Genomic DNA, 576,716 nt, shown 5'->3' with positions numbered 1-576,716 from the left:
GTGTGTCTGTGTGTGTGTCCTGCAGTCTGTCAGGAGAGACGCGTGCATGTGTGTGTGCTGCAGCTGCTAGAGAGATGTCTGTGTCTGTGTGTCCTGCAGTCACACCTATTCGTGCTGCAACTGGTGCACCGCCCCACGGTTCGCTCCGTGCTACAGGGGCTGCTCAAGAAGCGCCTCCTGCCCGCCGAGCACTGCATAACCAAGAGTGAGTCCCACACCCACCCACGCACTGACCCGCCCTCATGTGTACTGCACCACAGAGTGACCCGCTCTGACCTGCACTGCACCACGCCGATCCGCACTGACCCACACTGAGTTCTACTGCACCACGGCATGACCCGCACTGCAGCACACATGCCCACGCCGATTCCTCAGGGTACCACGAAGTTGCAGCAGTAACCCACGCAGGGACCTACGCAGCGACCCGCACTGCACCACACAGTGACCCACACTAACCTGCACGGATTCGTAATGTACCATATGGAGTGACCCACACTGCACTACACTGACCTACACACAGTAAACTGCAAGGTGACCCACTGACCTACACTGCACCATGCAAATGACCCACGCACTGACCTGCACTAATCCATCACTCGCTGAGCTGCATTGCACTGATATGAACTGCATTCTACATCGAGTCACAGTGCACAGCACCATTACCCATTCATGGGACATGCACGGTACTCTTAAGATAGGCCCGAGTGCATTTGTGTGTGTGTGTATGTGGGTGTGCGCACATCAATGTATACGTCTGTGTTTGTGCCCCCATGTGTGTATATCGAAATCTTGGGTGAGCAGTGGCCTAGTGGTTAACACACCCAGTTCGATTCCCAGCCACGGCTGACATCAGTGGTGAGAGCCGGTCCTGAGCCTCTCCCCTGTGTTTGTTTTGACTTTACAAAGAGTACCTGGTGCAGCAATAGAAACAACGGCACTGCACTGGGGAGACAAACGGCAGCCTAGGGATTGTACTGTGGCCACGCTACGTCCTCGTGCGCCGTGCAGGCCTTCGTAGTACGTGCTTGCTAATGGCACTTGCCTCCCCCCGTCCCCCACACAACGGTCTGTTAAAGGCTACAAGGGGCCACCCGTGCGCATCTGTATGTCTACATGTGTGTGTGTGTGCTCGTGTGCGTGCGTGTGCACGGCGTGCAGTAAAACGTAACTTCTCATCAGTGGCCGTGTCGTCGGGGAGCGGCCTCAACGGAGAGGACGGCGTGGAGCAGACGGCCATCAAGGTGTCGCTCAAGTGCCCCATCACCTTCCGCAGGATCACGCTGCCCGCGCGGGGACAGGACTGCAAGCACGTGCAGGTTCGTCGTGCCGGTGCGGTGCGGAGCCGCTCGGTAGCGTGCGCGCGCCGGGCGTACGTGATGGCGCGTGGCGAGCGTCGTGTCAAAAAGTGCGCAGCGGCAAAAGTGTGCGCCGTCGTACGAGAACTAGTTGGCCTGTGGTCGAACCGTTGAGAACCCCCCCGCTGCTGCTGCAATACCTTGGGACAAGCACAAGACGCTGAGGCGGGTGTCCAAGTGGGGCGAAGGACTGCGTAACTGAAAAACGTAGTCTGGAACGTGAATGTGCCTTGGGGTGTATTCGTGCGCAGCGTCATGTACTCAGGTGTGCGTGTGTGTTGGCATGTGCTTGTGCTGGCGTGTGCGTGTGCTGGCGTGTGCGTGTACTCACGTGTGCGCGTGTGTTGGCGTGTGCATTTCCCCCATCAGTGCTTCGACCTCGAGTCGTATCTGCAGCTGAACTGCGAGCGTGGCACTTGGCGCTGCCCCGTGTGCAAGTAAGACTCGTGCACACAAAGACAAGCAATCCCTTCCAAAGATTAACACAATTTGCACAATGTAACGGATACTGGCCGAAACACCCAGTGCTGAATAAGTACCTTCTATGATAATTGTTTTTTTGCCCTTCTATCTGGCAACAAAACTGACGCTTTTTTTACAAGGAGTCATGTTTGCATAGACCACAATATCTGCAGTCATAATGCAAACAAAAAACATAACTCTGATAATATGCACTGTCCTTGAAGTTGATTGGTCCACACCTGAGACAGCTTTCCTTAGAGCCTAGTCTCACATGGGTTGGACCAGATGACACCAAAAGGTGTCAGTTTTGTTGCCAGATAGAAGGGTAAAAAAACAATTATATGTTTTACTGACAAATGAGGTTCCAATGGAAGTACCTTCTAATTACTCAATCGAGATGACACATGGCAACATCGCCATCTCGTGTGAAAACGTGGCACGACCCTCCTGATAAGAGAAACACGAGACTCCGTGTGAGGCTTTCCTGGGTAAAATAACCGTCTTAATAATAATAATACATATAGCAAGCAACATTACCATCTGAGGTTGTCAAGTACATTATCAGAGACTAACCAAGCGTCATTCTATCGCAACCACCGTTCACATTTAACTCTGTGCCGTCGTGATCTGTGCTCACAGTAAAACGGCGCTGCTGGAGGGCCTGGAGGTGGATCAGTACATGTGGGGCATCCTGGACGCCATCCGCAAGTGAGTGCTCATCTCACACACACAGACACACACAAAGATCCCCCGTGTAGCCTTAACAGACTGTTGGGGCAAGTGCTGTTAGCGGGCAGCACCTACGAAGGCCGGCACGGCACACGAAGGGGTTGAGTGGCCAACACCACGCCCGGCCGCCTTTGTCTCCCTAGTGGCGATGCTTACACACCGCACCAGGTACGCATTTGAGGCTGAGTCGACCTAGGGGAAGCCCAGGACGGGTTCATATAATCGTCGTTGATGTTGGCCATGAGTGGGAATCGAGCTTGGGTCGCCGGGTTCGTAGCGCACCGCGCTTATTGCTGCACTACCGTTACACACGCACACACACACACGCACACACACACGCACACACACACGCACACACACGCACACACGCGCACGCACTCCACCACACGCCGAGGTGGCCGGGTGGCTCCGGAGGTCAGAGACGCCGAGATTCACCGCGGCTATCACCGCGATTACCACCGGGTCCTCAAGTGTGGTGAGCTGTTGTGTCACAGCCTGGTCACCAGTGACTCTCAGACAGACCCAAAAAAACCGGGTTGAGTGTAATGAGTTGATGATCTTAGTCGGCTCACAAATTACTTACTTAGACACCTGCAGACTCGCATAGAGACTCACAGACCGGGCGCTCAAGTGCTGTGAGCTGATGGTCTCGCTCTGGTCCCTAATGACTGCACCAAAAAACCCATCGCATTCAATTCGGATCTGCGCTCAATTTGGCTAAATTCTCGCTCCGTGTCCCCGTGCCCCTGCGCTCACGGTCCCCCCGCCCCTCCTCGTGCCCGCACGTCCCCCTGCAGCACGGAGGTCGAGGAGGTGACCATCGACCCGACGTGCAGCTGGCGCGCCGTGCCCATCAAGTCGGACGTGCACGTGAAGGAGGACCCCGACGGGCCGCTCGCCAAGCGCTTCAAGCCGACCAGCCCCAGCCAGACGGCGCTGCCCAACGTCCTGGAGACCATCGCCGCGCTGGGCCCCGCCGGATACCCCTCCGAGTACACTCACCAGGGTGAGTGCGCGCACGAAGCCACTCGCGCTCACGCTCACTCACCCGCCTGTGCATTCACCGTGCCACGCTCCTGCAGACCCCTCTACCTGCCTGCCTGCGAACATGTTTACCAACCTGTCTACCTACCCACGTGACACTCCGACTACCCATACACACGATCTCACTTGTCTACTTGCCCACCAACTCACCACCCAAACCACGTACCAGCCAACTCTCACCCTACCCATCCACTCGCCTAAACACTCACCCACCCATACACCCATCCTCTCAGCAGCCCACCAGTTCACTCATCCACCCATCTATCCGTCCACTCACCTGTTGACCCATCCACTCGCTCACTAACTGTATATCTGCGTGGCACCACCATACAGGCAACAGCTACGCTGGCCAGGGCGGTTTTGGAGAGTTCCCGCAAGGTTCTTCGGCAGCACCAGCCCTCAACGACTTCATGAGCGGCCCCCAGCTCTCGCACCCGCCTGATGGAATTCCTGAGCAGGTGGGCCCCTCCAGCCCCAACAGCACTCACCCCAATACCATCACTGACGCTCGCCCATAACCCTGACCTGAACACTATCTGTTGTACGATCCACAACACTGCCACCAACGCAATCACTAACACTATCCCGAACCCAAAATGTTATCCTAACCCTGCACCCGGATTTCCACCTGCTGCCAAATGTAACTCTTTATCCTGACACACTGAACACGGATTCTTTACCTTAATCTTTGTAGTGTGAAACCAGACCCCCCAAAACTAGCCCGCACACGATCCGATTCACTATCCTTAACTATGCATGTCTGTGCCTTCCCCTGTGTGTCTGTGCGTGTGCGCATTCTCCCCTTCCCAGATGTCTCACTCACATCCACATGGCCCCGAGCAGCCCCACAATGCAATGCAGCCGGGTCAGGGCCCACCAATGGGAGGACAGCACCATCAGCATCACCAGCAACAACAGCAGCAGCAGCACCAGCAACAACAACATCAGCAGCAGCAGCAACAGCAGCAGCAGCAACAACAGCAGCAGCAGCAGCAACAACAGCAGCAGCAGCAACAGCAACAACAGCAGCAGCATGGCATGCAGGGCGGCGGGCAGGGGGGCGGCCTGCACCATGGGGGGCCACAACAGCAACCCCAGTCGGCGCCTCCACCGGAGCTGGGTTTCAACCCAGGTCTGGACGGGCCGGGCGGTGGAGGTGGAACCCCAGAGGTCCCAGAACCATCGTTGGATGTGAGTACCGCTATCTCCATCACCCTCCCCTATCCCCCGACTCTTCCGAAACCAAATGAGAGAGGCTGCCGTAATGGGGCAGTAAGATTCATAACAACCGTGTCGGAGACGACCCGACACCGGGCAGACCTAGGCTAGGTACGGGCTTTGAGGCTGTATCTATTGCTCAGGGTCGTTCATAATAATCTTTGTCGGTGATGCCGAGCCGGAACAGCTGAGCTCCGTTATTTGAGGCCAGCGATTCCAGTGTTCCCAAGCGTAGCCCGGCGGCGGTGGTGCAAGCCTACAGGAGGCAGCGAGGGTTGGTGGATGACACACAAATACCCAAACCCGCTGCGGTGCGAGGTTGCCATCTCCTGACTTCTCGGGGTATGGCAGTAGAGCGAGTGGGGTTATTTCCATCTGCATTACGTCTTCACGGGGATTTCTCTGGACATTTCGGTTTCTTCAACGAGTGAGAATTCATGGAGTTGGCCAAACAACCCAATGTAGGCTGCTTCCCCGCTTGTCTGTGGTTTTCTGCGTCGTCTTCTACAACAAAGCCTGTGCAGCGAGTTACAAATTGCTGTGTTTATTTATTAGTTTATTTGAGCGCGTTTACATGACAGCCTGGTCGCCGCATTTATCACGCGTAAAGCACAAGTGCCCCCCTCCAGTGTGCGGCGAGGAATACATGTTGAAGGAAAATGATCAAGCGTTTGGCATTGTAGTTTGAGATTATTCTTTGACAAGACGTTCCACTGCTCGCTGTTGGAGCTCCTGAAGGACGTTTCGTTTTCTTGATGTCAGCGCCGATATCGGAGGTAGAATATGGTTCGAAGGTCGGAGTGGTTTCTTGCTCAAATGCTGTATCATTTATTTGACCAGGAGATCTATTCAACCCATTGAGAGACCCTCTTCTGCAAGGGCAACTTGGTTTCACGCAAATGCGTGTGCAGGAGTGCCTGTGCCATGTCTATAGTTTTGAGCTGTAGTGTGAATTCCACATTCCATTTGTTTACCTCTTTGGAAGTGGCGCTAACTTTATTGCCTTTGGAGGCAATAGAAACGTAAAATGTTTCAACATTGATCGGAGACTTTGTTAACCTTCTGCTTGCAATATGCTTTGTCTGTGTGTGTGCGCAGCTGTTGCCGGACCTGACCAATCCCGATGAGCTACTGTCATACCTTGACCCCTCGGACCTCCCTAACAACAGCAACGACGACTTGCTGTCTCTCTTCGAGAACAGCTGAGCGAGCCCCCGCCCACTTCTGTCCATCTCCCAACCCCCCAACCCTTAACCATGAGCCCTCAGCCCCCTCCCCTCTCCACCTCCCCGTCACCCGCCCCCCCCCCCGTCATCGGCTCCGTGTCCGACCTCACGAACGATGTGCCGGCCGGCGTCACGTGACTGGCCTAGGAACCGACTGCTGACACGTGGCCCGGGCAGGCGGCACGTGACCGTGTGTCTCTGGCTGGCGGTCACATGACGTAAACGGCCGCCTGCTACCCCTGCTCAAACTACCGCGTCTCTGCAATCTTATTGGACAGCTGGGATTATGTGACCAGGAACAGTGACTCTTCGCTCCGCAGATGGAACTCCTGACCGAGCTGCTCGGGTCGGCCTTCGTGGATCACGTGATAGTACGAGAGGAACACACGGGGTGGGGTCGCGTTCTCACCTTCGCTGCGTCTTCCCGAGCCGAGGCTGCCAGGACCCACGCACCCCGCGATGGGCTGTGCTTCCTGAACCCTCCCTCACTCTCTGTGCCCTGCGAACTTAACCCTACCCGTCGTCACCCCCCCCACCACCACCAATGCTTCACCTCCTCACCCGACGATCGCAGCAGCAGCAGCAGCAGCAGCAGCGTCAGCCCCCAGTGGCCTCGCGATCCTCCCGCACTCCCCCGAGCGGCCGCTGCGCGGATTCTGTAAAGCACAAACGGCCACCGCGTGGACAAGAGAAGGCCGCTCAAGCCTCCTCGCCACCCAAACAACGAGGGCACGAGGCAGAGAACAGGGGGAGCAACGGGAGCGGAAGGGAAACGGAGAAACAGGGAGACGGAGGCAGATGGAGAAATGGCGGGGCTGGACAGGTTGGCAGAGGGAGAGAAACCGGGACGACGCGCGCGCGCCGCGCTTGCTGGCGGCAGACATTTTAGATGTGAAGCGTGGGCGGACGAGGGGGACGGACGGCAGCTGTGCCCCAGCCCCCTCGTGCCCATCGCTCCCTCGCCCTCGTCGCTCGCTCGTCCCGCCGCAAGCCGGCGACGTCGACGCAACAGAAAAAGGGATTCGCTTAAAGCACAAAGCCGAGCCGCGCGGCACCACCCGCAGCCGGCAACCCCTTCCGGCCGACGCTCACTTCCCGTGGCTGCCGGCTGCCGCAGTCTGGTGGTGTTGCCCCCGCTCGCTCCTTTGCTCCGTCGATCCCTCGATCCCCTACGACCCCTGTGAAGGGGGCCGGAGGAGGGGGCACTCCTCCCCCCTCCCCTGTCGGTGAATCCCAGGCCCGCAGCCTCTCGTCTGGGCGACTCTCCCAGCCTCTCCCTGCCGCCCCAAGCCAGGGTCTGCACCCCCCTCGTTCCTCCCAGGACAACCCCCGCCCTCCCCCCTGACCCCCCCGCCAGCAAACACTGCAATAACCACATGAATTGGGTGCATGCGCTGCCACTGAGCGCCCGTTATTTTATGAAACTACGTTTTTATTTGGTATATGTTGTATTTAATTTGAAAACCAAACTCGTGATGCTTCTAAATGAAGGTTTTTAATTTTTTTTGTTATTTTATAGAAACTTTTTAGTAATAAATAATAGAGAGATGGGGGGGGGGGGTTCTTTTTTTTTTCACCAAAGGCAAACTTTGTAATGTCGCTAGCCCTGTTTGTGTCGTCGTTGCTGATGATGATGATGATGATGTCGTTGTTGTTGTTATTGTTGTTGTGGTGTGACCGGGCCGTGGCCTCTCAACCCCCAAATCCCACGACCTCCGACCTCCGACCCGCGGTCCGGCCTCGCCCATCCGATTTAGCTAGCCCGGCTTTTACGTGTAACCCCCAACCCCCCCCACTCCCCGTGTTGTTAGTATGTGCCGTGCGTTACGTGACGACCCCCCCCCCCCCTCCCCGGTTACAAAAAGTAAAAAAAAAACTTTAAAAAAATCCCAACGATAGTCATATGTAAATACATGCAGATGCCTCATATCTCCTCTCTTACCCCCCCTCCCACCCCCCTTGTCCACACCTCCAGACCTCACCTTCCAGAGTCCTGACATGGGATTCGGCTCCCTGGCCCGACCCTCTAAGAACCTCCTCCCTCCCCAGGTCTTCCCTGCATGCGTCGTGTTTGTCCTTTCGTGGTAGCGCCCCCCACCCCTTCACACTAACCACGTAGTGCGTGCGTGGGTGTGCGTGCGCGTGCGTGGGTGTGCGTGCGCGTGCGTGGGTGTGCGTGCGTGTGCGTGCGCGTGCGTGGGTGTGCGTGGGTGTGCGTGCGCGTGCGTGTGCGTGCGCGTGCGTGCGCGTGCGTGCGTGGGTGTGCGCAGAGCCGCCTTTACGTTTTCTTTCGTCCCGCCCGATTGGCACGCACCCCCCCCCCGCCCGTTCGTGTCCGCGTGTTGTGAGCCCGTGTTACTCGTGGTAAGGGCAGCTGTACAGACGTTTTGCTGTTACGAGTGGCTAAGTGCCCCCCGGCCCCCGCTGCCCAATCTGTGCCCACCCCTCCCGGCTCGTGACCCACTGAACCCCTTACCCGACAAACATGTGTGATGACCCTGTAACCAACCCGGCACCCCCCCCCATCTCTCCCTACTCCCATCAGCAACAACACCGCGCGTGTCTGTCCACTTGTTGGACCACCTCCGTGCCCCCCCCCTCCCTCTGGTGTGTAAATCTACCCCCCCCCCACCACCACCACCAAATAACAGTCCCTAGACCCCCCCCCCCCACTTTCTCCTGACCTTGTTGTTGGTTTGTCCACACACACACCAGCACGCCTGGGTTCTCTATGGCGATGGCAGCTTACCCATTTCCCTCCCCCCCGAGTTCCAAAAAGAAGATAAAGTTTAAACAATTTAGGGGGGTGGTGGTGTTGGGGCGGGGGGGTGGTTCGAGGTGGGTGGGGGAGTGGCCTGTCGGACACACGTGCTCTGTAACACACAAAACACACAACACCACACACACTGTAACACACACAACACACACGTTCGGGAGAGCGAGCAGAAGAAACGATGCTGCCCGTGTTTTATGGGTGGAGTATTTGGGAGACACGGCGAGAGAGAAAGAGCGGTGGGTGGGGGGGTGACACGTGGCGCTACAGACAGAGAGGGACGCCATGAGATGGGAATTGCCCCCCCCCCCCCCCCCCTGTACAGTGCTGGACCTGGTTCCCTCTGTTGAACCCAATTTTTAGGCTGAGTTGACCCTAAAGGAGACCCCCTCCCCCCAGGCCAGGTTCAGATCCCAGATGTATGTGTGTACGTGCGCGTGTGTGCGCGTGTGACCCACGCCCTCACCCGGTTAATCGTCTGCCATGGGGTACAAAAATGTCCCCATAGCAGCGAGTGTCGTTTCAGCGACCCACCGATCTTCGTCCCTTCCCCCGACTCGTTCCGAGTGGTGCGGCTCCCTCTGTCCACCGATCGTGGCGCCTCCATCCACACACCTGTGTGTGTGTGTGCCCCCTCCTCTTCCTCTCAGTCGGTGTGTGTGTGTGCGCGCGCTCGAGACGTGCATAGCATTACATAGCGGAGTTGGCAAGTGTGGCATTGTGTGTGTGTGTGCGCGCGTGTGTGTGAGTGTTAAAGGCGTGCGAGCTTACACGAGGACTGTGTATGTGTAATTGTAACCGAGTGCGAGGGAGTATTAGGCGTGTGTATTTTAAATAAACGTGAGTGTAATGAAATGTGTGTGTGACTGAGTGAATGCGTGTGGAGCGTAATGGAGCATTTAAGGATAATTGAACGTGCGCTTGTGCAGCCTACAACGGTGTGTGTGTGTGTGATTGTGTACGTATGACTGTTTTGTGTGTTTGTTGAATGTGGCTGTGTGTGTGTGTGTAGCAAGCAAGTGTGTGGGTGAGGACAGGGGTGAGTGCGCATGACCGTGTACCTGAGTGTAAGGTGTGTGTGTGACTTGCGGAAGTAGCTGGCCCCGTGTGTGCATAACTGCGTTGTGTAAGGAGGCTAAGTCTGTGATTGTGAAGGTGTGTGTGTGTCTGAGCGAGTGTGACTTTGTGTGTCGTGCCCTGCCCTCTAACGTGTGTTTCTCAGTCTCCCACACCCATGTACTGTACTGTACTTGCAACTAGCCCATGTGACCACCTAATATTTATCTAATAAATATCAATCTTAGACAAAGAACCCGTCCTGTTGCCATGTTTGCAAGTGATTTTGATGCCTGTTTATTTAGATACTAGCGGGAAGTACCAAGCGTTGCCCGGGCGAAAACAACAACAACCTCTATTCGCCACTAAGTGGCGGAGACGTCACCACGACGCTCGTGCCAGGCTATGCACCTTGAGGCCACATGAAGTGTCGAACGCCCGCTGGCAGGAGGTCACGGGGCAGACCCAGGTGCCACGGGTCGACTGACTGAGATGACCGAGATGGCTGGCTGATGCACCACCTGTGCCCCCTACTGTGCCAACTTGCTGTGCTTTAGCCACCCGGCGCTCCGCTCGTTGTTGTGAGCGTCGCTCCTCCGCCCTCCGTTGTTGCTGGAGGGCGACTGCCTCCAACTGCCCAGTAGCGTCCTTCACGAGCCTCCTCCACTGAGGCCGATCTTGACACCGCTGGTACCAGTCATCGGCAAGTCCACTCAGCTCCACGTCCTCCTGTACCACATCACTCCATCTCTTCTCTAGCCCGTGCCGCGCCCGTTTAGCCCCCTCGATCCGGCCGAACAAAAGCTGTTTAGGCATGCGGGCTACATGTCCCCCCGGGGCCTGCGGCACAAGCTTATTAATACAAATTTTCATTCGTGGCTTAGTGGTAATTAATTGAAGGTGGATGGGTTACCAGCCCCTCACACCCGTCCAGAGCCCCCATTTGGCGCTGGGATAGTTCAACTTCCAAAAAGGATCATAACCCAGATGTTTGCCTCGTCCGGCCAAAATAAGAAAGACCAGCTTAAACATCGCTCTGCTAACAGAAACTTTCAGGAGCGACTCAGCTGATGGTGCTGTGAACTGCCACCCGATCGCTGATCTACTCGGTGGCAGAGTACAGCACATCTGCCTGGTATGAGAGCTCGTGTACCACAAAACTGCTAGCGATGCACATAAGAACCTGGAACACTGAAACCGACACCAATCCCCTGGCTCCCTGTTATGGTAAACATTCTGCCACCAAATATCCAAAGGGACATGCAAACTGCAAGGGAGTTTACACGTGTTCTTGCCAACGAAAACCCAACGATCACCCAGCACCTCGACATTGTACCTCGCTGGGATCACATGCTGTCGCCATCCGAGAAACTCACCCAGATCCGGAAAAAAAACTCGCGAGCAGAGTTAGGAACAAAGTGGGCATCCAGAATAAACACCTCGTAAGAAACCCAAATATCACAACCTCCTGGCTCTGACATTCATCCTCTAAGCCACTGGTGTACTATTAACCGCACCGGAACATCAACGGACCGATGCAATCATCTCCTTCACGAATAGGAAAAAAAATTAACCCGTAAAAACTAAGTTTTTCACTATAAATCCTTTATATGCGTGGCGGCTAGAGTCCTCTCGTCTTCTGGCTTGAGATGGCTGCCACCTATGGGTCAGATGATTGCCTGCCACCATTAAGCAATTGGTAATTAAATATAAAAAAATTCCTAAAAGTGTAAAGTTATGGAAAACATTTTTCACGAAAATAAATTGTCACGCACGAGTCTGTGTGCAAAATGTCAGCTCGATTGGATCACGGTAAGTGGGTTCAAAAACGACCGAAAGATTTGCACGGTCGTAAGCGCGCAAGCAAGCAAGTGAACTTAATATAAAGGATTTAATAAAAGCCAAGCCACAGTGCACTTGTGACCGTGGAAACCCAACTATGTACCGTATAGTAAAACCACTAGTCTACGCTTCTTCAACAGAGGAATAGCCAAACTATAAACAAACTCGCGCCTCAAGCCAAAGCTGTTAATCCATGATCAATTCCTACCTTATTACAGACCAATTCAGACCTTAATGGTCACCCCGTGCCCTTATAAATCTCAACGTTAATCCTACAAAGTCCCATCACAAGGGAGAAACACAGACAAAAGTTATGTTACTAAACAAAAACTGTTTTATGTATTCATTTTGATCATTGGTGTCGATGCTACTTATCATGCTACCGTCTGTGATCTTGCATGCTGCTGCTGATGCTGATGCTGCTGCTGATGCTGCTGCTGCTGATGCTGCTGCTGCTGATGCTGCTGCTGCTGACGCTGCTGCTGCTGACGCTGCTGCTGCTGATGCTGCTGCTGCTGCTGATGCTGCTGCTGCTGATGCTGCTGCTGCTGATGCTGCTGCTGCTGATGCTGCTGCTTGCTTGATATGTGGATGCACACACTCAGATTGTACATGTACAACAATAAACGCAAAATAGTATGAAGAGTTAAACAATACACTATCATCCATGTACATCCCAATCGTGTTTGTCGGTTGCTACGGGGATAGCTACTTTCCAGAGTAAAGAAAAAAAACGGTCCCACGACTTTTTTTTTGGCCGTATGATTTTTTTGTCGCCCGTATTGAAACGGCTGTACAAGAATGTGGGGTGAACCGTATGGAGTTGACACGGTATGTGAAGCCCTCTCGTGGCGAGCAAATCTCGAAATTTGCACTTAGCTCCTTAGCTCCTGAACATATTGTCACATGCAAAAATATAATTACAGAATTATGATTGTGTACCCAGGAAAGCCTCACTGAGCCTGATTGAAAAGTATAATCCCACTTGAGTAATACGCCGGTACATTTTTCAGAGGTTTGCGGTTCGGGCCTAGCGGCCGCCCTGGTTATTACTGTGGGTGTTGGAACTGTAACAGAACCACACGCTGTCTGCTTCACAGTTAATGGTTTGCAAACTGGACCTTGCAATGAAAATGTCAATGGTTCAATGCCATCTCCCGGAGCGGCAGTTAAAACAATGGGGGCATTTTTGTCAAAAAAACGAAATCCTCTTCACCACCTGTGTGGCGAGGTAAAGCATGGGATGGGTACGCACATCCATTCCCAGACGTCTGGCCAGCGTGGATGATGAGGAGACAAAATGCCCCCTCGAGCCTGCTCCAGTGAAGGGTCTTCCGCCAGCAATGGCGTGAACAAGTCTCAAGTTTCATGTATTAGGTATAGCCCTGTGAGCCATTCGGCTCTTGACTCGGGTGCAACGGCAACAAACAAAAAAACAAAAACATGAACAAGAAAACATCTTAAAGTGACTATGTGCAAACAGAAAATCCAAGAAAAGACAGCAAAATATTGCAGAAAAAGCACCGTACACCAACACTGTGTGCAAACATCCCAGTGGGATGCAAGTCAAACAACAACAACCACAAGACAACTTAGATTAAGACCATCAGTCTAACTCTGTACTACAACAAACACACATGGCCAAACCGAAAAACTTTTAAAAAATCACCAAAATAAAGCCATAAAAGCAATGAAACAGTGATCATAGGAACTGACATCACCCCTTCACCAACTCACCCCTTCACTACCTTACCCCCTCACCACCTAACCCCCTTACCAGCTCACCTACTCACCACCTCACCCCCTTCACCTCTCCACCTTACGCCGCTCTTCACTTCAACAGGCTGGGCCCCCACAGAGGGCCAGAAGTTCCGCGTCTGTCCGTGGCCACGGCTCCTGGACCTCTAACAGGAGGCTGGGGGTAGAAGGACCGCCTCACCTTCACTTAAAACACAACATTTACGATTCGAGTGCGAGGCAAACCTCACCCCGTCTTTTCATTTCATTTACTTGAGCTTCACTGCTGTGTACCGAACATTCTAAGGTTTTTTCACCGCCTCAAAACTGTGAGAGGGCAATTGAACTCGCTGAAGTGGCGATGCTTTTGGTGAATTGTGCCTGGAGCATACACTAACAAATCACACCGTTCCATTGTTGAAGGGTTCGTCTGTTAGTAACTGTACTCATGCCAACTTCTTGGTTCTTTCGGTAAAGTCACGTAGAATGGAAATAATAAAATAATAAAAATAAAACATAATGACGTTTCGGCCACAACGCAAGCAGCCGTCCTCAGGTGAAGAACAGGGCTGTCGGAAATACCTGTCTTTCCGACAGACGCTGTCTTTCCGAAAGACCTTTTCTTCACCTGAGGACGGCTGCTTGCGTTGTGGCCGAAACGTCGTGAGAATTATTTTATAATGTTTTATTTTTATTATTTTATTATTTCCATTCTAGGTGATTTTACCGAAAGAACCAAGAAGATGAATCCCTGCAGTCACGAAAGCTTTAAATCGAAATTGTACTCATGCCAATTTGTTAATTGCTCATCAGAATCGTTTTTTTCATATTTTGTTTTGATTCTCATCATCAGGCCTCGTGGTGTAAACAAGCGCAGTCTCCACAATCTGAATATTTATTTATTCTAGAGAAGAAATCCGATGAGCTATGAAGCTTTTTTTCATAGATGTCCAGTAGGGGCGGGTAAGAAAGTTACAACAGCAAATTCAATACGATAAAGTAGGTAAAAAGCAAGTTTTCCAATGCACGCACTGTTAATTGCACTCATAAGTAGAAATTACATTATCTTGACCCCAGAATTAATCAAATTCGAAGTGCTCAATAAAAGTGGGTGGTTTCCTTTCGATGTGTTTACATTTCTTAATGCAAACCACCAGATTTCGATTTAAAGCTTTCGTGACTGCAGGGATTCATCTTCTTGGTTCTTTCGGTAAAGTCACGTAGAAGGGAAATAATAAAATAATAAAAATAAAACATTATAAAATACAATTCTCACGACGTTTCGGCTACAACGCAAGCAGCCGTCCTCAGGTGAAGAACAGGTCTGTCGGAAAGACAGGTATTTCCGACAGCAGCCGTCCTCAGGTGAAGAACAGGTCTGTCGGAAAGACAGGTATTTCCGACAGCCCTGTTCTTCACCTGAGGACGGCTGCTTGCGTTGTGGCCGAAACGTCGTGAGAATTGTATTGTATTATGTTTTATTTTTATTATTTTATTATTTCCCTTCTACGTGACTTTACCGAAAGAACCAAGAAGAAGGCAAGCCACCAGCTTTTATATTTGTTATTGGCCCAGGATCGGGGGGACGTTGACCGGCTCTTTAAATCTTGAATTTTCACGCGAGACGAGTATGTGTACACAATTTTAGCTCGTTATGGCTTCGTAGATCCGAAGATTTTTAGAAGCGTCAAATATTTGCAAGACTATAAACAGACAACAGGGCAAGTGAAAAAAAGTGTGTTAAAAAAAACCCCCACGATAATCGTGCAAAGTACAAAAATGTAAATACATCGCTCAAACACACACCCACAATGCAAACTAAACCATTCCCCGTCCTACCAGGCAAAGCCCTCTGAGGCATAAACTTATACTGGGAGGAACCACCTGGTTCCACCAGCCCACAGGGGATTATTGTGTCCGTCCGTCCGTCGTGCAGGGAGGGGCTGGGTGGGGAGGGAAGGGGCTGGGTGGGGAGGGGAGGGTGGGTAGGGGCTGGGTGGGGAGGGAGGGGCTGGGTGGGGAGGGGCTGGGTGGGGAGGGGCTGGGTGGGGGGTGGGAGGGGTGGGGCTGGGTGGGGAGGGGCTGGTCACCCCGTGGTGCCCTTATAAAACTCAACGTTTAACCTACTCACGCCGGCTTGTGCCCGCCCTCACAGTCGGCCATATTTGCGGAATACACCACGCCGCCGTTGACCCTGGCCATTGACCGAGCAACCCGACGTTCCTACCAGCTCCCTCCGCAGGAGGAATGTGTTTTTACTGAAGCAACCTGGACATCTGTGAAACAGATCTTCAACGCTCATCTGATTCCTCCGGTATAAATAAACATTCCGATGTATTAACACCACCTCTCTGGCCTCTGCTTATGTGAGATGAAACTTTAATGAAGAAGGGTCTTCACCCGAAACGTCTCTCAAGTTTGAAATCCGCATTGCTACCGATGAACGCGTTGGCCGCCTCTGTCGTTTGCCCCTGTGGAGCCGCCGCCGCCGCCGCCAAATCAAAACAACTTTGTTCAAGCCTCACTCGCCCAACCCTGCATTGGTTGGCCGACGTTTCGGACACCCACCTTAGGGGCCGTCCATAAATGACGTCACGCGATTTTTGACGATTTTTTTTCGCCACAAAAATCAGACCCCCCCCTCTCAAATATGACGTCACAAAGCTCTGTTCCCCCCTCCCCCCCCCCAAATAAAATAAAACATGCTTCAAATCGTTTTAAACTATTGTCATCGTCGTGCATATTTAATGTGGCGCTGCACTCTGATGTTGTAGGAGAAAACATTTATTAAAAAGTGTATTTAATTAAGTAGAAGGTGTATATTTATTTAAAGTTGCGCATTTTGATGTGACGTCACATTTCTCACCCCCCCTCCCCTCGTCACACATCGTCACAAATGTCTGACCCCACCCCCCCCCCTAGGTGCGTGACGTCATTTATGGACGGCCCCTTTACCCCCTGCTTAAGATGGCCCTCCGAAATGCACGCGGGGCGATGACGTCACAGGCGATCAGCTGGAGGCCACGTGACAAGGGCGGGGCTTAACCCGGTTGAGCGGTGGCGCAGCGGTTAGCGTCGCTGCCCGGTCTCAGTTCGATTGCAGGCTGCCGGTTCGTCTCGCGTCCCAAGCGGTGAGTCGTCATCGTTACTCTTTGATTCTCTCGGTAAAGTCACGTAGCTGGACGAACTCAATAGCTGGTAACCGCTCTCATGGGCGAGTTATTAGCCGAGGCTCGTAAACTACCGCCCTCCGCACGCGCGGACAGACCAAAGTGCGCTGTTTGGTTATTTGGGTAGAGTCGCGTTGGTCGAAGAAGTCGTGGATCACGACGTTTCGATCGATACACAAGCCAGACGACTGCATTTCTGGACGTGCATCGGCAAATCGCGCCCCACCCCCCACCCCTCTCTCTCGCATTGAATTGTCCTCCAGTGCTGTTGCTGCTGGCATCAATAGAAGTGGTTTAAAAGTCAAAAGTCTCCCCCTCTCTGCCTCCGTTACGCCGTGCCGAGTTCGATGCCAAACGAGATCGTAACCCCCCCCCCCCCCCGCTTACAAATTGCGCTTCGCTAAGCATCCCGACGCCCGATTACTTCAACCGCGAAATGTAAAAGCTGCGTCCTCGATCTGCCCACGTTGTTGCGAGCTCGTGGTTGGCTTAAAGGGCCCTCCCCGTGTCGTCTGGACGAGTTGCTGAGTTATTATGCGTTTGGTTTTCGCGGTGGCGTCTTTCACAATTTGGTTGCGTCGTTTCGTTAACGCGCCACGAACGGAGCTTTCGACCCCGGTGCCAAGCGCCGTTCTGCCAGTCACCGCCGCCGGCGTGATGTGATAGTGACATTTTAATGAGCTAATGCGGACACCTTCACGAAGTCAAGTTGAATAAAGTCTCCTCCAGCCGTGGGCAGGTGTGGTGAGAGGTGAGGCTGCTGGTGGGTGTTTGCTTGGCTCGTGTGGTTATACGTTCATCGATACTCTGCTGGTATTATAATAGCCCGCTCATGAACATGTTCTACTACCGAAACGTCTTGATTTTATTTGTTTTATTTTCTACCTACGTGACTTTACCGAAAGAACCAAAGAGTGTGGGTCCCTGCAGTCACGAAAACGTCAAATCTGTTGTTGCGTATGGCATTGTGCTCGGGAGCTCAATGCCAATGCCTGCGATCTGCTGGCGACAACGAGAGAGGGGGCTTCAGAGCAGAGTTCGTGTTTGGTTTGCACGACCACAATCGCACTGCAGTTGCGCGCGGTGCCTCGTCTGTAATTGTCCATGTGTGATGGGGATGTACAGGACGGCCTGTTGATGTTGCGATGCGATTGAATATTGTGCACGCCACATGGCTCCACGTCTTATCGTGGAGAGAGTTAAAATACGCAACGTGGACTAAGATTGCTTGTAGACGTGTAGAGGCTTTATAAAATACCATCGTTTTCTCTGCACTCTGGTCATTTTATTTCAGTGGAGTATCCACAAACGAATAGCCTTCTTTGCTTTTTGGTAAAAGGCAGCGATGACACATTGTGGATTTGTATGATTGCTCAGATTGAGATGCTCAGGAGGCTTAACGGCATTTATTGGTGTTTAGAGACCGTCTCATAGAACAAACACGCTGTGTCGATTTGTCTGAAAGCAGCCAGCCATTGCCACCGTAGAGACAATTTTGAAATCAACATGAGCAACCCAAAAGTGTCACAGCAACTCTGAGTCGCGTGCGCGAATGGAATCAATTTCCCTCCAGACTGCGGAATGCGGAGTGGAAATCGTAGAAGATAAATTTTTTTTTGCGTGCAGAAAATGCAGACCTTGCTGTGTTAATATCGCCCGTCGGGGTTTTTGTTGCAGCAGTGTCGGTTGGGTGGGTGCTTCTAATACAGCCAATGGAAAGGGGATATCGCAGATATCGTTAAGTGACCTTGGTTCGATAATCGGGAGAGGCATTCCCCAACTGTTCTGCCCACTAAGAGCTGACATTTAGCCAAATCGAGTGTTTGTGTGCGCGCAGTCATTGTGGGGAGCGTAGCGTACCGATTCGCGTGCTGCGCTACGAACCAGTGGCGATTATCTGAACTGGCCATGGGCCTCCCCTAGGTTGACTCAGTCTCAAATGAGTACCTGGTGCGGTGTGTAAAAATCGCCACTTGGGAGACAAAGGCGGCCGGGCGTGGTGTTGGCCATACACCCCCTCGTGTGCTATGCCGGCCTTGAGAGGTGCTCACTCACAGCACTTGCCCCAACAGTCTGTCCATGCTATACGGGGGATCTTTGTTTTTTGTAGTTATTGGTGTCGAGGCTAAGAACACCAACTCCCTCCACCTAAGAAGTTGTTTTAATCGCTGGCAGTTGTTTGAATTAGAGGCAATGGAAATCAGTGGTGCCAGCTCACTACTCTGACCTCTGAGCCACTTGGCAAATTGACCACCTTTGTGTTTCACTATTATGACACATTGAAAGGGGGAAGCAGCAGTAAGTGTGGTTTGTGATGGTGTCTGGATATCAGAAGTTGAAAAGAAGTGAAACATACACGTTTGGAAATGGGGCAAGGGGTAATAAAAAATATCAGTGGGTGGATTGTCATCGCCAACCGTACGTACACGAGTCATCCTGGAAAGGGAACTTTATTGTTTTGATCAACACCGACACTTGTGGGGCACGAACACACTTGTTGACGATCAGCCTTTCTCTTCAGCACTTTGTCTCGCACCACCTTGTATACCCTCTCCTTCCTCCCCTCTTTCTTGCCAATCTGTATCTTTTTGAGGTTTTCCCCCAATCACCATTTTTCACGCCTTCCTTACCAGCGCCCTTCCTTAATAATCCTCTCTGGTTGTGTGGCCCCCCCTGTCCTTTGCATGACCTCCACACTTCAATCCTCAGAATCTTATTTTTATCGTGGAGAAATCCGATAAGCTATGAAGTTATATATTCTTGGTTCTTTCGATAAAGTCAAGTAGAAGGGAGATACATTTTTTTAAAAATATAAAACAATGTTATTGTTTTATAATTTCCCTTCTACGTGACTTTACCGAAAGCACCAAGAATATGAATCCTTGCAGTCACGAAAGCTTTAAATCAAAGCTATGAAGTTCTTTATCACATGTTCAGTCAGGGCGGGTCAGAAAGTTACAACGACAAACAGCACAAACACACGATAGCAGTGCAGAGAATAGGAAAGGTAAACAGGTCACACAAAAATGAGTTTATAAGTTCAAATTAAGTACACAAATTCCCAAGCTTGGGCAAGGGAGCAAAAGAACAGCAAAACCAGACCAAGAGACAACACGCACAGTCCCTCAATACATTGCACATTAAAATTAAACTATCGATATATGGGTGAGGATGAAAGTTACAAATCACATCCAGCACTAATCTGCTTCAGGATATTTTTTGAAGGTTTACGATGTTAAGCGAGGAAACAGGGTTGTTCCAAAACGCCGGTTCTGCAAATTCGCCAATTCCTTTCTAGTTCTTGGGATAGTTGAAAGTTAAAATCATGACGTGCTCCGGCATGAACTCTACATGAGTGCTGACGCCATAACATCCAACCAGGCCGTACCTCTAACCCTACTTGGACCAAACACCAGCCGTAATTCAAACCAGAACAGACAAACAGGAGCCCGACACGAACCCAAACCACACCATCCAATTAGCCTCCCGCCCTTGTCATTACGAAAACCACCCAAACAGCCTCCCGCCCTTGCCATTACTATAACCACACCATCCAACCAGACACTCATCCTTGCCATTACTATAACCACACCATCCAACCAGACACTCACCCTTGCCATTACTATAACCACACCATCCAACCAGCCTCCAGCCCTTGCCATTACTATAACCACACCATCCAACCAGACACTCGCCCTTGCCATTACTATAACCACACCATCCAACCAGACACTCGCCCTTGCCATTACTATAACCACACCATCCAACCAGACACTCACCCTTGCCATTACTATAACCACACCATCCAACCAGACACTCACCCTTGCCATTACTATAACCACACCATCCAACCAGCCTCCAGCCCTTGCCATTACTATAACCACACCATCCAACCAGACACTCGCCCTTGCCATTACTATAACCACACCATCCAACCAGACACTCGCCCTTGCCATTACTATAACCACACCATCCAACCAGCCTCCAGCCCTTGCCATTACTATAACCACACCATCCAACCAGACACTCGCCCTTGCCATTACTATAACCACACCATCCAACCAGACACTCACCCTTGCCATTACTATAACCACACCATCCAACCAGCCTCCAGCCCTTGCCATTACTATAACAACACCATCCAACCAGACACTCGCCCTTGCCATTACTATAACCACACCATCCAACCAGACACTCGCCCTTGCCATTACTATAACCACACCATCCAACCAGACACTCGCCCTTGCCATTACTATAACCACACCATCCAACCAGACACTCGCCCTTGCCATTACTATAACCACACCATCCAACCAGACACTCACCCTTGCCATTACTATAACCACACCATCCAACCAGACACTCACCCTTGCCATTACTATAACCACACCATCCAACCAGCCTCCAGCCCTTGCCATTACTATAACCACACCATCCAACCAGACACTCGCCCTTGCCATTACTATAACCACACCATCCAACCAGACACTCACCCTTGCCATTACTATAACCACACCATCCAACCAGACACTCACCCTTGCCATTACTATAACCACACCATCCAACCAGACCTCCAGCCCTTGCCATTACTATAACCACACCATCCAACCAGACACTCACCCTTGCCATTACTATAACCACACCATCCAACCAGACCTCCAGCCCTTGCCATTACTATAACCACACCATCCAACCAGACACTCGCCCTTGCCATTACTATAACCACACCATCCAACCAGACACTCACCCTTGCCATTACTATAACCACACCATCCAACCAGCACTCCAGCCCTTGCCATTACTATAACCACACCATCCAACCAGACACTCGCCCTTGCCATTACTATAACCACACCATCCAACCAGACACTCGCCCTTGCCATTACTATAACCACACCATCCAACCAGACACTCACCCTTGCCATTACTATAACCACACCATCCAACCAGACACTCACCCTTGCCATTACTATAACCACACCATCCAACCAGACACTCGCCCTTGCCATTACTATAACCACACCATCCAACCAGCCTACAGCCCTTGCCATTACTATAACCCACCATCCAACCAGACACTCGCCCTTGCCATTACTATAACCACACCATCTAACCAGGCACTAGCTCTTTGCCCTACCCACTTTAAATTTTTCTTGGTTCGCTCTTCACTTTCGCCGTTCACAGCGCCGCCGCAGTGGTCTGATCGTGAGCTCCGCATTTGGAGGGTTTGGCTGCGGCGAAGGGGGCAGTCGCATCAGCCGATGGGTGGGGAGTGACTCTGGGGTAATTGGGGGGGGGACAAAGTCTCGAGAGATGAGTTTGTTGCTGCAGATTCCAGTGAAGGTTACGCAACACACCATTGGAACCTCCTTTGCCAGGAGCAAAATATGATAATTGTTTTTTTTTTACCCTTTTATCTGCCAACAAAACTGACACACGCAACACGCCGTCGGCACAAAGAGGCGTGCGGTTACAGCGCACAGTTTCGTTGGCAGGTGAGTTACACGCGCGCTTCACAGCTGTGTCTGAGTGGCAGGGCTTGCGTTTACATTAATTTAGGATATATGGGCCATTAGAGGGTAGATTTGTGTCTTTAGCAGTACAGCCTAAGCCAGTGCTGCTCTATTTTGTTATAAATGGTGTCTGCGGATTATTATTATTGCCCTGAGCTGTGTAAACTGTATGGACAGAGAGGCATTTTATAGTTACATTTATTTTAATGGTCATTAGACTTACATGTGACTCGATCAGTTAATAACAATGTAGCATTGTAGTAATTGTGTATGTGTGCAATGGTGGAGCCAGGATTTTCAGGTAGGGGGGGGCAACCCCTCCAGCAATGAAAAATAATAGAGGAGTTAGTGAGGACTTGCTTTTTATTCGACGCGTGTGCGGCGATGGCGCAGCCATCGATCGAGGGTCGAATTCGAACCGCGTCGTGTGATCGGCATCGCGCTCGCTGAAGGTGAATGCCTTCAGGGAAGTGGTGTACTGTCTACAACACTGCGCACAATTCTGTAAGTCACTTATAACTGATTTGCCGTTACTTATTTCCAATTATGGACTCGGACTATTGTCCTATCATCTCATAGAGTCCCTGGCACGTAATAATATGCTACACAGCGGCAGTGGGGGTCGCAAAATGCCGATTTATTACTAACAAACTCCAATGATCCGATCGAAATTAGGGTTTTTGATCGGATCATTGGGGGGGGCACGTGCCACCCCCCCCCCCCCCACTGGCTCCGCCAGTGTGTGTGTGTGTCAATGAAATGCCATCTATTTTCGTGAGCTTTTCTTCATTCAGATGTTTGGTCAGTTCCTGAATGATCGGAGCAATTTTCAGAAGATCCATGCGGTTGCTAGGATAACAGTCTGTACAAAGGTCAAACTACGTGCCATGCTGCATTATGCAAACTGCTTCTCTACCCCAGATTACAGGCGTTGTGCCAGCGTGCCAGGAACCACTAACTACTTCAGCCACCAGAAGTGGGTAATCCAAAGAGCCGTCGGGCTTAATCGGCCTGAAATAACCGCTGCCGAGAATTCGGACCCCCAGAGTTGGGTGTTCACCCTAAAAATTTCACGAGCCTCGAAACATTTTTCGGGAGGCTCCTGCATTTGGCATGTTTGGCCGATAATTCCTCGCGAAGTAGCATTTCAAGTGTGGAAGTAAACTAGGGTTGAAGTAGAAAACTAGTGTAAAGGCTATAACAGCTCAAATGGTATGCAGATACAGGTCAGGAACCCACTCGATGTACAGCCGTGTTCTCCGATAACGGTCTGGTAGTTGCGTTCCTGAAGAAACACCGCGTTATGGAAATCTCGCGTCATTATAAGTAATATATAACATAGGGGGGTAAAGCACAGTCCGCGATAGCACGTGAGATGCGTACGTAGGCTGAGCAAAGATTTGAGGCGCAGTGGGTAGCATCCAGAAGCATCCAGCAGCATCCCAACGCCTCGTGGTGTGACGCTGCTGCTGCTGCTGCTAGGCCGAGGCAGCCGCACAACCGCCGCCTATTCCTGCTCGCGCTGCGACGTAGTTCTGTCCACTCCGATCCGCGTTCTATCCAATTCGCATCCGCGTTGTATCCAATTCGCGTTGCGAAAACTCCACGGCGTTCCAGGAGGACGGACTGTATTTCCACCTCCTGGCCACCTCGCAGCCCAGTGGTTGGCGTGGGACCTGCTGCGTGGAATGAAATGGATCCCATCCCCGTCCTGCCTTCCCCCCACCTCCCCCCTTTGGCCTCGGTGCAGTAGCGCTGCCTGCACTCTCGATCGCCATGCCACACCGATCCTCTTCTTCAAAGGGCTGGATTACAGGGCGCTTTAATTCGAGTTACGTCTGAATGAGACGCTGTCTCCCCGACAGACCTGGTCTTCACCTGAGGACGGCTGCTTGCGTTGTGGCCGAAACGTCGTGAGAATTATTTTATTATGTTTTATTTTTATTATTTCCCTTCTACGTGACTTTACCGAAAGAACCAAGAAGATGAATACCTGCTGTCACGAAAGCTTATATCGAGAGCTGAACCGTTCGACTATTTCAACTAATTCATTATTCGACCTATTATCAGTTTGATTACTTGGCTAATCGGATCACACGGACATGGTTCAGAGAGAAAACGTCCTACCTCTGTTCCCACTTGTGTGTGTGCGAGTGGTGGTGCAGCGGTTAGCGTGCAGCACTACGAACCCAGCGACCCGATTTCGATTCCCGCACACGGCCAACACCAGTGACCATTATCTGAACCGGTCCTGGGCTTCCCCTAGGTCGACTCAGCCTCAAATGAGTACCTGATGCAATGTGTAAACATTGAAAAAGAGCGTTATATCTCATCGGATTCCTCCAGTATAAATACATATTCTGATTCCCTCCTATCTCCCAAATTTGTGCGCCTTATCACATTGTCTCCGGGCAGGTATGTTCCCATGTGCCTTTATCATCGTAATGTGTAAAATTTGCCACTGGGGAGACAAATACGATCGGGCGAGGTGCTGGCCACCCACCCCTTCGTGTGCCAGTGGCCGGCCTTCATAGGTGCTCGCTAACAGCACTTGCCCCAACAGTCTGTGACGGCTATACGGGATGGGGGGGGGGGGTCTTTGTCTTTGCTCCCAGGGCAGACGTGATGGGGTGCTCCCTGGTGGTGCTGTCGCTGGGCGGGGTGGGGGCAGCCTTGGCCAGCCTGATCTTCGCCAACACAGACTGGCTGCTTCCGCAGGCCGAGCCGGCAAAACTGTCCTACCTGGCAGAAGCGCCGCTCAGCTCGCTCGATGGAGGTGAGTCAAACCGCTGGCAACAACGAACCAAGCAACAGATACTGACAGTCACGTAGGAGGGAAATAATAAAATAATAAAAATACAACATAATAAAATAATTCTCACGACGTTTCGGCCACAACGCAAGCAGCCGAAACGTCGTGAGAATTATTTTATTATGTTTTATTTTTATTATTTTATTATTTCCCCCCTACGTGACTTTACCGAAAGAACCAAGAAGATGAATCCCTGCAGTCACGAAAGCTTTAAATCGAAAAATAAAAAGATACTGACAGCATTCGGTCCACTCGCTCACTCGCCCACCTATCACTCAATTATCCACTCGCCGTGTCACTCAATCGCCTACTGGGTCACGAACTCCATCATCTACCCACTCTTTCAGTCACCTACTTAATCACTCAGTCACTTACTCGCTCACCCAATCACTTATTTCAGTCACCCGATTCAATCTTTCGCCAAACATTTTCATTCTCTCTCATCTGCTTAATCACCCAGTCACGCATTCACATCCACTCACTCACTGACCAATTCACCCAGTCACGCATTCACATCCACTCACTCACTTACCAATTCACCCAGTCACGCATTCACATCCACTCACTCACCAATTCACCCAGTCACCCATTCACATCCACTCACTCACTCACCAATTCACCCAGTCACCCATTCACATCCACTCACTCACCAATTCACCCAGTCATGCATTCACATACACTCACTCACTGACCAATTCACCCAGTCACGCATTCACATCCACTCACTCACTTACCAATTCACCCAGTCACGCATTCACATCCACTCACTCACCAATTCACCCAGTCACCCATTCACATCCACTCACTCACTGACCAATTCACCCAGTCACGCATTCACATCCACTCACTTACTCACCAATTCACCCAGTCACGCATTCACATACACTCACTCACCAATTCACCCAGTCACCCATTCACATCCACTCACTCACTGACCAATTCACCCAGTCACGCATTCACATCCACTCACTTACTCACCAATTCACCCAGTCACGCATTCACATACACTCACTCACTGACCAATTCACCCAGTCACGCATTCACATCCACTCACTCACTCACCAATTCACCCAGTCACGCATTCACATCCACTCACTCACTCACCAATTCACCCAGTCACGCATTCACATCCACTCACTCACTCACCAATTCACCCAGTCACGCATTCACATCCACTCACTCACTTACCAATTCACCCAGTCACGCATTCACATCCACTCACTCACTGACCAAATAAATGCGCACATATATGGCTTTAAGTACACGCCTGCGTGTGCATTAACCGCTGCCTGTTGCTTGTTTGTGGGTGACTTCATGCCCGTGCGGACCCGCCACGTGCAGAGTCGCGCAAGTTCCGTGCGGGGGAGCTGTGGCGGGATAAAGGTGCCGTGGTGATGGCCGTGCGGCGTCCCGGATGATTTTTGTGCAGAGAGGTACACGCCACAGGTGCACGTCATCTTCACCCCCTCGAGCGTGAGTGCCGGGACGATGTTATTTCACAAGAGACGCGTAACGAACCATTGAGCCCTATGCCTGATGAGAACTTGCATCAAATTGGGGGAGGTGGCATGGCCCAGCGGCTCGCACGTTCACCACTTGTCGCGGACGTTCGTCATTTTTATTTCAGTGGCCGCCCTGATTGTTACTGCGTGTATAATAACCACGTTGATACACTCTCCGCTTCACAGTGTGCGCTAAAGATTCACGCGGGGAAAAACCTACAGCACTTGAGATTTTCCATGCCCTGTCATTGCCTGTGACCCAATCACCCCGAAGTTAAGCAGAGTTAAGGCTGGTAGTAATTGGTTGGAAGACTGCCTGGGAATGCCAACACGAACACTGTTGTTGACACCCCACAGCTTGAGCCGCGAGGCAGCTAGATTACATAGAAACGATGAATTCTTCTATCCATCCGTGTGGAATTTCTCGTGTGCAAAGGATGTTGTCCGTGAGTGCGCGCATTGTTCACGGGCACTCCGGTTTCCTGCCATGTGCCACTCGCAAATTAATTGTCTTAACATCCCAATGTCGGACAGTCCTGAAAAATCCCATTTTTTAAACGCAGTGAAGCTTTACTGGCTGAAATAATTGTGAGTCAAGTTATGACCCCTGAGGTTACCACATTTCATTTCAGCACAGAGGGGTAAACTACTACAAACCCTCAGGCAAGCAAAGGCTCTTAGTCGCAGTCATGCATGGTGAGTGGCCAATAGATTTGGTTCGGCGCCGAATGTTTGTATGAACTTCTTTCGCACCGTACATAGCCAACGGTGCTGATAGGATGAAGGATTGTGAGTGGCACGTGCCAGTGTGCGGCGTCTGTGCTGTGCAGGAGGCGAGCCTCCTCTCTGCACTGGCCCCGTTCCTCTCGGAGCACGACGTGCCACTGGCAGCTGTGGTGCACGAGGACGTGGGAACCGAGATCAAGGACTTCCGGCCATTCTTCCAGGGCCAGGTCTACCTCGACCAAGAGGTTTGGCAGTGATGGGGGCGTGGACAGGGTTTTGAGTCATGCTAGGAAAACACAAAAGAACAGCCTTGCAAATGCTTACCCATGCCACTGCTGGCAGGAGGGCCTCCACTAGGAGGAAGCACTGGAGCCTCTCCACAGGGTATTTTGGCCTACTCTTCCGTGTTGGCCCAACATCATGGAAGTGCTCAGAGCAACCATACTTTTCTCCCTCCACATGCAAACCTGCCCATTGGCCGTGGTGAACCCATTTATACTGCTGGGCGGATAGAGGGTCGAGGGGGTTATTTACTTCTAGATTTGAAGTTTTGGTGACTGCAAGGGTCCATACTCTGTGGTTTTTTCGGTTAAGTCACGTAGGTAAAAAATCAAATAAATCACGTTTCGGAGGCAACACAGGCTTCCGTCTTCAGTTGGCACCGTCACAGCAAAACTACTGTATCACTTGATACAGTTTGTGTTGCCTCCGAAACGTCGTGATTTATTTATTTTTATTTTCTTTTTTACCTACGTGACTTTACCAAAAAAACCAAAGAGTATGGGGTTATTTACCTTTCACCATAGTTTCAACTGCAACGCTGGGAGGATGAATCAAACCATTTACTTCTTTATTGCAAGTGCAGCGTGGTAGCGTCCTGCTATTTAGATACCATCGCAAATGCAATTCGATTAAATCGAATTTAGACAATGCCCATCTGTAATACTTACTCTGTATTATTTCTCGCAGCGGAGGTTCTATGGACCCAAGGAACGCTGGATGTTCTGGCTGGGCTTCGTGCGCCTGAGTGTGTGGCGTAACTTCATGCGCGCGAGGGAGGGCGGCTTCCAGGGGAACATGCTGGGGGAGGGGCGCATCCTGGGTGGAGTCTACGTCATTGGTGCCGGAGACCAGGTGAGCTCAGCCTGTGGAGTTTTGCGAATTATAGCGATGTGATCTATTTATTCAGAAGAGCCTAAATATATAGCCTAAATATATAAGACGCTTTGCTTTCAATAAACTACACTGAAGTTGGGAGTTTAAAAAAAATTCAGCGTCACCTTGAATGTATGTTAACAGCTTCAATAATCCACCAAACCCTTGCCTCTAAAGCGCTGCATTGAAGTCCTGCAGCCACTCCACTCGTGCTCAGGGGGAGTGACCCGAAGCCATGGTGTTTGTCTGTGATTGTCGGCGATGAGCAGCAACGGTCTCCACCTCCGTGTAGTCGGCGAGACTCGGCATTGCCGACATTTCCAAAAAGATTGACAACTCACGTGGTGTTGAGATAAGCCTGCAACAACCAGATTAGAGCGATCAGTATTTGCATTATCAAGCTCGTCTTTTCACGTCTGGATAAAGGCCTTCCCACACTGTCCTCACAACGCCGGGATGCTATAATCCATCTTCTGCACATGAAACTGATGTAATTACTCCACGTCCGCAGTGCTCATCCTATTGGCTAAGTTCTTTTATGTCGATGCCATTCCATCGCTAGTCTTGTCCACGAGGCATTAGAAATGTTTAAATAAAAAAAAGTTATATGTTCCAAGATACAAATGTATTTCAAGATTCTTTCTGCCACTGCATTTTTCCCCCTGCTCCTTCCCTTCCACCATTGCTCCCCCCTAGGGCGTCTTGCTGGATCATAAGGAGCGTCAGTTTGGAGACATCGTCAACCAGACGGCTGTGATGGATGCGGTGCGCAAAATCCAGCCCATCCTCAAAAAACTAAAATAACTACAAATATACGGGCGTTAACAGGCGCATCCTCCAAATGAACAGCTGAACTGATCTAGAACTCCATTTCACACTAATGCAATTTTCATACACTGGCAGCATTTCCGGTATTCAACACGCTATTTCTGGAGGCCATCCACTGGTTCAATAATATCTCAGCATGAATATAGACACGTTGTTGATAAACTGTCCACTACGTAAGGATACTGCAATTATAAATCTGCCAATAATGTAATTTGCACCCCTATACTGGGTCGCTTTGCAATACTGTACTCTCGTGCACCATACATGCTTTTTGTATAAGCAGAGTGGTCTAAAATATTTACCCAGATATTGTAATTAATATTAGTTAATTATCTAATGCCAAGTTAGTATTAACTGAACGTCAGGGATTTTTCCCGTGCAGGCAGAACGTGCACACACACACTCTGCAGACCTGAAATTCGCTATGGTACCAACAGCAGCTCCACAAGACCGTGTGCTCCTGTATCAATGACGCCTAACCGCAAAGGGGTAATTATCGCTGGGGTTTGGACTGACTTCAACAGGGGCCCACCCTTGGGGAGGGCAAGGTGGTATCATTGTGGGTTCTTTAGGTGTCCATGCACACCCAAGCCCAAGCCTGCTTGTGTTCGCTCTGTTCCCTTGTGTCTTGTGTGTTAATGACGAGCTTGTGCCCTAAATTTACAGGACCGGTTCTGAGTATTAGCAGAAGATGGGGGGGGGGGGGGGGAGGCAGAGGAGAGGTGCCTGAAATGTGAATAAATAAGCATTAACACTGCCTAGTGTGGCTGCCTGGTCATTACACGTGCACACATTAAACAATGCTAAACGGACAGTGTAGTTGCCAGAACTTTGAACACTTACTCCATGAGTCCTGTCCATTCTCAATATATAATCTGTTCCATCAGGGACTGACATCTTGGTGTGGACTTGGGCCATTTGCCTCTGCACAGCAGAGGTAATGCTACCTGCAGGTGCAGCCTAATCAGCATATCGGGTTTTTCTTATAGCTAGGGTTGCATACGGTGGTCCAACGAGATAGTGGCGATGGCTTACCACTGTATTGCTCTCGTGACAGTACAGGAGAGACATCACTCGAGCATTCAATTTATATATTTTCTTCTTCATGAAACGTCAGGTGTCAGAGCTCTGGGCATAGCCCATCTAAAACGGCTACTTTGTGTTGCGTTTAACTGGCTTCCAATAGAAGTGACACAGCACATTGCCATACAAGATACTGCACAGTTACAATTTGAGCAGAAATTTCATCCAATAATGGATCGAGCACTCAATACTTTAATTTATCTGAACCATCACAGTAACCTGTACAGACACCGTACCCTCTTGCGACACACTGCCAGACACGCACATGAATACATGTTGCATTGGTCTCCACTCACAATTATACACCAACTTACTCTTTGGTTTTTTCGGTAAAGTCACGTAGGTAAAAAAAGAAAGCAACGTAGCGAAAGCATTTGTGCTTTCCCGACATTGTCTCCACCTAACGAAGGATTGTGTTGCGCCCAAAACGTCGTGATTTAATTGATTAGTTTTTTTACCTACGTGACTTCACCGAAAAAACCAAAGAGTATGGATCCTTGCGGTCATGAAAGCTTCAAATCTAGAAATACACCAACTTGCGTACCAATCCTGCAGTGCTGTTTATTGGCGGTCCCACACGCGTGCATTCAGGACTCGTATAAAAGGCTTTGTGGGGGGTTTTAGGGTGGGTAAAATTTGCAAAAACACATTTCTCCCATGGGGAACGTATTGGGGAAGGGGAGGGTTTTATACAATAGTTAAATAAAAACCTCTTGCTTTTTCCTACCAAAATACTGAACTTTCAATCGAGCGACGGATCGACACGACAAGAGGCACTCACTCGCATGTTGACTACTCATGGCTCTCTCCAGCCTTTCACACGGAGACGTCCAGAAGTGTGCCGTTTGCTGCCAAGATACACCACCTCTCATTCACTCCCCCAGCCGACCAGCGCATGAGCAACAACAACCACTGTTTAGCACTAAGTGATGGTGACATCACTGCAGCGTTTGTGCCATGCTAGGTGCACTGAGGCCACGTGAAGTGCTGAAGGCCTGCTGGCAGGTCACGGAACAGATCCAGGTGCCGTGGGTTGATAGATCACTGGTCGATGCACCAAACGTGTTCCCCACTGTGCGTACTTTCTGCGTTTTCAGCCGCTGGCGCTCTGCTCATTGTGAGCATCACTCCTCTGCCCTACGTTATTGGTGGAGGGCCATTGCCTCAAACTCCCTAGCAGCGTCCTTCATGAACCTCCAGAGGCCCATCTGGACACTGCCGATTCCAGTCATCGGAAAATCCAATCAGCTCCACATCCTGAACCACACCAGTCCATCTCTTTTGTGCCAGGCAGTACATCTTTCGGAAAATGTATAGTACATTAGATACAGCGCCATATAGTATTGGCGTTTACGCGGGTAACCTGTACAGACAAAACGAACCCTCTTCCTCCCACCCCTATATCTACATGTGCATACACACATACGTACACAACCATATCGTCTCTCTCTCTCAAACATGCTCGCCTTTACACGGTGCCGTCTGGTGTTTAAAAACGGGACGTCGGGAACAAAACCCGACAAGAATATTCGATCCATCTACCTGCGGGGGCCCTCCCGGATCAGCGCCTCTCTGCCGCGTGCGTTTAAACAAGGCAAAACCCTGGAGTGGTTTTGACTTCATCTATAGTCTCATCAGCAGGGTGTGGCCTGTTAACAGTTCTCAGTGTGTACAGATGACAGAAAAACGCTCAAAATAATTACACGTTGCTTGCAAAGATTACGGGTAAAAATAACAATACCTACAATCCACCATTTACACGGCACGTCGTGGCAATTGTACAGCGTGGGGAGTGCAGAGCGGACAATCGAGTCGCTGGACTCAAAGCCTCGCCTGCCTTTACAATTAGCGTTCATGCATTACGCGAGTACGGACATATATCATTTACATGATATAGAGTCTCCGTTTAATCTACACTTCAGTTCGTAAAACAATTGTTAAAAATGTTAAAAGCCTTGCAGCGAAGGCCAGCATCTCTCTCCACCCAGCGGTTCAGGCGTAACCCTGGTTACCGCTGCGGCGGAAATCATTTGGTTTCCAAGACAATACAGATGACGCTTTGCGGAGGCTTGAAGTAATTTCATCTGTTGCCTGGTGAGAAAAACGAACATGACGGCGTCAGTAATGACAAATCACCGCGCGTTTCATTTTGTAAAGTTTACTTTTATTCGTCCTTGGTATTCGTGGCGTTATTCAGAATGAGCAACAAAATACCAGTCATTTTAAAATAAAAATTTACAGCATGCCTTCGTTATTTCTCAGTAGTAGCTCCAGTCATCGACATGTGGAATCTCCACAATTGGTTCAGGGGCACTAAAGGAGCCGAGGTACTGCTCTAGAGTTACTGCAGAAGTGCAAAATGATGACCGTTTAATTGTAAACGTACCCTAAAAGCAACACAACTTCATGCAAACATTTAATTGATTTTAGAACATCTTCACCAGACTTACCATGACGCTCCGTTCGGGACAGACAGACGACAGAAGGACAGAGTCAATGTAATAACGCTTTCGATCGAGCTCGGAAGGCGCTAATGAAACAAACGCGCGCGCACATCACACGGCGAACGTACCTCGTACTTTCCCGGCCGAGTTGATGATCTGCTGGAGGCAACGGCCAAACTCCTGCAGAACGCGGCGCTCGGCAACGGCGCGCGTCTCCCCGGCTCCCAGGACCTCGTCCACCACCGTCAGGAGGCAGTCGCACGTCGCCTCGGCCACTTCGCGCGTCACGAAGTTGAAGGGCAGCCTGAGGGGGCAGCGGGCAGAGCGGAGAGGGCACGGGGGCAGTGGAGGGGGTGGGGGTTAGGGAAGCCCCGGGGGAAGCAGGGAAAGTTCCCGCTTTGCCGATCCCACGTGGAGGATGGAACAAGTCGTTGGCAGGAGTTAGGGATGCGAGCCAGGTCTGTCTGGGTTGGCGACTCGGAAAATATGTCCACACCTGGCACACCACATCCGTAATACCTCATGCAATGGCCGCGGCTGCTAAATCACGTACCTCGTTTCTCGGCGAGCAGATAAAACCCTGGTCATAACTCAACACCGACTCTTTAGATGCCAAATTCGTCAAACTTACACTTGGGTCATATTTGATGAAGCAACTGTAAGTAGTGCGGTCCTCTTCTTAAGTGGAAATCCACTTAAATAATGAGTTGTAGGTCCTCTCCGTCGTGGTCGTAGACAGAGCTAAGGCATTAATACTCTCAATCTTGGTTGTAAAAAGCATTAAAACGGCCGCCCTCTTTTTCCCCCTTTCTCCCAAGATCCGTAATGTCACCCCCTTAATTCAACACAATATTACTCATAATTAAGGTTTTCTGGGCTAGATCGCGTAAATATAAATGCGTCCATGTGCTGAAGTAATAGCTAATAGGCACATTTTGCTCACGTGACAAACCTTACTAATCGGCTGTGTCGGGGTGGTTAAACAACACATTTATATTTACGCGATCCCCACCCCACCCCCCCCCCCCCCCCCCTTAGTTTTCCAACGCGTCGTAACGCAGTCGCCCTCGCTGCTCCCTCCTCTCCCGATGCTCCTCACCTCTCCCCGGTGCCATTGGCTGGCGGCCGTGTGGGCAGGTCCGAGATCTGGCTCGACAGCTTGGTCTTGGCGGCCGTCTGCTGCAGCACGCGAACCTCGGCCGCGTCTGCCAGGTGCATGAGCGTCTTGCGCTCCGGGCTCTCCTCAAAGTTCTTGCAGCCGACGCACTTGCACATCGAGGAGCACATGATCTTGGCCTGGTACCCGTTGCACACACGCAGGCAAAGGTCGGGGCGCCGTGGTGGCGAGATGTTAACTACTTCGCCTGGTACGCAGGAGGTCGTGGGTGCCACTAAAGTTGAGCTATCATTTGTGATGGCCAGGTCACTTCTAAAGAGCCATAGAGCTCAGCGGGCTTTACCTGGTAAAATAAATGTCCCTTTTGTAGAGTGCCATTCTATCCCTCTGACTTATGTGCGTTATGAAAGGGCATTGCGCGAAACATTGCTTGTAATAAACTTTTGATAGAATCTTGCAAAATGAAGTCTTAACATCAGCAACCAGCACCCTCGTCGAGATTAGACTTTAAATCCCCTTAAATACAACACAAGCTGGAAAAGGTGCAAAAATGCCTCTCGGTGTTGTGTGGACTTAGCGGAGGATAAGTTGAGGCTCAAGAGGCGTCTCTAGCAGGTGGGTGCAAGTTGCTGGTGGCGGAGGACCCCCCCCCCCCCGTGTTCCCGTCACCTCGTAGCACTCGCAGTAGTTCTTGAGGCAGCCCGAGCGCTTGCAGTGGCAGCCCTTGTTGTGCCGCCGCTCCGCCTCGCCCTCCTTGCCCTTTCCAATTTTGGGGCGGAACGCTTCCGGATTCCGGTCCAAGCACGACTGCAACCGAAACGGCGCATGTGCGTACGAGCACAGACACACGCGCATATACACATGCTCTTCAACACATGCTCACCCCCCCCCCCCCCCCCGAACCTTAGCTCGACAATAGAACAAAATCTGCAACAGCTGTCGCCATTTGACAATTAGTGGCGATGGTGTTACCACTGCGCTTGGACCAGGCTAGGTGCGCTGTGGAGTCATGTGAAGTGGAGAATACTTGCTGGAAGGTTACGGCACAGGCCCTGCTACAACAAGGCCGTAACAGCACATGTCTCCCAAGTACTAATATTTACACACGACAAGAAGAACCCATTTAAGCCGGAGTCGATGGCAGCTTCAGATATTATTTGCCACTGATGTGATCCATGGCCGGGACTCAATTCTAGGTAGGTGGGGATTTTAGCGCAAATTGCTAACCACTGCACAAGTGGGTGGCCAACATCACACCCGGCCAGCTTTGTTTCCCTAATGTCGATGTTTACACACCACACCAGGTACTCATTTAAGCCTGAGACCACCTGGATGAGGCCTAAGAGCGGTTGAGATATTTGCCACTGATGTTGCTCACGAGCGAGAATCAAACTTGGGTCGCAGGATTTCGTAGTTCACTGGTGCTAACCACTGTACCAACGCTCCCCACATATAATAAGACACGCACGCAGAGACGATCTTTAACACCTGGTGATGTGTTGCACTGCCGGAGGCAGGCTCACGATGAATCTAGGAAGCCACGCACACACTTGCAAATGAATGCGCACCAATCGCATGAACCAAGCACGCACCTTGATCGCTCGCTGCCTTTCCGACTCATGCACCAGGTTGTTTGAGCAGTTGCGACAGTTGCAGTTGTAGCAGAATTCGCCATTGGCAAAGCACTCGCAGTACCTGTAAGCAATAAAAACAATCGACTTGGAAATGGCCAATGTCAAGACTCGTGTTCCAACATTGACAGTGTTCAGTAGAACACTCGTACTCGCAGGATAACGTTAAGCTGGGAGAGGTGAAGGAGCAAAAATGTGCTACACATTACATTAAACTCGAGTACGCGCCGAGGTTGTGTGTCTGGGCTCTCCAGCACAAGTTTGAAGTTTCATTATTGACACAGGAAGAAGAAAACAAAGACTGGAGTGACTTTCAAAAGTGCCACGTTAGAGCTTGTCACATTGTAATAACAAAGTACAGGAGTTAAACTACAGTGACGTCATTAAAGCACGATGAAGGTGACCTTGAAAGTAGCTTAAATGTTTTTTTTTCTTTCATAAACAAAGTTTACAACTCATATTGGCCTATCTGCATGAACACAGTCTGGGCATGTATCTACAAAACAATAGGCATTTGTTATATCGGCTGCACTGTGCCTTTAACGAACAAAAATCGTGAGGGTGTTAAAAAAGCCTTCTCCAATTGCGTGTGTAGAGTCTTGTTCTTTCTCAGCTCAATACTCATTAATCGAACAAGAAGCAATGAGCCTCAAGCCAGACTAATTGCTGGAAGTTGATTGGTTGACTGGTACTCACAGCTTGAGGCACTGAGACTTGGTGCAGTTGCATGGTTTCCGGGGCCGGGAAGCCGAGTCCGTCGTCGTGATGCTGCACGCACACCAACACACGGCAACAAATCATGCAGGCAGGCGGGCGGGTGTGGGCAGGCGGTCAGACATTTAGACGGTCAAAGGGCGCTTTTGCTCTGTGAACACTGCTTAATTCACGTGTGGCAACGTGTGGTGGGAACAAGAGCCATCTTTGGTCGTGTGGTGCACCGCCATCAGTTTACAAATGAGCTGTAGAAAAAAATTCTGAATGCTCACATTCATAGCAATGAGCCTTCCACCAGACAACCAGAACTTTCTTGCGCTGCTCTTGTACAGCCAGCTGGCTGGCTGGTGAACTCGATGGCTTTAATAATGCTAGTTAGGCTGGTGAATTTAATGGCTTGTGGGGATGCATGCCCAGTATGTTGGCTCACTCATGGGTTTGCATGGGATTTATGTTTCGTAGGCTGGCGAGTTTGCCTGGTAGGTAGAGCTTAGCTGGATATGTTTCTAGGCTAGCTGGCTAACAGGACACCTGAGAAAGGCTGTGTAAGATTGGATGACCGGATAAGCTGTTTGCGCAGGCTCATGGTTGGAGGCAACGCCTGGGCAGAGTGGCGAGCTGCCCCGCTGGTGCACGTGTGCGAACGTACCCATTGACGGGGATGCGGGTTTGCGTGGAAGGAACGGTGGCAGCAGCCGCGAGGGGCGCCAACTTGCTGATGCTCACGGAGACACATGGCTGTGCCTGCTGCAGCTGGAGAAGCAGAGAGCGACGAAAAACACAATTTACACCACAGGGTCAATTGACCCAATTACACATTTACATCAACTCTAATTGTAGGTATTTTAACTCAGTGGTTCACATGGCAGGGGGGGGGTTAGATAAATAAGGCAGTCATTATTATAACATCAGTACGATATACCGCAGCTTTAATTAGTCATGGTGCGAGTTCATTCGGTGCGTGTACTTGCATAAGAGTGGGAGACGTTGCCTAATCATCGTGTATAACATAATCGACCATTTGACATCAACCCAAGTTGGTTACAATCTCCGAAATGAGCTCTCCTTCCAATCCGATTTCTCAACAACGGTTTTGTCACTCCTACTGCCAAGAGGTCTTGCGGCTGCACAAGTGTCCGAGCAGGAAGAAAACTTGATAGGCGGATTCAATCGAAGAGAGACATGGCAAAATTCCACCAGACACCCTCCTAGCAAGCCAGAACCTCGCAGAGTATCGAGCCAACGATGTGCAACGTCTCAGCAGTTGGCAGGCAGGCGACTTCGCATTGGTGATATATTGGAACTGGGTTACACACAAGATACCACCACGTCAGCCCTGCTAAATGCGGCCGCACGAGCGGCGCGTGCCGCTGGGCCGCCGTGCCCTCACTTGTGTGATGTACTGCGCGGGCATCATGGTGTAGCCAGCGGCGGGCGTGAGCAGCGTGCCGGGGGGCAGGCCGGGCAGGCTCGGCCGCAGCGACGACGCGGGCATGATGAGTCGGTGTGGGGTCTGTCCACGGTTCACCATGGAGCCCACCACGGGGCTCACCACAGACCCCCCGCCGCTCACCAGGTGAGGGCTCGGCGCTCCAAGCCTGGCTACCACCTGCGTGCAAAGTGGCATACGTGCATCGGTAGATGTCGGAGACGAGGCCTGGGGGACTTTGCGGCCCCGTAAGCCACATCTGATCGGTGACTTCATTACTTACAGACCGCGGTTGCACGAGGCCTACTCCGCTACTCTGTAAGGACCCATCAAACGACATTTATCCATTACTGCAAGCATCTTAGCCACACTACATACACAGTACAGTAAACCCTCGGTTTAACGGACCGCCATTTAAGGGATCTCGGATTTAACGGACAAAATTTTCTGATTCAAAGTTTTGTCCGAAGATCAGACAACGGACTTTTCCCCAAACAACGGACCAAGTTCGGTAATGGGAAATCAGTCAGGTCAATATTCGTTTCTGCCTCTTAATGGGTTCAGTATGTATTACACATGTTTTTTTGCCTAAAAATAGATCAAAATAGGAGAAATAAAAGTGGAAAATTTGTTGTACAATACATTTACAGTATTTAGAAATATTTTACAGTACAGTATCGGGTACATAATATCACGACTAAGGTCAACAGTGATTGCTTGACGCTGGGACAGTTTCAACAGTACGGGTTGGTATGGTGTTAAAAAACCTCCCATACTTGGTAAGTGTTGTATGGTACTGAACAATTGTTTATCTCGGTGTGAACTGTATGAATGTTTATCATTTTAGGATGGGTGTGCAGTACTGTACATTCAAGTTTAAATGTCCAATTTAACATGTAGGCTTTCGCAACCAATATTATTCATAATATAGGTTTTTTTGGGTCAGATCGCGTTATTTATAAATGTGTCGTAACCCTCCACCACCCGACACGGCCAAACAGTAAAAATGTGTCACGTTTATCAAAGGACAAAATAATTCACTTCTTTAGCCCACCGGTGTGTTGAAGAGAGAATCAACAGCATATTAAAATTTGATTAGTACGCTGTTTCGCTGATAATTACAATCAGCTTCATTGGGCAAGAATGGTGAAGCTCTCCTGTTGCTCCCGGTCTTAAATAGAGCAGCATCAGGGTGACGTCATCATTTAATTCAATTCAATCTGGTGCAGTGATTCGAGGCAAAGAGGGGGAGGGTATTGTAATTATATAGATTGGTAATCAATCAATTGTTATTCATTGGTATGTTTCCCTTATAAGGAATTGTATTTATTTAATAATACGCTTCCAGGCCGCACTAAGCCTGTAGCTGTCAGAGCGATTGAAGTTATTTCTGTTACTCTCAATTTCAATGGATTCTCTAATTAGTCTTGGCCAGTAATAATTAGTTTTACACAACACTTCAACGTTATCAAAATCAATTGAGTGTCCTTGTTGACAAGCATGCTCTTTCACTGCCGACAGTTGTGTTTGAGATAATTTAATGTTTCTTTGGTGTTCTTTTAATCTATATTGGACAGACGGGACGTAGCACCAGCGTAAGATTAAAAGAACACCAAAGAAACATTAAATTATCTCAAACACAACTGTCGGCAGTGGCAGAGCATGCTTGTCAACAAGGACACTCAATTGATTTTGATAACGTTGAAGTATTGTGTAAAACTAATTATTACTGGCCAAGACTAATTAGAGAATCCATTGAAATTGAGAGAAACAGAAATAACTTCAATCGCTCTGACAGCTACAGGCTTAGTGCGGCCTGGAAGCGTATTATTAAATAAATACAATTACAATTCCTTATAAGGGAAACAAATACCAATGCATAACAATTGAATGATTACCAATCTATATCATTACAATACCCTCCCCCTCTTTGCCTCGAATCACTGCACCAGATTGAATTGAATTAAATGATGACGTCACCCTGATGCTGCTCTATTTAAGACTGGAAGCAACAGGAGAGCTTCACCAATCTTGCCCGATGAAGCTGATTGTAATTATCAGCGAAACGTCGTACTCAGATTTTTAAATGCTGTTGATTCTCTCTTCAGCACACCGGTGGGCTAAAGAAGTGAATTATTTTGTCCTTTGAAAAACGTGACACTGTTTGGCCGTGTCGGGTGGTGGAGGGTTACGACACATTTATAAATAACGCGATCTGACCCAAAAAAAAACCTATATTATGTAAATGTCCAGTACGGTATTACAGTATTAGTACTGTAATGCATTAACTGTATTATTACACTATTATTAATGTATTCATTTATTTTTTATTATGAAGATATTTTATAATTATCATTACCGAACTATCAGTAAGTAGTTTGCGTGTGATTTAGCGCTCAAAATACGTCATGTGGCCTTTAACGGACAATTGGATTCTACGGACACCCCCTTCCCCCCTATTAGTCCGTTAAACCGAGGGTTCACTGCACACATGGGCACTTAAATACTTGCCATGCAGTCTGGATTCATATCATTTAACACAGGATCATGTTAATATGTTTAACCGTAATTACTATAAGGCAATCTTTTTACCACAACACTATGTTTATAATTATATCATACTCAAGTCACATGGCATGGTATGGGACAAGCATTCATTCAGCAGTGAATTCAAAAAGAGCTGTAACTTTTAAAACATAGGCACCTCTAAAGGTGAGCGATAATACATTTTGCATTATTATTATTATTCGATAACATGAAGGTTTTTTTTCTTATGAAGTGTGGCCTGCCAAAGGTATCCGACAATCCTATTTGAACCTCGGAGTAAAGTAAGGAATAGGTTCCCAACTCATAGCGAAGAGTTAGTTATTTATAACTGCTTGTTATGTTTAGTTTGTTGTCCTTCCCCCGCACTTCTTATTAGCACGGTTGGCTACATATGGTGCGAAAGTATTTCAACATACATAGAACAAAGCTTGCCTCAATGGGCTAAATTAAGTCTTTCATTGGTTGATTGACCGAGGGAGGTCATCACCTGTCTCTGAGCCGGAGCAATGGGAATGGGAGGCCGCAACTGAAGTGTGCTGCTTACCGGCTTCGCTGCACACACACACACAAGTAGACATACACACATTTACACACCAAACTTGTACATCCAGTGGCACATTTTTGAATACATAAAACCCACATCTACATACACGGTACACGTGGCCACTTAAAATACTCTGAATATACTTCGCCATGCAGTCTGGCTTTAAAAAAAATGAAAATTTGTTATCTGCATTTACTGTTGCATGGTATATTACCAGCAATAAACAGAGGGCTCGGAGCTACAGGGAGTACTTGTGCTTCATTACTAAGCCTACGATTACAATATCACACGGGGTTTGGCCATTCTTTTCTCTTAATAAACACAAGAGGAGTGCGGGAGAGGGGGGTGGGCGGGGAAGGGGGAAGTGTTTTACTTATGAGAGAGTGAAGAGCTGTGAATGCCGTATGAATTTGAATTAACACTCAATGGTATTCATTTGTTTATCTGTTTTGCGTTCAAACTCAATATTTGTAAAACATGTAAAATCGTATCACCGATTCGTAACTCATACATTCAATGGTAAACGAGTTTTTTTTTGGTGATTGCACTTTGGCACCTGGGTTGTAAATTAATACATTACAAATAAAGATAATTACGAAAATGATGGAAAATAAATCCTAAAAGATCACATTTCCCAACTATTCACCGTCTGCTTTTGCCATTTATATTTTAATGCTGGAAGTCTCCAGTCGCTGCTGCTGACAGTGCAACCTTGGCCGATAACAAATCAAATGGATGACACAAACTGATGACACCGAAATATGACCTTGTAGGATTGATTGCCATCGTGCTCATTATCATCTTTATTTAGTTCAACTCTACTAGTAGTTGCATTACGATTATGTTTTTATGTTATTTACGTTAACATAACAATACAACAAAACAGGTAAGAAACTGCGTGGGACAGATTTTACACTGGAGTCGACCAAATTCCATATCTCATCTCTCTGCTCATTGGAGATATGCTGTGATGAGAGGGAGCACCACAATTTATATAAATGTGGTCCGATTAGGCGGTTCAGCTACGAAAACATTCCTCTGAAAGTCTAAAATGTAAGATGGAACCTCGTATCCAATGGGAAGAAGGACCAACATATTCTCAAAAGTCATTGATAGAGGCATTAAAAGCACTTCTGAATTGCAAGTACTTGTGAAAGCAATGCCACGTGTCGCTTATTAAGACGGTGTGGTGCTGTGAGAGACGACACTGGCGTGCGGTGCTGCAGAGGGTGGTGCAATGTGGGTGGGGTGCCCGCGTGCTGTCACCTGGCAGGCCCTGCGTGGTGTGTGTGCTGACTGGCGTCACGAGACGCACGTAGTGGAATTTGCTGCCTGGCACCGATATGGGCTGCATGGTGGACATGGGCATCGAGAGAGGCTTCACGCCGCCCGGCTGTGTACTTGTCTTCACCTGTAAAACACACACGCACACGATTAACAATAATTACATTTATATCCCGATTTTCATCAAGGACCTCAAAGAGCTGTACAGGACACAGCAGCAACAGACACTCGGCATAAAAATATAAATACATTTTAAGAAACATTTACTAAATGAACTAAAAGTTTAATAAGCGGAAATGTATAAATAGGTTTAATGGCGCATTTTAAAAATGTCCACAGGCTCAGAGATCTTGATATCTTGTGGAAGAGCGTTCCATAGCCTGGGAGCTACATGGGAAAAATCTCGGTCACCCATAGACCGAAACCTCGACTGAAGAATGCAGAGAAGATCTGCGTCCCCAGATCTTAGGGACCTTGAGGGGACATGGGTGCAGCATGTCAATGTTGTAGGCTGGGGCAAGAGGGTTCATAATGAGTACAGGTATCTCTCCCCATTTCCGAACATTCGGTTCAACAAAAATTTGCGCTAACGCGATTGACAAATTATGGACACTTTTCGATGATCGAAATCGAATTCCCACATTAACGAAATTTCACTACGGCACGCGCCGTGAGATCAAACAAGCAGCAGTATGCGGGAGGCTGCGTATCCATCCGCGTCGACGTCACAGTATCCCTGCCGTGCAACAGTAGCGCCTCCACATCAACTTTTGCAAGCATTCCAACATGCAGATCTTTTGGAGAGTTCCCTGAAAACGGTCATTATTTTTCATTCAAATAAATTATTATTCAATCGTTTTACTCTTTGTTCCTTGTTATTATTTTTGCATTTTATGTATGATCAACTTATTTTGCACAAAACGTAGCCAACCGTATATTTTTAGTTTAGAAGTCGGAATTTTTTGTATTAAATTAATGGGAAAAGCCATTCCGGTGGATGAAATGTCGTTCTTTGCGTGTTTTTTTAAAGAATGCATTCCTTTCATAAATCGAGGGATTTAGTCGTCTGTCAATCCACTGCTGATGAAAGCTCCCCCCCCACGCTGTGTTTGCCATGGTGGGTGTTTAACCATAATTCACCAAGCTTGTCAGCAAGGGTTGGTGAAGAGGGTGGGGGGTTGGGAGGTCCAGAACGGATTCAGATACTCACCTATCGTGTTAACCTTGACTGTGGGAATCAAACTCAAATCACTGGGATTCATAGCATAGTTCATGAACCATTGCGTCACCTCACCGCCCCTATATTCATCACTGTATATTAATAACTATAAAAGAAACTCGCATTCAAAAATAACGCTAACTTAAAAGGAATATATATTTGGCAACGTTTTGGGAAATTGCTCTCTTTGATTGCCCAAAAAACACCGCCCGTTTCCCTTTAAGGCAGCGTGACTGACAAATGTATTGAGCGCTTTTGTTAATTGTGCTTGTGCACCACTGCCAATGTGGTAACACCACGTAATTTGTTCAGAAAAATTCAAACCGCGCTGCGCTGCATTGCGAGTTGTCACCAATAGAATACCTGGGTCAACAGCTTGCCGGGGGAGCCGGCCTGCTGCTGCTGCAGGATCTGCTGAGCGACTGCCAGTGGGAGCGGCATGGCGGTGACGACGCGTTTCTGGGGCGAGTTCACCGGCGCTGGCGACATGGGCATCACCGTCATCTGCAAAGACACCATGGTCATGTTTTAAACGAGCACGGAGCGCGCAGAAAAAGTCTGGTATCCACACATGCTCAAGCAATCGGAACAGTATAATATAGAATTCCTGTTCATGTGTGGACAATGTACCTTAGCCCATGAACAAATCACATGGAATGCACCCCATCTCCTCAAGATCTCAGAAGCTAAGCAAGACTGAAGCCTGTTGATGGTTTATAAGCTTCTGCAGAGATAGTATACGAGTAGGGGGCAATGTAGTAACATTAATTGTTGCAGTGTATGACTATGCCCTCTGCCTTCACCAACCTGCACTGACCAATGTGCTTACGGACAAACAACTCCCACGACTCGCATTGTGTCGGGAAGCCCTCATCCAGCAGTATAGATTAGCAATACGAGCTGTGCACGTATAACACACCTTAGAAGGAGACTTCAGTGGGGAGATGGCGATCTTGCCTCCAAGCTGGGGTCTCCCAGGAGAGCCCTCGGTCGTCACGTGGGACAGGGTGAAGGTCTTGGTGGGCGTTCCGGGGGCACTGCCTGAACCTATGCAAACCAGGCATGGGGTTAGAGATGAGCCTAAATTTTATTTTTTATTTTACCAGGTAAGGCCCACTGAGCTATTAACTATTTTTCAGAAGCGACCTGGCCACAAATAATAGTTCAACAAAGTGGCTTATCACGTGGACATTTATAAAAGCCAAATACTCTAAACGCATGTTTCTCAATGTGGAGGGAAAACCTGTTGAAAAATCCATGCGACCATGGGGAGAACATGCAAACTCCAACTATACCGCAGGCGTCAGGGTCAGGATTGAACCCATGACCTCCTGCATACCAAGATCTCGCCACCACGCCACCCCTACATGCACGGGTGTGCTCACCGCATCTGCATTGCAACTTAATATCGTCTTAAATAATCAACCCTCAGCTGTACAGGACTCTCAACTAAATATGTTGAAGATCACATCAGGTAGAAATAATCAGAAATGGGCATTAACCATCAGTTATGAGGATGATGCTGTACAGATATACATTTACAGTAATCCCTCGTTTAACGAGGTAGATGCGTTCCCTATAAGATCAGCGTTAAGCAATGAATTACTGTATATACATTACAGGGCAAAAATAAATATAATGCAAATTTGAACCACATTTGCCATATAAAATCAGCCTGCATTCATCCCATAGCGGGACAAAGAACTGAGTTGAGGGTATGCCGTCACATACTCGATAATTTTGGGCGTATACCCAGAATTCCTACAACGCTCAGCCACGCAGCTCAAGAAAGTAATTCCTCACCGACCGCTCAGAAGTCAGGTCATAATGGGCGTGTTCTGCATTGTGCAATAAGTGTTCCCAAATTCGAGCGAATACGTGTTGTGTGAACACATGTTAAGGGAGGATATACTGTGTATACGCGAGACATACATGTGACATGTGTGAATATATCTCCTCTAGCTGCATGGGCACTTAAGACTCGATATCAGGTTGTGAGTTCAACAGTCGGCCAGAATTCCACTCAGTCCATCATCCCTTCAGGCTTGGTAAATTGTATACCCTTTTCTGCGAAATCGGCTTTGTATAGATTGCCCACGCCGTGGGAATGTGGAATTGACACTACTGGCTTCAGGTCACCAAAAGAGATATGCATTGCTCCATTTCTCATTTAAGTATGGAGAGTAATTTTCCTTGATGACTGCAATTAATCATAATGGTGCACTGCACAACCCTTGTAACACGCACATGCATGCCGCAGATTAGCTAGGGGTGGGAGATTGCTGATGTAGAACGTGCAAAGAGTGCATGTGTGCGTATGTGTGCACATGCGCGTGTGTGGGGAGCGCAGTGGTTAGCGTACTGCGTTACAAACCCAGCAACCCAAATTAAATTCCCACTCATGGCCAACACCCTAACAATTATCTCAACCAGTTATGGGCCTATCCTCGGTCGCCTCAAATGAGCACCTGGTGTGGTGTGTAAACATCGCCACTCAGGAAACTAAGGTGGCTCGGCATGGTGCTTGGGTGCCGTGCCGGCCTTCACAGGTGCTCACTAAACAGCACCTGCCCCAAGAGTCTGTTAAGACTTAGGGGGGGATCTTTGTTTTTGTGTGCACACGCACGCATGTGTGTGTGTGGCTACCGCTGATCAGCGTCCCCCGGCCCGTGCTGGGCATGGGCTTGATGATGAACTTGGTGATGATAGGCCCACTGCCCCCCGAGTGAGACGGCCCAGCCATCTTGGTCACCTGCACGCAGCAAAACCCCAGGCCTCATTTGAACATATGCACACTGCGCCATTTGTAGTCCTTTTTTTACATAAAAAAATACTAGGTTGAATTAGCGCCAAAAAGCACATCTTTTTAGTTTTTTCTATGTCGCAGGTGCTTAGCACGGTTGGATATGTATGGCGCTAAAAAAAAATCAACATACACACAACTAACAATGCTCCTGATAGGTGAGTTACAATTTTTCAATGTGTCATATACACCTGGTTTTACATGAAAAGTTTAAATAAAATGTATTGCTCAAAATCTGTTAGTTTTCCTCGTGTAAAAAAAAGTATTGTGTTCTATATATACTGGTTTGTAAAGGCCAAATTGGTTTTGATGCCAATTCTAACTAATGTAATAGCATTAAATATTACATATTTAATTTGAAGGAGACAGTTCTTATTTATTTTGTTATTTTATAAATCTGCACAACGAAGACAATAACAATTATTTATAATTTCTTACCTGAAATGGTATAACGAGCCAAATAGAAATAAGAACGAAATCAGCATAACATTTTTTACACAATCAACTTAGGAATGCTCCCAGAAGTAACTTTCAACGTCGTCGCAGTTAAAGGAAAGCCAAGAATTTGACGTTTGAATTTACCGCTTTGTGTGCGTGGCAGGTCTGGACATGCTGAGTACCAAGAATGCAACAATGGTTTAAAATTCTTACGCTTACAACACAAGCATGAGAATAATGTATGTATGTATGAATCCATTATTTATAATTCCTTTACGTTCATAACACTATCTTAACACAACTGTAGATTCTATAGATTCACACCACTATAAATCCTACAGGCATCACAAGGCAAAACATATATAATAATTTACGTCAATTAAATCATGCTGGATTAAAGGTCTTTCCACGCCACGTAGGTCAAGGGAGTTGTTGGACCATATTTCACCATGCTGGTCAGTTCAGGTTGGTAAAGGGGAGGGGAGGTGTCAAGACCGGTTCAGATATCACCAAGCTGTGGCCTGGCCAGAAATCAAACTCCATATCCTTGAATTCACAGTGCAGTGCAGTACGCTAACCACTGCACCACTGCTCACATGCGAATCATTATATATCTACTGAACACGTCAGTTATTGTCAATATGCATTTGTCTACGAGCTGGCAGCCAGTACGTCTGTCCACACTATTCCATGCCAACGTATGCCACCCAATCAGCCGCGCACACCTACCTGCATCGAGCCGAGCTGCCCTGGCAGGCTGCTGCTGGAGGCCGGTGTCTGCGTCGTGCCCGTCTTGCCCACAGAATGCACCGCCAGCACCACCGACTGTCCCTCCCCAGCTTTGCCCTGTGCTGAGGTCATGCCGGGGGGCATGGCCAGCAGCATCTGCTGACCTTCTCCACCGCCGCTGCCCTTGCCCTGTGCACCCTGCACCGTGAGGAAGATGGGCTGTTCGGAACCTTTCCCCCCGCCGGTGGTCAAGCCGCGCACCTGTGTCCGACTCTGCACTTGCGCTACCGTGCGCCCGCCTTGCGTGCTGAACAGCACCGCCTGCTCCAGCTTCCCCTGCCCCGGCGAGCTCTGCACTGTCTGGCCATGGCCTTGCTGCAGCGTCAGCATCATGGGCGCTGGCTCTGACTTGGAGGCGGCCGAGCTTGGGGTGGACGTGCCTCCGCCCTGCGGCACCGACGTCTGCTGCACAGCCTCCGACCGCGGCTGCACCGTCAGCAGGATAGGCTGGTCGCTGCCAGGCAGCATCGCCAGCAGCACCTGCTGCCCTCCACCCAGAGCCATCCCACTCACCTGACTGCCTCCTTCTGACATACCCTTGTGATTGGCCGACAGCGCCACCGCCGTGATGGGCTGACCGCTGGGAGTCGTCATGGTGATGACGGGCTCTGTTGTCCTGGTTACGGGTCTCGTGGCAAACGACACCGTCGAGACGGGCCTGGTGGTCACGGCAGCGCTCGTGGTGGCCGTGCTTACAAGAGTGGCAACAGTGCGAGAGATCGCCACTCGTGCGGTCGCTTGTGCAGTGTCCAAGGAACGCGGCTGGCCAAGTGTCTGCGTCGCAACGGTCGGCGTGGGTTCAGCAGCTGCAGCAACAACGGTGGCGAGTGAGGCTCGAGAGGGAGCCTCGACAGTCGCCGGTTTCCCCGACAGCGCCGCGATCTGCCGCGTCATCACCTCGACCGGAGCCGTCGCTGCCTCCTCCGCAGGGCCGGTGAGTTCCACCGAGATGATGGCCACGTGGTCCTCAGGCTCCATCGTTAGCATCATCTCCTCGTGCTGCGGGACAGCCATGGGCTCTTCCTCGTCTTCCTCGTCATCACCCGCCAGTCGTACCTCCATAATCTCATCCGGGAGCAGCCCGTCCACCTCTGTGTCCATGGTGACGGCTGTTGGTCACTCCCTCCGCTTCGGGTCGAGGTCCTGCGTTGGGTGTCGCGATGATTAGAGAGGACGGTGCGGCCTCGGGGCGCTGTGAACGCAACCAACGACAGGCACGCCGGAAAACTGTTAAGGCTGCCTGTACCTTGTAGTGGGAAAGAGGGGCAAGCAGTTTGGAGGTGAGCACGCCAGACATAAAAACCATAGCCCTAATTAACTAGCCAATCAGCCTGCAGTTACCACTCGCTAGCCAACAGCCACTACCTGGCATAGCCATCTAGTCACATGTCAGTGTACTAGCCTATCAGCGACTAGTCACAGCCAACTAGCCAAGGGACCACTAATCATGAACCAAGCGGTTAACCAGCATCTCGAGTCACAGCCATCTAGCCAATAATAGCAACCTACTTATTGGCATTAACCGTAACCTTAAACCGATCTTTCACATTGTTGTCAGAGCTCGTTTTCGCTTTGCAGATTTGGTGTTCGCGGCACAGGTTCTGGCATGATCCCCTGACCTTGCCAAGCAGCTCTCCCCAGCTGAAGGCGCATACGATAGCGCGTAACGTGTATTTCTGGGCGAGTTCGATTAGGTGTACAATATAGGCCTCGTAGTAGGGCCAGGTACATGGGGCAGGGTTCGTGGTGTACAAGACACGTGCGAGTGGTTTTGCTACTTTTCAGATTAATGTGCCGAATTGTCAAATCGGGCCTGGACATTACATTTCTGATGACCCGGGAAAAAAATGTGTTCGTTTCGGATTGAAGAACAAAAAGAGATGTCGCGAAACTTTGGCAAAAATATGTGGGGAGAGGAAAAAATGAAATCTGAAACGCATACCACAACCGGGAAGATAGTTTGGCGTAAACGTATAGATGGGCTAGTTGAAGGGGCTAGGCGGGCAAATGGGGTCACAGCAGACACGAGTCCACGGGCCTTCATCCAGCAGTGGAGAGGCCGTGGTTGACCCTGCCGCTGCTGCCGCTGCTGCCGGTGAGTGTTGGCGGCAGTGGAGGAGCCTACTCGGCCCGACCCCTGCCGTCCTCCATGTTCAGGTAAAGGCGGGGAGAGACTCGCCACTTTCGCTTCTCGCAGTCGCCCCGGGGGCGCCTCCGACACGGACGGTCTCTGAGAGCCAAGCGTCGCGATCCGCCCCCAGGGCGTCTCGCACTTCCAAACAAACCCCCTGCGCCCGCCCGATTTTTTGACTCCGCGTTTTTTTTGGGTTTAACCCTCGCGCTCTGAACAAGAAGTGTAATAAACAAGAAGACGCGAGCTTGCAACACAGCGCGCGGTACCGCGGTTGCCGAGTAACGGCGGAGAGACGACCTCAATAAACTGGGAGCGCGAACGATACCGCGGCGGCCTGGCGCGCCGTCTTTACGAAGCGTCCGCTGCGAACAAGAAACCGAAGGGCGTGCTAGGTTCTAAAGTAGCAACGGGAGGCAGAGGCCGCGGGGACTGAGGGCGGCTTACCCAGCGCTCCGCTTCGCCGCCGCCGTCGCCGCAGCCGCCGCCGCCGCCGACTTCTGTTGAAAAATTCCCGCGCGGGCGGAGCGCCTCGCTCTCCCGCGCGGTGACGTCACGGCGCAGGCACGTGACCGCGCTGCGTGTGACGTCATCCTGCCCGGAGTTGTGTGGGACGGCCGAGCGCGTCTGGGCTCTGGCGCGATGACGTCATGCCATCGGTCTTCCCGCGCGGTGACGTCACGGCTCGTAACGTCATCCTGACGGGAGAGCGGGGCAAAACGCGGATGGGTTCTTGTGGCGCGATGGCGTCACGTCCTCGTTCGATGCGCGCTGTGACGTCACGGCGCGCTACGTCATTCTGCGGGGATGGGAGAGGGGGGGGCAAACCGCGTCTGGACACTTCTGGCACGATGACGTCACGCACCTTCTCTTCCGCGCGGTGAACCGTGACATGACGTCATCACGTCGCCTTATACGCCCTGGGATATAAAACCCGCCGCGCGTATGTGAACTGGGAAATGAGTGGAACATTTTAGGCGCTCTGAATACGGGCGACTCCCCGAAACGTCGCCAATTGTACATAATAAAAAAAAATCAAGCCAGTGTCATTGACAGATGTTTTGACTTTATTTTTGTTAATGGTGCTTGTGCACCGTGGCCAACGCAGATATAAGGTTCAACAAGTTGCTGAATTTTAAAGTAAAATATTAATAATTATTCCGATTAATTGGGGGTGATGATGGTGCAGCAAGGCTGGCGTCATCGGGTTTCTCCCATCGGGTTTTTCATGGTTTTAATTAAAAAAACGATAATCTCAGATGGCCAAAAATCTTGGTTTATTCGGTTTTATTGCCTTTTAATCCCTATAATTATAGCCCCCACCAAAGAGAAGACGTAAAAACACGTTCCGCTACAAGATGATGGTCAAAGGTCACAAGACGCCGATGGAGTCTTGGCTGTCCGATGGCAGTGAGTGGCCCGAGCTGCAAGCTGTCCAGCATTGCCACGTGCAGCGCCACATCCGAGAGGAACTTCCACCACGACCTTCATTCACTCCGAGCTGAGGAAGAGCCCGAGCGTGAAGTCAAGAGCAACATTGAGATGATCGAAGAGGACAGCGAATCCGATGACTCTGGCGCCGATTGACGACAACTTGACTTGGATTAAAACCATGTTTTTTTTCGACAAAATCATTTTTTTTAATAAAACCAATAAGCCAATAAAATGTGGAAAAAAATAGTTTTTTTCCACCCTTGTGGTGCAGTGGCTGCAAAGAGGCCCAGATTGAAATGGTTGAATTTTGACTGACGTGTGGTCAGCATATCGTGATCGGCAGCCACGTTAGAGCCACTGCCAGACGACGACAATAGAGCAATTTGCGGGGGGCAAATTCTTTCAGCTTGGGAACGTTTTGGCCGTCTCCATCCCCACGGTTTTTGGCTGATGCAAACGAATCCAAGGTTGTTGCTAACTCACACGAACTGATGCGATCGCTCCATCCTCCGCGGCTGTCATGTTGGCGGTGACCTGGCCATAGCGCGCAATTCGCCGGTTCAAATCCAGCGGGCGCCCTGGTTATTACCGTGGATGCATTAATAACCACAATGATCCATAATACCGTCGAGGTTTTTGGGTTAGATCGCGCGAATATAAATGTGTCGTTAAACCCGCCGCCACCCGACACAGCCAATCGGTAAGGTTTGTCACGAAAAAAAAAAGAGCCAATTCGCTACGAGTTCAGCGCACCGGTGTGTTGGAGAGTAAACCCACAACATTTAGAATTCGAGTACGACGTTTAGCCGGTAATTAGATGTAGGCGAAAGCCGACGGGTTAAACTAACCACAATGATACTACGTCATTCGCTAGAGGCCATTATGTGCTGGCGTCAGGGTCCAAATTTGACAAAGTTGATCATTACACCTGTCAACTACTTATCAGTGCCTACCTTATTACAGACCAATGCAGACTTCAGGTGTCACCCCTTGCCTCTTATAAATCTCAACGTTCATCCTATACACGACTATACACTACGCTATACACTATTATACACTGTGCTATACACTATACACTACACTATACACGACACTACTACATACTACTACATACCTTTCGATTTAAAGCTTTCGTGACTGCAGGGATTCATCTTCTTGGTTCTTTCGGTAAATATGCTAAATTCCTCTGTTGATATGCAAATTCCTTTGTCAAGGCGCCCTCCTCCTCTAACCCAGCTTAAATATACGCTGCCAAGCTTGGTGGTGTTCATTCAGACGCTGTCTTTCCGACAGCCCTGTTCTTCACCTGAGGACGTCTGCTTGCGTTGTGGCCTGAAACGTCGTCAGAATTGTATTTTATTATGTTTTATTTGTATTCTTTTATTATTTCCCTTCTACTACATAGCTGTCAACCCCTTATCAGTGCCTACCTTATTACAGACCAATTTAGACATTGGTCGCCCCTGCCATTATAAACCTCAACGTCCATTCTACAAAGTCCCATCACAAGGGAGAAAAAAACAAATACAGGCAGTCCTCGACTTACGACGGAGATGCGTTATGACGACCCCATCGTAAGTTGAAAATATCGTAAGTCGAAGATGGCCTCGCCTACCCAGGAGTCTTAAAGAATTGTGATAATTTAGCAAAACAGAGCAATTTACAGTACCGTACTGTATAAACTATATACTGTATGTATTTATTAAATACAATACTGTATTGCACAGTAAAATGTAAAGTAAAAAAACAAGGTAAATCATTAGCCTACCTATATGAATTGCAATTTCATAGCAAGTTTTTTCAGGAAACAATCCTGTCTGCTTAAAACACTTTTAACGTGCATTGAACGTATTGTATCGTGGTAACCTTAAAATGAAATCGCTAAAGCTACGTATCATACAGGGCATTGAACGTATCGTAATGTATCACATTGTACTGTACTCACCAAGATTCTGTCCGTCGTCTACACACTTGAACGATGTTAGGTTGTTGATGGCAATTTTGTCGTATCGCTATAAGCATCGTAAGAGCGAAATATCATAAGTCGGACCATCGTAACTCGGGGACTATCTGTATTTGCCCGTATTGAAACGGCTGTACGCCGTATGGACCTAAAAACTAAATTTCCATGTACAAGAATATGGGGTCAACCGTGTGGGTTGATAGGTATGATAACAATACACCGCAAATTGGACATTTTGGACAACAACATAGTCTTGTTGTTCGGAAAAATGGAAGGAACTGGAAAGAGGAAGACCTAATAGAGAATGGCTTCATGACGACTTAAAGAGATTGGTGCCAGAGAGATGTGGCTACTACTTGAGCATGTTGGCACTCCAAAACAGAGAGGAGAGTGGAAACAACAAATGACGAAATGTGAAGATGATACCACAAATCGGGCTTACAAATAGCAGCAAACATCGCCCCCTATTGGCAGTCCACTGCCCCAGGTAACTTGCACTTTTTAACACTTAAGGCGCGTGCGGCGTGCGCTTCCCACCTTTGGCTGCTGCTCCATCCTTAGTCTCAACCAGTCATCATCCCTTCTAGCCATGGCGTGTACTGCCCAAGCCCACTTCTCTTAAGTCCATTTTGATGTCGAATTATCGCGAATCCGTGTGCTCTTTTCGGTGTAATGCATGAGAATCGATGACAGTAATAATACCCCGATGTACGCCCTCCCGTTTTACGTACTTCTGCTATGACGTACTCAACTTATTGATACCCAATCCCGTTTTACGTACTTCTGCTATGACGTACTCAACTTATTGATACCCAATCCCGTTTTACGTACCGTGGTACCTCGGCTTCACGTACTCGAGACGTACGAGCTTCACCATGAAGACCACAATGTTTACGTTGCACGGCGACATTCAAACGCCAGGTGGCCCCGAAACGTTAGCATTCCTGACTGTACTGTATGTTGCACTTCTTTCGCACCGTACGAAGCCAACCGTGCTAATTGGAGGTGCGGGGGTAGGAGAAATTAAACAAAAGCAGTTCTAAATAAATTAGTTTTCAATCTAGATTTCAAAGTGCATAGCTCCAGTGGATTCCTTATGTCGGAACGAAGAGCGTTCCAGACGGACGCAGAGGCGCATCTGAAAGTGCGTGAAGCAGTGACCGTCTTTGTTCAATGGCCAGCCATGAAAGAGACTACGGTAATCTCATGTGTACACATACTCTATGAATATATTTTTCCCCACATGCCATATTTATGGCAACTATATTTTTTATGCAGGTGTAAACTATTTTTTAAGTAACTAATAATAATACATGTAATATAATAGACAATAAGATACACTTACTTTTCACACTGATGGTTGTACAGTATAGATGCCCAATGGGTTATTGATCAGCTTCTGTTTTGGAAGTGTATCACGTTACGATCCACCCTTCCATCTCTGTGCTTCGATTTTACGTCCTGGTTTTCGAGGAACGCATCCTGGGTGTAAACCGGGGTGTGCCTGCATTTTTGAATAATGCAATGTCTGCAATTGTTTTATTTTGGCGAGTTGTTGGAATAATTTACAGCACTGGAGACACAAATGACTACAAAGGGGAGATATAAAAAAACATTGAATTGCATCATGAATTAAAATGTATAATCCTTGGAATCTGCGGGGGAATAGGTGAATATAATTGCCTAACTAATGTGGTCATCCATATCTTTCTCAGAAAACAAGTACCCCAGTAAACATCAAATGGTGGGTCAATGTTGCACGTTTAATGGAATGTAGCGATCGATAATGCACCCTTTACCTGACACAGCTTTTTATAAAAATCTCCTTTGAGTTCGCTAACATCTGGAAAAATATGGCAACATATGCTTGATTTAGATGATAGTTTATTATGAATTTCCACTTATGAAATAGCTTGACAAAAAAAATCATAAATCCTTTGAGTTCGCTAACATCTGGAAAATATGGCAACATATGCTTGACTTAGATGACATTTTATTATGAATTTCCACGTATGAAATAGCTTGACAAAAAAAATCATAAATACATTCACAGTACAGATGAAACGCGGCGTTTTGTTGACAGTGAAACGATGACAACCCCATAGCGTCTGACGATGGCACAAAGAACGGGAGCTTACACAGCACCGCGCAGTACAGTATATTCTAATTGTAAATCTCATTCTCACCCAGGGGAATGTACAGAGATTATAAAACTTGCACCGCCAGCAGAAACAAAGTATTACATCAAAGAGGACCATACAGCGGACACTACACAGCGACAACATTCCACAAACTGGGACAGCTCGTTACGGAATGTTTTACTGAACAAATGTACGAGATTATACAACGACAAACTGTGCGTTTGTTCGGATGGTGGCGTAACAATCTCAATGGCATAGATGGTATCCAAATGGCATGGTGTTCTTGGCAAGTCCTGGGCAAATGGCAACATTGGCATCGGTCTTCATTGGCAAAGAGAGTATGGATGGCACTTTGACAGAAATGCTCTGTCACGAATTTCCATGGGGGCCATTTCATGTTGTCACATTGGCCTGGGAGACGTGGAACGCGGTGCCGTCTCTGGGGGTGTGCGCGCCCATCGTGTTGAGGGCTGCGAGATATTCGGCGAGTTTGTGACTAATTGGACGTTTACGTAAGCCGTTGTGGAATGTGATTCAGAAAAAAAACCTCTTAAATAATTGTGCTCTTTTGTGAACTCCACTTTAACAAATGGGGCACTTTTGAGTTTAGTTTATTTACATAAAAATATAACTTGGATTTTATAGCATTTAAATGTGACTGCATATGAACCCGCTGTACAAAAACACTGCATATTTATTTTATGGACAATGGCAGTCAGTCATAGGCAGAGTGTTGACAGCATGCATTTCTGGGGGAAGGAAGTTACAGACAATAGAGGCAGGAGGAGGAGAATGAATGACTTCGCACCGAGCAAAGGTTGAAGGTTGGAAAAAAAACCCATCAGACCAGGTCACATTGCCCTCGATCTGATGCTGCGCATGGCGGTAATGCGAGCGTGTGCGCAACGTTTGTGTGAGTTGGACACGATCCTGAGGTCAGAAGTCATGATCCCAGCCCGATGTTTCATCTGGGGGTACGTCCAGATCTTCTGGAAACCAGTCAAAGTTCTTGAAGTCTGTGGGCCCTGACACCTGCATACAGCACCAGGCAGACGACCCCACATTTATGTCTAAATGCGACCGCACCACGAGATGCTGCACAAAAACAGTGGACTTCCTAGCGTGAGCGTCAGCCGAGTTGCCCACATCAACTGACTAAATGCAAGAACCTGCCTCTCTCTTTAGCGGGGAGGCCAGCTGATTAGCTCGGAGGCCTTCCCAGTCAAACCCCTGGAACCACCTGCAGAGAAAGGCACAGCAGCAAACCAGCTCAGAAATTGAATGGTACAGTGTAAATAATTTTTTTACACCACAGGGTTAGGAGTTGTCTCAACATGTGATAATAAAGTAATATATTTGTCCAACAAAGTCTCACATGTCATATATGACGAGCCAACAAATTATGCACATTCTACTCAGAAATCACTGTAAACATGTAGAGAAATGTGACATCTAAGGCGGAGAGAGTATGGATGGCACCTTGACAGAAATACTCCATGAGGGCCATTTCATGTTGCCAGATTGGCGATGGGAGGCCTGGGAGACATAGCACATGATGTTGTCTGGGGGTGTGTGTGTGCCCATCAGGTTGAGGGCTGCGAGATCGTTGGAGGTTGTGACTAATTTATGTCAGCTTCTTGTATATTGAGAGTTCGGAAAACAAACGAGTTTGCGGTCGTCGGATGGACAAAGCGTTGTGGGGAGCATGGCACTGCGATGTGGGGGCGATGGATCACGTTGCAGGGACTCACTTGTGCTTCCTCACGTCCCCTACGCCGTGCTTTTGGTTTCCCAGTCTCTCCGACGGGTTCTGTCTGGGAAGCCAACAGTAAAAGGTACGCAACACAATATAATCGTTAGCATCGTCGTGGAGAATACAAGTAACGAGATAAATTATCAGACACAATAGCTCCTTTATTTATCTGTCCCTCCAAATAAGTTAAATATTTTTTTTACATTTTCCATCCACTACAAGGCCTTCTGGGAGTGCATAATAAAATGTATGTTGAAACCGGTCAAGACTTTTCTTGCATTGAACCAATGCTACTGAAATGATGTACTCCAAAATGGTGGTTGACGGGAGGTGTAAAATATACTTTTATTTTTTATGTGCAGCGATGGATATGTAAAGGAGACAAAGCGTCCGATTATCTTTCTTCTTTTTGCAAAGGTACAGATCAGGGTGTTCAGCACCAATTTCTCTTCTCTTTGCTTCTCTGTCCCCCTTCCCTTCCCCTGTAGTCACTAAACTCTCATATCTTCTGCCTGATTATATCGCATTGTACGTGTTTTTTTTTACATGGAATTTAAATGGCGATAATTGAAATTGAAATAAAAAAAATATTTCACAAATTTCTTTGTACATCACAAGGATGCAGAAATAATAAACGAAGATGATGATGATGACGATGCGTGGCGGTGTTGTTTTGGTGTGTGTTGTTATTATATGTACAAGCCCTTCAATTTTCAAAGCTCTTTAAAAAAACGACCAATATGAAACCGATAACAAACAAGCAGACATACAACGCCGTGTTGGATGGGTGAGCGTGGATGTGTCAACAAGAACGAGTGAGTGTGGACGGGTGAGCATGGATGGGTAGTTACGCATCGGTGAGCGTGGACGGGTGAGAGTGGATGTATGGGTGGGTGCGCATGGCTGAGCGTGGATGGGTGAGCGTGGATGAGTGAGCGTGGACGGGTGAGCGTGGATGAGTGAGCGGAGTGGACGACAGAGCAAAAGAGCCTCCTCCACCTGCACAGCCTGCGGATGATGTCCTCGGCCCTCTTCCCCACCTCATTGGGGAAGTGCACCCTCTCCATGCCCCACAGGATGGCGTTGTACGTCTTCATGGGGTCCGTGCCTGAGAACGGGGGACTGGGCGAGGGCGACGGTGGACGACACGGAGAGGGGGACTCGTGAAGCGAGGGGATCGAGTTTGTGTGCAGGGTGGATGACAGACGGGGGTGGGCGCACGCTTAAGAATCTCCGGGACTGTAACGTGGTGGCCCAGCGGTAGGTCGTTGGCAGCTTGTTGCAGAGGTTCGCTGGTCGAATCCGCAGGCTGCCCTGGTTTTAACCGTATAAAATGTGCTGTCCGTTTCAACAGTGGACATTAAATAAGAAGCGTAGGCCACGCTGTGCCGGCATCATGGTCAGAATTTGCCAAGTTTGGAAAATTCACTCCCAAAGATGGTAAATTCATTGGGAAACACAGCAATCATCGCCCCCTACTGAAAACAAATGAGGACCCTCCTGAAAAAATATTTGAGGCTCAGTGAGACTTGCCTGGGTACACAAGTGTAATGATAATAATATGAGCTGCTAGGTGATTTGTGAGCCAAGTTTTGCAGGTGCCTTTTAGTGGGGGGACGTGAGTGAGCGAGCGTGGGGATAACGCTGATACGTGTAACCCACACAGTGGAATCTAAACTAAACTGTATCAAACTAAACTGTTGTTATTTTACCAGGTAAGGCCCACTGAGCTATTAGCTATTTTCAGAAGCGACCTGACCACAAATGATAGCCCAATGAATGTGCAAATTGATAGCACTCTAAACGGATGTTTCTAAATGTCGGAAAAAACAGAGGACCCGATGAAAAATCCATCAGGGTCAGGATCGAACCCATGACCTCCTGTATACCAGGCGAGGTAGTTAATATCTCGCCACTCCAGCGCCCATCAAAGGTTTAGCGTTCAATGTCAAATCTGAACTAATCGGTGTTCAAACAATTATTGAGTTATGACACTATAAAGGCAGATCGAGCGCATTGAGATCCATGGTGGAACAGCATCAACTGTGAAAGCTTGTAAGGCAAACATTGGAAGGAGGCGTATTGTTTGCCTATTTATTTTTATACTTAAATCCTCCACAAATGACAAGAATGATGATCGTAAGGTACAGTTGTGTTTTTTTAAGAATCACCGCTAGAGCTTTTGGGTAATCGCCCAGTCGACATTGAACTTTGGGCCAACGTTGGTCCAAGATTCCCACAACCTCATGCCAACGTCGGTCAAACGGTGCGTGGGTTTACTGGACGGTGCGTGGCGTTGTGCCGGCGCGTTGGTGGCTGGGCGGGCGAGTGCCCCGTGAGCGAGTGCGATCGAGCGAGCGAGCGATCGAGTGAGCGAGCGAGCGACCACCGTCACGTGTGACCCACACGCCGGCGAGCAGCTCGTAGACGAGTACCCCCAGCGCCCAGCAGTCGGCGCCGCGGTCGTGTCCCCGGTTCACGATCATCTCTGGGCACACGTACTCGGGCGTGCCACAGAACGTCCACGCCTTGCGCCCGCAAGCCAGCTTCTTGGCAAAGCCGAAGTCTGCCTGCAGGGACGCCAAAGCAATCCGAAAGTCACATTCGGCCCAGAGCAAGGAAAAAGGTTACCCACTCCTGGCTCACAGCGGGAAGAAAGGCTCATTTTAAGCGCACATTTGCGCAACCACTTGTAATCAAAGCTGCCCGGGTTGGGCCCGGCGTTCAGCATTTATTCTCTCAAGCTTTTGTCACGCACTACTGCGGGCATCTTTGGGAGTTGATTAAAGAGAAGAAATGTTCGGCGGCATGTGCGTGCCAACGCCGGCGTCAGCTCGGGTGGCCGGCGCGTGGCGGCCGTGTTCACCATCTTGACGTAGCCTCGCGCGTCGAGGAGCAGGTTCTCGGGCTTGAGGTCGCGGTAGAGGATCCCGCGCGCGTGCAGATACGCCAGCGCCTCCACCACACACGCCACGCAGAACCGCGCACTCACCTCCTGGAACCCGCCGCTGCACAACACGCACAGAGACAACGTCCCCCTGCCGTGGAGCCAACACAGGCCGTCGGGAAGCAAGTGCGGTTAGTGGTATGCGGCACGCGAGGGTGGGGTGATGCCAGTGCCACGGCCGACCGCCTTTGTCTTCCCCGGTGCTGATGTTGTCACACTGCACCAGGTACTGATTTAAGGCCGAGTCGATCTAGGGGAGACCCATGACTGGCCATGTCGAATGGTGGAGGGTTATGACACATTTATAAATAACGCGATCTAACCCAAAAACGTTGATTATGAATAATATTGGTCGCGAAAGCCTGCGTGTTAAACTTCGTCGCTGGTGTTGACCGTGAGCGGAAATCGAACGCGGGTCGCCGGGTTCATGGCGCGACGCGCTGACCGCTACACCACGTGTGTGCGTGCTCACCTGTCCCGCAGTACGCTCCACAGCTCACCGCCGAGACACGCCTCCATGAGCAGGAACACGAACTTCTGGTCGCGGAACGTGCGGTAGAACCTGGCGGGGCGCACAGGGATCAGCCGGCCGCACCCCAGGCCGCACGATGCAATGTGACGCTACGCTACGCGACGGTCTCCATCTACGCGGGTGGCCAGGATCGTCGCCTCTGGGCCCTCTCTCGTATTCTTAGGTTTTTTTCGGTAAAGTCACGTAGGTAAAAAATTCATATAAATTAAATAAAAATCACGACGTTTCGGAGGCAACACAAGCTTCCGTCTTCAGGTGGAACTGTCACAACACGAAAGCTTGTGCTGCCTCCGAAACGTCGTGATTTTAATTTTATTTTAATTTTACTTTTATTAATTTAAATGTTTTACCTACGTGACTTTACCGAAAAAACCTAAGAATATGAATGCTTGCAGTCACGAAAGCTTCAAATCTACAATTAATACCCTCTCTCGTACTTAGTCAACGAAGCTAATGATTATTTAATATTATGTTTGCAAGAGTTTTCAGTCGAACTCGGACCCGTATCCAACAAAGGGGTTGCTTGCCTCTCAACATCTGGCAGTTCACCAGCATTGGTCTGAGCGAGCCGGACTTTACCATGCAGAGACCGAATATCGAAACTCGTCCAGAGTTTGCTCGCATTAAATCAAAAGACCCAACGCAGAAGATCCCTGTGTTTAATCTTCCACGAAAGCTCATGGTCCACCCTAAATTGCACCTGCACAAATCATGGCAGATGCAGATACCTGATGCGCAAAGTGAAAATGTAAAACTCTCCACTAGTCTGTGACTGTGGTCATTCCGCACACGACGTACAACGTATAACGACGCAATGCCCGATCCACAAATACGTAGTTGGCATCGCAGCGAAACACCACACTGCTCCTGACGCAGTTATCTGGCTTGACCACCTGAATGTGAAAATGATGTTGTTGCTCTGCATCTACATCAGTCGTACGAAAGAAGAAGAATGATGTTGAAATTATTCACTCAAACAATACCACCGCCCACGCCTCCCCCCGGGCGCTTACCGCACGATGAAGGGGGAGCTGCACTCCTGCAGGATGCGCTTCTCCGAGTACACGTGCTCCTGCTGCTTCGACTCCACCACAAACTTCTTCTTCAGACACTTGAGCGCGAACGTCACGTCGCTCTCCTTCAGCTTCACCTGCGTCACTCGGCAACAACCGCCGACGGTGACAAATTAACAGCGACAGTTACGGAGATGACGGCGCAGCGCAAACCATCTACACGGAGGATTAATTTCAGCCGCGTTTGTCTGGGTCGGCTACCCGGGGCGCACCGCATCCGGCGCACCTCTACGGTGTGACTATCGGCCGCACGCCGCACTACTCTGGTCCACTGGGTGACCCGCGGAAAATATTGAGTGAGATTATTAAGCCCTGGCCGCACGCGCACACACACACGTGCGTGTGTGTATGCGCCGTAAAGCCGGGAGACGATTGGACCGGCCGAACGCGGCGCTCACCAGCTGCACGCGGCCGAACCCGCCGACGCCGAGGGTGGCGATGACGTCCATGTGGGTGCGGGGGTCAGAGGTCGGCAGGGCGGAGAGCAGCTCCATGAGCCGCGTCGTCTCCTCGTCCAGAGTGGCCGGGCTCAGCTGGGACTGGGGTCGCCTAGCAACGACGGCGACGCGCGTCAGGGACAGCGTTAGCATTGAGAGCACGGGTGAGCATTGGGATGAGAGGTCAAGGGGTCAGGGCTATTGTTATTAATAGAGTGAAGGGGAGGATAAAGGTTAGGGCTTCTCGCGGTAAGGGGTTAAGGTTTAGGGACAGAAATAGCGTTTAGGGATAATTGTTCATTTAGATTGGGGAATAGACCCCGAGTTACGGGTTTGGGATAGAGTTAGGGTCAGGTTTCCAGCTACGGTGCCCTTAGATTAGAATGGCTGGCAGCGGAGAGAGAGAGTTAGGGTCAGTGTTAGGGTCAGGGTTAGGATCAAAGCTAGGGCTAGGAATATCATTGGTGTATATTGCTTGGCAGAGAGGATAATGCTCGGGTTAGAGTGAGGGTCAATCTGAGGATCTAACATATGGTCAGGGTTAGTTTTATGGTCAGGAGTGGGCATTTTTATCGGTGTGGAGTGTCTGCTGGACTGGAAAAGGAGAAGTTTTGAGTCAGGGTTAGGGTTAAGATCAGGATTAGGGCCAGGATAAAAATGAGGGTTAGGGTCATAGTGAGGGTTAGGGTTGAGATCAAGGTCAAAGTCAAGGTCACAGTCAAAGTCAGCTTAGGTTCAGAGTACGAGTCAGGGTTAGGATCAGGATTAGGGTAAAGGTCAGGGTTCGGGTAAAGGTTGGAGCGAGGTTAGGTTCAGGGTTCGGGTAAAGGTTGGAGCGAGGTTAGGGTCAGGGTAAAGGTTAGAGCGAGGTTAGGGTCAGGGTTAGGGTAAAGGTTGGAGCGAGGTTAGGGTCAGGGTTAGGGTGAAGGTTGGAGCGAGGTTAGGGTCAGGGTTAGGGTAAAGGTTGGAGCGAGGTTAGGGTCAGGGTTAGGGTAAAGGTTGAAGCGAGGTTAGGGTCAGGGTTAGGGTAAAGGTTGGAGCGAGGTTAGGGTCAGGGTTAGGGTGAAGGTTGGAGCGAGGTTAGGGTCAGGGTCCGGTGGACAGGGGCTCACTGGGCACTCCGCTGCTGGTCTCTCTGCGCCAGCAGGGCCACGTACTCCTGCAGCTCCTCCATCGTCCCCACCGTCTGCACAAACGTCCTGCGGGGGGGGGGGGGGGGACAACACCGCGGGTGGCTGCAGCAGGAATCGAATTCTGGACTTCATGCAAATTGGGGGAGGGGGGGGGGGGCGAGCGCGATTCCCGCTCAGCCACGTGGCCTCCCACGACCGGTGACACGCGAAGGCTTTATTTATTTATTTACAAAATGCATCGTGAGTCGTTACGGTCGGTGCGGGAGTAGGTATGTGGTCCGGGGGGGGGGGGGCTGGAAAGAGTTCCGAGTCGCTGGGGGGGCGGGGGGGCGGGGGGGGTGGGGGAGCACTTACTGGTGGTCGATGACGAGGCATTCGACCGCGTCATCCGCCGCGATGATGTTCGCCGAGCGGACGTCTTCGCTGTTAAACGCAACAGCAGCAGCAGGAGCAGCAGCAGGAGCAGCAGCAGCAGGAGCAGCAGCAGGAGCAGCAGGAGCGACGTTCACGTTCACAACACAAACCAAAAAGAAGACACGTTCGTGTGTGTATTTTTATCATCGCGATGAGCCAATGCTGTACAAGGAAATGATGACGACCAGGGCTTAAGTGAGGAGTAGTCAGCACGCGACCACAGTGGCCACAGCCATAGTGAGAGGGCGACTGGGTAGCCGCAGGCACTGATGTTTGATTTAATCTGGACGGACCCGATGAGCCATGAAGATCTTTGTCCAGCCCCAAGCTGGGGTTGACAATGGCGGAAACATCACAGAGGAAGTTGAATAGGTAGGTTAGATTAAGCAATTTTGCGTAAAGTCGAACAGAACCACAGAAGAAAGCAAGACAAAACAGCAATAATGCAAAATAATCAGACAGGGAAAGGATAAAATGACACTTTCAAATTTACAGGTGTCAACTCACAGTGGCAATGTGGCTGTAGTTATGTTTGTATGTATTATGTGTGTATGTATGTGTATGAATGTTGAACTTGCAATGTACGTAGCCAACCGTGCTAATCGGAGGCGTGGGGGAAGGACAACAAACTAAACACGAAAAGCAGTTCAGTTGACATCAACTACGACATTTCTTGCTCGTCAATGCACCAAATTGAGAGAGCAAGACACAAAGGGGATTATTGAATGTTGTGTGGCCGGGTCTGCGCTCCATCCCAGACAGACCTCGTTGAAATGAATCCTTGATCGTAACAGCGATAGCCACAGTAATTGTAAACATTCTCACCTCCGGTATAATAATGCGCCGTTGTGTAAAACAGTCAGGGCAAAGGAAACCAAGGGAAGCAATGAAACATGGGGGAACAACCCGAGAGGAGACATGCGTGGCGAGACACAGACACACACACGCACGTGGGTCAGCTGGGTTACAGGCACAGGCAGTAAACTGACAATGACGGTAAAAAAAAAACCCCAACAACACCGTGGCGTTAAAAGGAAACATTTTCTAAAAGGTGACATTTCGAGAACAATGGCCGTTCTTCACGCGTCTAGGGACACGGGTTATTGCCCGAAATGTCACCGATAATGACTGGGACTGTGTCACCTGCTCCGACTTACACAAAAGTCAGGGGCTTCATGAATGAGCAACAGAGGACCCTAACATTTATGTTGTGTGCGCATTAAAAAATGTGACGTCGGGAGCGATGCCACTGGGGTGCTCTTACGAGGTGCTTTGCTGTCATTTTAAGGACTTTTAACTCAAATTTCGATTTAAAGCTTTCGTGACTGCAGGGATTCATCTTCTTGGTTCTTTCGGTAAAGTCACGTGACTACACCGAAAGAACCAAGAAGATGGACCTTTAACTCACTTTGTATGTACAGTATGTATGTTGAACTTCTTTTGCACCGTACATAGTCGACCGTGCTAATCGTAGGTGAGCATGGTCGACTACGTACGGTGCTGTGGACAGATGTTGGACAACCAGAGGACACGCAGCCGATGACCGTATCGACAAGATTACATCGGATAGTAACGGCTGATGATGACGATGACAACAACGGTGATTACGAATAAAACAAGAAGCCCAGAGGGCTACGATAGAGCGGCAATCTGAGACTGGGCACTCTGTGACGACAGCGGAGGACTTTCCGCGTGCCGGCGGCAGCGTCTGACCCATCGTCCGTCACCTGATGAGGGCCTTCTCCCCAAAGTACCGTCCCACCCCCAACACCTCAATGTCCCGCGGCTCGTCGCGTCCCTCCTCGGCCTGCGTCACTCGCACCTTGAGGCCGCCAGACGTGAGGGGGAGCGGAGCCGAGGTTTGGCGAGATGGGTGGGTGGGGGGGAGAGGAGAGGAGGTTTGAAAGGAGCAGAGTCGCGAGGAATCACGGGCGTTAGGGTTAGGGCGTTAGTTGTCGGTCACTCGATCGCACAGGCAGCTGCGAGGAGGGGTACAACCAGAGGTGAGGGGCAGAAGAGGCACGAGGGGGAGACGTTGAACACCAGAAGTGACGGGCAAACGGAAAAGTGGAAAGGCCAACCCTGGCAAACGGGCGAGCGGCAAACTGGTGTGGGGCACAGCATGCTGGCCCTACCGATGACCCTAACCTGAACAAATTAGCCAATCAGCTGCTCGCATCTCCATCGTGTTTATCAAGTGTTGAGCCAGATGGGCCAGGATCGGGCCTATCAGGCGAGGTAGTTAACATCACTGCAGTGCCCTTGGAAGCTCAGTAATTGGGGCTCAGGATGGAAGTCAGTGCTGTGTCCGTGGAGGGCGACAGGAGACATTGTCGAGGTGGAGGTGAAAGCAGGAAGGTCAATTAGAGCCAGGCTAGAAGGGGCTTTTGTAGGAGACGGGAAGATCGTGGGACTTGTGAGCCGCATCCAATGCGATGTGGATTCACAGTAACATCAGCAGACAGGAGAGTGTGTCTGTGTGTGGGGGGTGGAAAGGCAGTGGTGAGCACGCTGCGCTACGAACCCAGTCATCCGAGTTCTATTGATTCTCGCTCACGGCCAACACCGTTGACGATTATCTGAACCGCTCCTGGGCCTCCCCTAGGTCGACTCAGCCTCAAATGAGTACCTGGTGCAGTGTGTAAAAACATCGCTACTGGGGGCCGTGGTGTTGGCCACACACGGACACACGCACGCGCGCGTGAAGCATTGGCGCGCGTGCGCACACACTCACCGAGCCACGGGCAATGATGAAGAAAGTGCTTCCCTCCTCGCCCTGTCGGATGATGTACTCGCCCTTGACGTAGCTCTCCTGGCGTTGGGAAGAGTCAGGGCAGAGGGGGACGGGGAGAGAGGACAGTTTTTGGGGGGGTCGGAAGCGAGGCGGAGGGGGGGGGCGAATGTGCGGCAAAAAACAATCGGGGAGCTGCGACGCTCCAGAGACGGGTCCCGCACACCTGAACCATCGGTCGGGCAACTTGAATGCGTTGCGAGTGAATCGGCTGTGTGCAACCCGAGGCTGTAATTATAATATATATTGGAGGGGGACACATCCCCCCCCAATATTAAATTATGCTCAAAATGTCCCCCCCAATATATTGCAATAAAATAGATTTCTGTTTATATGATTGTGGTTATGGTTGTACTTTATTAATCCCGAATCTCTGCCATTACATACAATGAAACAAGAAAAGGTAAAAAAGAAAAAACGGAGCAATGTAATACAATACACTATTAGACATTATTGTAAAACATAAAAAAGTCCATCCTATGTGTTAGTGAATTTTTTAATATTTTAGGCAGGAAATGTCAGGAAATTCGTTTTCAAATTTAGATTTTTTTTCTGGTGGGGGGACCCCCAGACCCCCCGCAAGATTTGCCCCCCCAATGTTGACTCCATGGCTACGGCCTTGGTGCAACCCGAGGCATTCACAGGAGTGTTGAATCTTCTTGGTTCTTTCGGTAAAGTCACGTAGAATGGAAATAATAAAATAATAAAAATAAAACATAATAAAATAATTCTCACGACGATTCGGCCACAACGCAAGCAGCCGTCCTCAGGTGAAGAACAGGTCTGTCGAGTAGACAGTCTGAAGACAGACCTGCTCTCCACCTGAGGACAGCTGCTTGCGTTGTGGCCAAAACTTTGTGAGAATTATTTAATAATGTTTTATTTTTATTATTTTATTATTTCCATTCTACGTGACTTTACCGAAAGAACCAAGAAGATGAATCCCTGCAGTCACGAAAGGAGCGTTGAAGTTGCACGATTTTGAGAGCGATTGGTGGCGCAGAGCGATCGCTCAGGTGTGTGGAGCCGCCTTAGGGTACCCCACCAGCCCAGCCCAGCGGATCGACTCATTCTCGCAGCCTCGGTCAGACACAAAGACTCAGAGAGCCCGAATAGACTGTTGGGGAAAGTGCCTGTTAGCGAGTACCTATAAAGGTCGGCACGGCACACGAGGGGTGGGTAGCCCGCACCAGGCCCGACCGCCTTTGTCTCCCCCACATTGTAAGCCAGGTATGCCGAGTCAACCGAGGGAGGCCCAGGACTGGTTCAGATATTTGTGACTGGTGGTGTTGGCCGTGAGCGGGAATCGAACCCGGGTCGCCGGGTTCGTAGCGCAGCATGCTAACCACTATACTACCGCTCCCCACACACACACGTGTGTGTGTGTGGGGAGCGGTAGTATAGTGGTTAGCACTAGTGGCCACATAGTGAGGAGATGGGCAGACAGCCGCACGTGCACACACCGCGGGTAGGTGACACCGTGCTAAGCAGAGAATAAAAATAGCTCAGAGATAAACCGAGCGGCACTCAAGAACTCGGTGAACCCCGGCTCTCGCGAGGCTCCGGTGGAGAGAGAATGCCGGTGGAAATTGTTCACGCCTCCAGCGGCTGTGACTTAAAAGGATTCAAATTGGCACGTTTTAAAATCCATACCACTTACGGGGGATGTGCGCATTAGTGTTTCTGAGCCACACATGAAGATAAATATTTAGATTCTCAATTTAATGGTTTTGTTAGAGTAAGCAAAATCGCAGTCACAGACTTTACCAATGTGGCTCTGTAATATGGAAGAGTAAAAACAATTAATTGCACTGGAATTATGAAGTCACGAACTTTTTTTGAAAAAAATTGATATATATTTACCAGCATCTTCGTGCGAGGGATAATTGCTGCAACGGTGTCAAGCACGAGATTGTGCAGATGTGTTTCATGAACACCTCTAATTATTTTCCACTTATCGAAATCAGTGGGGGGACTGCCTCCCATGGCTCGTCAGACCAAGGGGCGGTGTCCTCTACCTCCAAGTCGCTGTCAATTCTCGTCAGTGCTTCACGCGATGTGACAATCCCACCACGGAAAGAAATGAACTCCTTCACTAAAATGCGCCAAGCACATCAGATGGCTTCAGTTTGTCGGTTTGGCTGCTGTGGAGGTCACATGGCCTGGCTGAAGGTTAAAGGGTATAGACGCAGCCCGGCTCTTTTTCTTTCGTAATTGCTGACGGAAGGGCCTCCACGAGATCCAGAGCCCCCACGAGACCCAGAGCCCCCGCTAGAGGGTATTTTGGCTCTTCTCTTCCTCACTGGCCAGATGTCTTCGAAGAGGCGGGGGTGGGTGCCCACACCTCCAATTAGCACGGTTGGCTACGTACGATGTGAAAGAAGTTCAACATTTTTACTTACCCCAGCAAACGCAACCTTCACCTTAATTAATTGTGGCATACCCGTTTCTAACAATGGGTAGCGGGGGAGATTCAAGAAACTCACGCCACTTGTTTCAGCTGCCGTGCCGGGAGATGAAACCGAACCATTGTTCTGACCATTCCACCACGGCAGCTTCCCACTGTAAGGGCGGCCGGCTATCAACTCTGCCAGCTCGTGCGTTTGAGGCCCACGAGACCGCCAGTTTGCTCCTTGACTGATGGGCCGGTCGATTGAATCGACTTTGCTGACCCATGGACGGTGGGCAGGGGGCCACGTGATTTACGGGACTTTAGATGAGGGTTTAATCCAGGATGTGGTTGGGGGAGGGGGGGTATTGCCGCTCACCACCTCCATGCAGTCCACGATGCGTGCGAGCTTCTCTTCGGGCAGCTGTCTGAGCAGAGACACGCTGGGGGAACGGTGGGGGGGGGGGGGGGGGGGTGCAGAGAGGAAGGAGGGAGTGATTGATGGGAGAATTAAAGAGTCCGAGCCAATAATCTGTGAACTCCAGGCCTTCCATTGACAGACGCGCGAAAACCTCATCGTTTAGCTGATCGACTGGTGGGGACGGTGGACCATGCCCGGAGTTGTCAAACCACAAATTAAACGAACGAATCGCATCCATTCTAATTGAATTCGAATGTTGACAAGTGAGGGTTGTAGAGGTTTCAAACATTACACGTTTTTTTTTCTTCCGAAAAATATTTTGAATTCTGAAAGAGAAAAAAAACAACCAAACTAACGAACAAACGTCGGCGTTGTGGCGAGGCAGGCAGGTGGTGCGACGGTGCCCTCCGTCAGTGGCAACTAAAAAGAACCTGAACCTGGCCCTGCGTCTCGTTCAATTCGAATCGGAATAAGCAAGTGGCCCATGTTTACACCATTGGAACCTCATTTGTCAGTAAAAATATGATCATTGGTTTGCATTATGATTGCAGGTATTGTGGTCTATGTAAACATGACTCCTTGTAAAAAAAGGTGTCAGTTTTGTTGCCAGATAGAAGGGTAAAAAAACAATTATCAAGTGGCCCATGCGCAATGCGTGCCACCACGCGCATGGGGGCGGGGGGTGGGGGGGGGAGACAAAGGAGGCTGTGGGCATCCCGTGACGCTTGACTGCATCGCTCTCTCTGGTGCGCCGTGCCGGCTTTCAGTAGACGCTCAAGGGCAGCACTTGCCTCCAATGCCCTATCGGGGTAAATGCGGGGGGATCCTTTGTGGCTCGGGCACAGAGGGATGGGTTTGGTGCCTGTGTTGAAAGCGGCACCGTGCGTGCGGTGTCGGTGAAGAGAAACACCCGTGCCACGAGGTAGTGCCATGCGGTGTAACAGGGGTGTTGGGAGCCACGTGGTTTAGCAGCAGTGCCCCACGGTGCAGTACGCTTTTATGCGTCGCTGCGTAGTATGGCGTGATGTGGTAGCGGCGTGCCGGTGGCGGGCTGGTATCCGTGCGGTGTGGTTCATGGTTCCGCGCGGCCACGGTGCGGTGCGTTGCAAAAGCAACACGGAGCGGTTACGAGCGCGGTGCCGTGCGGTACGTCAGAGTGAAGCACGGCGTGGTGGCGCTGTAGCGTGACGTAGCGCGATGGCGGCGCGGTGCCGTGCGGTGCAAGGAGGCTCGGTGCTGGGGCAGCAGCGCGACATTACGCAGTGCGATTACGCGCACGTGGTTCGGTACGAAGAAGTGCGGCGTGGCGGAGGCGGTGTGTGTTACAGCGGCACCGCGGCGCGCGTCACACCTGCGCAGGAAGCACACGTGCTCCTGGTGCCGCGCCTGCTCCTCCCGGATGACGATCGCCTGGAACGTGAGGCGGTCGAGCACCCAGACGCGCACCGCCGTCACCGCTGCAGTTGGCCGCACAATGGGGGGGGGGGGGGGGGGGGCGGAACGGTGGGACGGTGGCGGGGGGTGATGGGGAGGCGGCAGTCACTTCAATTCAAGGGTTTTATTTGTTATTGATTTAAAACCGGGCACTTAAGAGAGCACATGAAGGTGACCTGGGATGCAGGTTTTGAGCCTGGACAGAGCTCCGATGGGCGACCGCCAAGCATCGAGCAGGCTGCTGCGGGAGATGTCACCAGCAGGAGCAAGTGCAGCAGCGCCAAGCGTTGTACGCGACTGCACTACATGCCCCGGTGTCTTACGTGCTGCATCGTGCACCAATGCCGATGTGAAGATGCTCCACGCAAAAACAGACAGCGCTCATCTTGAAGACACACCGTCCGCCAACCCTTGCCTACAAAGCGATGGCTCTCACAGGAGTGCACGGCCGTTGTGCGGCAGCTCGCGAGGAATAAACTAAACTATTAAAAAAACTAAATATATATATTACCAGGTAAGACCCACCGAGCTGTACAGCTCTTTGTCAGAAGCGACCTGGCCACAAACGACAGCTCCACGAAGCGGCTTATCACGTGCAAATTTATAGCAGCCAAATACTCTAAGCGCTTGATGTTCATTCTACTTGTGGAGGTAAAAACTCGTCGCTCTTTTCACGGGGAGAGAGACATGCAAACTCCAAATACACAGCAGGCATCAGGGTCAGGATCGAACCCACGACCTCCTGCACAGCAGGCGAGGTAGTCAACATCTCCACGGGGAGAGAGACGCAATCTCCAAATATACAGCAGCAGGCATCAGGGTTTGGATCGAACCCACGACCTCCTGCACACCAGTCGAGGTAGTCAACATCTCACCACTGGCGAGATAAACAGTAGAACAGTGGAGCAATAGTTAGCGCACTTCATCAACCCGCATTAACCGGTGTGGTGAAGTACGGTCAAACAACCCCCGCCCCCGCCACCACCCCGTGACCAGCTTGGCATGCGGAGGCATTCATCCAGCAGTGGATTGCAAGAGGCCTGCTGAATAGCAGCAAGAGACGAGCACGCGTTGGTGGGGACGGCACCTTTGACAGTGGCGGTGCGCTTGCAGTTGTAGAGGATGGCCAGCTCCCCAAACACGGTGCCGGGGTGCATGTGGCCCAGGCAGGTGCCCCTCTGCTGCATCTCCACCACACCCTCTGGCCATTAGCATCGTCATTAGCATCGTCATCAGCAGCGTCAGCAGCATCATCATTAGCATTATCATTAGCATTATCAGCATCCTCATCAGCATCATCATCATTTGCATCTGCATACTCATTAGCATCGTCATTAGCATCGTCGTTAGCATCATCAGCGTCGTTATTAGCATCATCATTAGCAGCAGCGTCCTTAGCAGGAGGATCATTAGCAGATTCATCATTATCATCATGATTAGCATAATAAGCATCGACATTAGCATCAGCCTCGTCAGCAGCATCAGCATCATCAGCAGCATCGTAATTAGCATCAGCATCAGCGTCGTCAGCAACTGCAGTAGGAGCATCATCATTAGCATCTTCAGGAACTGCAGCATTTAGCATCACCAGTATTTGTATCATCAGTAGCAGCAACGGTATTTATATATTTTATCTCAGGCATCACCACTAAAAGTTGCAGCAGCAGCAGTCACCGAAGCATCCTAATCACTTATCCTCATCATCAACATCATCATCAGAATCATGGTCAGTAAGTTTTGAAATGCCATTAACCAGCATCATCATCATCAGCAGTGTCACCAAAATGTTTCATCAGCATCATTATCAAATATAGTGGTCTAAGTCCCGCTCACAGCCAACACCAGTGACGATTATCGCAACCGGTCCTGGGCCTCCCCTAGGTCGACTCAGCCTCATACGAGTACCTAGTGCGATGTGTAAACATCGCCACAGGGGAGAAAAAGGCGGTCGGGCGTGGTGCTGGCCACCACCCCCTCGTGTGCCATGCCGGCCTTCATAGGTGCTCGCTAACAGCACTTGCCCCTACAGTCTGTTACAGGCTACACGGGGGATCGTTGTCTTTGTGTCTGACCGAGGCTGCTAGAATGAGTAGGATCGCTAGGCTGAGCGATCGGTGGTTGCACCACCAATCGCTCTCCAAATTGTGCAACTCAACTCTCGTTTGTGGAGGAGAGCGTGGCGGCGTGGTATGGTGAGCATGGCGGTGTGTGGTGCGGAGAGTGTGACGGCGTGGTATGGTGAGCATGGCGGTGTGTGTGGTGAGGAGGAGAGTGTGATGGCGTGGTATGGCGAGCATGGCGGTGTGTGTGATGAGGAGAGTGTGACGGCGTGGTATGGCGAGCATGGTGGTGTGTGGTGCGGAGGAGAGTGTGACGGTGTGGTATGGTGAGCATGGCGGTGTTTGTGGTGCAGAGGAGAGTGTGACGGCGTGGTATGGTGAGCATGGTGGTGTGTGGTGCGGAGGAGAGTGTGACGGTGTGGTATGGTGAGCATGGCGGTGTTTGTGGTGCAGAGGAGAGTGTGACGGCGTGGTATGGTGAGCATGGCGGTGTGTGGTGCGGAGGAGAGTGTGACGGCGTGGTATGGTGAGCATGGCGGTGTGTGGTGCGGAGGAGAGTGTGACAGCGTGGTATGGCGAGCATGGCGGTGTGTGGTGCGGAGGAGAGTGTGACGGCGTGGTATGGCGAATGGTGGTGTGTGGTGCGGAGGAGAGCGTGACGGCGTGGTATGGTGAGCATGGTGGTGTGTGGTGTGGAGGAGAGCGTGACGGCGTGGTATGGTGAGCATGGCGGTGTGTGGTGCGGAGGAGAGTGTGACGGCGTGGTATGGCGAGCATGGTGGTGTGTGGTGCGGTGGAGAGCGTGACGGCGTGGTATGGTGAGCATGGTGGTATGTGGTGCGGAGGAGAGTGTGACGGCGTGGTATGGCGAGAATGGTGGTGTGTGTGGTGCGGAGGAGAGTGTGACGGCGTGGTATGGCGAGCATGGTGGTGTGTGTGGTGCGGAGGAGAGTGTGGCAGCGTGGTATGGCGAGCATGGTGGTGTGTGTGGTGCGGAAAAGAGTGTGACGGCGTGGTATGGTGAGCATGGCGGTGTGTGGTGCGGAGGAGAGTGTGACAGCGTGGTATGGTGAGCATGGCGGTGTGTGGTGCGGAGGAGAGTGTGACGGCGTGGTATGGTGAGCATGGTGGTGTGTGGTGCGGAGGAGAGTGTGACGGCGTGGTATGGCGAGCATGGCGGTGTGTGGTGCGGAGAGTGTGACGGCGTGGTATGGCGAGCATGGTGGTGTGTGTGGTGCGGAGGAGAGTGTGACGGCGTGGTATGGCGAGCATGGTGGTGTGTGGTGCGGAGGAGAGCGTGACGGCGTGGTATGGCGAGCATGGCGGTGTGTGGTGCGGAGGAGAGTGTGACGGCGTGGTATGGTGAGCATGGCGGTGTGTGGTGCGGAGGAGAGCGTGACGGCGTGGTATGGCGAGCATGGTGGTGTGTGGTGCGGAGGAGAGTGTGACGGCGTGGTATCGCGAGCATGGCGGTGCGTGGTGCGGAGGAGAGTGTGACGGCGTGGTATGGCGAGCATGGTCGTGTGTGGTGCGGAGGAGAGCGTGACGGCATGGTATGGCGAGCATGGTGGTGTGTGGTGTGGAGGAGAGTGTGACGGCGTGGTATGGCGAGCATGGTGGTGTGTGGTGAGGAGGAGAGTGTGACGGCGTGGTATGGTGTGCATGGTGGTGTGTGGTGCGGAGGAGAGTGTGACGGCGTGGTATGGCGAGGATGGTGGTGTGTGGTGCGGAGGAGAGTGTGACGGCGTGGTATGGCGAGCATGGTGGTGTGTGGTGAGGAGGAGAGTGTGACGGCGTGGTATGGCGAGCATGGTGGTGTGTGTGGTGAGGAGGAGAGTGTGACGGCGTGGTATGGCGAGCATGGTGGTGTGTGTGGTGAGGAGGAGAGTGTGACGGCGTGGTATGGCGAGGATGGTGGTGTGTGGTGAGGAGGAGAGTGTGACGGCATGGTATGGCGAGGATGGTGGTGTGTGGTGCGGAGGAGAGTGTGACGGCGTGGTATGGCGAGCATGGTGGTGTGTGGTGCGGAGGAGAGTGTGACGGCGTGGTATGGCGAGCATGGTGGTGTGTGGTGAGGAGGAGAGTGTGACGGCGTGGTATGGCGAGGATGGTGGTGTGTGGTGAGGAGGAGAGTGTGACGGCGTGGTATGGCGAGCATGGTGGTGTGTGGTGCGGAGGAGAGTGTGACGGCGTGGTATGGCGAGCATGGTGGTGTGTGGTGAGGAGGAGAGTGTGACGGCGTGGTATGGCGAGCATGGTGGTGTGTGGTGAGGAGAGTGTGACGGCGTGGTATGGCGAGCATGGCGGTGTGTGTGGTGCGGAGGAGAGTGTGACAGCGTGGTATGGTGAGCATGGCGGTGTGTGGTGCGGAGGAGAGTGTGACGGCGTGGTATGGTGAGCATGGTGGTGTATGGTGCGGAGGAGAGTGTGACGGCGTGGTATGGCGAGCATGGCGGTGTGTGGTGCGGAGGAGAGCGTGACGGCGTGGTATGGTGAGCATGGCGGTGTGTGGTGCGGAGGAGAGCGTGACGGCGTGGTATGGCGAGCATGGTGGTGTGTGGTGCGGTGGAGAGTGTGACGGCGTGGTATGGTGAGCATGGTGGTGTGTGGTGCGGAGGAGAGTGTGACGGCGTGGTATGGCGAGCATGGTGGTGTGTGGTACGGAGGAGAGTGTGACGGCGTGGTATGGTGAGCATGGCGGTGTGTGGTGCGGAGGAGAGTGTGACAGCGTGGTATGGTGAGCATGGCGGTGTGTGGTGCGGAGGAGAGTGTGACGGCGTGGTATGGTGAGCATGGTGGTGTGTGGTGCGGAGGAGAGTGTGACGGCGTGGTATGGCGAGCATGGAGGTGTGTGGTGCGGAGAGTGTGACGGCGTGGTATGGCGAGCATGGTGGTGTGTGTGGTGCGGAGGAGAGTGTGACGGCGTGGTATGGCGAGCATGGTGGTGTGTGGTGCGGAGGAGAGCGTGACGGCGTGGTATGGCGAGCATGGCGGTGTGTGGTGCGGAGGAGAGTGTGACGGCGTGGTATGGTGAGCATGGCGGTGTGTGGTGCGGAGGAGAGCGTGACGGCGTGGTATGGCGAGCATGGTGGTGTGTGGTGCGGAGGAGAGTGTGACGGCGTGGTATCGCGAGCATGGCGGTGCGTGGTGCGGAGAAGAGTGTGACGGCGTGGTATGGCGAGCATGGTGGTGTGTGGTGCGGAGGAGAGCGTGACGGCGTGGTATGGCGAGCATGGTGGTGTGTGGTGCGGAGGAGAGTGTGACGGCGTGGTATGGCGAGCATGGTGGTGTGTGGTGAGGAGGAGAGTGTGACGGCGTGGTATGGTGTGCATGGTGGTGTGTGGTGCGGAGGAGAGTGTGACGGCGTGGTATGGCGAGGATGGTGGTGTGTGGTGCGGAGGAGAGTGTGACGGCGTGGTATGGCGAGCATGGTGGTGTGTGGTGCGGAGGAGAGCGTGACGGCGTGGTATGGCGAGCATGGTGGTGTGTGGTGCGGAGGAGAGTGTGACGGCGTGGTATGGCGAGCATGGCGGTGTGTGGTGAGGAGGAGAGTGTGACGGCGTGGTATGGTGTGCATGGTGGTGTGTGGTGCGGAGGAGAGTGTGACGGCGTGGTATGGCGAGGATGGTGGTGTGTGGTGCGGAGGAGAGTGTGACGGCGTGGTATGGTGAGCATGGTGGTGTGTGGTGAGGAGGAGAGTGTGACGGCGTGGTATGGCGAGGATGGTGGTGTGTGGTGCGGAGGAGAGTGTGACGGCGTGGTATGGCGTTGATGGTGGTGTGTGGTGCGGAGGAGAGTGTGACGGCGTGGTATGGCGAGGATGGTGGTGTGTGGTGCGGAGGAGAGCGTGACGGCGTGGTATGGCGAGCATGGTGGTGTGTGGTGAGGAGGAGAGTGTGACGGCGTGGTATGGCGAGCATGGTGGTGTGTGTGGTGAGGAGGAGAGTGTGACGGCGTGGTATGGCGAGCATGGTGGTGTGTGTGGTGAGAAGGAGAGTGTGACGGCGTGGTATGGCGAGAATGGTGGTGTGTGGTGCGGAGGAGAGTGTGACAGCGTGGTATGGCAAGCATGGTGGTGTGTGGTGAGGAGGAGAGTGTGACGGCGTGGTATGGCGAGGATGGTGGTGTGTGGTGCGGAGGAGAGTGTGACGGCGTGGTATGGCGAGGATGGTGGTGTGTGGTGCGGAGGAGAGTGTGACGGCGTGGTATGGCGAGCATGGTGGTGTGTGGTGCGGAGGAGAGTGTGACGGCGTGGTATGGCGAGCATGGTGGTGTGTGGTGAGGAGGAGAGTGTGACGGCGTGGTATGGCGAGGATGGTGGTGTGTGGTGAGGAGGAGAGTGTGACGGCGTGGTATGGCGAGGATGGTGGTGTGTGGTGAGGAGGAGAGTGTGACGGCGTGGTATGGCGAGCATGGTGGTGTGTGGTGCGGAGGAGAGTGTGACGGCGTGGTATGGCGAGGATGGTGGTGTGTGGTGAGGAGGAGAGTGTGACGGCGTGGTATGGCGAGGATGGTGGTGTGTGGTGAGGAGGAGAGTGTGACGGCGTGGTATGGCGAGCATGGTGGTGTGTGGTGCGGAGGAGAGTGTGACAGCGTGGTATGGCGAGCATGGTGGTGTGTGGTGAGGAGAGTGTGACGGCGTGGTATGGCGAGCATGACGGTGTGTGTGGTGCGGAGGAGAGTGTGACGGCGTGGTATGGCGAGCATGGTGGTGTGTGGTGAGGAGAGTATGACGGCGTGGTATGGCGAGCATGGTGGTGTGTGGTGAGGAGGAGAGTGTGACGGCGTGGTATGGCGAGCATGGTGGTGTGTGGTGAGGAGAGTGTGACGGTGTGGTATGGCGAGCATGACGGTGTGTGTGGTGCGGAGGAGAGTGTGACGGCGTGGTATGGCGAGCATGGCGGTTTGTGTGGTGAGGAGGAGAGTGTGACGGCGTGGTATGGTGAGCATGGCGGTGTGTGTGGTGCGGAGGAGAATGTGACGGCGTGGTATGGCGAGCATGGCGGTGTGTGGTGCGGAGGAAAGTGTGACGGCGTGGTATGGCGAGCATGGTGGTGTGTGTGGTGAGGAGGAGAGTGTGACGGCGTGGTATGGCGAGCATGGTGGTGTGTGGTGCGGAGGAGAGTGTGACGGCGTGGTATGGCGAGGATGGTGGTGTGTGGTGCGGAGGAGAGCGTGACGGCGTGGTATGGCGAGCATGGTGGTGTGTGGTGAGGAGGAGAGTGTGACGGCGTGGTATGGCGAGCATGGTGGTGTGTGTGGTGAGGAGGAGAGTGTGACGGCGTGGTATGGCGAGCATGGTGGTGTGTGTGGTGAGGAGGAGAGTGTGACGGCGTGGTATGGCGAGCATGGTGGTGTGTGGTGCGGAGGAGAGTGTGACGGCGTGGTATGGCAAGCATGGTGGTGTGTGGTGAGGAGGAGAGTGTGACGGCGTGGTATGGCGAGGATGGTGGTGTGTGGTGCGGAGGAGAGTGTGACGGCGTGGTATGGCGAGGATGGTGGTGTGTGGTGCGGAGGAGAGTGTGACGGCGTGGTATGGCGAGCATGGTGGTGTGTGGTGCGGAGGAGAGTGTGACGGCGTGGTATGGCGAGCATGGTGGTGTGTGGTGAGGAGGAGAGTGTGACGGCGTGGTATGGCGAGGATGGTGGTGTGTGGTGAGGAGGAGAGTGTGACGGCGTGGTATGGCGAGGATGGTGGTGTGTGGTGAGGAGGAGAGTGTGACGGCGTGGTATGGCGAGCATGGTGGTGTGTGGTGCGGAGGAGAGTGTGACGGCATGGTATGGCGAGGATGGTGGTGTGTGGTGAGGAGGAGAGTGTGACGGCGTGGTATGGCGAGGATGGTGGTGTGTGGTGAGGAGGAGAGTGTGACGGCGTGGTATGGCGAGCATGGTGGTGTGTGGTGCGGAGGAGAGTGTGACGGCGTGGTATGGCGAGCATGGTGGTGTGTGGTGAGGAGAGTGTGACGGCGTGGTATGGCGAGCATGACGGTGTGTGTGGTGCGGAGGAGAGTGTGACGGCGTGGTATGGCGAGCATGGTGGTGTGTGGTGAGGAGAGTATGACGGCGTGGTATGGCGAGCATGGTGGTGTGTGGTGAGGAGGAGAGTGTGACGGTGTGGTATGGCGAGCATGGTGGTGTGTGGTGAGGAGAGTGTGACGGTGTGGTATGGCGAGCATGACGGTGTGTGTGGTGCGGAGGAGAGTGTGACGGCGTGGTATGGCGAGCATGGCGGTTTGTGTGGTGAGGAGGAGAGTGTGACGGCGTGGTATGGTGAGCATGGCGGTGTGTGTGGTGCGGAGGAGAGTGTGATGGCGTGGTATGGCGAGCATGGCGGTGTGTGGTGCGGAGGAAAGTGTGACGGCGTGGTATGGCGAGCATGGTGGTGTGTGTGGTGAGGAGGAGAGTGTGACGGCGTGGTATGGCGAGCATGGTGGTGTGTGGTGCGGAGGAGAGTGTGACGGCGTGGTATGGCGAGGATGGTGGTGTGTGGTGCGGAGGAGAGCGTGACGGCGTGGTATGGCGAGCATGGTGGTGTGTGGTGAGGAGGAGAGTGTGACGGCGTGGTATGGCGAGCATGGTGGTGTGTGTGGTGAGGAGGAGAGTGTGACGGCGTGGTATGGCGAGCATGGTGGTGTGTGTGGTGAGGAGGAGAGTGTGACGGCGTGGTATGGCGAGCATGGTGGTGTGTGGTGCGGAGGAGAGTGTGACGGCGTGGTATGGCGAGCATGGTGGTGTGTGGTGAGGAGGAGAGTGTGACGGCGTGGTATGGCGAGGATGGTGGTGTGTGGTGCGGAGGAGAGTGTGACGGCGTGGTATGGCGAGGATGGTGGTGTGTGGTGCGGAGGAGAGTGTGACGGCGTGGTATGGCGAGCATTGTGGTGTGTGGTGCGGAGGAGAGTGTGACGGCGTGGTATGGCGAGCATGGTGGTGTGTGGTGAGGAGGAGAGTGTGACGGCGTGGTATGGCGAGGATGGTGGTGTGTGGTGAGGAGGAGAGTGTGACGGCGTGGTATGGCGAGGATGGTGGTGTGTGGTGAGGAGGAGAGTGTGACGGCGTGGTATGGCGAGCATGGTGGTGTGTGGTGCGGAGGAGAGTGTGACGGCATGGTATGGCGAGGATGGTGGTGTGTGGTGAGGAGGAGAGTGTGACGGCGTGGTATGGCGAGGATGGTGGTGTGTGGTGAGGAGGAGAGTGTGACGGCGTGGTATGGCGAGCATGGTGGTGTGTGGTGCGGAGGAGAGTGTGACGGCGTGGTATGGCGAGCATGGTGGTGTGTGGTGAGGAGAGTGTGACGGCGTGGTATGGCGAGCATGACGGTGTGTGTGGTGCGGAGGAGAGTGTGACGGCGTGGTATGGCGAGCATGGTGGTGTGTGGTGAGGAGAGTATGACGGCGTGGTATGGCGAGCATGGTGGTGTGTGGTGAGGAGGAGAGTGTGACGGTGTGGTATGGCGAGCATGGTGGTGTGTGGTGAGGAGAGTGTGACGGCGTGGTATGGCGAGCATGACGGTGTGTGTGGTGCGGAGGAGAGTGTGACGGCGTGGTATGGCGAGGATGGCGGTGTGTGTGGTGAGGAGGAGAGTGTGACGGCGTGGTATGGTGAGCATGGCGGTGTGTGTGGTGCTGAGGAGAGTGTGACGGCGTGGTATGGCGAGCATGGCGGTGTGTGGTGCGGAGGAAAGTGTGACGGCGTGGTATGGCGAGCATGGTGGTGTGTGTGGTGAGGAGGAGAGTGTGACGGCGTGGTATGGCGAGCATGGTGGTGTGTGGTGCGGAGGAGAGTGTGACGGCGTGGTATGGCGAGCATGGTGGTGTGTGGTGAGGAGAGTGTGACGGCGTGGTATGGCGAGCATGGCGGTGTGTCGTGAGGAGGAGAGCGTGATGGCGTGGTATGGTGAGCATGGCGGTGTGTGGTGAGGAGAGTGTGACGGCGTGGTATGGCGAGCATGGCGGTGTGTCGTGAGGAGGAGAGCGTGATGGCGTGGTATGGTGAGCATGGTGGTGTGTGGTGAGGAGAGTGTGACGGCGTGGTATGGCGAGCATGGTGGTGTGTGGTGCGGAGGAGAGTGTGACGGCGTGGTATGGCGAGCATGGCGGTGTGTGGTGCGGAGGAGAGTGTGACGGCGTGGTATGGCGAGCATGGCGGTGTGTGGTGCGGAGGAGAGTGTGACGGCGTGGTATGGCGAGCATGGTGGTGTGTGGTGCGAAGGAGAGCGTGACGGCGTGGTATGGCGAGCATGGCGGTGTGTGGTGCGGAGGAGAGTGTGACGGCGTGGTATGGCGAGCATGGCGGTGTGTGGTGCGGAGGAGAGTGTGACGGCGTGGTATGGCGAGCATGGTGGTGTGTGTGGTGAGGAGGAGAGCGTGACGGCGTGGTATGGCGAGCATGGCGGTGTGTGGGGTGTGGAGGAGAGCGTGACGGCGTGGTATGGCGAGCATGGCGGTGTGTGGTGAGGAGAGTGTAACGGCGTGGTATGGCGAGCATGGCGATGTGTGTGGTGTGGAGGAGAGTGTGACGGCGTGGTATGGCGAGCATGGCGGTGTGTGTGGTGTGGTGGAGAGCGTGACGGCGTGGTATGGCGAGCATGGCGGTGTGTGGTGAGGAGAGTGTGACGGCGTGGTATGGCGAGCATGGCGATGTGTGTGGTGTGGAGGAGAGTGTAGCGGCGTGGTATGGCGAGCATGGTGGTGTGTGGTGAGGAGAGTATGACGGCGTGGTATGGCGAGCATGGTGGTGTGTGGTGAGGAGGAGAGTGTGACGGTGTGGTATGGCGAGCATGGTGGTGTGTGGTGAGGAGAGTGTGACGGCGTGGTATGGCGAGCATGACGGTGTGTGTGGTGCGGAGGAGAGTGTGACGGCGTGGTATGGCGAGGATGGCGGTGTGTGTGGTGAGGAGGAGAGTGTGACGGCGTGGTATGGTGAGCATGGCGGTGTGTGTGGTGCTGAGGAGAGTGTGACGGCGTGGTATGGCGAGCATGGCGGTGTGTGGTGCGGAGGAAAGTGTGACGGCGTGGTATGGCGAGCATGGTGGTGTGTGTGGTGAGGAGGAGAGTGTGACGGCGTGGTATGGCGAGCATGGTGGTGTGTGGTGCGGAGGAGAGTGTGACGGCGTGGTATGGCGAGCATGGTGGTGTGTGGTGAGGAGAGTGTGACGGCGTGGTATGGCGAGCATGGCGGTGTGTCGTGAGGAGGAGAGCGTGATGGCGTGGTATGGTGAGCATGGCGGTGTGTGGTGAGGAGAGTGTGACGGCGTGGTATGGCGAGCATGGCGGTGTGTCGTGAGGAGGAGAGCGTGATGGCGTGGTATGGTGAGCATGGTGGTGTGTGGTGAGGAGAGTGTGACGGCGTGGTATGGCGAGCATGGTGGTGTGTGGTGCGGAGGAGAGTGTGACGGCGTGGTATGGCGAGCATGGCGGTGTGTGGTGCGGAGGAGAGTGTGACGGCGTGGTATGGCGAGCATGGCGGTGTGTGGTGCGGAGGAGAGTGTGACGGCGTGGTATGGCGAGCATGGTGGTGTGTGGTGCGAAGGAGAGCGTGACGGCGTGGTATGGCGAGCATGGCGGTGTGTGGTGCGGAGGAGAGTGTGACGGCGTGGTATGGCGAGCATGGCGGTGTGTGGTGCGGAGGAGAGTGTGACGGCGTGGTATGGCGAGCATGGTGGTGTGTGTGGTGAGGAGGAGAGCGTGACGGCGTGGTATGGCGAGCATGGCGGTGTGTGTGGTGTGGAGGAGAGCGTGACGGCGTGGTATGGCGAGCATGGCGGTGTGTGGTGAGGAGAGTGTAACGGCGTGGTATGGCGAGCATGGCGATGTGTGTGGTGTGGAGGAGAGTGTGACGGCGTGGTATGGCGAGCATGGCGGTGTGTGTGGTGTGGTGGAGAGCGTGACGGCGTGGTATGGCGAGCATGGCGGTGTGTGGTGAGGAGAGTGTGACGGCGTGGTATGGCGAGCATGGCGATGTGTGTGGTGTGGAGGAGAGTGTAGCGGCGTGGTATGGCGAGCATGGCGGTGTGTGGTGCGGAGGAGAGTGTGACGGCGTGGTATGGCGAGCATGGCGGTGTGTGGTGCGGAGGAAAGTGTGACGGCGTGGTATGGCGAGCATGGTGGTGTGTGTGGTGAGGAGGAGAGTGTGACGGCGTGGTATGGCGAGCATGGTGGTGTGTGGTGCGGAGGAGAGTGTGACGGCGTGGTATGGCGAGCATGGTGGTGTGTGGTGAGGAGAGTGTGACGGCGTGGTATGGCGAGCATGGCGGTGTGTCGTGAGGAGGAGAGCGTGATGGCGTGGTATGGTGAGCATGGCGGTGTGTGGTGAGGAGAGTGTGACGGCGTGGTATGGCGAGCATGGCGGTGTGTCGTGAGGAGGAGAGCGTGATGGCGTGGTATGGTGAGCATGGTGGTGTGTGGTGAGGAGAGTGTGACGGCGTGGTATGGCGAGCATGGCGGTGTGTCGTGAGGAGGAGAGCGTGATGGCGTGGTATGGTGAGCATGGCGGTGTGTGGTGAGGAGAGTGTGACGGCGTGGTATGGCGAGCATGGCGGTGTGTCGTGAGGAGGAGAGCGTGATGGCGTGGTATGGTGAGCATGGTGGTGTGTGGTGAGGAGAGTGTGACGGCGTGGTATGGCGAGCATGGTGGTGTGTGGTGCGGAGGAGAGTGTGACGGCGTGGTATGGCGAGCATGGCGGTGTGTGGTGCGGAGGAGAGTGTGACGGCGTGGTATGGCGAGCATGGCGGTGTGTGGTGCGGAGGAGAGTGTGACGGCGTGGTATGGCGAGCATGGTGGTGTGTGGTGCGGAGGAGAGCGTGACGGCGTGGTATGGCGAGCATGGCGGTGTGTGGTGCGGAGGAGAGTGTGACGGCGTGGTATGGCGAGCATGGCGGTGTGTGGTGCGGAGGAGAGTGTGACGGCGTGGTATGGCGAGCATGGTGGTGTGTGTGGTGAGGAGGAGAGCGTGACGGCGTGGTATGGCGAGCATGGCGGTGTGTGTGGTGTGGAGGAGAGCGTGACGGCGTGGTATGGCGAGCATGGCGGTGTGTGGTGAGGAGAGTGTAACGGCGTGGTATGGCGAGCATGGCGATGTGTGTGGTGTGGAGGAGAGTGTGACGGCGTGGTATGGCGAGCATGGCGGTGTGTGTGGTGTGGTGGAGAGCGTGACGGCGTGGTATGGCGAGCATGGCGGTGTGTGGTGAGGAGAGTGTGACGGCGTGGTATGGCGAGCATGGCGATGTGTGTGGTGTGGAGGAGAGTGTAGCGGCGTGGTATGGCGAGCATGGCGGTGTGTGGTGCGGAGGAGAGTGTGACGGCGTGGTATGGCGAGCATGGCGGTGTGTGGTGCGGAGGAAAGTGTGACGGCGTGGTATGGCGAGCATGGTGGTGTGTGTGGTGAGGAGGAGAGTGTGACGGCGTGGTATGGCGAGCATGGTGGTGTGTGGTGCGGAGGAGAGTGTGACGGCGTGGTATGGCGAGCATGGTGGTGTGTGGTGAGGAGAGTGTGACGGCGTGGTATGGCGAGCATGGCGGTGTGTCGTGAGGAGGAGAGCGTGATGGCGTGGTATGGTGAGCATGGCGGTGTGTGGTGAGGAGAGTGTGACGGCGTGGTATGGCGAGCATGGCGGTGTGTCGTGATGAGGAGAGCGTGATGGCGTGGTATGGTGAGCATGGTGGTGTGTGGTGAGGAGAGTGTGACGGCGTGGTATGGCGAGCATGGTGGTGTGTGGTGCGGAGGAGAGTGTGACGGCGTGGTATGGCGAGCATGGCGGTGTGTGGTGCGGAGGAGAGTGTGACGGCGTGGTATGGCGAGCATGGCGGTGTGTGGTGCGGAGGAGAGTGTGACGGCGTGGTATGGCGAGCATGGCGGTGTGTGGTGCGGAGGAGAGCGTGACGGCGTGGTATGGCGAGCATGGCGGTGTGTGGTGCGGAGGAGAGTGTGACGGCGTGGTATGGCGAGCATGGCGGTGTGTGGTGCGGAGGAGAGCGTGACGGCGTGGTATGGCGAGCATGGCGGTGTGTGGTGCGGAGGAGAGTGTGACGGCGTGGTATGGCGAGCATGGCGGTGTGTGGTGCGGAGGAGAGCGTGACGGCGTGGTATGGCGAGCATGGCGGTGTGTGGTGCGGAGGAGAGTGTGACGGCGTGGTATGGCGAGCATGGCGGTGTGTGGTGCGGAGGAGAGCGTGACGGCGTGGTATGGCGAGCATGGCGGTGTGTGGTGCGGAGGAGAGTGTGACGGCGTGGTATGGCGAGCATGGCGGTGTGTGGTGCGGAGGAGAGTGTGACGGCGTGGTATGGCGAGCATGGTGGTGTGTGTGGTGAGGAGGAGAGCGTGACGGCGTGGTATGGCGAGCATGGCGGTGTGTGTGGTGTGGAGGAGAGCGTGACGGCGTGGTATGGCGAGCATGGCGGTGTGTGGTGAGGAGAGTGTAACGGCGTGGTATGGCGAGCATGGCGATGTGTGTGGTGTGGAGGAGAGTGTGACGGCGTGGTATGGCGAGCATGGCGGTGTGTGTGGTGTGGTGGAGAGCGTGACGGCGTGGTATGGCGAGCATGGCGGTGTGTGGTGAGGAGAGTGTGACGGCGTGGTATGGCGAGCATGGCGATGTGTGTGGTGTGGAGGAGAGTGTAGCGGCGTGGTATGGCGAGCATGGCGGTGTGTGGTGCGGAGAGTGTGACGGCGTGGTATGGCGAGCATGGCGGTGTGTGGAGAGAAGAGTGTGACGGCGTGGTATGGCGAGCATGGCGGTGTGTGGTGCGGAGGAGAGTGTGACGGCGTGGTATGGCGAGCATGGCGGTGTGTGTGGTGCGGAGGAGAGCGTGACGGCTCGGTGGGTGCGGTACCTGCGAGGACGTACAGGTGGTTGCCCGCCTCGCCCTCCCGGACGACGGCCTGCTCGGGCGAGTACGCGCGCTCGTACATGCACTCCACCATGCGGGTCACACGCCCGTCCTCCAGCCGCCGCAGGAACTCGTTCTTGGCCAGAGCGGCTTTGATGAGCCTCTGCGAGCTGCACGAGACAGTAGCGCACGGACGACATCGCAGCGATCGCGACGATCGTGACGATGACGGGAGCTCTCTCCCGTGCGTGTTGCCTACCCGGCCCGGTGCCTTCATCGCGAGAGCGAGCGTCCCGCAATCGGAAGGCCGCGAGTTCAAATCCTGGTTGTGGTGGTTGACTCAGCCCATCGTCCCTCCGGGGTTGAGAAAATATGTACCAACTTGTGGCGAAATCAACGGCTGGTTGGCATATGGGTGGACTTGCCCCTCTGTCTTATGCATGTGGATATGTCCACCGCTGGCTCATGGCTATAAACAGGAGATCTCAGCACCAATGCTGAAATTATCATTTGGGCAGGAAGTCACCTTGACATTAATGTGTGCTTCACTGGATTCATTTCCAGAAGTAGTTCGCAGCACGTGGAGAGAAACGTCCGACATTGTGCTGAACAACACGTGCTACAACCGGGACCCACATCCAAGAGAGGGCTACAGCAACAACCACTACATCCCAAGAACTGTACACGTATGACTGGGTCTAATTAAGCGTGAAGTAGCCGAGTGCTGAGTATGGCTGAACAATTGATCAATTTCCAATCGAAATCGCAATTTGAAACAATGCGATTAGTAAATCGCAAAGGCTGCGATTTTTTGCGATTTGAAAAGGCCTATTACTTGTTTATTGGAATTTTTAATTATTATAACTTTAGTTATTGAACTTAACAATTGTTCTATGTTTGATTGTTCTATTTCAATTCAAACATTTTAATAAATACATGTTGGAAGCAATTCATATCTTTTAAGTTCTCATCATTGCATTAAAATATGTAGAGCAGTTCATATTTTGATGGTATCATGTGGTAATGCTCCATCACATGTTTTAAATCTTATTACACAGTGAATATTGAACTGAAGCTTGACTTAAAAAATATTTAATCGCAAATCCAATCGCAATATCTGTCAGAAAAATTGCAATTCGATATTTTCCCCGAATCGTTCAGCTCGAGTGCTGAGGTTCCATTGGCTGAAGCGGCGACCTCTGCTGGCGAGCCAACATCAAAGCACTGGGCACTGGAAACTCCTGAAGCAACAGAAGTAGCCTGCAGCGAAACGAGGAAAATCTGGTGGCGTTCGGGCGGTAGGCATGGTCACAACTGATGGACGAAGGGATGGGAGAACAGGCAGACAGACAGAGAGAAAGACGGGCGGATAGATTGACGGACAATCGTATGGAATTTAGGACTGATGGCAGGAAGAGGGACTCATGGACGTATGGGGAGATGGACAAATGCACGGAGGGACGGACAAACGGACAAAGAACAGAAAGATGAACGGATAAAGAGACGAGGGACGGATGGAGGGCCAGGAAAATTGATGGGACGAACAGACAACCATTGGACAAGGCGATGAAGCGACAGTTGGAGTGATTGACAGAGGGACGAACGGATGAGAGCCCGACCCAGAGGCTCGCGTGGGGCCTCACCAGGGGTTCTTGTGGACGCGGGCCCAGCAAGCGGCGCCCCCCAGCTGCTGCCGCGGGAGGCTGGAACTGGACGCCGGCTCCGCCGAGACTCCGGCTTTGGCCAGCGGCCGGGGGCCCGGCTCCCTCTGTACCGCGTGCAGGAGGCTGGGGAGGCAACCCGACCCCGGGAGCAATGACGGGGGTCCGAGGGGACCTGTCGGGGCCCCGGACGCGTGGCCGATCGCCTCCTGCAACTTGCGCACCTGTGGAAGGGTCAAGGGTCACGGTTACGTTCGTAGGCGTAGGTCAGGAACCTTGGTGCCGTACTGCTTTCTGGAGACGCCGTCTCGCTCGGCTCACCTGTACCGTACGGTGTCTGAGCTCGGCCTCCAACCCCAGGACTCGCACCTCTAGGTCCCGCACCTGTAAATATAAAATACAATTCGGTTGTCACCGTACAGCAGAGATCACAGAGGGAGTACATGACGAGCGGGAACAACACAGCCTGGGAATGGGGGAGGGGAGTGCCGTCTAGAGCTACTTGGGCTCACTGCCCCAACGCTGCAGGGGAACGGTCCGATGTGTGGGGTGCAAGCAGATGAGTGACGAAGGGAGAGAGTGGCACGGAGGGCAATAATGTAACCGAAGTGCACAGGGGCGTATAAAGTAACAAAAGCGCGATGCTCGGCTTCGTTGTTTTCTTTACTTTTGAATGAGCGCCCACAAAGGCAGTTGCAGCAGCGGCCCAGCGCAGTGCCGGACTAAGCTAGCGCGGGGCCTGTAGCATGGTGTTATAAAGGGGCCCTAAATAAAAAAAACAAATACATTTTAAAACACCAATGTTTAACTTGCGCAGTAAAGTAGTTGTATTTGTTCATTTGCTATTGAGCCCAGATAATACGACAAATCGTTAACCTTAAACACCCAGTCGTCCATAAAAGTTGAAGGCAGTATAGTACTACAGTAATAGAGCAAGTGCAGAATCACTGAACCGGAATTGAGAGCTTGAAAGCATCTGGCGTGGGGCCCTTGAAAGTGCGGGGCCCGTAGCACATGTAGCTACTTTTGCTACGAGGATAATCCGGCACAGACTCCAGCTAGAGAACAACCTCGGAGTGCCGTGGCGAATGAGGATTCACGCGTGGCAGAAAATAAAAACGAAAATAAAACCCGAAAGTTAGGGGGTGGGGGGGGGGTCACCTGTGCCTCTCTTTGTCGCAGCTCGGCACGCAGCAGCGTCCCCTGTGGGCTCCCGGGCCCCCCCGTGGGGGGCGGCGGCGGGGGGGGTCCAGAGGGGGCCATGGAGGCCGCGTCGGGGTCACGCAGGGGATGCGTCTTCACGCTGCCGTTCCCCATTGGTCCTCTTCCCCTCCACCCCCAACGGGATAAGCCCCCCTCCCAATCCCCCTTCTCGTGGGTTGACGGGGACTCCGATTTGTTCAGCTGCTGTGGGTTGTGGGGGTCCCGGTGAGACACAGCCACACACCTACACACACAGACGTCACCCGAGTGGTCAGGTTGTGAATGTTGTGCCTTGTCTCTCAAACACAACCGCTGTCCTGTACGAGTATGCTACACTATACACTACACTCGTTCCGTTTACGTGTCAAGCCTGACTAATTGGCTGTGTAGGGTGGTGGCGGGCTTAACGACACATTTATCTACTTAGGCGATCTAACCCAAAAAAAAACCTGTATTGTGGGTGACATTGGTCGCGAAAGCCTGCTACGTGTTACACTGTTTAACAGACTGCTGCGGCGAGTGCTGTTATTCATTTGAGGCTGAGGCGACCTAGGGGAGGCCCACAACTGGTTTGGATATCCGCCACCGTTTTCGGTAGTAGGGAAGTGCCAAAGCTAAGACCACGACGCCACCCCCTGGGGGCCGTCCATAAATGACGTCACGCGATTTTGGACGATTTTTGACCCCCCCCCCCTCGTCACACGGCGTCACAAAAAGTCAGACCCCCCCTCAAATATGACGTCACAAAGCTCTGCCCCCACCCCCCGCAAAAAATAAAACATGCTTCAAATCGCTTTAAAGTATTGTCATTGTAGTGCGTATTTAAAGTGGCGCTGCACTCTGATGTTGTAGGAGAAAACATTAAAAGTCTATTTAATGAAGTAGAACGTGTTGTCTATATTTATTTAAAGTTGCGCATTTTGATGTGACGTCAAATTTCTCACCCCCCCCCCTCGTCACACATCGTCACAAATGTCTGACCCCCCCCTCCCCGCCAGGTGCGTGACGTCATTTATGGACTGCCCCCTTGCCCGCACACAATCCGCTGTGAATCGCTCGCCACTCCCGTGGCAATAACAACGAGATGTAAACCTCGATTTTCGAGAGCGAGACGCTGGGCAGAGACGGGGCCCACACACAGCAACTCGAACTCGGGCTCTGTTCCGCTGGCGTTTGTGTCTTGTAAATCGTTTAAGGACCTGATTCGACATCCATCTTTGTTTCAAAGTTGGGTTTGGCTTAAGTTTGTAACGGCGCTATAGAGTCGTTATATATTTTTGTGTGTGTCAATACGGAGCTGCTGAAGCCACCTTCTTAGCAGGGCCGCATCAAGGCACGGGGCGTTAGAGGCTGCAAGCCCAGGGGCCTCCAGTAATGAAGTGAAAAGTTGTTTCACTCGTGAATGCTGAACTTTATTTGTTGTTAGCCTTGTAAAAATAAATTTGAATTTTCGTCAACTTTTTCTTGGTTCTTTCGGTAAAGTCACGTAGAAGGGAAATAATAAAATTATAAAAATAAAACATAATAAAATTATTTTCACGACGTTTCGGCCACAACGCAGAAACGTCGTGAGAATTATTTTATTATGTTTTATTTTTTATTATTTTATTATTTCCCTTCTACATGACTTTACCGAAAGAACCAAGAAGATGAATCCCTGCAGTCACGAAAGCTTTAAATCGAAATTTCGTCAACTTTGTTTTCCTTTTTAAATCCTTTATATTAAGTTCACTTGCTTGCGCGCTTACGACCGTGCAAATCTTTCGGTCGTTTTTTAACCCACTTCCCGTGATCCAATCGAGCTGACATTTTGCACACAGACTCGTTGTGCGTGACAATTTATTTTCGTGAAAAAATGTTTCCAAAATTTTCCACTTTTTAGGAAAAAAATAATTTCATATATTATTTAAAATACCAATGTGATAAAAATGAAACTCTTACTCAAGAAAAACAGAAATGAATAATAAAATAAAACCGATGCCACGCATATAAAGGATTTATAGTGAAAAACTTTGTTTTTACGGGTTAATTTTTTTAAATATTACTGGTGGGGGGGGGGGGCTCACAGTACCTGTAGCCGAGGGGCCTACACAATCTTAACTCGGCCCAGCTTCTCAGCATAAACTTTCGCAACCTACAGCTCGGAGGTACAGTACAGCATACACAGGCACACGCATGCAAAAACTTTAAACCATTTACACTTGCATTTCACATAATAAGTAAGCGCATAAATTACAGTCATGTTAGTGTTTCATTTGTCAGTCTCGTCCGAGTATGTGTTATCGCTAGTCTATGAACTATTTAAAACCAAACAATTTATTTTTATTTTACCAGGTAAGGCCCACTGAGCTATAATATAAAACAAATCCAGAAGCTATCTGGCCACAAACGACAGCTCAAACGAAGTGGCTTATCACGTGGAAATGCATAGCAACCAAACACTCCAAACGCGTGTTGTTGATTTTAAATGAGGGAAAATCCGGAGGACCCGGACAAAAAAAATCCATGTGACCGCCACGGGGAGATGTACAGACTCCAAATATACAGCAGGCGTCAGTGTCGGGATCAAACCCACGACCTCCTCCATACCATTCTAGATTTGAAGCTTTCGTGACTGCAAGGATTCATATGCTTAGGTTTTTTTGGTAAAGTCACGTAGGTAAAAAAATTAAATTAATAAAATTAAAATAAAATAAAAATCACGACGTTTCGGAGGCAACACAAGCTTCCACCTGAAGACGGAAGCTTGTGTTGCCTCCGAAACGTGATTTATTTATTTATTTTTAGTTTACTTTTATTAATTTAAAATTTTTACCTACGTGACTTTACCGAAAAAACCTAAGAATATCCTCCATACCAGGCGAGGTAGTTCACATCTCGCCACTGGGGCACCACGACACGGAGGTGTTGCTTGTGGGGTCCCCGCACTAACTGCCTCAGGCTGGTTGTGTCTGTGTGACAATCGACGACCAACAATATTGGTGCTAATTGGTTTTTTAGCCTTCTATCTGGCAACAAAACTGACACCTTTTTACAAGGAGTCATGTTTGCATAGACCACAATGCCTGCAGTCATAATGCAAACAAAAAACACAACTCTGATAATGTGCACTGTCCTTGAAGTTGATTGGTCCACACCCGAGACAGCTTTCCTTAGAGCCTAGTCTCGCATGGGTTGGACCAGATGACGCCAAAAGGCGCACAACTCAAAGACAATGTACCATCAGAGTATGAGAGCTCGGGGTAAGCACCTACACCATTGGAACCTCATTTGCCTGTAAAAAATATGATAATTGGTTTTTTACCCTTCTATCTGGCAACAAAACTGACACCTTTTTATTGCCAGAGAGAAGGGTAAAAAACCAATTATCATATTTTTACTGGCAAATGAGGTTCCAATGGAATATTGGTGCTGCTGAGGCAGTTGGTAGTCCTGGTGTTGTCCTTGATGCCTCACTAACCTTTGAAGCGCACATTAACAAGGTCACTCAGGCTGCCCATTTTTTCTTCTTAGAAACAAACTAAACTATATATTTTTATTTTACCAGGTAAGGCCCACCGAGCTACAGTATATATAGGTATTTTTCAGAGGCAACTTGGCCACAAATTATAGCTCAACAAAGTGGCTTATCATGTGGAAATGTATAGCAGCCAAATACTCTAAACGCGTGTTTCTAAATGTGGAGGTAAAAACCGGAGGCCCTGGAGAAAAATCCACGCGACAACGGGGAAAACATGCAAACTTCAAATATACAGCAGGCGTTAAGTTCAGGATTGAACGCACGACCTCCTGTATACCAAGCGAGGTAGTTAACATCTCGCCACGGTGGCGCCCATATAGCCAAACTGTGGCCCTATAGTTTTACTATTGGGCATTGAGAAGCTCGCTCATGGCTAAGTTTTCTCTCGTTTTGTTTTCTGTCTAATATACTGCTGGCATCCCCGTGGTCTTTCTCGAGACACCTAGACCAAGTGAGAGACACAGTGAACTCTGGAGACACACAGACCAGGTGAGAGACACAGTGAACTCTGGAGACACACAGACCAGGTGAGAGAGACACAGTGAACACTGGAGACACACAGACCAGGTGAGAGACACAGTGAACTCTGGAGACACACAGACCAGGTGAGAGACTCAGTGAACAATGGAGACACACAGACCAGGTGAGAGACACAGTGAACTCTGGAGACACACAGACCAGGTGAGAGACACAGTGAACTCTGGAGACACACAGACCAGGTGAGAGACACAGTGAACACTGGAGACACACAGACCAGGTGAGAGACACAGTGAGCTCTGGAGACACACAGACCAGGTGAGAGACACAGTGAACACTGGAGACACACAGACCAGGTGAGAGACACAGTGAACTCTGGAGACACACAGACCAGGTGAGAGACACAGTGAACTCTGGAGACACACAGACCAGGTGAGAGACACAGTGAACTCTGGAGACACACAGACCAGGTGAGAGACACAGTGAACTCTGGAGACACACAGACCAGGTGAGAGACACAGTGAACACTGGAGACACACAAACCAGGTGAGAGACACAGTGAACACTGGAGACACACAGACCAGGTGAGAGACACAGTGAACTCTGGAGACACACAAACCAGGTGAGAGACACAGTGAACACTGGAGACACACAAACCAGGTGAGAGACACAGTGAACACTGGAGACACACAGACCAGGTGAGAGACACAGTGAACACTGGAGACACACAAACCAGGTGAGAGACACAGTGAACACTGGAGACACACAGACCAGGTGAGAGACACAGTGAACACTGGAGACACACAGACCAGGTGAGAGACACAGTGAACACTGGAGACACACAGACCAGGTGAGAGAGACAGTGAACCCTGGAGACACACAGACCAGGTGAGAGACACAGTGAACACTGGAGACACACAGACCAGGTGAGAGACACAGTGAACACTGGAGACACACAGACCAGGTGAGAGAGACAGTGAACACTGGAGACACACAGACCAGGTGAGAGACACAGTGAACTCTGGAGACACACAGACCAGGTGAGAGACACAGTGAACACTGGAGACACACAGACCAGGTGAGAGAGACAGTGAACACTGGAGACACACAGACCAGGTGAGAGAGACACAGTGAAGTCTGGAGACACACAGACCAGGTGAGAGACACAGTGAACACTGGAGACACACAGACCAGGTGAGAGAGACACAGTGAAGTCTGGAGACACACAGACCAGGTGAGAGACACAGTGAACTCTGGAGACACACAGACCAGGTGAGAGAGACACAGTGAAGTCTGGAGACACACAGACCAGGTGAGAGACACAGTGACCACTGGAGACACACAGACCAGGTGAGAGAGACAGTGAACACTGGAGACACACAGACCAGGTGAGAGACACAGTGAACACTGGAGACACACAGACCAGGTGAGAGACACAGTGAACTCTGGAGACACACAGACCAGGTGAGAGACTCAGTGAACACTGGAGACACACAGACCAGGTGAGAGACACAGTGAACACTGGAGACACACAGACCAGGTGAGAGAGACAGTGAACACTGGAGACACACAGACCAGGTGAGAGACACAGTGAACACTGGAGACACACAGACCAGGTGAGAGACACAGTGAACACTGGAGACACACAGACCAGGTGAGAGAGACAGTGAACACTGGAGACACACAGACCAGGTGAGAGACACAGTGAACTCTGGAGACACACAGACCAGGTGAGAGACACAGTGAACACTGGAGACACACAGACCAGGTGAGAGAGACAGTGAACACTGGAGACACACAGACCAGGTGAGAGAGACACAGTGAAGTCTGGAGACACACAGACCAGGTGAGAGACACAGTGAACACTGGAGACACACAGACCAGGTGAGAGAGACACAGTGAAGTCTGGAGACACACAGACCAGGTGAGAGACACAGTGAACTCTGGAGACACACAAACCAGGTGAGAGAGACACAGTGAAGTCTGGAGACACACAGACCAGGTGAGAGACACAGTGACCACTGGAGACACACAGACCAGGTGAGAGAGACAGTGAACACTGGAGACACACAGACCAGGTGAGAGACACAGTGAACACTGGAGACACACAGACCAGGTGAGAGACACAGTGAACTCTGGAGACACACAGACCAGGTGAGAGACTCAGTGAACACTGGAGACACACAGACCAGGTGAGAGACACAGTGAACTCTGGAGACACACAGACCAGGTGAGAGACACAGTGAACTCTGGAGACACACAGACCAGGTGAGAGACACAGTGAATACTGGAGACACACAGACCAGGTGAGAGACATAGTGAACACTGGAGACACACAGACCAGGTGAGAGACACAGTGAACACTGGAGACACACAGACCAGGTGAGAGACACAGTGAACTCTGGAGACACACAGACCAGGTGAGAGACACAGTGAATACTGGAGACACACAGACCAGGTGAGAGACATAGTGAACACTGGAGACATACAGACCAGGTGAGAGACACAGTGAACACTGGAGACACACAGACCAGGTGAGAGACACAGTGAACTCTGGAGACACACAGACCAGGTGAGAGAGGCAGTGAACACTGGAGACACACAGACCAGGTGAGAGAGACAGTGAACTCTGGAGACACACAGACCAGGTGAGAGACACAGTGAACACTGGAGACACACAGACCAGGTGAGAGACACAGTGAACTCTGGAGACACACAGACCAGGTGAGAGACTCAGTGAACTCTGGAGACACACAGACCAGGTGAGAGACACAGTGAACACTGGAGACACACAGACCAGGTGAGATAGACAGTGAACACTGGAGACACACAGACCAGGTGAGAGACACAGTGAACACTGGAGACACACAGACCAGGTGAGAGACACAGTGAACTCTGGAGACACACAGACCAGGTGAGAGAGACAGTGAACACTGGAGACACACAGACCAGGTGAGAGACACAGTGAACACTGGAGACACACAGACCAGGTGAGAGAGACAGTGAACACTGGAGACACACAGACCAGGTGAGAGAGACAGTGACCACTGGAGACACACAGACCAGGTGAGAGACACAGTGAACTCTGGAGACACACAGACCAGGTGAGAGAGACAGTGAACACTGGAGACACACAGACCAGGTGAGAGACACAGTGAACACTGGAGACACACAGACCAGGTGAGAGAGACAGTGAACACTGGAGACACACAGACCAGGTGAGAGAGACAGTGAACACTGGAGACACACAGACCAGGTGAGAGACACAGTGAACACTGGAGACACACAGACCAGGTGAAAGACACAGTGAGCTCTGGAGACACACAGACCAGGTGAGAGACACAGTGAACTCTGGAGACACACAGACCAGGTGAGAGAGACAGTGAACACTGGAGACACACAGACCAGGTGAGAGACACAGTGACGTCTGGAGACACACAGACCAGGTGAGAGACACAGTGAAGTCTGGAGACACACAGACCAGGTGAGAGACACAGTGAACACTGGAGACACACAGACCAGGTGAGAGACACAGTGAACACTGGAGACACACAGACCAGGTGAGAGAGACACAGTGAAGTCTGGAGACACACAGACCAGGTGAGAGACACAGTGAACACTGGAGACACACAGACCAGGTGAGAGACTCAGTGAACACTGGAGACACACAGACCAGGTGAGAGAGACACAGTGAAGTCTGGAGACACACAGACCAGGTGAGAGACACAGTGAACTCTGGAGACACACAGACCAGGTGAGAGACACAGTGAACTCTGGAGACACACAGACCAGGTGAGAGACACAGTGAACTCTGGAGACACACAGACCAGGTGAGAGACACAGTGAACTCTGGAGACACACAGACCAGGTGAGAGACACAGTGAACACTGGAGACACACCGACCAGGTGAGAGACACACTGAACACTGGAGACACACAAACCAGGTGAGAGACACAGTGAACACTGGAGACACACAGACCAGGTGAGAGACACAGTGAACACTGGAGACACACAGACCAGGTGAGAGACACAGTGAACACTGGAGACACACAGACCAGGTGAGAGAGACAGTGAACACTGGAGACACACAGACCAGGTGAGAGACACAGTGAACACTGGAGACACACAGACCAGGTGAGAGACACAGTGAACACTGGAGACACACAGACCAGGTGAGAGACACAGTGAACACTGGAGACACACAGACCAGGTGAGAGAGACAGTGAACTCTGGAGACACACAGACCAGGTGAGAGACACAGTGAACACTGGAGACACACAGACCAGGTGAGAGACACAGTGAACACTGGAGACACACAGACCAGGTGAGAGAGACAGTGAACACTGGAGACACACAGACCAGGTGAGAGACACAGTGAACTCTGGAGACACACAGACCAGGTGAGAGACACAGTGAATACTGGAGACACACAGACCAGGTGAGAGACACAGTGAACACTGGAGACACACAGACCAGGTGAGAGACACAGTGAACACTGGAGACACACAGACCAGGTGAGAGACACAGTGAACTCTGGAGACACACAGACCAGGTGAGAGAGACAGTGAACACTGGAGACACACAGACCAGGTGAGAGAGACAGTGAACTCTGGAGACACACAGACCAGGTGAGAGACACAGTGAACACTGGAGACACACAGACCAGGTGAGAGACACAGTGAATACTGGAGACACACAGACCAGGTGAGAGACTCAGTGAATTCTGGAGACACACAGACCAGGTGCGAGACACAGTGAATACTGGAGACACACAGACCAGGTGAGAGACTCAGTGAACACTGCAGACACACAGACCAGGTGACAGACACAGTGAACACTGGAGACACACAGACCAGGTGCGAGACACAGTGAACTCTGGAGACACACAGACCAGGTGAGAGACACAGTGAACACTGGAGACACACAGACCAGGTGAGAGACTCAGTGAACTCTGGAGACACACAGACCAGGTGAGAGACACAGTGAACACTGGAGACACACAGACCAGGTGAGAGACACAGTGAACTCTGGAGACACACAGACCAGGTGAGAGACACAGTGAACACTGGAGACACACAGACCAGGTGAGAGACACAGTGAACACTGGAGACACAGACCAGGTGAGAGAGACACAGTGAAGTCTGGAGACACACAGACCAGGTGAGAGACACAGTGAACTCTGGTGACACACAGACCAGGTTCAGAGACACAGTGACCTCTGGAGACACACAGACCAGGTGAGAGAGACAGTGAACACTGGAGACACACAGACCAGGTGAGAGAGACAGTGAACTCTGGAGACACACAGACCAGGTGAGAGACACAGTGAACACTGGAGACACACAGACCAGGTGAGAGACACAGTGAACTCTGGAGACACACAGACCAGGTGAGAGACTCAGTGAACTCTATAGACACACAGACCAGGTGAGAGACACAGTGAACACTGGAGACACACAGACCAGGTGAGAGAGACAGTGAACACTGGAGACACACAGACCAGGTGAGAGACACAGTGAACACTGGAGACACACAGACCAGGTGAGAGACACAGTGAACACTGGAGACACACAGACCAGGTGAGAGAGACAGTGAACACTGGAGACACACAGATCAGGTGAGAGACACAGTGAACTCTGGAGACACACAGACCAGGTGAGAGACACAGTGAACACTGGAGACACACAGACCAGGTGAGAGAGACAGTGAACACTGGAGACACACAGACCAGGTGAGAGAGACACAGTGAAGTCTGGAGACACACAGACCAGGTGAGAGACACAGTGAACACTGGAGACACACAGACCAGGTGAGAGAGACACAGTGAAGTCTGGAGACACACAGACCAGGTGAGAGACACAGTGAACTCTGGAGACACACAAACCAGGTGAGAGAGACACAGTGAAGTCTGGAGACACACAGACCAGGTGAGAGACACAGTGACCACTGGAGACACACAGACCAGGTGAGAGAGACAGTGAACACTGGAGACACACAGACCAGGTGAGAGACACAGTGAACACTGGAGACACACAGACCAGGTGAGAGACACAGTGAACTCTGGAGACACACAGACCAGGTGAGAGACTCAGTGAACACTGGAGACACACAGACCAGGTGAGAGACACAGTGAACTCTGGAGACACACAGACCAGGTGAGAGACACAGTGAACTCTGGAGACACACAGACCAGGTGAGAGACACAGTGAATACTGGAGACACACAGACCAGGTGAGAGACATAGTGAACACTGGAGACACACAGACCAGGTGAGAGACACAGTGAACACTGGAGACACACAGACCAGGTGAGAGACACAGTGAACTCTGGAGACACACAGACCAGGTGAGAGACACAGTGAATACTGGAGACACACAGACCAGGTGAGAGACATAGTGAACACTGGAGACATACAGACCAGGTGAGAGACACAGTGAACACTGGAGACACACAGACCAGGTGAGAGACACAGTGAACTCTGGAGACACACAGACCAGGTGAGAGAGGCAGTGAACACTGGAGACACACAGACCAGGTGAGAGAGACAGTGAACTCTGGAGACACACAGACCAGGTGAGAGACACAGTGAACACTGGAGACACACAGACCAGGTGAGAGACACAGTGAACTCTGGAGACACACAGACCAGGTGAGAGACTCAGTGAACTCTGGAGACACACAGACCAGGTGAGAGACACAGTGAACACTGGAGACACACAGACCAGGTGAGATAGACAGTGAACACTGGAGACACACAGACCAGGTGAGAGACACAGTGAACACTGGAGACACACAGACCAGGTGAGAGACACAGTGAACTCTGGAGACACACAGACCAGGTGAGAGAGACAGTGAACACTGGAGACACACAGACCAGGTGAGAGACACAGTGAACACTGGAGACACACAGACCAGGTGAGAGAGACAGTGAACACTGGAGACACACAGACCAGGTGAGAGAGACAGTGACCACTGGAGACACACAGACCAGGTGAGAGACACAGTGAACTCTGGAGACACACAGACCAGGTGAGAGAGACAGTGAACACTGGAGACACACAGACCAGGTGAGAGACACAGTGAACACTGGAGACACACAGACCAGGTGAGAGAGACAGTGAACACTGGAGACACACAGACCAGGTGAGAGAGACAGTGAACACTGGAGACACACAGACCAGGTGAGAGACACAGTGAACACTGGAGACACACAGACCAGGTGAAAGACACAGTGAGCTCTGGAGACACACAGACCAGGTGAGAGACACAGTGAACTCTGGAGACACACAGACCAGGTGAGAGAGACAGTGAACACTGGAGACACACAGACCAGGTGAGAGACACAGTGACGTCTGGAGACACACAGACCAGGTGAGAGACACAGTGAAGTCTGGAGACACACAGACCAGGTGAGAGACACAGTGAACACTGGAGACACACAGACCAGGTGAGAGACACAGTGAACACTGGAGACACACAGACCAGGTGAGAGAGACACAGTGAAGTCTGGAGACACACAGACCAGGTGAGAGACACAGTGAACACTGGAGACACACAGACCAGGTGAGAGACTCAGTGAACACTGGAGACACACAGACCAGGTGAGAGAGACACAGTGAAGTCTGGAGACACACAGACCAGGTGAGAGACACAGTGAACTCTGGAGACACACAGACCAGGTGAGAGACACAGTGAACTCTGGAGACACACAGACCAGGTGAGAGACACAGTGAACTCTGGAGACACACAGACCAGGTGAGAGACTCAGTGAACTCTATAGACACACAGACCAGGTGAGAGACACAGTGAACACTGGAGACACACAGACCAGGTGAGAGAGACAGTGAACACTGGAGACACACAGACCAGGTGAGAGACACAGTGAACACTGGAGACACACAGACCAGGTGAGAGACACAGTGAACACTGGAGACACACAGACCAGGTGAGAGAGACAGTGAACACTGGAGACACACAGACCAGGTGAGAGACACAGTGAACTCTGGAGACACACAGACCAGGTGAGAGACACAGTGAACACTGGAGACACACAGACCAGGTGAGAGAGACAGTGAACACTGGAGACACACAGACCAGGTGAGAGAGACACAGTGAAGTCTGGAGACACACAGACCAGGTGAGAGACACAGTGAACACTGGAGACACACAGACCAGGTGAGAGAGACACAGTGAAGTCTGGAGACACACAGACCAGGTGAGAGACACAGTGAACTCTGGAGACACACAAACCAGGTGAGAGAGACACAGTGAAGTCTGGAGACACACAGACCAGGTGAGAGACACAGTGACCACTGGAGACACACAGACCAGGTGAGAGAGACAGTGAACACTGGAGACACACAGACCAGGTGAGAGACACAGTGAACACTGGAGACACACAGACCAGGTGAGAGACACAGTGAACTCTGGAGACACACAGACCAGGTGAGAGACTCAGTGAACACTGGAGACACACAGACCAGGTGAGAGACTCAGTGAACTCTATAGACACACAGACCAGGTGAGAGACACAGTGAACACTGGAGACACACAGACCAGGTGAGAGAGACAGTGAACACTGGAGACACACAGACCAGGTGAGAGACACAGTGAACACTGGAGACACACAGACCAGGTGAGAGACACAGTGAACACTGGAGACACACAGACCAGGTGAGAGAGACAGTGAACACTGGAGACACACAGACCAGGTGAGAGACACAGTGAACTCTGGAGACACACAGACCAGGTGAGAGACACAGTGAACACTGGAGACACACAGACCAGGTGAGAGAGACAGTGAACACTGGAGACACACAGACCAGGTGAGAGAGACACAGTGAAGTCTGGAGACACACAGACCAGGTGAGAGACACAGTGAACACTGGAGACACACAGACCAGGTGAGAGAGACACAGTGAAGTCTGGAGACACACAGACCAGGTGAGAGACACAGTGAACTCTGGAGACACACAAACCAGGTGAGAGAGACACAGTGAAGTCTGGAGACACACAGACCAGGTGAGAGACACAGTGACCACTGGAGACACACAGACCAGGTGAGAGAGACAGTGAACACTGGAGACACACAGACCAGGTGAGAGACACAGTGAACACTGGAGACACACAGACCAGGTGAGAGACACAGTGAACACTGGAGACACACAGACCAGGTGAGAGACACAGTGAACTCTGGAGACACACAGACCAGGTGAGAGACTCAGTGAACACTGGAGACACACAGACCAGGTGAGAGACACAGTGAACTCTGGAGACACACAGACCAGGTGAGAGACACAGTGAACTCTGGAGACACACAGACCAGGTGAGAGACACAGTGAATACTGGAGACACACAGACCAGGTGAGAGACATAGTGAACACTGGAGACACACAGACCAGGTGAGAGACACAGTGAACACTGGAGACACACAGACCAGGTGAGAGACACAGTGAACTCTGGAGACACACAGACCAGGTGAGAGACACAGTGAATACTGGAGACACACAGACCAGGTGAGAGACATAGTGAACACTGGAGACATACAGACCAGGTGAGAGACACAGTGAACACTGGAGACACACAGACCAGGTGAGAGACACAGTGAACTCTGGAGACACACAGACCAGGTGAGAGAGGCAGTGAACACTGGAGACACACAGACCAGGTGAGAGAGACAGTGAACTCTGGAGACACACAGACCAGGTGAGAGACACAGTGAACACTGGAGACACACAGACCAGGTGAGAGACACAGTGAACTCTGGAGACACACAGACCAGGTGAGAGACTCAGTGAACTCTGGAGACACACAGACCAGGTGAGAGACACAGTGAACACTGGAGACACACAGACCAGGTGAGATAGACAGTGAACACTGGAGACACACAGACCAGGTGAGAGACACAGTGAACACTGGAGACACACAGACCAGGTGAGAGACACAGTGAACTCTGGAGACACACAGACCAGGTGAGAGAGACAGTGAACACTGGAGACACACAGACCAGGTGAGAGACACAGTGAACACTGGAGACACACAGACCAGGTGAGAGAGACAGTGAACACTGGAGACACACAGACCAGGTGAGAGAGACAGTGACCACTGGAGACACACAGACCAGGTGAGAGACACAGTGAACTCTGGAGACACACAGACCAGGTGAGAGAGACAGTGAACACTGGAGACACACAGACCAGGTGAGAGACACAGTGAACACTGGAGACACACAGACCAGGTGAGAGAGACAGTGAACACTGGAGACACACAGACCAGGTGAGAGAGACAGTGAACACTGGAGACACACAGACCAGGTGAGAGACACAGTGAACACTGGAGACACACAGACCAGGTGAAAGACACAGTGAGCTCTGGAGACACACAGACCAGGTGAGAGACACAGTGAACTCTGGAGACACACAGACCAGGTGAGAGAGACAGTGAACACTGGAGACACACAGACCAGGTGAGAGACACAGTGACGTCTGGAGACACACAGACCAGGTGAGAGACACAGTGAAGTCTGGAGACACACAGACCAGGTGAGAGACACAGTGAACACTGGAGACACACAGACCAGGTGAGAGACACAGTGAACACTGGAGACACACAGACCAGGTGAGAGAGACACAGTGAAGTCTGGAGACACACAGACCAGGTGAGAGACACAGTGAACACTGGAGACACACAGACCAGGTGAGAGACTCAGTGAACACTGGAGACACACAGACCAGGTGAGAGAGACACAGTGAAGTCTGGAGACACACAGACCAGGTGAGAGACACAGTGAACTCTGGAGACACACAGACCAGGTGAGAGACACAGTGAACTCTGGAGACACACAGACCAGGTGAGAGACACAGTGAACTCTGGAGACACACAGACCAGGTGAGAGACACAGTGAACTCTGGAGACACACAGACCAGGTGAGAGACACAGTGAACACTGGAGACACACCGACCAGGTGAGAGACACACTGAACACTGGAGACACACAAACCAGGTGAGAGACACAGTGAACACTGGAGACACACAGACCAGGTGAGAGACACAGTGAACACTGGAGACACACAGACCAGGTGAGAGACACAGTGAACACTGGAGACACACAGACCAGGTGAGAGAGACAGTGAACACTGGAGACACACAGACCAGGTGAGAGACACAGTGAACACTGGAGACACACAGACCAGGTGAGAGACACAGTGAACACTGGAGACACACAGACCAGGTGAGAGACACAGTGAACACTGGAGACACACAGACCAGGTGAGAGAGACAGTGAACTCTGGAGACACACAGACCAGGTGAGAGACACAGTGAACACTGGAGACACACAGACCAGGTGAGAGACACAGTGAACACTGGAGACACACAGACCAGGTGAGAGAGACAGTGAACACTGGAGACACACAGACCAGGTGAGAGACACAGTGAACTCTGGAGACACACAGACCAGGTGAGAGACACAGTGAATACTGGAGTCACACAGACCAGGTGAGAGACACAGTGAACACTGGAGACACACAGACCAGGTGAGAGACACAGTGAACACTGGAGACACACAGACCAGGTGAGAGACACAGTGAACTCTGGAGACACACAGACCAGGTGAGAGAGACAGTGAACACTGGAGACACACAGACCAGGTGAGAGAGACAGTGAACTCTGGAGACACACAGACCAGGTGAGAGACACAGTGAACACTGGAGACACACAGACCAGGTGAGAGACACAGTGAATACTGGAGACACACAGACCAGGTGAGAGACTCAGTGAATTCTGGAGACACACAGACCAGGTGCGAGACACAGTGAATACTGGAGACACACAGACCAGGTGAGAGACTCAGTGAACACTGCAGACACACAGACCAGGTGACAGACACAGTGAACACTGGAGACACACAGACCAGGTGCGAGACACAGTGAACTCTGGAGACACACAGACCAGGTGAGAGACACAGTGAACACTGGAGACACACAGACCAGGTGAGAGACTCAGTGAACTCTGGAGACACACAGACCAGGTGAGAGACACAGTGAACACTGGAGACACACAGACCAGGTGAGAGACACAGTGAACTCTGGAGACACACAGACCAGGTGAGAGACACAGTGAACACTGGAGACACACAGACCAGGTGAGAGACACAGTGAACACTGGAGACACAGACCAGGTGAGAGAGACACAGTGAAGTCTGGAGACACACAGACCAGGTGAGAGACACAGTGAACTCTGGTGACACACAGACCAGGTTCAGAGACACAGTGACCTCTGGAGACACACAGACCAGGTGAGAGAGACAGTGAACACTGGAGACACACAGACCAGGTGAGAGACACAGTGAACACTGGAGACACACAGACCAGGTGAGAGACACAGTGAACTCTGGAGACACACAGACCAGGTGAGAGACTCAGTGAACTCTATAGACACACAGACCAGGTGAGAGACACAGTGAACACTGGAGACACACAGACCAGGTGAGAGACACAGTGAACACTGGAGACACACAGACCAGGTGAGAGACACAGTGAACACTGGAGACACACAGACCAGGTGAGAGACACAGTGAACACTGGAGACAGACCAGGTGAGAGAGACACAGTGAAGTCTGGAGACACACAGACCAGGTGAGAGACACAGTGAACTCTGGTGACACACAGACCAGGTTCAGAGACACAGTGAACACTGGGGACACACAGACCAGGTGTGCACCTGCGTGGAGACGGGGGCAGACCACGGAGTGTCGCGTCTCCACGCTCCCCGTGTCCTCTGCGTTAATTCTCCAGCACGCGCTCCAGCGCCATTGCCCTCCGCGTCCTCACAACCACGGAGCTTTTCCCGTGCGTCTCGCTCCACGGAGCCGGCCCCTCTCTCCTGCTCTCTCTCTCTCCCAGTCTGTCCTCCTTTGCGGGCCGCCCTGAAGAGGAATTCCCCTGCACAGTCACCTCGGTTACTCCTCCGCCTCCTCGTCGCCGCCGTCGTCCACTCTGCTCCACTCGCCTCTGCGTGAGTCACAGACGGAGATCCATCACCGCCAACGCCGCCGACTCCATCACGGACACTGATCTCAGCGGAAGGCAACCCTCACCCTGAGCTTTGCGTGCTCTCCCTCCATCCACCCCACACTCCCACACCCCCCGCGCTCACGCACGCACACACGCACACGTACCCTCCCTCTCTCTCTCCCTCACTCCATCCCATCATCCAACTCCTTCTGTTCTCTCTCGTTCCCTCCATCTGCCCGTTCGTCCGTCAATCACTGACTCCCTCCCTTCCTCATTCCGCTCTGCCCTCCTATCATCCCACCCCCCTCTCTCTCCGTCCCACCCGACATTCATACCTTCATTCCCTTCTCACGCTCGCATTGCCTCCCTCCATCCCCCTCTGTTTGCTCCCTCCTCCTCCCTCTCTCATCTTTCCCGCCCCATGCACGGATCTCCGCTCTTCCCGGCGATGACGATGGCGTTGTTGATGATTGACATTTTTGACGACGACGCTCTTGCTCGCCACACCGGGCGCACTGATTTGGGCGAAGTTTCATCAGGCGATCTCCATTCACTCTCATAGAGATCCGTTACATAAAGCGAACTCCGTTCACTGCTATGAACATCTATTCATATAATCTCTGCTCAAGTTCAAATATTGTACAGATGATATGTTACCCGTAAAGCCCGACCTCCAGTTTCATAAAAAGAAAAAAAACTCAAAACGTTCGACAATAACAATGCCTTATAAAAAATATATATAATAGGCGACGTTTCGGGCAATGAGCCTTCTTCATAGTACACCAATGAATACGCCACGAAGAAGAGCCATCAGGGGAAACGTCGCCGATTATATATTTCCTTTGAAGGCCACACATAGTGTAATTGGCAAATATTTTGAGCATGTTTTAAATAAAAAAATCTATCAAATAACGCGACTTTCACGCGACTGTCACGCAAATGTCTTCGCACAATATCACGGCTCTAGCCACGTGGTCACACACAGCAATGGGCTCAGGCACAGCAGGCGAACTCATGCGCTCCCGGTATGGGGCTTCAGGTTGTGTAAAGAAGACATTTGTTTTTGATGTGGATGGACATATGTACGTATGAAGGGACCACTGGCTGCTTATCTATTTTGTTAGTTATGTTCTGCGCAACTGCTCTGATGATTACGTTATGTACAGTGCTGTACGTATAAAGAGGTCAACATTCGGAGCCGTTCAATGCGCTTTGATGTCAGGCGAGAGGTGAGTCAGTATGTGTCACTGGGGAGACAAAGGCGGTCGGGCCTGATGCTGGCCACCCACCCCCTCGTGTGCCGTGCCGGCCTTTATAGGTGCTCGCTAACAGCACTTGCCCCAAGTCTGTTCAGGCGACAGGGGGTATCTTTGTCTTTGTGTGTTTATGTGAGTCCATTGTATATTTGTGTCTATCGGTGTGTGGTGAGCGGTGGCGCAGTGGTTAGCGCACCGCGCTTCAAACCCGGCGAGTTCGATTCCCACTCACGGCCAACATCCCTAGGCCGACTCAGCGTCACATGGGGCGCTTGGTGCGATGTGTCAACATCGGCGGCGGGGAGACAAACGAGGCCGGGCGTGGTGCTGACCACGCAGGGCCCACGTGTGCCGTGCGAGCTCGTGCCACTCCGCTTGCTTCGTGCGCCGTACGATTTATCAGTCGCACGCGCCTCGTGTACACTCTTGGATCTAAGGCCAATTGTTGATTTGAGATGTTATCGAAGTGATCCGATTAACGCCTGGCAGCAGTGGGAACGACTGGACCCGGAGTCGCTGCGCGGTCTTGTGATGACTGCAAGGAGCAGGATGCGAGTTTAAAAGCCGCTGTGTCCTTGACAACGCATCACGCATTTACACACAACACGTGCAATGGAGGGTGGTTGTGTGTACTGCAGTATCTTGGCTGAAAGCTTTCGTGACGGCAGGAATTCATATATATATGTGATTTGAACCTATATCTACGTGACTTTACCGAAAGACCTAAATAATATGTACTGCGGTATATATATATTGTAAACGTGATGTCTCGGGAGGAAATGTAATTTCGACTCGCTTGCAACGCGTAATCAAATTTGCCCTTCATTCGGAAACATCCTCGCTGAGTATTGTAACCTCTAAGAGTGTCGGGGACGAGTGGCCTTAGCGCAGCAGCTACTCGCTTGAGACGTTAGTAGACCGAGAGAATGCCCAGAACCGGTTAATATAATGAAATTAAAAAGTAAAACGAAATTATGTTTGTTTGCCACGGGTCGGGATTCGAACTCAGGGGTTCCTGATTTGTAGCGTGCTACGCTACCGCTCTACCCCCCCCCCCGTACACACACAAAACAACAATCAACACCCTATTCAGAGAAGAGCACATTTATTATTCCATTTGCCAACCGCAATACGACTCAGAAAGCTTATAGAGCTTTATATATATAAAACCTTTATTTGCAATGTGCGATGATGGCATGGGGAGCGGAGGGGAAGGGAGAAAATATGCGAGATCGTTCAAGCTGATTGTGTTTAGCTCGGCGAGATTTCACGAGACCAGGATTGCCGTGTGGGGTGTGGAGGCACGGTGGTGCACGATTGCTCCTCGATGCAGGGTCCCAGCCGAAGCTTCTCAGATCTCCGCGGATCCTTTCAGAACTACCCCTGGTGCTCAGCTCCCCGCAGGCCACGGCATCCCCACTCCACGCTTGCGAGCGACAGTAATACTGTGACCACTCACGCATAACGATCCCCTAAAAATGTATTAATTTCAGCCTCGTCGGAGAACAGGCAAATATTGCCACACCCGGCACACCGTACCCAGGATACGTGTCGCTCTCTGTGTGACATGTCCCTTCTCAAAGACGTCAGCGATCATGGACTTCTAATTAGCTCTGCCCGTGGTATTGCTCAAGAACGTTAGATCGGTGTTCTTCAATTTCAAGGCCCGCGGGCTACTGGGGGCCCCTGGTGGCCTTTAGTGCGGGCCCTGACGTGCTGCCCTACACGATACACAAAGAGTGACAACACCTCCCCCATCATCATCATCAGCATCGTGCTGCTGTCAAACCCAACAATGGTTTCGAGCGTGTGGCGGCCCTCACACTGATGTCTTTGCGGCGAAAGTGGCGCCCACTCTGAAAGCCGAGTGACTAACACTGCATTAGATTCTCCCAGTCACGTCTCATTATAATGCAGCAGGTGGTAACTCAGTGCATACAATTCGTGATCTGATCGCAACTGTGAAGGACAAGATTCCTGACGTGCAATATCCCGGCGTCTACAAACTAAGCTGTATCTGCGGCAGCAGATACATTGGGGAAACCAAACGACAAGTCTCGGACCGTGTTCGTGAACATAAGGCAGATCTGAAACACGGCAGGACCAATACCTCAGCCGTGGCTGATCATTGCTTTAATGCGGCTGGCTCACGTGAAATTGATTTCTCTAAGACGAAGGTACTTGGCAAGCCGACTGGCTATCAACAAAGATTCGTTCACGAAGCCATCCATGTATACAGACACAGACACAATTTCAACCGAGACGACGGTTATAAACTCGGCAATCATTGGACAGATGTCATCAACCACTTTGGGTCATGACTTCATTTGTGCTTTCTTGTCAACCTCTACCGTCAGCAGTGTGGATGGGCGTAGTGAGGTGCAATGCCCCCCCCATCTCTACCACCCTCTCTCTCCCCCCCATCTCTACCCTCTTCCTCCCCCCATTGTCTAACACACTTGGACTGCGCCCTCGTCTTCAGTTACCACCTATATATCTACCCCCCTCTCTCTCCTCCTATCTCTACCCCCTATCTCTAACCCCCCCTCTCTCTCTCTCCCCCCATCTCTACCCCCTATCTCTAACCCCCCCTCTCTCTCCTCCTATCTCTACCCCCTATCTCTAACCCCCCCTCTCTCTCTCCCCCCATCTCTACCCCTATCTCTAACCCCCCCTCTCTCTCCTCCTATCTCTACCCCCTATCTCTAACCCCCCCTCTCTCTCTCCCCCTATCTCTACCCCCTCTCTCCCCCTATCTCTAACCCCCCCTCTCTCTCTCTCCCCATCTCTACCCCCCTCTCTGCCCCCATCTCTACCCCCCTCTCTCCCCCTATCTCTAACCCCCCCTCTCTCTCCTCCTATCTCTACCCCCTATCTCTAACCCCCCCTCTCTCTCTCCCCCCATCTCTACTCCCCTCTCTCCCCCTATCTCTAACCCCCCCTTCTCTCTCTCCCCCTATCTCTACCCCCCTCTCCCCCCCCCCATCTCTACCCCCCTCTCTCCCCCCCCATCTCTACCCCCTCTCTCCCCCTATCTCTACCCCCCCTCTCTCCCTATCTCTAACCCCCCCTCTCTCTCTCCTCCTATCTCTCCCCCCCTCTCTCCCCCCATCTCTACCCCCCTCTCTCCCCCCCATCTCTACCCCCCTCTCTCCCCCCCCACCTCTACCCCCTCTCTCCCCCTATCTCTACCCCCCCTCTCTCTTCCCCTATCTCTAACCCCCCTCTCTCTCTCTCTACTCCTATCTCTCCCCCCTCTCTCCCCCCCCTATCTCTACCCCCTCCCTCCCCCATTGGCTGCCCCGCCCATGCTGTTCACGCCGCACAACTTTCCCTGCTGCTGCCTCGTCACTCTCGGTCCTCCGCCCACTCACAACTCTGGAAGCCCTTAGAAGCAGTTGCATTTGGAGACTTGCCCCCTCTTTTCTCTCCGCCTGATGAAGACCGCTTGTGTTGCAATCGAAACGTCGTGGGTTTTTTTGCTTTTATCAATTTATTTATTTTTATTTTCTATCTACGTAACTTTACCGAAAGAACCAAAGAATGCAAAGAATATAGGTGGTAACTCATTTTAATTGTCTTCTCTGACATGATATGTAGTCTCTTGTTATCTCAGTCTCCGTGCCACTGTGGCTGTGGTTACCAGTCACGCCACCAACTCCACTCTACCCAGCGACCCCAGGGATAGATGCAGTGAGAAATTCAGCCCTGATCCTACTCGCTGCCCCAGCTCCTCGCTATGCCCATCGACTAGAGGTCGCAACCGGGTACCCGATACCCGTACCCTACCCGATACCCGGCTACCCGTACCCGGCCGGGTACGGGTACCCGTTTGCGACCCTGGTGCGGCCGGGTACGGGTACGGGTAAGGAATCAAAATCCGTTTGCGACCTCTGACATCGACGCAGCCCGCGTGAATGCGTCACCCGTAACGCATTGCCTCGCAACTCATGGTGACACCACACAGTATATGGTGTTGTATCACACGGGTATAGCAAACGCATGCGTACACGTGTAAGGGCTGTGTAGTATTGGTGGGCTCGTTGGCTCTCGGGGCTAACGACACGTTAGAGACACTGATCCAGGCATCGCAAAGACCTCGAGTTTGAATCTTGGTGTCAGCCAACTGTGATTAAACCCCGAGTTTTCAAGTTCATGGAGTTCATGACCACAGCCAGGACATGCTCCCTGGACAGAATGCTCCCTTCACTCTGCTGTCTGGACATGGAACTTCCTCCCTGATAAAGACATTGTTGGCGAGATCACTGATTCTTGTCTTCAAGCCTTCAAATGCCGAGCACATGGACATCTCCTAACTTCACCACGCACCTTGTAGGAGTGAGTCTTTGAGTTGCAGTGAACCAGTGATTACGTCCATGAGACGTACTAATGTCTAATATGGCTGTTGGACTTCTTTCGCACCGTGCGTAGCCAACCGTGGTAATTGGACAGCGTCAATAAAGGGTATTATGACCAAAGCAGGACCCTGCGACTCGCACGGTCGTGGCCTTTAAAACACTGCCGGAACAGACTCCTAGACTTCATGGTTACGTACTTCGTGTTTTATTTATTTATTCTTAAATATATAAACAATGAAAAGTAACAAGTCTGCGGAACGCGAAACGATGCGCGCACAAGTCGTTGGATTAAAAACAACAACAACAACAACACAAACTTCGACAGCAATGGTAGCAGTGACTTAAAGCCTTGGGGGTAAAAGCCACAACAAAGTAAATTCATTCAAAGAGGCATCTGGGATTGTGAATGTGGGGCGTGGGGAGCGGTGGTGCAGCGGTTAGCGCGCTGCACTAAGAACCTGGCGACCCGGGTTCGATTACCACTCACGGCCAACACCGGTGACGATTATCTGAACCTGTCCCTGGGCCTCTCCTAGGTCGACTCAGCCTCAAATGAGTACCTGGTGCGGTGTGTAAACATCGTCACTAGGGAGACAAAGGCGGTCGGGCGTGGTGTTGACCATCCAAACCCCCGTGCTCGCTAACAGCACTTGCCCCAACAGCCTGTACAGGCTCCACGGGGGATCTTTGTCTTTGTGTGTGCGGTATGTTACTGAAGGCAGTCGGGCCCACAGTGGCAGTGAATGCAGCGAAGGCGACGCGGCCCAGCTGTAGGTAGCGCGGTCTCCCCGCAGTGGACGACGACACATTCCCCCGGCGTGAGTCGTAAGTGTGGGCCACTGTGTGTCCAGGCGTCGAAAATGAGCACTGCAAAACGACTCAATGAACCGCGGGAATCGTCGCCCCCCTCCCCCTAATGGCACACGAACGCCCCAGGTCGCTCCTGCAAAGGAGACTCACCCGGGTCTCGCAGAGCTCTCACCTGGTTACGTACAAAAACACCGCCGCGTGTGGGGGGTGAAATTCAGTTTAAACAACAACAACGACGTGCAAAAAAAATAAAGTTCACAAACCGGCCAAGATCGACTTAGCCACCACCACATCATCATCATCATCATAATTACATCATTATCATCACCATCCCTCCATCGGTCGGTTAAAATGAGTACCACCTGATGAAGATTGGCGCGTGGTGAGTCAACAGCGGCGGTTCTATGGATATACTGCTCCCCGCCATAGGATTGTGGAATTTTCACCTATAGGCCCATGTTTGGTAATAAAATAGCCGCCTTATGGAATGAGGGGGGAGGGCCCTATGTCCAGTGGCAAAGGTCATCGACGAAACACGACCACCATAAAATAATATGCGCAATTTTACAAAACGGAAACAAATATAGGTAGCATTCAATAATCGTATAGACATTCAAATAACACAAAAAAAAGAAAATATAAGAGAGTACATCATTACATCGTCAACGTTGTGTGTGTGTGTGCATAAAGACGCGCCTGCCGATCAATGTGCATTCTTTAAAACCGCCAACGTGTTCGACAGAGACCCATAGCCTTGTATAGATCAGAGTAATTTTTTTTGCTGAAAAACCAAGACAATTTTCCACGTGACAAATTGATCTGATTGGTTGTCGGGTTGTCTGTTGAACTTCTTTTGCACCGTACGTAGCCAACCGTGCTAATCAGAGGTATGGAGGAGGGTTAGAGTGAAAAAGATTACATTATGCCTACACGATTTAACTTAAAATAATTACTTGTGTTTATATTCAATACCATTAATGGTGTTCTTCAACTCAAAAGCTTAAATCTGCAAAACAGTGTCCAATACGTAATACGTAGGATTTTTTCGCAGCCGATATTACGATACACAGATATGGTGATTTGGAGAAATGTATCTAAGACCTTCCAAATGCATTGAGTTATGAGAATTGTTTACCGGTTAATTAATTTCCTTAGAACTCCTTCTTGTTGCCCAACGTACTAAGCACACCTCTGCTTAGTACGTTGGGCAACGTACGGTGCGAAAGAAGTCCAACACACTGCATATAATTTATACAATTGCATAATAATCAGTGCATTGTTATACCGCTTGTGCAGTGCCCGACAATTTGTTTGTCTTTGTCGAGTGGTGGAGGGCTATACGACAACATTTGGTGAGATCCTCATCACCACGTGGCCTATATGCAAAAACCAACTACGAATCAGTATGCCGCACCATCCACCAAACCCCATCCAACACACACAACTCAGCCGCAATAATGTGCGTGTGATGTGCGAAATTAGTGAAACATGTATGTCAGTTTAAGATGAAAATAATGTTGCGAAAATCTCATCGTCCGAGAACCTTTGGAAGTCGCGAAATAACGAGGTGCAGTTTCAAGCGGTTTCGAGCGAGCGAACGCACGCACGGAATACAAAATCACCGCAGGCCAACAGCGATCCGACAACGACCTTATTCCCCGGATAATAAAACGCACTTATTTCCCCTGTATTTTATATGAGTACATTGGGGCTCTGTCTTATAACCCGGCGTGTGTGTGCGTACGTGCGTGACCAGATTTTGCATCACTCTACTTGAAACCACGTGCACGTTTGGGCCGAGTCTTACTTTCCGCGGGGCGTCTTATAATCCAGAAAATAGGCAAATCATTTACTGCAACGGAGCATGCTAGAAAAACTAAAATACAATGGTCGCGTTTTCAGCCCACAGATGGCTTTATAAACTCCACTTACAAATATAAATTGCAGAGGGCAATACATTTAAAGATACCTCATTAAAGTCAGAACTACTGAATATAGGGAAGAAAAACAAATTACTCTACACGTGTCCCAGAAATCTACGCATACTCTCCCGATACACTTTGCCCAACATAATAGGTTCCAAGAAATAAAGAGGAAGATAATCATTCGAAATGAGTGGGGAATCCATACACAGCTCACCCTACGTATACAAACTGCATATCTACACTGTTCATCTGTGGGCGAACAGTGGTGAGCACACTGCACTGCGGACACGGCGACCTGAGTTTGATTCCTGGCCACGGCTAACATCAGTGACGAGTGATATCTGAACAATGTTCCTGTCTTACCCCCTCCGCTCTTCCGCCCCCACTTCACCCCAACCTGCACTGACCAGCGTGGTGAAGTATGGTCAAAAAGCCCTCCTTGACCGACATGGCATGTAATTTCGCAGTGGTATATATATTTTTTTACAACTGAATTGAAACGTTGCGTGAAAGTTATGGCCGTGCTGTCTCGCAATTCTCCCGTTATTAACATCCTCACGCAAACATATCTATGCACACAGGTGAATATCCAGACCATCACCATCTCTGGGGATGTTAAAAGCGACCGCCGCTGGATGTTGTCTCCTGGTGCGAGGGTGAACTACGCGGTGGGATAGTCGACAGCGGTCTTCTTGTACGGAGAAACGTTCTTGGCATGGTAACGGCGAGTTTCCAAAGCTTGGCTCGCGTGACGCACGCCTGGAGCACGTGTGTGTGTGTGTGCGTGTGTGTGCGCGTGTGTGCGTGCGCGTGTGTGTGTGCGTGTGTGTGCGTGTATGTGTGCGTGTGTGCGTGCGTGTGTGTGTGTGCGTGTGTGTGTGTGCGTGCGTGTGTGGTGCGTGTGTGCGTGCGCGTGTGTGCGTGTGTGTGCGCGTGTGTGTGTGTGCGTGTGTGTGTGCGTGTGTGTGTGTGTGTGCGTGTGTGTACGTGCGTGTGTGTGTGTGTGCGTGTGTGTGTGTGCGTGTGTGTGTGTGCGTGTGTGCGTGTGTGCGTGCGTGTGTGCGTGCGTGTGTGCGTGCGTGCGTGTGTTCGTGTGTGTGTGCGTGTGTGCGCGTGTGTGTGTGTGCGTGCGGGTGTGTGCGTGTGTGTGTGCGTGTGTGTGTGTGTGCGTGCGCGCGAAGCAACCTGTGGATCACCAAGCCGAGATTACCCACGCGAATGAGAACTACGCCTACGGACCACAGCACCGATTGTTCCACCCCCTCTACGATCGCCACACGTCAGGGGGGAGGCAGCACAGCGACTGGTCACGACGCCAAAAATGTCAGCGCACCATGCGGGCAGCAAAGACATTTGTCACTGGAACGAAAACACATTGGCACTTTTGGAAATACGTTAAATCTGAGTGCGCAATTGCAATCTTTGCCGCTGTAAATGCCATGTTAAATGCCGTATGCGAGCTCCTCTCGTGTTATGCATGGAATTTTGTATTGTTTACCGGATTTCCATTATACATCATTCCGCTTGTTTATTATTATGAGTCAGTCGTGTTTACAAAATGTAACTGCCTTTTGCTCTATGCAAACGCTATAAACCTTCCCTTCCAATGCAAATGGATTACAGGCTTTGGACAGGTCGCCATTGAAACAGCAGAGGCGTCTTAGCTCAAAATGGGCCTCACTCGAAATAGACCGAGTGACTGACCATTGCACCACTCCTACTGGATCACCACCACCCCCTAGACCTGGGCTATAGAAGACAGCCACACTTACAACCGGCCACTACACCTATATATATTATACACCACCAGCAAGCGCAACAGACTGGGCATTTATTAAACCACGAGGGAGAGAAGACATAGCGTGTGACATCAGGCACGACGGGCACCGAGCTGCCGAAATAAATCCGCGGTGTCAAATAATAACAGGAAAACGACGCCAAATTAGCATACTGGATTCATTAAAATATATACACGCACTCACTCACTACGCGCGGTTAACACAGCGGGTGGCAGAGTGGGGATAGCCAGTCTAAGTAAGAACGAATTGGATCCGGTCAGGGCGTAATTTCTTCACTAAATATGTCGCGGTTCGCGGAGATGAACTGGAGTCAGTGCCGGTTTATCCTCGTAGCAAAAGTAGCTGCATATGTGGTAGCTACATATGTGGTAGCTACGGGCCCCGCACTTTCAAGGGCCCCGCGCTAAATGCTTTCAAGCTGTCAATTCCGGTTCAGTGATTCTGCAATTGCTCTATTACTATAGTACTATACCGCCTTCAACTTTTATGAACGACTGGGTGTTTAAGGTTAGCGATTTGTCATATTAGCTGGCTGTATGGAAAATGAAAAAATACAATTACTTTACTATGCAAGTAAATATTTTTTTTATATGTATGTGTTTTTTTATTTTACGTGTAGGGCCCCTTTTTAACAACATATGCTACTGGCCCCGCACGATCTTAATCCGGCACCGACTGGAGTAGGTAGGCACGTGAGGGGCAGCCGCCAGAGTCATGGCGAGATGCACATGGTGGATGTGGTGCGCCCGGCGAAGACATATATTCTGGGTTCGACTCGAGCTGGTGTATCGTGACGACGAGTCGTCGCCACAGTCCCCAGCGAGAGATATTACTGACTGGGGTTGTGGTGTGCCGAGTGGCGTCAACATTTATCCGGGTCTCCGGATGATTTTCTGCTGGGCATCTGTGAAACTACCGGACATCTGTGAAACTACTGGACATCTGTTGCAAAAAGAGCTTCATAGCTCATCAGATTCCTCCAGTATAAATACGTATTCTGATCGTGTTGATGAAATTAAGCCCTGGATCCAGTTGACATGTGTTGCTACGATAAACAAAGACCTACATGTGAAAGTCGCAAGACGCGTCCGTCAGCCATGTGTTATATGAATGTACAATCGATAAGGTTATATATGTTTGTGTGCTAAGTATCGCGATTGTAAAGTATTACCCTTGTAACAGAGTCGATTACAGAAAAAAAAAATTCGCGACCGCCCAAAATATTTAAATATATACGACACATCATTGTGAGTTTGACTACTACGCTAAAGTAAACAGGAATGATTTAGGTAAAATATATGTGTGAGAAACAATAAACAAAAAATTGCTACCAAGGAATCGAGTTATAACAATTATAATAACCGTAGAGGACAGACCAATTACTGGGAACACGTGAAACAGACCCCCCCCCCCTCCCCACCCACCCACGGACAGAGGGATGCAGTGGCTCGGTCAGAGATTGAACTTTAACCCCGCGGGGCTGAGGTGCCTGTTGAGTGGGAAGCGGACGGCAGAGAGGGCCCCGTTAACGAGGCGAGATGAAGGACTTGCCGCTCTGTGCAGCAAAGCCAAAGTGTCCATTTAGACAATCCTCCCAGGGTAGAGTACGGATTTTAACTCCACGTCAGTCAAACTCTGCTCTGGTTAAGGCCCATTGCCCAAAACGTCAGCCTGTTATATTTGTTTTCCGCTGCAAGGCAGTGTTTCAATGACCGACGTAGCGAGTTTGTGTTGAGTTCGACCTTTGCAGCACCACCACTTTCAATTTCTATTCGCTCAACAAATGCCCCAATTGTTTGAATTGCAGTAACCCAGAGAATCTCCATTAACTTGGTAGTCATTAGACTTTCATCACTACCACCACCAATATGACACAAACCTTCATGCTGGGTCACTGCTATTGTAACATAGCTATTTTCAATTTGCAAAACTTTACTTGTAAAAAAAAATCCCAATTCCACACGGGGCTGCGAGCTGGCCAGCAGATGGCCTGACAGCAAGCGGTTCACAAGCCCCATCTGGACTATCCCCTTGCTTGAATCGGCTTCCTCCGAGTTGCCGTGTTTCCTCCTACACGAAGCCAAACTCTCAACTACACACAAGATTGAGAAAGAGTAATTGGTGAAATATCCCAGTGCAGCAGGTCCCTCCTTGGCACGGAGTGTTGATACTTGGCGGAGCTAATCCCGCGTAAATACACCACATCGGTATCATCATTGAAATACTTTCCTTGGAACGGGGTCCCCATCAGCGAAATCGAATTTCCACCGCTCTAAGGAACTGATTCCAATCAAATGGAATGACAACCGCTTTAGCCGGTCTCGATCAAAGTGAATGGAGATTAATTATATCATGGAAGGGGGGGGGGGGGGAGGCTGAACTGTGATGCAGTTGACGCTGTTGTAATGATTTTAATATATTAAATAAACTAGTGTTCTTCACTGGCGGCCCGTCGTGGCCTATAGTGCGGCCCCTGACAATACACAAAATGTGAAAACAATCCCCATCATCATCATCATCGCCGTGCTGCTGTCAAACACCAAATGGTTTCAAATGTGTGGAGGCCCTCACACTGCTGAAGTCTTATTGGCGAAAGTGCCCCCCCCCCACCCCGCCCTCTGAATATTAGTGAAGAACACTGAAATAAACCTTCGCATCCTCCCTTTGCCTCGTGCCGCACGGGGGAGACACGGGTACGACACGCAAGCGACCCCAGGAAGGGTCAAGACTTTGCGGGGTATTACGGGAGCTCTGCCCGACATTGATAATAATAATACTCCTCTGCGCTACGGTCCCTTTAGCTTTGGCAATAATAAAAATAAAATACAGGCTGGAACCTGACAGACCAGCCGTGTGTAACTTACATTATTTAGTTCAAGCGACACCAACATAAAACACGATTGTTCAAATACCCTATCAAGCGAAAATGAGCTGCACATCGTCATTATAATTACAATAAAATAATACCGAGGGCGATCCACGAATATATTCTCTCCCCCCACTGAAACAAAGGGAGCCATGAATGGAGCAAAACGTCGGGTCACAGCCTCCACGCACCTGCCACCAACCCCAACACAGTACGGCCAGTTGACACCTCACTAACACTCGCTCCTTTCTGAGGACATGGAGCCATCGCTTTACCACGTTTCTGCCTCCTGCTGAGAGATGCTGAGACCCAGTCGAGATCCGTGGAGGGCGTGTCTGCGCGTGGATCACCCTGCGTGTGTATGTATCTGGATGTTTTGTGTTGACATCCCTAAACATCTGCGATAGGGTACGCCTGGCCCCTCACATATTGGTGCGACCTTTGAACTTAGCCCCTCTGCTCAGGCCTCGCATGCTGCCATCGTAGTTTAATTTGGGGACGTGAGAGTCATTGATGGGATCCCCAATAAAACAAAAATCTAAACTGTCCATCCGCCGCGAATGTGGCCAATACTCAATCTGGAGTCCGATCCGCCTTCAGAACTCCACAGAGGCTCCCCCCTCCCCCCCTCCCCCCCTAAATTAGAGTATGTGGTACATACTCAGTTCCTGAAGCAGCTCCTAGGACGCGGAGCAAAACGTCGGACGTCATTCCGAAACAACGCGGCATGACCCCGAACCAACATCAAGCGCGTTCTCCACCCTGCAGAAACAAGACCATCTCCCATCCCATGCGCAGCGCTGATCACCTTCAATGTGGCAATGGCTGTGCGGGTTAATACGTCGCGAACGCACTTGTGGGTTAGTTAATTCAGAGCTGGGTAATAAAGTCCACGGTTTATAGAGAGCAGGCACCGACCCACCCACGTTAAATGGTGTTAAATGTTGCACAACGGGCGCAATGCAATTGGCGATGAAAGATCGAGCGCGTTGTGCACAGAAGCGACGAGCTCTGAACAAACGAATACGACTCGTACAATAATAGGCAAACGGATAAAATATATATATATAAACAAGTAATGCTTTTATATATATACACTTAAAACGTAATGGTAATAAAATGACGCAGCGTGATCGTGTATATTTTTCGGAATAACCGCCCCCCCCCCTCCCACGAAAAAGAAAACATTTATAAAATATATATAAAAAAAGAAAACGTGAAGTAACATCATTACACGTGTTAAAAAGGGCAGCGAAATAAAATCCACTGTCGCCCGTCCCGACTTGTAGTTGTTGCAGTTGTTGTTGTTTGCCACAGACGGTCAGGCATCGTCAGTGCCACGCGGGCCGGCACAGGCTGAGAGATTTAAACAATAGCCGGGTGATGACGTGGGACTGCTGGAAGGGGAGAGAGGTTAGTCGTCCCAGGACGTTCGGGGCGACTGTTTCTTTTGTTGTTGTTGCTGCTGCTGCTGGAAGCCAAATCGTGGCTCCCAGGATATTTCCCCGATCCAGCGACACCGTGGACAGGCGAAACGCACGCGTCGGCTGAGTAGCCGCTGGTCTCGGGGGGGCGGTGAAGGAAATAATAAAGACGGTGCCCTGGCACCATCGGCTCCGTGAACACAGCTCAAGAGCATTCGAGTCTCCCAATAAATTCCAAACCTCGGGGGATGGAGTGGGAAGAGGCAGTGGAGGGTGGTGGTGGAGGGGGGGGGGGAATTGGACTGATCACGACCCCCGACACCTCGACACCGCTCATCGCATCTCCAACGGAAAGTTTAAAGAGTCCCTCCAGGTGGGTTCCAACCACCGGGTTCGCTCCTCCCATCACCTCCATTCCTCTTCCTCCACCCCACTGCCGCCGCCGCCTCCGCCGCTGCTCCTCGACCCCTTGCGGGGGCAGCGTCGAACGCGCCGCTCCACACAGCGCGTCTCCAGCTCAGCCGCAGAATGCGATCAGCAGACGCACGCCTCCTCTACTTGGCTATGAGCCACGGCGTCTCGCCCTTGAAGGAGCGGCAAAACGTCAACGTTCGCTCACGATGCCCCCCACGCACGCACCCCGCCCCCGGCCTTCACCTCCTCCGCAACCTCGAACTCGCACCGTGCACAATCGGGCCACGTGGCAGCTCGTGCCGCCCCCCCCATCGCCCATGTGGGTTCGTGCGATTGTCACGTGGGGCAGTGTCCACGTGGCCCAGGTGTCTCTCCCTCTCGTCACCGTGACTTTGAATGTCGGGGGTGCAGTGCGAGTGGAACGATTAATGACGGGAAATTAGAACGGTGACGGACACAGCACTGCACGCGTTAGGCCATGAGGTTTTCGATAATTCAGTTGTTCCACCACCATGGCCACCACCACCTCGTCCTCCTATATTCACCCCGAGCCATCCAGGATTTTGCTGGTTGCACACTGCGACGGTGCAGTCTCCTCCGTGTTAATTATTTTAGGACACCGCAAGGAATTCGCTGAATCTATATATTTTACAAGAAACGATACATTTACGCGTCATTAAATTCAAACCGAGCAGGTAACTCACAATTTGAAATTACTCCACTTAATAAAATGTCAAATCACTTCTCTCCTCTATTCTGAATGTATTTTATAAATGTGAGTCGGATCTGTATTTTGTTTTAAAGATTGTCACCGTTAAATAATTGTTTTACTCGAACGAATAATTGATTGAGAGAAGCGTAAAAACTGAAAACCCTGTGAATTTTCGTCCAATGTGGAGACTTTTTTCCTTCAGATTTGATCGACTTTACGTTATCAGCACGTTAGTTAATTGGAAGACCATGGCAAGTAAACGAGACATTTGTCTGAGGCCCGGGAGAGGTGGAGAGGAGATGGTGGGGATGGGCGCGGGAACCGAAGATTTGAAAACCACGCCGTGTTACACACACCATCATGCGAACAATAACCACTGTCCCATATCACATGTACAGCCCAGATGTGAAGCAAATGGGCTTTGTACGAATTTACGGGGGAGTGGGTCAAAAATATATTTGTTCTGCAGGTTGGTTTTAGTGGGCTCTTTGGACTATAACATGTTGAAAGGCACCTTTCCCCCCCTCTATCCTGTGTCCGCATGGATTTCTAAAAAATGCAGGCACTTTTCAGGATCAATTTGAGAAGGCCAGTTTCACTGTTGTGGGTTTTAAGTGTTTTCTCTGTTCTCAGAGGAGACATGCTGTGATCTTCACAGGCTGCAGTGGCGCCTGACAACACGCCTCATCTCCAACAATACCGCACGAACAAGCAAAGTACAACCCATGCCACCGAAAACCATCGTATACCATTGAAATTGCTCCCATGTTTAATTCATAATACTGCGCGGATGAAACGCGGTTGTCGTGTGCGGAGTGATCCACGGTTTCAAAATATACGACGGGATAAAAGCCACTTTTCTTTTAAATTGCCGTTCATGCCAGTCTCAAATTTTGTTTTTGTACACAACCGGCGTTAGAGATTCTCGATTGCTGCCAGGGATTATTGAGGGGTTTCAATTTGGAATTACATTGCTTCCAGCCAAGGTGGTTGTGCAAGATATTGTAAATTACGAGTGTAAGACGCATATCTTGAAATGGTTCAAGCAAATATCACGCTTCCTTTCTATCCTGTGTTTGCGGGCATTCGGGCATTTGTGCATGGCTGGGAGAAGGCGATGAGACGTGAGTGGGCTGTGTTTGTCTGTTGTGTTTGTGAGCGTCGCGTGAGCGCGGTGGTGGCCGTGTTTATGGGGAGCTGTGGTGCGACTGGTTAGCGTGCTCTGCTACGGACCCCGGCCACCCGAGTTCGATTCCCACTCACGGTCAACGTCAGTGACGATTATCAAAGTCGACTCGGCATTTAGTGAGTATCTGGTGTGATGTGTAAACATCGCCACTGGGGAGACAAAGGCGGCCGAAGGTGGTTCTGGCCACCCACCCCATCGTGTGCCGTTCTAGCCTTTAGAGGTGCTCGCTAACAGCACTTTCTCCAAAAGTCTGTCAAGGGTACACGGGGGATCTGTCGTTACGAGTGCGGTGGCTGTGTTTGTGAGTAGTTGCTGTTAACAGCTGCCATGCTATGGACGGTGATCATTAATAAAAACATGGAGCTGCCATGATCCTGGAATGTAAAACTCTCTGTTCTACTAGAACAAGGTCTAGGAATTGCTTGAACCACCCTCGCATGTGGCTGATAACATCAGTGAAATATTGAGCTTCTATTCCAAATTAGAGGTGGGCTCCCATCTTGGACTATCTCGGACTGTGCCAGGAGGCTGTTTGGTGCTGTGGAAGCTCGTGTCACGTGATCAGCTTCTGCGTGGGGAGCTTTAATAGGTGCACAGATTACGAAAGGGATGGAACGATTCACCATCTCCTCAACCCCGTGGAGATTCGATTAATTATTGTGATGCGGGGTTCCGAAATGAATGAAAGAATGAATTCATTTTTGTAACATTGTGGCGAATGTCAGCAGCCTTCATGTGGCCGCACGATTTACGTGACCCAATTACATGCGTCATTCTTTATGAAGTAGAGACCTTTGTCAATCCACTGCTGGATGAAGGCCTCCCCACGTCGTGTCGGTCGTAGGAGTTCACCGTGTTGGTCAACGCGCGTTGGTGCAGGAATAGTTCAGATGTGGTCACTTGCCACCCATGTTGGCCGAGCCCAGGAATGGAACTCGGTCGCAGGGTTTAGAGCGCGGTGCCTTAGCCGCTGCGCCATTGCTACCCCCCCCCCCCCCCCAATGACATTTACGAATCTAAAACAACAACAATAGATTCTTACACGTGGCACGAGCTTAAAATCAGTGATTCATCGATGAATGGATGTGTCTCGTTCCACCCTCGGTTAATAAGTTCCATGCAGCGATGATCACAGCTATATTCTTCGAAATCTTTGTTCTTCACTAGGGGGGGGGGTCACTTTCGCCGATATGACATCAGTGTGAGAGCCGCCACGCATTCGAAACCATTGGGGTTTGACAGCAGCACGATGATGATGATGATGGGGGGTGTTGTCAAGTGTCGTGTATTGTCGGGGTCCGCATGCCAGGAGCCGGCACTAAAGGCCACCAGGGGCCGCCCGTGGCCCCCGGGCCTTGCAATGAAGAGCGACGCTCCAAACGAATGTGTTTTTAGATCAATGGGAAGCATAAAACATGGGATCACGGCGGTGTATTATCCACAACAACAAACAATTGCCGGCGCTTATAAAAACCGTCTTAAAAACACAACACAAAGCAGGATGCATTATCTGATAGCTTTTTTTTTGTTTAAAAAATAAAACACGAAAATGTTAAAGACAATTGGCGTGATTTATGACAACCGCCGCACGCGACGTATAAAAAACACACACACACGGGCAATATTAAATCACACACGGCGCAGCAGCAATCTGTTAATATTTGCATATGAACTCACGCAGCAACCACAAACCGAATAACCGCCACGGCGCTCAATGTGAGAGGGCCGCTATATTTGACTGCCATGAAGCCCAGGGGAGAGAGAGAGAGACGGAGGGAAGGAGAGACTGTGTCCGATTTTAAAATTGATCGTAGATTTTCGGCTACCTGCAGTGGCATTTTGAGTGGTCTAGAAGAGGTATTTTCTTGGGTGTCCACTTAAAAAGTAGGTTAACTTAATATCCACTTGAATCATCATTCAATTTTAGGTCGTTGTGAATTCAACGCTGAGTAAGGACCCTCGCCACAAGCCATGTCGGTCATGGGGATTGTTTGCCCATACTTCACCATACTGGACCGCGTGGGTTGGTGAAAGGGGTTGGGGGGCACTCAGGACCGGTTCAGATATCTCACCACTGATGTTAGCCGTGGCCGGAATGAGCAACACGTACAAAGTGTAAAGGTTGATAGGAAACCCAGCGACTGTCACCGTTATCGTTCTAAATTTACCCACTTATGATCCAAATTGGAAACGCGATGCCGTTAAGAAATTGACACTCGTGCCAATCAGTGCAACGCCTGAAGAGGACGTCACAGATCGACTTCTGGAGTCATTTCGAAAGCCGACTTTGTCCACACCCAAGGGGGTGGGGGTGGGGGGGGGGGCGCGTGGAAACCCAACGCTAATTAGTAAAATATCCTGTCCACTGCCACTTCTCCATCACATTCACGTTCCAGTTACTCCCGTTGAATAAATTATTTGCAAGCGACGACCGCGTGGGTGGGTTCATTCTCCTGCCTGGGTCTCATGGCAGCCAAGGTACGCAGCCCCGGATTGTCCCAAAACTCTCTTGACGGCCGCCACTTATCAACACGCAGCGCGGTAAACGTGACACGTGGAGCCGAGGCGCTCCCTCCCTCCCCCGTCGTGTATACGTCAGGAAGCAGAGCTTGCTGAACCCCCGCTCGTGATTACGATCCCCACTGGCTGCAGGTTGCCGCTGCTCGTGGTCAGTGGGTACAGCACTGTTCTTCAAATGGGGGGGGGGGGGGGGGGCACGGGCACTTTCGCCGATAAGAAGACATCGTCAGTGTGAGGGCCGCCACACATTTGAAACCATTGAGGGTTTGACAGCGGCACGATGATGATGGGGTCCGGACGTAAGGGGCCGCACTAAAGCCCACCAGGGGCCCGCCAGTCGCCCGCGGGCCTCGCAATGAAGAACACCGCGGTAGAGGCACGCTGACTGGCTGGCTGGCAGTGCAAGAGAGCCATGCATAGGAGAGCATTGCTTGGAAGAGCGCCTCCAAGACCAGGGCAGCCACGCGCGGTAGCTACGTGCCCGCAGCACTAACACGATTGGACCCACACTAAGATATTCTTTGCGAGCTTAACAACCCATTTTTAAAAAAATCTGCGAATGTAATACCTGTAATTTACGATGAACGTTAATAAATTCATTACAATTATTATTATTATGAGAACACTGACATAACCACACTGCCAAACCCTTTGCGAGCTTAACAACCGATTTTTTTGTGTTAAATCTGCAAATGTAATTTCTGTAATTTACGATGAATATTAAGAAATTCATTACAATTATTATTATGAGAAGACTGACATCTGTAACGCAGCGCTACAGATTTTCACCGCTGTACCCACTGACCGATCACACGCGGCGCGGTGGCCGCTGATACGAGCACATCGTTTTATTTTGGCGCGCTTCGGGGAATGTTCGTAGGTTTCATCGCAGCCTTCCGCTGCTCGGATCGGACAAGCAAACCTCGCAACTTCAACAAGGCAGCTCGGCTCGTGGGATAGAAGGTCGGTTGGTCCACACCACCAGCCGTATTTGGAACGATGTAAAAAAAAAAAATCTAGAAATGCTTAATTATCCACGGAATGTAGCACGGAATGTTCGTGAACGAAGAGAACAATTCGGAAGGCCGGGTACCTTTTAAAATCGAAGCGCGCTTATTCTGTTTTAATTAAGCGAATAGTCACGCCCATCATGAATAAGTTAGCGTGAATGCAGAACGGAGATGTTGAAATTCTCCCCCCCCAAACCCCGCCCCCCATGGCTTTCTTAGAGGCAAGCAATTTGTTACCGTAGCAACGTACATAACACTTGTGTGGTCATAGCCATAAATTATTATGCTCATGCCTTATTACGAACCGTGTATAAACGAAATCAACGTGTAAAAAAAACGGTTTAGTGTAAAAAAAACAAACCCAACAGATCTAAACAACATCATCATCATCATAAAAAAAACAACTTTACAAAAAAGCGACGTTTGATACAAAATATAGTATTTATATCTTATATACAACAGCAGCCCCATGCTGAGGGTTAGGCAGACCATCACTGCAAAAAACACACGAACACACACACGCGGGCAGTTAGTAGTGCGGGAGCCCGGTGGGGAACACGCGGTAACACACACACACACACACGGGCGCAAAGAAGCTCCGTAAATCGCTCGCTGACCCTTATCTCGGACAGGTGAGGAGAGCCGCCCAACGAGGCTACATTTTGAGATTGACAAGGCGAAGTCAAAGTGATCCCCGGCTCAAATGAGCGTCGAGGCAGTGCTCACCTCCCGTTTTCCGGCCCGAGTCGTTGAGAAATGCCCCATTCAAGTGATCGGGGCCGAGTCTAGCCAGTGGACAACCATTGTTGTTGACGAGCTCACAACGCAGTACCTATTTTTATCGACCCCCCCACCCCGAGGTGGGATGATGGGCTGAGCCAACCAGGAATTTCAACTCACAAACTTCCGATTGTGAGCCGATTGTGGATATCCCTGATGATTTAATTATTGGGGAAAGCCTCACCGAGTCTCAAGACACTTTTTTTTAAATCAAGGAGAATCCTGCATTGGGATGTTTGGCTAATTCCACTTATGAGCGCTCTTACGCGCGCGTGTGTGGGAAGACGCCGCAGTACTTTAAGCACCCAGAGAAAACCCAGACACACGACAAAAGTGTTTGAGCGAGGGAGCGGTCATATGTATGGCAAGTGGAAACATCCCACATGAATACAACAGGGGCTGATCAGCCTGCAGTGCGAGCACCGATTAGCGATACCATACCCACATTTATGTAACGTCCCTGCCATTGGAATGTCGAATTTCCACCACTGGCTCAGGTCCATGAATTGCGATGAGCAACACCCAATGCTTATTTGAGAGCAGGGACGCGCACACTTTGACTCGCCTTGATCTTCCGCGTTCAAATACAGCGCTGTGACTTAACGTCTCACCTGGCCTCTGATAAGGCATTCGATTGATCTGTTACTTGCGAGGCAACGTGGGATAACAACAAATAAACATCGTGGTGCCAAGTGCCGCTCATGTTCCGCATAAACGGCGACGATTCACCGCCACGGCGAATCGTTTACGAGTGCAAAATTATACTCTTTGGTTTTTTCGGTAAAGTCACGTAGGTAGAAGAATAATAAAATAAAAAATAATAAATCATGACGTTTCGATCGCAACACAAGCGGTCGTCCTCAGGTGGAAAAAATCATCCAGCAGTGGAACTGCTGAGAACGACCGCTTGTGTTGCGATCGAAACGTCGTGATATATTATTTCATTTTATTATTTTTCTACCTACGTGACTTTACCGAAAGAACCAAAGAGTATGGATTCCTGCAGCCACGAAAGCTTCAAATCAAGATTGAGTGCAAAATTATTTGCAGGGAAAGGCGCAAGCAACGACAAGGGGAGACGAAAGCGTGAACAACCCCGGGGGGTTCGTGACTCATGGACTCCGGCCCCTCGGCACGACGGTTGGGCCCGATCGTCGTGGATGCAAAGTCACGTGCGCGTGGCCGAGAACCCCGATGCGGTGGTGTTTTGCCGATTTCGCGGTGGGGGAGGGGGGGGGAACCACAAAAGGGTGACTTCCCGAGTGGCCAGCCCTCATGGGAGCCCTTGTCGAGTGTTCTCGAGCTGCTAGGAGCAGTGGGGTGCGGATAGGTTAGTCTCCTCCCAGAAACATCGATTTCTTTCCACTAATAATGAGCATGAGCACCCCGAAGCACGCTGAGGTTTCCATGCTGCCTCCACCCTGAAGTGTGGCCAGCCGAGATGGTCTGGTTGTGAGGGCGAGCATGATTTTACTTGGGCACGGGATGAATGATTCCCACACGTGTTGGACAGCGAGTCAAGGCATATCATGTGCACTTTGTGGTCCCTTCCCATAGCTGCTACTACTAAAATTAGTCTCCAAGCCTATTTAAGCGCACAATTTTAAACTCATTCTCACGCACCTGTATGTAAGCTTCCAATCCGCCTCAAGGCTGACGCCTCCGCCCCAGAGCATGGCTTGTGCCCAGCCATTGTACCGCAGTGGTGAGATGTTAACTACTTCGCCTGGTATACAGGAGGTCGTGGGTTCGATCTCGACCTTGACGCCTGCTGCTGTATATTTGGAGTTTGCACGTTTCTCTCCCTACGGTCCGCGTGCATTTTTCTCCGGGTCCTCCGGGTTTTCCCTCCACATTTAGAAATATGCATTCGGGTTTTTTGGCTGCTATAAATTTCCACGTGATCGGCCTACTTCGTTCAGCTATCATTTGTGGCCAGGTCGCTTCTGAAAAACAGCTTTATGGCTCATTGATCCTTACCTGGTAAAATAAAAAGTTTAGTTTTCATCTTAGTTGATTGTGCAATAACTGACCCGCCCACGCAGTACATCTGCGACAAAGAGCTTCATGGCTCATTGGATTCCTCCAGTCTAAACAAAGAATCTGATACTCTGAAATAACTCGCGCGTCTACGTCCACACTTACTTTCTGCCAGCAGCCAGGTAGGGGCAGCCCGTCCGCTCCCTGTAGGGGGGGGGAGGGGGTAATGGCACATCATTGGCGTGAGTCTCGGCCTGCAGCGGCAGACGCACACGGGCAGCAGGGCACGCGGTACGATTCGCAGCAACGGCGTCACCAGCTCGAGTCACTCCACAAAGTGATGTCCGTTTGTGGAGGGAGGACCTCTCCCGCTATGGATTGGGAGCTTGGGCCAAAGAGGCGTTGCTTCATAGTTCTCCGATGTATTTTGGCAAGACTGCCTGACATTTCACCCACAACTGAATCGAATTCTACGGCTCCTTAACGAGCTCCCAGCACGTGGAGGAAAACGCCGGAAAACGCATCGGAGAGCTATACAGCGCAGTCGCGCAAACCATTGGTAGGAGGCGTTGAAAAAATCAGCTTGTGACGCCGCCGATTCAAAGATACGTGCGGAGGCGGCACCATCCTGATCCGACTTTGGATGGATCGCTGCCGATCTAAACCGGGCAGAGAAACAAACCATTCCTCCCCAGTCGTCATCGGCAAAGATGAGAATTTTTCGATTTAAAGCTTCTTTCGTGACTGCAGGGATTCATCTTCTTGGTTCTTTCGGTAAAGTCACGTAGAATGAAAATAATAATAAAATAATAATAAAACATAATAAAATAATTCTCACGACGTTTCGGCCACAACGCAAGCAGCCGTCCTCAGGTGGAGAACAGGTCTGTCGAGAAGACAGAGTCTGAATTATGATTCTCACGTCGTGAGAATGATTTTATAATGTTTTATTTTTATTATTTTATTATTTCCATTCTACGTGACTTTACCGAAAGAACCAAGAAGATGTTAATTTTTTTTTCTATCTCGGTTATTTTTCGCTCGATTAGTTTGTCCTGCCGTGCCGTTAGCCCATTGGGTGCAGTTCTGCGCCTTTGTACATTTGAATAGTTCCACGGGTGACCGTGGCACAGGTGCGATGGCTTTGTCGGTTCCTCGAGCCAGTGGTGGAATCAGTCGGTGCCGCCTTCGTACGGTCGCATTTCACTAACAATTGGCCACGGACGCGAAAGAGCCAAGCTGCAAGGAATCTGAAAATGATGCTGATAAAAAAAACACAGCTTAAAATCCCGAAAAGCAAATTATGAATTTTTTTTAATGTGACGGATGTTGCCGAATATTTTTGATTTAAATAAATACACCATAAAGGGTTTATTGATATGAACGAAGCGTTGCCTACATTTATTTTTCCCTCCGTTTAAATTTAAATTTCGCTCACAATTTTGGTCCTTACTCAGAAAGCACTCTCGCGAAGTAATTCACTGCAAAAAAAAAAAAATACCTGAACAGGATAAAAAACTTAGCACGTGTGAACACTCGATTCGCTTGCTTGATTTACAACGGCAAAGGAAGCTTTTATGGAAATGCACCCGATTTGTTTTTGCAGTCCACGCGTAAAGCCGGCCTTGATTTGATCCAATTCATTTGCTTCTCCGCATTAAATTTGAAGAGTGGCTAAAACCCGATGGGAATATCACGCTTGCAGGCTTGTGTTTTCTCTGACGTTCATTGACGATTAATCATACTGATCAGGGGATGTGTGCAGTCTTACCGAGGGGGGGGGGGGGGTTATTCCCCACGGGATGTTCCATTCTAGTCGCATAAGAGAGGGGGTTGTATGTACAGATGCTGAACTTCTTTCGCACCGCACGGAGCCAACCGTGCAAATCGCAGGTGCGGTGGAAGGACAACAAACTAAAGGTTGGGTGTCCACATTTTTCTCAGCATGCGCATGAGCAGGTAATTCTTTTTTTAGTGATTAATTATTATTCTTGATAAAGCGCCCGTGGGTTAACAGTAACAGGGTTAACGCGACCTAGCTTTGAAGTTCGTGGTGTATTAAAAACAAACGAGAAGATGTATATGTTGACAACCACACGCGATTTGAATTTCATGAAGTGATTCACACTGGACCGATTCTATTCAGGATTTCAATGAATATCTTAACTCTGCATTTCCCCCCCCCACCTCCCGCTTCGTGAAATGTAAATCTCATTTTTACTGCTCGATTCCCCGTGCGGTTGTTTGATCTGCTTATGTGCACAGTGCAAATATATCTGTAGCTGGTAATGGCGAACGGGCAGCCTCGTACAAATTATGGGTTTAGAAGGTTGTTTAAAATTGCTTTAATTGGCCAAGCCACCATTGCAGGTCCAATTATAATAATTATATATATGTGTATAAAAATATGGTTCAGACACTGTATGTATTTGTTTCAATTGGTTTCAGGAAACGAAGGTAATGGTCAAATTGACTTGCATCTCACTTTCAAATTTACCAAAGCAACAGATAACACTTTTAACACTGATGTAAATTAAGCCTGTCGGAATGGTAATTTGATAAGATACCATTTATAAGAAACACACTATCCCGCAGTTGTGTATTTTGTTTATCAGCATCATTTAAATTTACTTGCTGTTTTTTTCAGTTTCCAGCATGCATTTCTCCAAACATCACAGTTCATATCATCAAAACATATAACTTCAGGCAGCAAACAAACCTTCATGCAGCAAACATTCAAACGACACATATAAATATCAACTACATTTGAATAAAAAAAATAACCTGCACCTCTACAAGAGGCTTGACATGTCAGCAAAGCCTGAGCAAGGCCTGCTGGTGTAGGCCACAGATGCTTATCACCATGACAACAATCAATCCCTCCCAACCAGTGTTGTCCCTCCATTAAGATCGACCATAACATTACACTTTATGTAATAAAAAATTGGACATTCCACTCTATTGTGAAAGAAGTGCCAATTATTTTGGAGTTTTTTTTTATGTTTGGTGCTTATTCTTTTCTGTACATAATTTTATCCAGAGGGGTAAACAATGGCCATGAACCTAGAGCAGACTGATGATGTCTACTATTTGGAAATGCTCACAAATGTGTCAATTTGTTCAGAAGGGTCTATAAGGCCATTATTCCCAGGCTGGGCACAAGTGAATACAGATAATGCAATTAAAACTAATTGGATTTTCTTTCAGTGCAGTGTTAATGAATTTAATTCTAAAGATGCTTATATTCAATGCACACGGAATATAGGAATATTTTCACGTGAGATTTTGTAATAAAAAAAAATACTGTCTTGTTTTACATTGTAGCGTGTGATAAATCACATCACAAGAATTGTTTTTCCCTTTGGCTCTGGTGTTCTATCAACATCGCCGCTATTGATCCGCAAACGTGGGTTTATTCTATTAACGTTCTCAACCCCTGCCGCTCACTCCCACCGCTCCCGGGCCGTGCGGCGTGATAAAGAGCGGCCACGCTCGGTGGTGGATTTGTCTGACGTTGAAACGAAATTCACCACAAGCGACAGAGGCCGTGTCACAGCAGGGTCAAACCGCACCACCTCCCCCATTTCGCACTCAAGAACAAGGGCGGCTATCGCCCTGCTCACGGTGCTGGTATTAACAACACCTCTAACTCCACCATCGCCGAGTGCCGGTTTGTTGTTTAATATTCCATTGGAGCGCTGTCTAGAAAATCCGCGGTGCAATTCATTAAGCCCATGGGCCAAGCAGGCGCCCTCGGCAGTCACGGGTGCGCGGCGTGAATGTCGGCATGATGTGGTCCGGGTGTCGACTCAGTTTGCTGTGCGTACGGCCGGGCCTGACCCGGCCCCTCTCTAACGCATCACAGGTGCCGTCACAAATCCTCCCCAGACATGAAATGCGGAGCAAAATGCATCAGGGGAAAATGGTTAACAGGGAACGGTCAAGGACCAGGAAGGGCGTTCAGCTGTGAGGTGAGTCGGACTGGGAAGGAATCAAGGATTGCTTTGGGACTCGAGACGAGAGAAGGATTGGGAATCAGGGAGTGCAAACCAGCGAGGAATCGGGATTTGTGAGGCATTGGGATCAGGAGGTGAGTTGGACTGGGAAGGAATCAGGACTGCTAAGGGTTCGCGTAAATTATTAGGATCAGGAAGGGAGTGCAAAAACAGCGAGGAATCGGTGCCCAGGAGAGGATTGAGGCTGGGAAGGGAGTGAGGGTTGGGATCCGTGCGGCAGATATGTTACAGCACTCGGAGTAAGAGGATAACGCAAGTATGGCATTGCCTTTTAAAGGCACGCAACGCCAGGTAGGAGGCACTCTATTAAGGAGGCAGGAGCAGGGAGTGTCCAGGAGTTGTTTACATTAAAAGTTCACTTTGTGCAGTATTACTGTGCCTTATTATTGCCACGATCAGAATTGTTTAAGGTCTACCGAAAATTACGTGATTTTTTTTGTTAAAGATTGTCTGGGTTTTACCCATAAAGAATAATACTTTACATACCTATGAACACGTGATTAGTAAGAAAACAAAAAGCCACACTGCCCATTACAGACAGGAAAGCGATGTCAATATTCAGGCCAAGCAAGCCGGGGAGGAACAGAACGCGTGAAACAAAAATCTTTTGCTGGCAAAAGATTTGACACATTAGCATGTGGGTAAAAAAAAACCCACCATCGCTGATAGGAGTTATCAGAGCCATGCAGAGGCGGAACATCTCACGTGAAGACATGCGCTCGGCATCGTGATTAACGACGAACCGAGAGGAAGTAGGAAAAGGGTTGCCAAGGAAGGGGAATAAATGAGGAGCAGGGAAGTGGGGACAGGAACGGATCAGCAAGGATGTGGAGCGTGGCACAGGAGAGAAGGTATGGAGGTGAGGAGGAGGTGGTCGGGGTGGACTTCGCGAGGGATGGGGTGGAGGAGGCGAGGGTGGTTTGTTGGTGCCTCCAGTGGAGGTTGTCAGCGTCCCCGCAGTATTGTTTAAATTGTTGCCCATCTTGGATTTTTACGTCCCGAGTTTCATAACATTCGCCATTGGTGGGCTTCGGTGCACATGGCCCTCAAATGTGCCAATTTTGCGAGATAAAATTTCGTGTAAAAAACTCGACGGGTATTTACTTCAACCTGCAGAGATTGGACACATTGTCGGAATTCAGGGTTGCGAATATGTTTTTAAATATATTGTCTCGTCTGTATTCCATAGTTTCATTAGCTTAAATGTAAGATAAGTATATAATTGGCATAGATCGTGCATAATCTATTCTTACACGCACAATCTGTTCAATTTGTGGTGACTGCAAGTATTGTCGTTGTTAAATTAACCTTTGCCAAAACAAACACGTGGCTTCTGATTCGTGTGTTGTGGAATGCAGTTTCATCACAACAATTTTCAACTTGACAAAAATCAGCAGAAAACATTGGCGTTAATTTTTTAAAAATGTTTTGACAATTAATTACCAGTGGAATCTGCTCTTCCACCAACACACGAATTAGAGGAATTAGAGCCACTTGAGCATAGACCAATCGAGCGGGGGGGGGGGGGGGAGACTTTCATCTCCTTCAGTTAAGGCCACGGGGGGATGGATGAGAACAGGAGGGCAGATGCGATAGGGGGTGACAGGTGTGGAGAAGGGATGGACGAATGGAGGTGAGTGGAGAGGAGAGGAAAATAAGAGTGGGACAGGGAATAGGGGAGAGGAAAGGAGAGGAGAGTGAGGGTACTGTACCAACGGGCATGGCGCGTCTAGGCCATCCAGGCCAGGCATGCCTGGCTCCCCCTTCTCCCCCTTGGTACCCCGAAATCCCTGCACGTGAGACCAAGCGACCGCGTCCGTCACAAACACTCTCCCTGCGCGTTAGAAGCCCGCCTCTGATGGAGGAGCGCTAGCGGGCACGGCACGGGGCGCGCGAGCCTGCCAGCAGCTCGCGTCCAAACCCCGGCGTCGTCTGAGAAACGAAAACAATGACGAGCGATAACGGAGAGAGGGGCAGGGCAGGGGGGTACAACGCCGGTGGTCCCGCGGCTCGAGTCTACGCGAGAGACCGCGGCTGCAAAAAAAACATCGACCACGTGGACTCGCGCGCACATTAAACCACGCAGAGGGGGTTCTGTGGGGGGGGGGGGGGGGGCGACCACCACCACTACCACAATAAAGCAGCGCTTCAGGTAATACGTTAATTCGAAAAGCAAACCGGGCTCATGTGCCCTGGGTTTAATATCCAAAATTGAACGAGCTCAGTAATTGGTTAAGTGAAGCTGCGTTTGCTTTGATGAGGGCTTGCGCCACGCTGCTTTCCGTGGCTCGGTGACCCCCCCCCCCGCCCGATGCTCCCCAGCACCTTGGGCAGGTTGTGACGTACCAAAGGACAGGGCGCGTCTAATCCTGGAGCCCCCTGCTCTCCCTTATCGCCCTTCGGGCCCTTTTTACCTCGGACTCCCCTCTCCCCCTGTGGATGCAACGGTTTGGTCAGCCACACACAGAAGGCACACGCACACAATCAGCTCATGGGGGAATAATACAGCTTGGGGAAAGTTAAATACAATTTTCACTTGGTAAATGTTTAGTATTTCTTTGTCGGACGATGTGGCTCACGTAAACACATTTCTGTCACTTTTGAACATGAAAATGATTGCTTGTCCATTAGTTTAGCTTATGCATATAGTTATCTTACATTCTTTAGACAGTACACGAGGCTGCTATGGTAGAGAGGGGGACAAATGTACAAAAGAGTTGAGTAAATGATAGCTTGAGATAGCAGAAGTAAAACTCGTGTAATGGTCTTTTGGGGATTCCATGAAGTTGTTTGGCCACGTTGCTGGGTTCATACTCTTAGGTTTTTTCGGTAAAGTCACGTAGGTAAATTTTTTTAAATAAAAGTAATAATGGAAATAAAATAAAATAATAAATCATGACGTTTCGGAGGCAACACATGTCTCCGTCATCAGGTGGGACCGTCACAGCTAAAATTACTTGCATCAAGTGATTTTAGCTGTGACGGTCCCACCTGATGACGGAGACTTGTGTTGCCTCTGAAACGTCGTGATTTATTATTTTATTTTATTTCCATTATTACTTTGATTAACTTTTAATTTTTTTTTACCTACGTGACTTTATCGGGTAAAACCTAAGAGTATGAATCCTTGCAGTCACGAAAGCTTCAAATGTAGAACGTTGCTGGGTGGTTCATTGCGGCAGCCTTAAACGGGATTTTGTTTTCTTCCAAGGATCTGAGGGTTTTAAGAACGAGAATGTTCTGTATTCAAGTACGCTAAAACACCCTGCAGGAAGACACCACTCGGAAAAAATGAAACAACTCCCGTATTGTAGATGCACACCGAGCCCGTGGGTCCCCCGAATTTCCGATGGAGGAGTTTAAAGGCTCGTTTGATGAGATTGGTTTAGGCGAGCCTGAGCCAAGAGGGGCACACTATGTCGAAACGTGCCCAGAAAGTTCGCTTGTGTTTAATCAATGCTGCTGACATCATTATGCACTCCCCAAATTGTGCACATCGTGGGGCTGGCTAGTTGTGTAAACGATACTCGTGTGCGTTCTACGTGGCGAGACTGGTATACGAAGACGACGTCCTGTGTTCTTATCTATTTCGATCAAAGATGTAACGGTAAGTGTACGAAGTTTTCCAGTGATGTCACTTGCAGGGATTAATTTGTATAAAAAATAACTGCAGGAGTCACGCCACAGTGACGAACATCACGAGAAAACGCCTTGAGGTCGCTTTCAATTGTTTCTGCACATTGACGAAGCTTTTCAGCTTTGTCGGACAGCCTGAAGCACACAGCCCGCGAGTGCAGCTTCAAGGGGTGATCGGAAATTTGGCCTGCGTCTTCTCCTAAGGAATGTCTTTTAATTTTATTTTTTATTTAAAGCAGTGTGTTTTTCAACCGGCTACTGGGGGAGTTCATATTGGAGAGGATAGCAGAGTTGACGAGAGGCCTTAAGGGGGTCCTAAATGTGGATTATGTTTAGGCCTTCGCCGGGTTCTCAAAAGCCCTGACCACTACAAGACAACACCAGCAGTGGCAGGAGGAGCTCAACGCGCTGCTGCTGCTGCTGCTGCAGATGCCGCTGCCCCAACGGCGATGGCCACGTCGGCTTAAGTAGTCGGGCGACGTGAAGCCCCAGCAAAGGTCGACAGTCGATGCTGTTCGCCTGCCGAGATGTAGGCCTGAGGCTGGTCAAGCATTTGAGCTCTTTTTCAGAAGCGACCTGGCCACCAAATGATAGCTCAACGAAGTGGTTTATCACGTGGAAACGCAAAGCAGCCAAATACTCTAAATACACGTTTCTAAATGTGGAGGGAAAAACCGGAGGAACCGGAGAAAAAAATCCACGCGACCACGGAGAGAGACACGCAAACTCCAAATATACAGCAGGCATCAGGTTCGGGATCGAACCCACGACCTCCTGTATACCGGGCGAGGTAGTTAACATCTCACCACCGTGGAGCGACTGTGCTGGGGGGGGGGGGGGGGGCCCACTGGCCGTGAGTGGAGATGGCAGTAGCGCACAGATTGTGCTGAGTAGGCATGTAACCGTTCATATCCCCAGCGGTTTGATGAACTGTCAAAATTTTGGGGTTGCAAATTGATTTTGGCAAATCTGGTGATATATTTCACACGGTTCTTACGAATGTTGTTCACGCCCTGTTTTGTTTCTGGACTGTCTTGTGTTTACAGCTCTGTTCGCTTCATTAGCCAGCGTACAACACGAGAATATGAATTATTCCGAGCGAAGAGATTGATTCGAGACAGGGGACCGTGAAGGACGCTCATTCAGCCTTAATCGCCTCTGTTGAGCGGAATAAATGGAACTGAAGGCAGAACACTAGAATCTTATTTGTATAAGATTTGAATAAATCTATTCCCACGCGTATCATTTTAAGTTGTCTATCAGAAGCAGGAGAACCGATGCATCGTCGCATGCCTGGCGTTGAGAGACGGCGCCTGACAGGGACGTGCCTATTGCTCGTGTGCTCTATCAAATCTGATGAGCGGCGCTTCAATTTTCAAAGAGTAGATAAGCACACGGGACCGATTTGGCAGTGTCCGTCGGGAGCTGCCCATATCGTGGTGAAGATGTAAGGGTTCTAGATTTGAAGCTTTCGTGACTGCAAGGATTCATATTCTTGGTTTTTTTCGGTAAAGTCACGTAGGTAAAAAAAGAAAATTAATAAAAGTAAAATAAAATAAAAAATAAAATTAAAATCACGACGTTTCGGAGGCAACACAAGCTTTACTTGATACAGCAAGCGTGCTGTGACGGTTCCACCTGAAGACGGAAGCTTGTGTTGCCTCCGAAACGTCGTGATTTTTATTTTATTTTACTTTTATTAATTTTAATTTTTACCTACGTGACTTTACCGAAAAAACCCAAAAATAAGATTTAAGGGCTCTGGCAGGGAAGACGAAAAAAAGGGGTTAGGAACGGAAGGAGGCAAAGGCCGGGGACACGGCGAACGTGACAGACAAGGAATGCCAAGTAAACATTCTGCAGCGGGAAACGGAGAGAAGGCACGACGGGAAATGATTCGCACAGGGAGGTGGGCCCGATATGAAGTGGCAGAAAAATTACGATTACATTTACAACTCGGACTTTGCACACTGTGGGGCAGTGGGAGAATGGCGGCCCTGGCCCCATAGACAACGCCATTCAAGGGTTTATCAGGATTTTTAACGAGGTACATCGATGATGGATCGATGCACTGGAAATGGTGAGTCACTTTAAACCGTGATAAAATTAACGATGTCATTAAAAAACAGACGCGTCCTTGAACACAAATTGTGTCCTTTCATCTAAGGCACTCGGAAGTGAGTGGACATGAGGTTGTTTAAGGAAACAGGGCACACTCGAGTATTTGAGCTGCCTCCAGTCTTTGTCGGCGCTCACGTTTCACTCGTGTGTGTGTGTTGGCGTTACGGCAGCGGCTGCACATCGGACGCATTATTTTGCGTCGCGTTCTCTTGTGCCGAGTGACAATTGAGGCTGAACCTCCAGGGAGATATCGGGCCACCTCCCCCCCCCCCCATACCAACGTCTTTACTTGGGGGAGAAAGCAACGTGGTGGGAGAGTCGGGAGGCACGGGAGCGGCACGCGGGAGGTTTCGGCGAAGGGAAAGGGAGAGAAAGCGCACGGGAGGAAATCGACTTCACTCTGAGCAGAACATATCCGTGTGCTGAAAGTTTGGTGAATGTGAATGGCGGACGTTATCTCTTAATAGAACCATTTTCGGGGAAATTTAAAATTTGCACGCGTATGAACGATGGCACATTTTACACGTGACAATATCGTAGTGACACATTCTTTTTCGGCCAGAATTGAAATGATCAAGGAAATGGTAATTTAACAGATGTAAGCACCTCAATCATCTCAATTCAACTGGGAGCTTTGAGATGCTACTTAAATTCAAATTGCTATTCTTATTTGAGGAAAAGACCCCAAAATGGAGACAAGGAGAATAGGCAAGGCCCGAGCTCTCGAGTAACCATGACGACGATGACGACGACGATGATGATGATGAGTTCTGTAAGCAGCGGTTGATGAGTGGAGGTGTGAGGATTGTTCCTACCCGTTCCCCCTTGTCTCCCCTCAGTCCGGACGTGCCCTGGAGAGACACGGAGCAATACCACGGAAATACACAATGAGAAACGCGAACACACACGCATGCAAGAACACGCCAGCCGGACTTATAGTGGTGTCTGATTTACTATCTTCGGTGGTACCTCATAAAAAAAACCCCGCAAACGTTTAATTATTTATTCAGTTGTTGTTTGTGTGCCACAATAGATGGATTGAAAGTGGCGTGCAATCCCCACTCTCATCGTTGCCTTGCCCAAACACACTGTTGTACACTCTCTGGCATTTGCTCAATGTCAGTTGCTCTGCGACTCGCAGATGGCAGTGAGGCGGCGGCTCCCAAGCTGTTAGTTCTCTCCACTAAGTGTTTTTTGCCCGTATGCCAGGTCAGGTTACCCCTTCTCACACCTCGGAAGCTAAGCAGGTGCTTAGCTTGGACAGTGCTTGGATGGGAAACTACCATGCACAACAGATGCATTGGCTGTGGGGGCTAACGTTCCAGTGTGAGCAAAATCCATCGTTGTACTCTACTTCTATGCCCCCGCGTTTATGCGACCCGCCATTAGCAACCCGCGCTGGCCAGCCCGGCAAAGTTTGGTTGAACAACCCGCGTGGCACGGGGAAGGCCACTATCCAGCGGTGGGTTGACAGAAAAGGGGCTCTCCATGGACACGCATTAACGAAGACGAACGTGGGCTCCCATTATCGAGCAGGCGTGCGGCTGGATGTGCCGACAGGTGCGGGTGACCCTCACCTGGAGTCCGGGCATCCCGTTCCGGCCCTAGACAACGAGAAACACCCACGAGACATCGTTATTCGTTGGCAAGCCATTCGAGTCATTTGATCAAACCCCCGGTGGAACCATGACGATGAGGGGCTGGGTCACCCCCCCCCCCCCCCCCCCCACAACCGTCCCCGATGGCCGCTCGTTCCACCGCCGAGTCAACGGGCCCAGAGGCCGCCCGTTTCTCGATTGCGATGTTTGGTCAGTTTATTTATTTAACAAGTGCTTTTTGAATACTGGAGGAAACCGGAGTACCCAGAAGGAGAAAAAAAACCCACGCATACGAGAGGATGACACTTAAAGGGCCACACTGACGGGTTCACGGACCCTCTTGCTGTACTGCAATATTGTGGACACCTTGCGGGCCTAGTGGATTAGGGAGTTTCACAGAGCTCTCGGCGTTTGACCAACTCTTGCCTCCAACTAACGGAACACAGATGTATGTCACCCACGCCCGCTGCGTCACTTCAGGCTGGACTCAAACAAACCGAAGGGATTGCGTCGATTATGGACTCCGTAGCCTAAGGGATGGAGCTGATTGACCTCTTGAGGGTTTCTACTAGACTGCTTGAGGGTTTCTACTAGACTGCTTGAGGGTTTCTACTAGACTGCTTGAGGGTTTCTACTAGACTGCTTGAGGGTTTCTACTAGACTGCTTGAGGGTTTCTACTAGACTGCTTGAGGGTTTCTACTAGACTGCTCGAGGGTTTCTACTAGACTGCTCGAGGGTTTCTACTAGACTGCTTGAGGGTTTCTACTAGACTGCTTGAGGGTTTCTACTAGACTGCTTGAGGGTTTCTACTAGACTGCTTGAGGGTTTCTACTAGACTGCTTGAGGGTTTCTACTAGACTGCTTGAGGGTTTCTACTAGACTGCTCGAGGAATTGTACAACTGCAATGGCCATGCAAGTGCCTCTTGATGCAGCATCATGTAAATTATTTAAATCAAAATCAACTAAGAACTAAATGAAAACTATTTTTTATTTTACAAGTAAGGCCCACTGAGCTATATAGCTCTTTTCAAAAACGACCTGGCCACAAATGATAGCTCAAAGAAGTGGCTTATCATGTAGACATTTATAGCAGCCAAATACTCTAAACGAATGCTTCTAAATGTGGAGGGAAAAACGGAGAAAAATCCACGGGACCACGGAGAGAACGTGCAAAGTCTAAATATACAGCAGCATGCGTCAGTGTCGGGATGGGACCCACGACCTCCTTTATACCAAGCGATGTAGTTAACATCTCGCAACCGTGGTACGATCATTACCTCAACAACAAGTTGACATCATTAACCAAACTGGCTATCTGGGCTTCTACTAGAAATGAGAAAAAACAAAAAACCTCTCACATTTACCAATAACACTGCGGCCTTAAACGTAAAAAATATATAATCATTGACGTTTCGGGAAATGGCCCATCTTCATAGCACACGGCCATGGCCCGAAACGTCGGCCTTTTCTCATATTGTTTTCCCGTTTTAAGACCACAGTGTTATTGACGATCGTGTTGAGTCTTTTGTTATTTGTGCTTGTGCACCGCGGCCGATGCAGCAGCAGCAGCAGCAGCAGCGTCACCACAATAATTTGCCACTCGAAGTGAGCGTCGTTTCCACTGTGACTGCGCAATCACTCCACGCCCGTGCCGGGTGCATTTCAGACTCTAAAACGAAACAGAATTTCCTGGCAAACAGGAGGCATGGTAATTTCTTCTCGGCAATCGTAGAAAAGCCATCTTACTCTCATTTTACCTGAGCTGTTATACTAGCTGGCCATAAATGTCCCTTGGCCATTGTGCATTGTGAACGTGACTTCCTGCTCATATGAGCGTTGTGGCATCCGTTGCTCATCTCCCGTTTACAACCGTGAGCCAGTGGTGGAAATTCCCCATTCCCATGGCAGGGGACGAGTCTTTTCATTGTACAACCGCTGTTGACTTTTCCGCAAAGTGGTATCTATTTTATCTACCCTGGAGAGATGGTGGGCTGAGTAAACCGTCAAAGAAGATTGGAACTCGCAACACTTCGGAATGCGAGCAGTTTTCTCTACCGCTCAGCCATCCGGCTGGATATTGCGCTACCACAGCTGAGAAACGGCACCGCTGTTATGAATACAGGGAGACGTGATTATTGTAAATGTTACCACGTGTTGGGTCAAAGCGTATCGGTGTATCCATTACCGGCGCACGGGGAAAATCACCAAGGCGATGAAATGTGGTCGTTTCATCGTGAAGCGAGAATGGCCCACAGAGGTCGCAGTGACCGCGTCCAACCGACAGGCGCTCAAAGCCCGTGACCAAAACAATCTGAATCAAATCACCGCAATTCTGTCGTCAGACCTGGGAAGCCTGGATTAGTGTCTGGGTGGTTGTTATAGGGCAGCCTTAGGGCTCTGCTACCTTGTGGACAGCAGTGCAGCAAAATCTATTGCTGTACTGCACTTCTATGTTGCCAGGTCTATATGCTCCCTGCCTTCACTCACCCGCACTGAACAGCGCTGTGAAGTTTGATTGAATAGCCTCCACAACCCGCTTTGCATGGCGTGGCCCTCATCCAGCAGTGGACTGACAAAAGGGCTGTGCATCTACTGTTTCACAAGGGAGCGGGGTTGGGAGGTTCCTTGGAGGTGCGTGCACTCACGGGTAGCCCTGGCGGTCCGTGAGGTCCTATGGATCCAAAGTCTCCTTTCTCTCCCTGAGGAGGACGGGGAGGGGTGGTGGGAGGAGGTGGGGTGAGCGATGGAGAGGTACACAAATGGGTAAAGAGTCGAAAAAGGACAAGCGAAGGGTCAACACACTCAAGTGGTTAATGCACCACGTGGTGTTCACGCAGCAGGTCCGCAGTTACAAACTGGGCAGCTGCAGAAACGATGGATGAGAGTCAAACTCAACCAAATCTCACAGGTACAAATATGAATAATATTAATAATGATGACGATGAGTATTATTTATGATATTGAATCGCACTCAAGCCTATGACCAAATATTCTGGCAAACAGTATATCTAATCTTGTCAGATCCCGGAAATTAAGTGCTTGGATGGGTGACCGCAAATATGATAAAAATATATTAATATTTGTACCAATGGATCCTTGCTTGTCGAGTATCTGCCCATTCCTTAAATTCGACCTTGGTCTATGAGTGCCTCTTTCTCTATACAACAGACATTGATTGCCCAATGTTCTGTACGGCATCTGGAGATGGGGGTCACATTTAGAAGCTGTGTGAATCAAAACTGTACACATTCTATTCTAAATAATAATGTAAAAGATGTATCCACGAAAGCGTCACTAAGTCTTTAACGACTTATTTTTCAGGACAGTCTTGCATTTGTTTGTCTATCCAATTCCCTTTCGGTAAGTGTTTCTTCATGCGGGAGGAGCAAAAATATAACATATGAGGAGATAACACTCAAACATGTCTGATGGCTTCGCCAAAAAACAAATTGCTCTCCTGCAATCTGCTCACGTTTGTCACAGTCCAGCTGGTCCGGGAAGCTCACAGTTGCTTGTGTGATCCGTCAACCCTTAGCTTCCAAACCACTGGACAACATGTGGGTCATCGTGCCTGGCTAAGCCTATCAAAGATCATCAACCAGGTAAGGTTTGGTGCAGCATTTCTGTTGTTGTCTGAAAAAATGCAGACAATATTTTTTGTCCACTAATAAATGGGAGCCATTGCACCGGTTTTGTGAAGACGCAAAGGTGTGGGATCTCCTGGCTGATCGTGGCAGATGGTGGAGATTTTTTTAGCGTGTTTTCCTTGCAGGAGAGCACGATTCTCCACCTTCACATAAAATGCACCTTTCACCTGCGTCTTCAGCCACATTCTCAGAAATGTAATTTGATGAGCCAATTAAGGCGACACCCGATTGCCACTTTCATTCCACTCATTTTCATCACTTTAAACGGCGGCCCAATTAAGCACTTTAAAACGCTTCAATTTTGTGATCTTCAAGGCCATCGTTGTAATGAACTCTCTAATTTGTCAGCGCAAAGCCCCGCATAATAAACGTGCCTTTTTGCCATCAGAAAGCGCAAGAGCTTAGGAGCAGCTGGGCTAAATGGTGCCCAAGGTAAAGCATCGGCCCTCACCTTCTCTCCCTTTGGCCCCGCTGGACCGAGCGGCCCCGCTGGCCCGTTCGGCCCCTAAGCGAGATTGAGCAGCAGCAGCAGCAGGCAGAGACGGCAGGAGACAGAGAGAGAGAGACAGAGAAGGACCGAAGCGGGGAGACAAAGTGAAAGTGACTTGACATACCGCTCCGGCAACCGCAATGTCCTTCACCGCGTGACCCCTTACCCCCACCCCGCGGTGGCGCTCTGATTAAAGCCAATGCCGGTGGGGTTCAAACCCCAATTTGGAATGCGGGTGGCCACGGCCTGCAACAACTTCGAGGTCCCAAAACCTCCAGCGCTCAGGGGACCAGAAGGCGTCAACCTCGTTCGCAGGGCGCTGCGGGTCGGCGGCACAAAGCGGGACGCAACGCCGTGCAAACATTAGCGGGCGCTCATTAGGGTGTCGTTTTGGCGAAGGGAAATGTTTTTTTTTTCTCTCTCTCCGGAGCGGCTTTCGGCAAGGCCCGCTGCAGATTCACGTGCAAACGATGCATCGCACAGACCGGTGTGCGACTGCTGAGCCATCGGTCACTTCTACCGTTGTTGCTAAAACGCCGCCCCCTGTTTAAAAAAACTATTTAGACTGCCCTATACAATGCACCGGCCCGGTACACATATTCTGTCGATTATGCGGTGATGCTGCTGCTGTTGCTGCGTTGACAGCGGTGCACAGACACCAATAACAAACAAAAAGCCACACTCGTCAATAATTTAAAAATAAAATATATAATAGTTGACGTTTCGGGCAATGGCCCTCCTCCATTGCCTAACACGTCACCTGTTACACGTTTCCTTTTAGAGCAGCCTTATTGACGAACGCGTTAAGTTGTTGTTGTTACGTGTGCTCGTGCACCACCAGCAACATCACCGAATTATTTATTTTCATATTTAATAAATATTACAACTTGCACACACGAGCCTGACCTTCTCCCATCCAGTAGTGCATCGACACAGATTAATCATCTTTGTCATAATCTTCGTGCATTAACCCGTGACGTCACAAGGCAGTGTCACAGACTTGTTTAGTGAATTAATTAAATCGTTTATTTATTGCACGTGTTTCACTGCAACCGGTGTTAGCGATTGGCGGTTAGGAAGCCAGAAGCCATGACCCCCCCCCCATCTCCACCCCTCTCCCGCCCCCCGTGCTCTCACGACGGCACCGCCTGTAGCCTCTGGTGAGTTATTCGCCTCGCTGATGGACATTAGTGGACAGCCGCCTTATCACGTCCCCCCACCCAACCACCTCCCGAGGAACAGCAACCTTGAGCCAAGCGCCCCCACCCACCCACCCTGCCCCCACCCACCCACCCTGCCCCTCAGCAAATGCGCCTCGAAAGCTTCTGCACGTGGAGGGTTGCCCCCTGGTGGGCCGAGTAGGCGGTCTGCAGGTGGAGAGGGCCGTTCTCTGCACCGGGCCGCATCGATATTTTAGAGATTATATTTGGCTGCTGTGAATTTCCACGTGCGATGAAGCCACTTCGTTCACCTATCATTTGTGGCCATTTGCCGCTTCTCAACGAAAAAACAAGCTAATAGCTTAGTGGGGCTGTACCTGCTAAGATAAAAAATAGTTTAGTTTATTTGTATATATTTTTAAGTTGCTTGTTTACGTTTCCGACCATAGTTTGCACCCCTATTGCATTTTGCTATTGTTTGTTAATGTAACGTTCTGACCTTGCCCAACTGGACTTGTATGATAAAGAGCTTCATAGCTCATCGTATTCCTCCAGTATAAATATTCCGATTCTGACATTGTCACGGGGGCGTGATGTCGTCCGGCCATGGCGGCCGCTGTCCGTTCGTCTGTGCGTTGGTACGCGGCCGAAAAGAGCTCGCTCGTGGGACGAAGCCAAACCTCCATCGGTAGCGAGCGGAACCGGCTGCCGGCACGCACCGCTGACCGCCGAGGGTGGCACTCTCGTCCGCCTTCAACCCTTAAGAGCCACCCGGTGTTCATCAAACGGTGGGTCCGCCGATTTCTCGCCGCCAAAAATTCGGCACTGCTCCTCTGCTTGTGCACGAACGGACGCTGTTGCTCAGCGAAACATGCGCGAGGGGGTTTATTTATGTCCACCCAAGGCAGGCTCGCACGAAAGGGCGGATTGTGTTTTCGTCGAGGTGGCGGCTTGTGGCGGCTTGTGGCGGCTCCAGGTTGAGGCTACAAACTGGGCCCTGGGGCTTTTCAGTCTCGGGCGATAACGCGTGGAGGTTGGTTATTTCGGTAAACTGCGTCCTGAGATGCGGTTGCATCCAACCAGATTGTATCGTATCATTGTGTATCAACTGGATGCGCTGGCGGTGGATTCGTCGTTCGCGCTTTCTCCCGCCAGACGGGCGCTCGCGGCCCGCACAGCTTCCCAGGGTTATGATGTGTCCAGTAAAATAGATTTTTGCAGTCATGATACAAGCATCACATTGTGTGGGTGAGCGTCAACTACAGTTAATGGATTGTGACAATCAAATTGATGTTAGGAGAGGGTAAATCATTACATGCATAGAGTCTATCATGAGCACATCATTAACATCATCATCATCACTATCTTGACTTTACACCAATTCATGAATCCACCGACATGTGTAACCCGAGACTGGAGAAGTCACGGTGGCGTTTTGTAGGCTCCTAAACCGCGAGCTACGAGCCACCGCCGTGGTTTGGCAAGAGGCTCATGCTCACACGGACCCAGACCCCGACTCCCACTGAAGCCTCATCCGTCGGTCACAGAGCCCACCAAGAGTCTTCCCACCTCTCCATCCCTGCTCCTCCATCTCCTCCTCATCTACCATGCACCTCATGCTCACTGTTCCCACCAACCTATGACCCCCCACCCCTCCGACCCCCCCCCCCCCAACAACCAAACCACCTCCCCCCGCCCCCCCCCCGCCCAGCACTGTGCCAGCCCACTCACCGGTGGTCCCGGCAGCCCGTCTAAGCCCGAGGCGCCCTTGGCGGTGGGATGAGGTTAATGAGGGGAGGATGAGGAGAACACACGGAACCATTAGGGGAATGGCACGGCAAAGCAAGGGTTAATCCCACGACCGCGTGGGCTGGGGTGGGGGTGGTGGAATGGGGGAACACAGAGGTGTGCGGCGCGCTCTCACCGAGTATTCACTTAAGCATGGCACGTACGCAGCTCCATGAAATGCATTAATTCCAAAAGGACATAGCAGGTTTGCGCCAATCGGTGCCGATCACTGAGTGGCCGCCCTAAACCGCGGCCTGATTCGTTGTGAATTGGCTCCAGCGGCTGCCCGGAATGCCAGACCAGTCCCCGCGGCCCGCTCCCCTCGTGCCGCTGGAAACACCGCCACCACCGGCACGAGAGAGCGCGGACGGGGGCGGGGGCTAAAGGTTTCTCCTATTTGGATAGAAATCATGCACGGGTAACCGAGCGAGTCTTTCTAACAACTCCAGGTCTCACGGAGATGAATTATGGGTTTTTTTCTCAACTCGCCCGGCAGTCGTCATCGTTTTGATGCGACAAGCAATCCATCCGGCTCGTCATGGCGGCTTTTAGCGAGAGCGCGCTGGTCGGGTATAGCCGGCGCCGTTCCGCTGCGCGCCGGTTTGCTCAGTGTGAACCGTCTACGCTGGTGAAGGAGTGGGGCAATGGTGTGGGGGGTGGGGAGCGGGGATGAGGAGGGAGGTTGAATGAGTTGAATAAGATGAATGAGCACACAAGTAATGAATGAGCACACGACTTCAAAAACACAGCGTGGTGCGCTGGGTTGGGAGGTGAACTGCGACTCCCCCTTGAGGAGGAAGGCTGCCCCCCCCCCCCGCCGCCCCCCACCCATGTGCCGTGGGCCGGTGCCTCGTTAACAACGGGACGGGTCGGTTCGCTCAAGAACATTTACACAGCGCGTTGAGCGCGTCAGCGTTTCGAGGTCCGACTGTTGTCACCGGTGAGGTCGTGGCACGTGCGCGCGCTCTCAGCGCCCCGCCCGTGCGTCAAGAACGGCGTTATGTTAGCTTTTTTTCAAACCAACAATTTTTCAAACAAATTCACGGGTCACAATTATCGCTGCCGAATTCCACGCATGACTTGTTATTTTCAATTAGTTTGCGCGTTTATAATTTTCAGAAAACTTGTAAAGGGGGCGGCAATTGGAGGAGCTCTTGGCGGTTAATGATGCGATTAAGCTCCAACAATCAGTCGGCCGGCACCAACAGTTCAGGAGACAAACTTGAGATTGGGCACAGAGGGCGAGGGCGTGAAGACTTGCCGGGGTTGGGGGGGGGGCATCTGTACCTTCACCACGATCACAAAGACCACGTACCGAGGCCAGCGAGGTTGGGGGGGGGGGGGGGTGCGATGGAGCTGCGCGGGCAGCATGGCCGCCACGGCGCCGTGTAAACGGATCGTGTGATGGAATGGTGGGTGAATGTCACAGCGGTGTTATGATCCACTCATGAACAGGGCAATGTCATGCAATTCGGAAATTCTATAGCCGGCTTCAGGGAAGCCGTGCCCACACCTCCCCCCCCCGCTAACACCGCCACCCATAATGAAAAGCAATGTCCCCCCCCCCCCCGCTTCCCTCCCGACGTTTTCCCCGAATTCAGCGGCAGCTCCTTGGGGTGACCAGGCAGGAACTCGAGTTCCAGCTAATGAAGCCATCCTGGCCAACGCCTCTGACGCCTCCACCCATCGCCATCGCTGCCAAACTCTTCTGCCAGATCCCGCAGCTGTCCCACAATGCACCCCTCCCTGATCTCCAAGCTGTGCTCGTTTACATTCCCACTCGTGGAGTTTTACACTCGGGGCTTTGTTTTATGGGTGGCATTGTCACCCACCCCCCAACAAAACAAGTCCTAGAACCGCCACTGCCCCATGTGTCCTGATCAGTGGTCAGTGCGAGGTCCCCTGGCTCAAGGGTGGAGAATCGGCTGCAGCCACTAGAGGGCGCGCTCCGCCCGGGCAGACCCTCAGCGCCAGAGCCCTTCACGCCGGCCCAGCAGCCCCCACCCCCTCGCCTGTCCCACTCTCGACCGGGCCGCACTGAGTATCTCTGCTTCCCAGGACACCAGAGCAGAAAGACTTCCCCCACCCCACCCCTCTCTCACCCCATCCCCACCCCTCCCTCACCCCCTCCCTCACCCCCTCCTTTTTGATCTTCTTTATACAGACGTACACACACACACGCATGCAATTCCCTACAATATTAATCTCATAAAGGTGTCTCATCTATATTGTTCAGCGTAAAAGCAATCATATCCATGTCCTGTTTCGCCTCGCCCACTAAATCCAGCCCCCTGCCCTTCTGATGCCGGTGGTGAACGATGCAAGAGGTGCGTTGCGGGGGGGAGGGGGCGCAGGGGGGCACGAGGGGGGGGCGTGGTGAGGGGGGTACTGACTGGGAGTCCCATGGGGCCCCGGTCCCCTTTGTCCCCAGTGTCACCCCGTTCCCCCCGCAATCCGTCCATCCCGGCGTCTCCCTGTGGGTGCACACGTTCACGCGTTAGAGAATCGCCTGCCTCGGGGAGCGCCGAGAACGGCTCGGAGGCTGCGGAAGAGGAGGAGGAGGGGAGGGAGGCATTGGGGAGAGTGAACGGCATTGTGACACCACGTTTTCCAGAGGTGGCAGTGGCCAGAGACAGAGATTACATTAGAGAGATTTCGTGAGATTTTTGTGATCGGTTTTGAACGAGCGTTCGAATTTTGGCATGTTCCCCAATTTTTGTGAGAATCTGCCCGACTGCTTCTCTTTCTGGGCCATCGCCATGGCAATCGCTTCATGGGGTGGTTTTCATCGTCCACCCCACGTTCCATGCGGCATCTTCTCAAAAATAACGACAACGAAAAACTCCCATTTCTTGGAACGTCGAAGAGGCTTTCGGGCGAGATAAAAGAAAGATCCTTTAAACAAAAACACCACGTGAAATCCAAGCTGAAGCTTTATCAGCTGGGGCGACTGGAGAAAATAAATAAAAATAAAATAAAAACGAGAACAGTTACAAGCAGCTCCTCTCTTCGGCCTCCCGTCGTGTCAAAACAAGCCCCGGCCGCGGCACACTGAGATTCACTTTGGCCACGAAACGCCGATCCTCAATTTCAACGTACTTTTCCCCCAAACCCCAACCTTTCAAAGCCAAAAAGTTTAATTATCGACGGACGTTCGTGGAGTTTCTGTCGCCGTCGTTATTTGTGCGTGGGCACCACTGCCGTCACGGCGGCGGCAACAACCGCAGCAGTAGCAGCAGCAGCACCACCGCCAAAACGATTTGTTCAACGTTGTTGTCCACGCAGCGCACAGCGCTCGCGTAAATCACCGTCAATTATTATTATTGGTGGTGTTGTTGCTCCCACGCTTGCGCTCGCCAAAAGGGAAAACGGCACAAAGAGCGTTTTCAAAGCGAAACCTGCAGCCGATTACGGAAAGGGGCGTGCGATTATTTAACATTTTGTCTGCCGCTCTGAAATTCGCGTTTTACAATGTCTTAAAGGGTCCACCGGGACTCACCTTGGGTCCTGGAAAACCTTGCAGCCCCTAACAGAAAACAAAGGGAAATTATCATTACGGCGAGAATGGTACCAGAAGTGCGAATTGCATGACAGGAATTGCACGGAATTTTGTGGGCTAATAGCATACTGATCAACCCATTCGGTGTACCCGTATTATCGTACAGGGAAATTTTATTTTCACTTCCATGCGGCGTACAGCCATTTCCATACGGGCAACACATTTTTTTGTCTATTTGTTCGTGTTTCTCCCAATGTGATGGGACTTTGCAGGATGAACGTTGCGATGTATAAGGGCACGGGGTGACCAATACGGTCTGAATTGGTCTGTAATAAGGTGGGCCACTGATAAGGGGTTGACAGGTATGTAGCAGTCCTCGTATGGAGGGCCGACGAAGGGCAGCCGTTTTCCCAGCAAACCACGTAGCGAGTTATTGGAAAGAACGCCGCCTCCGGGAGACATTACGGTTTTAACGCGACTATAATTAATGATTACAACTTCGCCGTTAACTTGCGCACGCAGCAGCGTCACATCCAATCGGGCAGGTACCCTGGGAGATAAGTAACTTTGGCACCGCACACTTCTTCTCCTGCTCTATATAGTTTTTGCAAAACAATGAAGTGTAACAATGATTCTTTCATCATCGCCATCATCATCATCATCACCTATTCACTGCCGGATGAAGGTCTTCCCAAGCTGTCGCAAACTGTTCCTGTTATGAAAGTATTTTGTAATAGCGTGCTGGTATTTCCCATCATCATCAGCATCACGATTGCCGACGGGGTAAACATCGCCAAGGTGATTCATTTCGACGTGGATCCAACCACTTTGCCTGCGTCACTAAGTCTCCCTCCGAGTTGCTGGATTGCAGATATGTGCACTACACTCAGTACAACCTCCGCCCCCCTCCACACTCTGCGCGAAATCCGCACGCTAAAAAAAATACATCCTTTAAAAAAATATATATATATCCTTACGCGGTGTTGTTAAACGTGGAAGTGACACAATCGCTTACCGTAGGCCCGGGAGGACCGCTGGGGCCGGGCAAACCCTGGAGACCAGACATCTATGGGAGTAGCAAGGGGGGCGTAAGCAGGGGACGGGAGAGGTAGAGAGGGGTGGGTGGGATTGGGGGGGGGAGACGAAAGCAAAAAAAAAGAAGATTGTCAGAGTAACTAAACGGGCCAAGCGAACGGTTTGTGACGGGTGTAGCATTGCCGTCACGTGGCCGCGTCTGCAACACTGCAGGTCGAGTTTCACTTTGCTCTGCCAGCCGGGCTAGTCGCTCTTAATTAAAAACGCGGGGAAAATATTACACGGCTGTGTTCTGCTGCCATGGGGGGGGGGGGGGCAGGTGTTCCCACGAACACGACGTTGAACAACGTTTCGTGAACGCGCCTAATTACCGATTACAGGAGCCCCCATATTTACGTGTGTACGTTTAATACGCCACGAATGTTATGTTTTTTCTACATCCAAAAATGCAACCGGCACCGTCGCCACGTCGCGCCATTGCGTAGGACTTTTAATTTTATTTTCTTCTCGTGTTTTTCGAAATCTAAAACCGGACCGCGTCGCGGGTTCGAAACGAGTCACGGTTACGCGAGTTTCTTTGCCAAGGCGAGCGTGGCCCTCCACCGACAAGGCTGTGGCGGCCGAGCGCTGAGTGACAAACGCGACTTGCCGCCTCCAGATTCGAGAAACTTTTCAACTTCTCCCACATCACCGTGGGGCAGATAGCCCCGTAGGTGTCCACTGCACATTTCGTCCTTTGGTTTCACTTTCTTCTCTGTCTTTTAGTGCCAATATGCTCAAGTAGTGGCCACATCTTGCTGGCACCAATCTGTTGATGTCGTCGTCAAGCCACTTTGTCTGCGAGGTCTTCATCTCTTTCTGGTTCCTTCCATTTTTCAGAACAGCATACTTTCAATGTTCCTGTTGTTGTCTATCCTACACGTGTGTCCAGGTAGTGCCAGTTTCCTTCTCATCACTGCCTGCATCATCAGGTTGTCTTCTTCTATGTGCAACATTTTTCTTACTTCTCCGTTGGTCACTGTTTGGGTCCAGCTTAGACGCAGTATGCTGGACCCAAAGAGCGACCAACGCTTCTCCCACAGGGACAGGCAACTACTCTTCATAATCATCATCAGCCACGGTCGATCCACTGCTGGATGAAAGCATCCCAAAAATCCGCCACCATTATCTCGCCATCCCACAACTCCACGCTTAGCATCTGCACACGCGTTTGTTTCGTCGCTCCGTCTCCTCGGTGGGTGCGCTCGGATAATCAACTCCTACCGGTGGTTAAATATTCTCCGTGTCTTGATATATTCCAAGATTCAATGGCCACGGGCAGCAGTGCGAGGCCGCTACCTGCGCACTGGTGGCGTTACGCCGCCACTTGCCCATCAAGGGCGCCACGTGCGACCACCGTCACCGGGACTGCGAGAGCGTCGCGCAGTTCAGGAGATGTTTGTTCAGGCTGCGGGGTCCCCAGCAATCCACTCACTGAACATCCAACAAAGGAACCAACTGGCTTCTTTCTCCTTGAATCAACAGCACTGCGTTGCACTTAGCCGCGTGAGAGATACACGTGGAAGAAGCAGCTGCCTCCATAATGAGTGGGACATTAAGGAGTCTAGGCCCAAATCTGACTGCGGTGAAGTGCAACCCGTCACTCGCATCACATGGGAGTCTATGGGTCTCTATGCGAGTCGATGGGTCTCGATGTGAGTCTAAGGATTTCCATGTCAATAAAATGGAATCGATGCGGCCAGCCTAGATGCCATCAGAAGGCTTCTCCAACCTCAACAGATGACATTCATAGACTTGTCTGTTGCTTTTCAAGTGCCATACTAAAGAAATTAGACACCACAAGGAGTCGGGAAGTACTGGGTGGAGCTGTGAAAATGTGGTTCTGTGATCAAGGGAGGGAGAGAGAGAGAGCGAAATAAACCTCAGAACTGACACTGCTCCAGAATTTTCGCCTCTCTGCCAGGCCACCCGGCGTGGCGATCCTGCCATTATGAAAACGCACAGAAACACTCGCGAAAAGCTGCGGTATTTTTTGCAGATTTTCTTTTTTTACGGAGCATGAGCGGTGGATTCAAGTCATTCTTCTTACTAACATTTATCGTTACCGGAAGGAAAAAAAAACACCCCCACTACGCTCACAAATTTCCACGGGCTGTAATTATTCTGTCCAAAACAAATATTTGCGTTGCTCCACTGTAAGACCCTGAATGCGTGATTGCCCGTTGTAATGTACAACGCACCAACTAATGACTTGTTCAATTGCACAGGGTTCTGCTCTGAAGGCCAAACAGTCCGAAGCATTCCCTTGCTCGTTCCACTGTGAAACCAGGCTTCTGCACCCCCCACTCGCGCCCCCCCCCTCCACTGCCCCCGCTGGGAATCCTCAGACCTACAGGAGCAGGCGACTGACCCGTGGGTCGGGCTCGAGGTTCCACAGCTGCGGCGCCCACCAGCGGCGCTGTACAGGTCGCCACGGTGCCTAGGAGATGTTAACTACCTCGCCTGGTATACAGGAGGTCGTGGGTTCGATGTAGATGCCTGTGTATTTGGAGTTTGAATGTTCTTGCCGTGGCCGTCTCCGGGTTTTCCCTCCACATTTAGGATCAAGTGTTTGGCTGCTACAAATGTCCACGTGATAAGCCACTTCGTTGAGCGGTTATTTGTGGCCAGGTAGCTTATGGAAAAGAGCTACAGAGTTCATTGGGCCTTACCTGGTAAAAATAAAAAATAGTTTCAGCATAGTTTTAGTTTTGTGCGTGGTGGTTTAAGTATTTTGGCATAGGTATTGAAATATTTTTCACGAATCCAAATATACCTCAGTTCCCAGCAAGTCAGATATGTGATGGTGTACTGTGTTGATAAGTGACAAGCATTAGGACGGCACAATTAACATCACGCCTTGAATGCACGCACGTTGAACTTCTTTCGCACCGTACGTAGCCAACCGCGCTAATCGTAGATGCAGACCACCATCTCCATGAGAGCTGGCATCATCATCAACAGCCATTATCTTTCTACTGCTGGATGAAGGGCTCCTCAAGCCATCACCATCCCCCACAGACTTGTGACCGAGATCCACGTAGCCTCCTGCACACGCGCTGATTTCATCGCTCCGTATCTCGGGCGTGTTTCCTCATCTTGGCTGTCACTCCATCGTAAGTCTCGACCACCACCCATCGTACCGTCCAGCGATGTGTCCTGCCCAAGCCCAGATACTTTTCCCGGCTGTCAATATGACAATTCTAACTTGCGTATGTTCTCGACTCTACGTGTTCCTCTTTCTGACCCTCGGTGTGCTCTCGAGCGAGCACCTCTCTCTCTAAGCTACTCTGACCGCACTTTAGCTGTCACTACAAATTCGTTGGCGATGTCCACGTTTCTGGTCCAAATATCAAAGCAGATGACGTGCAGCGATTGAAAACTTTATTCTGTAAGGCGCATTGGTGTTTTTGCTTTTCTGCGTGGCACTGCAGAAGCACCAAAGTCCCTACTCTGCACAAAAACACACACACACACTTTCCATTGCTACCACATTCTAGCTAGATTTTAAGTTTTCGTTACTGCAAGGATTCATACTCTTTGTTATTTTCGGTAAAGTCATGTAGGTAAAAAAATAAAATAAATTCAATCACGACGTTTCGGGCGCAACACAAGCATCCTTCTTCAGGTGGGGACAACTTAGCCCGAAACGTCGTGATTTAATTTATTTAAATTTTTTACCTTTACCAAAAAAACCAAAGAGTACACATTCTAGCTCTGCAGTAACTTACCAAGACCTACCAACTGACGCCTACAAGCCAACACAATTTAAAAACACCCTATATCCAGTCATGACAGCAGCAGGCAGCACACACCACTCCCTACTCGCCACCTCAAACACACACCACCCATTACAACAAACGCATACACACACACACGCTCATTGCTACACACACACACAGAAACAACACTCATCACAACACGCGCTACTTTTCATCGTGAGCACACCACCACTCATCAATACAGACACACACACACATCGGTCATTACTAATCACATACACACAACCACTCATCACCGCACAGACACACCATGACAACACAGGACAGGACAACACGCCCCACGCACCCCCAAGTTATTTGTTTACCGTTTCTCCCATTCTGTTTGCTTGTTTGTTTAATGTGTTTGTTGATTTTGCTCGTCAGCTTGAGGGGCGCTTCAGCCTGGCGCTGTGTGTATGCTTTGGCTGAAGCGTCTGGGATTTTAAAAATCTTTACAAGTCAAAATTCTACGGAACCCATGCCCGACTCCTCCCCCCCCCGACTCAACGCATGACATTTCGTTTGTCATGAAGCAATTATCCCTGCGTCCCTCACGAGGGAACGGGTGGTGTGCTGGATAATTAGGCCCGTGAAACTTACCACGTCGCCCAAGTCTCCCTTCTCCCCTCTATCTCCCTTCTCTCCCTGCAAGGCAGCAGCAGCAGACAACAATCCAATATTATTCATCACACTCGCCGCAAATGCTGCCAATGTGTCTATAACAAAGCTACTGTGTGTATATACATGAATGTGTTTTTTTTAAATAAAAATGAATGAACTATTTAAACAAAAATTATCATTAACAACTCTGTAAAAAAATATATTGCCAACAGGGCCAGAAAAACATAAGGTCAGCCGCAAGCTCACCAAATTGAACTCGGCTTGTAACAGCGGCTAATTGTAGCCACGGTTTTCCACGCTCGAAATAAAACTCACGACTTCAGCCGGTTCCCCTCCTGTGCCGCGTGCGGCGGCCGGGGCCATGTGCGTCTGATTATGCGTTTGGCAGCGTGCGTCGAGCGAGGCTTCCAGCGTGCGTGTGTGCGCGCGCGTGCGCGTGTGTGTTCGCTACTTATCGGTGAGGCACATCGTAATAAAGTGAATAATGAAACTATAAAGGAGCCCTGCCGGTGATTAAAAGACGGGCCCCGCGTGCGGCCATTACTCACGAGGCTGCCCCTCTTGAGCGTGTAATCTGCCGCTCTCTACAGTAAAACGTCTCCAGATGCTCCCTGGCGGTGAACGAATCCCTGATAAGGGCTCTTCAAATCCAGCAATTTGAAGGATAAACATATCGCGGGAACATTTGAGCAAAATAACCATAACGTGATTTACCTGCTTCCTTTATGATTTTCTTTTTTTTTTTAAAGCCCTTCTCCTCTTTCGGGTTTCTTTGTGTGTGTGTGGGGGGGGGGGGGGGGGGGGGGGGGTGTTCAGGACATGGAGGGCCCACCGGCGAAGGTCGGCAGGGTGCCCATGGAGGGGCAGCCCCAATGGGTACTCGTGACCTGGCCCGCCGCCCCCCCCCCTCTCTCGGGAACGCGGGGGGGGGGGGGACCCCATTGTGGGCTCCCAGGCCAGAGGCCATTATTTCTCATCTTCTCAAGCATTCAGCTAATTTTGGCCTTCGTCTGAACTAAAGACGCCTGTGTTCTGGCCAGACATCGGGGTGAATAGACTCGTGTTGCTCTCGAGAGGTGGAGCCATTTAGGCAGCCGAGCGCTGGGCTGCGGCAAGTGTTTGCGTCGCTGTTACGGCAACATACAAATCCGAGTCTTTCTCAGCAAGTCAGTCTTCCTATCCTTTTAATGACTAAGGTGGTGCATTATTTGGTTTTAACATCGGTGTCAGCAGAAATAGTGGCGGTCGGGCTTGTCCGCGTGGTAGGAGTGTTAGGGTGGTGGGTGGCCTGTTCAAGTTGTGAGGCGTTAGAATTGTGGGATGGTGAGGTGGCAGCTTGCTGGGGTCCTGGGGTGTGATGTCTACGAGTTGTTTGGGTGGTGGGTTGTAGGGGAGGTGGGTTGTTCTTCTTGGTTCTTTCGGTAAAGTCACGTAGAAGAGAAATAATAAAATAATAAAAATAAAACATAATAAAATAATTATCACGACATTTCGGCCACAACGCAAGCAGCCGTCCTCAGGTGAAGAACAGGTCTGTCGGAAAGACAGCGTCGTGAGAATTATTTGATGTTTTATTTTTTATTATTTTATTATTTCCCTTCTACGTGACTTTACCGAAAGAACCAAGAAGATGAATCCTTGCAGTCACGAAAGCTTTAAATCGAGGTGGGTTGTGTTATGAGAAGGGGCGTCGGGATGGAAAGTTGTTGAGGTTGTGGGGTTACGTTGTGATGAGTTGTTGGGGTGTTTGAGTGGCGTGGGTTGCTGGGTGACGTCATCGCACACTCACATGGCGCCCAGGTAGGCCCGGAGTGCCTGGCATCCCATCGGCGCCCGTCAGCCCATCCAGCCCCTGCGCACACCGCACGCACGCAGCTCTCGTTACCTCCTCGTACCATTAATAGCCCCGGCAGCCAATTGGAATGTGCAAATTAAAGTCTGCTGCCTTTGAAAGCAACGACGTGATGACAATGAGCTCATGCTAGAGTTGTTCTGTCATCAGGCACCGAGCAGAATAACCATGACAGGTGTTTAAAAAAAGAAACACAAAATTCCAGGATTGAAATTTCACCGCTCATGTTGGCTTTGCACCATTACCAATCAGAAAGACTCACATGGTGCACAGTACTTTCCGATTCATGATTTCATCGGGTGCGATTTCTTTGGGGAAAGCGTTGCCTCCATAACTAATCATAGGGCAAACTGACGAAGCCATATGTTTCCTCCGTTTCACCAGGGATGTGAATTGGACCCCGAGAGTGTGAACCAGGGCTCATGGCCACCTCCGGCTGGTGTCACCAGTCCCAAACCATGGCAGAAGAGCAACTGCCTTGGTCCAAGGCTGTAGCTTAAAAATTGCAAAAGCGATGCCCAAAGGCCATTGACAGAGTGGAAATGCAGTTAGGAGGTGGTGCCCAGGACTGGTTTAGACATTGCTGACCACTGATTTTAGTTGTGGCCAGGTATCAAACTCAGCTGGCTTGGATTCGTAGCTAAGTGTGCTAACCACACGCCAACACTCCCACCCGTAAAAGGCCTCTTGACTGGTTTTAAAAAGAGACAATGCATCTATTTATGTAGCTGAGCATGCGATGCTGGCCGGAGGAGGTCAGCCAAGGAAGGACTTACCGAAGGCCCTGGCAGTCCCAGCTCCCCCTTGTCTCCCCTGGGCCCCGTGTGCCCCGGGAGGCCAGGGGGACCAAAGTCCCCTTTGAGCCCCATGGGCCCTTCCTTGCCGGGAAGCCCCGATTCTCCTGGGTCCCCTGTCTTGCCACGTGGGCCCTGGCAAAGAGAACAGCGTCTCTTTGAGGCCCTTCTCACCTCGAGCAAAATCCATTGACTCAGAGACTCATTTCTCAAAAAAAAATTTGATTTGGGTTACGGACAGACAGGAGTAGGTGGCACGCGACTAGTAGCCTACAGCCATAGTTGAGAGGCACTGTCCAGTGTGTGGTCATCCAGAAGAGACCAATACAACATATAACGACGCATCATCCGATACACAAATACGAAGGAGACATCACAGCCACACACGACGCTGCTCCTAACGCGGTTGTCTGGCTTGACCACCTGAATGTGAAAGTGCGGTCGTTGCTCTGCATGTACATCAGCAGCCGTACGACAGGAAGAAATAATAAAGTGCGAGATATACTGGACAATTGTGGCTGGGTGTGGGAATATTTCCTAGGTCACTGTCCCAGACACACCCAGATGAAATTAAGCCATGTTTATACTGATATCTCTCATATCTCTCGCACGTGCAGCGGATATACGCCTAGTAAACATGCAATGCAGGGCCAACGTTAGAATGTGGTTCGAACCGTTGGACCAACATTGGTTCAACGTTCCATGTTTACTGGGTATTGTCAGATACTGGCTCCCATCCCAACAAGGCAAATCATTGATTAAGACCTCCGAAACATCACCTCACCTTTTCGCCGTCCAATCCAGGAGCGCCAGGAAGTCCCATTTCACCCTGAGCAAGGGAGCACACACGTAACACATGTTATGGACACACCACGCACACATGTCGCACACGCACCACAGAAGCAATGGCCGCATGCCATGCGCACACACACACATTGGTCCATCATACGTATATGTGTATAAACTATTTTAATTTTACCAGGTAAAGCTCACTGAGCTATACGGCTCTTTTTCAGAAGCAACCTGGCCCCAAATGAAAGGTCAACAAAGTGGATAATCGCGTGGAAATTTATAGCAGCCAAATACTCGAAACACATGTTAATTCTAAATGTCGAGAGAAAAACCAGTGTAACCGAGTAAAAATCCACGCAACCATGGGAAGAACATGCAAAACTCCAAATATACAGCAGGCGTCAGCGTCAGGATTGAACCCACGACCTCCTGTACAACAGGCGAGGTAGTTAACACCGCGTCCCATATGCCACAGACACATGCCATTGGCACGCACATACCATGGTGATGTCAACCTCTATCATAGCAACACACAACTTCTGTCCTGCGCATCGCTCCGCACTGTGTGCGTTGCTTGTTTAAGTGTGGCCAGATAATTCTCACGAGAACAGGATGAAAATGCGGACCGGTCTCATTCACACCAAAAGCTCACGAGCTAACCACAGGGCCCAGAGGCTGCAGGACCAGTGAGCTGAAGGAGTCAAACGGTTTTGTCGTCTCACCGGATTGAAGGTGGTGCCAGAACGTGCAGTCGTCACATATCACTCTCTAACATGAACCTACAGGCTACAGCCACCGGTGTAAAGATGCTGATTAACCATCGTCACTGTCATCATCACTGTCATCATCATCATCATCGTGAGACATGGTTTATCCACTGCTGGATGGAGATCTCCATGCACTGTCACCATCTCTCGCTCCTGCCTACATGAGCTGATCCCATCGTGCCACCTGCACGGTGTTCCGTCCTGTTTTTGTTGTTCTCTCTTCCGGCTGCCATTCCATCATCACACGCCTCATGCATTGGCCATCGTCCCTCCTAGAGATATGTTTCGCCCAAGCCAGCCCAATGAACTTATTACTGTTATGTATAGGGGCGCCGCGGTGGCGAGATGTTGACCACCTCGCCTGGTCTGCGGGAGGTCGTGGGTTCGATCCCAACCCCGACGCCTGCTGCTGCTGTATATTTGCAGTTTGCGTGCTCTTTCTCCCTGTGGTCACGTGGATTTTTTTCCAGGTCCTTCCGGTTTTCCCCTCCACGTTTATAAACATATGTTAAAACCATTTGTCTGCTACACATTTCCACATGATAAGCCACTTCGTTGAACTAACATTTGTGGCCGGGTCGCTTCTGAAAAAAAATCTACGTAGCTCAGCGGGCCTTAAATGCAAAAATAATTCTATTGGTTACAAATTTAAGTCTCGTTACCTTCTGCCCAGGTGGGCCGGGTGGGCCCGGAGGTCCCTAAGGGAGAGGAGGAAAAAGAATGACGAGTGTAAAACTGTTCCATTGCGTGATTCTGTACGAGCAACACTTCGCGTCGGGGGAACAGCGATCACGCAAGCGGCGCATGGATGGGAGGCTGCAGGCAAACACGAGCAGCGGAGCGCGGGCACGCAACGCCAGGCAGGCATCCGCACGCAAGCATGGCTCGTAAGGGGGGGGGGGCGGGGCGGGCAGCAGCGGTGGCGGTGGCACGGGCACGTTGCTCGCGGGAGGAGCCCGTGCCACCGCGGCCCGCTCAATGCAATCGTTTTAGTGCGGCGGGCGTTGTCGTGATGCGTTGTTACGCAACATCTCACACGGGGGGGCAGGGGGGCAGGGGGGCTGGGGGACATGACACACGCGGGTACGATGCACGCGCATGCTGTGTTACGGCGCCCGCACGAGGGGTCAGCGTTGATCGGTGGTCGGGAAGCATTTTTAGGGGGCTGGGCGAGTGCTTCGGGTGACCCTCTGCGCTCACGACGGGTCCCAGCTCAACGTAAAAAAACAAAAATGACATTAAGAATCCCACACGGGATTGCTTTGGGTCTCCCCGTCCTGGCACAGGTAGACGGACAAAGTGTACTCCGTGGGAAATATAATCTCAAAGGGAAAACTGGCGCACGTGTGCACGCGCGCGTGTGTGTATATAGAGCATACCATATGCGTCGAGTTACGTACACAGCCTTGTATATACGCATGTATTGGACAAATGGTGACTGCATTTTGAAAGCAATGTTAGTAAATCATTGCCACATGCAGCGCAGCGAGCGCCATCTGCAAGGAGCTGACCTTTTAACAAGATATGTGTATGGATACGTTAAGTAGAGCCAATCTCACTTAACTCCCTGCGCTCGCGTTCCCAGGGACCCTTGAATAAGCATGGTGAGAAGGCGGCGTGGTGTTGCTCAGAACCACTCAGGTTGACCTTTCACCGATGTACATTCTCTTCTCCCCAGAGCGGTTAAACCTCCCCGATATCTGTACCGGCAACGGCAACGATCCTGGTTGTACTTTCCTGGGGCAAGCCAAAGCCTGCTCCGCTGGGACCCAGCGCAGGTTATTAAGGGAGGTGAAAAATGAACATTTTGAGGAAACTCTTCTGGGGGTGGAAGTTTCTCCCAACTCGGTAGGAGAGCTGATGATGCCCCCCCCCACCCGGGTGTGCATGGGACACCCGTCGCGCTAAATGCCAGCATCGTCACAAATCGCCAATTACCATGAAGGCCAGCGTTTTCACTGCCTGCAGAAGAGAGAGTGAGGCGACACGGAAATTACTGCGATGTCTGCTCACGGACGAGGCACACTCACTCACTCAAGAGCGGCGTCACGTGCACGCCGTCACGCACGCACACTCGCCAGCCAGTTCGTTCACGCACTCACGCGCGCACGCGCCGTCACGCTTCTTAGAAATTATCATCATTATCATTATCATCGTTAGCAGGGCCAATACGATAATTCATTACAGGCTGCTGGACATATTTCCTTTTTACAACTCGAACTTGGCCGAGCTGATTTATGACTCGCGGTGCTCAGTCTCTGGTCGGGACACGACGGAGCCTCTGTAAACTGGGGAGCTTCTGCCGCTCGCAGGAAGAAAGACTGCCAGGATATTCAACGACCCAAACACTCGGCAGGAAACGATCAATTCCCCCGGTGATTCGGTGCAGGTACTGGAGGGGCAGTGTCTTGGAAAACGTTGATCATTACCCCTGTATGTATGTATTTTAAAATAACCTTGTATTGAAAAACTCAATACAAGGATATTTGAAAAAAAAAGTGGCCTTACATCTCCATTTTCCTTTTAAGGTCACAGCGTTATTGACGAATGTGATGGCGTTTTAAAATGTAATCGTGCCTGCGCCACTGCCAACACAGCGGCATCATCAAAATAACGTGGTTAGCTTCTTGCGGTATCATCTCCACGAAACAATGCTCCGTCGCCTTCCCAGAAAACACAGCCTCACTGTGCAAACCGGGGAGTTAATTCACCTAAGCGTTTCCATTCGACTCTAATGGAATTAACTGCATGCGGGACAACCTGGGGGCTTTCAAATGGACAAAAGTTCAGGCCCCTGCAAAGACGCCGCCAAAACATGTCAACGTCGCCCGCTGTTTCACGGAAAGGAGGGAACACAGCGACAAAGGGAACCATACCTGACCCTTCCAGTCTGCGTGCATCGATGTAGAAGGAAAAGTGGCGTTAATAATCTCCGACGCGGAACATTAGCAAATCTCTTCATACAAATTAAGTTATCAGCCTGTTTTAAGCTTTGCCGACGCGAGCAAATACTTTTCTCTCTGGCCCTCCTGTCCAATAGGAATTCCCTGGCCCATTTAGAGTTCACCTGCCCGTCTGTGAACCCACCTGATGTCCACCCGTTTGTCCACCTGTATATTTGCCTGTGTCCACCTCTCCTCTAACCCACGGACAGTGTGTCACCCTGGCAAGAGTAGTGGCGCAGTGGTTGGCGTGCTGTGCTATAAACCCAGACACCTGGGCGTTATTCGTGGCTAACATCAGTGGCAGAAATCTGAACTGGTCTTGGATCTCCCCAAGGTACACTCAGGCTTTAATGAGTACTGGTGATGTGTGTGTGCATCAGCAATGGGGAGACAAAGACGGACAGGTGTTCGCTAACGCCACTTGCCCCAACAGCCTGTCGACACACCTGGCCGTGCATCTATTCGTTCATCTGCCTGTACACCTGCCCACGCTGCATCGGGGGAGGTACAGGGGGCTAAGCCCCCCCCCCCCCATTGCTAATGGCTCAGCCCAATTCTACATCCTTGCAGTATAATGAAGCGATGGGCTTCGCAGCCATTGCTCAACTACACAGGGGCTCTGAGCCAGAGCAGAATGCACGAAGCGGAACGTGCCGTGACTCGTTTTGCTGAGGGTTTCATATTTGAAAAGTTAGTTTAACATTGACTGTGCTGTTCCACCTCCCACCCCACCCCCGGCCCACCATGGGTTTCTGTATGCCCCACTTTTAAACAAGGTCACACGAGAGAAGTGCTGTTCCGACCCCCCCACCCCCCGCCCTCCCCTCGCCCTGTACCTGAAGCGCCTCCTGGATGTCACCATTGTAGTCGATGACCTCGGTGGAACCGCGATCGCCCTTGGGCCCCTCCGCGCCCTGACACGGACACGGCGATGTACATACAGAGCCCACAACGACACGTAACGACCCCCCTGCATAGCCTCCACAGGCTCCTCACGCAGAAGCTGATCACGTGACACGAGCTCCCACAGCTCCAAACAGCCTCCTGGCACAGTCCGAGACAGTCCAAGATGGGAGCTCACCTCTAATTTGGAATGGAAGCTCAATCAATATTTCACTGATGTTACCAGCCACATGCGAGGGTGGTTCAAGCCATTCCCAGACCTTGTTCTAGTAGAACAGAGAGTTTTACATTCCAGGATCATGGCAGCTCCATGTTTTTTTTTATTGATAATCACCGTCCATAGCATGGCAGCTGTTACCAGCAACTACTCACAAACACAGCCACCGCACTCGTAACGACAAAGATCCCCCGTGTAGCCTTAACAGACTTTTGGGGAAAGTGCTGTTAGCGAGCACCTATGAAGGCCGGCACAGCACACGAGGGGGCGGGTGACCAATACCAATCCCATCCACATTTGTCTCCCTCGTGCCGATGTTCACACATTTAAGGACGAGTCGACCCACAGGAGGCCCTAGGACCTGTTCAAATATTTGACATTGTTATTGGTCGTGAGTGGGAATCGAACTCGAGCCGCCAGGCTCACAGTGCAGCCCGCTAACCATTGCATCACACTCCCACTGCCCATACATAGTTATGGGTACATACAGTACACATATATGCAGCGAAACATCAACAGTCGCATCACCGATGGCCATAAGACATGCGCGCGTATGTGCGCCAAAACTATAGTTTGAAGTAATCCGTTACATGTGATTGCCAGAGGTAGGAAAACGTATTTCCAATTAGTACTCCTGGTAGGGGGACGCTGCTGCGATGTAACGGTTGGCAGCACAATGGACTTGGAATCTAGAGGTCACCGGGTCAATTTGATCTCCCACCGTGACAGTTGAAACGACGGTGCACGTTTATCAAGTCCCCCCACTTCAGCGGTATACATGATAGATCACAGTTAGTTGATTGGCAAGTCGTGTGTGATGGAAGAGTAGGCCAAATATCTTCCAGAGGGGCTCTCAGAAGTACCCTCTAGTGGAGTCCCTTCCGCCGGCAGCGAAGTGAGCAAGACATTGCAGGGCTGTGCTTCTACGCATGTAAATAGTGTTGAACTTCTTTCGGACCGTACGTAGTCAACCGTGCTACTCAGAGGTGCGGGGGAAGGACAACAAGCTAAACACAAAAATCAGTTGCAAATATAAATTAGTGTTCAATCGAGATTTAAAAGTCCATAGCTCCAGTGGCTTCCTAATATCGGAAGGAAGAGCAATCCAGACGGCCGCAGAAGCGCGTCTGAACACGCGCGATGAAGTGACCGTCTTTGTTCGAGGGCTTGCCAAAAGCCGCTGCGAGGTTGACCGGAGTTCGCGTGACGGTACCGTTTCCTCTTGGTGGAGACAAAAATTAATGTTCCGTTTGGCTGTGCCACTGGCCGGCAGGGCCGAGGGTGCTCGTGCGTACCTTGGGACCCATGGGGCCTATGGGGCCTGGGGATCCAAGTTCTCCCACGTCGCCCTTCAAGCCACGCTCACCCTGCGCACCGCACAGACGGACGGGGCAGGGAGCGTTACGGCACAGCTGAGACAAGCCAGGCTCAATCCAGATTCTATACCGGTCTGTGGGCACAACCGTCATTCATGTGTGTCTCTGTACATACATGTGCAAGGGTATTAGAAACACACGTACGCATTCATATACCATATTGTGTCCTGGAGTGATGGTGCGGTGGAAAGCGCACTGCGCTACAACACCCAGCGAGCCGAGGTAGATTCCTGGCCATGGCTAACAACAATGGGAAGTGAAATCTCAGCCGGTCCGAGACCACCATTCACCAACCCGCACCTGACCAGTGTGGTGAAGTATGGTCAAACAACACCAATCACTAACAAAACATGGGAAGGCCTTCATCTAGCAGTGGATTGACAGTGGCCTGTACATCATTATACAAATGTGCATAGACGAGTAACTCGTAGCAAGCTTTATAACAATAGGTTTTACCCTTTCTGGAAATAAAACAGGTGTTAAGATGTTAAAAACACCAAACTGAATAATGTTTCCGCATTAACCACACGTACTTGTGGTGAACATGCAAACAAAAAGATGCTCTGATAATATAAGATGCATTGTCGTTGAGACTGATTGGTCCACACCCAAGACAGCTTTCTTGTGAGCCCAGAGAACACCAAAAGGCTAAAAGGCGAACAGCGTTTGCCTGATTTGCATTGGCTTAGTATCTCTCAGGTCACTGATGATGGTGAAGGGTATTTGGTGGTGGTGATGGTTGATGTTGAGGAACAAACACCTCTCTCTCTCTGCCACTCACCTTGCTGCCATTGAGGCCAGGTAACCCGGGCAGGCCGTATGCGCCGCTGTCTCCCGCATCCCCCTGGGAAACGGAAGAGTGGTGGAACCACCACGCACCGTGGCGTTGTTATCCGGTTAAATTCACAGCGACATTGCTGCCCGTGTCACTTTGGCTGCAACAGCCCCAATTTCACGTCTCTGGTGTTCCCTGCGACTGTCGATGAACAGAACGGGACGTTTCCTTGCGGGTGCTGCTCCTTGGTGAAGCGAAATCAACTTGGAACTTAAACCGGACAGCAGCACTCTGCCACACTCCCAAATATTTCGATTTAAAGCTTCTTTCGTGACTGCAGGGATTCATCTTCTTGGTTCTTTCGGTAAAGTCGCGTAGAAGGGAAATAATAAAATAATAAAAATAAAACATGATAAAATAATTATCACGACGTTTCGGTCACAACTGAGGACGGCTGCTTGCGTTGTGGCCGAACGTCGCGAGAATTATTTTATTATTATTTTATTATTTTATTATTTCCCTTCTATGTGACTTTACCGAAAGAACCAAGAAGATGACTCCCAAATATCTCCATGAACCTGTACCCCCCCCCTACCCCCACCTGCGGGGCTTCATGCGCAGTGCTCCACAGCCGCCTCGTGAGTCACAGAGCGAGGGGATCGGGGTCTTGTGGGACTGGGGGACCAAGTCCACATGGCTCACCTTCACTCCCGGGAGGCCCTGCAGGCCGGGCATACCCGGCAGTCCGGGCATTCCCGGTTCCCCCTTGACAGCGACGAAAGCCGAGGCGGTGCTCACTTCTCCCTTCTCACCCTTCAAAGGTTTTACGGGAAAGTGGGCAGCCAGGGAGGGTAGGTGGGAGGGGTGGGGGGCGAAAGGGGGTGCGTGCAGGTCGTGAGTTGAGCAGCAACAACCACAAACACAACTCGAGGCGAATGGGCAGTGAAGCGAAAGACGTGGGGCTCTGGACCGGTGACGGAATGGAATGAGATTGACGGATGGGAGCGATGCCAGGAGGCAAAGTCGGAATTCACAGCGCTGCCGACTTGGCTTTCCTTAGACGATGCACACTGCCTGACCCACAGGCCCTGCAGGGCTTTATTTCGACCGGGTCAATCTGGATCCGTGGCCCAGAAAACATTTACACACCCAACGCATCACGTTCAGTATGCCTCTCGCGATGGTTGTGTGGCTACTTCAGCAACCCTGAATATATTCAGTGAGACATTTAATCCTGGGCACAGAGATTGGTGGAAGAATAACTTAGGGACATCTGAATAATCACTGTCCATTTTTCCCCATTCGGGGAGAGTCGGAGGCCTAGGTGAATTACTGTCGTCATTTAGATAAGTCAGATGATCGAGGTCAATAAGTGGAGCTACTTGTGGTGTAAGTGTGTAGCCAGGGCAGACTTTGAAATGAGTAGTGGTCGTGCGGAAGGCACATCAATGGTATCGAAACGTAGACAGTGTTGGGCGTAGACTCAAGTGATTGAAGCATCCGACAAGGGAGGGTTCTAGCGCATTACATTTGCACTCCTCCCCATCAGTCTCCTTGACGCCGCGACCTCGGCAAACTTAAAGTGCTCAAGCAAGGCGACACTCTAGAAGAATTACAATCAAGTGACGCGCTCGCAAACACGGCTTAATGTGGCCAACATCGGCGCTGCTTATACAACCCCAGGGACGTTTCCAAAACAGAGCTTCACTCGTTTGCACTCCATGACTCCGTGTTCCCATGAAAGTGGGGTTTACTGTGTCCAATTAAATGTAACCTTTGCGTGATCCCTCGTCGGAATAATCTACCGCCTGCCCGCGGCCGCCTAATGACATCAATCCTCGTGGAGAAAAATCTGGAGTCCTTTCTATTTCCGTCCCTGTCGGCACAATCGCCCCTTCTCCGTGCCCGTGCCTCGGGGCCAGCCGTGCCGGGCCGACATCGCGTGCGGGGCGTGGCACGGCCACGGCCTGGGGGTGGAGGGGTTGGGGAACGAACGGTCGAGCAGGAGGTGACCAGATGGCTCTCGGCAGCTAGAGACACCGAGACACCTGGTCACCAGCGCCTGCTGAGACGCTGGGTTTTGAATTCGGGGTTTGGCCGCCCGACTGTGATTTGACCGGGTTCTCAAGTGAAGCCGAGTTCATGACGGTCTCAACCTGATCACCAGTGAATCTACCACAAAACGATTATGCTGCGTGTTTTTTTATGTTAATTAGTCGTCATTGATGTTTATGTATTGCTTATGTAGTTTTTGTTATTTATTTGTACATTTTCTCTCCTTTGCACCCCTTTCGTTTTGGCATTGGTTTGTTGTTGTAACTTGCTGACCCGGCCCTACTGGACGTCCGTGAAAAGAAAGCTTCATAAGCTCGTCGGATTCCTCCGGGATAAATCAAAATTCCTAAATTATAATAATGATGAAGATTCTGAAATGCTGAGATTTTAAATAATCGGTGTGACTGCCATCGGCCGGATATTTCTCTGTGACCAAGATGAGCGGGTGGTGCATCGTCCCCGGAATGACTGTCGATAGAAAAAAAAAAAAACAACTTGACGGGATCTCAGAACGCAGTATCTGCCCGATCGCGCCATTCTCGTGACCGGAGACGGATGCGCTGCTCTGTGGATTCGCCTCTCCGTGACACGACGACGCAATTTGGGACCACATTGGGAAGGGGACAAAAAGTATAGGGCACAAGAGGGCGAGCATACTGCACGCACGTGCCACAACACAAGCACGGCATGTGCTCACGCACAGGGCACATGCACATCACTGCAAGACCACTGCCAACTACCCTCATTATATTTACCAGCTAGACACATCCTGCAAACTCTTGGGTGGCTGAGCTGTCAACACCCATTACCGCCTGGCACGTAGTAGAAGATGATGCATCGATGTATGTTGAACTTCTTGCGTAGCCGACCGCGCTAATCGGAGGTGCGAAATTTTTAATTGACTGTTACACTCACCAATCAAGCACCACATCGTACTAATTATTCTGGATTTCTCTGTACTGAAGGTGATTGGTTCACGTGACCACTGCACGCCAATAGAGGTGCTACATTCATTGAAAAATAACGATCAACGAATCAAATTGAGAGGTCAGCGAATCAGTAAATTGATACTCGCCACCAAGCTGGTTTGAATGGATTTGACGGTTAGATTTCTGCTACAGCTCACTGAAGTATTCCATCCACTGAAAAGTGGAGGTTATGTAGAATAATGTGACGTGAGTCATGAGGGTCAGAAATTGCGTGCATGTGTCAGCCTCGTGGCCAAATTTTAAATATACAAAATTACCAGCAAATATAACAAAATATCATCTAAATGTATCAATAAAAAAACTTAAAAAACTGAAACCAGAAATAATTTTACTGTGCAAATATCACTCCGGGCATGCTTTTCCACGACATCATCATTCAGATGCACCGATCAGGCCCATGCTTTACGTCACGACATCACCACTCAAGATGCACCAATCGGGTGCATGCTTTAGCGGCGAGGCACCAAACGGGATGCATGCATTTCAGCGGGATCGTACCGTGGCTCCTTTGCGTCCGGGGATGCCAGGGCGGCCCAGATGGCCTGGGCCACCGGCTTCCCCCTTTGCGGACAAAGTCAGGGGGGCAATTAGCAACACGACTCAAACACGCAACCGCAGGACTTGCCACCTGTCCTGGACTTTCCACCATCGTTCTGTTTTTTTGAGATAGCTGTCCTTGCGAATATACGCAGGTCGTCCCAGGACATTGCAGTCCTGTTTTTATTTTGTCAGTTGTGAAACAATGATAATACTACTACTACGACACGCGGAGTTCTCCGCACTGCCGGTATTGTAAGACTTTCTTCACCTCCCCATCACAGAGGTGGCAACCTGTAACAGCCACTCTGTGGATTAATTAAGTAATACAAAACGACTGTCGAAAAGCTATGCAAGACGTATACATCACATAACGATGGCGATTGTTTTGCCATTTAATATGGTAGATGGGAGAATGCAGAAAAAGATCTGTTTCAATTTGAAACACTTGTCTGAAGGTATTTGGATAAAATGGCCTAAAAACGCTCGACCTCGGTGACTACCCGTGTTGAGACTTACACGTGGGCTTGCAAAAATAATCTAACAAAAAATAATAACCACCAACAACAACACACGTGTTGGGCCTCCGATGTTGTAGTGGAGCTGTAAGCTGGCGTTTGGAGAGATACATCAAATCGTGGTAGCGGTTACAGCAGTATACGTGTCTGTTGCGTTGTTTACCAATATGCCGCCTGCCAGCAAAACAGAAAGATACCGACACTGCCAAGTCAAAGCTAAGACTCTGCAGTTATCTACCAGAATGGTTTTACGCTGGCTGGGAGAACAAGTATGAATGTACTGCACTTGAATTTGCATTCGTCATGTATGTTCAGACCAGACTGGAACATAACAGGATTGATGCCTACGGTGGAGCTGACATTCCTACAGAGTGCGCACCACTCGGGCAAGTATGGGATGGTCAAGATAAGGGCACGGTTTTTGATGGTCACAATTTCTAATGGGACTTCAGGAAAAAAATACATCCACCACACTTGTTAACGCAGGATAAACTCGCCGAGTCTCAAGGCTCTTTCTCAGGAGGGTCCTGCCGAGTGTTTTCTCAGGGGGGATGTTGCAATGTGCATTCTCAAGTGAGTGATTGACAGGTAGCTTTATTTTCTTCTTCAGAATTGGGATGTTTTGGCCAACACCAGTTGATGGTGTATGCTTATCTTTTTGCTATGGGAGGAAACCCATGCAGATCAGGGACAAAAGATTGGAACTCTGCACAGAAAGGCGCTCGACTTGGCAATCGGAACCCAGACGCTTCTTGCTGCGAGGCGCACAAGCATTAGCGACTGCGCCACCCTTGGGCGGAAGTCACAACCGCAGGCCTGCGGAGAGCGATAGTTCTCAAGAGGAGCGCCAAGGCAGCGTCAGGCTGCAGCAGAATGCTGGCAGTACCGGCACGAGTTCAAGCGGCGCACCTTCCCCATACATCACGGCGCCGAGCACTCGCGCACTAAACCACTACCGACAGAACACAACGCAACAACACGAGCCCGCCAGTGACATCACCGCCTGAAATTAATACAGTTTGTAAGCGTTTATAATGGGTGCCGCATTTAAGTTTGCACTGCGCGTCGCACGTGCTGCCCCCCCCCCCCACTGGTCCCGTCTCATCTTGTAAACCCCGGGGTCTGTGGTTTGGAGAACTCTTTACTCGCAAAACACACAACAGATGCTCCCCTTATGTCGACCTGAACTTAAAAAAATAGGCTTGGCTACCGAATCTCAATACCCCCCCCCCTCGGCACCCCTCCCGCCCCACGCCCACGACCATCCCTGCCACGCAGAGGCCCAGGCCAATGTGGCTGCGACAAAAAGCCCTCAACTGGCTCTTCATAATTGTAGGTTTGACAGGTAAATGGGTAGCTCAGGGGTGAGAGCTCGGAGACGGCGGTGATGAGATCGTGGCTTCGCATCCGGATTTCAGCCGCCCGTGATTTAAATGGGTTCTCGAGTGCAGTGAGCCGATGGTTTCAGCCTGGCCGACCACAGTTACACAAAAAAAAACATCGCGAAAATTTGGGATTTTCCACCAAAAAATGTCCGGTACTGAGAATGAAAAATGTGGGTTTCACGGCCATGCGATGAACATTTCTCTGCAGCAGGGCACGTGCAACAGTGCGCCTCCGAATGTGAAGGACTTCCAGAAGCAGCTCTTATGCTATCTGCTGTCACGTGCTGTTCTCTAACACGAGGGGCAGCGCCGGCCTGTTCGCGTTCTGAATGGGTGCTTTGTCTCGTGACAGGATGGCAATGCCACAATTGGAATGAAAAGGAGAAAAGACAAAACACGGGAGAAGAAGTGTGACGTGGCGGAGAGAGAGAGGGCACGGGTGACAGGAGGAGTTGGGCTTCGCGATGCAGAGGCACATTACCTTGAGGCCTGGAAAGCCAGGGGGCCCAAGCAAGCCTGCCTCGCCCTGCCCACGGGAGAGGCACAAGCGGAGGAAGGAGGCAAACAGAGAAAAAATGAGAGATGCGCTTATATCTAGACACACACAGGCCACATGCTGGTGTGTACCGATGGCATTTGACTCACAAGACGGTCAGGCTTAAGTTGCACATTGCGGTAAGTATTGTGCTAACAGCACAATCCTTATAATCAGTGAACCAAGTCATCTGCCTCCCGCGGAGTGTGATATTATAGGATAAATAGCAGCTGCTGGTTACAAGTGGATACATACAAACATGGCAACACACACACACATACAAACACACCGACTTTGACTAACACCTCACACAAAATATATTTATTTTATTTTACTACTTGTTTATGGAACACCGTGAACTGAAAACCCCACTAAATGCGAGTTTAACAGCTCCCCGGAGCCGATAGTAAGTTTTATGATTCCGAGCAGGGCTTGAATTTGAGAGTAGCGTGGGCTTCCCCCATCACCAAACACAACGCTTGTTGTCGTAAAAGTCGTTCGTGAGCCGAGGGGGCAGTCAACAGCTGAGGGAGGGAGAAAAGGCGAGGGGTGCTGAGCATGGGGTTAAAGCCATAAGCCCAGCAACGGAGCACAGGTATGTGACGCGGGGACGTAGCAAAGGGACGCGACACAGAGATGTATATGTGTACGTGTGTTGAACTTCGTACGCACCGTACGTAGCCGACCACGCTATTCGGAGGTGCTCATGAACGTAGCACAGGGGACATAGCACAGAAAAGAAGAGGGGGGGGGGGGAGCATCACCTTCTTTCCCGGGAGCCCAGGGAGACCGGGAAAACCAGGATCCCCCTGCGAGATGGAGAGAGACAGAGGGATAGAGAGCAGCAGTTAGGGGGAGAGGGAGACAGGGAGAGAGGGAGACAGGGAGAGAGGGAGACAGGGAGAGAGGGAGACAGGGAGAGAGGGAGACATGGGTTATAAGAGAAACATGTCGATATGGAGAGTGGGAGACAGGGAGACAGAGAGAGAGAGGGAGGCAGAGCATGACAGAAAAGTTGGTATTAAATTGAGAAAAGAGGCAGCACAGGGGACGGCGGACCGGGTGTAGGGGGGGGGGGGCACCTTGATTCCGGCCGCGGCGGATCCCGCCCCCCCCTGGAGCAGGGACCGGATCGCAGAGTCCGGCACGAGGAGGGGTCGGCACAGAGACGCAGAGACGCACAGCAGCAGGGGTCAGAGGTGACGCTCAAGAGCGGGAGCCGCACGGGGAAGGGAAGGTGAGGCTGAGGCTGCACGCTCGCGACCCTGCGTGAGCAGGCTGGGCTAGAGCTGTGGAGTCCTCATGCTAAGAGGTAAGAGGGTGGTGGGGCCTTGAAGTCAACCAGAGGCGTCACGGCAGCCAGACGTTAACTACCTCGCCTGGTATACAGGAGGGCGTGGGTTCGATCCCGACCCTGATGCCTCGATATATGGGGCTTGCGTGTCTCTCTCCTGGCTTTCCCCTCCACATTTAGAAACATGCGTTTAGAAAATTTGGTTGCTGTACATTGCCACATGATAAGCCACTTCGTTGAGCTATCACGTCTATGCTGCCCACCTTCACCAACCCGCACAGGACCAGCGTGGTGAAGTATGGTCAAACAACCACCATGGCCGACACAGCATTGGAAGGCCATCACCAGCAGTGGATTAACATCAGAGCTACTTTTTTTTATTTTGGAGCCCTTAACCTGTGCATATATACTCGGTCGCTTAGACGGTGGGTGTCCTATTTATATAGCGGTCCTTGGCATAGCAATGTGGATTTTTAAACCGCAGGCTCGGGACCGCCAGTGTTGAAATGGAGATGGGCACTCGTTTGGGTGTGAGGACACACGTTTAGACCATTTTGTTTGGCTGTCAGGCGACTGATCGCTACGGCCCCCCCACCCACCCACCACCTCCCCCACCCCCTCACCTTGGGCCCTGCTGGACCTGTGGGCCCCATGGGCCCTGGGAAACCTTGGGCACCCTGAGTAGGAACGACAGAGATGCAAGGGGGGAGGAAAATGAGGAGAACGTAGATTCAGGTAAAGCGTAAACAAAGGCGTCCCCTGTGCAGTGGCCTCGAGGACGAGAGAACGTAAAGGAGATGCAAGGAGCACTTCCTGTGCGATTATTGTGGGGAGCCCCTCGGAGTGGCGGTTGTCGATAGTGGTTCTCTGGCAGTGTCTGCTGCTCGTCGCTTTCGGGTTGAGGGGGTTTACGAACCCCCCCCCCCACCCCAGCTTTTCCAGTGGCAGGTGATGTGTGCGGGTGAATTCATTGCTGAATGTAACACGAGTGTGTGGTGATGATGATGATGATTTAATGAGACACGTGATATCAGGTTGACGATCGACAGGGAGAGTGGGACGGGCAAATTGTGGAGACCTTCATCCCGCAGCGAATTGACCACAGCTGATGGTGATCTATATTCGAGTGCATGGGTCTCTATGTGAGATGCCGACACCAGCGCATTCTAGTTTCTCAAAGAATCCACCAGCGTGCATTAGCATCACTCGAGAACGGAAAACCCGTGGGTGGAGTTTGTAGCCTCAACCTGTTGCCACGAACCGCTGCAGTTTCCTGCTCACCTTGGGACTTCTTTTATTTGTACAACTGGACAATCACAGGGTTTAATGACTCGCAGCTGGATTAAGGCAAGCAATAATTGAGTTATTTTTGTACTCTCTCTCTTCACACCGACGATCTCTGCTTCTCTTCTTGGCCTGCCTGCGCTGCCAACTTCCCCCCACCCCTCACCCCACCACCGCACCTCGCGAAAGACAAATCTTAGGTTATGGGAAAACCTGGGTTGGCTCGAATGTGCTCACTGCGCAAAGTAGGAAAGCAACCGAGAAGAGCAGTGGTGGTGGGGGGGGGGGGCGAGCGCTGTTTGTGTTGGCGGGGGCCGCCGCACCGCCGTCTGTGGAAACTGGGGGAGAGCTCCACCTGGCTGGATCTCACCGCGCCGCGTCGAGTTTCACAAACACGTGGGGACGCGGGGGGGGGGTAGAGGAGGAGTAGAGGAGGAGGAGGCAGGGCACGAGAAGAGTAACACAGGGACAATGGCCTCGCAAGGGGTAGGCGAGCGTCGAGGAAAGAGCGAAACGTCGTTGAGAAGAGGGGATAGAACGCACGCAGTGGGGAAGGGTTGTTATTGAGTGTGCAGGCGGTGCGACTGCACCGCGGGGCCTTACAGGCCAGAGGGGCCCAGGTGCCAGGGTATTCTGTGGACCAGCGCAGCGTGCCAGCCACGCCACGCCACTGACAGAGAGTGGTTGGGCAAAGAGAGACGGGGAAGGTGGGTGGCCGCAGAGAGGAGAGCGGTGATCGTCGAGAGGGGGAGTGGGGCAATTATGAAGACGAGGAGGCAGGGGGCATGGGGGATGCGGGAGGTGGCAACTGGCAAGGCAGGCACGAGGCGACAGAGGGGGGTGTCGTCTAGATGCAACGGCAGAGGATACCAACGGACGGTCCCGTGAATTAGACAACCAGGCAGTCAGCAATTCTAAATCATCTGAATAATACATATGGGGTGGTGTACTTTTAGTGTTAGTAAACACGGCTTATTTAGAGAAAAAAGTCAATTGCTTGACGAACACACAAAACTGAATGCACAATCACCATCCCCATGTGGATGCCGAAGTCAGTTCGTTTGATCAAGTGACTTCAATCTGAAGATAGCCCTGGACGGTTGACATAATGTCCAAGTAAAGAAAAACAATCGCTAATGATCACCCACATCTTGAGAGTGTCTGAAACGTGTTTTACCAAAATCGCGGACCCTGTACAAATTCAATGGTGAACAATGCAGGCGGGAGACGGAGTCAGGCAACAGACGACGACACTGAGTGCGGATGAGATTAGAAACAAGAGATGGGAAGAGACGGACAGAGAGCAAGCACGGGGTGGGGGGGGGGCTGGGTGTTTAGAAACGTGCGCTGAGAGTATTTGTCCGCTATGAATTTCCACGTGATGATGAACCACTTCGTCGAGCAATCATTTGTGGCCAGATCGCTTCTGAAAAATATCCGTACGTGGGCAATAAACAGAAAGTTTTGTTTAGGGTGGGAAGTGAGCAGTGGGGGTTTGGGGGGGTTGAGGGGGTGGGGAATAAAATCCCGGAGCGCAAAGTGGGCCCTGTGCATGGCGACTGCTCGCGGTCTGGGTCGGAGCGAATCGTCAGCGGAAAGCGGTAGCTCCTGGGCCAAGCACGGGGGGGGGGGGGGGGGGGGGGGGGCTGGCGGGTTCCGCAATCGTCGTGCGAGGAGCGGCGAGAGGAGAAGCGGCAGGCCCACCGGGGCCGCGCGCCGTCTAATCCCGGCGATGTTTTCCAACACGCGACGAGACCCGCTCTCCCAGCTCCAACAAAAACACTTCACTCGGCGGCGCTCCTCCTCCTCCTCCTACGCGCCCCGACGCGGCGGGCTCCGGCTAACCCTGCAATAACAACGTCAAGTGAGCGCCACGCGAGCACTGAGCGCTGCGTTTAAAATCACTTCGTCTTCATTCGTTTATCATTTTCAGCCCGTAAGCTTTCGCGACCACCGATTCTTAATGGATTTTTTTTGGGTTTGGCTCGCGCGGGTCAACCGTGTGTCGTGAACGCTCCGCCACCCGATGCAGCCGATTCATAATCTCACAAACATTCAAATGGTCGTGAGACTGCTCTCCAACACACACACACTGGTGTGCTGCTGAAGCAGGCTTTTATTGGCACGTTTGTTGACGGGACAACTTTCTTAATCGGCTGTGTCGGGTGGAGAAACGTTACACGACACGCATTACACTTAGGCGATGCGACCCCAAAAAAATCCCGTTATGAAGCAATGTTCAGCCCCTTTGTGAATTCAAGGCTGGACGAGGGCTCCTGTACACTGCGCTCGCAGGCCGTCGGGATTGCGTCACCAAACTTTGTCAAGCCGATGACGGCGATGCCTTCGCCACGCTGGTCACAGAGTGGGTTGGTGAAAACCACCAGCAGCAGTGTAGCGGTTAGTACGCCGTGTTACGAACCCCACGACTCGAGTTTGATTCCCAATTACGGCCAACACCAGTGACGATTATCTGAACTGGTCCTAGGCCTCCGCCCCTAGGTCGACTCAGCCTCAAATGACTACCTGGTGTGGCGAGGAGACAAAGGCGGCCGGGCGTGGTGTTGGCCACCCACCCCCTCCTGGGCCGTGCCAGTCTCAGTAGGTGCTCGCTAACAGCACTTGCCCCAACAGTCTGTTCAGGCTATACGGGGGATCTTTGGCTTATTTTTAAATCCTTTATATTAAGTTCACTTGCTTGCTTGCTTGCGCGCTTACGACCGTGCAAATCTTTCGGTCGTTTTTTAACCCACTTCCCGTGAGCCAATCGAGCTGACATTTTGCACACAGACTCGTTGTGCGTGACAATTTATTTTAGTGAATTTTTCCCCCCAAAATTTTACACTTTTTAGGATTTTTTTTTATATTTAATTACCAATTGCTTAATGGTGGCAGGCAATCATCTGACCCATAAGTGGCAGCCATCTCAAGCCAGAGGACGAGAGGACTCTAGCCGCCACGCATATAAAGGATTTATAGTGAAAAACTTTGTTTTTACGGGCTAATTTTTTAAGTCGTCGATTTGAATTCAAGAGACGCGAAAGTTAGAGTGGGTGGAGGGAGGGGGGCATGGGAGGGGCTGCAAAATCGGGTTCACATATCACTCACCACTGATGTCAGCCAAGGTGGCTGGGTTCACAGTGCAATTGCACTAACCGCTGCGTCACAAATCCTCCCACGCATAACTTATCGTGGAACTATATGGAAACCCACCATCGATCACCTTCACTCATTTTCACTCCGCAATAAAAGGCGACCTAATAATTACGTGCTGTGCGCACGCGAGGCCTTTGCGCCCGAGCGTTTCTGAGGATCGTAGAAACAATATATTCGGCGGTACACGTCATCTCGTAAGGCCTGCCACGAGGTAACTATTTAGCTCATTACACCATTTCATGCATTTTTGACGCTTGAGTCCAAACAAACTCGAGGCGAAAAAACAAGCCCACGCCGCCGTCGGTACTCTGCGCTCGCGAACAAGATGTACCGATGGGGTCGGCGAGACGGTCAGTACCAGGAAACCAGGAACGTTACCGTGTGGCTTAAATGAGGCTTCCCAGCAGTCGATCGCACGCACGCATGCACACGCACGCTTCCGATCGCGCGCGTGCACGCACTCGCGCACGCTCACGTAAATCTCTATTTTTTTCCCCTCGTCCTCTTCTGCCGTAATTTTCCCAAGGAAAAAAAAACTTTTCCGCGGAGCTGGTGGTCACCTGGGGGACAACCGGTGTGAAAAGCGAGACTCTGGTAATCGCTGCGTCAACACCGCTGCCGTGTCGCGCACAAAACGGGTTTGCCGCGAGTGCCATGGCCTGGGGTGGGTGAACCACGAGGCCTATCTCCGGCTCGGTTCCCTTCCCAATCCCTGGCACCCCCAGCAACTCTCAACATCGCCACCACGCACCCCACAGCAATGTCTAACCACGGCTGCATGAAGGTCTTCCCCATGCGGTGTCAGCAAATTAGGGTTGTTTGACTATACTACGTCACGCTGGTCATTGCATTTGATGAACCAGTTGAGATATCACTCGGTCACTGATGTTAGCCGCGACAGGGAATCGAACTCGGGTGGTCGGGTTCATAGTGCGGTGCGCGCTAACCACCGGGCTGGGGAATCACGAGACAAATGTGCGCGTATTAGGTCACAATTGTGAAAAGGGCTTTTTTATGCAATGCATTAAACTGCTACGCAGGAACATTCATATAAACTATAGAAGCCCAAACGATCTACGATCTTACACTGTGTGACTGTCGGCTTCTGCGCCACATTGTATCATTCTGTTACCATGGAAATAACGATAATTATGTACGAGCATCATCAGCCGCTGTCTCCATCCCCCGCTCCTTGCGCACGAGGCGACCTCATCGTTCCGTCACCGCTGCCCTCCTCCGGCTGCCACTCCATCACCAGTCTCATCCACTGGCCACTGCCTCCTCCTCCTCGCCACGACGTGCCCTGCCAAAGCCCACCTACTTCACCTTAACAGTCAATAAGGCTTCTCCGATTTGTATAAACCTTCAGGCAGGATGCAAGTTTTACTTTCCTTCCCATTCACCCCGATACAGGACAAGGGAGGCGCATGCCCACGCCACAACACGTGCGCTGCCACGCGGCGACATTTTGACCGAGCCAAACCGCAACCAATTCACCCGGGGGCCACAGGCGCGTCACCCCGTGGGTCTGGTGCATGCCGGGGGGGTGCTGCAGGTCATAGTCCACCATCATCGCCACTATTGCCGCCCACGCCCTCCCACCGCCGGATACCCCACATCAGGTGTCGTTCATTTACCTAACAAGCCGCCTGCGTAAAAGCTACTAGCAAACCAAACCAAACCACCGTGGCAATGGTGCGACGGCGGTGCGATACGATGATGGCATGATGATGGGGGGGGGGGGGGGAGCAGTGCACACCTGCGTGCGGATATTTTTGCGGCCGTCGGTTCAGCCGGGATTGTAAAAAAAAAAAATCTCAAAATGAAGCCACGTCCATCGCGAGGAGCGAACGCGGCGCTGCCCCGCGGGCCACGGTTGCTGCCCAACAGGCGCGTGCGCCGCCGCCGCCGCTGCCGCTCGTGAAACATCTGCCTCTGGTGATTTTCGTTTGTTCTCACGGCTTAATAAAAAACAAATCCCGGTGTCTATTATTACACATCTGTATTTGAGCCGCGATGCCGTGCTCGGCAAAAAAGGAGCGCCTTTTGCCTGAACTTCAAAGGAGGAAATATAAAAATTGTATTCGTGCGTCCGCTGTTCATTGGCAGTCAAGGAAATTAAACTTTTCCACGGCGTTACGGCAGACATTTCCAAATTGGCTGCTACATTTTCCCCCCTGCCCCCCCCCCCCCTTTCTGCAGAGACCACTGACCGCGACGTAATAAATATCGCGATGAAGTTCAGGTCAGCTGTTGCCAATTTAACTCACTCGCGTAATCATTTTACATCAACTTCGAGCTCGTTACGTAACAATGGAGGTCGTTGTTTTGTGCCCTGTGCTGCTAACACTTTTCTCCGGCAATAAATCTCGGCGGCAGGCCCCCGAAAGCGGCATGAGCGGAGATGTTTTGGTGAGAGGTGTTAACGGGGCCCGGGCGAGGTCACCCTGTGTTGTGGATTTCTCCCCTTCCACCCCGAGGCGCCTTCGTGACGTGACCCAACATGTGGCTCCGCGTCACTCCGCTTCACCGCGTCACTCCGCTTCCCCGCGTCACTCCGCTTCCCCGCGTCACTCCGCTTCCCGCGTCACTCCGCTTCCCCGCGTCACTCCGCGTCACTCCGCTTCCCCGCGTCACTCCGCTTCCCCGCGTCACTCCGCTTCCCCGCGTCACTCCGCTTCCCCGCGTCACTCCGCGTCACTTCGCTTCCCCGCGTCACTCCGCTTCCCCGCGTCACTCCGCTTCCCCGCGTCACTCCGCGTCACTCCGCTTCCCCGCGTCACTCCGCTTCCCCGCGTCACTCCGCGTCACTTCGCTTCCCCGCGTCACTCCGCTTCCCCGCGTCACTCCGCTTCCCCGCGTCACTCCGCGTCACTCCGCTTCCCCGCGTCACTCCGCTTCCCCGCGTCACTCCGCGTCACTTCGCTTCCCCGCGTCACTCCGCTTCCCCGCGTCACTCCGCGTCACTCCGCTTCCCCGCGTCACTCCGCTTCCCCGCGTCACTCCGCGTCACTCCGCTTCACTCCGCTTCCCCGCGTCACTCCGCTTCCCCGCGTCACTCCGCTTCACTCCGCTTCCCCGCGTCACTCCGCTTCCCCGCGTCACTCCGCGTCACTTCGCTTCCCCGCGTCACTCCGCTTCCCCGCGTCACTCCGCGTCACTCCGCTTCCCCGCGTCACTCCGCGTCACTCCGCGTCACTCCGCTTCCCCGCGTCACTCCGCTTCCCCGCGTCACTCCGCGTCACTCCGCTTCACTCCGCGTCACTCCGCTTCACTCCGCGTCACTCCGCTTCCCCGCGTCACTCCGCGTCACTCCGCTTCACCGCGTCACTCCGCTTCACCGCGTCACTCCGCTTCCCCGCGTCACTCCGCGTCACCGCGTCACTCCGCGTCACTCCGCTTCACCGCGTCACTCCGCGTCACTCCGCGTCACTTCGCTTCCCCGCGTCACTCCGCGTCACCGCGTCACTCCGCGTCACTCCGCTTCACCGCGTCACTCCGCGTCACTCCGCGTCACTTCGCTTCACTTCGCTTCCCCGCGTCACTCCGCGTCACCCGCGTCACTCCGCTCCACTCCGCTTCACCGCTGCAATAGGGGTGAGACCACTGTCCCCCCACTAGCCGACCACACTGTGAGAAGGGCGACTCAAAGACCCCTCCCTCGACGCCGAAGCGTCGATTGAGTTTAGAACGTTACACGAGAGGGTGATGCGGCCTTTTCCCAGTGATGATGATGATTACATGTGGCACGACAAGCTCCTGTAAGGCTGAGTCGATCTAGGGGAGGGCAGAGACAGAGTCAGATAACCCCTTGCCACTATAAACAAGAATCCTCTCAAATGTGTCACTTATGTTGGGCTAAGGATCTATTAAAATCTCAATCTGCGAACCACAATGGGCACCACTTTTCATTTACATGAATGACTACAAAGACAAAGATCCCTCGTATAGCATTCACATACTGCTGGGGCAAGTGCTGTTCGTGAACACCTATGAAGGCCCGGTCGCCTTTTTCTCCCCAGTGGCGATGTTTACACACCGCACCAGGTACTCATTTGAGGCTGAGTCGACCTAGGGGAGGCCCAAGACCGGTTCAGATAATTGTCACCGGTGTTGGCCATGAGCAGGAATCGAACCCGGGTCTCCAGGTTCGTAGCGCAACGCGCTAACCGCTACACTACCGCTTCCCACATACACACGCGCACACACGTGTGTGTATACATCCCCTTCAGAAAAAAAACAGTGAGCCGAAAAATAATAACTGTAATTTATAAATAGGGAAGCTTAACGTCTGAATTAGTGCCTAACGCCCACACGCACACCGTGGGTGGGATTTAATCGCTCCAGAGTGCACAGCACCCTGTTCAGAACAAGTTTAGGCCATCTCATCAGCTGTCTGCCCAATAGCCACGAGGGTAATCGTCTCATAGGTATGCTACTGCCTGGGGAGGCCTTCATCCAGCAGTGGATGGTCTCTGCTCTCGCTGCTTCACTAATCAGCAACGATCATCATGGAGAAGTCACGGTCGACCGACTCCCACGAGCAACCCGCTATGGTGGAGGGCTCCTCATTCAGCCTCAGATTGTTAAAGGCCTGTACATGAACAGAGTATGTGGACCGATTCTGACTGCAATTCACACGGAAATAATTTGTCCGGATTTCTGGACGAGGGAGAAACGCTCGCAAAGCGCCACGGCGTCGGACGCGCTCAGGTGAAGTGACTTTTTCGTCCACGCTGGCATGGCGGCGGCGGTGGCGACGGTGCATTTTGGTCGATCCTCAACGATTGAGAAAGTCGAAACTGACACGTGACGGTGATAAAAAAAACCCACTAAATCCCGGGGCCTTGTTACGGCATTCGAGCGTTGCCTGTTACTTCAAATTTGACGGAGACCGCGGCGCCGACCGCGACTTGTGCGGAGGAAGCGAACGCTTCCTCCGCGTGTCGCTGACCCGGCACGTGGCTTCCACGTGTTTTCTTGTGTGACCAGGGGATCACAGGAGGCGTGCTCGGTGTGGAAGTTATTATTGTTATTTTTTAAACGGATCGCGCGTGCGAACTTGCTCGCCGGCTCAAAGTGTGCCACAACCTGCGTCGGGGGCAATAAAAATACTCGTCAACTCGTGGGATCAATTACACACACGCACACACAAAAACTCGAATGAAAGTTCGCTTACTAAAAAAACCTAGTAACATTTGGAATGAGTCTAACAGAATTAATTACCCGGATCCGGCTGGTCCGTGCGGTGCGAGCAAAATCGCGGCCGCTCCCAATCGCAATCGGAAGGGTTTTAAAGTTCAAAACCCGGTCAGGGGGTCAAGCTCAGCCTTTCATCCGCCCCCGGTTTCAATCGAACGAGTATCACATTGTGGGAACTTAACCGCAGCCGTCCTCTGCGTAGATTTGCCCCACCATAGGAATGCGGAATTTGCATTCATTGCCCCAGAGTTGTAAAGAGTTGATGAGCGTCGCGTGTGTATCCAGCAGCGGATAGACCCAACACGGCCGATATGATGATGTGGGCGTAGACAAGGTGAACTGAAAAGCCAAGTCGGACTTGGGCGGCCTTTCGACCTCACATGTCCGCTGCTTTACCCCCGCGGAACGATGCGGAAAAAAACATTTTGAGCATAGTGGAGCAAACGCAAGGGCGACGGTACGTCGGTCTGTCTGCTCGGCTCGTCGCCTCCTGCGTCAAGCGCATTCTTGGGCCACGGTGGACCCGCACAGTTCCGGGGTTGGCCACGAAACTGCGTCAGCCGTGGCCTAGAGGGCCCAGATAACGTCCGGCTACGAGTGCTCACCTCCCGCCTAGCGGTCGCGATAAGCCCCCGTGGCTAAACCCAAATGTAATGAAATCCAAGAAATTAATCCACGTACGTATTTGTATGTTGAACTTCTTTCACACCACTCGTAGCCAACCGTGCTAATTGGGGATGCGATGGTGTCAATGGTGCGATGGCGGCATGATGCGATGATGATATGATGATGTGATGATTGTGACGTATGTATCTGAAATGGCTTGTTGTATGTATGTATGTATGCTGAACATCTTTTGCACCGTACGTAACCAACCATGCTAATCCATGTGGCCAACCCATGTCATAATAATAACAATAATCCCACATTCTGAAACTCATCTATTAAAGTCAAGGGGTAGAATGGCGGGGCAGTTGTAAGCACACGGCAACGTTAACCCGAGTGTGAGTCCTGGCCAGGGCGACAACTGAACTGGACCTGGGTACCCACTCCACAAGCCTGCACTGACCAAAGTGGTGAAGTATGGTCAAACAACCATTGCCGATGCAGACTTGGAGTAGCCTTCATTTAGCAGTGGACTGACATAACTCTATGAATAATGTATCATTTTTTTCAATAAAGTGATACAATAAGCTCATGTGATAAACTCAAATGTTCAAACTAAATGTGTAAGCCACATTCCGAAGAATACTTCCGAAAGATCCAGTCATGCATTTATATATGGCATTAAAATATACTCAACGTATTTATTATATCAGCTTGGTGAAGAACATTTTCAATTTCATAGCGTATATTTGTCAAAATGTTTGAAACATATATATTCAAAAAACAATGGCAATTTTGTTTCCTCTCCCGCTATCTGTGTTGCCTTCGCAAGAGCGGCCGGCGTAGGGTACCCACCTTGTCTCCCCGCTTCCCGGGGAAGCCTACATATCCCCTCTCCCCCTGCGAGCAGAGAGGCACAGGTACACACACGAGCACACACGCACACACACACGAGCGCACACACTCACGAGCACGCACACACACACACGAGCGCACGCACACACACACGAGCGCACACACTCACGCGCACACACACACGAGCACACACACACGAGCGCACGCACACAACGGAGCAGGAGACAGAGAGAAAAGGACGGAGCCCGAAAACAAAGATGAAGGGTAGAGAAAAAGAAAAACAGCAACACGAAAAATACATTTAAATAAATTGTTGTTGGTGTTAGTCCAGCCCAGTGGTCGCGACACAAGCCAGTTGGCAGAAACTACAAGTGCCCGGGCCCTCTGAGCTGATAAAGTCACGTGCGCACAGGAAACAGGCCGGGGCTGAGGAGCTCAATCCAAACATTCGGCTCGGCTCTTCTTGGGGACAACACAAAGATGTTGGATGTTGGAGCAATGCACCTCGGCGTGCTCGCAAATAGCTGCAGCGGCGCGGCGACGCGCGGCACCACGTGGCAACACGCGGCACGACGTGGAAACACGCGGCAACACAACACACGGCAAACCGCGGCAACATGCGACAACACACGGCACCACACGGCAACACGCGGCAACACAACACACGGCAACACGCGGCAAAACGAGTGGGGAGGTGGCACGAATGCAATTCGTCTAAGCGGGGCAAGCACGGCGAGTGAGTTAGCAGCAACATTAACTTAGTTTGCTCATTGATAGGAGTAGTAGCTTTGCAGCTATCTTCTTACATTCATTGTTACATTTATTTACCCAGGTTAGCGACACCGAGTCTCAAGACTCTGTTGGCAGTAGGGGGGCGATGTTGCTCTGTGTAATCCTAGTTGAGCAGATTTACAGGTGAATTTTCACACTTTGGGATGTTTGGTCAATACCAGTTACATTTTCTGCGTGTTTTTTAGGATTCACGTGAAGGGTGTATTGGCAGCAGCAGTAAATGCAGCATGCTCGCTAGCAGCAGCAGCAGCTGTAACACAGCAAGTGCTTTCGTGGCGGCAGTAACTATTCACTATTTTACTATTCTATTTACCAGGTAAAGCCCACTGAGCTATCAGCTCTTTCAGAAGCGGCCTGGCAGGAACGGGGAGAGTGAGTTAGTGGTGGCACTAACGGGGAGGGCGAGTTAGAGGCAGCATTAAGCGGGAGAGTGAGTTTGGGGCGGCAGTACCTTTATGCCTAGAGGTCCGGCTGGCCCGGGTGGTCCAACCTCACCCTAGCGCGACACAGACACGGCCAACGATGTCACAGCGTAGCGGCCGACGCGGACGCGACCGTGACGGGGACGTTACGGACTCTTACCCCGTCCCCTCCAGGAGGACTAATATGAGACTGAACGAGCGTGGGAACACGTTTCACGTGTGTTTGGGGGGTGGGAGGGGAGAAAACGTGCACCCGGAGAGGACCCACTCGTATGCGGGGATAACTCTCGATAGAGCTCGGTCATTAACCTCCTCCTGCTGTACTGCATCTCACGGCGCTGTCGATCCCTACCCCCAGAACCGGCCCTAGACCTTTGGGGGCCCTAAGCAAAATTTAGTTGGAGGCCCCTTTGATGTATGATTTTTTTCACCCACTAGTTAGCAGTGACTCTAGGGGGCCCTTTGCTGGCCACGGGGCCCTTTGCAATTGCAAGGGTCGCTTAGTGGCTGGGCCGGCTCTGCCTACCCCCCCCCCCAAGGCAGCGTGGGTGGCAGTGCCACCCTCGGCCCATCGCCACGGCCCCAGATGCGCGGGTCTCGCGCCCTCCCCACGTGGTGAGCGCCCTCAAACAGCGCGGTAACACGCGACCCGCGCCTCTGGCCGCGAGCCGTTGTAACAACACGTGCGTTGATGAGAGCGCTGTTTAGGCAACACACAAGTTCATCACGGATGAAACGCGAGCCGCCGGGCCGCGGTGGTTGCCTTCATCTGCACCCCGCAAGCGTGAGAGAGACATGATTTTTAACAGGCCGTAACCGCACTAACTAAGCATAGTGGGGGGGGGGGGGGGGATCAGACTGCCGTCATTTTCTCCCCAATGCGTGACTGAGTTGAAGGCAATGTTCATTTGATGGAGGTGAAGCCAGCTTCACCAGACACACAAAGTGCTCGTCACAAGCGAACAACGATACCTCGCTGATCTCGTGAAGGAGCATAAATCATCATCACGTGAACTCCGGTCATCCTCGCAGGCAGCGGCGTTTGGATGGCCACCGAACAAACAAAGACGGTCACTGCATCGCGCGCTTTCTGATGCGCTTCTGCGGCCGTCTGGAACGCTCTTCCTTCCGATGTTAGGAAGCCACTGGAGCTATGCACTTTTAAATCTGGATAGATTTTTTAAAACTTATTTTTATATTTAATTTCTCATCCTTTCTTCACACCTCCGAGAAGCTGCGTACGGTGCGAAATAAGTTCAACATACATACATATTTACTCTAAAACCTTTTATCCTGCATCTGTTTAACACCCGCTGCGTTTTTCCTTCTGGCGTGACATCATATACATCGTCTGCAATTTCTACTACTTGTCAGCGGGAAAGCTATGAGATTGTGAGTCGCAAATGTATCAGTTTCAAGTGCCAAACATCCCTCTGGTAAATGTTAAATTAGAACACTTTCTGTAATTATCGACGAGAACCTCAATCAGACTCATGGAGATCCACTGCTACCGCCTTCCCCATGGCACCGTTCAGAAGATTTGCAGGAAACGTTCTGCTCACGGGACTGATTGTCGTTTTTTGTTGTTTCAGAGGTCACATCTTGAGGGAATCCTGCCCACCGGGGTCAGGGTGGTAAGGACACGGGCGCGGGTGAGGTTAAACGTTGAAACCAGCGAATCTGGGGCTTGCGATCCGGCGACTTTCCCGGTGAGTAATAGTAAATAAATCGCGGGTGATGTACTTGATGTCACGCCAATCATACAAACTCGGGTGCGTATAAAGTGTTTCTGTGCAGATGCGACGCTACGTACATCCACATTGTGTTGTATTGGGAAGAATGAGTTCAGGCGAACAGCGCGCGCGACTTCTGGTCGCCGTGCCCCTCCACAGGCCGTCAAATGTGTGCTATGAAGAAGGGCCATCGCCAGAAATATCACCTCGTTTATATTTTCTTTTAAGGCCGCAGTGTTGTTGACGAATGTGTTGAGTTTTTTTCTTGTGCTCATCGTGCTTGTTGCGCTGTCGCGAACGCAGCAGCATCACCAACTAACTTGTTTACTTTTACATTCATAGGCCACGTGCACGGTTGCTCATCACCATCGAATGAGCAATGCCTTCAACTCAATAAAGCGAGCCGTCACCTCGATGATCACCGGTCACGTGCTGGCAAGTCATCATGTTTGCACTGCTCAACGGAACTCCAGTGGTCTCTCGCTGTACTTTACACATCCTGATCAGTGTGGGGGAGTGGGGTGGGGTGGGGGTTTGGGGGGGGGGTAGTGGGGAGGCTCTACCTGCCCATACAGGTACAGCCGTGATTCCTGAAGTGGCGTGTTCATGGTCACGCACGCGGATGGTAGAAACGGCGCCTGAATTGCGAGCCCGTCCCGCATCGCGACGCAACAATTCCGATCGATTTTTCCCCGACACGGTTTTGCGGTGCGAGTGCATGAACATTTTTTTCCCGTTCTGTTTTTTTTCTTCTTTTATTCCCCCAGAGGTCATTTCCCTTAAAAACAGAACCGAGTACCCGGGGACATGCGCGCGTTGCTGCCCGTGGCGCCGAGCAAATAAACAACGGCCTCAAGGCCTCACCTCGATCGCATTCCCCTCCGGCCGCGCCGCCGCCGAAGCCGCGAGCGGCTTGCTCGTCGCGCTGTCAAACGCGCGTCCCCCCCTCCCTCCGACCTCTGAACTTAAGCATCGTATTTCTCGCCAAGATCAACAAGCGTTAAAATTAACGTGCTACCGTTCGCTGCTCGACACGCTGCGTCTCGGCGATCAGGTGCAGGGAACAGTGATCGGCAGCAACGTTACAGCCGGAATTCATGAAGCAGCGGCGACACGCAGCGTGGGCCTACGCACAGGCTCGGCCCACGAACCCCGGGGATAAAAATCCCACACCTGGCACAAAAAACACATCCGGTACACCGCTCGCTACGGCTGTGGCTGCAAGTCACGTGCCTGATCTAGTCTACGAGCGACCTGGAAAACATTGAGTGCGTATGGTCATCGCGGCCAGAAGTTGCACGGAGCATTAAGTCACGCAAGCCGCTGTTTTGATAGCGTGTCCGAAAGGCACCCCCCCCCACGCCCCCCTTCCAGAAAATGTCTCCGTCTTTCGGGCGGTGGAATTTGGTCAAGTGAAGAGCGATACGCGGGACCCCTTGATTTCAAGAGCTCGCGCTAATCGTCCCCCTGGCCAGCGGCCGATAATGACTAGCACCAGGCCGGCGCAGGGCTGCTCCGCGGAGACAGTCGCGCGCGAAACGTGTTTGCCATTACGGGCAGGAGGCCTCCGCCGCAATCATCACGTCAGCGTTCCCCCGCGCGCTCCCAGCTAAGACTAACGAGCTCGGCCGTTTTGCATAGCGCGGTCCGTATGGGCGGGGGGTGCGGGGTTGGGGTGTAAAATCCGCTAGACGGTGGCGGCACAACACGTGCCGACGAAATGTCACGGTCACACATGAGCTCTGTCTGCAATTGAGGTGGGGGGAAGGGAAGTGGAAGTCCTGCAGAAACTTAATAACCCACAGCATCTCATTGTCAACAAAGTGGGCTTTTGCTGAGAGAGTGAATTATGAAAATCGTCATGTGACCACCTGGGTGGATACGATACGATGAAAACCATCGAAAGTGGAAGCTGGCAGCGTGGGTTAGCTTTAAAAAGTGGGGTTATCAAAAATACAACTTGCACTATTTTGGTGTTTTTAAGCAATAATCAACAGTATTCTTGTTTACCGTCACTCCGCTCTGTGCCAATTGGCCCAATGTCAACAGAGTAATTTGTGCTACTACACGAACGCCACGTGGCTCCGGCTCCAGCAGCTCGACAGCCGCCCCCCCCACCGCAACCCCCCCCCCACCTCATCGCATCCCCGTATCCGTGGACGCGTGCAGATGGATTCATCGTGTAACTTTGGGATAGGGCAGGATTTGCATATCTTTCATTACAAACACCATGGCGATGATACAAAACGGTCATTCGTGAAATTGACCAAACATCGCCATGCAGGACCCTCAAGAAGATGAGTCTTGAGACTCAAGTCAGACTTTCCTCGATAAACAAATGGCATTACTGTGCTGGTATCATTATTATAATGGTCCAGTGCCCGGCCCCCACCAGACCAGGTTAGCGTGGCGAGTTGCACGGGCTGCGAGCGTCCCTATGATGACGAAGCCCGCTGCCAGAAGGTTTCAGTTTCTCACTGTGATCTCTGTGGGTCTCTCTCTATGCGAGTCGAATGGTTTCTATGCGAGAAGCCACCGGTTCCTCAGCGATCCACCTGCACGCGTCGCCATCCGAGGCTGGAAAACAACCCTGGAGCGGAATTTAGTCGGCTCCTCAAACCTGGCCGCAAGAACCGCCGCTGCTCACACAGCGGGATAAATATTGCGATTGCTGGCAGGTATTTGTGCGTGTCAATGGTTGCCAACTTGTTTGAGATAACATTCGGCCTCGTGCTGCTGTATAAAAAAGAAGGGTGGCCAGTGAATGGACTCGGATGTCACTTGCATGGCCTGCGTGAGTGCAATCTCCTCCTACCTTCCATCCCATCATGCCTGGCAGGCCGGACTCGCCCTGTGTGCGAGAAGACAACACACCGAGCGTTGCAAAAGCTGAATACGTGCAACATAAACACAGACACACACACACACACAACAACTACGGCCACCAGGAGGGCCTCCCCAGTAAACATGCAACGTTGCTGCATGTTTACCTTTGGACCATCGTTTGCCAACTTTGGTCCCACGTTACACAATTGCTGCGTCCCCACGCAGTGCGAGTCAGGGGGCCTATTTGACCATCCTTCACCTCGCTGGTCAATGCAGGCTGGTGAAGGTGGGGGAGTTGGGGGAGGTGGAGGGGGGGAGCATAGATGTCAGAGCACAGCACAGTACAACACTGCATTCGCTGCTGGGGTACGGGACGCACGTTGTGTCGTGCGGTTGAGCGCAGACACGTTTCCTGTGAAAAGGAGCTAATCCTGAGAGCGATCGGAACCAGATACAATCTTCTGCCCTCGTGCAAAAATGCTTCATAATTCATATAACGGTTCTGCACCATTTGCTATTAAGCATTTTCTGTTTTAGTTTTTTTGCTTTTTGCGGTCGCGGGAATTTCTGCTCCGCGGTAGCGGCCGGGCGCGGGAACCCGCGTCTGCCCGGCGGTGCCGAGCACACAGCGACCGTTTCCCCCCGCCGCTCGTGATTAATGACCGAGCCCGTTCCGTCTCGCGAACGAATGAGAATAAAGCCAGAACTGCGTTTAAGTGTGACCCTCCGAGTGGCGTCTTGGTTACACAGAGCTCGGCGTGGAATCGTGAAATGAATTACAGCCACCCTCAGCCTGTTTGTCGGTGTGCGTGAAAGCCCAATCCGAGATTCGAGGACAGTGACAGAGAGATCCCTGAAGGGGGGATCGGGACATCTGGCCAATCGATCGTTCGAACAATGTCTCCATTTATCTACATCGGCCGTGCATGTGCCTTGTGTCCTTTATTCGTAGGTACGGCATTGTGCAGCAGAGGGCAGTGTAGGAAATCCATTGTTGTACTGTACTGCTATGCTCCCACGTGTACGCTTCCCAACTTCACAACCAACCAGCGCAGGGAAGCATTCGTCAAACATTCTCTACGATGCCCTCAAGTGTATTTTGTTTAACTGGGCGAGAACTCAAGACACCAGTGACGAGTCTCACATGCAAGAGTGAGCCCCGGGTCACGAAAATTACGAAAGCAAAACAAATCAGGATGAAGTACAGCAGGGAAGGAAAATAGAAACGAGCGCAAAAACAACTGTTACGTGAGAAATCGAAAAAATTGCAAGAAACTTAAATCGACGTTCGATAATTAAATTCCCGACAGATCATCCAGAATTTGATCAACAAAAGTGTCTGTCACATGCTCATGAATTAAATTATCAACGAAAGTGTCTGTCACATGCTCATGAATTAAATTATCAACAAAAGTGTCCGTCACGTGCTCATGAATTAAAATTATCAAATGATTTGATGGAGTTTGTGAGAGCACCGACCTTCTCTCCCGTCCTGCCCTGGAGGCCGCCGTCTCCCTTCTCCCCCTGCGGACGATCGCAGATGAGAGGCGAAGCAGATGAGAGGCGAGGCAGATGAGAGGCGAGGCAGATGAGAGGCGAGGCAGATGAGAGGCGTGAGGTCACAAGCACAGCCGTAGCCGCCGCCGCGATCGCAACGAAACCCGTGGAATGTAACGAGTTTGAAAAAAAGTGATGTAGAGAGAAAAGTTGTCGACGCTCACCTGAAGCCCCGGCAGCCCAGGTGAGCCCTGTGGAGTCAATAAAAATTAACCAGCAGCATGAACTCTCCGTGGCAGCCTTGTTTTTTTAGTTATTCCTGGCCTTACGATGCTCGTAACAAATAAGTATGCGCGTTAGCTCTAAGTAGGGATGGAATTCAACGCAGCTCGTGGAAATAGCCTGTTTTGTTCACAGAGCTCTCACTCTCGAACAAGTTACATATGGGCAGGGTATTTTACGCCATTATGGCCAAACAACAGATGGAATCGAAGAAATTAAACTAATACACTGTTATTCTTGGTTCTTTCGAAATAACCAAGAATATGAATCCCTGCAGTCACGAAAGCTTTAAATAAAAATTTAATACACTGTTATGAACTGTCATGCACGAGTCAAAAATGAAACTCAACACATTCGGCAATAACACTGTGGCCTTAAAAGAAAAGCCATATATAATAGGCGACGTATCAGGAAATGTCCCTTATTCACAGCACATGTTTTTTGTTGTTGTTAATTGTGCTTGTGCACGACTACCAACGCAGCAGCATCACCACCAAGTAAACTCTTCTACAAGTTAGAATCGGTACGCAATGATGACTAAACACTTCGTCGTCATTGCAAAGCCCCCTTTTGACATGCTCGTGACATGACCGCTACATCGCTGCCACACGCCTTCATTCGTGATGTCACGTGAGTGCAAATTATGGAGCGCTTAATGACGATGACATTAAAATCGCTTCACTCCCTCCCCCACCCCGTCAACGACGCTTTTTCAAACTTCAAACATGGGACAGCCCGGGTAGAATATAAAATAAAATGCAAGCAAAGATCAGGCACTAAACAGTGTTAAACTTCAAAGTCATATCCTAGGAGAATGAGGTGTTTGGGAAAGCAGCGCCAATGCGGGGCAGGCTATTTAAAGGAGTCGAAATTGTGCTCGGGAGAATCGCGTGACTTATGAAGCGTCAATACTAATTACGAGTGGGGCGGCAACCCGAATCCCAGGGCATGCAGCTCACACATAGCTCACACAGGGTGTGTAATCTATTACTTTACTTTACCCAGGAAAGCCTCACCCGAGTCTCAAGACTCTTGTTAAGGAGGGTCCTGCCAAGTTTTCACAGTGGGGGGGGGGGGGGGGCGATGTTTGCTTTGTGTTGTAATCCCAATTGAGTAGTTTGCCAGCGACATTTTTTTGATGAATAGGGATGTTATTGGCAAATATCGGTGACATTGTATGTTGACTTATTTTTTGAGCTGTGGGGAGGGAACTGGAGAGCCCAGAGAAAACCCCCATGCAGAACAGGGGGGGGGGGGGGGGGCATATACAGAAAGGTGTCCTAGCCGCGAATTTAACCCACCCAGTAAACCTGTCATTTTGGCCCAACGTCTGACCAACGTTGGACCAACGGTTCCAACCACATGCCCAACGTTGGCATGTGCACTGGGCAGGTCCTTCTTGCCACGAGGTGTTTCCACTGCGCCACGCTGCGGTCCCCCCTTAGACAAAAGCCGCTTGACATTTGGGTTACTTGGGTTACGTCTTTAAGCACAGACGAACGCTCGCTCACTCGCTCGCTCACTCACCTTGGAGCCGTCCTTGCCAGATTGACCGGGCTCACCCTGCCGAGGAACAGACACGAGCGACAAACTGCGTGAGCGGCTCAGCTTGGGCTGGACCCGGCTAGCCAGGCCGATCGCACCTGCGATTAGCACGGTTGGCTACGTACGGTGCGTCATAAGTTCAACGTACCCATACGTACGTACGTGCATGTACGTGGGCAGCAGCGCACGGGGCAGCGTGCCTAGGCGCCGCATTCTCACGGCGTGACTCACTCAGGGTGCAACGCAGATCGAGCGAGGCCGAGAACAGCTGATGTTACATAATTGGGCCTCGCCGGACACCGAGGGTGAGGTTTGCTTAGGGGGCCAATTATAAGAGAGGTGGCGGGGACGGTGCTGGTGGTGGTTGTGGCCATTTCGGTGGAGCGTGGCGGGTTACAAGAGAGGAGCGCACAGAGGGCAAGCGCTGTTAGCGAGCGCCTATCGAGGCCAGAATGGCGAACGGGGAGGGGGTGGTGGTGGGTGGCTGGGACAACAAAAATAAAAAAGAGAGCCGTGGAAAAAACCGACGTCCCGCGATTGAAAATCCCGATGAGAAGGTTTTCGCCGGCCAAGCGCGCAAAATTCCCGAGCGAATGTTTAAGATAATTTCCGGATTGATATTGGGGATGAGAGGGCGGGTGTTATTGCAGGGATAAAGGCGCTGGGGCACAGGTGGATAAGTGGGTCACGCACGCACACACGCACACACGCGTGCACTCATGCACTCGCAAAACACGCAGCGCAGATGTGGGGATGTGCTGCGTCCCTTGCACCGCCACACACACCGCACATACTCATGCATGTGCACGCTTTGCAGATGCACACATCAATACATATACATTTATATGCATAGACAAGGAACTCGTGTTTAGCTGGCATGGTCCATCAAGGGGGTAAAGCACCATGGTTGGTGGCCACCTTTATCTCCCGAGTGTACATTTTCCACACTGTACCAGGTCAACCTAAGTTAGGTTGAGGACAGCTTCACATATCACTTGCCACTAACGCTAGCCGTGTTCGGGAATTTAACTGCAACACAACAAAGACCCCCCGTATAGCTTTAACAAACTTTTGGGGCAATTGGTCTTAGCGAGAACCTATGAAGGCCAGCACAGCACATGAGGGGGTGGCTGGCCAGCACCATGCCTGGCTGTCTTTGTCTCCCTCGTGGCGATGTTTTTAAACAACCGCACCAGGTACTCCTTTGAGGTTGAGTCGACCTAGGAGAGCCCTAAGACCAGTTCAGATAATCGCCACTGGTGTTGGCCGTGAGCGGGAATAGAACTCGGGTCACCGGGTTCACAAGCGCAGCGTGCTACCCGCTACACTACAACTCCCCACAACTCCGACACACAGACATGCACTCACCGGTAGCCCCAAGGGGCCACGGGGTCCGTCTTTCCCCATATCGCCCGCCGGCCCTCTGGGTCCTGGCAGGCCGATGGGACCGATGGGGCCTGGCGGGCCGGGTGGTCCGGGCGGTCCCGCCTGGCCCTGGTCTCCCTGGGGACATCAAGCCAAAGACGCACTTGGTTGGCCGCTGCGTTCACGGCACGCGGCTCTCTGCGTCGAGTGGGTCGTGGGCGGAGGCCGCGCACGGTTTTGGCCACCACCCTACACCTCACGCAGGGTGCCACGGCCTAGAGGACCATGTGGGTTCTATTATTTAGAGTATTTGGCTGCTGTAAATTTCCACGTGATAAGCCACTTCGATGAGCTAACATTTGTGGCCAAGTTGCTTCGGAAAAAGAGCTACGTAGCTCAGTGGGCTTTACCTGGTAACATTAAAATCGTTTAGTTTATTATCCTCTCAGATGCGTTTTCAGGTACCGCGTGTTATGTCCGACGGTTAGACCCACGTGCCGGGAGCTTTTTCGGTTCTTCATTTTCTTCAGGTTCCAAATTTACTAACGATGTTGCTAATATTTGACAAGTTCTAAGAAAACAATGAACCCTGCTCATCGTTCTTCACAAAATGACACCATTACCTCTCATACATCACAAATATCGCAAACTTCTTCTTGCGCATGGATTAATAACGGCAGATTAATTATGCAAATTTGCTCTGGCACACACGAGTGACACAGCGACACAACGGCACATCATCATCGTCGTCGTCATCGTCATCATCATCATCGTCATCATGATCATCACCATCGTCATCATCATCATCATCGTCGTCATTGTCATCATCATCATCGTCATCATCATCGTCATCATGATCATCACCATCGTCATCATCATCATCATCGTCGTCATTGTCATCATCATCATCGTCATCATCATCACCATCGTCGAGAACCGAATACGAGCGCAGGTGCACACACCGCAGCCCCGCCCCCCCCACGGGGTACCCTGGAAGCAGACGGGCGCGTTAAAAGCCGCGGCTATCGCTGGAATCTCAGCAGCTACAGCTCGATGCTATCCGACCTTGGTTGTAATTACTCTTGAACCCATTCCTGGGCTGAAGGAGACAGGAGAATGGGTTTGTGATGATCCGTGTTTGGACAACTGGCTCGCGAGTTTAATTTCGCTCCGATCTGAAACGCGCGGTGCGGAGAAGGTCTACGGCTTTGAAGGTCAGATGTAGAACAAAAAGCCACGTGGATAAGGAAGATGGAAGATGGAAAAACAAGAGGCGAGATTCGTGCAGCGCTGGTGCACCTGCAAGCACGCACGTGTCCTTGCGCGCGTACATCTCCCTAAGGAGGTGCACGCGCACATCACATTAGCACACTCCTGCCGCATCGGCTCTCCGTATTATTCATACGGAGACATGAAGAGTTTTGGTCGATGCCAGTAATGTCAATTTCATGACCGGATGGATGCTTCTTCCCAAAAGTGCAGGCCTGAGGCTCCTACCGTAGACATGCCTTTATTTATTTAGTCATAACATCTGCTTAATGTTTCCCAATCCTCGCGATTACAACTGCCATTTTAACTCGCACAAAAAACCGGGGCAGCTCGCACGCTCCCGCCGATAGATTTGCGAGCTTTCAGCAGAACGGGGACCAGCAGGCAACATTACGAGCGGCGCGTCGTCTGCCCGCTCTGCTCACGATCGCAGGACGGCGGACGGAGGCGGGCCGGGTGCGAGGGCCGACCGCGCATTTTGGCACGGGGCATTGGCGGGCGACGGAGCGCCTTCGATCAGACGTCGGTGTGGCGCGGGGTGGGGGCGAGGGGGGGAACGTGACCCCACGCGCAGCCGAGGGTGGGCACGCTGGAGTCTACCTTCATGATCCGTCGCTTAATAATGTGCTGGTCGGCCGCCAGAAAGCTGTAAGCCGTTCGAGGAAACACCAGCTGAGAGGACGGAGGGTCGGTCACGCAGGCGAAAAGGATTGGGGGGCACGGGCAGCAGGAGAGGAGAAAAACGGCAGAGGCAGGAGAGAGTCGGGAGAGGCAGAAGGTAAAAGGGAGGGAAAAAAAAGACAGCCGTAAAGAGAGAGATGAAAAGCCTGTACTTGATAAACGTCACAATCGTCTGGAAATCGGAATCCAGGTGCGAAACAACAAACCCGCCTCTCAGTGCCGGAATTACCGTTACCTGTCCCACATGCAGCGCTACCCTCACAGGTGCGTATGATTACCGTCGGCACCTTAGACAAATCTTCAGGGAACATAAATTAGACGGTAATGTGCCGTGATTGATATCCCCTCAGTGTTGAGAGAGGCAGTGGGGGGTGGGGGGGGGAAAGCAGCTCCCACTTTTACAGAATTATGTTCGTTTCATATTTTCTCACCCCCCCCCCCCTCCTTCGCTGGCACGTGTTTTTGGCAGGCGCGCGCGTTATTCACGCGCCTCCGCCATGGGGAGACGGAGAACGAGACGAAGAAGCGTGAGCAGCAGGAGGAGGAGGAGAAAGCAAAACTTTTCCTACTCCACACATCAATTTGGTCTCCAGCTTCCTCTTTAATTTCCGGGCGCCTGTATTTGTCGGTGTTTTGATTGGCTGCCCAGATTACCTGTGTTTTGATTGGCTGCCCAGATTACCTGTGGATTCCGACTCCCGGGCTGTTTGAGCGCACAATCAGATTTGGCCAAGACGCTGATCACCTCAAGTTTAAAGTAGAGAAGACAAGGAGACTGGATGAACATGAAAAAATAGGCGCAGTTTAGTAACAGCATGTTCAAAGCTCTCATAATTCTTCATGTCCGCGGACAGATTTAAAAATCACGCTCGCCTCCGAGCGAAAGACAAGCGCGGTGATGTATTCCATGTACCCCTGTCCCGCCAATTATTCCTCTAATTAACGCCTCGCTGCTTGCAAAATGCAGCCAGTCAGACGGGCTGTCTGGCAAGACCTCCGTATGTCTGGTGGTGGAACGAGCCGAGATCGCTGAGAATGCAAGGGAGTGGGCAAAAAAAGTTACAATTCCCGAGAATAATAAATGTAAAATTCCAACTGTGGCTTGCGTCGTTGTGATAGGGGACTGCCTCTTTAGTTTTCAAGAAATGTGCTCTATGTTTGCAGCGAGCAAACACGCAGGCCTCATCCTAAGGAGCCAACCTCCTGGTCCGAACGACACGGCCTCTTCGCCAAAATCTTGACCATCGCCCACTTCATTTGGTCTCCTGCCCAACGTCAACGGATCTCCTTATCGTCTGCCGTAGGCTTGGCTGGGGAGTCCAACCTTCGCCCGAGACAAGCTGGGCCAGTGAAACCCCCTGGTTAAAACGAGGCAGAGCTCTGTCCGGGGCAGCCTGGCCGAGGTCATCAGTTTTCTTGGCAAACTCCCATTGTGCGCGTCTCGGATGGAACCCGAGATGGAACGGGGGGGGGGGGGCGAGGGGCCACCGAGGCCGACCCCCTGCGCTGACAGGGTCCAGACAGAAATGGCTGGATTCCAACGACCACTTAAACACAGGTCACTGGGCTTTCGCCAAACGCGCAAATTTTGTCTGCCGCCCGGCCACCGCGATGTGGGTGGGTGGTAAAACGGAGGTGGATTTTGTATTCTTTGATTCGTCAATTTGTTAAAATAAGTAAATGCGTTTTTTTGGGGCCCAACATTTGTTGCATGGGGAAAATAGTTTTTAAATTCTATGGTACAATTTATGATGATCGTTTTGGCTTAGAAAATACATTACCGATGAAAAACTGGGTCATATTTGATTGCCTTACAAATCGAAATTGCATAATTGCATTTTATTAACAGAAGCTATTGCCTCACAGCTACCGCACTAAACGGGCAGACAGAATTATGGCGTAGAAGTGGTGCCACAAGCAGCCCAAAAGAGTCTCAGACGGCTCGATTTGAAAACAATAAATTTTCCCAAGTGGCCAATCGGAGTGATAGAGAGTCCATTCGCAGAAAAGAGAAACAAATAACCCACTGCTCAATCCCGCAAGCAATTTCCCAGTGTTTCTGAACGAACCAAGTAGCCAAATTTTATTGGGGAAAAATATCACTCAAAGGTTCTGCGAGTGGCTCTTGGCCCAGCCGCGGTGCCGTGACCTGTGCTTGCGTGGGGCGGTGGCCCAAGCCAAAGGTGTGCACGCACTTAAACCGTCCCATGACCAAACCCCCCCCCCCCCGGAACACGGACCTTCATGTGGATCTGGTTACTGTGCAGAAGATGGCTGTGTGTGGGCGGTAACCCCGGTAAGCCCTGTCGCGTGACGCGACAAAGCCATGAGCAGGAGAGGGGATTGTGGGGTTGGGGGGGAAAAACACATCACAACGCACAGCAAAACATGGGTGAGGCATGCAAACACACATCATCACACGGGCTTTGGTTATTCATCACTGGGGCCCTCGGATTTTCTGTGATGTTTTCGTTATGCGTTTGCCTTTTTTGTTGTTGCTTACATTGGACATTGATTCATCACTTAAAATCCAGGTCCCTATTTATCACGTTAGAAAAAAAAGCAACTGTTCGTTAATTGTTAAGAAAAAACGAAAGTTATGCAAGCTCAGACACAATTCATCATTACGTAATTCAATCACGAAGCAATATGTTAGGTCTAGGGCAACAAAGTATTTTCTGAGAAAAAAAACTGGTTTCATTTTTAACGCCATGGCTCCATTTACTCCTTTATCAATTGATGGAATGTGGGTTTGGCATTTTTTTTTGTTCGGCCAGAAATTATTCAAGAACATCAAGAGCAGCTGCAGTTTGGGCCGAAGACAGCTTTACACAGGCCTCAAGCGAACAGGATCCCTGTGGCCTTGGCCGTCTGGGCCCTGTACCCTGCGACTGCCTGGGCCCTGTACTATGCATTGCCTCGGCCCCATGCCCTTGCACAGCCTATGTACCGTGCCCACAGATCTCCCCTGGGCGCTAGAGGCAGTGCTATCGTCTGGATCGCTTGTCGTGGGTGGCACGGGCGAGGTTCGCTCAGGAACGATTAAATCCAACACGGCCTACTGCACCGGTCACTCTGATCAAAGCCTCGCTCAAAGTCAAATGCTGCCCCACTAGTCGTAGGTGGCATTGTTTTGCAAAGTCGCTTTGAATTTTATTTTTGCCAAGAAGCTTTTTTTCTTTTTCTCCAAAATAAATGCTAGCAAAGCCTGTCATCAGTGTTCTGGCAGCCGTCAAGATCTGAGGGGCTGAGGCCGAAAGGGGCTTGAGGGTTCTTAAGTTGGGCGAGAGGTGATCGGATTTGAGGAGGGTCGACACACGATCACAATCCCTTCACCTCTGCACTGGCCCAGCCTTCATTTAAAGGGCCGCCCTCATTTAAGCCACGCTCGCGTTACAGATTTTGGGCCGGCAATGGCAGCAAAGGGCAGTTTTCCGATGCTACTTAGAGATTTTAAACAGAAACCTCATCTGTTTGTCTAGCCTAGGCATTTGGCTTAACCCGGGGCCATGAAGCGAACCTATTTGGGACAGCGAGCCAGACGGTTTAACGGTAAATGGATGTCCCTCGCTGTCTGGCCTTCTGGGAAGCTTTAATCTCTAATAAGGCTCCTTTTCATTTAGCATCAACCACCGTGCTGCAAACTATTTAAATTACGGTAACAGCATTTTTTTTTCATAACGAGGCCATTATTGCGCACGTTAAACTTTTGCGTAGCTTCAGGGATGGTAAATAGTGAGACGAATTGTGTAAGCGACAGCGGCATTTCAGCTCGGGTACAATCGCGGTGGAACAGCGCAGATGCTGCTAAACCCAACTCCCCACGACGCCTGTTCGCGTCTGACTCGACCGCAAACAGCCACACGGACGAGTGGTTACCAGGGCCCGGCCACCAGACAAACTGCCACCGACCGGGGGGGGGGGGGGGGGTGGGACTCTCCGGGGCCTCACCACGGCAACCCGCGGGCTGCACCTCTTCTCTCTTTGTTTTGGGGAAATTTGGCAGCAAATTTGGAGAAAAGAAAAATATAAAATCCTCCGCGAGCCGCAGACAAGATCCACATGCGCGCGGCGTAATTGACGCCCGCTTCTGTTTGTTCTGGGCGCTCTGCTGGCTTCTGCCGCATTCCTCTTTTGCAGATTATGTCAGCAGCGAATTAAGTGACGGATCGGAATTCTCGCTGCCACTTCTGGGCTGCACGAAATCAAACAAAATAGCAAGTGCAGTGGAGCCAAGCTCTCCGTTTCCCCCCCCCCCCAACCCTCTCTCTGCTCACCCCACCAGAGCCGAAAGGAGGCAAGTTGAAGTAGAAAAAAAAAACCACACGGCTGTTATTTTAATGTTAGTATCTCGAGGCTCAAAAAGCCGTGCGTAATTAAAACAGCTGCGGGCCGGTGCCTCGATTCCACCTTACCCTCGCGCCCATGTCACCCTGGTCGCCCTGCAAAAGAAGGAGATCATTGTGTGAAGTGGTGGAAAACGACGGGCGGAGAGTTAAAATGGACATCAAAAGGGGGAGAAATATCTCGGTTTATTCCAAATTTTAAATTGCCCCTTTTTTGTTTGAAATTCGATAACTTTCCATCGTAGTAAAAAAAAACCTGATTTGTGTATCTTAATCAAGAGCTGCTCGTGGAGTGTGTTGCGATTCTGGCGTGAAGTTTTTCGCAGTCGCATCATCATGACCGTGACCGTGATTGGATGGAATCTGTCCCATGCCACATAGTTCAACTTAAAAGTGATTCGCTGTGTCCGAAAAGCGATGCACTACCGCAATGATTCATTGTACTGTACATCTGTATTCATGTACAGTGGGGTGTCACGCTATATGCATTTCAGCTTTCTGGGCCCCACACCTTTCAAGTTGTTACTTTTGGTGTTAAAGTCAACAGCTGCATCTGCCAGCCTACTACTCTGTCTCACATTTACAAGTTGCTCAGAACACAATCCCCTTCCTTCTCAGCATATGCGCTTATACCACAGGGTTCGGCAACTTGCGGCTCTTTAAGGCCTCCTTTGTGACCTTTGTGACATTATTCATTAAGGACCGTGTCTCGTATTCACGTGCATTGCGGCTTTTGAAATATAGATTTTCTTTTTACCGACTTGGAAAAAAATTGCTCTTCTTGTCATTTTGGTTGCCGGTAGCCGGCTTATTACCATGCCTATACCTATATACTGCATCGCATTTTTTGACTCCGTTGACCAGTGGTTTCGATTCAACGGCAAACGAATACCACCAGGAGGCCGTGATCTCGAAAATAGCAACTTTGAATTTGAGCGTCACCCCCCTTCGAGTCAGTCCACTGCTGGATGAGAACTCTGCCATGGCATTGTTGGCCGTGGAGGTCATTTGACCAAGCTTCACCACGCTGGTCACGATGCGGGTTGGTGAAGGTGGGGGGAACATGCACGTGGCAGCATACGAGTACAGCAACAAATTTGCAGTTTTCTGCACTGCCTCTCTGCTGCACACAATGTGGCCCTGTAGCCGCCTAAAAACAACGTTTGTCCATGATAGTTACCCATCTAAGCACTATCCAGGCTCAACCATGATTAGCTTCCAAGATTTGACGAGATGGTGCGTCCCTGGTGATTTCGTTATGGGCGATGATTCATGAGGGGTCATTAATCAGCGTGTGCAGGAAAATGCATTTGGATTTATTGGCACGGATACAATCTACGCTGCATGTCTGCATCGGTTGTTTTTTGATCTGAAGGTGCTGATGACACCGGGGTTACGCATCCCTGGATCACTGCCCAACCAATCAAGCGGGCAAGACTATTTTCGGGAGAGATTGTTTTTTTAAAATAGAAATTATGTTGCGTTAGCGTGCACTTGCAGCTCATGGCGGATCGGTATTGTATTACTTTCCTTTGAGGGCACCCGCGAGATCGTATGAATCTGACGTGACGGATGTGCGCCGGCTTAGAGCCTGCCGATGTGGAGTTCACACGTGAATAAATTTGGCGCAGAGCGCCCCCGGTGTCTGGCTTATACGGCGGCAAAGATGAAAACATCAGGCCAGACGGATCAACGGCAAACTTTATACCCCAACAGCTACCCCTTCAGAAAAAGTTTTTAGAAATTAACAGATACATTTGTTTTATTTGATGGAATTAAAATTGTGCCAAGGGTGACCAGAAATGCACGTGTTTCCATGTGCACTCATGCGTGCACGGGGCGGGGGGGGGCTTGGAGGAGCCCCAGAGCAGTTCGTACCTTATCTCCTTTTGGACCAGCAGGCCCCTGAAAAGAAAATTAAAACAAGCGGTCAAGCGAACACTTTGCTTTTCACTTGACCGTAGTTGCACAAACAGACACCCCCAACCTCGCGATCGCAGCCCCCCCGTGTATGCGGCCAGCAGACCCTTTCCTCGACCGCCGAGGGACGAGAAATGCCACCGTTTAGTGTCACAATCGGTGCTAAAACACGAACCTTCACGTCGCCCTTGATTTGCTTTCACCTAGAGGGCTGGCTGCAAAAATCCTGCTTTTCGTTCCGGCAAAATATGGGCCGGCATTTAGAGCCGGTCACCACACGCTCTCCACGCTCAACATCTTCGGACAATTTTAGCCAGTAAGTAAATGCGATCGCATTCAATTTGACAAATTTAAACAAAACCGCACGGCTTCCAGCGCAACATCAAAGCTGCGTGCGTTTTTGCGCACGTATGCGTTAAGTTTTTTTGAGCTCGAATTTCCCGTAAAGATACGAAACAGGCTCGAGGGGGTCGAGCGGGCCCCCAGGCGGCTGGAGTCCCACGGGGGGCCAGCGCTCCGTGCCGGCGAGGGCTGTTGAGCCCCGGGCCAGCGGCCAGACCTCCGACACCGGCGGGCTCCCCCTGCGCCTCCCCCCCCCCCCAGTGGGCCGGTGGGGCCAGACTGACGTCCAGCCAGACGTGGGCTTCATTTTGGCCAGACTCGGCTCCATTCCGGCTTGCAATCGCCCGATAAATATTCCTCGCTAGCGCTGATGGCGCCATCGCGAGAGAGGCCCGGCCATTCCGTGTGCGTTTTGCAAGTGCTGCTGGTTCCACGCGTGCGCTGCATGGAAATGATGACCCGTTTTCCTTAGAATGTTGCATTTTTAAAAATATATTTATTTTCCTTAAATTATATTTTAGCTGGAAAGTTTTTTGCTGAAACGCACAAGTTAGGCGACGATGCTCGGTCTCGTTTGTGTTGGGGGAAGAGGGGATTTCGAGAACTGACGAGCAAGCGGATATTTTGGCCAGAGCAGATTTGATTGACCCGCGGTGGATTTTAGCCAGAACCTCGGGGTTACGCCCCCTGTGGCCGTCTGCTAGGAGATGGAGTGGAATGGCTACGGGCGGGGGGGGGGGGGGGCGGTGATTGCGCTGACACCCATTTGTAAAGAGAAATCTATTCTACGGGCGACAACGTTGAAAATGATGCGATCGCTGGCGTTTCCGAACGCGTTTCCTATGTTGGGTGTTTAACAAACGTGACCGTAAAGGTTTCAAAGTTTTGAGCGGTGTGGTGCAATTAAAGACGACTAGAAGTCAGCTGGACTTCTAGTAGAAGACCAATGCCCTGGGTGTTGTAGAATATAGTTTGGGCTGGAATTCCTTGTTAGAAGACTGAGAAAAAATGCTTGGGTCACGGAGCAAATAATGGTCTACAAAATTGAGGTGATCGAGGGAAGGGAGGGGATGATTTAAAGAAGACGTGGAGAAAAGATGCAGAAGATGTGTTGGGTAGATGGTGCGAGAGCGATGCTTGGAATGACTGCGGTGAATGCGTCAAGGCTGGCACGAGATCATGAGAGATGGAGGCTTATTGTGCAAGATGTCACAAGCACTCAGACCTCCGAGCAATCTGGGCGATGATGACGATGATGATGATTGCAGTCTTTCATTAATGCAACATTGTTTTGGATGCAAGCCGTGTGATGTTCCAACATGTTCCTTAATCCGTGTTGCAGGAATGCAGCAGGCACTTAATTTGCTCTGCAATTCTTTTCATCAAGCTGTTCATCAAGCCCGTATTGTATTTGCTCACTGGACCACTCCGTATATGTTTGCCCTGCCCATTACGACTGTTTACTAGCTGCCTAACGATAACAATACAGTGACACAGAGTTGCGGGAATTTCAACGAATGGCTCTGGCAGAGCTGTGCTGTATAGGGGTCACGAGGTCAACTCTAAAACCAACATTTGATGTGGGTTCTTGTTTTTTTCGAAAAAAAACAACATTAATTGCTTTTCGTCCCCCTTGATAATTCTTTCTTTAACCCCCCCCCCCGCCCAACAATTTCAGCGCCTTTCTTGGGCCAACTTCAAGGGCTGCTGTTCGTGCGGGAGGGCACGAGTCGGGCCCCAAAAGGGCTCCGCTGGTACAGGGGGCATGGCTCGAGCCCGGATCTCGCGTTTTCTTGCAAAACGATAATTGGACGACCCTCCTACTCCCTAACCCTGCCCAACGCTCTGATACTCAGATCTGACATTGCCCAATGGCATTTTGCCCAATGACATTTGAAATGGCTTGCTGTATGTATGTTGAACTTCTTTTGCACCGTACGTAGCCAACCGTGTTATTTGGAGTTGCGATTAGCAGTGTTGTTGACCAACCCGCACTTATCAGTGTGGTGAAGTATGGTCATACAACCCGCCCCCCCCCATTACTGACACAGCTTGGCGAAGACTTCATCCAGCAGCGGGATTTTCTTTAATGCCTGTAAATAATTAATTATTGATTTGAATCGCAATGCTATGAAAATAAATCCAAGAATAAACAACACAGCCACCCAGCTGCATGCAGATATTCAGGGATTTAACAATCCACTGCTGGATGAAGGCCTTCCAACACTCTGTCAGCCATGGGGTACAATAACGGGTTGAATATCACTGGCCACCGTCATTAGCCGTGGCTGGGAGTCGAACTCAGGTGTTCAGGTTTGTAGCCCAATGCGTCAATAAGCACTGCGCCACCGTTTCACCCAATACACGAAGCAGATCATTACTGCAAAATGCCAACGTATACAGTCACCAATTAACATAGACACTCTTCTGTACCACGCAGGGCAAGGCCGCGTGCAGAAGGGCACCTGAAACCGCACAGCGATGGACGCCCCACGACTGAGCCAAGACTGAGCCAGGGATGAGACGACACGGTTGAGCCGCGCGCCCAGATTTGGCTGGCGAATTCTGAGCGTCCATCGTCTCTCTGTGTGCCACCCACGGTGGCCGCTTGCCGAGCATCCGTCACCGGCGCGATCGGAAACCCAAAGCGGCTAAGAGCATCAGCGCCTCTGTCACGGCTCGCGGAACCGAGGAGCGCGGCTCTAATCATCGTCACCGCTCCGACAATCAACGCCGGGGCCGCCACGATTTGTTTTTTACTTGCTTATGTATTGCAGGAAGATGTTGAACTTTTTTGTTGTTGCATACGTCTCTTGGGGAAAAACAGCTATTTGAGACCCGGAGGGATAGCGTGCTGCGTGCGGTGGGGGGTTTGTGATTGACCATCGTTACTATCGTGTTATTGTATACGGCACTGTTATTAGCCTGCCGCAAAGTGGTTACGGCAAAAGGTTGGCTGCGGCGCGTCACTCGGTGTGGCAGCGTTTGAAGTTGGTTTCTATCGAAGTCGTTTCCGCGAGTTTGCCAATTTGAGCTCGATTCGTCACGTGTTCTCCCATTGGCCGCCTCAACACAGCCTCGGGGCTGTCTAATGAGTGCACGGCGAACATGGGTGACATTGGCGCCAAACTGAGAGATGCATGGGCCACATCAAGGTCGAGGTGAAGAGGTCATCACGGCCAACATATGTGTGTATGTTGAACTTCTTTCGCACCCTATGTGGCCATCCATTGCTAATGGATCCCATAACTGTTGTGCAGTAAACATACTTACAGTCTCATCATCATCATCATCAACACTGCCATCTGGCATTAGATTTTTCCCTTGGTCCCCAATCACAGGGTGCCAATCCAATGCTCACATTGGTAACCTGCCCTCCTCTATTCTGCACACGTGTCCCTCCCATCACGACCCCTGCAATGCTTTCCCACCATGTTCTATTCCCAGCCTGCAAGTTGCTTAATCCTATCCTCCTCCGATCCTCACACGTGTCTCTCAGATTGTAACCTCATCTTTCTGACTTCGTCGACGTTTTCCCGCAACGTTCTATTCCAAACTGTCGACTTGCTTTTCCGTGCACGCGCATTCAAAGGCGTCGCTTCTTGTCGCTTTGTTAGAGTCCGACTTCTCTGAGCCATCTGTGCGGTGGACACAGTCACTATTACTCTTGCTTCAAAACAGTGGACCATGTGAGAGTGTGGGGGAAACCGGTGGTGGCGGTGGTGATGGTGACGGTGGCGGTGGTGATGGTGACGGTGGCGGTGGTGGCGGTTGGTGGCGGTTGGTGGCGGTGACGGTGGTGGCGGTGGCAGCGGTGGCGGCGATGGTGGTGGCAGTGGTGGCGGTGGTGGCAGTAGTGGCGGTGGTGGAGGTGACGGTGGTGGTGGCGGTAGTGACCGAGATGACTAAAAGACAACTCACAAGCTCTCCTTTGGTACCCGGCTGACCCTGCGAACATAAACAGCGGGGAAGGGGCTATGAATAATCACTCGAGGCATTGGAATATTTATCACAGAGCTGTAAATGAAACCAGCGAGATGCAGTTGCATGCAATTGCTTAATAAATGTAAATTCCTCTTCTTTGCTTATACGTACTTAAACATTTTTTGTGAATTTAGTTAAAATAAAACAGTTTAAAATAGTCTAAGTACGGCAACATTTGTTTGAGAACGCTGCATATTTTATTAAGTATTCATAGTTTGAATACTTTTCATAATAAATATACAACTGCCCTGCATCAATCCACTGGTGGGTGAATGTCTCCCCCATGTCTTGGCGGTCAGTTTGACCATACTTCACCATGCGGGTCAGTACGGACTGGTGAAGAGGGTGGGAGAGTTGGCAGTTTGGGATTGGGTGGAGGGTTTGGCATCACCAGTTCAAATATCACTCGCCACTGATGTTAGCCGTGGCTGTGAATCGAACTTAAGTCGCCGGGGTTATCCTGGCCGAGTCCACTAAACACACAGCGCCATCACAAACTCTAAAACAATCCTAGTATAAATACCGTGGATTTAATTCTGTTGTACAAAAGCCAGACCTAAACATGCACGCCCATTACATTAACAATCGAAAGTTAAAACAATTATGCTTCTGTGCAGCCGAGATATTTGACGTACGTGCTTTCCATCCAGTCCAATTGGGCCCTAAAACAAACGACAAAGAGAGAGAGAGAGAAAACACAAACACACGCGAGAATTATAACGGGAAACGGGGAACAGCGAAAAACACGACAGACGCTTCAACAGAGCAACTGCAAACAATTACGGGGGGGGGGGGGGCGGGGGGGGGGACATTAGCTTGAGCATAGACAATCGGGCGAAAGTGACAGGTGATCGGAAACGGAAACAAATGAGCGACAGGTAGAGCAGCAAAGCCAGCGGAGGTTAGGAGTGAGGCAGGAGAACCAGGGGAAGAGGAAGGGCCGTCCTCGTCTCTCGCGAAATAATGCATCGGTCGCCGAAAAGCTGCTTCGGTGGTGGCGTGTGCCTGCCACCAGCTCAGGGGGTGGTGGGGGGGGGTGCACGCGGAGCTGCTCGTTACATCCGGCGTTTGGGGGGCAGGCGGGCAGAAAGGGGGGTCTCCCCTCCCAATTTCTCTCCTACACACCCTCCCCCCCGAAACCCCTCCCACCCTTCCAACTCTAAACAACCTCCCCCCTCCCTCCATGCCCATGGCTAAACACGATCGGTTATGCCCTGGCGATGCCGTAAACACTGCGTAGTCGTTGGAATTAAAGCCACGTGAATTATCCTTTCATTCAACAATCCGATGTGCGCAATCATCATACACACACACACACATACTGGCTACGTATGTAAAGTGTGTGTGTGGGTGTATTTATATCGTGCACTTTGGAGTTAGTCACTGCTGATGCCGTGACCGCACGTACAAGTAAAACATAAAACAAATATGAACAGGATTGGTTATTCTGGCAGCGAGAAGTGATTTCTCTCGTAACGGCCTGGTCAGAGAGCCCAGTTGCATTCATAACAGATTACATCATCAATGCACAATTGACTAAAACCTCCGCTTGTGCATAACGCTACATTACACTAAAGGCCCACTGAGCTATAGAGCTCGATTTCAGAAGTGACCTGGCCACAAATGAAGTGGCTTATCATGTAAAAAAGTTTAGTCGCCAAATACTCTAAACGCGTGTTTTTAAATGTGGAGAAAGACCACGGGGAGAGAGACATACAAACTCCAAAACTACAGGCTTCAGGGTTGGTATCAAACCCACGACCTCCTGTATACCAGGTGAGGTAGTTAACATCTCGCCACCACGGCGTTTGTTCAAATGCAGATCCCACGTCGAGTCGTAGATCGTTGGGGGTCAAGTGCCCTTAGCGAGTACCTATTAAGGCTGGCATGGTACGCAGGTCGAAGAGGCACGTGTGGCCAGCACCAAGCCAAGACCATCTTTTGTCTTTCCGCGGTGCTGATGTACACACACCGTAGCAGCTACTCGTTTACGACAAATTTGACTTAGGCGAGGCCTTGACAAAGTTCTCAATCATTCGCCGCTGATGTTGGCCGGAAGCGGGAATACCGTCCACCCTTCGCATCACCGCTCGCCACACTCTTACATTATTTTCAAACACGCACGCACACGTGCGCACACGCAGACTGGTGCCACAAGCCGAGTACGTGCAGGTGGGTGGCACGTGTGCGGGTTCGTGTTTCGTCCCGCGTGCATAAACAGTTTATTATGCGTTTAGTGGCTGCTGTTGCCCGTCTCCTGTTCGCAAGGGGGGTTCCCAGGTTGGGCAAGGCCCTCGCGGGGAGTCCAACCTCAAGCGCCCAGTGGGTATTCATCACAACTTTGGTCGTTTGTTCTCGCGTTCCTTCCCAATTCTGTGGGCGCCCACGTCCAAACTGACCCCGCATTTCCGCCACGCTACCGCGGGAATTCCCAGATGCACGCTGTTCCAGCCGACGCGTTGCTTATTTGCACAGCCAAGTTGCCAACCACCACACAAGCGAGCAAGTCCCGGGGGCACAGGGTTCATTCCATGGGGACGGGTAGGCCTGTGGGTGGGGGGGCGGAGTGGGCATGTTTTCCCATATGCACCCCACATTCAGAGGTGCCTCCCCAGGGTGGCTGTGGTGGCACTCAAGTTCAGGGTAACTGGGTCTGTACGGCCATTACGGGCAAAGCTGTTGACAGCACCACACTCTTCCTCGCCCTGCTGTCAGATCCTGCACATTCTGCTCTCACGGTCTCGTTTAACCCGTGGAGCTTTATGCCGAGGGTGTGGACATGGGTGCCGCTCCATAACATGGATATGGCTGCCCCCACATCCATATTATTATTAGGTGGCACCCCCCCCTTGCTCCCTCCACTGCTCAACTGTGTTCGAGAATCTGACCAGGCAGTTACGCCTTTAGTAAAAACATAAAAAAATGGGAAACCACTGGTATTGTGTGAACTGCTGACGTCAGCAGTTTTCCTGCTGTGTTTGTTTCACACCTGATGACGGTTGCTTGTGTTGCGACCGAAACGTCGTGCCCTATTAATTTTCTATCTACGTGACTTTACCGAAAGAACCACAGAGTATGGATTCCTGCAGTCACGAAAGCTTCAAATCAAGATTGAATAAAATGTGAAGATATCCGTTTCAAGGGTTTCCATTGCCGCTGTAAGCCTACGATGAGACAGACACAGCACATCGTAAGAAGGCTCCAGGAAAAGGATAGAAAGTGCCCAGACGTAATGTCAAACCATTACTTATTCCCACGGGGCTTAAATTAACGAGTTAATGCCCCAAAGCATTAATTATGACAATTTCCCGAGCAATTGTGGCAACGGGCCAAGACCCTCCAAGCAGGCTACATCTTTATGCGAAATGTCTCAAAGCCGTTAAAGAACAACATTCGGCAAAACACAGCTCAAACTAATGTCTCCCAGAGATAATCATATATCATTATAAAGTAATTAAATCCTCTTTTCCACGCCAGATGCCTCGCTCAGCCTTGTATAATACTGTTGGGGCACAATAGCGTTAGTGAGCAGGCTGACATTGGTGCACAATTGGGTGGTACATCCAGTATCACACGTACTTGATAGTTTAAACGTTTTATACACACGTGCATACACACAGAGATGACGATCCCCTGCTTAGAGCTATAGAACAGTGCAACTGTTGGCTGGCATCTGCTAAGACTGATACTGTGCACGGGGAGGTGGTGTGGCTGGCACCACACCAAGCCATCTCGTTTTGGCCCAGTGCTGATGCTTATACACCGCACCAGGTACTAATTTCAGGTTAAGTCGACCTAGGGGAGACCCAGGACCAGTTCAGACATCAATTGCCACTGATATTAGCCATGACTGGGAATAGCATTCGGCCCTCTGGGTTTGTAGCACAGTGCGTTTGACACTCTGATAGCACTCCCCAAAGACAAAGCCCCCCCGTGTAGCCTGTAACAGACTGTTGGGACAAGGGCTGTTAGCGAGCACCTATGAAGGCCGGCACAGCACGGCCGCCTTTGTCTGCCCAGTGCTGAAATTTACACACTCCAGCAGATCAAACATTTGCCACTGTTATTGGTTGTGAGTGGGACTTGAACTTGGGTCGCCGGTTTCGAAGTGTAGCGTGCTAACCACTGCGCTACCGCTCCCCATGAACGCGCACGCACACACTTGCGTACACCGACAGAGCCCTGACACGAACAGCGCTCAGCCAGCATGTCCGGCACTGCAAACTCCTGCCAGCAAAACAACAACACGGATAAACACAGCTCACACGCAATGGTAAACGATTACAGCAGACGCACACGGGCATGCGCGTTGTTGTGCGTGCCATAATTGGCGGCGTTTGACTCCGCTCCGTGCTAAAGCAATACGGGGAGCACTGTCAAGCTTCAAGAGCGTCGCAACGCCATGCCCCCCCCCCCCAACACGCGCCAAGATTTGTAGCAAACAAATACCCGCGCGCGCACACACGCTGATCCCGCAGCCATCCGCGTTGGGACTAACATGGAGAGAAGTACATTTGTATGCGTGTTCAACTACTTTCGCACCGTACATAGCAAACCGCGCTATCGGGAGGTGCGGTGGAAGGACAACAAACTAAACACCAAAAAGCAGTTCTAAAGAAATTAGTTTTCAATCTAGATTTAAAAGTGCATAGCTCCAGTGGCTTCCTAACGTCGGAAGAGAGAGAGCGTTCCAGACGGCCGCAGAAGCACATCTCTGTTCGATGGCCAGCGAAAAGCCGCTGTTGCGAGGATGACCGGTAATGAGATGGAAACGTGAACATGCCCAGCACGTTGGGCAGACAGCTGCTGAACGAGGGCCTCCGTCGTCCAGCAGTGTACTGCCATCAGCTACTCATTTAAGGCTCCAGCCTCAACCTAGTGGAGGGCTCCGTAACATGTTGACATACTGATTGCTGATATTGTTGCACATGGCTAGGAAACGCACTTGGATTAATAATGAACTTGCATTCGTAAATAATAACAGACATATAAACACAAACACACACATTATAAACTAATACACACAAATAGATGTACAAACATAGCAAGCAAAGACCCCCCGTATAGCCTTAACAACAGACGAACACCTATGAAGGCTGGCACCGCACACGAGGGGGTGGGGGGCCAGCACTATGCCCGGATTCCTTTGTCTCCCGAGTGGCAAATATTTACACATCGAACCAGGTACTTATTTGAGGTTGAGTCGACCTAGGGGAGGCAATGGACTGGTTAATTTCGCCATCATTGGTGTTGGCTGCGAGGGGGAATCAAACTCAGGTAACGGGGTTCGTAGCTCAGCAAGCTAACTGCTACACTCCTGCTCCCCACATATACACACACAGATATAAAACAAAGACATACATATATTAAGAGAACACGTGGTACACACTAAGACTGACCACGTTGCAGATGCTTTTCATGAGAGGCTGTGTGAAGTTACTGGCCTAGATGATACTCAAGACATTGTTGAAACTACAGACGGTGAATCTGCATAAACAGGATCCTCTATGCACATGCTTGTCCTGCCACGCGCTGTCCATTCCCCATCTCACACGTGATATCCCGTGACGGATTAAGCTAGTGCGGGGCCTGTAGCATATGTTATAAAGGGGCCCTAAATAAAAAAAACCACGTAAATATTAAAACACCACATTTTTGTACTTGCATAGTAAAGTAATTGTATTTTTTCATTTGCTATACAGCCCAGATAATACGACAAATCGCTAACCTCAAACACTCAGTCGTTCATAAAAGTTGAAGGCGGTTTAGTACTATAGTAATCGAGCAAGTGCAGAATCACTGATCCAAAATTGATAGCTTGAAAGCATTTAGCGCGGGGCCCTTGAAATTGCGGGGCCCGTAGCATATGCTACTTCTGCTACTAGGATAATCCGGCACTGGTAATATCCCGTGACAGCAGCGGACTGCTCATGCTTATTCTAAACTCGCTATTCGCCATATTACACGCGCATCTTGAATTCAAAACGACGACTTAAAAATACGCCAAAAGGTCCCTTGTATAGCTTTCATCAGACTGTTGGGGAAAAGTGCTGCCAGCGGGCACCTATGAAGACCAGCATGGCACACGAGGGGGTGGGTGGCCAACACCACGCCCCAGTGTTGATGCTTACACGTGGACAGAGCCACAACACACAGAAAGACGGATTTCGCGAGGAGGGACATCACACCGTCTGCGCTTCTCCTCAAGCTGTCTCCATCGTCGGGTTATTGTGACAAGTTGTCTGAACATCTGCATTGCACCGCTATGGATGTTTGACATTTCTTCCCTTAAAGCTCTGCGACCATCCACCCGCTTCCCCAATGCCTCACTCCCGGCTTCTTAAAATATGCACAAAAACACACACACACACACATCTCTCAATCGCAGCTGTGAAACGGAGCTTTAATCTTTTTCCGGGCCAAGTGAACTTTTCTCTGAAGTATTAAAAAATGCTCCATGGGTGCCAGTCCCCCCCCACCCCCCCCCATGCTGCACGGATGCCACTTCCCAGCCAGCGGAACAAATGGGGGGGGGGGGGGGCCTTTAGCACATGCTCAGCGCAACTCTGACATGAAGATAACCAACCGGGAAAACATCTCTATTCCTATGCGTGCAATATGTTTGCATATATATGTTCAGTAAAACAACCCCGCCCCCACCACCCATCCGTAACTCCGACAATAAAGGATAGCGAAGGCCGTCACGCTGAACCTATCGCTCGTATTGCCTGCACAGCACCGCGCGTTGTGGTTTACGTCGGCGAAGACGAGGGCTCGTGTCTGATCCTGCTGCCTCTGCCGCTAGAGGGCCCGCCCGGATGTCCACTGAAGCGAATTTTGTCGACAAAACCCCGTGTTTGCGCTAAAAAGGCTAAAGACTACTTTTGGCATTAGCCGGTGGCTGTTAAGGCATTCATATCCGTTTCCCTTAAATGCGTTTAAACATTTCTCGGGTTTTATAACGCAGGCAGAGATTCTCGCATCTGCCGTTGGCTCGGTTCGCTCGGAACGCAGCTCACGCGGCCAAACATTTGGAGAGTCGGGAACCTAACCGGCACCCTGGAAGCGTTTTGGTGTTTTAATGTTATCCTTAATATTTTAAACGTCTGCGGTTATTTTCCCTCATCCATCTCAGATGATCGCTTTCAGGAGATTCTTGCATAATGGGTCAGTAGATATTACAAATAGGTGAAATATTTTTTCTAAAGGACGTGAGTGCCTCTGCGGTAAGCTGTTGGCACTGGCAGTAGGATTATGTCTGGATGGAAGGGGGGTTAAATCGGTGAATTGAGTTGTGGACTTGCGGGGCGGATAAATCGGCAAAAAACGATCGCACCGACCGCAGGAAACGCTCACGAACGGAAATACAATAAAAACAAAAAGAATGATCCGGAGCGCTTTGAAATAATAAAAAAAAAATCCCAAAACCCACAAAGGAAATCTTTTGACAGTGGTGCACAAGCACAGATAACAAAATAAAAATGAAACTCACCATCTTCGTTAATAATACCACGCTATAGCATAACATTGTTTGGCAAACATCTTGGGCTACGATTCTTCGTCACGACAGAGAATAATTGCCATTGCTCTGAAGTTGAAGAACCAATGTTGTTAATGTTAGCTCTGTCAGGGGATCGATTCCTGTCACGAGGCAGTGCCAATGATGAAGGTGGCCGATCTTTCCTTCTGGTCTGCCCCCTAAGCACTTTGCTTTGTTTCCTACAACATGGAAATGTCTGGCTCGGTCAACAGAAAATTAATTAGAACACCTGAGGATCACCAGCGCCAAGAGCTTAAATGTTACAGCCACTCAAAGAGCAATGGGTGGGGTGGTGGGGGTGGGGGGGGGGGTAGTGCCGGGGGGGGGGGGGGGCTAGCGGTGCTCAAACTCAAATTAAAACCGCGGCAACGTTGAAGGATTTCTCAAACAGTGCCCCAGTGCAACCGGCCGGCGAGAGAATCGCGCGGCCGGCGGGGCTGGAGGACAGACATTAGTAGTAGATGCAATGCAACGGAGTCCGTGGGGGGTTTGCCAGGTTCAGGTTTTATTTCCGGACAGGTCAGCAGGGAGGCGGTGGCAAACGCGAGCTGCCGAGGGGCAAAAGCGTCAGTTGGGGTGCCACGGCAAAAAGAACACACAAACCAGGCGGGCGTTAGTCGATGTGAAATCAAAGTAAATGAGGGATTGTTGTTGTTTGCTGATTTTGATTTTATGAGTCGTTTTTTGCTTTCGCTAACGGCATCGTGCCATGGAACGAAGAAATTTCCATTCGGAAACTCTCGCAGACAGCAGTGAAACACCTCGCGTCAGAGCACGGCCCTGGCAGATGCAATGACAGAACACCACTTCTGAAGTCACTTCAATCCGCCTCTTTATCAACGCAAGGGAACAACTTTTAGTTGCCCTGCAAAGGGTGTTCGTCACGTGACAATCATAGCCAAAATATTAAATTCTCCGAGATTGAAAAAAAATAATTTTGAACACGATGTTTTCCCCCTGCAGTCATTGGATGAGATGATCAACTCCGCTACACCTGACAACCCATTTCAATCACGGGAGGCTACCTGGACTCGAATCTAGGATTCACAGCAGTGAGTGCCGGCTCAAGTGCTCTGCCCCAGCGTGAGCCCCGTGAGCCCCATGGCCCGCTTTCATTGCTCTTATGGTTTATTTTGGAACATTATTTGAACGACTTTTAAATCAGGTTGCCGAGTTTTCCACACACCGGAAATCCTGGGAAACCTCGCGAGCCAGGCTGCCCCTGAAAAACAGAACAGAGTAAAAATGTTAGAACAAAATTAATACTTAAAATACACACCCACACACACATGCGCATGACATGCCAATGTACATATGGAGGAAAGCGGCCACTCAGGGGATAACGCGCTGCACTACGAAGTTTGCCATCCGAGTCCAAGTCCTGAGACCTTGTCTGACACCAGCAGCACATGATATGTGAACCAATCCTGGCACCTCCACCCCTCACCAACCCGCAAATAAGGTCAAACATGTTGTAAAACTGACGCGAGGGAAGACTGAATCCAGAAATGCATTGACAAAAGGGCGATAAATTATAATAGTGAATATTAGCATTGTGTACATATGGACAGCTGTGCTATAATGTGTGGCGGAGGCTGGTGGGTGTGGAGTCATGGGGGTGCGTACACAAGATGCTACGATGGAGAGAATGCACGTGGGCAGGAGGAAGGGGTTGTTGGCTCTGTGTGAATCTCAGCACCGGCCACACAGAGTTGAAGGGCTCCCAGAGGCTCCATCGCCCATGGACTTTGGCTCACAATTACCTCGCGTTTTACGTGCGTTTACGTAACGCGATTTTAGCGCGTGAGATTCATTCAGACTTATTTTTGTTATTCGCGCACTATTATTGAATGGACGCACTCCAGTGCATTGGCCATGGTGTATGGAACGTGTTGCGAGCTAATCGTTAGTCGGGCAGCAAAGTTCAGTAGCGATGTTGCCCGAGGTGCAGTACGACAACCAACAGCGCGGGCAGCATCAGCATCTCCTTCTCGCTCGCCATTTTGAAGATCCTGTCCACGTGACCTTTGTCTTGTGCACACATTTGCCTACCAATGTCCGGTAAGCATCTCACTACGTGTTAAAAATATATACGTTTTCATTAATAGGTTGCTACTATATTTAAGACATGAATGGCAGTATTGTAAATATAATATGTACTGTAACCAGTAAAATACGTAAGATTCGATCGTGTGCTCTCCCTAACCCCAACCATTGCCTATATTTCTTATGGGAAAATTATGTTTAATTTACGTGATTTTAATTCACGCGCCATTTTTGAAGAACACAACCCCCGCGTAAAACGAGAGGTAGCTGTAGCCATAAAGGTCAGAGTGGCTGAGTGGCTCAGGGATCACAGCGCTGGGATACCGGGTTCCAATCTGAGGTTTGGTCGCTCGCAACTAAACCGGTTACTCAAATGTAGCGAGTCGGAGTGTGTCTCAGCCTGGTCACCCAATAACTTGCACAAAAAATAATCGCGAATTTTTTTTCACCATTTTCACTTAATCTACAAATATTTATCTGTAGAAGGGGTGCAGCTGGAAAGACCGGTGATATAAAAAAGTCACTTGAAGGAATTTTTAAAGCAGTTCTGTGATGTCTCCTTCCGCGGGCCGTTTTTCTAACGCGCGGGGCGAATCACTGCTCTGCGAGACTTTCTGAATGGACACTTCCAACTCGTGAGCACAACAGGATTAACGTTTAAAAGAAGACGAAAATAAGTAAAAAGTTGAGGTCAAGAGTTAAGTTAAGGTCAGGGTCACGATCATAAAAACAACCCCCCCCCCATCATCATCCCCCACAGCCCGGAGGGGATGCTGGGATGCCAACGCAAGTGACGTGTTTGGCGGTGACACTCGCCCCACCCCACGGCGGCAACAGCACCTCTGGCCCTGAACGCAAACCCCCCCTAAACCACTTTAAAGCCAAGTCCTTTGGCTAACAGATTAATGGCGCTGCCTAAACGCACGGGTATAGATTGAATGATAAGGTTACACAATTAACCCACGCTGCATGTTTCTCTAATATAAATTACCTAAGGAATGGATGGGGGCGGGGAGGGGTGGTGGAGGAGGGAGGGGGGGTGGTGGAAGGAGGTTGACACCACCATCCATTTCCTCCATCTGTCACCGAAAACTGCGCGCACGTCGTTTGAGACGTTGACGAACTCTTGGAGACATTTTGAATAAACAGCGGCAACAGCGGCGGCCAGCAACCAGTAGCCCCACCCCCCACCCCCCCTCCGTACCCCCCACCTCCCCTCCCTCGCAAACTCAAGCCATGCAGACCGACGCTGACAAATCGAGACGGGCGTTACTCAGAGGATTTCTCGACCGGCTGCCATCGTTCAAAAGTTGGCTGAAATCCTTGCTGATCCTTGTTAAGGGATCAGACTGGCCGCTTACTGCTATGCTCTGGAAATATTTCGTCCGTCCAATCCGTCCATCCGTCGGAGGATGCTTCATGTGCTTTCACAAAACACCCCCAAATAATTTGCTAAACACCTTAGCACATTGCTTCCCAATATAAAACTGGGCAAGATTGGTAAAGAAAAAAAAAGAATTTGCACGCATAGGTATAAAAACAAGTTTTCAGATGTATTAATGCGATCAGCGCTTGTGCGTTATAAGGCGTCCGAGTGCCTGGAATGGAGCCTCCATTAATGGACTGGCTTTGCCAGCTTGTTATTTTACTTTGCTCACTTGGGAATTTCGTTATCAAACTGCGATGCCGTAGCTATTGCATGAGATTCTGAGAGGCAATTAACAGCTGCAGAAAGTGTGTCTGCAGAGTTCTCAGAAATCGCGACCACAGCCGCCGCGCGTTGTGAACCCCAGTGGCTACAGACGCCTCCTTGTTAGCGGTCATTTAAACTCGCGCAATCTGGAACGGGTCAGATGACAACTTCGAGAAAAACTTCAAACCCGCTACACGAGTCGTACGGATCGCGACAAATCGCAGCAAAGGGCCGCGTGGCCAAGACCAAAAAAATAAATCTCATTGTAATAATAAATCCCACTGGCCACGGTTGTAACGGTAACAAACAGCCTGGCATAGTGAGCGTGCCTGGGGTGATGTGAAAAAGCCACACATTAAACAGCCACCTCGTCCGAAAATTGAGCGCGCTCTAAGAACAGAATGTGCGTTACACGTGGACGTAATTGCCTTTTAACGCGGTACTTTGTCAGCCGGCTGAGCAGGAATTCAAGCGAGAGCCGTGCGCGCTGGGGTGGTGGTTTTTTCATTTTCGCACCGCACTTTCACTGTTGCCGTATCTCTCCGCCATAAAACGGGAGAGAGGCGAACGTCGGAAAGTGTGCTCCCAACACATTTTTTTCCTGGAGCGACGCTGGCATCGGGCCCGGCACATCCCCCCCCCTCCGTCCCCCCCCCCCCCCTCCGTCCCCAATCACCGTGAGTATCGGCGTCGCCAGGTGTGCCGAACAATCACTGCTGCTACACACGAAATGCAGTTGCCTCCATATCACTCTTCTATCGCTACTACCGTGGTTACTCTTCCCGTGAACTTCACTCGTTGATCCGCTCCAGTCACTCGCTCACCGGTGATTAGTCACCTCCTTAACATGAACATCGCTCATTGATTCCTCCAAACATGTTTAGGACTCAGTCGATGGGACTCACTGTTTCGTCTCGACCGTACCCCGTGTTCGATCACCACACCTCGCACTGCTCCCATCCGTCTCTTTCGCGCGCAAAGTCCTTATAACCACCTCGCACAATTCAAGAAAGCGCATTAACTCATCGATTGCACCTTCCAACTGTGCTCTTCCTGTTGCCGGCCTCTTGGCGTTTCGGTCCTACGGGTCTGTGCCCAGCAACCGCCATGGAAAAGAAATTCCCCATGGCCACGGAGGGCGTTCGCCTCGCGATTCAACATCGCGTCGCGACCAGGACAGCACAGGGCTCAGCCGACCGCCCCGTTAGTCCTCCGATGAGATTAAAAAAAACCCTTTATTAATCTGTTTCTTTATTCGAGATGTCGAGCGTCTATAAATGGGGCACACGCGGGGGGTGCGTGAGGAAACCTTAGAACAAAAAATTACGGCGATTTTAAGAGAGCGTTGTGGTTTTTTGTTTGCCAGTGTGAGGGTCAGGGAGCATCAGTGGAGTAGGCTCATTATATTATCAGCCCATGAATGAGGCCAAGCGGTGTTTATGTTTTACCTGATCGCACTGCTGCTGCGAGCTCGCGGTTAGGCGGGAGGGGGGGGGGGATAAAACACTGCAAGATTTTACCTTCAACGTTCAATGCTCAGCGTTGCGAAAGGGATTCAGGTTTTTTTTTGCCCCAAGTAATTATGTTTGCGCGCAAAATAGGTATGGGACTTTAAGAAAACGCAGCGACTGCACGCAGACTCTGGCCAGAAACTCAAACTTAGAAAAATTAAACAAACAGACGCTTGGAAATCGGATTCTAATTACACTGGATACGCGTTGTTGTGGCCCAGAACCACACGAAGTCACGCAACTGCCCGCTGACAAATGGCTCTACGATCAATTCATCACTTGCTTCTTTAATTCCTTGCAAATAATGGCCGTTCGTTAATCTTTACTGCTGCCCCACGTTACCGCAGTGTGCCGAGGCTGAGCGGACCGCAGGATTAAAGTCTACGCGCGGAGGAGTGTGCGGCTCACAGCTGGAACAAACACCCTCGGAGGTTAAATCCCTAAAGTGGATTGACGAGGCCCATCACCATTCCTCAGGGTGGGTTAAAATTACGACCGCTTTGTGGGGATCTACGATGATATTTGTACGGCTGGAATGGCCACTGCCACGGCAAAGGTAGAATCTTCGCCACTGGCTCATGAACGGAAACGAACATGAGAATGGCCCCATGCTCGCTTGAGTGTGGGGCCGTACACCTTGACCCTTGTGTAACGTTACTTGAAACTTCGTGGAAACTTTCCGTTGTACTCAATGCCTCCTAATATAGACACCGTCCTAAACATTTACACTGCAAACTTAGTAAACCGGAAGCTCTCTTCAACGTATAATAAGTGACGGTTCACTGGCTATCATTCCTCATTTATATATAATTACTTTTAACTGGTAGCAGGTTTTGCCAGCTCTCTATCAACTTTAGACTCGCAATCGATGGAAGCGAATTACTTGGTTCACGAACAATGGGACTGGACTTTAGGCTGAGTTCAGTGAAACCAATCAATCTTTATGCTGTCATTTTTCGGGACCCAAATAAAAAAATGTAGGTTTCAGATGATCTTAATAACCATTCACTTTTAGTTTTTTCACAAATTTTACGCCAATTGTGCTATTGGCATCATGTCAGCAGACAAAAAAACCCCCATGTGGACCTCTCGCTATGTTAAGCGAGCGGCCCACTGAAGCGGACATCACAGAGCGACCCTCTGAGGTCGGTGTAAGTGACCGCGGCTTTACGCAGCAGGGGGGAGTACTTTCCCGAACCCACCTTCCTGCAAAAGTACGGTTTGTCGCATGATGGTCGATCCATTATTTTCAATTTACAAAGGTGGAATTCGACCAAATGAAGTGCAGAGCCACATTTAAGGTGGCGGGTTTGTTTCTGCAGTCACAAGTGTGGTTGAGCGAGCAAGATGCAAACCCACAAGAGTCCAAACTCTGCGCGCTTTTATTTGCTTGTGATCTATTTATTTTGTTTGACTGCAGCCTGACTCGATTAAACTGAAGCTTTGGACTTCTCTTTTTTTAGTTTTGCTTATCAGAGCAACGCATGCAAAACCGATCACGGTACAACAGGGCTCCCCCCCCCCCCCCCCGCAACGGAAAACAAAACAAACGCTGGGTTTAAGTGCGCAGCGAAGACGGCAGGCCGTGAGCGATCCTCGCCTTTCGCCGCTTCGTAAATCTAACGCGTGATTTGGAACACGTGCGTTCGCAAAAGGCCGAAAACAAAAAAACAAGGGTGCGCGGGAGCGAACGAATCGCTGGCGCTCGCTTGTCTTTCTCTGCCGTATGCGTTGCGCGCGGGCACACGAACAGCCCCCGCGGTCGGAAGGAGCCCACGGAGTTTCGGCCATGCAACACCGAGCGGGGGAGTAGTTGACTTGCTCTGCTGCCCGCAGCTGCTGCGCTAGTAATCGTGGCCGAGGCTCCATTCTAACTCGGCTCTTCTTGTCGTTGTCGGCCGACGGTTTCCCACCTGCTGGGCAAAGGCCTCCGTGCCGTTTTCTTTCATTTCTTTTCTAAAGTCGCTGTTGTCCAGCCGTGGCCTCTGAACGCGTTGATTTTTCGTCTCTCTGCTGCTGTCTCGTCCGCGGTCTTCTTTCCTGCTTCTTTCGCATTGGCTCACGATTGAATCCGTTGTTAATGTTGTCCGTCGCCTCTCCCTTCTACCAAACGTTGTGTGTATATATATATACCACATGGAAGAGTCTGCAGTCTATTCCTCCCTCCCTCCTCCTCCTCACCTCGAGCATCTCCGAGTGCAGGGAGAAGCCATCGTTTGGCTCGATTCGTCGCTGCAGCTGGTGACCGAACCCCGGTAAACAATCCCGGACCTTCTGTGCCATCGGAATTGTGATTTGTTTGCTTTGTGCTCTTGTTGGTGGAGTCCAACATGAATAAAACGGAAGATGTTTTCATGTTGTTATGATGAGCGGTATTATCGTTGGCGCCAACGTTCAAATCGTCCAAAAAACGCGATCCGATCTTGTCAGATCCAGGAAAGACAAGCAGCAGCATTGAGGGAGCCGTGGTACAGCGCCCGTACGGCGACCACCATGCGAAACAGGCACGCTATAGGCTGCTGTGGCAGCACATGGTTGTACTGTACTTCTATATTCCCAGGTCTACGCTCCCCACCTCCGGCAACCCGCACTGAGCAGCCGGGTCGAATAACCCCCGCCACCAGCATGGCGTGGAGGAGGCTCTAATCTAGCAGTGGAAAGCGACTGTACACGGGCATTATGGTGATCGGGCGGCTGAGTACAGCAGCTTACTGCTATAAACCCAGGTTAACGCACTCTCATAGCTGCTTGGATCGTTTGTAACGGTAATGACCAAAGTGCACCATCTACTGCAAAGAGGCCTTTAAGGGGACAATTAAAGGCCTCTTTGTCACCCGAGCACGTGACCAGTCATCTGTCTGGGTGCCACCACGCCTGGTAGGATGCCTGACCCAAGTGGAAGGTCACCAGTTAAATTTATTGCCAGAGGTCGCAACTACGAAATGGGTCAACGCTTTGTGGGAAGTCGAGCCGGGCGGAGTTCACCGTGTAGCGAAAGAAACTAGCCCCCTGCCATGGGAATGTGGAATATTCCACCAGCGCCGACGCAAGAGCCGAGACGAAATTCCCGATGCCCGTTCGGCGCAGGGAGACCGCCGCGACTTTGACTCAACCCGAACTGGCGAGCTTTACGTGGAGCCGTTTAAAAAAAAATAAAAGCGCATTGCACCGAGCGGGCGATGTTTACCAAAAGCAATTACACCTCACGATAAGCGCCGCATTAATGATAGCTGCGAGCGGTGGTGGCGTGGGTGAGCAGCGTGGTTGGTTGGGGGGATGCAAACAAACAGGCGATTAAAGCGCTCACGCAAGCAGAATTACAGAACTTCAGAGGGGGCCGCGGGACATGTTTTTTACCCAGCGCCCCCTCGCACACACACGCATAAAAAAACAACATCCATTCCACGTTAACGTATTAGGGCAACGAAAATAATTTAAGGATGCCTCCCTCCTCCACCCCCCTCACAGCCATTAACTCATTAACTACAGAAAGCCATTAGTAACCTAATCCAATTTCCTTCCAAAGCGTTCTTCTCCTCGTACCCCTTTCATTCAAAAGCCACGCACACCAAAGCCCACCACCACCACCACCGCGTACGCGATCGCCGGGGAAAGCTCGCGCAGAGCCGCGCACAAATCCGACGGCCACAGACCGAATGCGGCAATTCCTAAAATAGAGTCGTGGGTTCACGGGCGAGGGGAGTAGGTTTCAAGACAAATTGGGGCTCTTTAATTGCAATTAAATTAATGAGCGACCACCTCACTCCCAACCCAAATTGCAGAAATTCAATTGACTTCTGTACCTTGCTGATTAGAGGGCCCGGCGCTGTGACTGGCCGCCTCGTGAGACCCGTGATTGCTGGTTCTTAAGCGCCGAGTGAGTCTCAGGTGGCAAGTGGCCTGGGTGTGGCTGTCACCGTCTGTGCCAGGACGATTTAGCAGGCCGCCACCGCCGACGATTAGAGCTCATTCAACAACATCAACAACAAGAAAGTGAACTCTACGGAACAACACCTAACTCGGGCAATGAGGAGCAAAACAGCAACCCGGCAGTTTTCTTTCATCCTCTGACTCTTTTGAGTCCACGGATGTCCTCGGATTCCCGCTCGCGTTTGCGGAGACATTTGAAGCAGTGCAGAGACAACTGCCGACCGGGGGCCGCACTTGGAACTAGGCATTTTTCTTCATCGCCATTAGCGGTTGAAACGCTGCACCGTCGAAATTCTCGAGGCAGTTTGACCGCCGCAGGTCCACAACGTGAAATCATTTTGCTGTTGCACGCTACAAAAACAAACTCCCGCAAATATGTGTCAAAGATAATGGCTGACGTTTCGCGAAATGGGAACACTCACGGCCGGGTCCCCACTACGCCGCTGGCGTTTATTTTTAATAATCATGTGGAAACGGGATTGTCTGAGAGTGAAAATAAACGCGCTGCGGCTGCAGGTTCGAGTTTTATTTAGACGTGAGCCCCACACGTGTGTGCACGTTGTGCTCATGCGACCATGCGTGTGTGCACGATGCTGGACGCGTGCGTGCGAGCGAGCAAGCGAGCGGGGCGTGCGTCCACGCGCAGATGTCCGAATGAGCAAAGATGTTGAGCCAGTGTGAGAGGCTCCTCTGCTCCAAAGCAGTCCTTGTCTGGGCCACTGTTACTTCTAGAGCAATCGCAACTCACGAATGATAAACCCTCGTGGACAGGCCACCGTTGGGGAGCTAGATCTAAACAGGACACGCACGTGGAGGAGGTGGAGGAGAGGGCAGGAGGGAGGGCAATTGCAGGAAATTAACGTTCTGAAGCCAATTTAGCAAGAGCTTCACCTGCCCTGCGTCTCCTCTGGCAGCGGCGGCGGGAAATCTCAGACCGAGAGGAATTCCGAGCACTGACAAGTCCCGAGCAGCTTGCGCGATCCTGTCTGCGAGCAACGACTGACGAGATTTTATATTATTATTTTTATGATTTTTAACAAAGTATGAAAGGATCTGAGTGAGTCACTGCAAGTGCTGGGGTTTTGCCTGCACAGGATCAATACGTGGAGGTATGCGAGTTATTCGTGCTCTGCAAGAACTCACGGCGAAGAGACGTCCCCTCTCTCAGCCGAGGTCTGGCAGACGTGAAACATCCTGGGCCGAAGCCCTGCCGAGGCACCGAGTTCACGTGACTTTGTTCGGATCTGTTGTCCACGGCCATTTCCACTGAATCATGGGAGTCCCGAGAATTCTGGGAAACCCTACTCTGTCAGACATCGTCACGCTCGTTTCCGTAAGTGAAAAATCGTTTCGCCGTGACCGTTCGATAGCATCAAACCACGCCGTTGACTAGAGGTGCTCATAAACGCCTCGATGCAGCAGCCTGCAGTAAAATTGTTCAAGTTATTGAAGAAGTAAAATTGTTCAAGTTATTGAAGAATTTTATTTAGATTATTCACAAATTAACACCTTTGGCAGTATTTACGTTGGCAAAAGTCCAGGTCGCTATGCACAACTGTCTACAGATAAAAAAAACAGGACTTTGAAGAGCTGTCGGCTGGAAAAGTTGATTATTCTCAATTTTAAGGGAATAACTCACGCTTTATACTTTTAAAAATACATTCACTCCGCGGCATAATTCCACATGACCACAGAGACCCACAACACTGCCGATCCCCATCTCATAAAGGCAACCGCCAAATGTATATATTGAGCGTGCTTGCACGCAGCAACCGCCAAACAAAGCCCGTTTGTCTGCAGAAGCCTAAAAGGGTAATTTCAAACAAATATTACGCACAGCTATCTTGTGCTGACCATACATTGTTCCCAGACTTGTGGCATGATTCGGTTCGAAAAAAAAACTCCACCGCCACATTGGAGCGAAGATGGCAGCGTGGACGAGCCCGCCGCACACTCGCGAGTGTCGCACAATTCAAGGCAAACATCGGGACCTGAAATTTTCCAATTTAGCTTTTTCCGCAGCGATATACACATTACACTGTATAATGTGGGAGATTACCTTTCATGTTTAAATCTTTGTCTAAACCCCAACATCATTCTCTGATTATGTGCCCTGAGGATTGATTGATCGGTTATCGCGGTCACTGCGGTGATCGCGGTGTCTATGTGCGGTGCGGTGGCGTCGACGGCATTGGTCCAGATGACTTTTTTTCTACACGAGTAGTCTGCTGTGCGTATGGCCTGTTTGATTTTCGGCCAAAGATAAACATCAGCAGCAAAATGATATTTGAACCGCTCCCTGGGTACGCTCATTAATCACCAACACGCATGGACCATCGTTGGTGAAGAATGGTCAACAAGCCCCCACGACCGACATGGATTTTTGTATTTAGTTAGTTGTCCTTCCCCCGCACATCCGATTATCACGGTTGGCTACGTACGGCGCGAAAGAAGTTCAACAACATACATGGGGAGGGCTCTCATCAAGCGGTGGATTGACAAATGGTTGAAAGTTAAGTTATACGCGGGTTCAACTTACATCACAATCCTAAAACAATAAATACGTAAAAAAAATATATATTACTTCCCTACGACAATAATATGTATTCCTGACAATATTTGGACTTTTTCCCAATTTCTTGCATAACGTGTTCCGTATGTTTCTAAAGCCCAAACTGTGCAGTGCTGGTGTCAGCGTTGGATCACAACGCGTTTGAGACAACCGTGACAGCGACTACAAAACAAACGACATAAACGCGAGCACTTGGCTCGGAAAAATAAACCCGAGATCGCTTTGAGCTGCCACAGTAATTGACGAGCTATTTTTGTAATTGAATATACGGAAATTGTTTCTTGTGTAAAGCAAGACGCTCGTGGCACCGCCGTTGAAAGATGCGATGAAAATTCTTTCATCGGCGATCATTTTGGGTTTTCCCAAATTTTCCCGCAAAGTGGATCGGAGCGCCAAATGGACTGCGATAAGTCGGACGCAGACAGAAGGAGGAACCAGTGGGTGAGCCAGCCGCACTTACAGCTGGAAGAGATTTGACAAGGCCTTCCGTTTTATCTTCCCCTTCTGCATCTACCGCCGAGTCACTCGTGCTGCCCCCACTCATCCCACAACGACACTGTCGGTGTTTTTTTTATTTGACGAAAAAATGCCTTCAGCGCGGTGCCAATCTTTGTTGGTCGTTCCCAATCTTTGTCGGTCGTTCCAAGTCACCGGTGGCAACTCCACGTTCGTATGTATGTATGTAGAACTAAGTAGCCAACAATGCTCATCGGAGGTGCGGGGAAGGACAACAAACTAAACACAAAAAATATTGTATGGTCAGAACAAATATCGGACAATTGCTGTTGACTCTCCAACTGTTGGTGTTCTTTTTACCGATTTAAAAATGGTTGATGGCGATGATGATGGCCTTCATTTCAGCTGGGTCTTTCTGCGTTGGTGGCCCCGCTAAATATTACCACACCCAGCACACCACATGCAGTATACTTCTTGGTGAGCGCGTGGCGACTCGCCACGTGCTGCACTACTCAAAGTCTATCAGCAACCTTGAAAATATTAAAAGCGAAATCAGGCCCTTCCTGAGTCAACCGCGGCTGTAAATCAAACGCGTGTGCTCGCAACTGGGAGGGCTACTTTAACAAATGAGCCGCATCAATTGGGTTATTCTTTGATATTTTTAATTCGTCACATATTTAGATGATTTAAACCTCAGCCTTGGTTTGCACTTCGCTGCAACCAATTTAAAGCTCCCGTTAAAACAATCACGAGCTTTAAAATCTTAGTCGAATTAGCATCTGCGGACGACTTCAGTGGATGGTGTGAGGGGGAGTGTGGTGGGAGTGGGTGAAGCTACAAACCCCGCGACCTGAAATTCATTTCCGACCATGGCTCCCGTCAGTGGCGAGTGACATCCGAACCAATGCCTGGGGCTCCCCCATTTCACCAACCCGCACCTGACGACCAGCGTGGTAAAGTACGGTCAAACAACCCCCATGACTAACGCACCATGGGGGGAGGGCCTTAAATCCAGAAAAATATTGTCACATTACGCAAATTTTTATTTATTTAAAGGGGGAAAAAAAATGCAACGCACGAGGTGTTTTCATGCAACCATCCACAGGCCTGTGCCCATCCCTCCTGCTCAGCCCTTCGTGAAATCACCGCCTCACCACAGGCCTGTGCCCATCCCTCCTGCTCAGCCCCTCGTGAAATCACCGCCTCACCACAGGCCGGCCAGCTGGCTGCTCCGGGACGTGCTATTATGCACCCACATCTATGGGACCGCAAGCGCCATTTATCATTTGCCAACTTGGAACATTTATCATTTGCCAACGTGGCTGGCTCTCATCGGCAGGATTCTATTATCCTGGGCTCCTTCCCGCTCCCTTTTCCACTCTCACTCTGCGAGCTCCCAATTGCAGCAGCCCGCCCACATCCCAGCTCCGCCGACCTCCCATCTCTCCCCGCGCGTGCCCAGCCACCGCTGCCACCGCTACCACCCCCCTCTCCCCCTGGCATGCTCCAGACACGACCGCGACCACATAGAGAAGTGCTCATGGCTTGGAAAACAATGCGCGGCCCAATTGCTACAGGTGGCCCTGCAGATTTGACTTGGAAGCACGTGTGTGTGTCAAGAGGCTGTTTTGAGGATAAGTAGTAGGTCATAGAATGGACCATGCTGCTTCCACTTAAAGATTAAGTACTCACGTAGACCTGCCTCACATCTCAAGCAGGATTTGTCCTTGCATAGGCTATTATTCATGACTCCTTGAGGATTTGAAATTATGCAACGAATATCAGGGTTACATCCCGTCAGGTCGTGCTGTTGTCTGAGCGAATGTCTCGCAATCAGAAGGTCGCAAGTTCAAATCCCTCCAATGACGTGTGGGGGGTTGAGTTAGCCCAACGTACTCCATGTGGTCTACAAAACGTGTACCGCCGTTGTAGGCGGTCAACAGCGATCTTTCCTATGGAGTGACTCGTCCCCGTTTGAACAATGTGTCGTTTCCACCAACGATTCGTGTCTGTCAAAAGGAGACGAACACTGCTGTCATGGCCCTGTGAGTTGGACATGAATCAGACTTGGTTTGTATTTCATCATTTTTGTTATTATTCTAAGAGGGGAGTGGGGGGGGGGATATAGAACGGCTGCAGCTTAGGGGGTGGTGGGGGGGGGGGAGGGATGGCGAATGCTCACCGGGGGTCCTCGGGGTCCGATGATGGATAGCCCTGGCTCCCCAGGGGACCCCTGCAAGCAGAGCGACACGGTCAGCGTTTCCACGCTCTGATGGCACCGCTCTCAACAGTCGCGCACGGAGCCCGCGACTTAAAAAAAATTTAAGCAAAAATAAAAAAAAGCGGCAGCTGGATTTAATAAACGGGCGAATAAACCGGCGACGTGAAATAAAATTGCTCTCGTTATTCATGACACGATGGCGAACAGCGGTGGCGTCGAGTCGATCGCGCCGAGGCATCGGACGGGTTGACTTAGCACCAAGCAGGTTTGTCGAGCGGCGTTGGTTTGTTACTCGTCAGCTGGATAACGGGCGGCTTCGGAGGGATTTTTCGTGACGGGGGTATGAGATATATGCCCGACTATGTCAGCTTAACGCTGCCAAGGGAGAAGGGGGAGGGGGGTGGGGGAAACAGCCTCCTCGAAATCACGGGCAATTAGAGAGAATGAATCTGTCACAGGGTTCGCAGGAACTCGAGCCAGAATTAGGGAAATTAAACAAAATCCCTGAGCAGGAAAGACAGGACACACCGCCCAAACAGATTGTGAAAGTTGCGGCCGATTTGGGGCGCAGGTGGGAAGCTTCTCGAGATCGAAAACTCATTTCGTGAGCACTGCTCTTTGTGCTTCGTTTGTTGTCCTTCCCCCCCCTCCACACCTTCGCTTTGCACGGTTGGCCACGTGCGGTTTGATGGAAGCTCAGCATACAGGACATTCGTTCTCGTCCCTGTGGTTCGTGGCGAGCGACTCACCGAGCCAGCCCGCAGGCACAGTGGACGAACTAACGCTGGCTCTAACATCGCATCTTTCAATGACCTGGATGCGCTCGTCTGATCCAGAGCTCACGACGCGACATTAGCCACGTGACCTACAGGCGCCGCTGGGCGGGCACCATGCGAGCGGAGCGACTCCAAGGGTGAGAACCGAATGTCTATCGGACTGGTGCGTCGCAAAAAAAACGCCCGAAACTAAAAATGTATCGCATGTTTTTTTGTTTGTAATGCACGGCTGTTAATAATACTGCTACGTATGTAATACGGTGTATTCTGAGCTATGCATGTAGCTGTAACAAATCACGTTTCCCTTCAAGCAGTAGCTGTAATTAAATATGCGAAAAATGCAACGTTACCGCAAAACTGTATAACGAAGTGAAAACTTGAAGCGGTCCAAATTTAATAAAGGCAACTATTAAACACAACAGAGCGATTAATTTTGACTGCAGTCATCGAGCACATGGTAGCAATAGTGTGCGTTATTGTAATTCCAAAATGTTTGGACATCCGTGTACACAAGCACACACACACACACACACGCAATCACGCGCCCTAGCACGAGCGTACGCGTGCACGCACGTGCTCACAAGCGCACGGTAGCCGTGCGCTGAACAACAACGCTGCTGCACCGGAGCGAAATTGCAGCTGGAGCGCCTGGCTAGCTTCAAGAGCCACTCCACCTAGAGGGCTGCCCCACGGCACAAGCCAAGCCTGCACCTGGGATTAGCGGGGAAGGGGGTGAGGGGGGGGGGGGGCTGAGTGGGGTTGTTGGGGAGGGGGCAGAGGCAAGGGCAGGTTGAGCCGTGAACGAGCTGCCGCCGGTCGGGCAAACCCTAGGGGGGGGAGCTGTGGTCAGGAAGGGGTTTTGTTGAAGCCGCATTTCAGATTTTTCATTTTTTTTTCATTTGCCAATTACATCTGTACAAGTATTGAGCCCCAGGAGTGGGTCGCGCTGGAAGTCGCTCGAGACTCGGCAGTGGCCGTTATTGAGTCATAATTCAGAACATGCCGATGTCGTGCATGAATGATCGACAGTTTTAGAAGAAAAAAAAATGGCATCTTAATGAAGCCTCTCAAAGGACTTGCTCCCTGGCTAACGAGGCCAGGGGTGATGACGAGAGAAAAATACGCGGCGAGGGCTAGCAGCTCATCGATACTCGATGATGCACTTGGTAATTTGCAAGTGTAAATGTACGCACGGAGTGTGTACACCAAACGCTATTGTGTACGCAGAACTATGTATAGGAATACCCATTGCCACTGAGCCTGGTGTAACCGCACAGGTGTTTTGCGTTTCAAATCGAATGCGGCGCGCAGGGACCCCAACAAGAACTTTGGTCACCTGATAATCAAATAACCCTAAAATGTGCCTGTAATTGTGTCAAATCTTGGCAGCGAAGCAGATTTGAGCCTGCTTGGTCCTTGCATTGGTGACTGCCAGGGCTTGCCAGCTGTTCAAGGTGGTAACGCCGAGCGTCACCCCCCCCCTCCCACGCCGAAAACGAAACGTTCGTCCAAGGCGGTGGCCAAACATCGCAGCGAGCCCGGACCCCTCCTGCAAAGGAGACTTGAGACTCGGCGAGGCCATGCCGACCAAGTCATTTCACTTTCACCTCGCGGAGCTGTGATATTCGCGTTCACTCTGGCGGCGGCCGACGCCTCGTTAGCGAATCTCACAAAAGCCGCGTCCCGCGGGGCTACCCCCTCGGCCCTCCCCCCTTGGCCCCTCCCCCCTCGGCCCCAGCCCCCCAGCCCCCCAGCCCCCCAGCCCGGTGCGGCACCTGCGGGTTCACCGTTTCTCAGACCCTCCCCGACCCCCTTATCACCGCCCCTCAACTCCCCTCGCCTAACTCTCCCCCCCACACCCCACCCACCCCGTCCACGGCCCGCAGCCCCGTGTTGATGGTTTATTATGATGAATGCGACTTGACGTGTTAAACGCGCCCGCGTCAGGCCGCATTCATCACGGGAGGGCATCTTCAAAGCGTGGCAGCCAGGCAGGCAGGCGCGCGTGCGCATTTTTTTCAGGGGGGGGGGGGGGGCGGTTGGAGGGTTGGTTAGGTAATTCGTAGCAGAGACGGCTGCGTCTGGGGGAGCCGAGCGGTGCCGCACTCACCTCCAAGAGCCTCGAGTTTCCCCCTCCCACCCCCGCTCGTACACTCGCCTGCCTCGGGTCTGATATTCACACCGCGCCCCGAGCCCCTTGCGGGCCACTCGGAGCTCTCGCCGCTCCCTCGCCCTCTGTCTCCCCAACGTGAGACCAACTTCCATCAAACGCGCAAATTCCTGCACGAGATCTGCGGTGGATTTTGAGCGCGACTGCTGCCCCCGTCGGGACGGGCGCTGGTCTGGGCACGCACCGGGGGCCAGCCCTCCTCGGGGACGAGACGAGCACTGTAACCGTATCGGCCCCGTACCCCGCGCCTCCGCGCTTCCAGCGCCTTCAGATTGACGAGCGCGGCGCGGCGACGTGTAAAGGGGCCGTCCATAAATGACGTTAAGCGATTTTGGACGATTTTTGACCCCCCCCCCTCTCGCCACACGGCGTCACAAAAAGTCAGATCCCCCCTCAAATATGACGTCACAAAGCTCTGCCCCCCCCCCCAAAGCCATATTTCCATTTTGAAAATAAAACATGCTTCAAATCGCTTTAAACTATTTCATTGTAGTGCGTATTTGATTTGGCGCTGCACTCTGCCCCCCCCATAGGTGCGTGACGTCATTTATGGACGGCCCCAAAGATGCCGATGCGCCGCGTGCGGTTGTCGTTAAGAGTTTGGGTGGTGACTTAAAGGAAGAGGGGATGGAGCAAATCAACAGCCCTGATGTTGTGGCCACACGTCGAGGCTGCATGAGAGCTGGGCTGTTGGAAACACGTCTGAAGCTTCGCTCATGAGGAAAACAAATTACTTTCAAGTGACTTTGAGTTACACCACTGCGGTGGCACGGCAAAGGCGTGTTTCAATATCGGAAACGCAACGTTGATGCTGAACGCGTGTCAGGCAACCCAGGTCACGTGGCCTAAGTGTGAATCTGCACAACAATAGGAGCTGTTTGTGTGCCTGGTTTATATCTGCCTCTGACATCACTGCCAACGATGTGACTCTCAACGCAAGCAATTTCTAGAGGAATCAATTCCATCATCGTCATCGTTCGTTTCAATTAATCCGCTCGCAAAATTATTTCGCAAAGCAGGAATTGAGCCAAAATTTCGTGCCAAAACGATTTCGTGGGGAGGCCCTCACTCATCCAATCGTGAATTGACAAAGGAGTTTTTTGTAATTTCTGGCCTCATTCCCGGGATGCCCTTGCGAGTGCTTGGGCGAGGGGGCTGTCTTTGTCGGCCACTGACCAGGAACCCCGGGGAGTGCTCACCTTTTGTCCGACGTGCCCCTGTGCGCGGTGGGAAGGACACAGCCACATGCAAGTCAGGCCAGCAGCGGGGGAAAGGGACACACAAAACACAGCGCGTTAGTGCACGCACGCCAGCCTGCCAGCCTCTCAGCCAATCCACTGTTATCGTGCTCACTCCCCCCTTGCCTCTCACGCTCCCTCTCCTCTCGCACTCTTCCACATGTCACACCCTCGCTGTATCTCACACTCTCTCAGCTACTCATAGACGCGCACACGTATATATTATATGCACTCTTCCAGTTTGCTGTCTTTTCTTGGATTTTATGTTTGCACATATTCACTTTAAGATGTTTTCTTGTTCATGTTTTTGTTTTTTGTTTGTTGCGGTTGCACCCGATTCAAGAGCCGAATGGCTCACAGGGCTATACCTAATAAATGAACTTGAACTTGAGTTACTCGCTGTCACTTGTTTACTCATTCGCTCATTCTGTCAATTGTGCTCATCAATTCGCTCTGCTAAGAATCCGACTATTCCGTCTCTCTGGGAAGTCGGTCACTGGTTTGCCCACAGGTCCAAGGCATTCACCTGTTCACCCACTAATTCGCTCATTCATTCACCCTCTTGCTCAATCACTTCCCCACTCATCTCCATTTAATCACTCGTGCATCTCACCAGCTCACTGCCTGATGCCTCAAATTGGGCACTGCTGCCAATGATTTGCCGACGATGAACATTGTGACGTAAAAAATATATATATCCAAGGAAACTGGGAGTGACGTTGGCATGTGCTCTCACTATAGAACACTATACCACATTCTATGTTCAAATCAAAATCAATTGAGGATTCTCAGGTTAAATTACCATCTGCAGTGCCCAACCACTCAGACATCAGACCGGCCCTTCTCACTCGCGTGCGAGTTGTTGAGGGCAAATGTAAGTTTCCCCTCCCAATAAATACGCCACTAATTCCAGCTTGGTTAATATAAGGAAATCGAATTGCTTTTCGACTGCGTCACACACCGGTGAGGAAGGGCCTCAGTGTCTGATAACGTGGGCCTCCTCTCTCCTGGACTCCACTACGACACTCCCCGGGCCGTGACCTCACACGGCATTGAAAAGCAATAAACGCACAGCAGGTGCGGCAAGTAGAGGCAAGATTAAAATGTAACTCAATTCGCAACGACTCCCACAGGCCACACGTGGTGCAGGGGAATAAATACATTAAAAACACTCGCAGCTAAATTACGCTCATTTAGTTCGTGTGGTTTGCAAGTGGTCCGATGTGGCCCGTAATTGCCAGCAACATTCATTCGCGTTATGCAACCTTGTTTTGTGAAAAAATAAAATATATATGTACATTTAGGACCAGGCCGATTTGTGTTGTGGTTCAGAGCACTCGACTACCGATCAGAAGGTTGCGAGTTGAATTCATGGTCGATGGTCGAATCGCTCCAATATTGCTCAGTGGTTGATAAAACAGGTCTTTGTGGGTCAGTGAACGGTGGTCGTCTCATACAAAGACGCTGCCCCCCCCCCACCCCCCGCAACAAAAAGGTGGAATTTCTACGATTGGCCAATAGAGATGAGCACCAACCAATGGTTGTTCGAGCGGGGGAAGAGACACTCTGGAATTTGGAACAAAATTTACGTCGACGCCTGTAATAGGCCTGATGTTCTACGCTGACCTTTAATGAGAGGTCGGTGTGGGGTCGGCACTGGGGAGAGTGAGGTCACGGCGTGGAGGAGGCGCCCATCAGCGAGTTTTGAGATTTACGTCCATGTTGAAAAAAAGCCAGGGTCGAAAGCTCAGGTGGAGAAATTAATATATACGAAGTCGTAACACAATTACCTTGGGAAATGGTTCAACGGTGTTAGAATTAAGCTCATTTGCCAACCGTTACTCGAACAACATTAATAATGTTAACAAAGCAGAAACAGCGTATGCATGTTCGCGACACGGGTCAATTAGAATGAGCTCATGCTTACGTTAATACAATTTTAAAAAGAGACATTTCAATGCTCGTTTACCACGTAGACCAAAGCAAGTCGCTGCTTGGGGGTGAGAGCGAAAATTAATAACAAACGCAGCCGGCGGGTCGCAAAATTAACTGGTACTGCCACCTGCGAGGCTCATCAGCTCTGCCTGAGTTTAGCGGGGATGGCACATGGGCAGCACAATTAAAGCTGGCAGCATCACGCCCATTACAAGCAGGGATCACTGGAGCCCACAGAAGCACCGATTTCACAACGGTGAAACTCGCTTCACTCCTAGGTCACTTGCCGAAGATGAGGTGCAGAGTGTGAGCTGACCCTTGACCTACCGCCTCAGTTTAAGACAGAGAATTTTCACCACAGGATAAGAGCGTATTTTTTTTAAGGGGAGAAAGAAGCCATTGCCTGTTCACAAGGCCCATGGTTTAAAATTGGCTTTTCTTTACGTTTGATCAATTTCACAATTGTTTGCGGGAACTATGAAACAAATCCTTGCACGCATTAGCGCAAAGAGATGTATCACTAGATATTACACTGGGCAGCGGTATAGAAGCACAGCCGAGAAAAGCTCACCACTGACTTGCAGGGCGAACATTCATAAACGGCTAACGTTCTGTGCACTGCTCCCTAAAAGTGAGGGCCGCAGCCCAAAATATCCGTCCGTTATCTATTTCTCCGTTGCAGGGCAATGTTGCATGCTGGGGTTTCCTGTGCTGTGTGTAAACGAGCATTTTCTAGAGAGAGAGGGAGAGAGACGCGGGTGCTTCTGCGGGGGGGGACGGGGGGTGCGAGGAGGTTTATGTTGGGAAGTTGCGGAAAAGCGGCGCACGTCACCAGGGGCACTCACCGGGGGTCCCGCGAAGCCGGGGCTCCCTTTGCTGCCCTACACAGGGGGGGAGGGAGCGATCCAGCCACCGCGGCCAGCGTCAGCGAACTCTCAACTCACGGGGGGGGGGACGGGGAAGGGGGCCGCGGTGGAGGGGGGGGGGTACCGACACCTCCGCCGGCTCCGTCCACAAAGCTGATGGCTGAAAAACACTTGAACTGTCCGCGGACGGGCGAGGCGGCCGGTGGTGTGAGGTGCTGGTTTTTGTTTGTTTGCCACGGACACCGAAGAACGGCCGACAGGGACGAGCTGGTTGGGTCGGTCCCGCGGGCCTCGGCACCCCTGCGCGACGTCTCGATGGTCATTTGTGAGAATCTTGACCGACAGATGCTTGCACGCGAAAGCTCCCTCCCGAACCGCGGACTCACCGTCACGTGCCGAGGGGCTGACGGAAACCGGCGCTGCGGTGATGATGGCTGAACTCCACGGCGTGCGCATTTACAACTCGGTCGTGAAACCCGTCCGAACACGTCACGCTGCAGCACAATTGTTTTCGCCGATCGCCGCGGTGATTTCTCACCGTCGTCAGAGCTGGAATCCGCTCTGAGCGCGTCGCCTCTCTCAAAAGCAACTGAGCAGCCCCCTCTCACACACACAGCCCCCCCTCCTCCTCTTCCTCAGCATCTTGAGACGTGCCAATATCCCGTCGTTCTTTCTGCCCAGTACAACAACTCACCCCCCCCCCACCCCCCGCTCCTTCGTTAGGGAAACTCGCGACTGAGATGCATTACTTCAGCGTGCAGACGGGAGACGCGGGGAGAGAGCGAAAGGATTCGGCGAGCAACTCGTGGCGTCTCGCAGCGAGCACGCACTGCAGCGGGAAGAAAGCGCTGGAGGATAGGATGGGATGTCATCAGAGAGGAGCGCACAGTCCGTCCGGTCGCCTGGCACGGACGTGCGCGGAGTGGAGAGCGCATGGAGAGGGGGCACGCGCGCGCGTAATTGACGCGAGGGTGCGCTTTGAAGAAGAGAAAGAGGACACAAGGGGAGGAAGGGAGGGAAACGGGAGGTGAAGTGCACGAGGTGCGTAGGGAATGAGGGAGGAAAGGTAGTTGTGCGATTTACCGGAAAACCATCTCTTCCGGGAGAACCCTGCAAAAGGTTGAAAGAAAAAAAAATAAACGTCAAAAGTAAACGAGACATCTTATTAACGTGCTAATGTGTGCAGTTTAATCTTGATTTGAAGCGTTCGTGACTGCAGGAATCCATACTATTTGGTTCTTTCGGTAAAGTCACGTAGGTAGACATATTTATTTTATTTTATTTTTAATTTATTTTATTTCTAACTACGCGACTTTACCGAAAGAAGCAAAGAGTATGTGTAAAGTTTCTTTGTAGATAGGGAACAGGTACGCAAGCGAAGCTCTGTGTGCCTTGCGGGGCAGCATTGGTTCGTGCTGCGACCTCCGTTTGCGGCACACTTCACTGCTGCCCTGCATGCGCTGCGGTCTGCTTTGATGATACTATTACTGGGAGGAACCTCCTGGTTCCACCAGCCCACAGGGGATTATTGTGTCCGTCCGTCCGTCCGTCGTGCTGGGAGCGGCTGGGTGGGGAGGAAGGGGCTGGGTGGGGAGGGGCTGGGTGGGGAGGGGTGGGGAGGGGCTGGGTGGGGCTGGGTGGGGGTGGGAGGGGTGGGGCTGGGTGGGGAGGGAAGGGTGGGGAGGGGCTGGGTGGGGAGGGGAGGGTGGGGAGGGGCTGGGTGGGGGGTGAGAGGGGTGGGGCTGGGTGGGGAGGGACTGGTCACCCCGTGGTGCCCTTATAAAACTCAACGTTTAACCTACTCACGCCGGCTTGCGCCCACCCTCACAGTCGGGCATATTTGCGGAATACACCACGCCGCCGTTGACCCTGGCCATTGACCGAGCAACCCAACGTTCCTACCAGCTCCCTCCGCAGGAATGTTTTTGCTCTGTGCATGCTGTGCGGCCTGCTGTGTTTCGCTATAGTGCCGCTGCACACGCTGCGGTGTGATGCACTTCCATGACGGCGCTCGGGTCTGCTGCTGTGTCTGCTGCACTTCTCTACTCTTCTGCCTGTGTGGCCGTGGTCTGCTTCGCGGTTCTGTGCAGCAGTGAAAGCGATGCATAGGCAGGGGGGATGAGGAGGGGCGGATGTCAGTCGCTCCACTTACCGGCTTCCCTGCAAGACACACGCACACACAGAAGAGCGCACGGTTAGACGCTGCGATATTCATAATGATATTAACCTTTATTTATAATAACACAGAACATTTAAACAATAATAATGATCATTTACAGACATTTATATATCCACTCAGAGACAAATACATCAGTATGCTTTGTCAGTCACGGGGGTTGTTTGACCATACTTCACCACACTGGTCAGTGTGGGATTGGTGGAGGGTGGATTGGGGCAGAGAACGGTTCAGAGATCACTCAGCCCTGATATTATTCGTAGCCACGACTCGCCGGGCTTACAGCTCGTTGTGCCAACCAGCAATGTTGATGACAAACGTGGCGAGTTTGATTTTACAATATTGTGCTTTCTCACACGTGGCTTCGCAGATCAGGGCAAAGAAACATGTTTAGATTCCCCGAGTGGCCGGGGACAGTTCTATGGACGAGAACAGAACGAGTCGTGCCCACTCCGTGCCCAGCGACCCTCGCGGCCCCTCCCCCCTGTCCCCCCACCCCTGCCCGCTGCCCCGCCTGCCCAACTCGGAGCCGTGTGTCCGGCAGGGCTCTCTGGTTTCAGTGACCACTCGCACAACAAAGGAATTCCTCGCCGGCCTTCGACAAACTGCATCAGCGGCAGCAGCAGCAGCACCAGCCGCCGGCCTGCCCCCCCCTCCCAGCCCACGCCCACCCCCCCCTCCCCTCTCCACGGCATCTCGCTAGCGCCGGGCATTAATTGTGCTGACATCAAATCGTGTGCGGCACATGTCGCGGCGGGGCCGGTTGGGAGCGAGCGTTTCCGGTGCGGTGCCGCCCGCACTCTTCGGCTCACGCAGCGAGACGGATCCGACGCCTCGCCGGGTCCCCCCTCTCCCTGCCGGTACTGCGCCCCCCCCCCCCCCCCCCCCCAAAAACACAATACAACCAACACCCCAAGCCAAAACCACCGCGACTAATAATCTGCACGCAAGAGACGACTTAGAGATAACAAGAGGCGCGATTGTGACGGCTCATTGCTGCCATCGCACCCGCATGTCACGTGACGTTGTCCTACTGCGTGTGCAACGGACACGATACTGTGGAGCCAACGCAGCTTGCCGGGGTCGCGTGCCAGTACACCTCACCCCCCCCCCCCCCCCATGACTCCTTCCTGGCAGTTCCTGCCCAAGTTCCCATGAAGAATCGATTTTCTGGGCGAGCATTGTCGCTGGTTCTCAGTTGTGCGTCTCCCTTTTGATTTGTCTTCATTCTATTCTTGGGTCCGTCGGTAAAGCCACGTACCGAAAGACCCAAGAATATGAATTCCTGTGGTCACAAAAGCTTTGAGTCAAGATTTGTCTTCATTAGTTCACCTCTTGGACCCGGTATATTTGGTGGAGTGCTAGGGAGGAGCGATGACTTCAACGCCGCCGTTAGTAAAATGGGACTCGCTTGAAGGGATCAGCACCTCTCCTCTGTCGAACCACTGGTGACATCACTCCCAATGGCCCAAAATTCCCACTCGGTCATTAAATTTACACCCTCGACACAGAAATAAACAAAACTGTACGAGCAGCATAATCTTCGGTTACTTCCGCCGTTCCTTTATTAATATTTTATTTCGCCTCCTTAAAAAAAAACCCATCTAATCCAGCCGCTACTAAACTTGTCCTGAGCAGTCGTGAGGCCCTGGGGCTTCCCCGCCCGCCTCCCTCCCCCGGCCCCGCATCACAGCCGCCCATGCCAGCTTTCCTAATTGGGCGGCAATTAAAGAAAACTTGTGCAGCGAAAGTCCGCGGCTCTCCGCACACACGCTCCTGGATCTCCTCCGGTGGCTATCGCTTTACCGGAAGCCTGCAAAACGCGCTTCTGTGCAGCGCCAAGCGCGAGCCTCGTGTTACCGCTGTCTCCCTTTCTCCGCTGCTATATTTATGCGTGGCACTAGAAGCTGGCGGGCGGCCAAGCGCCTGCGCTCGTCTATTAAGAAGCCAATATTTCAAACAAACTTATCACCTCTGACACAAAGGGGGCTTTGAGAAACGTCTCTATTTTTAAACCACGCCGCCCTGATTATTCGACAGCTAGCGCGGAATGGTGCCGTGACAAACTCGTTAAGGGGTTAATTAAAATGATTAACAAAAACAAACTCGGGCGACCGAGGGAAGGGAATAGCTTGTTATTGATGTCGTTACGCAGTAGGGACGAGCGCCGTTGAACCCAAACCCACGATATTGTCAGGGTTATTGGGACGCGGGGGGGGGGGCAGTGGTAGAGCGGGGTGTGATGAGACTCGACACTCATAACACTTCCCCTGCAAACATTCCTCTCGTGATTGTAATATCACAAAACATCCCTGCGAACCATAACCATAATCGTTTCAAGCTCAAACACCGTGAGGCACGTTCAGACGATTACACCTGACGCGTGGCTGGAAGTGAAAAACAAATAAGCGGGGACACAAGTGAGATTCTCAACTCCCCACCCCCCGCCTGAACTCATCGTGCGGTATCACAGCCTGTGTTGTGGCGACCCCACACGGTACAGCTTCCCTTCATTACCAACCATCAGGTGCGTGGCAGGTGTGTCGTGGCTGCATTTACATATGACAATAAACGACACCACATGTGCAGACTTTGTTTTCAATCCACTGCGGGATGAAGGCCTCCCCATGCCGTGCTGGTCATGGGGGAGTTATTTGACCGTGCAATTCACCCTGTTGGTCAGTGTAAGTTGAAGGTGTGGAAACATAGATATAGGAACATAGAAGCACAGTACAACAAATAATTGTCGCTGTACCGCCCTCTGCAGTCCGCAATGTTATCCCGCAGAAAAGATTGGTAAGAGCAAAAAGGCAGACGGTATGAAAATCGGAATCTTTATTTAGACTGGAGGAAGCTGGTGACCTTCGAAGCTCTTTTTCACGGATGGGTGTCGCGAGGACCGGAGCGGAGAAAACACTGAACGAGAGCGTGCTGCCCAGACTTGATACAGACGCGCGTGGGGATTTTGCACGTTTGGCTCTCGCTTGCTTTGGGACGTCACGCGCTGTTGTTCGTAGATTCATCGCTAAGTTTAGCGCTCGCATGCCAGAGGTACCCCACTTAGAGATAGCCCATTCAGAGGTACCCCACTCAGATGCACCCCACTCAAAAGAAAATTCATCACGTGAACTAGCAGAGGAAAAGAAAATGAAGGGACCGTGAACACAAACGTGAAACAGTGAACGAATGAATGAATCCGCATGCGACGCGAACAAAAGTAGCCCCCCACAAAAAAACCCGTTACAATTATAAGGGAAACGCGCCGTGCCAAGAGTGAAAGGAATTCTCAGGTTACTGGGTGCTGTGATTACAGCTGGCTCCATCAAAGCCGCGCACCTTTCCCAGCACCCCGGGCTCCCGACCGAGCATCGGCGAGCGCTGGGGGGGGGGTCTCGGTTCCCGTGAGCCGGCGACGGCGCCCACCACCATGAGAACAGGTCCACTGGGAGAGATCAACGCCGCGAGCGGTGGGTCCGGCGGCGGTGGACCGCACCCTGCGGCAGGTGCGCACCTGGCTAGGGTTGTCACCTGTCCTGGTTTTGTGTCCCCCCCCCTCCCCTCCCCCCCAGGATTGTCTTGGTTTTGTGATCGGTTTTGAAATCGCTCGCCAACTTACGTTAACCATGGCCCGGAATCAAGCTCAGCTTGGCAGGTTCATTGTGCCTACCCCACCGCTCTCCAAGTACATCAATTAAACAACAACAACAACTGCCATTCGCCACTAAGTAGCGGTGATGTCACCATGGTGCCAGGCTATGTACACTTTAAGGCCATGTGAAGTGTCAGCAAGCTTAGTTCGATATTTTTACACGTGTTTTCGTGGTGATTAAAATCAAGGTGGAGGGGTTACCAGCCCCTTGCACCCGTCCACAGCCCAAGTTGGCCGCTGTGGTGGCTACAAGCGCCCATTCACACACACGCGATTAACATGTGATGGAGTGGCCACGCATCGGCGCTTGTGAAATGTGCACCGCAACATCTGCCCGGCGACTGCCCACGAACACGCGGCCACCGCGTCGTTCGTGCCAAACGACACCCCCGGCCACACCTGGGCTCTTCCCCCCCCCCCTCTCGCCCGGTGCCCCCCATATCCCCAACCTGGTCAGGCCAGGAAACTGGTGCATTAGGGAGGAATGCTCAACTCAAGCCCGGGCAGCAGCAACTGTAGCCTCGACAAATCCGCGCGGCGGCTCCCGGAGGCCACGTGCGGCACCTCGAGCGTCGAGGGCCCCCGGGCCGGTGGCACACACTTTGTTCCGTTCTCACGAAGATCGGGGAAATTGTGTCTCGCAGATTTCCTTTACGTGCGCTCTATTTCCAGGCAGCAGCTGGGTACACAGGGACTGTCATCGGCATTTTCTGACTCCCCCCCCCCTTTATTTATAGCTCTCGTATTAAAAGGCAATTATCGTCAGGTTACAGGCGGGCCCCGCCTCGGCACTCCGCGCCAGGGCCCCAGCTCGACGTCAATCGCCTGACGAAAGACTTCTCAACGCGCTTTAGCAGCAAAATAAACCGCTGCGCCTCCGCCGATGTACGTTGGGCTCCGTGGAGCGAGACACGGACCCTGCGTTCCTCTCCAGCCGAACGAACGAAGGAAGGGACGCATCTGAGAGAAAGCCCACCCATCGCGGGCACAGGTGCTAACTGGGTGGGGGCCTGTTTAACATCGCAGCACCCCGGGGGAGATGGTGGACAACTTTGGGGTAGGCCTTCATCATCCAGCAGTGGAGCGGCCGTGACGACGTCGACTAGCGTCGAGGGAGTTACTCGTGGGCACCTCGCGTGGCGTGGAGAGGTTTTTGGTGGGGGGGCGGCAGGGGCCGCGCGCGGGGAGGTGGGGGCCTCGCCAGAGCGACGTTGCGTGAAATTCGCGCTAGCGGGAGGGGGTGCGGGCTTGCGTGCGTGCGCGCGTTTACGTTGGCCTTTGTGTATCCCGGGTAAAATAAAGGGACAGTTTATTTGACAGTGAAAAAAAACCACGGAGGGGTAAACAGAGAGCGTTTTATAGCGTCAAAAAGGCCACGTGCTGGTATTAGTGTTGGCTTCGTGTGGCAATAAAGAAAACATTTCCATTGGTTCGTGCATTCAAAAAAAGTTAAGCTAAACCTTTCAGGTTTTCCTCAACTACAAATAAGTAAATATTATATTACACACACACAGAGACAAAGATCCACCGTATAGCCTCCAACAGAGTGTTGGCGCAAGTGCAGATAGCGAGCGCCTATGATGGTCGGAAATGGTACACGCGGGGGTAGGTGACCTACACCACACCAGGCACTCATGTAAGGCCGAGTCGTTCAAATATTCGCAACTGGTGATGGCCACGAGCGAGTATTGAACTTGGGTGGCCGGGTTCATAGCAAAGCACGCTAAGCGCTGCACTGCCACTCCCCCCACACACACACAAACACGCCAACATATACAGAAATTACATATGTCTAAATGAATAAGGTAATTTGCTCATTCATTAGTTCCCGTGCCAGGCACCACCCATCACCATAATGCAAACAATTGAATCCTCTAGACCCCCGACCCCATTGCTGAATTCTCTGTTCTGGAATTTCTGGTGAATTTGCCATGCTCCCGGCTTTGCTACCGCAGCCCGTCCGCCCTCCTCGCAAAAGCTGCTGCATGTACAGCGCCCGTTACTCTTGGAATCTCCTGCCGCAACGCTGAAGTTTGGTCAATTAACCCGCATGCCAAACACGGCACGGGAGGTCCTGATCCAGCAGCGGACGAGGACACGCGGTACAGCGGAGCTGCCGTGCAGTGTCTCGCGCACCGCACTGTAAACTCGACCGCCCAGGTTCGATTCCTGGTCACGGCTGACGTCGTCAAGTGGCGACTATTATCTGAACCGGTTCTGGCTGCCCCCCCCCCCTTCTCCAACTCGCACGAACCATGGAGGAGAAGTATGGTCAAACAACGGCCATGACCGACACGGCGCGTGGTGAGGCCTTTATCCAGCAGTAAATTGACAAATAACCGTACACGTAACATTGCATATCGTTGTACGAGAGTACTTCTCTTGAATGCTACTTTAATAGAGAAGTACTCCTGGTAGGTACTTCTGTCTCAGATAACTACGCCTGTCACCCCCCTCCCCAAATCCGCCCCCCCGGCCCCCTCCCCGCGTTATAAACGCCGCTGAACACGTGCGACTGAAGAGAGCGCGAGGAAAGCCCTGGCCACCACGGTAACCCTAGCTCACTTCCTGGCCTCCGGTTTCGCTGGGAAGGCTCTAAACAAGGGCCGTTAGGGGCGCACCGCTGCGCACCGCACCAACGCTACCCAGGGGAGCATGGGAAGGAGAGGAGGGAGGGGGCAAGGGGCGGCAGAGGAGTTTTCTCTCGCTCTGCCAATGCTCACACGCAAGCAACACCCCGGGGCGGGGGAGGAGGTGGTGGCTTAATTTCTCACCGATGATTTTTCCCGGGTGGCTGGTGAACTCGAGTATGTGGAGCGTGTGACGAGTGGTCACGGCGATCGTGACAAGAGTACGACTCGATGTGGTGCGGAAATATTTTTCGGTCGTGAAAATCTTTTCTGAGATGTCAGCCTGGAATCCCCTGGCTCCAGGTTGAGGAGGCGATACAAACTCCACCCGCCCGCCGGGGTTTTCAGACTCAGGGGGTATGATTCGTTGATGATTGGCATATGAAGGTAATATGGCCTCCGATGAATCACTCCCCTCGCAATTCGGTTCACTGTTACAATCGGGAGAAATTGAATATGGAGAATTGCTGCTTTATTTGCCGAGGTGGTAAATACAGAATCTCGAGTGGCTGCAGGGTTTACATGACCAAATTACATACGACGTGTATGAATGAAAAAATAATCGATTCTGACACAATGCACATATCCTTAATGCAAAAACGAATTGTAATAGATCAATATATGCATCAATACTTTGCTAAAAGGCAACGTGTGACGATGATTATAATGATGATGCCTCATCAGTGCTTGGCCCCCATCAGGTCGGGTTCCCCTAGGGATCCGCACGGTCTGCGAGTGCCCGTCAGGCTGGAGAGAGCACTGCTGATGAGGCCGATGCCAGTGCGTTACAGTTTCTCAGTGGGTCTCTGTGTGAGTCCACGGGTCTCTGTGCGAGTCCACGGGTCTCTATGCGAGTCCACGGGTCTCTACGTGGGAAGCTATTGCCAATGACTCCACCCGCACACATTATCACCCGAGACTGGAACACCCCCGGGTAGAATTTGCAGCCTCGTCCACCTAGTGCCTTGCACCACCACCACCACTACCAACCACTAGCACCTCGCGGTTATCGTTCAACTTCGCGCCGCCGGTGTCGAGTTGAATTTCTTTTGTGCAATGCACGACTTTTGCCGCCCGGCAGATTATCGCTGCACTTGCGTATGCAGTGGCGGAGAGTAACATTGCAGAATTGGGGCTTCATGACTCTGGAAATACATGTGAAGGGGGGGGGGGGGGGGTGGTGGGGGGGGTGGGTGGGGGACAGCCTCACCTGGCTCCCCGGTTCGCCCTCGCTTGCCCATCCTGCCGGGAGGTCCTGCAACACAGAGGCAAGAACCGTCAGACCTCGTGGACAGCCAATGGTGTCCTCCTAAATGACCCCAACAATTGGGGTCAATCTTCAACGTAGCGGTCTGACACGTTGAGGCTCTGTCTCGCAAAAGACGAATCAAAGTATTCAGGTTTCACCATCCTTCCCTCTACCCCGCTCCTACATTCCCCTCTTCCCTGGGCCACTATTATTCGGCCTGACCACAACCACCTCCTGAGAAACATTCGCAAGGTTGCAACCATCGACTTCTTCAGAACACATTGAGATTTAAACAAGAATAGTTTATTATTTTATTTTGTTTGAATAATTGCCTCTGGCATCATGTTTTTGTGATCGGGAGCAGCATCGGCGCCATTCCCTCACTGGGTCATGACCTTTGATTGGACTGTTATCTCCGTACCCCAGTGCTAGATTTCTGGGTTGTTATCGATCTCCTCTCACCTCTCATTACCCCACACCGAAAAACAAAGATCTCCCGTGTAGCTTTTACCTAACTCTTTTGGCAAGTGCTGTTAGCGAGCACCTATGAAGATCAGCACAGCACACAATGGGGTGGGTATTCATTTAAAGCTCAGTCGACCTACAGGAGGTCTAAATATATTCCAGCAATGTTAGCCACGGCCAGGGATCAAACTCAGCTATCTGGGTTCACAACACTGTGTGATGAACCATCACGTTATTGCTCCACACACGCATTCACGTCGACAAATGCACTCGCACAGTTGTACAAACACTTAGCCAGACACTCTGAACGAGGCTTTCTCAGAGATTGGTGGCGTTAGAGGGTTCTTCCTGCTGTCGAGTGCTAAATACACCTCCTTGTCAATTTATCTGCAGGACTTAGTGGTGGCACTTGACAAATCGGGACACTCGACAGCTGCACTAGAGCCAGGCCAAATGCTATCGCTAATATGACAGACGTGAGTGGCAGCGCTGTAGTGGGGGAAATAACAGGGCACTCAGCGGCCGCACCGACTCTTCAATCGAGCACTCGACGGCTCAGCGACGGCAGGCTGCGTAGGCGCAGCGGCTCCGCTCGGCGCGCTGCCGATTGATCGTTCACGACGCTCTGCGCGCCGCCGCTGGTCGCGAAAGTGCAGAGGCTTCGTTGGGGCTCAGAGGGCACACGAGGCACTTTTGCTCTCGCGTGGCACAAGCGTCGAACGAGATCGCCCGCGAGATCTCCTGCGAGATCCCCCGGCGCGCCATCGCACCCGCGGGTTGACCGAGCGCTGGGGCTGGAACGCATCGCCTCCGATTTTAAGTGACATTCTTTCCGTTGATCTTTTCTGCCGCTTAATCAAATTATGTAGGGAGGAAGCTCAGCCGAGGGTGCAAAGCCTTAATATTATTATTATTAAAAGCGTGGTTCCAGTTGTGGTTGCGGTGCGGATGCATGGTGGGTGAATCTAGGGCGACAGGCCGGGCTCTCTGCGTGCGGGTGTTAGATTAGCGGACGTCTCCGCTGATGCCACCAGGTGCCCCCCCCCCCATATGCTTTGTTCAATTTGGGTGCACAACTTAAGCAACTTGTGCCTGTTTAAAAATAGAAAAATCACTCGACAAACAGTGAAAGGTTCGAAGGCAACCAATACCTTTTTTTTAAGGAACGATAAAAAAACTGCTCGAAAATAAAACCATCGCCCGCTGTGAGCTCCTCAAAAAGTGTTGCGGGAGAGAGAGAGGGAGAAATCGACAGGGCCACCTGACGCTAACCCTCACGCCGTCTCCTCAAAGTCCTCACGGTAAACGTAGCTGCCCGTGTGAAACAAGCACATTTCCACGGCTGACAGGGTGGGGGGAGGGGTGGGGGCAGGGGGAGGTCAACGCCGATGCTTCTGGGAGTTTGAGAAACTGGACAAAGCAGCAAATAACACGGCGGTCACTCATCCCCTTTGTCTGCCGCTGCGTCTTCACGTCACCACAGTTCAAAAACCCTCGCTCGCGACGCGGTCATCTGTATGTACGTACGTTGAACTTCTTTCGCACCATACGTAGCCATCCGTGATAATCGGAGGTGCGGGGTAAGGACAAAGAACGAAACACAGAAAATCGTTCTAAAGAAATGAGTTTTCAATCTGAATTTTAAAAGTGCACAGCTCCTGTGGCTTCGGAAGGAAGAGCGTCCCGGATGGCCGCAGAAGTGCATCTGAAAGCGCACGATGCGGTGACGACCGACTTTTCGTTCGATGGTTAGCCAAAGGCCGCCACCGCGAGGATGACCGGAGTTTGTGTGATGGTTTACACTCCTCGTCTGTCGAAAGGGCAGACAGCCGGCTGGCTCACGGGGACAATGCAGCTCTAACGTGGCGCGCGCCAACGTTGTCGTCTGGATGCGATCACGATCACGTTCGAAACAAAACGCTTACCAACGAATATAAAAACGGTGAGCGATGTTCACAGATGGTTTGGGTTTGCCTGACAAAACTGGCAGAACCGAGCGACGGGTGTTTATCTTGGACAGGTTCACGGGTGCACGACACTTGCCATGTACACACGCGCTTACACACACATATATGCGTGTGTATGGCCCACAGGGTACACAGAACACGACCGCACCAGACAACAAGACGAGCAACAGACGCATCATCAACGCAAACCGCTACACAACGGCCATTGTGAGCGGCGCCACGAAATCAATGGATACGCACGCTGCAACCCACACGGCACGCGTACGCACGCAGGCAAAGGCACACGCAACCGCCGGAGACTCTTATTAAGCGGCACTTCAAAGTGGCCTTTTCATGCCCGCTAATGTTGATGTGCTGGCACAAACACCGGCGTGCGTGCGCACACGATTTGGCCACTCCGTGCAACAGGGGCGGTAAATGGGATCTCGCCTGAACCTCTCTGAATCCAAGCACAAGCCGATGCTGCCGCTGCTGCTGCTGCTGCTTCTGTCAGGCACGTGGTTTTTGTTTGAACAATCGTACGCAGCATCGCCCAACATGCCACAGACAGGCATCGCTCGCTACAAATTGGCCCCTTGTACGACAACGACAAAAAAACATCGCTGGGCTGTGTCCGACGGTAATCGCAACATGCTACCAGCCGCTGCTGCTGACCGCCAAAAAAATACACCTGCGAATATAGGGCAGTGGAAGACGAACGAAGGAGAGCGTTCGTGTTGTCGTGATTCGCCGGTGACCAAGAGGCTTGAGCAACTGATGCGTGCGGTTTATTCCTGTTCACGTCCTGCCCGTCCTGTGTCCTGTGATGGCAGCGACGCCTCGCGTGGTGTGCATGCGCGCACTTTAATGTTTTGGGTACGACACTAAATGAATGCTTTAAAAAAAAAACATTTAGAGTAGAAACACTCGCGGTTTGGAAATGAAAAATTGAGAATGTGTCAATTTATTCCATGGATGCAGATCAGATATTTTAATTTATGGTACCGCTTAAATAGTTTTTTTTGAAAACGTGAATATGAATTAATTGAAACATTTTCACATTGGCAGTGTCGTATATACATCTCCGCCGTGCTCCATCAGCAGCCGTCAATTTGAGATGGCTCCCACACCCCACCTCGACCCATCCTTGTTTGCCAAAGACGAAAAACAGGCAAGGGTGGAATGAGTAAAAAAAACACACGCGTGTTGAGGGTTCTCTTGTTAATAAATGCCTGGTTGTGGCACGAGCGAGTGGAGAGCTGACAGGAGTGCGCTTACCGCAAGCATGTTGTGCTGGGCGACAACAACATTGCCCTGTTTGGTACGTGTGTGTGTGTACACGCGCACATGTACAGCCGCAACACTCAGCCTCGTGTGTGGGCACTCGTTAAAACAGCTGTGCGCAGATCCAGGGATTGTACAGAGCAAGGACGGCACAAGGAGGGAGGACATTTCCCCATTGTCATGAGGACATCCAGTCATGGGGAGCGCCACAAGGGAGTATTTGGGGGCGAGGAGTGAGGTTTTGTAGCTCTGCTTTGTGTCGTGGGATGTCACTGAGCAATTGCGGGATGGTGACGTATGAAAGGGTGTCGCAGATCATCATGGTCAAATCAAGGGCCCGCATGTACCACTGGATATTGGAATCACTGTGAGGTGGGTAACAAGCATTGTAAATTTACCCGGGAGAGCAGTATAATGGCGTTATTTAAATTCCCAAAATCACGAAGAGTGGAGTTAGCTATGAGTGGAACTACTCATAGGAGAGGTGGGTACTCGGGTGATGCAGCAGTGGAGATGGAAAACATCATTAAGTAGTTTGTCACACAGCTCATGAAGCAAATCTGCTCGTGGTGGGTGACGATTTCACGTGGCCTGGCCCGAAGGAAATGCCCCAGATGACAGCTGCTTCCAATGCCGATTGACGCACGACGAGCGTGCTCTGAAATTTGTACCGTGCTCCGTGCGTGTGAAAAACCCAGCACTTGCACTCAAAGGTCTGCTAAGGCTATACGGGGGAAATGTATCTTTGTAAAAAACACATCTCGCCCGTCCACCACATTACACGCCTGCCACGGGCGTCATTCCGAAAATGCGGTAACGCGATCCCGTCAGCGGGCGTCCCCTTCGCGAAGCGCAGCTTCGGAAACAACGCAAAGCGAACAAATTAGAAGCAACGGTCTCGGCGAGGCGGCTCGCGAGCTGGACAGTCGGCACGCCGTGAGAACGAGAGACGGGGGGTGGGGGTAGAGGGGGGAGGGAGCTGGGGTGGGGGGTTGGGACCTCCAAGTCCCCTTGGGGCCAGAGTCGGTACCCTTTGATCTCAGGCTCCGCTCAAGACTAGCAGCAATGCCTGGTGCTGCATAACGAGCGTTATCAGAGCTGCCTCCTCTGCCCCCCTCTGCCACCACTGCCTCCTCCTGCGGGCTTCGTGGGACTGTGATGGGAAGGGGGAGCAGGTGGGTGAGATTATGGGGGCCTCTTTTAAAATGCTTTTTTTTGTATCAAACTGTCTGGCAGCTCAAAATAAATTCCCTTATGCTGAAACGGCAATGATTATTCGTCAGAATCTTAACTTAATCAAATTGTCAAAAGTCCGGTTAAAAAATAATATCTTGGCATCGTTACAGAGGCACACTTTGATCCTGGGCCCTTTCGAGCAGTAGCACGGTCGCCCTAACATGTGCTGCACACAAACACACACACATACTCGCCTGGGCACGCAAACACACACACTGGTGGACAAAGTGCGTTTGAGGCTAAAATAAATAACCAAATATTCGAAAAAAGCAATATTTGGAAACACATGAAGCGAGGAGAGGAACAAAAATGTATAAAGAAAACATTTAATTAGAGAACACAAGTCACTTATTTGTTGCAGGCGCTGTCAAATAGCAAAGAAGAAGAAGCAATGCACGGAGGCCCAAAATAGCCGTGTGCGGGCTGCTCTGTTTGTAGATCGTCCGCGGCGCACTTGCAGGGAGCAATGACGGAGTTATTTTCTTAATTGGACGGAAACCCGTAGTCCGATTTCGCGCGATGAGTGACCGTCCCCCATACACCCAACGGAGAACGCGCGCCGACACCGCCCGGGTGTGGCGGGCAGCAGTTGGTTACGGCGGAGGCGACATTTCTCTACTTGCCGGGGTTACGGGATCCGTTTGTTTTGCGCAGCGCGCGGCTCGTTCACACCCCGAGAGGAAGCGCGCGCGCACGACGACGCGGAGAAATAGCCACGCGCGGCCCACGAAGCGATTCGCGCACGCCACGCGCGCGAGATGCCACGGCCGGCCCTCCGCGGGGTGGGCGGTGGTGGTGGTGTTATCGTTAATTAAAGCCGGCACGGCTTTTGCGGGATTTACCCGCGACCGTTTTAGCCGCACGGCGAGCGCGCGCGGTTAGAAATGTGGCGGTGCTGGTGGGGTGTGCGGGATGGTCAAGGTCGGTCGGGCAAATGCGGTGACCCTGAGAGAAGAAACATGGAGCAGACGCCTCGTGAACGTGACGTGGCGAGAGTGGCGTTAAAGGCGATTTGGTTGGGGCAGCGAGCACAGAGGTTTGTGGAAATAATACGCAGGCGATGGCAGTTTTGGATTTTTATGCTGGAGCTAATTTCCTGATCGCTCCTCACAGCACGCGATATAATAGCTCGCAGCACCAGAAGTGCCCCTCAACGATTGTTGGCTTATTTTAGGCGCTGCCACCCAACACTGGTTTAAATAACATTGCATACCATTTTGCCAAACATGTGTTTAAATTAAATCCAGGCAATGCTTGCAATGTTCCTGTTGCTATTTTGTTTGCATGCCCGACAGGCAAAGGGACGTAATTAAAACCGGTAATGTCCCTATACGTCAGCCAGGTGTATCTGATAATCATGCCCAATTTCAGTTTATTACAGTGGCCCGGACGACGACCCTCCTGGTTCTCGTGGAATTGAGTTTCAAGCCACCGATCCCTGAAACAGTGGTGGGCACGCGAGTTCGCAGATCACAGTCACGCACGCTCACCGGCGCCAAACACCGAGGCACACGCACGAGGGAGACCGAGCCACGGCATCGGAGCCTGTTTATTGCCACGCGACGGTTAAAAACAAATGATTTATCTGTGTTTGGACGTCGTAATTATTTGGTATCTTTGTTCTGTTTTGCGAAGTTTTTTTCCCCCGTCAGCGTCGACGTTGCGACAGGAAGACTTATGCAATGGGCCACTTAGGAATTGCAATGGAAAAAAAATTATCCTCCAGTTTTTTTTGTACTCCCTCTTAGGACTAAATTGCGGTTACATTTTACAACACTGCTTTTGCTTTTTGAGGAAGCTTGGCTGCGGACCCACATGCGTCCACAATCAGGCCTTCTCAAAGTCGTCCAATTGTGACTGCTGATTGAACCCTGCACGTCAGGGCGGAGACTACACAGCACACCCTGCTCGCTGCCGCTAACAGCCCGCGGGCGGAACACGCGGGTACACGCATGCAAGCATGCGCACAGATACATTCAGACATACAAAGACAAAAATCTCCCGTGTAGCCTTTCACAGGCTGTTGAGGCAAGTGCTGTTAGCGAGTAGCAAGCAACCTATTACGGTCGGGCACGGCGTACGAGGGGATGGTGTGGCCAGCACCACAGGAATACGTGCATGCATAGACACATGTGCACACACGTGTCCACACAGACGCGGAGGCATGCACACATGTGCAATTACACACACACACACAGAGGCACATCATACACGCACGACCGCATGTGCACAATACATGTGCACACGCACGACTACGCACACTTGGACGTATACACACAGAGACACGCATACAAATACACGCATGGGCACATGGACACATGCATATGCACACAGAGACACCCGTGTGCGTGCACACACACACAAATGCACACACGTGTGTGCCCCCTAACACACAATGTTCACACGCAGACACACTAACGCACACCACTGCCATGCACGTGCACATCTATAGAAAGAAACGACAGCCCTGTTCAGATCCAAATTTGTACTCGGACAAGCTGAGCTCAAAATCCAGAATTGTCATCTCTTTTTTTTAGTTTGAGGAACTTGGTCGGAAAGCAGCGCCTTGCGTATTTTTAGGAGGTGGAGGTGGGGGGGGGGGACGCAGGGGGCAAGGCGCACTACTCAAGTGTCCTCCAGGCCACGTCAGAGGGGTAGGGTGGACGAACGCACGCACGCACCCAAGAACGCACCCAAGCACGCACGCACACACGCACGCACGCACGCACCCAAGCACGCACCCAAGCACGCACGGCTAGTGACCAACGAGGGAACAAGCGGAATGCCCGGCCACCGCCACCGCGCCCTTCTCCCCGCGCCCTTCTCCCCGAGCCCTTCTCCCCGAGCCCCCGCTATTTCGAGCGAGGGAGACACGGGCGCATTGTTCATCGCTGGCGGCGGAACAGGCACGGACGTGGTGGTTGGCGCTGGTGGGGACAATGTGTCTTGACGTGCACATAGGCTGGCACAAGCGCCGTGGTGACGTCAGCGCCACTTGGTGGTGGCGAATGGCGCTCGTCGTTGTCGTTGTTGGCGGGGCAAAGGTGCACGCCAAGAGCACTCGCCCCAACAGTCTGTGAAAGGCTACACGGGGGATCTTTGTCTTTGGTGGGGCAAAGCGAGGGGGTGGGGGGGGGTGCTGGGGGTGGCGGAAGCCGAGTCCCGGGGAGCGCGGCAACTGAGGTTGAGATTGATTTTTGTAGGGGGCCACTTGGACATTCGGGGGGGGGCAGAGTTGGCACGAGCTTCCCTCCGGCGCTGACGGGTCGCGGCGAGTCGAGGGGGTCGCATCGTGCGCCCGTGCCAGCCGCGGGCTGCTGGCACGCGCTCAAGGAAATGTGCGATGCCAAGAAGAGAAAAATACAATTTGGAACGTGGGCCTCCTTCGCTGCCCCCCACCGCCCCCCCGCTAGTGCACCTGTTGGCTGCAAGGAGACTTCCCCGTGTCTCCCAGGGTTAACGAATCTGCCTGTCGCTAATTAATGATGCGTGGTGCACTGCGTAATGTTGAATTGACAACATGGTTTTTTTAACACGGTTGCTGAGCACAGGCCCAAATGTCTCAAACAAAAAGCGGTCATCCGGCAAACAGTGCTGTTGAAGGTGTAATAGGTAAGAGTCAGTTCGTTTCTTGATTTGAGCAAGGTTAAAATGTGACTCAGCGCTACGGCATGACCAGTAATAACAAACGACGCAACTCAAGCCTTGCCAAATATCAAACAATAAACAAAGAATTTATATCAACAAATACTATTTTAAATGAAAATTCCATTTTTGTTTTCGTTTAGGGCAGAGGATAAGAGAGGAGGGGTGATGGGGGGAAAGGGGACGGGATGTGCGGTCAGGGCAATGGCTGGGCTGCTGAGCGAAGCAGACCACAGAGTCATGGCATTGATGACGAGGCAAGCGGGTGAGTGAGTGAGCAACCAGGCGAGTGAGTGGGTGAGTGAGTGGGCCGGCGAGCGAGCGAGCGAGTCGGCGGACGACCGGCTGGGTGGGTGAGCGCGGATGAGCAAGCGGGCGGGTGAGTGGGCAGGCGAGTGGTTTGGTTAGTGGGCAAGCGAGAGAGTTGGAAAATGGGTGAGTGAGCGAGTGGGTGAGTGAGTGGGTGGATAAGTGGGTGAGCGAACGGGTGAGTCAGTGGGCGGCCGTGCAATCTGGAGGACATGGGGCCAATCACGGCAGAGTCTTTCGGCTGCGAATCGTCAAAACCCGGGACACACGTGGAAGCCATCAGCCGTGATTATCCTGGATGGGTCAGCTCTGTGTGCAGCGGCAGCTCGGAGCGAAGCTCGCAGCGCGGGGCTGCTCAGTGACAGCTGCGAAACGATCGTCGATGCATTTGTGTTGCTCACGATAGGTGAAAAACAGATGAGCATGCTTCATCAAAGTTATGGCCGTGCCTCTGATTGACTCGGGCAAATACAAGGAATCGCTGGAACATGTTCACGAGAAACGCCCCCCCCCCCCCGCAGCACCCACGCCATCACTTTCACTTGAGTCTTTAACGACTGACGTAGCCGTACGTATGCTGCCGCTTCGAAATGAAGAGAAATTAGGACTCCAGATTGACGGCAGTTATTTTGAATATCTGTAAAATGCAATAATATCTACCCCCCCCCACGCCAGCCATCCATTCGCTGGAGTCAACACTGACCAATGTAATTCATAACAAAGGTTTTTGGGTTAGATCGCGTAAATATAAATGAGTCATTGTGCTATATCTAAGACCGGCAGCAGGAAGACTCCTTCACAATTCTGGCAAGTCGCCTGATGAAGCTGGTTGTAATCACCAGCGAAACGTCGCACTCAATCGCAAATGTTGTGGGGTTACTCGCCATCCCACCGATATGCTGAATTAACAGCTAATTGGCACTTATTGTTCACACGGCAAATCTTACTAATTGGCTGTGTCGGGTGGTGGCGGGTTAACGACACATTTATAATTACGAGATTTAACCCCAAAACCTTGATCATTAAGGGACATTATAAGCAAACCCAACTTACACCATAACTACAAAAAATAAATGATCGATGTTGGGGTGTGGTGGAGAGGAGGAGGAGGGGGGGGTGTCCACTTCTATTGTGCCACACGTTCACGTTTGTAGTCCATCGCCGCACTGTGTGGGACCGTGGGTGGGCGCAAGCAGTGCCAACTTGCATGGCGAGCGGAAAAGCGAGAGCGAGGAGAAGAGACAGGAGTCGGGAAGGTCGTGGGAGACGTCGATGGGGTGAGGAGTAGGGAAGGGGAGTGGGGGGGGGGGGCCGGCAAGTTTAAACAATCAAAGCCGAAGAGTGCGGACAGGCAGCCCCCGCAGGACGGAAGGGGGGGGGGCACTCGGAGGACACGATGGAGGATCGTGGAGATGACACGAATCCCCCGACCGATCGCCCCTTCCTCTCGGCGGGAGGGTCACGGAGCCGTGGGGGACGGCCGTTGTCGGCCGTCCGTGTTCATCATCGTCGGGGAAGAGAAGAGCTGCTAACAGAGCTCTCTCTCTCTACTCTCTCTCCCCGTGCCGGGGGGTGAGAGGCTGCGTGTTGACATCGCGGCGGTGTCGAGTAGTCACGTGCCGTGCCCCCCCCCCTCACCCTGGTGCATGGCTCTTTGCTCTCAAATATTGTACATGGTGCTGCTCTTGGTGATGGGGGCAGTCACGCACACACATAGCCAAGAATGTACGCACATACACACACAAACCCACAGGCTACACGCACACACAGCCACACACGAAAGCAAGGATGCACATGCACACAATGACAAAGATCCCCCGGAACCACGCCCGCCACATGCGCATACACGCATACACGCAGAAACAGTCAGACACACACACGCGCAAGGATACACGCACGCCCACACACATATGTGCACACGAGTGTAAACATACGCATGTTTGCACATGTTCTCACACATGTACATTATGATGATGACCACCATCATCAGGCACAATCTATCGACTGCTGGATGAAGGCCTCTCGAATTCTGCCCATGTACGTGCCATATCTCAACTAAATACGTCAAATAAAAGGCGCTTTCTGCTCTAACAAGCGTCGGACAGTGGTCATTGGAGGCCCTGAGCCAGTGGTACAAATGCCACGTTCTTATGGCAGGGCCCAGTTTATCCTTAGAATGACCACTGCTGACTGTTAAGCGTGCACGCCAGAAAAAATCGAGAAACCCCTATTAATTTTATCATACACGCACACTTGCACAAGCACATGAACGCACTGATTAAAGCATCGTATGTATATACATACATTGGTCGAGTCGTACATTCACATCCAGGTGCGCACACCTAAGACATGTTATACAGCATCAGCACGGTGTCGAAAGGCCCTCAAAGAACCCAATGGGTGCAATAGGCGCTGCGACGTGAACCCAAGCCTGTGCCCCGGAGCACGGAGCCCGCCCTTGCGTGCGCCTGGATCCTGAGTCCTGTCATCGAGTCTGGGTCCTGCGCACAATTACCGCGGAATCTGTCGTCAGCGCCTCCGTATTAAACTGACCCTGGGCTGCTCTCCCCCAGCACGATCGGGGGCCCCGTGTCTCCATCATCGCAAATCACGGTTGCACCCCCACCCCACCCCCCACCCCCCACCCCCCCACCGTATACCACCCTGCAGGGCGATTCATTAACGTCAGCGCTCCACGTGTCTTCATTTCAGCCCCAGCTCTGGTTTGTCTTTGTTGTTGTAACAGACTCCGAGAATCTCCATGCAGAGAGACGTTTTTGTCGATGCGTCGTTGGTCGAGGGCCTCAACCATACCAGCAATGGCGTGACCTTAGAAGTACATTACAACGGCGGATTGTGTTGCACCGCCCTCCTCTGTGCCCACAACGTAGCCCTGTAGCATCTAGCACTGCCTACTCATAAGACAAGAGTTCCACTGACACATACAAACCTCTTTTATCTGCCAACGCTTAAACACAGTTAATAAAAAAAAAGAAGGCCATGTCAATACTTGTCCAGATCGCGAGGAATACCAACTAGTTTTCTGATCGGTGTTGTGTTTCGTCCGTGCTGTTAATTTTCCAAAAAAACCCACTTTACTTAAACGGAGGTAACTTAAAACGAGCGAACAGCAACTCCAGCAGCCCTGTAAGACTCCCCCCGTTAATATTGCGATACGGGCACAACTCTGGCTAAACGGGGGCTGTTATTGTGCCGCCTGTGCGTGCTTCTTTGCCATTTGGCGAGAGAGGGAAGAAGAAGCAGAGCACAAGACGCTGAGGCGCGTTGGCTCCCCCCCCCCACCCCCTTGGCAATCTCACTAATTACACATCCCTGCCGGGAGAGTTCCTTTACCTGGACAGCTGCTCAGATTTATAAACTCCAGCCTACTTATTATTTTGTTCCCTTAAAATGATGCAGATTTTTTTTATTTGTACAAAAAAAATTGTTGTTTACATTGTTAATCTCGCGGGCAAAAGGCTCAAAGCTCTCGCTCGATCTCCCTCGAGGGGACTTGATCTCGTACAGGCGAGGGTTAATTTTGCGTATCATGGCGTTCGCAAAACAGCGGCCCGGTTTCGCGGAGAACCACCACAGGGTCAGACGAGTCGCGAGCGTGCGGGGAGGGCGCACCGGCAGGTGAGGCCAACGAAGAGCGCACTTGGCACAGCAGATTCAACCACGAGACTCCATCATGTGATTGTCGAGGTTCCTGCTGCTGCTGCCACTTGACTTTTGTTATCCATTTGGTAGCTATTGCTCGAGGTATATGGTGTGAACATGGGAGCTAACCGAGAGCATTTAGATTTACAAAAATGTAGTTTTATGTAACTACAGAAATTAACGCATGCAGGTACAAGAGAACACACTTACTTATCACAAAATTTACCATAGCGAAAGAAGGCAATGGTTTCTGATTCAAATGAGCATGGGGCAGTGCTCACGTAATCTTTACAACCCGGAGGCGGGGGTGGAAATTCCACATTCCTATGGAAATCTAAAGTCTAAGGAACATTAATTTTTAAAGAAGTTTAACACTCAATTTGATCGACCCATAGGTCAAGCCAAAGACTTGTGAGGTTCCACAAAGTTGATGCCTGCCACCAACACCGCAAAGCAACGATAGCTATACGCATCGAACGAAGCCGATCAATGAGAGATATCTCTTTGTTGCCTTTAATGGGTTTGGGGAGGGTTGCTTGGCCCAGGGGAGTTTGTTCTGGCGGTTGTTCCCAGGGCGGATCGGCGGAGGGTGGCGGGGGGAGAGGAACGTGGCCCCCCCGCCCCGTGCTCTCGGCACGACCACGCGGGCTCGCGGGCGGCGCGGCCTCGGCTCGACGAACGCTCGGGATTGGAGGAGGGGCGCAGCGACGGGGCTAGGGTCGCGGCGAGAAGCCAAATCAGCGCGCGTGGGGACAGCAACCCGCAGGGATGCGCTCTGCGCGGCGTTGTCGACTCGTCGCTCGCATCGGGCGGATTTGTCGCGGGCTCCGTTTTAACGGTGGCCGGAGCAAATTTGCGTAGATGGGGCAGTGGGTGGGTGGGGGGGCAGGGCCCCGCCTCCCACTCCCCACGCCGATGTGGAGGCGCGAGGTGCCGGGGATAGGTCGAGGCGCAACAGATCAGAGGGCCCAATCAGGCCCGTGCCATCTGGAAACAATGAGCTGTCACTGGCGCATTAGGCTGAGCGGTACAAAAGACCTGAACTCAAAGGGTGCTACACTCCTCGAGGGCTCGACATGTGGAAGTAATTAGGGTGGTTCTCAGACACTGTCAATAGGATCAGCAAACAGACGCGGCACTCCAGATGTGCCAGCTCGCTCTAGGCAGCACTTAAAGGGGCGACCGTTTGAAATGTCCACTGCTCGCGGGTGGCAGATGCCACTGCGCTTGCGAGTGGAGCCGGTGCAGCGGCGATGCAACGCAGAAGTGGGACCCAAAGCAAACGCTTCGGGCCCCATGCAGCTCAAGGGGACCCCAGATGGTAAAAGCATGCAGAGCGCAGAGACTATCGGCTCAAATCCTGATTCACCTGAACGTAACGAGCTAATTAACACGAACATCAGATTCATCTCGCCTGCATCTCAGTTCTCTCGTTTCACCATATCTCTATTTAAGTCTCCCTAAGCCCACTGTGCGTGTGATGTATGCGGAGAGGTGTGTGTCGTTCAAACGCTGGCCTTGCGAGCCACAAGGGAACTCGCAGGAATCAAACACAACAAGCACGTACGCTGGCGAAGGATTACTGACTCTCGAAGCAAGAGAGGTCATCATCCTTGGCTACGGACTGCATAACGGTGATGATCCAAGTCGCCACGGATTTAACCTCAATCCATTGAAGCGAGTCTTGTTTATATCTCTTTTGCTCATCTCGTGTAGATGTTGTACATTGCAAGGCGGGGTCGGGGGGTGGGGCACCAAAACAAATTTCTGCATCGGCCACCCCCACCCCCTCCCATGGGCCAGCATGATGACCACCACGTGACAGCACCCCCACGCCGCCTGGGGGGGGGGGGCACCGGGGTGGGGGGGGGCACTGGGGTAGGGGGGGGGCACTACAACCCAACCCAGGAGCGCGGTGTCCTCACCTGGTGGCACGTGACACGCGCCACGGTGCCAACAAGCCGTGCCAGACCGGGCGACGTTAACGACGTGCAAGCGAGCGTCACCACCATCCCGCCTTAAGCCGCGCGCCACTTAGCATCGCAAATAAACACGACGAGCCTGGCAACCCGGGCAACTCGTCGCCACGATGCTTCTGCGGGGCCCGCGATCTCTTTTGGCCGCGGCTCAGACCGAGCGCCTCTGAGAGCGGTGGTGGCGATGTTAAAATAGAAGTGCGGGAAGCCTGACGATGATTTGAAATCGACGCCTGTTTTGTTTTCGAATGCCTTTTGAGTGCCAAGAGCGATAGAGAGAGCCGGGGTGGGGCAGGGGGGGATCAACTCGGCCCGGCGAGGGGAAGTTATGCGCGCGTGCGTGTGTGCGCGTGCACGTCAAGATCGGGCCTCAGTGGAGGAGGAGGCTCGTGAAGGACGCTGCTACTGGGCAGTTGGAGGCAGTCGCCCTCCAACAACAACGGAGGGCGGAAGAGCGACGCTCACAACAACGAGCGGAGCGCCAGGTGGCTAAAGCGCAGCAAGTTGGCACAGTCGGGGGGCACAGGTGGTGCATTAGCCAGTCATCTCGGTCATTTCAGTCAGTCGACCCGTGGAACCTGCTGGGTCTGCTCCGTGACCTCCTGCCAGCGGGCGTTCGACACTTCACGTGGGCCTCAACGTGCACCTAGCCTGGCACGAGCGCCGTGGTGACGTCACCGCAACTTAGTGGCGAATGGCGGTTGTTGTTGCACGCGTGCGTGTGTGTACCAGTCATCTCAGCCAGCCAACCCCATGGCAACTGCTGAGTCTGTCCCGAGACCTCCTGCCAGCAGCGAGGCCTTCGACACTTCACGTGGTGGCCTCAAAGTGCACCTGGCCTGGTACAGGTCGCCGTGGCGACGTCGCTTAGCTGCGAATGGCAGGGTGTTTGTTCTTGGTAGGTGACGCGTGTATGGGTGCGCGTTGCGCGGCTCCTAGCGAGGCGACTTGTCTCCGGGCGGCGATCGCACCCGGGGTGGGGAGGGGCGAGGGGGAGGGGTGCTCGAAACGTCGGCCTTCGCTTTTAATCACGCGGGGCACCTGTACGGGACTGGCTCCGTACATTCCTGTGGAGGTTTTCACTTGCACGTGTGTGTGTGTGTTTCAGTGTAACGGTTCGCGCTACGCTGCCCTACGAACCCGGCCACCCGAGTTCAATTCCCGCTCACGGCCAACACCCAGTGGGCCTCCCCTAGGTCGACTCAGCCTCAATTGAATACCTGGTGCAACGTGTAAACGTCGCTACTGGGGAGACAAAGGCGGCCGGGCGTGCTGCTGGCCACCCACTCCCTCGTGTGCCGTGCCGGCCTTCATAGGTGCTTGCTGACAGCACTTGCCCCAACAGTCCGTTAAGGCTACACGGGGGATCTTTGTCTTTGTCTCAATAGCTGTCCGAGCACAGGTGCCGGAGTCACGTCACCGCCGGTGAACAAATGGCGGTTGTTGTTTTTTTTTCTGTCTCAATAGCTGTCCGATAAACACACAGGCTCATAACAATGATGGGCGTTAAGCTCGCGATTACTGCGGTGTGTGTTAATCACACAAATAGTACGCACTGTCTGCTTTACAGTGGATGATGACGATCCAGTGACGCACGAATAAACCATGTTGTGATGGCGTTACTACCCAAATTTGATAACATTAAAAAAATTACTCGCAAATCACTCAATTGGAACATAAACCATCACGTAAACTCCGGTCATCCTCGCAGCGGCTTTTGGCTAGCCATCGAGCAAAGACGGTCGCTGCATCGCGCGCTTTCGGATGCGTTTCTGCGGCCGTCTGGAACGCTCTTCCGAAATAAGAAAGTCACTCGAGCTATGCACTTTTAAATCTGGATTGAAAACTCATTTCTTAAAAAAATGTTTGTGTTAAGTTCATTTGTCCTTGCGCTGCACCTCCAATTAGCACGGTTGGATATGTACGGTGCGAAAGAGGTTCAACGTACATACATAGCAAACATCACCCCCAATGGTGAAACATTATTGGGCCCCTCCTGAAAAATTGCGGGAAGACTCAACGAGACTTTCCCGGCTAAATAATAAGCATAGGCACCGTATTATTCCTAAATATAATTGCAACAATTTCATAGTTGGAAATTGCTTCTATATATGCCAGTATAGTTAACTCAATTAAAATGCTCCGCGTTGCACGCGCGCCAGTGGAAAGACAGTACACACAAATAAAGCTCCGCACGTGCATAAATGCATACTCGTGAGGGCATCGTCGGCATTAATTAATCGTTGAGCAATAAATAGCGATGCACGGTGGGGGATCGCTGAATGTTTTTAGCCTGAGTTGAAGCAAGGAGGCCGAGGGCCCTTTCACCGGAGGAGAAGCACATTCCACGGCCGTGCAGCGAAACAGATGTGGACGGTGCCGTCTGGTGACGGCTGTCTGTCCCCGTTTGCTCCTCGCCATCCCTGTCCGTGCTTCTGTCCCTATTTGTCCCGGTTAATCCATTGATCCCCACCCCCACCCCCCCACACACACATAGTTCACCTAAGATAGCAACGCTTTCTTCGTATCAGCTAATGAGAGTGAATTCACTAAGGTCATGCGCCTTAGTGAATTCTCGGTATATCTGGTCCGATATTCCTAGCGCAAATGCTCAAATGCCACGGTGCATAAACAATGAATGCACACCCAACTACGAGTAACAAACACACACACACACTCGCCCACACGGAACACACGCCCTGATGCTCGCCAATTTACACAAACGCACGCATGCACTCGCACTTACTCACTTGTAGCACACACTCACTCCGACAGCGCACACACTCATGCATACCTGTTCACACAAAACACACATGTGCACCAACACACACTCGCAACACACATTCATGCACACACTCGTACGAGAATACACTCACGCACACACTTACCCGTACAAAATAAACACTCCTGTGCATGCACGCTCACGTGGGGTTCAGAGACAATGATACCACTATAGCCTTCAAATACTGTTAAGTGCTGTTCACGAGCCCCTTTGAAGGCCAACACGGCGCACGAGGGGCTGGGTGACCAGCACCATGCCTGGTCACCTTTTATCCCCAATGCTGATGTTTACACACTGCACCAGGAACTCCTTTAAGGCTGAGTCGAGCTAGGGGAGGCCCAGAACTGGTTCAGACATTTCTCACCGACGCTGGTCTTGGGCGGGAATTGAACTCGGGATCGTCAGTTTCGTCGAGCACTACACTATCGCTGCTCCCCTATGGGAACACGTATGTACGTGCACGCACACATGGACACACACGCTCGTACCCGTGCAGACAGAACACACAGTCATTCAGACTGCACTTCCAGTCTGTGCTTGTACAGGGCACTCCTGTGAATGCATTTGCGGGGCTGTCGATTTCATGGTAACAGCGGAAACCCGTGTGAATCCTCATACCCTTCGGCACCACCCCCCCCCCCCAAATGAGGCCGGAATCACCCATATTTAATGCTTCGCACCGTGGCTGTTTTCGTAAAATAAAAACGTCGAGGGGTTTTTGTTTCTGCTCCCACTCAAACAAGTTTGAACCAGCAGTCATTTTCTATTCATCACTCTGCACCGGTGGTGGGAATTCCACATTGCTCTGGCAGCAGCGAGTCGATCCACAGGAATCCCAATGTTTGAATTCCGACGAGTTGGTTAAACAAAATTGATTGAACCGGGCAGACTGGAACGGCCGCGTTGACAACCAACAGGGATTTTGACTCGCCGCCTTCAAATTGCAAGCCATGCACGCAGCATGCATAATGCACAATCATTATGAAGGACTTCCAAGGCAAATCAGGTAACCCATAACAACGACTGTGGCAGGGAGGTTGCCGCTCGTGGCTTCAGACTGCTTACGGGGGCCCCTTAAACAGACATGACATCGCTCAGCATCTCACACATCCGGCCAGCACTACCACCCTTCACTCGAGCCCTAACCCCAGCACTAACGTTAGCCCCATAAACCTCCGTGATGCTGCGAGTGTGTTCGACTCGCCGGGCCCGTGCGCTGGGAATGTCATCACGGCACTCAGGAATGTCAGGGCAGACAGGAGAGGAAGCCGCGCGCTCCTCCGCCAAATCGCTTTTCCACGAGCCACCGTCGGCTTTCAAGTCTCGCAACGCAGGGTGGTGGTGGGTTTTTTTTTGTTTAACCCGCTCGCGCGCGCACGCACACATGCACAAAGGAGGAACTGCTCTTCTGATAAATCGCTGCACGTGATGTCACCCCGCGGACCACACGGCTTCAGCGTAAAAAAAAACCCATAAGGGGGAAAAGGTGAAATTGTATAATGAGGCTATTGTGTTCGGGTAACAGCCCCTTAGACGGCGGAGATGCAGAACCTCTCCGAAGAAGTGTAAACGTTAACGTGCGTTTTATTTTTCTTTCAATTGCAAAGGAGTGGATCAAATTGTAAGAAACAGTTTTCAGGTATTGTATACACCGGGTGCAGAGGTAGCACAGTGGTTAGCAAGCCACGCTCTGAACCTGGTGACCTGAATCCCATTCCTGGCCACTGCCGACATCAGTTGCGAGTGATACCTGAACCCAACATGCCTCCTCCCCACGCCCATCTTTACCAACGGGCATTGAACACCATGGTGGAGTACGGTCAAACAACTCCAATGCCCAACTCAGCATTGGGTGGAACCTTAATCCAGCAGTGGATTTACAAAGGGCTGTAACTGATTATTATACACCACTTTCAACACTGTTCCAAATATTTGCTACGTGTATGTACATAATTCTAGACGTACATGTCTCATTACCTATGGACATACATGTGTGTGTATATGTGGACACACAAACGCGCATGTTTACGTTTTTCCATTCACGTTTTTCATCACCCTTTTCCTTGCTCTTATCCTGGCCCGAGGCTGTGTCCCATGAGGGCCAACAATGACCTACTTTTAGCACACAAAAAACGCCTCTTTACTTTTTAAACCCGCACATTCTTGTTATTATTTTGCTGGACAATGACCCAATTGGGGGGGGGGGGGGGGGGGGGGTAAACACGGGAATTTACTCGGCAGCCTCGGCTGGTGGGATTAGCGATTGCCCAAGCCGGCGCTTTCAACCCCCGCGATGAGCCGAGGCTTGCCACAAGCCACGCCAACCCTAAAGACCCGGCCGCATGTGCCCCATCTCCGGACAATGGACCTGTGTTTGGCAGAGGCTGCGTTCGAGCCAAATGTCCACTCCCCCCCGCCACATTACAGCGACGGGAGGCACCGCAGCAAGTGCTGTGATGCCTCGGATTTTTTACATTTGTCAATAAGGTATCTCTCTCTGATATCAGTGTCTGTGTTCTAGAACACACGGTTCCCGTAACTAGAGCCCTCGGCTAATTTCACACATGAGCCTTCACTTCAGACCCAACCCTGAACATTAACATGATCACAAACACAAGGATTCACTCTAGCCTTAGTCTCACCCAAGCAATGAGTGCTAAGCTCTGCTAAAACTTTACTCAATATACCAGTCCTCACTCTAGCCCGAGTGATAGTCATAACCTTACCCAGACATGAAAATATTTAAATTGCAGTATGATGGACGTTAATGGGTACCTGTCAGGGCAAAATGCATGAAGTAATTTTTGCTCTTTGTGCATTCAAGTTTTGGGAAACGCTTTAAACAATGAGTCCGGTTTTTAATAATCTGTGTGCCTAATATCAACACAACTGTAAACTACAGTTAAATGTATAGTCGTCCCAGCATTAAGGACAGACATACAGACAAATAGACAAAATTACAGTGCTAATGCGTAGACGCTGTCAACCTTAGTTGGAAAACTTAAAGAATCCACTCTTCGCGTTCCCACAGACCAACACCCCCCCGCCCTCCCCCCAAGGGTGCCACTTGCCTCCACCGCCACACAGATGCATTAGCACTCTGCTCACAGGCATTATGCACCGCAGCCTAGACTCCCCGGGCCAGCCAGCTCCTCCCTCGTGGAATCACTGCCGCCTCGTCCAGCGAGAGTGCAGCGTGCCGGGAACGAGCACAGAGTGTGGCATTGTGGAGCAGGACCTCCAAGCGCACCCGGCACATCGGGCGCCGTCTTGGGCACGGCCCGGCGGCTCCTGTCCGTGCGGTAGACACCGGCACATTCCGTCGCTCTAAAATAACCCTCTTCTCTGCACAAGAAACATTTTTTGGGGGGGTTTTTGTTTGTTTACAGTCTGGTTTTCGTCTTCTTATTCATTTAGCGTATTTTATTATTTATTCGAGGGGCGTATTGCACAGAGAGTGTGATCGTGGCGCAGATTTTAATTCATTCGAATTTACGAGACTGCTTTATGGCACGTGGACAAATCGCATTAGCCAAGGGCGGTTGCACACAACTGTAAACCTGTGCCACCGACGATAAATTAAGTGACATCTGTGTTGGTGTGTAACCATTTCAACGCAAAAAAAGACACGGAGGTGTCTTTGAAAAATTGGTTTTATCTAAGAGAATAAAAATTATATGACATACCTGCTGGCTGGAGTGCTTATTTAAGGTTACTGAAGCTCATAATATGCTTCTTCAATATTTTCTGAGCTCGTAATGTCAGCAGCAGCTGTGAACATGATGGGCAGTGGCACTATCAAATCTGGAAAATCGATGATTAACACTCTCAACAGGTGAATGGCTTTAGGACATTAAACATTGTTTTATCACGACTGTAATCTCGCTTTTTTCGCATATAAATCTCACCCATGACTACCGTACGCGAGACTTTTCATGTAAAAAACTCACCGCGGTTTCTCTGCCCGAAAAAACCCCACCACCTCAATCTTATCCCACTTAAACATGTCTAAGCCGTTCGCGAAAGATGTTTGACGGTAAATTTTTATCTGCACAGACGTTCGCTTGTTCACACTCCACGCGAGAGTGTTTTAATGGTTAAACACTACTTGTGCGGGGACTTTTGCTTAAGCCAAAATCCATAACCCCCTGCGACTGTTTTCTTTCCGATCAGGACCATTTTTTCACACGAGCTCTGGTTCCAAGTCTCCCTGAACGCTGTTTCCACCTACCCCCCGCTACTCTCTGTCATCTCCACACCCACCAACTCTTCACCTCGGCTTGATCCAATATCCACCACCACGTCACAGCGAGACGAAATATGTTTTCCAAGACTTCCTGAGTCTTAACATTTCTTCTTATTTATGTACTTTGCTCATCCTGGGAAATAATGATAACCACAGTGGTTGTGTTTGTCCGGTGGCTCCCTCTGGCAATGGCTCTCGTTACAGCTCGATGTGCGCAAGGTATATAAATAATTTTGGAGCGCGGCGCTGTGGGCAGTTTCCTGCCAGTGAAGGCCCCTTCTCCTCCTGCGCCGTTGAGCTGGCCGCCTCTGCCAGCCCTCCCTGGGCTACCGGCGCCGCCAGCCCCCGTCCGGCCTGAGAAATTGGCCGTGGCTCCTCGCGCCCTACTTAGCAAAACAAGACGGCAACAGCCGCCACGGGAAGGGAGAAATTCCCTCTCAGCCCTCCTGATATTGTCCCTCCCTGCCTGATTTGCATGATAATAGGGCTCTCCCGTGTGGGTGTTTGTGACAAGGCATTGTTCCATTACGTGCAGCCAGTACGTGAAACGCTTGTGCCTGGAATACAGACAGGGGGCCCGGTTGATGCTGGGCTGTGTGGCCCAGTCTGCCGGGGGAGGGGGGGGGATATGGACCAACGAGGGCGGCAGTGCGAAAGTCACGGCCAAAATCACCCAAATGTGGTGGTGCATCAGTACCAGTGGCGAAACTCGCTTCTTACATTCACAATGCAAGCATCGTGTTAAGAGTATGTAAGAATCAATTATTTATGATTGACGAAAACGATGTACACCCGAAATGTTAATGTTACATTCAGTCCCATGGAGCAAACGCAACTGGGCAAATGAGACGAAAAAGTAACTGAGATGACTGGACAAAATAAAAAAAGAATGAATTCTTGAAAAATTGTGGCCCTGAATTATGACAATGAATGGAAACGCTGGGCGAGAGGGGGGAGAAGGTGGTGGGGGGGGGGGGCAATGATTAAATGCTTACGAGTGACTTGTCCCGTGCCCCCCCCCCCCTGATTCCTGTCTCCCTGCTCTTCAAAACGAATTACAAGGAACTAAACCATCCAGGAGTTCAGATGGCTGTATAGGCCTCTGGCTGTTTTCCTTTCGAGCCATAATAAGACGAAAATCTTGTACAATTCTAAGAAAGAAAACACTAGAGAACTGGCTCAACCGTTTCAAACCACAGCAAAAACAACAAAGGATCAAGCAGAAGAAACACACAAGCTTTTTGTTGTTGAAATTAACTGTAAAAAGTAGAGGTCATTGCATCATAGTTAATTTGTTTTTTTTCCCTTTCATGCCCTAAGCAGTAAACCCTTTGCCTATGCCTGCGGGAGGCCCGGCTCTCTGCTGGGGGCCTCTGTACGGGCTGGATTAACTAATAGGCCGTTTTTCTACCCGGCATTAACTTCAGCGCCGTTGCTAAATGTGCCAACAAAGGCGATGGTGGGAAGAGTTCAAAGGTGGCTAGGGGTGGGGGGGGGGGCTCCTATTGGTGGCTCCTTTGGGGACCTTTTTCCTCTACGATTTGTAGACGCAGAGCAACAACTACAATGTCACATTCAGGCGGCAAAGCCGGACAACCGCGTCAGGAGCAGCGGTGTATCGCTGCGACGTCTCCTTTGTATTTGTGGATCGGGAAGAACATACCGCCTGCTTTGTGATGCATGGTGGTCACCGACAGAAAGGCCAGATAGGCTCAACGTTGCTATTGCTCCCAAGATCTTCCAAGATCGGACGCACCTTGAGTCAATTGGTCACAGGGCATGCTGAAATAAATGCCGCAAAAGAATTTGTAATTGCAGGAAAAAGGTGTTCTTGCTGTTTCCATGGCAATAGAGGGGCGATTGGGCCTTCAGGTAAGATTTGAAGTCAGGCCTTGTAGCTGGGGGTGAGCAAAGCAGCGGTGATTCCGCACTGGTCTGATGATGCACAACGAGAGTGCACGCTTGCCAGCTGCCAGTTTGCTGGAGAGCACCGGGGTGGCTGGCCGGACACAGGAACCCACCCTGTACGAGCTGTTGCACCACCGGCTGCAAGAGTTCCGAGGGAACAGAATAACACTAAACTCGCATCTCACTGGCTAATTTGCTGTGACACCACGCGGCACCTTCCTTACAATTTCCATTTGAATGGAAAAATTATCTACATTTTGGAGGGGGGCAGAGGATTTGGGGGCGGGGGGGGGGGGGACTCTCGCCACCCACCCCCCTCCCGCACAATTTTATAAAAAAAAAATAGAAAATTGTGCGGACCACTGACGAGGGTACGTGAGAAAAATATCTGGCGACTTTTTTTTCGAGGCTCAATTTCTGTCACTTAAACTCGCGCGGAGCCCAGAAATTAGCTGTGGCGAAACGTCGCGTTCTTCACTCAAATGCGACGCATTGAGAGAATGCACGTCTGCTTATGGAAAAAAACCCAGCGTAAAATGAACTAATTAAACGCACAACAATCGTTTTGTGATATTGAAATAGGCCGTGATCTGCCCCATTGTGTGGAGTCACACGTCTAATGGCTGTGATCAAACGTAACCCATCCCCCACCCCTCAGCATTGCATCGTTACATTGAACATTATAAAACACTCCGGTGCGCGACTGTACTCACCCAGAACAGAATACCATTCATTGTAACAATCATCCACTTGTATTCGTGTTCATTCTGAGTATTTACATCGAGCATTTTATTAAGTGACACATGCGTTTGTCATGCTAGGATGTTGCCAATTTAATTACGTATAGTCCACTGCTGCATGAAGGCCTCCCCATGCCATGGCAATCGTGGGGGTTGTTTGACCATACTTCACCACGCTGTTCAGTGCAGGTTGGCTTGGTGGGTGGCTGAGGACTGGTTCAGATATCACTCATCACTGATGATAACCGCTGTGCACCCCTGTCCTATGCCAGATTTAATTAAAGAGACTTACCTAATGCCAAGGTATTTAAAACCAATCATATTTGTGTCAAATAGGATTTGGTCAAGTTCAATCGGCAATTGAAATGCAGATAGAATAAAAGGATGCATTCCTTCATGTCCCACCGTCAATTTAACCGCGGTTGAAATGTTTCGAGAAATGAATTTCATATCAGTCGCTGATTTGCTACCGTCAATGTATGCGCTGGTGATTGCCAGCTGCTGTCACAGTAAATGACAAATTTCGTTAAATGCAACTACTCTTGCAAATAACTCAGCCAAATCATGTTAATTCACTTTGTTCATTACAAACAGGGGGCTCTCGCGGGCCACTGATGAATCCCTAATGAGGTGTAGGGTCAGGTCTCCCAAACTATCCCAGTAAGAGCCCATTGCTCGTGACTCCGAGATGCACGGAGCACTCCGATGACTCTTCTACCAACCTCACCCAACACACGTGAAACGTGATTTGACGAATTTTCCTGATCCTGAGTGGTGATGTGATTCAAGTATCGATCATGTTTAGTTTTGTTTGTACTGTCTTGTTTGTATTGTTTTCCCAGTCGTGTGTAATATGCATATCCTGCACCTTGCAGAGTGTCTTGAGATGATGCTATAGATTCAGAGGAGAGATAATTCTAAATTTGCACATATCATAAATAATTGGCTCTTACACACACAATTCCATTGTTGCATACTTAGTGAGTGCAATAATTGATATGTAATTGAATGCTTGAGATCAGATGTAAGGTTCTTTGAGTTGACGAGACATTTAAGCAATGCCCTATAAAGACACACATCCACATCTCATTACTATTATTACACTGGGACCCTGGTGAGAAGGATGCAGGTTGCATCCCCGGCCACTTGAGACTATCCGCCGACTGTTGACCGACCCTTACTTTTGCACCGAACTGAGCAAACCGCAGGGCGCCCAATTGGTAAACCAGTCACGGCAGCCGCAGCCGCGGTTGTCCTGGCCTCCGCCTGCCCGCGTAACCGGGCCACACCGCGCAAAGGAATGTGTCCGCGGTGGATCTCATTAGCGCAGCACGAGCGAAACCCACCACCCCCCCCCCCCCAGCAGGGAGCACTCACGTCGTCCCAAAAACAAATTTCATCAATCCTTTTTTTTGGTGATGTTGTTCAAACACGCCACTAGTCCTCGATTTGTTTTCACATTTTATTGCTGTACTACGCAAGGCAGAATCCCCCCCACCCACCACCCTCTCCACTGCGTAAATAAACATTGTTGTTATTATTATAGACCCACGGAGCTCGGTGCCAATTTTTTTTGCAACTTACAAAAACTGCCCATTTCTGTTTTACCGTTTATTCAACTGTTGGATAACCGCCTAGTTATAAGCAATAGACAAATAACTGCGTTATTTTTTTAAATTAACTTTGCTTGTCAAGAGAACTCCGCATCGGCTGGGGAGGCGCCCTGGGGGTTCTGCCAGCAGCCGACACTCGGCACGAGAAATATCGCTCCTTCGCCGAGTCATTTCCTCCACCGCCCCTGACGTTGGAAAACTTTCTGACAGTCATTACAGTGAATACCTTGTGCCGAACAAATTACGTCTTTCCCTGAAAGCAAACCATCAAAAGAAAACCACGCCTCTAAATGTTTTCTTCTTTCAAAGCCTTTCGCTCGCGCCACTTATTTTGTCGTGGAAATAAAAAAAAAACCGGACAGAGCTGCGTGGTCCAAGTTTGGAATAAAAATAAACACGTTCATTTGTAATGTTGGATATGATTGCATAGTACATATTTACAGGAAGTATTTTTTTTTTATTTAGAGGTATGCACACGTGATTGACAAAGTGACAGCTTTTATAGTAGAAGTAAACACGACGTGATGAATGCAAGCGTATTTGCAGGCCTTTTTAGAAAGGTAAGATTATGCAGGGTGTGGAGTGGTGTTGCTGTGGTCAGCGCAATGCCCTATGAACCCGGAAACCCGATTTTGAGATCGGGCCACAGCGAACTTCAGTGTTGAGTGATATTTAAACTGGACCCGACTTGAACCTTCACTAAACAACGCTGGCCAGCGTGCTGAAATATGGTCAAACAACCCACACAACGTGCACTGTGTAGAGAGGCCTCCATCCAGCATTTGAATTGCAAAAAAGGTAGACTAAATTTAATTGTTTATTTATACATGAGAATATCAAGCTCACGCAAAGCTGTTGGTTCGCAAGAGTTAGGAAAGGACACAGCCGCACCCCACACTTCCGATTAGCAAAGTTGGCTACGTATGGTGCAAAAGAAGTCCAATCTACATACATCGCATACGTACACTATGAATCGCATTTGAAGCTGTATCCCAGCTCTTTCATCACCATCCTCTCACCTCCATCCCTACGCCTGCCTTGCGCCCGCTGATTAAAGGCTCTGTAAATAATTGTTGTCACCATGCCAACATGAGGCAAGATTCCCGAGTAAAATTCAGAGTAAGGCACTGGGGGGGGGGGGGGGGGTCAGTGGGAATGCGCTGCCCGTGCATGACCTTTGGCAGGAATGATGTAACCACGAGACAGCTTGTGCTGGCCACGCACACATGGATCGTAGCGCAGATAGGGAGCTGATGCGTGCATGTGTGTGTGTGTCCGTATAGGACAGACCCATGGCACCTGGTGGGTCTGTTCCGAGACCTCCTCCTGTCAACGATGCTTCGACACTTCACGTGGCCTCAAAGTGGACCTGGCTTGGCAAAGACGCATTGGTAACGTCACCGTCACTTAGTGGCGAATGGCGGGTATTGGTATATTGGTTGTGTGTGTATTTGTATGTCTACATTGTGGGAGGGGGGGGGGGTAGTGTAGCAGTTAGCACGATGCGAACCTGGCGACCCGGGTTCGATTCCCGCTCACGGCCTACAACCAGTGACGATTATCTGAGGAGGTCTTGGGCCTCCCCTAGGTCGACTCAGCCTCAAATGAGTACCTGGTGCGATTTGGAAACATCGCCACTAGGAAGACAAAGGCGGCCGGGTGCGATTCTGGCCATCCATCCCCTCATGTGCCATGCCGGCCTTCATAGGTGCTCGCTAACAGCACTTGCTCCAACAGTCTGTTAAGGGTGGGCCTACCCTAGGTCGACTTGGTCTTAAATTACTATTTGGTGCAGTGCGTAAATGTCAACATTTGGGAGACAAAGGGCATGGTACTGGCCACCCACACCCTTCCCGTGTGCCGAACTTGCCGGCCTCCATAGCTGCTCGCTAACAGCACTTGCCCCGAACAGCCTGTTAAAGGTTATGGTTGGGGGGTGGATCTTTGACTTTGACTTTGTGTGTGCACACGTGTGCATGCATGCAGGGACCCTAGATGGGGCGGCACTGATTGGTTGCACACGAGGGGCATAGTTCTACGATTACACGTGTCACGGTACAACCTCTGCACATCAAGCAGATAAGCCTAAAACAAAAAAAACCGCGCAATAAATTCCACACAAATCCACCTTTATTGTTTTACACGCCCTATAATTTGGCATTAAATTACAATCTGTAATCTTTACTGCCTGTCCATATGTCAGGCTAATGTTGTTTCTGCGATGATCTGTGCTTCAAAGGCTATCAGAGAGGAAATCATAATTGTTTCCCTCCTTCCTCCTTTGGTCTTCGAGCCATTGAGCCCACAAATGCATTTTTGGTACCACCAAAGGTGGCAATTGCTAACAATGATTTTTCCGAAGAGTGTCATGTCTAGATCAGAATCTTGAATGATAGCAATGTTATTAAGGTAGCTTTGCAAAATATGTTCATTGAAGAAGGGTGTTATTGTATGTTTAACAGAGAATATCATTTTGTCCATCTATAGACTATGATAATAAATAAGAAGCGTGCCGAGAAAACAGATCGAATACATGCCACGTGTTCTGCCCTTGGTGGACAATGCACATGATTTTCATTGCCCATGGTGGATTCTGGTAGCATTTTCCAGCCACAGTGATATCAACCAACTCCCTGTGGCTCATGGACGACTTCTCTGCTGCTCATCCTGCTCTGCCCCCTCCCTCACCTCCTTTCTTCTTGCCATTGCCCCCTCGCTACAACACAGGGCAACACAGCTGAGGGCAACACAGCTGAGGGCAACGTGGGCCGCTGCGGGCATGCCTCGTGCCCGCAGCGATGGAGAGCATTGTCCCGCTGCTGTGCGCCCACCCCCGTCACAGCTGTGACAATACCCAGCGACCACATCACAGGCTGACCCGGGGCCTTTCAAGCCCTCTCACAATTCCAAAATTTCCCCCCTAAAATTGTTTGTTTTTCTGCGCTGTTTTCATTACGACGCTTTGATTCTGGCCAAGCGCGCACTTTGCTGTAAGACGCGGCGGCGGCGGTGGCGGTGGCAGCCGCTCGCACGACCCGCGGCACCAGATGGTCCGCGTTTGCGACCGAGAGGGCGCTTGCAAAGTGTCACCCGTGGTTCAGGGGGTGGCTACATTTTTATTCGGTTCTTCGGCGCAGGTAGAAGCCACGTGGCGGCACGCGGCCACAGACGTGACGGCTGTTTAAGCTCAGGCCGCGACCTTTGCTGTGCACTCGGCGCTGCTGGCCACATCAAAAGGGGCGCACTGTCACTGTGGTAATTGCTCTGATCTCCCTCGAGTTAAGTGGGGTTCGGGCGAGCTCTGATGCAGCACAGATTCCCAACAATGCAGCCGTTGCAGTCTCCCCGTGTGCTAAAGTGGGTGTTGCCAACTTCCCTAATGCAGAAAGCCACCCAACAAACCCTGCAAAGTAGCCATGTGTCAAGGGAATAGAGCCTTCTGAAGTCGCCAAAAATGGCAGGCGAACATCTGCCCAAGTATTAAACAAAAGTAGATATAATCAGGATCATTAATAACATGGAGTCATGTCACAAGACAATGTACCAAATATTCACATAGCCAATGGATATAGGATCCTTAATACGTACCTGGAATCGCTCCTAAAACACGATACAATTTCCTCATATCCCAGAAAGTTGCAAGTCACTATGACAACATTTTGTTGGGAGGGAAACCCCCCCCCCCCCAAAAAAAAAAAACAGTCGCAAAAATCTAGCGAGAAAATTGCTACATTGGCCACACTGCTTTTCCTCGTCCGTTCACTCCAAACAAAAAAAACATTCCGCAGGGTCTCGCTGGATTGGCTAAAGTTCGGTCGGCGGAAATTTCTTGGCGTCTCAACGGGGAATTCCTGCAGTTTTGTGAAGGGATTTTGTCGAGGAGGCTGATCAAGTCTGCAAATAAACAGGGAGGCAGAACGGGGCGGCTCTGGAATTTAAAAACACTTCAGCCTAAGTGGCAGAGGTCATGGGCTGAACGTGACCGTTTAGATGCCACAAGGTGCATTTGTTTTATTTATTTATTATCTGGGTGGGGGGGGGGGCGAGATATATTCTTCGTGTTGGCTTTAGGCCCTGCGTCGTTAGCGGAGCCCCTAAGCTGTGCAAACGTTGACACGCGGGGGAGGGCGGGGCACGGTGAGGTGTTTATCCAGACGCTTTGACAAACAGGCTTCTAATTTTTGAAGGGCCGTCCAAAAAAACATACGAAACGAATCGAATCCGTCGTCTTCACGAAAGTCTGATGCGGCGTATTTTTCTGTTTACCTGCCACGTTGGTTTTGCACGGCTCTTGTTCGTCGAGCTGAGTTTCCACAGCACCGTTTGAAATTCGTAAGCCGTGCATCATTTAATTCCGATTCATGAGTTTTTTGGAAAAACGGAGCATTTCAAGACCACTGCTATTCCCTCCTTTTCTACAATGACTTGTTTAGAATAAGAATGACCACAGCCCAAGTGATTAAACTCATCGCTGGTCATAGGAATTTCCCATCAAATACTTTATGGCAAGATGTTTCTGTTAACGTCTGTGTATATGTACTTATAAAAATGTTAATATCCATAATATAGTTATTTGGGGGGGGGGGTTAGATCGTGTAAATATATAAATGTGTCATTAAAAACCACCACCACCCGACACAGCCAACTAGTAAGGGTTGTCACGTAAACAAAACTTGCCAATTCGTCACTAGTACAGCACACCGGTGTGTTGAGAAGCCAAGCAACAACATTTAAAATCTGAGTACGACGTTTCGCCAGTAATTACAACTAGCATCATCAGGCGAAAGCCAGATTTGTGGAGAAGTCAACCTGTTTCGTTCCTGATATAGAGGCGTAGATGTGGTGACCACAATTTTGCGCTCTTGCGCAAAGTGAGGAGGGGGGGGGGTTTAATGAGTCTACGTACATTATGCATCCGCATTATGTGCATGTGGGTTTTACCGACACATTTATATATTTATGCGATCTAACCCAAAAAAACCCACGACATGTCATAAATGAGAATTGTTTGACCATACTTCACCACGCTGGTCAGTGGGGGTTGGTGAAGGTGCTGCTTAGGACTGGTTCAGACGTTACTCATCCTACTGGATGTTAGCCGTGACTGGGACTTGAAATAAAGTCGCCAGGTTCATAGTACAGCGCACTCACCATTGCGCCACCACTCCACATATATTTGCACACGCACACACTGTATGCAATAGCGTGCACTCACGTACACCTGCGCATAAGCCCGTGGTGGCTTCTCTTACTGGTAAACAGCGGCTTCAATGGCAAAAGGTTTTCAGCGAGAAGCTCCTGGACACAGGTATAAGCAGCTTCGATCATCACAGCGGTCGAAATGAAAACGGTCACGCCAGGGCAAGCGCATCTCCAAAGCGTTCTGCTATTCCCCTGGAATTACAATCCTGTCGCATAAACCCCGTAAGTATTGAGCACCGCCACGGACAGCAGGACTTGGTGGGCGGGGGTGCGAAAGAGGAGTCGTTAAAGTTGAATTGCCTGGCACCGCACGTCAGCCACAACTATGCCGCACCGGACTATAAATTTAAACACATTTATTAAAGTTTTAGCCGGTAATGCCCACTGATCTATGTAGCTCTTTTTTTAGAAGCGACCTGCATATCACAAATGATAGCTCAACGAAGTGGCTTATCCTCGTGTGGAAATTTAAAACAGCCAAATACTCTAAATGCGGAGGGGAAAATCGGAGGACCCGGTGAAAAAAATATGCAGCAGGCGTCAAGAGTGGGCATCGAACCCACGACCTCCTGTATACCGGGCGAGGTAGTTAACATCTCGCTACCGTGGCGCTCCTAATATTGAAGTGACACTGCCACGCCGCTTCTCCACGTCAAGTGCTTTAAACTCGGATAAAACCAGGATTTGCCGCGCAAACTGTGAGAAAAGCACCCACAACACCTCAAGTGGAGAGAGGAGAGACATTTTCGACGGCTGGGTTTCTCGTTTGCTCGGCCGCAGCGGAGTCACACGTGTGTTCCGCTATGCCGTAGGTACAGGTATGCGGCGTCCAGAGAACGGCAGTGGATGAATGCAGCTGTATTTACACAGTTCCCGTCGCTAACACGGAGAGAAGCACTTTGCCAAATGTGTAAATATCATCGTCGTATCTAAATAAACACTGACAAAAAAATGAATTGGCTAATGTTTCAGGCAAAAACCATTCCGATGGAACTGCATCTTTGCCTAAACTAGTTACATGTCAGAGCACGTCCACTGCGGAGACGGAGCGATGACACGAGGTCATTCGCGGTTGCTTAGGGGCCATACATTGAGTAAAAACTTGACCCCTTCCGAATCCTATAGAACGGCCGAAATTTTATCCACGCAGAAACGATCAAGGATTAATAATATTAACGTGATTAAGCAAACAGACAGTCCACCGCCGGACTATCTAACTAATTTGAAGGTCAATGTAGACAAATTATTGTCGAGGCTTCACTCACCCCCCCCCCCCCCGTTTCCTATGCGTACGTACATTGCCAGTAGACCCCCCATACGCTAGCGTACGCATTTTGGTTATTCCCCCCTTCCCCCTCCATGCGTATGTACGAAATGGATGGCCCCTTACTTGCACGGCTTGATGGGCGCATCGGTCGGACTGTGGGAGGTGGCGATGGCTCAGATTTACATTTGTCGAGCAAGGGTTTGGTGGAGCATGATCACGATTTTTTTTTCTATTTTATCGGCTAAGGCAAGCTGAGCTACATATCTCTTTTTCAGAAGCGTCCTGGCCAACAAATGTTAGCTCAACGAAGTGGCTTATCGTGTGGAAATATACAGCAGCCAAACGCTCTAAATGCGTATTTCTAAACGTGGAAGGGAAAACCCGGAGGAGCCGGAGAAAAATCCACGCGATCACGGGGAGATAATCTTGCAAACTCCAAATATACAGCAGCATGCGTCGGGGTCGGGATCGAACCCACCGACCTCCTGCATACCAGGCGAGGTAGTTAACATCTCCCAGCCACCGCGAACTTGGAGTGGCAGGGCTGCTCCCGTACTTGCGCCGCCGCAAACGCACGGGCAATAGCGGCGTTCGAGCACGGCGCGACGCGCGGTGTCTTGGGTCTCGCCCCAGGATTAGCGGACTCAGCGGGACTCCAGCTCGCCGGCGACGGCGCCGTGAAAGGCGACGCGACCTCACCGCGAGTGTGCGACAGCAATCCAGGCGATGTGAACATTCCAGCCGCGGTGGCATCACGAGATGGCACGCACGCAACCCACGTAACGCACAGAAGCCGTGCAGAAGCACACAAACAAAGACCAAAGATCCCCCGTATAGCCTTAGCAGACTGTAGGGGCAAGTGCTGGTAGCGAGCACCTATGAAGGCCGGAACGGTACACGAGGGGGTGGGTGGCCAGCACTACGCCCGACCGCCTTTGTCTCCCCAGTGGCGATGTTTACACACCACACCAGGTACTCATTTCAGGCTGAGTCGACCTAGGAGAGTCCCAGGACCGGTTCAGATAATCGTCACTGGTGTTGGCCGTGAGCGGGAATCGAACCCGGGTCGCTAGGTTCATAGCGCGGCGCGCTAACCGCTACACTACCGCAGAAGCACACACACACCCACACACACATACCCACCCACCCACACAAGCACACCCACCCACCCACACACGTACTATCCACGTACGGACACACGGATGGCTGTAGCACTCCTCTGCCTCGTATATGACTGCGCCGTCCCTCCGGAAGGGATCCACTATTATACGATGTTGATTCATATAGCGTCTAAAGACGATCGCGTCAAGCCAAGGCGCTGTACAGAAGCAATGCACGTATTTATTTTATAGATAGAAAGAACAGGGAGTCGACGGGATGGATGGCTGGGGGAAGGGAGTTACAGATCAAAAGGTGAGCAGAGGAGACTGAGTGACCCCCTCCGACTGAGAATGTGTAAGGGGGCTACCCGACTCCTTGCCGATAGCCTTCGCTGCAGGTGACTATGGTCTTGGTTATGCATTCGAGCTCAGACTGACGAGCCGATCATAGAAAGCAGGAGACAGTCATCGCAACGACCGCGTGAGAGCTCGTCGAGACAAAATCCTCTCTTGCAAGGTACACCTCAAGATTGCTGTACTCACCACTGAAAGGCTGGTCCCAATGGCAGTGGATACTTTGCTTCGGATTATTACGGTGATGATGAGTGGATCTCCCCGAGGGGGCGACGATCGGATGTGGGATGGCCCTTCCTCTCCCCGGGGTATTTACAACCCAATGTCATTTAGCCCTGAGACAAGCTCTGACTGCACCGTCAGACAGCGTCGCACCAACACTTTGGGACAGGTGGTTCCCAGCGTCAGCAGCGCCCGCACAAAGCTGCAAAGTCTCTTTCATGAACTCTCTGCAGATAATCAAATTGTACTGCCGTAATAATGCCCTTTTGTGGAAACTGTCTCCGTTGTGTGCTGAAAGGCGGTGAATTATTCGGACGTAAAATCCAGCATCGATTGCCCTACCCCGCCTCGAGCCCTCCCATCCACCCTCCCTGTTGTTTTTACTTAAAGCCGCGAATGAAGGCTTCACTGAAGTTGAAGGGGCCTAACCACACTGCCACACCAACAAACAACGCGGCGCTGTCCCTATGTCGGGTGCGGTCGGATGCAATGAGTGGGACAGAGAGAGGGAGAGAAAGAAGAGGGAGAGAGTAGGAGAGAGAGAGACACACACACACATATACTGGGGCAATTTTCAGTGACTCAAAGACAGAGACCCCCGGGAAGGGAATTTGTCCAATTCCTGGGGGGGGGGAGGGCTGCTGATCCCCAAGGCGGCCGTCGGGGGAGGGCAATGGTGCCCCGTGACACCCGTGCTCGCGTTGCTCTACCGCGTGGCCTGGCGGTGTTACCACCGCTTACCCTCGAGAGGGGCAAGAGAGGCACAAAGGGCGGTGGCCATGAAAATAGCTGCGGACTTTATTCTACGCGCCTTTTCGCTAGAAATGCCATGTGTGGTGGAGCTCGGCTCTCCTTTACAACAACCCCAGAAGAAGGTGACAATTCCACATTGCCATGCCAGGGGCGAGTCCATTCGTAGGGCAGCCACTGTTCACACAAAGTAACTCATTTTATTGACCCTGGAGGAATGAAGGGCTGAGTTGAGCCCCCTACTGGAATTGGAACTCGTGAGCTTCTGATTTTGGGACGTATGCTCCAGCCACCAAGCCAGATATTTGTTCTTGCTTAACGAAATGCTTCGGTTAGATTTTTCTAGCGAAAATGTTATATTGTTGGGCGAATTTACAGATATAGATTTGAATTTATTGGAATAAAGTTTGGAAATGAAACGTGACAATCTACAACAAATCTATCCACACTTTATTTTCCCTTTAGTTACCTCCAAAACATATTCATAGCTGATTTATCGTGAGGAAATATTGAAACTAATAATTTAGACACTACGCAGCAGCAATTTTTTAAAACACTGGCCTGACCCTGATGCCTGTTGTATATTTGGAGTTTGCAGGTTCTCCCCGAATCGTGTGGATTTTTCTCCGGGTCTTCTGGGTTTTCCCTCCACATTTAGAAACACGCGGTTTCGAGTATTGGGGCTTTTATAAATGTCCACATGATAATCAATCTCCATTGAGCTATCATTTGTGATAGCCAGGTTGCTTCTGAAAAAGAGCTACATAGCTCAGTGGACCTTACCTGGGAGAATATTTTTTTATAGTTTAGTTCATTGTTTCACCTCGGCTGCTTGAGCAACCACCCATGTCTCGCGTTCCTCACCAGTTCCTGAACTCCGAGCCTGTCCCAGCTCTCATGTGTGTAGTACACGTCGTCCAGAGCAAGCACGGCGACTTCCTCAAAACAGATTGCTCAGAATTAGCACATCAAACGCTGATCGATGGTCTCGCTTACAAGTTCTTAAGAACACATGCTCGCACGCATTCACGTCCAACGGCATTCGGTGATGTTTTCAGTTTTCAAGTTAAAATCCGCTCAATGCACGGCGGGAGGGTATTCCGTTCCAGTCGAGTGTATGAATGATGCGAGCCCCAACACATCCAATAAATAGCCCTTGGCTTATTTCTTTGAATAAACCGCACATCCCACTTCGCAGCTGCGATCGAGTGAGCGAGCGAGCGAGCGTGGAGCGTGTGGGTGTGACAGGAATTGGCTTGAGCACGCGGGCAGCGGGTAGGGCCAGAGCCCGGGACAGGCCCGCTCACGCTGTACACACACGCGCGCACGCACACGCACGCACGCACGCGCGCACGCACGCGCGCACGCACGCGACTTAGCTGCACATGCAATGCGGTGGGGACAGCGGAGGCGGCCGTGACGGCCGGGGCGGCATTCCCCTCGGAGCCGAACGGTGGCCGCACACGCGTGCCGCCACTCCCGCAAGACGCCCACATACCCGCCCACTACTTGTGATGTGGCACACCCCTGAATGGCAGGCGCTTCGCTGCGAGGCAATGCGCGGGTGGATGCTGGGGCTGTACAGGCGTGGGCCGTGCCATTTGTTCTCTTCCAAGGGTCAGCGCAAGGATAAAGCTAAAGGTGCATTCCTGTGATTTCTTGCCCACAACGCTGCTGGCAAGGGCCTCCTCCACTTGAGGAAGCTCTACAAAGCCCCCCCGAGGTGGTGTTGGTCTACTCTTCCATGGCCGGATGTCTTGGAAGAGATGGAGTTAGCCACACCTGTACCCCAACAGACGTGAGCTCTAGATCAGAATAACTGTGGTGTACACATTGATACTGCTGGTGGACAGAGGTGGGGGAGCGGGGGGGGGGAATCAATTTGTCCCATTGTTTCAACTGCTGTGCCAGGAGGTCAAACCAGCGACCTCTGAATTACAAGACCAGCGTGCAACCATTCATTATACCACGGCAACGTAAACACATTCTACAAAATAAAATCACAGGACTCAGAAACGCAATCGACCACCTTCCAAGGTGGTCACGTGACGGCATTGGTACGAGAATTTGCGAGGACGATGCCACAGGTGGCAGGGATCACCACGTTCACACGCAGCCCCCTGTTTTATTATCATTTCCTCTCGCGTAATCCGGAGCGAGTCACGCACTCGAGAACGCCAGTGCCGCGGACAGACACAAGCCGCTCCGCCCCCCTCCCCCAAAGCACACAGCCCAACCCCCAACAACATTATTCCGCAAATCCAGATCTCACCGCTGCTTGAGATGCGACGAAATGCAAGTGACAGCTGACAAGTGGGGGCACGGTATGTTCCGTGAACTCAAGTGCACCGCTAATCAACACGGCCGAGGTGCGGGAAGCGATTTGGCGAGCGCCGGCACGCGTGTAAACTCGCACCCTGCGAGCGGGCGCCCATCACTACTACCGCCACCGCCGGAGCCTGCCGCCTTGAGCTCGAGCACGGGCTGAGCTGCTCGTGAGTAATCTGAGGTCAGGATGAATCCCTCGCTACCGGCTACCGTGCGGCCAGGCCCTGCGCTTGCCTAACGCGATCCAGATGTGGCCGGTCGTGAATCGACGTGGTATAGAAACGCCGCCACGGCTGCTGCTGCTGCTACTAGGGCGGAGGTGCTCTCGACCGAGACAGCAGGAACAGTCGGAGGTGTCACGATTGTCGCGAGCGGATGCCCTGATGGCAGGGGCTCAGTTTCACCCGGCTGTGTCAAGATCATGGGACATGGAAAATATTTATGTACCCAGCACACCAAATCCAATATACCTTTCACTATGGCAGTGGCTACTGGTCATGCTCCTACTCCAGTCTATCAGCGACCCAGATAGAAATTCAGTGACAAATCAAGCCGTGTCTGGTAGGTTTCCCAACAAGGTGCAGTCATGCGGCTACCATCGGGGGGCATGGTGGTGGGCACTTCATCTGCTGTGCTTTGATAGGCACGGTGTAGTTGTGGCCCCACGGCCGATAAATAGGGGTCACGCATTGCGTTGTTCGGGGGAGACGCATTAACCTCCAAGGTGCGGCGCTGGCCTCGGCATGACCAGGTTGGAAGGTGGAGGAGGGCGACTGTAAACAAGAGCGCTTTCCTGCTCCAGGGGCCAGGGGAGGCCAGTGGCCAGCGCAGCCCACTCAGTCACGGGTCACCGCCACCTCACACTTTGCCTGGCGGGCCCCACAGTGCACCCCCCTGCTTGTTTGCGCCCAATTCATCTCGCTTTCTTCTCCCCGTCATTTATCACCCACGAGCGGCTCTATTTGTCTCCGCGCTCACGTTTCATGCGAGAGAAGAATCGCTCCTTTCTCCATCCTTCGTGTAATTGCTCTTGTCAAGTTGTTTTCATTGTGGCCCCCATTTCTGACCCCACGTCGCTCGCTCTCCTGCCTGGCCGCGCCGGTGGCGGCGGCGTGCGGCTTGCGGCTTGCAGCGGCATCGGCATTGGCGCTGGCTGGGCCCCACAGCTCGCGTGCGTCAGATCCCGCGCGTGCCCTCCGCTCGGCTTCACACAAATAAACAGCCCAGTCCGAGGGCCCTCTGCGTTAGCTCAACTCAGGGCCCATCCACACACGGCACGTTTTTTTTTACTAGCAGCCTCGGTCTCTCCCCTGCCACCCCCAAGAATGTCATCCGCCGCGCGTCACCCACACCGAGAACTCCACGTGAACCTGCCGGGCGGGAAGCTGCCTGCAGGAGGCAGTACAGCAAATAGGTTTGAGTGTTCTTCATTTGGAAGTACAGGTATTTTTTTTAGCCAGGCACTCTGGTTATCTTCACACACATGCATACAAACAATTGTTTAAATAATGAATTTGCCAAAGAACCCAAAAGCAGGTCCTCCCTCCTGAAAAATTTGTCTCCGAAAAGCTTTCCTACGTAAACAAAGGATTATTAACATTACACGTTACCACAGCCTTACGGACATTTGCGGAAACGCACACCGGAGGGGCCAACGAGGCTAAAAGTCACGGCCGATCATTTTTAGCTCAACGCGGCAGATGTAGTGGAGCCCACGCGTGCAGCGGAGCCACAGAACGGCACCCGGCGGCGCTCCGTAAAGACAGCGGGTGCGCACCATCGCTCGAGCGAGGACTCCACAAGCCTTCTTCCAGTGCCGCCCTTCGACCTTCAAATGTCCAACGATGCCAACATTCACCCATGAGCAATGTATTACCTTGGACGCCACCCCCACCCCCTACCGCCGGCCCGAATAAATTGTAGCACGCTGGTTCCAGAACATACATTTAAACGAGTAATGTTTTCAGGAGCGTGGCTCCAGAGGGTATCGATGTTTTCGTTGAACTCGGTGTGTCGGTAAACGTGTTATTACAGGGAACCGCCGTAGCCACATAATTGCCACGGCTTGGCACGCCGAACTTCAGGACGTGCCTGAGCATCCACAGAAGGCTCCCACTCATCTGATAACGAACGCCGAAGACCAAAATGATCCCAGTTTCGGCAATTGTTCAATTACGCCTCCCGCCACCCAGACACATACACCAAAAAAAACTCACCACGCACTTCAATTTAACCCCCAGTGGCTCCCACGTCTCACGTCATGCCCGGGAGTTGATTGAGTGAAAGTCCACGGTGAGGGAGGGGTGCAGAGGGGGGGGGGATGGTGAAAGTGAGGAGCGAACGCTCAGATAGCTGGAGGAGTTTATACCCGAGCTATTTACCGGCCGTCGGTAATGAGGTCTCCTGTTTCTCGCGAGGGTGAGATCTGCATGTGATATCGCAGTGGGCAGAGTGGCGAGGCATGTGGCTTGTATTAAGATAGCTCATAAACACAGGACGGGTCGGGCAAAGCTCTGGTATCAGTTTGATGTAATTGTACATTGAAAATGCAAAGCCCGTGTATAGTACTGTATAAGAAAATACTTATGGATAGTTGAACACGATACTCTGCGAGTGTGAATGTTGGTTTTTAAAGAGCAGCACTAGCCAGCTAAAATACCAAACCTTCATTTCTCCCAAAGTGAAATAATAATTTCCACTTTCATTATTTAAATCAACCTGTGTATGATCTTTGAAGCAGGCCCAACGTCTTTGACTCTATATACACACACACACACAGACACAAAGTCGGCTCTGGTCTAGAATTTGAGGCATTTTCAGCTGGTCCTTTGAAGTCTGCGGCTGGAGAGAGCATGCCACCAGCGTGTGTACAAGGTGATTCGTGCCAGGATTTCTTTAGGGAAAGATAAACTAATCACCGCACAATTGTGAAATTTTCTCACTAAGAAATGTGCTCCGGTGTTTTTTTTTTGTTCCCGGAAAACCTGGTACAGACGCCCGAAAGAACACGCGGTTCTTCAAGCGTGCGGCCGCTCTTCTGAACGGAGAAAGTTGAACGAGCGTCGGAGCGATCGACGGCATGGGGATGCCCGCGACCGGCAGGCAGACACCACTGAAGCGAGCAAGGCCGACGGGCGTCGAGATGGATGAGAATTTGCGTCTAGACTTGCTTAACTACGTTTCGGCCTTTCGTTTCCTCAACTGCTTGTAATTGCCCCTTAAGTTTTTTGCTTTTGTTAACCCAAATTGGAGCAGCCCTTAGAAAAAAAAGATTGGCAGATCCTCTACCGAAAGCGAACGCCGCGAGCAGCCGGTGAGCGTTTATGAGGGTGGCGGTGAAAATGAACACGCCCGACTCCGCGTCGGTCTGTCACTTACATCGCTCTCGAATTAACCGTGATGTACTTGCAACGGCCTTGTTAATTAGCGTCGAGACATTTGGACAACTTTCCGCGTTATGCGCTCAAGACTTGGGTCTGTGGCCCCTCGATGGTGGGTGGGTGGGGGGGGTAGTGGCAGGCACCAGCGACGCTATGATGGAGGGACCAGGGCGAACGCGTGGGGGGAGGAGGAGTGAGCGTTAGCAGGGCGCCCGCCCCAGGGCGGGGGAGACCGCGCGGCCAAAAGGACACCTGTGCCCGCCCGACGCGTGTCCATTACTTACGCCGTGACCCCAAGAACATGAATGCGGTTACTTTAAACATCCACTATATTTTTAAAATATATAAAAACAAACACGTATTCGGTGTCATTGTTTCGGTGATTTGTGTTTATTTAATTAATGAATGGTTTATTTTCTGTGCGGTAGCGAAACAGACCTAATTTGTTTCTACAATGCGTGTAGAGCCAAAATAGGAAAGAAAAACACCGAGCAAATATATTTTTTTCCTAAGATGACGAATTCGGTGCCCTCTGACCTCGAGACCCGAGGTGCTATCCCAGGAGATCCCGCGATGCTGTGCGGCGCACGGGCGAGCGTGTCGGTGGTGGGGTGGGGGGAGCCAATGGACCGGCAGTCAACACCTGAGCCCAGACGACTGTCCATTTGTCTCGTTCACAGTCGACTTAACTGGCGCGCGATTGGCAGGTTTGGCGCTACTGGGGCCACAGAGGTTCCCCCGTCCCGTCTGGTGGCTACAGCCCTCCCCCCCCTCCCTCCCTCCCTCCTGTCGACAGCCGGACGTGCAGAGGAGGTCGCGCGTACGTAACCGCTGCCTCCTGGGCATCCACTTAAAAGTTGCCTCTGAGTGACGGGTTGCACACATCCTCTCCTGGCTGTACAGGGTCACTCGCGCTCCTGTCGGCAGCCGGGCCGAGCGCTGACGTTTCGGAAAGCGTCACCCGTGCGTACGTGTGTGTGTGTGTGCACGGAGGAGTGTGTGTGTGCACACGCACGTGTGTGCGGGGAGCAGTAATGCAGTGGTTAGGGCACTGCACTCTCTGAAACTGGTGACCCGAAATTGATCTCACTCACAACCAATAACAGTGGCGAATATTTGAACCAAACCTGGCCCTGCCATAGATCGACTCAGCCATATACGAGTACCTGCTGTGGTGTGCAAACATCAGCACTGGGGAGAAAAAGGTGACCGGCCGGCTGTGGTATTGGCCACACCACCCTCCTCGTGGACCGTGAACACTTTAATAAGTGCTCACTAACAGCACTCTCCCCAACAGTCTGTTAAGGCTATATGGGGAATCTTTGTCTTTGTGTATATGTGCTGAGGCCATGGAGCTGGCTTCACGCAAAGCAATGCCCCCTTAAAACGAGCCAGGAATTAAGACCGCGATCCAACAAGCTTACATTCGCATTCAGCTCACTCGCAGCGACACACACGCGCATGCACGCGAGCCCCTAATTCAGAGAACACAAAACCAAAAAGCCACTGGCCAAACTTGTTTGTGCGACGGTTTTAGTGTCAACACACAGCTCTTGGGTCTGGCTGGGGAGGTGGCGGCGGGGGGGGCGGGGGGGTTACAGATCAACAGCCACAGCAATGACTCGGCACGCTGGCAGAGGTACACCGTGGGGTTCGGGTCACTTCCTCCGTCATTCCGACACCTTCTCCGAAGAGAGACACCCAGGCGATTGAACAAACTGCACATGCGGCGGGGGTCGCGTTAAGTCCCACTTGCACTCGCAAGGCCAAGCAATCGGACAATGGCTTAGTGAACGTGCTCATGAGCAGCTAGGTACATGGTGACCAATGTCCACATCTGAAGTTTGTTTGGTGGAGGTTAATTAAATTTTGTGGGTAATTCACGTTGTAATTTTCAAACAGGCACATATAAAATACGTACATTTTTTTGATAGATTCTTGGGATCAATGTAAGTGATAAAGGCTTATAAAACTAACTTACCTAGTAACGGAAGGATAACAATTTGGATCTGTACATGTACAGCTCTGGGAATCCACTACTGGATGAGGGCCTCCCCACACCATACCTGTTGTATGTGGTGGGGGGGGGGGGTAGTTATTTTACTTACTTCACCACTCTGGTCAGTGCAGATTAGTGACAATGGGAAGCATAGAGGTGAAAGTACAGTACGACATTGTATTTTGCTGCACCACCCTCTGTCCGCAACGTAAACCAGCAGCCTATAACACCTGCTATGCATGGTGGTTGCCCATACAAACACGATCCATACTCAAACCTGCTAAGCGTCTGAGATTTGTATTCATGAACACATAATAGACTGATCGGCATCCCAAAGTGCTCGAGCGGAATTATCTGATTCTTTCAGATCCAAATGTTTAAACTGAGATGTTGGGCGGACATTCAGAACCCTTCCCCCTTCATGATTCGCTTGTGGGGCCATCGCCAGCAAACATGGGCTGGCACGGGACATGCCACCTTCCCAAAGTCTCTCCATTCAAAAGACTCAAAAGACATTTGCGTTAAGCCAAGCGAATGGGCTCCACGCCAGTGTGGAAGTGGGTACTCCACATACATGGGTTAAAGAGACGGACGTTTCAGCTGTGAGCATTGGTTACTACACCGTGCTGATGAGTCCTAACGAAGATTAAACCGGTCCACACTCGTCTATAATTGCCTCACTACTCCTCGTCCGGTCACTCACATTTGCGCAAATTTATTTTCTGACGACCCAGAACAAGAGGACCACAATGCAACATCTTCAGAAAACGCTGACAGTTTTCACATAATGCACAAAGACTGTGTTCGTTTTACACATTTTTTGCAGCTTCTTTGAAACTTAATGCACCTGCCAAGGTTGCGTGTGCGACACGGTCGGTGCATTCATTGTGCCGACGCTGTCCATTCCAAAATTCAGTTTGGGCCAGTGGCATCTCCGGAAGGTCAGGGCACCTTACGCTCGCCCGCAGCCTTCCCACCCCACTGCCCATCTGGTTCGTGCGAGTCACCGTGTGTGCATGCTACGGATTAAACAACACGTCCCCCCCTCTACCGCGTTTTACACCCGGACGTCCTGTGCTGTAAATCCTACCGCAGCCTTCCCAGTTTGCCCCATCAGGGTGCCCTCTCCAGAGCCCGTGCGTGCAGTTGCGGCGTTGCGTGCGTCTGCTGGGGCCCTCTCCAAAACCACGGGCCACTCCTCTGCGTGTGCCACGGGGTCGCGCACGCCAGGGGTTTTATGAACCGCCCTCGTCTCGCCGTCCGGCAGAGTCGCATGCGCAAGCTTGTAAAAGCGGCACGTTATTATATCCCTTTTTTTTTACAACCGGACCTTCAGAGAGGCGAAACTAAACTTCTTTAAAAGAGCCCCACCTCCCACGACCACTTCCCCCACCACCCGCCTCTACAAACACGGCCACCATTAAGCGCTTGGCAATAACAATCACGACATAAATCAGTGCGGACCGAGCGCACCCGCACACTCCACGTGTCCGTCGCCCCCCCCCCCCCCCCGTCATGTTTTTTATTCCGACGCGCGACCATTGCGGTCCACATTGTAATTGATAGCGACGCTCAAGCCCCCCCCCCCCCCCATCTTAAATTGGCGTGCCAGCGCATTCTGTAAACGTATGGTGTGAAACCCCACGCGGCTGTGTCGGAACGGAAGGGGCTCTGCCCTCATCGCCGACGCTCGCCCGCGAGCGATGGAAATTGTGCAAGGCTGACGATTGACAAGATGTGGTACATTTTTCCTGCGCCGCTTTTTTTTTTAAATGCGCGAGTACTCCAATTTATTTTGGCCCGAGGATGGAGACATAGCAAACATATGCGGAGACACGTGCAACCGGTAAGGGCGCGCCCTGCGTGGAATCGCACCGAAAAATTGGACCGAGAGAGAGGCAACACGTGGATCAGACAGCATACACAAGTTCGAGACATCGTATTGACTGACTAGTAAGAGAAGTAGAGCGGAATTGGGCATGACCCGCCACCAGAAGGGATGAAAAGTCTGGCAGTAAAATCTAACCACAGAGTAGCAGGCAAAGTAGATGGAAGGATCCCGGGAGGATCTCTACCATTGTGACGGAGCGATGAAATTGGCTCTTGTGCAGGAGCTGGATGGATTGTTAGAGCTCGCGCCCGTGTGAGAGATGACGAAGGCTCTGTCCAGCAGTGGATAATTTGTGGCCGATGATGATCGAGTGGAGCATTTATTTTCTAAAATGAAAAAACAAAATTGAAAAAAAAAAACACGAAAATAACATTTCAGGAAGCATGTTATTATGTAAAACACCCATATTTAAATATGTTCACAAATGTTTAAATATGTTCACAAATGTGCACTTCGCTACGGTCTCCGCACACACGGCCACGTGTCCTCACGTCGTAAAGTACACACGCTACTTCCTCTGCCTGCCCGCTAATTTACCACAGCCTGGCCAAACTCCTGCAATTACCCCGCCGCCTTATCAGATCTGGCCGATAGCGCCTGGGCCCCCGCCGTCAGGTTCTTGCGGTCCACTTTGTTGGCCCTCGGGCTCGATTGCAACTGGAAGAGTGGCGATGCCCGACAACGGGCCAATCACACGCGACGCCTCGTGCCACCATCCGGGCACGACGCACTGCAGCACGTACAGACAAGGCCTATTCTAAGAGTAAACTGGTGGTGGGGGGGACCCAAAGGGGGACAGGGTCACCGTCTAATATAGGGGCGTAGTAGGGGAAGGCATCCATGTCCACGCCCTCATTGTAAGACTTCACGAGGGAAGTCCTTGGAGGTCACGTGGTGTCGACTGTGCAAACCGCTGCGGGATCTGGCAGAAGGAAGGAAGCGATTGCGATACGTGGTGGCATCAGTGGATGCTATCTGTGATGGCATCAACAACTTGGGGTGACTGGGGAGGCACTCAAGTTCAAGAGCTTCGACTAAACCAAGGCGGGGGGGGGGGGCACAGAAGGGGCCCTTGCTGTCACTTGCCTCCCCAATGGTACAGCCACTGTGTGTGTATCTTTTCCTCTCCCTCCCTCCCTGTGTTGGTTCAATCCCCCCACGAAGGAAATTCGCGCAAGCTGGGGACCGGGTCTCAGGCGGGAGTTTGAAAGGCGAGCTGCCTGTGGCCCGGTCGGTCTCCGTTGCGGCCAAGGCGCCGTGCGTGCTCCGCTCGTTCCAACCCCGCGCAGGAAACCCCAGAGCATCGAGTCGTAGCCATAATCGTGGAAGCACCGATGCAACCGCCAAGCGATCGGTGCGTTATGCAACACACAGACATCCGAGTCGAGGGGGTAAACGCGGGAGGAACGGTGCCTTTTCCACAACCCCCAATTGCCTTGGAATTACCAAATCTAAATAAAGCTTACGACTGACTTCAGGGGATAGGTGGACCAGGTGCCCCACATTGAGGTTGGGTAAAACCAAAAGGGCCTGGCATGCTGGGGGTGGCGGGGTGGGATGTGAGGTCTAACAATAGTATTGCCCGACAATTTAACCCCTGCCCTGACCTAGCCCTAACCCTCACCCTGCCTTCACATAATTGGCGTTCCACTTACCCACAGCAGTAAAATATAAATACTGCGCTGAACTAAAACATAAATACCGCGCAGTGAACTTATGGCATCCAGTTTTGGCTTCTTAGCTGGTGTCCCCAATAGGGTTTTTGTCAGCACTCTGTATCGCCTTACGCTCGCACACAATTGCGTTATTAGTTTCTGCCAATTAATGTTATTTCGAACAGCAACAATGCCACAATGGCTTAGAAATCAAAAATTACTCCGTACAACATAATCGCTCAGCCCGACGTTTAATTCCACCTTTCAAGGCCGCAGCGCGCGCAGTTTGAGCGCCGTAGATTTTGTTAAGTTCCCTGCGCCCCTGGAGCTATTATTACCGCCCGTCAAACTGAAACAACCGGTACCGGTCCCTCAGCCGCTCGCCCACTACCACCCCCCCCCCGCCCCTCCTCGGCCCCTCCACTTCACCAACCCACACTGACCAGTGGGGTGAAGTATGGTAAAGCAGCCCCCATGAGCAACACGGTTGCGCGGGTACACCTTCGTCTGGAATCGGATTGGCAGACAGCTGTGAAAAATGCAAACAATTGCATTCGTGGGGTAGAGGAGGACAAAGTCCCAGCGAGGCCCCAATGGGCCACGGCGAGTGATCCTCACCGTACCGCACGCCGTGCCAGCCGCGGTGGCCCGCCCTGTGGCCACCGTCACCACTTTCCGGGCCTCGGCTACCGCATCGTCCCGCGCGGCTCCGTCGGCTGGCTTGGGACATCACATTCACGGCCAAGTTATGACGCGTGCAGTAGAAACGAAACGCGCTCATTTGTGAATGTGGATCCGAAGCAGGCTTCTGGCTAAGATAACAAGCCGCTATTTTCCTTTTACATCCTGCTCAGAGCTCCGAAGGTAATGCATTACACATGTCCATTGGGAACACACATACGGACACGTGGACGCACCACGCGCACAGGCAGGCGCACGCAAATAATACATATGCATGTTCGCCGGGATATACGCAATTAACCTCCAGCTGACATTGAGAGGGGGAGAAAAACTACACACTGCTCCAAAAGCTGGCAGGCCAGCAATTTCACTCAAATACTCCGAGAATGCCTCGCGCAGACCCCCCCCCCCCCCCTGGGGGTCGTGGCAGAGAGGGATGGCCACCGGCAAAAAGGCCACACCAGGGCTGCCTGTTAAACCTCCCCGCTACACTTCCACCAGCCCTTCCTGCCCTGTGCTAACCCCCCCACCCCACTCTATCCTCCTGCCCCTCCAGTCTGTGACAGCTCCTGCCCACCGATGGGAGAAGGGATTGTTCGGTGTTTTGTGCAGTGTGCTGCTGCACGTGCTGTACGTGTACGTGCGTACACACTGGGGAGCGGTAGTGTAGTTGGTTCGCGCTACGCTGCGCTACGAACACGGCTACCCGAGTTCGATTCCCGCTCACGGCCAACACCAGTGATGATTATTTGAACCTGTCCTGGGCCTCCCCTAGGTCGACTCGGCCTCAAATGAGTACCTGGTGTGGTGTGTAAACATCGCCACTGGAGAGACAAAGGCGTCCGGGCGTGGTGCTGGCCACCCACCCCCTCGTGTGCCGTGCCGGCCTTCATAGGTGCTCGCTAACAGCACCAACAGCCTGTTCAGGCTATACAGGGGATCTTTGTCTTTGTACGTGTGCACATAGTCAGGAGCGGTGGGGGTTTTAGTTAGTACACTGCGCTATGAACCTACTGACCCGAGTTGGATTTCTGGCTACGACGAACGGCGAGCGAATATCTGAAAGAGTTTATGGGCCTCTGCTCGATCGAATCAGCCTCGAATGGCCAACTGGACCAGTGTGTTAACACTCTGGTTCAGTGTGTTAACACTGACCCAGTGTGTTAACACTGGGGAGACAAAGGTGGCCGGGTATTGTGTTGGCCCCATCACACCCACATGCGCCATGGTAGCATCAATAGATGCTGGCTAGCAGCATTTGCCCCACCAGTCTATGAGCGCTGCACCGGATGTTTCTCGAAGCGTGAATGCGTTTGCCAACAGATCACGGTGCTACGACGCCACTGGCAGGGGGCTTGATTTTCGAACGTGCACACTCTTGGTTATTGATGTCTACAGCAATGTTGCCTCATCCCAAATTGTCCAGGAGGAACGGAGTTCTTTCGGCTCAGTACCTGCTCAGCAATGGCTCAGCTAGCGCAGTACCAGGTCAAGTCAATGTGGGAACATTTGCCGTTCGAACACAAGCCAGCAGTATGGCGTGGTTGGCATGGACCCCTGATGCAAGAAATCAATTGGGCCGCCACCCCAGTCCGATTTTCCTAAGTCTCTTAGGGTGCAGCTGCACCGCCTGCGCCCCCGATAGCGGAGCCGCTGCTTGCTAACCCAATCGGTCGGCATTTGCCACGTTCCGCTGCACGTGAATGTCGGCGCTTGAAATTGCATTGGGCGCGCGTTTGACGAGCGCGGCCGACCGTGGCGCAAGCAGCAAACGCCACTGGCACCGCATTCACGGCGCGCGCGTTTGAAGGATGGGCGCGGTGCTGGAACGCGACGGGGGCGAGCGGTGTGCGCGACCGTGGGCCCCCAACATCTCACGACTCCCACCCTCCTCCTTCAGATTGTGATGCAAAGCGCAACGGCGACGCAGATTCGTCGATAATGATCTGCGACGGCACAGGCAGAAGAAGGTGATGATGACGGCGACGAGGCTATTGGGACCGGAAAAAAATACTTTAGTCTGGAGGGGAGTTTTAGGGGCTCGTAAAGGAGCGCACGTCCGTGTCCGCGTGTCTGTGCCGTGCCCACTGCCCAGACGCTGCCACCCCCAGCAGCAGGGTTCATGCCATTCGAACGAGCCACATCCCCTCCGCCCGCAATTTCCTCAAGACAATGAATGACCCCCTTACGGCCACCTTCACTCCCACACCTCACGGGTCCTGGGAGCGTCGACAAAGAGGACCCTCTCGGTGTGAGTGCCATGATACTCGGCCGCCTTTGTCTCCCCAGTGCTAAGCCCTGTGGAATGTGGAATGTATCTGAAAGTTGCTCCCTGACATTACACAGCGTCTCCTTATTGGCGATCAACTCGTGTTCCTCGTCAAACGGTGTCTATAATTGATTTGATTCGTTGATTTGACAGTATCGGATGTCAATGCTTTTGATCATTGACGTCCATCCCCTCCAGTCCCCCATCTTGTTTATGTTCCCGATTCGTGCAAATATCTTCCACTGCAAAATGTTTACGGGATATCACATCTAACTTAAGGGGGTTTATTTGCAGTGAACGACGTTGAAGTTGTTGCACGGTTTTGCTTGCTTTTGTAACCCAGGTCCCCCTGGGAAATTAAACTTTTAGTCTCAATGCGTTTTCACCTGGACATAAATAAAGATGTCTTGTCTGCCCGTCTCAATCAGGCCATTTATGGTGGAATAAAACATCTCCCCGTTAAACGTTAACAATTTAATTTCACCCTTTGTTGAGCAGCTGCCACCATAGCCACTCTCGCTGTCAAACGGCACAAAGTGCCGACTTTATTAATTGCGTAATTATCCTGGTTTTAGAAACCGGAGGGTCCTGATTGGTGTTGATGATGGTGGTGGCGGCGGCGATGAGGGCGGCGTGAGATGGCTCTTATTATTGAGATGACAAACAGCTGCACGACTGCACCAAACACGAGTAAATCATCCGCTGTGGAGTTGCCTTGCGGCTTTCTACGCTCGGCACTGTTTATATTTGTGCCAATATGCAGTTGGGGAAGAAGAAGGAGGAAAAGAGGCGCTGTAAAGCATTCCCACTTTAAACACGAAGGCACCACGCAATGCCAAGTATGTCGCTTTCAGGGCCTTCTGCACGGCACAAATCTCCGGCTACGCGCAGAAATTAAACAAAGTTTCGGTGTTTTTTGTTTGTTTTGTTTAATTCTTTTTTTCACCTCCACCCCCATGGCTCCAGTTACTTCAGTGGCCAAGAGAAAACGACCGAAAATGACTCCGAGCACAGAGGGAGTTGTGATCGACCAGAGCGTGTTCATCAGCGGAAGAGAACGCGCCACAATGTGCTTCATTGTTCCATGTTTAAACAGAAAAAAATAAGTGTGTATACATTTTCTCATCAGATTTTTTTTTGTAGCCCCCCCGTGAAAACACACATCTTCTTATTTTTTCTATGTCTTCTCTTTATTTTTCTAAAGGGAACACTGAGCATCGATGGATCGCTGCAATAAATACCAGCGGGGGAAGGGCTCACTACATGAAGGCGAGAGAGATGTATAACGGTTCATGACGATTGATCTGCTCGCACACTGTGCCCTTTAGTTCTCGTCCCCGATTTTGGCAACTTCATCACCATGTTCAGCACCGGCCTCGCCATCGAGGCCACTCGCGGTCGCTGGCAGAAATGCCGACACAAGGCCCACCCACCCACCCTTTCTCCGTTGAACCACGACCACCCTTCATGATCGCTGCCACCCAATGAACTTCCAAACGCTCTCTCCGTCTCTCGCTGGGATTAATGAGTCTCCCCTTTCAAATCTCTTGCAGTTGCCTCGAGTTCAAGACAACCATTTTTCACGGCAACCGGTTTCCTCCTAACGACCACCCCTGGCGATCGCTCCCAGGTTTTGGCGGAGCGCGCAAGCGCCCTCGACAGAAGCGAGGAGAAACGCCACCTCCCTGCGCCGTAACACGGTTTAACCTGCGCTGGAGATCGAGTGCGGCGGTGAACGGGAGCGTGTGTGCCGCCTCCTCCCTCACTCCGCACCACGGAGAAAGTACATCACACGCTGCCTGTTAAAAGGAGACTCTCCCCTTGCGCAAGGGGTTATCGGGCTACGCTTTCAAACGGGAGATTGTTTGTGAAGGTCCGCACTTAAAAAGTAATCTGTACATAAATCCTGTGACCCCGTCGTTCGAAGAAAGAGCACCTGCAGCTCGGGTGTCGGAACCTCCATTAGAATTTCATGGCACATCACTAAACTGCACTTCAAGCAGAAAAGAAAGAGAACAGGAGACCGATCCGAACAAAAAACACACTCGAACAGATCTACTCTTAAATCTGATAAATATGGAGCAAGTTAACAAAGACAGGGAAGATGCTAAGCGGGCACAAAAACAATACACCCAACTAGAACAGGTCCACTAGAACAGCCCCTGTCCACTGGATAAACATATGCGGGCGCTTGATTTATAACGCAGAGATATTAAAGATCATCAATCAGTCCTTTCATGCGGCAAAACTTTCAAAGCGAGCTGAGTTTTCGGGCAGACGCAGAGGAAAGCCAAAGGGGAAACCAAACGAACGATCGAGCGAAAAGGAATCGCGGGCGTCCGCGTGTTACAAGTGTGTCTGCACTTCCGCCGAGAATTCCCAACACCCAAACCGACGCGGAGAAAACGCGGTGCTGAATTGGTTTCACGAGCCGGCGAGTCGTCGCGGTGGGACCTGGCGGAGAGGCCGGGCGTGCGGGACCCCTCGCCGACCTTCCCGTGCAAACCCCGCGCGCGTGATTCACTCTTCCACCGCACGCTCGCATCGTTCCCCACCCCCCCCCCCCCCGAGATCGCACGAATTAGGAGTAGAGCTCGCTTAGTCTGACGGGCTACCACAGCGTCTGCCCCTTCCCGCGGGGATTGAACCCGTCGTATTTTCAAGATGTTCGCCTATTTTCAAACATCGCTGCTCAAATTTTTTTTTTTTTGCTCAATGTGGAAACAGGTGAGGTGGGGTTTGGGGGAATTACGTTTGGAAAGAGCTCGTCCATTCCAAAAAAATAAATGCGGCATAAATTGCAATGCCAGAGCTCGTCTGGTGTGTCGTGCCTTGTCTGGAATTTTTATTCGGATTTTATTTCATTGTAAACCGCTCCCAAACAATTCGGTGTGAATAATGAAAAACCGCTGGTGAGCAATGTATGCGTAGAAAATAATTATGCATCGTCAAGGGAGGATTCGTGAATAACTGTGTGCGAAACGTGTCCCGCGATGTCCGTGGCGGCCTTTTGTCCGAGGTGTCAGGAAGCGCAGCGGCAATTGACAAATGGACAACACCCTGCTGATGAGACTTGGACATGTTGAACCCGCTAAAGGATATGCCTGCTCGCAACAAAAATGCTTGCTGGAAAACTTGATGGGCGTGTTATTTTATTCTCGTCTTAGAGAGTGGACAGGATAAACAAATCATGCAGTGGAAATGTTTCTGCTTGGACAGAGTCGTAGATTGATTAAGTGCAAATATGAAACAATTTCATTGGCTGAGGATTACAGAATGTTTCAATGTGTCGGTTGTGTGGCCTTTTCCATTAAATTATAGTTTTGAGTTAAAGTTATGATAAAAAAAAGTATTTATTCCGTCACAAGTACGCCCATGTAGTTTTACAACAAAGTCAAGAAGTCACACTGGTTTGGGACCAGTCCTTCGTCAAACCCACAGAAATGTCACCACGATCAATATCAGTCATGATCACTACTGGATGAAGGCCTCCTTGTTCGCACCATCTCCAATGGCTTCCCGAAGTAAACAAAAAAACCCCGAGCTCCTGCCCATTAAATAATTTCATCGCTCCAACTTCACGGAGGGGGCGAACGTACTCTCATGTGTGCCCCCCTACCTTAGCTGCCACCCCCCCACCGCTGCCACCCTCTGATGAAGGCTCAGCCCCCTTTCTACATGCGTAAGTCAACACTGAACGCCAGTGGCGGGTCGCCTTTAAAGTTCGCCAGGTTCGGCGGCGGCGTGCGACGCGTGGCGGTGGTGACACCCAGGTGAGTAGCGTGGCGCCGGGCCACAGCCGCGTCCCCGTGCCCTGCTCTTGGGCCCTGACCAGTGAACCGTGATCGTGGCCCTCTGGAGGAGGCGCTAACGAAAGGTCACGGGGCTGACCCGCAGGGGGTCGCCACCTGTCCCCCGCACGTCAGCGCAGCGCGCCAGGCACCCCACCCCCCGCGTCGCCCGTGTCCCCGTGCAGCCTTATTATAGTGAGTGTCGAGCGCCGCGGCACGCGAGGAGCGCCGGCCCCAGACGTGGGCCCTCGCGATCCAGCATGCTTTAAACAAATATACGTGCACTCACATATACCGTACACACGTAGGGAGCGGTAGTGTAGCGGTTAGTGCGCTGCGTTACGAACCTGCCGACCCGAGTTTGATTCCCGCTCACGGCCAACACCAGTGACGATTATCTGATTCGGTCCTGGGTCTCCCGTAGGTCGACTCAGCCTCAAATGAGTACCTGGTGCGGTGTTTAAACATTACCACTAGGGAGTCAAAGGCGGTCGGGCGTGGTGTTGGCCACCCACCCCCGCCACGCGTGGAATGCCTTCATGTGCCATTCCGCCCTTCATAGGTGCTCACTAACAGCACTTGCCTCGGCAGTCTGTAAAGGCTATACGGGGGATCTCTGCCTTTGTTCTGTGTGTGCGTGTGAGTGTTACGATTGCCACCTTTGGTGTACACAAAACAATTGGAGACATATCATGGGAAGAAGAATATCTCACAACAGCGGAAGAGGGGGGCGAACTACAACTAAAACGCGTAGTCTTGAGCGGTGTATTTTGATTATTAATACACAACTGACAAAAACTGGGACTTTGAATTACCGCCGGGGAATTATTAGAGATTTTCCAGGATGGCTGCAGCTACCTTGACAGGGGCGATGGTCCTGGGAAAACCAGTACTGTTGGCAACCCTTGCGATCATGAGCCTTGCACGGCGGCGTAAGGCTCACGATGACCACCCGGGTTGCCACCCGTCCCTGGAGGCGGGGATTTATGGAGCAGGGCACATCTGTGAGTCGGCCAATGCTCTTCCGGACGGGCCGCGCAGTTGGCAGGAGGTTTGGCAGTACAGCAAGTGGGACTGCGTACCATTGGGTTGCGAGCTCGCCAATAGATGGCAATGTGGTTGTGGATTCGTGAGTGACGGTGCGGAGCTGTGAATGTCGTGTCCCTTGCTATGCGTGGTGCTGTTTCTCCACATGGAGAACATTCCTTAGAAAGGGGTTTGCTCTCTAACCCGAGTTGCGCAAGATCCATCTGAAAAGGGTCTGGAGATTTAAGTGAGGCTTTGCTCTTTAAATATATTACGTTTTTGCTATTCTTATTATTATTGTTGTTATTGTACGGAGCATTTATGGTCAAATTGAGTTATCCGTGCTGGCAGGTAGAACATTTAAACAGATTATTGTGACTTAAAGTATATATATTTTGCTTAATATGCCAAAGTAATCATATTTTGGAAAATTGTATCAACCAGCCAACATTTTTCGGGGAATTGCTCTTTTTTATTATAATTTAATGAATATAACCCTATTCATAGCTTTTACATATGTGGTGCATTCTAGCAGACACACACACACCATCATCATCATTTATGCGGACTGCGAATATTCCCAAATTGCCGGCAGCTAACGACGGCATTTAAAAACACGCGCCATCCAACAAGCGTCGGAACGCGATCGTCTCAGCAGCAGCGGCGGCGGCGGTGGCGCCGAGCGTGCGAAGAATCTTAAAAGCAATGCGGAGTGTGGGCCACTTCCTCTCGGGAGATGGGAGTCAATATCGAGCCGATCGCTCGTATCGAGATTGGTCTCCCCCTGCGAGCGCCGTGCTTTAAGTGCGCGAGGGAAAACATGAAAGGGCTTCCCGGCTTCTGTAAACAAAGTGACGGCGACGCACCTGCCCTGCGCCGTCTAAACACGAGGAGGTGCCTCGCGCATTTTTAAAAGGCCGGGGCGAAAAACACAAAGATCGAATCGGCATAATGCACGGGGCGGCCGGGCCTTGCAGCTCTGAGCCGCTTGACCCCGTGGAGGCGTTCCAAACAGTCGGGCTCGCACGAGGAATGCGTACAGGTTCGCGCAAGGCGCAGTTATTTCCGAAGGCACTTGGCTCGCGGATTAAATTAGATTATTAAAAACAAAAACAAAATCGCCGCCGGCGTTTCGTCGCAACATTCTCCTTGCGTGCCAGAAGTGGCTCATCTCCATTGGTGGAAATTCCAAGTTCCTATGTCAAGGGAAAAGTCTGGCGGTCGTATAACCGCCTTCGACGTCACGCCAAGTGTTGGAGCCCTCAACAGATGGGCCTCATTTGACCGATTCTGCAGCAATGATGGGGCTGAGCTGACTGCGGCTGGGACTTGAACTCGTGACCTTTGCAATCATGAGACCATCGTTTAGCAGTGCGAGCTCTCCTGCTCGTAACAGTTAACAGTCGACAGGGATAAAATATACACGTTTCTTAAACATTTACTCTTTCACATTTGAACAGAAAAGCCAAATACCATTTGGGGGAATGAACTGATTAATGCACTATACTGTGGTACATAGCAGCCTTGAGAAACATAACTCTGCAGTCGAACAAGACCTTTCCAAAGCCTGCAGTGCTCTTTTTCAGGTCACAAGAACGGCTGTATACATTTTATTTTTCCCTAAATCCATCAGCATTTCGTGTGGTTACATTGCCGTGCGTCCTTTACATCGTGAAGGGGGCGGCACGAGCTGGGTCCTGGCGCTGCCAACGTTCTCCGGACGATCGCTGGAATCTAGTAATGAGGGAAATGTGCGTAATAAATCTCTCAACCGAACGCCCCGGTCCCATCAAAGAGCTCTTGTTAAGGATTCTGTCTGGTTTCTCTCTAATCGCGGCCTTCTAAAAAGGCACCCGCAAACTTCATCAATATCAATCAAGTCCACCAAGCGCCCCAGGTATGCTAGCGGCGCGACGGACGCTTGACCGAATGAGGAGCTGCCCAATAACGAGCAACTCCGAGCCACATTAGCGAGCATCGCGGGTGACCTCTAAACGACAACCGCGGGTCGAGGTTGCTGGGGCTGAAAACGACGAGCACTTATTCTGGAATTAAGCCGTCCCGTCGTAAGGTCAGGTGGCCGCGGGGTTGGCGCCGCTCCTCGCTGGGTGACCTCCGAGCTCGACGTGGGCGCTGACGGCCTGACGTGCGGCCCAAATGCGCACGAATGCCGCGGTAAGGCGTCGCTCGCGAGAGACTCTGTCGTGCGACATGGAGGCGCTGAGATGTTCCAGTTCGTTCGTTGCACGGCGGCCGGTCGTGGTTGGGCACCGGTTCTCAGTGCATGGCTGCTCCACCATCGTCAGCCAGCGGGCGAGATGTTTCTTACTTACGTATCCACCATACGAAAAACCATTAAGATTGCCCATTAAACCACATACGTACGCAAAAACACGCGCGTACAAATACGTGCAAACAAACGCATATACACGCACAAAGATATAAACACGTGCATCCACACACACATGCTCAACCACGTAAATACGCACGCATGTACTAAAAACACATTTATCCACAAGCAAGAAACACAGACACAAACATCCGCCTCCCCAACACAGAATGCTCTTTCGTGCTTCCCACAAATGACCACTTTGGCCAAAACTCTCCTATTTTCAGTGCCGACAAACTTTCCCCATTGCCAGGTGGGTGCATGAGCCAGGAAGAGAGAGAGAGCAGTGTTCCTAATGTCAGCCAAACACATGCCTGGCTGCTTTGATAGACTTATTAAATACCGCCAAATTCGGAATTCTCTTCCGACACGTACGTTTCTCGCCCTAGGAAACCTTCCCTTCGTGCTCGCCCTCTTCTTTTTTGATCTTCGATATTTTGCAAATATTTCAGGTCAACCTCATTTCGAGACCGGCGCAAGCGCTCGGGGGAGTTTGCGAACTCCGGCCGTCGCGGCATCGCGCAGCCTTCGCCTCGGCGAGGGGCCAGCGTGGCCATCCGTGGCGGTCAGACCGAGGAGGGGGGGCGAGGGGGGGGGGTAGGGCGGCCGTGGCCGAGAACATCAAATGGACCCCGCCACCTGGGGCCTCGACCTCCGCTGCCGGATTAAAACAACCTCCCCCAACCACCAAACAAATTCATCCCGCAACAAAAGACACCACGGCACTCCGCACAGGTTGCTCCTGCCACGGAAAGGCCCCCCCCCCCCACCCCCCTTCCTCCTGTGTCACTGGAGAACGATGCTTTTCTGAAGTTCAAAGGTGACATCTGGGGATGCAGCACGAGGCTGTGGCCACGCAGAAGGGGCTGTGGTCCAGGTGTTTGCAACACGACATTGGGAAGGTGTAAACTTACTCGGCCGTTAGTATTTTAAGGCATGATAGAATAGGAATCCTTTATTAAAACGAATCATGAATGTACTGCCCCTTTGTTAATCCAAGCCTCAACAGTGTCCGGTCATTGGGAATTGTTTGACCTTACATAACCATGCCAGTGTGGATTGTTGAAGAAGGAATTGAGGACTCGTTCACGTGATATTACTCCCCTGCAATGTTAGTCATATCTGAGAATGGAGCTTGTGTCACTGCGTTTACAGTGCAGTGCACTAACCACTGCAGCCTGGCTCCTCTCCTGATGCTTTATTACACACAGACATACAAACCCACTTTTTCTGATCCCTTGTCTGGCTCCTATTTTAATGTGTATTTGGGCAATTTCGTTTTCATGTAATTTGAGTGCAGCTGTTCTATTTTTGTAAATTAATTCTATCTGCATTTTGTATTTATAAAACGTTAAATACCAATGCATCTCACGGTGCACTGCAGAAAATGTGTACCGATGCAAAGCGCAATGTGCGTGCGGTGCTGAATGACATATCAATGACACAGTTATCAACACATTTGCTATCCCAAGGTTTCAAAGTTCTTGGTTTTGACATGCAAATCACTAAGCATTAATTTTTTTTATCCCTTCAATGGCTAACAAACGACAAAAATAAAACACAGGAAAGGCATACTCTTAGGTTTTTTTCGGTAACGTCACGTAGGTAAAAAAATAAAAATTAATAAAAGTAAAATAAAATAAAAATTACGACGTTACGGAGGCAACACAAGCTTCTGTCTCTGAAACGTCGTGATTTTTATTAAATTTTTATTTTACTTTCATTAATTTTTATGTATTTTTTTTTTACCTATACGTGACTTTACCGAAAAACCCAAGAGTATGAATCCTTGCAGTCACGAAAGCTTCAAATCTAGAACAGGAAAGGCAGTCGAACTAGCCGTGTATTTTATTTTACGAGAGGTTTGCATTGCTCCCATTGTGCGCATTTTCTCTCGTCGCACTTTTGATTTTTGTTACAGACGCTCCGTTTTTTGCTTTCACGGAAAAACATCTCCCCGGCCGAAAGGTTTGACGCGTCCCATAAAATCTGATTACGTGCAACGTCATCAGCCGCGCGGCACGAATCGCGAGGCGAGGCTCCGAGCGGAGGATAGCGCGGATAGAAAGGTCCACTTTCGTTTGTCACGTAACGCAGGGGGACTGGGGAGGCTGCAGCTGGGCAATGCCGAGCCCCAAGGGAAAACACACCTGGAGCAGGTGATCGTCACTCAACTCCGCTTGTTTACGAGTCGAGATTTTAACTTGAAATTATAAAAAAGAAAACAATTGATCCGTGCACATAGTGTTGACAAATTAGGGTTCACGATGTATTTTTTTGCTTTTAGATTCGTCAATGTTAAAATTTACAAAGATTAGTTTTTTTATGTTGATGGTATCCAAAATCAAATTGCATTGTAGTACAACTGTATGTCGAAACGAAATTCACTTACATTTTTCGAAAATGATCATGCCCAAAATATGTGCCGTTTAAACTGAAATTTATCTTGACAAGCTTCTTTGGGGTTGAGGTGGAAATATTAAGGATAATGCCTTTTATTTAACCAGGAAATCCTTACTGAGTCTTAAGACTCTTTTTTCACGAGGGTCCTACATTGGGTGATTTGGCCAAGCCATTAACAACTATTTGTATGTGGGAGTAAATAGGATTAATGAAAGAAAGTCCATGCATACGAAAAGATAACACTCAAAGCTACGCACGGATAGATTCAATGATCCATTATTGCACTGCCGTCTTCTGACCACCTCACAGCCACAACCTACAACACCCAATCCTTCTGGAATTCATCAGTGGCCTCTCTTCCAACTGCTTACCAGCTTCGACCCTGCTTAGCTTCCAAGATGTGACGAGATCGGGAGTATTTGAGGGAATCTTGACTGCATGTTCAATGTTTACCACTATTTGGAGGAGCTGGCACAGAAACCACAGTGCAGCAATCCCTCGTGAAACGTGGAGCACATTGCCAAACCGGACAGCTGCCTGGCGGTGTGGCCTCGCTGCCGGGTGAGATTGCGTTAGAAAAATAAATGCTAGACAAAACACGAGGTGAAAAACGCAGATAATTGGTTTTCCAAGCAGTTCCGCAAAAGCCCGAGTGCATTGTGATCCACGGCCGAGGAGGAGGAGGATCAAAGAAGTGGCCGAGAGAAGAAAAAAAAGAAACGTGCCAGGATGTGTTGAGACCGGTCGGCACATCCTGAGAAAATCCTCAGCTAAACAGAGTGGCAATTACCTGGGGCATAGAAGGAACAACACCGCGCGTGCGTCACAGCGAAACACCAAGCATCTTGGTCACGCAACGCAAACCCACGGGTGCGATGCGTGCGTGCACGCGCGGCCTGACCCCCACCGTACATCTCGACCACGGGATGCACGCGCGCACGCGAGAGTGTGCAACGTAGTGGCCAGCCGATTGCGTTACGAACCCGCCGACCCCGAGTTGGATTCCCGGCGATAGCCAACACCAGTTGTGATTATCTGAAGCAGTTCTGTGCCTCCCCTACGTCGACTATGCCTCAAATGAGTACCTGGTGCAGTGTGGAAACGTCAATACTTGGGGAGACAAAGGTGGATAGTGCTGGCCTTCGTGGACGCTCGCTAACATCATCTTTCCAAAGAGTCTGTGTAGGCTACATGGGGGGATCTTTGTTTCTGTGCAGTGCGAGTGCATCGGCCACTCATCCATTATAGAGCGTCGCACGCACTGCTTGCTTGGCCAGTGGGTGGACTGAGTGAGCATGAAGAGTTCCATTTTCTTTGGCAGCTTTTGTTTGCCAATCCGAGACGAGCAGGCCGCTGCGTGCTGGCAACAAATCCCTAAAATATGAAAATTATCCGCAGAGTACACAACGTTGTTATTCATCTCCCCATTTTGCAGAAGAGATCCACGTCAATGGCCTCTCACCTGGTTAAATAAAGGACAATGAACGGAATTCACCATGAATTTTGCCCGTGGGCGGAGGGCGAGAAAAGGGGTGGGGAAAACCCATCTGAAACGTGGTTTAGTAATAATTCTAAACCAACAAAATGCCTCAGAGTTAATCGCATTCAGACCAACCCTTAAATGTTTAACACGCCTTAACAAGAATTCCTGATTTATACCTTCTCACCTTTACAGGCAACGTTGCATGACACCGTGGGGTACCAACGTTTGAAGGCCTTATTTTGTTATTTAACACGGATAAAGGGCGTCCGCCTCCTCGCACAAGATGCAAGTCCCCCTACGAGCAGAAGGCACACGGGGTCAGCATAAACAACAGCCACCGGGGTCAGGGGTCACCTGTGAGAAGCATGGCCAGGTGCCTACGTGACCGTGATTTTGGGCCAAGGACTCACCATTGCTATCGTGGGGTTTTTATTTCTTGAGTTGAGTTCTATTGAAAATAATAATAATTTCAATAAAATAAAAAGCAGTGTGTTGAAGACCATACAATTGTTAGGTGACATTTCACTTCGCCCATCGACCCTCCAAAGAACACCACTTTGGCGTTCAACTCAATATTGGAAGAAGCCTGACGAGGCCCTGCCAAGGGAATGTGGAATTTTCATCATTGTCTCAAGACCAACAACAACGGTGAGCACTGCTTAAAGCTTGAACAAACACGGGGGACACTTAACCGTCGCTTCACATCGTCAACGATCATCACTCCAGCTGACGAACGAGCAACCACCTGCCTGGAGGTCTCCCAGACAATCTCCTAGTCCAGCTCCGAGCTCGGTCCCCCGAGGAGTTCCTGTCCGCTGGTGTTTGCCCGACCACCGAGACGAAACACCCCCCCCCCCCCCCCATCCCACGCAGCGGCCAAACGTCTGCGGTCCACACCCCTGTTCGGTGCCGCCTTCGCGCCAACCGTTTCTAAATCGAGCACAATCGCTGGTCGCGGGACGCAGACACCTCGCTTGTTCATATCGGTGTCTGGGCGGGGACCCTCGGACCTGACACGTGAAAACCCAATCCAGACTAAGGAGGCATCGTTAATTTTGCACGGCTCCTCGTCTCTGAGCTCTTGATGGGAACACAAACCTCGGGAGACGCCCACGCGCGTGTATACGTTACACAACCACCCTTGCAGGTCACCTGTGCGCCTCCCGCCACAGCCGTTACAGGGAGCCTGGAGGTAGCTTCTCCCCACGTGCGTCCGAAACGTACCGCCAGCTTCTGCCCGTTTTCTGACGCTCTCTTTGCCAACGTACACATGTATGTGCGTTGAACTTCTTTTGCAAACGTACGCAGCCGACCGTGCTCATCGGAGATGACTTAAAGTGCACGTGCGAGTTCCCATAAAAATTCAAAGGCGCAAACACATCAATGCATCATGCCAACGAATGTTTAAGTAAATCCACGATTGCTGAATGTAGCTCCTTCTTCTCTGATGCTCCAATCATCTGCAGCAAAGACCCTCCCCATGTTCAAGTTCAGGCTCAAGACTGTCCTCTTCTCCTCTGACTGAATGTCTCTCTCTGTGACCCATCTTCTGGAAGTCTCCTCCCCTGTAGTCTTGCTCATCTATTCCCATAAACCCCCCCCCCATCTTTCCTTTAATTTCCCAAACTGCGTGTCGCATACTAGAATGCAGTCGTATTCAGACATAAGACAGTTACAATTGTCAAGGTTTAAAAGGTGGTATCCACTCAATGTGTTCAAACGTTTTGGTAACAATTAGCGAAATCAAGTTTAGCCGAGACTCAATCCAAGATCAGACCCTGTCGAGGAGTGACATCTGCGTAGGCAGCCGGGATGTGCTCGTGGAGATGATTTGGAAGTTGCAAATTGTAGTGCAACTGGCGTTATGAAAACACCATCACTGCGGGCTGACCTGGTCAAGGATCCATGACCAGGTCAGATTATCATACCAGCACCTCTAAAAACCACAGTTCAATCCCTGGGTTGGACACGTGGAAACAAAAACAAACTTGCGTGCCGTCCACGTCGAGAGAGTGCTACGGACGTTGACGTTCAGGGACGATAGAATTACTGCTCGTGAAAAAAAAAATGGCAGGCTAGAAGCCCCACTTTCTGGGTGGCGCAATTTCCCAAAGTGCCTGACGTACGGCAGCGCAGTCGTGATTACTCCAAGTCTTGAGGTACGAGGGGAACTGTAGACGCCGCTGCGCGTGTCGTTAACGCGTTGCGCGGTCCCACGCGATCGTTTGCTGCGTAACGACCGCGTGCGGCGAGAGCGTGTTTTTTCTCTTATTTTTTTTGGTTTAAAAGGCGGAACTCGCCTAACTGACTAAGAACCACGAGCGAGGAATAAAAACCGGACGCGGCGTTTTTTTTGTTCAAAGCGGCGCTGGCGGTGTTGGCGGTAAACAGCTGCCGTCGCTCACGGTGTCGGGCGCCGCTGGTTTTTTCAGCGGGACAAAGTGCTTCCTACAGGGGCCCATAATGGCTTCCTGCATCAGCCCCGTCCCACTCGCCCTCGTAATTTACAGCGCACTCGGTTCACCAGGCCCCCGGGGACACTTCCAATGAACTAGCACCGTGAAGATAATAGCGGTTATAACAATAACGAGTGGTTATAATAATAAGTGGTTATAACAATAACAGCGGGGATCATAATTTACAGCCCCGTTTTTTTTACTCTTTGGTTCTTTCGGTAAAGTCACGTCGTTTTAGAAATAAATTGAAATTAAACAAATCACGACGTTTCGATTGCAACACAAGCAATCATCATCAGGTGAGAAAACCACAGCAAGAGCATTTTTTTTGCTGATAATTTTGTTTTTCTGAGCTGTGGTTTTCCCACCTGATGATGATTGCTTGTGTTGCAATCGAAACGTCGTGACCCGTTTCTTTGCCAATCCACTCCTGGATGAAGGATTCACAACAAAACTTCGTGAATCAAGGGGTTTGTTTGACCATACTTCACCATGCTCTAAGTACGGGTTTGTGAACGAGGCAAAAAAGGGGTTTCATATATCACTCGCCACTGATGTTAGCCGTCACCAGGAATTGAACTCAGGTTGCTGGATTCATCATGCAGTGTGCCAACCCGGGCACCAGCGATCCTGTTGTTGATAGAGTATATATTCCGTTACTGTGTTCTACAAGCGTTTGCTTGAACAATTGAGTGAAAACGAGATTATTAAAATCAAGACTTAAAGACAGCAGCTTGGGTACCTCTCCATTTTGTGTGAGAAATATTTAAATCAAGAACCGGATTTCAGCAAGATTGGAATGTATCAGTTTGTTAGCTAGAAGAAGGAGACGGTCTGAGTGACAGATTTAATTAAAATGGCGTTCTAGTTGGACATTTGCCAACTGAAAACACTCATTCTTAGCGTCGTTAAGAGCATCCTGAAATTGTAATTTATTTATTTTAAGTTGATGAAATGTAAACTTCCCCACATATACCCTTATATAAATCATTTAGCAGATTACAGAAACAGCGCTAATCCGCAGGACAAGAGCGAGGCGTACAATAATTACCTCTCATTCTCTGCCCTTAATACCTTAAGGAGAGGCTTAACAAAATCATTAACTCTGACCAGTGAAGTTTTACATTCAAGGTGTGGTCCTGGGAGGGATCGTATCCAAGCGGGGGCCTCGGGACACTGAGCACATGCACGCTGGTCTCAACAAACTAAATGGAACCTGCAGGTGTCCACATGCCCTGATGTCGAGGTGCTCTAAACAGAACCCCTTTGACGAGAATGGTGTGCAAGAGGAATATGGGGCATTGGAAATGTGGCTAGAGGAGGACGGACTGTGGCTTTACCTGGACACCCAAGATCGGTCACAGCGGGCAGCCAGATGAGCCACGCGATGATGTTGGCAATCACCACAATGCGAGACGTTAGAACGATGTTGTGAAACAATAGAAGGCGATTCGTACACAATTAAATACTTTGATGATGATGAAAGAGGTCTTTGCTAATTTATTAACCGCATCATTACATCTTCACTCATTTCCTGACGAAGCTCCAAGCACGCGAGAAAAAACGTCGGACATCATGCACAACTACCCTGAAAACACACGAGGCACCTGTCTAAAATAGAAGTTTCAAACCAAGGTCGCAACTCCGCACTCCCCCCATCATCGCCCCGAGTAACCCTGGCTGGCCGACAGCGGCGAGAGGATTTAGAGGTGACGGAGACGGACGGTCTGCGCCAACACCGCACGCCGCCAAACCTCGACCGCGCGGGTGTCCATGGCCCGCTACCCCAAGACCATCGGTCTTAAGGACGAGGTTGTTATCACGGGATCAGCGAAGCGTTTTTTTGACAGATTAACGAGCGATCCAGCTGTGAGACGACTCACGGAGAGCCGAGATCAATGAGCGAGTGAAATACACATTCGGTCCCTGCCACGGAGGCACGGCTGTTAGAAAGGAGAGGCCTTTATCGTAATTTACAATGTGGCAAAGCCACAGGCTGGGTAAGCACAACATGACGAATGTAATGGGATGTCCATTATACGGTCTGCTTCCTACCAGCGGCTGACCAGACTCAATTGAGCGGCAGGAAATGTGATCTGTCCACTTACCGTAATTACAAAGGCAATCTCGCAAGGAGCTTTTTTTCCCCACTGTTTACGCTGATTGACAAATATCAGGAATAACAATTTTAGGCGTCAGCTTGTGGAAGCATTCGCCACGATTGCCAATAATGACCCTTTCTGCATGCAACTCTCCTCGTTGTAAATTGTCTCGACAGTTATTTAAATTCCAGAAGGCGTGGGGTGTGTGTGTGTGTGGGGAGTGGTAGTGTAGCGGTTAGCGCACTGCGCCATGAACCCGGTGACCCGATTTCCATTCGGTTTCACGGCCAACACCAGTGACGATTATCTGAACTGGCCCTGGGCCTCCCCTAGGTCGACTCAGCCTCAAATGAGTACCTGGTGCAGTGTGTAAACATCACCACTGGGGAGACAAAGGCGGCCGGGCGTGGTGTTGGCCACCCACCCCTCGTGTGCTCTGCCGGCCTTCATAGGTGTTCACTAATAGCACTTGCCCCTTCAGTCTGATAAGGCTATAGGGGGATTTTTGTCTTTGTTTTGTTTGTGCGTTACTAAGAACACTCTGGCCTCCTCCGCACAAACCTCCACTAACCGCTCCCTGTGTGAAATGGGAATTCATCCCGAGGGCAGGTGGCTCGGTGGGGTCTAGGAGCCAAAGCCAAAATCCGGGCAGCGCGGTTTAAAACCAGGGTCCAAATCTGCGGCCGCGTTGGCGCTCCGGTGGTGGCCTTTAACGCCGGGGCTGACCCACGTGACCCTGGAGACACCTGTGAGCGAAGAGGCCGCAGCGAGAGCGGATTAACTCGGTCCCCCGCACGACCCCGCGGTCACCAATCGCACAACCCTGGCCCACAGGCACCGCCAACAGGTGCGTGAGAAAAAAAAAACTGGGACACTTCTTTTTTGCGGTGGCGACGTCAAAAGCGGCGGACGTAGCCGGGAATGCTCCTCGGAGTTTTCCCGGCGAGAGCCGATCCGCGCCAGAGTGCCCCTTCGGCAGGCAAAACGGCTCAGCCTGTTCATCTCGACGAAAACGCAAAGACACCTGCTCTGCATTAGCGATGATTCATAACAAACAACAAATGAACTCATTTACAAACATTCGCTTAGGACATATTTTAGTCTATTTGTTGTCATCTCAGGTTTCTTAAAGTAGCAAAAATCCGTTCCAACAGTGGTGGATAAAGAGGATAAATCCTGGTGAGTAAGGGGGGGGGGGTCGCAAAGGTCGTTGGGAAGGGGTCGAGTTAGCACACTGCAGCTCCAGGAGGAAGGGACGACCATGCTGCCCGACGCGTGTCCTCCGCGAGCAGCGAATCGACTTTTAGACGGCACTCATGCCTATATTAGGCCGTGCAAACGTAGCCAATGTGTACCCTCCCGAGCGTCCACCAACTGCGTTTGAACCTCAGCTGCCGGGGGGACGCAATGCTCCTGAGATTTCGCATCTCAGCCACACGACCTCGCAACGATTCACGAGGACGGCGTTATTGACAGATGTGCGTTTGTGCCATGTGTTGTATTCAGTGGAGTACGTTTTGCTTAGGGAGCATGAATTATCTTAAATTGGAGCTGTAGTTTGGCACAACTGCATGCATTTATATTTGTTTGAGGCACACTGTATTTACAATAAAATATCCTTTACGCCACAGTTTATATTTAAATGTAAATGGAACGCGAGACAAAGCCACGGCTCACAAACCCACAATCGTGTCGGGACATCAGATGCAAGCAAGCATACGAGCAAAATGACCGGAAATAAGCTCTATTATTGCGTCTGTTTTCGAGAGGCGAACATATTGGCTCTGCTAGGAGCGCCGTTAAATTCAGAAATCTAACCACAATTTTTCATTACAGCAGTGAAAAAAACGGGGGCTCATATTTCAAGTTGCCAAGCGGTTTGGGTGGGTTCTTTTGTTTGTTAATAACGTGGAAAGTGTCCAAAATGTGCGACCCAATGCGCAGATTGAAAATGACCTACTTGCAGTTAGACTGCAAGCATATTCGGCGAGTAAAGTTAGAAAGTTGGAAGTGATCCCGTATCGAAAGTGTGCCTGCGCGTGCACGCGTGCCTGCGTGCACAGATCGGCATGCGCTGTCCTCACCCTGCTCAAGGCAATTTTTGGCTTATGGGAAAAGCGCCGATTGTACGTACGCTGTACATACGACTGCACAGGATACGCCACCTGCGCTATCAGCCAGCGAGGTCGATCAGAAGCCCCGAAGCCAAGTCTCCCCACAATGGCTCCCAGTGTTCCTGCATCCCCGGCACGTGGCCACGCGCCGCTCGCAAGCGACCCTCAAACGAGCCGAGGAGGTGGCGGGACCTCTCGAGGAGGGGGGGGGGGTAGACCCCCCACCCCCCCATTACCCCCTCCCTCACCCACCCATCAGCTTTCAGGTGGGGGCGACTGAAAGGGCCCCTTTGTTGTTTCCACATCTCCTCTGCTCATGGTGAAAAAGAGAGGTTTTGAGGTTGGTGGGGGGGGGGCGTGATTGGGGTGAGGATAAGATTTTCAAGGATTGGCACATATTCTCGTTAAGTAGAAGCTTTTAACGAGATGAGATGTGAACACCCGCAGAATATACACCGAGTGAGCTGCTCCCAACCAGAGCTGGGGCAACCGTTTTGTGCATTTTGAGCGTATTTCGGAAATTGTATTTACGTCACGTAAAGCCGCGTGGTGGTGATGTACGTGACATATTGTCAAAGTTCCAACTGCTGTAAAGTACGCATGAAAAACCCTGTGATGATGCTCACGCACATTAAATATAAACTTGTAAACTACGTGCAACTAAACTTCAACAAACACTGTAATAACACATATGCCATCACACAGCTGCCCGATCCGATTACCAGTCGAGATGTAAATTGGCCATCATTACCTGGTTACATAAATGGAACAATTTAAGTGCATCGATGCCTGCTCCCTGTGACAATTGGCAAGAAATTTGGGCCATCACAGCCATGGAGCTGAAATCCAGTCATTAAAAAGTATCACCCGATGTCCCTTTTTTATTTCAATGCAGATCCCAAATTCTGCGATGGGACCTCCCCCCTCACACCGTTGGTGATTTGACAAAAACAACCAAAGCGGACATTGATGATAGCCGTAGAGCGTTGGAGCAATCCTGTCGTGCGGGCACTAGTGAGTAGCAGTCAAAACATTTTAATAAGAGGGCATTTAGTGCACCTTGACTTTATTTGTTACACGGATTATCCTGTTAAGTCAGATGCTTGACTATTTTACAAGGGGAGATCCGTGGTGCGTAACCATAGCAGCAGCAACAACAAAAAAGACAAAAACGTCAATATTGTGGAGAGTATTACACAGCTAACAGACGAGGATATTTAATGGACGTAAACGAAACCCAGGTAATACAAAAAAACAGTGCGAATATAATGACAGCAAGAGGCACCTGAAACAAGTGAGGTACAGGTACCCACACAGACATGTGCTTATTCTTTCGGTGATTTAATGACACCCCCATCCCCCCCGCCCCCCCAACATCGACGCGCTTATTCCATTACGCGACCAGAACTCGGTAAGTAACGGGGAGCTCACGGTGAGCGCGTGACGCGAGCCTTTGAAATCCCTGCGCCTTAACGCACGGATGGCGACACCAACGAGTGCCTCGCTAGGCTACGACATTATTTTCCAATAAACATTGGGAACAAAAAACCCAACCAATCCACCGCACGGGTCAAGCGAGCGGAGAAAAAAAAGGGCCACCGTGACTTAACGTGCACACGCAGAAAGTAATTTTTAGAACGCTGTGCTCACGGCCACCGTTGCGCCATGTAAGCCGAGAGCGGCGCGTGCTCTCGCTAGGATCTCACCCCAGCGAGCGCTGTTTATAAAATACCCTGAGTGCAGCATCGAGTTGCGGTGTCGAGGGTGCGCCCGGCGCTGAACAATGCCCGCCGTGTCCTCTGTGCTCAAGGTCACGCGCCGCACGCCTCCAAGGGCGCCGCCGTTACATCACGGGGGCCCAAAAACCACCCGGCACTCACACGTCTCCCCGCGCCCCGCCGCTTTGATGTGCGGCGTCTTGGGAGTCGATCGTGTTCCTTGGTAGCCGAGAGGCCGAGACGCGCCGAGACGCGCCGACGGGCGCACCGACCGGGCATAGGTAAGAGTGGCAGAGGCAACATGCAGAATGTGTACGTGCGGTCTTCCTTGTCAAGAGCAACCACGATCCACTGCTGGATGAAGGCCTTCCCCAAACTGTTGCGCCATCTCTCACAGGAAATGGTATCCACAAATACAACCTTGTCTGTAGACACGGACGATATTTCTAGAAAGTAAAACACCGGAATTCGTCAGAAAAAAAGAAAACTTCACATGAACGTGCAGTTAAGTGAAAATGTAACACTATACACACACAAAAGGAAAGATCCCCATATAGCTTTTAACAGACAGTTAGTGCAAGCACCAATGAAGGCGGGCACAGTACAAGGGGGTGGGTGGCCAGCACCACGCCAGACCGCTTTTGTCTCACTAGTGGTGACGTTTTACACACCGCACGAGATACTCATTTGAGGCCGAGTCGACCTAGGGGAGGCCTAGAACCGGTTCAGATAATCGTCACTGGTGTTGGCCGTGGGAATTTAACTTGGGTTGCTGGGTTTATAACGCAGGGCGCTAACCGCTGCACCCGTTGCTCCCCACTATACGTATATACGCGCGCAAGCACACAATACAAGGTACGCAAGCCAGAACTTGGCAGAGAAAGAAAAAGCAGGTGAAAGAAAAACCGACAGAAGAGACGGAGAGGATTGACACGCGGAGAGGGCGGTCGGTGTGGCGGTGGGGCGGGCGGGCGAGCGGGCGGGCGAGCGGGTGGGCGGCCAGGCGAGGAGGCATGCACGATTGACACCCCCCGCATTACCCAGGTCCAAAATTAGCCGTGCGCCGGCCACCGAATCGCTGCGCCGGCGCGCGGCGCACGCGGGGACACACGAGTGGCCCTCGGCAGACAAAGCAGCGCTATCCATCACGCACGCCGCGTGGCCGCTGGCTGCGTGGGATTGCGGCTGCTGCTAAGTCAGTGGTTATATTTAATCAGGCAGCTTTGTTTGGTGGTGGGACTATGGCTTTGGGGGGGGGGGCGGGCACAAAGGTAGGGTAAAAAGACACATGCCACTTGAACTATTCTACTGCAAGGTGAACGATGCGTGCCCCCCCCCCCCCCCACTAAAAAAGCAAACATGATGAACTAGCTTTACTAGGCTTGGAGGCTGCTGCCCGCCAAAACTATGGCTGTGGTCACCTCAAGTGCCTATGAGGTGACCCACCATTCATTGCCATCACTTCTTTCCTTCTGCCAGATTCAACAAGTGTTGCACAGTTGAGATCAATCTTCAAAGTCTGCATTTTTTCTGCACAAACTAATACAACAACAAAAAACCCAGAGCCAAAATATTTACCCAGAGCTTCCCCAGAGTTCCCAAGATGCACCGTGATGAAGGCCAAAGTGACGTTCTGCCCAAGTGAACATTGAGGCAGTGCTCTGTTTCCAGCCCTGAGCCACGGGTGTAAATTCCACATTCACGTGGCAAGGGAACGCCTATTACAGAACTGTCACGAAAGAAGCTCAACATACATACATTCAGCCACTGTTAACTTCCCCACAAAGTGGTACTTATTTGACCAACCCCAAAGGGAATGATGTGCCGAGTCAATCCAGACCAACAATCTAATTGCGAGCCATTGCCTACTGATGAGCCTACCCGGCCCTGTACTGTTATAGCAATCCTTTAATCTGGATGAACCAAGCGAGCTAAGGCTCCTTATTGAGACATAAAAGCACACAGGGCAATGAGTCACTATCCCAATAATACAGCATGGGGTCATCAGACTGTGAAGGCATCTCATTAAGGAATAACTTCTTACAGGCACAAGGTGACCGGGCGATCCAGAGAAATGATTCACAGCGCATGAACCCAACCGTGACATTCACATCACCGGGAGGACTTGCTTTGCTCGGCTGTCGGCTCAAATACAATTTGGTGAACGCAGCAATGCAGACTAGGAACCCCTTGCTGGCGACGCGAGACGAGTGGCTTCCTTCAGCTAAGGCAGCGGAGAGACCCATCACGTCGGCCCGTTCCTGACAGCTGCTTAGCAAGAAACTGCCGAGTGATTATTCGGTAAATGTGCCGCGCCGCTGCGCAATAATAATAATAATTATTATTTTCAGAGGGCAGAGCGGAGCGTGCGCACGCGGCGGTAATAGGGTAATACAGGGCTCGCTTTACAGCAGCTGCAAACGCGAATTTGGCATCAAACGCAGCGGCCAGGAATGCCGTCTCGAGCTGTCGAGAACAGTCGTCGTGCCTGGGATGGAACCCTACCTCGACTTAACTCCGGCACCCAAAGGGGCCTACTGCGCTTAACGCCAAACCGCACCGGCGTCGTCACGTCGGGCGACAAGCGACCCCAAAAAATATATAAACGGCCTGTACGTACGTTGAACTTCTTACGCACCGTACGTATCCAACCGTGATAATCGGAGGTGCGGGGGAAGGACAACAAACGGAACAGAAAAAGCAGTTCTAAAGAAATTCGTTTTACAATCAAGATGATTTAAAAGTACACAGCTCCAGTGGCTTCCTACGATATTATCGAAGAAGCGCATCTGAAAGTGCGCGATGCAGCGACCGTCTTTGTTCGATGGCCAACCTCTCTCGTCTTGGAAGCCAGACTTCGAGGGCCGCGTGTGGCCGGGCAGTTCCACACGAGTTTGAAGCTTTGGTAATGGAAAAAGAGAACTTCAAAGTGATGTTTGGAGCCGTACTTTTTTTGTTGTTTACAAAACAAATGATCGATGACGTCTTATCGACCACTGAAGATATCTCATTGTTCTGTACGTGAAAGTCAAGTCGTGTTTTCTTTTTCTCACGAACAAAGTTTCAGCCTCGTGTTGGAAACAGTACAAGCAGCTGAGCTGTGTAGCTACAAGCGAAGAGCAGCCGTATGTTTAGGTGTGGAGCGAACCTCCTTGAAGAAAAAATGCTAATTACGTTTTAACATGGATTGGTATGTGCACAAATGAAACATAGTAACTGTTAATAAGACTAAGTGGGCTTGGACAGGACACCTCGCTCGAAGTGATGATGGCCAGTGGTTGAAACTAACGATGGAGTGTCAACCAAAGGAGGAAACAGACCGGAGAAATTGTTCACCGCAGAGCCAGACGGATCATTGCATCGTGAGACCACGAGAGGTGGCGAATGCCTCGAGGAGACCTTCATCCAGCAGTGAATGGATCATGGCCGATGATGCTGATGCATATTTGAAAACAATGGAGGTATGCTTCTTTGACACGCGCGCCATGGCTGCAGGGCGAACGCGCGACAGCGGCTCCAGCGGTCACCACAGCGACGCGCTGAACTCCGAGTGACTTGCGGCGGTGACAACCGCTCCTAATTATTTGTCCAGGTGCGTGTCGGGGTCGCGACCCTGCCAAACACGGCGCGCCTTCAAAATTGACAGCTCACGCAGGCCGGCAGGCCCGACGTGAAGGGCACGAGCACGAGGCTCCCGTGAGAATGTCAGGTGTCTGGACAATGACCCATTTCTATTCTCCTTGGGGCACAATCTCATATAACCCACCCTTCTCACACTCGTGCAATTCTACCCAGAGATGTGCCCCCCCCCCCTCCTCTCGAAGTGGTGTGTTAATTGGCTGGGCAGGCAGAGAGCTGGCCGGTAGACTGTTGGGCACGAAACACGACAAATGTGTTGCCAAGATGCTCATCCTTCGACCCCTCCTCACCACACTTTGGTGCGCAACATCATTGTTCAGACTGAACCAAATGAAGCCACTCCGACATGAATTGTCTGCTCACAAAATGAGTGCAACACCGCTGACATATCACTATAGTGACATGGGTTGGTGGGTTGCCCAGGAATTTGTGAAGTTCCAAATTCACTTGAACGAATCTCAGCAATAGTTCCGCGATATCATCTTCCACGGGCAATATCTCCAGCATGGGATGATGCACTGCTCTGCAAGTTCTGAATAGACTTTTCTGATCATCATGACGGGACTTCGAGAGCACAATTGGAATATAATTGAGGGAGAACAAAAACAAAATTCCACCGCCCTCTGCAAAAACATTGCTTAGACGCATCAGATAACTGATGCGCATGCCTGGCCTGGCCTCGCCTAGCCCAGCCTGGCCGAGCCAGCCAGGCAGGCAGGCAGGCGGATGTAAACATCACAGACGCGCTCATGACATCAAATGCCCTCGTCCCAGAAGGCTGCCACTCACAAACCTGGCTCGCCACCAGCAGGCTCGCATCCCCGATATAAAAAACCCACATACCAGCGTCCGAGCTGGCACGCTCCAACCGCAGAGAAAAGCTGAGCCACACATGCTGTCAAAATGCCCTCTCCAGCTGTTTGGTCGCTCCTTGTTTCCCCAACGGGCATTGCCTGCCGGTGTTACGCTGCCCGACTCTTGTTGAAGTTTGAAAAGAAAACTTAACGCGGTCGCTTTAAATGTTTCACTTTTAATATTTGTAACACACAGTTCAAATGGGTGGTTTTCTTCTCCGTTGCTTAGTCGTGCGTTGACATTACCGAGCTGCATCGTATTTGTTTAAGCGATCGTTGTTTGAAATGAAATACATAATTTAACCTTCATTGTTAATTTTGCTGGAGAGATTTTCCGAAAAAGAGACGTGCAATTTCACTGCGCTCTGAGCTTGGTTAACAACAAGGGGTCATGTACCTATTTAATAAAGTTGTCATGCTTGATCGTACAGAGATTTGATGCATTATAGCAATTCATGGTTTGACATTTTATTCAGGAATCGATTAGCAATATTTGTTTATATTGTGGTGACTGTAGTGATCAGAATAACTTCAGCCATCATCAGTCAACTGCTAGATGAAGGCCTCCCAAAGTTTGCACCATCTTTCACGGCCTGGCAATGATCCATCTCTCACCCTGCACCACCACCGCTACACCAACCTCTCACCACAACACAAAGATCAAAGATCCCCCATATAGCCTTAACAGACTGTAGGGAAGTGCTGTTAGCGAGCACCTATGAAGGCCAGAACGGCACACGAGGAGGTGGGTGGCTAGCACTACGTCCGACCGCCTTTCTCTCCCTAGTGACAATGTTTACACACCGCACCAGGTACTCATTTGAGGCCGAGTCGACCTAGGGGAGACCCGGGACCGGTTCAGATAACCGTCACTGGTGTTGGCCGTGAGCGGGAATCGAACTCGGGTCGCCGGGTTCATAGCGCAGCGCGCTAACCGCTACACTACCGCTCCCCACACGGACATGCACGCACGCACACGCATGCACACGCACGCACACGCTGGCTGGCAGGATCATGGGAAAAGTTATTAGGTGGGGGGGGGGGGGTGGAGGGGGGGTGGAGGCGCGGGGGGGGGGGCATCGCGCGCTCCTACACAACCGTTTAGCGGATCTGGCAAAGCACCTTTATGTCTGGTCCTCAAGTAAAACAAAGAGCGTTTCCAGGAAGAAGACAAATCACCGTCATCACATCTCTCAGTCATCTGCAACCACTTCTCCAGAACTCATCACGAGCCTAATAAACAGCAGATGTTTAATTTATTTACATGTACACAATATGAGCTGCACACACACACACACACGGACAAATACAGTGGAAATATATGGACCCCACTAACGTAACAGAACAAATAATATAGAGTATGTGTATATAAACTCTTGCTCTTAGAGAAGCTGAGAAAGTGTATATGTGTCTGTGTGCGCATATATATCTGTGTATGTATATATTCAATCACCTTTGAGAAGAGGGTTATCCTGTATATACGATTGCCTATTCAGGACACTCCAGGGATTATTATTATTTCTATAAACAGCTTTGCTTCTACCTTCTCTTTCTCTTGATCTTTGTTTGTTGATCATCTGAATGTGACTTTCCCAATGGCTTTAATGTAATCGCCGGCTTAATTTGAATCGTTAAGTCTGATCTTGAACCTCTATTGTATTTATCAATGTTTCAGATCCTGCGTACTCTCTCACGTGCTGTGTTTTAACCCAGCTGTAATTCGAGAAAATGTGAGCGCTCAGGCTTGTTTGTACCTCGGTCTCCCTTGTTCGTCTCAATCAGGCCCTCAACCCGGTTGTAAACAGAGGCTATTATTGTGAATAATACGACGCATCGAATAAATCAATGTGGTTACATCGGTTGTGCAATTGGTCACACACCGCGCTCTATGCCATGGAACAAAGACGGTTACTGGTTTGCGCCCTTTCGGATGCAATTATGCGGCCGTCTGGAACGCTCTTCCTTCCAATGTTAAGAAGCCACTGGAGCTATGCACTCTTAAATAATCCAGATTTAAACTCATTACATTAGAACTACTTTTTGTGTTTAGTTTGTTGTCCCTGCCCCGCACCTCCGATTAGCACGGTTGGCTACGTACGGCACAAAAGAAGTTCAATGTATATACATAAACCTGCCAGCTTGAGTTTGCTTCTCTGGACCAGGCTAACATCACATCAGGGGTGAGTACTGTAGTGACAAGATAAGCCACTTTTCGATTTAAAGCTTTCGTGACTGCAGGGATTCATCTTCTTGGTTCTTTCGGTAAAGTCACATAGAATGGAAATAATAAAAAAATTAAAATAAAACATAATAAAATAATTCTCACGACGTTTCGGCCACAACGCAAGCAGACGTTGTCTTCTCGACAGACCTGCTATCCACCTGAGGACGGCTGCTTGCGTTGTGGCCGAAACGTCGTGAGAATTATTTTATTATGTTTTATTTTTATTATTTTATTATTTCCATTCTACGTGACTTTACCGAAAGAACCAAGAAGATAAGCCACTTTGTTAAGCTATCATATGTGGCCAGGTCGCTTCGGAAAAACAGCGATATAGCTCAGTGCGCCTTAGCTGGTAAAATATAAAATATATCTGAACTAGTCCTGCTCCCCCCCCCACCACCGCTCCCATATCCCCCCTCCCACCTTCTACCCACTTGCATTGCCCATTGTGGCTCAGTTATTTATAGTCAAAAAAACCCTATGTGACAAATCCAGCATGGGAAGGTTTCATCCAGTAGTGGTTTGACACAAACGTCAGTAGCTTATTACTGATTACTAAATCAGCAGGAGAGTCAATACAATCCCAACAACAACAATAACAGCGCACGGTATTCTGCATGTGCGTGGAAAACGAACAGAATAATTGCGTGGCAGCACACAATCGGGATTTTTGTCTGTTTCATGTCACGTGCTGGTCCCACTGGGCGCACTGGTGTTCCACTTGATAAGCCCAAGCGGCTAGGGCTGGGTGCGCTTTGCACCGGGGCTAATCACAACGGTGTAAAGCGTCGTCGTCTTCCCAAGCCCTGCTGGCGGCTCCCTCGGGAACGACTCGCGGTTCGTGCTATTAAAAAAAACAACCCTCGCACAAAGAGCCCCTGGTTGGCGACCATAGAACTATGCTTCCACATTTATCAAAGGGCACGCTGCGCCAGAGAGACCCCCGGAGGTCTCTTTCATAATAACCATAGCTCGGGTATTGTTATTTACTTCAACCTGGGAAAAGCCTCGCTCGGTGAATAAGATTGCTGTTTTTTTCTCTCTTCACGAAGAGATATTTGCTTGTGGTGATATCTGGCTCGAGTAGTTTCGCACGTGGCAGGAAACCCGGAGGTCGCAGGGAAACCCGCAAGCAATTCGAACCGACGGCGCTCTACTTGCTGCACTGCCTCCAAGCGCAGCGCGGCTCTTGGCCTGCAGCTGGGGGTATCTCGGGCATATCATAACGGGCGCATCTCGGTGTGATCCACCCACCCTTGCACAGTCACTGCATTTTGGAGACTTTTCATCTCCGGGGCACCTGAATATATTTTTGGGGTGTGTGATCTCTCTGGCATAGGGTGTCTCAATAATCATTCTCGGTTGTGTTGTACACTCACCATCGAATTTATCAGGTTGTACACGCACCACCCACTCTACTGGGTTGTACACTCACCACCCACTTTACTGGGTTGTACACTCACCACCCACTCTACTGGGTTGTACACTCACCACCCACTCTACTGGGTTGTACACTCACCACCCACTCTACTGGGTTGTACACTCACCACCCACTTTACTGGGTTGTACACTCACCACCCACTCTACTGGGTTGTACACTCACCACCACTTACTGGGTTGTACACTCACCACCCACTCTACTGGGTTGTACACTCACCACCCACTCTACTGGGTTGTACACTCACCACCCACTCTACTGGGTTGTACACTCACCACCCACTCTACTGGGTTGTACACTCACCACCCACTCTACTGGGTTGTACACTCACCACCCACTCTACTGGGTTGTACACTCACCACCCACTCTACTGGGTTGTACACTCACCACCCACTCTACTGGGTTGTACACTCACCACCCACTCTACTGGGTTGTACACTCACCACCCACTTTACTGGGTTGTACACTCACCACCCACTCTACTGGGTTGTACACCTCACCACCCACTCTACTGGGTTGTACACTCACCACCCACTTTACTGGGTTGTACACTCACCACCCACTCTACTGGGTTGTACACTCACCACCCACTCTACTGGGTTGTACACTCACCACGCACTCGACAGCCTCCCATCCTCCTCACGGCACGGGTTTTCGGGGGAGTGCTCGCCCGAGCTAGAGGCTTTGCTGCACAGGTTTTTTTTCCATTCTGTTTGCGTATTTGCTTTTCATAAACATTTAGAGAACGTAACAGTGTAATATGCCACGCCAAATTCAATACGGCAATAATAATAAAAAAAACCAACAACCACTTGCACAATATGTTTTCCCTTAAGAGTCAAGTACACTGGAAGAGACAAAGTATTGGATTCGGTCGGCACGGCACAGACTTGACATAAAGAGATTTCGGTTCAGCCGCAGCGAGTCGCCCAACCCCAAAACTCAAGCAGCCGACGACCAAAGGAGCCAGGAAATCAGAGATAAAAGCCTTGGTGGGGCCTGGGAGCACGGAAACGACGCAGCTTGTGTGATCTTTAGAAACAGACCTGGATTTATCTCGGGGCCCCGATCCAGCCTGGGAATGACGAACCGTGGGACGGCGCGCGGTTTAACCCCTTTCGGGCCGCACTTCTGGTGAATAATGAATGTGTCTCTGGAACAGACGCCCTTGCCCTGGACCACACACCGACGCGCGCACTCGCTGCTGCTGATGTTGATGCCGCTGCTGCGCATACACGTACGTAGATGGGATGCCGGGATCAATTTCTCACCGAATATTTTTTCTGGGTTTGCCCGTAGAGACTGCATGGAGTAGGCGCGTACGTGACCGATAGCCATGGCCGTAAGCGATAGGTATACTGGATGCGGTGTGCCGGATGTGTAGTTTATATTCGAGGTCGCTGACCCAAACAAAGGAGTAATGGATTGAACAATCTATTACTTCAATAGGTCGATCGGTTGCAGCTCTTGTGTTGATCTATGTGCGCGCGTGTGTGTGTTTGTGCACACTGTTTACCTGCCACTAATGGTCCGAAACCGACGGGCTGAGGAGGGGGCGACCGGGGTGTGGAGTTAGGTCTGTTTATGTGACCTGTGCGGCCCTGGGCTTGCTCCTCAAGGGGAGCTGTAGCCACAGTCCAGCAAGCTGACAAGTGTCCGCCCGTCTCGCAGGAGCGAGGTGCTGCCAAACACAGAGCTCACACGCTCCATTCTCTGTCGCGCCGCGTGTGTTAGGGTTTCAGGCGAGGGAAAGGGTTATGGATAGCTGTAGGGTTCCAGGGATAGAGTCGTGGGTTGGGCTAGTGTGAGGGTTAGGGCGATGGAAAGGGTTAAGGATAGTGGTTAGGGCTAGCGTTGTCGATAGTTCAGGTTACAGCCTGGGGTGGTGTGAGGGCTCATGTTCGGGCTAGTGCTCGAGATAGGGTTCGGGATAAAGTTACGGTCTAATTTAGAGTTAGGGGATAGTGTTAGGGGTTAGGATAAGGGTTAATATCAGTGTCACGATAAGTATTGGGGCTAATGTTATGGATCGTGTTAGGGTTAACATTAGAGGTCAATGTTAGGAGCTAATGTTAGGGTTAATGTTAGTGCAAGTGATGGTGTCAGTGTTGTGGGTTGTGTTAGTGTTAACATTAGGGGTTAATGGAAGGATTAAGATTAAGGGCTAATTATTGGGGTTAAGGCTCGTGTTGTGGTGAGCATTAGGGTGAGTGTTATAGATCATGCTGGGGTTAGTATTAGGTTAATATTATGGGTTGATGTTAGAGTTCGGGTCGGTGCGAAGGATTAGGTTTATAAACATTCTGTGGTCATGCCCCTTTGGCTTGGGGCACCAGCTCAAGTCACCCTGGCGAGTACAGATAAAAAAACATCGGTGTCTGCGATGGACTGCGCATTGTGGTAAAAATGTACTGGTTTTGCTGGGTAATGTATCTGTTTATCCTGCCCCATAAGCAGAGCGCGTCTACGCAGTCTGACAGACGACTCGCCACCCAACTCCACGTTTAGTGTGCTGTCTTTTATGCGTAAAGTCTCGTAAACTCCGGTGCAAGCAGAGGAACAAGATAACGAGCGGCTGTTATGCAGCACTAAGGACATTCCCAATTTAACATTTAATTTCAACCTCATTCGTCAGGCCATCCAGTTGTTTGTAATTTGTCATATAGCTGTTAATTAAGTGTCTTTGGTTAGCTCTGGTATTTTGTAAATGTGACATATAAAACCAAACAGTAGGGCTGCATTATGGATTATATTGCATTGTCTTTCTGTCCTACACCAGACCCACAGCTGGGGCAGTTTAATAAATCAAAGCCTATAGACACACACACACACATATAGCCAGAGACTGCATTGGCAGTAGTGTGACAAAAAAAATAAAAAGCTAAGGGTGCAGCCCTGAAATGATTTATTCACACCACTACTGGCAGAAGGGTCTCTACTCGAGGGATCATTTGAGAACCCCTCTTAGAAGAGGCTATTTGGGTGTTTCTCTTCCACGTTGGCCAGACGTCTGGGAAGAAGGGGGCCATCTCGAAAAAATGTCAGCTTTGTTATATTACCTTGTTTTATAGTCACAATCACACAGGTGGATTACCGATTTGCAGCCAGGGTGTCAGATGGATCGTTACATCGCAGGGCCGCGAGACGTCGCGACGACTTTTGGTAGACATTCATCCAGCAGTGGATACATCATGATGATTGACGATGACAACGACGGGCACCCAGGCGAGCGGCCACAAAGGCGACGTGGCTGAATGCAGGCTTGGACACAGCTGATACCAAACGCACGTGCATTGCAATACCGTTCGCTCGTAATCAAGAGTGACGCGCCACGGCAATCCAGACACGCTCCAACGCACTCGCACGCGAAGCCCGCATTTTGAAGTGGCCCTTGACCGGCTGCAGAGCCTGGCGGTGGAAGTGTCTCCGACCGTTGTGAGATTCCGTAATTCCTGAAGGGACTGGGCAGCACACAGAAGCCAAGAGTGCCCCCCCCCCCCCCAACTAAAGATTATTCTGACGGGCAATGGCAAGTGTGGCAGCTTGCCCCACTAGCCTCCCTCCTCTTCCCCTAGGTAACCCCTCTGTCTGCCGTCGAAAAAAAAAATGTCTTGAAAATAAATGTGAGAGTAATAATGATGATAAAAAGTCTCACACAGCGCCGCCTCGCCCTGTCGGGATGGCCGGCTTTAGTGTGCTCGCTCGCTCGCTCGCGCTGCCAGCCTCCGTATAAATTTAAACTTTATTCTGCCGGCTGGCGCTCCCTCCCGCGTTCCGCTCACCTCGGCGGGCGGCGCGACCCCGAGACTACATCCAAGCCTCGGGTCCTCATTGCTACCATCTGCTGCCGCACGTGTGCCCGCGCGTGCACCAGTGTGCGTGTGCGCGCGCGTGTTTTCATGCGCGTGCGCATGTTTTTTCAAAAAAGCAATCTCACTTGCCGTGTTTTTTCTCTCAATCCACACATGCTCAGCATTTTATGTCAACCCGTTCGTCGCGAGCCTTACCGCTCCGAGTCAAGAGACGAATACAAAGTTCCGAGACTTCTGATGTGGTGGCGTGCAGCGACGTTGCCACTTCCCAGACAATGAACGCCTCAAGGGCAGCGTTTCTCCAAATTTCCAGTGCTCGCGACCCCTACACGGTCCGCCTTTTAGCTATTACCGATCCTGTATATTCACACGCAAAAGCAACCACTGCACACGCTGTGAGTGTGTACACCACAGTTGGTCAGCCGGATACCCTCACCTCTTCCAAGACGTTCCAATACAGGGCGCCTCTCTCGTGCTCGCTTTAGCGGGGGGGTGGGGGGGCTTCTGCCAGCAGTGTTTGTGAGCAAGCAAGTTCAGGGCTTCACCTTTGCTTTTTTTTCTTCTCAATTCCCACAACACTGCACCTTTGCGTTTGATGATGAATGTACACTGCACGCACCCAATGGTTGGCAATCAATGGGGAGGAGTGGAGTTGAGAAACACAATTCCAGACCATGGAACATAAACCCACTGGTGTCATGAGAAATATCTAATCTCAATGAAAACAAAAAATCTGGATCAAGGCTTAAAGCAACAACTATTGAGCCCCTAATCAGCGTCCTAATAAACAAGGCTCCATTGCAATGTTTACTTCCAGTTGGGTATAAAAAGATTACAGGAAGGCATGACCCAATAAACAAACAGCTCTTATCTTGTAGCAACACACCTAGAATGTGTATCCTGGGCTGTGCATGATAGAAAAACATATATTTAAAATCTCACTTTGGTGGGGTACTTTCTAGTGATGTCACCGCAGTGATGTTTTCTAAATAAGTTTCATGAATTAAGATTTCTATTTGTGTGCAAGCAACCTGGGACACAAAATAACTAAATAAACGTTTGCACGTATTTCTTTATCAATTCCCACAACACTTCCCAAAGTTAAACTTATCCCCGAATCTCGACCTCAACACCTCTGATTGGCCAAAAAAAAGTTATGGGCGCGCTCCCCTCGGACCTACTCCACTCGCCAACGTCAGCTGCAGGAGGCAGCAGGGATTTATACGCGGGCGCAGACGGCGCAAGGAAAAAAAACATGGCTCAGGGCGAGACAAATATGGTCGGGCGAGAATGAGCGCGGGCGCCTAGGGAATGTCGGGAGACGGAGCCAGAACAAATAGTGTGGAAGGCGGCCGGAGGGCAGCGCGCAGAGAAGAGGGCGCAGCACTGAGGGCGACACGGCCCGTGACTTTACAATATTTGGAGCCGTCGACCGTTATCACCTTTTTAGCGGCTCGGCTGTCAGCTGTTCGAGGTATAATAATAGCCCGTCGGCAAAGCCGTGCAAGGGGAAGGGCTGATTTCAATTAAGTAATTATCCGCGGCACGTTAATTCCTCATTTAGGTAAGGGGGAGGACAAACTTGAGTGCTGCCTTGGCAAAGTGCTGATCAAAGTCGGGGAGAATAAATACTGCCGGTTTGACACGCGAGCTGATTTACCGCATCGCGGTGACATTGACAAACGCTCCAGACATAAATTCAGGGGCCCGACTGCGCGTGCCCTCGTACGCGGCCAAGCCTCGGGCTCCTGGAGAATGAAAAAACGTCTCCAGTGTGAGGCTCATCTGCCCCAGGCGACAGATAATACGCGGCGACCGTGAACCTGCGAGGGAGACAGGAGCAGGGGAGGATAGAGCCGAAGAATAAGAGTGGCACGCTGGGCGAGGTGGAGGAAAGAGGGGAGAGAAAAGAAGGCCTGGGCTGAGCATCTGGGAGAGCCATGGGGTCCGGCCGCGGCGTGCATCTTCCCTGACAGACTTCGTGCAAAATCGATCACGCGACTTGGGTATTGGGGTGCCGCTAGAACACCGAGGGACCACCAAATTAAGAGCTCAGCCTCGCGCACGCCTCTGGCTTTAATAAACACGGCGAGGAAGCACAACAGGAGAAAATGCACGATAGATTACGGGAGGCAGACGGAGTGGGCTCGAGATGAAGACTTATTGGGCAGGTGTTCAGCACAGGAGCAGCAGAGAGGAGAGAGGGCGGAGGAGGAGAGCGTCGACGATGAGCACAGAGTGAAGAGAAGTGAGGAGTAATGTGAACAATGTGAACCAACCCGTACGCCCTGCTATGCACTAACGAGCAACACACTTGGACGGGAGCAGCCGCCAGCTCCGGGCACCGGGGGATGCGGAGGATTTACCTCCTGGCAGGATTGCGAGCGTTCGTCCTTGTAGACAGCACGTTTACTTTAGTTTTCGTGCAGCGGGCGGGAGGGGCATGGGGAAAATCCAGACTGGTAGAGGGAGGGCGAGAGTCTCTTTTCCATCATCTCCCAGCACAGAATGTTAAAGGCTCAGCGCTCCTGGCTGTGAATTAGGATTCATCTGAATATGGTCCAAATGCAACTCTCACTGGAGGATTATGAAAATAATGATAATACAAATTCATAGCTCCTTATCAAACCACTTCCGTGTGAAGGCTTCCCTACGCTGCTTGGAGACGTTTGACGATACTTTGCTGTGCAGGCCACTGTGGGTTGGCTTCATTAAGGAGAGTGGGGCCCCAGGACCAGCTCAGCTATCACTCGCCACTGGAGTCGAACTTTGATTGGCCAGCTTTGGAGCACACAAACCACCACACCACCATTCACTCCCCGTCCGTGCACTCAAGACATTTTTTATTTCACGGTTCACCAAAAGTAGTGGTCTGAACAAACGAGACATGACACATCCAAAGGGGTAATACCTAGAATGATGGGGAAAACTGGAATTTAAAAAAAATGTAACAAATATTTATATTTTATGAGGTGAGGCCCACTGAGCCATGTAGCTCTTTTTCATACCAAGCCAGGAATGATAGCTCAACGAAGTGGCTTAACATGTGACCCTTTACAGCAGCCAAATACTATGAACGCATGTTGAGTCTAAATGTGAAGGGAAAAATGGAGGAGAACAAGCAAACTCCAAATTTCCAGGCATCAGGATTGGGATTGGACCCACAACCTACTTCATACCAGGCGAGGTAGATAACATCTCGCCACCGTGGATGGAACAGAATCAGTCCGCAAGTCGAATTGTATTTCCGAATCGTAACAAATGTACCAACTTGCAATTTGAGTTGGGAGGGGGTACGAACAGCTGGGGGGGGGGGGAGGGGGGGGCGTTTGATGTATCACGCGCCATCACGATCTGGCGAACCACCACGCCGGGTGTGCAATCCGAGGCTGCCCGGTGTGACGTCTCGCCGCCACGCTGCCGGGGCATGAGTCAATGTTTTGACGCCGGCGGACCACGCAGACGAGCGGCCGAAAAGCTTTTGAAACGGGGACAACTTCAACGGAGTGAGAAAGAGAGAGGGAGAGCGAGGGAGACTCAAAACATAAACGCGTCGAGTGCCACTCATAAAGAATTTCAGAGTGTTCGTAGAAGTCGTTTCGGGAGCCCCGGAGTGTTTTGTAAATATTTGATCGCCGGGTGGATGCAACTTAAGACCGCACCGGCTGCTTGGAGCGAGCTAGTCGGGTGTCCCGAGCAAGCTTTATTCAGGAAGATTAAAGCAGCTATTGGTAATTTGTTCGTGGCACCATGGCCTCTGTTGCCAGCGCAGTGGGGTATTGTGTTCGATCTCTTTGAAGTGTATTCATTTGCATGTTGTCTCTGTATCACACCGTTCTGTGCACATTCACTGTCCCAATCACAGCTCATCCTCTGCCCTCGATTCCTTTGTGTTGCCGCATGCCGAGCGACCTAAAGCATCCGTGCCCCGTTGTGTCCACCGATTCCGGCATGCCAGACGAATAAGTAAATAAATAAATGCAGCTATTAACGAGAAAATCCTAACCTCGGTGGCGTCTCCTCATTAACCCAATTCCCACTCCTAACCTCCCCCACCCCCCCCCATGACCCAGGCAGGCATTGACGTGGACAAGCTGGGGTCCTCGGGGTCGCTACGGGTCACCCGCTTGGTTTGGGAGCGGCACGCTGGGAGCGAGCGCCGATCGAGACGATGGGCCGCGGTGGGGACGCGACTAGCGACGGTTCGGCTCCCCTGCCCTTGGGACGGTCACGGCACGGCGGTGGGATGATGGGAGGTCACGCAACGACGATCCTCCAACCCCCTTCCACCGCTCAGCGATCCCACATTGAGTGGGAGCTCATTAAGCCCCGGCATGGCATCGGACAAGCGTCGGGAACGAGCGGGAATCTCCCGACTAAGTGTGCTGCCCTGTGTGTGGACTAAGTGTGCTGAGGGGCAAAGAGATACTAAATAAATTTCGATTCAAAGCTTTCGTGACTGCAGGGATTCATCTTCTTGGTTCTTTCGGTAAAGTCACGTAGAAGGGAAATAATAAAATAATAATAAAGCATAATTTTGTATTATTTCATTATTTCCCTTCTACGCGACTTTACCGAAAGAACCAAGAAGAAGATACTAAATACTAACGACAATTTATAGCCCCTTTCGTCAGAAGACTGCCGGATGAAGACTTCGCCATGCCGTGTCGTTAATGGGGGTTTGTGTGACCATACTTCACCACACTGGTCAGTGCGGATTAGCCAAGAGAGGGAGCCCCCGAAGTCATCTGAACAGAGACAAAATTATAAAGAGGCAGCGCAGCAAGTTGGGGAGCGGAAAAATGGTGGCGCTGTGGTGAGTGCGCTGCCCTTTGAACCCGGTGACCCGAGTTAAATCCTCTGCTATGGCTAACCACAGTTGTCGAGGGAGATCTGAACCCCTTTCTTCGCCAACAAACGCGTAAACAAACTTACAACAAACCCCACTGAGAAGTACACAGGGCCACGCTTGTAAACAAACCTCTTAGCAACTCGTTGTATAAAGATATTTCACGAGTGCCCATGAATTAATCACGCTCCATCACAGTTGCTGCTTAACAGTTGCTGCTCTTTATTCAGACCATGCCATACACTGCTCTGCGTGCGTGCAGACCCAGTGACTCATAGTCAGCCAGACTCAGCGGTGTTGCTTTGCCGCCAGTAATTACTAATTAGGTATTTTGGTCGAAGGTGGCTCATTATTTGCGTTTAAAAAAAGAAAAGCCCACCAAGGATGTGTTTGTCTAATGTGACGCGAGACAGCACCGAGGGCGTGAGTGTGAGGCTGGGTGGTGAGAACGAGAGAGAGGACGAGTGGTGGTTGTAGTGGATGTGGTGGTCGTGGTTGGGTGGGGAGCAGGGAGGCTGGGGGAGCCCCTCAATGAAGCTGGTGGTCGTGGGATTCTGGGCGGCTGCCGGCACAATTAACGGAGTGAAAAGGGCTTTAGTGGCGCAGTGTCGGGGCCAATTCAATTCACGTTCCACTGCCACAAGCAATCAGGTGCCGCTCGGCTCGGCCCAGGCCAAGCGAGGGTAGGGCCCTGACAGTGCACCACAGTTTCCCATTGAGCCCACGTCAAATCAGAGGCGCCGCCACCGACTCACCCGCCCAGGCGGCACACACACACGCAGCAGCGCCAGTCGGCACACACACACACAGCAGCGCCAGGCGGCACACACACACACAGCAGCGCCAGGCGGCACACACACACACAGCAGCGCCAGGCAGCACACACACACACAGCAGCGCCAGGCGACACACACACACAGTAGCGCCAGGCGACACACACACACAGCAGCGCCAGGCGGCACACACACACAACAGCGCCAGGCGGCACACACACACACACAGCAGCGCCAGGCTGCGCCCACGCACGCGCGTACAAATACACGTGTATGCATGCATGCAAGAGTGCACACGTGCATGCAAGCATGTACGCACATGCACACCTGTGCACACACGTAGACATGCAGGAATGTACGCACGTACGGACGTACGTACGAATGAATACACCCCGTGCATACGTGTAAACACGCACATACGCACATCAATGCATGAATAAACACATACACACAGGCACATATGAACACTGATGCACATGTGAATGTGCCATGCACCTATGCATGCAGGTTCGAAGACAAATATTCCCCCCCCCCCATACAACCATAACAGACTTTTTGGGGGCAATTGCTGTTCGTGAGGACCTATGAAGACCAGCACGGCACACGAGCGGGTGGGTGGCCAGTACATCGCACCAGGTACCCATTTGAGGCCGAGTCGACCTGGGGAAGCCCATGATCGGTTCAAATTATCGTCACCGGTGTTGGCGGTGAGTGGGAATCGAATTCGTGTTACCAGTTTCGTAGCGCAGCGCTCCAACCACTGTGCCACTGCTCCCCGCAACACACACACTCATGCACGGAGGCAGATGTACACACACGTGCATGTGCATGCAGGGCAGAACCACGGCGTGGGCGGGTTGGGGCGGCACGGCATAGGCACGGGCGTGCGAGTGCGAGAGCCAAAGTGGCCTCGACTGGCCCGGTAAACCAATTTTGCATGCGTATCGCAGTCGCCGCAGCAGAACAAATTAACCGGAAGAAAGTAAGCGGCCCAACGAGGCGCTGTCGCGTAACCCTGATTTAACGACGACATTCTTGACGTGCGCTGGGAGCGCAGGGGCGCACGGAGCGAGCGAGAGCGCAAGCCCGTCAGGGAGCCTGGGAGGGCTCGTTGCGATAAATTGGTGGAAACGTGAAAGCCGTGCGAGCACGCACCACGGCCTTAAGCGAGGGCGAGACAGATTACCCGTTTGGGGCACCGGTGTGCGCAGGAGCTTGCGCGACCTTAACAGAGGCCCTGTGTTTGAAGCGCATGAAAAATCTGACCCCTCCTGACACGTGAACCCCGACCCCCATGGCCAGGATGCCCCCGCAGGACCACACACTCTCTTCGGGGATGGAAACTATACGGACCTCAGCTGCGCTGACAACGGCGACCCCTGTGCAATTTGTGGAATAGCCAATTTTTGCGCAGGTCAATCAGTACAATTCCATTCATGACATGCATGGTTTAAATAGCCTCCCGACTCAATGGAGCAACGAGAGTGGCATCTATTTCCTCTGGGTACCCTGATCTGGTCGTTGAAATTCCACGTTCCCATGTTCGCGCCAAGCTCTACATAAGACGATCAATCTGTGGACTTTCCATGAAGCAGTATTCATTTGAAAAAACAGCATTGCAAGTGGTGCCAATGCAATATCAAAATCCCATTTGTTTTAATCAACGCCATTGCAAAGCTGTCAAGTGCAGAGGTGTTGAAATTGCACCTGGGCTAATGGGCCCCTTCAGACTACAAAGAGGTGGAACATTTGACAGGGGGAATATTTTAATTTTTGCCCCAGGGCCCATACCAACCGCAGTATGCTACCAATCAACATATCCATCCCAGTGATAAATGAATTACTGAACGTGCTCTGCACAGCCCGTGGAAGATTTCTTGGGGCACGAAGCATGCTCGGGGGAGCTCAAGGTGTCTGCAGGTCACATGGCAATATCAGAGGGGCTCCATCACCGCCGAGCGCACCGCCGTCATCCCTAGGTGAGCGGTGCCGCATGGCACGGCTCTCCAGAGATGAATCCTCTCCACCCCACACCCTGACCCCGTGACCCCGAGCGTAGCGTGCCGCCAGCGAGGCGCGCACATCTGCAGAGCCTTAAACACGCGTGCGTGCGCGCGCGTTATCGAACATTGTCCCTAAACTAAAAGCCAAACAAACCGTGTTAACGACGCACGTCTGCTAAATGTATCCGCGTATAGCAGGGTACTTAAAGCGAGGACATTTTGAGCTTCAAATTCCTTCTGGCCGCCTTGCTGTCAAGCCATGTGAACAATGCGAGGCTATTAAAATGGAGACTTTTCTCCAAACAAAAAAAGATGGTTTGCGCGGCATTCGGCATCCTGGCCAAATGGAAAGTTCAGCGTAAATCTGCCGCTCGCAGCGCAGCTACGAGTGAAGGCGAGGATCTGCGCCGACAGAATAATGCACCCATTTAGAGGTTCCATAAACAGCAAGGGTGGAAAGCACACAGAGCGACAACAACACATTTAACAACTTTTACACACACAGCACAAGAAGGCAGATGCACAGGCACACTCGCGCGCGCTCATGCTCCGACAGATGATGCGCAAGACGCGCACGCACGCAGTGAGAAAACGGACAAAAAATGTGAGCAGGGCAAAGAGAAAGGTCGACATTTGAGGACATCGGCCATCCTCGGCATCTCTTCATCCAAAAGGGACCCCGCTTGGCCTCGGGTGCTAATGCAGCACACGGGGCTCAGAACCACGTGCTCCCAGCAACGGCAAAATCTGCATGCCGGGCAAGGCAAAATCTGCATGCCGGGCAAGGCAAAATCTGCATGCCGGGCAAGGCAAAATCTGCATGCCGGGCAAGGCAAAATCTGCATGCCGGGCAAGGCAAAATATGCATGCCGGGCAAGGCAAAATCTGCATGCCGGGCAAGGCAAAATCTGCATGCCGGGCAAGGAAAAATCTGCATGCCGGGCAAGGCAAAATCTGCATGCCGGGCAAGGCAAAATCTGCATGCCGGGCAAGGCAAAATCTGCATGCCGACGGCACGGCCTGACAGCCAAGCGCTCCGACGCGCGCTCTCTCGCTCTCTCTAACGTCAGCGGCAGCTCTCGGCACGACGCTGGGGAGCACTTTAGCCGCGCGCCGAGACGAGGGCGTCCGGCGGCTCGCGCGGTGGTGGGAACCGTCGCGATTCCCAGGCGACCCTCTCGCGGCCGCTCGCCACAAGATGGACATCGCTGTTTGTGCTGCGCTTTCCTTCCGCTCTCCTTCCCGGCATGGGCGGACCGACGTTTCAGGTCTCGAACAAAGCTGCAACCAGGCGCGTCTCCCACAGGAAGAGACAGACCGCGCCCCCCCGCCCCCCCCCCCCCAACCAGCCTCAATGCCAGCTCGGCCCGGCACGGCCCGGCCGATGCAGCTCGGACCGACGTTGGCACGCGGGGAAGTGTGTGACGCAATGGGAAGCAGTGGCGTAGCGTGGTTGGCATCGGCCTTGGTGCGATGAATGAAATGGAACTCTCTCCTGTAAATGTTCTCGGCCGCCACCGCCCCACCAGCCCCCCAACCCGATTGAGAGCCTGGTGACTGGGTCCCGTTGGCGCGTGGGCCTTTGCGCAGCTGCACCGTCTGCACCACTTGTTCTATGGGTCTATGGGAATATTTTATGTTTAGTTTTGTTGTCCTTCCCCCGCACCTCCGATGAGCACGGTTGGCTACATATGGTGCGAAAGAAGTTCAGCGTACATATGAATCTGTGGTTCTCTGTGTAAGTCTATGGATCTCAATGTGAGTGATTTGGGACCAGGCTGAGACCATCCACTGACTATTACTTGAGAACTGGGTTTAATCAACTCAGTCTATGTTAATCATCGAGTCTCAATGGGACTTCATAGACGTTTACGGTCCAGGCAATGGCAGTGGCGTAGCGTTAGCATGGGCCCTGGTGCAATTAATTAGATGCCCCCCCCCCCAATCAAATTTGTCCCCCTTCTGCTTAGCCTGACGCCTGTGACCCTTTGATTCATGGGCGCCACGGTGAAAATTGCTCCGCCTGCCACGCCACTGCCGGCAACGCGTCTCCCTGCCCGCTGTGGGCTGCTTGTGGGTGCTGACGAGATCTGGGATTCTGGGTTTTGTTGGATCGGGATATTCACGCAGGACATCTGAAGATAAGTGTGGCGCTCGCGCAACGTGACAGGCGCATTGCTACGCGTGACGTTCTTTTCTTCACGAAGACGCCGTGGCGGGATTTAATTTTTAAAACACCGGCCCCGTGCGGACTTGAAAGCCGAGGTCATTCAGAGGTTGGAGGATTGCAATCGTGTGCCACCCTCCTCTGCTGAACGCATTACACCCCTGAACGAACAAACGCGCTCCGCCGTGTATCTGCATCCAATTACGTACGATTGATCTTGCATGACACAAGCTGTTTTGCGCTTGTTAAAACACTACACAAGAAAGACGTTGAGCGCAGGTGGGGGGGGGGCGGGGTAGGGGGGTGCACGGGTGGTGGGGTAGTGAGAGAAATCAACTCGCAGCCCCCAGCAGACCCCCAAGTCACCTCCCACCCTCCGCCCTGCTCTTTCCCGCCAGAAAAGAGGACGTTTCCCGGACTCCAGCGGAATTCGGAGCAGGGATGCTGGCCATTAGCACCCCCTCGTTAATAGCTTTTCCAGCTCGGTGGGGGGGGGGGGGGGGGACGTCCACTGCGGCAGTAGCCAGGCTGAGTTATAGGTGTGTTTTGCCTGCGGGCCGTGCCTCGTTGGGTGTGAGTGGATCACCAGGACGGACTGCAGTCATCGGCCGCGCCGTTCGGCGGTCTCCCTTTCTCCCGACAATTGCCGAGGGATCTCGACCGTTTTGGGCCCCTCGTTACCGACTGTTGGCGCACGGCTGCGATGGCGTTTCATCCCCCGCCCGCCTACGCTGGCTCCGGACTGCTTGTGCAGCGCCCCCCATTTGAAGCGCGCGCTGGGTAATTATAATCCAAGCGAACGCAGCGACGCGTGAGCCGATCACAGGCGTGGGCTCGCGGGCCACAGTAAATCGCAGGGAGAGGGGGGGGGAGTGTTGTGGGCTCTGAGCGGAACCTTGCAAAGCCACACACGTGCACACGGACAACACGTGGAACCGTGCAGATTGATGAAACGGCGGGCGTGAGCAATCGTGTAAAACATGCGTAGACACACGGGCGCGTGTGTGCGCGCACGCGCGCGCGATCAAAAAACCGCGCCAAACCACATCCGTCCCGCTAAGCGTAACGGCCACGTGCAGGATTGATTCGGAGTCACCTGGTGGGCCAGAGCAAAATGTAGCACGCAGGTGTGGGAGCATCTGTGAGCACTGCGCTCCGTGTGTGGTGACTGCTGGCTTGGTAACGAGGAGGCCTGAGGGTTAATGATCTCAGGATCCTTGAGCACCGAGTGAAAACAAAGAAAAAAACAACAACTTCAAACTCAAAAGAACTAAATCCAATTAAAACATAATCAGATGAAAAAAGGAAGACTAATTAAATTTTGGGGAATTTGGGAATGCAAAATCTGAGAACAAACATTGTACTAAAGACCGTTGAGATAAAATATATATGAGATGTTCCAACATTCATGTGAACACAGGTGCCCCCCCTAAGGACCTCCTCTTTTGACATGAAACGGTCAGACAAGGCCCTGGGCCAAGTTATCTGAGATCTGCGTGCATCGGCCCTCTCCCAACTGGATATGCAGACGCGCAGCAAATTAGCAAGCTCTCTAAACAAATTTATGCCGCTAAGTAGGTAATTAGGTAAACACACGCGCACGCAACCACCCAGCGCACGCGGGGGCCACGCATTACGGGCCTTGGTTCAGGGCCCACGTAAACAAAGCGGGAATTAATCTGGCAGGCGCTGCGCCTCGCTATCTGTAAATAGAAGAGCCCCCCTCTTTGCGAGCTGAAATTCGACAAAGGGGCGCAAGACGCATTCTAGAGGATGTACAAAAACCGCGCCGACCATTAAAGACCCTTTTAAAGCCCCCGATGGCGGGCGCCACGAGGCGTCGTTAAGCTCTGGCTCAGCAGGCATCAGCCCACCTCCCAACAGCAGCAGCAGCAGCAGTCACTTTGATGCGTGCAGCTGTTCCTGCCCGGGAGTTCAAAGCCCGCCTATAAGAGCAATCAACACTTCCTAATGCAGTTTAGGGGCCGCTCCACGGCAATTCGCGCCGGCGCGGCATGGAATTTGTCTGTCAGTCACCTCCGCCGTTAGCTAATGGTCGCGGCAGGCAGAGGTGGCAACCGCCGTCGGGGTTCTCGGTCGGCGTTTGTGGCGCAGACTCGACACCCCCCTCCCACCATCCGGGACGTTTTACATTCGGCGAGGGTTGGCGGCTTGCAGTGAGCGATGATGATACACTTACCCTTGAAATGTGAAACTGGCAGCAGGTAACGCCCGCTGCTTTTGAGGAACAGAGGCACACCTCGGACGAGCCGTAACAACACACCGTACGGTGTGCGTATCGCGCGACGTATTGCTCTGAAAGCGGCGACAATGATGCACCTTCACAGGCTGGATAGTCGACTTATTTGTGTAGGGGCAGGTGTTTCATTGAGGAGCAGGAACGTATTTTTTTTTGTGCCAGCGAGGTGCAGGTCGCACGAGCGGCTACGGCGAGCAGAACTCCGGAGTCCGCACGCAACGCTCCCCCGCCGCTCCGTAATCAAACATGACAAGAGAATGTCGCGAATTACACGGGGCAATCACACGACACTCATCCGCAGCGCGGGGCGCAGGCGTCGGTGCGACACGCCAGCCGGCAGCGGCACGCGGCTCTGCGGCCAGGCACGCGACTCAACCAAAACCGGCACGCGTCCCCGTGCCAACGGCCGAGCGGAGCGTGCCACAAAGCACGCCATCGGTCGCGGCCGCGCCGTCGATTAGAGCTCACGGCGGTGCGCGCCCGTCTCTTGTCAGCCTTCACCCTGGAGCAGCGCTGCCTTTCAAAGCTCAATGTTAATAAATAAATAAAAATCGGAAGTGCGCTCATCGAGATAGGAAGGCACGGGCTCGTGCGCAATTTCAAGACTGGCGACTGATACACTCTGGAGGTCAGACATTTGCAGTTTTAGATTCTCAATGGCTGGGAAAGGCATGTGCAAACCTGTGTAAGTAGACAAAGATCCATAATTTAGCCTTATATACTACTGTGGAAATTGTTGGCATGGCGCGCGACAAGTTAGTGTTGTCAGCACCATCGCCAGGTGCCCTGTCTCTCCAATTCTTCCACTGTCATGCCACGCTAGTTAATACTTTTTTAATTAAAAGTCAACATAAGGATATGGGAAGCCAGGACAATATTTATATTAAAATTGCAAATTTAACTGGACTCAACCCCAGGTCACTGGCATTGTATCGCGGTGGATCGTCACTACTTCGCAGCTCTCCACCACACACGAAGACAAAGATCCCCCGTAACAGACTGTAGGGGCAACTGCTGTTAGCGAGCACCTACGATGACCGACACGGCACACGAGGGGGTGAGTGGACAACACCACGCACGGCTGCCTTTGTCTCCCCAATGACAATGTTTACACACCGCACCAGGTACTCATTTGAGGCTGAGTCGACCTAGGGGAGGCCCAGGACCGATTCAGATAATCGCCACTGGTGTTGGCCGTGAGCGGGAATCGAACCCGGTTCGCCAGGTTCATAGCTCAGTGCGCTAACCGCTGCACTATCGCTCCACAACGCACACACACACGCACGCGCACACACGCACAAATGCAAACAAAGATCCCCGTTTAGTCCTATAGACGACCGCAGGGGCCAAGTGCAGTTAGTGGACGCGCGCCCGTCAAACACTCAGCAGTGCCTCTCAAGCGCCACGCTGGCCGCCCGGCACTCCGAGTACAATTACACAAGCCATTAGCCGCACGTGACCCGCTGCCTTGCACTTCATTCATCAAACCCGAGAGACCGCCGATGCCCCCCCCCCCCACCCCCTCCATGGTGGCCCTGAAGGGCCCTCGTCACGGCCTTCAGCCCTTGCCCTGTGACGGGTGTGCGGCACTCAGGCTGAGACGGGTAAAATACAGTGAAGTTAAACATTACTGCTGGATAAAATGTGATGCGATTTGCTGATTAACCGTGTCTTGTCGTGCGATTTAGATGTAAATGACCGATTACTAAGAATGCTGAAAATCCCATGGACAGCCAAAACCACCAATACACAAGTTTTGCAAGATATGGGCACTGACAGGCAACTGCTGAAGACCATCATTAGCAGGAAGTGTTACTACCTAGGCCACATTGCCCGAAACGACCACAAATACCAGCTATTAAAGCAAATCCTGGAAGGAAAAATCGAAGGGAAAAAACGACCAGGACGGCCAAAAACGACATGGCTCAGTAACATCAAAACATGGCTACAATTAACAACAGCACAAACTCTACACGCCGTGCTAGATCGGGACCAATATCATCGTGAAGTCGCACACGAAGTAAGGCAGCACTAATGAAAGAAAAGAAAAAACCGATTACTTTGAGGTGTGTAATTTAGGCGCTAATGAGGAGGTCCGTGTCAATAAGGGAATGTGTGGTGTACTCGTAAGGAATTTGGCATGTTTTGTTTACGTGACAAACCTTATTAATTGGCTTTGTCGGGTGGTGGCGGGTTTAACGACACATTTATATTTACGCGACCTAACCCAAAAAAACCTCTATTATGCATAATATTGGTCGCGAAAGCCTACGTGTTAAAACGGGGGAAAATATAATTTGCTGGGGAGCGCATAAGGCAACCGTCCTGGCAGATCATCGTTTGATCAGTGGGGTCTTCAACCGACGGCGCCGAGTGCGTTCTCGCTTGGGTGTGCGTGAAGGTCCACACTCACACAGGACGCTCGAGACTAAATCCCAGACGTGAATGTGATGGGAAAGTAAAATGCGGCCCCCTCTGCCGAAAATACTCGCAACCGCCGTGCCCCACGACCACGAGCCACGCGGTGGTGTGCGGCAAATGAATCACCAGCAAGTGCTTTGCCAAGGTAACGTCAAAATACGTCAGAGCCATGGGCTGCATTTCAGGAACGCACGGTCCGTTACCCAAAACAAACAAGCGGCATTCCGCGAGGTTTGCCAGACATTCCGGGTCTTTTTTGGGACAACTGTGGGACAATGCGTCATGTTTGCACTCGGCCATAAACTGACATGCTTCACGGCGTCGCCACACGCCGTGCGATGGTCAACCTACAACCCAGGGGTCGCGGCCGGGCAAATCACGGGCGGCGTTCTGTCTGCCCCGCTCCGCTCCGCTGGGCTCCGTCCGTGATACGTGATGTCTTTCCTCGTGGGATAGGTCGGGCCGAGTTTGTCCAGGTCAGCGACCCAGAAAATATTTTCGCATACGGCACACCACGTCCAGTATAGGCTCCACGATGGGCTGCGGCTACCGGTCATGTGCCTATTCCCGTGAGAAATTAAGCCCCGGCGAGAAGCGACTCGCAAACGTGACGGCCGGGCAAATCACGGGCGGCGTTCTGTCTGCCCCGCTCCGCTCCGCTGGGCTCCGTCCGTGATATGTGATGTCTTTCCTCGTGGGATAGGTCGGGCCGAGTTTGCCCAGGTCAGCGACCCAGAAAATATTTTCGCATACGGCACACCACGTCCAGTATAGGCTCCACGATGGGCTGCGGCTACCGGTCATGTGCCTATTCCCGTGAGAAATTAAGCCCCGGCGAGAAGCGACTCGCAAACGTGACGGCTGGTCGACAACTGCCAGCTGCAGGGGAGGAGCAGGCGCCAATGAAAACACACGAGCCCGGCTCGACGGCGCTACGGACCCAATGCCGAGGGCGCCGTGCGTCTCCCGCTGACACTTGTTTGCAACAGCCTACGAATTATGATCGAATCGATAATAACTACTAAAGTGTTACGGTCGTAGTTATTCATGCCGATGAATTTTATTTGATGAAAACGCACTGCTGTGGAACGCTCCACTTAACCTTAACTTATATATGCCTTCAGAGAATATATAGGTATTTAATCGGCAATGTTTTAGGCAATGCACAATTCGTCACAGCACATAATTCATTCATGCGCTGTGAAGGGCCATTCCCTAAACGTCGTCGTTATATATTTTTCCTATTAGGGCCACACGCAGTGTCATTGACAAATGGTAATTGAGCCTGCGAACCACCATCAACGCAGCAGCAGCAGCAGCAGAAGCATCACTATATTATTTGTTTAACTTACACGGTGCTGAATCACGTAATTCAATTCCTCAATATGCCGAACATTCACAGTTGGGTAACGGTCAGTCAAACGGTCAACAGTTGTTTTTAGCTTTTTTACTTTCTTGCTCGATTGCTAAGCAATGGCCATATTTTACAAATGCATCGATTCTGCTCTCATCTGGTAATGAATAAAATGCACGCCTTTAATGAATTTTACCTTGTATGAAGTTCAAACGTACGTGCCATGCGTACTTTTAACGAGCGCAGTTACATGTGTATATTTTTTGCACGTGCAAGCGTTGTTCCCCATACATGCCTACGCGTTACAATACACCGCCTTCTGTGCAACATCTACACGGCGCAATGTACGCGGCCGTTGTACTTTTACCACCAACGAAATCGCGGAACGCCGCACTTTACGGCGAGGGCAATGGCAAAGGGATTGGCCCGACGTACGTTTCATTCAAACTCAATTACCTCATTACCCCGATACAATTCCTCTGCCGTGGCATTCGAGCCACTCCGCTGCCAAACTCCCCCCAGATTCCCCGGCTGGACTCGTGCGGTCATATCTACAGGTGGATCTCCCGCTGGCAGGCGCCTCTGGAACGGAGCCCTAAATCTCACAATTACACAGTTATTACTGGTCACAGTGGGAACCCACAGACCCTGGCCGCAGACGACCACCAGCAACACAAGTGACAGTAGCTATAGCGGCACTCCTCTGGCCAGCGTAGAGGGGTGGGCAGGGGGGCAATAGGGCATTTTCACGCTGCCCAATTCCCTCCGAGGCCCATCCCCAGAGTACGCCCCCAACACACACCTGTTTCCCAAGATGTAATCAATCGCACGGCTCAATTTTTTTCTCAGAACTCCTTCACTTTCTTCTCTCTTTGCAATCGCATACGACTTGTCTCAACTCAACAAGACTAACGAGACCCAGAAGGTTAAGACAGGTCCAGGGTTTGCTTGCTTAAATAAACGGTGGATCAGTGGCAGAGTGGTTAGCGCACTCCGCGTTAATGAAACCCGCAACCTGAGTTCGACTCCCGGCCATGGTTAACATCAGTAGTGATATCCTGAACTGGTCCCGAGTCTACGTGTCACAAACTCTCCATTGACCAATGTGGTGAAGTATGGGCAAATAACTCCCGTGAGTTCGCATCCAGCAGTGGATTTCCCAAGGGTTGTAAAATATTATAGATCCAGAATCATGTTGAACCCTCACCTACTACACCTCCCTTACTAGGTGTTTTGCATTTTAGTTGTCATGGGATTCAGGCATATAACGGTTACTTGTCTTGCTGTAAATACATTTGCAAAATGAACTCATCACTTTGAGCCGGAATTGTCTAATCGCCATGGTGTGTGTGTGTATTGGGGACGAAGAGGACAAAAAAGCCACTGTGCAGGAATATGTTATTTGTGGATGCAAAAAAAGGGCCCCGAGTTTTGGAATTTGGCAGAATGAATTGGAGGTGACCTCAAACTGCCAGGCGAATTATCCACACACTTGAGACGCGCTTCCATAATTATGATTGTGGCTTCTTATTAAATATCATAATGCGCGTCGTGCCTCTGCCAACGATAACCGTTTACTGGCGATGTATTGACTCTTGCAAGACTGGAGATAATGTGGGCCTCGGATTTGCGCCACCACCGCACAGTAAACAACAATGGGCAATTCTAAAATGTAGCACGCCTGCGCATTTTTCTGCATAAATCCTAGAAAGTAAAATGCATTAAAAAGAATACTATCTATAGTACGTTTTGGAATTTATGTATAATCTTGCTTTAGCGATTCACCCGCACGTGCGAGGGATCGCGTGCGTGACATACACAAAATGCATGTGCAGGTTGAGAGGTCAGGTGTTCATCTTAAGCCGCATATAGATTGAGGGCCGTGTCACGGCACGCTCCAACAAGCGGCAGCTCTGCATTTCTGCCCAAGGTGATGTATGTAAGTTCCTCCCTTCCCGATGCCTCACGTCTTGATCGCTCAGCCGCCCATCGCCTCTCCGCCGCAAAACCCCGTGGGTCCCTTTCTTCATCCCCAATCCCTGGCCATTCCACCCTGCTCTCCTACCCAATGAACCTACTCTCTCTCTCTGCCCCTTGCTCTCTTCTCCAATCCCTCTCCTCCCCCACAGAGCATGTCAGAGGCCAGCAGGTGCTGCCCACTGGGGGGGGGGGGGGGGGGTGACCACAGGGCTGAGAGAACACGCTGCCTCGTTTGTGTAAATGTTATTTTGGCAGCAAGTAGAGATGGACCAGTTCCCGGCACCCACTCAGCAAAAAAACCTCTCCACGCCCATCAACCCCCAACCCTCCTCCCACCCCAAACGCTGGTCCTATTCTGTCTCTGCCAGGGCTCTTGGTTTCCCCTGCCCCCTCCACACCCCAGCTGCCCCTGCATCTCGTCATCTCTGCCATCTTCCCGGCCCCTTCACCCCCCTTGCCCACCCCCCTACCCCCGTTGACCCTCATCCTTCGTCCCTGCTGCCATCTCACGGAGCTCCCCTCCCCACTGCGACTGTGTTTCCCATTCTCTCCTTCCGTCCAAGGGGGGATTTTTTTTTCATTCCCTTCTGTCCCGAGTGACGGGCTGACAGCCGGGCTTACTGCTGTCACGCAGCTGACGGGGCGCGCCGGGTGTCGTCTGTGCGACCGTCGGCCCGAGCCGGTGCCAAGGCGAACAAAAGGGCCTTTTGCTCAGCACGGCAAAAAAAAACAACAACGCGCATACCTGCCAGCGGAGCCGTCCGGCACAATAGCGTCGACACGTAGCGACGCGATGGCCACGAGACGCGGGACACGGCGAGGTGCCAGAGTCCGCCGGAGTGAAATACCACGCACGGGACGCGCGGAAGAGAACCAAAAAAAAGAAAAACACGAATTCTCCACGTAGCCACCGAGGCTGGTCGAACGCTGTTTGGTAGCTTAGTGGAGCACAATGCAGAACGGATTTTACGCGACTTATGAAAATGCGAGCGCACCTTGCGACGTTGTACACCTACACGAGCACACGAGCACACACGCATATGCACACACGAACACAATCAAACACAATGGCCCCTAGTATTGCCTTAACCGACTGTTGGGCCGAGTGCTGTTAGCAAGTCCCTATCACGGTCGGCATGAAACACAACGAGGCGGTGTGGCCAAAATCACACCGCACCGCACTAGGTACTAATTTGAGGCCGAGTTGCTCTGAGGGAGGCTCAGGACTGGTTCATATATATACGCTTCTCGTATTGGTCGCGAGTGGGAATCCAACTCGGGTTGCCAGGTTTGCGCAGTGCGCTAACCACTGCGCCACCAACAACGGCAACCGACATTCGCCACTGGTGTTGGTGATGTCACCACGGCGCTTGTGCCAGGTTGGCACTGCACCACTGACCACACACACAGACAAAGATCCCCCGTGAAGTTTAACAGACTGTTGGGGCAAGTGCTGTTAGCGAGCACCTATGAAGGCCGGCACGGCACACGAGGGGGTGGGTGGCCAACACCGCGCTGACCGCCTTCGTCTCCCCAGCGGCGATGTATACACACCGCACCAGGTACTTATTTGAGGCTGAGTCTACCTAGGGGAGGCCGAGGACCGGTTCAGATAATCGTCACAGGTGCTGGCCGTGAGCGGGAATCAAACTTGGAACGTTGAGCTCGTAGCGCAGCCCGCTAACCGTTACACTACACATACACACGTGTGGACATACATAAATGGAAATGTCCTCATTTCTGTACAGCACCTTATAGACGCAGATGCATTTAGACGCTCTATAGATCTACATGGTCATTTGACATTGAATGTTTTGCCTCTATACGAAGTTGAATTCAGTCAGGCAGCCGACAAGTGGTACTGTGCTGCGTGCATCGCGCGATGAGGCCTGTCATCTAACTTCGATTCCCACCCAGGGCTAACACCAGTGGTGAGCAACATCTGAACCGGTACTCCTCCACTAATCCATACTGACCAGCAAAGCTAAAGTATACACTGGTCAAAAAAAAAATTCTGGCCTGGACTTTTGCAGCTGTTTTAGACTAATTTCAGGGTGCTGATTCCAAATCTGATCTCAGATTTGCTTTATCACATCTCATTTTTATGCTATCGGCATACCCCATTTTCATTGATTTTACCCAAAATTAACTCTGTCACTTATGATTGCAAGTTGTTGCGAGTCAGTGACTGCTTTAGTGTTAAAATATGGTGCTGTATTTTTAGGATAGTGCGTTTATAATATAATTTTATGTAGATATCCACATTTATTTAGTATTTTTCTTCTGCAGTTTTTATTGAAAATGCAGTATTTGATATCTCAACAACCTGATGTGATGCCAGATTTGGAATCAGCACCAGAAAATTATCTTAAAACCGTTGGAATACCTTATGCCAGAAAAAGTGTGTTGACCAGTGGTATGATCAACCAACCTCCACGGCCAATACAGCGTCGGGGAGACCTCCATCCAGCGGTAGATTGACGCAGGCCGTCAATTATAATTTGCCATTTTACTAATAACCCTCGCTGTCGTACGCTCTTGCGTCCGCTTAATTTACAGGGTGCAACCGTAACTGTCGAGTGAAATGGTGTTTCTGTGCTTGTTGTTAATATACTGCTTCTCCGGTCGCCTCGATGGACAAGTGCTGGTTACGTATCTTGGGGAAGGTTTAGAGCCACCAGCCTTACGCGCCACTCCGAGATCCCTTCTGCAGGGATCTCGGACGCGCCACTCCTCAACAGCGGACGCAGCATTACGCCGTAGGTCTCTCCATCTGCGTCTGCCTTGCATGCATTGAGGCAGGATGGATGGATCGACCCTTGGAGAGGGTTACTGTGCTCAGTTGTATATACCAATACCCGGTGACTTCACCACGGCGCCTGTGCCAGGCCAGGTGCACTTTGAAGCCACGTGGAGTGTCGAAGGCTGGCTGACAGGAGGTCATGGGACAGACCTGGGCATGTCCCATGTTGTACTTATATACACATACACTTTGTATATCAACTTAAATTGAGCGTTTGCAACATATGCTTTGTCTACAGGGCTTCATATTATTATTATTATTATTTCAGGAGGGACCCGGCCAAGTCTTCGAAAGAAGGAAGCGATGTTGCTGCTGTGCGTAATCCCAATCGAGTAATTTGCGGGTGATTATTCAGCGTTGGGATGTATGTCTAATACGAGTTAGCAAACCCACGCAGAACAGGGGGAGAATATATAAGCTCCACTCAAACGGTGCCCGTGGTGGGATTTGAACACAGGACCTTTGTGCTGTTGCCACTGCAACCACTCTGCTGCCACGATTAAGAAATAAAAATTCATATTAAGAAAAATTATGCTGCTATTCCATCCAGAACAGAGTGATTATTCTCTGGTTACAATTAGTGTTTTTTTTATTTCAAGCGCAAGATAAATCAGGCAAGCCTAATGTGCTTGCAAGTACAGCCGATATCTAACTTGGCACTCTCTGCTGTAATAACAAAAGATACCATACACTGAGATAAATGCGAAACTCTGCCCGCATTGTAATTACGCTATTTGTAATCCCAATTTATGCTGGGAGCAGCCATTATGGCCAGGCCCCCAAAAGGCCGTCCTCCGTCTCACTGTGATGCAGCCATCCCCCTACCACCCCTCCTCGTCTCTCCAGACACCACAAACGCAATTCCCGGGCACTGTGTGCGAGGGCAACCCGGCATCGCTGCCTCCCCGCTCGGGGAGATCACTGGCCTTGAACCAACCTGCTCGTGGTGAGCTACTTCCAAGCAGAGTTAGCGCCCTTCACTCTGCACCTTGCAAGTGTCTCTCAGCCGCCACTGCCTGCATTCTCAGGGTAATAAAAACAAGGGCGCTTAAGCATAGCCCCGGCTCTGATGTATAATCTGGGATTGACTAACCACAGATTACACGGGCAGACAAAAAGCCTCCGTGGCCGCCCAAAGTGAATAGGTCCTGGCTCACGGACAGGGCTCTTAATTATTCCAGTGTTTGTACGAAGTGCCCATTATAAAAGGTCTACATTTAAACATTTTTTACTCACGAAATAACGTGAACTATTCCAGGCACTGCGCACAAGTGAAAACACATTTTTCTCAGCACTAAAAAGCGCTCATTTGAGCACAATTTCTGCTGTGGAGGTCTGATAACATCGTTCATCTTCCGTGCAATTTTTCCATCTATCATTCAGGCCTGGTTTATACAATGGGGGAAAATGGGCTAAATGCTCCATTTAACTCCGCAACGATAAAGCGGGGGGATTGTGGAATGCATTATAGCCACGGCGAGCGCATATCCAGGCCACTGGCCTTCCGTGGAAAATACAACTATCGCTTGGCTTTAACTAAATTGACCATGCTATTCAAAACTATTAAAATACTTCTTTGTTATTCTACACGGACAACCTTTAAGTGCTGGACACTTTCCTATCATTTATCAAATCGTGTATCTATAATCCGCGCGGCGATGTTGGAACACACGATATACTCAGAGGATTGTCAGAGCGAAACACAATCACTGAAACGGTCGTATAAAAAAAAAAACTTCCCGTCGCGGGTAAAGTAATTAGCCTGTGCGAGACGTGGCAACACATGGCGGCTGCGTGGCCACAGTCCGTGTGTATTGCTGGTCAAGTGATTTTTTTCTCTTTAGGAATCGCCAAGAGCCGTTCATCTTTACATTTCCGTTTTCATATTGACAAACGAGCTGTGCCAGAACAGCGAGCGGGCACTTGGGCGCACGGCTAATATCATCTGTCCTATCTGTACGCGGAGAGTGTTGGCCCCTCGCACGCGTGACCTTTCTCTGGGGTGCTCCGGTTTCCGCCCGCATGTATAATGAGCACGCATTAATTGGCCGAAAACGTCTTAATCTGCACACGCGCCGCTGTGTGTTGCAGACTGTGCAGAGACGTCCAATGGAACCGCATAAATGCCACTCGTCCTAATTTTTTTAAGGGGGCGGCGGTTAAAGCGGTTACGCCACTTGAGCATGATTGCTTAATTATCCCACGTAATGTGGTCTCACAGCCAAAAGTAATCTTTTTTTATCAGACCATTTTCTTGTTTGGAAAGAGTCCGGCCATTATGTTGTTTCTTGAAAAGATAGATTTGACATCGGACATTTATTTGACTAATGGCACTGAAATGTAGCCGTGACATCTGAAGGCAATTACGGCACCACCGGTACCACACTGCATAAATCAAGATAAACAAATACAATTAATTGCTGTGTGGACGTGTGGATTGATTGATGGGAGGATAGATTACATTGGAAAGACAAACCACCCCCTTCTCCCCCTCCAACAACAACAAAAACAAAAACCTCTCCCGCTTTGTCTCAGCGGGTCCCACATCACCGCCATAGCCGCCGCTCACCGCGTATGCCACGGCACAGCTGCCGCGCGTCTCCGGCAACTCTCTGTGGCCGTGGCGGCCGCCACAACAAGCGGCAGTCACGGTGGCACAGGGGTTGGCGGGGCAAGGGTTGAAGCTCACAAACACGGGGCGCCGGACAACACAGACGACGCGTGTGCGCGCTCGCGCAGAGACTGGCAGGCCACATTTTTACACAAAAATAACACAAACATACTTGGTTTGGACACGGGGAAAAATGTTGAAAGGTTAGAAAAATATAAACACGGGCCATGGCAATGGGTCTTTCAAAAGAAGGCCATTCACATCAGCGAGGGCATTAAATTAGTATGTGTTAACGCACGCAAATAGCATTGGCTGATGAAGCATGAGTGACCACGGTTACATAATAAGCTGCCTGCCTAAGTCTACACCTACCCGATGTGATACACAGAAGGTCCTCTGGGTTTCATCCTTTGGAAACAGCACAACCCCTATGTGAGCAATGCCACGCGACTCCAATGGGAACCCTATTGGTATCCTCCACACCCCAATTGCCTGGGGAGACGTTAGGAATTTTGAGCCCCCAGCAGTATCCAATTGTGATACCACCGGACACACAATTGATATAAAATGGACACAAACTCACTGCGTGCACATAGCCCCAAGGGGCAGAGGGGCACAGTTCCAAAAATTAGGCAACCTCAGGTATTTTTTTTTATCATAAAATACACATATAGCATGTCATTTTAAAGGTAATGATCTATATGTTTGGGAAATCTGGATTAAAAAAAATTCTTATTGACAAGTACACAAACCTCAATGCGCAATCAGCAACCCCAGGGTGGATAAAAGTCAGTCCCTTTGACACCATTTATGAGCATGTATCCCCTGCCAAGCAAAGGTGGACAAGTTATCTGCATTACAATCCTAATCGGTTGTCACTCTGAGCCCAAGCCATGAAAAAAAAACACCTTCATGATGATGATGCGAATGATTATCCACATCTTTAAAGAAAAAAAGTGCCTGAAACGACTTCCGGAAGAGAATTGGGCCCAGGGCGAGACAGCCTCGGAACTCGCCAATTTCCTCACAGCATCATCCTCTGCTGCTGCTGCCGTCTGCTGCCTGCCTACTTACGTGTGTCCCCTACGCGATTCCCTCACCCCCCTTCCCCACCGTCGGGCGAATTCCAATGGGCGTTTGCAACTCGATTCCAAATGATGGACACTCATCATCCACTTATCGGCGTGTTTACAAACAAGCACTGGGGGGGCTTGCGAGTGCTCCGCCAATGGGGCGCCTTTCAACCGGCGCGTTTACAAACAAAGACCTCCCTGCACAATAAACTCCTTCGCATTCTTCGCGATGAACAGATCCATCTGGTGCAACCGGTCTTATCCGTGCGATTTTTTTTTTCTTCATCACCGCAATCGTCGTGAGTCGTGATCGATCCACTGCTCAAAAAAGCCCCCCTCCTCCCTTTCCCCCACCACTTCTCACGATCCTTTAGATGCAACGGTGCCACGCAGCACCTGCACACGATCAGAGTTCACCGCTCCACCTCAGTGGACGCCCTCCGTTCCTTTGCTGAAGCTCCGTTATTACCCTTGACCATCGGCCGTCATCCCTTCTCGCGATGTCCGCCACCCAAGTCCGTTGACCGAGATTCAACGTTTGCTGCATTGAAACCATAAGACGAGATATTTTTTTTTAAACCAAAGCAACCCGATCAGCACAGTTGGCTACGTACGGTGCGAAAGAAGTTCAACGTACATACAAAGCCCCATGTAAAATTGGCTTACGTTCTTTAAAAAGAAGTACGATTTTAGTTATCTCGCTTTAGTTTACACAAAATGTTGCTTGGCAAAACCCACGGGCACCATAGTGGCTGGCTGATGTCAGTGCCGCTAATAAATACTGGAGCGAAGTTATGTAATACTACGCTAACAAATACGCGTTCCGTTGCAATCAGCGAAACAATCAGGGTCATGCCGAATACAGCCGCTACTATATTTAACTTGGTGACGTACGGACTCGATTGTTTCCCCTAATACGAACAATACGTCTAATAAAACTGAACAATAATGTAATAAACCACCAGTGAAACGGATGCCTCGTGGTGCAGCGGTGAGCATGCTGGTAGCAAGCACACTGCGCTCTGTGCCCGGTGATCCGACATTAATTCTGGGCCACGGCTAACATCAGTGGCAGGTGATGTCTCAAGCAGTCCTGGGTGGGCCCCCCTGTCGTCAACCAGCGGTGTCCAGCACGGTTAAGTATGGTCGAACAAACCCCCATAACTGACGCGATGTGCGGAGTCGTCCATCTGGCAGTGGATTGACAAAGGGCTATAAAATATCAGTGAATTCATATTTAGCATAGCACAGATAAGTATACACGTATGAGACTACGCAGAGATATACAATGGCTAGTAGATGAACGGATAAGAAAGCACGTGTTTCCGCACACTCCATAACCATTGTGCACGGAGTATATACATAAACACTTCAGGAAACGTTTTCGCTGAACCTCGTTTGAAATATGGCGTCGCCTCTCAATAATCCGGCTTCCCTCAAACGGTAACGGCACTGGCAACCCCCCCCCCCCCCCCCCCAGTGTGGGTGGGACCCCTACCCTCTTCCTGTTAAGCCAGGAGATAGTGTTTACAATAAAACCTCGGGGGGGGGGGGGGGGTGGAAGCGATACTCAAGGCAACACCCACACACCATAAAACAACCAGGGCCACACAAGCAGGCGCGGGTTGCTGCTTTGGCCAGAGCGTGTCACAGCAGAGTTCACCTGGCAAATTGGGCTTCGTCGTCTCCGACGGTAGAAGAGAGCCCAGGATGTGTGACGGGAAAGGGAATATCTCACAAAAAGCGAAAGAGTGAAGAACTGCACGTAAATGCGTTGAGTGAGTGGTTTATTTTTCACGGCTTAATTTCTCGCTCAAAATATGCCAAAAAAGCTGCGACCACCGTGCACAGTATGCCTAGGACACAATAGGGCGAGATTGATGTGGCGTGCCAAGATAATTCCCACAACGGCGTTCTAGAATGTTCCGGATGAAATTAAGCAGTGGGGTGTGTTATTACGCAACTGACAAAAACCGGGACTTTTAATGTCTGTCCCGGGATGACTTACAGATTCTCCAGGACAGCAGCAGCAGCGGCCACCTCAACGAGAGAACGATCCCGGAGGGGGAGTGGGGGGGGGGGAAAGGTGGTGGACCCTCGCTGACAAACGTGTTCCAACGGACCTTGCGCGTCGGTGCGAACGCACCCACGAGAGAGCGCTGCCTGGCCCTGCCGTTCCACGAGGGCCGATGAAAAGGCCGCACCGCTCTGTGGAGGTGCGCTAATGCCAGATTAGCACAGACAAAGCCTCGGCGCGGGCGGGCCGATCCGTACAAAAAAAATGCAACTACCCTTCCCCGTGACCCAACGTGCACTCCTATTTATCCATTTAAAAACCTATTACTTTTCTTAAAAGAGGGGAACGTTAGCAGGCTCAGGATTTGACCCAAATTAAAAAAAAAATCTGCAACAAAAAATCCCACGTTCTTAAAGGCCCCGAGTACCAACAAAAGTAGAAAATTGAAAACAGAGATGTGGCAGGATCTGCACAACGGAGCAACACGGCAGAACTCTGGGAACTCTCGTTACATCTGTTTCACGTCAGGACAGCTGGGCCCAATGGGCCTCCCAGGATCCCTGATATTAAAAAAAGTCAGAATTAAGCTTGCCATAAATACGGCAATCATTTTCTCACTCTTTACGTACTGCCATTGCGAAATGCAACACAATACCCGCCGCTGCGTCATAGTCATAACACCCGCGTGACTCTGGGATAAGCAATCGATTAGCAAACATGAATAAAGCCACATGTTAGTCCATCAGGTTACAAAAGCCTTATGGACTAACGTTTCACGCCAAAATGTTATTTTATTTAATGTTTCCATAGGGAAACAAATACTTGCGTATTTAAAAATATACACTATTAGTAATGATCTAATCACCCACAATTGACTACGAAAGAAAATTAAACATTTACTGCATTACACTTTAAAGTACAAGGAAAGGGGATGCATAGCTAATGCTAAAGAAAACGTTTCATAACTTGGAGGAACCATTCTAAGACTCCATTCTTTATCTTTTAACTGTTTAAATATTTTCAAGAAAATGTTATGTTATCGCAGACATAGCTTTAAGGCTATTCCCCTGAGCCAGCGAGACAGCTATTCACAAGGAGCCAAACTAAACGGAAGGAGGAAGGTCGGGTGGGTCCTGACCTTAAAGACCCTCGGCCCTGACCTAGACTATCTCCTACATCGGCTCCTTGGAGATTCTAAACACTCAGAGGCCAAATCCTGTCACCCGTGGGGGCTGGGGGATGAGAGGGGAAGGGCGGTGGAGAGCGTCCATTGTGTGAGCACGACGTGCACATTAATTTTTTAAAAGCAAACTTAGTTCTCTCGCAACAGCAACAAACGTCGCCTCAACTTGACGTCCCGATCGTGCGTGTGCTTCGGGGTTAACGGCAGCGGCGCAGGACCGCGAGGAGGGGATGGCGATGCCACGGGCAAGCTTTCATCCAGCATTGGATACACAAACGGCTGATGATGATGATAAGTACTTGCCGGTGTCTACAACGCCGTGGATGATTCTGTGACCGTTCAACAGACTTTCCCGTGAGACACTGACGGCACCAGTGGGGTCATCACCACAGCCATCGTGTACTCCGCTGGGCTGCATAACCACACACCGACGACGACCCTTCGCGAATTTTATAAGTGTTTATACATGTACATATTAATATTTTATAATGCCACGCACATCTGGTGTATTTATATGCGGGTTTTATTTCAAAGGAATATGTTTAAAAGGTTTAGACATAAAAAGGTTTCGTTATTAAAAGGTTGAGATATACAAGGTTTCACTTTGCTCGGCTGAGCAAAGTGGAGTAACGAAGCCGCTGCCAAAACTACACTTCACCTAATACTTTACTTTACCAAGGTACAACTTGAAATAATGCATCCCACATTTTCGGTCTTCAACGACAACAACGACAACTAAATGACCACTTGTTTGAGGGAACAGCAGAAGATGTTTGCAAAAGAGAAAACGTCTGAAATAACGGTGTTGCTCTCGAGTGTGCAGGCGATGCAACTGCAACAGAGGCGTGTGGGTTGGAGTGGCAGAGGCACTGGGCACCATGGAGATGGTGGATAGGGGACCCCATTCAATTCCTTGCACCAGGGCCCAAGCCAACCACTCTACGCCACGGGGCTTTAAACAACACTGCAGCATGTACCAGAGCAACTTGGGAATGGATGTGACCGACATATTAAAAAAAATAAGAGGAATGGTTTCTGCAGTGGAGGTTCGGTGGCGGTGGAGAATAATAACAATGTGTCACTGAGCCTGCACCGTTGAGGATTTGAAGTCAGGTGGCCAGAACCATTATTAATTTGGTTAAATTCAACTTATTTCAGCTCAGAGAATAAAAAAGCAGCCTAATTGAGATGAAGACGATTGCTTGTGTTGCGATCGAAACGTCGTGATATTTTTTATTTATATTTTTCTATCTACAGTACGTGGCTTTACCGAAAGACCCATAGAATATGTATTCCTGCAGTCACGAAAGCTTTAAGTCAAGATTTCATTGAGATGCCTTTAAATTTATTTTAGTAACTGCCAGATGGTGGTGACTATGCACGCCTGCATGCTGTGGAGGTGAGAGCTGGTGGATCACACAAATCACGTGACACTCCCTTCCCACGGGTGTCATGGTACAGTGCCCGACTTTCTAGAAGGTGGTCCAGAAATATGTGGACTACCACCTGTTCCATCTGTATGGGATAGAGCGTTGCCCCCTTGCTCGCGTTAGTTTTTTTTTCCGGGTACTCCGGTTTTCTCAGTTGGCTGATAACGCCTTAATATATAGACAACCACAAAGCTTGGGCAATTGTTAGCACCGGCTCACTGTCTGACTGCTGCCATCCCACTTGTCTTTGGTTCCTCCTTGTATGTATGTACGTTGAACTTCTTTGGCACCCTATGTAGCCAACCGATCGCAACGACCGCTTTGTGTTGCGATCGAAACGTCGTGATATTTGTATCATTTTTATTCACCTTATTTTCATTTGTTATAATTTTGTTGTTATTATTTTTTCTATCTACGTGACTTTGCAGGAATTCCTATTCTATGGTTCTTTCGGTAGTCACGAAAGTTTTAAGTCAAAATGTAAACTTATTCTTATTACTTTTATTGTTACTATTGTAACTTGCGGCGCCATTCCTTGCCATGATGCGATGTAAACATCGCGAGCTGTGGAGTTCCACATTTTAAATGTATTCATCTCGATGGCACGATCCGAATACAACTTCAGGGAGTTAAGCAGATAAGAGAAATGCTGCGCTTCGGGCCAGCAGTGCAAGCGGCCAACCCAACGGAGCAGTAGAATTTGTTTTCTTAGTTGAAAAAATATTTTAATCCCCCCTTTATCACGAATAAAAGCTGGCAAAAGCAAACAGAGTTTGACAGCGACGCAAGCATTAAAATGCGATGGCTTATACATTTACTCCGTAATCTAAACCCGTTCATCTTTTGAGCCGGACCAGCTCCACGGACGGGGCAGGCGTTTTCCGCGGAGTGCGAAACTGGATTGGCGAACGTCTGAAGTGCATTTTGTTTTGGCAAAATCCTCATCGCACCTTCTCAAGCCGCTCGCGGTTTGGCAATGTTTTTGGCTCCCAGTCATTCGGAAGGAAATTTGTTTTTGATCAGCGGCACGCTGCATTGAAATCACCCAAAATTGGGCGATTTCTAAAATGAGCAAAAAAACACCCGCACACACACACACCACACAAAGGGTCCGGAATGTTTAACCTTTTAGGGATGGCAGTGATTTTCTCTAAGCGTTATTCTGTAAGCAGTTAACAATTACCTCTAATTAGGATGTAAGGAGCCAGTAACATAGAGCCCAATTAACATTAGCGTTGCTCCTTTGACATTGCAGATAATTACCGGTTGTGCTATACACACAATTTATTAAACGCTTCCTTCAAAATATTTTCTCCTTGGCGATGTCCTGTACGGTTCGGCGTGAAAACCAACAGCTTCGGAATGCACGCACAACGCAAACAAGCGGCCCCCGCACGACACGACACGCGGTCCCGCCTTGCTGGCCCGGTGAGGGCCTGCTCGGCTACTCGACCTCGAAGGGGTCGTAACAAAAACATCTAATCAAGGGCCAAAAACCGTTCCACCAGTTGAGTGGGAGGGCTTCTGAAAAAAAAAAAAATTCCCAACGTGATGCGGAGGAATTACCGCGGCTCTCGAATAGGATTTAAAGCTTGTAATGTTTGCGCACAGTCGTAGCCAGTTGTCAAAACGTCTGGTCGTTCACAGCAGGCCGGTCCGCGGGAACATTCGTGAGACAATTTGCCGCAACACGTGCGCCACGATGTGAACGCGCGGCGCTCGCGTTTCATTGAGCCGGGTCTCAAATGAAGATTGACCTCTTCCGCCGACGAGCACACCTGGGTGAGAAAGGTCACCGGTGTCTATCTACCAAGAGCCACAATACACCTTTACTCATTCACAGCTCAGCAGGAGCCACACACAAAGGAACAGTAAAATAGAGATTTCTTGTTTGAATTATATCCCCCCCCCCTCTCCTCCTTGATATTTGATCATCGTAACAGATGCGCTCGATGGTTCTGGTAACAATGCCGAAGTAAACGCCATCAGGAGCTCCAACTGCGCTGGAATTTTTATAGGAGCCACTTATTTTTGGATCATTACAAATGAACCTCAGGCCGGGGGAGCGGGAGAGACCCTGAGAGGGAGAGAGCCGGCAACCACGCCGCGTGCGTGCGTGCGTGGGGGGAGCGGTGGCACTGTGGCTAGCGCAACACACTCAGAACCCGGCGAATCAAGATCGATTGGCGTTCACAGCCAATATCGGTGACAAAAAAATATATTAACCGGTCCCGGGCCTCGCCTAGATCGTCTCAGCCTTAAAACGATTACCCGGTATGATGTGTATAAACATCAGCACTGGGGATACAAAGACGGATGGGCGTGTTGTTGGCCACCCACCTCCGTCGAGTGCCGTGGCGGCCTTCATAGGTGCTCGCAAACAGCACTATCCCCAAAAGTCCTGCTCAAGGCTTTACTGGGGCATCTTTGTCTTTCTGTGGTTGGGGAGCCGAGCGGGAGGTGGTGGTGGGGGGGAGGGTATTCACAAGCGACCCCAGGTAACCCGCGGACGCCGGGTCGTTGACCAATTCACGACGGGCGTCAAAGTGTGTCGATGAGCGAACAGCAATCGCCAACACGGGTGTGGGTTTTGCCGTTTGGTAAAGCAATGCATGAGTTGACACGGCGGGCCGGTAACGTGACTGATGTCGGTTCGCGCGTGGCTGTGCGCACAAGGCATCGTGTGATTATTGTGCCGTTAAGCATGCCTTGGAATAAGCTCGAAAGTTATGGGCCAGTGAAAATGATTGCCCCAATTCAAGGGCTTGAAATCTTAAACTCTATTTGTACCAATTTCCTTGCAATTATTACGCGGCCCTATTTGCTCCGGGTGTTCAATCATTGTTTTCCCTCTCCTATTCAAAGCAAACGCAATTTTCACATCATCACAGTAGTTTAAGAAAATATGAATTAAAACGACACGCTTTTATCCACGGGGGTCTCAGAAGGATCGATGTTGCATTGTGGTTCTTTCGGTAAAGTCACGTAGGTAGAAAAATAAAAAACGGCTGTTTTGTACAGGGTAAGGTAATCAGAGTACCAGGTGGAAAGTCACCACGTGTGAGGATATAACAAAGCTCCGCACACGACACAGATGGGTTCGTGAATCCACTTGATGTACCGCCACCTCCCTAGAGCACGGTCGCTCAGCGCAAGCTCGCAGGCCGAAAACGCCGATGGGCTAAGAACAGCAGCGCTATCGAAGGTGTAATAATACATTTCACGGTCATGCTGCCACTTTGTTGGCACTGGTGCACAAGCACATTTAACAAAAAACACAACACACTCGTCAACGACGCTGCTTCAATAATAAAAAATGTTGGGGTAATCAGGTGATGTTTTGGGCAACGGCCATTCTCCACAGAAGATGGATGTGTCACATCGCTTCATGGTCTAGCCCAGGGGTGGGGAACGTCCGGCCCGCGGGCCGTATGAGGCCCGCAAAATCATTTGGTCTGGCCCTCCCAAGGCAACCGCAGGCGGGACTCGAAATTCAATAAATATTGGAGCAAACCTGGAAAAGCAGTTGCGAGTAGCAACATCATCAATATCAGCTAACATCACACGCCTCACCAAAGAAAAGCAGTTCCAGCCATCACATTATGGGTGAGTTAATAAAAATGTTTGACCAAATGTAACAGGCACATTTTTAAGTTGATCATTTTGTATGGCCCGCGAATGATGTTGTAAATATCCAAATGGCCCTTGGCATAAAAAAGGTTCCCCACCCCTGGTCTAAACAAACGTACAAAACAGACCGCTCGGTGACACAACAGGGGCGTGACAACGGTCTAGCGTGCCTTTGGCTCTGTCGTCCTCCACACGATGAACCCTGCGTGATTGACACTCAACCAAAATTACAAGTGGTAATTTTCGTTGAGTGTCAAACAAAAAGGGGTGACCACTTAACGGGACCCACAGGATCCGTACGGCATCTCTGGATGAGGATGGTTTGGGAGTGGAAATGTGGTGTGAATTAAGGGGCCAGGGTTGATGTAAGAGGGGGGCAGCGGGGAGCCGTGAGAGAAAGTAAGCTAAACTAAAACTATTTTATATTTTACTAGGTAAGGACCATTGAGCTATATAGCTCTTTTTCAGAAGCGATCTGGCTATCACAAATGATAGCTCAACAAGTGGCTTATCATGTGAAAATTAAAGCAGTCAAATACTCTGAACGCGTGATGTTGATGCTAAATGTGGAGCGGAATAACCGGAGGACCCGGACAAAAATCCAGCAGGCACAAGGGTGGAGGTCGAACTCACGACCTCCTGTATACCAGGCGAGGTGGTTAACATATCGTTGGCGAGATGGTTGACCACCTCGCCTCGGTAACTCCGCCCGAATAGCAGTGCGGTGGGGGACATCACTGCCGCGGCTCACTCCACCTTCCCAGGTCCACGGTCATTCGATAACGGTACTCGTTGCAACAACAACAACAGCAACAATAACAGCAACCCCACCACGGCAAGGTCAACGAGCCGCACATTGTATTGCTTGGGAACCGTGAAAATGTGAATAAGGCCTCGTTACATAGAAGTGTGTGGGGGGGGGGGAGGTGTGGGAACGGCCACGTGACCAAACCTTCCCCCCCCACCCACTCCCATGCATCCGAGGTGTCCCCCAAAGAAAGAGGAGGGACAGTCGTGCAGAGGACGTGGTGGTGGGGGGGGGGGGTTCGGCGCGGGCACGTCAGGGGGCGCCAAATTGGATGGCGACTTTTGGAGGAGCAGATGCGACTTTCGGCAGCGCAAACTCGCACGTGGGGGGGGGTTGTGAGCGGTGCGGGTGCGTTGTTCGTGCGCGCGGGGGGTGGAGGAGGGGGGGCATCCATCACACCGGGCCGCCAACGGCTGCTGTACATTTCACTTCGAGCGGGGTTTGGCTGGGAACTTTACGCCGCATCCACTGGGAGGCGAATCGAGAATGGAGAGATCTGTTGGGCGTGACACTGACGTGATGCGGTGGCGATTATGTGGTGGCTGCGCGAGAACTTATTTTGGGGGGTGGTGGTGGGGGGGGGTAGAAACACAACAGCGACTGACAAATCTGCTCACCCCGCGGCTTAGTCACCCCGGCAAGCTCCCCCCCCCCCCTGCTGCGTCTCCCAACACCACAACCCACCCCATCTCCCTCGTCTTTTTTCAGCAACCCCCCGCCCCCGCCCCCCCAAAGCCCATCAAGCAGTGCGAAGTGACTGCGCGCGCGGATTACACAAAACAAAGCGCATGGGGAAGGGGTGGAGGTAGCGGTGGTTGGTGGGAAGGGGGCTCTCGCCTGGCTTGAAATCTAAAGCAAACATTTACTCTGGACCTAAACCCACCGTGACGGGATGCAAATCGCTGGCGCAGATCCCCTCGCTCACCTCTGCACCCCGCAGCAGCAGCAGCATCAGACGCAGCGCGACTCATTCATTTGGTTCAGGATAACGGGTCCCCCCCTTGACATCCAACCCTGCGGTGTAGCGTGCTTGGCGTGGGCCCTGGCGTAGGGAATGGAAAGTGGGGGCCCCCGCCCTGTCCAATGACCCCCCCCCCCCACTCCCTTCCTAGCCCGGGGTCTGCTCCCTGCCCGCACCCTGGGCTTGTGGGCCCCGGTGCAGTTGTACCGCCTGCACACTCGAAAGCGAAGCCACTGCTGCCATCGGCGTGGCTACGCCGTCTCGTTTGTTTTTATTCAAGTTGTTTTCTGTAGCCTTTGCACAGTGACGTTCCCTCCTCGAATGTAGTCATCTACATTGGCATCGTCCGGCATGCGCGTGCGTGCATCATGAATAATAGCGGTGCGCCTAAGAGTAATCGATTTGGGGCTGCGTCTTGTTTCGATGCGCTTAGACGCGGTAGAACTATTGCTGCACGCACTCAAATTAACGAAACCAACTCCACATCGACCGCAGCCAGTAACAAACAATGAAAAAAAATCGACAACAAACGACGGACAGATGCAAGCGGTAATCACGGGCTGATCAGGAGTCAGCCAAGGAATGTCAACAGGCGATTTTTTTCAACACAACAGTGATCGCCCAATATTCAAATAAACGGGTCTGAGAAAATCGAATGGGCTGGCAGCATCAAAACTTATGCCCCTCCCCCCTTATTGAAAACGGAATGCCACTACAGCCAAACACGAACGATGGCCATCCTCTTATTTCTGCACTGGCAAGGGCTGGAGAAATGGTCTCTGGCCCGGACCCTGGGCAGGGCGAGCGAGGGAGTCGCGTTACCGGCAGCCACCACCCACCGCCCGTCCGTCACAACCCCGCGGGTATTTTTAACCCCTTCAAGGGGGCTGCAAGGACCAGCGCGCGCGCGCGTGTACGCGTGTTCTCTATTTCTCTCTCTCACACACACATGTACTATCACACACGTGTTCGCTCTGGCACACACACTTGTACGTGGGTGTGTTTATTCGCTTTCACACACACACACATATGTACTACCACACACGTGTTCGCTCTGGCACACACACTTGTACGTGGGTGTGTTTGTTCGCTCTCACCCACATGTACTATCACACACGTGTTCGCTCTGGCACACACACTTGTACGTGGGTGTGTTTGTTCGCTCTCACACACACACACATGTACTACCACACACGTGTTCGCTCTGGCACACACACTTGTACGTGGGTGTGTTTGTTCCCTCTCACACACATGTACTATCACACACGTGTTCGCTCTGGCAAACACACTTGTACGTGGGGGTGTTTGTTCGCTCTCACACACACACACATGTACTATCACACACGTGTTCGCTCTGGCACACACACTTGTACGTGGGGGTGTTTGTTCGCTCTCACACACACACGCGCACACGAAGACGTACAAACACACCCGCGCGCACGCGTTCTCTCACACCCACATGAACAGCCGTATTTACACACCTATTCTCTTTCACGCAAAGACAAAGATGTAGCCTTAACACACTGTAGGGGCAAGTGGTGTTAGCGAGCACCTATGAAGGCCGGCACGGCACACAAGGGGGTGGGTGGCCAGCACCACGCCCGGCCATCTTTGTCTCCCTAGTGGCGATGTTTTACACACTGCACCAAAGTACTATTTAAGGCTGAAACGACCGAGGAGAATCCCAGGACCGATTCAGATATTCCTCACTGATGTTGACCGTGAGCGGGAAACGAACACGGTTTCGCCGAGTTCCTAAAACGCAGTGCGCTAACCACTGCGCCACCGCTCCTCATTACGCACCAACGCACACACGTTGTGCGTGCAGTCCGCACACGTGCGCGCCTTTCGATTGAGTCATTAGCGCGACTCAACGCCACTTCGGGGCAATAGGAAGCCGCCTGTCAATGCTTACGCCAACTAATCGACGTCGCATTCTCGCTCCCAGCCTCGCCCTCCCGTTGTAATTATTGTTTTATTATTATTAAAATAGGCGCCCGCCATTGTATTATTATTCACGTGGGTATTTCAGACACTTTCAGCTCCCCACTTACTCTGGCGCTCAGCGGTGCCGCGTCTGTGCGGGGGTGGTGTTTTTTTTTGACTGCCGTTGTAATTGTGTCTGCGGCGCGCGAATGAATGCCCAAGGTGAAGTTTATGGAGTTCGTCTCACAGCAATGACTGTCATCATTGTTCGGGCACAACAATGCGCGAGAGGAGACGTTGACTGTGGCATGCGGCTCAGGCGCGACGCTTCGTGGGCTTCCCCATTGTGCGAAAGGGGTTCGTCTGCCTGAACTCGAGCGGCGGCGAGCGTCGCGCGCAGAAAACTCCGCGGCTATTTAAAGGGGATCGGAGGGGCCCCCCCCCTCCCCACCCGCCCCACTACTCCTCCTTCAAGCCCGGGATCCTGTTTACAAATCGGGTTCCTGGAAGCGCTGGAAATTGTAACCTCCTCCAACCACACTCCCCAACCCTCCCGCGAGGCTCCTCTAGTGTCCGACCGTCCCTGCATTTTACGCAATAATCTCCTATTGATGGTGATAATAATACGGCAAAGGAGCAGCCCTGCCAATTGCTTTGCTCCTGTTACTGATGATGAAAGGGCGTCATCACTAATGGGGCGCTGAGAGCCCCGCAATGCTCCCCTTACATCGATACCGTCTTAGGAATAAGGTAAAGGTGCAGCCCTGCAATGTCTCGCAAATGCCAGTGCTGGTGAAAAAGCCTCCACGAGAGGGAGTTTAATAAAGCCCCACTACAGGGTACTTGGCCTACTCTTTGGCCGACGCTTTTACGCTGGAAGAGGTTGGAATCCCCACAATGCGCCCCACCACACGCGATCTGATGAGCATCTAACTGTGGTGCACCCATTTGTATCGCTGGGTAAACAAAATCGTGGGTGAGGATTCGGTTTATAAAACGGGCCTATTACTTAAGCTGCCACGCCGGGAGATCTAAATGGTGACCTCTGATTTACAGGCCCGATGTGCGAACAACTCTACCACGGTAGCATCCTAATAATCACAAGACTGCCAAATAATTGCACAGAAGCCCTCCGCTCTGAGCCTAAAGTCTATTTTTAAGAAGGTTCTGCTACATTGAGATATTTGGCCAATTCTACCAATGAGTGTTTGGCTTCGTGTTGGAGGAAACAGATCCCGGAGACAACCCAGCACCGCGCTGCATACAAGGTGGTGACACTCAGCACTGCCACACGTCGCATCCCGATGACTACAACACGTGGCAGGCAATGATGCCATTGGTGGTCACCCAGCCGTTCAGTAAAAATGTGAAATCTGGCCTCTCTGAGTGGAGTTTTGTTTGAATGAGTGTGTGTGTAACCCATCACTGGAGCCCGACTCAATGAGGAGGCAAGGGAGAAAGTTTCCATGTCCTCACAAGCTGCGCACCCCCTCCCCACCCCACTCCCCTGACCCCAGCCACCACCACCTCCTCCCCCCCGTAGTCTCCTACACAAAGCTGATAAAGTACCGAGTGAGTGAGCGACCCCGCCTCCCCGCTCTTCCCCTTGTCAGAAGCATCATTGTGCTGCGGAGAGACGCGCTTCACCCAACGCGTGGACGGCGAGTTCCCCAAGGCACAACTCAAAAAACATAACCACCACTCAGCGCATGGATCAAAATTGTACGTACATACAGATGTACAGCCACGTGTGAATCTACTGCTGGATGATACCCTCCCTGAGCCACACAAGCCGTGCGGGTTGTTCGCACACGAAGGTGTGGGTGTGACTCATTAACACACATGGCCGTCTTTGTCTCTCTCCGGTGCCGGTGTTGAAACACTGCAGGCAGCTACTCTTCTCTGAAGGTCGAGATCGATCGTGGAGTGGCCCCAGGACCGGTTCAGACACCACGCGCCAATGATTTTAGCAGTGGCCGGGAATCGAGCGCGGGTCACCGGTTCGTAACCACAGTTCGCGAAGCACTGCCGCCCTACTACGACACGCTCCGATGTCTTCTTCTTCTTCTTTAGACTATCGCAGCCACGTGCTGTTAGCGAGCGCCTATCGTGCCAGGTGTGGCACGCAAAACGGCTGTTGAGAATGGGTCACATCCGCAGCTGCAGTGATGATGCTGCAAGACCACAATGCTGATACTGTATCAGTTACGCATTTCAGGTCGAGGCGACCTGGCGGAAGTCCCTTGCCCAATGAACACACGAAGAGCCCATGGGTGCACACAATTCTCCAACCACTTTGCCAGAGCCAACCTCGACGCACGCCCAAAGACGAATATCCCGCGTGTATCCCTTGTTGGGCTAAGATGACTGTTAGCGAGCACCTATTAATAGGCGCGCAGTCACGCACACCACACACACACACACAGGGCGAACACCCCCTCCGTTTACCTGGGGGGCACGAACAGAGCTTCGTCGACGTCTCCCTCGCTCTCCGAAGGCGCGGGAGTTCCTCCTCCAGCCTCTGCACACACGGGGACGCGCACACCACCGGTCGTCATTCATCATCACGCGCTCACCATCGTCGCCATCATCGCCATGAGTACACCGTTAGGGCAAGTCCTCGTTTAACGCGGTTTCTGAAAAACGCGTTCAGCGAAAACAATTTCCCCATCAATGATGCAACGATCTAGTTTGGCGAGATACGATGTACTACGCACACGTGGTGAGATGGCGGTACAAATAACCAAGGGTACGCCGTGGCGTTAATGTATCATTCCGCGTCCTGTACCACACCTCTCAGCCGTGCAGCGCAAGAAAGTAGTTCGTCGTTGACCGCTCAGAAACGCGTTGTGCGAAAAGTGTTCCCTCGTGGAAAAACCGCCTTATAGCGAAAACGCGTTGTGTGAACACGCGTTAAGCGAGGTCTTGCCATATAAGCATCATCGCCACGTCCATACCGTCATCACAACGCACGTACCACGTGCACACTTGACATCTTAACATCAGCAAAGCGTGCGCGCCCCATTAGCAATTAACACCAAAGTGAGCGTGCACAATTAAGTAGCGCACGGTGCGTGTGGTCATCATCGTTACACGTTTCTGAATTGCAATTCAAAAGACAGAATCGAAACATGGTGCACCTATGCCCACCTACACCGTTCCACATTCTCCGTTGTTTAATTTGTTGCGCGAGATTTTTTTCCCTCCCTCTCTCTCTCTTTGGTGAAACCATCGCTCTTGCCCCCCCCCTCCCAACCCCCCACAAAGATTTGAAGCGATCGAATTGCACGGCTCCTGCCCTTCCTCCGGCTGCTCGCCTCCCGCGGTCTCCTCCATGGCGAGGGTCATCGTAGCGGCTCTGCGCACCCCCCCCCCACTCCCCCCGAGACGCGGGGAGCTCAACGAGACGGCGGAGGCCTCCATAGGAGCCGCGGGATCTTTGCGAGGAGCTCTCGATGAGCATTGCTTACACGTCACGCTCATTAAGCGAGACACGCGAGAGCGCATTGAAATATAAACGCGCGCGTCCATTCACCGTGGCTTGAACGCCGTTCCCCTCCTGATAGATTATTCAATCGTGCCGCGACCTCTTTTGCCGTGTCGTGTGACTCGCGGATCTAGAGTCGAACTGGGTTCGTGCTAAGTGTGGGGAAATTCTCTCTCCCCCCCCCCTCCCCAACTGCAGTACTCGTGACCTCGCAACCTTCGCTGTACATACGCAAGTACGGACGAATTGCCTGTCCACTACTGGATGACGTCCTTCCCACGCCGTGTGGATCGTGGGGGTTGTTTGACTAGACTTCACCACGCTGGTCAGTGCAGGTTGGTAAGGGGAGCTATCTATACCTGCCTTAATCATAATCTCAAAACCTGAATGGTCGCGATTTTAATCCCCCCCCCCTCCCCCCCCCACCAGAAAAAACAAACACCGAGGTTTTAAGAAGGCGTTAAACCAAACTCGTCCCTGATCTCACGAGCAACGAAAGTCAGCGGGGACAACTTCGCGGCCGGCCACCAGACAATAGAACGGACGACTACTTTTGACTTCTCCAAAAGTGATACCGACGTTTTATCGATCTCGGATCGATGATGAGCTGAAATTGTTCCCGACCCGGGAAGTTAACTGGACGCCTATTTGATTGCGAGACGAACGCGCTCACCACCGCACCGCCACCCGATGATTTTGCGAGCGAGACCCGGATTCGTGCATCGACGTGTGCGGCGCGAATGGCCCTTCCGAGCTGATTGATAATTTGCTGATGTCTTTCATTTACCCAGCAACGCTTCCATGAGTCTGAAGACTCGTTTTTTGTCAGGAGGATTAAATTACATTGAGATGTTTGGCCAATTACATTAATTCTAGTTTGGCTCGGTATAGGAAAAAAACCATCACGTATCCAGAGAGTTAACACTTACACCCGAGCACCGTTAGATGCAATAATCGATTCCTGTTCTACTACCTCTCCAGGCCACCTCGCAGCCCAAGCCGACAAACTGAATCTACTACTCCCATCCGCGACATAACCAGGCTCAAAAAATCCTGCTCAGCCTCGAGCGATCCCACGATATCGGGCGAAGTGCATTTGGAGTGTTTTTCTTGGCAGCTGGATAAGGGGAACATTTGCGGACAGTGATGAACGGGTCCCGTTATTACCCGGGGCCGTTATTACCGTGTTGTGACGAGCAAACTTTAATACCCCAATGCTTCTGTGGACACTTTGGCTGCATTCAACCCGTTATTCCTCCCACAAACGTTGCTCCGCTTGCCTCCGATGTGGCCGGATGAATGTGTTCAAGATGCGATTTCTACAAGCGAGCGCTTCGCAAACAGAATGGTACGTTTTAAATTTTGATTTAAAGCTTTCGTGACTGCAGAGATTCATATTCTTGGTTCTCTCGGTAAAGTCAAGTAAAAGGAAAATAATAAAATAATAATATTTGTACATTTTATTTTTCTTATTTTATTATTTCCCTTCTACGTGACTTTACCGAAAGAACCAAGAATAAGAATCGCACGTGTATTAATCCTGTGTATGCACCGAGTGAAGGTCAGATAATTCGCGTTTTTTGACATTTGAGTGGCAATCAGTGATTTTAATATATGTAGTTAATAAAGCCAGTTACGCGATAGCCTATTATCTTGCGACAAAGGTTATTGAACATTATTCATTGGCCGTTATTGGCCATGTAACAGAATCGGAACCACATGGGCTAGCGTTTTGGGAAACGGGACCTCTTCAAATCCCAGAAGCAAGGGGAATTGCCCGAAACGTCAGCCTATTGCATCACGTTATATTTAGAAGCAGACGTAATGAGGACGCTGCTTGTCTACCACAGGGAAAATAAGTTTATTTCAGTGGCATTACAATTGAACATCGTGTAGAGTTGAAAAATTGTTATTTTTAAGGTTAAGTAAGTATAATTTTTAACCAACGTTTCTCAATGAAACGTGAACGCGTTTTACAGCTCATGGGCATCTTCATAAAAACAGAACGATCGTCAATAATGCTAACAACGGTGAGATAAACTCCTCCACCTATAAAGGACCGTTGCCCGAAACGTCGCCTATTAAATATGGTTTTCCCCTTTCAGACCACGGTGTTATTGACGAATGTGTTCAGTCTTTGTCGTCGTTAACTGTGATTGTGCACCACTGCCATCGCAGAAGCAGCAGCAACATCACCAATAAATCAACCGGGTTTAACCCTTTAAGCGCAGACGCGCGCGGGTTTTTTGCCGACCAAAGGTTCCGATTCAACCAACGTCAATTCAGGCGCACGTGTCGCAGTCGACCAAGGTGAACTCATTCAACAATAACTAAACTTCTTCCCAACATCATACCGCCCGACTCATTACCCCCCCCCCCCCACCACCCCCCACTTCGCGCCTGTGAGTACTCGCACGACTGCTTTGCATTCGAATGTGGAATGCTGCGTATACGGCGCGGTTGCGGAAACAATAAGGCGGTTATTAAACTGTCTAATTGATTGCGTAATTAATCATGTCATGTCGCGAGCGATTTGGAGGCCTTGCATGCACGCAGTCGATTCTATTGATTGGCACGCGCAGGTTTATTATCGCGTGTGTGTTATCCATAGAATGCGGCCGAAGTGCAGGTGAGTGCTGAACTGCAAACTTCATTTGTGAATGTCTACAAGGTAACGGTTTTGACACATACAAATACAATGAATGACCCCCCCCCCCTCCCGTGTAGCCTTAACAGACTGTTGGGGCAAGTGCTGTTAGCGAGGACCTACGATGACCGACATGGAACACAAGAAGGTAGGTGGCCAGCACCACGCCCGGTCACCTTTGTCTCCCTAGTGGCGATGTTTACACACCACGCCATGTAGTAATTTGAGGCTGAGTTGACCTACAGGAGGCCCAGAACCGGTTCAGATAGCCGACACACGCGCACTCGCACATTTAAGTGCAAGCTGCAAGTCTCAAGACGCGTCCCCATGGCAAATTGTATTGTGTTCGCTGCGACTCGTACACACACACACACGTGCAGCCTTATTAGTCAAGCACGTGGGGAGTATGGTATTATCCAGCGTGGCGGAACTCCTCATTATTGGAAGCATTTATAATAGTTACCCTTCATTCCCCTAATCATTGTCACTACCCTTTAGCATCATCATCAGCATCGCGTTCATCATCGTATTTGTCCAATGTCCATCACAAATCACGAAGGTCACTCTTCATCATCGCCATTATCAATCACTATGTATTCGTCATCGACAACACAAGCAGAAGATTTGCTTCCATCACTTAACTGTCCGTCTGTATAAAACTATTCTAAACTACACAGCCCAGCAGCCACGCGCGACTTCCAAGGGAGTGCATCATTTCAGCAGCAATGGTTAGACACAAGCAAAGTCTGGATCGGTTTCGACATTCAGGGTCTCATCCACATAGTTCGGCTTGCTTGAATCAACCTCCCCCCCTCTCTCTCTCCGTGTTAGATATGGGTCCCAGATCGACTCAAAACTACATCATGCAAAATACAAAACAAGCATTAGCGTCGTTGTGTAAAACATAGCAAAATAAATACGCACACAATACGTCTCGCGTATCTGTCCGTTATTTTTACACATCCTATCAGCCAAACGGCCTTCTGGGAGTGCATTATTTCTATCATCGTAATTCATCAATCAGCAGGGGGGCTTAAGAGCACGAGCCACACAGCGACGGAGCGGGCAGCCTGCGAGATGGGTGGCGAGGTGCGGTAGGAGGCGGGGGGGCCGTGAGAAGAGCCGCTTGCTGCGTGAAGTTACCCGATTGAGAAGCGCCTCAAGTCGCGGCTCGAAGACGCCGTCCCAATGCTGCTGCTGCTGCATCACCGCGTCGGACCCGGCCGCGGGCAGGGCGCCGAGGCTGCGCTCCAAGGCGCTCACCCGGCCCCCCAGCGTCTCGCTGCGCGCGAACAGCGCCACGCACGCGGCCGCGAGGATTGCCCACGACAGCGCGAGCACAAAGTGCGTCGGGGACTGCGGGGAGCATGGGCCGCCAGCCGAGGAGGCGAGGGGACAGGCGGGTCCCTTGGAGTTTCCCTTGGAGGATCCCTCGGAGGATCCTCTACTCGTCGTCCTTGCCGCTTCCATGGCGTGCGAAGGGGAGGGGGGGAAGACGGAGGCGTGGATGGGTCGAAGTCCCTGCGTGGTGTCCTTATGCTTCTTCTCCGCGTGCGTCGCGACGTCTCTCCGCTCAACGCGAGTTCATCCCACGCTCGCTTGCTCGCTCGCTCCTCTCTCCGCGTTGAAGTTCCCCTTCTACTTCCCCGTCCTCTTCTACAATACGGGGAGGTGACGAGAGCCGTGAAGGCGACGGCCGCTCTGCAGAAGCAGTCGGGCTCGCGTGTCGCCGCCGCGGCCGCCGCAACCACTGCCACTGCCACCGGTTCAAATCAATTCGCTCCCCCAAGTTGACGGCGCGTAATGCAGCTCGCTCCTCCGCTCGCGCGAGCCGGCAATAGAGCGTTCGCCTCTCAACACTCCGTCACTGCTGCTACTTGCTGCTGTTGCTGCTGCTGTATGAGTAGTATTAGTCGTTGTTACACGTGCTGTGCTGTCCGTCCCGTGCGCCGCTACCTGAAACTTGGATGCTACTGCTCCATAGCGCGACTCGGCGCGCGAGGCAGACCTCAAATACCTCCCCTGCTTAGCATAATCTATGCGCGCCGCTTTACATATTTATTTTTAAAAGCCCCTGGCGGGTAGCGCTTATCCCTCCCTCCTCTTCTTCCTCTGGAAGTCGCGGCTTGCATCAAGACCCACAGTAAAAGAATCACATAGCACCTAAAACAGGGGGGGGGGGGAGGAGGGGTGAGCAATCGTAAACTTTTATGAAGGAACGTTATTTGGAGAGGTTATGGCTGTTGATTGTTTGAACGCAAAATTGCCTGGGTACGATGCGAATCAAAGAGCCGCAATGCATAGAGCGTGTCTGCTGGTTCACCTGATTTGCTCGTATAATTCCGATACCGTGCAATCAATCGACAGTACGCGTCATTTATACAACTGTGAGGTTACTACAGAAACGATCAGAAACGCCTGGTAGCTTTATTATTATTGTAGTCGTATTCATTTCGACTGATAACGCGCCGCGCATGATTCGCTCGCTCTCGACGACACAGGACTTATTCTACAGACAAGCGGTAAGGCAGTCGGTGAACTGAGGACAAAGATTGCCCGCGCTCCGCAGTCCTCTATATATGAAGATGTTTTCAGCCAATTAATGAGCGCTCGCATATGGGAGGAGGAGACGACGGGAGTAGCCGAAGAAAATCCACGAGTGCGATGGAGCAACGCTCTATCCCCATACAGATAGAACAAATTGTGTTCACATTCGCTGTACGGAATTCTATACTGGACAGCTGTAAAAATAGCCTCAAAGCTCATTGGATTCCTCTAGTATAAATAAAGATTTGGATTTTCCTGGCGAGCCAGGATAATGCACCACCTCAACGCCCGCAGGAAGGGAGTTTCACAAAATACGCATGATCCAGCAACCCTAGCCTCCACGACTGACCACAGGAGTGCACCACTACCACTTTAGAAGCTCAAGTTTTGCTTTACGACAACATCAACCCGACATTCTCTCGATTCGCACCTCTGATTAACAAGGTTGGCTACGTACGGTGCGAAATAAGTTCAACCCACATACATACATAGTCGTCGGATCTCGGAGGCTAAAGCTTAGGTTGAGTCGTGGGATGTGTGACCGCCAAGGCTTGCCAGGTGTTGTAGGTAGGAAGTGTGGCTGCGAGGTGTCTGTCGGGTGGGGTTTTTATCGGGTTCATTGGTTTCCTTCACACGAAGCCAAAATACTCATTCGTGGAATACGCCAGAAACATCCCCAATGCAGGACCCTCCCGAAGACAGGTCTTCAGACTCATTCAAGTTTTCCTGGGTGCGTGAATGACATTAAAACGAATGGACGATAACTGCACCGGGTGTTATGTAAACAGGACACGCCATCCGAACTGGCAATTTGTAAAACGACTCCGTTTGTGGAACACATCCTACATGTATTGACGCGTAAAACCTCTTGTCACGATGCCCCGCATAACTGGACTGTATTCCTCACGAGCAGCCTTCATCCACTGCTGGATGAAGGCCTCCCCACACTGTCATCCTTGCCTGATTGGACGGTGTCGTGATCTCGCGGCAGCGCGTTCGCCACTTGTTGCAGAGGCTCGCGGTTCGAATCCAGCGGCCGCTCTAGTTAATACGGTGGTGTGTATACATCGTAAGGGACAGAGCGCGCGGGGGGGGGGGGCGCTTAGGTGTTGGCACGCACGAGGTGGGGGGGGGGAGCACCCGAGGGTGGGGAGATGGGAAATGTTGGGGGTGGGGCGGGGAATCGTCGCTCAGCGAAGTGCACTTCCTCGCGTAGCGATATAAGTGATATACTGCTACTCTTGATAGTTAAACGAACGATTTGATGACGCTGCTGCGTTGGCAGTGGTGCACAAGCACAGTTAACAAAATGAATAAATATCGTCGTCAATAGCAACACTGCCTTAAAATAAAAAAATATATAATCATCTATGTTTGGGGTAATGGGCATTGTGCTCTCAAGTAGGACCATCTCCCAAAAACGTCGCCGATTAGATAGTTGTTTTCATTGTAAGGCAGTGTTACCCTGAACGAGTGTGTTGTGTTTAGTTTTAATACAAATTGTATAGAGCTCTTGAGCAGAGACGTGAATGAGGGGCCATATGGCGAGCGACGACAAACATAGCTACGTTCAAGAAAACTTAGGAATTTCAAATAAATGTTGTACCGAAATTATTTGCTAACTGTTCGAATATAACCGACTTGAGACCTAGATATGCACCGATAAATAAAACAGAAATACAGCTCCTTTAAAAAAAATCCATTTGACATCAGGACAAATATTTAATATGTATAATACACAGCTCTTTGGCAATCCACTACTGGGTTACGGCTTCCCTGAGCCGCGTCAGTCATGTGGAGTTGTTTGACCATACTTCACCGCGCTGGTTATTGAGGGATGGTTGAAGGGGGGGAGTCGGGGGGTGGAGGGGGGGGGGTGGAGGGGGGGGGGTCCCAGAACCGGTTCAGATATCGCTTGCCACTGCTAACGTAGGTCGTGGCCTGGAATTGAACTCGGATCACAGTTTTCTTGCTGACGACATCTGTATACATTGCAACACATGCACTTCGCATGCAGAGGAAGAGCAGGACTACTACGCTACGTATTGAACAGCAGAAGGCATTTCGATCACATCCGCTGTTGCACAGTACCTCGACGCTTGCACGTCTATGCGCCCGGCTTTCATCAAAACGCATCGACCAGTGTGGTGAAGTATGGTCAAACAATCGCCACGACCAGCAACCGCGTGGACTTGGCCTCCTTGAGCCAGTCGTCGAATGGTAAAGGGTCGTACACATGTGCATGAATGAGGAGGACAACACACACTTTGTACGTAGATAAGTGAAGCTATTTCTCATTTTAATTGTAGATCGAGTTGGTCGTTAGTTTTTTTTTTTCAACGAGTGAAAGAATGAATGCTTGCCCAGCAGGCAAATTACGTTGAATTGACGTTGGAACAACGTCAGATCGTGACGTTCCAACAATGCGAATGCATTGGATTGTTCGAATCAACGTCGAAATATTAACGTCCATATCGATGTTGATTGGAATGTCAACGTCTATATGATGTCGATACGTGTACGTTGAAACAACGTTGGCACAGAGTGAATAATCAGAATCAGAATCCTTATTTAGACTGGAGGAATCCGATCCGTAATGAAGCAATTTTTCACGTAATTCATGCTTGGACTCGTATGGTATGGTATTTGTTAGTGTTTGATTCTTTATATATGTAAAATAAATAAATAAACACAGTTATTAAAAGTATTCAATATCTTCTCAATTATCAAGAAGTTATTAAATTACTTTATTTCTATGTTCGTAATTATCTACTACATACTAAATAATTTTCAAGAATTTAAACTATTACCTTTGTAGCACATATGAAACAAAAACTAATACATCATATAAATTGTGTGTTTACTCTCCAACACACCGGTGTGCTGTAGTAGTAACGAATTCACATGTTTCGTTTACGTGACAAACCTAACGAATTGGCAGTGTCGGCTCGTTGCGTGTTTAATGACATTTATATTTACGCGATCTAACCCAAAAACTTCTATTGTGGACACTATTGGTCGCGAAAGCCTACCTGTTAAAGCAAATATAAAGATTTCGATTTAAAGCTTTCGTGACTGCAGGGATTCGTCTTCTTGGTTCTTTCGGTAAAGTCACGTAGAAGGGAAATAATAAAATAATAAAAATAAAACATAATAAAATAATTCTCACGACGTTTCGGCCACAACGCAAGCAGAGGACGGCTGCTTGCGTTGTGGCCGAAACGTCGTGAGAATTATTTTATGTTTTATTTGTATTATTTCCCTTCTACGTGACTTTACCGAAAGAACCAAGAAGACATATATAAAGAATCAACCACAGATGTGAATCATCACGCCACTGATGCTTAACGGTTGGCTCCGTGAGCGGCGCGCGAGGAGTTTGACATTCACACAAATCTGAGCGACCCTCAACCCGCACCCCGCAGGGGTCGCCCCACCGCTGCCCAGGAGCGCCCCCTGTGCTGAACCTTCACAGCTGCGAGCAGCATGCGGTGGATGACGATGACAATGCTGCTGCTGCTGCAGTGTGACAACGCCTGGTCGAGCAAGTCATGCCGCGCGGTAGGTTGGCGCAGTGGTAAGGGGCCGTCCATAAATGACGTCACGCGATTTTGGACGATTTTTGACCCCCCCACCACCCTCGTCACACGGCATCACAAAAAGTCAGATTCCTCCCCTCAAATATGACGTCACAAAGCTTAGCCCCCCCCCCACCCCCAAAACCATATTTCCATTTTGCAAATAAAACATGCTTCAAATCGCTTAAAACTCTTGTCATTGTGGCGCTGCACTTCGATGTTGTAGGAGTATTGTTATAATAATTAGTGTTATAACAATTCTATATTTAAAGGTGCGCATTTTATGTGACGTCACATTTCTCAACCCCCACCCCCCTCGTCACACATCGTCACACATGTCTGAACCCCCCCAGGTGCGTGACGTCATATATGGACGGCCCCTAACACTTGAGTCTCGCAGTAAAACAAAAAATGCCTGGGTTCCATCCCCCGACTGAGGCGCCTTTCCACAACGACGCTTACGATTTTTATTTTTGTTTTGTATTCAAATTATTTTGCGACGAATAGCACCCCTGTTGCTTATAAGACAAATACAAACATTCACCCATATCGCTTTTACTATTGTTTGGGCAAGTTCTGTTTGCGAGTTAGCGAGTTCCTATGAAGGCCGGAATGGCACACGGTGGCCAACACGTGGTGATGTTTACACAACGCACCATTTGAGGCTGAGTCGATCTAGGGGAGGCCCATGACTGGTTCAGATAATCGTCACTGGTGTTGGTGGCCGTGAGCACGAATCGAACTCGGGATATGATCGGCAGTTTCACCAGCATTGATCCAAGCAAGCCCGACTCTTCTGGTAAGACGTTGTACGTCGAAACTGGTCCAGAGTTTGTTTGTTTTGAATCAATGCTGCTGAAATTATAGCCCCCACCCCCCAGAAGGCCGTGAGGCTGATGGGTTGTTTGAGAAACGCTATGACATTGTATGTGGAGACGGGAATGTGGAGGCGTATTGTCTGCGTGTTTATTTTGTTGTGTGTAGATTGTTTTCCCCTATTTTAACATGGGTCTTGCCCGTCCGAGTTCTCCGGTTTCCTCCCATACCACAGCTACAAGAAAAACATACAATGTAACTGGTATTGTACAAAACATCCAAAAGCTGAACAAATACCTTGCAAGAAAATTACTGAATTGCGTTAACACAGGGCAACCATTACTCCCTACTGCGACAACTTTGCAGGAGCCTCCTGGAAATGAGTGGTGAGACTCAATTTAAAAATAAACGACATAGCTGATAGTGACACAGCAGCTCCGGACAACAGCAACTGCTGATGAAATCGCACCTGATACAGCAGATCATAGCACAGCGAATACTGGCATAGCTGCTCCTGATACAGCACCAGCTAACCATGCCTTGATGCCTGCATATTTGGAGTTTGCATGGTCTCCCCGTGGTCGCGTGGATTTCTTTTCTTCTTCTCCGGGTCTTCCGGTTTCTCCCTCAACATTTAGAGACGTGCATTTAGATAATTTAGCTGCTATACATTTCACACGTGATTAGCCACTTTGTTTAGCTATTCTTCGTGGCCAGACCAGCTTCTGAAAGATAATAATACCGCAGTGGGCTTTACCTGGTAAGATAAAGAAAAATAGTTTCGTATTAAATTGTATATTTTTAAAGTGATTTGTTTACCTCTCCTATACTTTACACTCCTATCATGTTTATGTATTGTTCGTTGTTGTAGCGTTCTGACCCGCACCTGCTGGACATCTGTGCAAAAGAGCTCCATTCAATAGCAACCACTTCGGCAACAGTGCCTGATATAGCAGTTCATGACGCATCTTTACAACAGCAGTTACGGATATAGCTGCAGCTCATAGAAACTCCCCACACAGCTGCTCTTAACAACAACAACAACAGCAGCTCCGGATAACAGCAACTTCTCATGCACGGCAGCTCCATAAGTGGAAGCCAATGACACAGTCGCTCCTAATAAGATCGCACACGAATATATCTGCGATTGGCAGCAGTGGCTGTGGACGATAACCGCATTCCCCGCAGAAGCTATTTACAAAAGCAGCTCCTAAAATTGTTCGTGGTAGCGGCTTGGATCAAAAACACGGGCGTTATTGAGGAAGATTGAACGAAAGATTGTAAGTGCCGCAAAGCAGCACGGAGAGGCACGTGGTTGGAATCACGCCGAGAGAGACAGGATACGCGGGTTAGAGAACGCACGTTAGTTGAACGTCTCGTTCGCTGCGAATAAATCTAAGTGCGCTCGGGCAGGACGCGTCGCTCGGAGGGACGACTGCCGGTGGTCGAGACGAAGGAGAGAGTGGCAGCCAAAGGGCGGAGACGGAGCGATGAGTTCGGCTCGTGGTGCTGGTGCTCGATGGAGCGTTGCATCTCGAGATCATGAGAGGTAGCGACAGCTTAGCGAGGCCTTTATCCAGCAGTGGATAGATCGTGGTCAATTACACGCTCCTTCGTCCACGTTGCAAGTAAACATCGTTAATGTAACCAAGGACGAACCCCAAGTGCTGTCCTAACCTATATCCACATCATTGGCATTAATCGCACACCAGCCTTAAAAATGAAGACACAATCCCAAACGCAAGCAGCTCTTATCTTGTAACTGCACACCGAAGGTCAGTGCCCCGGTCTATTCCACACGAGTCTGAAACTTCGTTAGTGAAGGACACATTAACGTTAAAATCACAGGCAGACCTCTGACGACGTCCCAGAGACGTCACGGCAGTACATTAGTTGAATGGATTGTCACCTTTGCACTCACCCCAAAACCACAACTCTACCACAAATCCCAGAAGTTGAGCGTCACGCGTAAATGGGCAGAAAAAATGTGCCAGTGTAAACTTTAGGTCGTGAGATGCTGCAATCATCGGCTGAGGCGATCGTGCAGTGGTTTGTTGGCGCACTGCGCTATGAACCTACCAACCTGCACATGAGTTCGACTCCCAGGCCACGGCTAACATCAGTGGTAAGCGATATCTGACTATATGACAGGGCTCCTCCACCTCCACCAATCAGGATCAGTATGGCGATATGGCGTGCGGGAGGACTTCACCCACCAATTGGATTGACAAAGAGCTGGAAAACAATAGGACGAGCTCCATTAAAACAATCTCGGCCGGGTCGACTCGTATTTTATTTCTTCTGGGGGGCGGGGGAGTTAGATAAAGCACGTACTATACTCTTTGGTTATACTGGTCGGAACCCGCTGGTTCCACCAGCCCACAGGGGATTATTGTGTCCGTCCGTCCGTCGTGCAGGGAGGGGCTGGGTGGGGAGGGGAGGGTGGAGAGGGGCCGGGTGAGGAGGGGAGGAGGGAGAGGGGCTGGGTGGGGAGGGTGGGGAGGGGCTGGGTGGGGAGGGTGGGGAGGGGCAGGGTGGTTAGGGTGGGGCTGGGTGGGGGGTGGGAGGGGTGGGGCTGGGTGGGGACGGGCTGGTCACCCCGTGGTGCCCTTATAAAACTCAACGTTTAACCTACTCACGCCGGCTTGTGCCCGCCCTCACAGTCGGCCATATTTGCGGAATACACCACGCCGCCGTTGACCCTGGCCATTGACCGAGCAACCCGACGTTTCTACCAGCTCCCTCCACAGGAATGTGTTTTCGGTAAAGTCACGTAGGTATACCGAAAGAACCAAAGAGTATGGATTCTTGCAGTCACGAAAGTTTCAAATCAAGATAAAGCACGTACTAATTTGTGCTAAATACAACAGTGGTTGAATTATGGAGTGAATCGCCCAGCCAAATAGAAAATGTGAAATTTCCACCACCAAGCTCAGAGCACCGTCAAAGCAAGGAGATTATGACTTTAGTGTGGATAGAGATATTTATTTAGCGCGTGCCTTTTTAGACCGGGATTAGCTTCCCCGGGGGAGTGGGCAGGCGCAACGTGAACGCTAAATCTATTTCCCCCCAAAGTGCATGGGCTCGATCAAAAATTGGTACAGTACCATCTGTCACATGGCCCCACTAAGTGGCAAGGCAGAACACAATAGAGGGTGGGGTCCACCTGTCATAGGGAAAGCGGGTGGTGAAAATTAGAGACACCTGCAACAAGCAAAATGTCAATCGCCATTAGTGCGCTAACCTCAATCAGAATATCGCGGAGGGTGAATGGAGGAAGACCCCAGTTATAGCTGCTCTTGAGCTCCAACCGGCAGGGGACAGGAGCGGTCCCCTAAAACAACCACGTGTCCGCTGTATGTAGCTGCTCCACAGCACTGTGGGTTTAGAGTGGAGATATTAAAGAAATATATGTTTGTAATGCACCAGGGTCTAGTTAACAGTTCCCGTGATTTTTTTTTCAGTGGACACCCGGTGGGGAGCCAGGGACGGGCAGAGGAATGGTGCCTCTGACTCTACGCTGTTGTTGCAAGTCGCCAGCAGGCAAGTTTCAAGTTTCATGTATTAGGTATAGCCCTGTGAGCCATTCGGCTCTTGATTCGGGTGCAACCGCAACAAACAAAAAAACAAAAACATAAACAAGAAACATCTTAAAGTGACTATGTGCAAACAGAAAATCCAAGAAAAGACAGCAAAATATTGCAGAAAAAGCACCGTACACCAACACTATGTGCAAAAATCCCAGTGGCATGCAAGTCAAACAACAACAACAACCACAAGATGACTTAGATTAAGGCCATCAGTCTAATTCTGTACTACAACCAACATGGCCAAACCGAAAAACTTTTCAAAAATCACCAAAATAAAGCCGGTTCTCGTCCTCGGTCGACGGCGGCAGGCCGGCGGTGGCCAACGGCGAGCAACTTGGAGCGTCACCTCGAAGTCGGTTTTCTTATGACTGTAGCCCAAAAGTGGCTGGTAAATGGCATCTAAGGCTAAACGTGCCTTTTTAAATCCTTTATATTAAGTTCGCTTGCTTGCTTGCTTGCGCGCTTACGACCGTGCAAATCTTTCGGTCGTTTTTTAACCCACTTCCCGTGATCCAATCGAGCTGACATTTTCCACACAGACTCGTTGTGCGTGAAAATTAATTTTCGTGAAAAATTTTTGCTACATTTTACACTTTTTAGGAATTTTTTTTATATTTAATTACCAATTGCTTAATGCTGCCAGGCAATCATCTGACCCATAGGTGGCAGCCATCTCAAGCCAGAGGACGAGAGGACTCTAGCCGCCACGAATATAAAGGATTTATAGTGAAAAACTTTGTTTTTACGGGTTAATTTTTTAAGGGGGTGTGTGTGTGTTGGGGGACGCGTAGCCTCGGGTGTGAGTGTGGGGACAAAGGGGTCGTCTAGGGGTGTCCTGTAAGTGCTGCACCGTGTTGTCCAGATGTACGTTATGGTGTGATAACGGGCACGGGGAGCTCGTCTACAAATTAAAGATGAACCAACCCTCTTAAATCGCCTCCGTTTTGGGTATCAATGACACTCGCTCGACTCGACCCACGCCTATACACGGGCGGGACTTGGCTGACCAAAGATATAATAGTAGCGGCAATAAAGGTGAGCCTTGAGAAGTAGGCTGTGACCAAAAACGCCAAAAGTAGCAACCCCTACGGGTAAATTGGAGTTAATTTGATTTATTGCACAGATTATCCCGTCTTGGCAGTTGCCCGGCTATTTTAGACGGGAGATCCGTGGTGCATGCGTAAGCGCAGCAGCAGCAGTAGCAAGAGTATGGGGCCGTCCATAAATGTCGTCACGCGATTTTGGACGATTTTTGACCCCCCCCCTTTCGTCACACGGCGTCACAAAAAGTCAGACCCCCCCCCCCTCAGATATGACGTCACAAAGCTCTGCCCCCCCCCAAATAAAGCATACTTCAAATCGCTTTAAACTATTATCATTGTAGTGCGTATTTAATGTGGCGCTGCACTCTGATGTTGTAGAAGTAAACATTTATTAAAAAGTATATTTAATTATGTAGAACGTGTTGTCTATATTTATTTAAAGTTTCCCATTTTGATGTTACGCCACATTTCTCAACTCCCCCCTCTCGTCACACATCGTCACAAACGTCTGACCCCACCCCTCCCAGGTGCGTGACGTCATTTATGAACGGCTCCTAAGTACAATAACATCGACACTGTAGAGAACGAAAAGAGCAGGGTCATTTGAAAACCTCACTACTTTACAACTGCATTTTGTGTGCACTGTAGTTTGTTGTGACCCCCCGCACCTCCAAATTGGTAAGGTTGGCTACGTACGGTGCGAAAGAAGTTCAACTAACATAAGTACGAGGAATATTGCACAACAAACGAGATGCAGTATTTAACTGTCGTAAACAAAACACACGCGAATCGAAAGATTCCTGTGATTATATTATTTGATAACCCGCGGATTTCAAACGGTTATCGCACAATTAAGTGTTTGCAACAAGTTGAAAACCGTTTAAAGTTAGGCCATCTCTCGCAAGTGGTACCGACAAAGTCAAATACACGGTATGAGCACCTCCACTTTGCACGGTTGGCTACGTACATGGACACGTGGGGCAATGACCGCTCCGCGCGCACGTGGATGCTGCTGTTTACCGTTTGTCTCCTGTAGGTGGCAGTGTGCACGTGCACGGCCAGGCTCTGCCTGCAAGGCAGAGGTCGCAAACGGGTTTTGATTCCTTACCCGTACCCGGCCGCACCAGGGTCACAAATGGGTACCTGTACCGGCCGGGTACGGGTACCCGTTCCCTACCCGTACCCTACCCGAAATTAGTGACAAACGGTTACTCACCAGTGACTCACGGCCTACCCATACCCGTACCCGGCCGAACCAGGGTCGCAAACGGCTACCCGTACCCGTACCCGACCAGGTACGGGTAGCCGGGTATCGGGTAGGGTACGGGTACCGGGTACCCGGTTGCGACCTCTTCTGCAAGGCAGCTGTCAAATGATTAAACGTTAAAACCAGAACGATCATTAGGGTCCTTGTTTTGTTGTATTCCGTATTTCGCGTTTTGTATTCCATTGTTTTGTCGCTCTAGTGCCCATATCTTAAAGAGAGGTTCCTTGCCTATAAGCTTTTGGTAGTTCACCATTCTGACTCCTGATAAGGGGCCGTCCGTAAATGACGTCACGCACCTGGGGGGCGTCAGACATTTGTGACGATGTGTGACGAGGGGGGGGGGTGTTCAGAAATGTGACGGCACATAAAAATGCGCAACTTTAAATAAATATAAACACGTTCTACTTAATTAAATCGACTTTTTGATAAATGTTTCTCCTACAACATCAGAGCGCAGCGCCACATTAAATACGCACTACAATGGCAATAGTTTAAAGCGATTTGAAGCATGTTTTATATTTCTTGGAGGGAGGGGGGCAGAGCTTTGTGTCGTCATGTTTGAGGGGGGGTCTGTCTATTTGTGACGCCGAATGACGAGGGGGGGGGGGGTCAAAAACCGTCCAAAATCGCTTGACGTCATTTATGGACGGCCCCTAAGTTTGCTTCTCGTAAATCAAACACCTTGAAATTCTGCACTCAGAAGGCATCTGGCAGTTCACCAGTTTGACTACTGATGAGTTTAATTCTATTGAATTAATGATGCTCAAATTATACACTCTTAGAAGGCCGTTGGTTTGTGTAAGATAGAGTATTTCATCCTGTAAGGCAAAGTGAGTTGACTGCTTGGATAATGGTGATTTCGTCGGTAAAAATGCCAATACAATACGAGATGGGTTTAGGGATATGACTCGCACTAGTTGACTGATTACGTTTAAAGAAGTGGCGAGCATTAGTAGCTAGTTGGCTCGGTGATTACCGTTAGGACTCGCTCATGGCTAGCACAAGTATAGCTGGTTGACGAGTTGGTCGATGCTTGCCCCGAGCTCTCATACTCTGATGGTGCATTGTCCTTGAGTTGTGCGCCTTTTGGCGTCATCTGGTCCAACCCATATGAGACTAGGCTCGAAGGAAAGCTGTCTCGGGTGTGGACCAATCAACTTCAAGGACAGTGCACATTATCAGAGTTATGTCTTTTGTTTGTATTTATGACTGCAGGTGTTGCGGTCTATGCAAACATGACTCCTTGCAAAAAGGTGTCAGTTTTGTTGCCAGATAGAAGGGTAAAGAACCAATTATCATATTTTTACTGGCAAATGAGGTCCCCATAGTGAGTTGGTCAGGGTTAAGGATATAGAGATATTGCTGGTGAGCTAGTGAGTTAGGTTTAAGGATACCTAGCAATAGTGATTTCTATTATTTTATACCCACGTGACTTTACCGAAAGAACCAAAGATTCTGGCAATAGTAGTTAGCTTAAATTGATGGTGATGGTTAGGACTAGCACTAGCAGCTGGTTAGATGGTGAGGGTTAGGACTAGCACTAGTAGCTGGTTAGATAGTGAGTGTTAGGACTAGTACTAGTAGCTTGTTAGATAGTAAGTGAGGGTTAGGACTTGCACTAGTAGCTGGTTAGATGATGAGGGTTAGGACTAGTAGCTGGTTAGATGGTGAGGGTTAGGACTAGTACTAGTAGCTGGTTAGATGGTGAGGGTTAGGACTAGTAGCTGGTTAGATGGTGAGGGTTAGGACTTGCACTAGTAGCTGGTTAGATGGTGAGGGTTAGGACTTGCACTAGTAGCTGGTTAGATGATGAGGGTTAGGACTAGTAGCTGGTTAGATGGTGAGGGTTAGGACTAGTACTAGTAGCTGGTTAGATGGTGAGGGTTAGGACTAGTAGCTGGTTAGATGGTGAGGGTTAGGACTAGCACTAGTAGCTGGTTAGATGGTGAGGGTTAGGACTAGTACTAGTAGCTGGTTAGATGGTGAGGGTTAGGACTAGTACTAGTAGCTGGTTAGATGGTGAGGGTTAGGACTAGTACTAGTAGCTGGTTAGATGGTGAGGGTTAGGACTAGTACTAGTAGCTGGTTAGATGGTGAGGGTTAGGACTAGTACTAGTAGCTGGCTAGACGGTAAGTGAGGGTTAGGACTAGCACTAGTAGCTGGTTAGATAGTAAGTGAGGGTTAGGACTAGTACTAGTAGCTGGTTAGATAGTGAGTGTTAGGACTAGTACTAGTAGCTGGCTAGACGGTAAGTGAAGGTTTGGCTTGCGGCTCGAGTTTGGTTGGCTCGTTAACGTCAGCTGCCCAAAGTGTACGCTTGTCGCCACTCCCCATTTAGTAACGAATCGCCTTCTCGGTTTCGGAGCACGCTTTATTTCCTGGCGTGCATGGCGAACCGTTCCTCTCGGCACGTGCCGCCCGTGACGTTGAACCCAGACCACGGGAGATGTGCAAAGTCCAGCGGGGCGGTGCGCGAGACTTCTCTGATAGCAATGTGACATTTCCACCCCTGGCGCAGGGGGGGGGGGGGCTGTAATCAGAAGTACGACTCTAAATGCACCGCAATCAATTTACTATTTGAGTAAGAGATCGTTTGAACTTTTAAGTTTTATCTTCTTGGTTCTTTCAGTAAAGTCGCGTAAAAGGGAAATAATATAAGAATAAAAATAAAACATAATAAATATTATGTTTTAATAAAACATAATAAATATTATGTTTTATTTTAAGGGAAATAATAAAATAATAAAAATTAAACATCATATTTATTATGTTTTATTTAATAATAAAATAATAAAAATAAAACCTAATATTTATTATGTTTTATTTTTATTATTTTATTATTTCCCTTCTACATGACTTTACCGAAATAACCAAGAAGATGAATCCCTGCAGTCACGAAAGCTTTAAATCGAAATTTTACGTTTTATTTTATAACTTAATTCTCAGCTCGGACGCAATGGTCGTGCACGTGGGTTATGCCTGGAAATCCAAACGAATTTATTTTTTACATTTGTCGGGGCATTACTCAAACATTTTCACCTAACGCGAGGAAGTAAAAAAATCACACGCAACCCTTTTGGATTCCGTACCGCCTTCCAACGCGCTGGTCCTTGTAAGTATTTAATTTGCGATAACAACCGCATCGCTCTTGCGCCAAGCGCGCATGAAGCGATGCATCCCGTAGGCTCTGCCTGGGGGGAGGGCAGTACAGTACAACATCTTTGTAAGGGTGCTCCTTTTAGCGTTTGATTGTTTGGAGCGTTGGTACAAGTGGTTAGCACGCTGCAGCGCTCCGAACCCGGCTCATGATCTTGAGTTCCATTTCTGGCCACGGCCAACAACATTTGGCTGGTGAATGATGTCCAAGCCAAGCATGGCCCCCCCCCCCCCACCACTCTCATCTCTTCGCCAACTCGCATTGGCCAGAGTGGTGAAGTATGATCCGATAATTCCTACGACCTGCACGGCGTGGAAGAGCCCCTAGTCTAGCAGTGGATTGACAATGGTTTGTAATAATAATTCCATTTATATCTCCTTCTAAAAGGTTTCAGTTTGGTGCTTTAACATCTTAACGCCTGTTTTGTTGCCAGAAAAAAAGGGGAAAACCTATTCTCAATTCCATTTATATAGTGCTCTTCATCAAGGATCTCAAAGTGCTGTACAGGACATAGCAGCAGCAGATCACTCAGCATAAGCATTATATAAATATATTTGAAAAATCAATTTACTAAGTGAACTAAAAGTTAAATAGGCGGAAGCGTATAAATAGGTTAAAGGCGTATTTTTTTTTAAAAACATTGTCTACAGACTCAGATCCTGATATCTCGTGGGGTGTATATGAATGCGCGTGTGTAGCAATGTGAGGCGTGTTTTCCCTCGAATAAAATCGCAACAACAACAAAACAATCGGGCTATCATCTTGTAGCTACACAACCCCGCAGGCGGCGTGTCCTGGGCTGTATCTGAAAGATAAAGATGTGTTTGTCTTTTAAGTTGCATTTTGCTTAAATGCACTTTCGTGGAGGTCACTGATACAGATATCGGTCAACAGCGACCCCTCGTCAAAAAAACATCCGCGCCACGTGGCATTGGCCCCCAGTGCAGTTGCACCGCCTGCACACTCGAAAGCTGTTTTATCAGTCTACGAGTCAACGTAAATCTGTGGTTCCCTGTGCAAGTCTATGGATCTCCGCGTGAGTCATTCGGGACCAGGTTGAGACCATCCACTCACTATACTTGAATACCAGGCTTGTTCGGGTAGGATATACTACGTAAGTTTGTCGATGCGGATCCATTTAAGTATGTGAGCGTGTGAGTACACACACAATCAAATACACACACACACCAGCGGTTTAGCCTTAACAGACTGTTGTGGTAAGAGCTGTTAGCGAGTAGCACATATGAAGGCCGGCATAGCACACGAGGGGGCGGGAGGTCGGCACCACAACCAACCGACCACACCATGCACTTATTTGAGGCTGCGACGACATAGGCGAGGCACAGAACTGGTTCAGATATTCGTCACCGGTGTTGGCCGTGAGCGGGAATCGAACTCCAGTCGCCGGGTTCGTACCACTGCGCCATCGATCCCCTACACACAAATACAAAGATCCCCCCCATATAGCCTCAGCATACTGTTGGGACAAGTGCTGTTAGCAAACACGGAACACGACGGAGTGAGTACAAATACAAAGATCTCCCGTGTAGCCTTAACAGACTGTAGGAGCAAGTGCTGTTAGCGAGCACCTATTAAGGTCGGGACGGCACACGAGGGGGTGGGTGGCCAGCACCACGCCTGACCGCCTTTGTCTTCCTAGTAGCGATGTTTACACACCGCACCATAAACTAATTTCAGGCTGAGTTGACCTAGAGGAGGCCCACGACCGGTTCCGATAATCGTCACTGGTGTGTTGTCCGTGAGCAGGGAATCGAATTCGGGCCGCCGGATTTATAGCGCAGTTCGCCAGAATCTTTTGAAAGAAGCCGAGCTGCTAATGAGACACTGACTCTTGATTTGAAGCTTTCGTGACTGCAGGAATCCATACTCTTTGATTCTTTCGGTAAAGTCACGGAGATATAAAATAAAACAAATCCCGACGTTTCAGGCGCGTCCGTCATCACGACGTTTCGGACGCTTGTGTTTCGCCCGAAACGTCGTGATGTATTTTATTTTATACCTACGTGACTTTACCGAAAGAACCAAAGAGTAGAGACACTGACTGTTCAAACCGCTCCAAAGTTTGCTTATAACCAGTCAATGCTGCTTCAGGTTATGTCCTCAGAGGCCCGCTTGGACCGATGGGTTTGTGTACAAAAAAAATATATGCTCGGGTTTTTTTTTGTACGTGTGGGTAGACAAATGTGTGAAGAAGACGCGTTGTCTGCTCATCGATGTTGTTGCCTTAGAGAACATTGCGTTGCACTCTGAAAATGAACACGTTCGGTGCGTGGCTCCAGTAACACGTGGCGGGGCTGTGTGCCTTTACAGCTCGCGCCAGTTATCGCCAGTAAGCCAATCAGCTGACCGGACTTAAAACCAACAATACAACACACACACACGCTTTACCAGAGCATTTTGGACACTTGTTGTAATGTCACCGCGAGAGTTCAACGTGGAAACTCGTGTTGTCTCATTATGTGACCAGCAAGCGTGGTGGCTGAGAGGCTGATTGAAGGGACTCCATGCGGTAGTTCCATTACGAGGTCACCTCCTGAAGCCAATCTGTGTCGCAAGGTGGTGCACTGCTGGCTTCGAGGCTTCCAAATGGAAAAATAACAGCTCAGACCTGAATACATTTAGCAGTATATTTAAAAATAACAAAACAAAAACTCTCCCATAGTTTTAGCTCGAGCCCACTGACCAGGAATTGAACCCTGGTTATATCGGGGGGATGCTGGCTCAGGTGTCACGAGTTGAGCAACACGAGCCGCTCGGTCACAGCGGCTTTGAGATGAAGCGATAGCCACATCACACGGCGCTCGTTCTCACAGGTCACGGACGGCCGGAGCCATTCGCGTGACCACTAACCGAGTACTGTACAATAGCCACCACGCGCGGACCGTTCATCGGGCTCCAAACGTACACCTGGGACTGGTGCCCAATACAGCCCAGCAGTGTGGGAGCTGCTGCGATTGTCTTGATGTGTAATAGCGCATCATTCCAACACATCGATCCCTCGACTTGCAAGCCAACAATCCTGAATCGATTTCACGATCGCACTCACCGTTTTTAAGATCCTTAATGGACTCGCCCTTGCATATAATTCCACTCTCAGTGCCGGATTAAGCTCGTGCGGGGCCTGTAGCATATGTTATAGAGGGGCCCTAAATAATAAAGAAATAAACATTAATATAAAAACACGCAAACTTTTTACTTGCATAGTAAAGTAATTGCATTTTTTCATTTGCTGTACAGCCCAGATAATACGACAAATCGCTAACCCTAAACACCAAGTCGTTCATAAAAGTTGAAGGCAGTATAGCACTATAGTAATAGAGCAAGTGCAGAATCACTGAACCGGAATTGATAGCTTGAAAGCATTTAGCGCGGGGCCCTTGAAAGTGCGGGGCCCGTAGCATATGTAGCTACTTTTGCTACTAGGATATTATGGTACTCTGCTTCACTCCACGCACTCTCCTGCTTCTCCCCTCTCATTTCACACAACTTCATGCCACGTGATTTATACTCCCTATCCTCTCTCATCTCACTCTTCTCCTCTCCACAGTAAACAAAAAAAAACGCGCAGTCCTCCTCTGCTGCATCCAGTCTGGAACTCCCTTCACCCAGCCACCCGTGCTGTCGACCCTCTCCGCACCCTGTTGAAGTCCAGGCTCAAGACTTTCTCATATTTTCCTCTGCCTACGACTCTCCTCTTTTTCACGAAAATATTCGCACGCTGTTTCAGTTCGGCGTCTTGAGATGGCGTCGTGCTCACGCGGTCTATATGTGTGTGTGTATATTCACGCTGTGTTGTAGCGCCGAATGTGCTCAAGAGCGCGAGGCGGCGGCTTGTTCGATCAGCGCTGGACAATAAAAAAAAACGATGGAGTCGGGGGGGGATACAAGGAAAAGGGGAGAAGGAAATTCTTGATTACGAGGTGGGGGAAATTCCTCATCATGAGGAGGAGGTTTGGGAAGGTTCCTGATTATAAGGGGGTTGGGGGGGTTGGGGGGCTGCGGGAGATTCCTGATTATTGGGGGCGGGGGTCTGGGGAAAGTTCATGATTATGAGGGGGGGGGAGACGTGGGGGGAGGGGCGGAGATTCCGGGTTTATGAGCCAGTTGCAAGGGTCGGCAACTTTTCAAAGAAAAAGAAGAGAGACATTTTTAGTTTTTGTCTTCGACCAAAAGAGTTGGAGAGCCGCATCACACGCAGAGCGACTTGTCCACAAACACAGCAGCGGGTACACAGCAGATGACAACACACGCATTCTGTCTTCTTGGTTCGTTCGGTAAAGTCACGTAGAAGGGAAATAATAAAATAATTATAAAATAATAAAAATAAAACATAATAAAATACAATTCTCACGACGTTTCGGCCACAACGCAAGCAGCCGTCCTCAGGTGAAGAACAGGTCTGTCGGAAAGACAGCGTCTGAATGAACACCACCACACACATTCTGACTTTAAAAAAATAGGTGATGGAATAAACTGCGTCTATTTAGTTTGTGCCCCCCCCCCTTATTTATTCTTTAACAATACAGTTTGACTCTAGGTTTTGTCGTCACCAAGACATTCCATAGTGACTCATTCCCTGCCATATTAATCGATTATTTCGACGTTAAATTATGTTTAAGATTTGAGTTTTAAATAAACGGCTGCTCGCAAGCGGGCAGCTCGCAAGCGGGCAGCCAAAGAGCTGCAGCTTGCCGACTCCTGAACGAGAGCGTCTCTGCTTAATTATATTATTCGGTGAAGCCGCATTGGCATTGGTGCACAAGCACAATTATAGTCAAAGAAAAACCCAACGCAGTCTGTCAAACACATTCCTGCGGAGGGAGCTGGTAGGAACGTTGGGTTGCTCGGTCAATGGCCAGGGTCAACGGCGGCGTGGTGTTTTCCGCAAATATGCCCGACTGTGAGGGCGGGCACAAGCCGGCGTGAGTAGGTTAAACGTTGAGTTTTATAAGGGCACCACGGGGTGACCAGCCCCTCCCCACCCAGCCCCTCTCCACCCTCCCCTCCCCACCCAACCCCTCCCCACCCTCCCCACCCAGCCCCTCCTCACCCTCCCCACCCAGCCCCTCCCTACCCTCCCCTCCCCACCCAGCCCCACCCTCCCCACCCAGCCCCTCTCCACCCTCCCCTCCTCACACAGCCCCTCCCTCCCCACCCAGCCCCTCCCTGCACGACGGACGGACACAATAATCCCCTGTGGGCTGGTGTAACCAGAGGTTCCTACCAGTATAACACTGTGGCTATAAAAGCAAATGTGTAATATGTTGGTCAGTGGGCTTTATATAATCGACGTTTCACAACTCCAGTCGGCCATGACCCGCCACGCTCCGCATTTCCGCCTTCACCAATTGACTCTTTATTCAAATGCCAATAACAGTAAGTTTTTTCCACGCTGCACACGCTCAATGCTTGTTAAACACGTCCCACGTGACGCGCTAAGCAATTAACGAGGTTCACCTTTAAGAGGCGATGCGAATGCAGCTTATTATCTCAGTGCGTGTGCGTGTGAACGTGTTCCAAGTGATCGTAGTAATGCCAAAGGACTTGTGTTTCTGTTTTTCCCCCTTATCTGGGGTCGGCGTGAACACACAATCTTATATCACGTCAGGTCGTATACTCCGGTCATCCTCGTAGCAGCAGCGGCGGCTTTTGTCTGGCCATCGAACAAAGACGGTTCACTACATCGCGCGCTTTCGAATGCGCTTCTGCGGCCGTCTGGAACGCTCTTCCATTCCGATGTTAGGAAGCCACCGGAGCGATGTACTTTTAAATCTGGATTGACAACTCATTCCTTTAGAACTGCCTCTTGTGTTTAATTTGCTGTGCTTCCCCCACACCTCAGATTCGCACAATTGGCTGCGTACAGTGCGAAAGAAGTTCAACATACATACAAATTAATATTGGATGAAAACAAATGTCATTTTTCGCTCTCATCACTTAAAGTTATTTCTTGCGGTTGATGTTTTTCATTGGTTGTTATCTACATTATAGATTTGTTCTCACACATTGGAATTGCTTTCTTATTGTGATGCGCTTATTGATTCCTTTGGAGTTGCCTTTTGTGTTGAGTTTGTTGTCATTCCCCCGTAACCTCCGATTGGCTACGTACGGTGCGGAGGAAGTTCAACATGCGCACATCGTGTTCGCTCACAATTCACGCCGTTGTGAATTTATGGAGGCGAGGCGACGTTCGTACACTTGGCGACACGCATTGTTCATTCCACACAGACAACAGTGGTTAGGCGTGTTTTGATCTATTATTTTGTACTGAACACGGAGAACGCGGAGGTTGTGAGAGTCGATCTAGAGAATGACTCCATTGTTGTGATTTGATTGCGACATTATGAGCACGTGGCATTCGTGCGAAATGAATTTTTTGCTTGTCACTTGTAACAACAACAGCAGCAGCAGAAGTTCCGTCGGGGTCGATGGGCTATTGAAAAAAGCATGCTGCACTATTATTGATGTTATGTTGAGAGCCATATCAAGGAGACGCATGCATCTGTGTTGTCTTTCAGTTGGAGTATAGGGAACAAAAATATTGGATTATTATACATAAATGGTACTATTTTGTAGCGTTTCGCTGTCAACATTTTCGTTGTTGTTTTTACTCTTGTTAGTTGGCACAAACACACACACTGAAATGTCTCGTAACCTGGGCTGTGATTGTCCTTGTAAAAGAACCACTAAGATAATAAAGTCTGAGTCTCTAAAAGTATGCCTTTGATGAACATCGCATTACATCAAAACATATAGTGGGATCTCGCAAGCTAAGTATATTTGAGCCTGGTTAGTGCTTCGATGCTTTGCTTGCCAGGTGTTGTAGGCGTGGGGCTTCGTGGTGTGACCAGGGTGAATGCCTTCCCTGTGTCTCCGCTTTCCGCCCTCACCAATACAAACGCTCATCAATGGAACTGACCACACATCCTAGGTGCAAGAATACTCTTCTGTTAAATAAATGAATAAACAAACATGTTTTCGTTAATAGCCTCCATGGGTCCGCCTTTGGCTACTCTTGGCATAGACCAGGGCGGTGGGGGGGGGTAATCAACATAACAATAAGAGCAATTTATTTTCGAATTCGTTCAAACCCCCCCCCCCCACCCCTGTATTTGATGAGCCGCAATGAATGTGAATAAAGTCACGATGCAAGTCCTTCAAGAGCCGCAAATTGCCATACCCCAGGCATTGACCCATCTTGGCTCTCTGTACCCCCCCCCCAACCCACTCCCACAATCCATGCTCACTCCCACGCACGAGGTGGGGTGACCGGGTCCGAGCACCTGAGGGCCTCTGTTTTGTTTAATTGCTTTGTATAAAGTACACGGAGTGAAATAGACGTCGTGAGCTTTTATTTAATTAATTCCAAACTATTTTGGTGATGCTGCTTTTGCCAGGACTGCATAAGCAGTTTACACAAATGCGTAGTGGGTGGGTGCGGGGGCGGTTTGTTGTTTTATTTACAATAATGTTTTTGAACGAATGTTTTATTATGAAAGAATAAGAATAGGTTTTTACCCTTTCTGGAAATAAAACAGCATGTGTTAAGATGTTCCAACACCAAATAGAAACCTTTTGCAACGAATCATGTCTGCATTAATCACACGTACTTGTGGTGAACATCCAAACGTAAACATGCTCTGATAATAATGTATCATGCATTGCCTTTGAAACTGATTATCCCACACCAGAGACAGCCTCACTACCAGTGTCAGACCAGAGGTCGCCAAAATGCGAACAAGCACAAAGACAATGCACAATCAGGGCATTTAAAGCTCGGGGTGAGCAGTTATACCATGGAAAGGGTACGACCTATTCTTATTGTTTCATAGTTTAATGCTGGCAACAACAAAACAGTTCCATGTTGAAATTGTTATTATCTCTCACGCCACGCTCCATTGCTGCCAGCCAATCTCCCGCACAACAGATCACAATGTCCGTTCTGTGTACCCGCAGCATTACGATCAACACGAGCATGTACAGCCACGCCGTGATCGTCACAGAGTTTTCTCTGAGACCATACTTCACCAACAGCGTCAGCGTGGGTGGATAAGGTGGGGCGCTCAGAACCGCTTCAGATGTAACTCGCGACTGATGTAAATGTCCCTGGCCTAACATGGAACTCAGATCACCGGTTTTACAACGTAGCGCACTGATCACTGCACGATCGCATCACATACACTCGCTACGAGATATGTTGCATGCCTGTGTAATAGTCATAGTGTTTACATCATGCACTCTAGGCTCTGAACGAACATCACTCACGGCTCTAGCCTAAACACCTTTCGTGTGTTGCGTCGGCCCTTGATAGGTGCTCGAAAACATAAAGCGCCCCCAGAGTCTGTACCGGAGGATCTTTGGATCTCCACCTGTCGCAAACACACACACACGAAACACGAAACACGAGTCCACGACACCCGACTCCGACCACGCGCCGAGCGAAGTCTGACTTCCATCAGCTGCGTTCGCAGTGGTGAGTGTCTGAGTGACTTTTAGGGGGGGGGGGCGTTTGGATTGGAGATGGTGGAGAGGGGGTTGGGGAGGTCCCCCTTTTTAATCGCAATTGTTCAATTGTTGAACACAAGCCCAATAGCGGAGCTGCATTGGCTTCCGGTTGCTGAACGACTAAATTTTAAGGTTGTGCTAATTACACACAAAGTGCTTGCCTAAAAATAAACCAACGGTACCTTGCTGATCTCGTCAAGGATCATAAACCATCACGCAAACTCCGGTCATCCTCGCAGTGGGCTTTTGGCTAACCATCGAACAAATACGGTCACCGCATCGCGTGCTTTCAGATGCGCTTCGATGGCCGTCTGGAATGTTCTTCCTTCCGATGTTATGAAGCCACTGGAGCTTTGCACTTTGAAATAATCTCGATGGAAAACTTATTTCTGTAGAACTCCTTTTTTAGATTTAGGTTGTTGTCCTTCCCTCGCACCTTATATTAGCACGGTTAGGCTACATACGGTGTGAAAGAAGTTCAACATAGACCCATACAAAAACCTACAACTCAAAAAAGCCAGCAGCGGAAAACATACTCAAGTACTAATGATCGAATAGTCCATGGTCTCTTGCTTCTTCAGTCCTCTTCTCCATGGCACGTCTTTGGACGAGGTGATTAGTACTCTACGCAGATTAGAACTGAAATAAGTATTGAATGGAGCCAGATTGCAAGGCTGTGGCAGGCAGTTCCAAAGCCCAGAAAGAGAAGATAAAAGGAGAGTGCCGTACTCATGCGAGCACAACAAACAAGAACTCACACGTTTATTGAATTGAGCACAGTGCCTTGTGATAAGATCGGGTGGCAAGGCTTTACAAATTGTGTTGCAGCATAGCGTTAGTTGTTCACAGATTTGCAAATCCTGTGCTAGTGTTTCTTAAAAGGCTCACATTAAGATGATCACAAAGACTTCATTTTTCCATCTTCGAAATATCTCCCGTATCCGACCCCGTCTCTCTGCCTCAGATGCAGAAACGCTGGTCCATGCCTTCATCTAATCTCGCATCGACTATTGTAATGTCTTACTACTCTCTGGCCTGGTTAAGAAGGTGTTCACCAATTTGCAGAATGTTAAAAATGCGGCTGCTAGGGTGTTGACCAGAACACCTTCACATACTGCACCCGTGTTGGCCTCACTGCACTGTACTCTTTGGTTCTTTCGGTTTGCAGGTTCTACTGGTTTGCAGTTTCACGTAGAATGCAGTTTAAATTTAAATTGTTAACTTGAAACGCAGTGAACCATCTTGCCCCAGCCTACATCTTTGACATTCTGCACCCATATGTCCGCTCAAGGTCCCTAAAATCTGGGGGACGCAGATCTTCTCTGTATTTCCAGGTCGAGGTTTCGGTCTATGGGTGACCGAGCGTTTCCCCGTGTAGCTCCGAGGCTATGGAACAATCTTCCACGAGTTATCAGCGATCTCCGAGTCTGTAGACATTTAAAAAAAATGTATATTCTGGTTCTTTCGGTAAAGTCACGTAGATAGAAAATAAAAATACAATAAAAATGTTTTTATTTTCTATCTACATGGCTTTACCGAAAGAATCAAGAATATGAATTCCTGCAGTCACGAAAGTTGTAATAAATTTTTTTTAAATGCGTCTTAAACCCTGTTTATACGCTTTCGCTTATTAAACTTTTAATTCATTAGTAAAATATGTTTTAAATGTATTTATAATTTAATGTTTGTGCTGATTGCATGCTGCTTTTGTATCCTGTACAGCGCTATGATATCCTGTAGCAAAAGCCCCATACAAATGTTATTCAAATTATAAAGTCGCTGCGTCTCAAGTCTCTCTTTTTAATTAGAATTCTACGCTGCTTGTTTTGTTTGGGCAATTCTTTCATGAGCTTTGGCCAGAGCTTGTGACGATGCGTGCACCGACGAGCAAAAGGCTGCCTCCTCCACCTCCATGGGAAAACGACGAGTTCGACACGGGAGCACGGTGCCCCCAACGATCTCCTCTCTCTGCAGCAGAGGTCGCAACCGGGTACCCGATACCCGTACCCTACCTGATACCCGGCTACCCGTACCCGGCCGGGTACGGGTAGCCGTTTGCGACCCTGGTGCGGCCGGATACGGGTACGGGTAGACCGTGAGTCACTTGTGAGTAACCGTTTGTCACTCATTTCCCAACGTCTTGTCTCTTCTCACAATTCAAGTTCCTAGAATCAACCCACCCGCGCCTGCAACATGGCTTCATCCCAGAGGTCGCAATCAGGTACCCGATACCCGTACCCGGCCAGGGTACGGGTACCCGTTTGCGACCCTAGAGCGGCCGGGTACGGGTAAGGAATCAAAACCCGTTTGCGACCTCTGCTCTGCAGGGCGAGATGAAGAGGCGTCCCACGTGGGCGCAACGCGAGTCTCGAGGCAGTGGTTCATGACTGTTGCGCATTGTTGTTCCGGGCACAGCGCGAGATGAAACGCACAGGCCAGATCGCTCATCGGCTTTCAAGATGACACCGCTCCTGCATGCTGCTCTCTCTTCTGTTTCCCTTCTTCACCCTTCTCCCCCTTTCATCTTTTCCTTCCCAATCCTCCATGTTTCTTAGCTCTTCTCCATTGCCCCTTCCCGTCCGATTCCATCCCCTCACCCACTTCGTATTTACGTACGTACGTTGAACTTCTTTCGCACCGTACGTAGCCAACCGCGCTAAACGGAGGTGCGGGTGAAGGACAACAAACGAAACACAAAAAAGCAATTCTAAAGAAATGAGTGTTCAATCTAGATGTAAAGGTGCATAGCTCCGGTGGCTTCCTACTATCGGAAAGAAGAGTGTTCCATACGGCCGCAGAAGCGCATCTGAAAGCGCGCGATGCAGTGACCAATCTCCCCCCCCCCTTTCCCTCTGCTACGGTCGCTCATTCCTCGGCACTTTCACTGCCCTTGCCAGCTAAATCACTCGATCAGTTGAACACGTATAAATCACTCGATGTTTGTTACCGCTTTTCAAACACTCAAAGCGCCTTCTAGATGAGGCGCCCATGAACATAGAGTAACATCTCCGCAAAAGTTCAATGTGCGCACGTCTCTTCTGAGCTCTGTTGCCTACGGTCCTTGTGATTATTGACAGTGGTCATTGATGCGCCGGTGACAATGGCTGGCAGTGCCTATAATGTCGCCTTGTAGCACGCGGCCACCACGTGGTCGTCGCTCTCAGAAGCAGACGAAGAGAGGACGAGTCAGAAGCGGGAGGAGGAATCACAGGCGAGCAGGAAGACTGCAGCCAGGAAGTGACCTGGCGCCAACCCCACCCCCCGCCCCCAAATCTCCAAGCTCTGCGGTCGTCTGCATATGAAGGTGTTATCGGCCAATTAATGAGGGTCGAAAAATTGGAGCGGACACCCGGATAAAACCCCACGGGTGCATGGGAGCCACACTCTACCCCATACAGATGGAACAGGTGGATTCACCATACGGCTTTCTTATAGCGAGCTTGGTTGAGATGAGTCTCATGGCTTGCCCTCCTTAACAACAATAATAGCAATGCAAATCATAACGTACACAAGTGAACCGTGACTCTTTTCAGTTTCCATAATAATCAGCACGTGTGCAAAAACACGCACGTCAGAAACGTGGCGCTGTGGGTGTTATCGGTGCCAGGACACCCTCAAAGTGTTTAGGTGTGGTTGATATGAGATAACTACGTATTTGTGGACACAAATCATTGAGCTTTGGAGTCCGCGTTTTCCTCCCTTCAACCAGGATAATTTACAGACGTCATTTACAACTTTCACTGGAGGTCACAACGCGCTGTACAGAGCTAAACACAGAAATAAAATGCATAAAGGAAAAACAAAACCACTGAAAAAAACCACGAATAAAACCACACAGGCTAGTGATAAATCCCTCCCCAAAATAAAATTTAAAAAACCCCTAAGAGTATAAAAAAGAATATGTAGGAAGTTAACAGGCCTTAAAGAATAGTTGTGTCTTGTGGCGGAATTGTATTAAGCCGGTAGACTCGGCAGACCAAATTCCATCTGGTGGATTTGAATTCAAATGAAATGTCTGAAAACGTAAAATTAAATACGCAGCAGGGTACCAACAGTCGGCTCAGGACTGAGTCCGTAGTCAGTTGTTGCGTAGATTTAATCACCGCTGGATGAGGGCATCTGCACACTGCGCAGTCGCGTGGGTTATGACCATACTTCAGCACATGCTCACTGCGGGCTGGTATTGGGTTCTCACCTGGTTCGAACAAAAAAAATCGACTTGAACCTGCGTGTTTGCGGTGCAGATGGAAACCCCTCGGCCAGGGTGCAGAACCGCCAATTGGCCGTGTTTGTTTCAGTGTCGGGTGTCGACTTTAATGCCACGTGGCTTTGGCGTCCAGGTATCGCGTATCCAGGAGACACGTGATACGGATACCACTGTCAGTGAGTGGCTTTCATATGCAAAGGTTACTCCAAGGATCAGCGCTAGCGCTGATATATAGAGAGTTGTGAGCTACATACAGTATAATATTATATCATGGGTGGGGGTGGGGGGGGAAAGTGAGGGTGCGGCAATGAAACACGCCACCCGCTAAAGTTTGAGCCACGGCTAATTCCATTGGCGAGCGACATCTAACGAGACCGATTCAGGCTACCGCTCAAATCTACACTGGATCAGCGTGGTGAAGTATGGTCAGACAACCCTCGTGACCGAAACGCGGTGGGGAGGCACGTGTCAAGCAGTGGATTGGGAAGCGGCTGCGATTTGTTATTTATAAATGTGAACATTTGGAAATTGCCACAACGTGCACGAGTTTGTGATGCAATCGTATTCTAACCGCCTGCGACAAAATTCACACTGAAATACGCCGGACCTCAGAAGCGAAGCAGGGAGAGAACCTGGGCATCACTCGGATGGATGAATGCTCTCCAGGTTTTGGCAGTGTTGAGTGCCATCCCCGCTCGTACACAGCTGTGATGGCGTTTACTCCGGGCACTCCGGTTTTCTCCCGCATGAAGCCAGACACTAATTAATGGCATGGGCTGACCATCCGAATGTAGGATCCTCCTGAAAAAATGTTTTTGAGTAGTAGCTGTATTTTATTAAATGACAGCCCTTTGTCAATCCACTACTGGATGAAGGCATTGACCATGAGGGTTGTTTGATCATACTTCACCGCGCTGGTCACTGCGGGTTAGTGAAGGGCTGGGAGGCCCACGAACAGTTTGGATATGACTCGCCAGCCGCTGTTGTTAGCCGTAGACGGGAATCGAACTCAGGCAAGGCCCACTGAGCATTTAACTCTTTTTCAGAAGCGACCGGCCCCAAATCATAGCCCAAAAAAGTGGCTTATCATGTGGAAATTTATAGCAGCCAAATACTTTGATAGCTGTGTTCGTAGCACAGTACACTAGCCACTTTCGCCACCACTCCACCGTTGCCGGATAAATGATATAAATTATTACCAATATTTATAGGCCACCACTACGAGCTGCATAATGCAGAGTGTTTAGAGGCGCAGCCCACAGGGATTAATTTCAACCGGCTCTGTCCAGATCGCCAGATCGACGACCCAGAATATGTTTCCATATCCGGCACACCACACCCAGTATACCGCTCCTCTATGGGAGCGTGCATTACACGCGACCAAAGTACACGCAAACTTATTTTCTGAATTTGCGTCTAACTAGGATCCATATCTTAAAGACAGGGGCCTTGCCTGCAACCTATGGCAGCTCGCCAGAATTAATTAAAGCAAGCCTAACTCTGCTGATGATATACTGCATGTCGAAACTTGTCCATGTTTGCTTGTACTGGATCAATGCTGCTAAAATTATTCACCCCCAGAAGACCGTGCTGACCAATGGGTTATAGTAACAGGTTTTTACCCTTTCAACTGGTACAAAAACTGACACCTTTATACAAGGCATCATGTTTGCAATAACTACAACACAAGCAGTCAAAATGCAAACAAAAATAAACAACTCTGATGATGATAATGATATGCACGGTCCTTGAAGTTGATTGGTCCACACCTGAAACAGCTTTTCTTAGAGCCTAGTCTCCATTGGTGTTTCTTTTTATTACATTTTGACTGCTTGTGTTGTGGTTATTGCAAACATAATGTCTTGTATAAAGGTGTCAGTTTTTGTACGAGTTGAAAGGGTAAAAACCTGTTACTATATTTTGCCACTGGTAACGGAGGTCTCATGGTGACCAATGGGTTGTATAGGAGATACTCAGATTTTTTGATGTAATGAGATGGATAGAAGAACACATAGTCTGTTGTTCGAGAGCACTTAGACGTCTCTCCTGTGTCCGAATAAAGTGTCAAGTTGGTGCATTGTTAATAAACGTGTGCATAGACTTTTTTCGATTTAAAGCTTTCGTGACTGCAGGGATTCATATTCTTGGTTCTCCTTTTTTGTTTTCCACATACTGCACTAGCTGCAGTTCTTTATTATTAAAATTTCCCTCCCTTTATTACTGCTAATCCTACATAATACACTAGCACAATATGACTTTGAGACCCCCCACCGCCTACACATTCCGCAAGGAGTGACAAACCCCAAATCTGCGTTTGTCATCAATATGCTAAATTCCTCTGTTGATATGTAAACTCCTTTGTCAAGGCTGTCTCCTCCTCCCACCCAGCTTAAAATACGCAGCCAAGCTTAGCAGTGTTCATTAGGACGCTGCCTTTCCAACAGCTCTGTTTCTTCACCTGAGGACGGCTACTTGCGTTGTGGCCGGAACGTCGTGAGAATTTTATTTTATGATGTTTTAGTTTTTATTATTTTATTATTTCCCTTCTGCGTGACTTTACCGAAAGAACCAAGAGTATGCATAGGCGTTAATGAAGCATTGTAATAGGGGTTATTTTATTGTAACTGGAAGAAAAGGAAGCTCAAACCTGCTCATAATTTCCAGTATATGAGACGACATTTCTGTACACCTAAATGATGACCTGTGGACGAAATTGTTGATAGAATAGCGGCCAAATGAGAGAGCTCACCTTTAGAAGATGACCACTGACGAATTTTGAGCTGAACAACTCTTTTACAAGAATAGATCATGTCTGATGATGATGATATTGTGGAGTCATTGTTGAGCAGACTGAGATCAACTCACTACGCTTGAGAACCTGAAGATGATTGTTTGTGTTGCAATCGAAACGTCGTGAGAATTTGATTGTTTAATTTTTATTATTTTATTATTTCTCTTCGACGTGACTTTACCGAAAGAACCAAGAATATGAATCCCTGCTGTTACGAAAGCTTTAAATCGAAACTTGAGAACCTGTTCTTTTTTTTAAATCCTTTATATTAAATTCACTTGCTTGCTTGCTTGCGCGCTTACGACCGTGCAAATCTTTCGGTCGTTTTTTAACCCACTTCCCGTGATCCAATCGAGCTGACATTTTGCACACAGACTCGTGCGTGACAATTCCAAAATGTTACACTTTTTAGGTTAAAAAATTTTATATTTAATTACCAATTGCTTAATGGTGGCAGGCAATCATCTGACCCATAGGTGGCAGCCATCTCAAGCCAGAGAACGAAAGGACTCTAGCCGCCCGTTTTAAAGACCAACGTGGGCTGGGTTGTGGCCCATTGAACACGCATATAAAGGATTTATAGTAAAAAACTTTGTTTTTACGGGTTAAATTTTTTTTACCTGAATTCGCACTCAGAATTTCAGTGATTGTTTCGTGCAATAATGGATATACCATGACTCATGATGACGACGTTACTTCCATTGTCACAGACCCGAGTCTGCACACAACAATTTCTCGGTCAATGTGTATCGCTGCTTGCTTGAGCGTCGTATTTGTTTTTTTATTGGCGTTGAATAGGCGCCGTTCAATGCACAACTCGGCGTGAGTAAATGCCTGATGAACTTTGACCCCTAAAACCGTTCCCTTCCCCAACAGCAAACACCCGCACAGCAACGTGCACTGGGTACTGCTGATGCAGAGTTCTGCTGCATCCTGGGAAAAAAACCCCAACAGGGACGTCACCGCGCACTAGAGTTTGGACAGATGCGTGGGAGACTCAATACTGCTCCTTGAAGGCTTGAGCTGTGGATAAAAAATAAAAAATAAACCATCTTCGCAGCAGCACCACGGAGACTTCCTCGACAAGGCTAATTGAATTGCTCATTTCAGATAAAGGTGCAGCTCCGTAACCGATGTACTACTGCTGGCGGAACGGCGCCCGCTGAAGGGAACTCTGGAGAACACCGCTAAAGCGTATTTGGTCTACTCTTCCACTCTGGCTAGACGTATTGAAAGAGGTGGAAGTGGTCACACTTGACCCCACCGGCCGATCGACTAACTGTGGTGGGAAATGTATCTTTCTGAGTGGACAGAGGCTGTGGGTGGGGTGAGGGGGGTTCTCGACACTTGCACCAACAAATATGGTTTAGTTTTCGTTTAGATTTCCACGCCCGGAAATCTAAACGAAAACTAAATCATGTTTTTTTTTTAATTGTATTTTACCAGGTAAGACCCACTGAGCTATATAGCTCATTTTCATAAGCGTCCTGGCCACTAATGATAGCTCAAAACAGTGGCTTAACATGCGGAAATTTATAGCAGCCAAATAATCGAAACGCACGTTGATTTTAAATGTGGAGTGAAAAACTGGAGGACGTGGAGAAAAAATCCAGGCGACCACGGGGAGAGCATGCAAACTTCACATATACAGGAGTCAGTGTGTCGATCCAACCCACGACCTCCTGTATACCAGGCGAGGGAGTTAACATCTCGGAGGGCACGTCCTGAGGTGTGGACTCGAGTCATGTGACTTGGACTCGAGTCAGACTCGAGTCATGAATTTGATGACTTCAGACTCGACTTGGACTTGCATAACAATGACTTTGTCCCACCTCTGAGGTGTGGACTCGAGTCATGTGACTTGGACTCGAGTCAGACTCGAGTCATGAATTTGATGACTTCAGACTCGACTTGGACTTGCATAACAATGACTTTGTCCCACCTCTGAGGTGTGGACTCGAGTCATGTGACTTGGACTCGAGTCAGACTCGAGTCATGAATTTGATGACTTCAGACTCGACTTGGACTTGCATAACAATGACTTTGTCCCACCTCTGACTGGTGTGGACTCGAGTCATGTGACTTGGACTCGAGTCAGACTCGAGTCATGAATTTGATGACTTCAGACTCGACTTGGACTTGCATAACAATGACTTTGTCCCACCTCTGAGGTGTGGACTCGAGTCATGTGACTTGGACTCGAGTCAGACTCGAGTCATGAATTTGATGACTTCAGACTCGACTTGGACTTGCATAACAATGACTTTGTCCCACCTCTGACTGGTGTGGACTCGAGTCATGTGACTTGGACTCGAGTCAGACTCGAGTCATGAATTTGATGACTTCAGACTCGACTTGGACTTGCATAACAATGACTTTGTCCCACCTCTGAGGTGTGGACTCGAGTCATGTGACTTGGACTCGAGTCAGACTCGAGTCATGAATTTGATGACTTCAGACTCGACTTGGACTTGCATAACAATGACTTTGTCCCACCTCTGAGGTGTGGACTCGAGTCATGTGACTTGGACTCGAGTCAGACTCGAGTCATGAATTTGATGACTTCAGACTCGACTTGGACTTGCATAACAATGACTTTGTCCCACCTCTGAGGTGTGGACTCGAGTCATGTGACTTGGACTCGAGTCAGACTCGAGTCATGAATTTGATGACTTCAGACTCGACTTGGACTTGCATAACAATGACTTTGTCCCACCTCTGACTGGTGTGGACTCGAGTCATGTGACTTGGACTCGAGTCAGACTCGAGTCATGAATTTGATGACTTCAGACTCGACTTGGACTTGCATAACAATGACTTTGTCCCACCTCTGAGGTGTGGACTCGAGTCATGTGACTTGGACTCGAGTCAGACTCGAGTCATGAATTTGATGACTTCAGACTCGACTTGGACTTGCATAACAATGACTTTGTCCCACCTCTGAGGTGTGGACTCGAGTCATGTGACTTGGACTCGAGTCAGACTCGAGTCATGAATTTGATGACTTCAGACTCGACTTGGACTTGCAAAACAATGACTTTGTCCCACCTCTGGGCACGTCCACCGGTCGAGAAGGAGAGATGAAATCAGCTGCTGGTGTGTAGGTGCTCGGTGGATTACAGAATCGAGAGAGATAGCGATGACTTGGCGAGGCCTTCATCCAGCAGCGGATTGACCATGGCTGATGGTGTGGTATGAACCGACATGTACAATTTAGACGTGGCAAACCAGACCCTTTGCCCGTTCACTTGTTATACAGTGTTTACATTTCATTCCCATCAAATATGTACAACTATGGATTCACTTTGATACCGTTTGAATGCGCAAACATGACTGGCCCCATCTCCTCATTTCCACCTCCACTCTGACCCCTCCCACCCCCCTCCCTACCCCTTTGCGTGGGTGGGGGGGATAGAAGAATCCCAGTGCGACGAAACCCCGCGGGTGGTGCTGGTGGGCTGACGCTGACGTTATATATACACACACCACTCGTCATGTGAGGTCACAGACTCGCACGCCTCACAAGCAACTTAACGCGCTGCCTTTGCCGAGCCGCACACACGCACACAGTCTCTCCATCACACACGCACACGCACGCACACAGTCTCTCCATCACACACGCACGCGCACGCAAACACGCGCTCTGTCTCATAGACACACGCACATTATATATCATACACATACTATATCCCATAAACACACTCTGACACACGCACACACAGTCCTATACACACGCGCAGATACATACAATTTAGCACACAGCCACACACAGCACGCACGCACGCGCGGACGGACGGACGGACGCACGGACGGACGCACGTGTAAGAGCGCTGAGTCATTCACAATGAGCGGCTACGTTCAAGTGTACGAGAAGAGCGAGACGCTGCGCTTGAGAGAGAAGCACGTCGGGTGAGTCCACGGTGCTGATCGCTGCCGGGGGAACCTCCGGAGTGTGCGCACAGGACAGGAAGGATGCTCGCTGGCGCCTAGACTCTGAGAGAAGACATCGACACGGGGCGCTGTGTGTTCATAGATTCAAAGAATAACGTGTCTGAGATCAGCGGCCGCTTGTGGGCTGGCAAGCTAACTGTTGTCACCCCTGCAGATACATTCCGAACACATCGTTTGAAGGTACTGCTGCGTTGGCATGTGCTGCACAAGCGAAAATAATAATAATAATAACTCCGACACATTGGCAATAAAACCGTGGCCTTAAGTGGAAACATATAGGCAACGTTTCGGGCAATAGGCCTTCTTCGAAGCACGTGTGTTATGATAGATGCCAGCAAGATAGATGCCTATAGGTAACAGCTGTGGTGGGTTAGCTGCCACCTATAGCAGCACATGTGCTCTGATGAAGGGCCTTTGCCCGAAACGTCATCTACGTATTATTATTATTTCCGGCAATAGAGCGAGTGCACCTCCGATTAGCACGGTCGGCTACGTACGGTGCGAAAGAATCCGAACATACATAGTATGGGTTTCCTTTTAAGGCAGTGTTATTGACAAATGTGTTGAGTTTATAGACCTTAAATATAACTTTCTATCTGCCATACGAGGCTTATGAATGTGTTTTTATTTTATACCTACGCGACATTACCGAAATAACAAAAGAGTATGGATTTCTGCAATAACGAAAGCTTCAAATCAAGATTATTAATAAGTGTTTGAATCTGTGTATTGTACATGGCTAGCTTTTACCTTCTCGAATCGATGGGCTCGCTGTGATAGAAATTATGGACTATATCCTATAGCGTATCGTCTGTACGGGCTGGCTGTCAAATATACGGCCTACGGAATAGCCGTCACGGGGTTAGCCGTCCCCCTATAGACGCTTTCGTTTAGCGTGTCAGGCGTCGCTCAGCCACACGGAGAGAGGCACTTGGCAATGTGAACGAAGCAATAGACAGCAGCAGCCTTGACAAGCCTTGACAATGGCAACACACCGCAACAATGCGATGCGATGAGACTCGGCGGGCCGATGGCACCGGCCCGCAGGGGCAACGAAGGGCAGCCTGGCAGTGGAGGCTATAAATAGTAACGGTGTCATCACGGCGGCGCTCTTCATGCCGCAGAGGTACACGCAGACGCCTCGGCAGGGGCGGGCGTGCTGGGGGGAGTGGGGGCCGGGGTGTAATAGCCCCCATTCGTTAATCCACTGCTGGATGAAGGCTTCCCCTACGCCTTTCGGTCATGGGAGGGGGTGGGGGTGACCATACTTCACCAAGATGGTTTCGTGTGACCGGTTCAGTCATTTTATCACTCGCCACTGATGTTCGCCGTGGCAGGGGGAGGTTCGGTGCGTTAATGTGCCCTAATGCGTCACGAAATCATCCTGTTACGAAGTCACGACTTGTTTTTGTTGTTGAGAATGTAGCTCTAGACACGCCAACCTCAGCACATTTAGCCCCTCTTAGCATCGGGTTAACACACACACATACACACAGCACGCACACGCATACATACAGCACGTACACACCAACACACAGCACGTACACACATACACACAGCACGTACACGCATACATACAGCACGTACACACATACACACAGCACGTACACACATACACACAGCACGTACACACATACACACAGCACGTACACACATACACACAGCACACATCCACACACAGCACGCACGCTCACAAACGCACAGCACACACAGGCGCTCACAAACACATGAGTCACAAACACATTACACACAGACAAAGATCCTCCGTATAGCCTTAACATGCTGTTAGGGCAAGTGCTGTTAGCGAGCACCTATGAAGTCCGGCACGGTACACGAAGGGGTGGGTGGCCAGATCTACGCCTTTGCCTCCCCAGTGGCGATGTTTACACACCGCACCAGGTACTCATTTGCGGCTGCGTCGACCTAGGGAAAACCCAGGACCGGTTTAGATTGTCGTCACTGGTGTTGGCCGTGATTGGCAATCGAACTCGGGCCACCGAATTCGTAGCGCAGCGTAGCGCTAACCGCCACTCTACCGCTCCCCCACAACACAGCACACACACACACTTACTAACACACGGTCAAAACACTCACGTGTAGCACACGCACGCGAGTATCATAGCGGCCCCACCCACCACAACTCGTCTAAGCGTGGATGCGAGGATGCCTCCAGCCACCGCAGCGTTCCTCGCCGTTATCTCGATCCGCTCAGCGACCGCTTTGAAGGCAACCCACGTCGTCCGGACTGAACACGATTGAGTTCAGGGTCGCACGATTGATCTAAAGCAAGCAGCACTCCGAGGGAAGAGGGGTAGGGGACACATAGCCTCTACAACGATCCTTTGCTCCGCATCGCGACCTCAAAAGTGTTCTAATTGGGTTCCCTTTCCTCGGACGTCGATCGCTCATCTCGCACCTTAATTTGTGACAGATCCTCAAAAGTGCGGGATCCTTGATTCAAGGCGAAGGTGAATGATACCCGGGGTGGGGTGGTGGCGCAGTGGTAAACACACTGCACTCAGCGCCCATCGATCCGAATGAGTTTCGATTTTCCCCGTGCAATGTTAACGTTCGTGCGGAGTGACATTTGAACCGGTCCTGAAACATTCATCTCTTCACCAACCCACACTGGCCAGCGTGGCCGAACAATCTTGGGGGAGGCCTTCCTCCAGTGATGAATACATGAAGGGCGAACTGATCGATACATTTTCTCTCATTACCCTACTGTGGCTGTGATCCAGTGGGTAGGATGTGCATGGTGTGTTAACCAATTAAGGACTCTGGCAATGACGTGCAGATCTTTGTTGATAAGATAAAAATGCTCAAAACCAAACTGAATATTGCACACTGGGAGGGTGATTGTGAACTCACTTTCATGTCCGTATGAGGTCATTGATTGATTCCATTAATTTGTACTTTTAAAACTACTGTGTAGACAATTACCTTCAAAATGACACATACATCGGTATCATATGATGGGGGAGCGGCACGGTGGTTAGCACGTTGCACTATGAACAAAGCAACCCGAGTTAGATTCCTGGCCATGGCTAACATCAACGTCGGAGTGATATATTAAAGGCGGTGAAACAGAACCCGACGCGGAATGGGGAATCCCGTCATTCCATCAGCAGAATGGCAATGGTTTGTAGTTATATATTATGCATTGTTTGGATCATTCAGACATTTTGCCCGTGTGTTAAAACTGTGGCAGGCTCAGTGGAGTCGTTGTGAACCTGCCGCTCTCTAACGAGCACTCGGTGCCTCTCGTAGCTGACAATTCAACACGATGGGAACCAAATAATTAAAAAACCCATCTACAATGCGTCAAAAAAACAAGAACCCTAAATGTAAAAAAATATACGAGGGGAGATGTGCCGGGCATCGGTCCTTGGCGAATGCATGTGCGCTTGTGCACCACAGCCAACGACGGTTCACGATTGTTTTGTGCGGCAGAGATCAGTTGCTTCAGAGTAAACCAACTGTTCATTCCCGCCAAGGGCTGCTTTTGCCACAGAAATGTAGAATTTTCCACTACTGGCTCTCACTGGGCAGTACAAACTTTACTGACCCTGTGCGGATGATGAGGCTGAGTTGACCATGGTTGACATTTGGATGATTGGGAGCCCTACTGTTCCGCCAATTGACAGAGTAAATAAAAAAATAACCCCATCTATTTTCCGTTCTGCTGATCCAGCTGATAGGAGAGATCAGTTGACCTTTATGACCAGGTGAGAGTCCATTGAGATCGGACATCAATAAGCGCATCACAACAAGAAAGACATTCCAGCGTGTGAGAACAAATATATAATGTAGATAACAACCAATGAAAAACATCAACCACAAGAAGTTATCTAAGCGACGAGAGTGAAATATGACATTTGTTTTCATAAAATATTAATTTATGTATGTTTAACTTTTTTCGCACCGTACGTAGCCAACTGTGCGAATCTGAGGTGTAGGGGAAGCATGACAAACTAAAAACCAAAAGCAGTTCTAAAGAAATGAGTTGTCAATCTAGATTTAAAAGTGTAGAGCTCCGTGGCTTCCTAATATGGGAAGGAAGAGCGTTCCAGACGGCTGCAGAAGTGCATCTGAAAGCGCGCGATGCAGTGACCGTCTTTGTTCGATGGTTAGCCAAAAGCCGCTGCGAGGATGACCGGAGTTTGCGTGATGGTTTCCGCTCCCTGACGAAATCAGCAAGGTATTGTGGTTCATTTGTGGCAAGTACTTTGTGTGTAACTAGTACGATCTGATAATGTATTCGTTCAGAAACTGAAAGCCAACGCAGCTCAGCGAGAACTGGACGGACATAATTATTGTGGGATGGAGCGGTGGTGGCGCAGAGGTTAGCGCACTGTGTTCCAAACCCAGCGACATTGCTTAAACTGCGTCCCCAGCCACGGCCAGCATCAATTAGCGAGTGACATCTGAACGGGTCATTGTCATTCCCCCCCGACCACCATCAACTCGCTCTCACAGGCGCGGTGAAGTATGGTCAAACAACCACCGTGACCGTCCGACAAGGAGTGAAGAAGCCTTCATCCAGCAGTGGATTGACAAAGGGGCACACCTCAATTGTGCCGATTGGTCTAGGCGTGGACCATTATTTACCTGCACGGCATGAGCCGAAACAGTTTTGGCACGGACCTTGCAACATCCATAAACCGGGTCGTGACGATAAACAGGATAGCGAGCATGCATGTCTCACAACCTTTGGTGCGCTTTGCTTCTCTTCTCTCATTGCGTCACCGAAAGAACAACACCGGCCGTCTTCCGATGATGAATGTGTCATGAAGTATTTCCCCCAGGCCTCAAACCACCCAACCACCTGGACTCTGTCCCCCCACCTACCCCCCCCCCCCCACCACCTTTCCCGCACGTCCACCAGGTTGTTTGTTGGGGTCTAGAAAACAAATGTTTTCTAGAGTTCAGCCCCGCTCAGCTATGGGTGGAAAAAAAATAACATAACCAAGCCCTGCTGTCATCGATTTTAAGTAATTTATAAAGCTACAGTGGCCGAAACGTCGTGATAATTATTTTATTATGTTTTATTTTTATTATTTTATTATTATTTCTCTTCTACGCGACTTTACCGAAAGAACCAAGAAGACTACAGTGTACACTTTATCCAACGCATAATATTAGTTAAAAGTTAGGTTGCTTTCGTATTGGTTCGTGAGTTTGTGGCCATTTTCCTTTCTACAAATTATAAGGTAGAAGTGGTCAATAGGTGGGGCATGTTGAAGTTAAATAGGAAAGCAATTATCTGGTTAAAACCGGTTTCCCTCGCTTTGTGCAGGAGATGTGTTCCAAAAAAAAGGTGCACAAAACAAACCCACGCTAAAGAGGATACAAACATAATGTTGTCCCACATCCGCATATGAGTGAATTCAAATCGCATGAAGTGAATTTTGGGAGTAAATAGGTTAACCGCACACATTATACACGAAACCGCCCAAACCAAACCTGCATCGAGCGAGGAAAACTTGAAGTTAAATACATCTATTGAAAAATCACTATCATTCCCCTCCAACAACTTACATGCACTTACGCATTCTTGTAGTCACTGGGCATGGAGTGCTTTATTTATATTCATGCATACATTTTCGAAAACCAAACTGCACATTTGTGACAATCTGATGGAACGCAATAAGTAACATCCTTTAAACGTCAACAAGAACAGCTCAATGTAGCTACAAACAAGGAGACGCAGTGTGTTGTGCACAGTGGTTGATGGGTTTGATTGTCTGCCTCCCAACAAATGCAAAGTCCACATTATTTAATTAGCCCGTTAATGTCCACCCCTGATTCCGAGAATCTGTTTTTCATTTACCAGAGAGTTTTGGTTTATCACTAATCATTCCATCTACTCAAACCTTTCAGGTTTAGCATAAGAGCCCGAGGTATAAATGGCGAATTTAAGACACGTTAATGGGATAGGGAATTCAAGGACAAAGTGGCACAATTTGTTCCACATAGACAATCAACGGTAGCCTGCTGAGTGCAGTACAGGTGCTATGTATCTGTGGTGACTGTCTGGTGATGCCACACTCTCCAAGGCTGTGCTTTATCACGCATTTAAAGAGTTATCAGTGAGCACTGCACGTTATCAGATCAATCACCACCTGCCGAGAAACCACTCTTGAGTGGTTTGTTCAGAGCTTCAACAAAAATAATGATTTCTAATCTTTACAATTTTGTTTTATGTTTGTCAGTCCACGTCATAATTTGACGCCAAATTTCACACAACTCATCGGCCGCATCGGAATCCATCCTATCAGCAGCATTGATTCAATCAAAGGCAAACTCTGGAACGGTTTCGACACGTGGCGTCTCATCGGCAGAGTCAGGCTGGCTTAAACCACTGATAGGGAACTCTCCGATGTTTGCAGGCAAGGGCCCTCTCTGTCAGAGGTGGTTCTAGTTCGACATGTTGGAATGCCCCATTCACTTATTGCTCTGTATCGGTCGCGGTCCAGTGATGCCAACGTTTTCGTGGCTGTGCTTAAATTCAAACGAGCCGCTGTTATGCGTTGACATTGTGCTGAGCTAGCACTGCGCACTATCAACCCAAGCACCACATACCATAGGTGGGGAACCACTCTCGAGTTAAATGGGCGGCACAATTTGGGGAGGTGGCGGAGGGGGGCTGACTCCTGCCCGTTGCTTTTCTGCTGTTGATAAGAGGCACAAACACCAAGTCACGATGCCCTCGCAGTATCCTGGTAGCGCTGTTATGTCACAGCGAAGGAGAGGTTAACGCTGAACAAACAATCCACCTGGGGATCTTAACCCAGCTGGGGGGGTGGGGGGGATGGGCTAATGACCCTGCACTCCAAGCTATTAACTGAGTCCAGCACGCAAGTGCAGGAGGGTGGGTGGGGAGGCGTTGGACCCAGCTGGCTCGAGTTTCAAGCCTCATCTCTGCCGGCAGATACATTTACTGCCACGGCCCCAAATTTCAACATGTAAAAATTTGCCAGCTATTTTTTTCTTCGACAAAAAAAAAATATGTCGATGATGATGACGACACCTTTCGCGAAAAAAATCGTGCAGACCACTTTGGCCCATGAAATATTATATCAATGAGAGATTACACCATAGCATTATTCTCCTGTGCTATACTTTGAGATCTATGTTGTCCGCCTTCATCAACCTATAATGATTTTTTTTAAACCCACACACGGCATCGAGAGGTCCCTCACCCAGCAGTCGAGTTGCAAAATAACTATCAATGTGTGTGTATTCTATTCGAATAGAAAACCGGTTGCTTAATTATTGCCTCCCAGAATGATTACTTCCCAGTCTTTTGTTGCCCGCATCATATCATAACAACGTGGTATTGTTTGGCTGAGAGAAGTGTGGCTGATCTCACGGGATCATCATGTGACACACGCACAGAACACCGGTGAACGTGCGTACACTTGCCCGATGTACAGGAACCAAGCCCACTCGTGCGGTCCACACTCAACGCTCGCAAATCACACTTTGATAACGAACATTCCGCCTACACCCCAGAGCCGGGACGAGTGGGGTGCGGGGGTGGGCCCTGGATCACCAAATGTCCAAATGTCCCTTTGGCCCAACCCAAGTTCACACTCCTTAGCATGGTAACCACTGTTATGATGGCCCCCCACACCGCAGATAAATCCCCTGCACCTCCGATTAGCACGGATGGCTACGTACGGTGCGAAAAAAGTGCAACGTACATAGCACTCCTCCCCCCGAAATTCGAGAAGGGCTTGATTCCGGCATGGTGCATGCCAATATATGATTGTATTACTTGATTTCTTTCTCTCGTAGGGCCATGAACCTTTTACATCAGTTACAATGCAATACAAATTTGGATTTATAGGGCTATAAATACGATTGCATATCAGGACAATGTATGTAAAACTGGGCTTAATTTATGGAGTGAAAGAGACAGTCAGATGGAGGGACATGGGAATGTCCTGAGCCTGGAGTTGAAATGGAACAGGGAGTCAACAGTGCAGGTGCCTGGGGGAAGGTCGTTTCAGAATATGGTGGCAGCAGATGTTTTAATTGAAGACATACAGATATATTAACTTACCAGAGGGACAACGTTTTTTTTTTTAATGTTCACAGCAATACTATCCATCGTCTAGCTCTCAAATATGTTAGGGTTTACCACGTGTTGTTCGGCATGATGTTCGACGTTTTGTTCCACGTGCTAGGAGCTTCTTCAGGAACTGATTCAAGTTCCAATGCAGCATCCGGAGCGGAACGTCAGTCATAATTCCGAGGAATTTGCAGTACAACTCGATAACACATCAAAGAGCTGTACAGTACAACCGTAAAAATCTATGCAGTTATATGATGCCGATTTTCATTTCTCATCTTGATAAAAAAAATGAGGAGTCATTCTACTTGTGTCTGCTGTTACGAATAAAGCACTCTCGTGGAATTGCCTGTTTATGTTGTGCCGGACAAGTTATGGATCTTTGTGCCTTGGACTTCAGTTCTGTGTCTGCTGCTCACAGACGCATTCTCCGCGTTGGCGTCGCTGCGTCGTGTACCACGTCCAAGCACTCGTGCAACCACCTGAGTGTTGGACTCAAACTAAAAATCGCAGCGCTAAGCTATTTCAGTAGCAGAGTTGGTCTTGGGGGTCTCAAACTATGTTCCTTTCCAGATTATGGAGCCACAATCACTCTGAGATAGTGGGTTCAAAATCCATTCTCTGGTAACTGCTAACAAAGACTTTCGACTCGTTTGGCAAAGCCGAGGTCAGATGGGCTTATTTGGCAACCAGGCAGAGAATAGTCCACTGACCGTGCAGGTTTTTCACAGTTGTGCTGCATATGTGTGAATTCAATTATGAACTCAGCTCCTCAAGAATCTCCCAGCATGCAGAGCAAAATGTCAAACATTGGTGCAACCCAATTAAACACATTCCTGCGGAGGGAGCTGATAGAAACGTTGGGTTGCTCGGTCAATGGCCAGGGTCAACGGCGGCGTGGTGTATTCCGCAAATATGGCCGACTGTGAGGGCGGGCACAAGCCGGCGTGAATAGGTTAAACGTTGAGTTTTATAAGGGCACCACGGGGTGACCAGCCCCTCCCCACCCAGCTCCACCCCTCCACCCCCGACCCAGCCCCACCCTCCCCACTCAGCCCCTCCCCCCCCTCCCCTCTCCACCCAGCCACACCCCTCCCATTTTTGGATGCACGACGGACGGATGGACGGACACAATAATCCCCTGTGGGCTGGTGGAACCAGGTGGTTCCTACCAGTAACATTTGGACAACTAACTTAACCTTATTGGCACAGTTGAAACAGAGGTCAGTCGGTCATGCAATATAGGCCCCCATCTGTGAATCCCACCTGTGAAGGATGTGATCCCTGACATGCAATACCCCAGCGTCTACAAACTAAGCTGTGCCTGCCGCAGTAGTTACATTGGGGAAATTGAGCGGCATGTCTCAGACCGTGTTCATGAACATAAGGCAGATCTGAAACATCGTTAGAATCAATACCTCAGCCGTTGGTGATCATTATTTTAATGCGGTGGGCTCACACGAAATTGATTTCTCCAAGACGAAGGTACTCTGCAAACCCACTGGCTATCAGTAAAGTTTCGTGCATGAAGCCATCCAGATATATAAACACAGACACACTTTCAACCAAGAAGATGGGTGCAAACTGAGCAATCATTGGTAGGACGTTATTAACCAGTTTAAGTCATAACTGGCTGTGATATTTCCATCCTACCTTCCGATGTTAGCAGCTATTTTCGACTCTTTTACATTAACAGGTTCACACTAACAAAGCTGCCGTTAACATTGACATGCTAATCTCTCTCACTTTAACATCACTTGCCCCGCCCACTTCGTTTAAGACCCTTCGGCTACACCGATTTCAAACCTTTAAAACAGCCTGCTTCAACAGCTTTCCCCCCTCTTTTTTTCACCTGATGACGATTGCTTGTGTTGCGATCGAAACGTCGTGATATTTTTATAATTTTGTATTCACTTTATTTTCATTTTTATTTTGTATTATTGTATTGTTCTATCTACACGACTTTACCGAAAGACCTAAAGAATATGAATTCCTGCAGTCACGAAAGCTTTAAGTCAAGATTTATACACTATACTTTCAAGGATGGTACCAGGCAGATTAATTTTGAACTGCCCTTGTGGCTTTAGCTTGAATGACACGCAGAGTCACTTCCCCTTTCTTTGGAGCAGCTTGCTGAGAAGGTGGCCCAAGCAATGTATGTTTAGATTTCTCCACTCTCACGTGAAATGGCAATTTTGTTTAGCCGCAGAATAAAACATTCATGTCAAACTTAATGGCCCGTGCTGGCATTCGCTTAGAAGGACAGACCAAGAATAACTCACTCCACTCATCACAGTGGCGTGGCTCTCAATTGCGCAGGCAATGCAGCTGCACCAAGGCCCATGGGACGGAGGGGCTCACGCCCGAAGCTACGAAGAGAAAGGGATCTCATTTAACTAATTGCACCAGGGCCCATGCCAATGCCACTGCACTACTACCGCATCATCGCTACGTGAAGTCGTGGAGGAGGTACGCTACCCAAAAGTTTTTTTCGAATTGCGTGCAGATTTTTTTTCTTATAACGCAGCGAGACAGAACAAATAATACATGGATGTGAGAGCATACGCATGTTAAAAGTGAAATTGTCGACCGTTAAGAAAACGTGGGCTTGAAGGGATGATGACGGGTAGGCAAGACGAATGATGGAGTGGTTGCCAATAGAGGCAATGCACCCAAGAGGATCTCCACTGTGGAGATGGATCAGCTCGTGTGGAGGTGCTGGGCAGTTTGTTGCCTATCGCTGGACAGTGAGAGATGGTGAGACTTTGTGGGGAGATCTTCATCTTGATAGTGGATAGATCTTGGCTGATGATAATTGCGTGACGAGGTCTTCATCCAGCAGTCGATAGACAATGGCCAATGATGATGAAGTGTAGCGACTTTCGTACAGCAGTGGAAAGATCAGAGTTCACAATGATGATCATTATCATCATGATGAATGCAATGTTGATGATCGTGGCCGGTAGTATATTTGGCAGTCTTTGTCACAGACGTTCTGATATGATCATGCTGGCCTGGCTCTCGAGGTCTCCATCTAGCAGTGCATCGTTCATGGCTGATGACGACTTAGGTAGGCCTTCATCAAGCAGCGGATGAGAACATAGCTGCTGATGACGATGATGAATGCGGTGTTAATGAACGTGGTGGAGAGGGTACATGTATACATACCAAGGCCGTAGCCATGGAGTCAACATTGGGGGGGACCAAATCTTCCAGGGGGTCTAGGGGTCCCCCCCCCCCCAGAAAAACATCGAAATCTGAAATAATTTCCTGCCGATAATATAAAAAATGCACCAACAAGGATGGACTTTTTTTTTACAATAATGTCTAATAGTGTATTGTATTATATTGCTCTGTTTTGTTTACCTTTCTTGTTTCATTGTATGTAATGGCAGAGATTAGGGATTAATAAAGTACAACCACAATCATATAAACAGAAATCTATGAATTGTTATATGAAGACAAGCCCAAATATTGTGGCCAAGGTTGAGCAAATTGTTGTTTTAATTTACATAGCATAGCATTTTTTGTTTTAACATTGTTTATAGCAATATATTTGGGGGGGGGGGCATTTTAAGCATATTTGAATATTGTGGGAAAATGTGTCCCCTCCAATATATATTATAATTACGGCCTTGATACGTACATATTTTGGGGGTAAATCCTGACCAAATCAAACTGGTGCTGAGAGCATCAATGTAAAAATTAACCGAACAAACAAAAACGCGCGGCGGCGTATCTATCGTTCACGTGGCGGCGGGGAGGGGGAGGAGGAGGAGGAGGCGGCGCTGGCTCGGATTGCGTGTGGCGCGCGCTCTCGCTCAGCCATGCACACGTTTGGCCGGGTCACGTTCGCTCTGCCAAGTCCGAGAGGCCGTTGCCTCTGCCGGTTTTGCCCACGCTTGCCGATTGGTTCCGACCGTGGGCGTGACGCCGAGGTCGCACTCACTCAGTTTAAACTGTGATAGGTGGCTTGAAGTTCACGATTGTGGGGATCCTTATCCTGCACGTTGATGACTTGCGGGGTAACCGTGTCACCAGCACCCCCAGCTTTCGTAAAATGACTTGACCGTTATTTTAAACGAGCAACACACGAGCCGGCCCACAGCCGGTGTCAATTTCGTGAACTGAAATCAAGTGACAGCAGTATTTGTCAACAAAGTGTTTTTTTTTTCACGTTCGGAAACGATGACGGCTAGTGGACAGAATTATATCGGCATAATTACGACCACGACTACTGCCCAACAACAGACCACAGTGTGGACTGACTGCGAGGAGGCAACATTAACTAAGTCTGAATGAAGACGCAACCAAGATAATTGCGTAACATTATTCGACGCTGCTAGTGCAGTGAGAGAGAATAAACATGGTCATTGAATACATTTATTTATGTTGGCTGACTGAATGTTAACGCGAAGATAGAAAATGTGTGCGCTCCTCACGTATATAATAACTCGGAGAGTTTGACTAAACATTTTACAGCTTTAGTTGACTAAACTGAGAAAATGACTTCTTGAATTCACCGGCCTAAGACTTGACTCCAATTCCACAGATTGTTGTCCACTTGATTTAGGACTCTTTAAAAACATGTCCCAAAAAAATGTGACCAAGTTAACGCTGCTCAGGGCTAATTCGAGATGTCGTACACAGGACGTAATTTCTCAAGAATTGCCTCGGTCGCTTGGTAGACTGGAGTAGCCGTGGTCCTTTGCGAGAAGGATTCTGGATGTTGCGTGGCCGGTTGTGGAAATATTTTCTCACAGTCGCCGACCCGAACAGACCCGTCTGAATATAAACATCTCTCGTACGTCATGCCACCATGCCATCACATACACGATTTGAAGTCGCATTGTCATTTTGTTAGTACTGCAGATTTTAGTTTTTTTATATATATATATATATAAAATACAAATATTTCGATTTATTTTTGTTCTGTAAGCGTTATTTTCAGGGTCCTGAATTATACTAATCGACACAATATCCCAACAAGCTGGCAAGCACAACAGCGGTAACCACCGTTAAACACAACACTCGGATCCACCGAGAAGCAGCTCGCTAACCCTAACTAAATCTATCAACATGTTCAACATTTTCTGCGTTCATCATCACCTTCGTCATCAGCCGGGGTTAATCCGCTGATGAGTCTGCACTTGGCATTTAATTACATTTTAACAGCACCAAATCCCACACCGCAGCAACTCATTTGCAAAAGTTTAATCATTGCATAACATATTAACTCTACGTGTGTCTGTGTGACTTTGGAAATTGAACTCCAGAGCCTGGAGCTGCAAATGTTGGGGCACCGATTGTCATTGTTTATTTTGAATCGATTACAGTATTTCCATGAAAGATAGTGATAAAAATATAGCCTCTGTTGATTCTTGACATGTGTAAACCGTGTGTGTGCGCGCGCGTGCGTGTGATGCGGAGAGAGAGGTGTGGGCGGTGTGGAGCAGTGGGGGACTGTGGGTGGTGGTGGTGAGGGGCTGTGGGTGGTAGTGGGGGGGTGGTGGTGGGGGGCTGTGGGTGGTCGTGGGAGCCTTTGAGCTGTGTGGAGCAGTGAGGGACTGTGGGTAATGGTGGTGGTGGTGGGGACTACGTGGTGACGGGGGTGGGAGCTGTGGGTAGCAGTCGTGGTTGTGGAGGGGAGGGGTGGTTTGGAGCTGTGATGAGTGTTGTGTGCTCTGGATAGCCACAGGAGTTGTAGGTAGCAATCGGTTCTGCGAGGTATGTCAACAGGAGCCCCAGGGTCTTAAGTTGACCTTTTGGCAATGCAGGGCGCGCGTGCGTGAGGTGCGGTTGAACGTAGTAGCTTCAGGCTCGCGGCGCATTCTTTTCGCTAACCGCTGGACTTTCGCCGCGCCCGCTCTCTGCGTGTCGAGCAGGCCGTCGTGCACGCTGTTCTTCTCGTCGGACCCCCTTAAGATCGTGCGGGCCCAGGGCCAGTACATGTACAATGAGAAGGACGAGCGCTACCTCGACTGCATCAACAACGTGGCGCACGGTGAGGCTACCACCGCCGCTCGCTCTGCCACCTGCACCGGGGGCCTGAGTGCAGAACGAGCGACGGATTTCTAGACATGGCTGTGAGATCGGACCTGTCGTAACTCCAACACCGGAGGGAAATTAAAAGAATAAAAGCATCTGAGAGTTAGGTGAGAACTTAGTCCTGGGGACCTCCCTTCACCAACCCTGCAGCGAGGAGCATGGATAAGTATGGTGGGGGAAAAACCCCGATGACTGAGAGGCACGAGGAAGTGGATTGACAGAGGGCTTTACGTTGCTATTCAGCAGAAGTTTTCAGACAAGGCCCTCTGTCTCACAGCACGGTACTGAAATCGGTGACATTACAAGACTTCATGATGGCATCCACGATTGTAAAGAACAGGTCGAGGCAGGAATTGAAGTCGGGCGTGAGAGTTTCGCTCACTGCCGCATTTGAAAGCCTGCAGCAGTCAAACTTTCCCATCATCTGCAGCGGAGTTTCATAAAATGTTTGATAGCCATCATGCCGAGCCTCCCCCATTGCTCACACAGACTCTGGTAGTGTTCCTCCTTCCCTAAAACACCACCGTAAACAACCGCCCTCCCCGTCTTTCATTTTGCCTTTTAAACACACGTCTGAGCGCTCGTGAAAAGTGCTGTCATTAATCCTGCGAATACAACGAGAGTTTAAAGCTCACCATGTTCAGCGTAAACCTAAGCAAAACAATTTGTCCCGTGACCGAACGCGGTTGTAAATTCGTCCCTTCAAAGTTTTCGAAGTGCCCGTGCCCTGGCACACTTCAAGAAGTGACGCATCGCGTTGCGTTGTGCATCCGGCTGGCTCGAGTCCGTGGCAAGAGCTCTTGACTCACAAGAGGACAGCGTGTGAGTCCCGGTCAAGAGCCGATTTGGTTACAATCTGTACCCGCATTGTGAGACGTCCACAGGGTTGTTATTGTTTTAAATCCTTTCTATGGATAGACTCACCCCCCTCCCCCAACGTCGACATGCAGAATCCCCATCGCAGGCCCAGGGACGGCAAGAGGCAGATTTACGCCGAGTGGCACTGACGTTGACTTTTTTGTTTGTTTGAAGACGCCGACTCTTTGTTTTGCCGTTGACTTTGTGCGTTTTTTTAACAGTCGGCCACTGCCACCCAGACGTGGTCCAGGCTGCCCACAAGCAAATGCTGCTCCTCAACACCAACTCACGGTTCCTGCACGACCACATGGTCTGCTACGCCAAGCGGCTGACGGACACCCTGCCTGAGAAGCTCTGCGTCTGCTACTTCGTGAACTCGGGGTAAAAAGGAATTGCAAATCGCCGACGAAGCAGGACGGGACACGAACACGCTTGGTTAGTGGTGTCAGGTGTTGTTAGTTTTTTTGTCCTTTTCCTGGCGAGGCGTCGCAGAGACGCCTGCTGCAGAGGGTTGGATGGACGAGACCCGAGTTATTTTCGCCGCTCAGCAGCTGCCGCTGCCCATCACCCCGGAGAGCGAGGGGTTAGAGGGCATGGCTAAGATGAGGGACCACACGCCCGCGCTAAAGGGTTGGCGTCTCGCACCGAGTGAGGAGTTCGGTTTGCCCCCAGAAAATGTTGTGTTCTCTGCAGCACACTCCTGAGAATGTTCAATAATTCGCTGTAGATGGTGTTTGCCTCGATACTCTGTGCTGTACTCCAACAGCAACACGTTCACGATTGCCATACGATATTTGTGCCATTAGACCCTTATCATTGCCTTTAGTTGCAGTCCTGAAATATTTCATACTTAAGATTCTAATAGATTATGCTAACAATACTGCTACAATACATGGTAATGCTATTGAGTGTATTAATAGGATACAATTAAAATATATGGGCATTTCTAAACAAGCAACTCCATGAGGTACATAAGATTGCAAAGACTATTAAGTGCCATTATAATCTACAATTGCATGCAGCATAATCCCTGTGTGTGTGTGTGTAACACGCAAGCATGGAACCCCGTGAAAGGTTGTGACAGCCGTACCCCAGCCTAAGCGTTTGAATTCTCAACCAGCCTCATTATCCTCGTGGCAAGGAGGTATCGTTATCTACGTCTCCATTCAAGATACCTTAGCTGGGCGGAGCATTTCAGAGCGCTCCAGAGCACCTTTCTATTGCACGACCTGTTTGCCCAGAGCGCATCGTAACAGGAGCTCACAGTCTGCGGAGCTGCTGCCTCGCCGAGCGTTAGGTGGACGTCAGATTGCGTCAAAGATCCGATTGATCGAATGTGTCACACGCCCGCCTAATGCACAGCGAGCTATATGCAATTGTCTCCGCCGTTCAAAAAACAAGCGCTCTCCTATCACACCGTTGAATAACAGCTAAGTTCCGCATTGTAGCGCCATGGTGGAATGCTCTCTACCCACTGAATCCATGGACAGATTGTATCGGGGTTGCAAATACAACGTGCTTGCGTACTGGTTTCATTATCAGCTGCTCCTTACTCGTTGCGGGTCAGTGACTCTGCGCCCATGTGGCCGCAAACACGCCAGCAAATAAAGCATTCACTTTAAAAGACGGCGCAGATCCTACGTCTTCGCCCCCGTTTCTACTTAGATAAACACAACATATGCGTTTTGTATAGCCCAATTTACACATGTATTGCATTATCCGTGGTTGTTGTTTATCCGGGCCACCCCATTCATTACCTGTGGTTCCACAGAAGGTGTGGTCAGGCGGGGAGAAAACCCACGTTTTGAATAGCCCAATTTACACATGTATTGCATTATCCCTGGTTTTTGTTGTTGTTGTTGTTTATCTGGGCCACTCTATTCATTACCTGTGGTTCCACAGAAGGTGTGGTCAGGCGGGGAGAAACCCCACGTTTTGTATAGCCCAATTTACACATGTATTGCATTATCCTGTTGTTGTTTATCCGGGCCTCCCCATTCATTACCTGTGGTTCCACAGAAGGTGTGGTCAGGCGGGGAGAAAACCCACGCTGGCACATTCCTCCTGACACGCGGCTGTGAAATGACTTCCAGGTCAGAGGCGAATGACCTCGCGCTGCGCCTGGCCAGGCAGCACACGGGCCACGAGGACGTGATCACCCTCGATCAGTAAGAGATAGTACTGCCGGTCACACACACACACTCCACAAGGACGTGATCACCCTTGATCAGTAAGAGATAGTACTGCCGGTCACACACAAACACACTCCACAAGGACGTGATAACCCTTGATCAGTAAGAGATAGTACTGCCGCTCATGCACACACACATACACCATGAGGACGTGATCACCCTTGATCAGTAAGAGATAGTACTGCCGGTCACACACACACACTACACAAGGACGTGATCACCCTTGATCAGTAAGAGATAGTACTGCCGGTCACACACAAACACACTCCACAAGGACGTGATAACCCTTGATCAGTAAGAGATAGTACTGCCGGTCATGCACACACACACACCCACTCCACGGACGGGATTCAATAATCATGGAGGAGCGAACATTATTACCCTTAGGGCTGAACAGAACCATCAAATATTTTTGTGGCCAACCACGCGTTAACACAAAGATCCCCCATATAGCCTTAACATACTTTTGGGGCAAGTACTGTTGGCGAGCACCTATGATGAACGGAACACGAGAGGGTGGGTGGCCAGCACTACGCCTTGCCGCCTATGTCTCCCGAGTGGCGATGTTTACACACTCACCAGGCACTCATTCGAGTACTCATTCGAGTACCTGGTGAGTACTCATTCGAGTACTCATTCGAGTACCTGGTGAGTACTCATTCGAGTACCTGGTGAGTACTCATTCGAGTACTCATTCGAGTACCTGGTGAGTACTCATTCGAGTACTCATTCGAGTACCTGGTGAGTACTCATTCGAGTACTCATTCGAGTACCTGGTGAGTACTGCCCTCATCAAACCGGAAACCTCTTGTGCTCAAAGGCCCCCAGCTGTTTGTTGTACAATGAACTGAAGTCACATCTAAACTCCAGATCGACAGGGACTAACCGTGCATATTCTCTTTTTTGGTTTCTATTCGTGGGAACTTTTAATCGGCTGTTTAATGCCATCACGGCAAAACAATTTGAGTGTTCCGAAGACTGTATAATATTATCATTGCCGTGTTGCCAGCAGGCCCCTCTCCCAGCGAAACATCCCCTTGTATCAATTTAAATTGGTACCCTTGTCAAAAAAATTACAATCTCCAAATAATGATTTTAAGTCCCAAAATAAAATTACCCAACAAAAAACTCACTATTCGCATGAAATAATTTCCATGACAAATGCTTATAACTCAATACGTTAGTAAACGTGACCTATGGCAGAATCATCACAGCTGTAACAACACCTGCAAGGATTACGCAAGACTGTTTTGTTCACCTGTGCAATAGCACACCTCGAATCCTGAGCTCGGTCTAAACAGAAATCGAATCTGCAGTCCCCGTTCAATCCGCTGTTGGTAGAAGACTTCCGCACGCCATGTCGATCCATGGGGGTTGTTTCTCCATACTTCACCACGCTGACCAATCAATGTAGGTTGGTTGGATTTAGGGGCCCAGTCCTGTCGTACGCGTTTCTGTGTGGGCTTTCCATTGATTTCCTTCGGGCCTTCAGACTCATTGTGGCTTTCCTATGTAAATGAGAATGTTTTATTTTTTGTGACCACAATGGCTATAATTTTCAAATAATATTACAGTAGGTTCTTGCGGTTGAGCTGCATAAAACTCTCTAACGTGTTTCCAGGTTATACCGCAAGTTGCTTGGCACAATGTCTGACGTATACCTTTACATGCTGGAAGATCGAGCTCCTTAAGAAGCTCCCAGGACGTGGAGTGAAACGTCGATCATCGTGTCGAGCAACACCGAGTGCAACCTTCAGTGCCACGAAATTGCAGATAATTATCACCGTGCTCTGTGTTGTCATTGCCTCGGAAATTTGTGTGTCTCATGCCCCTGGATCATGGAGACGAAAGTTATTCAGTCTGGACAACTAAAAATTACAGTGTTCATTTTGTTCTTCACAAGAACCATTGTTGGTGGTTACACCTGAACAATAATGATGCTTATATTAAAAATAGATGCATGTATACGATTTCAGTATCCTAACAATCCTGTCCAGGAAGATAACTCACTCTTTAATTAAGCCCGGCCATGACTGAGTCATTCTGTCACCGAAAGTTTGCGCGGCTTCTGAGAAACAATCGAAAAAAAATGTGATTTTAAATGTACCCGTACGCGTCTCTCCTCAGTGCCTACCATGGCCACGTGACATCGCTCATCGACATCAGCCCGTACAAGTTTAACCACATGGGCCCCGACGCCAAGAAGGAGTGGGTGCACGTGGTGAGTCACGGTCTCAAGCGTAGGGACCCACTCCAAGTGGCCGAGGGCTACTCCACGCAGACGGCTCTTTTATTTGGCTGCATCCTTATTCAATACGGCCAGCAGCTGTTGAGACATTTCACAAAAGCACGTGATGAGAGAAATGCCGAGGCACACGGATAGATATGATCGTCGTAGAAACAAAATCATATTTCCCTATTTATAGAAATGAGCTCACGTGCAAGTGCTAAGTAGATTGTTAATTCGATGCATAGGATTTCGTTACGCATTTTTATTATGATTCATAATTAGTTTGTAATGGGTTGGAGATTGTGTCGGTATAATGTCAATAAAAAATTTTTTTTACCGTAGTAAATATCGTTTAGCTACTGTAACAAAAAGTGACATTACACGTACACGATCTTTCGGTAAAGTCACGTAGGTAAAAAATGAAATTAAAATTAATAAAAATAAAATAATAAAAATCACGACGTTTCGAAGGCAATACAAGTCTCCGTCATCAGGTGGGACCGTCACAGCCAGATTTGCTGCTAAGAGTATGAATCCTTGCAGTCACGAAAGCTTCAAACGTACACGATCGCCAATCCGAAACAAAGTATTTATTAATCACGGGTGAATTGTTCACATTGCGGGATTGTTAGGGATGATGACAACCTTCGGGAAGCTTCCACGTCGCAGTCGAATGGTAACGGTCAATTATGAAGATATAAAATATAGTACCCATCTGTATTATACAAATGTGATACAAGCTGACCGTATATTTGCTGTCGCGATAAAATGTGGCTGCATCTCAAGGAGTTGTAACAGTGGACGTGTTTATACTGTATACGTCCAGCCAAAGCAGGAACACCGGCTCCTATTAAGTATTAAATTAAGTGTGTGAATGCCACTTCATCTCGAGGTGTTGTAACAAAGTTGGGGAGGGGAGGGGGCGGGATAAAAACCTGGGGTTACAAAACAACAACGAAACTGGGGAGGGTGGTGGGCGAACAAGTGAGCCGAGGGGATCGTTGACAGAGGGGGTAGGGTGAGGATGAGAGCAGGACACGTGGGAGAGAGAAAGAGCAACACGTGCGGGACCAGGGGGCAGCAGCACACTAAAATGAGTCCTGGAGGAGGGCAAAGATGAAACTGGTGTTGCCGCGGTCCAGAAATCGAAGAGTGCACGCAGAATGAGGGTGTCGTGGGGGTTGGATTTCCAACAGCAGCGCCAGTCCAGTGATGTCAGGGAGCTCCAGATGAAGTTCAGGGCACTGGGCCTCAGACAAACAAGTGCGAAGAGAGCCATGTGGACACGAGACGTCTCTGAAGTCCATTACACTGGTCAACAACAACAACAAAAAACATTTTTTTCTGGCCTGGACTTTTGCAGCTGTTTTATACTAATTTCAGGGTGCTGATTCCAAATCTGACCTCAGATTTGCTCTATCACATCTCATTTTTATGCTATCGGTATACCCCATTTTCATTGATTTTACCCGAAATTAACTCTGTCACTTATGATTGCAAGTTGTTACGAGTCAGTGACTCCTTTAGTGTTAAAATATGGTGCTGTATTTTTAGGATAGTGTGTTTATAATATCATTTTATGTAGATATCCACATTTATTTAAAAATTTTATTCAGCAGTTTTTATTGAAAATGAAATATTTGATATCTCAAAAACCTGATGGGATAGACAAAAACTGATGCCAGATTTGGAATCAGCACCCCAAAATTACCTTTAAACCGTTGGCATACCTTATGCCAGAAAAAGTGTGTTGACCAGTGTTATGAATGAGTCCCAGGTACTTGGTTCTAGGTGGAGGTGGGGCAAGGATCAGAATGCAGCCTGCTGCCTTCTGGTCACTTAGACAGGCGACTGGGAAAAATAAAATCGTTAATGAAATTGGGATTAGACTATATACATCATAAAGCATGTGATTGGTCAATAGCACTGTCGCGGTCCCACTCATGCCCCTCGATGCGACTGTGATGAAGACCCATTACTCGGAATGTCACATTATATATGTGTACATGTATGTTCTTAGGTTTTATCGGTAAAGTCACGTAGGTAAAACCTCCCTCCCGATACGTTCCATTCATTGGCTACCACATTCTGATGAGCTCCCCCCCCCCTCTCCTCCCCCCTCAACTCGCTTTTAAGGGATTACATCTTGAATCATTGCCTCACTTGATGCAGCTAATCCGGCTGTGATGGTCCCACCTGATGACGGAGACTTGTGTTGCCTCCGAAACGTCGTGATCTTTATTTTATTATATTTTTATTAATTTTGATGTTTTACCTACGTGACTTTACCGAAAAAAACCTAAGAATATGAATCCTTGCAGTCACGAAAGCTTCAAATCTAGTGTACATATATGTTTCTTTATTAAGGTGGTGTTATTGTGTGCAGTTTATTGATATTTGCAAAATAAAGTGCCAGCCAGACAGAGGGGAGGATCTGGCAATGTTTGGCTCAGGCAAGAGGCAGGCAGCTCACAGCGACCTGAACCCACCATGGGGTTGGAAGCAGAAAACAGACACTGCCAAAAGGCCCAAACCATCTTCGCATCTCTTCAGGAAAATGTGTAACCTTTTGTTACTGAACCTTATGTGCCAGAGGCACGTTCAACACTTTCAAGAGCCCGCTTCACGGTTGGGATCACGAGGACATTGAACCCGGGTCCAGTGTGGCGCTATGAATAGACTCCAGCCACGAGTAAGTGTTGCCCGCAGCCGCACCTCCGATTAGCACGGTTGGCTATGTACGGTGCGAACGAAGTTCAACATACACACACGTGTCCATCACTTAGGCACAAGCGCACGAGTGCCCGTTGCTGTACCATGCCTTGAGATGCGGTCGCATATCATCATCGGCAGTCCTGACCAAACCACTGCTGGATAAAGGCCTTTCAAAGCCATCGCCATTCCAGTGAGATGTCCTGCCCAAGCCTACTTATCTTTCTTAGCGCGGTTGCATTTAGACGCTATACAAATCTGACAATGAATCGCAAATTGTCTTGTATTGTAAACGCTTCTTCTAGCAGGAACGCACTCACAGGTGTTATGCTGTCTACTTTACGTGACGATGGCTGTTCCCGCTCCCTGTTTGAAGCCGGAGGCGAGAGCCAAACCGAATGATCTCAATTCACACGCGGCGCGCCAAATGTTGTTGCAGGCATCCAGCCCGGACACGTACCGGGGCAAATACCGCGAGGACACCGCGGATCCTGGCACGGCTTATGCCAACGACGTCAAAGAGTTGTTGGAACAGGCTCACAAGAAGGGACGCAAGGTATGGGGGGCATCGTGCTCTGTTGCAAAACTTCGCCATGTCGGTGGTGTTCAAAACCGTCGAGGAGCACCACCTCCTCCCCGCGTTTTCACTGATTGCGCTGTATGGCTCTGCAATCGTTTTTTTCGGCTTGTACCGCATTTCTTTTCGGCGAGATGTCCCGACGTTCCTGAAGAGACTCCCAGCACGTTGGGCGAAACGTCAGACGTCATGCCGGACAGCACACGGTGCGACCCGAACGCACAGGTTAGAATCGGAATTTTAATTTAGACTTGCGGGAATCCGATGAGCTTCGAAGTTATATTTCACCAATGTCCAGTTTCAACAATGTGCGGATTAATTTTGTACGTGTATAAATCCATTTTTGATACCGCTACCCACCAAGTAATGGATCATTTTGAATGAAAACAAACGTGTCAGTACGACGCGCTACCCGGTAGGAAACACAGCGCCGGCGCTGCGTTTGCGCTTACGAAGGGTGCGCAACACAAGTCGCTGGTCTCCACTCGCGAGTACGGATGGATAAATGTACTCATAGAGTGTTCAAGGAGGGTCGTCGGAGACGTGCTGTGGATAGAATGCGTCAGCACTGTGTAGCCAAGATTTCAGAGCTGACAATCGGCAGCCTCCTTCCTTATCCGCAACCCTAAGGGGTCGACGAGTTGTACACACCACCCCCCCTGCCCTGTGATATTTTCACAACCTTTCACGTACGACGGAGAGCGACTTATTCATACAACAGGACCCCAATTAAGTTACAGTAAAAGGTTACGCTGCGGGAAAGGTCGCTGGTATTCACGCTCCAGAGAAGAAAAGCAACACGCACGCGCACACCCAGAAGCGTGGTTCAAACAAATGGAAAACAGCCAGAGGACTTACTGTGGAAGCATTACGGTGCATTTATCAGACATCGATGCGGTAATTTATTTTCAGTGAATTCCCACCTGGTGACATTCTTGGCAGCGTTGTGACGAGTCGATGCACACTCACACAAGCAGAGTGGAAAAATAATGTTTCTAAATATTGAAACAATTTGGTTGTCAGTCCATGCGTGTAATATTTCACTCGTTGACTGACTCGACTCTTTACAGCTGAAATGGTTGGCTACGTACGATGTGAAATAAGTTCAACATACATACCAATGTGATAATCGGACAAGAGATCCTTTGTGAAAAAAATACAAACAGTAGAAGCTGGAAGGAAGGCTACGTGTGGGTATATCTGCAGTGTGCTTGCATCAGAAGATGAGCTTCACCCCCCCCCCCCACACCGGTGCAACATCAGCACGCGTTGCTTTAATAATAGCTGTATATATGCATGACGTGTTCTGCAGTATAAGATAAACGTGAATGCTGTTTTCCGTTTCGCACGTGAACAATGCGGTGTATAAGAATGTTTCTTGCTGTGTTTGTAGCAGTTGGGCAGTGCAGCAGAATCCAGTGTTGTACTCTATTACGCTGCCACATATATGATACCCACCTTCGCTAACCCGCACTGAACGGAGTAGTGGTCTAGATATGGTCAAATAACGTACCCCCCCCCCCCCCCCCGCCGCCACCGTGAGCTGCACACCATGGGAAGGCCCTCATCCAGCATTGGACTGACAAGCGCTGGGAATGTACATTTTCGGAAAAATCGAACAGGGTGTGTGATGCTATTGTTAGAAGCACTTGGCTCACAATTCGAAAGATTACAAAGTCAAACCCCCCCATTGGCGGGGTTAATTCAGCCCATCACCACTCCGGCGCCGATAAAAGGAGTACCACTTTGTGGGAAGTCAACAGCGGTTGTCCTATGGAGAAACTGGTCCTTGCCATGGGAACGTGGATTTTCCACCACTGGCTCAGGGCCGCCAATGTTAGTGAGAGCGCCGCGCCAATAGCTCGTCGGAGCGGGGAGACGCTTTTAACTTTGTGATTTGTGTGGAGAAAAACGAAAGGATGTCGCGTTTTCGGTGTTTAAGAGAGGACAGTGCACGGTGTGGCATTGCCTCGCGTGTCGCCAAGCGCGATATTGTCTCTCCACCATAGATCGCCGCGTTTGTGGCCGAATCCATGCAGAGTTGTGGGGGACAAATTATTCCCCCGCCCGGATATTTCAAGCAGGTCGCCGAGTATGTTGCATGCCGACTCATGACCTCACCATGACTCGCAACCAGCAAACCTACTTCTCAAACAAATACACGTATTCACCACGTCAAACTTTTACATTTATTCTCTGTCGTTCCCTATGATCTCTGCCTTGCTCACACTGATTTTGACATGCGAGCTCATGTTTCTTGTCTAATTTTTGAAGTGTTAATAAGGTTTCTCTCGTTTGCGTTTGGCTTATTTTAATTGCTTGAGCCTTATATATATGTGTGTGAATATATATATTTTGGCAGAAGTGCTGAGATAATTTTGACGTGCAGCAACGACTATGTTTTAACTGCAGCTGCCTTGTGGAAATACAATGGCGCGACGCTAATGAACGTTGGAAAAATTTTGCTTGAATTAATTGTCACATCCGGATTCGAATTTTTTTGTACGTTGACACTTCTAAAACTACCCACAATATACGACGATTGCACAGTTGGGATTATTTCAAAATGTATTGTTCCAACAACAACACACTTTAGATTTATTTTCAAATAGGAAGCATGAATGAAAAGAAAGTAACCGACGTAGTAAAATTAATTATCTCCCTGGAAGACAAATATACATTTCGCATTTCAATTAAATAATCAAATGGTGGCACACTGGTTAGCACACTGAACCATAAATGCGGTGATTTGAATTTGATAAATACTTGAACTGGCTCTGGCTGTCTCTCTTCATCAATCTGCACTAACCAGCATGGTGACGTATGGTCAAACTACCCCTATTCTGAACCCAGCATGGGGAGGCCTTCTTCCAGCATTGGATTGACAATGAAATGTAATTTTATACGATAATTAAACTATTCAGACTCGAATCGTGTTATGCAAAGCATGGGATTAATGACACTCAACAGAGTCCTTTTGTTGACGATTCTGTGATTATCAGCAACAACAGTAGCAGCCGTAGGCATGCTCATTCCTGACAATTGTCAGTTTCGTGTACTTGACAATGACCGTGACCAAACCGCCATTCTGCCTTTTCTACCCTGGAGCTAATATTCGCGTTTTCCCACTGCTTTTCTCTGGATTTTCTTTTTGGGCTGCTGTCAGCTTTTTTACACCTGGCGTGATTCAGCATGTAAAAACACTGATGCATTTTTGCTTGAATTATTTCGATAAATTGACAATGTTTTTTTTTGCTCTTAAATTACCAATAATTGCCAACGTATAACATAAAAGTTAAACGCTCTGCAAATATGACCAATCACTTTTCGTTCATTATGTACCGTAACACTACGGCCATCGCATTTGGCCCACCGATTGCCGCAGCCCAGCGACTCACGCGTGGATTTTTTCCCCCCTTGCCTGTCATCGTCACCCGCACCCATCTCCCCACACCGCCCGTCTATCCGCCACGCAGACACGTTCGCCGCGCTGGAGGCATCTTCATCGCCGACGAGGTGCAGGTCGGCTTTGGCAGGGTCGGCAGCCACTTCTGGGCCTTCCAGCTCCAAGGGGAGGACTTTGTGCCCGACATCGTGACCATGGGCAAGCCCATTGGCAATGGCCACCCCATATCGTGCGTCGTGACCACCCGCGAGGTGGCAGACAGCTTCAGGGCCAGCGGCGTGGAGTACTTCAACACCGTAAGTAACGCGCACACTCACCAGCACTGCCGAGCTGTTCTAAAAAATAAACTATTTTTTTTTATTCTACCCGGTAAGGCCTACTGAGCTATATAGCTATTTTTATTGAGAAGCAACCTGGCCACAAATGATAGCTCAACGAAGTGGAAATTTGGCTGAACGAGCATTTAATGGGCGCACGGAATATGGGGCGGTGGTGACACGGCCCAGCGCGAGCACGTTTTTGCGCTTGTTGCAAAGGTTTGTGGTTCTGACCCAGCGGCTGCCCTGGTTATTACTGCGTGGTATTAACCACGATCATACCACGCGACGTCTGCTTAACAGTGGACATTAAAGATCCCATGACATTATTTGATATGGGTAGGCCATCAAGTGCTGGGATGACGGTGCGAATATGCCATATTTGCAAAAATGACTCGCAAATTGCTCAATTAGGTTTACACACGACACAATCATTGCCCCATACTGGCAGACTAATGCCCGTATGCTGACAAGGTGCTGAGTCACCTTGTGGAGTTGTGCCCACTGGGACAGCTGTCGCTGGCAGTGCCTATTGAAACGTGTTGATGAGATGCCATATGAGACGCTCCAGGCGTATCAAAACAAGTACGGTGGGTTTTTTTACACCGCCATCGATGAACGATATTTCTATTAACGATGCGCCTCCCATAGGGTCCCATTGTTTCTATTAACGATACATTTTCAACAAACGATGTGTTTAACGATATCACGCGGCCGGTAATTTCGGCCAATCATAGCGCTCCTAATTAAACTCATGCAGACCTCAGCCAATCAGCGACGCCCTTTTATGAGCATTTTGAGAGCAACTGGCTGCTTGCTTTTAAATGTTTAATGTGAGTTTAATACTTATGGAAACAGCTCTCTTGAATATTTCACGTTGTTTCATTTAAATGTTAAATAACATCAATAACAATGACCCCTAAAATTAATGTTAAGAAAGTGAGGAAAACTGTTTTCTCCCACCCCAAACTTCTCCATCAACTCCTTAAGCCAACCACCTTCTTAGCCTAAGGTAAGCATTTACATTTTATGTTAAATGTATGCAAATTTGGATGCTCTATGTATTAGTTATTTATCCATGTTTCTATTAACATGAATGTTTTAATTTGTCCGTATAAGTTTTTTTAATTGCGTGTTTAAATATTATAAATTCTATTTTTAGGGTGAAAAATCGTCTTCGAACAAATTAAGCCTTTAATATGTATTTCCTATATTCGATTAACGATCATTTCAATTAACGATGGCTTTCGTGAAACCAGTTTGTATCGTTCACCGGGGGACCACGGCATATAATTATTATACCACTGAGTCCAGTGCGCTGCCGCTGGCAAAACCGGTGAGGCCAGTTTCGCCCAACAGTTGGAACAAGACGTCATGACCCAGCTGATGTCATTGCCAGCGGCTGAGAAATGTTTTTGTTAACACCTTCTTGTCACATCTCTTGTCACATTTATTGGCAGTTTGGCGGCAACCCGGTGTCGTGCGCCATCGCCCTGTCGGTGCTGGACATCATAGAGAAGGAGAATTTGCGGGAAAATGCCGTGTCCACCGGGCGCTACCTCGTGGAGCTGCTCAATGAGCTGAAGACGAGGCACGAGATCATCGGCGACATCAGGTGACCAACGAATGTCAGAGCGGCGAGAGGCCTCGTGCGGAGCGCGCCTGCGGCTCCAGTTTAGCGAGAATACTGGCCTCCCCTGCGCCTGTCACGCGCAGGTGGATTCACCAATGATTGCAACACGAAGGCAGCGTGTGGCCACAGTGCTCCAGCGCTGGGCTCCCACCAGAGGAGTTTCTCACGGCACGCTGCATGGCCTGGACGCCACTGGCGATGTAGCCACTGCTGCCAGAACATACCAGTTACTCGATCAATCCACCTGCACACATTCGCTGACACTGCAACACCTGGATTGGAGATTGGATAGCCTCCTCAATCTGGAGCCACAGGTTGCCACGAGCCACTATCTGTTACAGCTTCTTCTCTGTGTATCTCATTGTGAGTTGTCAAACTTCAATTGCTGTACACCGCGCGATAGCTAATTCGCACGAGAGGGTGGGAATTTTGTGGAAATTCAAGCCTCGTGATAACTTTCGATTTAAAGCTTTCGTGACTGCAGGGATTCATTTTAGTTCTTTCGGTAAAGTCACGTAGAATGGAAATAATAAAATAATAAAATAAAACATAATAAAATAATTTTCACGACGTGAGGACAGCTGCTTGCGTTGTGGCCGAAACGTCGTGAGAATTATTTTATTATGTTTTATTTTTATTATTTTATAATTTCCCTTCTACGTGACTTTACCGAAAGAACCAAGAAGATCGTGATAACTTGTTAATTTTGAGTCGAGAAAACGAATGTCCTCTTGTTTATAACAACCTGCTTGTCAAGTTTGGATTTCCATCACATGCGCTCTCGGGTTTAAGTAACTCGGTGCACGTGTGAGATTGCATTTTTATCACTGCAGCTGAGTCAAACAAGGAGGAACGGGTTAGCAGAACGATGCCAACACCGTGGGCTGTGTTGTGTCTCTTCCTATCGTAGCTAACAGAATTGAACCCAATTATTAATCCAGAAAAGCCTCAGAGTCTCAAGACTTTGCTTTAGAAAGGCCCTGCTGCATTTGGATATTTGGACACTACCATTTATTGAACGATTGGCATACGTGGGAGGAAACCAGAGGATACGGAGAAAATCCTCGAACACGAGGGGGGTGGCACTCGATCCTACCACCTCCTGGCCACATCCCGCAGCCCCACGCCTGCAACACCTCTGGAATTCGCTGGCGTGGTCACGCAACCAAGGATTCGTTTTTGGATGCGAGACCATTCACCTTGGACCCAGTTATCCAGACTCAATGATCGACTGAGCTGGGGGCATATTTAGCGAGTTGATTACCTCGTTGTGGTTGGTAAGACTCGGAGCTTCACTGTGATAATACAACTGTTAGAATAATGACAATTGTGAGTATTTTTTATTTACCCAGGAGAGCCACACTGATTTTGAAGACTCTTTTTCAGGTGGCTCCTCAGTTAGGATGTTTGACCAACACCAATTACAATGCGTACATTTAGCTGTGGGAGAAACCCAGAGAACCCTCGTGCAGAATAAGGGGGAACACATAACAAAGTCCACAGAGAAAGGCACCCTAGGCAAGACTCGAACGCAGGTACTTCTTGCTGTGAGGAGCCACAGTGAGCGCCGCTCTCTCCATGCCGTTCCCCACGAATCTCTGCAGGGGGCAGGGACTGTTTGTCGGCGTGGATCTGGTGAAGGACAGGCAGTCAAGGGCAGCAGCAACTGCAGAGGCCGAGCACATCATCTACAGGCAAGTGGACGACCCTCGCTTTAATATTCATTGTTTGGAATGTTTGGCCTCGTGGTTACACATTAACACATACCTCGTATGTCCACTCGATTACCACTCAGTAAAAGCCACACATTTAGATGGTCGTACTGTTTATGCTTCACTTGCTTTGTTCTTCGTGTCTTCAAATAATGGTAGGTGCTGTTGCCTGGTTCTGTTTGGCTAGCGAATGGTTTACCCCTTCCTCTTGTTGCCGTTGCCGTGACTCCTGTGAGTAGCGCCCAGCCGAATCGTGCTGTATAGCCCTCTGATGTGTTCTCGGGTTTGTGCCGCGTATTCAGCAACCGAATATGGAGTCCCTAAGAGAAGCTGCCAGCACGTAGAGTGATACGTCATGGCGCACAACACGTAATAACGCCCAAAAAACACATCGGAGGGCTACGGTCTGTGACAGGACTGACAGGGAATTCACAACCGTGGTCCGCGAGTCCATGGGAAGCAGTCCGCGCATGCTACGATTAGGAGCAGTTTTTATATTGACAAATATGTTATTGGTGCTTGGTGTTTCGTGAAACATTTTTTAGGTTTGACAGTGGTATGCAGATCCAGACAGGCTGGGAATCAATGCTCTCTGACATATAACGGCAATATAAAAATATCATTGGGGGGAACAACTGCCCCTTTTGTCCCACCTCCTTACCCCTGGGTGAACCTATGTTTTGTGTTGCAGCCTCTGTTTTTGGCCATCGTGGTCGCAGCACAGTGGTTAGCACGCTGCCCTACGAACTCGGCGACCAGAGTTGCATTCCCGCTCACGGCCAACAACAGTGACGATTATCTGAACCGGCCCTCGGCACCCCTAGGTCAAATGAGTACTTGGTGTGGTGTGTAAACATCGCGACTGGGGAGTCAAATGCGGTGGGCGTTGTGCTGGCCACCTACTCCTTCGTGTGCCGTGCTGGCCTTCATAGGTGCTTGCTAACAGCATTTGCCCCAACAGTTTGTTTAGGCTGTGGGGGGGGGGGGGTGGGGATCATTGTTTTTGGTGGTGGTAGTAACAGCTACGTTTTGTCGGTCAGGTTGAAAGAGGAGCACGTGCTGCTGAGTGCAGACGGGCCCTACAGCAACGTGCTCAAGTTCAAGCCGCCCATGTGCTTCAACAGGGACGACGCCAAGTTTGCTGTGAACAAGATCGACCAGATCCTCATGGGTAATCCAGCTCGACCGGCGCCCACCCATTACATGTGTAGTGTTCTTCATGGAGGCACACACTTGAACTTGGAGGCAACACTTTATTATAACACCCCAACATGGTTATCACTCAACGTTACAACGGTTAACTAGATCCCAACAGGGCAACGACCGTAGGACGTGCCGACCTCCCCCAGAGAGCCTCGATCGCTCTCAGGACCCCGGCTTTATGCCGCTGAGCGTGGCCTTGCCCCGCCCTTGGCCACGCCCCCTTCTGGATCTCTCCAGAAGCTTCTCGGCCCTCATCACGTGTCCCCCGAGCCCCGTTTCGGGCCCCCGCGCTACCCTGTCCCGGTCACGTGCCCTCTCGGGTTCACACAGAGTATCACGTCCTCACTTGCTCTTTGTCTGACCCTCACCAGAACGATGCCCCCGATGGCCCGCTTCCATGTCAACCCTATTCTGGTGTGCTGGAGGAATGCAATGAGCTTGATAGCTCATCGCATTCCTCCAGTATAAAATAAATATTGTGGTTTTGATTCTGACTTGTCTGGAAACAGAGAGCGAACGCAACAATGTAAGGACTTTTGTATTTACATTAGTTATTTGTCATCTGACATGTCCTTTCCCCCCTACCCACATTTAAAATCGCCTCGGCTGTCTTTGTAACGAAGCAGATTTTGGATGGGCCTCTGAAGAAGCGCCGTCGTCGTGCCACTAGAGGGCCTTTGAGCCACGAATTTGTCAATCTGACAGCCATGTAGCCCCCACCATCTCACAACGTCCACCACAGTCGAGTTTGTCTCATGCCCTTACTCAAGCCAATGATTAACAATGCCAATTAATTATCGAGAAAAGCCTTCACGAATTCCGATACTTTTATTTTTCAAGAGGGTCCTGGTTATTGTATGTATGTATGTTGAACGTATTGCTCACCGTATGAAGCCAAACGTGCTAAGGACGACAAACTAGACACAAAAAGCATTTCTCAAGAAATTTGTTTAAAATCTAGATGTAAAACTGCATAGCTCCAGTGGCTTCCTAATATCAGAAGGAAAAGCGTTCCATTATTCTTCTTAGTTCTTTCGGTAAAGTCACGTAGAATGGAAATAATAAAATAATAAAAACATTATAAAATAAAGTAATAAAATAAAATATAAAATATTTTATTTTATTATTTTATTATTTCCATTCTACGTGACTTTACCGAAAGAACCAAGAAGAATAATGGAACGCTTTTCCTTCTGATATTAGGAAGCCACTGGAGCTATGCAGTTTTACATCTAGATTTTAAACAAATAATAAAATAATAAAAACATAATAAAATAAAGTAATAAAATAAAATATAAAATATTTTATTTTTATTATTTTATTATTTCCATTCTACGTAACTTTACCGAAAGAACCAAGAAGATGAATCCCTGCAGTCACGAAAGAAGCTTTACATCGAAACGTTCCATTATTGGTAATGACCAACAATCAGTATTGGATTCAAGCAAAATGCAGAACCTGGAGAAAACCCTCCACACACTGCCATCTCCTGGCCACACCTAGAAACCCCACACAACATCAGACAAGCCTCGTGGTCACCTACGTTACGAACCAGACTCTAACCGTGCCGTGGTAGTACACACCAATAATCCAATACTTTGAAGGCAGTGAGGAATGGTGGATCGCAGAAAAGTTGCAAAACGCCCTTCCTGTGGATGTTGAGGAGGTGCCACAGCGTACTAGTATCATCTGTTCCGTATGGGATAGTGTTGCGCCCTCGCAAGTGTGTGTTTCTTCGGGGCACTCTCATTTCCTCTAAAACGGATAAACATTCATTGACGGAAAACATAAATATACAGGGGACTGCAGAGCTTAGGCAATTGTTATCGCCTCACTGCCTTGCAGCTTCACTGTGGTCCCCCAGCGATCGTGAGATGCAATTTGCATGAATGACAATGTTTTCTAAAAGTAAACATTATTAATATTATAACCCTGCTTAGCTTCCAAGCTACGTTGAGATTAGGCACATTCAAGGTGATTTGGTAGTTGGCCAAATTTGCCGCTGCAATTTTGTTTGGGTATTTTCTACTACTCGCATTTTTATTGACCAAGTTAGTATCATATTTGTAGAGTTATTCAAGAGTTATTTAAATTTGCAATCCAGTGTACCTGCCGTGCGTTGTTCAGCATGATGTCTGACGTTTCACCCCTCGTGCTGGGAGCTTCTTCAGGTACTGAAGAAGCTGAAAAACTGAAATATTTTATCTTTGTCAGAATCTTTATTTAGACTGGAGGAATCCAATGAGCTATGAAGTTCTTGTTCACATGTGTCCAGTAGGGGATCAACACGCGGTACAACCCCAACACACACAGAGGAGAGCTAATCTGGAAGTACATTTTCAAAGGGTGGCAGCTCTGTAAGCAAACAAGTGTTTGCCGTGCTTATTTTAGCTCCCAGCCTTGATTGGATGATGCTTGAGAGCATGCAGACCCAAAAATCAGGCTCCTTGTTTTGCTGCCTGCTGCTGATAAGCTGTGCCCCATGGGTAGGTGTTCTTCTGCAAGAGAAGGACAAGAGAGGGACAAGTGGAGAGACGTGTGCTTGGTACTGAGAATTCAATTATTATTTTTTGAATTAAATTTTTTTTGCATCGCGTGCTTTCACATGCGCTTCTGCGGCCACCTGGAACTCTCTTCCATTCGATATTAGGAAGCCACTGGAGCTATACACTTTTAAATCATCTAGATTGACAAACTCATTTCTTTAGAACTGCTCTTTGTGTTTAGTTTGTTGTCCTTCCCCGACACCTCTGATTAGCACGGTTGGCTCCGTACGTGCGAAAGAAGTTCAACACACATACATGCATACATGCAAATGTACGTCATAGCAATTATAATGCGGAACTATAATAATAGAGCACTGCCTACCCTTGAATCTTTTTGCGTAGCATTGACTTTATTGTCAACAAAGACACGTCGCTGCTGATGTTTTTCATTATCAGCAGCAGCATCCACACCAGTGACGTTTCACACCACTCGATATTAATATAACCACATTGAACTGAACTGCTGCACTATTGTGAACCACTGGACCATTCAAGTCAAAGTGTCCCGACTTTCCGCTTTGCATGGCCACTGGTGAATTTATCGACCAAAGATGTACGATAGACTGAGTTAACAATCCTGGTCAGGATTTGAATGCACTGTGCTATTATTTGCCCATGGCCAAATCAACCGGAATGTGCCAGATGTTTCGTCACTTCTCGGAATCTAACCACGGTTAAAGGCTGAATAGAGCTTGGATAGGCAACCGCCATGCATAAAACATGTGTGTCTGCTGCCGGGCTATGTCATTCGAGTGCAGTGCAGCAAAAGGCATTGTTTTAATGCACCCTCCTCTGTCCTCTATGCACCAACACTGACTACCATGGCAAAGTATGGTCAAATAACCCTCGGGACGTGGGGTGGTACTTACCCAGCCGTGAATGAACCAGAAGGACTTTGCGTGTGCTCTTACTCCAGCACAACAAGTGAAAAGCAGGAGAGATGACGACAATTTCCTTTTCAATGTTTGTTGATTTCCACAGAGATTACTCAAGGTGAGAAGGTGACGACTCTCAAGGCACTTAAAAACCTGAAGATGGATTCTCATCAGGCTCAGGTATCTCTTTGTTAAAATTGTGCAAGCTAACGGCACTCCACAGTCCATATAAAGCAGCTCGCCGAGATAAAAGAAGAAATGAAAATCATGCTTATGCGTTGATCTTGTAACGCTTACAAAATTTGGGTAAGCGTTTGGGAGAGTTTGTATATTTTAAAATAGCCCCTTTTTTCGATGTAAAGTTTTCGTGACTACAGGGATTCATATTCTTGGTTCTTTCGGAAAAGTCACGTAGAAGGCAAATAATAAAATAATAAAAATAAAACAATAAAATTCTCACGAAGTTTCGATTGCAACGCAAGCAATCATCATCAACTTTTCTTGCTGTGGTTTTCACACCTGATGATGATTGCTTGTGTTGCAATCGAAACGTCGTGAGAATTGTATTTTTATTTTATTTTATTATTTCCCTTCTACGTGACTTTACCGAAAGAACCAAGAATATGAGCCCCTTTGTTGCTGCAGATTGGGTCTCCACGTTTTGGACAATGCTTTTGTAAATGTGGCCAGTTTTCTCAAGGGTAACTCGTGAATAGAAACACATTGTATCATGTTTACAAAGCTCCTTTCCCGCACTCGGAGCACTCGTTTAATATGCCCTAAAAATATGGCTTGCCACAGGTTAATACAAATTAATATATATTAAAAGCTATATATATTTTAAAATATATGAAAAAATGTCGCGTGACTTTTTTCCCCCCCGCACCTCCGATTAGCACGTTTTGCTATGTTCAATGTGAAAGAAGTTCAACATACACAAATACATTGTGAACCCCTCCCTTTAAGTATAGACAGAGCTGATGCAAAAATACGTTCAACATAGTTAAACATCTATTAATTCTAAAACAAGACATTGTCTATACTCTTTGGTACCTTTCGGTAAAGTCACGTAGGTATAAAATAAAATAAATCACGACGTTTCAGGCGCAACACAAGCGCCCATCATCAGGTAGGAAAGCATGGTCTGCTGCTGAGGCAGACTGTTTAAAAGGTTTGAAAAGACATTGTCTCTTTCGATTTAAAGCTTTCGTGACTGCAGGGATTCATCTGATTCAGACTCTGTCTTCTTGACAGACCTGTTCTCCACCTGAGGACGGCTGCTTGCGTTGTGGCCGAAACGTCGTGAGAATTATTTTATTATGTTTTATTTTTATTATTTTATTATTTCCATTCTACGTGACTTTACCGAAAGAACCAAGAAGACATTGTCTCTTCTCTAAGAGGGACCATTTTCTGCATCGGTCATCATGACCATTGCATCCTCAGGGCCTTCATGTTTTTCCTTTGAACTGCTCCTTATATGCTCTCAACTCACAGGAGGTAGTACATTCGGATTTAATGGTGTACTTTGCGAGTTGTGCACACTTGCCTCCCGCAGGGGATATTGTGTCTTCTGTTTATGATCAATAAATAGATCCCAGAGAAGGAGAAACTTCTGAAAACCACTCTAATCCTCCCACTACTACTGTGCACGAGTACTGCTGTGATAGAGTTTGTCACGATACGTTATTATATTTCACTACTCAATAATTTTACCAATATCGATTTTCCAGAACTTGGTCCTTGTATTTTTTTTTTACGCTATGCCGTACCTCAAATGTGTAAATGATGAGGAAGCCGATCACGGCATAATTTTTGCACATGCAATGCACATCATTGTGTGTAGTCAAACCTATTTGCTGTACTTCAACTGCAATTAACTTAACTTAAGCCTGCCACAAGTATTCCTAATCATTGCAAGTTTGCAATGTATAATGCTAATAATGCACACGTTGCAAGTGACGTGAAAAACAGTTAACAAAATTAGATCAATTATGAAAACAGCGGTATGTGATTGCCATGCCAGCAATTGTGGCAAAACAATATATTGCAAAGCATTGACTTAATGAATAACAGCAAATCAATTTAGAACTTTAATTATTTTTTCTGTTATTTCACGGGGTTTTTTTTATTCCAGGAAATAACAATTAACTGCACAACATGACTCGTGATTATGATGATAGTTTGAAAATCGGACGATATAATTATCATGGCTGTCAACACTTGCCCACGTGTTTAAAAATTGTTTTATTATATACAATGCAATTATTATTATTATTAACCTCTTGCCACTTGATTTAAATTATAAATGCGGCCAAAATCACTCCCGTTTAAAGGCGAGTCTCCCTGTTATTTGTGACTGTCGTAATTTTCTTTTCATTAAGAATAACCGTTGAAATATTTCACCTCATGGTTACAATCATGTGAGATGACCGCACTATTGTGTTTGTGTTTTGCTTCGTAACTTCCGAATTCCTTGTTTTCATGTGTCCCAGGAATCAAAGCTCATCCATGAAAATGGAGCGCACTGAGACCACATCTCGGTACGTATAAAAGCTTTGTACCCAAATACATGATGCTACCACTTGACATGTTTTAGAGTATCGACATCTTTCTTCAAAAATTCTAATTTTAACTCGGCTGACTGGTCCACTCACATGTTATTTTTGCACGATGCCAGTGCAAGGGACATTTTGTTCGTATTCTCTCATATGCACTCCTGCTATTGGCACGAATATATGCGAGCACTATGCCAGTAAAATGCTTATCATGCGGCATTAAAGCTTTCATATGGTTGTTATCGTTAAGCCTTTGTTTTCAACCGTGATGCCAGCATGACCCTGGCTTTGGAAAGAGCACATGTGTCTTTAGGAACATGACATCTCACAATGGCCACGAATGTTCATTCGTCCTTCGTTCGTTCATTCGTTTCTCAATCCGCTTGCCTTGGTGAGGGTCGCGGTATGTTGAGTAGGGCACTCCAGACCTTCCTTTCCCTGGTGACAGACTCTAGCTTTTCCTGGGGAATTCCCAGGTGTTCCCAGGCCAGCCGAGCAACACTGTACCACTAGTGTGTCCTGGGCTGGCCTCAGGGTCTTTGCCCAGTGGGACATGCCCGGTGGAGTTCCAGGGGGAGTCTACGGGGGGCATCCTGACCAGGTGCCTGAGCCACCTCAACTGGCTCATCGTGATCCGGAGGAGCAGAGGCTCGACTCTGAGGCTCTCCCGGATCACCGAGCTCCTCACCCGGTCACAGAGAGTGAGCCCGGCAATCCTGCGGAGAAACTTAATTTTTGCTCCTTGTACCCGCGATCTCATCGTTTCAGTCATTACCCAAACTCATGGCCATAGGTGAGGGTGGGACTGTAGATCGACAGGTAAACCAAGAGCTTTGTTCTAGGACTCAGCTCCTGCTTCACTACCACGGAACGATACAGTGCCCGCAACACCGCGGACGCCGCACCGATCCGCCGGCCAATCTCCCGCTCCCACTTACCATCACTCGCGAAAGAGACCCCGAGGTACTTAAACTCCTCCACTAGGGGCAGCTGTTCCCTCCTCACATGGAGAGAACAATCCACAGTCTCCCGAAGGTGAACCATGACCTCAGATTTGGAGGTGCTGATCCCAGCCACTTCACACTCGGCATCAAACCGTTTAAGTGCACGCTGGAGATCACAGACTGACGAGGCAAAGAGGGCAATGACATCTGCAAAAAGTAGCGACGCTACCTCCATGCCCCCGTACTGGACAATCTCCGTACCTCAGCTGCGCCTTGATATTCTGTCCAAGAACATCACAAAGATGAGTGGAGTCCAACACCCATAGTGAACGACTTTGATTTAACACCAAGAATACGGACACAGCTCTCGCTCCGGGAATAGCAGGACCGGGTAGCACACACAAGTGGCATCGGTGCATCTTACTCCTGCAGCACTTCCCACAAAACATTGCGGGGAACACAGTCATATGCTTTCTACAAGTTTACAAAGCAAAGGTAGACTGGATAAGCATATTCCCACGACCCCTAAAATATCTGTGAGAGGCAAAAGAGCTGGTCCATTGTTCCACGACCAGGACGGAATCCATCATTATACCTCCTTTGCCAGTACCAAAATATAATATGGTTTTTCCCCTTTTTTCACATGAATTCTTGTAAAAAGGTTTCAGTTTTGTTGCCAAAAAAGGGGGAAAATCCTATTATTATATTTTGGTACTGGTAAAGGAGGTCTAATGATGTAGATGCTCACCCCGAGCCCTCAATACTTTGATAGTGCATTGTCTTTGAGCTGTACGCCTTTTGGCGTCCTCTGGTCGAGCACCAATTGGGTCAAGGCTCAAAAGAAAGCCGTCCCTTGGTGTGGACCAATCAGTTTCAAGGACAAGGTATATATTATCAGAGTGTGTTTTTTGTTTGCATTTTGACTGCAAGTATTGTGGTTAATGCAGACATGAATCCTTGTAAAAGGGTTTCAGTTTTGTTGCCAGAAAAAAGGGGAAAACCCCTATTGTTATGACGGAATCCACATTGTTCCTCCTGAATCTGAGGCTCGATCTCCGTGCGGAGCCGCCTCCTCCAGCCCTCAGGCATCCGCTTTGCCTGCGACGCTGAGAAGTGTGATCCCTCTGTAGTTGGAGCACACCCTCTGGTTCCCTTTTTTTAAATGGGAACCACGACCCCAGTTTGCCAATCTTGAGGTCCTGTACCGACCTTCCATGCAACATTGAAGGGCGTGTTAATTTGGCAAATTTCATTTAAACGTGTTCATAAAAAAACGTTATATACACATACTAGCTTTACTCCCCGGCTTCGCCCGAGACTTGGATTCTTGTCTTGGATTAATGCACGGCCTACGCGGAGGGTGGGGTGGGAGGGGATGCGTGACGTCAGCAGGCACACTGTGTAACGCGGGTGACATCACAGATGTGACGTCACCGCTCACAAAATAAATCCATTATTGCGCCCCCCCCCCCCCCCCCCCCAAATACAAAAGTCAATATTTATACTTTTTGCAATGTTACAGTCTGGAAGCTACCCACATGCCAAATTTCAAGTTTGTTGCATGTTGGGAAGTATGCTAAACATTTTGAACAGACACACATATTTACAAATTTCCCTTTTTATATGTATAGATAGGTCAAGGTAATGGTGCAGCCATGACAAGTCTTGCTCACATCACTGCTGGCAGAACGGTCTCCACTAGAGGGAGCTCTACAGAGCTCGAGAGAGCTCCCTCGAGAAGAGGCCCCTCATACAGTACTGTAGCTCGAGTCGACAGTCCCTTATGGCTCTAACAGATGTCCCCTATAGCACTAGTAGAGGGCTCCTATAGCTCTAATAGAGGGCCCCATAGCTCTAGTAGAGGGCTCCTATAGCTCTAGTAGAGGGCCCCTATGGGTCGAGTAGAGGGCTCCTGAAGCTCTCGAGAGGCATATGGGCCCTCTGCTATATTCCATATAATCATGTATGTGTCCCACTTTTCACATCTGGCATTGCCAGCGAACACGTACGTAATTTAACTATGATTGAGCGTGTGAACCCAAACAAGATCATGCTTTTCTGAGAGATGTGCGTGTTTGATCAGAGATGCTCTTATTAATGTCCCCACAACCCCATGGCGCAAGGGCAGGACTTGACTGGAGGCAGCTCGCCGTACGGACGAAAGGCGGACGACGCAAGGCTTCCTCATGACGAAGACAACGATCCCCCCATATAGCCTTAAACAGACTGTTCGGGCAAGTGCTCTTAGCGAGCACGTATTATGGCATCACACACGCACACATTAACCTCAACAGCACACATGCCCGGCGTGCTAAACTACGATGTCAACACAGAAAATCGGAGTAGGGTCTTGAAAATTGCATTGTTTAGTAGAAACAAATATTTCAGTTGGTTTGAAAAGGGTATAATGTGTATTAAATGTTTGATTGTGTAGCTACTAACCACGTCGTTGTGGTGTTTCCTAGCTACAAATAACACATGAATGTATTATTCAGGTATGACACTAAGTCTGTAAATCATGTTTTTCTCACGCTCTGATTTTTATGCTCAGAATATACATTGGCAATTATTTTTCTCTTGGGCATTCAAATGCAAAATGTTGGTGCATGCCAGGGAAATGTGTTGGTGAATATATCTTTATTAAGAAATAGAACATTACACGCTTGAGAACTTCGAATTAATCTTCGCCCAACGGTGGCATATGTGTTACAAATGGCTAAGCTGTATACTTATCTCAAAACACTGTATTTTAACTGCTGATTATGGATCATTCAACATTATCAACGTCATATGGTATTTGTCAAACATCCCAATGCAGTACCCTCCGATAATAGATTATTAAGGCTCAGTAGGGTTTTCCCAGGTAAATAATGGGAATTTGTATTACTATACCTTAGGCTTCTTAGGTGGGGGAGGTAAAGCCTAATCCATCATCGTCAGCTATGATCATTCCACTGCAGAATGAATGTCTCCTTCAGCCATCGCCATCCCTCATAGCCCGACGTTGCAACAATCCATCTAAGCTGATTTCATCGCTACATCACCATGGTACGTGATAACGTTTGAATTAGTCCTAAATGGTACATTACAGACTCCACAAATGCAACCACTGAACCCAAAGCCGACTATTTTGGGAATGTTAATTATTTTGCATGTAACAAAAATGTACTGCTGTCATGATTGTTGACCATTTACCTCAAGAAAACCTTTATATAAGCTAAAAGGTAATTTTAAAATGTGCCCCCCCCCCCCATATAGTTTTAACAATTTACTTAGAATATTATATTATATGCCCAACTAACTGAACGTCGGGTGTTAATATGATCAGCTGCTTTTAAAAAGAGCATTAATGCAATAAGGGAATGTGTAATGCTTGACGTACTTTAATTAGGTTTTAAAAAAAACTTTTTAAAGGTTAATTGTGAGCCGGCACGACTGCTGATATACTCATATCAATAATTGTTGAATACATTTTTTGTTGTTAATTTTTACGTTTTATATAATAGCTGATTCATGCAATATATTGAGTGTTTAAAGGTGCATGCCACACCTTACCGCTCACACCAAACAAAGATCAGGCTCGATTTTTGCAATGAGTGCAATGCATGGATTGGCGAATGCCACATTAAGCTTTGTTTCGGAAATAAAAACATTAAATTTCTCTACGTGTGGCAAATGTTGGAAGTCTTTCTGTCGTTCACCTTTTATGTAGCACCACGCACGAGGGAGGTGTTTTCGTGGCACTGGTGTTGTCAATTAAAAAAGCAATCTAATTAATTTAATAAGTAGGGCTTTCACGACCAATGGGATTCGTCATTGGACTCTTTTGGGTTAAGTCATCGTGTAAATAATGTGTGTCGTCAACCCTCCGCCACCCGACACAGCCAAAGAATACAAGTGTCAGTGAATCGAACGTGCCAAATTTATTACTCTCCAACACAGCAACGCACTGGCGTGCTGAAGCAGGAATATATATTTTGCACGTGTCATTTACGTGACACTTTTATTACTTGGCTCTTTCGAATTCGGAAGAGAGTCGATGACACATTTTTACATGACCTAACTCAAACGAAACCAATGATGCATCTAATTAGGTTTGAAAATGCTTCTCCCCCGCCATCTTTGTGGAATGTACGTATGCTGAACCTCTTTCGCACCGTACGTAGCCAACCGTGCTAATCAGAGGTGCGGGGAAGGACAACAAACTAAACACAAAAAGCAGTTCTAAAGAAATGCGTTTACAATTTAGGTTTAAAAGTGCGTAAGCTCCAGTGGCTTCCTAATATCGGAAGGAAGAGCGTTCCAGGTGGCCACAGAAGCGCATGTGAAAGCCTGCGATGATGCGACCGACTTTGGTCGATGGCCATCCAAAAGCCGCTGCGAGGATAACCGGAGTTTCGCGTGATGGTTTATGGTCCTTGATGAGATCAGCAAGGATTTGTGGTTCATCTGCGGCAAACACTTTGCGTGTAAGGGGCCGTCCATAAATGACGTCACGCACCTGGGGGGGGGGGGTTCAGACATTTCTGACGATGTGTGACAAGGGGAGGGGGCGTTTGAGAAATGTGACGTCACATCAAAATTCGCAACTTTAAATAAATATAGACAACACGTTCTACTTAATGAAATAGACTTGTTTTTATAAATATTTTCACCTACAACATTAGAGTGCAGCGGCACATTAAAAACGCACTACAGTGACAACAGTTTAAAGCGATTTGACGCATGTTTTATTTGGGGGGGGGGGGCAGAGCTTTGTGACGTCATTTTTGAGGGAGGGGGGGGTTTGACTTTTTGTGACAGCGTGTGACGATGGGGGGGGTCAAAAATCGTCAAAAATCGCGTGACGTCATTTATGGACGGCCCCTACTGACCTACTGAGTGCGACCTTATAACGTTTTCGTTCGGCAACCGGGAGCCAATGGCACGTCGGCGAGCACTGGACGGATTCGGTCGTAGTGGACTGCAACAAGGCGAAGGTGATTCTTGGGGATTGAGCCCTGGCTCGATACGCTGCATTTAAACGTCATCAGCTCAGACACAGAGCACAGGAACCCGGCCCCTGAACGACTCGACGATGTGAGGGACGTTTATTACCATATTGTCTATTTTGATTGATGTTATATTTACATTATGAGACCTCCTTTGCCAGTAGCAAAATATAGTAATAGGTTTTTACCCTTTTAACTGGCACCAAAACTGACACCTTTATACAAGGTTTTTGAGTTGTACGCCTTTTGGCGTCATCTGGTCCAACACCAGTGGAGACTAGGCTCTAAGAAAAGCCGTCTCGGGTGTGGACCAATCAATTTCAAGGACAGTGCATATCATTATCAAAGTTGTCTCTTTGTTTGCATTTTGACTGCTTGTGTTGTGGTTATTGCAAACATGATCCCTTGTATAAAGGTGTCAGTTTTGGTGCCAGATAAAAGGGTAAAAACCTATTACTACTTCAAATTATATTATTTTGCATTCTATTATTGTATTTATTGATGAAAATGGGTCTGTCCATCTGGGACGCACTTCAAGTTGCGTCCGAGCTTTACGTCATTAGTGTTAGACCCACACGACAATTTGGTGGCAGTGTGTCAATCGGCTATTAGCTGTAGAAGATGGTCGTGTTTCAATTGTGACGATTTGTCACCAGGATTTGAATTTCAAATGGATTATTTGTCTCGTTTGCTGTCTCATTAACTCGTCCATTAGGGGCTGTCCATAAATGACGTCACGCACCTAGGGGGGGGGGGGTCAGACATTTGTGACGATGTGTGACGATGGGGGAGGGTGGTTTGAGAAACGTGACGTCACATCAAAATGCGCAAACTTTAAATAAATATACACAAGACATTCTACTTAATTAAATAGACTTTTAAATAATTGTTTTCGCCTACAACATCAGAGTGCAGCGCCACATTAAATACGCAATACAATGACAATAGTTTAAAGCGATTTGAAGCATATTTTATTATTTTGGGGGTGCAGAGCTTTGTGACGTCATATTTTAGGGGGGGGGTCTGACTTTTTGTGACGCCGTGTGACGAAGGGGGGGGGGGTCAAAAATCGTCCAAAATCGCGTGACGTAATTTATGGACGGTCCTTTTAACCTAAACAGAGTGTAGCTATGGTGACTGATACAGAGAAGGTGTTATTTAAATGAGTTGATCGCTATTATTTGGCTGGCACGGGTGGCTGATTGGGAAAGCGTGTGTATCTGTGGGGGGTTGATTGGCTGATTAGATTGATTGGCTAATTATACAAGGGAGTCATGGGTTTATAATAAAGGAGTGAGTGTAAGATAATTGGAGGGGTTATTAATAGGGAGGAGTGTAGATCAGAGGGGGGTGCTCTATCAGGATGTGAAGGGGGGTGGTTATGAGTTGGAGTTTAGAGGGTGAGCAGCGTGTTTAAGTAGTACTGAGTTAAATTGAAGATTAAAAAAATAGAGCTTCCTTGATGAATCTTTGTTTTCAAAGGATATCTGGTCCAGGGTTCACACATACTCTCGCTTCGGCAGTCGTCGGCCGGTTGTCTTTTATTGATTCGTGAGTGGTGGTTAACAATAATAAAGAATTTTCACGAAGTGGGGAAGTTGTATTTCTGTGGTTATTACATAGCCATGAAAGTAAAGGTGCGGCCCTGCAATTTCTTTCGCACGCCACTTGCTGATGAAAAACCTCCAAGTCATAGAGCTATCGAAAGTTTTGCGCTCGGGCAGATTTGCTCGACTTATCCACCACGCTCGCCAGACGCATCGAAAGAGCTGGTTGTACCCACACTTTTTAGCTCTCCACACACGACCTGTCGATGGACTAACTGGCGTGGCCACATATCCTGCCTGGTGGAAAGAGGCGAGGAGAATCGTGAGACTGCGTCATTGTTTAATATGCCGTACATAATCGAATTTCACGCTGACGGTTCAGTGACCGCCAGTATTTTAATCTGGATTAAGGAATCGCTCCAAGCTTCGACTGCTTTATAGAAAGAAGAAAGAAAAAAACATGTTTTTGTTATGTAATTTGCGAGAGTCTGTGACTCGGGAATAATGAATTCCGACCTCGGTACACCACACCCAGTACGCCTCGCTCTGGGCTGTCACGTGCCACCTACTGCAGTCCACGCGCGAACGAGCAAATATTCGGTGAGTGTTGGCGCAGCGGTAAGTACACTGCAATATTAACCTGGTGACCAGAGTTCGAATCCTGCTCATCAGTGGGATGTGATGAGTGGGCCGGTCTGCACCCCCCCCGCCACTCCCCATGCCACCCCACACACCAACGAGCGTGGTGAAGTATGGTCAAACAACCCTCTGAAACGAGATAGCATGGGGAGGCCTAGATGATTCAATCATGGATTGACAGCTACAGATTAAAACAGTTTTAAAGCCATATTCAAAACCTTGTGGTGTAGTCTGTATATTTAAATGTCGTGACTCGACTTCGGTTGGGAAAATAACAAGGCTACATATTCTAAACGTGTGCATACAACCTCTCTACAATGGCACGTTCCCTTCTTAAATTTTGAATACAACGGGTGCTGTACAAAGAAACAACCTTGTTTATTGATGCATGTTGTACACGTACAACATAAACAAAAATACTTGGAATCAATTGTAATTCAATTGCTGAATGAAGGCCCCTTTCCACGCTGTGCAGGTCATGGGGTTTGTTTGAATATACCTCACCACGCTGGTCCGTGTGGGTTTTACTCACGCGGGGACTGAACAATATTCAGAATAAACTCCCAGCATGTGTTCTAGATTTGAAGCTTTCGTGACTGCAAGTATTCATACTTTTAGGTTTTTTCGGTAAAGTCACGTAGGTAATTAAAAAAAAAATTAAAATTTACTTTACAGCAAGCGTGCTGTGACGGTTCCACCGGAAGACGGAAGCTTGTGTTGCCTCCGAAACGTCGTGATTTTTATGTTACTTTTATAAAAAAAAATGTACCTACGTGACTTTAGCGAAAAAACCTAAGAGTATGAATCCCAGCATGTGGTTCGGAACGTCAGACGTCATGTCGAACAAGCGGCAGTACAACCCGAAAATACATTTTAAATCGAGACATTGGAGAGCCCATGACAACCACCGAAACCCTAAGCAGCAGAGCTTGAATTGATTTAAAATCCAACATTTATATGGATTATTTAAAAATGACGAAATGTGGAGCGACGATTTTGAGATGCATATTTGCGTAAGTGTATACCAACCCACAATGTGCTGTTGTTGAGCATTGTGTGAATCATGGTTATATAGAATGGGTTGTCTAGGCTACTCAATATTCATTAATTTGCCTTAATTGGAACATCAGAAGGAACATAATAACCTTTTCTCCTGACCCCCGATGTTTACTACCATTGCCACCTTTGAGCTGATTTGGTCATTAGAGATGCTGTATATATAAATTAATTATCAACTATCCTATAACATGCAATGCACAATGTCTTTACCTTCCCTTGCTGCTTCCTCTCCTCCCCCCTCTAGCCACTCTACCCTCTGCCGCAACCTCCCGCATCTCTTCCCTCCTTCCTCCAAACGCTGACTTTTCCTCCCTTCACCCTGATGTACATGCCTCTCCTTCCCTCCCCATGGCACTATCCTCTTCAACTACCTAGTCTCCCTACGCCTCTTCTCCCCTCCCCATCACCTAAGCCTCTCTCCGCCCCAACCATGGTTCACTCCCTCCATGAAATCTGACCGTTCTCTCTGCAAAGCTGAGCTGTCATCCTATCACTCACTTATCGCCCACTTTCTAGCCACCCTAGAAGTAGCCAATCAGGACTATTTCTTAGCTCCAGTTTCTTCCCTTCCTCTTCATTCCCACAAGCTCGTCACCCCTTAATAAGCTACTAAATCCGCCCCTCTCAGCCATGCCTTCCTCTTCCCCGCAACCCCAAAGCCCTTGAATTCGCCCACTACTACATTCTTCACTGATAAAATTGAGACAATTCGCTTAACTCTCCTGCCAGTCTCATCTTCTAGTCCTCCCCCCACCAGTCTTCCCACCCACGACCACGTGATAACAACTCCCCTTTTCATTGATTTATCTCCCACACCATTCTCTGAACTCTCCATCATATTCAAAGCCCATCCTACCTCCTCTCCCTTGGACCCCATCCCTGCTTCTATTTTACCTCCTCTCCTCCCTCGTATCCTTCCAGTCTTACCTCACCTCTGGTGTTTTCCTGCCATCTCCAAGGCAGGTATCATTATCATTTTTAACCTTTCCCACAATGGCCACACTTGTGCTCTACTTTCCCAAGTCCACTGGCTCTCGATCTACTATCACTGTCTTTCGAAATTGTCTCACTCGAGCCCATACATCCCTCCGTGGTCTTGCCCCACTAGAGCTGGCTTGCTTCTATAATCTCTTACTCCTGTCCCATCGCTCTCAGTCTACCGTCTCTCTCTGTGCCACCCTCACGCTACACCCAGTCTCACTCTCGCCCCTTCTGCCTTCTTGCTTCCCTTCACTGGAATTAACTCCCACTGCATATAAAACAATCATCTTCACTCACCTGCTTCAGTTCCTCCCTTAAAACAACCCATCTCTTCTCCCTTGCCTATCCTACTGCTACTCCATGCCCCGATCCCCCAGCTACGACCAGGTTTACCCCAACCCCGAGAACTACCCCAATCACTACCCAAACCCCGACTTAACCACTCCCACCTGTCCTCCCAACCGTCACCTATAGCTACACCAACATTTTTATAATTAGTTACTAGCTGTACTACCCGGCTTCGCCCGGGACTTGTATCTACCACGGCCGGCCGCCTTTGTCTCCCCAGTGGCGATGTTAATACGCTACAGTAGTTAAGTTACTCGTTTGAGGCAGAGTCGACCTAGGGGAGGTTCAAATAATCGTCACCGGTGGTGGCCGTGAGCGGGAATCGAACTGGGTTTGCCGGGTTGGTAGCGCAGCGTAGCGTTAAGCACTACACCCACCGCTCCTCACACACCACACACGCACAGACACACACACAGACACACACACAGACACACACACAGACACACGCAGACACACACAGACAGAAACACACACACAGACAGCATGCTAACCACTACACTACCGCTCCCCACACACCACACACGCACACACACAGACACACACACAGACACACACACACAGACACACACACACAGGCAGCACGCTAAGCACTACACTACCGTTCCCCCTACACAACACACGCGCGCGCGTCCATAGGTACACATACACGCGCTTGCTGCAGACACACACGACTTTCAGGGTGCATACGGCAGTAAACGACTGAAATAATAAAGCGGCAATGCTGTGTAAGGAACGCCTTAGACCCGCATTATACATTTGTGTAATGCGAGCGTAAACACACAAACACACACAAACACATACACAATACACACACACATACATGCAGACACACAGACAGACACATAACACACATACATACACACACATACAAACACAGAAACACATACACACACATACATAGACACACACATACATACACACGAACACATCCACAGACGTACATACACACATACATACAGGCACGCAGACATACACATAAACACATACAAAAAAACCCACATACATACACACACACATACATACACACAAACACATGCACACACATACATACACACATGCATACAGACACACAGACATACACATAAACACATACACACATACACATGACCCGGCTTCGCCCGGGACTTGGATCCACCACGGCGGCAAAACCGACATACATACACACACAGACATACACACAAACACATACACACACATACATACACACATGCATACAGACACACAGACATACACATAAACACATACACATGACCCGGCTTCGCCCGGGACTTGGATCCACCACGGCGGCAAAACCGACATACATACACACACAGACATACACAAACACATACACACACATACAAACACACATGCATACAGACACACAGACATACACATAAACACATACACATGACCCGGCTTCGCCCGGGACTTGGATCTACCACGCCCAGCCGCCTTTGTCTCCCAAGTGCCGATGTTAATACGCCACACCAGTTACTCGTTTGAGGCTGAGTGGACCTAGGGGAGGTTCAAATAATCGTCACCGGTGGTGGCCGTGAGCGGGAATGGAACTGGGTTCGCCGGGTTGGTAGCGCAGCGTAGCGTTAAGCACTACACCCACCGCTCCTCACACACCACACACGCACAGACACACATACAGACACACGCAGACACACACAGACAGACACAGACAGACACACACACACACAGACACAGACAGCACGCTAAGCACTACACTACCGTTCCCCCTACACAACACACGCGCGCGCGTCCATAGGTACACATACACGCGCTTGCTGCAGACACACACGACTTTCAGGGTGCGTAAGGCAGTAAACGACTGAAATAATAAAGCGGCAATGCTGTGCGAGGAACGCCTTAGACCAGCAACACATTTGTGTAATGCGAGCGTAAACACACAAACACATACAAACACATACACACACATACATACACACACATACACACAAACACATACACACAGACATACACATACACACAAACACACACATACATGCACACAAACACATACACAATACACACACACATACATGCAGACACAGACAGACACATAACACACATACATACACACACATACACACACATACATAGACACACACATACATAGACACACACATACATACACACAAACACATGCACACACGTACATACACACATACATAGAGACACGCAGACATACACATAAAGACATAAAAAAAACCCACATACATACACACACACATACACACAAACACATACATACACATACATACACACATACATAGAGACACACAGACATACACATAAACACAAACACACATACACATGACCCGGCTTCGCCCGGGACTTGGATCCACGATGCCCCGCCGCCTTTGTCTCCCCAGTGACGATGTTCACACACGACAGCAGTTACGCTTTTGAGGCTGAGTGGACCTAGGGGAGGGCCAGGTCCGTTTCAAATAATCGTCAGCGGTGGTGGGCGTGAGTTGGAATCGAACTGGGGTCGCTCAAGCAGCTTAATGACTGTTTGTACAAAGAACATATAAAGAATCGATTATAATAACCAGGCAAGAGTCCACATTATAGACTGCCAGTACACGCACTCAGCTTCATAAGCAGGCTAGAGTGTACATGATAGAGTGGCAGTACGCTCACCGAGCTTAATAAGCAGGCTACAGTGTACATGATAGACTGGCAGTACGCTCACCCAGCTTAATGAGTATTTGTACAGTGAACATTAAAGTAATCGATTGTTGGCGCGTTGGGTTTAAAAGTAATATTAATAGCACACATTGTGGTGGGGGTGTAGTGAAGAGTAGGAAAAACTTTGATGAATTTACCTCAGAGTGGCGTGGTGGGTGTCGAGGCCTAGTAGCGTGCAAAGCCTGCGGCCTCGCCTAAAATTGTCGGCTTGGAAGAGGCAGGGTACGGGTGGCGTTCCTTCCCCCCCCCCCTAGCGCTCCAACAATACTGTGTAATGGCTATTATTTAATTAAATACGGAGCTTATGAAAGTGGCGAAGGCGTGGCTAGCCGTTGGCAGGGGCAACCGCCGTCCAATGAAACTGCAGCCCTTGGCGAAGGCGTGGCTAGCCGTTGCCAGGTCCAATGAAAGCGGCGAAGGCGTGGCTAGCCGTTGCCAGGGGCAACCGCCGTCCAATGAAAGTGCGTATGGGCCAAAGTCCACACACACACACACAGACAGACAGACATGAACGATTTTATATATATAGATTGTTACTCTTTGGTTCTTTCGGTAAAGTCATGTAGAAAGGAAATAAATTAAATAATAGAATACGACGTTTCGATTGCAACACAAGCAACCGTCATCAGGTAGAACTAAATTTGAGAGACAAAACACAGACACGGAGACACACAGACAGACACACAAGCAGAAAGAGACACACAACATAGACACACAGAGACCCAATGCCTCTGTGTCGAGGCCTTAAATAGAGAGGGGGGGGGGCAGAGAGAGAGGTGTGGGTCTGCTGGGGCAGCTGCTGGAGCAGAATAAGTAGCATGTCAATGAATCCACCCCGACGCAACCGAATGAAAGAAGATAGAATGGCCCTAATGAGAGCCTGGTAAATTTTAGAGAGAGAAATCGTTTGAGAAAACTAAATGTAGCAAGTCTTTTGGAAATGTAATGTAATGCAACACAGAGAGTCGGCTAACACACATTTATAGTCTAATTGCCAAGCTCAGCCTCTGTGTAACTCTTTTACAGCCATAATTTTAAGGCACTTTACAAAAGTAACATATCTGACCAGCAGACATTGTGCGTGACTACAGTCCATGACATCTCTCCTTTGTAGGAGAGGTGACTCATTCAACGCCGTATCGCCTGGTTAGAGCCCACTCAATTGTAAATTCAGCAGGAATGCACTTTGTTATTTATCAAACAAAATGTGAATGTGAGTCTGGAGCAGGTGTGATGGATAACGAATGTTCTGCTTAGTCGGAATCGCTATTAGTCGGCCCCACTGGGAATTCGGACGAGCAGTTTTCCATAATTACTCGAAAAATATAAGTGTCATTCATTGATAAAAGCATTCCAGTTGCTCTTTCTCTCCTTCGTTTTAGATGTTATGAACAAAGATTCAATAAAATACATCTGTTTAAACCATAGCGGCTGCCAGGCCACACATATATAAAAATGGTTTATCTATATGTAAGAGCCTTACCAAGCCAGCGCGGTCCTTTTCAGGAGGGCCCTCCATTGGGATGTTTGGACAGCTTCATTCATCCGTGTTTTGCGCGCGAGACGAAAAACTGAGGTACGCAGAAAATAAACCCACGCTTTGAGAGGGTAACACTCAAAACTCCACACAGATGGTTTTAGAACCCGCATGCTGTACTTAAATCTCCTGACCACCTCGCAGCATAGTACATTTGGGAGTTTCACACATTGGGTGGCAAAGTGGTGTAGTGGTAACGCGTGTGCCCCACAGCAAGAAGGACCTGGGTTAGATTGCTGATTAAGTGCTGACCAAACATCCCAATGCAGGACCCTCCTTAAAAAAAGTATTTGGACTCCCTGTGACTTTCTTGGATAAATAATTATTATTATGCGATCTACCGACCCTTGTTTCCTGGATCAGCAAAACAATACATATGGAAATATAAATTACATTTGTAATGGCCTCACTAGAGAAGCTAGGGGCCACGAAGTAGCAACAGTTTCACAATGCACACACATTCTCTGGGTCTTTCGGTAAAGTCACGTAGATAGGTTCAAAGAAAATAACAAAAAACTACGACGTTCCGATCACAACACAAGCGAAAGCTCTAAGTCAAGATTTAATGCACACGCAATTCACCACGGCACGGGTGGTGGACCGCATGACCAATCTCCATGAATGCTGAAGACGACTTGGCAATTCGTCAACATCAAAGTTTCCCTGTGCTCGCTGATTGTCAAGTGGTGCAAATCTCTACTGGCAGCCCTGCGGCAACGGGTGTGCTAATAACAGAATTGTGTTGCGAGGAGCGGTCTCTGCTGGAGACACGCATTTCCAATTTAAGCGAACGCTTCGGCGGTCAGCACTTTTCTGCTGATCCCTGGGGCGTGAACGACTCGAAGCTGACCTTGGCCGTCGAGATTCAAATTGACAATCATTTCGATGGTCATTGATTCTGCAGGGAAATTATCAGTTAAAGAAAAAGTAAATCGACAAAAGTGAAGACGTGCACTTTGCACACTGATGAGTAATTTAAGAATAACACCATGCATTCGTTATTTCATCACGGCGAGTGGCAACACTCGATGTGAGATGCTTCCAATCCCCGACGCGGATTTGTCCCCTGCTGACTTCAGCTCAGCACCGATAGGAGCACAAGTGATTGTTGCAAAGCGCGCAACCTGTGACTGATAGACCATGCACCATTTCACATGACACAGCTGCAGTTTTGATTTTTTTTTGGCGCTTGATTGCAGCAACTAAATGCAAAATTAGCAACACTTGTAAAACACGTGCGTGCAAAGCGCCACACGGATCGATTCCTCCCGCACACACGCATTCCTTGTGCCCGTGCAGTCTACTTTCCAATGCTGAATGTGATGTTTCCTCGCTCTTATATTTCTACAGCCCTATTGTGTCTTCCAAAAATTCTCGGCCAACTAAACTCGTGAGAAAGTCAGATTTAGGAAAAGGGTGTCTTCCATCAAACACAATTCCATTTTCGAGAGGGTACGTGAATATCAAATATCATCATGCCTAGCATTGATATAATTTGAACTAAATGTACGTTAAAAAACATTTATTTCAAAGCAAACGAGGTGTAGAACACAGCAGGAAGGGAGTCAGCTGTCATAGAAGTGGCAATCAAAACTATTCGTAGCGTGGGACAGTCACAGACAGAAAAGAGGATATAGTAATCATGAACATTTTAAATATAGCATCGTCGTTTATGTACACTGCATCTAGCAATGCTGCACAATCTGCAAACACGTTGATGTGCGCATAGATTCAGATGTTTTCAGCCAATTAATGAGTGCCACAGTGGCAAGATGTTAACTACCTGGCCTGACGTGCAGCAAGTCGTGGGTTCGATCCTGACCCTGACGCCTGCATATTTGAAATCTGCAAGTTCTTCCCATAGTCGCGTGGATATTTTTCCAGGTCCTCCGGTTTTTCCTTCCACATTTAGAAAATGCGTTTAGATTAATTGGCTGCTATACATTTACACGTGACAAGCCACTTCGTTGAGCTATCATTTGCGGCCAAGTCGCTTCTGAAAACGAACTATATATATCTGAGTGGGCCTTACCTGGTAATAGTTGATAGCACGTTAGTTTGTTCATAGGCGTGGGAGAAAACCCACAATCGCGAGGGGTAACACTGTATCCCATGGAGAAGGGCCATGGTATTCATCCTCCCCCCTTTGTTGTTACCGCCTTCTCCTGGCAAAGGGAGTGGGCACCTTCATGTCCACAAGAAGAAAGTTTCAAAATGTGTGTGATCAATGAACCCGCGCCTCCATAGTTTTAGATTACAGGCGCACGCCACCAAAGCGTCGAGGCTGCAATTTAACAGAGGGAGACAATTGACGATGAGGATAAACAAGGGGAGCAAATAGCATACATCAAAGGCAATGACATAGAAGGAGCGACTCCCTTTTGAGGGAACGTTGGCTGTAGCTTTGGGCAGGAGGCTTTGGTTGCTGGAGCGAGGTATGCCAAGGCAATGTCAAGGAAGACTCATAATAATAAAAACCTCGGTTTTATAAAGTGCCTTTTAAATTGGTAAAATCAAAGAGCTGTATATAACAGATTAAACAAAACATATGATAAAACACTGAAATACCAGTCAAAACCCAATGACAATACAATAAAACCAAAGATAAAACCTAAATAGAAACAGGCAACGGACGATAGCTATCGGTGGAATCCAGGGAAGCTACTGTAAAAAAGCTGGTTTAAAAAAATGGTCACGATCTCCATAAAATCGAATCAACCGTAAAATAAAGTTCTTGATTAGAAAAAAGAAATGTTTTTGTTTGATTTACAAGAACCAATGGAGTCAGTTCCTGATGCGGATGGGAATACCGTCCCACAGGATTGGTGCATAACAACAAAAGGCACGGTCCCGTACTGTACTCCGCCTCTTGAAGATTGGGATACTAAGTCGGTCACAATCAAGGCAGTGTAAATTGCGGGCAGGGATGTAGGGAAATTGCATGGTGCTAATTTAGGCAGGTACGAGACTTTTCGATTTAAAGCTTTCGTGACTGCAGGGATTCATCTTCTTGGTTATTTCGATGAAGTCACGTAGAAGGGAAATAATAAAAAAAATAAAAATAAAACATAATAAAATACAATTCTCACGACGTTTCGGCCACAACGCAAGCAGCCGTCCTCGGGTGAAGAACATGTCTGTGGGAAAGACGCTGTCTCTGCTTGCGTTGTAGCCGAAACGTCGTGAGAATTGTATTTTATAATGTTTTATTTTTATTATTTTATTATTTCCCTTCTACGTGACTTTACCGAAAGAACCAAGAAGAGGTACTAGACTGTAGGTTAGTAGCAGGACTTTACATTTAACCATGTTGTCAATGTGTGTACTGTTTTCTCAATGTTAATGCAATTTTATGGATCCATTGTAGATTTCATAATAATCGTTATTTGACAGAATAAAAACAAGTATTGTTTATATATACGTATTTTAGAGGTTTAAAAGTTTTGTTTCGAAGAGCTGTTTCACAGAGTAAAGATTGTGAAAATCTATAGAACAGTGTGCTTTATGACGTGAAAGCATAAAAACAAGACTGCGAGACTGCTTGTTTAATCCTGTTATGTCCATCTGCAGTGAGATACAAGCTCTGGCAATGCATGTGGCACCATCTCGGCCAATGAATCGGAATCTTGATTTATCATGGAGAATTCCGATTAACTATGAGGCTCATTTTCCACAGATGTCCAGTAGGAGCGGGTCATAAGGTTACAACAAACAATACAAAAACAGCTGTGTGTATACAGGAATATGACTTTCATGCCCGGGGTGGGAGGGGCGCTTATCCTTGTACAAAATTAGGATTTTGAGTTCACAACCCAAGGATGCACAAACATTTCTTCAATTCGTCAGCGATGACCTCTTCGGCGTCCCTCGCATCGAGAATGCTTGTCTTCCATCAACGCCTTCTCTGTGGGTCCGAAGACGGTGGATGGGGCCGATTATTCTTGATCGACAGACTGTGGAGTCGCGTGTTTTCAAGAGAGATGGGATGGTGCCTGGGTTGTTTAATCAGTCCGCGACCGCAATACCTTCTGCTGCTCCCGCTTTTCTTTTTCCTGTTGTTATATCGTTTCAGAATAAAAAAATTAACCCGTAAAAACAAAGTTTTTCACTATAAATCCTTTATATGCATGGCATCGGTTTTATTTTATTATTCATTTCTGGTTTTCTTGAGTAAGAGTTTGATTTTTATCACATTGGTATTATAATTAAATATGAAATTTTTGTCCCCTAAAAAGTGGAAAATTTTGGAAACATTTTTTCACGAAAAAAAAATTGTCACGCACAACGAGTCTGTGTGCAAAATGTCAGCTCGATTGGATCACGCCATCACGGGAAGTGGGTTAAAAAACGACCGAAAGATTTGCACGGTCGTAAGCGCGCCAGCAAGTGAACTTAATATAAAGGATTTAAAAATAATGAGAAGTTTATTTCCCGAGTAACGCCCCATTGAGCTAAAAATCTCGCTTTCACGGGTGACTCTGCCATCAGACATCAAAAAGTTCTGAAATCCTTGCATCTGGGACAATCCTGGTGATTAATAATAGTGATAATAATCGATTTAAAGCTTTCGTGACTGCAGGGATTCATATTCTTGGTTCTTTCGATAAGTCCCGTATAAAAGGGAAATAATAAAATAAATAAAATTAAACGTAATACAATTCTCACGACGTTTCGGCCACAACGCAAGCAGCCGTCTTCAGGTGTAGAACAGGGTTGTCGGAAAATTAGCGTTAGGACGGCTCTGTTCTTCACCTGAGGACAGCTGCTTGCGTTGTGTCCGAAACGTCGTGAGAATTGTATTGTTTTATTTTAATTATTGTATTATTTCCCTTCTACTGGACTTTACCGAAAGAACCAAGAAGATAGTGATAATAATATTAAATCCACAATGCTATAATGCTGCTGGTAACACACACCTTTCAACGCATAGATGGAAGTATTGTGATGCTGATGATGAAAACATATTGCAGCAAATCAACATTCGTAGCGTGAAGTTTTGTTTAGCATCGAATGATCATATCAAATAGCAAATTACACAATTTGCAAAGTACTGCAATTAAGCCATCCATTAATAATCATTATTGTGCTTGCTTACCCAGCCAGGAAAGCCTCACTGAGTCTCGTTACTCATCAGGGCGGAGCAACGTTTTCACAATCGGGGGGCGCTGATTGCCATGCGTAATCCCAAATGAGTACCAGCACTGTAATCTTCTTTCGTACGGCTGATGTAGATGCAGAGCAACAGCTACAATTTCAAGCCAGATAATAACCGCGTTAGGGGCAGCGGAGTGTAATCGCTGTGATGTACGGTTTGTTCTGGATGACCACAGTGGCACACGACTGGAGAGTTTTCCATTTTCCATTTGTGCATCAGGTATTCGCATCTGCCATGGTTTGTGCTGATGGATCGGTGTCTGCAGCAGGCAATCGCAGCCGACACAGAATTTGATTCAATGTATTTGCCTGCCGACCACCAAGTCATTTTTGGGCATGAAGATGCCCAAACAAGGTGTGGGAGATTCCTTTTGCGCGAGTCGGTGAAGTTCAAGCCGATTCTGCTTTACCACGTGATGACTCAGGAGACCGGAATAGTTTGATTTGCAAGAGTGACACGGGTCACCGGAGTTACAAAAGTAAACGAAAATTCAACAAATACAGCAACGGAGCAAATAGCAATTAAAACAGAAAAAAACACGAGGACATGAGGAATCAGGAATACAGGTAGGAGGCAAATGCCCTGCAGCGCAAATGTAACCAGGCAGATTACCTCCAGACTGAGCATGGCACATATGCAAAAAATAAGCTACGGAAATACGAAAGATATCTGTAAACTATAGTACGTACTGATAAGTAAACAAGGGTATGTGTCAAAAGCAATTGCAAGTGAAGTTATTAGAGTGACGGAGGGGACGGTGGCGCTTGACCACTTCAGATATCACTTGCCACTGGTTCAAATTACCACAAAGTACCCACACAAACTACAGCAGCGTCACTGCAAAACACGAAAAAGGGCCATGTTATCCACAGCACCGCCTCCCCTCCACCCCTCCCTCTAGTCCAGTGGTTCTTAACCTTGTTGGAGGTACTGAACCCCACCAGTTTCATGTGCGCATTCACCGAACCCTTCGTAATTGGAAAAATTAAATAAGATTTTTTCAAATTCAAAACATAGATATATGTTTTACTGGTGCACAAAATGAACCGTGCATCAACATCACTGTGTTCAAAGAACAACACCAGCAAAACATGATTTTCACACAGAAACATAATAATGAATACTTACTGCAAATCAATGTGACTTCTGCTGTTGCCTTTCAGAGACCAGTTCAGAAATGCGCGGCTTCACCTTGGCAAATGCCACTCTCATGTCATTTTCGCAACAAAGTCTGTTCCTTTTCTTCGTTTTTATGTCCAGCATCCTCGAAAAGGATTGCTCGCAAAGATATGTTGTAACAAACGGTATGAAAATCTCCAGGGCTTTCTTAGCAGTAACAGGGTACGTTACCATTTGTTGACACCAAAACGTTGAGAGCGTTGTTGTTCTGAAGAGTTGCTGTTGAACCTGGCTCTGCTGAATTTCAATGATTTCGTCGAGGTATTCATCATTGACATCTGCTGTCTCAACACTAAACGTGAACGGCTGTCTCACCCATGCTGGATATGACTCTCTTGTAGGGAAGTATCCGTCGAGAGACTTTGCAAGCTCCTCTAAGTGCGTGGCAATTGCTTGCTTCAGTTCCGCGGGTACAGAAATGTCTCCGATTCCAGATACATCTTCGATATTACTTACATAGTCGTCCAGCAGGTGAAAGTTTGCGAAGTTATCGTTCTCTGTTCGTCGTTTCCATAACGGTAGCTTTTTTCGAAAAGCCTTCAGGTTTTCTTCTGCTTCAATGATGTTGACTCCACCACCCTGCATCTGCTGATTGAGATGATTGAGAGCTGCGAAGATATCAGCCATGTACGCTAAAATGAGAATGAACTCAGAATTTTTGAAGCAATCTGCATAACAATGTTGGTGCTCTTGCAAAAACAGGGCTAATTCCACACGCATGGCAAAAACACGATTCAGCACCTGTCCCCGGGATAACCACCGAACGTTAGAATGGTACAGAAGTACCTCGAATTCAGAGCCCATTTCTTTACACGGCTCACTGAAGATGCGGTGCCTCGGAGCACTATTTCGCACATAGTTCACGCATTCCACTACAATTTTGAATACTTCTGTCAGTTTTTGGAGGCTAGGTTTTTGTTGCCAACGCATGCCTGTGCAGAATACAATGCGTAACAATGATGTGTGGTGCATCGGCTTTCACTAGCGCACCAAAACCAGACTTTCTTCCCAGCATGACTGGAGCTCCGTCCGAACAAACTGCAAAAACCATATCCCACGAAAGATTGTTGTCTTTGAAGAAGTCATCCAAAAAGTTTCTTCACATCGGCTGCCTTAGTTGTTGTTGTAAGAGGCTTACAAAATAAAACATCTTCCTTTATCACGTCGTCTTTCACATAGCGCACGAATACAGCAAGCTGGCTTAGATTGGAAACGTCTGTGGTCTCGTCGAGTTGCAGGCTGAATTTTGCCGGGCTTGAAATCAGATCTGCAACTACTTGAGCCAAGATGTCTTTGCTCTTGTCCTCTATTCTGTCGCTGATGGTGTCATTTGAAAGATGAATTTGGGATAACTTAACTTCAGCCGCTTTTCCCAGCATGATATTCGCCATCTTCAACACAGCTGGTTTTATGAGTTTCACCAATGGTGTGTGGTTTGCCCTGCTTTGCGATCAGGTAAGCAACTTCGTACGATGCTGTGAGGATCGGTTTGTTGATGGGTACAAAGCCGAGAACAGGCAGAGTAGCCTTTTCATCGAATCTGGCTCTCTTCACCTTGAATTCAGCGAGCGTTGTGTTCTTGTATTCCCCATCTCCATGTAGCTTAAGGAAGTGTTCCCTTAGTTTTGCCGGTGCTAGACTAAAATTGCTCAACTTGGCATTGCAAATCATGCAGTTAGGACGCTGACTCCCATCACGTTCCGTTATACATGTGAATCCATATTGTACATATTCGTCCGACCACTTTCTTTTTTTGCTCGACATAGTTAGAATGAAGGGATTAAAATATTAAGAAATCACACGACGTACCATCACGACAGTCACAAGTCGACTACCGAGCGCAGCAAATTCCCTGCAGCACAGATAGATCGAGCGATGTAGCGTGATCACTTGCAGCCAATGATGGCCAAGCCGGACGTGTCATCACGAATCATACGAGTCGGGTGTGTGTCTTAACCTCCGCCGAACCCCTGAGACTGACTCGCCGAACCCCTGGGGTTCGATCGAACCCAGGTTAAGAACCACTGCTCTAATCCCTCTCGCTCACCATTCTTAGCACTCCTACCCCATCCGTACACCTTCCACGGCCTACCTGTGCCACGCCCAGCCATGCGGCCTCTGGTGTTTTGGGGTGAATGTGCGGTTTGCTGTAAATGTTCGGTAGTTTTCGGTATTTTGAAGTTATTAGTAAGACCCCTCGCCACCGATGTGAGTCATCTATGTCTGGGAATTGCACTCAAGTCCCCCGAATGTTAGTGCCATAACCACTGTTAGTGCCATAACCACTGCACTATCAATAGTCGTAGGGATGTCAAAAAAGCCCAACACATTCTTCAATAGCACTGCTTTGACAGGATGCATATATACAACCTCTGTAATGCTGTCGTGGTAGTTCCTTTTTTTTCAAATTATTCAAACAAGCCAATGAACCGGAAAAGAATCCAGCCACAACAGCGCCAATGCCATACCTTGCATTTGTATACAGCACAAAGGTACTGTCGCATACAGTAAAGACAAGTGAAAGCGAAATTGCTGTAACGCGTTACGCAACGTAGATTGCCAATATCAAGCAGTCCATTAAGGTGTGCACAACGCAACCACGCAGTGCAGGTCGCCTTCAATCAACCACATGTGGCGCATATTACACTTGATATGCACGCGAAGGAGAACATGAATCGTCCTTTAAGTGCTCCACTTTAACTCGGGATTACGTGTCCTTTCGATGAAAACCTTTCATGAACATATTGCAAAGGAGAAATACTTTAGGTGCAAGTTCAGTTGATGGTTGTATAGCAGTCCTCTCAATCTCGGTGAAGGTGAGCACTCCCGAAATGTTGCTTTCGGTGCGAACAATGCCTGTGTTTTCATGAGTGTGACATTGGACATGTACATAAAAGCTTTCTGTTAAAAAAAAAGATTTCTGTTATATATAAAAAAACGCATTTTATTATTTGAAAGCCATCAATTTGCTGGAGCTGTAAGGACCGACATTGACAAGAAATCATTGGCCATTATCAAGGCCATTGGCATCGTACAAAAGGACACGGCTGGACACACATTACCCAGGGAGAAACGCGTCACCCTCTTCCATTGAAGGTCATGTGTTCAAAAATGAAGGCATGCGTGCTTATTCTATGCGGCGGGGTAGTGCATCGGTGATGTAGTGGATAACGAACCAGGGTCGTTTCTCAGGCACGGCTCATGCCCCCTTACTAAAACCCGCAATTATACCAGCGTAGTTGAAGTATGGTCAAACTGTGTCTACGGGCAACATGGCATTGGAAAGCTTGAATCCAGAATGAGGTTGACAAAACGGCTGAAAATTAACAATTATTCCTGTATTATCGAGTGAAAATGTGGAAAGTTTGAGTACCCATTGTTGCATTGCTATTTGTTTACAACCTTTAGTACATTCCTTCCAAGCAAACAGTTACATTTTTTGTGATCAAAAGAATAACTTTGACCTTGGACAAATGCTTTTGGAATTTAAGACGAGAACGTCAATTCAGGAAAGTGTAAAACGCTTGCAACATTCAGGGCCATGCTGTCCTAGAGGGAAGTGTATTTTTAAATTAACCTCCTGCCTTTCAATACGTAAATGAAATATTTCAACAAATCTGTAAACGACGAGAAATCTATCACAGTAACATTTCCAAAACGTTTCAACAACGCATAAACAGTGTGCATTATAGAATCCGCCGGTCTGTTACTCACGTTTGCTCAACTTAATTGATGGTGAATAAAGACAAGATGAGCAGTGCAATTATTCAGGAACGAGTGGCTTTCGATAATGCTTGAGAGATTTTTGTGCACACGGTGTAAGTTTTTTGTTTAAAAAGTTTCAATGAAAATTCTAAGAAACAACTCAAAATTATCACTACGCAGTTCTTGTGAACTGTGTTAACCGGTTGACACAATTGCGATTCATAATAGATTTTTGGGTCGGATCGGAAAAATAAAATGTGTTGTAAACCCTCCTCCACCGGACGCAGCCGATTAATGAAGTGAACAAACGTGCCAATTTGTTTTTGCGTTGGCAGACCGGTATGCTGCTGTTGTTGTTATTCGCCCTGCACTAATTTGTCTGTTGTGATTGGTTTTCATGTAATTTTCAGATTTGAAGAAATAACTTGGCTTCATTGAACCAAAGGTTACTCAAAGCAGTTGAACAACTTACAGTATTACAAAATGGAAGTTATTTCTCTGCAGTTGCCCATTCTGGGGCAGTGTGCTGTGATTATTCTGTTACCGATTGGCTTATTTCCACGCAAATGTATTTTCTGCGTTAAACATGCATTTATTCAAAGAAATATAAGACATTGGTATTATTCAGAGGATACGTTTTTTTCGAAGGACTGAGATTTGTTCTGTCGGCAATTGTTTTTCCAAGTAACATTAATTCAAATTTCCACTTATTCAAGTAAAAAAGTGACTTATACTTGGCAAAGTGGCCTTTTTATGCAGTCGAGATCATTATAGTAACAGATGATGCATGTTTCACGAGCGCAGGTTTGCATTAGATACCTATCTCAATGGACAACCATTAACTCAAAGTTATTCACTTCAGATACTGTCATTTGAAACATTCTACGCCTCTGACCAGGTTACGGTGAACCCAACCTCTTTAATATATCTTGAAGCTGAGCACTGAGGCTGATGTGATTGCATGGATCCCTGGTTTTGATCGACCGCGAAACTCATGGTGTCTACCTTAAACTGCATCCACACAAACCCTGGCGGATGCGGAAACCTGATGCACACATGTAAACTAAAAAATAAATATCTCCAGTGTGCGACTGTGGTCATCCGGAACAAACCGTACAACATATAACGACGCAATGCCCTATCCACAAATACGGAGACATAGCAGCGCTTACACTGCTGCTACTAACGCGGTTGTCTCGCTTAACCACCTAAATGTGAAATTGTAGTTGTTGCTCTCCATCTACATCCGCCATACGAAATAATGGGTAAAAACTAATGCTTGCAGTGTGGAAGATGCAGCGTTGCGAGGTGCCAGTGAGATGCAAGCACAGAAATGGGTGTTGTACATAGATGTGGTCCATTCGGTGGTCTCTGCAGGGCGTTAAGTGTTATCTTATTCTCTACATGGGTTTTCTCCGGGAACTCGTTTCCTTCCACATTCCAAACATCTATGAATGAAGAGGCCAAACATCCATCTTTGAAAGCCTCGGTTTAAATGGTTTTCCGAGGTAAATAATTGCCATTGTATTGTAAAGCCGTACCAATAGCAGCGAACCCAAAGCATGATGGCTCATAACCTCAGATTTTAACAATTACACCCCCATGATGCCCAGTGTTATCCTCTGTGCTTTGTATACATATTACACGTTGACATACAAATACAATTCTAGCCTGAGTCCCCAGTATTAAACGAAGCTTTTATCAGGTGATTCACTTCGACTTATTCTGCTGTACATGTCCCAAATCATAAGGAAAGGTTACGTTTTTGCCTTCCACAAATTAACTGCATTTTACTGCATTACTTTTATGCACACCCAGAGGAAATTAGTTTGAACGTTGAAAAGTCAATAAGGTAGATTTCTACTTTGGAAGACGACTCCGAGGCTATGCTCATACCAAGGCTGATTGCACCGGTATGCAGCATATCAACATCAAAAACACATGTAAAAATGCATTTCGTTTCCAGTTTTGCCCAAAAAACAAAGATCTGGGCATTAGTATTGGAGAACTTTACAGTAGCTTAATAGCGATTGGTCGGGCATTTTTTAAAATCCATTATATTAAGTTCGCTTGCTTGCGTGCTTGCTTGCTTACGACCGTGCAAATCTTTCGGTCGTTTTTTAACCCACTTCCCGTGATCCAATCGAGCTGACATTTTCCACACAGACTCGTTGTGAGACAATTAATGTTCGTGAAAAAAAAATTTGTTTTTCCAAAATTTGACACAGTTTAGGGAAAACAAATTAAATATTTAATTACCAATTGCTTAATACTGGCAGACAATCTGACCCATAGGTGGCAGCCATCTCAAGCCAGAGGACGAGAAGACTCTAGCCACCACGCATATAAAGGAATTTATAGTGAAAAACTTTGTTTTTACGGGTTTACTTGTTACAAAACTGTTTGCCCAACCAAACCACCCTGCCCCCCCCCCCACACTTAATTTCTGGTCCACCAGTCAATTAAGAAAATTTGTGAATCGTGCTCTGCAGACTTTTAACAGGAATTCAGAATCCCTTTAAGAGGCCAATTCATAATTACAATATTAACCAATTTCCCACGCGCAATACTTATTTGCATGTCATTTGTCAAGCTAATATGCTTTCTGGAGCTGGAATGTGGCCAAATGGTAACCAGTCTTGGACCATTAAATCCTGATGCTTAGATAACCAGGTTGTCAGTGACTGAAAGTCAAGATTGCAACCAACCCATTGAGTGTGGTGTCAGCCAAGTGCTGGCCTCTTATCCACGTCAAAAAACATTGGTGTCCAAGTAGTCATAGATGGTGCTATAGCTTACAACCACTGTAAAAACTACTAAAAAGCTACATCTTAACAGTGATTAGTGTCCTCACAGAGAACACGTAGCAATGCCCTTTCATATTCACTGGAAGCACATTCAAAGCTATTTTGTCAAATATTTATTTTAAGAAACCAATACATGAACTTGCTGTGACTGATTCTGCTAACATTTCAAAAAAATACACATTGGAAACAAATTAATTCTCTGAATAACAAGACTAAACTTCCAAAAAAACATAATTATTTAAGGCAGTTGACCACTACTGTAAAAATTAAATAAAACCACCACATTCATTTAAGGAAAATGTAACATTACTTTTCAGAAAAATGACAGCAGGGTTTCTCAAACTTTAGTTCTACCTCCCAAAAGTAAAATTTTAAACGTTTAGGTATTCCTCCCATTCAAATAGAAGCATGTTTAATTAATGCACACTATTCTGAAATTAGGAAATAGACTCCGAGACTGGGGGTTAAAAACAAGGAATGCGCAGGATTAATGGAGCGACATCACATTTGCAGTTTCTCCTGAAATCTCTGCGCACGCCGATTTATTCGCTGTCAAATTTGACAGAGTTGACGGCAGTCATGTTGATTTGCCCTCCCCTGTAGCTGCCTCGCTTCTTCTTTGTCTTCTCGTGTTTAAAGGACTTGCCCTTGGTCACTTTGAGGTCATGAAATGCCTTCTCACCCCAGTCGCCTTTAGCACCGGCCTGAATTCACAAGGGCAAAATAAAACAATTAGGTTGAAGGCCCTATGTTATACCCACACTGCATGCCCAATGCTAGTAGTACACAAGTTGTTAATGTGCACTGGAATAGTTGTCATGTTTATTTTGTTTAACCAGGTGAGAACGAGAGACCATGTTAGTCTCATTTGCAAAGGTTAACTGGGGCATTAGTATGCCAATAGGAGATTGATTGCTATACATATTCATAATTTAAGTCGTTTTTCGAATTGAAAAAATGTTGCACCAAGACAACACAATGGCTTAACTCTTGTGAATAACGTCCCGGGGTTCCTCTAACGTCCCATCTGACAGACGGTGCGAAGAACAACCACTAGGTCATGGATGCACTAACATTGTCAAGTTGGCCTGAGTAATTAAGACATTTGAATGGCTATACTTTTTACAAAACATTTTTTAGTTTAAACTGGCATTATACGAAACAGCTAGATGGGTGTGTGGTACAATAAAAAAAAAATGCGAGCCATTATAACGTGGGCAAGAGCAGTGGCACAGTGGCAATGCGCTGAGAACCCGGCGATCCAGTCACAGCTAACATCGGTGGCGAGTGATACCTGAACCGGTCCTCATCCACTTCACCAAGTTTCACTGACCAGTGTGGTTGTGTATAATCAACAACCACAGACACAGAAGTAGGCAAAGTGGTGAAAACTATTAAAGGAGTAGAATATGATTGGTAAAAGAGATTTGTAAATGACTGGGAAATGACTTTAATGGGCAGGTTTGTATAAGGTGCGGACCTTCGCGTCAAACGAGTTGTTGCTGAGACGTGGGTCAATCTCCACGTCGTCGTCATTCACACGCCTGAACGGAGTGTTGCCATTTGCCTTCTGCTGCACACACCACCAAAGCAAAACGCATGTCAGCTGATTGGCGAATAAAACTCAACCTTTACACATGTGAACAACGACTGCCACTCGCGGCCACTTAGCACACGCACAGGCGAAGAGCCATTGAAGCAGGGGCTAAACAGAAAGCGATCGATGCAACGCAGAGCTTAAATGTCCCCCGGCTATGATTGTGCACGTCATCTTGGCTTGCTGCGGTACATTGTGCAATATAAGATCCAAGATATTCGTATCGTTTGCTTTTCAAAATATCGATATATTGCGATTTTTTTTCTCATTTTACTTCTGACGGAGTATTTACAAAATTACAAACTCATTCGTTAAAGTTGTATATAAATATTCATTACATTAGTAATTTGCTAAATGTTTTCCAGAGTAGCTGAAAGCATGGTGATCATAAGTAAATTTCAGTCGATCTAATTATTTATTTATTGTGTGACTGACAGCATGTCCATTTTTAAATCCTTTATATTAAGTTCACTTGCGCGCTTGCTTGCTTACGACCGTGCAAATCTTTCGGTCGTTGTTTAACCCACTTCCCGTGATCCAATCGAGCTGACATTTTCCACAGACTCGTTGTGCGTGACAATTAATTTTCGTGAAAATGTTTTCTCCACTTTAGGACAAAAATATTATATTTAATTACCAATTGCTTAATGCTGGCATGCAATCATCTGACCCATAGGTGGCAGCCATCTCAAGCCAGAGGACGAGAGGACTCTAGCCGCCACGCATATAAAGGATTTATAGTGAAAAACTTTGTTTTTACGGGTTAATTTTTTATAGGTTGTAAACTAGCAATGATTAGAACATTATTGGCAGGCTGGTTGAGTGAATTGCAATTTAATTACATAAGTAATCTTAAACGATACCATTTAATGCAAAACAACCAATTTCTGGAAAACCGAGATTGTGATAATCGACATACGGTGAACTTTGATATCGTATCATGTTGTGAAACAACCGATTTCACGGCAATCCTAGCTAACAGCAGCCACCGATCAGACGCCCATTCTTCCGTCTCACTGCTGTGGGCCCCCAGGTGAAAGTGACACGGTCGGGTTTCTCAATCTCCAAAGGCCAAACAATCAAGCAGCTATGGACAAGTAACGAGTCGACACCTTTTTCGAAGCCTTGGGGACGGTCTGTGGTGTCTTCAGCTTCTCCTTTTTTAACGGGGTAGACATCGCATCCAACAAATTCTTTTCATCTGCGTCTTCTGAAGCAGAGATGCTATTTCGTTTCCTTTTTCCATTCACACTCCCTGCACATTTCACAGGGGACATTCACTTGTTCTCAACCACAGCAGCTTGAAATGAACACCCTTTAAAGAAGAATCTGTCGAGGCAAGACTATGCGAAGGATTTTGTAAGTGGTTAATTTTATTTCGTGAATAACACATGAAGGACATTACTTAGTGGTACAACTCAATTGTTAGTACTGCCACTATGCCCCCGGTGGTCTGTCACCCAACATCACGAACCCGCACAAACCAGTGTGGGTTGCAGGATGATGAAATTACCCACACAAACAACAGTATGGGGGAGGGCTCTCATGCAGCAGTGGATTCAAACAATCGGCTACACATGTACAGCTAAGGTGCGACATTGTTCATGCCGTATCTTGGAGGAACTGCTGCCCTTTTCCTTACCCGACAAAGTCTTGGCATTATCTGCCGCGACTGGCTTGGGAGTTCCCGCAGCCTTTGCTTTGTCATCTTCATCCTCCGACTGGTAAAAGTTTTCAAATTGTTACTCATTCAAAACCACACAAATAAGTCTCCTTCACCGATAATTCTCAGGTACGTATATGCAAAGTATTGGTTTAAACAAAAAAAAGTATACCTTTAAAAAAAGCTAAGGATTCAAGCCTGCTAACCAAAGGAGTCAACACATAAAGCTGCTTCACCATTCTTTAATTATGATAGTTCGAACAAAAACTCAAGTTATTTTTGGCAAGTAATTTCACTTGACAGCTGTCGGCTTAATTTCCTAACGCTCAAATGATTAAGGTGTTGTCATACACAGTTGTCTACAGATTTTGAGGGCTATGTATGACAACCATTTAACTTTTTACTTTTGGAAAAAATATATATATTTTGCGCACAAGGCAGTGGTGGTTATGGCACAGCCGGTCCTACATTTTATCGAACCTTGCCGCCACTCACCGAAGAGGAGCTGTCAGAGCTGCTGCCATCCGCCTTGGTGGTCTTGCTGGCTGGAGACTTCCCATTTGGCTTCGTCGCCACAGGAGTAGCAACAGGGGTACCCTTTACGGCCGACTTGCTATTTGCGGGACTTTTGTCCTCACTGCTTGAGCTGTCAGAGTCCGAGCTGCTCTCTTGCTTCTTGGCAGGAGCCACGTTGGGCTTTGCTGGGGTGGCCTGGGCCGAAACCGATGTATTCATGGAAGGTTTTACCTCTTTCTTCGATTTATTTTCATCTTCGTCACTGTCAGAGCTGTCGGAATCTGAGCTGCTTTCCTTCTTCTCAGTTACTGGCTTCTTTGCTGTAGCCGGTGATTTGGCTGGCTTTGTTGCAGAAGCGGAGATAGATTGTTCTGTGGGAGGAGTGACTTTCTTTGGCTCTGCCTCATCATCAGAACTATCTGAATCAGAACTGCTGTCTTTCTTGTCAGCTGCAGGAGTCTGCACAGCATTCTTTTTTGGAGTTTTTTTCTCCACTACAGAGTTAACAGCTGGCGTTGTTGCAGCTTTTTTTTTGGTCTTCTTTTCACTGCTTGAACTCAACTTGCCTTTCTTTGCAGGAGTCGTCGCAGACTTTGCAGTCTTTTTCACGGGAGCTTTCTTCTCTGCCTTTGATCCTGGTGTAGTCGTCTTTTTTGGCTCCTCGTCACTGTCAGAACTGTCGTCGGAATCGGAGCTGCTGTCTTTCTTGGCTGCTGCACTTTTTGCTGCAGGTGGTGCCTTCGCTGCTGCTGGTGTCTTTGCTGCTTTTGAAGGAGTGTTTTTCTCCGCTACCGCTTTTGTTGCTGGAGTGGCCACTTTCTTAGGTTCCTCATCACTGTCAGAACTATCGTCGGAATCAGAGCTGCTGTCTTTCTTGGCTGCTGGGCTTTTCGCTGCAAGTGGTGTCTTCACTGCTGCTGGTGTCTTTGCTGCTTTTGAAGGATTGTTTTTCTCCGCTACCGCTTTTGTTGCTGGAGTGGCCACTTTCTTAGGTTCCTCATCACTGTCAGAACTATCGTCAGAATCGGAGCTGCTCTCTTTCTTGGCTGCTGGGCTTTTCGCTGCAGGTGGTGTCGTCGCTGCTGCTGGTTTCTTTGCTGCGTTTGAAGGTGTGTTTTTCTCCGCTACCGCTTTTGTTGCCGGAGTGGCCGGTTTCTTTGGCGCCTCGTCACTGTCGGAACTATCGTCAGAATCAGAGCTGCTCTCTTTCTTGGCTGCTGGGCTTTTCGCTGCAGGTGCGGTCTTTGCTACTGCTGGTGTCTTTGCTGCTTTTGAAGGCGTGTTTTTCTCCGCTACCGCTTTTGTTGCTGGAGTGGCCAGTTTCTTTGGCTCCTCGTCACTGTCGGAACTATCGTCGGAATCAGAGCTGCTGTCTTTCTTGGCTGCTGGGCTTTTCGCTGCAGGTGGTGTCTTCGATGCTGCTGGTGTTTTTGGTGCTTTTGAAGGCGTGTTTTTCACAGCTACCGCTTTTGTTGCTGGAGTGGCCGGTTTCTTTGACCCCTCGTCACTGTCAGAACTATCGTCGGAATCAGAGCTGCTGTCTTTCTTGGCGGCTGGACTTTTTGCTGCAGGTAGTGTCTTCGTTGCTGCTGGTGTCTTTGCTTTTGAAGGCGTGTTTTTCACAGCTACCGCTTTTGTTGCTGGAGTGGCCGGTTTCTTTGGCTCCTCGTCACTGTCGGAACTATCATCGGAATCAGAGCTGCCCTCTTTCTTGGCTGCTGGGCTTTTCGCTGCAGGTGCGGTCTTTGCTGCAGCTGGAGTTTTTGCTGCTGGTTTTTTCACAGTCGGCGTTGAGGCAGGGGTTGTGGTCTTTTTTTTCGGCTCCTCATCACTACTGGAGCTATCAGAAGAATCGCTGCTGCTGGCTTTGACTGCACTGGCAGGGCCCACTACCTCTGCCTTAGCTGGGGGAGGTTTGGGGGTTGTAACAGCTGCAGGTTTTTTGGCCTTCTCATCTTCTTCGTCACTGCTGGAGCTGTCCGAACTACTGCTCTGGGGTTTTGTTTTTGTTGTTTTCTGTGGCGTTTTTTTGTTTTCATTCGATGCTTTTGCTACTGGAGTTGCTGCAGCTTTTTTCTTCTGAGACTTAGCAACGACATCTTTTTTTTCAGGGCATTTTGCTTTAGCTGGGGTTTTTTTTGCTTTCTTGGTCACCTTTTTGACGGTTTTCTTTTTTTCATCGGGCTCGTCGCTTTCTTCGTCAGAGCTCGAATCGCTCTTCGCCGCCTTCGCCGGAGTCACTTTCACTGCTGCGGTGGCCGGTGCCACGCCAGCTGTGGGAGATTTATTTTTCTTTTCATCATCGGAGCTGCTGGAATCTAAAAATGAAAATATACCACGTAATGCACTGCTGTCATTGAGGTTAATCATTCCATACTTGCGTCGAATAAAATAATCCTAAATTTATATGAGTAAAACGCATTGATCTATATATATTTTTTTTCATGGATGAATCAGCCACTAGATAACAGCAGCAGAGTTATTTTTGTCCCAACGATAAAGTAAATTTCAAGTAAATGCACATGGTGCAAACATAAGCGTGTCCGCTTAAATGTAAAGCATGTTATTAAAATTATGCTGAATTCCAAAATATATTAAACCCTGATTTATAACAACATGAGCACATTGAGGCAGTGGCTTTTGCAAAGCAGGCATTACCAAACCCATTGGCACCACACCTTGCATAACAACAAGTATTGCATAAAAATAATTTTTTTTTTGTTTCAAAATTACAGAAAAGCAATATAGATTTAACATTTCTGAATGTCGAATATATAAAAATATTGTTATTCTCAATTTAACTCACTGAGAGTTTGTTATTACATAAGCAACCTTTTATTGGGATAAAACCTCACTTTTGTCTAGAACACTGCCATAAAAGGAAAAATATATAGTCGGTGTTTTGGGCAAATGACTTTCTTCATAGCACAAAGAAGCCATGGAGAAAGTGGATAATTCGATTCCAAGACTGCACTATACATTATTGGGCCCGATCCAAAATATTTTTACAATACATCTTCAATAACAATTTTTTAATTGGCATATGAAACACTACCTATGATTAGATAAGAGTAATAGACAAACGCTTAAAATAATGAAAAAAGTATACATGAACCGTAAAAAAAAGTACTGGACATTCACAAAATGTTCCTAGTACATTGCATTTTGGGGCAACCCTGTTGCAAGTGTGGCCAATAAAACAAGCATAACCGTAATCCACGTGATGACTAATGGGGCTATCATTTCAATTACATTAAAGAGGATCTCAGCAAAGGTGTTTCTTTTGTTGGTAAAGGTTATCAAGTTGTTTTCGTCTAAGTGTACATTCAGAATACAAGGCACAAATATTGAACAATTTTTCCCTCAAATCAAGAACCATTTTTGCCCAATTGGACCCATCTTTCATTCCAAGAGTTACGTACAATGGACATGTCAATACTTTACGATTGAAAGCAATTCACTGCAAGAACTGTTGGCTGCAAGAACTGTTGGCAACAAAAACATGCCGCACAAAGAGGTTTTGAGAAAAAAATTCTGGAGATAAAATTACAAGGCACTTACCGGAGTCACTATCCGAACTGGACGAAGAGGCCTTTCCCTTGGCAGAAGAGGCGGGGGGTGGTGGTGCCTTGGAGGCCGGAGTTGCACTCGAAGACTTGTTTAATACAGAGGGAGGAGGCACTGCGCTATAGGCTCCTGTGTCAAATTCGAAAAACAATAAACACAAGATTGTGGTAAAAGACAACCTAGTTTTTCAAATAAATAAGACAATTCTCCCCCGTCCTAATGCGGCGTATGAAAGCCTTGCTCTAACAGCACATACACAATGTGTTTCTCACCCAAACATGGGGAGGCAATCAATCTCCTGTTTAGGCATAAACCAAGGGTGAAAATTGGACTACGCACAGCCAATAGCCTACTTATTGCTATCCCGGGAAATGTTGCCTCCGTCCACCCAAGAAAGCCACGTTTTAAAAGACAATAACAATATATATACAAGCCAATCACTTCAAAAATTACCACAGATTAGCAATAATGGCAACACTTTACACCAATTAAAAACAAATTATTGAACCTATTATTGCGAACAGATCCAAAATCTATAAATTGACAAAATAAGCATACATTTGTAAAATGAAGTATTATGCTGTGTACCAGTGCGGTAATTGTGTGGATGTTAAATATGCGAAGCTATAGGTTGAACTTTGCACGCTCATGTCCATTGGTATCGGTTTTCAAACACACCTCAGAAAATAGCCTCAAATTGGACTTTTTACAGCTTGTTTTAAGTGATAAAAAATCAAACCATTCATGTGGATGTGGCACAAAATTCCATAGGACCACTACTCTATAAACTTAAGCAATCATTTTATTGCCGTTTACCTAACATCACATATGTCTTTACAGCTACAACTGTTTTCACAGATTAAACCCATCCAATTCGCTCCTGAAGTGCTGTTTTGATGTCTGTTATGTACGACTGCACAAAACAAAAATCCCCTGTGCAGCCTTGAGAATATGCTGGGGCACGTTGCGTGCCGTTAACGAGTATCTATGAAGGTTGGCATGGTGCACAAGGAGGGCCCCCCCACCACAAGACTCTCCAGAATTTATTTTTAAAAATCGCACTGTGCACACGTCAGGCAGGCTGCGTCGACCAAGGCGAGGCCCAGGATTGGTTCAGATATTCACCCCCAAATTTTTCCCAGCGTGCCAGCCACAACCCTACCGTTTCCCTCGTGCAACTACACCAACACACAGACATCCACGTACACATGCACACACCAGATTTTGCTTGTTTCTTTGCTGCTGGCTTCTCGTCTTCAGAGTCGTCCGAACTGTCGCTGCTTGAAACGTCTTTCTGCTTTGGCGCGCCGTTACCTTTGACAAGAGGTGCTGCTTCTTTCTTAACAGCCATACCATTGCTCGGTTTTCCATCTATCGAACAGAGAAATGGTTGCATTTCATTAAAATAATGCTCTACACTCAAACTTCGCCCATCGCAGGTTTCATCACAGAATTGACCAAATTTACAGAGGACTAGATCGCCTATCGCACCCCTGTGGCTCGACTATTGACAGCTAAATCCTTGTACACATTGTAAAGAAGTACTGTACTCTTGAGTGAAATCTACTCGCGATGATGCTGCCTTGGAAGAATACACGCGATCACCATCCATGCTAAGTAAATGTTTTTAGTTTTTTTTCAAGCTGCACAATATTTACTGTACATGTCAGTACCCTAACCGTTATTTACAGGTTTACTTTGATGTATACGTGTACAGTAATGTACACGACATTTTTCTATTTTTAAGAACTTACCCCCGCGATAGGCAAGGTTTTGGTGTATTGTCTATTAGGGTGTGTGCAACCAGAGCAAAATGTGTGCATTGTGTAGGCAACAAAAGGGACATATGTACAACTTAAATAAAAAATAAAACCGCAAGCCAGTGCATAAGACGTAAATGTCAGTAAAATACATATCATTCAAGCACAATTATAAAATAAACCTATTAAAATAGGCTTTGACAAAAATACAGCATTTTATGACTACCAAACATTGTAAATGATTTCTTCAAACAATAGGCTGGGGTTAAAAAGCAATCGCTTCAATAACAATAGCTATATTTACCATGGGCAAAATCCACTTTAGTTGCCAATCAATCAAAGAAACATACTTCTTGTCTGAGACAGCAACACCACTCCATATAAATTGCACAATTTTTCCCCTGAGGAATATGTTGGTCTCCACAAATCTGTCAACAGGAATATCTTAAGACTAGTCGGTCGCCAGACTGCAAGGGCATATTTTTAAATCCTTTATATTAAGTTCGCTTGCTTGCTTAGGACCGTGCAAATCTTTCGGTCGTTTTTTAACCCACTTCCCGTGATCCAATCGAGCTGACATTTTCCACACAGACTCATTGTGCGTGACAATTAATGTTCGTGAAATTTTTTTTCCAAAATGTTACACTTTTTAGGACAAAAATATTATATTTATTTACCAATTGCTTAATGGTGCAATGCAATCATCTGACCCATAGGTGGCAGCCATCTCAAGCCAGAGGACGAGAGGACTCGAGCCGCCACGCATATAAAGGATTTATAGTGAAAAACTTTGTTTTTACGGGTTATACTTATTGGGTTGTCTATTATGCATCAGCTGTGGAATCTAGCTGATAGAAAGCAAAGTGTAGTGGTGGCCATGATGACATCAATCTTGTTGCCACTTTTTCTGACATACATTGGCACTCGAGGCAGATGAACGTATGTATCTTGAACTTCTTTTGCACCGTATGCAGGGCAGGACAACTAAACACGAAAAACAGTTCTCAAGAAATTAAACACGCTGGTCACCACCACATCCTATTAAAGTCCACAAACCTTTGGCACCACTGGCTGTCGCTGGTTTTTCATCCTCTGTGTCGGAGCTCTCCGACGAGCTGGAGGGATCGGCAGTGCGTTGTCGCTTGCTGGCAGTCGGCTGCTCCGTCATAACGGACTGCGCCTTTCTCTTGCGCGACTCGGGTGACCTGTGAACAAGTGACGCGACCGTCAGGAACAATCATTCTGCGCCCACAGAGTACAATTTCACATCATGGGTAGAAACACCGCAGTTGTGATTCATTATGCGAGTTAAAAACACAATAATATAGCTATACTCTTTGGTTCTTTTGGTAAAGTCACGTAGGTATAAAATAAAAAAAATAAAAAGAATAAAAAAAATAAAAAGAATAAAAAATCACGACGTTTCGGAAGCAGTACAAGCTTCCGTCATCAGGTGGGACAACCACAGTAAGAAAAAAATTAGTGTAGTGGGCAAGAGTCGCTCGTAACAAGATATTATATAAGGCAAGAGGGGGGAGGAGCCAGGGAGGAGATGCAGGGGGGGTAGGGGGGGGCTACAACCACTGCATTGCCAACGCCAAAGTAATTTCGTTATTACCTTGTTAATAACATCCTTTCAGTGGACTGTGCTAACAAAAATATAGCTGTGTGCAAGGAAATACTATGACAAGACAGAAATCCAGGTTAGAAAATACAGAGGACAAGAATCTAGAATTGAGCTTGAACAAAGCAGTGATACTGGTGAAATACCAAAAACCAGGTGGTAAAGGATCTAAAATAGAATATTTAACAAAGCAGTAATATTGGCGAGAAAAAGAAATCAGTTGTGTTAATTTAATTGAGCCATCATCGCTCATCAAGTGGTGGTAGGGGTAGCTTTTGCTCTTAGTGTATGGGCCTGGACAAGGGAAACTTAAGTGTAAACACTTGTATATGGTAAATTGAAGTTAAATGTGAAAAATCTAAAATTGTCTCCATGAAGAAAACGGTACCACTAGCGTCGTACCACATTAAGTGACACCAGTTTCTGCCGTGACCAATTAACTACATGTCCCTCTCGGGCAAGTTTGCCCAACTTATTGCACGCAGGCCGAGTTTGACTTGGGATCACTATCTTGGCATTGAAAATGACCCACCCATGGGCTTTTAAATTTCAATATTGAAGTAAACCTTTCAGAAGACTGAATGTATTTAGTAAACAACCTTACGTCTCTGCAGTGATAAGTATAGAGAGAGGTATGTGGGGGCGATAGCCTCAGAAATGACAGCAGCTTCCGTAAGTGATTGACCCTTTATTTTTACACACACTTGTCACATCGACCGATTACATATTACTCATATCTAGGTTTTGCATACGCCAACCATATTATTTATGTGAATTTGTTTCCAATATCTCTATTTTAAAAAATATACTTTACATTTATTTTTAAGACATCTGCTAACTAAATTGCCTGTGGTTCGCCGTTTCTGCATATTAGTCAATACTCTACACAAAAAGCATACACCCCTGCTCTGGGACCTAGCTTTCCTCTTAAGTCACTGTAAAATACCCCTTCTATGTAACCTGTTATTAACTACATTAACTTCATATATCTTCAATCAGGTGGGGGATACTAAAACCCACGGGCCAACTACACCTGACAAGGCCTTTGGCCACACTAGGTCTTTCAATTTGAAACGGCATATACACGATTCTTATCCATCCATGAAAACACCTTAGCCACTGCACTAATCGGGTATTAGAAAGTTGTATTTTCCAAGTGTGTTTCTAATATTAGCGCACTCACGCGTCACTGCAAAACAGAAGTGAGAGGGCATGTGTTGCCGTGTGGTCACGTGTGGCCCACCATAGGTATTTTGATTTAAATTGGTCCTCAATTTTGGAAAAGGATAACTAAACTAGGTTACATGGACTGTGCAATGCACACATGCAGTTAGGACACAAATTAAGGGTAAGTTACTTACTTGACCCACACATTGTACACATCCAACAGCTTGGGCCCATCAGGGTCTGGCACCTTCTGTAAGATAAAGGAAAAATAAATCACACAAGGTACTGCCATTGCATCAATATTCAAGAGCATTTTTACAACTTAATTGAGTACATTGAAATTATAATTAATGTCATTTACTTACGGATTAAACAATTACAACTATTTGAACAAAGGTCTTATTGTCCGCTAAAGACCCACTAGAATTGACCTTTAGTCAATTTGGGCCGAAACTTCAAATCTAGAATCAAGTGAACTCTATCAAATGCGTAAATGCCTCACCACCGTCTTATAACCGATAAAGTGTGGTAATCTTCACCGCATTTGGCATGAAATTGTTGAAACGAGGTAATGGTAATTGCGCCAATAGCCATTTAACGACTGTAAAAAAATCACGGTCTGGTGCCATACTGACGCGCTTGACCATAACGGTAAATCTAGAATCATAACCGTTAGTCTTTTTTTATATCACCAGGCTGCAAACTAAGCAGGGCATAGTACGGAGACTCGCATCTCTCGCTTTTCATCACTCGTGCCGAAAGGCGGAACACTAAGAAACATTGCACGTGCAATTACCACCGACATATGAAACGTCAAAGCCACTTAAAATTTTACTATTTAACGCCAATTTCTACGAGGGCCCAGTCAAGCAGGCCTCGGCGACCACGTGTCTCCATCGCTGCAAACCACCACCACCACCCTCACGCTCCGTATCACCGCCCAGGGGCCCACCACTTTGGCTTTCTTCACGAACTCCGCGGCCGCCTTCACGAATTTGTTCTCCAGCAAGAAGCTGTAGACGAAGGGGAAAAGGTCGCTGGGCAGGCCGCTGCCACTGCTACTGCCGCTCGCCATGTCTCCGTCTCCGTGAGCAACGTGGTGAGAGCCTCACCCTCCCTGAACTTGTGGTAAATGACGTCACATGGATGGGTGACGTCATGTTGTGCAGTTCGGTGCTCGGCCCACGCCCCCACCCCGCCCCCCCCGCCCCCCACCCCGCCCCCACCCCGCCCCTTGTCTCTTGATTTCCAAACTGGTTCCACAAATTCTAGATTTGAAGTTTCGTGACTGCAAGGATTCATACTCTTAGGTTTTTTTGGTAAAGTCACGTAGGTAAAAAATAAAAAAAATAAAATTAAAAAATATATCGAAATAAAATAATATTACATGAAAATAAATCAATTAAATCACGACGTTTCGGAGGCAACACAAGTCTCCGTCTTCAGGTGGGACCGTCACAGCAACATTTACTGTATCAAGTGACAAGCTCTTAAATACAAGTTAAGGGGAGGGGGGAGGAGCCACATTTAGATAAGCTCCTCCCCCCTCCCCTTAACCAGTATTTAAGATCTTGTCTCTTGGATTTCTCTTCACTTGATACAGTAAATGTATAGCTGTGACGGTCCCACCTGAAGACGGAGACTTGTGTTGCCTCCGAAACGTCGTGATTTAATTGAGTTATTTTCATTTATTATTTTTGTATTTCTATTATTATTTTGGTTACACAAATCTTGACTTAAAGCTTTCGTGACTGCAGGAATTCATATTCTTTGGGTCTTTCGGCAAAGCCACGTAGATAGAAAAAAATAACAAAAATCTAAATCACAACGTTTCGATCTGAGGCAGGCTGTTTATAAAAGTTTAGAGATGGACAGGGCAGCTAATGTTAATGTAGGAGCAAGGAGGAGAGAGAAATTTGCATGTAAATGTAAGCTCGGCTAGGGCCCGGACGATTCAGTGGCAAGCCGCCAATTAGTAATACACCTAAAGGTTGGCTGTGTTTGTGAATGTAACTCAGAGAGTCAAAAATAACTGCTAACATCGGTAGGTAGGATAGGAACATCACAGCCAGTTATGACCGAAACTGGTTAATAACGTCCTTCCAATGATTGCTCAGTTCTGTACCCATCTTCTCGGTTGAAATTGTGTTTGTTTATATATCTGGATGGCTTCATGAACGAATCTTTGCTGGTAGCCAGTGGGTTTTTAGAGTACCTTTGTCTTGGCAAAATAAATGCAATGTGTGCCCACCGCGTTAAAATAATGATCAGCCACGGCTGAGGTATTGGTCCTACCGTGTTTCAGATCTGCCTTATGTTCACAAACACGGTCCGAGACATGTCGCTTAGTTTCCCCAATGTAACTGCTGCCGCAGACACAACTTAGTTTGTAGACGCCGGGGTATTGCATGTCAGGGATCACATCCTTCACAGATGAGATCAAATCACGAATTTTACGTACTCTGTTGAACCGTACCTGGATCTTGTGTTTGCTCATGATTTTGGAAATCTTTTTTGTGACCCCTGCTATGAATGGCAAGGTGATGGTTTTGATTGGGTCCTCAGATGGTTCTTTCCCAACGGTTGGGGTGATAGCTTTATGGATTGTGGAGTCTGAATATCCATTCTTCTTACACAAAACACGTAGCAGGTTTTCTGGACCAATATCCATAAGAGGTTTTTTTTGGGTTAGATCGCGTAAATATATCTAAATGTGTCGTTAAAAAACTCGCCACCACCCGACACAGCCAACTAGTAAGGGTTTTCACGTAAACAGAACGTGGACAATTCGTTACTAGTACAGCACGCCGGTGTGTTGGAGAGCCAAGCTACAACATTTACAATATCAGTACGACGTTTCGCCAGTAATTACAACTAGCTTCATCAGGCGTAGATGTTCAAAGTTCAAAGTTAATTTATTAGATATAGCCTTGTGAGCCATTCGGCTCTTGAATCGGGTGCAACCGCAACAAAAAAAAACAAAAACATGAACAAGAAAACATCTTAAAGTGACTGTGCAAACAGAAAATCCAAGAAAAGACAGCAAAATATTGCAGAAAAAAATCACCGTACACCAACCCTGTGAAAATATCCCAGTGGGATGCAAGTCAAACAACAACAACAACCACAAGACAGATGTGGTGACCACACTTCTGTGCTCGTGGTGACCACACTTCTGTGCGTTGCTATTGCACGTTGCTGGAGTAGAAAGTATTTGTGGGTTGAAACTCCAACCTGCACCTATACCTAACATTTGGATCTGATGCCTCTTACTCTCACACCATGTCTGCACTGTTTTTCAATTCGCGTGTGTTTTTTTTACGAATAAATACCTCGTTTGTTACTGGTGCAATACCCCTTAAGGCCCTGTACTCGTGCTCTGCAATGTTTATGTTTTTGTCCCTAGTTTGGGTTAACTACCTCGCCTCGAATACAAAAGGTCGTGGGTTCGATCCTGACCCCGAAGCCTGTTGTATATTCGGCAATTGCATGTCTCTCTCTCCCCATGGTCGCGGGGATTTTTCTCTGGATCCTCCGGTTTTTCTCTCCACGTTTAAAGTCGGCATCACACGTTTGGAGTATTTGGGTGCTATAAATTTCCACGTGATGATGATGATAAGCCACTTCGTTGAACTATCATTAGTGGCCAGGTAGCTTCTGAAAAAGAGCAATACAGCTTCAGTGGGCCCTTAGCTTGCACAAATAAAAAAATAGTTTAGTTTAAAACCCCATAACTCCAAATGCACCGAACATATTAATGTCGTAATAACCGCAATGCACTGAACATTAAGAGTGACCTTGGTTCTTTCGGTTAAGTCACGTAGAATGGAAATAATAAAATAATAAACATAATAATGTATTATGTTTTATTTTTATTATTTTACTATTTCCATTCTACGTGATTTTATCGAAAGAACCAAGAAGATGAATCCCTGCAGTCACGAAAGCTTTAAATCGAAAATTAAGAGTGACGTCATTACACCAATTCACTGAACATTGAAAGTGACGTCATCACACCAGTTAAATGACGCAATCACCGATGTTACTCGATGTTTGGGAGGCCCGGCGACGTCATCGGTTGTAGCGCGCCGGTGACGTCATCCCGCGAGGTCGTGGGTAAAGGGGCAATCTTCCCGTGATATCGATTCGCGTAGCTTATTACATTCTCGTGTATCCGATTCCCAAGCGCAACGATACGCAAACGATGCAAAGTACGCACACGTTGCACGCTGGCGCTTTTTTCCCTTAAAGTAAACGCTGGAAATTAACGACTGCGCGACGGCAATTAGGTTTAAAAAGCGAACGAGGCACCAAACGAAAGTAATCGGAACCGTGTCTGCGAATCGAATCGATTATCAGCGAATCGCGACGAATCGAATCGCGCGCGTGCGGCACAGTTGGTGTTACAGTGAAAGCGATTCGCTGTGAACTTCGGGCCCGCAGCCTGTGCCGTTCGTTATTGTTCATTATCATTCGCAATTACTTAACAATTATCGATTATTACGACTCTCGCTGATCAACAAGGCCTGTTTGACGACGTTCGTTGCGTTGGTGGTTTATACACATTTAACGGGAGCAAATCTCGAGGAAGGTTCCAACACGCAGCCCGCTGCTGTGTCACTCGATATCACAACAATCAATAATTACTATATCGATTTAATTGCCCATAATTAGGCAATGGAGGGCGAGCCGAGGATGACCCCGCTGTACGACCAGGCGCTGCTGGGCGTGCTGCAGCACGAGGAGAACATCGAGGCGTTCCTGGACGTCATCTTCGGCTTTCTCTACCGCCGCACCGACTTCTATCGCCTCATGCTGACCCAGGGCGACCGCCTCGGATTCCCGCCCGGCGTGGCCGAACGCATCGCCCAGCGGGTCCTGGTCGCATCCTCCTCCTCCCTCCTCCTCCCTTCTCTCTTCCCTTCTCTCTCTTTCTCTCTCCGAGCTTTGTGAACGTACCATTGTCTTAGACGCTGTCGCCTCGACAGACCCTGGGGTTCACCTGAGGACGGACGGCTGCTTGCGTTGTGGCCGAAACGTCGTGAGAATTATTCCATTATGATTTATTTTTATTATTTTATTACTTCCCTTTCTACGTGACTTTACCGAAAGAACCAAGTAGACGTACCATTGTTGTATTGCATTGGGGGGCTGCTGCTCTGTTTGTGTTGTCTCCGTGTACAGTGCACTGCAGGTACTGGCCTATTTTGTGCTCGCTTGAGTCAAGTTCAAGTTCATTTGTTAGGTAAAGCCCTATGAGATCTCCTTTACCAGTGGTAAAGTACAGTAATAGGATAATTGGTTCTTTACCCTTCTATCTGGCAACAAAACTGACACCTTTTTGCAAGGAGTCATGTTTGCATAGACCGCAATACCTGCAGTCATAATACAAACAAAAGAACATAACTCTGATAATGTGTAGATGCTTGCCCCGAGCTCTCATACTCTGATGGTGCATTGTCCTTGAGTTGTGCGCCTTTTGGCGTCATCTGGTCCAACCCATATGAGACTAGGCTCGAAGGAAAGCTGTCTCGGGTGTGGACCAATCAACATCAAGGACAGTGCACATTATCAGAGTTATGTTCTTTTGTTTGTATTATGACTGCAGGTATTGCGGTCTATGCAAACATGACTCCTTGCAAAAAGGTGTCAGTTTTGTTGCCAGATAGAAGGGTAAAGAACCAATTATCATATTTTTACTGGCAAATGAGGTCCCCATAGTACAGTAATAGGGTTTTACCTTTTCAAATGGTACAAAAACTGACACCTTTATACGCCTTTTGGCGTCATCTGGTCCAACATCAATGGAGACCAGGCTCTAAGAAAAGTTGTCTCGGGTGTGGACTAATCAACTTCAAGGACAGTGTTTATTGTTGTTTGCATTTTGACTGCTTGTGTTGTGGTTATTGCAAATATGATCCCTTGTATAAAGGTGTCAGTTTTTGTACCAGTTTAAAGGGTAGAACCCTATTACTATAAGGTATAGCCATGTGAGCCATTCGGCTCTTGAATCGGGTGCAACCGCAACAAACAAAATATGACCAAGAAAACATCTTAAAGTGACTATGTGCAAACAGAAAATCCAAGAAAAGACAGCAAAATATTGCATAAAAAGCACCGTACACCAACACTGTGCAAACATGTCAGTGGGATAGTCAGGCGACTGATGTGAATTATAGATGCGTTGAGAGCCACTTGCATCGGGTACCGTGGCCTTGTATACAAGCCCGTACGCTTGCATCGACAGCCAGAGACTTGGACATTCTATAAACCTCATGCTCGCCCCATGGTGACCGCATGGGCTGACCCCATCCGGCATGGTCCAGCGTATCGTTTTTTCTTTTCCGTATGATTTTTCGGAGCCAAAAGTCCCACTGTTGTCTCATTTCACGTACATGTATGTACTTCTCGAGTCACATCCCCACTGTTGCATAGAAAACAAATTTTGCCAGTGCACTTTCTTCATAGCATGTGCTATGATGAAGGGGTATTATCCAAAACGTCACCTGTTACATTTAAAAAAATAATAATTAAGGCAGTATTATTGACAAATGTATTTAGTTACTTTGTATTTAGGTATCAGTTGACTTGCAGAGTGCATCTTAGTCTTAGACAATCGGTGCATTCAGGCCCATTCACATTCATTAGAGACACCTAGATGTGCATGGACATATTTACAGACCCATAAAACTAGATATAATTTAAAAGCGTTCATCAACGCACGTGATCTATAGACGTGCGTATACTTGGAAACACAGACTTGTAACTTAAGCTAAGCCTCGATTTAAAGCATTCGTGACTGCAGGGATTCATCTTGGTTCTTTCGGTAAAGTCACGTAGAAGGGAAATAATAAAATAATAAAATTAAAACATAAAATACAATTCTCACGACGTTTCAGCCACAACGCAAGTAGCCGTCCTCAGGTGAAGAACAGGTCTGTCGGAAAGACATTCTCATTCAGACGCTGTCTTTCCGACAGACCTGTTCTTCACCTGAGGATGGCTGCTTGTGTTGTGACCGAAACGTCGTGAGAATTGTATTTTATTATGTTTATTTTATTTTATTATTTCCCTTCTACATGACTTTACCGAAAGAACCAAGAAGACTAAGCCTTATGCTCGAAGCTTCCAGTTGCTGCCGCCTCTTTCCCTCCGGCTTCTGCGTCCCCTGAGCTTTACACAAGTCTCATTTTATTATCCATTATACGGATTTTGGGTTAGATCGCGTAAATATAAATGTGTCGCTAACTCATCTCCACCCGACACGGCCAATTATGATATTGCATGGGGTCTGCTGCTCGGTTGTGCTGTCTCCCGTGTACGTTACTGCCCTGGTATTTTATGTATGTTCCACTTGAGTCGCGGCCACTGATATCAGAGATCAATAGACTGCATACAGACCCATACACTTGCACGGACTTACATGGAGGCATTCCTCTAAGCCTCATGCTAACGCGGGGAGCTGCCAGAGGTACACACCTCGCTTGCTGTTCTCCTTCTGCATCTTCTTTTGAGCTTTGAAAAAGTTCCAATTGCATTGGTAGATTTTACTGAACATGCAAAGAAGGTGAACTGCAGTGTTGCCACGTTGAATCTTCTCCTAACTCATGCAGTGACGGATTAATTTTTTGAAGTGTGAGGTCTCGCCGTATGAAATGTACATCACGGGTGGCATGCGTCGCACACGCCGTGGGTTCGTTCTCAATCGTTCGTCTCCCACATTCATCAATCATGATCATAGGGTGGTGACGTGGCCGATCGGCAGTGCGTTGGCCACTTGTTTAAGAGGTTCACGGTTCACTTCCAGCCGTCGCCCTGATTAATACTGCGGGTGTAAACTATAATAATACGCACCAACTGCTTCACAGTGGACGTTAAAGGGCCCTTGACGTCATTTGCAAGCCTGCATCAATGGTCCACATTTTCCAAATACGAAAATTATGCGCAAATGTATCAATCGGGGATACATAGCAATCCGTTTCGTTTCTAGTCCTTCCCCACACCTCCGATTAACACGGTTGTTGATGCCATAGTAATTATAACAAATAAAATAAAGGTTGAAGAACTTAGCAATGGCTACACATTTTGAGATACAAATAATTAGGGGCAAAACTAAATTAGCCTACAATTAGTTTGTTTAACAAAAGGCAATAATTGTTGAAGGGATGTAAAAGGAAAATTCTAAAATATATACATCCAAGTCAGTTTTTGATTAATGGATTCATAATTGCATGTATAAATAATGACATGTAGCCTGCTATAGAGTTAAAAATTTTCATTTGTTTATAAACCATGGCAACCCATAGAGCTTCAGAGAACAAGCAAGGAAAATACAAAGTCAACGGGAGGAAAAAAGGGAAAATGTGGCAGGGAATAAAGTTAAGAACAAGATATAAAAGAACAACGAGTGAAAGACATCACAAACCCAGGGATTAACAACAATAATCACACTAGGGGAACAGACACCCATTGAGAAACAGCTTATTGATCTGACACATGGGCATCTATTAAGAATTTGTAACTAAAAGTACATAGAGGCATAGAAAGGTGTATGTAAGTGATAAAGGTACATACGGGTGTGAGAAAAAATGCAAACCAGAGATCTATTGACTCTTAAAATAGTTAATTGGCTTGAAGGACATTGATAGATTGGATGATAGAATGTCTGCAAAAAAAAGGAATATAGAGGATGACTACCACGGAGATGGGGCAATTATATTAGGTCAAGCACAGGAAGATAAAACAATGGGGTTGGCCACGACATGAGATGGCCTTCATCTAACAATTGACAGACACTTACTGTTGATAATGGTAACCAGGAACACTTTGTGTCATCCTTGAATTTAACAATTATCAATAAAAAATATAAAAAGTGTCATGGCAGCCTTTAAAATACCTGCCATCGCTCGACTTTCATGCCCGTGTTGTCCGTGTAACTTATGGCAATAGTACATTTGGTCACGCTTTGAAATTGGTTCCAGCATTGGACAATAATTGCTAGCTGCACATTTTGTCACCACCACCCACAGCCCTCTATTTCTGTCCTTATAACAATGCCAGCTGTGAGATCCATCACCCATCAAAACACATGCCCGTAACATTCGATGTTCTCGCGTCCAGTGGTGAGCAATTGCTCTCCAGGTCTCTATATAACAACTGTCAGAAATGCTATGTCTCTGGAGAAACTGCTTTGGCAAAAGTCAATCTCTTTCCTTGTTATGTCAACAACCAATTAAAGTCACCTTTTAAAGTAACTTTCAGCAGCAGCCATAGATATGCACATGTTATAACTGCCAGCAGTCTCCAATGTTATCCATTCAAAAACAACTCCAACCCTTCATGTCATCTTGCCTAACTGCTATGGACATCACTGTTTCTAATATAATAAGCACCAGTAAACTTCCATGTCCTTCAATACTGCCACTATCAACATCCCTACATATGTAACTACATGAACAGTCTCCCATGTTGTACCATCAATTGTATCAATTAGCACAACTCTCTAATTTCCTCACATGTAACAGCATGCAAGAAGCTTCCTGCATGCCATCCGTTAACAGCACCAACATACACAATGTCTCACATTGCAACAACTGCCGTACCAACACAATTCCATGGCTCCATTTAGCTGTCTCGCAAGTCTTTGTGTCTCTAGATATAACATCTCGCATCATCCATCCAATATACCCATTGAAACAAATGCCAGTAATCCATCCAACAGGGTTCATCGTCAAAATGATAACATTCATACAACTTGTCAGTAATTGTAGATTGAAACACCTTTTTTTTTTACTAATTTTCAGTCACATTTAATATATACTAGCGGGAAGTACCCGGCGCTGCCCGGGTTAAAAAAATATTTCAAACCTACTCTAAAACATCTAACAGCAGTGCATACTGACTGTGGTGGTACCTGCTATGATTACAGCAGTGCATACCGACTGTGGTGGTACCTGCTATAACTACAGTAGTACATGCTGACTCTATAGCAGTATTGATCGATTCTATAGCACAAAGTACTCACATGACAGTGGCGTGGTGAGGCCTAGTCCCGTGCAGAGCCTCCGGCCTCGCTTAGATTGTCCAGCCGGCCGAGGTGGCACCTTGGCAGGCTGGGGCTGGGCTGCTACCCCTGACCCCCTCCCCCAGCCACGATCTCCCCGGCCACTCTGCAGTAATATCTACAGCCTCTAGTGGTAGCATCTAGCGACTGTATAGTAGTAATAACTGCACGCATCGGGGTGGGAGGGACATCACACAGTGAAGAATTAGCGTCGGTGTTTAGTGTATTTTTAATACATTTTTAACGCGAAAGAAAATGTCCCCCTCACTCCCAACGAAAGCGTGCGACTTGACATGGGCCGTCCCCCCCACCAAAGGCACGTGAGTTGGTATGGTCATGCATGCGTCATAAAATAATAAAAGTAAAGCGCACACTAATCGCACTAAATTGCTAATTAAACTAATTTTAAAGTTGACGGATGTGACAAAGGAATAGCGCTCGCTCACCGCGGGGCTTACGGCGTGGAGAGGCAAATCGTTCGCAAGCGCGCGAACACACACAAAGCCATAAACAAACCCACAAACAGACAATTTTTTTCTTTTTATATATATATTCAACACAACAGATACAAGAAAGTACAGAACCAGGGTACACCGTGTCCAAACATTTTCCATAACCATGTAACAGTATAGGTGCCCTTCATTGTGATCTGGAAAACAAAAGGGGAACAAGAGGAAGGAAAGAGAAAGGGAAAAATAGGAAAAGATAGAGAAGAGAATAATGATGGGCAGTAAAGCATATAATGGGGTGAGTGGGTCAAGCTGGAAATTATTCAATAAAAGGAGACAATCCTCCTGTACATCATGAGTGGTTACCCTTTTTTTATTTCGATGCAGAGGCCACTGCTTTTGTCTCGTGTAAGAGCAGCGTATGTGAATTCACAGGCGTTCTTCAAGTTCCAGCGGTTGGCTGACAAGGACCACAAGCGGCGGTTGCAGAGTCTGCAGGAGAAGCTGGACCACAAGCTGGAGGTGGAGGCCGTGCATGAGGTCGAGGTGTCGGGCGACCTGTCGGACATGGTCGCACATGTGGAGGAGGTGGAGATCGTATCGGAGGAACCTGGCTCCCAGGTGCGATGCACTCATCTTAAGAGCATAGCTGAAGAATGTGTTGGGTTTTCTTTTTGCAGGTACACGTGTTCGTCAATTTCCACAACTGGCTTAGAGCTGCCAATAGAGATACAATACAAAAAATATATATCCATTATTCAAAGCATACCTTGTATTTTTTCACGGTTGTCCTGTATAGTGCTACGATGGATTTTTGGCTTGTATTGTGTTGGGTACGATGTCTGATCGTTGTTAATACAACCTTGTACAAACAAGTTCGGGGGTGTGCAGCAAGGAAAATGTTTTTTTCAGAGGGGAGGAGAGTAGAGGTGTGAAGGATACAGGCCTGAGAGGAAAAGAAGGCCTTTCATGAGCACGTAAACCATCGCAGGCAAAGTATAAGAGATGTACACTGCCCCATCCTTATTTCTAAGCAAGGAGGCACTTTAGCCCTAAGTTTAAATTTTACAGGTACAAATTACTGTATTATAAAAACAAACTAACTTTTAATATTCTGAGTAGTAGCATTTCTAGATATTTGAGGTTGTGTTTTCCTAAACACCTCTTTGGTAGTTTATTAGATTACATTCGTTGTATGTTTGGTAAATATTGACAATTACAGGCATAAAAGGTGTGTTTGTGAATGTTGTGTTCAGAATGTTATATCGTTGTTTATACAAATGTCATGCTAACAAATGCACAGTGTAAGTCTAGCATTACATCATGATAATTGGAATGGGTCAATTCGAGAAGTGGCATGTGGATGAGCTTGAGGACATTTTGTAAGTTGAGATTCAGATACTGACACCATGCTGAAAAAAGATATTAGTATACTTGATGAAGGCCTGCAATCCAGCTTTGTGGAGAAGAGGTTTGGCGTTTCACACATGTTGTGAAACTCCCTTCCCATGGGTGTCCTTGTGCTATAGCCTGGGTTGCCAGGAAAAGGCGGTGTAACAAACAACTGTATCTGTATGGGTTAGCGTAGCTCCCTCGCACAAAAGGGTTTTCTCCGGGTGCTCCGGTTTCCCCCAACATATAAATACTCATTAATTGGCTGAAAACATCTTAATACAGGATTGCAGAGCTTGGACAATTACCGGCTTACCACCTGGCTGCCTTCCCGTTTGTCTGTGGTTCCTCGCGCCTCTAAGTTGTCTCTCTCTTTCAGAGTGAACGAATATTGTGTGGCGCATTACAAGTTGAAATTATTATTAATTAGATTACATGCTTATTAAATTATTATTATTCCTGTCATGGATCGTAGCATTCCCAGGAAGCAGATGGCGATCAAGCATTAGATGTCGGAGCAGAGCTGCCAGAAGCTGCCATGCACTCGGAGGCTGGAAATCCTCCGTGCCATCCAGTGAGTGCCGCGCTGACACCTGTGGAGGCTGAGAAGACGGAAAAGGCTGAGAAGACGGATAAGGCACTGGAAAAGAAAGCTCAGCTCTCCTTCCAAGACAGCCCCGACAGCTACAATGGAGCTGTACGGGAAAATTACGTCTGGTCGCAGGACTTCACCGACCTGGAGATAAAGGTGTTTGTGCCGAAAACTGTTGTCAGGGGCAAACAGGTGAGAATGCGGGGTAAGAATTTTTTTTACAAAGATTTATGTTCATGGCCAAGCTAAGTGAATTCTGGCTATTCAACATTAACCTAAAATAAAGAATTTTCTCTAAACTGGTTACCCAGCCAGTTCATCAATGTAATTGTCCAAATAGGTGTAATTAACCCTGTATTTTTGATATTTGTTTACCCCTTTCTCCAAATGTAAATGCGAATCATTGTATTGCATTGCTCCTTTACAGTGAAATTATTTTCGAAAAGGGGAACATTTTGTACAGTAATATCTTTGTCCTTTAGGTTTCGATTGACATTCAAAAGAACTCGCTGCGTGTGGCCATCCGGGAACAAGCAGAAGAGGTGGTGCTGATGGAGGGGAAATTAACACACAACATCAATATAGAAAGCTCCATGTGGAGTCTGGAGCCGGGAAAATGCATACAGGTATCTTGCACGCACACAACAATGGCAATCAGCAAGGCATTGTTGCAAGTTTACTGAACAACCATAGTCTGAACTAGGTGATATCGGGTATGTGGAAACTGTGATGTGTTCGATCTGTATTCATCAATATAAGTATTTATTTGCATAAAATTCTTCCCATTTAAATTTTCTGTCGCAAATTGCCAATCGTCCACCTTTTTCCTTCGTGTAGAAGTGGATAGAGCATGGCTGATGATGATGAATTATGAATCATGCATAATCTTTTAACTCTGAACCTGCCTCGAGGCTTATAATAGTCCACTGTGGTAAAGTTAATGCTTATTAGTTGACGGAGCCTTTGACAAAATGTCCCGGAATGCGCTCTTAGAAGTGAAGCAGAGTTGAGTGGATCGTGTTTGGATGGGTGATCACCATGCACTAACAAGTTGCCATTGGGCTCGTGGTGACATGGTTGTCAGCAGGGTACAGCAAAAAAATGTTTTATTGCCTTGGCTCTTATGCTGCCACATCTGTATGTACGTTGAACATCTTTCGTACCGATTATAGCCAACTGTGCTAATCAGAGCTGCGGGGGAAGCCAACCGTGGTAATCGGAAGTGTGGGGGACTTTATGCTCCCCATCTTCACTAACTCACATCGACTAGCGTGGTGAAGTGTGGTTAAATAGCCCCAACTATCTGTACAACAGTGGGGAGGCCATCATCCATCAGTGGATTGACAAGGGGACTGTACATATTCACTGCATTTTTACATTGGGAATGCGACACTGCTGGCCTTTCCTATGTGTACGATGCCACGAAGTCTGGCGATGTGTCCTCCAGAGCAGCCAAAGGATTGTTTTGAGCGGTCGGTGTCCACGCTCATGTGCAGGTGAACCTGAGCAAAGTGGGTGAGTATTGGTGGAACGCAGTGCTGGAGGGTGAGGAGCCAATAGACATCGACCGCATTAACAAGGAGCGCTCCATGGCAACGGTGGACGAGGAGGAGCACGCCGTGCTGGACCGCCTCACCTTCGACTACCATCAGAAAATGCACGGGAGGCCACAGAGCCATGAGATGGTACGACCTCGGCTTTCCTTCTTGAACATTGTTCACCTGGTGGAGTGAAATCCTGTGCTTATCAGCTGCACCTGCTCGCGTATTTTGGTTTTGTTTAAAATAAATTGGACGAAGCAAGGAAGAAATATCTCGCATAGCCATTGAGTTTGTAACGCTTCCCAGCATGCGTTTATGTCGGCAGTATTAGTGACGATGTCATTATGTTCCGAACTGCATGTGGAGATGTCGTTTTATCCATATTGACGTCTTTGAACAGTGCGGCGCTTGCGACGTAGAAATATAACATCGCACGCAATGACATAATCATTTTAGATTTGAAGTTGTCGTGACTGCAAGGATCCATACTCTTTGGTTCTTTTGGTAAAGTCACGTAGGTAAAAAAATTAAATTAAATCAGGACGTTTTGGATGCAACACAAGCATCTGTCACCAGGTGGGACAACCACCAGATGTTACATTTATGTGACGTTTTAGGATCTGGTTCTAGAAATCCTTTGACTGCCCTTTGAATATAGTTTTGTTTATATAATGGAAAAAAATTGCTAAAAATTGGGCTGGTTTAAATATGAATAATATTAATAACACAAACTCCATCTGGTAGTGTATTCCATGTTGGCAAAGACACCTTTTAGACGACAGCATCACCATTCTAGAAATATTCTGTGAACTTGTTACCACCATCTGCTGTACCTAATTAATGCATTCTCTCTATCTCTCTCTCCCTCCCAGAAAGTGCATGAGATGCTGAAAAAGGGCTGGGATGCAGAAGGCTCTCCCTTCAAAGGCCAAAAGTTCGAGCCAGGAATGTTCAATGTCCCCCCCGATGCCGTGCAGTTCTGAACATGGGCAAGCACAAGACCCGTGCCACAGCGGCGGATATGGCGGCACTTCATGCCCATTGAAGCCAGCATAGACACTTGGACCTGAGGGTGGACACACGGGAGCCTAAGGTGGACAGATGGAGCCAAGGGTGGACTTGGTTGCCTATTTGATATTTTAGGTGGCGTGGGCTAGCAAAAACTCAATGAAACGACCCTTCTTCAAGAGATGTTGGCTGCCATTTGGATGTATGGCGTACGTTACAAAATAGGAATATAGTTAATTAAATGCCGCTGATGTTTAGCTCAATTTCCTGTGAATATGAAATATGCTGCAGATCGTTTCTTTATCTTGATGTTCGTGTAAAAAACAACGTTTTAAATCGATGTATATGGGAGAATAGATTTGTGGTAACAAAAAATGTAGAGGGACATGATGGGGGTGATTAACGATACTGTGGTTAGTGCACTGCATTATCAATCCGGCAACTTGAGTCAATTTACTGGGCACAGCTAACATCGGTGCTGAGTGATATCTGAACAGGTCATGGGCCCCTGCTCAACAACCAGCACTGACCAATATAGTGAAGTTTGTTTGGTCTAACATCTCCCATGATTGACATGGCATGGGAGTCCTTGATCCATCAGTGAATTGATGAAGTGCTTGGTGTTATAGAGTATTTTTTTAAACCAATAGGAATTATCATCCTGTGTAACGTAACCAGATTGACATTGGCAGTTTATTCGTTTGTCTTTCGATTCCAGTGCAAATCCTACCATTTTTGCATCTTCAACTGAAACGCAGAATGTTCTCTGACAGAGTTTGTCCCACATTTCACATTCATGTTGTGTTGGGGAGACCAGGCACGTCCCTCCCAAATGCTTCTCTGCAACATTGTACGTGACACAACTTGAAACGTACAGCTTAACATCCCTTCCTCCACTTTTGTGGCGCTTCATTGTCTGAGGCTCTCCTGGGAGAGATGTGTGGGAGAGGCAGCATATTAGCTGCCTTATTTCGTAGCTTGAGTGAGGAAAATGCTTTGGATTTCAGTCACCGGTAAGGTTGTACTGCATGCAATGGAAGGAAACTGGAAAAAAAACTACTAATTTTGAGTGTGGCCCTAGGTTTATGGTTTTATTCATCAGCTATATGAGTGAGTGGGCTTTGGTTGTGTTGTATCTGTGAGCCGAAGTTACTCATAAATGTTTTTTCGTGCATGTGGGTAAGTACCTGCATTAAAAAAAGTTGTATGTTTTTTATTAAACATGCTCATCAGAATATGGGGTTAGGTTTTAATAGTAAAATTAAATTGGTGATAGAATACATAATTGTCAATGTTTTATAGGGAAAAAGCTGATGCTTGCACCGAAAATAATATATTTGATAAACAAAAACAATTGCGAAAAAACGGTTTCAAAAGGATCACCATGGCCAGCATAAACCAGTGGATAAATAGGAAAACTTGATTTGTAACCTCCAGGGAAGAGAAGCAGAGGAAAGGGAAGGAAGAGAGTGGTTGTAGGCAACCATGCTGGAGAACAGAAAATGATTATTTCTCCTGTGTCAGGTAATTTTACACCGTTTAAATTTTTTATAAGCCATTTTCCACCAGACCTAAATGCTAATGTAGCGATGAAACAGCTCTATATAAACGGAATGGCGCTGTTATAAATTCTAATTGGCCAAAGGTTTTCACTCATGGCATAATTCATGATTTTAGTTTTCGAAAAAGGTGAGGTATCTTAGATTATTGTAACATCCTTACAAAGAGAAATACACAGATTATGTGGGGTTTCTGTTTGCTCCACTCATCTTTATTTTCCCGGAAACAACTGAAATAAAAATGTGTTGCGTCTAAACCCACCAGATCTTACGATGCTTTCCAAAAGCATGGGAAGAAGGTGGCGGGTGGGTGAATGAAGTTTAAGTTTCAAGTTTATTTTGTTCAAGTAGGTAAAAACTCAAGAAACCAGGTTAGTCTCATTTGCAAGCGTCACCTGGGTCACCAAAACGACAAAAGCTAAATAATCTCATTAAGAATAAAAAATATTGCAGACGTATAGCAATGATAAATCAAAGCTAAATATGAAATAAACCGCAGCTCAAATCGACTCGGATTATCTCAAGGATTGGAGGGGGGTGGGGGTCAAGGCAAGTAACCATGGGAGAGAGTCGAGATGTCAACGCCACGACATAGCCCGGGGTCGAGCAAACGCAGCAACCACATGGGCAGCCAGGGCAGCTTCAGAAAATGCGGAGACCCATGATCATTGAGTCTGCATGGACCGCGTGTACCATGAACAATGGGTAATGGGGGCGGTCTGCCTAGAATCGATAGCCCTTGAGCATTAGCCCAAGAATAACAACTTTACCACCCACGGTGGCAAATGATTTTATTGAAGCATATCTCTAGATCACAAATACATGGCAAGGTCGCCGTGGTAGCAGTTTATGAGAACAATTTCGTTGAAGTGAATCCCATTATATTTCACTACCAATTTGGGAATACAGTCATGTAATACAACACTTCTACGGAATATGGAAATAAATTGGAAGTTTGCGTTTATAAAACCGATGGGACACGCCAAGGGTTCTGCTCGTGTTGAATAACGTCACGGGAAGACATCTCGCAGCACTAAAATAGGAAATAATTACACGTAAATGCATTTAATTGAGTCGTGTATTTTTAAGCAGCTCACTCAAAACCGAGACTTAATGTCCCTGGAAAATGCACGATTCCCAGAACAGCTACCTCGTGAAGAGGAAGATCCGGGACAGGTTGGGAGGCCTCGTTGAGGAGCGACCACACGCCGTATGGACCTGGACACTCAATCTCCCTGTACAAGAATACGGCTAAACCGTTTGAGTTGACAGGTTTGTAATGTTCTTGGTTCTTTCGGTAAAGTCACGTAGAATGGAAATAGTAAAAATTAAACGTAATAAAATTACTTTATTATTACATAATAAAATAATAAAAATAAAGCATAATAAAATAATTTTATGTAATAATAAAATAAATTGATTATGTTATAATAAAATAATTTTATTATGTTTTTTTTTATTACTTTGTTATTTCCATTCTACGTGACTTTACCGAAAGAACCAAGAAGATGAATCCCTGCAGTCACGAAAGCTTTAAATCGAAAGGTATGTAATAGTGATTAGTGCCCTCGTGAATTGTGACCGTCCTTGCCTCCCTCCAAATATCCCTTTTATGCAATCGGTGCTTTAGCACCTCACATCTTATTTTCATAATCAATACAGTTCAGTTTCGGTACAAGTGTTCCAGTTGTGTGGATTAGTCTTATGCAAAAGATTGTAGAAGAAAAACCTTCACAGTTTCACTGCTTTTTAGTGTCTTGTGTGAATGACCCCTTTTGCGGAGTTTGAATACAATTATTATTTTGCATTCGTGAGATGTTTTTTTTCTAAATTCCATGAATAACTTTAGTGGAATCCTCTAAAGTGTTTGACTGCAATACATGGTAAAAGGTTGAACAAGAGAAAGTGAATCTAATAGTTATTGAAATTGCGTAAGATTCACTTTCTAGTGGCTATAACAAATACTTAGCATAAATAGGCTGATTGCTATCGAGGCTACTTTATCAAGTTCGCATCTCGGATATCCACTAGAGATTTGCAAAACTGCAACCGTCAAAGGCTGTGGGTTGGACAGGATTAGAGTCGGAGGGTGCCGACATTTCACATTAGAAGACGCCCACGAGGGAGGTGCAAAACAAGCCGTTTTGGGTAATGTGCTTCATCAGGGAAGCCATTTCACCGTCACTACGATACCATATTAATCGCAATTACATCTAGTTATTCCTGTGGGGGTAATGGTTAGTACACGGCGCTTGAATTTAGAGGTTGCTGGCTTCATCTCTCAGCGTGACAGCTGAAACAATGAAGCAGGTTTTTACCCCCCCCCCCCTACACCTCTGTTCACTCAGTATAAATGTGTGGTAGGACAAAGTGTGGATACTCCCAAACTCATGGCCATCATGGAAGAGTAGGCCAACATACCCCCTATAGGGCTTGTCGTGGAGGGAGGCTTTTCTGTCGGTGATGTGGGCAAGAATTGCAGGGCAGCTCCTTTACCATATTATTGTGAATCTGTAAATGAAGGACAAACATGGTTGTTTTTTTAATGCAATTCTCGTTGCCGTCTTCATCTTTTGTTTTGCTTCTCTGGTATATTTACTCTCGCTGTCTGCTATTCGTGTGCTCTCTCTACGAGTACTCTTTCTGTTCACTGCCCTGTGTTCTATTTTCACTGCTCTCTCCTCTCACAGTGGTCTAACACTGCTACTTTTCTGCTGGATAGCTAGTTACGGCTTACTATTTTAGCTTAAAATTACACCTGAACACCGTGGTCTGTCAGCCAGCTTATGGCTTTTCATGATTTAAATTGCAGCTTGACTTGATGCTTTGAAACATTATTTTAAGATTTGCAAGCCATAAATGAAGATTTGAATTTGGATTAGGGGGGCATGCCCTTTGCGGTAGCAACACAGTTGGCGGATCACAAACTTCCTTTCGCTTCCACTGACAGAACTGTGAAACACATTGAGTTTGCGTTCACCTCATGGATATCAGGGCAATTAAAATGTTTTAACCAGTATTTGGTGTCGCACAAACCCAAATAACATCAGACATGAGAGTTGCACCCATTGTCGATATTTCATCTGATACATATGCAAGAGTAGGGGCGTTTGTTTTTGTGTGTGCATGTAATAAAACCAATAAAACATGTCAACATAAAGAGATACATTGCGTTTCAACTGATGTTTCTGTGTTCCGTTTTTTATTTGGTGTAAACTATGCTAACAATAAACAGAGATTCATTTTGGCATGTAATTATTGCTACCAGTGGTTACCAGATACCTACAATGTTTAATGCAGCAATCCTCCGTTATTCTTATTGACCTACATTTTAGCTTCGTCTCAAAAAATATATTTTCTGGAAAAAAACTTTTTTCCCGTCATACGTAATCCTGCCACTTACTCTTAATCATTCATATAAAAGTGCATCTTCATTATGAAATAATACGCTGCCAAGCTTAGCAGTGTTCATTGGAGTGCTGTCTTTCCGACAGCTCTGTTTCTTCACCTGAGGACGGCTGCTTGTGTTGTGGCCGAAACGTCGTGAGAAATTTTATTATGTTGTATTTTTATTATTTTATTATTTCCGTTCTACGTAACTTTACCGAAAGAACCAAGAAAATTAATCCCTGCAGTCACGAAAGCTTTAAATATAAACTTAGGCAGGTATTTATTACAATTTTTCTCGCTGGAATATAGGAAACAAATTAATAGTTTCGTGATGTCTTTATTGCAGCTTCACAGCCTTTGTGAAAATTATATACGTCACATTCATCTGCCGTCTTTGTTACAAAGCAATTACTCATTCAAAGTGAGCAAAGTATTATGCATGCGGTGATGTGCAGCTCCATAGTCTACCTTGTCGTGGTCATTCTTGTTTTAATTGGTGTTGTTAGAATGGTTAATTTGAGGGACTGAAAGAGAACAGAAATTGTGTAGGTGGGGTTGGTCTAATTGGCTAGGTCAGCTTGTGTTCTCCACTTTTACCATTTATAGCTTTACAAAAGACAGTATGTCTCTTTATTTTGACCGAGGCTTAGAGGCTACAGTGAGGAGATGTAATTGTGTTTCTTATGACCATAACACACCGATTAGTTGTATTCCAGCATCATAGCCCGGAGAGTGCACAAAGCAACGGAACATGTGCAATGCCTCCTACTTAAAATGTAATTATATGTACATGTACGGAAAATTTATAACGTGTGAAATATTGTGGAGCGGTGGGGCGCACCGTTGTTGCTATTCGCAGCCACATTTTACATAATTGAGAGCAGGTCCAACTACCCCCTCCATCTGGCGCACCTCCGACAGCCCACCCACACCCCCTCTCATTCACCAAAATGCGTTAAGCTGCGTACTGAAGTATGCTCAAACAATCTCTATCACTACCACAGGGGGGTGAAGGCCTTCACCCAGCAGTGGATTGATACAGGGAGGAACAACAGTTCCGACACTGTCCTCCAGGGATTATTTGTCTGTCGTGCATAGCCCCTCCCAAACATGTAGCACGCTCCCGGATTGGTTGAAGTGCATCACGTGACCGCGAGCTCTCTGTCATGCACGAATGCGCTGTCCAACCAAGTTCCTACCTGCCCACTCCGAAGGAACGTGTTAATTAATTGTTCATTCGTTTCTCAATCCGCTTGTCCTGGAGAAGGTCGTTGCAAAAACATATTGAGTAGGGCGATACAGACCTCCCTTTCCCTGGCGACGGACTCTAGCTCTTCCTGGGGAATTCCCAGGCCAGCCGAGAGACATAGTCCTGCCAGCGTGTCCCGGGCCAGCCTCGGGGTCTTCGCCCAGTGGGATGTGCTTGGTAGAGTTCCAGAGGAAGTCTACCGGGGGAAATCATTACCAGGTGCCTGAACCACCTCAACTGGCGGCTCTCGATTCGGAGGAGCAGTAGATCGACTCTGAGGCTCTCCCAGATTACCGAGCTCCTCACCCGATCACAGAGAATGAGCCCTGCAACCCTGCGGAGAAACCTATTTTCAGCCCCTTGTACCCGCGATCTCATTCTCTCGGTCATTACCAAAAGCTCATGACCATAGGTGGTGATGGGAACGTAGATTGACATGTAAACGAAAGCTTTGTTCGAGAACTCAGCTCCCGTTTCACTACCACGGAACTCTACAGCGCCCGCATCACTGCAAACGCCACACCGATCCGCCGGCCGATCTCCCGCTCCCACTTACCATCACTCGCGAAAGAGACTCCGAGGTACTGAAACTCCTCCACTAGGGGCAGCTGTTCCCCCCTCACCTGGAGAGCACAATCCATCATCTCCCGGGAGTGAACCTTGACCTCAGATTTGGAGGTGCTGATCCTCATCCCAGCCGCTTCAAACCGTCCAAGTGCACGCTGGAGGCAACAGATTTATGAGACAAAGAGGACAACATCATCTGCAAAAATTAACCCGTAAAAACTAAGTTTTTCACTTTAAATCCTCTATATGCGTGGCGGCTAGAGTCCTCTCGTCCTCTGGCTTGAGATGGCTGCCACCTATGGGTCAGATGATTGTCTGCCAGCATTAAGCAATTGGTAATTAAATATTTTAAAAAAATCCCTAAACAGTGTAAAATTTTGGAAAAAAATGTTCACGAAAATAAATTGTCACGCACAACGAGTCTGTGTGGAAAATGTCAGCTCGATTGGATCACGGGAAGTGGGTTAAAAAACGACCGAAATGTTTGCACGGTCGTAAGCAAGCAAGCAAGCACGCAAGCAAGCAAGCGAACTTAATATAAAGGATTTAAAAAGCAGTGGTGCCACTTCCATGCCCCGGTACTGGATGATCTCCATACCTCGCCTGCGCCTTGATATCCTGTCTATGAAAATCACAAACAGGAGTGGAGACAAGATGCACCCAGAGTGAACGACTTTGATTTTACACCAAGAATACGGACGCAGCTCTCACTCCAAGAATAGAGGGACCGGATAGCACACATATGTGACATCGGTGCATCATACTCCCACAGCAGTTCCCACAAGGTATTCCAGGGAACACGGTCATATACCTTCTCCAAGTCTATACAAAGCAGAGGTAGAGTGGAGAAGCATGCTCCCATGACCCCTCAAATATCTGTGAGAGGGAAAAGAGCTGGTCCATTGTCCCACGACCCTGAATCTGAGGCCACCGGGCGCAGCCTCTTCTCCAGCCCTCTGGCAAAACCCTTGAACCAACGTTGGTTGGGGTGGCGGGAGGGGGGGCATTAGCATTCAACGTTACATGTTTACTGAGTACATGGCTCGGTCCTACAAGGTCACAGCAAACCTGCACATTAAAGCTTGTTTGTCTATGGGGCTCTTACAATTATTACGCATGTTCCAACGCAATAAATAAAGAGGCCAGTTGCTAATGTTGCGACTGCTGCTTATGCATTCAGCTCACTGACGGCCTAACAGGATGTGAAGGGAGCAAATGCAAGTTGAAGTGAAACCGCTGAGTCAATATTAATTAGGCTGGTGAAATTCGGCTTATAGCGGATTTAACGAATCGGCAACTCTAAGCTCGTCGCGTTCATGCATGCAGAAGCGGCTCTGCGTGCTCGTGAGAGTGACGCGTCAAGTCGTGCTCTAAATATGCACGAGATCATTTTGAGGCTTTTTTTTGGATGCTGCAAACTCACGTGTCTCATTTCCTCATCTCGCTCCAGTGTGGTTACCATTTGCCCAATGCAACGCGGTGTGATATTGAATGTGTAAGTGGAGACGTTACGTATTTCCTTGCATTAAAACACATGAAGAGATAATCCTTGTTAATACTGGTAGGAACCTCCTGGTTACACCAGCCCACAGGGGATTATTGTGTCCGTCGTGCAGGGAGGGGTTGGGTGGGGAGGGAGGGGCTGGGCGGGGAGGGAAGGGTGGGGTGGGGTGGGGTGGGGCTGGGTGGGGATGGGAGGGTGGGGAGCATTATTCTTTGGTTTTTTCGGTAAAGTCACGTATAAAGATAAAATAATAAATTAAATAATAGCATACGACGTTTCGATTGCAACACAAGCAATCATCATCAGGTATAGTGAAATAGCGACATAAAATCTAACCAGAAAACTATAGACAGACATATAAGCAGACAGATATCACCAAGATACATAGATCTAGCAACACAGGTACAGAGAGGGGTGATCGTCTCTGTGGGGTGGCCTTAAATAGACAGAGGGGGGCGGAGGCAGAGAAAAGGAGGGGGTTAGAGAAAAAAATGTACATGTCAATGAGTACGAAGGCTTAGAGGGAGAAAGAACACACTAAATTAAATAACCTAGCAAAGTATCGAAATGTTATGTAAAACGACACAGAGAGTAGGTCAACCCACAAGTAACGCATAGCCTAGTCGATTACGCATTTAAAAGATTGCTAAGTTAGAATTTAAGTGTGAAAATTCCAAAGAAAGACAGAGACGATCACCCCTCTCTGTACCTGTGTTGCTCGATCTATGTATATTGGTGATATCTGTCTGCTTATATGTCTGTCTATAGTTTTCTGGTTAGATTTTATGTCGCTATTTCACTATACCTGATGATGATTGCTTGTGTTGCAATCGAAACGTCGTATGCTATTATTTAATTTATTATTTTATCTTTATACGTGACTTTACCGAAAAAAACAAAGAATAATTCCTGCAGTCACGAAAGCTCCAAAATTAAGATAGGGTGGGGAGGAGCTGGGTGGGGAGGGTGGGGCTGGGTGGGGATGGGAGGGTGGGGAGGGGCTGGGTGGGGAGGGTGGGGCTGGGTGGGGGGTGGGAGGAGTGGGGCTGGGTGGGGGGTGGGAGGGGTAGGGCTGGGTGGGGAGGGGCTGGTCACCCCGTGGTGCCCTTATAAAATTCAACGTTTAACCTATTCACTCCGGCTTGTGCCCGCCCTCAGTCGGCCATATTTGCGGAATACACCACGCCGCCGTTGACCTTGGCCATTGACGGAGCAACCCAATGTTCCTACCAGCTCCCTCCCCAGGAATGTGTTTGTCATATGCGTACATGGAACACATACACCTTCATAGCGGCTGGTGGAGCAGTGTTGGCACTGAGAAGGTGGAGAAGATGGGGGCATTTGCTTTGCGCTTTGCCATCGGGCTGTCTCACTGTTCTAATAAAATTAAACTCAACGTATACTCGTCAACAACACTCCCTTAATGGAGAATAAATGTATATTATTGGCGACGTTTCGAGCAATCTTCGTAGCACTTAATATTGCTGATAAGTGCATTAATTGGTGATGCCGCGTTTGGCAGTGGTGTACAAGCACAAATAACTAAAACACTCAACGATGGAAAAGGGCGCTTGCCCGGAACGTTGCCTATTTTCTATTTGTTTCCTTTTAAGGCAGTGTTATTTACGGATGTGTTGAGATTGTTTGCAATTGGCGTGCAGTGGCAGCTTGTTATTGGCCAGGGTGGAATTATTCCACTTTTTCTTCACCCGTCGCACTCCCAGGTTTAAATCAGCCAATGAGATGCCGGAATATCCATCTCATTGGGACGGTAAAACCGAACACACAATTGTTTGCTTCGTTTTGAATTGTTTCTGGCCCAATTCCATTTTAGATGGGGGGAAACCCCCTGAAGACGATAACTTAATTGTGTCTTTTTTTTACACAAATGAATGTAAAATAGTAAATAGCGTTACATGTTTAAAAACAATGTCACCTCTCCCACGGTCTGCTCCTTTCGTTGGAACTCCTCACATCAAATACTTGGGAGTCCTTATCCCAATCTGACCCAGAAGGCTATATCAAATCAACTTCCTTTACTGCAAGAAGTTTAAGCATGCTCACTATAAGTAAGTGTGTTTAATGCAGATATGATGCCTTGCAAAGGTACATCTTAACACCTGTTATATTTCCAGAAAGAGTAAAACCTATTATTATTTTTCTACTCAATATTCGTTACCATCTGCGAATGATCACCGACCACAATTCCAAGGGCCTTAAAAAAAACTACACTTCCACATTTCTTCGCCAAAATATGTCCTCACGAATAGGAAAAGGAGGCCTATCTCTCACATACTGCAATACATACTATCTCGCGTTCTGAACACATATACAACTGGATGATCCCAACAGTACGAGGTATCTGAAAAGAAGAGGAACACAGCTCATTAGCGCCATGGAACCTAACCGGACGAATTTTTCCCTCACAAAAGACAAACCTGCCAACCTTATAAACCCCTGGCGTCCACCAGTCACACAATCTGGACCTGGAGAAACACCCAAAAGCAGATATTTATCCCTCCTAGCATGTCAGTCCCACCCGACCATCCGCGGGAATCCTTCCACCAGCATGAGAAAACAAGGGAAGTGGACTGGTTCACCTGGACGAACACACACGTTCAAAAGGTCGGAGACTTACTGATTGAGGAGGGTGTGATCGATGCTGTTAAGAATATCAGAGCCAAACACAATATCCCCAATGCACGCATTTAGAGGTACCCACAAACAAGAATCACAATAAATAAGTCACAAAACCAAGGAGCTTAGAGACGTCTCAACCCTGCCACCAACCCACAATGGAAATTGTCGCATTGATGCCCCTGATCTGCCCCCCCTATAAAGACCAAAAAGTCAAATTATCTACACGTTATATAGCAGAATTGAGCCACGTGGGACACCAAAACGTCACCAGATGCCCCGAAAGAACTACCCAAAAATATGAAGACACATTGTAGCCCTGTTCAGACAGAGCAAAATTATGTTGTGACGGTCTATTTCCACGTCGCTTCCCTTAACTCTACTTCCCAATAACAAAAAAGTTCATCATTTTCCTATTACTTCACTCAGCAGTAGATATATATTACCCAAGCCGATTTTCCCAACATGAAATAATTTCACAGAACATTCAAACTAAAACAAACATTATTTTCGGAATGCGCGATGACAAAAAGGAACACCGTTTTTGCAATCGCGTACAACACACATTACCATTTAGAAGGAGGCTTACCCCAATGTTGCAGTTATAACTACTAAGCCTGCACAAATGGACATGCATGCATCCATAAATATACGTGCAGTCAAAAATTCACCCCCGCACCTCCGATTAGCACGGTTGGCTGCATTCGGTGGAAAAAAGGTTCAACATAATACATTCATTCAATCGCTTCACATTTATCCGAAAGACAGAATGAACGTTTCTAACAAAATGCACCTTCGTGTAGCTGCCATGGTGATGTTTGTGTTCTCGGGCGAAGTGATTGTTATGGCAGTGAGTGGTGATGGCGGCAAAATGGTCCTTGATGAAGGCGTTATGTGTCACCGCGAACTCGCTGCCAGCTGAGTCTGGTAGCACCGACATCATTCGCTCGAGTAGACTATTGTGTTCCATTTTCATGGTTTAGCGTTAAAATGTTGCTGTTGTTACTTTTGAGTGATTTTAGAAAATTGACGCTATCTGTCTTCCGAGTCTGATGGTATCAGACTCGGTTTAACTTTGACCATGTGAGTGAGATGGGAAATGATGTGGGGAAAAGACAAAAAAAAACACGCGGTGAGAAATAAGTTTGGGACACATTTAGTACCCAGAATCACTTTAAACACAGCGTCATGAAAAAAAATGCAAGTTTTAAAGAATTGGAAGATGAACATCAGACATTATTCAAATCCTAATGTCTTTGTCTTTGAACGAGTAATTGATGTCCTTCGGCCGGTTTATTGCAAAATCCAATTTGCCATGGCCGGCAGCCATTGTACATATTTATTGGGTTCTAATCAGGCGCACACCAAGACTTGGACGCAACACGTTTATTTACTAGCACAACCAACACGACTCTACGTTCCAAGGTTAACTATGTACATTCAGAGCGACTATGTACATTACGGGTTAACTACGTAAGGTGGTGAGGGGCCGTCCATAAATGACGTCACGCGATTTTGGACGATTTTTGACCCCCCCCCTTCGTCACACGGCGTCACAAAAAGTCAGACCCCCCCTCAAATATGACGTCACAAAGCTCTGCCCCCCCCCCCCCAAATAAAACATGCATCAAATCGCTTTAAACTATTGTCATTGTAGTGCGTATTTAATGTGGCACTGTACTCTGATGTTGTAGGAGAAAACATTTATTAAAACGTCTATTTAATTAAGTAGAACGTATTGTCTATATTTATTTAAAGTTGCACATTTTGATGTGACGTCACATTTCTCACCCCCCCCCTCCCTTGTCACACATCGTCACAAATGTCTGACCCCTCCCCCCCCCAGGGTGCGTGACGGGTTGAACAGTCACGCTCCCTCTCGGGACTCGGCTGATATCTCCTGAGGCGTGACCGCCCCTGGTCACGCCCCCTTCTCGATCCTTCGCGGAGACTCTGGGTCCACATCACGTGGCCCGCTCGCCCCCTTCTGGGGGTCCCCGTGCCCCCTCGTGCGGTCACGTGCTCTCGCGGCTTCACCCAAACTGTCATGTCCTGGCCCGATCTCAATGGCATCTGGAATCTGCCCTCTAGTGAGCCCTTGTGTATAGTACACCCACTATCGCCCGAGAACGGCTCATTTATGTCGTTACGCATATGATGAAGATGTTAATTAAGCTTCATTCAATTGTGCTTTTACATCGCTATGCAAAAATCGGTCCTGCTTCGGTAATTGTGCCATATTCTCTGGTGTGCGACTGTCGTCACCCACAACAGACCATGGAACATATGATGCCTCTTTGCCGGATTCACAAATACGAAGGAGACGTCATCACAGCGATACACTCTTCTATTTACTCCTAATGCAAATATTTGTCTGACTCAACTGCCTTAATGTAACATTTTCGTGTTTTGCTCTACACCTACGTCAGCCAGAAGAAGAAGTGACATTCATATTTAATTGCAGAAAGTCTGCTGCAGTTGAGAAACACTCAAATGATGACAAACCTCTCTTAACCAATGACAATTTGTGATGTCGCAAGCTTGTTGCTATTGTATGTTTACCCTTTGTATTATGGTTAGGGAATTTACAGCTACTTGCATCCTGGTGCATTAGTCGAGAGCTTTAAAAGCGTAATAATGGTGTACCCGGTGAACCCACGTTGTCCCAGCAATATATAAATTGGAAACTAAATGTGCCCTAACAAGAGTGTTTTGCCGCTGGAATTATTCAAACCCGTTGAAAGCATTGCACCAAGTTCCTATGGAAACAAGGGATATGCAATTCTCTCTGCACGTGAGACGCAATGGATTCGTCGCATCTCTAACCATCAATGTAAAAGTTCTTCAAGAGCTATTGTGCGGCCTTCAAAAAGATACGGGTAATGTGCTCCTTGGCAAAATGCACAGAGCGCATTGTGACTATTTTGGTGCACCTTTGTTGCAGCCGTGTGTCGGGGTTTACGCCACTTCAGATTGCTTGTCTCGCCACGTTCCGCATTTAAACATTTGGTAATCTCTGTTCTCCCGTCGGTTCAACAGCCGACAATGCTCATAGGGACGCATGCACCGAGATACTGCCAAACACTGCTCCATTTGTCTTGAGCTGTTCACGTGACAGTGTTCCATTGTTTTCTTGTTTCGTCGGAACATAATACATCTCAATAATTCAGCTACAATAGTGTGATGTAAATAGTGCGGTCGACAACGACAACAACCTAGAAACGCGGTTCAATAAAGTGGCCTATTCTTTGGGTCTCTCGGTAAGGGTTAAAAACAATTAAATAAACGAAAAACTACGACGTTTCGATCGCAACGCAAGCGATCGTCCCCCTTTTCCCACCTGATGACGATCGCTTGTGTTGCGATCGAAACGTCGTAGTTTTTCGTTTATTTGAATGTATTTTTGAACCTATCTACGTGACTTTACCGAAAGACCCCAAAATATGAATTCCTGCAGTCACGAAAGCTATAAGACAATAATTAATAAAGTGGCCTGTTAATGCGTTTGTTTATCACATGAAGCGATTCAATGTATTTGTGTGTATTGCTTCATACTGGAGGGTAAGTACCGTTTAATGCAGGGAATAACAAAACGTGGGAGGAGCTAACGCTACGTACAAGAGAAACAATATTAGGTTTGTTTACTCACAATATTTCCGACTCCACGTATATAGTGTATCATGCATATCATGCAAAGTCCATGCTCAAATTAGATTGAAGCGATGCTCACCACCCGTTAGCTCACCTGGGAAATCGGTGAAAGTTACAGATTTCTACGCTTGAACACATTATGTTCATGAGACGACCACTGTGAACATCTTACTGAACAGTACTTTATTGACGATGGAGGGAACCTGGCTGTACACGCATATTGTTACACACACGATTTTCCAAGTTGTATGTGTGTAGAGAATATCAACTTGCCATGACTTCGAGTTATAATGACCTGCAATCATTAATTTTCAAAGAAAGTGTAGTAGTACCCTTCTCCGTTTGCTGACGTTTGTACTTTGCATCGACTAGTCTCTCCACATATCGTATAACCCCATGCTGTTTTGTATACACTATACCAGCCAGCGGCTTTCAAATTGTCGCACGCGAACCCATGGGGGCACGTGTGCTCTCGTCAAGGGGTACTCGAGAATTAATCGTGTAAAGGCGGACAATATTTTTCTTGCACTGCATGCCTTTTAAAATAAAGTGTACTTGCTACAATAATATGTTCTGTTCCGCGAGTTTGTTCAAGCGACAAGACTAGCTCTTAACGTGTACTCATGCAATCTTGATTTGAAGTTTTTGTGACTGCAAGAATCCATACTCTTTGGTTCTTTCGGTAAAGTCACGTAGGTATAAAATAAAATAAATCACGACGTTTCGGGCGCAACGATGATGGACGCTTGTGTTGCGCCCGAAACGTCGTGATTTGTTTTATTTTATACCTACGTGACGTTTCGAAAGAGCCAAAGAGTATGTACTTATTAAATTTGAACTCATATACTTTCTTTATCTTTATTCTAGGGGTGCCACGGTGGCTTAAGGTTATCTCCCTCGCCTGGTATGCAGAGAGCCCTGGGTTCGATGCCGACCCTGACGCCTGTTTATTTGAAGTTAATATGTTCTCCCCATGCGAGCGTGGAACTTTTTTTCTCCGGGTTCTCCGGATTTTCCCTCCACGTTTATAAACACACGTTTAGAGTATTTGGCTGCTATACATTTCCATATGATAAGCCACTTCGTTGAGCCATCATTTGTGGCCAGGTTGCTTCTGAAAAAGAGCTCTATAGCTATATATATTTTACCTGGTAAAATAAAATATATATATAGTTTAGTTTTATTTATTTATCGTGATTTGTTTACGTTTTCTATACTTTGCACTCCGATCGTATTTGTATTCAGTCTTGATTTGAAGCTTTCGTAACTGCAGGAATCCATACCCTCTAGTTCTTTCGGTAAGGTCACGTGATTTTTTTCTATCTACGTGACTTTTCCGAAAAAGCCAGAGAGTACGTTTTTGTATTGTTTGTTGTTGTACAATTTTGACTCGTCCCTCTATGAAAAATAGCTTAATGGATAATCGGATTTGTCCAGGATATGTAAAGATTCTGAATCTGATCTCAGAAGCGATTACGCGGTCAGCAATATATAGAAAAAAAATCCACTGCGCAATACGATTCCGCACGTCGCTGTCCGTGGTCCTGAGCGGTCAGGCTGTGCCGTGACCACGTGCTCGGAGCGACTCTGAATGTATCAGCGGCGCCAGAGGAGGAACATTCGCGCTCGAATGGAGCGCCGATTTCAAGGAAGCGGCGATATGCTGAATAAACACGATAAGTGGAATGTAACAGGCGGGTCACAATAGTCGTTTAATGACGATTCTACAGGAACTCAATGATCATAGCCCACGGGCACTTTGGCTAGAGAGCCCTACTCCGAAATAGTTTTCGTTGACTCCACGATGTGGCGCCACTGCTGAAAGAGATGTGAAGGGGGGAGGGGGAGTGGTGCGTATAGTCGGCTGAGGGGCTGGGGTGAGCCTTTCTCGGTGCTGAAATCTTCCTCGCTCTCCCCGATCGCCTTCGTGTCGCGCCGCGTCACCATCACCACTTCCCAATCCGTGTGCGCTGCCGCCCACCCCCACCCCACAGGTACCTATAATAGCGAGTGACGACGTCTTGCAGAGGCCAGGGAAGACCGCGTTCCCTGCGCTCGCGATCATGAACATCACCGCGCAACTGCTGACGCGATTGCTCCTGGCCAACAACATGACTCGAGAGGAGTTCATCAGAGCGTACCACCTACCGCCAATGGTGTATGTGCCTCACCTGCCGCAGCCGCTCCGTCTGGCGTTCGCCGTGATGGGCGCCTTGGTCTTCACGCTGGCTCTCTCCGGCAACGCGCTGGTCATCTTCGTGGTGGCTCGGCGCAAGGCTCTACACACCGTGGCCAACGTGTTCGTGTGCTCGCTGGCCGTCAGCGACCTGATGATCACCGTCTTCTGCATCCCCGTCACGCTCATGCAGAACTTTTTCTCCAACTGGATCGCAGGTGACTATCGCACTCCGCGTTGCACAAGCTGCGTCTTCACAAGCAACGGTGAGCGTGCGTTCATCAAAGCATCGCTAAGTCTCAATACTTTTGAATTAGTAGGGTCCCTGCTACATTGCCAGTATCCAGATAATGCTCATGGGGCGATTGCATGGTGCTGCGATAGCACGGTCGCAATTGTTGCGGAGATTTGCACGTTGAATCTCGCGACCGCCCTGATTAATCCTGCGGGTGTAAAGACGGTAACAAAAAAACCGCGTCTTTTGCTTCACAGTGGGTGTTAAAGATGCCGTGATGTCTTTCGCAAAAGTAGGCCTTTGTGTGCCCTGCCTCATGATCCAAATGTTCTAAATTGGAAAAATGACCCCCAAATTACTTAATTCGAATATTAGTTTAACGCGTAGACTTTCAATAGCATCCATAATAGAGGTTTTTTTGGGGTTAGATCGCGTAAATATATAAATATGTCGTTAAAACCCGCCACAACCCCACACAGCCAACTAGTTAGGGTTGTCACGTAAACAGAACATGCCAATTCGTCACTAGTATAGCACACCGGTGTGTTGGAGAGCCAAGCCACAACATTTACAATCTGAGTACGACGTTTCGCCAGTAATTGGTATATATCGCATTTATCGCCCCACCCTTTCCCCACCTCTGCTGCGTAAACTTGGCAGAACCCTCCTGAAAACGAGTCACGATTCTTCAATGAGGCTTTCCTTAGTAAATAAGTGTAATGAATAATAAACACAGGCGTACAGATACGAGTTCACGAACGCATTGGCTCTACTGACATCTCCTGGCCACCCTGCATTTCAGCTGCTTTATCAATTATTCAAATCGACATGATTTTTCAATCCAAAGTTCCACAGTGGTGGATTGCAGACGTGCGCTGCATAGACTAGCGCTCGTATAATGTGGGCTTTAACGCTACTTTAATATTTGATGACAATAATAATTGAATAGCAAACGAATATTAAATATTCTGGTGAAGCATGGCTTACTGGTTGGCGTAGTGTGTTCTAAGCTTGACGACCGAAATTCGAATATGGCGATGGCTAACGGATCAGTTCACCGCACACGTCCTTTGTACTGAAAAATGGGCTGAAGTATGGTGAAACAACCCACCAAGGCCGACTCGGCGTGCAGTGGCCTTCATCCAACAGTGTATTGACAAAGGGTGGTAAATTATCGTTTGAAAAGTATCATTCGTGTATTTGTAATGTTTAAAAAAAAGAATTTCAACGTACAGCATGTTCAGGCTCACATTCTAACCATCATCCAACTTACGTTTTATCATGTGAACCGTCACTTTCACATTAAGAGTAAAGAGGATCCTTCTTGTGACTCATTCCCACCACTTAGCCTCCTCCTCTTCCACCACCACCGCCACTACCGGATACATTTTTTTTAATCTCTCTCTACTTTGGACACAAGTAATTATCCACTTCCTTCCGAGATGGTGACACGGAGAATGCTTCCGCTGCTGTTAAATGCTTTCACGGTGGGCGCGTGAAGCACGAACCCGGCTAACAGAGTATTTACAATTCTCCACATGCGCATTTATTCTTTACCGCTGTAGAGATGCCGTATCTCTATTACAAAACCTCTACTTGCCCTGGGGTGCAGCAGTCATAACCCCCCTGGGAATAAAAATACATTCTCCAGGGACATCGGATGCGAACAATAAACATCAGATATGAGCCTCCCGAGGGTCAGACGTGAACCAAAAACATTCGACACGAACATCGTGAACATTAGACATTAACCTCATGAACATCGGACACGAATCTTGCCGATACCAAATATTCCCCCCACGAACATCAGAATTGCACAAGGAAGCTTCATGAAAGCCTCCTTGAAAAATAGACATGAATTTCATGAAAATCGGCGAGCAGAGTAAAATAAAGGCTTCGATTCCATTCCCGACCAGAGCAGCTTTCTGCTTTCTGTATGTTCTCCCCCAATTCTGCATTGGTTTCCTCTGGGTTTTCCTAGTTTTCCCCCATGATAATACAATTTCAATCTCGGCTCAATTTTGCACACGTAAAAAATGGATTGTCCACAAATATCTCACATAGCAATCATCACCCCACATTGACAGTCAAATGCCATAGCTGAGACAGCTATCGACGGGCGGCGGGCGGTATTTGCTCTGAGACCTTTTGTTAAAAGGTAGAGTGCAATATAAATCCAATCTCATTCATTAATGCATCTGTCATGCTCCTTTGAACATCAGGCATGTCCCAGTAAAATCAAGCGTGTTTCACTAAAATCGAGCAATTCCCAGGAACAACCTACAGTCGATTGAATTGTCTGTGACTGAGCGTGGCCCGTGATATCACAGCTGACAAACAATGAAGGGAGATGACCAGAACAAATATGTTCTTCGTGCGTGCATGGACTAAGCCATGTCCTTAGGTCCTCGTTGGCACTGCCTGAGATGGAAAATCGTGGCTGTGTTGTTGACACGTGTGCATTATTACAAACTGCTCGTTATTAACACGTTGTTCCATAACCCACATGCACTGGCCATATAAATCGCTTTGAACAACTGCTATAGTTCACGTGGTACCAATTCTGATCTTGTCCATGGACGAGCGTGTTCCGTCTGGCTCATTTTCACCGGCTCATATATGTTTGTCTTTCTCGTATGTTCTGTTTGTCTGTCCCATTCGTATTGGCTCGTCTGTATTGTCCGTCTCGTTCTTTCTATTTAATTTGTACTATGTCGTCTGTACTCTCTGGCTCACATATTATGTATACTATATTTAATTCCGACCATTTCTCTAAGGGGGGGGTTCATACATTCCGAGAATAGCAATAACTCTATTTTTACACTCACAATCCAACAGACTTATCAAAAGCGTGCAAAGCTATTTCAACCAACTGATGGATGAAAGCATATTTACATGTCTGCATGCCAATTTTATAACCATACTGATTAATGAGGCTGGTTTTGTGGGGGACCACACAGATTGTAACAACTATAGGGGCATCTCTCTTCTCATTGTGAGGGAAAAGGTCTTAGCAAGGATTATTCAACATCGCCTTGCCAGGCACGCTGAGGAGAGGCTTGCGAAGACCCAATGTGGTTTCAGACAAGGGCAGTCCTGCACGGATGCCATATTCTCTGTCAGTCTGCTACAGCAGAGGTATAGGGAATTCCAACAAGACCTACATCTCTGCTTCATTGACCTGGTCAAGGCCTATGATACCATCAACAGGGCAGGGCTATGGGCAGTTATTCGGGCTTTCGGAGTCCCTGACTCTCTGCTCACAATCATTAAGGACCTTCATGATGATGGGCAGGCCCGGGTACAATTACGTGGCTGTGAGTCGGAGACATTCCCTGTTCACATTGGGGTGCGACAGGGATGTCCTCATGTTCCCACATTATTTAACATCTATTTTGAACACGTAGTTGGTGAAGCCTTCGATGGCTGTTCCAGAGGAAATTGCATTTGGAACAGATACAATGGGAGGCTGATTGATTCCCGGGTGCGGTCAAGGGATGGCTCAATTTTGGTCAACCATGTAATGTATGCTGATGATCTGTTGATTGCTGCTCGCTGAGAGGAGGAGTTGGAGGCGCTGCTGCTGAAGCTGGAGTGTGCCACTAAGCGGTGGGGTCTCACCATCAGCCCCACCAAAACTAAGCACCTGCCAGGGTATTTTAGGCCACCGAACACTCCAACACCTCAGATTCCCATTGGTGATGGAGCAGTTGTGGAAAGAGTGGAGAGTTTCCCATACCTGGGCAGTGTGCTTATGACCAGCTCCGGTTTGACACCAGAGCTTACACTCCGAATCAGTCGGGCAGCATTATCTTTTAATCGGCTGCGTAATGCTGTGTGGAAGCTATCTGGTATGTCGCTCTGCGCGAATCTTTAGGTCTCCTCGGCCACAGGCATGCCCTCCCTTCTCTATGCTTGTGTAATGAGAGACTTCCGCGACACGTCCTGCAGAGGGTACTCTTCTTTATTTCACACACGGGCACAACACAGGCCAACACAATCGTCTTCCTTTTCCGCACACTTAGATGTTAGCGTCCCTACAGGCTACACACATGGTCGATCATCCGGCGTGGTTCCACCCGTCCATTTCCGGCCTCGCCGCTGGTTGACGACGTGCCGGTAAGGGCGGTGGAACTCGGCAGGAGATCTGCCACGTGGCCGGATGACGGAGAGAGATGACGGCGAGCAGCGACGCAGTCCGGACCCGAGACTCCCCACACACCGACCACGAGTACTCCTCCGCCCCCGCTTATATAGCCGCAGGTGCAGCTAGGCTCCGCCTCCAGCCACGCCCTCCCGTGGAACCTTCCCGCAGGTTCCCGGAGTATCTCGGCCAGCCCCGCCCCTTACCTTTGGCCCAGACACCTCTCCCTTTGGCATTGTATGATGTTTTAGTGGTGCCCGTACCCGTGCTTCCCTTTTCCAACCAACAGGTGTCATCATGACATTACACTTGTGAAAGGTGGACCGCTCTAATTGGACATCTGCGCCGGTTAGAAACATTCAGGCTGGCATGCCTATGATCCATCCTGGGTTTGATGAGGCTGGATACATTCCCAATGGTGAGCTCCTCCGGCAGGCAAGGCAGCGTTGGATAGTTCATTTAGCCCTCATGCCCAGCCACTGCATGCGCAAGCAGCTTCTGTTTGGCCGCATAGAGGGGGCTTCATGGGCACAACATGGGCTGGAGAAGAGATGGACTGATGCGGTACGGGAGGATGTGGAGCTGAATGGACTTGCCGACGACTAGTACCAGCGGTGTCAAGAGGCTCGTGAAGGACGCTGCTGGGCAGTTGGAGGCAGTCACCATCCAGCAACAACGGAGGGCAGAAGAGCGACGCTCACAACAACGAGCAGGGCGCCGGGTGTTTCAAATGCAGCAAGTTGGCACAGTAGGGGTACAGCTGGTGCATCTACTAGACATCTCAGTAAACCAACCCATGGCAGCTGGGTCTGTCTTGAGGCCTCCTGTCAGCGAGCCTTCGACACTTCACGTGGCCTGAAAGTGTACCTGGCCTGGCACAGGCGCCATGGTGACGTTACCGTTACTTAGTTGCGAATGGCTGGTATTTGTATTGGTATTGGTGGCAGATGAGTGTCACTTTACGGGATAAGTGTCTTGCTCCTGAAGAGTATGGGCATTGTCACCAAGGAATGAACACCATTTGCCTCCCTGTAATTCGACAGAGGCAACTGGGGCGCAAGTATGCAAATACGTATCCACCTTGATGCGTTTCATTTCGCGAACAGCACGCGTGGAAAATATGACATTATCACTTCATACAAATTTGCCAGGTGGCTCATGAGGCTGATTTCTTTCAGTTCGCTGAGGCAGTACCCTTGAGATCCGATTGTGAATCTCATTCTTAATCTGATAATGATTAAATCAGACGCTCAAGTGTAGCTAGTTGATAGTCTTTTCCCAGTCAGTAACAAATGCGCAAAACAACCGTGCTATGCCCATATTTTAATGATTCTTAACATTAAATATTCGTTTCGATTGGCGTGTATCGAACACTCTTTGCAGGGAAATATAAAAGGTGCGTGCCGAGGTAAGAATAATATTTAAGGAAATGAGACGACAGCATTTTGTGTCATCTTCCACCGCCATTCTCTGCTGCAAACGTATGCGATACCTGCGAGTTCAACAGTCCAGATGTATCCTTGTCAGGACAAAATTGGAAAGCAGCTGTGAAGAAGACAACACTATCCTATTTCCGCCTCCTACACAAGCCTTAAGTCATGACTCTGCACGTCATCTGACCTTTCAAATTCACACGCAGTTAAGTTGTCAATAGATACCTGGATTAAGCCAAGATTTTCGTTTATTCGACCTAGTAATGTGAGGATTATTGGTGTCATCTGCCAGGCAGGTCGCCATGGTGGCGTGATGTTATCTCCCTCGCCTGGTATACAGGAGGTCGTGAGTTCTATCCTGACCCTGGCGGCTGTACATTTGAAGTCTGCATGTTCTCTCCCCGTGGTCGTGTGCATTTTCCCCCTCTACATTTAGAATTAGCACGCGTTCAGATTATTTGGCTGCTATAAATGTCCACAGGATAAGCCACTTCGTTGAGTGATAATTTGTGGCCAGGTCGCTTCTGAAAAATAACTATATAGCTTTGTGGGCCTTACCTGGTAAAAATAAAATATGTGGGGTAGGAGTGCAGGGACCTCCGGTTCATTAACCACCATTGAACTTTAAAATCTCAGTTGAAAACGCATTTCTTTAGAACTGCTTTTTGTGTGTAGTTTGGTGTCCTTTCTCTGCACCTCTGATTAGCACGGTGGGCTACTGCACGGTGCTATTCGCCCAGTGTGTGAGAAGTAAAAACATGCTTTGTTCCTGGTACGAAATGTCTCGCCATCTACCGAGTGGTATACCTCTGATAATCTGTATTTCACTTTTTGGATTCTCTAGCCACTTTTATCGGATCAATAGAACAGTCGAGGTTCTTGCCAGGGGCGAACATAAACACATTTAAGAGTGCAAATATCGATTAATTAATAAATACATTAGTATTATGCAGTACGAAATTCCGAATGAAAATGTGAAGGAAAGCACTCGCGTGTACTGTGGGGCAAGGCAGACTGAGGGAGCGCTCCACCGATCTACACTGTTCCCATGCGTCACGACTTCTCGTTGGGTCGTCGTGCGCCACGGCCACGGATATTTAGAATACAACCCAGGGAGTGTCAAATTGCACGACAATAAATGCGTCGCGAACACGCAAAGTAGCGATTATAACGCCCGACGAAAGCGAGGGTTCTCTGGGCATTACGAAAAACAACTCCAAAATTAATAACGATATGTACGAATGTTTAATTTTTTATACAATGTTCTTCACAAATATATATATTATCAATTTAACACGTAGGCTTTCATTATTGATATTTACCTTAAATAACAATGAGTTTAAATAACACATTCGATGCATGTAAATTATTTACTGTGTGTGTTTCAGACCGAGATACGCAAATCTAGATTATACGCTGTATAGTTTGAACAGAATTCGCGTCGTTAGTTGTGTCCTCAGCTTTTCCGGGGAAGGGGGAGGAAAGAGCTGGGGTACTCACGGGGGCACGACGTAAATGCTAATCCATTGCCCCCCAATAAAACAAATACATTTGCATGAATAATAACTGAATATGAATGAGTGTGCAATATGAATAACTGAATGAATGAGCAAAAAGAGCCGTGGCTCAGCTCAGCTCCGTGACCGAGTGATGATGGAGCCATCATCACTCCTCTACCGCCTCGCTCATCCTCCCATCTCTCTCTCTTTGCAGGAGTGGCTCTGTGCAAGCTGGTGCCGTTCATCCAGGTGACAGCCGTGACCACCAGCATGCTGACCATGGCCTGCATCGCTGTGGAGAGATTCCAGGGCATCCTGCACCCGCTGCGCTCACGCTCGCGATACACCGCAGCACGCGCTGTCTCCATGCTCTGTACGTGGGCACACCTGTAATATAATCGATATGTCATAATCGGAATCTGTATGTATCCTAGCGGAAGCTGATGAGCTATGGAAGTCTTTTTCACAGATGTCCAATAGGGGCGGGTAAGAAAGTTACAATAACAAACAACACCAAAAAAATATATCGGAGTGCAAAGTATAGGAAATGTACGCAAGTCACTTTACAAAAATGAACATAAATTAAGGATACAAGTACAATTTGCAGAAGTACATCAATTCCTGCAGATTTTTCTACATTAAATGCAAGCTTGGGCAAGGCAACAAATCAAAAACAGTCTCATCGGCTCCAGCTTTGTGTAAATCACGTGACTTATGTGGCCAACCCGACTCTGTATCCCGACCCTCTCCCCGCCACCTGCCAAAACAGACACTGCTCCATGCAACTCACTTCTGCTTCGGCCTCTCTTCTCTCTACTCTCATTCCCGTGAGATAGCACGCGTTCAAGGTTTCATTATTCACGACGATTATATTTTTTGTGTTGAGTTTGTTGGCTACGTACGGTGCAAAAGAAGTTCAACATAGATATATTCCAAATGGTTTGTTTTTCTCTGACAAGATATCGGTTTAGCGTGGAAGAGTGGGCCAAATACCTTCTATAGGGGCTCTATTGAGCTCGCTCTCGTGGAGGCCCTGCCGGCAGCAATTGAGTGAGAAAAACATTACAGGGCTACTGCACATGTTTACCTTTCATTAGAATTTATTTTTTTACCAACCAAAACCTCACTGGGACTCTAGAGATGTATTATTCCAGGAGGGTCTCGCTTGCGATGCACCCGGCTACACAAATTCGTGGAGGGCCAAGTTTTATACATAGGGCCTCATTTTAAGAAACAATTCATTGTTCTTTTTTATTATTAAATATGCATGAATAATTTTAATTAGTTCACTTCCTGCCGACATAATAATGTCGCCAGGGAGCAATTGTCCCTGTGAGATGTTAAGCCAGTATCATGAAGGAGTGTTTGGATACCGGAGTAGCCGGAGAAATCCACCGCCCTTATCATGGAAGAACATTCACATCTTGACGCAGATTAATTATATTTACAGAGCCAATGCATTCAACCCATATGTGGACCGAGCTCATTTCTGTACTATCATCCCCTGGCCACCGTGCTGCCGGCAGCCACGCTCTTATAAACTCACTGAGACAAGGACAAAGATCCCCCATGTAGCCTCCTACACTGCTGGGGCAAGTGTTGTTATCGAGCACGAGGAGGGGACGGTGTGGCAAGAACCACCACTCGATAGATGTCTTTGTCTCCCTATTATTGATGTTTACACACCATAATAGATGCTCATTAAATACTTCCGATACCACTTGTCACTGGGGTTAGCTATGGCCAGGAATCAAACCCAGGTCGCAGGGATTGTGAAGTGGTGTGTGACCCACTGCGTCACTGTTCCACACACACACACACAAAGACCCGCATATAGCCATACAGACTGTTGGAGCAAGTGTTGTTAGCGAGCACCTATTAAGGCTGGCACGGCGCATGAGGGCATGGGTGAGCAACACCAAGCCCGGCCTCTTTTGTCTCCCCCGTGCTGATATATACACATCAAATCAGGTATTAATTTAAGGCTGAGTCAACCTCGGGGAGAACCAGGACCGTTTTAGACATTTGTCACCGATGTTGGCAGTGAGCAGGAATCGAACTCATGTCGCGGGGGTTGCAGCGAAGTCCACGAACCACTACACTTCCGCTTATCATGCCCATACAGAGACTCCTCTACTAACGAACATTCGACTTACGAACTTTCAGAGATACGAACAAACCTGTCCGTATTTCCAGTCGCCTGTTCGGACCGAGAGTCGTAAGTTCAACTGCCGCGCAAAAGATGGCGGTGGTGGCATCTACATCTGCAGAACATGAAAACCGAGTGGCATTTACATCTACAGGAGATTATACAACTTTTAAAGCCATTTCCCGTGTTTAGTGCACACGCCGTACAACATGCTTGGAATCGACAGGAATAAAGTTGGACTTACGAACAAATCGACTTACAAACAGACCCTGTATTCACACAAAACAAAAACAAAGATCCCCCGTATAGCCTTTACAGACTGTTGGGGCAAGTGCTGTTAGCGAGCACCTATGAAGGCCGGCACAGCACACGAGGGGGTGGGTGGCCAGCACCACGCCCGACCGCCTTTGTCTCCCCAGTGGCGATACTTACACACCGCACTAGGTATTCATTTGAGGCTGAGTCGACCTAGAGGAGGCCCAGGACCGACTCAGATAATTGTCACTGGTGTTGGCTGTGGGCAGGAATCGAACTCGGGTCACCGGGTTCGTAGCGCAGCACGCTAACCGCCACTGGACCGCTCCCCCAACTCACACACACATACACACAAGCCCATACACTCCCAGAGATTCCTCATAATTAACGTTGCAGGCGTCGTGTATGGGAGTGGGGACACAACGGTGTGCAGACTGTCCTCCGATTCCCAGGACCTACATTTCATTTCCCAAAGTACATAAATAACATCAGCAGCAGGGGGTTTCTCAAAACTGGTCTCTCCTCGGTCAACGTGACCTTAAAGGAATACCTCACGTGTAAAATATCACCACTGGAGGGACACCGGTGGCTGTGCGCATCATCTCATGGTGTGCACGGCCACATACAAAGATAACCCCACTGCCCTTGTGGTGCACGTGCTGGTAGCGAGCACCCTTTGATGCCGGCATGGCGCACGAGTGGGTGGTTTGGCCGGCAATGTTCATGTTTTATACACCGTGCCAGGTACTCATTGAAGGGCGAATCAACCGAGGAGAGGCCCAGGACTGGTTAAAATATTTACAGCTGACGTTCACAATAAGTGGGAATCAAAACGCCAAAAGGGCCCTTGGGCTAATTGGTTGTGAAACAAAATACTTAAATTGTTATGTTGAGAGACATATAAGTAGACATGGATTGCTTGTCTATTTTGTTATCTCTATTCTCCACAACGACGCAAATGGTTATTTTGGGAACCAAAATCAGGTCGCAGGGTTCATAGCACAGCATGTTAACCCATACCCACACACAACTACAAAAGATCCCCATTCCTTTTGTTGCTGTGGGGTAAGTGCTGTTAATGTGCACTTACCGAGGCTGGCACAGCAGGGTGGCTGGGCAGGCACGCGCCCTCACCACAGCAGTGATTGATGAATTCTGAGTTAATTCCCAGCTCTAAACTGAGGGCACTGCCCTACAGCCCCTTAGTGCCAGGGATGTTGCCCCCCCCCCCCCTGCCACCGCTCTCTGCTGAAGTTTTTTTAGGCCACCGCTTTAAACAAGGTCACGCTGCAGAGCTGCTGGCCCATAAAGCAGTGTTTTACTATGAGTCTTCACATTTTTTATCTTAAAAATTACATTACATTGATTTTAAATTATTTCACCGATTGTTAAATGGTTTTCCATTATTCGTTGTGTCTTTCAGTAAAGTCACGTAGATAGGTTCAAAGAAAATTTTAAAAAAACTACGACGTTTCGATCGCAACACAAGCGTTCGTCATCAGGAAGAGGTGGTTGGTTTCTAAAGGCAAACTGTTTATAAAGGTTTGAAATGGGCGTAGCCCAAATGTCAGCAGCCAATGTTAGTGTGTGTGGTGGGCAGCGACCGCGACGGTGATGGGTTTTCCACCAATCAAAGGGCTTGCCAGTAAAAATGTGCATGTTAATGTAAGATCGTTGAGCTGCCTCCACGGCCAGCGCCCTGAGGTGGCTCTGTTAATGTGAGAGATTAGCATGATGTGAAGCTTTCCTGACTGCAGGAATCCATACTCTTTCGTTCTTTCGGTAAAGTCACGTAGGTAGAAAAATTAAATAAAACGCTCGCTCGTTCAGCAGTTCCACTGCTGGATTATATTTTTTCCGCCTGAGGACGACCCCTTGTGTTGCGATCTAAACGTCGTGATATATTATTTTTTGTTTTATTTTATGTTTCTACCTATGTGACTTTTCCGAAAGAACTAAAGAGTAGAGATTTTGCATGTTAATGGTAGACCGCAGAGAAGCAACCTCGAGCTCTGCGAGCGAGGTAGCTGTGTTAGTGTGAGGAATTTAACCTGTTAATGTAAAATCAGAGAGCCGAAAATTACAACTAAGATTGGAAGGTGGTAGGATGGGAACATCACAGCCAGTTATGACTTAAACTGGTTGATAACGTCCTTCCAATGATTGCTCAGTTTATACCCATCTTCTCTAATGAAATTGTGTCTGTGTCTATAAATATGGATGGCTTCATGAACGAATCTTTGTTGATAGCCAGTGGGTTTGCAAAGTACCTTCGTCTTAGAGAAATCAATTTCGTGTGAGCCCACCGCATTAAAACAATGATCACTCACGGCCGAAGTATTGGTCCAATGAGCATGGTTGGCATTTCATGTGGAAAGGGAATAGGAGACCTTAACACAAGAATGCATGGTTCAAATTTGCCAACATACAAAATGCTCAGTTGTGATTTTACATAGCAATCATTGGCTTTCAAACACGTTGACAGAACTCTCCTCAAGAAGAGTAATTATATTGTGTGAGGCTTTCCTGGGTGAACACGTGTAATTACAAACAATCCATGTAAATACACTGCACTTTCTGACCCTGCACGCCCACTCATAGCCACCTACCTTGTGTGGATACGCTCTCGCTATAGTTAGTTTGCTGTGCCTTTCTACGCCTGATAAAGGAAGCTCGTGTTACCTCCGAAACGTTGTGATTTAATTTAGTTGTTTTCATTTATTTTATTTTATTGATTGTTTTACCTACGTAACTTTACCGAAAAAAACAAAGAGTATGAATCCTTGCAGTCACGAAAGCTTCAAATCTAGAAAGAGTATGGATACGCTCTGTATTGTCAGGACTAGGGCATAGGTTATCACGGCTGTGTGGCTTAGCCCTCCGATGTGATTTCAGGTTGCACCACGTGTTGTTAGACATGATGTCCAACGTTTCACTCCACCTCTTCATCTCCCAACACGTGGAGTGAAATACACGATGCTGAATAACACGCGCAGTACAACTAACAAAGACATTCGACAGCTCTGCATTGGTTGGTGTCGATTGCTCCATAGGTCTATGAAGTGGCGACCTATACCATTTTCCCAGTGCTTATTGATCAGCCGACATCGCAATATCTCTAATGTGTAATGACAGTTGCAATCGATAGCCTGTAATTGTTGTTCGTGTTCGTCTGCCTTGTTTGCAGGTGGCGTGTGGCTGGTGGGGCTGTGTGTGGCGGCTCCCATGTGTTATGCACACACAGTGCAGGTGAAGAACGCACCATCACTGCCCATACACAGCATGCCGAGTCTTCATCCGTTTCATTCTATGATGGATGTGTATGCTTCCCTCTTAAAACGGTAGAAATATCACGGGACCTCCTTTGCCAGTGTCAAAATAAGAGAATAGGTTTTCCCCTTTTTTTCTGCCAACAAAACAGGTGTTACGATGTTAAAACACCAAACTGAAACCTTTTGCAAGGAATCATGTCCGGATTTACTCTACAACACACCAGTGGGCTGAAGTAGTAACTAATTGGCGTTTTGTTTACGTGACAAATCCCTTACTAACTGGCTGTGTCGGGTGGTGGAGGGTTACGACACATTTATAATTACGCGATCTCACCCGAAAACCTTTTATTATTAATAATATTGATCGCGAAAGCCTTCGTGTTAAAGAGAGGTAGGACTGTAGCCAGGAAAGTGGTGTGCCAGAGATACCAAGAGAAGAGAGAGAGAGTAGAGAAAAGATTAGGATGGTCAACCGTGTCTAAAGCTGATGACAGATCGAGGAGTACAAGAATATAAGAGAGACCATCATGAACATAGCCAGGTGATTCTCAACTGAAAGCAGAGCTGTTTCGGTTGAATGACAGTGACGAAACCCAGTTTGGAATTGGGGGGTAGAGAGAGTTAGAAGATGCGTTGTGGATAGAACAAGAGTGTACCAGATGTTCTAGGAGTTTGGAGAAATTGGGGAGATGGGAAATGGGGCTGTCGTTGGCTCCAAACGCATGTTTCTAAATCTGGAGGGAAATACCGGAGGACTCGGAGAAAAATTAATGTGACCTCGAAGAGAACATGCAAACTCCAAATATTTAGGCATCACGGTCGGGATCGAACCCACAACCTCCTGTATAACCAGGCGAGGTAGTTCACATCGCACCACCTTGGCGCCCGACGTCTTAACAAAAATATATGGAAATTCACAAAACCATTTACAATGTTTGAATAGCTTCACTGAGACTGCATAAAGAAGGTTACAAAAAGCTAATTGGAAACAGGAAACGGACACTGTAGACCTGCTTTTTCCAAGGCTATTCACTGCGATTCAAGAATAGTTTATGAAAATTGTATTGACGAAATTCTAATGAATGGTGAAATTATTAACCATCTCGAATCGGCAGACTTTGTCATTCAAACAACCAATGGGAATGATCCACGCAAAATGATCGAGGCATTCAATGAATTAAAGCCTGCAATGTAGGACTAAAGATACAGATGGGGAAAACGAAAGTCACAAGTTTTGTGAACAAATATTTTTTTTTGGACAGACGCAACTGGAAAACACATCAGAAAATGTAAAACTAGGGCAGTTATTGAATGTGGACCAGGTAAGCAAGGGCTGGATGGTAGTGCTTTTCGAAAATAACAACAATAACGATGCTGATGACTGACGCCTGTCATTCAGCATTGTGAAGGCAACGAGGGTTGGTGGTTCACACACGCATTCGTGAAGCTCAAAACCCCACTGAGCTACGAGGTCGCCATCTCCTGGCTTGCCAGGGTATGGCAGTACGGCAAGTGGAATCATTGACTCTTGTCTGGTGAGTACCGAGTGGTCAAGTGTCAGGTGTATCTGGAGAGGGTCAGGTGGATGGCTAGTGAGTGGGTGGTGTCATGGTAATGTGTCTCGTGAGCGGTATCAGGTTAGGATCACGTGGCATGTAGCGTCAGCTGAGTGGGGAGTATCTGCTGGCAGTGTCAGGTTAGTAGTGTCACGTGAGTGCTGAGTGGCAATGACGCGCAGAGCCCATGGTGGAGAAAACAGTAAGGGGAGAATCGTTGACAAAAGGGGACTGAGCCGATGGTGATGAACACATTCCTGCGGAGGGAGCTGGTAGGAACGTTGGGTTGATCGGTCAATGGCCAGGGTCAACGGCGGCGTGGTGTATTCCGCAAGTATGCCCGACTATGAGGGCGGGCACAAGCCGGCGTTGAGTAGGTTAAACGTTGAGTTTTATAAGGGCACCACGGGGTGACCAGCCCCTCCCCACTCAGCCCCACCCCTCCCACCCAGCCCCTCTCCACCCAGCCCCTCCCCACCCTCCCCTCCCCACCCAGCCCTCCCCACCCAGCCCCTCCCACCCTCCCCTCCCCACCCAGCCCCTCCCTCCCCACCCCTTTCCACCCAGCCCTACCCCTCCCATTTTCCATGCACGACGGACGGACACAATAATCCCGTGTGGGCTGGTGGAACCAGGTGGTTCCTACCAGTATAACCCCGTCTGTAGGAGGAGCTGCCGTCTAGTTAATGGATATAAAGGTTGTTTTAAAAAAAATTGTTTCAAATTGACTTCATAGCGTGGCAGTAACTTTTAGCAAAACACCAGCGTCCACTGTTATTAATCTGTCACGCCTACTCAATATATGTGAAAAATATCTTAATAGCTTATCGGCTTCCTCCAGTATAAATGAAGTTTTCTATTTTATTCACAGCATGCCCACATTTATTTCACAGCCTTTTGAAGGAGGATTTCATCAACTTGGCAGAACGTTTTTTCCTGTTGATCCCAAATTCTTTTGTGTAATTCTTTTCAACTAAGTTTGAAAGCATATATGAATTAACTCTGCCGTTTCATCCCTCTGTAAAAGAAGCGGGGTAGGAAGGAGGCGTGGGTGATAACTCTTGTAAAGATGTTCCAATATGGATTCAAGTTTGTTTAACACGTAATGGGCTTTCGCAGCCAATATATTCCATAATAGAGGTTTTTGGGTTAGAAAGTGTAAATATAAATGCGTCATATTCTTGGTTCTTTCTGTAAAGTCACGTAGAAGGGAAATAATAAAATAATATAAATATAAAACAATAAAAACATTCATAAAAATTTTAATTTTTTTTCATATTTTCTTGCTGTGGATTTCACACGTGATGATGATTGCTTGTGTTGCAGTCGAAACGTCGTGACAATTTTTTTATTGTTTCATATTTATATTATTTTATTATTTCCCTTCTACGTGACTTTACCGAAAGAACCAAGAATATGAATCACTGCAGTCACGAAAGCTTTAAATCAAAATATAAATGTGTCGTTAAATTCACCATCACCCGACACAGCCAATTAGTAAGGTTTGCATGCAAACAGAATATACCAACTCGTGACTAGTACAGCACACCGAGTATGTTGGAGAGTAAATATGTTGGTCAGACAGGACGAATTATCAGCATGAGTCTAAAAGGACACCAAAGGAATATGAAATACTCCCAAATACAACTGTCGGCAGTGGCAGACCACCCGTGCCAACAAGGACACTCAATTTATCTTGATAATGTTGAAGTTCTGTGCAAAACTAGTTACTACTGGCCAAGACTAATTAGATAATCTATCGACATTGAGAGAAATATACTTCATTTTAACCGTTCGGATAGCTTAGTGCTGGAAGCGAATCATCAAGTAATACACCCATCTTCTTGGTTCTTTCGGTAAAGTCACGTAGAATGGAAATAATAAAATAATAAAAATAAAACATAATAATGAATGAATGCATTTCATTCAGACTCTGTCTTCTCGACAGACCTGTTCTTCACCTGAGGACGGCTGCTTGCGTTGTGGCCGAAACGTCGTGAGAATTATTTTATTATGTTTTATTTGTATTATTTTATTATTTCCATTCTACGTGACTTTACCGAAAGAATCAAGAAGATGAATCCCTGCAGTCACGAAAGCTTTAAATCGAAGTAATACACTGTTTAACTGCATACCTATAAAGGTGATTAACTATGAGCAGACAATAAACAGGTGCTGCGATTTCTGTTCACACAAACATCAGGATGTACAAGAAAATGTGCATGAATAATGTACATACATAATGTAAGTTGATTACCATGTGAATAACCCAACCGGTAATGGATTCCCATTATAATTAATAAGCATTCATTAACCCCCCCCCCACACCCCCTCCGACCTGTGCACCTGAAGGGCTCGCAAGTGACAAAATCACATATTTTTAAGAACAAAACCGGAGGATTTCTAAAAAAATCTGGATGTCCGCCTGATGATGCTAGTTGCAATTACTGGCGAAACGTCGTACTCAAATTGTAAATGTTGTGGATTTGCTCTCTAACACACCGGTGTGCTGTACTAGTAACGAATTGGCATGTTCTGTTTACGTGACAAACCTTATTAATTGGATGTGTCGGGTGGTGGTGGGTTTAACGACACATTTATATTTACGCAATCTAACCCAAAAAACCTCTATTATGAATTCAACTTTATTATAAAGTTGTATTGCTAATAGGTACTGGCCCAATTCAGAACTAGACTCATTGATAAAAGGGTTGCAAAATAACAGGTGACACTATTTGAAAATATTCAAACTCAATTTGCCCTGACAGATACCTGTCGGTAATACGAAAATGTTTTCGCCATTGAGGACAGAGTTTAAATGCGGACAAGTGCAGACATTGATGCATACTGTGAAGGAAGATTCCACTCTGAACGTACCGGACGTCCAATTATCACGGTTGGCTACGTACGGTGCGAAAAAAGTTCAACATTCATAAACACACTGAATGAAGGAAGCACTGAACACGTGCACACGACAACGCTGTGGTCTTGTTCAGCAAGCACGTGTATGCGAGAAGACACATTTGGCATTTGCTTCTCAATGAGCGAGAGCACGTGCCGACTTTCATTTGTTCACAAGCGCGATCGTATCGTCGTCATTTTTTTTCTACCGCGACTCCCATGCGGTAGACCTTGCGACGCGGCGACAATGGGGCATTTTAAATGGCAGCAGTGCAATCAATCTCTCAGTGAACAAATGATTTAGCATTGGCAGTGATGCACAAGCACAATGAACAAAAAACTTTACATTCGTCAATCGTCCTAGATTTGAAGCTTTCGTGACTGCAAGGATTCATACTCTTATGTTTTTTCGGTAAAGTCACGTAGGTAAAAAAGAATAAATATAAAATAATAATAAATGAAAATAACTAAATTAAATCACGACGTTTCGGAAGCAACACAAGCCTCCGTCATCAGGTGTAACTGCTCCAGTGAAATCACACGCTACAGTAATTTTACGGGAGCAGTTACACCTGATGACGGAGGCTTGTGTTGCTTCCGAAACGTCGTGATTTAATTTAGTTATTTTCATTTATTATTATTTAATATTATTATTATTATTTTACCTACGTGACTTTCCCAAAAAAACCTAAGAGTATTCGTCAATCGCATTATCTCTTTTTTAAGGCAGCGTTGTGCACGAATGTGTTCAGTTGTTTTACGTCACCTGGTAAGGAATTGCAGACCAATTACAATGTGCAAAAACAATTTAGTACCGAAAATATACACAGAAGTATGATAATAATCAACATTTATGCTAAATCTGTGCATGAACCTCGTTTTTTTCATCCACTTAATTGCTGGTATTGTTTTACACAATTGCTGAGCACAGGCCCAAAGGCCCCCAAAACCCCCAAATGGCCAGCAACAAGCATCACAAAGTTGTAATTTCTGAAGTTAAATTGCACTCGTTTTTTTCTAATTGAGCAAGGTTATAAGAGGAAACACGCAATGAGAGGCCATTCCCAAGCGGAGCAGTAGGAGGGAAGAAGCCGTAGGAAAATAGTTGTGACCTGCAGTGTGGTGGTTGAACAACAGGCTGAATGAGATGAAACAGTCAATATGGTAGTGTAGTTTTATAGGGGTGTTGGTGGGGCATTCCCGTATTCCAGCACTGTTAATCAAGGCTTGGTGGATCACAGAAATGTTAAATTTCGATGTAAAGCTTTCGTGACTGCAGGGATTCATCTTCTTGGTTCTTTCGGTAAAGTCACGTAGAATGGAAATAATACAATAATAAAAATAAAACATAATAAAATAATTCTCACGAAGTTTCGGCCACAACGCAAGCAGCCGTCCTCAGGTGGAGAGCAGGTCTGTCTTCAGACTGTCTACTCCACAAACCTGCTCTCCACCTGAGGACGGCTGCTTGCGTTGTGGCGAAACGTCATGAGAATTATTTTTATTATTTTATTATTTCCATTCTACGTGACTTTACCGAAAGAACCAATAAGAAGAACACATAAATGTTGTGAAACTCTTTTCTTTTGGGCGTCCAAATGCCATATCATAGCTTGCCAGAAGGCAGTTATGTTAATGGACTAATCGCCATCTGTTACTATCCGGTTTAAAATATATTAATGCTTAGAGGGCCGCAGAGCTTGGGCATTTATTGGTACCTGCTGACTGTCTGGCTGCTGCTTGTCTTCCTCCAGCGAGTATTTGTCCACATTACAGATTTAAATAATTATTAACTAATGTGTGGGAGTGTAAGTTCGTGTAAAATGTGCTATCTGTAAACACATGCCCTTGCAATGTTTTCTTAAAGTGTACATATTGTGCCCACACTGGACATCTGTGAAGAAGAGCTCCACAGCTCATCGGATTCCCCCAGTCGAAAGAAAGATTCTGATTTTGCCATCATCATCATCATCATCCCCGGTTTCAATCTGTCCCGTGACCTTGGCGGCTGTGCAGGTCACGTACGACGTGCTCTATGACGTGTCGCACACGGGCTGCAGCGAGCAGTGGAGCCGCGCGGAGCACCGCCAGGCGTACACCACGACGCTGCTGCTCGTCACCTTTGTGCTGCCGCTGCTCACCATGACGGCGCTCTACGCGCGCCTGGCGCACGAGCTCTGGGTCAAGACGCGCGTGCACGACGCGGTGTTCAACGCGCTGCAGCGCTCCGAGATCAACAAGATCACCAGGTGCGCTCTGCCGCCCGTGACGTGCGGTGCCATATCGGTGTGGTGGGGTCGTATCGGGGTTGTGGTGTGGGTGTGTGATTTGGTTCTTTCGGTAAAGTCACGTCCCTGTGTTGCCCGCTCTGTGTATCTTGGTGATATCTGTCTGCTTATATGTCTGTCTATAATTTTTTCTGGTTAGATTTTATGTCGCTATTTCATTTATACCTGATGATGATTGCTTGTGTTGCAATCGAAACGTCGTATGCTATTATTTAATTTATTATTTTTTCTTTATACGTGACTTTACCGAAAGAACCAAAGAATAATTCCTGCAGTCACGAAAGCTCCAAAGTTAAGGTGTGGGTGTGATTTGCTCGCGTGCGGCGTGATGTCGTGTGTGGCGTTTCGTGCTGTGATGTCGTGTGTGGGGCAATGGTAGGGCAACCGTTAGTGCGCAGCGCTACGTAACCCGCCGACCCGAGTTCGATTCCTGCTCACGGGCAAACATCAGTAACGATCTACTTGGTTCTTTCGGTAAAGTCATTCAGACGCTGTCGCCTCGACAGACCTGGGTTTCACCTGAAGACGGCTGCTTGCGTTGTGGCCGAAACGTCGTGAGAATTATTTTATTATGTTTTATTTTTATTATTTTATTACTTCCCTTCTACGTGACTTTACCGAAAGAACCAAGAATACGAATCCCTGCAGTCACTGAAAGCTCTAAATCGAAAAAAAATCAGTAACGATTACATTAACCCGTCCTGGGCCTCCCCTAGGTCAACTCAGCCTCAAATGAGTACCTCGTGCGATATGTAAACATCACCTCTCGTGTGCCGTGCTGGCCTTCGCAGGTGCTCGCTAACAGCAATTGCCCCAACAGTCTGTTAAGGTTACATGGGGGATCTTCGTCTTTTTGATATGTGGTGTGCGGTGAAGTGGGTAGTGTGGCTATGATGGCACTCAGAAGCACTTCTTCCCCCCGTTGTGTTGTGTGGCATTGTGTGGCATAGCTGGGGTATGGGGTCGTGTGGCTTGGTTGGTGTTCGGTAGTTGTTGTGCAGTGTGGGATAGTGTGGCATGTCGTGGGATAGTGCAGTGTGGAATAGTGTGCAGTGGCTGGGGTAGTGTGGAGGAGTGGTGTGTGCGATAGTGCTGTGCGTTGTGTAGTGTGGTGTGTCGTGGGACAGTGTGAAATAATGTGGTGTGGCGTGGCACCGGGATGAAGACATCTGACTCAGAGGTCGCTTTGTATGTGCTGGTTTCACAAGCGAATGCACGATGGAGTCTGCAGCATGTTGGGATGATGCTAAAGTACAAAATGTATTATATTAAATATCAAGGAGGCAAACTATAGCAGTGTTAGTGATCAAAAGAAATGACTAAATTTTAAAAAAAACATCATGTACAGAAAAATATTTCTGCCATTTACCCATGAAAGCTTCCCCAGAGAAAATGCATACCAGGATGTCAAGCAGTCCAGTATTTTCCAAGTTCGTTCGCTGCTGTACATATACCCACAGTTGATTTGCATAGTTGGTGGTGCTGGCCCATTGGGGGACCAAGCAAACATATTTTGGTGGCCCCTTCCCTTTCAATTAATACAATTCTCGTGAGATGACAGAAAAGATATGAACATGAAATATAGATATGGTTCGATGTGAAAACTTTTGACAAGAGATGTAGTGAAATAGGATAACAAGGATCCAGACCAGAACGAGAATAATTGACTTTTCTTGCATAACTACACAATATATTCCACCACAGAAAAGTAAGGTGCAGGGTAATTGGCAACACAGTATACGCGAGGATGCAACAAGGTCGACAACTATATCGGGTTTCAGCAGATTTACTCTTTGCTCACATCGGGAGATTACACACAGTGAGGGAGATAGACGCAATTCATCATCATCACGATCCATGGGCAGATAGCCCGCAGGAATGCACTGCATATTCCGTCATTTGTTTTCACTTTCCTCTGTCTTGTGCCAGTATGCTCAAGTAGGGCACATATTTCATATATTTATGTCGTCCTATATTCCTACCAACCCCAGTGACAATATGCAGGTCGTTGCAATCGGTAGGCAGGTGAAATAAGCCCCCATTCCATCCAGGGCCGGATTACGATTTTGTAGGCACCGGGGCTACAGTTACTGTGAGGCCCCCCCAGTAATATTTTCAAAAGGAAAACAAAGTTAAGGAAAAATCAAATTTATTTTTACAGGGCTAACAACAAATACAATTCAGCATTCACAAATGAAATAACTTTTCACTTCATCTCTGGAAGCCCTCCAGCTGGCGGAGTCTCCTGGGCTTGCAGCCCCTAAAGCCCCCGTGCCTTAATCCAGCCCCGAGTCCATCCCATACCAAGCAACTTAACCATCCACACACCTGGTAATCGAGACTTCAAGTGCAGTTAAGTGTTCACAGCTTGCGATACGTATTCAGTCTACACAGATTCAGCAGAACCGCACAGCACATTAGCTTCACAAGAATTCGGCCGGGAGACCAGGACCCTCATTATCATCAGTTATGATGATAATGAGGGTTCAGAAGCTTGGGCTGGAGCATTGCTTCTGTGCACTCCTTTCAGTCCCCACAAGACACTGCTCGATGAATTGCCTCTGGTCTCTGTCGCTGCCACGATCTGCAATGAGCCGAGATGCTGCTCTTGTTGGTCATGGTTGGGCTGGGAGAAGTTTTGGCTTGCTGGCTCCCTACAATGAATTGCCTCCAAAGCGTTTACACATCAAGTCTGCACCACACCCCGTCTCCAGCCAATTGGTCGTATAGGTTTACATCATTCTGGCCAGATCTGGTTGAGACCAGCCGCTGCCGTAGTCAGCTGTCAAAAGTTGGTCCATCAGTCGAGCAAGAATTCTCAGTGCAAGAGAGCTCACTCCCCACACCAACTCACACAACGTGCCCTGCAGTTTGTAAAACTGTGCACAAGCTTCAGTGGAACCCTTGACAATTGGCTCGTGTATTCTGATTTGAGGTGCTATTGTTTATAAATATATAATTTGTTTATGGCAACACAACGCGAGCCCAGTGCAATGCACCGACCACAGTACGGGTGGGGGGGGACAGAAACTCCGTCAACAAAAAAAGAGCCGTGATCGGCGCGCCAGGGGCGTAACGAAGGGGGAAGTCGGGCTCTCTGCCCCGCGCTGGTGGAGACCACAAAGCGAGGACATGAAAGCTTCAATAGGGAGGGAAGATAACTTAAATTGTTGGGTAGAGGTGGGCGGGGAAAAGGTGGGGAGGGGGAGGGAAGCATGTCACAGAACACAGCATCTAAAATAACTTACGGCAACAAATTAACTTATCGTGATCTATAGTCCCACAGAGCAGAGATCCGTTCCAGGATTTGATGTGATATTTAATATACCCCTAGTTTTCATTTATCCAAAGCCCCATTGAGCTGCTTGGTTTACTTATGCTTGGTGCCATTACTGTACAGTTCACAGAGTTTATTCCCTTTTGTCGCAAACTGTCATCCTGATTAGGTGGTCCTCCAAGCTGCCCCCTAGCTACCCTTTCAATATTTCTTGTTGTTGAACAATACTGTGAAGACTTCGTAGGACCTGTGTGGTTGCAGGTCCATTATTGGTGATATGAACTTAATTTTTTACTCGCTGTGAGCAGTTCCTCTTGGGCTTCATGTTTTTTTTTATTTAACGAATGTTTTACACGTGATTCGAATACAGTTAGAGTGAGTTATGCAAGAAAGAAAGAAATATGTTTATCAATGTTATTTGTGAGTGGACGTCAGCCCACGTCGCCACAGAGCCATGTGACAGCCTTCTCCAAGGGTTCGGATGTCGTCATGTCCCTGGCTGCTTTGTGAGTTGACATTGCTGGGCACGGCACAAAGGAGGGTGTTAATTCGAGTTGACCTGAACGCCGTTGCCCACCTGTGGCCCTATACAGGAGTAAGAAGCGTGCCGTCAAAATGATGGTGATCGTGGTGATCCTCTTCGCAGTATGCTGGGCGCCCTTCCACGTGGTCAACATGCTGGTGGACTATGGTGAGTATGGGTCCCTTGTCCTCACGGACATCGGCTGTGCTGTTCACAGCACGCATGCATCGACACCTGACCCATTGGTAGTGTGTTCGCCACTTGTCGTAGAAGTCCACAGTTCTAATCCAGCAAGCCATCTTCTGCTTTAATGGACGTTAAATATCCATGATGCCATTTGAAGAAGAGTAGGCCATTGTGTCGGTGTTCTGGTCGAATAAAAATACTTGCAATATTACAGTAATCATTACCCCCAACTGCAAAACGTATAGAGTCTCAATGAGGCATTCCTGCATAAACAAGGATAAATAAAATAAAATCACATGGTGACCGAAGCATCATTTCATTCGCATGAGCAGTGCAATTTCAAACAGCCAAACTCAATTGGCCGAGGACTCGATGGGTATTTGAACATAGGGGGAAGAGAGATAATGCAACTATTGTACTAGTGGTAGGAGTGTTATATTGTTCCCTCTCAAATAACAGGCTTCATGTGCCCCATCAGCTACTCGAGGTGACTTCCCCATGGTTAATTGCCCCCCAAAATTCTAAATTATTCCACTTGCTAGTCGGGTTTTACAGAAGGGATGTTGGGCCGAGTCAACCCTTTTGCACGGCTGCTGACTGCAGCCGTACAAAGTGTACGGTGTTTTTTCTGCAATATTTTGCTGTCTTTTCTTGGATTTTCTGTTTGCACTCAGTCACATATTCACATTAAGATGTTTTTTGTTCATGTTTTTTGTTTGTTGCGGTTGCACCCGATTCAAGAGCCGAATGGCTCACAGGGCTATACCTAATACATGAACTTGAACCCTCAAAATTTCGGATTTTAACTCAGATACAATTGCGAGCGGCTCGCTCTACTCCGGAGATGCATGACCATACTGTATTAGATTTGCACTTTGGTATTTCATGAAATAACAGGTGGACGCTAAATGTATATTTTTTACCCTTTCTTTGTGTTTATTTGCGCGGAAAGTTTTTGCTGTTGCTGTGCCTATTTTTCTGTGGACATTTGGCTCACATGCAATATCATTTTACTGACAGTCTGAGGTGTGATGACGTGTGAAGCTCGTTCATATGTATTACATCTTAATACTGATGTGTATATCACAGTGGGGACCTCGGCAGAGTGTCTTTTTTTACGTGGAGCATGCAAATCCCTGATGCTGGCAGAATGTGGAGGAATGCTTCAGCATATACATTCCTTGAGGATCCTGTACTCGCTCTTTGCAAAAATAAATTTCGTCTTTTGTTTTTGTTGCTGCTGTGCTCGAGCACCACTGAACTCCCTCGTAAAATAGTATAGAAATTGGCTAAACGAGACCTATCCACTTAATCTAAGAAACTTAAACTCACTTGGCAACTCGAAACATTGTCCTTGCACCATGGGTCAAGGTCATTGACGAATCTTCTGGATCAGGCCTCTGTTGCTCATTCAATGGCAAATTATGATCTGTTGGGTCCATCATATCTGCTTTTGGGTTCAAACTATGCTGAGTACCACTCTCCAGTCTGCTGTTTCACTTTAGTCTTACAGGCATATCGCCTGGTATGGGCTACGTTGCTTAATGTAAGATCACTAAACAAAATGTATGTTGAACTTATTTCGCACCGTACGTAACCAACCATGCTTATCGGCAATGAAATTCCATATAATTTAGATAATGCCCATATCTGTCCAATCTGTCTCCCTGTCTCTCTGTCACTGGTGCCAAAAGGAAACCTGGAGATGAGCTTTGACATGGAGGCAATCACCTTGGCAATGGTGCAGCTCTTCGGGTTCAGCAACTCGCTGTGGAACCCAATTGTCTATGCTGCCCTCAACCAGAACTACAAGAAGCAGCTGGCGATCGCTTTGTCCTGCCTCATGTGCCGGCGCCCAGATCGCATCGGCGTGAGTGACCCTCCGGGGGGGGTCACCGCGCCACCGGGGGCCGCGCTGCGCCTGCAGGGAGAAGGCGCGCTGGCAGGCGGAGGACCATGGCCGCAGGAGAGTAAGACTTACGCAGACAGTAAGACGGGCACGACTGCGCTCAGCGCCATGAACGCTCGCGCTGCCAAGATGCACGTGAGCAACAGGAGAGGTGCCGCTGACGTCGGCCATGTTGGCGGCCGCCAAGAGGGCGAGCCGAGCAGTGCTGGTGCCCCAGTGGGGACAGGCGGGGATGGGGTGCGCTGGGCCCGCGCCTGTATCTGCTCTGCAGTGCCGCTCCAAGGCGCTGGTGGTGCCGTGGGCAGGACGCGCCACCACCTACCTCTCTGCCGATTTCGCAGCCTGCGCCGACTCTGCGGGGGGATTGGTACTGGGGTGGAGCAGCACGCTATGGTGGCGCTCACCATCACTGACCCTATCTCGCCACTTGGAAAATGGGCCACTTGGCAAACAATTTCGTAAATGCCTTAAAATGTCCCTTTTTTGCAAGGGGTTCATGTTTGGATGAGGGTTAGATGGTATCTGCGAATGTCTGTAGGTTGTACACTACTCAAATTTTGGACACAAAAACATTCACCAGCATTGTTGCTGTGCAACTTTGTTGTTACATTTTTAACATATATCATCTTGGTATTTTTCTATTTTATTGCCATTGTGCTATTGGTATGTTATGAGAGAAAGTATCGACTGTATTTGGAACTCTCAGAGCACTGTGGCACCGTGTGAATTTGTAATCAGTACTTATGAAGAGGAGTCGGAGACTGGTTAAAGCATTTCTTTAGTCTTCAACCCACAGCCTCGAACACACCTTTAACAGCCCCTTTTAAACCCTCCATCTCCGCCCTCGTTCCCAATCCACATCTCTGTCTCGCGCGCCGTGTGCGTGTGACGTCAGTGCCCTTTAATCCCCTGACCCCCGTCCGGTGTATTCCCATGCATGTGATTGGTGTGTGATATGTTGAGTGCGGAGATTGCGTGAGGATGTCTCGGACATCCCCTACACTTATGAAAAAGATTTTTGTATTTACAAAATAGGGGAGACACTTTCCTATACACTCTGCCATGAGATTGGTAGCGCTGTCACATTTTATGTCAGGATGAACTGTTGGCTTATTACATGATGAGCACTATAATTATGCATGGGGGATGCAATACGTGGGCGGGGCGGGGGGGGCAGGGGATGTCATGCGAAAGAGGGTGGCACCCACAGGTGGAGATATTAGGGGTAGGGGAGGATCGTCGGTCAAGGACAGGTACTTTAACTTTATTGTAAAGCAATTTTTCTGCCTAGCTGGAGGGAGTGGCAGGAGAATAGACGATCACATTCAAAGGATGTGTGGGCATATAGTAAACCTAACATTTGTTGGTCTATCAGGAAATTGCCTTTTCAGATCAATATTATCAAGCAGAATTCATTCGTTTGTTTCTCAATCCACTTGTCCTGGTGAGGGTCGTGGCGGTAGCATGTTGAGTAGGGTGGTCCAGACAACCCTCTCCCTGGCGACAGACTCCAGCTCTTCCTGGGGAAATCCCAGGCGTTCCCAGGTCGGCCGAGTGACATAGTCCTGCCAGCGTGTCCTGGGCCGGCCCCGGGGTCATTGCCCAGTGGGACGTGCCCGGTAGAGTTCCAGGGGGAATCTACCGGGGGGATTCCTTACCAGGTGCCAGAACCACCTCAACTGGCTCCTCATCCGAAGGAGCAGGGGCTTGACTCTGAGACTCTCCCGGATCACCGAGCTCCTCACCCGGTCACGGAGAGTGAGCCCGGCAACCCTGCGGGGAAACTTAATTTTGGTCCCTTGTACCCGTGTTCTCATTCTTTCGGTCATTACCCAAAGCTCATGACCATAGGTGAGGGTGAGAACGTAGATCGACATGTAAAGCGAGAGCTTTGTTCGAGAACTCAGCTCCAGCTTGACTACCATGGAACAGTACACCGCCCGCAACACTGCAGACGCTGCACCGAATGCCGCCTCTCTCCTGCTCCCACTTACCATCACTAGTGATAGAGACCCCGAAGTACTTAAACTCCTCCACTAACAGTAGCTTTCCCCCCTCACCTGGGGAGCACAATCCACCACCTCCTAGAAGTGAACAATTATCTCAGATTTGGAGGCGCTGATCCTCATCCCAGCTGCTTCACACTCAGCATCAACCCGTTCAAGTGCACGCTGGAGATCACAGGCTGGCGACAAAAAGAGGACAACATCATCTGCAAAAAACAGTGACGCCACCTCCATGCCTCCGTACTGGCTACTCTCCAAAGCTCGGCTTGCGTCTTTATATCCTGCCCATGAAAATCATAATCACAGGAGCGGAGACAAGACACACCATTGGCGGAGTCCAACACCCACAGTGAACAACTTTGATTTAACATCATAGGCATAGGCTTTACCTGGGACGCTGATAAGTATGATCCCTCTGTATTTGGAGCACCCTCTGATCCCCTTTCTTAAAAGTGGGGACCACGACCCCAGTTTGCCAATCTAGAGGTACTGTACCCGCCTTCCATGCAACATTGAAGAGTTGTGTTAACCACGACACTCCCACACTGTCGAGCACTTTCAACAACTCTGGGCGAATCTCGGCCACCCCAGCTGCTTTGCTGCTATAAAGACTCTTGACTGCCGCAGCGACTTCAGCAGCCGTGATGGATCCGACCCCCCAGCTGTTTCCAGGGCTGCCTCCTGAGAGAAGGGTATGTCGACTGGGTTGAGGAGCTCCTCAAAGTGTTCCTTCCACCTCTCGACTACCACCTTAGTTGAGTTCAATGTTATGTTACCCTTACTAAAAACAGCCTGGGCATGTTCTGTCGACCCCTCCTAAGGCATCGGATGATTTGCCACAATATCTTTAAGGCTGCCAAGTAGTCCTTCTCCTTGGCCTCTCCAAACACTTCCCATACCCGGGGTGTTGCTTTACACCGACTGCTCCTGCTGCCACTCTCTTGGTAAGCCGGTACCTCTCAATCGAGTCGGGAGATCTTTTGTCCGAGCATAGCTTGGAAAACCTTCTTCCTCAACTTGACAAACATCGTCCACTCGGACTCAACGTCCATGACCTCCCCTGGAGTTTAGGATAGGTTTTCTTGGAGGTGGCAGTGGAAATCTTTCTGCACTGAGTCTTCCGCCAGACGTTCCCAGAAAACCTACACTATTCAGTTGGGCTTTCCATGTCTATCTGGTCGGTGTCCCATGCACCGGCTCTAACTTACCACCAGGTGCTGATCAATTGAAAGCTCCGCCCCTCTCTTCACCTGAGTGTCCAGAATATACGGCCTTAGGTCTGATGATACAACTATAACGTCAATCATTGACCTTCGGCCCAAGGTATTCTGGAACTAAGTACACTCATGAGCATCCTTGTGTTCACACATGGTCTTTGTTATTAACATTCCGTGACTAGCACATAATTCCAATAACATATCACCATTCAGGTTCAGATCAGGGGGGGTATTCCTCCCAATCAGGCCTCTCAAGTTATCTCCATCGTTGCCCACGTGAGCATTGAAGTCGCCCGGTAAGATTACAGAGTAGGTAGGCGGCACTCGAACGAGCACTGCACACACCGTCTCCAAGAAGGCCGGATACTCTGAACTGCTGTTTGGTGCATAACCACAGCAACAGTCATAGTTGTCCTTTCTGAGACCTGAACTCTCATTGAGGTAACACTCTCATCCACTGGGACAAACTCCAACTGAACAGCACCCAGCCGGGGGCTTGTGAGTATCCCCACACCCGCCCAGGGCCTCTGATCAGGGGTTACTCTGGAATAGGAGAGAGACCGCCCCTGATTGAGAAGTTTGGTTCCGGTGCCAATGCTTTGTGTCGAGGTGGGACCGACGATATCTAGTCGATACCATTCCACCTCCTCCACCAGCTCTGGCTCCTTCCCCCCCAGCGACGTGACATTCCACGTCCCAACAGCTAGTGTCCATTGCAAAGGTCCAGTTCGTCCGAGACCATCCCTCTCCCTGCCATGCTGGCATCGCAGCCGCCATCTTGCGGGTGGTGGGCCCACAGGATGGTGCCACGTAGCCATTTTGGGCTGGGCCTGACCGGGTTATGTGGGTCACCCGGCCATCAGGCGCTTGCCGATGAACGCCACTCCTAGGCCTGGCTCCAAAGGGGTGTCCCGGTATATCTTGTCCGGGCGATGTTCTCTGATTTTTTCAAATTAGAACCATTCATAAGGGGCTTTGTTTTGGACCGTTATTTGTCTGGAACCTCCCCCCAGACCTGTTTGCCAAGGGAGACCCTACCAGGAGTACAAGACTCCAGGCGGCATAGCTCTGAGGGTCATTGGAACACACTAACCCCACCACCATGATGAGGTTACGATCTTTCGGTAAGGAGCAGCATTAGTTTCAGTAAGGAAGCTCTGGTTTCAACATTTTACAAACAGTAACATGTTTTACGTGCATTCGCCAGTATACAAATGGCACCAGCTCACAGGAATCCACAGGCTGTGTTCAACAGGCTGTCTAATGCAAAATTACTCAAGAAGCAATGTTCTGTGGGAGTGCTGTTTTTCCTGTCAAGTAATTTCTTTAGCTGCAGTGAAAGCCCACTGTGGTAAATTATGTCTCCGAAAGAGGAAGCTCACAAACTATGCAATTAAATGTTTTTCACAAATACCCCAGTACAGAATGTAATGTTGTACGGAAGATGACGTATAATGTGTGGTTTCTCAGCAGCAAAGCAAGGGCGTTGTTTGGCCACCGGGCACATTTGTATCCATCCAGCCTTACATAAAAACACATATATATAGCTGCGCTATTATATGAGTAATTAATTACTCTAACCGATCATTGGTTTTCTTATTATCATTGTCGAGCACTGGCTCAAATGCCAAAAATGTAATAGATAAGAATTAACCCGTTTCTTCAATCCTCAAGGATATATGAACTTGGGAAGTAAACGATGGGAGGGAATTCTTAAGTTGATCCATGCAAGGGAAAGGCAAAAAAATAAGTGTTGCAACCTGCAGTGTGTTGGTTGAACAATGTGCTATTCAGCTAAGCTAATGATAAAATAGTGGGGGGGGGGGGGGGGGGAGTCTCATCTCTGTTCCCACGTCCCGCTGGACGGGAGGTGATAGGAAGATATTTGTGACGTCATCAGTTGCATCAAGCTGGACAGAGATTGAAGGGAGTTTCCCACCACAACTCGCCATGTTGGGGCAGTCTCCATTTTTAAAAACGACCAAGCAATTGGGTCCTTTTATCCAAATGTTTTCCTCATTTCTGCATTCTGCACCTTTATTTGTTCATAAATGATCAATGGTTAACTAACTGCATTAACCACAATACTTGTGGTGAGAATGCAAACAATTTCAGTTTGGTGTTTTAACATCTTAACACCTATATTCTTGGTTCTTTCGGTAAAGTCACGTAGAAGGGAAATAATAAAAGAATATTGTTTTATATTAATATTATTTTATTATTTCCCTTCTACGTGACTTTACCGAAAAAACCAAGAATATGAATCCCTGCAGTCACGAAAGCTTTAAATCAAGATCTTAACACCTGTTTTGTTGCCAGAAAAAAGGGGAAACTCTTATTCTCATATGTTGGTACTGGCAAAGGAGGTCCCATGATGTAGCTGCTAACCCCGAGCTCTCATTACTCTGATAGTGCATTGTCTTTGTGCTGTTTGCCTTTTGGCGTCCTCTGGTCTAACACCGTTTGAGACTAGGCTCGAAAGAAAGCTGTCTCTGGTGTGGACCAATCAGTTTCAAAGACAATGCATATACTATCAGAGTATATTTTTTGTTTTCATTCTGACCACTAGTATATGTGGTTAATGCAGACACGATTCCTTGTAAAAGGTTTCAGTTTGGTGTTTTAAAATCTTAACACCTGTTTTGTTGCCAGAAAAAAGGGGAAAACCTATTCTCATATTTTGGTACTGGCAAAGGAGGTCCCATGATGAAATGGTTAACCAAGTTAAAGGTTGTCATGCTGGCTATTTAACTATACCAATGCATTGTTTCACTGGCTTAAATGTTTGGACTTTGTGCAGGACATTGCTTTCAGCGTTGGCTTGATGACCAACCGGTTGCAAATATAAGGAATAGGCCAGGTGGCCAACCCTATGTCTGTGTGTGGTGTAGCCTGCCAGAATAGTTTTTACAACTTCACAGGCAGGCCAAGTTTAAAAGTATCAGAGCTACTGACAACTGACTTGGTCGGTGTTGCCACACGCCAATCTGCTTGGAAGGCCTCGGAACAGAACATTCAAATCGGATTTGTGCAAAGGGAAGAGGTGGGAAGATTAAAATAATTAATAAGGTATGGTTAATAACCGTTGGAAAAGGATATTGAAAGAGAGAGGAGAACCTTCTAGAAAGGGGGGTACAGTATATATAAGTAGCCCTATAAGTATGGTCTCTATGTGTTTGCACACTATCTGAGAATAAACAATAAAGTTGAGCTATACTTACCTCGTTCTTTTCACAAGCAAAAACACTGCAATCTTCCAAGTCTACCACCCATTTCCATGATGAAGGTGATAATTGGTGTACAAGTTTATGGTAACAAAATGACAATTCAAGCAATTATTTCAGGATAAATGAGAAAGCAAGTTGAAACCATTGAAACCCACTTTATATTCGCAACATTTCATGAAAGCTTACATCTTCCAAACAACATACGTTTAACGACTTTCCCAATAAAAAGTAGTAAAAATGGAAGTTAGATCCAGGAATATAAAATAATTCGCCATAAATACATTTCCAACTCAATTTATCTGATCTTAAGAAACAAACACTATCTGTCCCTGCACCACTCTGTCCAAAGTATCCTCAAGTAATGCCAAGGACTGCACAGTTACTGCCTTATGAATTCGAACTCGATGTGACTGTTGTGGATAATTGTAGAAAAATCCTTTCTCACCATCACGAGGCAATATCTGTGAGATCTCATTGACCAACACATTTTTTTGTTATTTTACAACTTTTCAGCGCAGAAGAGGGTCCCATGCATGGAGTGTTCAGGGAGACGCTTCGGATTTCATTTGGTACCAAGCTCTTACGCATGTGGAGTAGCATGGTTGGGCAGTGTACATTTCCCATTCATCCTAACCTGTAGTAGCAGGCATGTGTCAATAGGGGGTGGTATACTGAATGGGTAAGATGAGTCGGTCCGTTGGGCAAATAGGGCTCCCCAGACCCCAAGAGAGGGGCTGGGGAATATTCCAGAGCCCCCAAGAGAGTTCCAGAAGGAAGGCGAGGCTAGGGGCGGAGAGACCCTGGAACGGGTATAAAAGTCGGACCTCTGGACGGGTCCGGCAGTCATCGTCAAGCTGAAGACCTGCTCAGGCTAGGACCCTGGGAACCCCCGGACCCAACGTCCTTCTAAGGGCCGGGACCGAGTGGGCCAGTGGTCGGGACCCCAGGACCTTGGCTGGGTCGGGTCAGCTAGCCTCCCCTAGGACCCCTTAGCCGGAGGCTGAGAGTACGTAGCCCCAGTGATAGGGCACGCTAGCCCAGAGGCTATTCCTCCTCAGGTATCGGGTGGAGGGGCCGCTACACCTTTGTGTTAGGGTCGTTACTGTTGTTATTGGAATAAACGTATTGCCTCTACAAGACGTCTCTACTCTCCGTGAACCCACTACACATGCAAGCCGCTCTTGGACAGACACAGTGGCAGGGTTGGCCATGGGATGTCTGCTTTGAGGAAGGAAAAGATTAATGCCTGTTCGTTGCTCTCTGCCACATCACTGCTGTGCATGGTTAAGGTGTTTAGCAAACAATTAATTTGATGAATGTATGGGTCTATGTTCTTACTGTTTCCTCTCTGGTGCTTGCACAAAAAAAATCCGACAAGACATCGTTTGAGAAAAAACAGCAGGTAAAAAACGACTGCAAGGCAATTTCTGCTTACTGTTACTTTATTTAATTTCCCAGCTGATCAACCACTCCTGCAGGGCTTTTGTGTCGCTGCCAAAACAGCTTTGCTGCCTCTTAACGCAAGGTAAATGGTACGTAACTAATTCATTTCATTTCAATGGAAATTAGATCTGCTTCAGCATATTAGAAGAGTAGCATGAAATCCAAAAATAAATATGTATAAATGAGAAATACAATACATGAACGCAAATGATGGATCTGAGTACAAAAAAAACTATTGTGCAAAACGCACAACCTTTACCTGTTGCAACGAAGATACAGCTTCATAAAAACACGGAAGTTTTAAATAATTGGAAGATGAACGTTCAACAATTCAGACATTAATATTGTAATAAAGTCCAACTGCCTCTGCATTCAAACAAATAATATAATGTTCATCTCTTTTCATATCCTTGAGACATTTTATTGGAATATCCATTTTCCCATGGCCGGCAGCCAGTGTACAAAGTGTAGGAATACTTGAAATCGTATCCTATTTGTTAATTGAAATATGCTATTGCATTCATTTCGTTTAACTGCTTCACTGTCTAAAATGTATAAAATGTTCAAAACATATTGGATCACTGTCAGTGTGCTTTCTAATTATGAATAACGTCACGGCAATTGGACTCATCCAACTCGAGAGGTGGAACGCAAAGGGCAGATTTCGCAGTTATTTAATGACGACTGTCCAGGCAACTCGACTGATGCGGAGTGAGACCTGTGCTGTCAAACCAGAGCTGGTCATAAGCCCACTACCCAAGTAAGTTTTGAAAGGGCTGATGGTAAGGCCCCACATCCTAGTAGCACTCTCCAAGTCAAGCAGCAACACCTCCAACTCCTCCTCTGAGTGAGCAGCCATCACCAGATAATCAGCATATATAACATGGTTGATCAATAAATAGTCATCCCTCAACCGCACCCGGGCATCGACCCATTGTATCTGTACCAGATGGAGATTCCTCTGATACAATCATGGAAAACTTGTCGATCGACATAGTCGAAAAATATTCAAAATAATGTAGGAACCAGAGGACATCCCTGTCACACCTCCAGCTGAACAGGGAATGTTCATTAAGCCGTGTAAGTGTAAAGTAGTAACTCGGCAGGAGACGACTTCACGGGTAGCACACTCTTTATTTTCACCAACTTGTAGTTACACGGATGACTAACACCCTACTTCGTTACACGGGTGACCAACACCCACTTAGCTACACGGGTGACGGACACCCACTCAGCTACAACTTCGTTACACGGGTGACCAACACCCACTTAGCTACACGGGTGACCAACACCCACTCAGCTACACGGGTGACCAACACCCACTCAGCTACAGGGGTGACTAACACCCACTCAGCTACACGGGTGACCAACACCCACTCAGCTACACGGGTGACTAACACCCACTCAGCTACACGGGTGACCAACACCCACTCAGCTGTACTGACACGGGCTCTTACGCCCCGTAGCCTTCCGGGACACACCCAGCCGGGGTGCCCGTCTCGGCTCTGGGTACCACCGTCCCGACCCACACGGGCGTCGGACTACGGTCCCCCCAGTCTCGGCTCCGAGCCACACAGGGCCCCGGTCCCCACAAGGACGGCGGGACTAGGGGTCTCGGGCCCCTACCTCCTCCACCCCGTCTTCGGTCTTCAACTGGTTAACACTGACCCCGAGTGCTCTCGCGCGTCCCCCTTTATACTCCTCCTGCGGACGTCGCTGAGAGTACCCACTTATCTGACCAATCACTGCGCACTCGCTACGATCCTCTTTTCCCAGCTTGTGTGAGCGCGCCTCACCACCGGCGCGCGCGTCCATGCCACGCCCACATCGCGTGCCCAACCCCGCGCCCCGTGATCCATCACTGCCGGCGCACGTCAATACCACCACTACATCACCCCCTACCACATAGCTCGCAGCCGACCCGGCTGCTAACAAAACATACAACACCCCTTCACTCCCATGTGTGCCCCGTAACATAACACAAACCCTAACAACACAACATGAACACCGCAATCCGCAAAACCCCGCAACCGCCACACCCGCAACAAGAACAACATGCACAATCCGGCGAGTGGCAACGATACTGTGTATGCGGAAAGAGTAACAATAAAAAAAAATTTCTTTAATCATTTTCTCTTCTTTTCTCTCCGACTCATGCAGCGTCCCAATGTCCGAGCGTCCCTTGAACGGGACATTACCCCGGCAGAGGGGGAAGCCGGCAACGAAGTCGGGCTTTAATACAAAAAAAAGAAATTTTTTTTTTTTTTTTTTTTCATGAAAAGTGTTGCGTCCTTGCCCGAGTCCGCCTTGCCGGACCGTCGTACGGCACAGGACGCAGTTGGCCATCCGGCGGCGCCGGCAGTTCAGGAAGGCATGGGCCAGGCATCGGGGCTCCGCGCGAGCCCCGGGGTTCCGGTTCCCGACGGTCAACAGCCGTCAGGTCCGAGACACCTGGGGGTGGGTCAGGTGGAGACACGTGAGGATCAGCCTGCGACACATCCCTCCCCGAGTCGACGGTCACATCACACGCTCGGTCGTCACGGCACAACCCGGGGTCACGCGGCGCCGCGTAGGGTTTCAGTCGGGAGGGGTGCACGTACCAACGGCGTTTTCCCCATTTAATCTGTATACTCTGGGGTCGTGCAACCCGCACAATTTCCACCGGTCCCCTCCATGGTCTCAACAGTTTGGGGGACGTAGCCAACGGTGCGTGTGGACAATGCAGCCAGGCCTTATCGCCCGGTTCCCAATTGTGCGTATGCACCTTCCGTTCATGCAATCGCTCGTTCGCGATCTGCCGAGAGCGTGAATTCAATCTGGCAGCCTCTCGCGCCTCAGCCAATTTGGCAATGTTAAACTTAATGTGGTCTGCCAATTTAGATTTTGCACGTGGCTGTGAAATCCCCAGTTGGACGTCCATGGCCGGATCAGCCTCCCGCCCATACATCAGAAAAAATGGAGAAAACCCCGTCGCCGCATGGGGTGCCATCCGATAGGCCGCTAGTACCCCCGGTACCTGTAAGTCCCAATCCACCTGGTCGTCGCATACCTGTTGGCACAGCATAGACGTAATCGTCCTGTTCAGACGTTCAACCATACCGTCAGTCTGCGGGTGGTACGGGGAGGTACGTACTTTCTTTGTACCCAACAGGTCGCACACCTCGCGCAACAAAACACTCGAAAAGTTCTTCCCTTGATCCGTCAGCAAGCGTTCGGGGGCGCCTTTGTCCAAAACGTAACCTTGGACAAAGGCGTCCGCCACTGCCGCAGCCGACTGGTTGGCGAGTGGCCACGCCATGGGCCAGCGGGTGAAGTACTCTACGCCAACCAGCAGGAACTTATTTCCCCGGGGTGTAGTGGGAAAGGGCCCCAAGATGTCTAGCGCGACCAATTCGTTCGTGCGCGAAACTTGAATGGATTGAAGCGGTGGATTAGCCGCTATTGGTGGCGGTTTTCTTTTAGCACACCCTACACACCCCTTAAGAATGTTCGCCACGTCATTGCCCATCCCAGGCCAATAGTAGTCTCGCTGAATGAGGGCGAGCGTTTTGTGAAACCCCAGATGCATGAGTCGTTCATGGGCAGCCAGGACGACCTTACCCCGTACAGCAACCGGCACCACAAGCATGTGACGCCGGGACATGGAGTCCCACTTCATCAAGAGGCCCTGTCTGCACACCCAGGAACCGACCCGCGTTTCCCCGCCTTCGGGAACGTTAACCTTCCGACGTAGCGCGAGTAGGGAGCTGTCGGCCATTTGCAGACGGCCCCACTCGATGAGAGGCAATGCTAACAGCGAGTCCCTCCCCGTGGGGGCGTCGACCCCCGTAGTATCCGTGGCGGCTAGCACCACTTCCGCGGGGACATCGACAGAAGGTTTACACCGCGCCGATCCTAACTGACATGCGCATTCCGTACGCGTCGGCAACCGTGACAATGCATCCGCATTCGAGTGGCGCAACCCCTTGCGGTAAATCGTCGTGAATTGGTAGTCCTGAAGGACCTCCAACCATCGGGACAATTGGCCGGATGGCTGCGCCACCCGCATAGCGTATTGGAGAGCCGCATGGTCCGTGCGAACCGTAAAGTGACGGCCATACAGATACGGCCTGAATTGCTGTATAAAAAACACAATCGCCAGCAATTCACGCCGTGTCACGCAGTAGCGTTGTTCCGCGGGGGACAGAACCCTGCTACCGTAGGCGACCACCCGTTCGACCCCCCCGACCACCTGTGAGAGCACTCCCCCGATACCCGTGTTACTGGCATCCGTGTCGAGCACAAACGGTTGCGTGAAATCGGGGTAACACAAGGGGGGAGCCTGCACCAAGGCGTCACGAAGGGAGCAGAACGCGGCCTCCTCCTCCGGCCCCCAGTGAAACCGCACCCCTTTAGCCGTCAAGGCGTGCAGGGGCCTGGCTATGGTGGCAAACTGTTTGACAAAACGACGGTAATAGGAGGCAAATCCTATGAAGCTGCGGACTTCAGTAACAGAGGTCGGTGTTGGCCATGAGCCGACGCATTGCGTCTTAGCAGGGTCCGTCGAGATCCCCGAACGGCTAACGATATGGCCCAAATACCTGACCGATTCCCGAAGCAGAAAACATTTAGCCGGTTTAAATTTAAGCTTCGCGGAACGCATCCTGAGAAACACTGCCCTCAGTCGCTGGAGGTGCTCCTCAAAGCTTCGGCTGAAAACGATGATATCATCGAGGTAAATCAAACAGGTGTCCCATTGAAGGCCTGACAAAACCAATTCCATGAGCCTCTGGAACGTGGCAGGAGCGGAATGTAAACCCATGGGCAATCGGTTGAACTCAAATAGGCCTCCCGGTGTCCGGAAAGCGGTTTTAGGTTTTGATTCGTCATCGAGGGGCAATTGCCAAAATCCCGAAAGCAAATCGAGCGTCGAAAAAAACTGTGCTCCTGCCAAGGCATCCAGCGACTCATCCATCCTGGGGAGCGGATACGCATCGGCCATTGATATTTTGTTTAGGCGGCGGAAATCGACACAGAACCGCAGGGATCCATCCTGTTTTTTAACCAAGACGATAGGAGCACCCCACGGACTGGAAGAGGGCGCAATGATGTCGGCCGCCAACATGTCATTTACTGCCGACTGCACATGCTCCTTCTCGGCTGGACTGAGCCGGAAGGGATTCTGTCGAATAGGGGCCGCGTCCCCAGTCTCTATGTGGTGGCGCAACAGGTCTGTGCAGCCAATGTTGTACTTGTGCCTGCTAAACACGTCAGCGAACTCGAGCAGCAAGCCCCTCAATGCACCCAACTGCACACTGGACAAGGTACTGGACTCGGCACACAACGAGTCCAACCACTCCGTCCCTTCCTCACCTTGGGGATGCGTATCGACATTTGAATCGGCGTGAGCAACGAGCTGTTCCTCGACGGGTAGCGGCGCGGCGTGAGCCAGCACCGTTCCCTGCGTAATCACGGCCGGCCGCGACCCCGTATTCAGGACCACAACGAACGGCTCACTGTCCCCCCTCACCATGGTCTGGGCCACCGCTAAGTCGAGGTCCCCTTTAGCCCTGTTAGACGGCCCCAATAGAACTCCCTGTGCCCCCACATCCGCCCCAAGGGGTTTTCTCAACCGAAGGGGTACCAACATTTGCGATCCCGGGGGCACCTTTACAGTCCGGGTTGCCAGCGCCTGCACCGTCGCACAAGCCGTGCGTATCTTATTTGGACTCTTCAAAAACTCAACCCGCCGACCCGACGGAAGCTCAATGCAGGCCTGGTCTATAAGAATTTTGATGGGCATTTTAGACAGAAAGTCCGTGCCTAGTAAACAAGGAACGGCCAACGATGATGATACAAAAATAGGACCCGCCAATTTAATGTCGCCAATACAAATATTCGCCCGAATCTGGCCGATGATTCCCAAAGATCCCCCGTTTGCCGCGTAAAATGGTACGTCCACCGGCAGAAGTGGTCGACATTGTACGGGAAGAATATTATAAATAAGGTCCGAAATAATAGTGGCCGACGCACCCGTGTCCACGAGCACCCGGACCTCAACCCCGTCAATGTATCCCGTTACCACGGACGACCCGGCCGACGCAGCCACAATCCTGTGGGCCAATTCGGACCATTCGACTGCCTTTGGGCCGTACGCGGACCCCTCTCGCCGAACCGAACCCCCGGCGCCCATACACGGTCCCCCCACCGCTAAGCGGCGACCCGAACGTGCCGTGCGTGTGGACCGAACGTGTGAGGTGCCGCGACTTGCCGGGTTCAGTTTGGATGTCTTGAGTCCCTGGTCGTCGTCCGGACGTGGTCCCGCGGTGCGTTGACGCGGGGCCCGGCACCCGGACGCGACGTGGCCCCGAAGGCCGCAGTTGTAGCAGACGACGAGGGACGTCGTAGGTTTCGGTTGCTCCAGCTTGCGGGAGGAGCGTGTGGGCGAACGACCTCCCGTTCTCCACTCCCCCGGTCTCGAACCAGCGAAGGCCTCCTCCCGAGGCACAGCAGGCTGAGGTCCGATGATCGTGGCGGCCGGTGCCCCGTTCTCCACCGATGCGCAGACGACCGTCGGCTTCCGCTGTAGGACCTCGTAAGCGTGGATACTCGTGGCAATCCCCAGGGAGCAGATGTCCATCTCGTCCGCCGTATTAATGGGAACTCCCAATCCGTGAGCCAGCGCCAGCAGCTGCTCCGTCACCATGGCGTCCTTCCCCTCCTTGTCCATGCGGGGAAAAGCTGAATCCGCCAGGGCGAGCAGCGCCGTGCGATAGGCGAGCGTTGTTTCTCCAACCACCTTCCGCCGATCGTAGAACTGGTGGCGACAGGTCGAGGGCGGCCCGAACACCTTGGCCAACAGGTGCAGCGCGGCCTGGAGCGTTGAGCGGGACGACCTCGGGGCAGACGTGAAGGCCGCAAGCGCGTCGTCGTCGAGCATCGCTGGCAGCGCGCGCAGGGCAGTGGTGTCGGACCACCCCGACATTTCTTGATGCGCGATGAACCGTCGCTGGAAGGCTCCCCAGTCGCCCCCGTCCGCCTTGAACACCGACAGCGCGGGCAATCGTTGCTGGAGAACTCGATCGTCGTCGTCGTCGTTGGAACGATTTTCCCGCGCGCCGCTGTGGTTGTAGAAAATGTCGGCTCCCTCTGCAGGCGCAAAATGGAGAGCTCCGGCGCTCGCCGATGACGCGGGCTGCGCTGTGTGGAGACCTCTGGCCACGTGGTGTCCGCGTTTCCCGCCAACCGGAGGCAGACCCTCAAAAATGGCGCCAACTCCCAAACTTTTGGCGCGAAACACCTTATGGCGGGAACCCTCCAGCCGCGCCGCCTCTTCCAACCCCGCAGGCGTTCCACCGGCCGCTGGAACGGAGATCTCCGCCAAGATCGCAGCGGCGGCGAGCAGCAACTCCGCCAGGCGGGAGTGTGCGTCCTGCAGGCTGGTGTCGGAGGCGGGCGGAGCATCGGCCATTTCCGCGAAGTGCTGCATCGGCGGCAACTCCTCGTCCTCTCCTCCCGAGGGTGGTGTCACCGGTACGTCGTCGTCTCCCCGGTCTTGCACGTGGGAACGAGAAGTCTTCCTTGTGTCCATTCTCCTTGAAGACAGGTTTACTTCTGACGCCAGTTGTAATGTAGTAACTCGGCAGGAGACGACTTCACGGGTAGCACACTCTTTATTTTCACCAACTTGTAGTTACACGGATGACTAACACCCTACTTCGTTACACGGGTGACCAACACCCACTTAGCTACACGGGTGACGGACACCCACTCAGCTACAACTTCGTTACACGGGTGACCAACACCCACTTAGCTACACGGGTGACCAACACCCACTCAGCTACACGGGTGACCAACACCCACTCAGCTACAGGGGTGACTAACACCCACTCAGCTACATGGGTGACCAACACCCACTCAGCTACACGGGTGACTAACACCCACTCAGCTACACGGGTGACCAACACCCACTCAGCTGTACTGACACGGGCTCTTACGCCCCGTAGCCTTCCGGGACACACCCAGCCGGGGTGCCCGTCTCGGCTCTGGGTACCACCGTCCCGACCCACACGGGCGTCGGACTACGGTCCCCCCAGTCTCGGCTCCGAGCCACACAGGGCCCCGGTCCCCACAAGGACGGCGGGACTAGGGGTCTCGGGCCCCTACCTCCTCCACCCCGTCTTCGGTCTTCAACTGGTTAACACTGACCCCGAGTGCTCTCGCGCGTCCCCCTTTATACCCCTCCTGCGGACGTCGCTGAGAGTAGCCACTTATCTGACCAATCACTGCGCACTCGCTACGATCCTCTTTTCCCAGCTTGTGTGAGCGCGCCTCACCAACGGCGCGCGCGTCCATGCCACGCCCACATCGCGTGCCCAACCCCGCGCCCCGTGATCCATCACTGCCGGCGCACGTCAATACCACCACTACATAAGGTCTCACAAGGCAAGATTTGAAATATATTGAAATAAATGTCTAGAAAAGTTATCAAAGCCAAAATAAATATGTAATGAGCTACAATGATAGGCGCCGCGGAGGCGAGATGTTACTTACCTCGCCTGGAACACAGGAGGTTGTGGGTTCGATCCTGACCCTGACGCCTGCTGTATATTAGGAGTTTACATGTTATCCCCATGGCCGTGTGGATTTTTCTCCACGTCCGGGTTTTCCCTCCACATTTCGGGTATTTGGCTGCTATACATTTCCATGTGATATTCCACTTCGTTCGGCTATCATTTGTGGCCAGGTGACTTCTTTAAAATGTATTTCTAGCTCCGTGGACCCTACCTGGTAAAATAAAAAATAGTTTATAGTTTCTACAGATTTCATGAATAATAATGAGTTTGGTATCTTATCTCGATTCATATAGCACTTTTTCCAAAGCATTTTAGAAAAATAATACAATTGTACGTGAGGTTATGGTTTAAAATAAATTAATAATTGGGTTATTGTAAGTAGTGGTGTAGTTTTAAAGACAGTAAAGCAAGAGGGATTGATAAGGAGGGATTGGGATAGGCCTGGTCGTAGCTGGGAGCGACAGAAAGATGGGGGGGGGGGGAGGGGCGTAAAAGTAATGCGGCATCATTGCATTGGGAAGACAAAGGGGGCGGCGAAGGGCAGGAGCCATGAGGGGGATGGGGACTACCACGAGTGAGTTTAGTGGAATATCAACACATTCATCAATAACACTGTCTTAAGAGGAAACAGCTGATAGGTGGAATTTCAGGCAATGGCCCTTCTTCATAGAACATACGTGAATGGGATACATAATACTGGTAGGAACCTCCTGGTTACACCAGCCCACAGGGGATTATTGTGTCCATCGTGTAGGGATGGGCTGGGTGGGGAGGGAGGGGCTGGGTGGAGAGGGTGGGGAGGGGCTGGGTGTGGAGGGTGGGGCTGGGTGGGGAGGGGAGGTTGGGGAGGGGCTGGGTGGGGAGGGTGAGGAGGGGCTGGGTGGGGAGGGGCTGGGTGGGGAGGGTGTGGAGGGGCTGGGTGGGGAGGGTGGGGCTGGGTGGGGGGTGGAAGGCCGGGCATATTTGCGGAATACACCACGCCGCCGTTGACCCTGGCCATTGACCGAGCAACCCAACGTTCCTACCAGCTCCCTCCGCAGGAATGTGTTTAAATAGAAATGGCAGATGTGTGTCCTATGAAGAGGGGCAATTGACTGAAACATCACCTATTCAATATTTATTCCTTTTACAGCCAAAGTGTTATTGGTAAATGTGTTGAATTTCCATTGAGCTTGTGCACCACAGCCAATGCAACATCACCAAAAAGTGTGTTTAATAGATATTCAACTCATTAACATAAACATATTATGGAGCATTACGGACATACACAGAACACCACTCCTATGCCTGCACATACAAAATAAAAAATGTATATGTTGTCCATCAGCCTATTGGTTTTCCAGACCAATATTATGAAGCTGAGTTTGTTCAAGCAAGCAAACTCTGGTGTGAGCCTTCTTGTTAACAGTACAATACCTTTTAATTTATTTTTAAATATGTATCCACAAATAAACAAATTACACCAGCTCGCAGGAGTCCAGAGGCTGTGTTTGACAGGCTGCACGATGCAATATTTCTCAACAAGTGATGTTCTATGGAAGTGCTATTTCTCCGACATCAAGTTATTTTATGGAGCCCCAGTGAGAGCCCATTGTGGTAAAATTATGTGTTTCGCAAGAGGAAGCTCACAAACTATGCAATGAAACATTATTTGATTTAGTTTCTTTATGAAGTTTATTAGGGCAACACAGCACACAAAAGGACCTGCTTTTCACAAAGTTCTCGTATTTTTACTCCTGTACAGCAGATGGCGTGCCGTGGCAAAGCTATGCAAGAATGCCACTCTTGACCACCCCGTGTGGCAAAATGTCTCTGCGGAAAGCTAAGGGAGTTGTTTAGCCAGAGAGCCATTTTCTTTCTCCAGCCTTATACCTACCTTCAGCATCGTACAAAATATAAAGCTGCGCTATGAGATGGCGTAATTAATTACTTTATCGATAATTGGTTTATTTTTTTATATAGTTATTGAACACTGGCCCAAAGGCTCACAATGCTCAGCAGTCGGCAACAAACTACACGAATAATGTTGTAATAGATAAGGTTTAAGGGGCCGTCCATAAATTACGTCACGCACCTAGTGGGGGGGGTCAGACATTTGTGACGATGTGTGACGAGGAGGGGGGGGGGGTCAAAAATCGTCCAAAATCGCGTGACGTCATTTATGGACGGCCCGTCACCCGTTTCTTGACTCTGCAACGTCATATGAACTTGGGAAAGGAGACGATGGAAGATACTTATAAGGTTGAGCAATTCTAGGGAAGAAGCAGAAAGGGAAGTGTTTCAACCTGCAGTGTGAGCGGTTCACCACAGCGTGTCTTATTCGACTACTTGGATAACAAAAAGTCTCAACTCTGTTCCCACATATGCCACTGCATGGGAGATGATGGGCAGGACTTGGTGACGTCATCGGCATGATCAGCCGCATCACACATTCACACTGCACGTGGTTTGCCTTCTTGAGGCAGGATGTCGGGGCAGTCTCCACTTTTCAAAGGGACCGACTCTTCGGGCTCTTTTAAAATCAACTGAAGTATAAATGCCGTGGGGATTGTTTTTGGGATCTGCTTCACCAAGCAGCTGGACAGTGAAGTCTGGTGAATCGAGTCCAAGATCAGTTTAGCGATCACTCGCCACTGATGGCAGCCGTGTCCAGAAATCAAGCTCAGCTTTCCTGGGTCATAGCACCAAGCATAATCCCACTGCAAGTCTGTTCTAAGTATAGGTTACTTGTACTGGTAGGAACCACCTAGTTCCACCAGCCCACAGGGGATTATTGTGTCCGTCCGTCCGTTGTGCATCCAAAAATGGGAGGGGTGGGGATGGATGAAGAGGCGAGGGTGGGGAGGGGCTGGGTGGGGCTGGGTGGGGAGGGTGGGGCTGGGTGGGGAGGGGCTGGTCACCCCGTGGTCCCCTTATAAAACTCAACGTTTAACCTACTCACGCCGGCTTGTGCCCGCCCTCACAGTCGGCCATATTTGCGGAATACACCACGCCGCCGTTGACCTTGGCCATTGACTGAGCAACCCGACGTTCCTACCAGCTCCCTCCGCAGCAGGAATGTGTTCACCGCTCGAGCCTCTGCATATTTGTACAGAAAATGCCGACTGTGGGTTTAATTAGGTGTTTTTTGGTAATATTGCATGCCCTAATACTTGTGTCTTGATGGTCGTAACACTGCATTGTTTTTTTAATAAACTTCATGATTTTTCTCAAAGATTTTTCTAATTGTAAGTTATTGAGGGCAATTAAACGGTGGTTTCGTTTTTAGCCGTCTGAATTAAATTGCCGTGAAGGGCAGAGTAAGAACAACCTTGTTACTCTCACTTTTATGAATGACAAAAGTTATCTCCAAAATTACTAACTTAGAAAATTATTAAATTTGGATTGTACGCAGCGATCATCACCCCGTACTGGCAGACTCATGCCCCAGGTCACTTGTCAATTAGAGTATTCTCTGGTCTCTTGCGTTCTCACCTGGTTAAACCAAATAAACTTGACCTTAGGTATATACTAATTAAAGATAAAGGTGCAGCCCTGCAATGACTTCCTTATGGGGCACCGCGATAGCGAGATGTTAACTCCCTCGCCTGGTAGGCGGGAGGTCGTAGGTTCGACCCCGAGTCTGACGCCTGCTGTATGTGTGGAGTTTGCATGTTCTCCCCGTGGTCGCGCTGATTTCTTTTCTGGGTTCTCGGATTTTTCCCTCCACATTTAGAATCGACGTAAGTTTCGAGTATTTGGTTGCTTCACATTTCCACATGATAAGCAACTTCGTTGAGTTATCATTTGTGGCCAGGTCGCTTCTTTAAAAGAGCTAAAAAGCTCAGTGGGCCTTATCTGGTAAAATAGAAATAATTTATTAGGAGTTCTTTCTCCCAAAAAAAAGGTCCACAGCAAATGCTGTGGACCTTTTCACAGAACACAGAGAGGACATGATAGACATGCCCACATTTGAGGGTTCCGGTTCAGATGCACCTTAAGTATGCCCATACTTAAAATACCTCACGATCCCAAGCCAAGACATCCCTCCAGCATTATCCTGGGTATATATAGCATCTGGGTGCCATGTATAAAACAGCACCGCCTCAACGTGTGCTAGTGCCGCATCAACTCAAATGATATACAGGCGTCAGTGGTTAGGATCGATTCCACGGCCTGTATACCAGGCAAGAAAGCATCTCGCCACCACTGCGCCTAGCAGCGTCACTCATTTAACATGATTACAGATATGCCAGGTCTGTGCCGTGTGTGTGTTATGTACTGCGTGTGATTAACGTTGTAGCAGAAAAATAGCAGTGGCAGTAAAAAAAATAACACGTTTTATTTTACAAATCTTTTGCTTTATTTGTACGTTCATTGAAACAGCTATTCATAGCACAATATTGTGAATGTTACATTCATTTATACGTCTCTGATGCACACCTGCTCTGACATGTGCTGCATATGTGTGTGTACATTATATATCAAGTTTGTTTTCTCTCTCATATATAAAATATTGTCAAGAAAGCCACCAGTTAAAATGTGGATTATTTTATATTATAGAACAAATGCACAAATAAATACATATCATGCATAGCATTTACTGAATAGGTTTTACAACATCTGCATGTACAGCCCATTTCTCAATCCACAGTTGAATGAGGGCCTCTTCAAGCCATGCATATGACCATACTTCACCATGTTGGTCAGTGCGGGTTGTTGGTGAAGGCAGAAAGCATGGAGACATAGAAGTACAGTACAGTTATTAACACTTTTCCTGGACTGCCCTCTACTGCCCACCACGTAGCTCCACAGCCTATAACAACCTGTTACGCATGGTGATCGTATAACCAACCACTGTACAGGCTCAATGGTACTTCGCTTCTGAGATCTGAACCAGGCTACAGTCTATATTATAGACTGCCAGTACACTCACCCAATTTAACAACCAGGCTACAGTTTACATTATAGACTGCCAGTACACTCACCAAACTTAACAACCAGGCTATAGTCTACATTATAGACTGCCAGTACACTCACTCAAATTAAGAACCAGGCAATAGTCTACATTAGTGGATTTTGTTTTTGATGATTTTTATTTTATTTTTATTTTACGTGACTTTACCGAAATAACCAAAGCATATGAATGAGAACACGCGTATTGTGGGTGATTTGGTCACAGGCGGGCTGACAACACTGAGTTATAAAAAGCACATTTGTGCCTGTGCTATTTAGGAAACTTTAAATCACGACATCTCGACGATTGTACCACCCCTGGTGCTTCGCAGCCTCCTCCGCACACATCTACTTGAGTCATCGTTGTCACACACTGTGTGTTCACGACCGTAGGAAAGCAGACCCAAGCCACGCTGAGTCTCTTCTGGAGTGGATCAGCGGGACTCCTTGTGTCTCCGCTTCAATAGCCACGTGGCGAGGGGGATCAGCCCATCTCTCCCTCAACGCGCTCTAATCCCCCAACCCTACACCGCTCCATTGCTAGAGGGAAGCAATGTGATTGATTATTTTAAAAATAAGCTTTAACCAGGTTTAACATACAGACACACTCGGTTAGATTACGGAATCTCAACCTAATTTTCTGCCACTCACGAACTGCGCATTTTTTCTCTGTGGAGTTGACCCCATCGTGTAACACCTCTGCCCGACATCAACCCAAGGTGAATGCGTACGGCTCCCTTATGCAAATTATCCACACAGCCCAGTTAAAGCAAACGCCATGGGACCTCGCTTGTACTGACCAGTGGTGAGACGTGATTTGCATAGGTCCCAGCGCGGGATTCCTTGTGCCATTTCATAGTATTGAGCTGTCAATGCCTGGTCGTGATGCAGTAGCACCACCTACACACTCTGTAGCTTATGCCACTGCTGCTGGTTTGTCCCGATAAGGTTGACGTGAAAATAATTTCCAAGCCCACTTGCCCGGCTCACGAACTGTGCCAGCGCGCGTCCCCAGTGGTCGTGGAAACATGGCAATGGTTTTAATTTCAAAGCAAGCTCGTGTGACTCATACAGTCGGACAAGGAGTGATGCTGGAAGGACCGGGAAGAACTGGCTGTTGGAGCTTATGAAGCTGATGGAATTGGGCAGCATACGTTATGCGCTTTAAACTGCGCGAATGACTCTCACCCTTGAACGCACGCACGCACATCTTTGCTGTCGTGGTGTATTCATGACCTCCACCTGTTGTTTGCTTCCCTGGCTAAATGTGTAAGGCTGGCGCCGTGCCCTTTAGACAAGCCGGCACGCACTCTCATCCCCCCCGCCCCACCAATTCTTGCTGCCTCCCTGCACAGCTGATCAATGCAATAGCCCAGAGGAGTGGAGGCTGCACATTCTTGTCCGCAGCCTAAGGGGCCCTCTGTGCCCACTCAATGTAGCCTCCCCCCGTCTGCAGCAACAAAAAAAACACCTCCACTCCTAAAGGGATTCGCTTACAATCGCGAAACTATTTTGGTTCGTCGCTGCGCACGGTTTTGTAACGTGGTGAATCGTTAAGTGTGAATCATTGAAATAATTAAGGCAGTCTGAGAAAAAGTTGTACATAATCACAGACACGATGGGTTTCATGGTCGTCATCATCCATGGTCTATCTACTGCTGAATCAAGGCCTACCCTCACTTTCGCCAACCCGCGCAGTCCTGTGATGCCGCATTACATCTCACTCCTGCACATGAACTGTTCTCATCCCTCCATCTCCACGGTCATATTTATCTTGAGTGCATTCTCTTATTTGGCTGGAATTTCACCACCAGTCTCGTCGACCGGCCATCATTCCTGCTAGCAGAGGTCGCAACCGGGTATCCGATACCCGTACCCTACCCGATACCCAGCTACCCGTACCCGGCCGGGTACGGGTACCCGTTTGCGACCCTGGTACGGCCGGGTACGGGTAGACCGTGAGTCACTGGTGAGTCACCGTTTGTCACTCATTCCCCAACGTCTTGTCTCTTCTCACAATTCAAGTTCCTAGAAGCAACCCACCCGCGCCTGCAACATGGCTTTATCCCAGAGGTCGCAATCGGGTACTCGTACCCGTACCCTACCCGATACCCGGCCGGGTACGGGTAGCCGGGTATCGGGTAGGATACAGGTACCCGTTTGCGACCCTGGTGCGGCCGGGTACGGGTAAGGAATCAAAACCCGTTTGCGACCTCTGCCTGCTAGCCACGATATATCTTGACCAAAGCGACACTATTGCTACGTACGTATAATGGTTTAGTGTGTGCCATGTATGTTTGTGATCAATGGCAACCGATTAGTACAGTTGGCTACGTACGGTGCGAAAGAAGTTCAAATTCATACATGCGACATACAGACAAGCAATGATTACAATGTCAGTTGATGTAACAGAGTCTATTACATGTTTGTGTTTAGTTTGTTTTCTTTCCCCCAGACTTCCGATTAGCGCGTTTGGCTACATACGGTGCAAAAAAAGTTCAACATACGTACATACACAGTGCCGTACAGTGCTGTTAATTGCTTTTGTGTATGCACCTGGAGTTTTGATTTTGCCAGTTGAATATGACACTTAGAAGAACTTGGGGAGAGGAGGAATCAAAGCAAGATGGATGAGCATCACTGGGATTCTGGTAAGACAGATTTATCTCATGACCGATTCAAAGTTTGACTTGCCTCAATACATTGCCAAACAATTTGGCTAATTTCTAAGTATGTCATTTGTTTAGCACCTGCAAGCACTTGCTGGAAGCAGCAGGTGTCAGCCATACTTTGCAGGATTGTAAGACCCTAGCGACTGTTGTTGGCAGGCTTCATCATCAGGTCGATGTGTTCTCATGTCAAAGCAAAACGACATACAATGCAGCTCTGTTAGAAGCTTTATAATAACCACACTTCACTGCTCGTGAACAACCCAGTGAACATGGAACATTGGGACAACATTTCCAACCACATGCCAAATTGGCCCAACGTTGAGTATCTACTGGGAATGCAGAGCTGCTTATGATGTGAATGTAAGTGGTGGACCTGCTAATGCATTGCTCTAAATATGGAGCAAGTGTTACTTGGGGGCTTATAAGCTTCCAGGAAGGAAGTTTCAATACAGACAAAAACATTGTAATTCCCATGTTAGCGCTGATCAGTGGAAATTGTGTATTTTGATATAGGCAGAACTTATTGAAATTATACTACAATCATTCTAAAAAATAATCTACCCAGGCTGACCAATGTAACAGGAAATGTATTATTTAGCGTTCATTTATCCTCTTGCCATATTTTCAATTCTCATGTGACACAGTTGGATTTGCTCGTTTTCTATTTGATTTTCATTGCTGTACCTATTTAATAATGGTTTGGGTCATTTTGGTGATCAAGATCACTTGCAAATGAGACTCATCTCTGGTCTCTTGAGTTCTCACCTGGTTAAACAAAATAAACTTGAAACACTACCTGACAGCCACTTCATCCAATAAAAATGCCTCGCAAAAAACGCTCTCGATGCATCAATGGAAACACATTGTGTGAGTAATTTGGAAGTTCCCTTAAAAAATTGGAGCCCAGTTCTGTTTTTAGTCTCTATCCTCTCTATGTATCACAAGCAAGGTGTGGCATTGCACAGAACAACAATGGATTGTATTGCTATGCGATGTCAAAGTATTCTCTAGCCCTATTGATATGGTTAGAATCAAGCGTTGCTGTTGAATTGCAGTATCAGTGTGAATAAACTACCGTTTGGATTTGTGGCACCACCTCCATGCGTATGAGTTGCAGCAATCAAATGCAGAGTTGATTGAAATATTTACAATAGTAACACTTTTTTAGCCGAATAAATATTTTTTAAGTGTTCTTATTGGAAAGGGCAATATCTACAATAATCGTAATTTACAGCAATTTGTCAATCAACTGTGGGTTGAAAGCATTAGGGTTGCCCACTCTCCGGATTTGATCCATACAATTCAGGAATTGGCATCTATGTTCGGGTGGCAGGAATTTATTTGTTCCGAGATCTGGTGGAATAGAGTTGAACTTGATTACAGTATGCCACACAGTTTTGATAGACCTAGGCTAACTGAGAAATGTCTGGGTTTGGACTGTGGAAAAGGTAGCAACCCAATTAGATATCCCCATATCATGTCAGTCAGCGGGATTTCGGGGTTGTTTGGCCATACATCACCATACTGGTCAGGCCGGATTACTGTAGGGGCTGCCTATGACTCGTTCAGATATAATATTCCACTCACGTTAGCCATGGCAAGTTAGGAGCTCAGGTTGCTGGAATTATAATGCAGTTCGTGAAGCACTGCGTCACCGTCCCCACCCCAATGCTCTTGAAAAACAAAAACATTTTGAAAAACAAAAACATAGATTATAGGCTCAATCACATTACTGGCATATTGCCAGGTATGATTAGCCACAATTGAAACATTTGTGTTGTGCTCACATTGTGTGTGTGTCAAATGAGGCAGTTGTTATTTTAACCACGTTGAGGTATGCAGGTGAGCTTTTCATCGTTCAGCAATGCACCTTACTTGCGAAAAGGTGTGTCACCATCTAGTGGGTGTTTTGGGCTAAGACAGTCAAGTTCACGGGGGAAATTGGGCTGCTTCACGGAGTGCATTGAGATGCTTGTGCGAGTGGTAGAGTTTGTGGTGTTTGCTTCACGACTAATCTTCTACAGGCAGGGCATCCAGTCCTCTGTCCACTACAAAAAAAACTCAATAGTGCTGACACCCTAATAATCAGGTCAAAATCCAAAGTGGCCCCATACTCAAATGAGCACTGGGGGTGGGAATTAATTATTTTGGTGGCCTTGAGCCAGCAGTGGAAATTCCATATTCCCATGACAGGGTCAGTGTTTTCATAGGATGACCACAGTCTTGATTACCAGGGGAATGATGGGCTAAATTGACCCTCAACCATAATTTTCCAAGTGACTGGAACATTTCTGAGTGTACATTTCGCTCTAGCCACTGTGTCCAGTGTGGGATGTGATATGCACTGGAGCGTGCGTGTGTCCAACGCAGCGTTAAAACTTCACTCTTCTCATTCCGCAGAAACATTGTGTATTTAAAGAAAAATGCCCATATTATTTAACCAATCAATGGGTAAACTGGAGTAAAAAAGATCAACACAAATGGGTGAACATTTAGTATATACGTGTAAGTATTCCGTGTTACTATTTTAGGAGTTTGCTTAAAGAAAGACTTGATTTAAAATATATATTGCAGATATGAACCTAGGCTGTGTACGTGCCAGGCTTTTCTACACATGCCTGCAGGTTCATTAATGAGATTATAACCAATTTTAAAGGGGAGTACTCCAGTGGTGTATTAAAAGAAAGCCACAATGATGTCAACGGAGTGTGCCTCCAAGTGAGCTCAAAACTATTTATAATTTGCGTGACGACTTCGTCAGAATATAATTTGGAATATCTAATGTTACTGGCGAAGCTTATAGACACTGAAATCATTTAAACTTTACAGGATTGCAGATGTAAAGAAGCGATGGTCAATGTGGTGGCATCAATGTCATTAACCAGTGATGACCTTCTGACCTTCACTCTGACCTACACTATCATCATGACACGCTCCTTGTAAAAAAACACATTTATTAAAAGAAAAATTTATAATATTTGAATGAAAGTGTATTTATCTTATTAAGTTATGAGTAAAATTAGTTTCGGAAGCCAGTCAATAAGCGTATTAAATATTTGCTCGAATACATGATTTCTCATTGAATGCAGACAACTTGGTGATTATGGACGTACTGAGTATCCACATAACTCAAAATGCTACCTGTTCTCACTTATCACGTGAACTCAAAATGTTGAAGAGATAAGACATTGTTAAATTCAAAAACAATTCAAGGTTTATAAATGTATTAATTATACTAAAAACCAATTACGAAATTCTCAAAGGACCTGTCATTATTATTTCACTGAACGCCCCTTTTTTTTTATAAAAGTAACATTTTTGAGAAAAATGTATTTAGATCAAACTCGTTTAAACCAGAGGCACCATAACATCTTGCCAACTTGTGGGCACTGTTCCTGCTTTCCCGCATCACTGAGTTTAGATGTTATCTCAGTGTTGTGTTATTTTGACCATGTGATCACAATAGCAAAAAAAAAAATGTGCTTAAGAAAGTAAATAACTTAAATACTTCTTTTTATTTTAAAACTTTACAGCTAAGCAACTGCATTGCCATGTGGAATTAAAGTGCTGACTTCATATGATGTCAGCAACGTTTGTGCTGAAATGGAAATTTTATTTTAGAAAAGCGAACTGCTGCCAGTGAGAATGTTCGTATTTTACACGTTTCAGCCAAGTGTCTCAGTGGTAGAGCGAGCGGCTCGTAATCGGAAGGTTGAGAGTTAAATTCCTGGTTCAACCCATCATCCCTCTGTGTTAAATAAAAATGAGCACAACTCTGTGGGGAAGCCAACAGTTGTTGTCCTATGAAAAGACTCACCCCATTATAGGAATGAGGAATTCCCACCACTAGATTAGAGTTGTAAACTGGAGATGAGTACTGCCCCGTCGTCCATTTGAGCAGGAGTTCACTTTGACTTTGAGTAAACTTGGGGAGTGGGGGGGGAATATTTTCTTGGAATGAAATTATGCAAAATTGGAAATATTTTAGTAATTACAGTGTTTTCTCAATTAATTCATGGATGGTGGCCTCCCCAGTACAGGTTTGATGAGCTGTGGCCAGTTCATCGTAGAGTGGGAAAACTACTGCATCCAATCTCCACTGAGATGGGAACGTACTGGTTACTAATATTGTCTACAATAATTGATATTATCGGGTTAATCTAATATGGTGAATTTTGATGCAGTAAATAGAAGTGGAGTGACGGTGCAGTGGTTAGCGCATTACCATGAACCTGGCAACTTGAATCCGTTTCCCGACAATGACTAACATCAGTGACGATTGGTGATCTGCACCAGTACTGGGCTCCCAGGTTCACGAAATCCACACTGATCAGCAAAGTGAAGCATTGTCGAACAAGCCCCGTCACCGACATGGCACAGGGTGAGGGTCTTCATCCAGAAGTGGATTGACATACCTTGAATCCTGTAAATGGAGTACAGGCCATAAGGTACGCATAAATTATTATCATCCTCAAGCATCACCGTCATCGATTGCGTTGACGTAGTATAGAATTAGACGTCATAATCTGGTTCTGTCCGTTTGAAATGCCCTTATAAGCACATGCTTGCAACGCCCAGGAGGAATCACGCAAGTTGAGTCACCACATGAAGGATTAATTGTTACTTGTTTATAGTAATAGGGTTATTTAATTGTGCCGTGAAATATTTTTTACCCCACTAATGCCACTTTTAACCCTGCATTCCACAGCGCATTAAGCCATAAGTTTAATTAAAATCTCAAAGCAATAATTTTTTAAAGTTGTGAGACGTGCATTTGGACACCCCAGCTCATAAACTATTGGATGTAATAAGCAGCATGTTACTTACATTATGATTACTTTTATTTAATAAAATGGAATTGTATTAGCATGCTGTATGTGAAATCAAAGAAAAAGTAAGGTACTACCTTTATTAACTTCAAACACATTTTCTGTTGAATTTAATTAAGATTAACCAAGATAACAAAATAAGTGAACAAATTTTATGCAGATCTCTATAGCAAAACCCCACATTAAAAACAAGGACACAAAGTATTTTTAGATGAAGAGATGGGCGATAACAGAGTGTAGTGCTATTGGGAAATATGAACTTGATCGTGAAAAACAACATACTAATGTGCCGACATACTCATAGGCATGTGCCCATGCGATCGATGGAGAGTCTACGCCCGCCTTGAATTGGTTGAAAGAATTCACTCAACTACAGGATAACATGTTTCAATTCTGTTGCTTTTCCATCCTGCCATACAAAAGAAGAACAGGCATTGACATAAAATGGGGGGAGGTGGATATGAAAAGTGTGCAAAGTAGCATGGAGAGGTATGCCTGGAATTACACTAAATTCCAGAAAGAGAAACACGTGGATTATAGAGAAAATGTAAGTTAAAACATATGGACGGTTAGACACTCGCCACCGTACGTAGCCAACCGTGCTAATCGGAGGTGTACATCACTTAGATGGGATTATGGATGGAGTTTGACACCGATGACAAATTGGCAGCCAAGGATGGAACATATATATGATAGGATGTCCACCGTGGAGTCCACGGGATAATATTCTTAGGTTTTTTCGGTAAAGTCACGTAGGTAAAACATCAAAATTAATAAAAATAAAATAAAACAAAAATCACGACGTTTCGGAGGCAACACAAGTCTCCATCATCAGGTGGGACCGTCACAGCCGGATTAGCTGCAATTCAACAATATCCTGCAAACATGCTTATCCACGGGATAAGCATGTTTGCAGGATATTGTTGAATTGCTACATCGTAAGACTATGAGGGATGGCTAAAGCTTCGGGAGGCCTTCCTCTAACAGTGGATAGACCTTGGCTAATGATGAATGTTTCGAGCAATGGCGCATCTTCAGATCAGAGTGAGCAGGGCTATTGTGACATCCACATGAGTTATACGTGTGTAAATATTGATTTCTCCCGCAAGAATGGTTTACTTGTGGGAAGGAAAGTACTGGCATCTTTAATGTATGACCAGGTTAGAGTCCATTAATTGTCTGTGAATGGGCTCAGGGAGTGTAGGCTTGGCTGAATGGTAATGTTGAGGTGCTCCCATCCTCAGAATAAGTTACTCAAGTCACCACAGCCCAGTTTATTCTGCCGATAGAACCTGATCTGCATGTGCGTTGACAGCGTGTCACTCGGTTCTCGCAGGCTGTGTAAGTGAAAAACATCGCCTCTCTCCAACTTCTGTGCATACTATAATGGTAGATATAGATACTGATCAGTACGGGTTGAATAACAGATGCATTATAAAGTAGACGGTTAAGTGAGACTAAATCTGGCCTTTGATCATCATCATCATCATAAGCCATGGTCAATCAATTGATTAAGGCCACACCGAGCCACCACCATTTCGAGTGATCTCACGATGTAACAATCCACCTCTCTGGATGTTTCATTCGTCGTCTGTCACTATGTAATTATTATTTACCATCGGCCATCATCTCTTCTAGCGACATGGCAATTTATAGCACTTTTCATTCTTAAAGGTTTGGACATTGGGATTTTTGGTTTGAATATGGGTCCATATGAAGCCTTGTGCTCTCCACGTCTTGGCTATATTGTGGCTATATGCCCTTCCCCAAATATTAGCCTTCAGCTATGTTTATGGTAACCTACGACCTCACTCCCCTGTAGAGAAGAACCTCTCCACACTCAAAAAAGACAACTCCCCCACTGCAATTGCGCACGCATACCCTCACAACATCTGTAACCTTCGGTTTGACACTGAAACGTCGTAGTTTTATTTTATTTTATTATTTTTTGAACCTATCTACGTGACTTTACCGAAAGACCCAAAAATATTAATTCCTGCAGTCACGAAAGTTTTAAGTCAAGATTTGACACCGACTGCTCAGCCTTGACGTTTAATCTTGTACTGGAATGTCACATCAATGGTAACCGCAATACCGCACGTGAAATATAGAGGGCTTTTAGCAGGGCTGGGAGCCATCGATATGGTCTCATTTTATGAGCTGGGAGCTAAAACGTGTACAGCTGCATCGGGCTTGTGGGTCCCTTTTTAGTTATTTCCATCTCACACGCTCACGAGGTCAAACTCCAGATTTTCTAATTTTACCATAATTCCAAAGTGGTTGTATTTGAAAACATGTGGGGCAAATTTTTACTGCCTTGGCCAAGCAATATTGGCGTGCCATGGCCTTTCCGTGTGAATTATGGACCCATATCGTTGCTATCCATATGTATGCCAACAGATACTGTGCTTGTTTGATCATGTCTCCCGTTGTCATATTTTATGGGCCAGAAACGGGTTGAAATTGCTCGGCGGTCTAGCCCCTGAAACCTTGGAATTGAACGCATACACAAAACACATTCTGGCCTCTGAGCTACGCTGAGGAAAGGCTACTTACCACTTTGCCAACTTGTATTTAAAGCATAAAAGGGATAATGCATTTCCAGTAAGTGATGAAATACAAGCAAATAGCCTTAAGCCAGATGTGTGTTGACATAACAGTGTAAAAAAAATATAGCCCACTCGTCAGTACCGGGGCACGCCTGTGCAAAGAGAGGCCTGGTGCGGGTACTGCACGTCCCACTGTGTGTTTACAGCAAGCTTCCTGCTTTTAAATAGATCAGCTCCATCCTAAAAAGGCTCTGCACTGTGTGGTGAAGACGGGGGGAGGTGATGGAGGGGACGGAGGGGATGGGCTGGGAAGCAGTCGGGCACCGGGTGGGGGGGGGTTGATGCCGAGTGCCAATTTGATTCCACAAACAGAGCAAGGGGAAGGTTTGGGGGCTACAGGGATGGAGAGGAGAGGGAGCGAAGGGCATGGGTGAGGCCTGCTGCTGGGAGGCTGCGTGCTGTGTCATTTCACGCGTCCGTCCCCCACCCCCCAGAAGCGGTGCAATGTGTGCAGTGCTGAATATTTTTGTGTGCGTTTGATGTTTTTGTTTTAACTGTGTTATGGGCAGTAATGACAGCACTGTGTTGCTACGTGACGAAATTATGTTTTTATTGAACCCCTTACAGCATGTCTGAAACGCTTCACATCAAGAGATAAAGTTTGATTTTGGACATTATTGCATTATTTTTTTTTCCTCTACTGTTCTGCTATTTAAAAAAAAGTATTGCCCTGTTTACTTTGTTTATTTGTGCAAATATCATTTCGTTGCTGTATGCAGCACTAATGTAGCTGTATCTATACGGTAGAGTGCAGTAATAACCGATGCAGAGTAATACATTTTGATACAGTGTACCGTACAGAGACAAATACCATCTTATTTTGGAGAAAACATTGACATAAATGCATTCACTGTTATTCAGTGTTTAATTTTTAGAATAGAGGGGCCAACACATTGATGATTTACACGATGGGTTTGAATGGTGATGTTATAGGCACTTATATTCTTGTCTTGTGTTTAAAGGGCCTTTAGCCTTTGGCTTGATCATCACCCAGAGGCATGTAACACAAACCCTACACGTGTTGCCATTTAAATTTAGCACTAATCTTTCCGTGGACGCACTGCAAGTCTGCAGCGTTTGTGGAAAATTGACGAATTGATATTTCGTATGGGGCGGCAATGAATTCAGCTCATCAGAGATGATGTGGTTGGTGGTGGGAGGAGGAGGAGGAATGCAAATATTGGATAACACTTTGGTTGTTTTACTTCACCGTTCAATGGCTTCCACTTACAGTAGAGTTGACTTGCAAGGCTGTCGTTTAGGGTGTAAATAAAGTTTGGTCGAACTGAGGCTTTGGCGTTACGTGGGTATTTCCACAAATTTGGCTGTCATCTTTGGACACTTTAAAGAAGTGGGGTAGGCAGGCTGGTCGTGAAATAACTTTTACTTTGGGCAAATTCCAGCAACCATTTCGGAATGTCATTCAGATGTTAGTAATTTATCTACCCTGCCTTGATAAGGGGGGAAATGCTCATACAATGCTACGGTTTTGGACCAAAGTAAACAGACGGACTTACTCCATGCTGGGGTGGCCAATGGTGCAGTCGGTGTACATGTCATGCCATCAATGTCATAAATAAGCCATATTTTCTACAACTTTAATTTCAGAATTACACTTGGGACGTATTATTTTGATGACTCAAATTTTGATGGTGAGGTTGCCTAATTTGTGGAAAAGTTGTGCAAATGCTCATTGCATGGTGCTCTTGCAACAAGACAGCTGACAGCTCGGCAACCTGGTCAGTTCCATACAAAAATACCACCGATGTGGTGATACCTGAGGAATGCTGCTAAGTAGTAATGGTGAGCACACTTGACTTGCAATCTAGAGGTGGCTGGTTTGATCTGTTGGCACGGCGGTTGAACCAATGGACACCTAACCGCGCGACGGGAATGTTCTGTGTAGTCGGTTTTCTTAATCTCTTTCAAGACATCTGGTGAGTATTCAATGTAGGAAAGTAGTCCATATACCCTCAGGAGGGGCGGCTTTATTGCATTAACTTAAGTGTAGGCCCTTCTTCCGGCAGGGACATGAACAAGTAATTTCACGGCTGCACCTTTACCTTTTAAAATTTACAGCAATATAGTATGTTGCGGGACTTGTGCACAGTTCGTTGCGTGCTAATGCAGTGGATTTGTTGATTTGTGCAGTGGCTTGTGCTGTGGGGTGACCTCTAACGGAGGTGGGGGGGGGGGGGAGGTCACATGCCTCACCGGAGCTAATAAGTTGAACTTCATCACGGCCGTCTGATTCTTTCCTTTCAGAGTGGGGTACTGAGTACCGCATTAAAGAGCTACTTGCTCTTCTATATCCCAGCCCAAATAATTTATATTAAAGTACACGTACATGCATAGGGTGCGTCAGTATGCTGAATTATATCCCCAATCACAAATCAAACATGGCCTCATTGAAAAGTAGGTAAAGACACAATTGTGTGCTAATACAGTACTTCAAACGGAATTGTGAAGATAGTTGAAAAAAAATGCTACAGTGTATTGATGTCGATAATGTGATTGGTGTTTTAAAGTTTGGTTTGGAGCAATAGGTGGGAATATATGTAATGTACTTTTAATACACTTTTTTTCCTCTCGTGTTGAATAGTGGTTGACACATTAACAAATAGATAAAGGACTCATCACATCAATAATGTTTTAGTCAGTCAGTCTGCGGACCTTCTAAACTTTATAACTTTTTTGTGTACAAAGTATATATTTTATTCCTTCTAGATTTGAAGCTTTCGTAACTGCAAGGATTCATATTCTTAGGTTTTTTCGGTAAAGTCACGTAGGTAAAAAATTAAAATTAATAAAAAGTAAAATAAAAATAAAATATATTTTATACTTGGCACTAACTTTCTGTGGAATGTTTTTTTTTTAACCTTGAGTTACTAGCTGCTGCAGAACATAAATGGCATTCATGCTTATTGTAAATTAAGTCATGCACCACCTTTTATTGTTGTGCCAAAATTTCAAGGTACATTGGCAAAAATGTACAATGGAATTTAGTTTATGATCTTAATGGAAAAAACACATTTGCCACCGTTTGGGCCAACTAGCCCTCATCAGTGTTATCGTTTGCAACATAGACACAAGCACCACGCATTTTGCCTTGACTTTATGGCTTTGATGCTACATCAGGACTGTGGTCATAGGAGTTGAGGTGTAGAGACTGGTGAAATATAGACAATCCAAGACAGTCGTTGGAAGGTAGTTCTTAATCCCAAGGCATTTTCAATATATTCACCAGAAATTTGTTTTAGCTCAAAAGTCTAATCTGTCATGGTAAAAATAATGTATACTCTGTTTGCTTTTAACTGTTTCAGTTTCTAATTGTACTGCCTGTTTTCTAAGAATCCTACTCATGTGTTCTTCATCGTCATAATCATGTATTATTTATACTGCACCTCCAATGCAGCTTTGCCATGTATAAGGACAGTACGGGGTGATACAGGGACAGTACGGCTCCCAGGGACCATGGTTACTAATTATAGTAACGGGAACAAACAGGGTCATGTTAGGGCAATGTGGGACCTAAGTGGTTGCTAATAATGATTGATGGGACAAGCGTTGACAGGGTCACGGGAGGGGAAGCACGGGACCCAACGGGCGTAAATTGCAATAGGGCAGAGCGAGAGTTCTGGAATAGGGGCGTGGCCAGGTCGTGAGAAGGATAAGAGCCGGACCGGATCTGGGGGCTGTTGTTGTGGGGAATCTTGTGACTTAGAACGCGTCGTCTTCATCGTCTTGGAGTGGGCACCGAGAAGTCTTGAAGGGTTGGAGTTACGTTGTCTCCGAATAGAGTTGTATAAATTACCCAAGAGTATATAATAGACACTTGCGGTTACTCGTTAAGTTGTCAGCGGGCTTTATTCGTAATAAATATACATCAAGGAACAAGACGGTGTCTCTGAGAGCTACATTACACATGTATTACGGATGTGTCTTCTATGATGACTCTTTGCAATGTCTGCATTATTCTAAGCTAGCCGGTCTCTTCCAGAATATGCCACCTCATGTGCATGGGCATCTAATTCAGGTCGACTTAATTGTATTCGACTTTAATCTGGTGTTTCCAGGATTTTCCAAGTCACTCGAGTTCTCACGTGAGTTGAGTAGTTATTTCGCAAATGCTTCTGAATAAGCTATTCCCAGAAATACTGGAGAGTAATGGGTCAGGATCACATTTATTACAAAATTAAATGTTGAATTTAAAAGTAAATGTTCCTTCTACGTAAAATAATTTTGATTGTCACATATTGGGGGATTTATTTCTGTTCTGGCAAAATTGTGACGTGTATTGAGGCCATCCCACGAAGGGAAATCGAGCTGGAGAATGTAGGCTCTAGGCTGAAATGGCTGCCAACTCGAGTTGACTAAAACATGGAAAAGCGGTAGGGGAAGGGCATATCACTTAAGGGGTCGTCCATAAATGACATCACGCGATTTTGGACGATTTTTGACCCCCCCCTCCCCCCCCTTCGTCACACGGCGTCACAAAAAGTCAGACCCCCCTCAAATATGACGTCACAAAGCTCTGCCCCCCTTCCCCAAATATAAAACATGCATCAAATCGCTTTAAACTATTGTCATTGTAGTGCGTATTTAATGTGGCGCTGCACTCTGATGTTGTGGGAGAAAATATTTATAAAAAATTATATTTAATTAAGTAGAACGTGTTATCTATATTTATTTAAAGTTGCGCATTTTTATGTGACGTCACATTTCTCAACCCCCCCCCCCCCCCTTGTCACACATCGTCACAAATGTCTGACCCCCCCCCCCCCCCGGGTGTGTGACGTCATTTATGGATGGCCCCTTAGCTGTATTCCGTGGTGGACGGCGGAATTTGGTCCTGTAATCCGCAAAAAAAAATGTTTGTGCCGCGAATTAGCCACGCGACTCGATTAACCTACATTACAGGGGAGCATGGGCACGTGACAGTAGATACATCAATCCACTTAAAAATTGTGGATTACGAGGTTACACATTCTTCTATGATGCAAATGGTGCAAATCTGCCATATGGGTCTATGTTAAAGGGTTTTTTTTGCATTTATTAGAATAAATATCCAAGTAAAAAAAATGCTAAATCTTTAAGTCCTAAACAAATAATCTAAGCACACCTGTCTTTGGAACATAACGAAAAATGATAAATAAATAAACTTTCCTCCGCTTTTTCCCTGCGTCTCCACTCCAGTTCTCCATTAGCACTACCTAACACCTACTATAACCACCCAGGAATGTCTGTCCTTAACGCTCGTGACGTCACTCCACATCGACCAGCCCCCCTCATTAATATTCATGAGCATGTGACATCATCCAAATGGACCCCCCCCTCATTAATAATCATGAGCAGGTGACGTCCTCCAAATGGACCCCCCCCCCCCCCCATTATTACCGACTACAGTACAGTATAATGAGCCAAGAATGTCTGTGTGCAACGATCGTGACGTCACTCCACATCGACCAGCCCCCCTCATTAATAATCATGAATAGGTTACGTCCTCCACATGGACCCCCCCCCTCATTAATAATCATGAGTAGGTGACGTCACTCCACATGGAGCACCCTCCCCCTTGATTAATAATCATGAGCAGGTGACGCCTCCTCCCCCCTCCTCGGTGTCAACTTACAACCCTCACTACAAAGGCAGAACCCTCACGTCACGCGATCTCCGTAACGCTACTGAGACATAGAAGTAAAAAGGACGTCACGATGAACAAGGGATTTTAATCTTAAAATGAAATAAGTCTGTGTCACCGCGCCCTTACAAATTGCACACGAATTGATGCAATGGATATCACGTGGCGGTCTGCTTTTCGCTTGCAAGTTTCAGATTTACTGCAACACACCCGTCCTTGGAGGGGCAAAAGGCTCGTTCTATAGATCGTGGGTTGCGGTCTGCAAAGCGTTTTTAACCCACCGTGGTGTTTTGCAAATTACGGGAGTAGTAGCAAACTACCAATAATCCTTGAATTACAGGGATTTGGGGATTATTGGATTGCTGGTTAATGGATTTTTTCTATATGTTCTCAAGTTTTGTGGCTTATGGAAATGCCGTGCAAATATCTTCCTATCAGGCGTGTCGAAATCAATCCAAATCTGTAAACCTAATAGATATATTATGAAACTCAGACTGGATGGTGGTCACACCTGCCCTTCGCATTCAACCCATCTGCCCTCGCGATTCAACTAAAGCTCAACTTAAGCGTGCCTGGATTGTGTAGAGTGGATACATGTATGTGCTGCTCTTGCTGATATTTCCTTTGCCACCCAACATTTACAGGGCTGAAGGCTATCCCACACCTCCGATTAGCACGGTTTGCTACGTATGGTGTGAAAGATGTTCAAAATATACATTCTCTTAGGTTCATGTTGATCAATAGGCAATTGTTTGGAAGTGATTATTTTACAATGTCATAATATCCAGCTCCGGTGACAGCATTTACAGTTTCTATTTAAACGTTTATCAATATGGCTTACAAAGTCTCAATATTATTATTTGCGGTATTGAAGACATTTATTGTTGCTGACGTCACTGCTGTTTGTGATATAATGACTCCACAGTTGCTCTGTAGGAATCACTATTTTGCATCCTATTTTTTGTATTTACATTGACCTTGCTCATTGCAAATCTTTGAGAAAAAAAGCTTGCATCATGACAAAATTTCACAATGCAAATTACATAAGTAATATTTAAAAACTTTTTTAAAAACACGCTTTCATGAAATGTACCCTACTCGTAATGGCAGAACTCCACGACTCCAGGAAGTGACCCCGAGGCTTGCCATAACGTAAGGAACCGTGGTTATTTACAGCCAACGTCAGTTGAGCGTGGACAATTAGACCCAAGCCGAAACATAACATGAAAATTAATGTTTAGAAATACTTTTTTTAAAATAATATAATATAGTATTGTCATCAGTATGACATAAGTATACCAAATTGCAGTCGATACCACATTGGGAAGTGGGTTAAATTGAGTTACAAGATTTGAGGATACGACAATGACGACAACAACAACAGACAGAGTGAGTTAAATAAAAGCGTGTAATAAAAAATGGGACCACTATAAACTGATAGAGTAAAAGTATCACGATGTAGGCGTTTTTTTTATCAATCGTATCCAATTCAAACTCCGTGTGCCTAATTGCTAATGCTGCAAGTTAATAAATTGCAGACTGAATCTGGCTCAGTTGGCCACAAGATGAATGTCAGTGTGGCTCCAGTGTTGTATTATTGTGTAAGAATTATTTTATTATGTTTTATTTTTATTATTGTATTACTTCC

At 49.1% G+C, this 576,716-nt stretch overlaps 10 protein-coding genes across 20 annotated transcripts in view; 5 read left to right on the top strand and 5 right to left on the bottom strand.

Annotated features, from left to right (window-relative positions):
- Nucleotides 1–10,119, top strand: part of LOC133350688 (zinc finger MIZ domain-containing protein 1-like) — a 197,479-nt gene extending 187,360 nt beyond the window's left edge. For 4 of the 5 annotated variants that reach the window (XM_061565321.1, XM_061565318.1, XM_061565322.1 and 1 more), the window contains 8 exons: nt 100–205; nt 1,159–1,316; nt 1,725–1,792; nt 2,457–2,525; nt 3,344–3,552; nt 3,924–4,048; nt 4,401–4,781; nt 5,907–10,119. In XM_061565321.1, the coding sequence (XP_061421305.1) occupies nt 100–205; nt 1,159–1,316; nt 1,725–1,792; nt 2,457–2,525; nt 3,344–3,552; nt 3,924–4,048; nt 4,401–4,781; nt 5,907–6,014 (1,224 nt within the window). In that variant the 3' untranslated portion in view covers nt 6,015–10,119. The remainder of the gene's footprint in view (nt 1–99; nt 206–1,158; nt 1,317–1,724; nt 1,793–2,456; nt 2,526–3,343; nt 3,553–3,923; nt 4,049–4,400; nt 4,782–5,906) is intronic. The other variant, XM_061565320.1, reaches the window with a different exon arrangement.
- A 6,345-nt stretch (nt 10,120–16,464) lies between these two features.
- On the top strand, nt 16,465–29,905 carry PRXL2A (peroxiredoxin like 2A). Of its 4 annotated transcripts, none has more exons than XM_061565390.1 (6): nt 16,465–16,573; nt 24,746–24,901; nt 26,279–26,370; nt 27,270–27,410; nt 28,135–28,299; nt 29,017–29,905. In XM_061565390.1, exons 2-6 carry the CDS (start codon nt 24,751–24,753, stop codon nt 29,122–29,124), a joined length of 657 nt encoding a protein of 218 aa, XP_061421374.1. In that variant the 5' UTR covers nt 16,465–16,573; nt 24,746–24,750; the 3' UTR covers nt 29,125–29,905. The 4 variants fall into 4 exon arrangements, with proteins under 4 accessions (XP_061421374.1, XP_061421373.1, XP_061421372.1 ...); XM_061565389.1 differs by having other exon boundaries at nt 24,741–24,901; XM_061565388.1 differs by lacking the exon at nt 16,465–16,573 and adding an exon at nt 17,062–17,363 and having other exon boundaries at nt 24,741–24,901.
- Nucleotides 29,906–30,778: 873 nt separating this feature from the next.
- LIN54 (lin-54 DREAM MuvB core complex component) lies at nt 30,779–49,937 on the bottom strand. Of its 2 annotated transcripts, none has more exons than XM_061565325.1 (15): nt 49,769–49,937; nt 47,131–48,333; nt 45,807–45,912; nt 44,080–44,207; nt 43,524–43,664; nt 41,924–42,068; nt 40,601–40,665; nt 37,528–37,746; nt 36,787–36,890; nt 36,120–36,191; nt 35,385–35,487; nt 34,462–34,599; nt 33,775–33,971; nt 32,804–32,979; nt 30,779–32,322 (listed from the first exon to the last, which is right to left on the bottom strand). In XM_061565325.1, the coding sequence occupies exons 2-15, from the start codon at nt 48,289–48,291 to the stop codon at nt 32,312–32,314; spliced, it is 2,766 nt and encodes a 921-aa protein (XP_061421309.1). In that variant the 5' UTR covers nt 48,292–48,333; nt 49,769–49,937; the 3' UTR covers nt 30,779–32,311. The 2 variants fall into 2 exon arrangements, with proteins under 2 accessions (XP_061421309.1, XP_061421308.1); XM_061565324.1 differs by having other exon boundaries at nt 47,131–48,382; nt 49,769–49,935.
- A 4,323-nt stretch (nt 49,938–54,260) lies between these two features.
- Nucleotides 54,261–104,742, bottom strand: LOC133350692 (cGMP-dependent protein kinase 2-like). The gene is made up of 22 exons (XM_061565329.1): nt 104,650–104,742; nt 90,005–90,067; nt 87,892–88,177; nt 87,052–87,114; nt 86,713–86,954; nt 85,073–85,239; nt 71,271–71,384; nt 70,101–70,206; nt 68,708–68,771; nt 65,883–65,960; nt 64,876–64,970; nt 63,089–63,157; nt 62,714–62,800; nt 61,563–61,713; nt 61,105–61,241; nt 60,032–60,121; nt 59,479–59,620; nt 59,019–59,182; nt 57,612–57,734; nt 56,611–56,673; nt 56,033–56,099; nt 54,261–55,891 (listed from the first exon to the last, which is right to left on the bottom strand). Exons 2-22 carry the CDS (start codon nt 90,052–90,054, stop codon nt 55,796–55,798), a joined length of 2,454 nt encoding a protein of 817 aa, XP_061421313.1. The 5' UTR covers nt 90,055–90,067; nt 104,650–104,742; the 3' UTR covers nt 54,261–55,795.
- Nucleotides 104,743–121,149: 16,407 nt separating this feature from the next.
- On the bottom strand, nt 121,150–237,301 carry LOC133350698 (collagen alpha-1(XIII) chain-like). The gene is made up of 44 exons (XM_061565341.1): nt 237,277–237,301; nt 236,173–236,208; nt 235,019–235,048; nt 233,354–233,371; nt 229,170–229,220; nt 215,966–216,001; nt 207,875–207,901; nt 207,177–207,203; nt 202,872–202,898; nt 201,063–201,089; nt 196,567–196,638; nt 194,701–194,835; nt 193,315–193,350; nt 191,730–191,756; nt 191,488–191,532; nt 189,998–190,033; nt 185,479–185,523; nt 184,236–184,280; nt 173,756–173,809; nt 172,921–172,953; nt 172,603–172,647; nt 171,785–171,829; nt 169,362–169,424; nt 166,522–166,632; nt 165,826–165,888; nt 164,964–165,035; nt 163,385–163,462; nt 161,542–161,565; nt 160,266–160,301; nt 158,829–158,873; nt 158,027–158,179; nt 157,188–157,250; nt 155,378–155,422; nt 150,958–151,008; nt 149,943–149,969; nt 148,837–148,917; nt 146,387–146,422; nt 143,457–143,510; nt 142,004–142,057; nt 139,336–139,362; nt 138,574–138,609; nt 134,348–134,434; nt 128,151–128,189; nt 121,150–125,719 (listed from the first exon to the last, which is right to left on the bottom strand). Exons 10-44 carry the CDS (start codon nt 201,072–201,074, stop codon nt 125,717–125,719), a joined length of 1,878 nt encoding a protein of 625 aa, XP_061421325.1. The 5' UTR covers nt 201,075–201,089; nt 202,872–202,898; nt 207,177–207,203; nt 207,875–207,901; nt 215,966–216,001; nt 229,170–229,220; nt 233,354–233,371; nt 235,019–235,048; nt 236,173–236,208; nt 237,277–237,301; the 3' UTR covers nt 121,150–125,716.
- Nucleotides 237,302–244,659: 7,358 nt separating this feature from the next.
- Nucleotides 244,660–370,649, bottom strand: LOC133350493 (collagen alpha-1(XXIII) chain-like). Its single transcript, XM_061564833.1, has 4 exons — nt 369,784–370,649; nt 364,955–365,027; nt 245,859–245,903; nt 244,660–244,727 (listed from the first exon to the last, which is right to left on the bottom strand). Exons 1-4 carry the CDS (start codon nt 370,108–370,110, stop codon nt 244,660–244,662), a joined length of 513 nt encoding a protein of 170 aa, XP_061420817.1. The 5' UTR covers nt 370,111–370,649.
- A 33,017-nt stretch (nt 370,650–403,666) lies between these two features.
- On the top strand, nt 403,667–445,670 carry LOC133350706 (ethanolamine-phosphate phospho-lyase-like). 2 transcript variants are annotated; one of them, XM_061565357.1, is made up of 14 exons: nt 403,667–404,072; nt 418,080–418,198; nt 419,322–419,481; nt 421,194–421,268; nt 423,420–423,513; nt 426,674–426,790; nt 428,821–428,903; nt 430,288–430,513; nt 431,995–432,149; nt 433,772–433,861; nt 434,920–435,050; nt 438,610–438,683; nt 440,999–441,046; nt 444,134–445,670. In XM_061565357.1, exons 1-13 carry the CDS (start codon nt 404,008–404,010, stop codon nt 441,032–441,034), a joined length of 1,425 nt encoding a protein of 474 aa, XP_061421341.1. In that variant the 5' UTR covers nt 403,667–404,007; the 3' UTR covers nt 441,035–441,046; nt 444,134–445,670. The 2 variants fall into 2 exon arrangements, with proteins under 2 accessions (XP_061421341.1, XP_061421342.1); XM_061565358.1 differs by having other exon boundaries at nt 444,129–445,670.
- Nucleotides 445,671–468,733: 23,063 nt separating this feature from the next.
- Nucleotides 468,734–481,658, bottom strand: NOLC1 (nucleolar and coiled-body phosphoprotein 1). Of its 2 annotated transcripts, none has more exons than XM_061565316.1 (10): nt 481,482–481,658; nt 480,724–480,779; nt 478,795–478,943; nt 477,197–477,349; nt 475,973–476,107; nt 472,391–474,729; nt 471,875–471,953; nt 471,345–471,487; nt 470,116–470,208; nt 468,734–469,339 (listed from the first exon to the last, which is right to left on the bottom strand). In XM_061565316.1, exons 1-10 carry the CDS (start codon nt 481,602–481,604, stop codon nt 469,178–469,180), a joined length of 3,432 nt encoding a protein of 1,143 aa, XP_061421300.1. In that variant the 5' UTR covers nt 481,605–481,658; the 3' UTR covers nt 468,734–469,177. The 2 variants fall into 2 exon arrangements, with proteins under 2 accessions (XP_061421300.1, XP_061421301.1); XM_061565317.1 differs by having other exon boundaries at nt 470,116–470,205.
- Nucleotides 481,659–484,914: 3,256 nt separating this feature from the next.
- On the top strand, nt 484,915–500,301 carry NUDCD3 (NudC domain containing 3). The gene is made up of 6 exons (XM_061565371.1): nt 484,915–485,404; nt 491,477–491,662; nt 492,909–493,217; nt 493,508–493,651; nt 494,522–494,710; nt 495,439–500,301. The coding sequence occupies exons 1-6, from the start codon at nt 485,207–485,209 to the stop codon at nt 495,547–495,549; spliced, it is 1,137 nt and encodes a 378-aa protein (XP_061421355.1). The 5' UTR covers nt 484,915–485,206; the 3' UTR covers nt 495,550–500,301.
- An 11,890-nt stretch (nt 500,302–512,191) lies between these two features.
- On the top strand, nt 512,192–538,396 carry LOC133350719 (pyroglutamylated RF-amide peptide receptor-like). Its single transcript, XM_061565379.1, has 6 exons — nt 512,192–512,525; nt 519,833–519,991; nt 525,210–525,271; nt 531,768–532,000; nt 535,910–536,007; nt 537,720–538,396. The coding sequence occupies exons 1-6, from the start codon at nt 512,195–512,197 to the stop codon at nt 538,394–538,396; spliced, it is 1,560 nt and encodes a 519-aa protein (XP_061421363.1). The 5' UTR covers nt 512,192–512,194.
- Nucleotides 538,397–576,716: the final 38,320 nt, after the last annotated feature.

This window comes from Lethenteron reissneri, chromosome 34, assembly GCF_015708825.2.
Source record: "Lethenteron reissneri isolate LAM-NWPU_2019-01 chromosome 34, ASM1570882v1, whole genome shotgun sequence".
In the NCBI taxonomy this organism is placed as follows: Eukaryota; Metazoa; Chordata; class Hyperoartia; order Petromyzontiformes; family Petromyzontidae; genus Lethenteron; species Lethenteron reissneri.
Note: the sequence above shows the minus strand (reverse complement) of the source record. Positions and strands in the feature narration are given on the sequence as shown.

What these genes read in the sequence shown, in the direction of transcription:
- LOC133350692 (XM_061565329.1), bottom strand. Translation starts at nt 90,054, where the DNA reads ATGCTGAGAAGCTGGGCCGAGTTAAGATTGTGTAGGCCCCTCGGCTAC. An exon ending in TGCGACAAAGAGAGGCACAG is followed by an intron (nt 87,115 to 87,891) that starts GTGACCCCCCCC and finishes TTATATTTACAG; the next exon opens with GTGCGGGACCTAGAGGTGCG. An exon ending in GCGCACCGCCACTGTCAAAG is followed by an intron (nt 70,207 to 71,270) that starts GTGCCGTCCCCA and finishes GGCCAACTGCAG; the next exon opens with CGGTGACGGCGGTGCGCGTC.
- NOLC1 (XM_061565316.1), bottom strand. Translation starts at nt 481,604, where the DNA reads ATGGCGAGCGGCAGTAGCAGTGGCAGCGGCCTGCCCAGCGACCTTTTC. An exon ending in GTGTACAATGTGTGGGTCAA is followed by an intron (nt 478,944 to 480,723) that starts GTAAGTAACTTA and finishes ACTTGTTCACAG; the next exon opens with GTCACCCGAGTCGCGCAAGA. An exon ending in AAAGAAACAAGCAAAATCTG is followed by an intron (nt 476,108 to 477,196) that starts GTGTGTGCATGT and finishes AATTTGACACAG; the next exon opens with GAGCCTATAGCGCAGTGCCT.
- LOC133350719 (XM_061565379.1), top strand. Translation starts at nt 512,195, where the DNA reads ATGAACATCACCGCGCAACTGCTGACGCGATTGCTCCTGGCCAACAAC. An exon ending in TTTCTCCAACTGGATCGCAG is followed by an intron (nt 512,526 to 519,832) that starts GTGACTATCGCA and finishes CTCTCTTTGCAG; the next exon opens with GAGTGGCTCTGTGCAAGCTG. An exon ending in GAGATCAACAAGATCACCAG is followed by an intron (nt 532,001 to 535,909) that starts GTGCGCTCTGCC and finishes GGCCCTATACAG; the next exon opens with GAGTAAGAAGCGTGCCGTCA.
- LIN54 (XM_061565325.1), bottom strand. Translation starts at nt 48,291, where the DNA reads ATGGACACAGAGGTGGACGGGCTGCTCCCGGATGAGATTATGGAGGTA. An exon ending in CACCACGCAGGGCCTGCCAG is followed by an intron (nt 40,666 to 41,923) that starts GTGACAGCACGC and finishes GTGTGTGTGCAG; the next exon opens with CGAAGCCGGTAAGCAGCACA. An exon ending in ACTACTGCGAGTGCTACGAG is followed by an intron (nt 33,972 to 34,461) that starts GTGACGGGAACA and finishes AACGGGTACCAG; the next exon opens with GCCAAGATCATGTGCTCCTC.
- LOC133350706 (XM_061565357.1), top strand. Translation starts at nt 404,008, where the DNA reads ATGAGCGGCTACGTTCAAGTGTACGAGAAGAGCGAGACGCTGCGCTTG. An exon ending in CTCACAAGAAGGGACGCAAG is followed by an intron (nt 426,791 to 428,820) that starts GTATGGGGGGCA and finishes TCTCCACCATAG; the next exon opens with ATCGCCGCGTTTGTGGCCGA. An exon ending in GCCGAGCACATCATCTACAG is followed by an intron (nt 433,862 to 434,919) that starts GCAAGTGGACGA and finishes TTTGTCGGTCAG; the next exon opens with GTTGAAAGAGGAGCACGTGC.
- NUDCD3 (XM_061565371.1), top strand. Translation starts at nt 485,207, where the DNA reads ATGGAGGGCGAGCCGAGGATGACCCCGCTGTACGACCAGGCGCTGCTG. An exon ending in CGGAGGAACCTGGCTCCCAG is followed by an intron (nt 491,663 to 492,908) that starts GTGCGATGCACT and finishes CATGGATCGTAG; the next exon opens with CATTCCCAGGAAGCAGATGG. An exon ending in CTGTTGTCAGGGGCAAACAG is followed by an intron (nt 493,218 to 493,507) that starts GTGAGAATGCGG and finishes TTTGTCCTTTAG; the next exon opens with GTTTCGATTGACATTCAAAA.
- LOC133350493 (XM_061564833.1), bottom strand. Translation starts at nt 370,110, where the DNA reads ATGGAAGCGGCAAGGACGACGAGTAGAGGATCCTCCGAGGGATCCTCC. An exon ending in TTGAGGCGCTTCTCAATCGG is followed by an intron (nt 365,028 to 369,783) that starts GTAACTTCACGC and finishes CCGTGTGTGCAG; the next exon opens with AGGCTGGAGGAGGAACTCCC. An exon ending in AGGGCGAACCGGGGAGCCAG is followed by an intron (nt 244,728 to 245,858) that starts GTGAGGCTGTCC and finishes GAGCATTGGCAG; the next exon opens with AGCGAGAGAAAACTCCTCTG.
- LOC133350698 (XM_061565341.1), bottom strand. An exon ending in GTGGCCCCTTGGGGCTACCG is followed by an intron (nt 193,351 to 194,700) that starts GTGAGTGCATGT and finishes GTTCCTCGGCAG; the next exon opens with GGTGAGCCCGGTCAATCTGG. An exon ending in ACGGGATGCCCGGACTCCAG is followed by an intron (nt 138,610 to 139,335) that starts GTGAGGGTCACC and finishes GTGTCTCTCCAG; the next exon opens with GGCACGTCCGGACTGAGGGG.